General features: G+C 51.4%; 18 protein-coding genes, 2 long non-coding RNA genes and 1 other non-coding gene across 86 annotated transcripts; 10 read left to right on the forward strand and 11 right to left on the reverse strand.

Moving 5' to 3' along the window:
• The first annotated feature begins 974 nt into the window (after positions 1 to 974).
• On the forward strand, positions 975 to 10208 carry NAGPA (N-acetylglucosamine-1-phosphodiester alpha-N-acetylglucosaminidase). Of its 2 annotated transcripts, none has more exons than XM_032328222.1 (11): positions 975 to 1104; positions 1195 to 1650; positions 3010 to 3149; positions 4031 to 4139; positions 5233 to 5361; positions 5860 to 6065; positions 6170 to 6217; positions 7401 to 7529; positions 7716 to 7847; positions 7933 to 7996; positions 9144 to 9360. In XM_032328222.1, exons 1-11 carry the CDS (start codon positions 1019 to 1021, stop codon positions 9343 to 9345), a joined length of 1701 nt encoding a protein of 566 aa, XP_032184113.1. In that variant the 5' UTR covers positions 975 to 1018; the 3' UTR covers positions 9346 to 9360. The 2 variants fall into 2 exon arrangements, with proteins under 2 accessions (XP_032184113.1, XP_032184112.1); XM_032328221.1 differs by lacking the exon at positions 9144 to 9360 and adding an exon at positions 9367 to 10208 and having other exon boundaries at positions 976 to 1104.
• Positions 10209 to 16106: 5898 nt separating this feature from the next.
• SEC14L5 (SEC14 like lipid binding 5) lies at positions 16107 to 57699 on the reverse strand. Its single transcript, XM_032328264.1, has 16 exons — positions 57448 to 57699; positions 56606 to 56720; positions 42652 to 42801; positions 42180 to 42311; positions 39751 to 39879; positions 38915 to 39107; positions 35599 to 35711; positions 33402 to 33591; positions 30486 to 30574; positions 30324 to 30394; positions 28667 to 28838; positions 24628 to 24762; positions 23475 to 23609; positions 22722 to 22949; positions 21645 to 21823; positions 16107 to 19786 (listed from the first exon to the last, which is right to left on the reverse strand). Exons 2-16 carry the CDS (start codon positions 56666 to 56668, stop codon positions 19678 to 19680), a joined length of 2088 nt encoding a protein of 695 aa, XP_032184155.1. The 5' UTR covers positions 56669 to 56720; positions 57448 to 57699; the 3' UTR covers positions 16107 to 19677.
• Positions 57700 to 74311: 16612 nt separating this feature from the next.
• On the forward strand, positions 74312 to 118662 carry PPL (periplakin). The gene is made up of 22 exons (XM_032327438.1): positions 74312 to 74587; positions 96204 to 96303; positions 100793 to 100947; positions 101685 to 101805; positions 102344 to 102469; positions 102563 to 102604; positions 103621 to 103782; positions 103877 to 103984; positions 104853 to 104948; positions 106143 to 106265; positions 106366 to 106512; positions 107061 to 107212; positions 108072 to 108169; positions 108364 to 108521; positions 109236 to 109414; positions 109497 to 109635; positions 110413 to 110606; positions 111853 to 112003; positions 112792 to 112875; positions 113501 to 113617; positions 114053 to 114145; positions 115179 to 118662. Exons 1-22 carry the CDS (start codon positions 74526 to 74528, stop codon positions 117840 to 117842), a joined length of 5271 nt encoding a protein of 1756 aa, XP_032183329.1. The 5' UTR covers positions 74312 to 74525; the 3' UTR covers positions 117843 to 118662.
• Positions 118663 to 118812: 150 nt separating this feature from the next.
• UBN1 (ubinuclein 1) lies at positions 118813 to 158087 on the reverse strand. Of its 4 annotated transcripts, none has more exons than XM_032327441.1 (18): positions 157973 to 158087; positions 152895 to 153182; positions 148943 to 149029; positions 148253 to 148348; positions 147756 to 147890; positions 146943 to 147046; positions 145790 to 146228; positions 139394 to 139464; positions 137984 to 138113; positions 137689 to 137807; positions 137318 to 137446; positions 136986 to 137132; positions 127638 to 127688; positions 127500 to 127542; positions 125027 to 126244; positions 123470 to 123713; positions 123106 to 123195; positions 118813 to 121052 (listed from the first exon to the last, which is right to left on the reverse strand). In XM_032327441.1, the coding sequence occupies exons 2-18, from the start codon at positions 153141 to 153143 to the stop codon at positions 121003 to 121005; spliced, it is 3402 nt and encodes a 1133-aa protein (XP_032183332.1). In that variant the 5' UTR covers positions 153144 to 153182; positions 157973 to 158087; the 3' UTR covers positions 118813 to 121002. The 4 variants fall into 4 exon arrangements, with proteins under 4 accessions (XP_032183332.1, XP_032183330.1, XP_032183333.1 ...); XM_032327439.1 differs by having other exon boundaries at positions 124928 to 126244; XM_032327442.1 differs by lacking the exon at positions 123106 to 123195.
• Positions 158088 to 158786: 699 nt separating this feature from the next.
• Positions 158787 to 194742, forward strand: GLYR1 (glyoxylate reductase 1 homolog). Of its 6 annotated transcripts, none has more exons than XM_032327444.1 (16): positions 158787 to 158904; positions 159936 to 159972; positions 161249 to 161328; positions 171149 to 171287; positions 171832 to 172074; positions 176813 to 176899; positions 177962 to 178018; positions 178943 to 178993; positions 179086 to 179159; positions 181493 to 181592; positions 186139 to 186249; positions 186882 to 186980; positions 187613 to 187775; positions 188094 to 188273; positions 188599 to 188723; positions 192557 to 194742. In XM_032327444.1, exons 1-16 carry the CDS (start codon positions 158867 to 158869, stop codon positions 192629 to 192631), a joined length of 1659 nt encoding a protein of 552 aa, XP_032183335.1. In that variant the 5' UTR covers positions 158787 to 158866; the 3' UTR covers positions 192632 to 194742. The 6 variants fall into 6 exon arrangements, with proteins under 6 accessions (XP_032183335.1, XP_032183336.1, XP_032183338.1 ...); XM_032327445.1 differs by having other exon boundaries at positions 186157 to 186249; positions 186879 to 186980; XM_032327443.1 differs by having other exon boundaries at positions 158788 to 158904; positions 186879 to 186980.
• A 454-nt stretch (positions 194743 to 195196) lies between these two features.
• Positions 195197 to 201343, forward strand: ROGDI (rogdi atypical leucine zipper). Its single transcript, XM_032327451.1, has 11 exons — positions 195197 to 195349; positions 195441 to 195512; positions 196245 to 196333; positions 196577 to 196631; positions 197321 to 197401; positions 198211 to 198306; positions 199528 to 199626; positions 199975 to 200088; positions 200173 to 200222; positions 200333 to 200459; positions 200770 to 201343. The coding sequence occupies exons 1-11, from the start codon at positions 195305 to 195307 to the stop codon at positions 200809 to 200811; spliced, it is 870 nt and encodes a 289-aa protein (XP_032183342.1). The 5' UTR covers positions 195197 to 195304; the 3' UTR covers positions 200812 to 201343.
• SMIM22 (small integral membrane protein 22) lies at positions 200900 to 208003 on the reverse strand. Of its 5 annotated transcripts, XM_032327454.1 has the most exons (5): positions 207935 to 208003; positions 206611 to 207416; positions 202152 to 202310; positions 201962 to 202062; positions 200900 to 201832 (listed from the first exon to the last, which is right to left on the reverse strand). In XM_032327454.1, exons 3-5 carry the CDS (start codon positions 202282 to 202284, stop codon positions 201791 to 201793), a joined length of 276 nt encoding a protein of 91 aa, XP_032183345.1. In that variant the 5' UTR covers positions 202285 to 202310; positions 206611 to 207416; positions 207935 to 208003; the 3' UTR covers positions 200900 to 201790. The 5 variants fall into 5 exon arrangements, with proteins under 5 accessions (XP_032183345.1, XP_032183346.1, XP_032183343.1 ...); XM_032327455.1 differs by lacking the exons at positions 206611 to 207416; positions 207935 to 208003 and adding an exon at positions 202484 to 202598; XM_032327452.1 differs by lacking the exons at positions 206611 to 207416; positions 207935 to 208003 and adding an exon at positions 202480 to 202594.
• On the forward strand, positions 203264 to 218189 carry SEPTIN12 (septin 12). Of its 2 annotated transcripts, none has more exons than XM_032327450.1 (10): positions 203264 to 203653; positions 208541 to 208725; positions 211374 to 211499; positions 211581 to 211662; positions 213220 to 213357; positions 213509 to 213626; positions 213715 to 213810; positions 216694 to 216790; positions 217684 to 217735; positions 217826 to 218189. In XM_032327450.1, the coding sequence occupies exons 2-10, from the start codon at positions 208563 to 208565 to the stop codon at positions 218031 to 218033; spliced, it is 1080 nt and encodes a 359-aa protein (XP_032183341.1). In that variant the 5' UTR covers positions 203264 to 203653; positions 208541 to 208562; the 3' UTR covers positions 218034 to 218189. The 2 variants fall into 2 exon arrangements, with proteins under 2 accessions (XP_032183341.1, XP_032183340.1); XM_032327449.1 differs by lacking the exon at positions 203264 to 203653 and adding an exon at positions 207960 to 208123 and having other exon boundaries at positions 217826 to 218187.
• A 3276-nt stretch (positions 218190 to 221465) lies between these two features.
• On the forward strand, positions 221466 to 238538 carry ZNF500 (zinc finger protein 500). 9 transcript variants are annotated; one of them, XM_032328157.1, is made up of 8 exons: positions 221482 to 221558; positions 224583 to 224772; positions 226578 to 226698; positions 231080 to 231576; positions 233148 to 233331; positions 233526 to 233593; positions 234830 to 234941; positions 236521 to 238538. In XM_032328157.1, the coding sequence occupies exons 4-8, from the start codon at positions 231175 to 231177 to the stop codon at positions 237129 to 237131; spliced, it is 1377 nt and encodes a 458-aa protein (XP_032184048.1). In that variant the 5' UTR covers positions 221482 to 221558; positions 224583 to 224772; positions 226578 to 226698; positions 231080 to 231174; the 3' UTR covers positions 237132 to 238538. The 9 variants fall into 9 exon arrangements, with proteins under 9 accessions (XP_032184053.1, XP_032184048.1, XP_032184050.1 ...); XM_032328159.1 differs by having other exon boundaries at positions 221491 to 221558; positions 224621 to 224772; XM_032328158.1 differs by having other exon boundaries at positions 221525 to 221558; positions 224495 to 224772.
• A 1915-nt stretch (positions 238539 to 240453) lies between these two features.
• Positions 240454 to 252307, reverse strand: C20H16orf71 (chromosome 20 C16orf71 homolog). Its single transcript, XM_032328165.1, is given in 11 exon segments — positions 240454 to 240668; positions 241430 to 241538; positions 241906 to 241997; positions 241999 to 242035; positions 243329 to 243452; positions 244735 to 244849; positions 246773 to 247267; positions 249160 to 249288; positions 249681 to 249853; positions 251602 to 251770; positions 252034 to 252307. Coding segments are annotated over 9 exon segments (1341 nt in total). The 5' UTR covers positions 249804 to 249853; positions 251602 to 251770; positions 252034 to 252307; the 3' UTR covers positions 240454 to 240551.
• A 68-nt stretch (positions 252308 to 252375) lies between these two features.
• Positions 252376 to 291503, forward strand: ANKS3 (ankyrin repeat and sterile alpha motif domain containing 3). 5 transcript variants are annotated; one of them, XM_032328145.1, is made up of 17 exons: positions 252376 to 252641; positions 255479 to 255650; positions 257974 to 258172; positions 258367 to 258488; positions 259660 to 259741; positions 277830 to 277965; positions 283038 to 283196; positions 285159 to 285296; positions 285662 to 285771; positions 286028 to 286204; positions 288385 to 288509; positions 289005 to 289146; positions 289596 to 289768; positions 290124 to 290212; positions 290683 to 290766; positions 290975 to 291066; positions 291140 to 291503. In XM_032328145.1, the coding sequence occupies exons 2-16, from the start codon at positions 255481 to 255483 to the stop codon at positions 291052 to 291054; spliced, it is 1986 nt and encodes a 661-aa protein (XP_032184036.1). In that variant the 5' UTR covers positions 252376 to 252641; positions 255479 to 255480; the 3' UTR covers positions 291055 to 291066; positions 291140 to 291503. The 5 variants fall into 5 exon arrangements, with proteins under 5 accessions (XP_032184036.1, XP_032184038.1, XP_032184039.1 ...); XM_032328147.1 differs by having other exon boundaries at positions 291160 to 291503; XM_032328148.1 differs by having other exon boundaries at positions 285665 to 285771.
• On the reverse strand, positions 274667 to 275351 carry LOC116581127. Its single transcript, XR_004281924.1, has 2 exons — positions 275112 to 275351; positions 274667 to 274904 (listed from the first exon to the last, which is right to left on the reverse strand). It is a non-coding gene; the product is annotated as an uncharacterized LOC116581127 (long non-coding RNA).
• On the reverse strand, positions 286701 to 295275 carry NUDT16L1 (nudix hydrolase 16 like 1). Of its 26 annotated transcripts, none has more exons than XR_004281923.1 (6): positions 294173 to 295275; positions 293754 to 294084; positions 292892 to 293114; positions 291912 to 292086; positions 288427 to 288489; positions 286701 to 286842 (listed from the first exon to the last, which is right to left on the reverse strand). XR_004281923.1 is itself a non-coding variant. In XM_032328168.1 (4 exons), the coding sequence occupies exons 1-3, from the start codon at positions 294320 to 294322 to the stop codon at positions 292893 to 292895; spliced, it is 633 nt and encodes a 210-aa protein (XP_032184059.1). In that variant the 5' UTR covers positions 294323 to 295275; the 3' UTR covers positions 288427 to 292081; position 292892. The 26 variants fall into 26 exon arrangements, 3 of the variants coding, with proteins under 3 accessions (XP_032184059.1, XP_032184058.1, XP_032184057.1); XR_004281921.1 differs by having other exon boundaries at positions 286701 to 287133; XR_004281922.1 differs by having other exon boundaries at positions 289571 to 292086.
• MGRN1 (mahogunin ring finger 1) lies at positions 295276 to 353763 on the reverse strand. Of its 8 annotated transcripts, none has more exons than XR_004281898.1 (18): positions 353441 to 353763; positions 329673 to 329791; positions 327934 to 328022; positions 327173 to 327319; positions 324560 to 324677; positions 317430 to 317496; positions 316735 to 316784; positions 314512 to 314559; positions 313820 to 313888; positions 311867 to 312026; positions 310126 to 310235; positions 307865 to 307930; positions 306035 to 306261; positions 304551 to 304668; positions 304282 to 304327; positions 302852 to 302950; positions 295477 to 296810; positions 295276 to 295374 (listed from the first exon to the last, which is right to left on the reverse strand). XR_004281898.1 is itself a non-coding variant. In XM_032328151.1 (18 exons), the coding sequence occupies exons 1-17, from the start codon at positions 353526 to 353528 to the stop codon at positions 296716 to 296718; spliced, it is 1716 nt and encodes a 571-aa protein (XP_032184042.1). In that variant the 5' UTR covers positions 353529 to 353763; the 3' UTR covers positions 295276 to 295589; positions 296669 to 296715. The 8 variants fall into 8 exon arrangements, 6 of the variants coding, with proteins under 6 accessions (XP_032184042.1, XP_032184041.1, XP_032184045.1 ...); XM_032328151.1 differs by having other exon boundaries at positions 295276 to 295589; positions 296669 to 296810; XM_032328153.1 differs by lacking the exons at positions 295276 to 295374; positions 295477 to 296810 and adding exons at positions 298531 to 298642; positions 300355 to 300399 and having other exon boundaries at positions 353441 to 353761.
• On the reverse strand, positions 332897 to 349023 carry LOC116581128. Its single transcript, XR_004281925.1, has 3 exons — positions 345708 to 349023; positions 345351 to 345352; positions 332897 to 332918 (listed from the first exon to the last, which is right to left on the reverse strand). It is a non-coding gene; the product is annotated as an uncharacterized LOC116581128 (long non-coding RNA).
• On the reverse strand, positions 351896 to 352032 carry LOC116581551. Its single transcript, XR_004282102.1, has one exon. It is a non-coding gene; the product is annotated as a U4 spliceosomal RNA (small nuclear RNA).
• A 5579-nt stretch (positions 353764 to 359342) lies between the features above and the next one.
• UBALD1 (UBA like domain containing 1) lies at positions 359343 to 366567 on the forward strand. The gene is made up of 3 exons (XM_032328587.1): positions 359343 to 359629; positions 363294 to 363353; positions 363695 to 366567. The coding sequence occupies exons 1-3, from the start codon at positions 359360 to 359362 to the stop codon at positions 364046 to 364048; spliced, it is 684 nt and encodes a 227-aa protein (XP_032184478.1). The 5' UTR covers positions 359343 to 359359; the 3' UTR covers positions 364049 to 366567.
• A 1669-nt stretch (positions 366568 to 368236) lies between these two features.
• C20H16orf96 (chromosome 20 C16orf96 homolog) lies at positions 368237 to 415924 on the reverse strand. Of its 2 annotated transcripts, XM_032328577.1 has the most exons (19): positions 415702 to 415923; positions 412073 to 412460; positions 402556 to 403367; positions 392800 to 392904; positions 391343 to 391423; positions 391094 to 391180; positions 389690 to 390986; positions 387718 to 387803; positions 387278 to 387388; positions 383115 to 383189; positions 382302 to 382466; positions 381264 to 381382; positions 380512 to 380574; positions 376810 to 376902; positions 375743 to 375920; positions 375512 to 375614; positions 371837 to 371917; positions 370883 to 371096; positions 368237 to 369447 (listed from the first exon to the last, which is right to left on the reverse strand). In XM_032328577.1, the coding sequence occupies exons 3-19, from the start codon at positions 402973 to 402975 to the stop codon at positions 369432 to 369434; spliced, it is 3294 nt and encodes a 1097-aa protein (XP_032184468.1). In that variant the 5' UTR covers positions 402976 to 403367; positions 412073 to 412460; positions 415702 to 415923; the 3' UTR covers positions 368237 to 369431. The 2 variants fall into 2 exon arrangements, with proteins under 2 accessions (XP_032184468.1, XP_032184469.1); XM_032328578.1 differs by lacking the exon at positions 387278 to 387388 and having other exon boundaries at positions 415702 to 415924.
• A 23-nt stretch (positions 415925 to 415947) lies between these two features.
• On the forward strand, positions 415948 to 441030 carry CDIP1 (cell death inducing p53 target 1). The gene is made up of 7 exons (XM_032328588.1): positions 415948 to 416076; positions 437102 to 437190; positions 437572 to 437673; positions 437812 to 437967; positions 438767 to 439040; positions 439162 to 439298; positions 440251 to 441030. The coding sequence occupies exons 3-6, from the start codon at positions 437589 to 437591 to the stop codon at positions 439271 to 439273; spliced, it is 627 nt and encodes a 208-aa protein (XP_032184479.1). The 5' UTR covers positions 415948 to 416076; positions 437102 to 437190; positions 437572 to 437588; the 3' UTR covers positions 439274 to 439298; positions 440251 to 441030.
• A 335-nt stretch (positions 441031 to 441365) lies between these two features.
• HMOX2 (heme oxygenase 2) lies at positions 441366 to 472641 on the reverse strand. 3 transcript variants are annotated; one of them, XM_032328580.1, is made up of 7 exons: positions 457989 to 458165; positions 452501 to 452625; positions 445494 to 445620; positions 444143 to 444260; positions 443230 to 443721; positions 442197 to 442323; positions 441366 to 442106 (listed from the first exon to the last, which is right to left on the reverse strand). In XM_032328580.1, exons 3-7 carry the CDS (start codon positions 445577 to 445579, stop codon positions 441979 to 441981), a joined length of 951 nt encoding a protein of 316 aa, XP_032184471.1. In that variant the 5' UTR covers positions 445580 to 445620; positions 452501 to 452625; positions 457989 to 458165; the 3' UTR covers positions 441366 to 441978. The 3 variants fall into 3 exon arrangements, with proteins under 3 accessions (XP_032184471.1, XP_032184470.1, XP_032184472.1); XM_032328579.1 differs by lacking the exons at positions 452501 to 452625; positions 457989 to 458165 and adding an exon at positions 472525 to 472641; XM_032328581.1 differs by lacking the exon at positions 452501 to 452625.
• A 4068-nt stretch (positions 472642 to 476709) lies between these two features.
• On the forward strand, positions 476710 to 487322 carry NMRAL1 (NmrA like redox sensor 1). 5 transcript variants are annotated; one of them, XM_032328584.1, is made up of 6 exons: positions 476713 to 476792; positions 480109 to 480249; positions 481164 to 481402; positions 483814 to 484063; positions 485130 to 485320; positions 487034 to 487322. In XM_032328584.1, the coding sequence occupies exons 2-6, from the start codon at positions 480231 to 480233 to the stop codon at positions 487211 to 487213; spliced, it is 879 nt and encodes a 292-aa protein (XP_032184475.1). In that variant the 5' UTR covers positions 476713 to 476792; positions 480109 to 480230; the 3' UTR covers positions 487214 to 487322. The 5 variants fall into 5 exon arrangements, with proteins under 5 accessions (XP_032184473.1, XP_032184477.1, XP_032184475.1 ...); XM_032328583.1 differs by lacking the exon at positions 476713 to 476792 and adding an exon at positions 479878 to 479917; XM_032328582.1 differs by lacking the exon at positions 480109 to 480249 and having other exon boundaries at positions 476710 to 476792.
• Positions 487323 to 487587: the final 265 nt, after the last annotated feature.

The following is a 487587-nucleotide window of genomic DNA, read 5'->3' on the forward strand; positions in this document are numbered from 1 at the left end:
TGTGGGACACCTGGGTGGCTCAGTTGGTTGGACAACTGCCTTAGGCTTAGGTCATGATCCCGGAGTCCGGGGATCAAGTCCCGCATCGGGCTCCCAGCTCCACGGAGAGTCTGCTTCTCCCTCTGACCTTCTCTTCACTCATGCTCACTATCTCTCTCAAATAAATAAATAAAAATCTAATAAATAAATAAATAAAATAAAAGTTAGTCTGTGAGGCAGGAAGGCGTTGCGCTCTCTGTAAGAGGTGTGGCACCGGCTCATCGGTTTGATTCTTGATGCTTGGCGAGAAAGCTAGACCTTCGCTTTGTGTCAGTCTCGCTCCTTTAATCACGGACCCGTTACTGGGGGACCCAACATTGGAGACCCAAAACTACATCAAAGGTTGTAAGAGACCAAGGCTGAGAAACTGGTCCAGAATCAGGGAGACCACAGTGACACGACAAGAAATGTAGCTCCTGGATTGGACCCTAGATGTGGGGAAAATAGCTCTAAAGGACATCATACAGAAAATTGGCAAATTATGAGTATGAACTGTGGATTAGTTAATAAACTATTAATGTAAAATGTCTTACTTTTACTTAGCCTGTGGTTATGCAGGGAAAAGTCCTTGTCCCTAAAAGATTATATAAAGTATCAAGGTGAAGGATCCCGAAGTCTGCAACTTGGCTGCAAATGGTTGGAGGGGAGTGGGGAGTGGCCTATGCAAATGAAGTTGAAATGAAAAACTAAATGGGACAAAAGTTAACTAGTAAATATAGGTAGAAGATATATGGGAGCTCTTTACATTACTCTTAGAACCTCCAGTAAGTTTGAAATTACATTAACACGAAACGTTCCCACCGACAACCCAACGTCACGCGCCTTCGGAACAAAAAACAAAACAAACACAAAACTGTAAACTTTTCAGGAGAAGAGCTCCTGATATCCAAAGGAGCCTAAGCTAGCCGGGTTGAAATCGACCACCAAAAATCTTGAGTCACGTGGGGCAGTCCCACGTGATCGGAGGCCCTGTCCCAACATGGCGGCCTCCATGGGTCGCTGGCTTCTCTTCCTCGTTGAGCTGCTTGGCTTCCTCACGGAGGAGACCAGCGGCCTCGACTGGGGGTGAGTAAAGGTCTGGAGGCGTGAGCCTGGTTCGGGGATACTCCGCCCGGGACACAGCCCTCCGAGCTCACGGCCGCCCTGTCCCCTCAGGGCCTCCCGAGACGACGACTTGCTGCAGCCCTACTCCCGCGCGCGCGCGCGCTCCGCCCGGGACTGCTCAAGGGTGCGCGCCGGAAGCCGAGACCACGAGAGCTGGCTACCTACCCCGGCGACCCCCGGCACCCGCGGCCCATCGGTGCGCACCTTCGTTTCGCACTTCGCAGACCGCGCGGTGCCTGGCCACCTGACGCGGGTGGCAGAGCCCCTGCGCACCTTCTCGGTGCTGGAGCCCGGTGGGTCCGGCGGCTGCGCTTCGAGGCGCCGCGCCACGGTGGAGGAGACGGCGCGGGCGGCTGGCTGCAGAGTCGCCCAGAACGGCGGCTTCTTCCGCATGAACACCGGCGAGTGCCTGGGGAACGTGGTGAGCGACGGGCGCCGGGTGAGCAGCGCCGGGGGGCTGCAGAACGCGCAGTTCGGGATCCGCCGCGACGGGACCCTGGTCACCGGGTGAGAAGGCAGGGAGCCTCGTGACTGTCGTGGGCAGAGGACTTGAGATTTGGGTTGTAGCCGTGGTGCTGGGTTCAGGTCACCTGACAAAGCTGAGCGTCCGTTTGCGTTCTGCAGAAGGGGGCTGGTAATACTTTTCTTAAAGTGTTTGTTCATCTCCCAGTATCACTGAGTGCTTGCTTTGTGTCAGGCAGTGTGCTGCGCGCTGGGGATATAGCAGTGAAGAAGCAGACAGGCTTGGTCTTCCGGGAACTCTCCCGTTACTAGGAAAAATAAATAAAAGCCGGGGAAATGATAAGATAAATTCAGATTGCATGCGTGTAAAGAAGCAAGGAACAGGGTGAACCAATGTAAATGGAGTGTGGATTTTAGGGACGGTGGGTTTTAGGGAAGGTGACCTCTGGGTTGAGAACTGAAGATTAATCACAAGTTAGCCCAGGTCAGAACTGGAGGAAGAGAACTACAGTCAGAACGAACAGCAAGTGTAAGGCTCAAAGATCCACAGGGGTTTGCTGTGTGTGAGTGACTGAAGGAAGGAACAGAGTATAAGAGAATGACAGGACTGACTTTGGTTATTTAAAAACATGCTCTAGGGGGTGCGCCTGGGTGGCTCAGTGGGTTAAGCCTCTGCCTTCTGCCCAGGTCAGGATCTCAGGGTCCTGGGATCAAGCCCCACATCCAGTCTCTGCTCCGCAGGGAGCCTGCTTCCCCTTTGTCTCTGCCTGCCTCTCTGCCTACTTGTGATCTCTCTATCAAATAAATAAATAAAATCTTTTCAAAATGCTCTAGGGACATCTGGGTGGCTCAGTTGGTGAAGAGTCTGTCTGCCTTTGGCTCGGGTGGTGATCTCAGGGTCCTGGGATCGAGCCCTCCATCGGGCTCAATCAGGCTTCCTGCTCAGCAAGGGAGTCAGCTTCTCTCCCTCCCTCTATCCCTGCTCATGCTCTCCCTTGATCTCACTCTGTCTCTCTTAAATAAAAAAATAAAATCTTTTAAAAAAATAAAAATAGAAACATGCTCTAATCCTGGCTGGGGGCTGGGTTGGAGGGACCAGAGTAGAAGCAAGGAGACCAATTACAAGTTGTCAGTAGGCATCTGGTGGTCGTTTGTCTAGAGTGATGGCCTAGGAGGTTGAAGGCCAGAGATGAACTTGAAATCTGTTGACAATCATTGTTTATATTAGATGAAGTATTAACTGGGATGCATAGACTGTTTACAAAGGCTGCACTCGGGACAGCATGATTCCTGGGACACCAGGAGGAATCAAGCAGCCAACCTGAGGAGGGGCGGTAGGAGGGAGCCCTGCTACCTACAGTTGTCCCTCCTGGTGAGAGAATCGCACGCCTTTTCTGTGTCCAGGTACCTGTCTGAAGAGGAGGTGCTGGAAACTGAGAATCCATTTGTGCAGCTGCTGAGTGGGGTCGTGTGGCTGATACGCAACGGAAGTGTGTACATCAACGAAAGCCAGGCGACCGAGTGTGATGAGACGCAGGAGACAGGTTTGGCGGCGGGGTGCGGCACAGTCCTGTTGAGAACCAGGACCTCTGGGCTGGTGGGGGAAGCTATTCTTAAGTCTTCGAGCAAGTACTTTTCAAGATACAGGGGATCTGTGGGGATTATGACAAATAAGGTCCCTGCTCTTGCGACTTTACAGAAGAAAGGAAGTAGATATGTAATTTGCTGAAAGGAAGTGGTAAGTGCTAAGAAGGAAACATGAAGTTGGGGCAGAGGGGACAGGTAGAGGACAGGAACTGTGACTCAGAATCCCGAATCCCTGGGGGAGAGGCCCAGGCCTGTGTGTTTTAACATACCCCTTGGGTAATTCAGTTTGAGAACCTCTGGGATGTAGAATACTGGGCTGGGAAGGGATGCTATGGCCCTGTTGTGGAAATGACTGTTTTAGACGTAGCAGTCAAGGGAGGCCTCACTGAGGAGGTGCCCTAGATTGGAAAGAGCAAATCGCAGGAAGAACTGAGGAGAAGCACAGTCCAGCCAAAGGAACAGAAGATGCAGAAGCCCTAAATCAGAAAGTGGCTGCAGGATGGTGAGGGGGGAGCCCCCCAGAGATGAGGAAGGAGAAGCAGGCCAGAGTGGCCATGTTGGGCCTTGGGTTTTGTGCTGAGAACAGTGGAAGTCATTAGAGGGTTTTCCCCTGGAGGCTGATGTCACTTAATTTATACCTGAGAAGGGCCATCCAGCGGCTTTGTGGAGAGTGAGTGGGACGGGGCAGAGGGGAGGCAGGACGATACATGTCTAAGTGAAAAACTGGATGGCATAGACCGAGAGGTGGAGAACGGCATTGGACTGGCCAAAAATAACAGGCAGAGCCCAGGAGGCTTCCCAGAGAGCCAGGTGATCAACCAGGCTTCTTCTCTTTTAGGTTCCTTTAGCAAATTCGTGAATGTGATGTCAGCCAGGACAGCTGTGGGACATGACCGGAAAGGGCAGCTGGTGCTCTTCCACGCAGATGGGCAGACGGAGCAGCGGGGGTGAGTGCCAGGAACTGGGACCGCCAGGCCTGGGCCGAGTCCTGCTTCGAGGAACCTCAGCCCACTGACAGCTGGTCATCAGAATCCCAACAGGGGATGTTCACATCCACCTGTCCCCTGCCTTCCCACACTAAACAGTTCCTAGATCTGTCTCACTTCTGGGAACTCATCACCGTCTACACACTTCCTCTCCGTTCTCTCCAACTTGGGCCTCCGCCCTGCTGAGCCCCGGGTAGGGTAATGGGAAGTAAATACAAAGTTAGTAGGGAGAAGACCTCTGTTCGAATCCCAGCTCTGCCACCTGCTAGCTCTGTGGCCACAGACAAGTCTCTCAACCTCTCTGAGCCACAGTTTCTTCCTCTGTGAAGAGAGTGTGTTGGTTTGCTATTGCTGTATAACAGACAAGCACAAACCGCACCCATCTGGTAGGTCACAGTTCTGTAGGTCAGAAGTCTGGAGGGCCCAGCTGGGTTCCATGTTGGAGGTATCCCATGGAGGTACCCCAAAAATCAAGCTATTTGCCAGGGAGGCTGTCATCTGGAGTGTTAGAGCAAGAATTCTCTTAGATCATTCGATTTGTTGGCCAATACGCTTCCTCATGGTTGTAGGACTGCATTCTGTGTTTTCTTGCTGGTTGTTCGCCATGGGACCCTCTGCTCCTTCAGGCTGCCCACATTCCTTCCTGTGCATGTTACGCACCCCATCTTCAAGCCAGCAAACATGCGTCCAGTCCCCTTCTTCCCCTTTGTATTTGCAGTCTCTCTCACGCCACATTCTGCCAGCAGCCAGGGAAAGGTCTGCTTTTAAGAGCTTTGTCTGCTTTTAAGAGCTTTTGTGATTCCGCTGGGCCCCCCAGATAATCCAGGACAGTGTCCCCACTGTGGACAGCCGAACCGTCTAAAATAACACAGTCATGGGGGTGACCTCTTGTTATAGTCACAGCTTCCAGGGATTTAGATGGGACATTTGGGAGGAAATCCCATTTAGGAATTTGCCTGCCACAGTGGGGGTGATACTGTCCACCATGGAAAGGAAAGCCAGTTAAACAGGAAAGGCAGTGGACACAGTCAACGTTAATGCTCTTGTGCTTCAGCATTAACCTGTGGGAGATGGCGGAGTTCTTGCTGAAACAGGACGTGGTCAACGCCATCAACCTGGATGGAGGGGGTTCCGCCACCTTTGTGCTCAACGGGACCTTGGCCAGTTACCCATCAGATCACTGGTAAGCATGCCAGAGGCCCCTTCTTGAGGTCTATGTCCAGGCCTGTCCTCAGCTGTGTCATTCAACAAAGACTGAGCACCTACTGCGTGCCAGGCACTGGGGAGTCAGCCGTGAGCAGGAAGAGCCGAGATCCCTGCCTCTCACTGCTTCCAAGAAGAGAGTCAAATTATACATACTGTGCCAGTGTCCCCGATGCCAATGAAAGGGGTTTTAGAGGTCAGGAAAGACCTTTGAGCGTAATGGAACCTCAGCTGGGCTCTGAGGGTTGAAGAGGTGGCGAGGCAGGGCCGGGAGAACCTTCCAGGCAGCAAGAACAATGTGTGTAAAGGCCCTGGGGTTGGAAGAGATGGTCAGGGTGGGAAGAACCTATAAAAGGCTGGAGAACTGGCAGGGGAGAGAGAGACAACTCTCGGGAACTATGGTAGGGGGTAGGCGGGGTCCACTGGGGGATGGTCAATGTCTTGGCCTCTTCACACGCTGTGTACCCCCCTCCCACAGCCAGGACAACATGTGGCGCTGTCCACGCCGCGTGTCTACTGTGGTGTGTGTGCATGAGCCCCGCTGCCAGCCACCTGACTGCAGCGGCCACGGGACCTGTGTGGAGGGTCGCTGCCAGTGCACGGGACACTTCTGGCAGGGCGCGGCCTGCGACAAGCTGGACTGTGGCCCCTCCAACTGCAGCCTACACGGGCTTTGCACAGAGAGTGAGTGGGATCTCCGGGGAGGCAGCTGTGACTGGGGCTCCCTGCCCTCCCTGCCCTGGCCTTGCCCGGGCCCTCACCTGGCCTCCTTGGTCTTGTCTTGGCAGCTGGCTGCTGCTGTGAAGCTGGATGGACAGGCTCCAACTGCAGTGAAGGTAAAAGCCGCCAGGCCAGGTGCTCAGTGCCCCTGGCCCCCTGGGGAGAGGGTGAGCGTGGCAGCTGCCTTTATCCTCCTCCTGCTTCTTGCTCTCGCCTGACTGTAAATCACTGCATTAGTTTTCCACGGCAGCCACAACAGATTCCACAAACTGCGTGGCTTGAAATAGCACTTACACTGTCTCAGTTCCAGAGGGCAGAACTGCAAAATCATGGTGTCTGCGGGGCCCTCACTCCCTGTCAGAGATCTAGGGGAGGCTCCTTCCTGCCCCTTCCAACTCCTAGTGGCTCCGGGCATCCTTGCCTTGTGGCCACATCCCTCCAGTCTTTGCCCATGTCTGTCTTTCCATTCCCTTACACGGACCCCAGGTCATTGGATTTAGGGCTCACTCTAAATCCAGATGCCCTCATCTTCTACGGTCTTCACTTAATTGTATCTGCAAAGACTCTGTGTCTAGGTAAGGTCATGTTCACAGATTCTGAGGATTAGGACACAATATCTTTTTTTTTTTTTTTAAGATTTTATTTATTTATTTGACAGATCACAAGTAGGCAGAGAGGCGGGCAGAGAGAGAGGGGGGGAAGCAGGCTCCTTGCAGAACAGAGAGCCCGATTTGGGGCTCATTCCCAGGACCCTGAGATCATGACCCGAGCCGAAAGCAGAGGCTTTACCCACTGAGCCACGCAGGTGCCCCAGGACACAGTATCTTTTGGGGGGACACAGTTCAGCCCACCACAGCCATCCACAGCTTCAAATCCTTCAGGGCTTTCTTTTGAGTACGTGAAAGGAATGAAGCCCTTAGCCTGACCTGCCGGGTGCCGCAGCCCTTCCCCAACTCACTGACCCAGCTGCACTCCTCCAGACCCCAGCTCAATTGCCCTGTCCCCCGACGCCTGCCTGCCCCACCCCCTCCAGCGGTCTGCTGCTGCTGCGCTTGTCCCCACCTGCACATCCGTGTCTGCTTCCTGGCTCCCTGGCCACCTGTCCATCTAGACAGGAAGCTCCAGGAAGGCTCAGTGTCAGGGCCTGCCTTGAAGTGTGTTCTCCTTAACTTTCTGCTGGAAGCATGTGTGAACCTACGGGGCCACTTAGGGTGACTGAGATCTGTTTGCAGTCTTCTTGGCCCTCACCCAGGTGGGGCGGGGCTGGATTTTGAAATGACTCCCCTTTCCCCGGGCCAGCTTGTAGCAATGGCTCCTTCGGGGCAGACTGTGCCATGAAGTGCAGGTGTCAGAACGGAGCTGCCTGTGACCCCGTCCAGGGAACCTGCACCTGTCCTCCTGGCTTCACTGGAGACACCTGCGAGCAGGGTAAGCTACACAGGCCCCAAGTCAGCTGGGAGGAAGTGCCACCCACGGGCACCTCCAGGGTCTAGCTTGGGGGTACCCCGGGGTCACTTCTGCTTCAGCCCAGCTCTGCACACACCTGGGGCCCATCCTGTCTGTGCAGAGAGAGGTCCTGCCACTGAGGCCTCCACTTCTGCCTCCTCTCCACAGAGTGTCCCCTCGGCTGGCACGGGCCAGGCTGCCAGATGCCTTGCAAGTGTGAGCACCAGTGTCCCTGTGACCCCCAGACTGGCAACTGCAGCCTGGCCCAGGCACCAGCCCTTACCAGCATCTTCTCCCAAGGTATGGCTCCTCCCAGGCTCCTGGGGGGCAAATGGGGTACACCCCTTTCCTCCCAGCGTGTCAGCCTCTCTCTGCTGTCTTACAGTGAAACAGTGTCTTCGGCCATCTGAGACCACCCCGAGAACAGGAGAACTCTCCCTTCTCACCGGGTAGGAGATTTGGTGGGACTCGGGGCTGGGATGGGAGGAAACCCCCCTCTCCCTCCATGAGGTATGGCCTCTGCTCAGGGACTGGGCAAGGCTGGGAGGTGACGTCAGCCACCCAGGCGATGTTTCTTCAGTGTAAGCACAGAGAGAGTCACAGCTGATGCTCACAGCCTCCCAAGTGGGCCTGGGAGATGGTAAGAAGGACCCTGGTCACCACCCCAGTGGGAGTCGAAGGGGCAGGGCATCGGGGCTCCTTTCCCTGTAAGACTCGCGACTTACTTTCTCGGGTCCTGGTGTCGGATACAGAAGTGCCAGCCTCCGAGGAACTCACACCATTTCTCGAGCACCACCCTGCGGTGGGCTTTCTGTTTGCTAGTGCAAACCTCAGGGAGGGGGTGCTGAAATAGATTGCTGGGTCCCTTCTCTGGAGTTTCTGCTTTAGTACCTACCCACACTGAAGGTGGGAATCAGGTGTGGGTATGAATGAAAAGCTCCTGGCGATGTCCTGGAGGACAGTCTTATCATTAATAATGCAGATGCCAGGTCCCTCCTGGATGTCCTCACTCAGTGAGCCTGGGGTGAGGCTCTGAAGGCCCAGAACCACACCTGAAGAAAACCCCTTGGAAACATGATTTGAAAATGCTCCCAGAGCAGGGACAGTGGCTCCTGGGAGCGTCTGGCCCCTGGTCTTAAGTTCAGGCTCCTCAGGTGTGAGACTTTGAGCCCCTTCTCCCCAGTGCATACCTGGATCCCGCTGACAGCTGCCAGCAAGGGAAGGGGAGCCCTGGGGGGCTGACGAGCATGTCCCCGCCCCCAGCAATGTGCTTGTGTCTGCTTTTGCATGGAGGGCTTCAGCCACAGATTTCACATGAAGGAGGAAAACAAGGATCGTTGGAAGACCCCGCCCGCTCCCCAGGAGGGAGGAAGGGGTGCTGTTCTCCCTGCTCTCTCTGCTTTGAGGTTTCTGGAACGTCCCCCAGAGCACAGGATGCAAACTGATGCCTCTTGGGGCATCATCGTGAGATCCCCAACTGTATTGTATTTGCCCTGCATAATTTAAAAAATGTAAGGTTTATTAGCAGCTTCTGAAAATCAGCAACATTCACATAAAAAAATTTTTTTTCTTTTCATGGTTTCTCTTAACTATCAGGAGATGTGGCAGGGCTGGCCTGCATGACACACAGGGACTGTCACTACTGCTCCCCGAGCGTGTGTCTGGAGGGTGCCCCCTGGCCCTGCCAGCCCCATTTTGCTCCGGAACAGTGGTTGTGTTCTCCCTGGAGGCTCCCGACTCTGCCTCTGTTGTGGTGGAGGGGAAACCCCTCCAGCACTGCCCCACAACCCCCTGTTGAGGCTCTCTCTTCTGCACCCAGGACCGCCTGGCTGGCCCTCACCCTGGCCCTAGTTTTCCTTCTGCTGATCAGCACGGTGGCGAACGTGTCCTTACTCCTTGGCTCGAGGGCAGAGCGGAGCCGGCACCTGGATGGGGCCTACGTTTACCACCCACTGCAGGAGATGAACGGGGAGCTTCTGGCCACAGAGAAGGAACAGCAGGGTGACGCCCACAACCCCTTCAAGGACTGACGCCTCCAGCCGTCCGCCATGGCCTGCTCTGAAAGCTCACTTCAACACGGCCTCGTTTCTGCAAGGGAAGCCTCAAGGCCGCTGGTCCTCTGGGTGCTCTCCGCCCCGGTGCCAAGCCAAGCTTCTGATAGCACCTGTGCCTCAGCCCCTCACCTGGCCCCAGGCCCTCCCCTGGTCGCCTGCCATGACACACGCAACCCAATACCATGCTCCCCAGAGAGAGACTGCCTCCTTCCCTGCCTGCCTGTGTCTGCTGCCTGGGTGGCCTGTCAACCGAGGGCCTGCTGTGCTGCCAAAGAGCCTCTGGCCTCCTGAGGCAGAGGCCGCTAGCGATGGGACGCCCCGTGACTGCACCGTGACTGAGTGGCAGGGGCCAGCCAGCCCTCCTGGACAGGGATGGATTACAGAGACGATGGTCACGTCACGGGATCCTTCTCTACAGACCTCATTGCAGAATTTGCCAATTAGAATTCTACTTCCTATCACAGGGAGCTCCTTCGAAGGGGCGGGGGATGGAATCATGTTTACAAGCTTTCTATTTTGGTACCCTGCCACAGAGAGAGGGTTTTTTTTTTAATCACTTGAATAAATTGATGTAATAAAAGGAGCCCCCCAGGTGGCAACTAAAGCCTGAATTGTGGATTTCTGGAAGTACCTAGGTCTTAAGGGTGGGGTTGTGTCACCTGAATCCAGGGTCATAAATGGGCAGCCCAGAGCACGTCCAGCTCCCTGATCTGTTCGTTTGATCCAGGACTTCTGACTGTGGTGCACACGAGTCACCTGGAGATCTTGTTAAAATGCAGATTCTGGCCCAGGATGGGGTACAAGAGTCTGAGTCTCTCACGAGCTCCCAGGTGATGCCAAGACTTGGGGGGACGGGCAGGTCTGGACCATGTTTTGAAAGAAGGAAAAAGTGTAGTCTGCACCATGACTTAACAGGCTTTAAATTAGTTACCAGCCTTTAAACGTCAAGAGATAAACAATTTAAGATTTCTGATTTCTTTTTATTTTATTTATTTATTTATTTATTTTAAAAGATTTTATTTATTTATTTGACAGAGAGAGAGATCACAAGTAGGCAGAGAGGCAGGCTCCCCGCTGAGCAGAGAGCCCGATGTGGGGCTTGATCCCAGGACCCTGAGATCATGACCTGAGCCGAATGCAGAGGCTTTAACCCACTGAGCCACCCAGGCACCATTCTGATTTCTTTTTAAAAGAGGGCGAGCCTGCAGCCCCTACCAACACCCCTCCAGGGCAACGACTTGTCAGAGATGAGAATTCCTGGTCCCTCTGTGGGCCTGCCTTCTCCAGGTCATCGCAGCCCCCGGCAGTCTGTGGCCTGCCAGCCCCGTGAGTATCTGAGTTTGGAACCCGTGGCCGTGGAGGGTCTTCAGGAAGTACCTGGGAGTTCCCCCCGACCGCCCAGACGAATGGGTATTACCCTGTGCTCAGCAGATCTTTGGGGATGAGAGCTGAGGGAGGTCCTGTAGCTCCAGCAGATACTAAAGAGACTCACGTACATTATGAACTGAGTGTACAATGATTCCTGTGTTGAAGCCCGAACCCTCTTCTCCTTCCCCCCAACCCATGTGGTAGTATTAGGAGGTGGGGCCTTTGGTTTAATTAGTTTTTGATGAGGTCACAACAGTGGTCCCCTCAGGATGGGATTAGCGCTCTTACAAGAAGAGACGGGAGGGCACTATCTCCACACAAGCACAGAGAAGAGGCCATGTGCAAGCTGGCAGCTGTCCACAAGCCAAGATGGGAGCCCTCACCAAGAACTGAATTTGCCGGCATCTTGATTTTGGATTCCAGCCTCCAGAACTTTGGGAAATAGACGTCCGTTATTTGTAAGCTGCCCAGTGTATGGTATTAGTCAAAGCTTGAGCAGGCTAAGACACGGTATAACTGGTAGCTAGCTAGTCCTGTGTAACCAGTCCAAAACCTGGTGGTTTAAAACAACAAGCAGTTACTGCTTCTTTTTAAAAGCAATTATTTTTCATGATTCTAGGGTCAACTATGTGATTCTGTTGATGGGGGCTGGGGACGGTGATCTTAGCTGGGCTCACTGGTATGTCTGCCACAGCTGATGGGCCCACTGGGGGCTGGTCTGGGATGGCCACAGCTGATGACATAGCTCCACATGGTGCCTCGTCCCCCAGGAGGAAGAGAAGCACACAAGGCTTTTTGAAGCTTCGGCTCAGAATTGACATGACCTCATTTTCACCGTGTTCTGTGAGCTGGTCCAAAGACACCCAGATTCCACCCCCGAGACAGACTCCACCCCCTAGTGAGAGGAGCTGCAAAGAGACCTGGGTCCAGGAGGCTAATTGAGCCCATCCTGCAGTCCATCTACTGTTCTGCTGGTCTAGTTTCACTTCAGAAAGGAAGAATTCAGTTCCGAGAAGTAAAATATCACAGGCCAATTTCCCAGACTCCAAGTTCCCGCAGGAATGTGTCTGTGGGTCTGCGTGTCTTTTTGTCTGTCCCCCTGAAGTTGAGACCCGCTGAGCCAGCCTGTGATACTTCCTCCAGGATGCTGTGTTTTGGTCCTGCAGTGGGAGCCAGAGGCCAGGTTGTCGATATCCCTGGGCATAGTTGATCCTACACCTAGTGAACCATCACACTACCCACGGCCAGGCAGCTGTCATTTCTACCTCCTAATTCAGCCCCTTTTCTGGGCTTGTGACCCAGGTTGGAGGGAAGGGAGGAGTGGAGCTCATAGCACGTCCAGGAACTGAGGGCAGATGCTCATCTAAGGAACTAGGCAAATTCTTCACATTGTAAGTCCTCCTTCCAGAAATGGAAACAACCAAGTTCACATGTTCCTCTGGGGACCTTGTGTTTCAACACCACCTGGAAGTCTTTTTCTGTGTTTCGCTCTTTTCCAGGGCACAACTGGTCCCTGGGCTGCTTGGATATTTTGCTCCCACTGTTCAGGGGTAGGAAGTACTGACAAGAGCTTGGAGAAGTTCCCAAGCACCTTTGAATCACGTTGGCATGTTCCTGAGACACAGTTCCCGAGCCCAGCGGCAGGTCAGAGTGTTTTCCCCGGGAATGTTGTATGATTGTAGATGTCCACATCCTGTCCCAGAGCCATCGAGTCAAAATCTCAGGGGTAGGGGTTCTGGGAATCTACAGGGAGCACCTTCAGAGGTTCTGAGGCAACTGGCTGTAGAAACCTGTGACCTGGAAGCTCTGACCTCCGCAGAGGGTGTCTCTCTTGGTTGGGCTGGCAGCTGAGCTGGGAGAGTACAGTGCTGTGCATGGGCTTGTTGGATTTCAGGCCAGAGGGAGCTGAAGAGGGTCCATCACGGCATGCTGGAGGGGTCCCTGGTTCAGCAAAGAGGCTACGTTCACCCTCCCTGTTTGTATAGGGGGTCTGTCATGCCTGCCCAACACCCGGTGCCTTGTCTTCACCTGGATCCCTCCCAGCCCGTGAACCTGAGATAAAGAGGTGAGGGCAAGTAGTTTATTTGGGAGGTGACCACAAGAAGCCCTGGTGGGGAACAGAGAAGTGAGGTAGGGAAGGAAAGGCAGCCAGTACAGTGCATTCGTGAGCAGCTCCCCACTGTGGGCAGCCAGGAGAATACAGATAACATCTTGAGGTTGTGTCTCTGGTGGGGTGTTTGTTGGCCAGCACGCTCTCATTGTGGGATGGGGGCTTCTCCTGGGGGTTAACTCCTTGGCATGTCCAGCCTGCCCTACACAGGGGCTGAGTGTGCTTCACCAACCAGAAGTAGCCATCAGAACTTGCAGTTTCTTGCATCCAGACACCTCCCGGTGGTAATCAGAATGCCCAGTGAAAGCAGGACTCTGAGAGCCAAAGCTGTGAGCCTCCCTACCATTGCCTTTAGGGTGCTACCTCTCCCCCATTCTGGTACCATCCCATCAAGTCCCAGATAGCATGCATATAGGGGTCGGAGGTAGTCCCCTGTCCCAGTTGACTCACTAGAGCCCACCCTGGAACTTCTGCTAGAATTTGGGGAAAAACACTTTGCTGAGATTGTCCACTTGCCAGGGTGTAGGCCACGTGGAGAAAGAGAGTGAAGTGAATGTGGAGAAGAACCAAATTAAGAGAAAAGAGGGATATAATTTAAGCGCCTAGATCCAGCTATCCCTGAAGCCACTATCATTCTTGGACCAATTACATGGACCAGTAAATCCCCGTTTTTGCTTGAGGCACTTCGTGTTGGATTTGGGGGTCTCTGGCAACCCACAGAGTCTAACACTCATACTGTTCAAGGAGAGACACATTTTGGACTCAGGTATTTTTTGGAGCTTAGATGAGGCATGGAGCAGAGGCAAAAAGGTGGTTTTTTAGATTCAAACACTTAACCTCTAGGGGTGGGTAGGAACACGTGCTGTGGACACAAATGTACAAGAGCTCATCATCATCAAGCTTTGGGATTGGTAGTTGGGGATTAACATGGACCAGTTACGGTGGCGCAAGCATCCCCCTTCCTACCTCATGGTGGTGATGGAAGGCCCCTGGGCAGAGAATGTGGACCAGATGTCTTGGTGGCCTGACCAGCAAGAGTCTTGTTGCCATGGTAACACATGGCCGCTAGGATGCTCTTCATAAAACTTGAGCATCAGGAAAGTCTCCAGAAAAACGTTCAATCCTGGGCTTAATGGATGGGCTTTCCAAGACTCTTAGGAGCCCTGATATGGGAATAATTCAAGTGTGATGCCCAAAGCTTCTACTGGATTTGCAAAGGGGTGTGTATCTCAGAAAACTTGGGCTCCAGGAAACTCTTAAGTCAGTGGTTTCAAGTTGCACTTTTTGGGGACCCACGTTCCTTGGAAATGCCTTAGCTGGGGCAGGGAGGCACTGAAGTGAGGAGAGGGAAAAATGGACTGAAGAGAAGTCTGAAAGCCACAGCTGTCTTTCCTGTCCCTGAGAGCTACCTGGCACTTTTCCTTCCAGCTCTTTCCAGGCCCTGCCCAAACTCCCAACAGCTGCTAGTGCCCTGAGACCCTGCCTCCACAGAAGCCTCAGCAGGCTGCTTTGGACCTGGCCCCTGGCCTCTGAGGAAGAATTGGTCCCAGAGGCAGACTCTGGGCCCCAAGGGAGCCCTAGTGTGTCCTCCCCTCTCTGGGCCCCACAAACCTCAGGAGGCTTCTGAGGAGGCAGTTCTGCCCAGGACAGACGTCAGCAATGACTCACGGCTCAGAGCTGATTCCAACTGGCCTGCCCCAGGGACCTCTGTCTTTCTCAACACCCACCACATGCAGGAGTCAGCTGGCTGGTCCTTGGAGAGCTCTTACCCGCAGTTGCAGAGAAATCCATGGCAAAGTCCCAGAGAATGAATGCATGCATTATACCGAAGCAGACAAGGGCTGCTTCCTCTCCCTCCGTTGGATGTGTTGGGTGCAGCTGGGTAACCAAACCCAGTATAGACAGGGTACCCCAGAGCAGTCCCACAAGAGAACCACATGTTCTCTGCTTCCCCAAGTGACAGTCCTTGGCCTCCTGCTCCAAAACAAGAAGGCCTTTTCAGAACCCCATGATGTGTGTGGCAGACAGCACCCCTGCTCCATGTCCCAAGGAAGCTCACAGGAAGGACAGCTGGTGCCCTGGACAAGGTCCCCACCCAACCCCCAACCTCAGGACGATGGCTGTTGTTGAACATCACACTAGGTCTTAGGCCAAATCCCAGGAAACCAGGCAGAGTGGCCCAGAAAGATGGATGACAGGACCTTCACCTTTACCTGGATACGTGGCAAAGAGAATCCAGAAGCGCACCCTCAAAATTCCAAGTCAGCAGTGCTGAGTGGGCCCAGGGAATCTGCATTTAATTCCACTGATAAACTATGCACGTATCTCTGTATGCACCCTGTGCTTGTGCAATGGTTTGAATAGCATTTGTCCACTGCCCCCCAGAATCAGCATCCACACAGAACCTTAGAATGTGACTTTCTTTGAAAGTAGTTTTTGCAGATGTAATTAGTTAAGGATCTGAAGCTGAAATCGTACTAGATTGACAGTGAACCCTGAATCCAGTGCCTGGTGTCCTTACAAGACAGGAGACACACAAAGAAGCTGTGTGAAGACAAGCAGGACGAGAGCAATGCAGCCACAGGCCAAGGCATTCCCGGTGACTCCAGAAGCTCCGAGACGTAGGAAGCGTCCTCCCCTAGTGTTAGGAGGGGCACCTGCAAACGCCTTCATCTCAGACTTCCGGCCTCCAGAACAGTGAGGGAATCCGTTCCTGTTGTTTTAGGCTAACCAAGTGTGTGGGAATTTGTTACAGCAGCCCTAGGGAACTACTACTGTATGTCTACGCTTTATATATAGAAATGTTGTATTTTGTATGCGTCCCCTTTCTACCAAGAACCAACTTGCAACCCCTTGAGGGTGATACCACCCCTGCTGAAAATACTTTTGCATCTTATAAACAGCAGCAGAGTAACTCCTGAAGAAGCCCAGGGAAACCCCCAGGGTTTTAGGAGGTAGACAACTGAGGTATATCTGAATCGAAAACGTTTAATGCTTTTGGTTGGAGCAAATGATCAGGCAAACGAGGAACATCGTGTTTTATTGACTGAAATAGAGTGTTTGGAACAAAATTATGGTATTCTCATCAAACAATTCATTTTACAGGAGGAGCAATTCCAGAGTGCGGGGTGGGGTGGGGGAGTTCTCAGAAGCCCCGTATTTCAGCCTGTAGAGAACATTCTCTAGCCAGTCGGGGACTCCAAATGATGCTCTTCCAGATTTAGTGGATTTGCTCAGAAAACACAAGCAGTTGCTAAACGGGAGAGGAAGAGGGAAATTATATCCCGACACCCACTTTCCTCCAGATGCTCGTGGTGCCGAGCCTTCTGTCCCAGGAGAAACAGTGACAGGCGGGCCTCCTCCGGAAGGAGTCTGGAGTGTTTGGTTGAGAAGCCGTAAATCATCAGGCTAACCTCTGACGTTTATCATGTGCTTTCTGTGTGCTGGGCGCTGGGCTTGTGGACTCTACAGCTCCTCTCACTTGTCCCACGACAACCCAGTGAATGAGGTAGGCACATCCCCATTTTACAGATGAGGAAACTGAGGCACAGGGGCGTTAAGTCACCTGCTGGAGGTTACACAGCTAGTGAAAAGAAGGCTGGGGTTTGAACCCCACCCTGTCTAAATTTTAGGACCCAAGCTCCTAAACACAGTGCGTGGGCAGGATCCTTTTGCTAGTGGGTTGTTTCTGTCCTGGTCACAACAGGTTAATGAACAAGAGGGAGAAAGAAACCAAGCCAAGGAACTTCCAACCCTGAGGTTTAGGGAACTACAGAAGCCAGGAACTTGGCAGCCCTTGGATTTTTAATTTCACGCCATCCAAAGGTAGGAAAGACCTACTGATTGATGAAGCTCCAGCTTGGGCCCCAGAGACCTCCAGCGAGGGAGGGGGGACTACAGCAGATGCCATCATGGCTGTCTGCTGCTTCTGTGGCCCAGCTTCCCTTGTCCTGGGGTGATCTGCTCTCTCCTATCCCACTGCTGCTTCTGAAGGAAATGGCAATCACAAGATCCGCAGCCCCTTGGCCAGTACATCTGTAGGAGTGAGCACTTTACTCAAACAGGGCCAAGCAGAGGCTTCTTTGGGATTTGAGATAAAGAATTCTCTCAGCCTTAGAGATTGTGAACCCTGTGGTTATAGACTTGGGGCTGCTGACAGCCACTTTCCCACTAGGCAGAGGAGAGAATGAGACCAGCCTGAAAAGAGATACAGAGCTAGGAGGCCTGGGTAAGGTTGAGAGGATGAGCATATGAGCCTGAGGATACTATGCTCCTGGATCCAGCCAGACCTGAAACAAGAACGCCCTTAGCCATCCCAGTTACAGGACCCAGGGAATTCCCTTTGTTTGCTTAAGCCAGTTTGAGCTGGAGCCTTCTCATGGGAGAAAGAATGAGCTCTCCGGAGAACTGAGAGGGCCTGAGGCTCATCCCTTTTTTCCAGGCTGGAGAGGTCACAGCAGATCCAGGTTCCAGTTCTCAAGCCAAGTATAACCCCAAGTCAAGGAAAGGCTTCTCCATCCTTCCCTGGTGCTAGTCCTAGACAATTAATGTATGGGGAGTGCTAGGGCAGCTTAGCCCAGAATGCTTCTAGGGCACAAATGGGTTTTAGAGGCAGGCGAGAAACTCATCTAAAGACTGGTGCAAATATCTCAGACTCCTCCGTGATTAATGCCTGGTGACATGGGAGCAACTAGCTTTGAGAACGTCCCCCGTCTCCCCCTACCACTCTCCCTCATGTGCACACACACCTTGATGCAGGATGCAGTTTTGGATTTTGTTGCTATACCTGAGGAGCAAACAGAGATGGATGAGACTCCCTCCCTGGAGGGAGAAGGATGTCTCCGAGAAGGTAGCTCCTTCTCTCTGCTCCAGGCTGGGGGTGAGGCCGGTAGGCAAGGAAGTCCTTGCCCTCCTTGTTCCATCATGCTGAGACCGCATGGAAGCATCAAGCCCATGGTTGCAAGCCTACCCCTTGGGCAAGGCCCAGTGACTCTGGGTGTTGACCAGAGATGACCCCCAGCTGTAAGGAAGGCTACAAGGGAAGAGTACCATTAAGCCATCTGGGCCCAGATTGGCCCCCCAGCTGTCGACAGAGCCATATTTGTGAGGTCCCTCCCAGGCAGATAATATGACAGTCACAGTGAGGGGTAGGGTAGGGACCGGGGTAGCCCCATCAAGGACCACAGTTGTATTGCCTTTACATGGTAAGAGTGGCCCCGTTTTGCCAACAGTCCCAAATGCCTAAGGGAAGCTGGACAGTTGGATTTCTGTATGAAATGCCCCCAAGTTTAAATCCCTCTATAGGCTAAACAGGCTGCCAGTTAGTAACCTCTGACTTGTTGCCCTTTTGGAAGCCCAGGAAAGGAAAGGAGACGTGTCCTCAGCCCCAAGGAGACCCCAAAGTTTTCCATGCGAGAACTCAGGGAAAGTCTGTCAATATTGAAGCTGGTTGCAGGGGTCAGGTTTGCCCTGGGGTGGACATAACAAAGTCACAATCTCCTCCTCCCCACAGGGGAGTCCTGGTGCCATGTTGAGATCCTGGATCCAGCCTTGCCTGAAGCAAGGACTCCTGGACTGGCCAGTTGAATGTGATCATGACTGGTTACCCTTTTGAGTGGGTCTCTGTGACTCACAACCAAAAAAGTTATAATTAAATTACTCCAAGGAAAGAAAAGGACCTCCAGAGTTTAAAGACAGCCAGAGATACTTCATCCCTGCCTGGGCCTCCCCACCCTCCTCAAGTCAGTGGTGGTCAGGCTGCCTTCCTAGCCAAGTGCTGGAAAGATGGGTTTCAGGCCTGGGTGGGTTGCTCCCCACAGAAAGTGACCCTGTAACTCATATATCTGCTCAGCACACATGTCTTGGGACACAGGGCATTGCTTTGGAGTCAGTTGTGAAAGTCATTTCTGCCAACCCAGCATTCTTTCCCTCTTCTTCCTGTGTGGCACCCCAGTATTCCTAGAGGCAACTTCCTTATGCTTTTCAAACCAGGTGGCTGGCGTCAGGAACAGGCATTGGTCCAGGTAGACCAAGCGCTGAAACCCCATCTCGGTATGGTAACTGGCCCAGATTGGACACAGGACCCTGTTGGCCAATCAGTGTTCTCTGGTCCCCTGGCAACTGTGATTGGTTCAGAGACCAGTGTGGGACCCAGGCAGGCTGATTAGACTCCATTCTGGGAGCTTGGATGGAACTTTGGGAGACAGAGGTTCTCATCTGCAGCTGAGCTGAGGGGAAGGAGGGACCCTAGTGGTGGTGGGGTCCCCTGCATGGGGAGGGCACCTGAGAAGGAAGCTGCCCCCAGGAAAGCAGAGCCAGGAATGGAGAGGGGATGCTGAGCCCGATGATATCCCTGAGCTCCCGGATCAGGCAGACCCAAAGGTGGCCCAAAGGTGGGCTTTTCCTTACGTGAAGCCCAAAGAAGATCATTCCGTCCTTGCATCCTTGAGAATGCGTGAGCTGGATCATTGCCACTGGCTCCAGATGCCCCAACTTAGTCAGTGTCCAGACCCAGGGCTGCAGCCCACATGGTCCCAGACCCCATGGACACTTGCAGACCTGGGAGGTAAGCAGGCTGCCCCACAGGGCTAAGTCCCAACTATCTGGAGACCAGGGGGCTGCTGTGGGACTGGCCAGACGAGGAGGAAGTGGTGGCGCTGAGCTGGGAGAAACCGCTGGTGCAGGATTCCAGGCTGGACATGGAGCCCCTGGGGAGGAAGGGCATCACACACACATTATCTTCTGGTGGAGACACGGGCTTGGGGCCCCCACACAGCAGTGGAAAAGCTGGTGATGCTGCAAATGAGGCCCCAGGGCCCTTTCCACGAGGCTGGTAACCACCCCAGGCACAGAGGGCAAGTGCAGAGGGAAAAGCAAGTGAAGCTGTGATGAGAAACAAGGCTCCGCCCATGTTCCTGCCCCACCCCCAAAGATCCCCACCTGCCGCACACCATTCAGGGGCTTCCATGAGCTGGGGATCTAGCACGGCCCAGAGGGTGCCCCACGGCCTGGGCAGTCCCCAGCCCTATCTCTAGCCTAGGCCAGGCCCCTCATCCCATGTTTTCACAACAACACTATGCTGAGACCTCCGGCACCTCCCAGCTGTGTGACCTTGGGCAAGGACACAGGCTGGAACATCTGCATGGCATCCACTGCTGTTCATAGTTACATGCGGGTGTGATAGTGTGGCCTCCTGCTCCCTGACTGCAGCCCCTTTGTGTCTTGTCCCCCAGGGCCCAGCCTAAGGCCTGCCTACTGAGGACAGCCAGGAGCTAGCCCTTGACCTGGTTCTCTGTGAGCTGTTGAAGGTCAGGGCTGCAAGTCCCCACACGGACCAGACCAGGCAGGATGGCAAGCAGCATCTGGCCCGCCCTTCAGCGGCCACCTGCCCTCCTGAGGGAAGCAGCCCCTGGATGCTTGTATCTACAGTGTCTGTCCCCTGCACTGGTTGGTGCCCAGTACCCAAAACAAGCTGCTTCCCAAAGAGGAAATCACCAGCCCTCCCATGCTGTGGGGTTCTCTGTGGAGTAAAGACACTGGCCCAGTATCTCTCACACTAGGCTGCACTTGTCCTTAGGGTACTTGGACCTGCACCTGGCATATGGATACAGATGCACACCCGCCTGGAGCCTTGATTTGACCCCACGGTAAAGAATATAAAGCATTAATTTTAGAAGGAAACTAACAGAGGGACTCGGTGGTTCAGTCGAGCCTCTGACTCTGGATCTCAGCTCAGGTCTGGATCTCAGGGTCATGAGTTCGTGTCTCATGTTGGCCTCCACGCTGGGTGTGGAGCCTACTTTAAAAAAAAAAAAAAAGTAGGAAACTAACAGAGCTATGTCATGAAGCAGGAAGCAAAATGACATTTGTTTTTAAAAGATAAACTGTAAAGCCGTGAAGAAACTGCCAGCTCCATCTCGTCACCCTCTGCTTCAGTTCTGCTATCAAGTGCTTTCTGTATGCCTCAGGGAAGGGCAGGCTTCCACCAACCACTTCGTCCTGATGACAACTCCGGATGCGGGGGTTTCAGTGGCCCCCGTTTAACCGGTGGGGAGGCTGAGGCTCAGACGGCTGAAGTGACTTGCTTGAGGTCACACAGCAACCAGGAAGCACTGGAGGTCTTAGCCACTACTCTCTCAGAAAGCAACACTTGGGGAGAGGTGTCTGCGAGACACTATTCTAGAACGTTCTAGAACAATCCGGACCCTGTTTTATGGGTTTCTAGGAGTGAGAGGAGGTCCAAAGAGGAGGGCTTTGGGCTCTCCTTCCCCCTGCCATCAATCTGGTATATTGGGGTTCTGTCCAGAGTTTCATTGGAAGGGGACATTCTGCAGCTGAAGCAGGATTTAGACATAGCATAGGATCCGACTGCTCACACGGGTGCTGAACCACTGGCGAATTTTAACTATACCCATGCTGGGGCCCCGCCCCTGGATAAGCTCAAAGGCAAGTGGGAAAAATGAATCCAATGTCAGCCAGCCTAGAAGGAAAGAGCCTCGGAAGTGCTATGGGTCTGGCCTGGAGGAGACCGGGGGTGGTGGGGGATCCCCATCCAGCCCCTCCTACCTGAAGTCCTCAGACGCCAGCACCTCGTAGTAGTAGAGGAGTTTGCACTTGGGGCCGGGGCTGTGCAGGGCCGTCAGGACGTCCTCCACCCCCGGGAGGCTGCAAGCTGCATTCCCAGGGGGGCTGTGCATTTGCCACTGGAGCAAATAGATGCCAGGCCACCGGGTCACATGGGAGCCCTGAAACACAGCAGCCCTCCCTGAGGCTCTGGTCCACATGGGGATGGACGGGAGCCCCTTGCCAAACCAATCCAGGGCCTCCTGACATATCCTTGACTCCTCCGCCGTTACCCCCCTACCTGTGGAGGCTGAGAGCCTCCCTCTGATCTGGTGGGAGTGGAGGCCAGGGGGTGGAGCTGCGGTTGCAGGAGAACAGGTGCAGGTGGCTAAACACCTGGATTTTGTTGGGCTTTTGTTCTGCTGCCCCAGGAGGGATCTGGGCAGGGAGCTGGCAGGTTGGTTAAGGTTAGTGGAGGGCCTGGATGGTGAGAATGGAGGTGTTTGTTGTTATAACTTCAGGGATTATAGAGGGGCTATATAGGGTGCTAGGGGTGCTGGTGTGTGAGGTGCAGGACAGCCTGCTGCACAGGGACCCTGGGTGGGACCTGCCATGCTCACCGGAGCCTGTTTGTACAGGGTGGGTGAGTGAGCAGGGCTGGTGGTCTAAGACTTGCAAACACTGGCCTCCAGCAGCCTGTGAGTAGAGGCGGGGCGGGGTGGTTCATGTTCCAAGACACATCTGAGTTCTGTTGCCAGTGTTAGAGCATCTCTAACGCTCTAGGTTCTGAAACTAACACATCAGAAATCACTGGGAGAGGGTAGGGGGTGCCAAGTCCAGGCCTCGTGCCCAGAGGTTCTGAGTTAGGCCCCTGACATGGGGCCTGGCAGTCTGAGGCTTTGACAAGAGTCCCGGGGGATTCTGAGAATGGGGTCCTGGGGTCCCCAAAGTCCTCAATCTGCCTAGTTCTTTCTCCCTCACTGTCCTACAGGGTCGCTGAGGTCAAGGACCAGAACCCCAGCACACAGTGAACACTCAATCCTGTACGATGAATGAATAAATGAACAAAGGAGCTCAAACCTGGATGCTCTCTCCTTCCCGGCAGACAAGAGGGGCTTCGACACGGCTGTAATCCACACCTAGGACCCAGCCTTTGTCCATCAGCTGCCCACCGGCCCTGGCCCCCGGCTCCTGGCGGCCAGGCTGGGGCATCTGCTTGCTGTGGTACAGGCTGAAGACCACGTCCCCTCTCAGGATGTCAAAGTCCCAGGTGATGACTGATTCCCCCTCCAGAATCTCCACCGCAACCTGCATGGAGGGTAGGGGCAGAGTCTGAGAGTCCCGTCTGGAATCCCACCAGGAGTGGGGAGCTGGGATGGGGAGGTCAGCTGTAGGAAGTGCTGTGGGCTGCCCACCTGGGTTTCCAGTACCCACTGTGGCTGTGGGGAAGATGGGCTGCTGAAGCCCCCAGCTTCCACTGTCTAAGAACTGCTCTAGGGAGATGCACCTGTCTCTGTCTTGAAACGGCTAGGAGGTCCCACCCTGTCGCGGGGTGGGTAATCCACAGCCAAGTCTGACAGAGTACAAAAGGTCTGTCTATCTGTGGTGCTCTGCACAGCCCAGGGCTCCCCTCGGGTCAGGCTGGGCGAGACTCGGCGGCACCGCCCCTGTCCTTACATCCGCCCCCACGCCCACCCTGCCCCACCTCTCCTTACAGGTTTCTGCTAAAAACTCATCCTGAACAAGAACCCTGGCCTCAGGCTCTGCTTCAGGGGACCCTGACCTAAGACAACACCCCAGCCCAGTGTGCCCTCCCAGGCCAGGTCCCGGCACCTCATGGGGGGCCCCTCGGAGCACGCTGGCCGACTGATAGGTCTCTCTCCACTGCCGCAGCTGGTCTGTGTGCTCCTGCTCCTCCTCCATCAGATAGAGGGACTTGGGGACCAGCCCTCCTTCAGGGACATTGCACTGGGAGACAAAGACAAAGGTGGCAGGCCTGGCTGACTCAAAGAAGGGTGCTCTGTGACCCCTGAAATTGCACTTGTCACAGTGACCTTTTAGTGAGTAGGGAACCAGGCTCCATGACCTCATTTACTCTCCAGGAACCACAATGCAGTAGGAGCTATTATTCTCCCCATTCACAGAGGGGGAAAATGGAAGCTCAGAGAGGACAGGCCACTGGCCCAAGATCACACAGCAGAATGTGGCTGAGCCTGGGCACAAACCCATGTTTATCAATCCCCTCCTGGGCTCATGTCTCTTATTACCATGCTGGACTTACAGGCCCATTTGCTAAACATAAGTTATGCATACATATCTCAACAAGTGGAAAAAATGGGCAAGCTTGGCAGAATTCCTAGGAAATGCCTTTCTTAAACTCAAAAATCAGGTAAACTTGGAGTCTGGTATTCTGTTAGAGATGGAAGAGGGGCCTGCCTTCCCATAGCCAGATGAGGTAAGACTGTCCTGACCCAGGGTCTCCCCTTTCTGTGTCACCTCACCCCCAGAGGCAGGCAGTAGAAGGAGTCTGTGGCTGCCTCCCCTTAAAGCAGTTGGCCGATCTTCCCACTCCGTGGAGCTGTGGATTGGGAATAAATCCCTTCGGGTACACCAGCTCCGGGGGGCCAGACCATTGGGCTGGGAGTCCCCTCTCCCGGCAGCAGAGGGCGCAAAGTCAACAGGTAAACTCTGATTGCTGCCTAGCAACATACTGAATGGGGAATACCAAGACAAACCTTTGACTGGCCTGGTCTCTGCACTTCCAGAAACTTCCATCTGGATCACTATGTTTGAAAAAACCAAGGTAAGGTCCCTCCTTGGGAGAAGACTCACCTCTCTTGGGGGCAGCTTTGAAAACAAGGCCTGCCACCAAAAAGAGAAAGTGTGACCTCTCCGGGTGTCTGCACCCACACTCACAAGGGTGGGGCCCCACTCCAGCCTCGGTGGACCTCTGCAGCCCCACCCCATGGCCTGCTGCCACACTCACCACACACTCTCCCCCGAGGAAGTCAGGGATCACTTCTTTATCCAGGTAGTCCACGAGGCCTCCGGGGCCCTGGTAATTGCTGCCACTGTAGATGAGAAACTTCTGCCTGGTGTTCTCATTGATGAAGGGGCTGATCTGAAGTGGGGGAGAGGAGACAAGATGGAACGGGGTGTTTGTTTGTTTGTTACGTGGAGATGTAACACATCACAAAGAATTAACCACTTTATTTTACTGTTTTTTTAAGTTTTAATTTATTTAAGCAATCCACCCAGTGTGGGACTTGAACTCGTGACCCTGAGATCAAGCATCACATGCTCTTCTGTTCCTTTTTTTTTTTTTTTTTAAGATGTTATTTATTTATTTGAGACAGAGAGAGCAAGAGTACACGTGCACAACCCAGGGGCAGGGCAGAGGGAGAAGGAGAAGAAGACTCCCCAGTGAGCAGGGAGCCCAACACCCGGCTCGATCTCAGGACCCCAAGATCATGACCCAGGCCTAAGTCAGACGCTCAACAACTAAGCCAACCAGGAGCTCCAACGTCACATGCTCTTCTGTCTGAGCCAGCCAAGTACCCAGAATTAACCTTCTTTTTTTTTTTTTTTAAGATTTTATTTATTATTTATTTGATGGACAGAGATCACAAGTAGGCAGAGAGGCAGGCAGAGAGAGAGGAGGAAGCAGGCTCCCTGCTAAGCAGAGAGCCCGATGTGGGGCTCGATCCCAGGACCCTGGGATCATGACCTGAGCCGAAGGCAGAGGCTTTAACCCACTGAGCCACCCAGGCGCCCCTGGAATTAACCATTTTAAAGCAAACAGTTCAATTGCTTTTAGTTCATCCACTATGTTGTATAACTACCACTTTCCTGTAATTCCAAGACTTCTCAATACCCCAAAAGGAAACCCCATTTCTTTTACACATTGATACACATCAGCAGTCCCTCGCCTTGCCCCTTGCCCAGCCCCTGGCAACCACTGATCTGCTTTCTCTCTCTATGGATTTGCGGGTTCTGGACCCTTCGTAGAAATGGAAGCACACGACACGTGGCCTTTCGTGTCTGGATTCTCTCACTCAGCATTCTGGTTCCCTGGTTCATCCACATTGGAGCCCGGTCCCGCCTCATTTCTTTTTATGGCTGAGTAATACCGCACTGTATGGCTGATGCCGTTTCATCGACCCCAGATAGAAAGTATTTGACCACTGAACTCAGTCGGTTGTTTCTCACGGCACCCCCCACCCAGTGCCGGCGTGGTACGTGACGAGATCTGTAGCTGCGGCAGGAAGGAAGGACTTGATACTGTCGGGGCACGGGCCAATTCAGCAAGGAGGGGCACAGGTGGAAGACCGACAGGGAACTGGGAATGCCACCTGTGTGTGCTCACTGTCCTTCAGCCTCCGTCCTGGGAAGCGGTCCCCTGCGGGCCTCGACAACTTGGCTCCACGCCATTGCCTTTCCGTCTGGTGTGGCCACTGGGCGGGGCTGGGGCGCAGCCGCAGGAGATAGGGGGTAGGAACAGAGAAAGAGGCCAAGGTACTTCTTCCCCCACTCCCGCCCACCTCAGTGCCCCAGACACCCCCACCCCCACTCTGTTCCAGCTCTCGTGGGGTTCGGTAACTTTGTCATCCCCTCTGCTTGTCCGTCCAGCCCCCGGGGGTGGTCAGGGCTCACTGCAGGGGCTAGCTCCAAAGGCCTCTCCATCCTGCCCACACCTCTGCAAGGAGTTCTTTCATGTCACGTCCCCACTAAGCCACTGGGGTGAATCCCACTTCTGGCCAGAACCCTCAATGGCTCCCACCACCACCACCCAGTATCCATCTTCTTAGAGGTCTCCAAACAGCAAGGGAACTTCATCTTCACAAAGATCAGGATATTTCAAGATAAAAAGCTTTAGGAGCAGGTCCTGCCCGTCCCTCCCACAGCTCCTGCTCTCTGGCCCAGCCCCAGCAGAGCCTTGAAGTAGCCACAGGAGCCAGAGAATGTTCTGCCCCAGAAGTCTGCTTACATCCCTTCCTGCTGACAATCCTCCATGGCTCCCTAGTGTCCTGGGACAAAGCCCACCTTCACCACAGCCTGGACTTGGCAGGCACTGGTCTCTGAACATTTTCCCAGCCTGTGCCAGGGCTACCAGCCCTTTTTCTTTTTGCTCCAACCACTCCGGACTGGGTTTTCTGGTTCTCAAAAGCATCAAGCACAATCCTGCCTCCAGGCCTTGGCCCGTGCTGTGTGGGTTGCCTGGCCCGTCCTTCCTCCCCACCCTTCCCTGCATGACTCTTGCTTCTTCCGAGGGTCTCAGCCACAAGTCACCTCCTCTGAGGGACCTTCCTCAGTTCTCCAATCTAAATTACCTCCCTGCATCACCCACTGCCTGACTTAGCCTCTCCAAGAACCCTGGCCATCCTCACGCACAGGGTTCTTGGAGAGGCTAAGTCCCAGGTTCCCTGTGACAAGTCTCTTGTCACAGGGAACCATGAAGCATTGGCTCGTGCGGGGTTATCTGCTTTATCTCTCCCCACCCGGTGACAGTGGTGGGGAGACACAGAGGCTGGCTTGTTTACTCCGAATCCCCAAGGCCTAGAACATGTCTGGCACATAGTAGGTGCATAATGAAGCACTGAATCCACTTAACTCTCGAATGTCTGTCTGACTGAACCTCAATTTGTATTAGAGGTTCTCTGGTTTTCTGGGATGCTGAATCTTCAGAGGGGGCCTGTGGACCAGCAGCAAGACCCCAGGGTTTCCAAGTGCCAGTGACAACCTGCTCATGGTGTTGAGATGGAATCAGCACATTGTGACTAGCCTATTTTTTTTTTAAGATTTTATTTATTTATTTGACAGAGAGAGATCACAAGTAGGCAGAGGGGGAGGCAGAGAAAGGGGAGGAAGCAGGCTCCCTGCCGGGCAGAGAGCCTGATGCGAGGCTCAATCCCACAATGCTGGGATCATGACCTGAGCCAAAAGCAGAGGCTTTAACCCACTGAGCCACTCAGGCACCCCGTGACTAGCCTATTTTTAATGGAATGGAATAGAAGAGTGAAGAGGGTAAAACCATCGCTTGCAGATCTGTTTCGTGTGTGTGTGTGCGTGTGTGTGTGTGTGTGTGTGTGTGTGTGCGTGTTGGGCTATAACATAATGTATATTTCTTACTGTGGGTCTTGGATAAAATGTTTTAAAATCCCTTCAGCAGGGACGCCTGGGTGGCTCACTGGGTTAAACCTCTGCCTTCAGCTCAGGTCGTGATCTCAGGGTCCTGGGATTGAGCCCCGCATCGGGCTCTCTGCTCAGCAGGGAGCCTGCTTCCCCCTCTCTCTCTACCTGCCTCTCTGTCTGCTTGTGATCCCTCTCTCTGTGTCAAATAAATAAATAAAATCTTAAAAAAAAAAAAAATCCCTACAGCAATAAATAAATAAATAAATATTTTAAAAATAAAATAAAATCCATACAGCACAGAATACCAACACTCCTTGGAGCCAACTCACAGGAGCCCCGGGGACACTGTACTCTCCTGAGTGCGACTCCAGTGTCCACAAGCAGGACAACAGATACATAAATCCTGGTCCACCCATATGGCAGAGTCATATTCAGACATAAAAAGGACTGAAGGACTGATCTGAGCTACAGCACGGATGAATGGGTGATCAGCACGCTCAGTGAGACGCTCAGTGAGAGTAATCAGTTGCAAAAGACCTCGTATTGTATGTCCCACTTATGGGACAGACCGAGAACAGGCAAATCCATGGAGATAGAAAGCAGCCTCACGGCTGCAGGGAGCTGGGGAGTGGGGAGCAGTGGGGCTGCTAATGGTTACGGGGCTTCCTTTTGGGGTGCTGATAATGTTCTGGTGGGATGGTTGCACAGCTCTGTGAAATCTACTAAAAACCACTGAATTCAGCACTTGGAAAGGGTGAACCTTATGGTTCATGAGTTCTACTTCAATAAAGCTGTGACTTAGGAGAAATGACACGGAACAAGCAGGCAGAGGGACCCCCCCCCATCTCAGCCATCTCTGCCCAGCAGAGGCCGGGCCCGGCGCCTGCTCTCACCAGCGTCCAGAGCACCGGGAAGACGCGAGGGGCTCGCACGATGAGCAGCCGGCCCAGGGTCTCGGGGTAATTGTCCTCCACCACCTCAATCATCCGCAGCAGGGCCTTGACCCCCGGCCGCCACAGGTGACGCATGTTGAGACCCTCCAGGTCCACCAGGCAGGTCCAGGAGCTGCGACAGAGACAGGCCACTCATTCCAGCTTGCTCTACCACCTCCCAGGGCTCCTGACCCCCTCAGGAAGTCTCGGGGGCTGGCAGACAGGAAGGGATGGAGAGACTCAGGAAGGCAGGGTTGGGAGTGGAGGGGCAGGACAGTCTTGTGGAGGCTACCATCCCTGACCCTCAGCTGGGGAGGCCATGCGGTGAGAAGTTCAGTGCCTGGCCTCTGAGGCTAGACACCTGAATTCCAGTGTCACCTCCGCCCCAGAGAGCTGTGTGACATGGCCAACTTCCTCACGAAGACAGTGGCAGTGACACTAAGGGTCCCCATCTCGAGCAGTGGTTAGGATTAAGTGAGATAGTATGTGTAAAGCGCTCCGCAGGGACGGGCCAGAGCAGCACTTGATAAAAGCCAGTTACTGCTACCAATTGTGCTGACTGCTAAGAACACACACTCCAGAGCCAGATGGCCTGGATTCGGATGCCAGCTCTGCCACCTGCTGTGTGGCCTTGGCCAGGTTCCTTGACCTCTCTGTGCCTCCATTTCACTGGTACTAATTCATTAGGGAAATGACTGTTTTACCACAGCGGCTAGTCCCCAGGAGCCTCTCCATCCTGCCTTTGTTCCCTTCATCCAGCCCACACCACTGCAAGGAGTCCCTCATGATATCCTGTCATCTGAGCCACCTCAGGTGAATTCCACGTCTGAGCAGGACCCTGACTGACGGATTTCTCACCCCAACCAATGTATGTCCCCTTAGGAAATCTCCAGACAACAAAGGAACTTAATTTTCCCAAAGATCGGGCTACATCAGGATAAAAAGCCACAACAGCAGGTGCAGCCTGCCCCTCCCCACGCCCCGGACTGTAAGAAGGACAACGTGAATCAAGTACTACGGAGAACACATGCTGAAGAGTGAGTGTTACCCCTCGACGGTCATTGTTTTTGATGATGCGTAAAGAAACCCTGGGACTCGAGATATGATTCCCACATTACAGATGTGTAAGCTATTGTTCAGAAAGGTTCGCTGCCACTGTAAGTACTCAGGTGGTAAACTGAGTTGGGGGAAGTCAGAGAGGGACGGTGGTTCCTGGATGTGCTGTGACACCTGCGAGTCCCCCTGCCTGGGAGACAGAGTCAAGGTGGCACTTGGTGGGGGAGCAGAGCTGGCCTCACAAAGCAAGATCCAAGGGGTGATGGGGCACAGGGGATCATGTCTTTGAGCCCAAAGCAGACGGGAACAGGTTCCATTCTTGGCTCTGCCACTTACCCATTTCCCAACAACCTTGGATGAGCATCGCCCCTCTGAGCCTCAGTTTCCCCCTCCGCAAAGAGCAGGGACAGTAACAGTCCTGCCTCATAGGATCGTTGTGAGAATGAAGAGAGGACATTTCTGTGAAGTACCTAGCATGCTTCCTGGCCCAGCGTCTATGCCCCATGAACCTTGGCTGTTTTTACTATTTCGGGGGGAACTGGCTCCTGGCTGGGGTTCTTGCCTGATGGGACGGCCAAACTGCTTTGTGTTCCCTTCACATCTCTTCTGTCCCTCCTCGTTGACAGAAAGAACCTGGAAAGTAAAGAACGGGTTGGCAAACGTTTCGGTGGCTGCTCCGCCCATGGGCAGCCCTGGGATCCGGGAAGTGGGGACCTCGACTCACGTGTTTCAGCAGGGTCTCCTCCCCAACGGCCTTCATCAAGCCTTTGGTGTCCATGTGGCCCAGGCGCAGGATGTAGAGGGGGCGGCCGTCTTTGTAGGCAAGGGAGGCCAAGCAAAGAGAAGGGACATTATTTCAGGGCTGGTAGGGAGAGGGCAAGACCCAAACTTCTCCTTGGAGGAGGCGATGCCAGACTGTGGCTCAGCCTGGCCCCTCCTGTCCCTTTATTCGCAGATGTTCTGCCTGCTTCCAAGAGGGTCTGACACCAGTTATGGCCAGAGAGGCAAAGTGTCCAAGGGTCAAAGAGATTTGCATCACACAGGAAACCGGGTGAGGGTCACGGGGTACCTTTCTGTATAACCTCAGCAACTTTTCTGCAAACCTCTCCTAAAATTAACTGTTTACTTTACAGCTTTCTAAAAAAGAAGAGATGAACCGTGTTAGGAAGGAATATGGAGAGAGGGGATAATGTTGGCTCTCAGCTTTCTGTCAACCAAAGCGAGTAAGAAAAATAAGGAAGTGTGTACAAATACAGTCGATTCTTGTTATTCATGGTAGTGATGTGTCTTTCCTAATGTCACCTTGAACACTGAGTTAGGGAACAACGAAGCATGGCTTTGAGGAATAATATGGGGTAAAGTCCCTGCAAGCCTTGAGACATTACATTTTTGTTAACTGATCGATACATAACCTTGTCCTGAATTTATTGAATTCAGGAGCTCTAGCCTCAGAGGCCGTGCTCATTAAGGACACCTTATTGGGTATAAATTATTGATTCATCCACATTGTGAACTCACGGCCAGAGGCACAACACTCAAGACTTAAGAAGCTTTTCTAGCAGCATATGGGTACAGCTCAGGTCATGATCCCAGGGTCCTAGGATAGAGCCCCGCCTCCAGCTCTCTGCTCAGCAGGGAGTCTGCTTCCCTTCCTCTCTATCTGCCTGCCTCTAGGCCTACTTGAGATCTCTCGTTCTCTGTCAAATAAATAAATAAAATCTTCAAAAAAAAAAAGAAAAGAAAAGAAGAAGCTTACCTAACACACACATTTTCTCTGTGAGGCATATCACAGCCTTCTTGTGCTCGGGAACACTGGCCAGCACTTTTGCACTTTGCCTTTAAACAGCAAAAATCACACACACACGCACACACACACACACACACACACACACACACACACACGCAAGGCACAAAATTGCCAAAAGAAAAAAAAAGCTAGTACAAAGTGGACTTTTTTTTTTTTTAAGATTTTATTTATTTATTTGACAGAGATCACAAGTAGGCAGAGAGGCAGACAGAGAGAGAGGGGGAGGCAGGCTCCCTGCTGAGCAGAGAACCCGATGTGGGGCTTGATCCCAGGACCCTGGGATCATGACCAGAGCCGAAAGCAGAGGCTTTAACCCACTGAGCCACCCAGGCGCCCCCAAAGTGGACTTTAAAAAGGACTCTTGTTAACAGTATGAGAGCTGAAACAAAAAGGCAGAAGGACATCCTGGGGACACTCAGGTCGGACAGCTGATTTTTTGCCACTCTGCGCATGGTCCTAATTGACCACAGAAGCACCTGAGTATTGATTTGGGGGTTACAAATAAATTTGCATGAGTAGGCAAATTTGCCAATATGGAACCCATGAATAATAAGGAACGACTGCGTATTAAAATAAAGTGCTCCAACCGGTTCCTTAGGAGAACCAAGCACTCACCCTAATCGATAGATGTGAGTTTTTACTGAAAGGGCATTGAAAAGAATAATGGGCACAGGCATCAAGAGCAGCTTGCTGAGAAACTGAGGGAGGTTATTTGTAGTGGGTTGAACAGGGTCCCCCCAAAATTCACAGGTGCCCAGAACCTCTGAATGTGACCTTATTTGGAAATAGACTGTGGATAAAATTAGTGAAGGACCTCCAGAGGAAATCCTGCTAGATCCGTGTGGCCCCTAAATCCAGTGACCTGTGGGCTTTATAAGAGGAGGAGAGGACACAGAGAGACAGCCAGAGGGCAGCCATGTGAAGACAGGCAGAGACTGGGGTGACATGACCACAAGCCAAGGAACGCCGAGAGCCCCCAGGAGCGGGAGGAGACAGGGAGAGACTCTCCCCTGGAGACATTGCAGGGAGCATGGCCCTGCTCACACCTTGAGTTTGGGCTTCTGCCTCCAGAACTATGAGAACATACATCTCGGGGCACCTGGGTGGCTCAGTGGGTTAAAGCCTCTGCCTTCGGCTCAGGTCATGATCCCAGGGTCCTGGGATCGAGCCCCACATCAGGCTCTCTGCTCAGCAGGGAGCCTGCTTCCTCCTCTCTCTCTCTCTCTCTGCCTGGATCTCTGCCTAAATTGTGATCTCTGTCTGCCAAATAAATAAATAAAATCTTTAAAAAAAAAAAAAAAAAAAAACATACATCTCTATGGCCTTAAGCCACCCGGCCTGGGGTAATTTGCTTTGGCAGCTCTGGGCACTCATGCAAACCCATGCAGTCATCACGTGTGGGTGTCCCAAAGATCAAAAGCAAGGGGCGGGGCACCTGGGTGGCTCAGTGGGTTAAAGCCTCTGCCTTCGGCTCAGATCATGATCCCAGGACCCTGGGATCAAGCCCCGCATGGGGCTCTCTGCTTCCTCCTCTCTCTCTGCCTGCCTCTCTGCCTACTTGTGATCTGTCTGTCAAATAAATAAATAAAATCTTAAAAAAAAAAAAAAGCAAGGTGGGCTAAGGCTGCCCCTGAGTAAGAAATAGTGCTTCGAGCCCAAAATGCCCGGCCCTACTTTCCTCATGGCTGGGTGAACCCCAAGGGCATCTCCAGATACCCAGAAGAGTCAAAAGGAAAAATAATAAGAGGCCAACCTGAAACGCGACCTTTAAAGCACCTTTGACAGTGACCGAAGTTGTACGATGCTTTGCATTATGGAGGTAAAGGGACGCACCTATGTCCTGGTAGTGCCAGCCCCCTGCATAGAATTCCTCCAGGAGGGCAGGCGGTTGCCACGTCTGGAGGAGGAGATCCACCTGGTGCTGCTTTCTCCAGCTCAAGGACTGGCACAGCATCTCTCGGGCCTTGTCCAGGTGGAAGTCACGGGCCCGCAGGAACCGGAGGATATGCTCATCTTTGGGAATCTGAGAGAAGGAGAAAGCGCGTAGAACGGTATTCCCTAACCCATGGACAAAATTATAGAGAGTGCGTTTCCGGTCTCCTCTGCAAAATATGTAGCTGGGAAGAGGACCATACACTAAACCATGACACAGTCTAGGGGTGAGCTATAGGGAAAATCTGCGAGTTTTGGCTGCCTGACCTTCCTCCTTCTCCACATACCTCTTTTCTTTGGGGGAGCTGCTTTGCTTCCCCACTTCCCAGCACCAATCCTGGTTTTAGCTGGTGTTGCCAATCAGCACGCCACTCCCAGGGCCTCAGGGGTGGCAGAGCCCAATAGGGCACGTAGACAACTTAAATCAGAAGAATGGGTCGTGAACCCCTTTCTCTGCAGTGGCAAAAGGTGAGTCTACAAGCCACGGGCAGCCACAGCTCCAAGCTCACCAGGGAAGGAAGTCCGATGGGGATGAAACAGAAGCAAACAGATACAAGATACAAGATACAGATACAAGATACAAGAGCTCAGCCGTCCCAATGGCATGTGAGCCCTGGTTCGGGACATCCCTGAGACAGGTTGCATGGCCCCCGGGGCGAGGCTGAGTGATGTCCCTTCAAAATTCATATCCACCCAAAACCTCAGAATAGGACGTTATTTGGGAACGAGTCTATACTGATATAATTAGCTAAAATGAGGTCGCACTGGCATAGGTAGGCCCCACTCCAGGAAGGGAGTTGGGACATAGACACAGGACACACAGGGGGAGGAAGGCCACAGGACGATGATGGAGGCAGAGACGGCAGCGCCACGTCTACAAGCCGAGGACCGGCAGCAGCCGCCAGAAGCCAGGAGGAAGGAGGCACCGCCCAGATCCTCCCGCGGAGCCTTCAGAAGGAATCAATCCTGCCCGCGCCTGGGTTTCAGACTCCTGGCCTCCAGAACTGTGAAAAATACGTTTCTGTTGTTTCAAGCCCCTCCGTTTGTGGCATTTTCTTTCAGCAGCCCTAGAAAATTAATACAGCCCACTCAACAGTTCTATGGGCCAATAAACACTCCTCTCCTTATTGTTTGCCTTGACTCAAGGTGCATTCCTACCACACAGAACCCAGAGTCTAACTGAGAGGCCGAGGGGACAAGCGAAGACCCTGCCAGCTCTCCTTCCTTTCCTTGGGCAAATATCAACAGGCAAGGGAAAGCCAGCCCCACTGAAAGCTCCCCTTGCCTGAGTTTTGATCCTGAGCCAGACACAACTCTGGGCACTTAACATGCCTTGTCCCTTGTCATTCAGTCCAGATGGCATCTGCCAGCATTATCCGCCTTTACAGATGAGAAAACAGGCAGATAGGTTAAAGCACAGCCCAACATGAAAATAAACTCCCTTGTCTGCCCCTCTGTCTCCCTCGTCTGCCCTGCCCAGCCTGGGGAGGGGATAGGAAGGAAGGGCAAGCTGGACGTTCTTATTCAGCAGAGCTGAAGGTCAAGTCCATGCTTGGGACCTACAAGAATGATGGACATTCATGGGATAGGGCTTAGAGTCTGGGGTTGCAGCTGGGGGAGAAGAGCTCCTGTTACCTTCCGGTGCAGCCAGCACTCAGCAGTGTACAAGACATCCCCCCTAAAGAACTGTCCAGCCCATAAAGAACTGTCCAGCCTCAAATGTCAACAGTGCAGAGGATGTGATCAGCGGTACACACAGCAAATGTGTTTTACATAGATGAGACAATACATAATAAAAAGGAGGCTAAATAGGGGAGTTGGTGGGGGATAACTGGGAAATGGGCATTTAAGGAGGGGGCCTGAAATAATGAGCAGTGGAGGTCGTATGCAACTGATGAATCACTGAATTCTACCTCTGAAACTAATAATACAGTATACGTTAAGTTGAATTTAAATTAGAAAAAAAAGAAGGAAGGTAAAATAGAAGTTTCCAGGATTGCTAATGACATCAGCCTGTTTACCCGACCCTTCTGCCACCAGGGCCTGAAGTGAGTAGCTATCATTGACGGGCTCTGTTAGACCCCAGTTCTGCACCCACCTTGCCTTTGTGGGTCTCCTGCAGCCAGTGCCGAAGCCGGATCAGGCAGCTCTCCTGCACGGGTGTGAGATGGCCCAGGTACCTTTGAATGTAGTCTGCATCCAGCTTGTCCCCTGTGGGAGAAGATGGGGGAGTTCAGGACCAGGCAATCTTCTCCACGTTGTCTACTCTTTCTGGAACCCACGCCTCACTGGCCACCTCGGATCAGAAGCATTGGGTACAGTGGCCCTTTCACCAAAGAACAGCCATGGGGGGTCCACATCCTCTGGTCTTGCCAACCCATTTCCAAGAAGGTTATAAAAACTCATGGTGGGGCCAGCCTGGATCTCACTGTGGCAGGTGATGTGTCTGTCCTTTGACCCTTGGAAATCCAGATAATTCCCACACACATACACACACACACACCCGGAGCTGTCCTGCCCTCTGAAGATTATTAACAACATGTGCTCATTGTTTCCAGACATGCGTCATCTCAGGGAGCTCTCCCAGCACCCCTGTGAGGCAGGGGCACTACTGTCCCCACTTCACAGAAGACAAAACTGAGGTCAAGAGAGGTTAAGTAGCAACAAAAGCATGTAGTGCTCCATCATAAAAGAGATGGTCCGTAGGTACAGTTCCTTTTGCCTTCCCACCTCCCGGCCCCCTTGTGGGTTTCAGGCTTTTCATAGACAGAGCCCTGACCCCAAAATACAGCCCGGGAGTTGCACAGATCATTCCCAGTGTTCAGTCCTGTCCAGTTGCGTGACTGGGCTGTTTGGGGTCAGCATGTTCAGGCATTTAGAGGCTGGGCTCCAACCTGAGGTGCTGGTGCCCAGTCCTAACTGCTGGGGCGGCAGATGCTGGCACGGACATTAGCATGCGAGCATCTCAGCAGCGGGTAGGCGGTCCACAAGATCAGCCCCCACGGGCACAGCCCGTTCTCTGTGTGCGCAATAAGAAAACAAGTGGGATGTGTGCACAAGCAGCAGCAGGACCCAATGGTTCCCTCTAAAATAAAAACAGTCCAGGCTGGAGGTCAAAAGGCATCTGGGTAAACAGAAGCAGGAGAGATGCTGGTGGTGTGGGGTGGGGGAGCCTCAGAGAGGCTGGAGATGAGAAAGGGGCTTGGAGAGGATGAGGGAGAAAGCACAAGGGAGGCAGGAGATACCAGCATCCTTCCGGCCTCTGGGCAGCTGTGAAGGCCCCTTTCTCCTGAGCACAAAGGCCCAGTGATTCAGGGCCGGGTGGAAGGGGCTTGACTCTGCCTCTTGCCAGCCATCCTGAACACCAGCCCTGCTGCCGGACAGCACAGACGGACAAGGGAGGAAAAGCCTGGTGCAAAATGAGGCGGGCACAGGGCATGACCACCAGACAATGTGCACAAGAAGGGGCAAAAATTTAATTTTTAAAATATTTTAGAAGTGCATATACCCCAGTAGCCAGCTAGTGCATATACAATTGGTACAGAGTAAATGTTTGTTGAGTGAATGAATTTTGTTCTGCCTAAACACTGCCCCAGATACATTATTGGTTACATGGCATATATCAAAGAAAGCCAAGCCCTAGGGTTCAGTGGCCCCCAAGGAAAGACCGAATCTTCGTGAGCACAAATGCATATGGTTAAAACTGAATTCATTTAGTATGTGTAATTTTGAGTCCTAGGGATTTTTTTTTTTAATTTTAACATTATATTGTGAACATTTCCCATGTCAACATAAGTTTAAAATATGACAAAGGGCTAATTGCCTTCAGTACAAAGAGCTCTTACAAAGCAGTAAGAAATCAATGGGCAAATAGGAAAATTAAAAAGTACAAGAACAGAGATTCACAAAAAAGCAATACAGAGTCACTAAGAACAAGAAAATAATATTTGGCCCCACTCGTCTACCAGTGATTGCTGTTTGCTTTCAGTTCATATTTTTTTAAAGATTGTATTTATTTATTAGAGAGAGAGTACACGAGCAGGGAGGGGTGGAGAGTCAGAGGGAGAAACAGAAGGAGAGGCAGAGGGAGAAGCAGAGGGAGAGGAAGAAGAAGACTCCCTCACTGAGCAGGGAGCCCAACTTAGGTCTCGAACCCAGGACCCCGGGATCATGACCCGAGTGGAAGGCAGACACTTAACCAACAGAGCCACCCAGGCACAGTCTCATGGGGAACTGGAGTGAGGTCAGAAATAGACATAGCTCTGCCCTTTTGGGGGGAGCATTGATTAGTACAATGTCTTTGTAGGCCTAATTGGTAAATCAGCCAAAATTTTGTCACATATAACCTTTGACGCAACAATTCAACTTAAAAAAATTTATGCTATGGGATGCCTGGGGGGCTCAGTCGTTAAACATCTGCCTTCGGCTCAGGTCATGATGCCAGGATCCTGGGATGGGGGCCCCACATTGGGTTCCCTACTCAGCATGGAGCCTACTTCTCCCTCTGTCTGCTGCTCCCCCTGCTTGTATTCTCTCTCTCTCTCTCTCTGGAAATTAAAAAAAAAAAAAGTACGCTACCTATACACTCATATAAATATAAAAACAACCTTAAGTAGAAAGATATATTATTCATATTTTTAAGTGGAAAAAAATTAAAAACCAGAAACCTAAATATCCATTAATAGAAGATAAGCTAAATTAACTAAAAATAATAAATAATCAATACGTGTTTATTAATAAGTTAAGTTATGGTAGGGCCCAACTACACCGTAAAATACTGCAAGGTGCTGAGACAGAAACAATGATCCAGAAAACTGTTCAAGCAACATCAGGAATTGAAAATAAGCAAAACATCCTGTAGAATGTGTAACATGCTCTCACTCATTCAACGTATAAGTTAAACACGTCTGCTTGCCTGTGTATGCGTGTGTGTATACATATTATGTACGTATAAATGCCTAGATAGTTTCAGGAATTATGAGCACAAAACTATTATGGCCTCAAGGGAGAAGAAAGGAGTCTTACTTCCTAATTTACATCTTCCAAGAAATTTGAGGTTTTTTCCCTACCATCCTCATGCCTTACTCATATAATTAAAAATAGTAAAAAACAACAACAACAACAAAAGGAAAAAAGGGCAGCCCTGAGGCACCAGATCAGGTCAATTCCTGATTTAGAAATAAACCAGTTCTGGCTCTTGGGCCGGAAAGGGAGAGAGGGTGAAGCTTCGGGAAAGGGAGGAAGCTGACTCATTCCAGGTCCCAGACCTGTTCCCAAGGGGACCCGCAGCAGTTCTCCTCCCAAAGAGTGAGCAAACCCTAAGCAGGTTTCCGGGGACTGGGTGGCTGGCAGGGGGAAGGAGGGGTGGCCAAAGGCAGAGACCTGGCCAGCTGGCATCCGCCGCAGGGACCTACCCTCGGTAAGAACCGTCTCAGGAGCAGGGCCTGGGGTGCTGCCGGGCCTGTCAGCCTGCAGGGAGCCAGCATCCCTCGGGCCAGCCTGAGAGCGGGCGTCCTCCTCTCGGACGGGGGCAGGCGTCCAGCGGGGAATGTGAGAGGTGCCCTGCGAGATGAGCTCGTTCAGGTAATGCTCAATCACCTCCTTCCCCTGGAAGCCAGAGAGATCAGAGGCACATGAGCACCAGGGCAGGTGAGCCCATCAGCCTGGGTGTTACCCCCACTGGCTGCCGTCCCGACCCTGACGCGTGGCTATCGAGCAGTTGCAATGTGGCCGGTCCGAATAGAGATGTGCCGCAAGTGTCAAATACAAACTGGAAATCCAAGAGTTAGTGTGGAACAAAAAAACATAAGAGAGTTCATTAATAAGTTTTCTCTGGATAATACGTTGGATAAAATATACCGTTAAAATGAATTTCATCTGTTTCATTACCCGTCTCCTAAGGGATGGGTCTGAGATCTTTACGCAGCAATCAACTGGGGCAAAGCACCAGAGAAAGCCCTTCCTCTGTCCAGAGTTCACTGCACAAGCCCCAAATATCACGGAGCTTCAGGATAATGATTATGGTGCCTCCATTCCCGGCCGGGTGGTTTCCATTCATTATTTGTGTGTTACGGGCATTATTAGGATACCCATTCTATGGATGAGAAGCCTGAGGCCAAGGAAGTTAAGGATCTATCTTGCCCGATGTTACTTGGGTTGTCGGGTGGCAGAGCTGGTTTTGAACCAGGATGGCTGGCTCTGAGGTCTCTGTACCTTCCTCCTTGTGACGACCCAGGAGCCCGCCTCTTACCCTCTTGACGTTGGCTGTGTACTGCTTCATGGCGATCTTCTCCAGGGCACTTTCGAAGCCAAAGAAGGACCGGATGTCAAGCGAGGCTGACTGCTCAAAGCAAGTCCACTCTTCATTCTCAGGGTGGACCTGAAAGCCAGGCAGGGGTGATGATAAGGTCCCAGAGTGGGGATACCATGCCCCGCCCCCTTGGTGTTGTGGGCCCAGCCAGAGCATATAGTAGACAGCACCTGGGGGGGTAGAGCACCTAGGGCAGGGGGAGGGGCAGCAGCCTCGCTCAGAGAACAATGCAAAGTGTTAAAGAACAAAGAGCCTTCTCAGGAGGGGATGGGAGAAAGTGGGTCTGGTATGTGCATGCCTCTCCCTTAAAATCTGTTACAGAGGGGCACCTGGGTGGCTCAGTGGGTTAAAGCCTCTGCCTTCGGCTCAGGTCATGATCCCAGGGTCCTGGGATCAAGCCCGCATCGGGCTCTCCGCTCAGCAGGGAGCCTGCTTCCTCCTACCTCTCTGCCTGCTTCTCTGCCTACTTGTGATCTCTGTCTGTTAAATAAATAAAATCTTAAAAAAAAAAAAATCTGTTACAGAATGATATCTTTAAATGAGTAATATATTTAATATTTAATTATATAAAGCAAGTTAAACATAATTAGTATATATTTTAGGTATGTATTTTAAAGTATGTGTTATATATATATGTATTATTTAAAGAATATATATATATATGCAAACTTTGTTGACACAGCGACTGCGCAGGCCCAGGCTTAGTACTTGTGAGACTTCCGTGGGCAGAAACATGAGCAGGGAGTCTGCTAAACATGCAGCTGTCTGGGCTGAATGGGTCCAGGGCAGGGCCTGGAAACCTGCATTTCCCAAGCAGCCTTGGTGATGCTGATTCAGCTGTGGGCCGAACTCACTCTGAGAAAGAGCGTACTAAAAACGATTCATAAAAAACTGCCACCCACACTTTCCTACAGGTAAGCATCTGAACACCCTGGGCCCAGTTTCCAGGGGGCCCCAAGAGGATTTGAAAATGTGGAAGGAAAAAGCAATGGGCATTTACTGGATACCTCCTGGCTACAAGGCACCACGCCAAGCGCTGGGGACCAGTCTGATGAACAAGGCAGTGCCCTTCTACAGAGGAGGCTCCCCCCGAAACACCTGTAATGCACTATAGTTACGATGTCGGACTTATCATCATGAAAACCACCATTTGGAATCTAGCAGAGGCTAAGGGGGCTTTACCTACAAAATCTCATTTGCTCCTGCCAGCACCAGATAAGGCAGGTTTCCCTGGCAGAAACCTTAGGGGCAGCCTGGGGGGCGGGGAAACCAACTTGCCCAACATCACTCAGCAAGAAAGTGGCAGAGCTGGGCTGCATCCCAGCAAACGCCCCCAGACTCCTCCCTCCCTCCCCCCTCTGGAGGCCCCTATCCCCAGACTTTACTCAACCACTCCAGGCTCTTCACATATGCTGTTCCTGCCCCAGAACTCTGTTTCCAGCCCTCTCATCTGTCAGCTCTCAGCTTCCTCCTCAGAGAGGCCCAAGGGACACTGGGACGTAAGAGAGTGCCTCTCCCCTTCCCTTCCGTCATCCTGCCTCCTGGATCCCTTCTTAGCACTTGTGACAACGTTGTAAGTCTATGTTGACTTTTTCCCTTGTCTGTCTCCCATTGGAATGGGAGTTTTTGTGAGCCCAACGGTCAAGCGGACTAGTCCACCACCAGGTGCCCTGGCGCATAGTAGGGACCCAGTCAGTGTGTACTGAAGAATAATACGAACGACCCTTAATTATATTACAAGATAACACACCTACGGGGCTTGGTATGTGCCAGGTACTCTTCTAAGGGGTTTGGATAATTTATTTCCTTTAATCCTCAACACAATCCATGCGGTAGGTGCATTAACCCCACTTAAAAACAGATGGAGAAACTGTAAATGAGGGTGCATTTCTTGGAGGAAGGAAAGGAGAGAGAGAAGAGGAAGGGGGGTTGGCACCTGGGTGCCACGGTGGATTAAGCCTCTGCCTTGGCTGGGGTCAAGATCTCAGGGGTCCTGGGCTCTCTGCTCAGTGGGGAGCCTGCTTCCCCCTCTCTCTCTGCCTGCCTCTCTGCCTGCTTGTGATCTCTCTCTCTCTGTCAACTAAATAAATAAAATCTTTAAAAAAAAAAAAAAAAGAGGAAGAGGGAGGCAGGTTGCCAGGTTTCGCCAGCAAAATACAGGATGCCACTTTTGAATTTCAGATAAACAATGAATAATATTTTGTTAAGTGTCCCAAGCAATACTTGCCACTACTTAAACAAACAACCAAGCATCAGCTGTGCATCTGAATTGCAGACGGGAGCCCCGCGTCTTGTAAAGGACAGGCCCCTCGGCAGAGGAAGGGCTGTGCTGAGCTGGTGCAAGGGGGAGGGGCAGGACACAGGCTCACTGTGTAGCTGCAGTTCTCATTGACCACGACTCGGCTGGCGAAGGTCTCGTTGTGGGCTTCGATGAGGAGCGTCCTCTCCCTCCAGTTCAACACGTTTCTCTGCACGAAGACCACGTGCTCAACGCCGGCAATCTGCAAGGGAAGGGTAATGACAGGCGCCTGCAGGACATGGAGATTCGCGGAGACCTGGCCTCGCCCCACCAGCTGGACCTCCACCCCCAGACCCTCAGACCCCCGGCGCCTACCCACCAGCCCTAGTTCCCAGCCCATCAGTCAGCCCCTAGGCCTTGGTCCTTCCTAGGTCCTTGAGGTCCTACCTCAACCCAGACCCTACTGCCCCAGGACGCCCTGTACTGGCACCTACACTCCCACAAACTCCGTCCACCACCTGAACCCGCCCCCACGTCCCCCATCCCAGAACTCTCCTCTGCGCCCCTCCCCCAGCCCCTGGGACCCTTCCTCCCTCGCTCACCTTCCGCAGCAGCCGTGGGGCCTCCACGCGCAGCCGGCAGCTCCGCTCCACCACGTGGATCGCCCCATCGGGGCTGCGGGACTCGCGCAGGACCTCGCTGCCCAGGAAGACGGGGATCTGCGGGCAGGTGGGGAAGCGCTTCTCATAGGCCTGGAGGCAGAGCGGGAGTGAGCGCCAAGGGGGCTGGTGGCCCCAGAGGGGCCCAGAGCGCGCTGCTGAGGCCTGGAGCTCGACCCTCCTCCCTCCTGCTGGGCTGTTGTCTCATTTACTAGAGCAGAAACGCGGGGCGCTTGGGGGCTTCAGTCCTTAAGCAGCGTCTGCCTTTCCTTTCAGCTCAGGTCATGATCCCAGAGTCCTGGGATAGGCCCCATATGGGGCTCCCTGCTCAGTGGGAAGCCTGCTTCTCCCTCTCCGACTCCCCCTGGTTGTGTTCTCTCTTTCTCGCTGTCTCTCTCTCTCTGTCGCATAAATAAAATCTTAAAAAAAAAAAAAAAAAAAGATAACACGGGCGCCTGGGTGGCTCAGTGGGTTAAAGCCTCTGCCTTCGGCTCAGGTCATGAATCCAGGGTCCTCTGATCGAGCCCCACATCCGACTCTCTGCTCAGCAGGGAGCCTGCTTCCCTCTCCCTCTCTCTCTGCCTGCCTCTCTGCCTACTTGTGATCTCTGTCTGTCAAATAGATAAAGAAAATCTTAAAAAAAAAAAAAAAAAAAAACCTGCTTACCTGGCAGATGAACTTATTAAAAAAAAAAAAAAAGATAAAAACTTAAAAAAATGGGAGAGGAGGGTGAGGCTATGGACACTGGGGAGGGTATGTGCTATGGTGAGTGCTGTGAAGTGTGTAAACCTGGCGATTCACAGACCTGTACCCCTGGGGATAAAAATACATATATGTTTATAAAAAATTTAAAAAATTTTTGGAAGATAAAAAAAATTAAAAAACAAAACAAGAGCAGAAACTTGAATTCCTGGCCTAAGAGCAGTGACCACTGCTGTTTGACCAACAAAACATCATTTTAATACCTGTTTCACAGACTAACACACAAGTGCACAAACAATGATTTAACAAATCACTCCTTGGCTCTGCATTTAAGATTTCATCCTCAGAAGGAAGCGTGGGTTGCCTGGGGCATTTTAAAAGAAGGCATCTTTCAGGGAAAAAAAAAAAACCTCTTGATAGAATCCAACACCTCTTCACGACAAAAGCACGGAACAAACGAAAACTAGAAGGGAAAGTCCCCAACCTGATAAATCATACTATTTGCTAAAAGACGGAATACTTTCCCCTCTGAGATGAGGAGCAAGGCAAGGATGTCCCCTCTGGCAAAGTCTGCTGGACATTGTCCTGGAGGTTTCAGCCCTGGCAGTTAGGGAAGTAAAAGAAATAAAAGGCATCCAGACTGGAGGATGGGAGTCTGTGCCCAGTTCCGGAAATGCCAGGGCAAGAGCCACTGTGGGGTAAGCCCGCATCCATGGCTGACTGTATCCAAGTGGGGTCGGCTCCAAGCGCCTGTCACAGCCCACGTGCCAGGCAATCGGGATCAAAGCAGCTCCAAAAATAGTGCCGGCATCTGAGGACAGCACCTCCTCCCCCATCCCTCAGGGCTCCTCCCAGCTCCGAAGGGCAGAGCGGGGGAGGGGCAAGAAGAAATGGAACGGCGCCCGGTGCCCTTGATGTCACCCCAGGCCCCACAAGGCCAGCCCAGTGTGTCTTCCTGCCATATGTTGAGCCTGGTTGCCTTGTACAGACAGAGCAGACACGGCAGGGTTGGAATAAGGAGCCCTTGTTCTCCAGCGGAGAGGGCACCTCGAGCTGGTATTTGCCCACTGAGGACGTGGAACTGCACCGCAGAGTGGGTGGATCCCGTGGTGGTGGCCAGCCAAGGGGGTGTGAGGCCCAGCTCCACCTCCTCCCAACAGAGGCAAGTGCTTTCCTCCTCTAAGCCTCATTCACCATCCAGAAAGTGGGTACATACCAAGTTTGCCTCCCAGAGTGTGAAACCAGGTTGGCTACTTAATGCAGAGCCTGGCTCATTTAACGCAACCAGAATTTTCATTCTCCAGGCAACAAGGCTCAAACGACAACAGAACACGGGTTTGCAAGAACTGCAGACAGTTCCCTAGCAGCCGTATCTGAGTAATCGCCTTCTCACTAAAGGCTGGAGGGAGCCAGAGGGGCCGGCTTGGGCTCACCTCCGTGATAGGAGGAGGGATGCTGACATTTTCTGAAAGCAGACAGAGAGAAAGGGGTGCATGTTTCAGAATCAACAGGCTCAGTTCATGTCTCCGCTACTTTCTCAATGAGTGGCCTTGTGAGTCTCTGTTTCCTCATCTGTGAAATGGGATGGCATCCCCATTTGACAAATGAAAGAATTGAAATGCAGAGAGGCTAAGTAACTTACCCAAGGTCACACAGTGAAAACTGGTAAACCTGGATTTGAATCCCAGCGTGGCACAGTCCCCATTCCCTCAGGAAGGCTTTGTTCTTCTGGGCAGCTGGGAAACAGCCAGGCGTTAAACCCACGGCTGAGCAGTGACGATTTCCCCCTTCTCTACCCTCAGTCCATCAGCTCCTTCTCGCCCATGGCCACACTGCCCCCGAGTTTCTGCACTCCCTCGAATTATTCTACAGTCTCTCCTGCTCCCCAGATGAAATGACATACTCAGAGCAGGCCTAGATGCCCAGAACATGTCCCACACTCCACACTGCAGCCCACCAGGCCCCCAGGCAATCTCTGCTGCCAGCCACCTTCACTCTGCTCCAGCCACACCAGGCTTGCTGTTTCTAGAACACATTTTTATGGGTTTAGTTGTGTGCCAATCCCCGTCTCCCCCAACACCAACAGAATTCATGTGTCCTACCTAGTTTCTCTGAATGTGACCTTATCTGGAAATAGATCCTTGTAAATGAAATTAGTCAAGAAGAGGTCATACTGGGGCACCTGGGTGGCCTCTGCCTTCGGCTCAGGTCATGATCCCAGGGTCCTGGGATCGAGCCCCGCATCGGGGCTCTCTGCTCAGCAGGGAGCCTGCTTCCTCCTCTCTCTCCCTACTTGTGATCTCTGTCAAATAAATAAATAAAATATTAAAAAAAAAAAAAAGAAGAGTTCATACTTGGGGAGGGTGAGGCTGGGAAGACCCCTAATCCAATACAGCTGTTGTGTCCTTATATAAAGGGGAAATTTGGTCACAGTCATACAGGAAAAACACTATGTGATGATGAAGGCACAGGTCTGGGTGATTCCTCTACAAGGCAAGGAATGCCAAAGATCACTAGCAACACCAGAAGCTAGTAGAGAGGCATGGAATAAATTCTCCCTCAAGCCCTCAGAAAGGACTGATCCTGCCAAAACCTTGATTTCATCCTTCTAGGCTTGACACAGTGAGGTACAAATTTCTGTTTAAGCCACCCAATTTGCCGTACTTTTAAATGTCAGCCCCAGGACACTAATGCACGTACCATCTGTTCCCACCACAGGACTTTTGCACGAGCTGTTCTCTTTCCTTGGGTCACTAATCAGTTTACTTGACAGTGAAGGAGGAAGGAGGCCTGAGTAACTGGGTCTTCCAGAGGGTTAACAGACTTGGGTCAGGGGCTAAGGAGATGCTCTGGCTTCAGGAATTCATCTGTGCTGGTCCCTCTCCTGGGACATCTTCCCCCACCTTCTCCCCTACAAGGCTGCCTCTTCCCTATTCTGTCCTTTTAGCCTATTCCTTTCCTTGATACCATTTATCACACCCTTTAGCCATATCCTAGCCCGCACATGGTGTGCCAGAGGCCTGGGCTACGTGCTTTTCCACAGCCCTAACCTCATGCATGTCTGTCTCAGTTCTTGGCACACAGTAGGACTAGTAAATGTCCACAAGCAAAGAAAAAATAATTTAAACTTGTCGATGACCCAAAAAGCCCCAAGAAAGGTGTCCCAAGAGGGCAACAACGGACCATGGAGCCTGAGAATCCAACCGGGGCTGACTTCCTATTGTAATAAACCCCTAGTTAGAAGAGCTCCATCTGGAGCCGCCAGATAACGGTGGAGGGTGGCGGGTGGAGGACTGCTCAGCAGCAGAGGCTGCTTGGGCCCAGCTTTCCCTGACCCTAAAAGGGAAGGTGCTACCTTTCTCAAGTAGCAATGATGGGGCAAAGCCAGGCATTAGGGCGGGGAGCAGTCAAAGCTAGGTCCCAGGGGTGCCTGGGTGGTTCAGTGGGTTAAGCCGCTCTTTTCGGCTCAGGTCATGATCCCAGGGTCCTGGAATTGAGCCCTGCATCGGGCTCTCTGCTCAGCAGGGAGCCTGCTTCCTCCTCTCTCTCTGCCTGCCTCTCTGCCTGCTTGTCATCTCTCTCTGTCAAATAAATAAATAAATAATCTTTAAAAAAAAAAAAAAAAAAAGCTAGGTCCCAGCTGGAAGGCAGGGGTCCCTCCCAGCGCTGTACCTCCTGTTGGAGAGTCCCCAAGTTGTGAGGCCCAGGATCAGGCACTGTTGCTACTGACATTTATGGGATGCCAACTGCATTGTTTCTTTGGACAGTGCTCCAAGAGGGAAACTAGTATTTCCCCATTTTACAGATAAGCAAGTTGAGGCTCTGGAAGGCGTCACACAGTCAGTAAGTTGTGGGGCTGGAGCACAGGCCCTTCTGACCCAGACCCCAGCCCTGAACCACCCTGCCCCATCTGTCAGAGGACTTTGACTGTATCCTAAGCGTCAAGAGTTTGAAATGCTGAGTCCTGCTGGCCTAAAACCTGTGAGTCAGGGGCACCTTTGCCTTTGGCAAATCGCAGGGTCTTACAGGACTGAGCAGTCCACAGGATCCTCCCCATGGGCTCCTGTCCCCACAAATCACGCCTGAGCCTCCCTGTGCTGAACAAGCTCATGGTCTGCTCTCCCTCCACCCCCACCCCCCCAAGGAACACAAGGTAGCAGAAGGATTCGGTTACAGCCCTTCTGCCAGGTGGCTAGAGAGGGACACCCAAGCCTCCTCACTCAGAAAGGAAGCTGGTCCAAGGCCCAGATCCCGCCCATGCAGGGCTGCAGCTGGGGTAGGCAGAGACCAGTGGAAACTTCCGTTGACTGCCTCCCATGGGCCTCCATCCTGTAAAAATCCACAGTGACACACTTAGCATGTGGAGATGGGCAGCTGGACTCCTAGCCAGACTGGCCTACCCTCAGCTGCGTAACCTTGAGCACAGGCATGTCCCCTTGTCTCCCTTCATCTGTAAAGTGGAGTGATTCACTCCCACTGAGCACCTGGTTGTACCCTTTCCCTTCATCTGTGCGTCACAGCTGCTGACAAGAAGTCATCGGCCCCTGGCAGTGAGTTTTTCCCCCTCCCACCAAATCTCTGGAGCTTGTCAAAATGGCACAATGGCCCAACATCCAGTGGGCATTTCCATGGTGAATGAGTGAATGACAGCATTCCATACCCATTAAGGGCACGGACTCTGGGGCTTGGGTCCAAATCTCTGCTCTGCTTCTTACCAGCTGTGTGGCCTTGAACGAGTCATGGAACTCTCCGTTCCTCAGTGTACTCATTGTTAAAAGGAGAATAAGGAAAGTGGCTACCTTGCTGAGTTGTGGGATGTGTGGGGGGGTGGAATCAAGGAGTCCGTTTTTGTAAAGTGCTGAGAACAGTGCCTGGCACATGGTTCGTGCTACATAAGCATTTGTTAAATAAATTTAAATTTTAAAAAAGAGTGAGATTCTATAAAGTACAGAAAAGCTATTTCTGCTAATCACTTGACAGCTGCCGCCTCCTCCCCCCATCCCTCCTTCCTTCCTGCCCTTCCTCATGCAAATTCAAAAAAAGCTGGAAGCTTCTTACCCCAAACCTTCCACCAAGAGTGTGGAAAGAAGATCCAAACTGCACTGATGTACTCTGGCCCAGTACTTTGCCTTCCCTTTCCATTCTGCAGGCTGGATTCAGGGCACTGAGCGCTGTGTGACGGCACACAAGGCACATGCCTCCCATCACGCTCCTCAGGAGCCTTCCTCAATGACCCCCCACCTGCCTCCTGCAAGCCTGGGAGGCCCCAGGATGGACGAGGATCAATCCTCTCAGCTCCCCCAACGTTTTGTAAAACCAAGATAGAATTCTCATACCATAAAATGCACCCTTTTAAAAAAGATTTTATTTATTTATGTGAGTGAGAGAGCGAGAGGGCACAAGCAGGGGGAGCAGCAGAGGGAGAAGCAGGCTTCCCTGCTAAACAAGGAGCCTGATGCGGGACTCAATCCCAGGGTCGTGGAATCATCATCTAAGCCAAAGGCATATGCCTAACCGATTGAGCCATGCAGGTGCCCCTAAAATGCACCGTTTTAAAGTGTTCAGTTCAGTGGGTTTTAGCACAAAGTTGTGCATCCATCAACACCACCTAATTCCAGAACATGTCAACACCTTGAAAAGAAATTCCCTACCCATTACAGTCAACCCCTAGCGCCCCCACCCCAGCCCTAGGCAACCACTAACCCACTGTCCATCTCTGCATATTTGCCTTTTCTGGACATTCCTTGGGAGTGGAATAGTCATAGTATGTGGCCTTTTGCGTCTGGTTTCTTTCGGTATCATGTTTTCAAGGTTCATCCACATTGTGGCAGGTGTCAGTGCCTCATTCCTTTTCGTGATTGAAGCATCTTCTACCGTCTAGACCCCCCCACCCCAACTTTGGACAAGTTGCATAGTTAGAGCTTGGGGGATGAGACATCAGTCAGTGACGACTGGTGATGGCAGCAGTGTCACCCCAGCTGATGAAGGGTAGCAGGCCTGGTAGAACCAGGCCAACACACCACTGGAGCCTCTTGACTGCTGTATACAATCTATAAGAACAGGTATGCCCAGAGGGTCCTGTAGCTGGACAACCTGATGCTATTTTGGTTAAAGCCAGCTCGGAGGACACAAAAGATGGGGACAAAGGGGCAGAAGGATCCCGCAGCCAGGGCACCGGGACATGGCGAAGAGGCAAGGCTTGGGTGTGGGGGGTTTAGACGCTACCTCCGCCATTTGTCAGCGGGGTGACCTTGACTTAACCTCTCTGAGACACAGTTCCCTCAAGGGAAAAAAAAAAGAGAGAGAGAGAAGATAATGAGAATGATAGTGACACCTCCTTCATAAGGACTAGGGTAAAGATTAAAGGCAGATAATACAGTTAAGGTCCCCAGCACAGTGCCAGACACAACGCTGTAGACTTTTTTAAATGGACGACAGGAAACCGACAGGGACTTGAACAGATATTTGTACAGAATCGGGCACAGTAACCAAACGGCAGAAACATCCCAAGTGTCCTCGGACAGATGCATGGATAAACGAAAGGTGGCCCGTCTGTATAGTGGAATATGACTCAGCCGTATAAAGGAAGGCAGCACGGACACCTGCTAGAACACAGCTGAGCCTCAAAAACGTCACCCTCAGTGAAAGAACCCCGATGCGAAAGGACACATACTCCACGGTTCCGCTTGTATGAGGTCCCTGGAATAGTCAGATTCGCTGGCAGAGAGTAGAAGGGTGGACGCCAGGGGCTGGGAGGGGCAGGAGGGATGGGGAGCTGGTGTTTCATGGGGGCAGAATGTCAGTTTGGGAAGATGAAAGAGTTCTGGGGATGGATGGTGGTAACGGCTGCACCGCACTGAGAATGTGCTTCATGCTGAATGGAACTGTACTCCTAAAAATGGTTAAAATGGGAAGTTTTGCATTATGTATATTTTACCATAATTTTTTTTGGGGGGGGTGGAGTAAGCCATCTCCTGGCGGTTTATAGCCCTGCCAGGAATGTTGACTGTTATTCAGAGTAGAATACCATGTCTGTGTGTTTGTTTTCAGTCAACATCTCTGTCTCTATGTCTGTTTCCTTCACCACTGGATTCCCCAGTGCCCTGGTACAACACCTGGGGTGCTCCAGACGCCCGGCCAATATTTGCTGCAGGAAGGAAGGAAGGAAGGAAGGAAGGAAGGAAGGAAAGGAGGCTGGGAGGGAAGGAGGAGCAGGTGTGGGGGAAAGAAGGCAGGAAGTTGGAACCGTTGACATAGATCTACTTGAAGGACAGGTAGAGCAGTAGAGGACCCCCATCTCCCCGTGGGCGGGCTCTGTCTGCACCTGCCAGGGCACTGTGGCAGGCCCAGTGGGTAAACTGCGCCCATGTGTGGCTGTTTATCCTCCGCCTGCACGGAGCTGAATCCTTGCAGGTGCCCACCACACAGGTGAATAAATGCCCGAGTAGTTCCCGTCTGTGGTCATGAAAGCCATGCAACCGCCACTCTTGACCAGTGAATCAGTCCCAGGGACCACTTCTGCCTGCTTTTCAGTTTCCTGGGGTGGAGGCTGGAGCATGGGGGGCTGTTAGTGGAGCATAGGTATTTCTTGTTCCTATTCTATCCCTTCTTTGCACTGAATCGGATTTGGATGTCCCTCTGCCCCGGCCACCAGGACTGTGTCTCTGCCTCGGGAGGTCACACCATCAGAATGCCTGGCCTCCCCAGCACTGGGCGGGCGAGGTGGGGGCGGGGGGGACACACACAGCCGGGCCACCCCACCCAGCAACTGCACAAAAAATCTGCTGTGGATTCTCACCCACGCACGCATGGGGAGCAGGGTAGAGGAGACTTTCCTCCTCTGAATACACTCTGTGCCCACAAACTTCCAGGATCAGCTGGTACCCTTGATAGTTCAGGGAAGGGACTGAGAGGCAGAGAGGCCGGCCCAGAGCTTCTTGACATTTAGCGCGGTATGTCAGGATCTCTATGGGAGGGAAAACTATTTTAGATTTTTCAAGTGTGTCAGGCATGTGCCCAGCCTCTGTCACCTCTGCTTGGTTCTCCTGGCCTCTGGGATGGAAAACCCCCTCCAATCCACTTAAACCCTAAATCTGATCATGTCACTCATGCTTAAAGCCTTCCAAAGCTCCCAAGGTCCTTGAACAGACGAACTGACCCTGGCAATCACTTTCTAACTCACACTGGGACCCAAAGGAGCCACGTTTATTTCTTCAGAGAGAAGGTCTCCTTCTCTGCACACCGTGGACCCTCCTGCCCTTGGTAAGGCTCAGCCTGAAGGACCTAAAAGACCTTTAGTTGGTGATTAATAGGCCCTTCCCCATGTTCCTATAACACCCGATGTATTCCCTATTAGGAATCATTCTACATAGCATTTGCCTGGTTCCTCTCTCTCTCTCCCTTTCTCTTTCAGAAACACACACACACACACACACACCCCACTGCAAGCTCCATGAGGTCAGGATGCGATGGTGTCAGAGAACCAGAACAAGACAAAGTCCCCATCTTCCTGAAGCTTACTTTAATGAGAAAGGCCCCTGTGAACAAGCAAGGAAGCAAATGAACAGAATCATGATGCGTTTCATAACGTGCTAGGAATCTGCTCTGTTGTAGCCCTTACACCTAGCATGCTGCCAGCACACAGTGAAACGCAATAAATATTTGTAGGATGCACACACGAGCACGTGAGTGAATTAATATCTGCATAAACTAATGAGTGAGGACCTAAAATTTGCTTCTGAAATCGTGAGATCACTCTGCTGGGCACTGGATCGCTTCTGCTCTCCCAGCCCAAATCAGAACGCGTCAGGTCCCTGTAAGCAATCCAGGACGGAACATGTCGCTTCCCTTAATCTGTTAGCAACAGGATGAGCTGATGGGCTCCGGGGAACTAATTTAAACTCATTTAAATAAGGCCCCTGCTGCTTTATTAAAACTAGGTCCATAACAACGGGTCCAACTGTAACTGCCCTGGCCTGAGCTGCCAGGATTTACCTCTAGATGCTGCTCCTGATTAATAACCCATTTGCCAAATTACAATCTGTTTATCAAGACAAAAGGCCAGGTTTTTAAATATTTTAACACTTCATTGCTGACGAGAGAGCTCTCACCTCCGTAACCCTTCCTCTGTGTGAAAAGCCTATTGCTAAGGAAATTCTACTCCAAGCCATCTTCCTTCTTTAGATTTGCAGAATCTGAGATGAGCTGAAGTCACGAGGCCTTGGAGCCCTACTGGGATCCTGGGGCAGTGCCGAGACAAGAGGCGGCCGGTTATCCCTGGAGCTGCTGTGGCCGCTGGCACACAGGTGTTTACGAACATCAGCGCGAGCATCTGGAATGTGTGGCTGTGAGCACAGGCTTCGTCTTGGACCTCAGGCCTCTAGATTTCTGTTGTTCTAAGCCATCCATGAAAGTTCCTGCCTCTGAGCAGGCCTCAAGAGTTGGGCACAGAGAGGGTTTGGCAGGTAACCACTGCCAGGCTGTCAGCATCAGCTGCCCCCTCCAGCAGGCCAGGATCTGTGTGTTCCTGGTGTGTTCCCCTTTGTGGGGTCCTGATAGAGTACAGGCATTGGGGGACGAAATCCTGGTGGTAATGTTCCTTGCCGGACCACTCACTGGGCTCAGATGATACCCCAGTGAGTTGAGATGATCCTCAGCTCTGAGAAATGGCCGAATTCATGATTGAGAATACATATTTGGGGGGCATATGAGTGGCTCAGTCGTTAAGCATCTGCCTTCACCTCAGGTCATCTCAGGGTCCTGGGATGAGTCCCACATTGGGCTCTCTGCTCAGCAGGGAGCCTGCTTCCAGCTCCACGCCCCACCCACCGCCCCTGCCTCTCTGCCTACTTGGGATCTCTGTCTGTCAAATAAATGAATAAAATCTTAAAAAAAAAAAAAACCTAAATAATATTTCAGCAGCATGAACAATATGCCTGGCCGTGTCTGGGCACCCCGGTCCCTTCATTTAAGCCTCACTTTCACTCTCGATGGAGCAGGAGGCTTTATTATCCTCCATTTTCCAGCTGAGAAACTGGATCAGGGACCCAGCTGATAGATCGGGCTTTTCACCACCATCCATCTGGGAGGAGAGCCTGGATAACCCGGAATCCATTCACAACAGGCTGTAGGCTGACCAGAGAGAGGCCTTCGATGCTCAAGGGACCACCATCTGAAGTCCGAAACATGGCCTTTGTGTTCTATGCACAAAGATCCCCCCCACCTTCTGGGACCCCACAAACAAAGGAACCAAAGACCCTCTCCAACCTTGGATTCACAGCTACCTCCATCATCTTAATGTTTTCCCTCTGTTTACCAAGATAATACGAGCTCATTGTTTTGAACCAAATAACACAGAACACGGTCAGGAAAGATGAAAGTAAAAGTTCTTGGAATCCTACCCTTCAAAAACAATTCACATCAAGGAATTTGGCCTAAGGAGAGAGACACCCATTCTCTGGATTCAATTTTTGAAATTTAAAGAGGAAAAAAAAAATGCTTTCTTGTCATTTTTTAATCTCTGTCTAGAACGGTTGGCTCAGTGCTATTTCATAACCAATTCCTTGAGCCCAGTTTTAGTCATTTGTGTTTGTTGCCGGTGGACTTCTGAAGCAAGGAATGCTTCAGTTCTCAAGTCAGTTTTGTTAAACAGGAAAACCAAAGGCCAGCTCATCTGGTCACTCGGATACACTGAAAAGAGCTGAGTCCATCTGACTCTTCCCTGGCATCTGACCCAAACTGAGGGCAAGTGTTTAGCTGAGAAACAAAGACGCACATTAAGTGCAGAAAAACCCTTTTGTGCCCACACAGCATGCAAGTTATGTTGAGTTATGCAGCTATTTTGGGGACAATGATGTTTTGTAAACATTCGGCAAAGTGGCTTTGCAGAGGTTTGGGGCCCTTTCACCAACTAGAATTGTATGGAAGATGAGGAAACATGGGCAAGTTGAGAAAGACAAATAAATTAGTGCAGATACAGATAATAAGTCTCTGAAAACCTTTTTTCCTACTGTCCCCACAAGCCTCTGTGCACGAACACCCAGAAACTAACAGCTAGGGGAGTAAAGGGAGTCCTGCCTTGTTTATGAAACAGGAAGCTTACAAAATATGCTTAACCTACTCCAGTAAAATCAAAGTGAATAATGTACTAGTCTTATTAATACATACTTACGTGAGACTTTAGCCAGCACATTTTATTTTAAAGTGCAATTATTGTAAATATTTTGAGAATCCTAAATATGCTGAATTAAATTTAGATTTTTTAAGCTCTGGCAATAATAAAACAGTATTAGTTTTCCATGTGGCAGTTATTTTCTCAGTTTCATGGTAGAGCACCACAGGTCCCTGGACTGTTCCAGAAGGGTGGGGACAGTGGCTCTCTTATTTTAATGAATGAGTGAATGAGTCCTAGGGTCTTACAATATGTGAGCTGCCTGGAGCCTTAGACGGAGGACAAGTACTTATTATATTCAGCTGCCAACTACTGTCTGTTTGGTATGGACCGAGCTCCATGTGGGGCACCTGCCTCCCAACCCCCACTTCCCCTATGTTATAATATATAACATACATATTTATAACCTATATATTATAAAACTTTGAATCCTCATGACAATCCTGTGAACTGCATATAATCATCCTCATTTCACAAATGAAGAAACCAAGGCTCAGAGAAATTCAGTGCCTTTTCAACAGCACCGAGCCAGAGCACAGCAGACCTGTAGCAAGGACCCAGTGCTGCTGACTCCTCATCATCCCCTAGTGTCCCACCCTCATCACCAAGGAGGGAAAGTCACACAGCCACACGCAGCAGCAACCATAACAGTAACAGCACTTGGTCTGTGCCAGACCTTGCATCGGGAGCTTTACATGTATCGACTAATTTAATCCAAGGCACAAAGCCCAGATTTGGAAACCACATACTCCTCATCTAGAGATGGGGAATGGAGGCTCAGAGAGGTTAAGTAACTTGCCTAAGGTCACCCAGCTGGTCAACACCAGCCCTGCCCCAGCCTCTTGCACTGGAATCCTTTGCACATAACAGGACAACCTGTATGAATGACTCCAGATGCTCTAAAATCCATTATGTAATTATAAACACATATAGAGGTAGATCAGGCAGGACACACGCCCACAGAGGTACCAATTGATATGAAAGTCCTTGAATCAAAGGTTGAAGTTAAGGCAGCCAGGCTGGGATGCAGAGGACACAGGTGGATGCCAGTATATCTTGCACTTTCAATACAATCATTTATAACACCGTGCACTAGCTGGGACACCCACGTTTAGTGAGTGCCAACTGTGTGCCAGGCACTGGGCCAGAGACATCACACATTCCTCATTCATTCCTGACACAATCCCATAGCATTGCCCCCTTTTCCCCAAGGAGTGGGATTTCTGAGAGGCAGAGGGAGGGTCCCAAGGAGGAAAGCTACATCGGCCTGTTTACAGCACCTGCACCAGCCAAGAGTTTGGGAGCCAATGCCAGTCCCTCAACTGACTGGCTGCCTGACTTACATAGATTCGGTCTGAAGCCACCCTGAAAATGACGGTCCTTGCTACACACTCGCACCCTCTCAGCTTCCTTGAGGGAAAGGAAAAGAGGTGTGCTAGCAGAAGGAGGACTCTCGTGGGGGTGTTGTGGTAAAAGTCATGGCTCTGGAGTACCCCCTGCTTGGATCTGAGCCCTGGCTCTACTTCTTCTCAGCCACAGAAGTTGAGGCTCCCTTCGCCAGTCCAAACCTTCAGTTTAGTGAAGGTAAAATGGAAATAATGAGATTATGTAAAGACTTGGCTCTGTAAACCCTCAGTGAATGGCTGCTACCATTGTCATCATTCGTATATTTACTATTATTATTATCATTAGCATTACACAAAATGACAGCAGTGGCTGGTGCCACAGTATCCTTGTTTTCCATCAGAGGACCTTGAGATGAGAGAATAGGTCTGCTTCATTGAGGAGAAAAAGGAAGATCTTGTGATTTGGTCAGTGGAGAAGGATTCCAGAGGCTGTGGTGAAGGCTGGGATGGCCAGATAGAGGGGTCACTAGTGAGAATCTCGACCCACAAGGGCAGAGGAGCAGCTCAATAATTCCTTCTCATTTGGGGGCTTGAGGGGCTGCCTCTCATTCCTGCATAACTGACCTCCTGTGTCCCTCTAACCATCACACAAGGGGCTGGAGAATCAAGGGTCACTCACCGCCATGACCAGCTCAAATGGGTACTTGTAGATGCGGACAGGAGACTGGTACTTCTGCACCATGTTCTCGCAGGAGCGCCAACAGAAGCCACCCAGGTAGGAGTGAGCACAGAGCCTGGGTGACAGGTGACTGGTAAGGTAGCAGCTCCCTCCACCTAAAGCAAGAACCCCGCCCCACCGCTTCCCCAAGAAAGGAGCAAGCCCAGCCCCCTCACGACCTCCCCACACATTTCTCCAGCCCTCAAAGTGAGGGGGCTGATGTGATCACAAGATTACCCTGATCCAGGCCCCAGATCCCTGTCCTGTCCATTACCTACTGCTCCAGGTCACACTCATCCCTCGAAGACCAGTCAGTACCCAAACTTTCCTCCACCCCCACCCCTTCGCACTGAGGCCCTCAGCAGCATCCCTCACCGCTACACACATGGAAACACACGTTTGCAACTCTTATATTCCCACAATTCATCACCCACCCACGCACCCCACAGCTCGCCACAGACGTCCTGACCCTATAGATCCCCAAGTATCATTGGATATGCCCTCCCATTTTCCTCCAAGATACCCTGACATACACACGGTCTTCACTAAATTTCACATGCACTGTCTCTGTCTCACACGCACGGGCACACACATGCACGACCCACCTCCCACACAGGACTGCTCTTGCACACACACGCAACTTCACACGCACACTCAGCTCCCTGGACCTCACACCTACCGACTACTCCACGCATGCACACAATTCCCCTGGTGCATAGAAACGTCCACACACTCTCACATACACCGGTATGCACATGCACGCACACACGTATGCACTCGCGGGCCCCCACAGCCCCGCTCACCCTCGCTCTCGGAGTCTCCGGGGACGTAGCCCAGGAGGCAGTAAGGAGCTGAGTCCGCCGGGGCTCCCAGCAGAAGCCTGGCCCGGAGCGCAGCGTCTGGGGCGAGGCCCGACCGCGACCGCCCAGCCTGGGGCGTCCTGCCTTGCGCTTCCTGGGACCCGGCCAGCCAGGGAGGGGCCTGTACGCGGGAGCGAGACCTGCCTGGAGGGAGTGCTCCAGGACCTGGGACAGCGGAGAATCCGGCCTGGCCCCGCCCCGGCCTGGCCCCACCCCCTAGTCACGCCCCAGTCTTAGCCCCGCCCTTCCCTTATTTATCCTCTGTTTGACTACGCCCCAGCCCGGCCCCTTCTCCAGGTTGGCCACACCTCCAACAGGCCCCACCCCTATACTGGTCCCTCCCCTAAGACTCCCAGCCTCGAAAACAGCCCAGCCCCGGGAAGACCTCGCCCAAGGCTCCACCCCCAGTCTGGCTCTGCCCCCGCGCGGACCTTTGCCCCGCCCAGCCCCTCCCCTCTCCGCTAAGGTTTACTTTCCTTCCCTGATTACCACGGTCGCCTAGTCTCTGAGCCCCGCCCCTCCCATGAGCTACTACTTGAGCTCTACAGGCTCAGCCCCAAGCCCCGCCCAAGCATCGTTCATCACTCCGTGTAGGTTTACAGAGCACCTATTAACGTCAAAGTCCTTCCAGGTGCTAGAGAGTTATTAAGTGAACAAAAAACAAAGATCCGGAGCGCCTGGGTGGCTCAGTGGGTTGGACCTCTACCTTCAGCTCAGGTCATGATCCCAGCATCCTAGAATCGAGCCACATCGGGCTCTCTGCTCAGCAGGGAGCCTGCTTCCTCCTCTCTCTCTCTCTCTGCCTGCCTCTCTGCCTAGTTGTGATCTCTCTCTCTCTGTCAAATAAGTAAATAAAATCTAAAACACACACACAAAAATCCTTGCCCTCCTAAAGCTTACATTCCCGGAGGACCAGACATTAAATAAATAAGGCAAATATATAGTATGTGAGAGGGTGAAATGTACCAGGAGAAAAAAGTAAGCAGGGAAAGCGTTCAAAAAGTGAACGAAGTGAAGGTACAATTTAAAACGGGATGGACTGGGTCCTTCCTGGGAGGGTGACATTTGGCCATCATCTCCTTTTAGCTCATACCCAAACCCATCTAGCCCTCTCAAGATCCCTAGGGAACAAGCCTCCCTTCCAAAGCGGCCCCCCCCCCATCTAAACGGCCTAGAAGAGCCAACAGGCTGGCTCTGGGCAACATTGTCATCCTGAAATGTATTCATTCAATGGACATTTACTGAGCACCTACCATGTGCCAGCACTGGGTGAATTCACCCATTGACAAAGGGGAATCAGACCGACGCTCATACCCTCGCGTGGCGCACAGTCCTGGACGGGGAAAGCAATACAGAGCCTTACAAATACATAGGCCTTTGCATCCTACGATAACCAGCCCTTGTTCGTTTCCTTTCTAGCATGTTTCACGCTCTGTAATCATTCATTCATTCATTTTATTTATTTGTACGTTATTGACTGTCCCAGGAGACTGTGAGCTCCGTGAAGCAGAGAGCATATCTGCCTTATTCATTTGCCCCCAGGTCCCCAGGACCTTACTGGGTACCGGGCACACTGAGCACTAAGTATTCAGCGCATTCTTTCAATGAAAGTTACCAAGAACGGAAATGGAGCTCAAGGTCGCCATCTCTGCCACAAGGTGGCAGCAAACGACAGTCCACGACTCCAGGGTCCACGCACCAAGGGAAATTCTTGCGGGAGATGGGGTCCAGGGATGTTTCCGCTGTACCCGGGGGCTGAGCAAGGAAACTGGCCTGCTTGACCCTAGGCGTCACTGTGGCAGCGTTGTGAGCACTAACACTTAGCTGCTGTTCCGGCACGGAGGGGGCTCAATAGGCATTAAGTAACCACAGAGCAGAATGTTTACCCGTAGAAAGATGGGGCGGAACAGTCTGTCCCAAACTCTCCAGCTCCTCAGACTCCTTTTAGCAGAGTGCATGCTAAAATGCAGATTCGGGCACCGCTCAGAGGAGGCTAGGAATCTGCCTGTTTAACAACTTCCCCAAGTGATTCTTCTAAGTGGACAGATCTGCTGGTGCAGGCTGGCAGATCGAGGGGGTCCTTCCAAGCGCTCGAGGATCCTGGAGTGCTCGGACTAAACATCGGTCCTGAGGAGGAGGTGGTGCGCTCAGAAGCGGGGGAGGTCTGCTCGGCAGAGCTCCTCCCTGATGTGGGCGTGCTTCCACTTCAACTTACTTCCTTCGGTTCTGGCAGAATCTTGGCTACCGACCCACACACGTGTCTCCTTTGCCACGTAAGGTGACAGCTTGGGGGAGCAGGAGCGGGCGTGGGAGATGCAGGGAGCGGGCCAGGAGGAGTCCCAGGAGCAGAGGAGAGGCCCTGAGACTGTGGGGGAGGTCTCGGGTTTCCTCGCTACCCACAGCGCCTCCCCCCGCCCCCAATCGGTAAGGATGGGACTCTGGGCTGGGGGCGGGGAGTATGGGGGAGAGGGCAACAGCCAGGCGGTTTCGGAAAGCTCAAAATGGAAAATATGGCCTAAAGTGAAGTGAGAACCTAACTCCCTCCTCCTTCAGCTCAAGGGAAACGAATTAATAATAGCATTGCGCAGCACGTGTTACCTATTATGAGCCCCGTTCTGTTACTAATTATTCTACCATCTATCGAGCGTTTATTTGGCCGATGCTGTTCCAGGCACCGTTCTAGGACATTACAAACATTTAATCCTCCAAAACAACCTCTGCAGTGGTGAGAATGTTTTGGAACTCCCTAGAGGTGGTGGTTGTCCAACATCGTGAATGCACTCAATGCCACTGAATTGTACACATCAAAATGGTTAATGTTAGAACGGCTGGTGGTTCTCTAACATGATTATCATTTAAGGATTTTTTTAGAAAAAACTTTTTTTTTAAGATTTTATTTATTTATTTGACAGACAGAGATCACAAATAGGCAGAGAGAGAGAGAGAGAGAAAAGCAGGCTCCCTGCTGAGCAGAGAGCCCCATGAGGAGCTTGATCCCAGGACCCTGGGATCATGATCTGAGCCGAAGGCAGAGGCTTTAACCCACTGAGCAACCCAGGCGACCCTAGAAAGAACTTTTAAGATCAAAACTATTTTTATCTTCATTTTTAAAAAAATTTTTAAAGATTTTATTTATTTGACAGAGATAGATCACAAGTAGGCAGAGAGGCTGGCAGAGAGAGAGGAGGAAGCAGGCTCCCCGCTGAGCAGAGGGCCTCCTGCTGAGCTCAATCCTAGGACCCTGAGATCATGACTGGAGCTGAAAGCAGCGGTTTAACCCACTGAGCCACCCAGGCCCCCCTTGATCTTCATTTTGAAGATAAGGAAATTATGGCACAGATAGATTGAGTAACTTGCCCAAGGCCACACAGCTACTAAGGAACTCAAACCGAGGACTCTAGTTCTCCAGTGCCACTTTCTGCCTGGGACTGTAGGTGAATGACTAAGATGATATATTTTGCACCCTGGACTGTAAAGCATCTTATTCTGGGCTAAGGAGGTTCTAGAAGGATGGGCTGAGTTCCATGGGATCTCTGGTGGGGGCAGTGAAAGGTCAGTCCCAGGGCAGGACCTTCAGCCTCTACCTGCTGCTTCCTACTTGCCCTGGGGGAATGACCAAGCCAAAGCTGCCTTGTGGTGAGGTAATTTTTGAAGACTCCAGGAACCACCCCGCATCTCTGACTATCTCTTCCACCAAAGGGACCCTGCTGTAGGAAATAAAACCATTAGCAGTCCATTTATTTGAGTAAAAATACTGGGCCCAAATGCAGATATCCTCAGAATGAGCTGTCCTGCAGGAAAATGTCCTCAGTTGGATAGCTCAGTGTGACACCAAAAATGGATGGGGTGAGGAGGAGGGTGAGAGTAAGAGGGTCCAAAGTTCAGACCCTTGGGGGGACACAAGTGGCCCTTGATGTGGGCCCTGGAATACATGAGCGCCCCAGGACAGTACTGAAGATGGAGAGGATTGGATTTTTTTTTAAATTGTGGTTAAGATACTTAAAAGTTATGATCCTAACCATTTTTAAGTGTACAGTTCAATGGTTTTTAGTACATTCACAAAGTTATGCAACTATCCATCACTATCTAGTCCCAGAACTTTTTTTTTTTTTTTTTTTTTTTTAGGATTTTATTTATTTATCAGAGAGAGAGAGAGTGCACAGGCAGTGGGAGCAGGAGACAGAGGGTGAAGGAGTCTGATGTAGGACTCGATCCCAGGACCCTGGGATCATGACCTGAGCTGAAGGCAGACACTTAACTGACTGAGCCACCCAGGCATCCCAGCCCCAGAACATTTTCATCACCGGAAAAGGAAACCTGCATCCATCAGGCAGTCCCTCCTCCTTTCTTCCTCCCCGGCCCCTAGCAACCCCCAATCTGCTTTCAACACCATATCTCATCCAATCCCAGGGCTGCCTCTAAGTACCTATCCCTTCCCAGAGTGGAGCTCAGAAACCTCCTGTAGTTGGGAATCTCGAGAGGCATAAGGGTCCTTGGCAGGGTGGCTGTGTACAGGTGTGTAGGTTGTAACATGCACAACTCTATGCAGGGGTCCCTGTCACTGGACGGCTTTGGTGGAACAGGAAGCTGAGCCTGGAGGGACCTGATCCAGGAGGCTGCACAGCCGGTACTGCACGCCCAGACCCCCCGTCCACCCCCAGTTCTAGTTAATTCCACATAAGCTTTGGGACTCCAGCAGGAGCTGCAGGTGGGGTCAGGGTCCAAAGGTGAGTAAAAGGCTGTCCAAGTCCCAGGAGGTCTCAGCGAGGAGGGAAGAGAGAGGGAGCAAAGGTAGGGTGTACCCGGAGTCACTGTGGCGCCTGGGAGGGGGCTGGGTGGCAGCAAGGTGAGGCGTGGGTGCCGGAGTCAGGTCAGCCTGGGTATGAATTCTGGCCCTGCCACCTTGTAGTGTCCCTGCAGTGTAGATGGCCACAGTGTTCCCTCCTTTAAAGTGGGGATAACGTGGACATTGCCTGGCCTTAAAAAAAAGAGGATTCTGCCACATGCTGCGACATGGGTGAATCTTTTTTTTTTAAGATTTTATTTATTTATTTATTTATTTGTCAGGGAGAGAGAGAGCACACACACAAGTAGGCAGAGTGGCGGAGAGAGAGCAGGCTCCTTTCCGAGCAAGGAGCCCAATGCAGGACTCCATCCCAGGACCCTGGGATCATGACCTGAGCCGAAGGCCATGGTTTAACCGACTGAGCCACCCAGGTGCCCATCACGGATGAATCTTGAAGACACTGTGCTCAGTGAAAGAAGCCAGTCACAAAAGGACAGATAGTGTTTGAGGTCCATTATGTGAAGGACCTAGAGTGGACAAATTCAGAGAGAAAGTGGAAGGGTGGGGGAGGGCGGAGGGGAAAATGGGGAGTTAATGTTTAATGGGGACAGAGTTTCAGTTTTGCAAGATAAGAAAGAAGGTTGAGGGGTCCAGATGGTGGTGATGATTGCCCAACATCATGAATGGGCTTGATTCCACTGAACTGAGCACTTAAAAATAGTTAAAGTGGCAAGTCTTTTTTTTTTTTTTTAAAGATTTTATTTATTTATTTGACAGATAGAGATCACAAGTAGATGGAGAGGTAGGCAGAGAGAGAGAGAGGAAAAAGCAGGCTCCCTGCTGAGCAGAGAGGCCAATGTGGGGCTCCATCCCAGGACGCTGGGAACATGACCTGAGCCGAAGGCAGAGGCTTTAACCCACTGAGCCACCCAGGTGCCCCTAAAATGGCAAGTCTTTTTTCCACATTTTTATCTTAACTCCAGTTAGTAAAATGGAAGTCTCGTATTAAGTATATCTGACCATAATAATTCAAGAAATCAGGTTGGGAAAAATTTTTAGTGATGTAGGGGTAAATAGTGTCAGCTAGGAGAGAAGGACCATTTTCCAGGGGACTTCTGGAACAGGGTGGCATTTGAGATGGTGCAGTGGAGGAAAGTGATAACTCTCCCTTATTAAGACATAATTCTCGCATTATACAGTACACCCACATATAGCGTATGAGCCGAAGGTGAGTAAAAGGTGTATTCGCAAAATGGTGCAACCACCGCCACCAATTTTTTTTTTAAAGATTTTATTTATTTATTTGAAAGACAGAGATCACAAGCAGGCAGAGGGAAAGGAAGGGAAGCAGGCTCCCCACTGAGCAGAGAGCCCGATGTGGGGCTCGATCCCAGAACACTGGGATCATGACCTGAGCTGAAGGCAGAGGCTTTAACCCACTGAGCCACCCAGGCGCCCCTCTATTCTGGACATTCTTGTCAATGAAATTATGTGCAACATGGCCTTTCATGACTGGCTTCTCTCACTGAGCATTGTGTCTCTGAGGTTCCTCCATGTTCCCCCAGCCCCTACTCCCCTGCTTTTACCCATGACCTTCCTCAGCCCCCAAGTTGCCTTGATGGCACACAGAGTCCCCCGTTGGGGCAGGGAAGAAGGAACCTTGCATATTAATTTCCCACTGCTACTCTAGTGTCATAAAAAAAAAAAAACCTACAAATTAATTATCTGACAGTTCTGGAGATCTGAAATGTGAAATCAGTCTCATTGGGCTAAAAAGTCAGAATGTCAGCAGGGTTTGCTGCTTCTGGAACCTCTGAAGGGAGAATCCATTTCCATGCCTTTTCCAGCTCCTAGAGGCTGCTGCATTCCTTGGCTTGTGATCCTTGCCTGCATCGTCAGAGCTCATCTTTTCATCTCTAGCTGCGCTGGTCACTGCGAGGCCTTCTTTTCTCAATGTGTGTCCATGTTGCAAATCGCCTTCTGCCTTTCTTTTATAAGGACACCTGTCACTGGATACAGGGCACACCCTAAGTCCAGGACAATATCATCTTGAGATTCTTAACTTAATTGCATCTGCAAAGAACCTTTTCCCAAATCAGGTCACATTCTTAGATTGCTGGGGGGTTAGGACTTGGATTTATCTTTTCTGGGAGGGCCACCATTAGCCCACTGCAGGGCCCAACTGTGGTTGTACCTTGGGTTGGTTTGCCTCCTTCTGGTGCATTTTCCCTCTTGCTCCTGCTTTTCTGGCCTGGGGTCCCTGTAAAAGCAAAGTCTCTGCACCCAAGCTCTTGGGGGGACAAGGACCAGGACAGCTATGGCCTCTGACTCCTCTGGGTTGGAAGGAGGATGCATTGCTGTTGCCTTTCAGCAAATCAGTTGTGACCCCCACGCCCCATCCTTAGGCTCCTCTAGAACAGTGCTGGTGGGAGCATGGATGGGCAGAGAGAGAGGTGAGATCTGAGAGAGGTTAGACCATGGTGCTGGAACTGGGCACTGCAGAGTTAAAGGGTCAGCCTAGGTCATGATTCTGCTTGCCACGCTGGAGTCAGACCAAGATGCTAGGCAGGTAGGAGATTGGCCACAGGCATCAAAACCTACGCTTGGCCTCATTAACTGGGCAGACCCCAAGGGAACCCCCCAACACACCCAGTTCAATCTCTGAGGCCCCAGCTGCCCCTGCCTGGGGGATGGGCCAGGGTCCTGGGCTGTCCACTTCTCCTGTGCCTGGGGCCAGTCAGAGTCACTGGAGCCACTGGAAGTGATAATCACCAACCACATGCAGCTGTTTCAACTTAAATTAATCACATGGACATGAATATATATTTATATAAATAATAATAAATATGACCAATAAATTCAAAATTCACTTGCACTAGCCTCATTTCAAGTGCTCAACACATCTCAGGAAGTGCCATTGGACAGGGCTTCTCCAGAGCTGCCCCTAGACCAGCAGAAACTGGGCCCTTTCCGGAGAACAGGAAGGGTGGACTGAACAGGGGCGAAAGAGGGGGTGTTTGTCCAGAGCCAACTGCTGTTGACTCATCATTCCCGGGGCCTGGGCTCAGGCGAGGGATTAAGCCTGAGCCAGTGACCAGAGAATGGCCTGGGAGGGCAGCGTATGGGGGCTTGGCCATCCAGGTCCCTGGCAGGAATGTTTGACCTCAGCAGAGAGAGTGGACAAAAGGCCCAGGCAGACCCAGACCTAGGCAAGCAGGAGAGAGACTGGGGGCGGGGAGCAGTTCTAATTTACACCACAAATGGCAAAAATGCAGTGAACCTGTGCAGTGTGGGGTCACTTCTTTTTTTCACTTAATACCCTGAGCGCTGTCTTCCTTGTGAGGCCTACACGTCCACCCCTCATGTGGCCGTGGCCGTGGCCAATGTCGGTCTCAGCACTCATCAGCTACATCTCCCTGCCCCGCCCTTGCTGAGTATTAGGTTATTTTATCTCTTTAAAACGTGTTGTCTGGGCTTCCTGGGTGGTTCAGTGGGTTAAGCCTCTGCCTTCGGCTCAGGTCATGATCCCAGGGTCCTGAGATTGAGCCCCGCATCGGGTTCTCTGCTCAGCAGGGAGCCTGCTTCCCCCTCTCTCTCTTTCTGTTGCTCTGCCTACTTGTGGTCTCTCTCTGTGTTATAATTAAATAAAATATTTTTTAAAAAGTAATAAAACATGTTGTCTATCTGTCTGCTTTTCTGTCACTCACTTCTCTGTGAATACATGGGTCGTATGTTGTCAGCTGCTATATATCCAGGGCTGGGCAGGTGCCCAATAAATAGATGTGTGGATGTGTGGGAGACACTGGGGAGGTAAGAAGATCCTCCCCTGAGGGGTAGGGGGAACTGATTCAGTGATGCTAGGGAGGATGATGAGGGAACTGGGGTCGTTCCCTTGCCTCTCAGAACCTCAGGTCTGACTGCTTTCCTCACAGTGTCTCTGGGTCCCCTGCTCCACGACTTTGTCTGCCTGGGGTGCTCCATCACTGGGGACCCAGGACAGGTGCCGTCATCTACCCACAGGTGACATTAAACTCACTGTCCCCGACCCCCACCCCTCTGCAGCAAGCTACATGAGGGCAGGGACCTGTGTCTGTTGTGCTCAACCTTGTATCCCGAGTGCCTAAAACAGGCTTTGTCACATAGTAGGTTGTCAATAAATATTTGATGAATGAATGAACAAACACCTTCTCTTCACCATGGTTCCAACGCAGGACCTACTAATCTTTGGTCAGTTCTCCTCTGTGACCTTCCCTGTGACTGCTACCGTACCTTGACCCTCCTGTTCATTCATTCAGCAGTGACCCTGAGCACCTACTTTGTGCCAGGCAGCCTGCTGAATGGGGACCCATGTGGGGACAAGGATGCTAGCCCAGACTGCTTGGTTGTTGGTTTTTGCTATTTTTTTTTTTTTAAGATTTATTGATTTATTTTGGAGAGTGAGAGAGTGCAAGTGGGGGTGGGGCAGAGGGAGAGAGAGGGGGGAAGCAGACTCCCTGCTGAGTGGAGAGCCTGATGCTGGGCTTGATCCCAGGACCCTGAGATCATGACCTGAGCTGGGATCAAGAGTCAGATGCTAAACCACCGGAGCCACCCAGGTGCCCCAAATTGCAGGGCTTATTTATTATTGTTTATTTTTAAATATTTTATTTCTTTGACAGAAAGAGACCGCAAGAGAGCGGGAACACAGCAGGGGGAGTGGGAGAGGGAGAAGCAGGCTTCCCCCCGAGCAGAGCAGAGAGTCCGATGTGGGGCTCGATCCCAGGACCCCAGCCAGGATCATGACCTGAGCCACAGGCAGATGCTTAACGAATGAGCCACCCAGGCACCCCAAATTGCAGGGTTTGAATCCTGAGTCCTCTCCTGACCACCTTGAGCAGACACTTCCTGTCTTGGAGCCTTGGTTTCCACATCTGAAAAGTGGGGAGAGGAGAAGGGCTAGTTCATCTCCTTTGTTGCAGTCCTGGTTTCACTGTTGGGTGCTGATGTCAAAACTCATTGGATGGTACACTCCCCCCCCCACCAAGATTTTATTTATTTGAGAAAAAGAGACAGAGATAGTGAGAGAGAGCACAAGTGGGGTGGAGAGGGGGAAGCAGGCCTCCCGAAGCGGGGCTCGATCCCAGGACCCTGGGATCATGACCTGGGCTGAAGGCAGACGCTTAATGACTGACTGAGCCACCCAGGCACCCCTGGATGGTACCTTGAAATACGCATCCTTTGTTGTATGTCTGTCACACCTCAGTGAACCTGGAACCCGTAGGCCAAGCACTTAGCACAGGCCTAGCGCACAGTAAACACTCGGCAGGGTTGTGACTGCTAGTCTTCACTACATGTCTTACTTCACCGAATCCTTCAAGCCCCTGGGGCACAGGTGTTAGAGTTTTCCCCATTCTGCAGGTGGAGAAGCTGAGGTTCAGAGAAGGAAAGACCTTTCCCCAGGGTCACACAGCTAGGAAACAGAGGCGTTAGGATTTGATCACTTTTTTTTTTTTTAAGATTTTATTTATTTATTTGACAGGGAGAAAGATCACAAGTAGGCAGAGAGGCAGGCAGAGAGAGAGGGGGACGCAGGCTTCCCGCTGAGCAGAGAGCCCGATGTGGGGCTCGATCCCAGGACCCTGAGATCATGACCTGAGCTGAAGGCAGAGGCTTAACCCACTGAGCCACCCAGGTGCCCCAGGATTTGATATCTTAACTCATTGGCTCTTTCCCAGTTTATAGATGGGGAAACTGAGGTTCAGAGGGTTTAAGCCCCTTGCCTGTCACACAGCTGGGTACACGGCAGAGTCAGGATTCAAACCCAGATTGACTTCAAGCTAAAACCCAATTTGATTCCGCCCCTTGTTGCCTAGCTTGCCCATCATGTAGACCTCCAGGCTCTGGAGGGAATGGGGTTTTGACCTTCTGACCTGGGCCATCCCCAGGGGCTGCCACACCCTGGACAATGGCCCCAGAAATGCAGACTTACCGGTCTGGGCAGCGTGAGCCCTGGCAGGGCCCCACAAGGCGGGGCGGGAGGAAGAAAGGTTGGGCGTTTAGGGGAGGATAGGAGTTTTGGGGTAGGGATGGGCAGCCTGTCCTGCGGGGATCCCAAGCCTGGCAGAGCCTGTCTGGTCCCACCCAGCTCTGCTCTCTGCCTGACAGCGTGACCTCCTCACTGGGAGGCCCTTCTGGCCTGGCTGAGAGGCCCAGAGAAGGGCTTAGAATGAGGTGTCCAGAGAGAGGGAGCAGGTTGTACTGGAAAGCAATCCAGGGTTCATGATGAGGCCTGGATCGGCCAGATGGACTGATGGGCTAGCAGGGCTGGGTCAGAGTGGGAGAGGCAGGGTCTGAGAGTCCCAGAGAGTCCCAGAGCAGAGCTGAGGGTTAACCCCTCGGTCCGGGGGAAGGGCCAGGGCTGCAGGGGGGCACCAGGGCTTCAGAGTGGCCGCTATTCTATTCAACAACTGTCAGGAGCTGTTTCAGTATTTTGACAACACACAGCCGTTCTAGATTCACACCTGCGTCCAGAGGAAGCTGGCAAGAGGGTCCTCTGAGCAGCGGCTCTCTGGGAGGGCAGCAGGGTGGGGCTGCCTGGCAAGCAGTGGGGAGATGGCCAGGATAGGGCAGCCTGCCTGGTGTGGGGGGGCCCTGCGGGTAGGGCCCCGAGGCACATTCTCAGGGGATGATTCAGGGGCTGAGTAGGGTGACTCACCACGGACCCTTTCCTCCCTCTGCTGCCAGGGTCCAGCCTCCCCTCTGGCCCCAGGGGTGTTGTGGGGAGCTCACCAGGCCCCCAGCCCAGGACCGAGTGTGAGTCAGCCCAGCTGGGCTGGAGAGCCAACATGATTTTTCCATCCTTTGCATTGTTCTGCAAGAAAAGTAAATACATGTTACAAAACGCAGGGTGAAGCTGGGCCAGTCCCCTCCTGTCCCCTTGAAGAGTGGGGGAGAGGGCTTTCCGTGCCAGGGGCTTGGGGCGCCCCATGCCACAATGAGTTTTCCCCATTTTACAGATGGGGAAACCGAGACCCCAGTGGGCAAAGCCACCCCACTCCCGCAAGGGTACACAGGTGGGGGCGTGGCTGAGCCAGAATTCAAACCCAGGTGGGCTTCAAGCTACAGCCTGGGGGCTCTTTCCAGGTGGGAGCAGGTACTGCATCTGTCTGTTCGCAGCTGTGTTTCTCCGGGGGACCCAGAGTGTGCTTCTTAGGACGGTTTCAGCAACCAGAGTGTAGGTGTTTGTTAACATGCAGATTCCTAGGCCCTTCTAGATCCATCCCACCAGGGGACTCTAGAATCTGCATTTTTAAATGCTCCTCAGGTGGGGCGTGGGGTCACACAGTTGGAGACAGGAGATGGCTGTCCACAGGACGATGGGAGAAGGCGGTGTGGTTAGGGACGGGCTGCCGGTCCCACACACCCCTGTCTCTGGGGCTGGGAGAATGCTGCCCTTCTTGTTTGAAACTGGTTCACAGGAACACCCCAAGCCAGTGAGGGAGTGAGCACCTCTCCAGCCTCTCCAACCGCTGGGGAAACAACCACAGCAAACAACCAGGGTGTGCGTGACCCTTCGGAAGGCGGTGGCCTCCTGGGAGTCAGCAGCCAGGCCCCGCTGCAGAGAGGGGCCAGGGTTCAGGGACCGAGGATGGTCTGGTTGCCAGGGCACTGCAGGAGGCCCCTGCAGGTGCCACCTCCGTGGGTTTAACCATCAGGCAAAACCCAGGAAAGCAAACACCCTCCCCCGAACCCCCACCCCCAGCCGACCGACCCGGGAATGAGTCACTTGGCATAAGAGGGCTCCGCGGAACCAAACAAATCCCATCTGCCCAGAGGAGGATGCACAGGGCCAGAACACGGCTCCCACCCCATCCGGCCTGCCCACAGACGAGTGTCCTGCACACGTGTGTATACACACAGAGCCTCGCCGGCTCCGAGTCCAGATTTCAGAGAACAGAGCAGGGAGGGATGGTGAAGCACGGCCCAGATTCCTCCCTGAATCTGCTAATTCTCCCCAGCTGAGTCAGCGGGAGGCCGGGAGGGTGGAGGTGGGTGGGGGTCCGAGCTCCGTGCTAGAGCAGGCTGACCCCGGAATCAGCTCCGCTGGGCACCAGCCCTCTCAGGGCCTCAGTGCCCTTCCCTGGAATGTGAGATAAGAGTGCTTTGCCCCATGTGGGGAGAGCTGGCTGCTTCACCCAGCGGGGGTCCTTGGAGAGAACCAATCAGCTGAGGCAGGTTGGGCACATGCCATGTTGCCTGGCACGGAGTCCGTCCTCCATAAATGAGAAATGACATAAATATCGTCAGTGTCACGACTGTTATCAGCAGCTGAGCTTCAAGGAGGCTAACCTGGAGGTCCCTAGCCCGGTTTCCTTCCAAAGCCAACATCACCTTCCTTTTTTTTTCCCTTTTAATTTATCTGTTTCAGAGAGAGAGCGAGCGAGCGAGAGAGCAGGGGGAGGGGCAGAGGGACAAGGAAAGAGAATTCCAAGCAGACTCTGTACTGAACTTGGAGCCTGGCATGGGGCTCTATCCCAAGACCCGTGAGATCACAACCGGAACCCTCAACGGACTGAGCCGCCCAGACACCCCTGACCATCACCTTTCTAAGAGGTGTGGGGAAAGACTTGGAAATTGGGACAAGTTTGGAGTTTTGACACAGTTTGGGGCTCCTATGACTGCTTGTACCCCTCAGCCCCACAAGCACCAGCCCCCAGCAGCAGATGTAACTCCCTCCCATTTGTGGAGCCGTCACTAACTGCAGGGGGCGTGCCACACACATGGGGGGCTAGATGCTATTGTTGTGTGCCTATTTCACAGATGAGGACAACTGAGGCTGAGAGTGGCAAGATGACTTGCCCATGTCCACACCGGCGAAAGGGACCAAGCGAGGACTCCACCCCAGGTCTCCCAGGCTGCTCCTTCCTGTCTTTGGAGCCCTGATAAGGCTCTTCCCAGACTCATCCAGCACAACTCAAAGAGCTCTATCTTTGTCTCAGCTCTTAGATTATCAGCAGCTTGAGGGGAGAGCAGTTTCCTGCTTCAGCACAGGTTCTTCCAGTCCCCAAGTTTTGTGTTTTTCATAATCTTTACCTACCAGTACTTCCCAGTTCAGTAAGAAAGTCCAACGAGGAAGACGGTTATCACCATCGAGTGTGATGGGTGCAGATAGAGGGGCATGCAGCCGGGATGGGGCGGGGAGGCAGTGGGAAGAGGGAATGCCCAACTTGGGTCATTTTTTAAAAGATCTTTATTTATTTATTTGACAGGCAGAGATCACAAGTAGGCAGAGCAGCAGGCGGAGAGAGAGGGGAAAGCAGGCTCCCTACTGAGCAGAGAGCCTGATGCGGGGCTCGATCCAAGGACCCTGGGATCATGACCTGAGCTGAAGGCAGAGGCTTTAACCCACGGAGCCACCCAGGCACCCCAAGACTTGCATCATTTTTAAACAAGTTAAAAAATGGCAACCAAAAAGGTGATTCACACAAATAAAAAATAAAATCAAGAGATTTTAAAAAAAAATAAAAATACATGAAACATAAAATCAAAATACTGTAAAAGGGTATACAATGAAAATTCAGATATTTCTCTGGTCCCTCCTGAGGAGACTCACAGCTAAGTTTCTTGTGGCTCCTTCCAGAAGCTTTCTGTGCATTTACCCATGGATATTCTCTCCTTCGCACTTCTGGTGCCTGACCACGTGTGTCCACATCTGCCTGTCGTTCGTTTCCAGCTGCACGGTCTCCTGGTGTGGATGCACCATGGGTTATTTAACTAGTATCTCCCCATGGTCATCAGGTTGTCTCCAGGGCTGTCTCCATAGCAACAATGCTGCCAGGAACATCCCCTAAAGCATGCTTAGCTCCCATGTAAGACCCCCTGCCGGGATAGGTAATAGGGAGAAGTAAAGAAAGGGTTTCCAGGCAGAGTTGCCACAAGGGCAAAAGCAGATCCTGACTATGGCCCACTTGGGGTTGTGGGTGGGTAAACTCTGTGCTGAGTTTGGTTTCTGCAGGCCCTGGGTTCCCTGCCCCTCCCACACCTGATACCTATTCCCAGGGTCAGCAGGATGGACTTGAGTCTCTTTGCCCCCCCAGCCCCCATCATAAAAGCTGCTGGATTCTGGTTCAGAGAGAGGCACCCCTGCTGTATTTTGGGTTTTTTTCCCTTTAAAAAAAAAAGGATTTTATTTATTTGACAGACTGAGATCACAAGGAGGCAGAGAGAGGAGGAAGCAGGCTCCCTGCTGAGCAGAGAGCTGGATGTGGGGCTCCATCCCAGGACCCTGGGAGCATAACCTGAGCTGAAGACGGAGGCTTTAACCCAGGAAGCCACCCAGGTGCCCCTCCCTTTTCTTATCATTGTAGCGGAATCAGGCCGCCAAAGCTGGGAGAGTGTTAGTATCTGCAGGATGAGTGAATGAAGGAACCCCTGAAAGCAATAGGCCTTCCCCAAGAAAAATGCACATACAGACACACATTTTGAAAGAAGCTGTAAGGATTCACAGACCCCCACCGAAGACCACCCTCAGATGCCTCATTAAGAATAAGATTTTCCTGGAGTCTCTGTAACACTTTGAAACTAAAGTCCTTTGGTGGCAGGGGCAAGAGATGTTCCCATGTGTCTCAGATGCTCCGGGGTCCAGGGGTAGTAAAAGCCTTTGGGAATCAACTTCCACATCAATGTCCTTATTTTATTTTATTTTATTTAAAGATTTTATTTATTTATTTGAGAGAGAGACAGAGAGAGAGGGAACACAAGCAGGGAGAGTGGGAGAGGAAGAAGCAGGCTTCCCGCTGAGCAGGGAGCCTGATGCTGGGCTCGATCCCAGGACCCCAGGATCCCAGGATCCAAGGATCATGACCCAAGCTGAGGGCAGAGGCTTAACAACTGAGCCACTCAGATGCCCCAGCAATGTCCCTATTTTATAAATAACAACATGTGGGGAAGGGACTGGCCTGAGGACTAGGGATGGGGGGGGAGGGTTGGGGGACTCCTGCCTCCCTCCCCTGCAGACCTCATTGTTCCTCCTTTCCTGCTGGGCCCAGCCCTCACCCCCACCCCCCTCTAAAGTGGCCCTGAACCTTCCCAGCTGTCTAGGCCCCATTTGGGCTCACTGCCAGACTCAGTTTACTGTCTGTACAGCTCAATCCTCTTGACTGGAACACACTTAACGCGGGTGGACAGTGGGCCGCAGTCTATCCCAGGCACCCCACCGCACACGATGTAACCTGAGCACACGCTGGCTATTTTGAACCAGAATCCAGCGGCTTTTATGACCAGCCATGAAGTATTTCTGTCATGCCAGGGCCTGGGGTCATTAGTTTCAAAGGATTTTTTGTCTACCCTCTAGATAGCCATGCTTCCTGTACATTTGGGCCAGACGCTGTGCTAAGTACTTTGTGTGGATTCTCAACAGTAAATCTTCAAAAGGACTCTCCTCCTAATCCTTGGGGCTATGGCCAGTTGTTATCGCTGTTTGACAAATAAGGAAACTGAGGCTGGGAGCAGGAAGACGTCTTGCCGGGTGTCAGCTGACCATTTGTGGTTGAGGTCGGGGATCTGAATCAGGCAGGTGCGCTCCCCAACCTCTTTTCTCAATTGCCATGGGCACTACTACCACCTGAGTGTAACCGACCAGCTAGCCAAGGCACAGAGACCCGTCTAGTCTCTGCCACACCTGTCTGGGGGGAACCACCTGGGTGTGAGCCACAGAGACGCGAGCGGCGCGCGAGGGGCCGCGGAGAGCCAGGTGAGGGCCCTCAGCCAGGGGGCGCGCCAGGCCCGGGGGAGGGGGTGGTGAGTGTGAGGCTGGGTGTGCCCGGGAAAGCGGCCTGTGCGCGCCCGCCCACCTGACAGTCACTATAGAGCAGGGGCCGGGGAGGGTGGGCGGTGTCCCGACAGGTCCCCGTGTCCCACCCCCAGGCCAGGCTGGACGCTCCACTTGCTCTGCCCAGGCCGAGGGCGCGCGCCCAAGGGGCCTGGGAGCCCCGCCCGCCCGGTGGCCCCTCCTCCGGGAAGGTAAGCACCACCTTCTCCCGGAGCGGCGGGGAGAGCCGGAGGCCGGCGGTCGCCCCGCCCCCCGTGAGTAGTGACCGCTCGCCGCAGTCGCCGCGCCGCACTAGGGGTTTGTGCGCCGCCGCTCGCTCACCTGCGTCCCCTGCCCGCCCCTCGGTGCGCGCCGGGCCCGCCCGCCTCCCAGTGCCAGCCCGGCGCCGCGACCCGCCGCCCCCGCCCGCGCACCCTGAGCGCCACCATGAACTCGCTCTTCAGGAAGAGAAACAAAGGCAAATACAGCCCCACCGTGCAGACTCGGAGGTGAGTAGACGCCGCACGCCGCGCCCGGGACGGCGGCGGGAAACCAGCGCGCTGAGGGGCGTCCTAGGCGGGGAAGCACAGCCCCGAGCGTGGGGGCAGCGACCTGGCCGGGAGAGCTGCAGAGCGCCCCCGAAAGCGTGGCCCAGGGGTAGGGGAGCTGAGCCGGGAGTGCGCTCCAGGAGGGAACGCGGCTCCGAGGGACACCCTTGAGCTGGCGAGCGCTGCCAGGGTGGGAATGGGGGTGGACTCTGGGGGCGACCGAGGGGAAACATGATACTTGGCACCGGAGATTGTAGGAGCCCAGGGAGCATTAACTTGGTCACCTAGAGCGTGGAGAGCTGAGCTGGAAGTACAGGGGACTTCTGTGTCCCAGGGTCGCCCTTGCTCTGGGGGTTCTTCCGAGATGGGACGCACCGCAGGGGTGGACGGTGGTGTGTCGGGAGGAAGCTAAAGCCAAGGCGGGGGCGCCGCAGGGGACTCGGGAAGTTTCGTGTAGGGGCTCACGGGGGAAGGGAAATTTAGCTGGGTTGGGGAGGGGGGCGCTCGCCAGCGCTTCTTGGAGAGCGCGCAGGTTCTCCTGGCTTGGTGGGGCTGGAGGTGGGGGTGGTGTGCGGCGGGAAGGTGGTCTGTGTGCCGCCTGCGGCAGCTGTTCCCCGTACCTGCCACCCTGCCCTCCAGAGGGTCACCTAGAAAAACCCGTGGGTGTGTATGGGGTCGGTGGGTTAGGGGGGAACAGGCTGAGCCGCCCCTTTACCTCTGCCGGGGTTTGCGTGGCAGCTGGGCGTCATCCGAGCCTCCTTTTCGCTGCTTGACTTCCCAGGGGTGCGCCCCACCCCCCAGCCCAGAAACTGGCGGCGTCTCTGAGCCTCAGGTTCCCAGGGCGGCCTGGGAAGGGAATGACATGTCTTGATGTGTTTGCGTTGAGACGGCAGCCCACGTCCGTTTTGATAAGCCTAATGTATTCATTTAATAACCGGTTTAGGGAAGCCTCTTGGAGATGCTGAGATTGAGGGAAGGGGTGGGACTTCGCCGCTTGCAAATATGAGTTGGGGGGCTCCTGGCTAGGACGGTGCACTTTACCAAGCTCTATTCAGGTGGGAGATTCAGCGAATTGCACTGCCCACCAGCCTGGCAGTGTCCACCCTAACATGCCCTCACGCCACCATGATCCACACTCCTGTCCAGGCCCAGAAGGTGGGAAGGCTCCGGCCAGGGCTCCCACAGTACTCTTGCCATCCAGCCCAGGCAGACTCCTCAGCAGGTGCAGGCAGCCCTGGGCACTCCATTTCTGTGAGTTCCAGGTTTTTCAGAAACTGCACCCCCTGTGATTTCAGGGTTCCCCATCTCTGCTTTGGACTGTTTCAAGCTCAGAGGTATTTATTTTCCCCTCCGAAGTCTCCCCCCTCCCGCGCCTCCCCAGGCTTTCACAACCCCAGAGGTTGGGCAGGGCCCTCTATGCTGTTCCTCTGTGGCTGAGTCCAGCTGGCTCTCAGATCTAGCTGGGGTCCCGTCCAGTCCCTGGGCTGTTCCCTGGAGCATTGCACAATCGCATACTCTGTGCCAGCTATGGGGGACTGCTCTGTTCTCTCCCCACCAAGACTTGGGCTCCTCCAGTCCTTCACACATGCACACACCCACACACCGGGAGATGGGCCAGGCCTCACCCTGCCCTCTGCCTCCCCCATCCCTCCAGACCCTAATCCCTTCAGCTGTCTGTCTGGTCCCCCAAAAGAAGGTTGGACCTAACAAGGTTATGATGAAATCGTACAAGCTGGAAGGGTCTTGGCTTTCCCAACAGAGGATAGGAAGGAAGGAATTCCCATCCTTTATAGCTTCATGGACTCCAAGGGCCTGGGGCAGCAAGGACTCAGGGTCCTACCCCTCTGTTGTCCCCTTTTCCCTCCCTGCATACTTCTGGCCCAAGGCAGCCATCCTCTGCCCTTGGCTGACAGCCCTGGATCTCAGATCTCAGATTTGAGGTTCTTTCTCCAGGAAGCCTTCCTGATTCTCTCCCCAAGGATGGGATGAGAGACTCCTCCTTTGGGCTCTGTGGCCTGGGACAGACAGCCCTGAGTAGGGACTGGGAGCTTCCCTCCCTGATCTCACCAGACCAGTGCATCCTTCTGTCCCTTCCCCTCAGTAGGGACAAGTTCATGGACTGGGTTGTGGGCTGGGGAACAGCCTCTTGCTCCATTCTCTCAACAAGAATCTTCTGAGTGTCAGTTGGTGCCTAGCACTGTCATGGAGCTCCAAGATGTGGTCACTTGTGACGGGGTCCCTGACCCTCAATCTTTCACCCTGGGGTGGTCTCCTTTATGTGAGGGAGGGTGGGGTTGCCAGCAAGAGGTGGCGAGTTGGGTGGGAGCTCCGGTCCTGAGAGCAGAAGGCCTCCCTTCTGATCCCAGGTTTGCCACAGGTGCTACAGGCAAGTCGGGGAACCACCCTGAGCCTCACCTTCCTCACCCGCAAAGCTGGGATGGTACGAATACGTGTCTCCAGCATGAGGTCCTGGGAGGGGCGCAAATGTGACCACACACAGAATGCCCCTAGCACACAGGAAGTACCCAGACAAAGGGTCAGTATCACCCTCTTCAGTGCAGGGGACCCAGGATCCGGAAGCAAGGGAACCACAGAAGAGCCCTCTTGGAGAAAACCGCCTCTCCCTGTTTGTCCGCCTTCTAGCATCTGAAACTGGGGAGGGCTGGGACAGGTGAACCCCGCTGCTCTTGTCACCCTGGTTCCTAATAACAGGTGTGGGAGCTGATGTTCACACCTAAGCTAATGACAGGGTCAGGCCTAATAGTGCAGGTCACCGAGGATGAGCACAGCCATCCAGCCCAGCAGGGAAGGTCTGGAGGGGACCTAACCCTGAAAAGCGGCTGAGAGTGCAGCCCCTAGCAGCTGCCCCTTCCTGGTTAGGCAACCCAGGGCAAGCTGCTTGGCCTTTGCGCTGGCGTTTCCTCCCCTGTAGAATGGGCATAAGCATTGTTGTGGGATGATATTGATGGCATGAAGATTAAATGAAATAACACAGGGAAAGAGATGAGAGTTCTAGGAGGCCTCAATCTCTGGCTGCTGTGATGATTATAACTACTGAACAAATGCAGATAAGACACCTACCATGTGCCTGGGGTTGAACTGGATGCTGATGGACAGGCTGTGCACTGCACAACTCCAGGGCTGCTGTTTCCCGGGGAGGTGGAGGAGACATTGACAATCTCCTTGTACTTGATGGAGTTATGCTTAATTACTAGTGTGGCTACAGGACTGTGTCTTGGTGGTGGGACTTAGGGCCGGATAGATGAGGTCTCTAGCGCAGCGACTCTGGTGTGCCTGACTGGTCTGAAGTCAGAGCTGTCAGGGCGGAGACCTAGGAGATCAGGCAGGACTTCCTGGGGGAAGGACAGGACACTGGGGAGGTGTCCATCCTGTCATGGGGAGGAGTGGACTGGTTAAAATCCAGCTTGGGAGTTAGACTGAATTCTGCCTCCTTTTGACTTTGGCAAAGAAATTTGGCCTCACAGAGCCTCAGCTTCCTCATCTGTAAAATGGGACTCATTTTGCCCCTCCGCCTAGACATGGGTCCCAGTAAGCCCCCTGCCGCCTGGCCTCACCTCTCAAACTAACCTGAGTTGCATCCTGCAAGAATTAACCTGTCTTAACAGGGAGCACTCTGTGTGGGAGGCGGGGCCCAAGGCTTTAAGGGCTGGTGAAAGGGGTGCCTACCCTCCTGGAAGCCGGCTGGGGTACCCTGAGCCTCTTGGTGTTTGAGAGTACAAAGTCTGATGTCAGTCAGGTGTGAGTTCAAGTCCTCCCTTTGCCCCTCCTGACTGTGTGACCATGGGCAGGTCACTTAACATCTCTGAGTCTTAGATTCTTCATCTGCAAAATGGGAGTGATGATAGCACGCCCCTGCTGGTAAGGTTGCTCGGTGCCCAGCCCCAGATCCCGCTCACCGTGAGGGCGCAGTCAACTCCAGCACCGGTCAGCACACACTGTAAGGGTAAGGCTAGTGTTAAGCCCAGAGCTGACCAGGCAGTTGTCTTCTTTTCCCAGGTGGGGCAGGAGATCCGCTGACTCTCATCCATTCACCTCACCATTCATGGGGCCCCCCACCTCCAGGAGATCCATGGAGACACACCTGCACCCACTGATTAGTGACAGCTGGAAAGCCTGAATGATTTGGGTAGGGTTCTGTCAGCAAAGCCCACCTCCAGCCACTGGGGTGGTTTGTACTGGAGGATCCCACCATTTCTCAAGCACCTTCTGTGCGCCCAGCGCGGCTGTGGGTGTTACAGCGTCTCATTCTGACACCGTGCACTGAGGCCAAGAGTAAAGGCACTCACCTCCCCGCTCGGAGCTCACAGGTGGGCGACCTGGGGGCCCGGGAGCCCCTGGGAAGGGAAACTAGGTCTTCCCACCCACACCTGGGTCTGGTGGCAGCTCTCTCCAGGGACTGCCCCAGGGCAGATGGTGGAGTCACTGGCTTTTGTATTCCCTGACTCCGCCCCAGCAACCCTGTCTGCTTCCCCTCTCTGTGGCTTTGCCCTCACTTGCCCAGTGCTCCTGTTGGCAGAGGGAAGGAGACCTGATAAATTAGATTCAGAACAGAACAGCACTGAACCTTTGGAATGGCTGCTAATGGTGGCATTTCGAGCATTGTCAGGGGCAGTCATCTGGGGATGGGAAGTTTTTCGGGGAGAGGCTTAGCTCAATTCACACCATTCAGGCAATACTCCAAGGAGGGTGAGGGGCACCCAAAGGGCCTGGGCACTAGGGAGAAGCTGCCTCTAAGAGCATTTCCAAGGCTCTTTGTCAAGGGAGGAGGACATGGGCTTCCCGGCTCCCTCTTACTCCAGGCAAGGGGCACCTGCCCTTCTCCGGGCCTGTCCCAGCCTGTCTCTAGAGGGGGAAGGGGGAAATGGCCTCTGGTCTTTGTTCTCTGTGCTCTTGGTGGCCCTTCTGTGTTTCAGCCTCCTGAGCCTGGGCAGGGAGGCCCCTGGTCTCCCAGGCAGGAGGTCGCTCTCTGCAGGGGCCAGCCCTGCATTGTCCTCAGTTCTGCCTTGCTTATCCTTGCCTAGCCAGCAGCTCAGGCCCTCTTGCCGGCATACTTCCAGTAGCCTCTTCACAGTTCCTGCTTCCACCCTGACACCTTAGTCCCTTCTCCCCATGGCTGCCAGGGAGCTCTTTGCAAGATGCAGATCTGATCCCGTCCCCTGCTGCTTAACCCTTGCCCCTTTGCTCTCAGGCCCTGGTTGTGGCAGCCCTGCACACATGAATCCGTGCCCTCACCCTGTCCTTTCCACACCACATCCAACCACATGGCCTTTGCCCACACTGTTCCTCTTACCTGGAATGCTCTTCCCACCCCTCTTAGCCCATTTCTATTCCTCTTTCTTGGTTGGTCTCTGTTCCTTAAGCCCTCCCTAACCTCTTGTCCTGCCCATCTCCTTGATCCTTATCTCAGCAGCCATTTAACTCTGGTCCTTTGGCCCCAGGGAGGTGGATATCTCCCCTCCCCACCCAAGAGACTGGCTGGTGTGGCACATGTGCTGAATGAACGAATGAATGAGTGAATGAATGAGGGTGAGCCATGAAGGACTGCTAAGATGCTCTCCCTCCTTGAACCCCCTCACAGAGCACACACACGCGTGCACACACACACACACATATGCACGCGCACACGCGCACTGACCAGGAAGGTGGGGGTGGGACAGAGTGTGAGGGCCTGAACAGAGAGTGCCGTTGACCCCTGTCCTCATCCAGCCACCTTCTGTGTGCTCAGTAAGCAGGAGGCAACAATGCAGGGTGGTAAATGCTGGGCCAGTGGAGGCAGAGGGGCCCCGAGCCAGCCCGAGGGCTTCTGGGGGATGCGCAGGGGGTGGGTGGATGGAGAGAGCCTGGAGCGGGATGAGGTGGGGTAGGTGTCTCCAGGCGCATCAGCCCGAAAAGTCATCAGTGAACAAAGCTAATGAAGGAGACAGTACATTTATGTACATTTGGAAAAACATTCATACAAAGCAATTTGATGTTTTTTTTGTTTGTTTGTTTTCTGGATGCAGACAGAGGTACGTAGTGGAGAGCATGAAACGGGCTTAGGAGGAAACCAGTAGCTCCAAAATCACCCACCCCCAGAGGAGGTGGCCGAAGGGGTAATACACGATAACATCGTATTTCTTAGTAAACAAAATCCAAAGCAAGTACGGCAGCGTGGGAACATCAGCCGCGTCTTGGTGGTAGGGTTCTTTTCTGTGCTTTTGTGTGTGTTTGAGCTAGATCATGAGTTTTCAGGTCTTTAAAGTGAGGAGTGGGATGGGCAAGGAGAGCTGGCAGCAGGAACAGCATGGGCTGGAGCCTGGAAGGGAGCCTGGAGTCCTGTGTCTCAGGGTCTGGTCATTAGTGGGAGAAGGGGTCATGGGGAGAAGGGGAGGTAAGCCCAGGGGGGCAGGTCCTGAGGCCAGAGGAGCAAGACTGGAAGGCAAGCAGGATGGTTCTGGATCGGGAGACACAGATGGAAAGTGTCAGGAAGGCAGCAGGGGGTACTGGGAAAGCTGTGACCAAACAAGAGGCTCAGGGTTGAGTCCTGGCTTCGAGTGGCCGCCCTAAATGATGATATGTGGTGTTTCTCAGCCCCGATGGCTCTGTTTCAGGTGAGGCTCAGAGTTTAGTAGCCTGCCCAGCGACCCTGAGCTGCTCTAACACGGACATTCTGAGCTGGGAGCAGGCAAGCTGGCCACCAGAGTGTCCCAGCTGGCCGCCTGGCCCACCCTCGCCTGGGCGAAGGGTTTGTCAGGCCTTGTAAGGTAGCTGCCCGCCCAGCCACTCCCTGACCGGCAGCTCCGTCTGTGGCCTGCTGACCCCGGAACGCTGCAAGGAAACGACTGTGTGCGGAACTCCTCCCTGCCCCAGTGGCCTGGGCTGGGGTCTCAGACTCCCAGCTTTTCTGGTTTTCATTTCTCCGTCCTGGGTGTGGGGACATTGTGGATCCAACTGAAGGTTGAGGAAGGATTCTAAGTCTGTGCCAAGAACTGAGAGGTCTCGGTCCTGCTGCCACGATTAAGGAGCTTCACTCTTACCAAGTATAAAATGAGCAGCCAAGCTCCACTGTTCCTGAAGGGGAGGCCGGGGCCCATGGGCAGGGACAGAGGGCATGGTGGGTGGAGTAGAAGGAACCTGAGTTTGGGAGTTGCAGACCCGCCCTTCAGGCCCTGCTGTGCTGCTGGCCTCATTCCTACCCCTCTCTGGGCCTGCCGAAGGCCGGGACTTTGCATGCTGTGCAGTCACTCCCATACCCCCAAGAATGGTGCCAACCACATGTAGCACTCAGTAGACAGTGGCAGAAGGTCTCTCTTGACTCTGTGGGTTGGAGGAGCATAAGCTTGTGGAGAACACTGAAGACAGTGGGCGTACAACATCAGGGATATAGTAGGTGCTTAATAAAAGGAGCCTGGTACTCTGGTTTTGAACCTGGAGTGACGTCCTGACTTGCAGGGGCACTGAGATTGGCTTGAGCCCAGTTTAAACCTTGCATAAATCTTCAAGATTAGCCCTGATGTTACCCAAGGCAAACGTCTGCATGTGGATAACAGGAGCCCGAGAGCACACGCCTGACACGGGCCTGGAGGTTGGGTGGCTTCGCTGGGCGGAAACAGATTAGGCCGGGAAACGGATCTGCAGTTACTACACCAGCAATCTTCTCTGTTTAGGACGTACTTCCCCAGGATTAATAGCTGGGTGTGGAGGATTTTACTGTCTAATTACCATGGAAGTTTCTAGTAAGGAGAGTATCAGTCAATTGACCAATCAATCTGGTATTTACTGCATGTTTCCTGTGTACTGCTTTCTTACAAGACTTCCTTCCTGTAGAGATCTGGGGATTCTTCCTCAGTCCACTCCCCCTAACCCTGTGACACATTACTGTGGTTCATTTCCAGGTTCTCAGCCTTGGGTTACATTAGATTCATATGGGGAGTTTAAAAGCAGTGTCCAGGCCCTTTCGCAGGCCGATTAAGCCAGAAAATCTCTGGGGTGGGGCCCACACCTCCGTCTTTGGATGTGTAGCCAGGGTTGCGAACCCCACATTTACACTGATAACTTTGATCCGTCTCGTCCGTGAGGTACACACACCTACCTTGCTTTCCCATTGCTGTAGCAGCTGCCTGAGCCATTGTGCTGTATTCCTTTATTCTCAACTGTCCTGTATCATTCTGTTTCAGGTATGTGTCTTGTGAAATGGCACAGAGCTGGTTTTAGTTTTGTTTTTGTATTCTCACCTGAGAGTCTTATCTTTTTTTTTTTTAAAGACTTTATTTATTTATTCGACAGAGATCACAAGTAGGCAGAGAGGCAGGCAGAGAGAGAGGAGGAAGCAGCCTCCCCGCTGAGCAGAGAGTCCAATGTGGGACTCGATCCCAGGACCCTGAGATCATGACCTGAGCTGAAGGCAGAGGCTTTAACCCACTGAGCCACCCAGGCGCCCCGAGAGTCTTATCTTTTAACAGGAGAGTTTGACTCATTCACGTTTATTGTAATAACTGATGTGTTTGCACCTACCTCTGACATGTTAGTTTGTATTTCTTATTTATCATGCTTTCTCTTTTGTTTCCTTTTGGCTCTTTTCCTTCATTTAATTGGGTCAAGCTGTATTTTTCACAATTAAGTTAGGATATAAAGCCTGAATGAGACAGAGTGGATGAAAATACGCTGACCCAGGCATTCTGAATCTTTGCAGTTATAGTCATTGGGGTGTTTTACTTCATCCTACTTATTAGGTTATAAACCTTTGGACTGTGTGCCTGGTGGATGTCTGCCTTTGGTTGGGGACATTATCCTGGGGTCCTGGGATCAAGTCCTGTGTGGGGCTCCCTGCTCAGTGGGGAGTCTGCTTTTCCCTCTCTCTGTCTGCTGCTCCGTCTGCTTGTGCTTGAGCCACCTGCCCTCTGTCAAATAAATAAATGAATCTTTTTTTTTTTAAGATTTTAATTATGTATTTGATAGAACAAGAGAGCACAAGCAGGGGGAACAGCAGAGGGAGAGGGAGAAGTAGACTCCCCACTGATCAAGGAGCCTGTTGCAGGGCCCAATGCCAGGACCCTGAGATCCTGCCTAACATCAACCTAACCGACTGAGCCACCCCAGCGCCCAATAAATATAATCTTAAAATAATGAACCTTTGGACTTACCTATCTTTGGGCGGGCAGTTTGGTGCCCTTAATTCCATGTCTCGCTTAGGTTTGAAGGTCAATAAATAAGTGTTGAATTGAGCGGATGTCTGATAGCATGTTAACAACTCCTGTCTCGGGTTGGTAATGGAGAAGGGCCTGTTCCCAGGGCCTGTAAGGGGGATGGAGAGATGACGAGTTGGGGGTGGGGCTGAAAGGTTACTCAGGAGTGATTGACTAGAAGATGGCTGGGGTGATAGCAGTCATCCGTCTGGATGCTTACTAGTTCAGTGGCTGCCTGACTTCAGAACATTCCAGGGCTCCCAGCTGCACCCAGCAGAGCATGGTACCTGCGTGTAGAGGGCCAGAGCCCCTAAATCACAGCCCCACACCCTTTCCCAGGCCCCCAGAGCTGCCCCAGCCAAGCTGCCCCTCCTCCCGAGTCCCAGTCTGTTCCCTGGGAGCAATAATAGTACCAACCTGGAGGGGCTGTTAGGAGGATCCAAGTGGAAACATGTGTTAGGCCCCGGAGCAGGGTCAGCCTGGAGATGTGTTCCCTCTGTGCTGATTCCTTCTCCCAGAAGGCCTGATCAGAGGGACAAATCGGGGGCCCCTCACGGTGGCATCTTAGGAGGATGTCTGAGTCAGTTGCCACCACTATTACTCAACCACTGGGATTAATTGTACCGAGGCAGATGCCAACAAGATGTAAATCACTAGGCCTCCCCTGAGTGGGAAACGCCTTGCTGCTTCATCCTGTCTCCCCAGTGTCTCCCTGTCATTTCGTGGATGGGTATTGATGTCACCCTTGTTCTGAGAAGGTGTTTCTGGAGCCTGTTCTAATCCTGGCACCACCACTTCCCAGCTGTGTGACCTGGGGGGGTGGTTCTCATCCCCTCTAAGCCACAGTTGTCTTCATCTGGAAAATGGGGGGTTAGGAATTGTGACCATGCTTTCAGTAGCTCAGTTCAGTACCTATTTATTGAGCCCCAAAGCTGTGCAAGGCCTGGAATTAAGGGCCACAAAGTGCCCTCTAAAAGATGAGTCGGTCCTGGGATGCCTGGGTGGCTCAGTCGGTTGAGTATTGGATTCTTGGTTTTAGCTCAGGTCATGATCTCGTGGTCCTGAAATCAGTGAGATCACGCCCAGCACTGGGCTCTGTGTTCAACGCAGAGTCTACTTTCAGATTCTTTCTCCCTCTCTCTCTCCCACTTGGGCTCCCTCCACCTATAGAATAAATAGATAAATCTTTAAAAAAGAAAAAGCTGAGGGTACCTGAGTAGCTCAGTGGGTTGAGTGACTGCCTTCAGCTCAGGTCATGATCCTGGAGTCCTGGGATCGAGTCCTACATCGGGTTCCCTGATGAGCAGGGAGTCTGCTTCTCCCTCTGACCCTCTCCCCTCTCATGCTCTCTCTCTCTTTCTCAAGTAAATAAATAAAATCTTAAAAAGAAAAGAAAAAGCTGACTACATCCTTATTGTCCAAAAGTGTATAGTCTAATAAAGGCAGGATTAAGAAAAGTGCCCAATGGGGGCATCTGGCTGGCTTAGTTTGTGTCGTATGATCTTGATCTCGGGGTTGTGAGTTCGAGCCCTACGTTGGGTGCAGAGATTACTTAAGATTAAAATCTTTAGAAAGAGAGAAGTGTCCAATGACTGTAAGAGTGGCTTTCTCCCCAGACTGTAAGATTTCAGTGGATCTGGTTGGGAAGGAGCTGAGGAGGGCTATAGGTAGGTACCTAGCAGGTGCCCTCAGTGTCTAGCACTCATTTCCTGAGTGCCTATCGTGTGTGCCTTTGTGTCAGGGATGGACAGATGTCTGGGAGGGACAAAAGGAAATGGGGGCCGAGGGATACCCAGCACCAGAGGTACACCTCCCCAGCAGGTCTGGATGTCCCCGGAGAGCGCTCCTGCCCTGGCTGGCCCTGGAGGCAGGACCCAGAAGAGGATGATCCTGGCCAGCAGGCAGCTAGGTCCCTGCTCTGGGCTCTGGGAAGGGTGAGGCTGGTTCTGGGGAGAGGTGTGCACTCTTATGCATTCCAGACATTCCAAAACCGATGGCTCCTGCCCACCCTTCCCCTGCTCCGGTGCACACCCACTGAAACAGAATTAACCCCCAAAGGGAAGGATGGATAGACGTGGTCAAGGGGAACACAGGGACTGACTGAGGCCTGGAAGCCTAGGTGGCCCCGGCCAAGGAGGAAGAGCATTTCCCGCTAGACAGATGCCTTGTGCCCACCACTTTCTGTCTCTACACACAGAGAAAGTTGAGTTGTGATTGATGGGAGACAGAGCCGTTCTCGGCAGGCAGGGACAGCTAGGGACACGGTCATATGGCAGAGTTGCAGCACCCCTCTGGGGGTGTGATTTCATCCCCAGGGCGGCAGGTCCTGAAAGAGGCCAGGGCAGGAGAGAAGCTGTTCGCCCAGCCTGGAGGGAGAGATGGCAGGGAATGAGCCAAATGCCGGTGGGTCTGCCCTGGGGCCCGGGGGCAAGGACGTTCCAGCTCTGGGGGCCTGGGAAAGGGTGTGAGGCTGTGGTTTATGGGTTCTGGCCCTCTACACGCAGGTACCATGCTCTGCTGGGTGCAGCTGGGAGCCCTGGAATGTTTTGAAGTCGAGTAGCCGGGAATCTGTAGACCAGACCTGGCCTTGGGGCAGGTGCCAGGGCAGCCTGCGTAGATCTGGTGGGAGAGTGGCAGAGAGCAAAAGGGATGGCCATTTACTGAGTGTCCCTAGGTACCGGGCTCTGAGCAGGACCACTAGATCCTCTGAGAGCACCCATCACCTTTACTATGGCAGAACCAATGGGCTTGTAGCAAAGTGGCCAGAAGCCACAGAATCGCCTGAACTCTGCCATCCTGCTTGGGAACCACCAGCCACGTGAGGTGTGTTTAGAATAAGGCAAGATGTGCTGCAATTTAAAACTGCATGGCGTGGGGCGTCTGGGTGGCTCCGTGGGTTAAAGCCTCTGCCTTTGGCTCAGGTCATGATCTCAGGGTCCTGGGATCGAGCCCTGCATCAGGCTCTCTGCTCAGCAGGGAGCCTGCTTCCCTTCCTCTCTCTCTGCCTGCCTCTCTGCCTACTTGTGATCTCTGTCACATAAATAAATAAACAAATAAAACCTTAAAAAAAAAAAACCTGCATGGCAGCCTTCAGAAGATGTAATAGGAAAATGGGATGTAAAATAACACATTAATAATGTTCCATGGACTACCTGTCAAAGTAATTTCTTACATTAACTAAATAACATATCATATAACAATTAAGTTCCCCTTTTTCTTTTGACTTTTCTTTTCATGTGGCTGCTGGAGAAATTTAAACCCCAAATGTGGCTTGCAGCCTATTTCTATGGGACAGCAGTGGCCTTGAATGCAAAGCCACATAGTACAAACCCCCATTTGGGGATGCTCCCGACCTATGAAATGTGTCTTTCCGTTCACCTCTCCACAAGTAGACACCATAACCCTATAAATGGATGAGGAGATTCAGGTAGGTGGGAGCAGTAGCACGTCTGCTTACGCCAGACACCTGCGCGACTCATTGCCCTGTTGCTGGGGTGAGCGATGTTTTGGGTGCAATCCTGAGCCTCCGCCATGTGACTGCCACATGCAGAGTGCTTTGCAAGGATTATCTCCTTGAATTGTCTCAATTCTCTGGGGTTGGACAGATTCTTATCACCATTACACAGACAAGAAAATAGGCAGAGAGAGACTAAGGCTAAGTCTGCCCGGGTCAGAGCAACACCAGACCCTACATTCTTTCTCTGCGCCAGGATGACTCAGTTTCCCTCCCTGCAGGCAGGATAGAGAGGAAAAATGGGCCAACTGGTTTAGCATGACTTGGGCACAGAGAGCTGAAGGCAGCAAGGGTGGCTCTCGCTGCTAGCTGGAGGGTTGGCGATTCGTGGTGTCCTTGGAGAGCCTGGGTCTCTCCTGGAGGCAGGAGGCTGGGAAGCAGGTCCTTCCGCTGGCTGCTGAGCTTGGGAAGGAGTTAGACTGAGTGGGTCAGTTGGGCATGCAGTCAATAAACCAAGTCTTAGCCAGGGTGGTCCTGGAGGTGATCTATAGAGACCCCCACCACCAAAGTCCCAGCTGGTGCAAAGGCCCTGAGGCAGAAAAGGCTGGGTATAGGGATTAGGTCTGGGCGTCCTCTGGGCCTTGGGGAGGAGTGTGAACTCTATTCTCAGAGCATTTGAGATGCTCTGATGCCGTGGCAAGTTGGAGTCCAGACAGTGGTAAGATCAGGTTGATTGTGGACATGTGCTGAAGCTGGCTGGAGGCAGAAAGAGAGTGGGTACAGGGAGGCAGTTGGGGGTGGCTGTTGCACTGGTCTAGGTGAGAAGTAGCAACCTTGATCAGGTTGAGACCACAGGGCAAAGGGAGGATGGAGGCACAAGAGATCTGTTCCTGGGTGGAACCAAGGAAGGGAAAGGGAGGGATCTGGGGTGGTTCTGGGTTTCTGCTTGAACAACCAGGTAGACGGGCCCTCCCTGCTCTCCCATTCTGTGGTTTCCCTCCTACAGATGGGGGAGATTCTTAGAAAAGCAGAAACCCTGCAGTGGAAACACCATACCTTTCAAATCCCAAACCTCTTTCTAAGCCCAAACCCAAGACCAGGTCTGGGATCCGAATCCTCCCGGCAGCCTTACTACCCATGTATGTACACCAGCCTCTCCCTGCAGGGACTGGAGGAGATACTTCCAAATATTGATGTTACTTGCAAATTTCCCATGCCTGGGCGAGGCGACAGCACAGGGACGAGCCAGAGCATGTTTTGGTTTGTGTGAGAATCAGTGTGAACGGTGTGCCGGCCCTGGGTCTTTTTTTTTTTTTTTTTCTTAAAGCTTCCCCGTGCCAGTGGGTTCTGTCTTCAGGCCTCCGTTGCTGGCTTTTTATCGTCTCTTTAAAAGGAGCCCAGATCCCTGGACAGTGACCCCCAAGTGAAGGCAGAGAGCCTGGGCTCACCCATACAGGCACTCTCTCTTTCATTTAAACCCCTGGCCAAGCACTGTGGCAGGCATACTGCCATGAGCCCCACTAACAGATGGGGAAACTGAGGCTCAGAGAGGCTAAGTAATTCACAGCTTAGTAAGGACTGAGTCAGGATTCAAATACAGGCCAGCTGCCATGTGTCTGGGTGCTTAACCATCAGGCCATACTGCCCCTCCAGCCAGGGAAAGGGGCAGGGAGCACCTTCCCGAAATTAAAGCAAGAAGAGGTGGGCAGCAGGATGAGGGTGGTTAGGGTCCCCTGTGATGCCTGTGTTCTTTTCCTGCTCATATACTCCGTCCGTGGTGTCTAGATGACCTGGTCCCCACTCGTGTCCCCACTTCTCTGGACAGTACCCCTGCTGGCCTGCACACTACCTCCCCAGGCTGCTGCTGACCTCCTGGGCTTGGGTGGCCTCCTGCAGAGCAGGTTGGACTGTGGTTATTGAGTTTCTAACTCCCGGGGACCAAACGGGGGTACCTGACGCCTTTTCAAGCTGTCAGGCTCTCTCCCTGCTGTTGCAGGGCTCTGAGTGGAGCCTGGGACACAAAGAGACACCTGTTCTAGGCTGGCGCCTGCAGGCTCAGACCCAAAAGGCCCTTGTTTGTCCCTCAGTGTGTCCTCCAGCCCAGCCCAGGGCTCTGGGGAGGTGCCAGGCAGCCCCCTGGCCGGCTTGCACCCCGTGTTTTCCTCCTTGTGCCAGAAGTCTCGCATACAGACGAGGCCATGTAAATGGGGCTCCCTGGCATACCTTGGACAGGACCCTGGCCCTCCCGGGCCCATGCCAGACCCCAGCCTCCTCAGCCCAGGAGGAGAAAATGAGGGCTGATTCTCTGGAGAAACGGGCCCAAATCTGCCTAGGATTCCCCCAACCTGGCTTATGCCTCCCATACAGCAACACCTGGGCAGGGCCGGGCCAGGCTGGGCTGGACTGAGGGGACCGTCGTGGGGACAGCTGAATCCTGAGTCCTACCGGCTTCTACCTACCAGTGGTGTCTTGGGTCATGGCCCCACCTCCTCCCTGCCTGCACACAGGTGGGCATGGTAGATGCCATTCCCATCACCAAGATGTCCTGTAGGGGTTGGCTGGAAAACCCAGAAAGCTGGAAGGAAACTTTAAAAACTCAACTAAAAACTTGTTTCTAACTCCCCGGGTTTCCCCTCATGTCCTTTTTCTGGTCCAGGACCCCACGTCACAGTCAGCGGTCCCGTCTTCTTAGGCTCCTCCAGACTGATGGTTTCTCAGTCTTGTCTTTTGTGACCTTGACACTTTTGAGGGGAGCTGGTCAGGTGTGCCGTAGACCGTCCCTCGGTTTGGGCTTGTCTGCTGGCCTCTAGCCATGAGATGGAGTCATACACTGAGAAGGGTTCCTTGGAACCTGTCCTCCTTGGTCCCCGGGGTCAGGTGTTCTGCCGTGCTGATATGCCTTCCCCTGGGGAAGTGAGCCTTCTGTCTTCTCCACTGTAAGTTCACTGATTTTCAGAAGAAACCTCTTCTGTGGGACCAGGCATGACTGGCAAGCAGGGGTCCCCAGGCAGAGCCCAGTCCGTGGCTCAGGGAGCCACACGAGGGCTCAGGTGCATGCGAATGGCACCCCCTGTGGGGGAGTACAAGGGCAGTGGGTACGTGTTGTGTGAATGAGCCGCCATCCTCACCGTTTGTGAGGCCTCTCCGGTGTGCTGGGTTGTTCGAGGTCCTTCACCGAACAGTACGTGTTGAACGTCTCCTACATGCCCCGCACTGGTTCGGCCCCAGTAGAAACTGGGGAGATTTCCACTTGTGAAGCTACATGATCTCTAATCTGCTTTTGGGCCTCCTGAGGCTGCCCTGAACCTCCAGCTCTGTCCTTGAACCTCAGAGTGGCCTTTGAAACCCAATTCAGGTGTTTCTAGTAGTGCTCCTGACCTGTCCCCCACCCACCTTACTTGACTAGGTGGAATGGACTATCCCCACTTTACTGATGGTAAAACAGAGGTTCAGAAGCATAAAGGAGCTCCTCCAAGCTTACCCCAATGGCGGGTATAGTCAGGATTTGAACCCTGTCTGACTCCAGGCACCAGCTGCCTCCTGTATGATCTCGGGTAGGTGCCTTTGCTTCTGAGGGCCTCAATTTGCTCATCTGTGTAACGAGCAGGTGGGGCTGGATGACTTCCAAGCCACCTTCTAGTACCAAAGGCCACTTGCCCTGAGAACCTGTGTCCGTGTTAAACTTCTGAGGAAGTAGGAGGCCGGGTGTGTCCCTCTCCCAGCATGTCACTCCGACGCGTCTCCCTTCTCTGGGGTGCGGGCACCTCGGCTTTCCTGGCTATGCCGGTGATTGTCATTTCCGTGGGTGGGACAGGACTGGACGGGGGTGGTGGGGAAGGGCTGTATCTTGGTCTTCATCGGTCGGGCTGATGCCCTGTCTGGCTGTCCCCGTGGGTCTTATTAGTGAGATGAAAAGCTGGACTGGCCAGGCAAGTTCCCAGTCCTTTTGGGATCTCCGTCTCCTCCCTGCACGTTCCTGACCTGCCCACGGTCCTGCATTCCTGCACTCCTGGCTGGAACGCAGGACCCTGTGGGGCCTCTCATTCCTGATGATGCCAAACCCAAAAGGCAAAATTACTAAGACTGTGCCCCAGAGGCCTGGATTAGATCCCCAGCTCTCCTTGTCTCCTGGTAATGGGACTCGGGCCAAGTTCTTCTTAGCGGTTCTTCTATCAATGCCTCAGTTTCCCCATCTGCAAAATTGGAGAACGGTGCAGCTTCAGCAGTGGTGGGATCAAAGGAGCTCATCTATATGTGACTTGCTCAGCACTGGTGGGCACAGAGTCAACTTCCTGTGTGTTAACTAGCATCTTCTAGGCAGCTGGCCATAGCCTGGAGCTGGTCTAGCCTCCATGGAAAACAGGAGAGAAGGCAGGAAGAAGGCTAAAAGGGGTGAGGGAAGAAGAAACAAGCCCCTATCACTTGCCAGACAATGGCTCTTGCCAATTTTTTTAGTATCAGATTTAATGAGATGTAAGTCACAAAGCATACCATTCACTCATTTAAAGTATACAGTTAGGGGCACCTGGGTGGCTCAGTGGGTTAAAGTATACAATTAAATGGTTTTTAGTATATTTATGGAATTACCCAACTATCACAATCAATTTTTTTTTAAAGATTTTATTTATTTATTTGAGAGAGAGACAGTGAGAGAGAGCATGAGAGGCGAGAAGGTCAGAGGGAGAAGCAGACTCCCCATGGAGCTGGGAGCCTGATGCAGGACTCGATCCCGGGACTCCAGGACCATGATCTGAGCCGAAGGCAGTTGCTTAACCAACTACGCCATCCAGGCGCCCGTATCACAGTCAATTTTTTAAAGATGATTTATTTATTTATTTGACAGACAGAGATCACAAGTAGGCAGAGAGGCAGGCAGAGAGAGGGGAGGAAGCAGGCTCCCTGCCGAGCAGAGTGCCCAATGAGGGGCTCGATCCCAGGACCCTGGGACCATGACCCGAGCCAAAGGCAGAGGCTTAACCCACAGAGCTACCCAGGCGCCCCTATCACAATCAATTTTAGAACATTTTCATCACCCCCCCAAAAGACCCCATACCCTTCAGTGCTCACTTACTAGTCCCAGCCCGGCCCCGGCCATGACTAATCTGCTTTCTGCTTCAATGGACTGGCCTGGTCTAGATAGTTCATGGAAATGGAATCCTACCATAGGTGACCTGTTGTGTCTGGCTGCTTTCACTTGGCGTAATGGTTTTGCGGTTCACCCACGCTATAGCAGATATCTGTGCTTTGTTCCTTTCTTCGCTGAGTGATATTCTGTTGTACAGATATTCCACATTTGTCCATTGATTGGTTGATGACCACTTGTGTTGTTTCCACTTTTTGGCTATTGTAAATAGTGCTGTTATGAACATTCGTGTTTCATTCAAGTTTTTGTGTGGGCTTGTGTTTTCATTTCTCATGGGTAGATACTTAGGAGTGGAAGTACTGGGTCATGTGGCAACTTTATATTTAACTTTTTTTTTTTTTTTAAAGGAAAGGCTTTTTGTTTTGTTTTGTTTTTAAAGATTTTATTTATTAGGGGCGCCTGGGTGGCTCAGTGGGTTAATGCCTCTGCCTTTGGCTCCGGTCATGATCTCAGGGTCTTGAGATCGAGCCCCGCATCAGGCTCTCTGCTCAGCAGGGAGCCTGCTTCCCCCCTCCCCCGCCTGCCTCTCTGCCTACTTGTGATTCCTCTCTCTCTCTCAAATAAATAAATAAAATCCTAAAAAAAAAAAAGATTTTATTTATTTATTTGACAGAGATGACAAGCAGGCAGAGAAAGAGAGGAGGAAGTAGCTCCCTGCCGAGCAGAGAGCCCGACGAGGGGCTCGATCCCACGACTCTGGGATCATGACCCGACCCAAAGGCAGAGGTTTTAACCCACTGAGCCACCTAGGCGCCCCATTTATGTTTAACTTTTTAAGAAACTTCCAGACTGCTTTCCAAAGCAGCTGCACTGTTTTACAGTTCCCACCCTCTAGTGAATGAGGATTCTGATTTCTCCATATCCTTATCACCATATCGTTGTAATATGTCTTTCTGACTATCACCATCCTGGTGGGTGAGAAGTGGTATCCTGTTGTGGTCTAGGGTACTTGGCAGTACATGCCTCGGATGTCCTGGGAGCCCTGCAGGATTGTCACAGGAGGTTGTTAACAGCATGGACTTGGGGCCCTGCCTGGGTTGGAATTCTGGCTCAAACACTTAATTACTGTGTAACTTTAGGAAAGTTACTGAAACTCTCTGGTCCTCCATTTGCACATCTGTAAAGAGGGGAACAATAATATCCTGACCCCCTGGGCCAACACCTACCTCACAAGATTGTAATGAAGATTAAGAAGTGAGCGGAGAGCCTGGCATGTGGAAAGTAAATACAAGCTCATACTATTCTGGTGATGGTGGTGGTTGCCGTATGTGTGCTTGTGATTTTCCCAGCACCCCTGTGAGTAGCTGTGAGCCCCGTATTTGATGAAATGGCCTCTGGAACAAGACTGCCTGAGCAGAGTTCTGGGTGTATGATGCTGGACAAGCACCTTGACATCTCTGAGCCTTGGTTTCCTATAAAGTCCCTGGAAAGGGGCACACAGCCCTCCCCTGGGGCTTAGGGTGAGGATGTTGTTGGGGAAGTGCCTGTGAACATGTCTGATGTCTGGCGAAGCGTGCGTGGAAAGTACCAAATTATCACAATCCCTTGGTGGGCATCCCCTGTAGACAAACGGAGAAGCGGAGGTATCTCGAAGGTAAGGTGCTTGCCTGAGATGGTCCAGGCAGCACATGGTCCCCTGGACTTGGAGCCCATGCCTGTCTGGCCAGAAGCTCCCACAGAGCCCTCCTTTGTCCTCTGCCAGGAACACCATGTTCCTGAGCCTGGTTATTCCACCCTCCCCCCATTTTGTCCCCTTTCTGGTGCTAGGATTTGGCTGGAATAATGGGCCAGCCCAGGTTGGGGTCCAGAAGGCACTTTGCTTACATTTCGCAGCCAGTGAAGGGGCTGGTTTGGGAGCTGGTCCCGTGTCCTGAAGTGGGGCTGCACGGAGCCAGCGACCCCCACCGAATCCACACGGGGGCTTCCTGATGATGCTTGAGCAGTTGTGGGTTAAATATTTGGTTTAAGATTCGCCACATCTGAGTGCCGCAGGCCAGGCTGAGGATCAGTGGTTTGGTGGAGGGTCGGGGCCTGGAAGGACTTGTGCTCCCCATGTGGTCTGACCAGCCAGGGGGGTGAGGGCTGTGGGCTCAGTCCATGCCCTGGCAGCCCAGCCTTTACCCTTCCTTGCTCCGATCCCTCACACAGAGTCCCTTCTGAGCACTCCCTTCCTCACCACCGAATACCAGCTTTCTGCACTGCAGGACTGCTCAGAGCCTTTCCAGGCTCATGGACTTCTCAAGGGTCCAGATTTTTCTAGCTGCCTTGACTCATAAAGCCTACATTCTGGGAGTAACTTACTGCATTGGGGTTCCTGGGACCCACTTTGGGAAATGTTGCCTCCCTGATTGACTTGGCAGAGGGTACCTGGGTCTTGTTTCTCCCTCCCTCCCACCCCTGGGCCCTGGCTCCCGTGCATCCAGGCCTGGCACAGAGCAAACTCTCAGTCAGGGTTTGAGACGCGGTGGACAGACTCATAGGTTCTGTTGGCTGGGCCCAATTCTGCCCCCGAGACACCCCCCCTCCCTGCTTACCAGCAGTACCAGCAAGTGTTGGACCTCAAACTCCACAGGGGATCAGGGTCCCCTGGAGAACCCGTAATAACCAGAGCAATAATAATACAGCTTCCCGGGCCCAGCTCTGGAGATCCAGATCCAGAGGGGCTGGGTTAGTTCCTGGGAATCTGAATATTTCGTGTCCCAGGACGTGGGTCCCAGGCCTCGATCTGAAGAAGTCCACTGTGGAAAAGGTGGTGGCCGCCCTCTGCCTGAGGGTCCAGAGCCCTGCCCTGCCCCCCACAATGGACATGCCCAGGACCCACCTTTTTGTGACCTCTTGTCATTGAAGCCTTCTGCCCGTGAGCCCCAAACTCTTCCCCATTCTTCAGAACCTAGCCGCTCCCCACCTCCTCCAGGAAACGTTCAGTGACCAGTCGCGTCCCCACCCGGCCAGCCCTGAGGCTCCCCTGGGCATCCTGAGCCCCTCATGCCTATCTCAGTCGTGTGTTATTTCTGTAAATGCTGATTTCCTCCCATCTAGGGGGTGACCTGTCAGAGGGTGAGGCTTTCTCTGTGCACGGTGCTGGGCCTGGCCTATAGCGGGTGCTTAATGAGTGCAGGTAGAATGAAACCTCTGGGTGCTTGGGCTCTACGGTGGAGTCAATACAGAAAGGTTTTCAGTGGACATTGGGGAATTAGGTGCTAATTTTTTTTTTTTTTAAGATTTTATATATTTATCTGAAAGAGAGAGCACAGAAGGGGAGCACAGAGAGTGGCAGAGCGAGAAGCAGATGTCCCGCTGAGCTGATGTGGGGGTCGATTCTGGGACCGTAAGATCATGACCTAAGCCGAAGGCAGTCAACTGACTGAGCCCCCCAGGCGCCCCTTAGGTGCTAATCTTGACCATTACTGGCTGGCTGGGTGACATTGGCCAAGTTCCATTCCCTCTCTGGTGTTGAAAGGACGCAACAGCAGAGGCAGGGCCCGACACACATCAGTATAACCTTGTGAATCTATTAACACCCACTGAATGAATTACAGGCTTTAAGGGGGTGAATTTCACAGCATGTGAATTCTATCTCAGTAAAAAATATGGGGGGAAAAAAACCATAGGAAAGGTGTTTTGCCATGTAAAAATAGAAACTCGCCCCAAGCTGTTTTGTTTCTGTGGCTTTGGTGATGTCGGCCCGGAATGGGGGGTGCAGGAGACGGGGTGGGCAGCCAGGCTCCCGCTGAGGCTGGTGGGGACACGGCCCGCCCTGCTGGCCCCAGCCCACCTCCTGTCTTCCGTCCCCAGCATCTCTAACAAGGAGCTGTCAGAGCTGATCGAGCAGCTGCAGAAGAATGCCGACCAGGTGGAGAAGAACATCGTGGACACGGAGGCCAAGATGCAGAGCGTGAGTGCCCCCCCACCCGCCGCCATCTTGTCAGCCCCATTTGGGACCAGGGTTTTGCCCGACCCAACTGTGTTTACTGGGGAGGGGGTGGATTCTGCCCTACCCCCGGGGAACCTGTGGCCACATTTGGAGTTATTTTTAGCTGTCACAGCTGGGGTAGTAGGGTGGACGGGCATCTCGTGGGTGGAGGCCAGGGATGCTCGTAAACACCCTTGAGGGCATAGGATGTCCCTCCTCCCCCGAGTGATCCAGCCTCAAAGGTCAGGAGTGCTGAGATGGAGAAATCTCATTATTGCTGTGAGTATCAGCCCTCGACTCTGGGGGCTAAGTTCCTGCAGCTCGTGGACCTTGTCTGGAGGGGAGCTATGGTCTCAGGAACCAAGTCCTGCTAGCAGCCCAGCTTTGCCCCTACTGTGTGACCTGAGGCAAGTGGCCGTACCTCTCTGTGTGTGTGTGATTGCCTCCAACAGGGTAAAAGCGATCATCCTCATCCCCTCTGCTGCCGTAAAGATTCAGCGAGGTTATGCAGGTCTATCACGGGGCTCGGTATGATCATCGATACCCTCATTCTTCTTGTACGTCCCCTGCCGTTCCTCAGAAGCATGCGATTCTCCTTGCACGGAGAAGAGGGAGAAAGTAGCGAGGCAGATCGTGTTCCCTCTCTGTGTCTCTCTTCCCTCTTCTGTGACGTGGGCTAACAGCCACTCGGAGCCACGGGTTCTCCTGAGCAACCTGTAGCAGGCGGGATGCCTGGGAGCTGCCAGGACGACCGTCCCTTTGCACCCTCCGCCAGCCCAGTGCGGTTGAGCTTATACCCATTTTGTAGCTGGGGACACTGAGGTTCAGAGACAACGAGGTGACTCATCTGTGACAGAGCCAGCCCCAGAGGCATCCCAGAGGTGGGGTTGCCAGATTTAGCAAATAAAAATACAGGGTGTACTTTAAATTTGACTTTTGGAACACAGGTGATTTTTTTTCATAGACGTATATCCCATGTAGTGTTTGGGATATACTTACACTACAGAGTTATCCATGGTTTATCTGAAATTTGGATGGTCTGTATTTCATCCGCCTTCCTACCCAGGAGGTGACCAAGAGGCAGGTCCAGAGGAATGGGGGCCAGAGGGTGAACAGGTCATGAGCGAGCTCAAGGCCTGGCCCAGCTATGGCTGCCCCCCCCCACCGCCCCCCACCGCTTCCCTCGACCATGCTCGGGTCTGCTGGTCCAGGACCAGTCCACAGGCAGCCAGAGGGATGGAATGGGCTGGGGATGGCAGAGCCAGGAGTGAGGAATGGCAGTGTGGGAACGAGCAGGAAAGGCGAGGGGCGCGCTCTCTGTTCCCTGCCAGGGGCCCTCCCCCGACTCCTTTCCTGCCGTCACCTGCCCTTCTGCCAGCTTCTCCCTGCCTCAGAGTCTCGCCAGCCCCTCAGCTCACCCCTCAGGCCGCAGCCTTGTCCCAGCTCCTCTGCTGAATTTCCATTCCCCTCCTCTTGTGGCGCCTGCTAGTTTCTTTCCTAAATGAAAACAGCTTTTTGGGTGTGTCCATTTTCGTCCTAATAAAAGTAATATGGGTTTGTTACACATCTTTCAGGCTGATAAACAAAATATAAAAAGCAAATTGAAATCCTGTATAATTCCAGCACCAGAGAGATGTATCAGCTGTTAACATTTATTAACCTTTTGGTGTATCTGTTTGACCTTTTCCTGTGTGCGTGTGTGAAGGAGAGCGAGCGAGCGTGGATAGGGTCTCGAGCTCTCATTTTTATTCGCTTAGAGTAATGACTCACCGTAACAAGGCTGTACTTGGGGGATAATTTTGGACTGTTTTTTAACTTCAGATGAGCAAACCTGAAAATAGAAGCCGTGCTTGGACGACCATATGGACAAATCTTTTGCTTTCTTTTTTTTCCTTCTATCTTTTCACTTCTTAGAAGATGTCACTATTCATTTTATTACCCCAAAGTTCTTCTCAATGTTCCTGTTTTCTTAGATTGAAGTGAGATTCACAGAACGTAGGGTGAACCACTTAAAGGGTGCAAGTCAGTGGCCTGTGGGCCGTTCGCAGGGCTGGGCACCCACCGCCTCCTCCTAGTTCCAAGACATTCCCCTTCCCCCAAAGGGAACCCCGTACCCAACAGCAGTCCCTCCCCATGCCCCTTCCCTGCAGCCCCCAGAAACCCTCATCTGCTTCTTCCTGTGCCTATGAATTTGCTTGTGGTCATTCATATTCGGTTTCATATAAACGGAATTGTACAATATATGGCCGTTTGTCTATTCAAAAATTTCTTTTAAAGATTTTTAAATTTATTTATTGACAGAAAGAGGGAGAGAGAGAGAGAGAGATCACTGGTAGGCAGAGAGAGGGGGAAGCAGGCTTCCCGCTGAGCAGAGAGCCTGATATGGGGCTCGATCCCAGGACCCTGAGATCATGACTGAGCTGAAGGCAGAGGCTTAACTCACTGAGTCACCCAGGCGCCCCCGCTTCAAATTTTTAAATGTGCAGAAAAGTTGCACGAACTGCACAGAGATTATTTGTACCCCTTCCCGCCAGATTCTGCTGGTCCCTGCTGCTGGATTTGCTCTATCAGTCATCTGCCCCCTCAACATGCCTGTGATTTATAAGCTCCATCAGTCCCTATGATTTTTTTTAACTTGTAAAAACCTTTTACTGGAAGTGTACATTCCATAAGGTCTGTAGAAAACATCCACGTTTTAAGGGCCTTTGCGTCCGTAGGGACCCAGGGGACCATGCTCAGATCAGGATAGAGCACACTTCCCGGAAAGCTGCTCGTGGACCTTGCCAATCCGTATCCCCCAGAGGTAACCACGACGCTGACCCCTCCGTCACCATCGATCTGTTTTGCCCGACTGTGAACCCTTGAACGCGGCATCTCTCAGCTCGATGTTCTCTCTCTCCTCCCGGCTAGCGCGTTTCAAGCAAGCTTGTATTCCCACACAGCTCTTGCATGAATGAGGTAATGATTAATTTACTTCCCCGTTTGCAGAATTAATCTTTGACACTGTGAGTGCCCAGGAGAGCTGCCGATCAGCTGGAAGGGATGGAGGGGAGACTGTCCCACCCGAGCCAAGAACCACGATGTTTCTCTCCGCATGAGGCCGGAGAGATGGTCCAGGCCCTGCTGGGCATCACCTCCAAGCCCCTGACGCGCAGGGCCTCACTTGCCCCTCAGCCTTCCTGGGGTTGGGAGGCTTTTTCTTCTTCCTTTTCTTCTCAGGGGACGTCTGCTCTTTCCTCTAGGCCAGGAAGCACACCCCTTCGCTCACTTCTTTTGGCTTTTTTAACAGGTTTATTGAGGTGTGTTTTACGTATCAGGAGAAGCTCCCACTTCGAGTGTACAATGCAGTGGTTTTTAGTAACTTCACCAAGTGGCACAGCCGTTTCCATAAATGGGTTTGTGAACATTTTCATCCCCTAGTAAGAATCCTTGTGCTCATTTACTGTTCCCAGTCCCCCCCACCCCCAGCCGCTGGCAACCACGCATCTACTTCCTGTCTCCACGGATTTGGGCAAAGTGGAACCCTACACTTGGGGTCACTTGGACGCCTCTTCCTTATTCCCATGGCAGAGGTGGGGACGCCGAGACCCTTCAGGGGAGGACACTGGCTCCTCGAGGCCCCCTGTGTTACCACCATGGTCTGTCTTCAGCCCAGTCACCGGCCTGTCCTCGCTTCCCGTGCGGGCCTGGGGTCTCCAGGGCCTCGCATGGCGTGTGGCTGGGCTGCAGGAATGTTGACCAAGTGAGCTAACAGGCTTTGTTTAGACACCTGCTGTCCTGACTGCCAGGTCCTTGCTCTTCCCTAAACAAGCAGAGGCCCTGGACTCATCAGCGACACCTCCCAAAAATCCGCCTTCTCTGTTGACTCACACCATTTCTGCAGACGCCGCCCCAGATCCGCCGTGGTCAGCTCCCATCCAGCCCCGTCAGTGACAGATGACTGCCCTCGCCTCTGTTATCTCGTCCTCTCAGAGCCCTGAGGCATTGCCCTTAAGGACGGATGGGGTCTTGTTGCCTTGCACCTCTTACAGTTTCCTCCTACAGCCTGCCTTCCTGCCTCAGGGCCTTTGCACAGGCTGTTCCCTCTGCCTAGAACACTCTTTTCTTTCATCCTTAGTTCTTAGCTTGTGTCAGTGCCTCCAAAGGGGCTCACTGACCACGGAATCTAAAGCAGTTCCCTGCTGTTCCACCTCTGGTGTGTTTCCTTGGTAAACACCAACTTGTATGAACTTGGAATCACCTTTGTGAGGTTTATCTGTTTATCTGACTGGACTGGGCAGGGTCAGGCCTCTTCATTGGAAGCTGTGTCTCCGAGCCTCCACGCGAAGTGCTTGGGCTGCTTGGCGAGAGGCAGAGGAGAGGCTAGGTGGGACTGGGAACCCCTTGCTGGCCCTCTGCTCCCACCGTGCCACCCCCACAGTGCCCACTGAGTCCCCATCCGCCGCCCCCTTTTTTGTCTTGACTCTCACAGGACCTGGCCCGGCTGCAGGAGGGCCGACAGCCCGAGCACCGGGACGTGACCCTGCAGAAGGTGTCAGACTCGGAGAAGCTGCTGTATGTGCTGGAGGCGGACGCGGCCATCGCCAAGCACATGAAGCATCCGCAGGGAGACATGATTGCCGAGGAGTAAGTCCCCTCTGCTCCAGGTTCCTGGGACGGGGCAGGAGGGCTGTAGACCGCTCAGCATTCCGGAGCCCAACTCAAGTTTTACTGAGGGCTAACTAGATGCAAGTACATGCCAAATGCTTTTTGTTATCTTCATGGCGACCCATTTTGTAGCCCGGGAAACTGAGGCTCAGCTCTGACATCCCCCGTTTTGGTCCCTGTGTGACCATAGGTCCCTGACCGTGATGCTGTCTGACCTCCAAGCCCTTGAGCACGCTCTCCCACTCCCTGATGTCCAGCCAGTTTCCTGTGCTCATGGCTCTCCCCTCAGCTCAGATGTGGATAAACCAGCCCCCAAAACGCCTCCTGCCTGGTTCTTGCTCCCCACCCTGGCAGGCGCAAGGGTCTCAGGGTGTCTCATGACTCCTTGTGTCATTCCTGTCATGGCCCACACTACCCCTGTGGTTCCTGCCCCACGGTGGGCTCTGGAGAGCAGTGGACCTGCCTCTTTCTTCCAGAACCTTCTATGGTTCTGGACATAGAGTAGGCCCCGGGGAAACACTGATAGGGGAAGGAAGGGTGAGGAAGGATGTAGTGATGGTCTGGAACCCAAGGCCCTGGTCCCTGTCCTTCCAAGCCCCTGAGCAGAAAGCCCCAGGCCAGTGTCTGGGGTGGGAGGCCCCTCCTGGGGGAAGGGGCGTGGGTAGTGGGCCTGCCAACCGGCCCCACTAACCAGGTTGGCCACTCTCCCTGCCCAGCATCCGTCAGCTGAAGGAGCGCGTGACCAGCCTCCGTGGGAAACACAAGCAGATCTACAACCTGGTGGTGAAGGAGGTCGACCCGCAGGTCAACTGGGCGGCGCTGGTGGACGAGAAGCTGGTACGGCCCCGGTTTCAGCCGTGTGCAGGGAGGACCCCACCATTTCATGGGTCCCACGGTCCTGCCTTGCGGAGGGTCACGTCCCCGAGGTTTCTCAGTGGCTGCGTCAGCGCAGACGGCAAAGCTCAGAGAGGTGTAGCACCCAGCCCAGTGTCACCCAGCAGATGTGTTGGAGACTGGGAACCTCCTGGGATTCCTCTCCAAGCCTGGTTGTTGGGGTCCCGGGCAGGTTAGGAGGAGCGGCCAGATTTCTGGCCGGCTGCTTGGGCCAGCAGTCGTCTCTTAGTGATGTGACCTGGGCAAGCGACTCCCCTGACCAGGCCTCCATTTCCCCATCTGTGAAATGGAAATGACAGTTGTGGGGGCCTCTGAGGTTACAGTGAGATGACACATGTAGGTGCGGCGGTAAAGGTGACCGTCACTCCCCACATCTCTCACGGGGCCCCTGGGCTCCCTTCTTGGCCATTGGGGTGGGTGGGCTGCACGTCCCAGGGCCTCACCCACCGTTCGCGGGCCGCCTCCTCGCCCACCCTCCTAGGACAAACTGAGCAGCCAGAGCTTTGGGACGGACCTGCCGCTGGTGGACCACCAGGTGGAACAGCACAATATCTTCCACAATGAGGTCAAGGCCATCGGGCCCCACCTGGCCAAAGATGGGGGCAAGGTACGTGTGGTTGTGTTGGGGGCCTGGCCCCTGGGGGAGAGGGGCTCACACCTGCAGCCCCGCCCTGACCCCTGCCCTTGGCTCTGTCCACAGGAGCAGAACAGCGAACTCCAGGCCAAGTACCAGAAACTGCTGGTGAGAAGCCCCGCTGGGAAATGGGACAGGAGCGGGTGGGAAACCAGAGGTGGGGGCACAGGAAGCGTGTGCGGTGAAGGTTTCAACAAGAATGAAAGGGGTTGAGTGGGAAGATGGTACCCCGGGCCCCCACCTAAGAGGTGTCCCAGTTTGTGCTTGTGGAAAGCCCTAATAGGTCCCCTGGATACAGCCCATCCTGCGGTCTGCGTCTTTCTTCTTTACTAAGCACCGTCTCTGTGCCAGGTACATTGCCATGCGCTTTATAAGCAAGCGTAGTCTAGTTGCCTTTTCAAAGCCTTTAAGGAATGCGTTGTTTTGTTTTAAGATTTTATTGATTTATTTGACAGACAGAGATCACAAGTAGGCAGAGAGGCAGGCAGAGAGGAGGAAGCAGAGAGCCGAGCAGAGAACCCGATGCAGGGCTCGATCCCAGGACCCTGAGATCATGACCTGAGCCGAAGGCAGAGGCTTAACCCACTGAGCCACCCAGACGCCTTTTTAAAGGAATTTTATTTATTTCTCTGACAGAGAGAGACAGAGAGAAAGTACAAGGAGAAGGAGAAGCAGGCTCCCCACTGTGTAGAGAGCCCGATATGGGCTCTGTGGCGCTTGATCCCAGCACCCGGGATTATGACCTGAGCCAAAGGCAGACACTCAGCCCACTGAGCCACCGTTTGACAGTCTTTGTAGCCTATGAGATCAGTGCTGTTGTCGTCCCCGTTGTGCGCGTGAGGAAACGCGAGTCTCCCTAGACTGTTCCCTGTGGGTTTTGTCTGTCTGGCTCACTGCTCCATGCCCAGAGCCTGGAGCGGAGCCCGGCACTTAGTACCTGTGCCATAGACGGTTGCTGAGCGAGCAAATGCGCTTCGGAGGGTCAGGTGACTTGACCAAGGCGGTCCAGCAGGGAAGTGTGGAGCTGGGCTTTCCACACATCAGCCAGAGCCAGCCCAAGGGGTAGGGTTGAAGGAGGCTTCAGCCCTGTCCTTGCCCCCCCCGCCACCGCCGGCCCCCCGCAGGCGGCATCACAGGCTCGCCAGCAGCACCTGAGCACGCTGCAGGATTACATGCAGCGCTGCACCAACGAGCTGTACTGGCTGGACCAGCAGGCCAAGGGTCGCATGCAGTATGACTGGAGTGACCGCAACCTTGACTACCCCAGCCGCCGGCGCCAGTATGAGGTGGGCCTGGGGGCCTGGGGTGTCAGGGCAGGGTTGGTGGGGAGCACAGGGTCACCAGCTGGGCGCTGAGCCCCCTCCCCTGCCCCCGCTGCAGAATTTCATCAACCGGAACCTGGAGGCCAAAGAGGAGAGAATTAACAAGCTGCACAGCGAGGGTGACCAGCTGCTGGCCGCCGAGCACCCCGGGAGGAACTCCATAGAGGTGCGTGTGCCCTGGGTGGGGGCAGCCCCCAAGATGGGGGTCCTGCATCCTTGTCTGTCTCTCCATTTCGCTGTCTTTCCTTCCTCTGTCTGACCCTGTCTCCTTTCATTATCTCATCCCTTGGCCCCTGGACTTCTGAAAGCCATACGGTACCTGTAATAGTTTCCTAGGGCTGCCGTGACCAGTGACTGCAAACTTGGTGGCTTTAAACACCAGAAACTTTCTCTCAGTCTGAAGGCCAGAGGTTTGAAATCAAGATGTTGACAGGCTCGTTTCCTCTGAATATTCTAGAACAGAATCCTTCCTTGCATCCTGGCTTCTAGAGGTCGTCAGTAGTCTGTGGCTGCATCACTTGCATCTCTGCCTCTGTCTTCAGATAACCTTCTCCCCTATGTGTCTCTGTATGTCATCTCCTTTTCTTATAAGGATATCAATCATTGGACCTTAGGGCCCATGCTAAATCTAGAATGATTTCCTCTTGAGATCCTTAACTATATCTGCAAGGATCCTGTTTCCAAATAAAGTCACATTCTGAGTTCTGGGTGGAAATGAATTTAGGGAGGGGAGGGATGCCTTTGTATGAATTTTTTAAAAACACCCCTTTGGGGAGATGCAGCCCCTGCTTGTCCCTTGTGCAGTGTACAACCCAAGTACCTGTACATGGCAATCCTGCTTGGCTCCTCAACATGTCCCTTGTCTCCTTCCCATGCCTGGAAAGAGGCTGGCTGCCTCTGAGGGGGCCACTTTCAGGAAGATGCCAGGTGCCCCCTCCCCCATCATTTTCTGCTCCAGAATCTTGCCATTCCTCCCTGGGCATCCCACACACCTGCCAAGCAGTGACCTGTTCCCTGCCCCCTTCTCTTGGCAGGCACACATGGAGGCCGTGCATGCAGACTGGAAGGAGTACCTGAACCTGCTCATCTGTGAGGAGAGTCACCTGAAGTACATGGAAGACTACCACCAGGTACCCAGTCAACCCCAGAGGATCACTGACGGAAACCCCTCAGGGCCTCCTCCAGGGGCCTCACGGGGCTGCCGTCCCAAGCCTCCCCATGCCCGTGCTTTTGACAGCATACATGGCTGTGCCCCTGATCTTGCCAGGCCCTTGTCTGTCTTCCTTGGAGGCCAGGGCTGGAGAATCTGATTTCACGGGTCGGTGTGGGGCCCAGGAAGGAGTGTGGGGTTTTCATTTTGGTAAAACATATAGGATATTTACCATTTTAGCCACTTTTATGAGCATGATGCAGTATTGTGCAGCCTTAACCTTGGGAAGGTTTTCATAACTTTTCTATCGTCCCGAACAAGAACTCTGTACCCATGAAACAATTACTCCCTACTCTCTCCCTCCTCCGACCGCCAACCCCTGGTAATCTCTAACCTATCTTTCTGTCTCTATGCATTTTCCTACTCTACGTTTTATGAAGGGGGACTCACAGCTTATGTGGCCTTTGGTGTCTGGCTGCTTTCACTTGACCCTGATGTTTTCAAGGCATGGCATGAATCATTCCCTTTTGTGGCCGAATCCTAGTCCATTGTATAGACAGACTACATTGTGTTTACCCATTCTTCATTGGTGGATACTAGCTGGTTTCCACAGGAATGTGTATTTTTAACAAGGGCTTGTCGCCTGATCTTTAGGACTGGGGACTCGAACTCAGGTGACATTCGTGTAACTGCTGGTTCAGTGTCTGGACCCTGCTGGTCTATGAGCTTCACAGGCGCCTCAGGGTCCTATTCACTGTTACAGCCCAGGAGAGAGCTAAGGGATTCCAGAGTTGATGGACTAAAGAATGGCCAAGAGAACTTTCAAGAACAAAGTGGGAGGCTGTGTTCCGTGTATCAAGACTTTGAAAAGTGTGGCATGAAATCAGGGTGTCCCTAGCTCAAAGAGAGGAATGAAATAGGAAAGAAAGCTTTAACAGTATGTATGTATGAACGCTTAAAATGTCCTAAAGGTTGCGTGCAGATTGGCAGGAAGGCACCTGGCCCAGGAGGCCCTCAGAAGCCAGCCAGGGAGGGTTGAGGCTCACACGAGCCTGTGGATTTAGCGTGACTGGGGTTGCCCACCCCTGGCCAGGGGTGGGCTTGAAGCCGCAGCCAGGATTGGCCGTGTCCTACTGGTTTCCTGTCTGTGATAGGACCGTCTGGTGTCCCCTAGTTCCACAAAGACATGAAGGATGCCCAGGACCTGTTGCACAAGGTGGACTCGGACCTGAACCAGAAGTACAACCCTGACTTCAAGGACCAGTACCAGATTGAGTTGCTGCTGCGGGAGCTGGACGTGAGTGATGGGCCCAGCCAGGGCCTCCTGCACCCCTCCCTGCAGCTCCCACCTGGGGGAGTGGGTGGTCTCACCTGGGCCCTCCCCCTGCTGCATTCAGGACCAGGAGAAGGCTCTGGACAAGTACGAGCATGTGGTGCGGGGCCTGCAGAAGCGAGGCCAGCAGGTTGTGCCCCTCAAGTACCGCCGGGAGACCCCGCTCAAGCCCATCCCCGTGGAGGCGCTCTGTGACTTTGAGGGTGACCAGGTGAGTTGCCGCCCAGGTGCCCTGGGTGCAACAGACAGGCTGGGCCCAGATCTGCCCCTTTCAGGTGATTGAGGAGCCTTAGGAGTGACAAAGCTGGATGCAGGGCCTCACACAATGTTTTTAGGGAACCTCTGTCCATCCCTGCAGTTGGGGTCACTCTCTGCCACCCCCCCCCCCACCGCAGTGTCCCACCAGCTGCCCTGACCTCTGTTCTACCAGCTGAGTCCTGTGTCCTGCCTAAACCAGTCACTGTGGCTCCAGATGCCGTTCACATTGGCCAGGCCTGAGTCACATGCCCACCCTGAGCAGTCAGGGGCTGGTGAGGGTGGGGGCGGCTCCTCAAAGGGAAGTCCAAGTGGGTGTTGAGACATCAGATCCCACATGTCTGCTTGCAGCTGGACCCTCCCTACACTCTACAGCGAAATGTCTTGGGGAGGGTCAGAGAGAGGGGCTAAGGCTTGGGAGGCTGGGGTGTGATGGCGATTGGGCTCCTGGTCACTGGCCAGGGCAGGTCTCTCCGTGCCCTCTGACCAGCCTGCCCCTGCCAGGGCCTGATCTCACGGGGCTACAGCTACACCCTGCAGAGCAACAATGGGGAGAGCTGGGACCTCACGGACAGCGCAGGGAATAAGCTGACTGCCCCCGCCGTCTGCTTCGTGATCCCCCCGACTGACCCCGAGGCCCTGGCTCTGGCGGACAGGTATGGGGCAAAGGACGGAGCCGGCAAGGGCTGGCACCACCCGCTGGGCCCCTCGGGCCCTATTCACAGCCCTGGGCATCCTTCCCAGCTTCAGGAGGCAACTGACACCCCATACCTGCACCCCCTTGGGGGCTCAAGTGGGACAGGAGCAGACCCCACTGGCAGGTTGACTTGCCAATGTCAGTATCAGGCTGCAGGCACAGTCCGCACTTGCTCTTCAAGTGCTTCTGGGTCTTTGCATAGGCTCTTCCCTCTGGATGCTTACTCCAGGCCTGGTTGGCTCAGGCCTCTTGAATTAAGACAGCTCCATGGTCACTTCTTCTGTGAAGCCTCCCCTGAATGTCCACTCCCCCTCCACCCTGGCTCAAGCACCTTCTCCCCCTGCCTGTAACTGCCGTTTATTAGAATGCTGTGCGTGTCAGTTACATGGCCGGGAGGGGCTCTTTGAGATTTGCCGTCTCCAGGGCCTTGTTCATTCAGTACCTGGTGCAGAATAAGTACCCAGCAACTCCTCTGTTCAGTGAGTGACTCAAGGAATGCTGTCACGTATTCATTCAGCAAGTGTTTATTGAGCACCTGCTGTGTACCGCTATCTCAGGAGTAACGTCTTGGTGGGAAAGACAAAGGAACAAAGAATTTTAGGTAGTAAAACTGGTTATGAAGAAGAGAAGGGCTGGCCTACCTGAACCCAGAAGTAAAGAAAGAATAGCATTATAGCAAACTTTCCACGTGTACCAGGTTTTGACTTCTCAAAGCATTTTGATGGGCCTGGTGACTCCCCTGGGCCATTTGGCCAGCCGCAGTCTGGGGCCCCATGGGTGCGCTGGCCCCGGACCCCAGCCGATTTTTGCACTCACAGCTTGGGCGGCCAGTACCGGAGCGTGCGGCAGAAGGCAGCCAGGAGCAGGAGCGCACTCCAGCAGCGGCATGAGGTGCTGAAGAAAGAGAATCCTGGAGGTGGGTGCTGGGGCCACGGTCCAGGGCTCTGGGTGGACAGGGAGGAGGGGATGGACACCAGGTCGGTGCTGCAGATGGGATAGCAGGAGACAGGCAGGACAGGGGTGGGGGAGGCTGGGCTATGTCCTCTCCCTGTGCCACAAGGCCCCCCTCTGGCTCCCCACTGCCACCTGACTCTGATTTCCTTCTGGCAGATGCCTCTGATCTTCAGGGGCGGCATCTGCTGGCTGGCTTGGACAAGGTGGCCAGAGATCTAGACCGGCAGGAGAAGGCTATCACAGCAATCCTACGGCCGCCGCTGGAGCAGGGCCGGGCTGTGCAGGACAGTGCCGAACGGGCCAAGGACCTTAAGGTACCGCCAGGCTGGTCCCGCCAGGGGGCCTTGGTGCTGGACAGGGACCACCTGTCCCATGTAATCATTAGTCCTGAGTGATGGCAGTGAGGGGTGCTGTTCTAGGCTGATGACCGAGGAGATGCCTGAGCCCCAGAACCCCCAACACAGCCCCAGGACAAAGGGCAAGCGAGGTTCATGCTGCTTCCACATGGCTCGTCACCTGCCGGCTCACGGCAGTAGAGATCACACCAGTAACCCGCCAGGTGGGAGGCTGCCAGGCATGGCGACCGCAGCTTCAAAATGAGAGCTGCTTGCTGGCTGCTTGACTGCAGACCTGCTCTCTTCAAGCCCGGGCCTCAGTGTGTTTAGAAGCATTCAAGGCCAGAGGAGGACAGGCACAGGGGTGGGTCATGGCCAAGCCCCACCACAACTCTTCCTGAGCTAGTTGGGAGTTACAGTCACCTGTGAATGGGGAGAGGAAAGGTACCCACCTCATGGGGTGGCCCCCAAAGACGGAGATCATTCACATGGTGTCTACAGAAGAGCAGTTGCTTGATAATTACCTGTTAAATTTCTGTCACTCCACTGTGCCAGAATTCCGGGGAACGCTCATTGGGGGCTGGCTCCACAGGGAGGGCCCAGGCTTCCCCAGCAGCTTCCTGTCCCGTGAAACCCCTAGAGGGTAGGAGGCTGCTGGACTGTGGCCAACTCCAGGGGCTTTGGTCCCCACAGAACATCACCAATGAGCTGCGGCGGATCGAGCCCGAGAAGGTGCGCAGCATAGCTGAGTGCGAGGAATTCGTGCAGGCCCTCCCGGGCAGCGGCACCGCCCCTTTGCTGAAGACCCGGGTGGAGGACACCAACCGCAAATATGAGCGCCTAGTGCAGCTGCTGGACTTGGCCCAGGAGAAGTGGGTGGCAGGCGGGCAGTGGGAGGTCGGGTGGGGTTATGGGGCCAGGCGGGCACCCCTCACTCCTGACCTGTGTCCCCAGAGTGGATGTGGCCAACCGCCTAGAGAAGAGTCTGCAGCAGGGCTGGGAAGTGCTGGCCACCTATGAGAAGCAGCTGACCCAGGACGACACAGTACCTGAGAGTGGCCGCGCCCTGGACAGCAAGAGGCAGGAGCTGGCAGTAAGTTTGGGGACCTGGGGTCTTGCAAGCCTTTCTCCCCACGTGCTCCCCGACCCCCTGCCTCTGAACAGATGGGGACAGAGGCCCTGAGTTACGGGGGCAGCGAGTCTGCAGGTTCTGAAAGGCTGTGGGGTGCCAGGTCAGAAGCTGCAAATGGAGGCCCATGGCACGAGTCCCAGCTGCTCGTGGGGCTTGTGGAAATCAGGAGCCTGGATTTAAAAGTATCCACGTCAACCGCCCCGATTTCCAGTGTCCCCGGACAAGCAGATCTGGCCCCTGGGCCGGCATGCTCTTGGAGCAGGTCAGCAGCCACGGAGCGGCCGCTGCCTCCAGCCCTAGCGCCCACTTTCTCTGCTCCGTTGGCCCTGGGCTGCTCGGCGTGTCTGCCTGCCTGTCGCCCGTGGGCACTCCAGCCCTCGGGAGGCCCCTCATTCACACACCCGCTCTCCTGCGGGGATCCTCACCTCAGGCCTGAGGCCTCGCAACTGGAGGGAGAGCAGCCGGTCATTCTGGTCCCGGTGCGATGTCACAGGGCACGCGCTGCCGAATGCAGGGTTTTCAGAGGTCAGGTTTTCCGGATTGTGTTGTGATGAAACCCAGCATTGCAGAAACCACCACCAGGTTTAAGAAGAAACACAGAAGCAAAGCCCCAGTCCCTTCCCACACCTGGGCTTACCTATCTGCCAAGGCAGAAGGCCCCCAACAGTTGGGGCAGCGCTGCCCTGGCCCTGGAAGCTCCAGCCACAGCACCCGCCATCTGCCTCTCTGCCCCGGCAGACCCTGGCCTCCGAGCTGCAGGCCCAGAAGGCCCTCCTCGCTGAGGTGGAGCGGAACCTGCAGGCAGCCAAGCAGTGCTCCAGCTCCCTGGCCAGCCGCTTCCAGGAGCACTGCCCGGACCTGGAGCGCCAGGAGGCCGAGGTGCTCAAGCTGGGCCAGCGATCAGACAACCTCCGCCAGCAAGCTGAGCTCAGGTGAGGAGCCTCGGGCAGGCCGCAGCCCCCGCTTAGCTGGTCTGCACCGAGGCTGCTGAAGGCTGCTTGTTTTCTAGAGTTTCTTTTTGAGAAAAGCAATAATACATGTACAAACTAAAAAACTCAAGGCAATTGTAACGACCAGCCCCTGTTCAAGAGAAGCATAGCTACCACTTTGTGTCCCCTTCCAAGAACGCTGAGGAGCTGGGGCAGGTGTGGAACACGGATGACAACACACACTGCGTCCTGCTTTTTCCTCTCCGCTTTGTTGGGGTCAGGCGTGAGTAAGTGGGATCTCTCCTCTTCTCCTCTCCCGAAGAGCTAGTACAGAACCGATCCTGCTTACTTAAATGCTAGGTAGAATTCACCAGTGGAGAAGCCATGCAGGCCTGTGAGTCATTTGTTATCGATGTGTGAGATTTTCACAAATTCAACCTTGTTACTAGGTATCCAGTTATTCTGGGTCATCTCATTCTTGGAGCAGGTCCGAGAGCTTGTGTCTTTCAAGGAATCTGTCCATCTCCTCAAGTGGGTGAATCGACTAACATAAAATTGTCCCTAATAACATTATTCTTTCATTGCTTCCAGGACCTGATGGGATGTACCCACCTCATTCCCAATGTTTTACCTTTTCTCATTTTATTTACGTATTATTTTTCCTTCCTGACCTTCCTGACCATGGGGAGGCTCATCAATTCACCGATCATTTTAAGGAACTAGCTTTGGTTTTAGTCCTTTTCTCTCCTGTTTTGTCTCTTCTTCCAGTGGCATCTGTTCTTAACCATTTCCTGCTGGTATTAGCTTTAGTTTGCTTTATTTTTTCTCCATTGTTGAGCTCTTCCTCCATTTCCAATAAAAGCACTGAAAATTGCGTATTTCCCTATAAGCATGGCTTTTGCTGCGTCCCACAAATGTTAATGTTTTTATTTATAGTAAGTTCAGGTTTCCTAGTGTCTCCAGGGGTTTCTCCTTGGACTTATGGGTTACTGAGGTCCTATAATACCCCACAGGCACCTCTCCCGGTCAGTATGCCTGGACCTACCTGTCCTTGACAGAGGCCACAGTGTATTCCAAGTTAACATTCCATAATTTCATTAACCACCCTCTTTTTGGGGAGTGTCTTGGTTTTGTTGGATTATACTTGATCCCTCCTGCTTGTAAACAATGAGTGGAGAGAACTTCTTTGAAAAAGTATAGGCAGTACCCACTGACGGTGGCAGAGGCCTGATGGGCTTTGTCTCAATAGGGCCCAGAGCCTGCAGAGTGCCAAGGCTGCGTATGAGGACTACCGCAGTGGCTGCGACCACGTGCTCCAGTTCTTGTCCCACATCCCCAGCTATGAGCCCCAGGAGACAGACAGCCTCAGCCAGATGGAGACCAAGCTGAAGAATCAGAAGGTAGGGCAGCTGCCTCTGTGTTCATAGGCCTATAGTGGCACGGGGGGGCTCGGAGGGGACCCAGGCAGTGGCTGCCGCCTACCCCAACAGAAGAGGGCAAAGGCCTGGCAGAGCTGTGTCCTCAAGGGACCTTGGCCCTGCCTGGCCCCAGAACCTAACTATGAGAACGAGAGCAGTCTCACTCCTTCCTCGGTGCCCAGCACAGGGCCTGGCCCAGCGTGGACCATCCGAGCAGGGTGGCTGACTGAGCCAACGGTCATAGTTCCATAAGGGGGGCGCTTGTGGTGAAAGGTCCCGTCCGTGTCCAGAGTTCAGAGTCCTGGTTCCTTGGAAGGCAGCAATCTTGGACTCAGGGACAAGGGACATGGGACGCCAACAGCCTAGATTCAAAGCCACATTCTACTCCTAAGAGCTGTGTCCCCATGGGCAAGTCACTGAACCTCCCTGTGCCTTGGTGTCCTCCTCCACTGGAGAGGGTGATGGGGCTTCCCTCACAGGGCGGCTGGAAGATTAAATGAGGTAATGCAAGCAAGGTAGGAGAACAGTGCCTGACGTTCCAAAGTACTCAGTAAACACTGGTTTCCAGGCAGACTCTATTCTCCTCCTGGCCCTTCTTCATAGGGCTGGAGAACTGTTTTCTGTGACAAACAGCTGTACACAAGGAAGCCATTCATTGTACTTTGTGCTACAGAAGAATGTCAGATTTAAGGAATCTAACTCCTCTGTCAAGCTGGGTTTTTTTTTTTTCCCCCCCCAATTTGATGTTTAAAGTCTCTGTTGTTTTACAGAACCTGCTAGATGAGATAGCAAGAAGGGAGGAGGAAGTTCACACAGTCTGCGCGCACTCCCGGCAGTACCAGCAAGCTGTCAAGGTGAGCCTCTTCCCGCCAGGTGCGCTGCACAGGGACATCCTGGGCCGGGCCCAGCGGGCCTCCTGTCAACCGGCACGACCTTGGGGACAACAGGAGGCTATCAGACACTTCCAGAAAAGGGATTTCTACTGCTCAGAGCAGTACACAGGGAGAATTTATCCTCAAGGGGAAAATTACCAAAGAACAACAATGGAAGATAAACAAAATCATTCTAACAGCATTATTTACAAAAGCAAAAGAGAAACTAGAAATCCCCGAAATGGCAGGCAGCAGAGAAGCGGCCAGGCGCGTTCTCCTTCCCCCACTTGCTGGATTAGGGTCACCACACTGACGGAGGAGGAGGATCAGGAGGCGCCGGGGTGAAAAATGGCTACGGCGCCGCAGCAGAGCGCCACGCTCAGGGACAGAGGGACCGCTGTGTGGGGGCGCGAGGGGCAAGTGCGGGCACTTTTGGTTGGGTCCTAGGTTGTTCAGGGACACAGCTCGGTGCTGCTGGTGGATCGATGCTTCTCACAACCTCCTGGCAGGTGACGCAGCTGCGCAGACCTCTGCCGGCCGCTGCGAGGGGCACAACGGTTCGGACTCCGCTGCCCTTGCCCCCCTGCCCCATCTCTCTCTCACCCAGGACTACGAGTTAGAAGCAGAGAAGCTAAGGTCCCTTCTTGATCTGGAGAATGGAAGGAGCAGCCATGTGAGCAAGAGAGCCAGGCTCCAGTCCCCTGCTGCCAAAGTGAGGGAAGAGGTGAGCTCTGCGGGCTGCCGGGGCCTCGGAGATGGACACCCAATAGGGAAAGTGGCCTGAGAAGCCCTTCTGGGAGCTAACATGCTCAGTAAGAAAAGATAATGAACTTGTTCTCGGGCGGGAACGCTGATCTACCTGGAAAGGCTGCTGGAGGTATCTGGGCCAGAGCCATGCATTTGGGAGGCTCCCACTTTACCCTTCCTGAGTACACACGGACGGAGAGCTGATACTCCTACACACAAGAACTTTAGGGCACAGAGGCAGGGACTTAGGCTTCTCCCTCTAAATCCAGTTTCTCCACCAGCTCAGACTACATCCAGCTCCAGGCAGCAAGAGGCCAGAAGCCACTCACTGTCCCCAAATTTCAGACTTTTGCAAACACTGTCCAGCTCACTCTGGCTTAGCCTGTTGACTCCTGTTTGCTGACTCCTGTAGGAAGCGGCTCTTGCTGCCAAGTTCACAGAAGTTAATGCCATCAACAGACAGAGGCTGCAGAATCTGGAGTTTGCTCTGAGTCTCCTGAGACAGGTAATGGATGTTCTTAAATGTTTTTTTCTTTTAAGATTTTCTTTTAGGGCAGAGGAGAAGGGGAGAGAGAATCCCAAGCAGACTCCTCACACAGCTCGAAGCCCGATCCGATGACCCCGAGAAGACCACTTAAGCCGAAATTAAAAGTCGGTTGTTCAACCCACTGAGCCCCCTAGGCACCCCTCTTAGTAAGACATTTTGCTCAACACTATGCCAGCAGGTGAGAAATAAGGCTCCTTCTGTTTCCAAGAAACAGTCTGTGAGCTGGTGGCAGTGTCCCTTGCTAACGTGGCTGGATAGCACGAGGCCAAGTACTGGCCCCTGCCAATGCCTCTGCTGACACGAATGCGACAAGTGTGCCATCCACCGAACACGTGCTGAGTGCCCAGGAGCACGTCGCGTATATTCAGAAGCCCGCGTCTGTCCGGCCACACAGTGGAAAATGAAGTAGCAGCACTGTGGAATTTGCTGTCCCTACTAAGTGCAGAATGGGGGACAGCCATCTGTGCGGGACAGATGCACGTCTCCAAGATGCCCCACAGCCTCTGGGAACATGACCAGAGGCCGGTAGCAGGGTGTAGTTTCACTTCATGCTCTTTGGCTGAAAAATACTTTATCACTTAAAAAAACCACTTGTTTTGAGGCACCTGGGTGGCTCAGTGGGCTAAGCCGCTGCCTTCGGCTCAGGTCATGATCTCAGGGTCCTGGGATCGAGTCCCGCATCGGGCTCTCTGCTCAGCAGGGAGCCTGCTTCCTCCTCTCTCTCTCTGCCTGCCTCTCTGCCTACTTGTGATCTCTGTCAAATAAATAAATAAAATATTAAAAACAAACAAACCAAAAAAAAACACTTGTTTTTACCATTTTCAAAAGTAACCCTAGAACTCCAGTGACCTTGGCACCGAGGGAGTCTTGGGGGTCACGGGACCACCAGTCTGACCTGTTCATCATAGGTGACCGAGGTGCTCTCGGACCAGGCGGGAACGAGCCGGGCAGAGCGTCCGGCTATAACCACGCACTGTCTTCTCCTCCTCAGCAGCCGGAGGTGGGAGCGAGCCATGAGAGCCTGCAAGGGAGCGCACCGGGCTCCACAGCGGATGAGACGTGGAAGGTTCAAAAGGAGCTGGATGAGGAGATCGAGCGGCGGCAGCAGCTGGAGAAGGAGGTCAAGAGCGCTCAGGAAGAGATCCAGACTCTGAAGCAGCGGAGCCCCCAGGAAGCGGTGGTGAAGAAGGAAGTGCTGAAGAAGGTGCCAGACCCTGCCCTGGAGGAGAGCCTCCAGCAGATGCAGCGGAGCCTGGGCGAGGAGCAGCACAAGAACCGGCAGCTGCAGGAGGAGCTGGAGGCGCTGCGGCGGCGGCTGCGCGTGCTGGAGCAAGAGACGGGGGACGGGGGGCAGGAGTACGTGGTCAAGGAGGTGCTGCGCATCGAGCCGGACAGAGCCCAGGCGGACGAAGTCCTGAAGCTGAGGGAGGAGCTGGAGGAGCTGCGGCGGCAGAAAGGCACCCGGGAAGCAGAGGTGGCCCTCCTGCAGCAGCGCGTCGCGGCCCTGGCCGAGGAGAAGAACCGGGCGCAGGAGAAGGTCACCGAGAAGGAGGTGGTGAAGCTGCAGAGCGACCCCCAGCTGGAGGCGGAGTACCGGCAGCTGCAGGAGGCCCAGCGGCGGGAGGGCAAGCTCCGGGAGGAATGTGAGGAGGAACTGACCTTCCTGCAGGACAAGCTCAAGAGGCTGGAGAAGGAGCGGGCCATGGCTGAGGGCAAGATCACCGTGAAGGAGGTGCTCAAGGTGGAAAAGGATGTGGCGACCGAGAGGGAAGTCAGCGACCTCAAACGCCAGTATGAGGATGAGGAGGCCAAGGCTCGCGCCAACCAGAGGGAGAAGACAGAGCTGCTCCGCAAGATTTGGGCCTTGGAGGAGGAAAACGCCCGAGTGCTGGTGCAGGAGAAGGTGCGGGAAATCGTGCGGCCGGACCCCGAGGCCGAGAGGGAAGTGGCCGACCTCCGCCTGGAGCTCGTGGAGCAGGAGCGCAAGTACCGGGCGGCCGAGGAGCAGCTGAAGAGCTACCAGAGCGAGCTGGAGGCACTCCGGAGGCGGGGCCCCCAGGTTGAGGTCAAGGAGGTGACGAAGGAAGTCATCAAGTACAAGACCGACCCGGAGATGGAGAAGGAGCTTCAGAGGCTCCGGGAGGAGATTGTGGACAAGACGAGACTCATTGAAAGGTGTGATTTGGAAATCTACCAGCTGAAGCAAGAGATCCAGTCCCTGAAGGACACCAAACCCCAGGTGCAGACCAAGGAGGTGGTCCAGGAGATCCTCCAGTTCCAGGAAGATCCCCAGACCAAAGAGGAAGTGCAGTCCTTGCGCACCAGGCTGTCAGAGGAACAGAAGAAACAGGTGGATCTGGAAAGGGAGAGGGCCTCCCAGGAGGAGAAGGTCAGGCAGAAGGAGGAGGAGCTGTCCCAGGTGAAGGAGAAGGTGGTCCAGCAGGAGGTGGTCAGGTACGAGGAGGAGCCCAGCCTGCGTGCGGAGGTGAATGCCTTCACCGAGAGCATCGATGTGGAGCTGCGCCAGATCGACAACCTCCGTGGGGAGCTGCGGCGGCTGCAGCGCAGGCGCGCGGAGCTCGAGCGGCAGCTGGAAGAGTTGGAACGGGAGAGGCAGGCGCGCAGGGAGGCCGAGCTGGAGGTGCAGCGCCTGAAGCAGCGGCTGGCCGACCTGGAGAAGGAGGAGGGGGAGGCCCGGGAGAAGGTGACCCTCAAGCAGAAGGTGGTGCTACAGCAGGACCCCCAGCAGGCCAGAGAACACTCTCTGCTCCAGGTCCAGCTGGAGGAAGAGCGGCACCGGCGGCAGGTCCTGGAGAGCGAGCTGGAGACCCTGAAGAAGAAGCTAGTGAGCCTGGAGCAGATGGAGGTCAAGGAGAAGGTGGTCTTCTCTGAAAGCATCCAGGTGGACAAGGGCGACACGGAGCAAGAGATCCGGAAGCTCAAGAGCAGCCTGGAGGAGGAGAGCCGGAGCAAGAGGGACCTGGATGCGGAGGTGAGCCGGCTGGAAGCCAAGCTGTCGGAGCTGGAGTTCTACAACTCCAAGTCCTCCAAGGAGCTGGACTTCCTGAGGGAAGAGAACCACAGGCTGCAGCTGGAGCGGCAGAGCCTACAGCTCGAGACCCGGCGGCTTCAGTCAGAAATTGAAATGGCGTCAACAGAAACACGAGACCTGAGAAACATGACGACGGCAGACTCTGGAAAGAACCTGGACTCCAGACTGTGGTCCCTGGAGAGAGAACTGGACGACCTCAAGAGGCTCTCCAAAGACAAAGACCTCGAGATCGATGAGCTGCAGAAGCGTCTGGGCTCCGTGGCCGTCAAGAGGGAGCAGAGGGAGAACCACCTGCGGCGCTCCATTGTGGTCATCGACCCTGACACAGGCCGGGAGCTGTCCCCGGAGGAAGCCCACCGGGCCGGTCTCATCGACTGGAACATGTTTGTCAAACTCCGGAGCCAAGAGTGTGACTGGGAGGAAATATCAGTGAAGGGCCCTACCGGAGAATCCTCCGTGATCCACGACAGGAAGTCCGGCAGGAAGTTCTCCATCGAAGAGGCTCTGCAGAAAGGAAGGCTGACCCCAGCTCAGTACGACCGCTACGTCAACAAGGAAATGTCCATCCAGGAGCTGGCTGTCCTGGTGTCTGGGCAGAAGTAGGCATAGCCTGGCCCTCCGTCTTCTCAGAAACCTACCCCGTACCACTGTGTCTTCTCCCTGGCCCTGTGCAGGCTGCTGACCTGTGCAGAGCTGAGCACGTCCCCCAAGCCCTCGCTGTCCCTCAACCTGGGGGAGGGACCACTTCATCCTCTGATGATCAGACGACCACAATGCCCCTCTTCTGTCCCTTTTCCTACACACCTCCATCAGTAGTCTCCTCATGTGACATCTGGAAGCAATCCGAAAAACTACTAAAGCACATGACGACTGCAACAGGCAAGCCCACTCCAAGGACCGGCTTTCACACCCCAGGTAGGGAGACTCTCAGGCAAAAAGGCCTCCCTCCCTGACACCTTTCCCTATATCAAAGGACTGGGCCCCTCCGGGCTGCTGACCTGCATTCACATGCCCCCTCTGGGTTCTGGCTGACAGCAGACTTTCTGTCAGCGGCCTCCTGGTAGGAGAGATCCAGGTTCTAGGCCAGAAAAGCTGCAAAGAAACCAGAACAACGCCTGGCCTTCAGTGCTCGAGTGAAGGTAAACTGTCAGCCAGACTGTCCCAGGAAAATGTACCATCAGATAAGGTGTTGTGGTTCTGAAGTTAAAGTATTTTCGTAAAGAACTGCGTTGCTGTTAGCCTTAGTTTCAGTGCCTTATAAGTCTTCTTACCAGCTCACTGGTATTTAGGTATACTAACTATACACTTGATTTTTCACCAAAAGAATTTTAGGTTCTCTGTTATCTCGTGTATTATGTAAGAAAATGGGACTAGGGAACTCTATTTATAGTGCAAAAATAAAAACCTGGTGGCTTCATTCTAACTCCATAGTGTGTCCTCTTCTTTTGCACATGAGGTTTATTATTTCCCTTGCTCCCTCTTGGCTTTTGGCCAAAATGAATATTCCTCATCTACCAGCTCCTAGGGGAAGAAGAATTAGTTGCAAAAAAGGTAGAGAGAATGAGAAACAATGTTCTGGAAACCTTGAAACAATTTATTGAGTTGCTTTATACAAGATTAACAATTTCCACACCACCCCCCACACCAACAAAGTCGCGCCGCACAAAAGCCACAGCTCCTCTCACACCTCAGGAGCAGCTGGCCGCACCGAGGGCAGCCCCGCAGCCCCCGGCCCCGGAGCCCGCTCTGCCTGCCGGTCTGCCCGGCCATGGCTGTGAAAGTCATTCACTCTTTCATTACCACAAATAAAGCATAAACAAGAAAAAGAAATCTCATAAACTCCCCATCAAAGAAACGTTTCCCTGAGGCAAGAGGCATCACTAGATTCCTAAAAATGAGGGTACTCTGCTCCAGCTGCACACTCAATGGTACATGGGGAGGAGGGAGCGCTGCAGGGAAGGGACCTCGGGTGTTCTCGGGTGGAGAAGCCTGGAGAGTTCCCACTGCTCAGTGTTCACGGGCGGCCTCTGCGCGGCTCTGAGCTCAGCAATACAAATCTCTTCTTTGGCTCTTTTGCTACTACCTAAGACTATTCTGTAAACAAACTGGAAACCCAAGTTGCAAAAAATAGATATAATGAAGGGAAGGAATCCACTCTAGCCCGATGTGAAACACATGTTGGTTCTTACGTTATTTAAAAAAAAAAAAAAGGGGTGGGGATCGGGGGAGGAAAAAAAACCAAACAGCAGAGGCCTAGCCGGACGGCTGACAGAGGTGTTGCTCCGCTGGCAACCAGGCAAAGCTCTGCATGAACTGGGAGTTACTGAGCACTGTACCCTGGAAGGCAGGAACCAAGAGCGCAGCCTGTGTCTCCACACAGGCACACATTCTGAGGAGGCGGAGAACTCTCCGTGTTTGCAATCACTTAGCCGAAGCAGTCAGTTCAGACACCCTTGTGGCACATACTTCACAGGACAGGCAAATGCCCTCCCCATCCTTGTGAAGCAGCCATGGGCTGAGTGCGCTCCGGGTCGCGGTCCTAGTCTGTCTCTGACGCGCTCGCCAAGCTCATGGGGGCACCACCCTTAGGTCAACGCACAACCCTGCTGCCGGGAGCGCTCCAGGACGGCGAGGCCTGTTTCTACATGGCAGACGCTTCACAAAGGTCTGTTCCTGCAGCTCTGCCTGAGAACGGTTTCTAAATAAAACAAACTGGAATGTCTTGAGACTTGGAACCCCTCATATCCTTGGCCCTCCAAGAGATGAAGGGCTTTGGGGCTCTGCAGTCCACCTGTATGAACCTGGAAAAAACAAAATGGGGGCCCTGGCTGTACTGGGACCTGGGATTTGGGGGCCCAGATGACCTTCAAGTCAGGACGGCACAGATTATGATGTGCAACTGTAAAAAACTCAAACTGGCTATGTCTTAAATACAGACATATCTTAAAAAAGTCTTCATCTGAGATCCACTCAGAGGGCTGAATGGACGTGTGTCTAATTCTGCTCCACCAAAAAGGCACTGGAATTATGTCTTACTATAATATGACATGCGCAAAGCAGTCCCATTCTATCCAATGCGTTAATGGTAATGACGAAATCTGGACCAAAATAAGTGTCTTTAAAAATCCTGTCACAACTGTTGAATCTACAAAGGTCTTTTCTCTGAAAGAGCTTCATTGTCATGTTCAGCAGAGAAGCTGGCCCCCACCATGATAAGCACACGTTAGATGTTCTGAGTATTTTTCTAAAAAAAACAAGGTAAGTCTCCCAGCTGTATATGAGCTGGGGTTTTTGTCCTGTTGAGCACACAGCCTGAGGATGGGATGGACATCATGACCACTCAAGGATCCTGCTGTCGCCAGGAGTCCTGGAGCCCAAGGGCACCAGGAGCTACTCTGGTCAAATGCCAGGGGTCAGGCGGATTTAAAGCGTGTGTGCCAACTGCTCCGCCCTGACACCAGAGCATCGTACATGACCCAGCACGCGCCCTAGCCCAGAGCTGCCCCTCCAACGATTGTCCACGACAGAGCCACGGAGCCACAGAGCCCAGAGCACCAGGCCAGTCAGTGCCTCTGGAGAAGCCCAGGGCTGCTCCCCTAACAGAAGGCACATCACAGTGCCAAGAGACGCTCCACTTAGCACTCACACCTTCTCCAGAAGAAAACCAATCGGCAGAACGAGCATAGTGATTATCCAGTTTCTGAGACCTACTTGTTCAGCTTCCGCCCAGACATAAGTGAGCTGGGCCTCTCCTCTGAAGACGTCATAATTTCCGTGGTACACCGGGCCCCTTTCCATGAAGCTGAGAAGCGTCTGGAAAAGAGTAAGCAAAAGACACAAGTCTTTCAGGATCTCTGATTCCCTTAAAAGGGTGGCAAGAACAAAACCTCAAGGAGCTCACTCAGATAGCAAAAGCCCCCGAATGTTGTGTGTTCTAAGGCTTCAATGAGCCCAAAATCCCACGGCAGAGATAGAGGGCACAGTCACTTGCAGCCGCTCCAGTGTGCACGGCACCCTGAGCTCTGTGCCAGAGCCGCTTGCATTCCCAGCCAACACCACCCCCTGGCACGCCGGACTCCGCCCAAGCAGCAAGGAGCGCTCTCACCAGTAAACCCCTCAGGCCCTACAAAGACAAGTTCAAAGGCGCTAGCATTCTGAGTCTGCATGAGAAAGAAAGCAAAGCAGACACAGTCACACAGCTGGAATAAGCAGGCAGCTTTTCATTTACAACCACTCAGTATAATCCTCCAACGGTGAAGAAGGGCTAAAAGAGACAGAGATGGTCTAAGAAAGTGCTTTCCTTTGGCTGTTGAAAATACCACAGGCCAACAGTCATGTTTCCAATGGCTCTTCAATTATTTTGTTTCAATTGTTTTGTTTGAAGTGTGACATGCCCGAAATCAAGCAGAGGCAGTGCCTGCCATCTTTCGAACCACACACTCTCACCCAGGTGGCTCTGTGACCCACCCCCACATTATCCTCTTAGCTACTACAGTAGCCACCAGTTTGCGGAGTTAAGTCCACTGAGCTACAGCTTCTCTGGAAGAAAATGGAGTCACTGTTCATACAGGCTTAGCACCTTGGTTCCTTCCTCTAAAGAAGCAAAATTTTCATCTTGACAATTGTCGATCCATTCTTATGCCCAGACAGCCTCTGGCGTTCACCAGGAATGCATCAGCCTCGGGACACAGGGGCCAGAGACCCACAGCAAATCTGGAGACAGACACAGACTTGGGAGTTGTCGGCCACAGGCATGTCTAGCCAGGCAAGCTCCCTGTCTCACTCCCAGCCCAGCACCTGTGCACCAGGGCTACCCAGGCTCAGCTTCCTGAAGAACGGCTGTGCCGGGACTGACACAGCCTCCCTGGTTCTCTCTGGAGCAGGTCTAGAGTAGTAAGAAGAGCAGTAGGCCAGAACCAAGATCCCGGGAGGCTTCCCACCAGCATCCCATTAGGTGTCTTGAAGAATCATGTTCCAGGGGCGCCTGGGTGGCTCAGTGGGTTGGGGCCTCTGCCTTCAGCTTGGGTCATGATCCCAGAATCCTGGGATCGAGCCCCACATCGGGCTTTCTGCTCGGCGGGGAGCCTGCTTCCTCCTCTCTCTCTCTGCCTGCCTCTCTGCCTACTTGTGATCTCTGTCAGATGAATAAATAAAATCTTAAAAAAAAAAAAAAAGAATCATGTTCCAGCACAGGGCAAGGCCCATCACTTACTGTGAAGGTGCCAGCTGGGACATCTGTGCTGCCTTCTCACAGCAATACCCTACCCCTTTCTGAAATCTACTGATCTACAGAGATGAGAAGCAGGAAAAAGAATGCTGTCCTGGGTCCTGCTGTGTTCCCTAACATCTGCCTTCACCCTGAACTTAACTGGAAGATCCTCCTCTCTGGCACATATGGTAGCATCACAGGTTAGGGTCCCTCCTAAGACCTAGCCCTTGTCACCTTGCTGCTGTTTGGGCTCTCCCTTTTACTTAAAGTTTAGCTGGCAGCACATGAAAGGTGCAGCAGTTTAAATGTAAAGGCCTTTCTGTGCCCCAATTAGCCCTTGGATATTAGCACTGATGTGAGTACCTACTTTAGCTAAGGGATTCCCCTGCCTCGAACACAGGACATTGCAACCCCCTCTATGATCACAGCGGGTAAGGGGGACCCAGTAGCAGTTTGAAGTGGGGAACAAGAGGAAATTTCAAAGTGGAAGCCTAAGTCAGTGAGCACCCAAAGAGCCACAGCCTTGAAGGACAAACCAGGACAACACAGTAACAACAAGCTGAAGACACTGAACTCCCTGGCAGCAGATAAGGCATCTAAAGGTGGGGAGCACAATGGCGTATGGGGTGCATGGCACTCTGATCACCTGGCAATTACCTGGCAGACTCTGCGGGATGTGGGTAGACACGGCAGCGTGTGGGAGAGGCGCTGCACGGGGTGGGCTGGAGTGCAAGCCAGCCAGGAGACCTGAGAGAAAACAGGAGGGGAGAAAAGAACAAAACACACACATTGAAGACAGGAACAGAAAAGCAGCTTCGGTGGTCGAGAGCCCAGACAACCTCCTGGACCAGTTCTGGGGAGGGGGTGCTCGGCATGGTTCCCAGGAACGCTGCCCATGGTCGCACACCAGACAAACACAGGAACCCAGCACATGACAACAGAACTCATCAGTTCATCACAGCACAGGCACTGGGGAACCTTCTGTCCCTCCAGCATGAGGAGAGAGGAAAGCAGCACTTACTATGGTTGAGGCCGTGGTGGAATGTCCCAGGGGCAGGACCCGTGACGATGGCATCCTTGGAAACCCCTGCTTTGGCAGAGGACTCGGCGCTGAAGGAGAGCACGTGGAGGGGAAACTGGGAGATGATCCCCAGGGAGTTGGAGTTCATGGCTCCGGGCAGTTTCGGGCTGCCAGACTTGTAGGATGCAGACAGCAGATTTAAGGGCGAGGAACTGGCCAGCAGCACAGCCCCACTCGTTCCTTTCTGGGGAGGAAACACGGCATGGTCAGAATGCTCTGTCTGCAGCTCACTCACAGACCAAGGCTGGTAATGGACGTGCAGGGCGGGGACCCACCCACAGACCACCCCTTATGAAGGTGCCCTGTGCTCTGCTGCCCCAGCGGAAAGGAAGAGAACAGTCTCTGAACTGGTGTGGAATGGCTCCTAGGACAGTGTTCACTTGAAAAGTTGGGTATTAAGTATGCCTCCTTTGTGCAAGGAAGAAAGGGTATCTTCTGTAGACATCAACAGACGTAAGCATATACAAACACTGGTGTGTCCACACTTATATACATAAAGTATACACATATATTGGGGCACCTGGGTGTCTCAGTGAGTTAAAGCCTCTGCCTTCGGCTCAGGTCATGATCCCAGGGTCCTGGGATTGAGCCCCAGTTTGGGCTCTGCTCAGGAGGGAGCCTGCTTCCCCCCACCCCACCCGCCCCTCTTTCTGCCTGCCTCTCTGCCTACTTGTGATCTCTGTCAAATAAATAAAATCTTCAAAAAAACCAAACAAACCCATATACATATATATTTTCATGTATTGATCTTTGTTTTTAGAAAGAAACAGGAAAAACACGGACCTAAGAAATACAGTCACCTCGCAGGGGAGGTAGGACAAGACAGAGGCAGTTAACAACTTGCCTCAAACCTTTCTACAGTTTTGTTTTTAAACCACATAACCTTTTTATATATTGGAAAAATGAAAACATTTTGACTGAAGTTCAAATTTCATTTTGAATGAAAACATATATTGGAAAATGAAAACATGCTCTCTCCCAGGTCCCACCCTGCATCCAAACTTCTTGTAATTACCCACAGGCAACCCTCATTAACCACTGCATTCTGTCAAAATGCCTTTGTCTGACCTGCAGAGTCCTTTAAAATCCAGCCAAAAGAATCACTTTTCCTGGGGCTTGAACATCTCCACAAAGCTGATGACCTGAGAGGTGACAGCATTTTCATTTAGTTGTTTGGAGAGATGGACAAGTAGGAGGCCATGAAAAATGAAAGGAATTATATGGCTTGTTCTATACTACCCACGATCATAGCATCCCTGCAAACCAGTCCTTTCCCTCTGCTCATCCTCAGGAGAAGTTTCAGGCTCTCCTGGGATTCCTACACCAGAAAAAGAAAAGGAAAGACCTGAAAACAGGAAGCCCAGTCCTCCTTCCAATCTTCGGGCTCACTGTTCCTACCTGACCTTCAGTGTCAGATCTCACTCTCCGAGCAGGGCAAGGCAAGCGGCCCTGTCCACAAGACCCACGAGGGGCGGGCTGCTGTGCCAGGACACTCACTGGCAAGGAGGTAGACGATGTCACGCTGCTAACCGCGCTGGATTTTAGGGAGGAAGTCAGTAGCTTTGCCACTCCCTGGGTCCCACCACTGGAGTCTCCATTTGGACCACCTGGAGGGGCCACCAGGGTCAGCTTCTGGGAAACAGGTGGTTTTTTCACTGCAGAGCCTGGGACAGGTCTGCTGGCAGACTGTCCTGTAGAGGGAGGCTGTACACCGGGGAGCAGGTTCCCGGAAGTAGAACTCTGGACTGATGTTCCTCCAGAGGAAGAGCTGCCGGAAGAAACCCCATGTTTAGAGACAGAGCTGGCAAAGGGACTATTCTTGTAAGATGGCCCTGAAGAGCCGGCTGAGTGCTGTTTTGCTGGATGGCTCAGGGCGGTAGAAGACGAGGCTGGGGTCTTATGAGAGTTGCTGCTGGAGGCTGGTGTGCCTCCTGAAGAGGATGGCGTGGAGGGATGGAAGCTCTGGCCTTTGGTTGCTGTCTTCACAAGCTGGAGGAGGGAACGATGGCACTGGGGGGATGAAGGCTTTGGGCCCTGAAGCTTATTGACGAAAGGAGCTGGAGGGGTGAAGCTCTTCTGCTGTTGCGTGCCTGCATGAAAAACTTTGACCTGGGGGCCAGGCACAGGAGGTGCCGCTTGGGGTGCGTGAGACGTCCGCGGCAAGCCGTGGTGCTTTGCTTTGGACTGGTGCACTTCTGACAGGCCCTTGCTGAGCGTAGCCTGACAGGACAGCTCTTTGTAGCCAGAGCTCTCTGGTTTTTTCTCCTGAGAGGACTGCCCCAGTGCCAAAGCCTGTTCAGCCAGAAAATTGAGTGGAGACTGCAGAGAACTAGAGGCTGGCGGGGCAGAAAGGCCGGGCTTCGCAAAGTTCCTCTTCTCTTCCGAACACACAACGCCCAGCATCTTCTCCCCGGGTACTTTTGAGGACGCCGGCAGTGGGAACTCAGAGCTCCCACCTGCTCTGCTGCTCAGCCCGGCCAGTTCCTTAGACACCACCTCCAAGGAGGAGGCCGAATTACGGACCAAGTCTCCATCCAATGAGTCCTCCAGGTTGATAGGAGCAGGATTAGCAAGACTGCCAGACGCCTGGGTTGGGTGCTCCCTGTTTGCAGCCCCACTGCTCAGGCCTCCCACATGTTCTGAAGGCAAAGCCAGGGGGCCGCCCATCTGGCCTGGTGGGATGGAAACCTTTTTATCAGGCTTAGTAGATGATTCCTAAAGGAAAGGAGAAATCCTGATGTTTAGAAATGTCCAAAGGTGCCAACAATGGTCCTGTGGTGAGAACACAAATGTGAGATCACCACAAGGCCAAAAGAACCAGACCTTCCTGCATAATCACAAAACAAGACAGGAAGAGAACGGTTGCCATGCCTGCTTGGACTTAAAAGTGCTTATCTCCTTCACCCCCTCTGGTTTCAGGCTGGCTGGCTGGGGCGGGGCTTACCCAGCATGCCTTCTTGCTAGGTACCCATCCACCCACAGAGAAACTCTTCTTGGTTTCTGAAAAAGTGTAAGACTTGAGCAAGGAGATGTTCCCCTACTGGCCTCACAGTGTCTCAGGGTACTCCCAGCCACAATCAGAAAATGATGCATGGCACGAGAACTGCCTTAGCTTTCTTTTCCTCCTTGGTCTTCTCCAGCATGTCTCCTCAGCTGGGTGCAAAGGAAAAGTCCCGTCATGGGAGTGGGAACAGGGTCTATCTCATCACTCTCACACCCCAGGTGCTTCCAATTTTAGTTTATGCGCTGCCAAGCACTCACATCCCAGGTGCTTAATGCAGTTCATTTGAGACCCTGTAGGACCTCAACAGATACTGTAGAATACAGAATTTACACAGCTTATTCTCATGGACTATTTACGTACAGTTAAGGGCACTGTAAAGCCTCATGAGCTGTTAAAATTTTTGGTAAAACAGCAATCTTTACTACACTGAAAGGCTTCTGTAATGCCCAAGATGGTTTTTAGTTCCATCTCCTGCCAGGCAAACACAACAAAGCACCTGTCCCTTCTGGTGCAGCTCCAGGCAAACCCGCACCCGGCGAGTGGACCCGCACCCAGCGAGCAGTGTTCTTCCACGGAAAGAGGACCACCACATTGTCAGACCTTCACATCAGCAGAGGCTCTTCACTCCTCAGAGGGCTGTTCGGCAGACCTCATTTAAATCCAACCACTGCGGCCGCTGCCACCGCCGCCACCACCACCACCACCCCAGGAACGGACCAGGAGAGTACTGTATCCTAGAACTAAGGCTGGAAGGTACTAAGTGGCCCAGCTCAGGTCTGTGCCCTGCCAACCTCAGGCCCCCGCAGTGGGCCAGGATGCCTCTTGGATAGTCTCAAAAGTGCCATCCAGAAGGACTGTCCCCCAGTCCAGCAAAGTGCAATCAGTGGCTCTAGTTTCATACTCAGAGGTTTCATATACACGGCTGGAGAGGAAGGAGACCAGCACGTGATCTGACTGCCGACTCACCTTCATCTTGATTTTAGAAGAGGCCATTACTTTCTTCTTGGCCCTGTTCAAAGGAATGAACACAGAAAAGGTTTAGAAATCCACAGAGGAGGTCCAAGTAACAGTCACCCTGAGAAGAGAAAATACTGAGACACTCACAGGATTGATGTCAAGTGCCCGTGGCCTCGTCTGCTCTCCTTAAACAGAGTCCTGAAACAGAGAGAGAACACTAGGCAGTCTGTGCAAACCTCCTGAAGGCAGGCACTCCGCTTCTAGAGCTTTCCTGCCATCCCTAGTACTCAATGGCTGTAAGACCTTAAATGTCAGTGACCTGGTGAGTTTAATTCCTAGTGAGAGAATCTAAAGTGGCTGCACTGACCACGTGGAAGCAAACAGTCTAGGAGTGACCCCCAAAAGCTATGGCTCTGCCCCAAAATTTCTCATAGTCATTTTGCCCCCAAAGGCGGGAGTGCTTTCCTTATTGTTGATTCGCATTCCTTCCAAGAGTTAAATGTGGAATAACCATAGCATGTCTTTTTCCACAGAAACAACAGAATTTTGTGTCCCTCTCTGCACAGTTTCAGATGTTCAATCTGTAAAGAAAAGGGCAAATACACCTAGAGAAGGAACAGAGATGAAGAAAGGCTCCATGATTCGGATTCTGGGAAGATGGTGGAGTAGGAAGCAGCAGGAATGGTCTACCCATTTGGACAACAAGTGCACTAAAAGAATCTAAAACAACAATTTTGGGGGTGTCTGGCGGCTTGGTTGAGTGTCCATCTCTTGATTTTGGTTCAGACTCAAAGCAGAGTCTGCTTGAGATGGTCTCTCCCCCTCTCTCCCTCACACGCTTGAGCTTTCCCTCTCTCTAATAAAAAAGTAAATCGTAAAACTAAATAACTACTTTGGAATTCTAGACTGTGCTGAAGCCTTACAACTTACAGGGGAAGGCCTGGAAGGAAAACTGTCATCAGTTTCAGCTCTTAGCACAGTTGCAGCCTTCTGTCCCCAGCCCCATGGCTGACAGCCATACATGTGTCCCCAAAGCAGCTTACAAGAACTAGGGTGGGCAAAAATGCGCTGTCCTCCCAAGTCGCAGGAATCTCTGCTCTGACTGTTGCTTTTCATCACAGAGATGCAGACAAAGAGGTGGGCAGCTACTGGTGTCCACCCTCCCACCCCCCACACCACCCCCTGTGGCAAATCCCTGCCCCTCTGGCTGAGGTGACTTCCAGGGGATTTGAAAAACTGGTGCCCTTTCCCCCTCCTTCATTGTTTTGTTCACTTTCCCACTTTCCCGAGACAGATATTAAAAAACACAACATTCAAAACAACTGCATGGATGGGGAAAAATGAGAAAGTGACTACACAAGCTTAAGGAATGGCTGAGACAAGACCTGGGAAGAAAACATCAAGTAAATATAAAGTTTACACTGCAAGCTGCTCCCAGGCCCAGAGACAACCCACAACCTTCTCAAAAACAAAAATATATAGAATGGGGCCATAATTAATCATACTGTATTGTGTGTTTGGAAGTTGTTCAGTCAGTCAACCTTTTTTTTTTTTAAGATTTATTTGAGGGGTGCCTGGGTGGCTCAGTGAGTTAAAGCCTCTGCCTTCGGCTGAGGTCATGATCCCGGGGTCCTGGGATTGAGCCCCACATCGGGCTCTCTGCTTAGCAGGGAGCCTGCTTCCCCCGCGCTCTCTGCCTGGCCCTCTGTCTACTTGTGATCTCTGTCAAATACATAAATAAAAATAAAATTGTAAAAAAAAAGATTTTACTTATTTGAGAGAGAGAAATCATGAGCATCAGGGGGAGAAAGAGAAGCAGACTCCCTGTTAAGCAAGGAGCCTGATGCAGGACTCAATCCCAGGACCTTGGGATCATGACCAGAACTGAAGGCAAACACTTAACTGAGCCACCCAGGTGTCCTTTTTTATAAAGTAGGTTCCAACATGGGGCTTGAACTCATGACCCTGAGATCAAGACCTGAACTGAGATCTAGAGTCAGACACTTATCTGACTGAGACACCAAGGCACCCCTAAGAGAGTTAATCTTAAAAGTTCTTGTCAGGGCACATGGGTGGCCTGTGCCACCCAAAACAGGAAAGAATTGACCCTTCAAGGGGGAAAAATAAAACAACCCAGAAACTCTCCCTGAAAAAGACCTAATGGCCAATACACTAGACAAAGACTTTAAAACAATGATCTTACAGATGCTCAAAGAACTACAGGAAGATGTGGAGAAAGTAAAAAAAGAGTATGTGAACAAAATGGAACTAGCAATAAAGAGACGGAAAACCTATAAAGAAATTAAGAAGAAATTCTAGAGCTTTAAAGTACAATAACTGAAATGAAAACTTTCCTGGAGATATTCAACCACAGATGTGAACAGAGAATAGTGGAAATCACCACGTCTAAGGAACAGAGAGAAAAAAGACTGAAGAAAAGTGAATACAGTGGAGGAATGTGTGGGACTCCACCTGCTGTCGAAGTCCCAGAAGGAGAAGAGAGGGGAGAAAGGGCAGAGACAACAGTGGAAGAAGCACCGGCTAAAACCCCCCAATGCGAAAGATGAATATAAACATCCGAAATGCTCAATGAACTCCAAGATGTACCTCACACAGAGAAACCCTCTGATCAGACTTTTAAAACACAAAGACAAGAGAGAAGTAAATCATCACATAAAATTATCAACAGATTTCTCATTAGAAATGTTGAAGGCCAAAAGATAGTGGGCTAATATGTCCAAAGTGCTAAAAGAAAAGGTCCAACAAGAATCCTATATCCAGCAAAACCTTCCTTCAAAAGTGGGAGATACATGAAGATATTCCCAGATGGACAAGGGCTGAAGGACATCATCACCACTGGACTGCCCTGCAGGGAATGCTCAAGGGCACCCTGTGGGGTCACATAAAAGGATACCAGACCGTACTTCAGAGCCATGTGAAGAAATAAGGATCTCAAACAGTAAATACGGGGGCAATTATGAAAGCCAGTTTTCCCAGGGTGCCTGGATAGCTTGGTTGGTTAAGCGATTGACTTGGTTTCAGCTCAGGTTGTGATCTCAGGGTCATGAGATCAAACCCAGCATCAGGTTCCACACTCAGTGCAGAATCTCCTTGAAATTCTCTCTCGCCCTCTCTCTCCCTCTGCCCCTCCCCCTGCATAGGTGCATGCTTGTTCTCTCTCTCAAATAAAAAACTTGAGCTCTTGGGAGCCTGGGTGGCTCTATGGGTAAGCCTCTGCCTTCGGCTCAGGTTGTGATCTCAGGGTCCTGGGATCGAGTCCCACATCGGGCTCTCTGCTCAGCGGGGAGCCTGCTTCTCCCCCTTTTCTCTCTGCCTGCCTCTCTGCCTACTTATAATCTCTGTCAAATAAATAAATAAAATCTTCAAAAAATAAAAAATTTGAGCTCTCAAATCTTTAAAAAAAAAAAAAGCTAGTGTTCTAACAATGGTTTGTAATTGAACTTTTCATTTTCTACATGATTTAAGAGACTAAAGAAAAAAATAGCAATTAGTATTAAAGACTTTAGTTTGTAACTCCAAATCTTGTTTTCTACAATAATTTAAGACACCAATGCATTTTAAAAAATAATTAGCTTGGGGCGCCTGGGTGGCTCAGTGGGTTAATGCCTGTCTTCGGCTCAGGTCATGATCTCAGGGTCCTAGGATCAAGCCCTGCATCGGGCTCTCTGTTCAGCAGGGAGCCTGCTTCCCTTCCTCTCTCTCTGCCTACTTGTGATCTCGGTTAAATAAATAAATAAAATCTTTTTCTTTTTCTTTTTTTTTTTTAAAGATTTATTTATTTATTTGACAGAGAGAGATCACAAGTAGGCAGAGAGGCAGGCAGAGAGAGAGAGAGAGAGAGGAGGAAGCAGGCTCCCTGCTGAGCAGAGAGCCCGATGCGGGACTCGATCCCAGGACCCTGAATCATGACCTGAGCCGAAGGCAGCGGCTTAACCCCACTGAGCCACCCAGGCGCCCCCTAAATAAATAAAATCTTAAAAAAAATAATTAGCTTAGGTTTTGGAGCACACAATGTCTTAAGAATGTAATTTTGTGACATCAGCAACTAAAGTGGTGACAGAACTATAAGGGAGCAGCACTTTTATACGTCACTGAACTTACAGAAGCAAGCGCTTCCTTATCAGTAATAACTTCAAATATGAATGAATTAAACTTTCCAATCAAAACAAACACTGGCAGAATGGATAAACACACATGATCCAACTCAATATGGTCTATACGGAGCTCACTTGAGACCCAAAGACAAACAGGTTGAAGGCAAATGAACAGAAGATATTCCACACAAATAATAACCACAGAGAGCAGGGGAGGCTATGCTGATATCAGACAAAACAGACTTTGAATCAAGAAAGATTACAAAACAAAGAAGGACATTATGTATTAATAAAAACTTCAAAACAGCAAGAAGGTATAATAATTATAACATTCCTGCACTGGAAGCAAAAACTGACAGAAGTGAAGAGAGGAATGGACAATTCCACAATAGGGGATGGAGACTTCAGTACCCCATTCTCAATAGTGGATAGAACACCAGAGAGAAGACAAGTAAGACAGCAGAAAACTTAACATAGTAAACCAACTAGATCTAACAAGAATGCACAGAACAGTCTACCCAGCAACAGAACCGCTTCCTTCTGAAGTACATATAGGACATTTCCCAGGACATACTATATGTTAGGTCACATATGAAGTCTCTAGAGATTTAAAAAGATAGAGGCGCCTGGGTGGCTCAGTTGGTTAAGCATCTGCATCTGGCTCAGGTCATGTTCCTGGAGTCCTGGGATCCTGTCCTCCATCAGGTTCCCTGCTCAGCAGGGAGTCTCCTTGTCCCTCTCCCTCTACAACCCTCTTCACTGCTCATGCTCTCTCTCTCTCTCTCAAATAAAAAAGTAAAATCTTAACAAAATAGAAAAATTTACAAAGATAGATATCATACAAAGTATCTTCTCTGACCACAAGAGGATATAGTTAAAAATCAGTAACATGATAAAAACTGAAAAATTCACAAAACTGTGGAAATTAATCAACATATTTTTTAAACAATCATGGATCAAAGAAAAAAATCACAAAGGAAACTAGGAAATACTTAAAGATGAATGAAAAGGAAAACACAATATACCAACACTTATGGTGCAAAGGATGCTGAGACCCCGGGGTACTTAAAGTTATAAACATTTACATTTAAAAATAAATCTCACGGGGCGCCTGGGTGGCTCAGTGGGTAAAAGCCTCTGCCTTTGGCTCAGGTCATGATCCCGGGGTCCTGGGATCAAGCCCCGCATCGGGCTCTCTACTCGGCAGGGAGCATGCTTCCTCCTCTCTCTCTGCCTGCCTCTCTGCCTACTTGTGATCTCTGTCTGTCAAATAAATAAATAAAATCTTTAAAAAAAATAATAAATCTCACATCAACAACCTAACTCTACAACTTAAGGAACAAGAAAAGATTAAATTAAACCTAAAGCAAGCAGAAGGAAGAAAATATAGACAAGAGCATAGGTAAGTAAAACAGAAAATCAATAGAGAAAAATCAGTAAGAGCAAAAGCTGGTTCTTTGAAAACATCAACACAACTGGCAAACCCTTCCTTAGCTAGACCGACTAAGAAATGTTCAAGAGAATGGGCACCTGGGTGGCTCAGTGGGTTAAGCCTCTGCCTTCAGCTCAGGTCATGATCCCAGGGTTGTGGGATCGAGCCCCACTTCGGGCTCTCTGTTCAGCAGGGAGCCTGCTTCCCCCCCCCACCCCGCCTGCCTCTCTGCCTACTTGTGATCCCTCTCTCTTTGTCAAATAAAATAAAATCTTAACAAAAAAATCTCCTGACAAAGGCCTGGACCTGAAACCTTCATGGGTGGATTCAACCAAGTATGTAAAGAACTACTACCAATCCTTCTCAAACTTTTCCTTAAAACTGAAGAGGAAATACTTTCAAATTCATTCTGTGAAGCTGGCATTACCCTGATACCAAAGCCAGGCAAAGACACACAAGAAAATTATAGACCAATATCCTGTATTAACACCAGTGCAAAACTCCCAACAAACTACTAGCAAACAGGGTTCAGAAGCATATTAAAAACATTATACATATGCTCGCTTTGGCAGCACATACACTAAAAACATTATACATCATGACCAACTGAGTTTTGTTTTTTTTTTTTTAATATTTTGTTTACTTGAGAGAGAGAGAGAGAGAGAGAAATCAAGAACAGAGGGGAGAGGTAGAGGGAGAAGCAGACTCCTTGCTGAGCAAGGAGCCCAATGGAAGATCCCAGGACCCTGGGATCATGACCTGAGCCAAAGGCAGAAGCTTAACTGACTGAGCCACATGGGCACCCAAGACCAAGAGAAATTTATGCCTGAAATATAAGGGTGATTCAATATATGAAAAGTGACCAATGCAATATGCCACATCAACAGAATGAAGGGAAAAAAAATCTCACATGATCATTTCAGTTGATGTAGGAAAGGCAAAGGACAAAATTCCACACCCTCTCATGATAAAAAACTCAAGCTAGGAACAGGAATACCTCCACAGAGTAAAAGCCAAATGAGAATCCCCCCCAGTGAACATCATAATGGTGAAAGGCTAAAATCATTTCCTCTAAGATCAGGAACAAGGTAAGAATGCTGGCTTTCACCACTTCTATTCAACATAGTACTATGAGTTCTAACCATAGCAGTTAGACAAGAAAGAGAAACAAAAGGCATCCAAATTGGAAAGGAGAAGTAAGGTGAGCCCTGTTTGCAGATAGGATTTTTTATTTGGAAGACTCTAAAGATTCCAAAAAATTTTAGAATGAATTCTGCAAAGCAGCAAGACACAAAAGCAACACACACAAAAATCAGTTGTATTTCTGTACATAAAAAAAAATGAACAATCTAAAAGGAAATTACAAAAATAATTCTATTCACAACAGCATCAAAAGAAAAAAACAAAACAGAAAAACTTAGGAATTAACCTCACTAAAGGATGTAAGAGACTTGTACAGTGAAAATGACAAAACATTACTGAAAGAAGTTAAATATATAAATGGAAACACATTCCATCATGGACTAGACAACTTATTATTACTGAACTGTAATCTCAGGACTACCCAAAGTTGTCTATAGATGCAATGCAATCCCTATCAAAATCCTAATGCATTATTCTCAGAAATAGAAAAACACATCCCAAAATTCAATATGGATTTTCAAGGGACCCTGAATAGCCAAAATAATCTTAAAAAAGAATAAAGTTGGGGCGCCTGGGTGGCTCGGTTGGTTAAGTGCCTGCCTTCAACTCAGGTCATGATCCCAGGGTCCAGGGATGGAGTCCCACATTGGGCTCCCAGCTCCGCAGGGAGTCTGCTGCTCCCTCTGAAGTTCTACCCTTTCAGGCTCTCTCTTACTTGCTCTCTCAAATAAATAAACAAAATCTTAAAAAAAAAAAAAAAAGAAGAAGAAGAAGAAAGTTGGAGAATCACACTTCCTGATTTACTACCAAGCCACAGTAATCCAAACAGTGCATTATTGGTATAAAGGCAGACACAAATACCAACGGAAAAGGACAGAGAGCCCAGAAATAAAACCCTCACATATGTGGTCAAATAATTTTTTTTTTTTAAAGATTTAATTTATTTGACAGACCGAGATCACAAGTAGGCAGAGAGGCCGGCAGAGAGAGAGAGGAAGGGAAGCAGGCTCCCTGAGCAGAGAGCCCGATGCGGGGCTTGATCCCAGGACCCTGAGACCATGACCTGAGCCGAAGACAGAGGCTTAACCCACTGAGCCACCCAGGCGCCCCAGTCAAATGATTTTTGACAAAGATGTGAAGACCAATGAAGGAAGGACAGTCTTATCAACAGATGGTGCTGGGAAAACTGGATGCCACATCCAAAAAAAATGAAGCTGGACCCTTAACACCATATACAAAAATTAGCTCAGCTTCATGACATTGGATCTGACAATTAGAACTTAGATAGGACACCAAAGGTACAGACAACAAAAAGTAGACAAACTGGACTTCATTAAATTTAGAAATTTTGTGCACCAAAAGATATTATCCACTGAGTAAAAAGGCAACTCACAAAATGGGAGAAAATATTTGGAAATCACACTGTCAAGGATAACAGAGATTAATATCCAGAATACAGTAAGAACTCCTGAAACTCAACAATGCAACAAATAACCCAATTAAAAAATAGGGGTAGGACTTTTTTTTTTTTGGTGTAGGACTTTATATAAATGGCCCATTAGTACATGAAAAGTTGCTCAACAACACTGATCACTAGGAAAATTCAAATCAAATCTAGAGGGAGATACCACCTCAGGTATCAGTGGCTACCATCAAAAACCCAGGAAACGGCGAGTTCTGGTGAGGATGTGGACAACCCTTATGCAGTGTTGGTAGAAATGTGAAATGACAGAGCCACATGGAAAACACCGATGGTTCCTCAAGAAATAAAACATACAATTATCATACAATCCAGCAATTCCACTGCCAGGCATACACACAAAACTGAAAGCAGGGTGTGAAAGAGGTATTCACAACAGCTAAAACAGGAAGCAACCCAAGTATCAATAAATGCACGGATAAGTAAAATGTGGTCTATACGTATGATGGAGTATTATTCTGACTTCAAAAGGAAGCAATTCTGTAATGTGGAATACAGACAAATCCTTGAGGATACTATCCTAAGTGAAAAAAGCCAGTTACACAAAGACAAATTCTGTATGATTCCACTGCTGTGAGGTACTCCGAGGAGTCAAAATCATAGACAGAAAGTAGAACAGTGGTCACAGAATCGGGAAGGGGTGGGGAAATATGAAGTTATTGTTTAATGAGTACAGAGTTTCAGTTTTATAAGATGACAAGAGTTATAGAAATGGATGGTGATAGCTGCATAACAATGTAAATGTATTTAAAACCACTGAACCATGCACCTGAAAATGGTTAGGACAGTAAATTTTATGTAAGGTGTATTTTCCCACAGTGGGCGGGGGTCGGGGGGAGCACTAGCTCCAGCCACCTTTCCTGCCCTCGGATGGCAACTGTGGTCCATTCACCTGAGAAGCTACGTAACTCCAATAAGCACTCAGCCCTGCTACTCACAAATGAGACTTCTGTTCAGAACGGGACGAGGTTTCCAATACGAATCTACGTCTCAACTTCTTCGAGAAGCCATTACCTCAAAACAGGTAAGAGCAGACTGAAGTGAGAAGAGCGCGCCCCAACTCGGAGCTGAAGTGGGACTAAGAACGACAAAGACAAAACCCCGCAGGTAACTTCCCTCTTCAAGGGAAGAGTAAGAGCCACGCACAGCAACCGGCACACACTCCGGCTACTCAAGCGAGATGGGGATTGAGTCAGCCAGAGGGTGAGTCCCCGAGGGCAGGGACCCTGTTGGCTGGCACGACAGAAGCACTCCGGTATCTCTTTACTGCAAGAACACTCCACTGCATCACCACACCGACCACGCTGGCTGCTCGTGGCCCTCACCTGGCCTGCATCCAGCCTTTGGGCCACAAAGGTTTGACCTCAGCATCCAGAAAGGCCTTCACATAGTCCTCCCAAGACTGGGTCTTGTTGTTCCTCTCCAGATCGTAGCTCTCCAGTTTTATCTTCACCACGTGACAGAGCAGCTCCCTGAGAGGTAGAAAGAAGTCAAAAACTTCAAACTACCCCAAATGCTTCTTTCAAGGTTTCAATCATGTGCTTTCAGCAGCCCTGATTAAAGTAAATGATTCTAACCTTCATTAGAAACACAGGAACATGCTCAGACACTGGCCCCACAAACCCTCCAATGAGGCAAGGTCCCAGTTTGGGCACACCTGATTTCATCATTCCACTGGAACTTCTTCCGGGGTCCCATTATCCTCCGGCCCCCCTTTTCCTCATCTTCTTCCTCATCAGAGCACATCCGCTCCCTCTGCTCCTTGTCCTTCTCCTCTTCCAGCATCCTATAGTGTAAATAGGACCAATGGGACCCTAAGGTCACTGCCATGGAAGAACTACTTCCTCCCAGACCCACCACCCTCCCCCGTGCCCACACCCTGCCCCAGGCTTCCAAGACAAGGGGAAAATGCTGCAGAAGAGCCAAGAGTCTCATTCACAAATGTAATCATGGGGGAGAAAAGAAAGAAAGAAAGCAAGAGAGGAGGCAAGAGGATGATGTCGTGTGAGTGCCATGAGACACACTTACTTAGCGACCTTGGCTTGTGTGTGTGCCTGGCATTCATCCTGGTACTTGGCCATCTGCTCTGGCATTGCCCTTCCGATGGCTTCCTTAAGCTTCTGGAGAGGCTCCTTCAGACGCCCTCCCTGCAGAGAGGAGGATATTTTATAAGACTGGTTTACGCATCACTTCTTATACTGAGGATACACTACTGGAATAACTGCATGAAGGCAGGACAACAGCAGATGTGGCATCTGTGAAGACTCAGTCACCCTCTCTGCTGGGCCCTGAAGCCAAGGGACTCTACTCCACAGTTACCCACCTGTTCATAGAGGTGAAGTTTCCGAGCACGTTTGACCAGGGTGTCCTTGCTGCAGGGCAGGAATGAAGCAAGGTAGGCATACACCCCAGAACGGATTTGGCTACTCAGCTCCCGAGTTTGCACCTCTATGCTGAAGAACAGAACAGAGTCATCAAGAGCCCGCAGCTCACTGGAGCTCCTCGCATCATGAGGTCACCCTACTGCAGAGAGGGGGAGCCAACAACAGATCAAACCTTACGCTCTCGGTCACACAATGTAACTGAGTGACCAGTGCAACAGATCCCCAGGAGTCACCAAATCAGAAGTCCCACACCTGACGAACTTGGCTAGGTACAGAGGGCCAAGGCCCTCAGGTCAAAGACAAGACCAACTCAAAGGCAGTCAGGAAAACAGAAACTGAGAGAACAAGCTCTGAAGTACTAAATTTCACAAACAAAAAGAACACAAGAGCTTTCAAAATGAAAGTGATTGGGTTACTTGCTGTAGACAGGAAATACTTTCCAACAGTGTTTCCTTTTTTCCCCAGTATTATCCCTAATAAGGAGGTCAGGAAAATCCTCACCCCTCCAGTGTCCCCATCCAAATAAGCAGAAAAAGTATTTGTCTTCAATCCCTTGAGCTCTTTGTATTTGGCATGCCCCAGCAGGCTACTGTTGACACAAACCTCTCATGTGTGCTGACCCTCAGGTGTTCCCTATAGCCCAGGCTTCCTGACCCAGGAGGCCAATCCCCATCCTGGTCATTTGCTAGAACATTCCCAAGCCTTAACAACTGTTCTTACATGTGCAAAATCCTCAGTTGTTGAGCAAGAAGCTTCCTCTGCTAAATAATGCAGTGCAGAGAGAGAAGCCAGCAGAGCTGGAAGGCTGGATACCAAGAACTCGGTTTGGATTTCTATGTGCAGGGTTTTTTTTGCTTTTTAATATAATTCATACATGTGCAACATCTCAGAGGCTCAGGTACCTGGGAGAAGTGCCAAGGGATGATATTTACATAGCCAGGCCTTGGGAGAAAAGACAGCGAGAGGAGAATGATCCTAGGAGAGCAGGCTCCTGTGGCTACACCAAGTTATCTCTTATTTTTCTGGATTCTCAAAGACAGTCAAAGCAACACTTCTCTCTCTCATCTCATACTTGCCAGGAAATCCTCTTACAACTGGCCATGAATATTAAACAAGTGTTCTAATAATACCTGTTGCCTAAGGTCAGTAAGGTCTATCATTTCTTGGAGATAAATAAATATTTGGTGCACCCAACCCCCTTTTAAAAAAAGAATAAACAATGAAACCCATTTTTTTTTTTCCCTCTCATAAGTGGTTATCGTTAATGTAGTTCAATCAGTGCTCATCTCCCCTAGTCTGCTCAAGCCAGGCATGGTAAGAGCAGATGCCCAGAAACAAAAGATACTCACTCTAAGAGGGTGCCATTAACATCTTGGGTGAAGAACTTCTGTCTGCTCTCTCCTTCAGCAGCTCTGGCAGCCTGGTTCACAGCAGACAGTAACATCCGTTAGTGCACTTTCGCCACACGACCACACATGCCCACAGGCACAAGACCAGTCAGTCCCTAAAGAACACCTGCCAATTTGATAAAATCCTCACTACTCAGTCCTAATCCCAGATTAAGTTTACCTATGATGGCTATATGCTCCACAATTGGTATATCCAGCTTTTTCAAATGCTTTTTTCCAAAGCATCTATGCAAAAGCATCTATGAACTGTCCATTCTTCCCAGGACTTGAAAAGACAGCCACATAAAAGAACATCTACATAGCCAAAGCAATCATGATGCATTGGATTCAACCAGCTAGTTAACTCCTGTGACTGGCAGTCTTGTCACCTCAACTGTGAGTTGCTATTTCCATACGTCTACAGTATAAAAACAATTAAGAACCTCCACAAAACCACAAAATCCAAAGACCTTTATTCCCCTCACCCCTAAATAATAATAAAGTGCTACTTTAGCATTTAAGGACATTGTAATTCTTGGGAAATTCACAATCTAGTTACAGTGTATCACAAACTCTATTACCCAGACCATCTGAACTACTAACACACTTTCCTACCTATTGACACAAGTAGCAGAACAGGCTACTATACAGTCTTTTGCTTCCCATGAGAACAGTTAGCACCCTGGATGGCAGCCAGGACAGGCAGTCAGGGCACTGAGTGCAGAAGTCAGGAAAGCAATCCTGGCAGAAGTCTGAATCACTGGTTCTCATACTCAGCTGCATATTGGAATTACCTGATGGCTTTCCCCACCCTAGACCAATCACATCAGAATCTCTGGGGACGAGGCCCAGGCATCTGCTTCTTTAAAAGGAGCCCCGTAACTCTAATATGCAGAGGGGATTGAGAACTGCTGATCTAAACCAAGAGTTGCTGGTCCAAAGGCATTAGGCAAAAATAAAGTATCTAAAATCAGGATTGATATAGAATAATGACCACAAACCAGGGCAATAAGAGGATTGTCTAAAACAATCCTGATCAACCCCTCCAGGCACTGAGAACCAACCTCCACCTTCCTATCACCCCATCTGCCTTCCCTCTGTGTCTTCTTCCTACCTCTGCTCCCTGTCTTCTCCGTTAAAACTCCTTAGAGATGGAGCCCAAAGGTCTACCAAAACTACCTTCTCCTAATATCTTCTCCTTCACAGCTTTGAAGTAACACAATGCATGCAGATCTCTCAAATCTAAATCTCTAGCCCTATACCCTTTCTTCTAAGCTCTGGATTAGAATTTCCAGTGACTTCTGTGAATCGATGATCCTCTGGTATGGACACTCACCCAAAACCAAACCCACTAGCTTCTGCTCCTCCTTCTGTGTTTCCTACTTCTAATAATGATACTCCATCCTCCTGAAATCCTTCCACTCCCCTCTTTAAAACCCTCAGGTAGCTCTCTCCAAACCCAGCATTAAATCCAAACTCCTTTATGTGGCATTTATGACTTTCCAGGACCTGGCCCCAGCCAGCCACTCCAGCAGGTTCCCATTCCATCCAACTTAACAACTCCTTGTCCATCCTCAGCTCTATGTCCTGGCTCCCTGTAAGACCATCTCACCACTGGCCCTGGCCAAGTCTGTTGCCTCCAGTCTGATTCATATGTATCTTCAGGTGCTTCTGTCTTACCTCCTCAAAGCTGGCTGTTCACCTGACCATCTGCTTGGCCACCCAAACATCACAGAGCTTACCTCATTCTGCTCTGTCCTACAGCCAGGTGTTCACACGTCTACTGGTCCACTTACAGAACAAGCTCACGGAGAACATGAATGAATCTTACTTGTCAATATATTTCCCACAGCTGCCTATCACATAACAGAGTTTAGTAAATGTTGCCTGAGTGAACGCATGAAGGAAAAACAGGTATTATTGAAAGAATGCTACCAGAGGAACCAGAGGAGACGCAAAACTCAAGCTTCTGCAGACCCTGGAGGGAGGGAGGGAAGTACAAAGGCCCAGGATGAAAAAGGGTGAAATGGCTGGATGGAAATGAAATAAAGGGTGTGACTTTTAATCCATTCATTCACCTGACAATTTCTTACAGTCTCAGAAGGATTCAGAATTCTCGGCACTTCTAATATACTGAGAGTATGATTTTAGTTTGAGAGAGAATAAATCTGGGTCATTCTCTTACTTAAGCTTACACAATGCTAGCTACAAGATCCAGAAGCACTTTCATATTAATTCAATCTAATTACTTTAACATGTATTTCAAATGCCCCACTGTTTGTAAGACCTATCAACAAGCCTGGGTTTCCATTTGAATTTTATTTTTAGATATCAGCCAGTTCCTCCAATGTGTCAGAGGTTTTCTGGCAATATACTTCTTAAGAAGATTTTTTTCTGATGCCTTTTGAATTGTGTAGACAATTATCTCTGAGGTTCTGGTTTTATACGGAGATAATTAGTCACGTGCTATATATTTATTTTTTTAAAGTATTTTGAGAGACAGAGAGGGAAAGAGACAGAGAGCACGTGAGCAGGGAGGGAGAAGGGCAGATGCAGAGGGAAAGAAGCAGACTCCCAGCTGAGCGTGGAGCCTGATGCGGGGCTCAATCTCACAACCCTGAGATCATGACCTGAGCCAAAACCAAGAGTCGGACACAACCGACTAGCCACGCAGGTGCCCCTCAAGTGTTCTGTTTTTAAAATAAATCTAATTAAAAGAACAGATTTTTATCTGACAGTCTTCCGGAAATAAGTGAGGCTCCTCAACCCTAAGAAGAGACACCCTTGCTTGTGGAGTTGTACAGGTTGATCAATCCTAAATTAGGAAATGAAGTTAAACCAAACAGCCCAATCATGCTGATTTATAATAACTCCAACAGCCCTTTAATGAGCTGTTTTAATTAGAAGAAAAGCCACTTGCAGCCTCTTAGCACCTAAATCAGAACCTTATATACTGTACCTGTTTTTGCTGGTATGATTTTCTTTTTAGAAAAGATCAAACAAGTTAGTTGTTTTGTTTTTGGTTTTTTCTACCTTTTTCTCCTTGGATCCAGGTCTCCCTGGATTTGTGATGTAGGAGTTCTAAGTCTATAGGAGGTTAAGCTGTGAGCAGGTAGATTAGAGGGGTGGGCGGCATGGGGTTTCTGTTTCTTTTCTTTCCTCAGTGTTGTTCCCATTTTATGCTTGAGTCAATAGACCTGGATCATCTGTATGGACCAGGCTGACTAGCTGCCAAACTACATCAAGACAAGTACCCTGGGATGGGGGTGGGGGAGAAGGGGGACACGACACTCCTGACCTTTCTAACAAAGAAGACAAAAGGCACAATCAAAGCATATTAAGTGCAGACAGGGTAAGGCCATCAAATCAAATCACTGGATTTCTTGGGGCCCATAAAAATGCACAATACAAGGGAATAGGAAATGAAAAACAGGCTAACATAAGAAAACAGTGACCACTGCTTGGGCATCCACCAGGGCAGCCTTCTTAGGGTTCCTATTTAACATATTTAAGTTTTCAAATAGATTTTGTTCAAAGTTTTAGGCATCATGTCTAGTTAGAAGGTAAATCTAATTCTCTCTTCCCACAGCAAAGATGAATTCCTAAGGAACGGATACGTACCAGATTAGAATCGGTTTATGAGACTGTGATAGATGGCAAAGAGGACCTCAGATCCCTTCCCTCCCAGTACATGCATTCTGCCGCGGGGAGGTGGCCTCTAATTTCCCAGCCCTCCAACCTGGTTTGCTCCTGTGACTTGCTTTACCAACAGAGTGGGAGAAGGGATGCGAACACACACCTTCTATGGCTACATCTTACAGTCCTTGCAGCTTCCACCTTCATTCTCTTGAAATGTTGCCCTGAAACTGCCATACCCTGGAGAAACCCAGGATGAAAGATCAGAGGAGGGAAAGGCCAGCTGCTCTGGTCATCTTGGCCATCCCAGCCGTCCCAGCACCTGGCCAACTTGCCAGCTGAATGTAGCCACAAGAGTAAGCCAGGCAGGGCCAGAAGAGGAACTGCCCGGTCATCCAGAGTCAGGAGAAACAAACTAGTCTTTGAAGCCCTAAGATTTGGGCAGTTTTCTAGACAACAGTAGAAACTGATGTATTTATTACCCAGGGCAAAAATTTTAAATGTAAACAATCTTATAAAAATAAAAGAGTATAAAAGATAGTAAGGGGAATGAAAAATAAAGTGAGAAACACATAACACTACTAATGTTACAGTTATTTACATCAAGTTTAATTTAAATTTTAAAAACGCAATGTCCAGTTCAAGATTGAGGACAGGGCTCCTTATTAAGGATCCAAATACCATGGGTGGCTTTTGGAATTGTATGCAGTTTTTGTGTACATAGGCTTTTTTCTACTGGGAAGAATAGCTTTCCCAGCAGATGCTCAGTGAGATCTGGGTTTAGAGCACTTGTGCACACATGCAGGAGGCTCCAAGTACCCAAGCAAAGGCCCTGGTGGTAACGGAGCACCTGAGCATCTTTGGAATGGCATTAAATAATTTTCTAAAAATAAGCCTTCTTTTCCATGCAACCATCAGAAGTGATGAGGGCTTTACAATAATATTTATTAAGTGAAGAAAGCAGGAAACAATTATTCACAACTATAATTACAACTGCATAAAAACATACACAGAAGCTAGAAAGAATAAGCAAATTGAAAATAGTTTTCAGATTGGCAGAATGATACTTTCTACCCCATTTCCCAAAGTTTCTTAACACTGTTATAGTAGAAGGGCCAGGTGATGACTAAAGTATCAATTTCACATATGAACACTATATTTTCATTTCAGTATGTCAACTTGTCCTGGTCACCACCTTCCCACCAAAACCCAAGCCTACCTTATCTACGGGATCCAGAACCCTGTCTCCATTGTCCCAAGAGATAACCTGGCAATCGCTGAGGAAGGACAGCTTGCTCAGGGTCCATCCAGTGGACTCCAGAAAGCAAGGCTTTCTTGAATCACAACCCAATGCTGTTGCATGTTAAGCCACTCTGTTTCCATTGCACTGGTCCATCTTTCCCAAGAAACTGAAATAATGAGTCTAAGTTATCAGACTAGAACACTACCTATGGTGGGGATAGGGACAAATCCAAGAATGGTTTTAACTTTTCTCTCAAGAAATGACTGACTACTGCCACATATATCTCACTCAACTTGCTTAACAAGACTTTCAGAAGCTACAAAACAATTTGATTACAAACTGGAGGATTGAGAAGAACATTTTTAAACAAATTCTGAGAGCAAACACAGAACAGTATGCTCAAACATGCCAAGTTCAGATTCAACTACTTCCAACTTAATGTCCTATTAAGATATACTCTGAATCCCTGACATGGCACAATTCATTTAAGTCATCACATTCAAACAGAATACTGCACACAGGCTAACAAGGAAGCACAAGAAATCCAAGTAAGACATTTGCTTTACTTTGTATGTTGTGCTTAAATATTTTTTGGAAACAAGAAAATCATTTGTAGCACTGGTTAACATTTTACCCTTCCCTAAAACACAAGAGAGATTACGTTTAACAGTGGTTCTGAAATCCTGTGAGAATCACTGGCTTAAGATTTAAGCTACAGACTATGAATGCCGCAAGAGTTGCATTATAAGTCATGATGCCCAAGGTAAAACGTTCTTTTAATTAAAAGTCATCGTAACTAATGACCTATGCTTGGTTTATGGTTAGTAATACATTACCAAAGTGACAATTCTTAGCACTCTAGAAATCCATTCCCAATGGCCATCGGCTGCTATAGCCCAAAGACTATCACTGTTTTCAATGGTTCACGGACATTACTAAGGTTCAGCTCCTTTCATCTATCACATGAACCTTAGGCATTCCTGTAATCACTACCTAATGGTGACGACAGGCAAGCCCAAGGAGCAACTGAAACCCAGTGGCAACTAAGCACATACTCTCTGTGGGTAACATTCATCTGCAAGCTTTTGTGAATTTTGAAAACATTCAAAAGATTACTAAAATGACCGATCTGTGCCTCAGCTGCCTGCTGCCAACATCAGCGTCAGTCTATTGCACCAAAGGAGAGATAACTGCAGGGAAGGAACTGATAGGCAGGAAATGGAAAGACAGAAATTCCCCCCAGAAGAAAGTAGATTTTCCAGCTCTGGAAGAACCACAAAAGGCCTAAAAGTGATGTCTGATGGGCAGAGCTTACGTGGGTTCCTCCCTTGGGAGGAGAAGAGAGCCTGGAAAAGCTTACACCAAAGCTGCCAATTCACTAAGGGCTGCTATGGGCAGGGAGCTTCATGTGGTGCAGAACCAGCGTCAATCTGCCCAAACCGCTTCCAGGAAAGCCCGGCCACTCTGTGTCACCATACCTGAGCCAGCTCCTTAACGCGCTTCTCCAGGGGTGCAGGCAGGCCTTCAGGGAGGGAAGAGGGCTGCCTGAATTCCTGGTCCAGTCCCACCCCAAGGGAATCGCTCTCATCATCCATATCACGGAAAGGGCTTCCTTCTGGAGACTCACTGAGCAGCTGCTCCAAGTCCAAATCAGTCAGCGAGTCCATGGCAGTGGCTGCCTGGAGCAAGTCGTTGTCAGAAGTGGAGCCAAAGAGCGAGAGCAAGGGGTCAGAGGTGCCCTCCAATTCCCGCAGGCCCTGAGCTTCCGCCGACGAGACCGCTACAGGCTTATGGTCTTCGTCCCTCTTTCTCTGAGCCTCTTTCTCCTTCTGAAATTTCTTTAGCATCTCTTTCACACTCAAAGCCCCAGAATATTTCTTTTTCTTCTTCTCCTTACTGGCATTGAGGGCTGTGAAGCTGCAAGCAAGGAGGAAATTGGTTACAAGAGTTGCAGTACAGCTCTGAAGGGAAATTCATGAGAGACTGCCCCTGCTCCCAGCGCAACTGTCTCCAGGAACCTCAGTCACAAGGCCACCCTGTTACTCCTCCTCCCTCCTCTTGGCATATGAAGCTCCTTCTTGCTGGGACCAAAGCTTGAGATTTAATACAGGTTAGCAAAACAGTGTCACAGAATGCTAAATATCCGATGTGTTTTTAAAAACCACTGCCAGGCTGAAATAAAAGGTTGCAAAAAAAGGGGTGGGGGGCAAGAAAAGTATTTAGCGGGAAAAAGCAGGCGCAGCAGAGAGCAGCAGCAACTTGAAGGGCAGCTGGGGTGAGACCAAGTGAGGCGAAGAAAGCAGGACCACAGAAGACAAAGGAAATGGCAGAGACGGAAGGAGAACTGGGGCAGAGGAGGGGAGCCCAAGAGAACAAGAAACATCAGCAGTCACACAGTGACAGAAATAGCTGCCAACACTGACAGAGGGACAGAGAGAACTCTAGTGTCTGACACACAGAGATGTGAGAGCACCGACTGCCCAGAAGGGCACTGCGGGAGGTGTGAGAGGGAACGGAAGGCCAGGCCCTGCTGCCTCTTCTGAAGCTGTGAGGAGGAGGGCGCATCAGCTCCCAGGTGTCCTGCCCTAACAGGTCAGATTTTATCCTAGCAAAGAAGCTGCTGCCTCTCACCCGGCTTTGGAAAACTTGGACTTTTTCGATTTCTTCTCCTTGTCATAAGTGTCATCTTTTTTCTTCTTCTTTATCTTCTCACCACCTTCCTTCAACTTCCGCTTCTGAGAATTAAAGACAAGGCACAGTTACACGGCTCCCTAACTCAGGGAGCAAGTGCACTACACAGCACTGGCCTTGCTCCGCCCAGGGGACACCCTGAGAGCTGTCTTATTGCCTTCATGAGCAACAGCTTTCAGATCAGTCCCTGGACCACGGACCTGCAACAGGTCAACACAGCATTCCCACTGACAGTGTCTCCTGGAAGCACCCAGGGCTGAGGCAAGAGGCCATTCTGTAGCCTGAAACTTTTCTAGTTCAAGTAAGCTGTATATGGGCCCTACCTCTTATTTGAAACACTCAGGCAGTGGTGGGCAGATTTCAAAATAAACTTATCTTAAGGCTAACTTTTTTTGGTGGGGTGACAGCCCTGGGAACTGAAGTCCTCTACATGTCCACAGAAGAGACACAGCAAGGCTGGTGCAAACTCCCCTCACTCCACACCCTTGACTGCCTTAAGTCCCCGCCCTGAGACCACCTCGAGAAACAAATCCCTGCTGAGCCTACTCGGACACAGGCATGGACACCTCCAGGTTCATGGCACCTCGCCACAGTAGAGGTGTGAGAAGTGACCTGTCAGCCTCGGCACAGCTCATGCCTTTCCACCAAGCTCCTGAGCCAACCTAAACCAGCATTTTGGCAAGTCACCTACTGATCTTATAAAGTCATACAAGAAAAGCACTTCTGAAATCCAAAAGCAAGTATCGTTCTAACCTTTGGAGATTTCTTCTTCTTTTCTTTAATGAAGTCATCCTCAGATTCGGATGCTTGTCTAAACTGCAGGGTTCCCGAATTAATGTAAAATCCTCCATACTTTGTAGTCAAAGAAGCTGGAACAAGCTCATCATACTGAAGGGAGGAAAACAAAGAGTCAGCTCCGAGTTTTGGTACTCTAGTCCAAAGGTACAGAGTGGGTCTTGGTAGAGCAGATATGACTGTGTTCTTCTGTGACTTTTCAGACAAGACCTGCTTCTGGTCAACCACGGATGTCCAAGCTCAAAGGCGTTTGGACAAATCTAGTCAACATTTTCAGTGAGGGAAACATGGCCTGATCAAACCTGTCACTTCCTCCCCACCCCCGCCCCCCGCACCAGGGCGGTCTTTTCTTCACACTGAGGGCATGCCCACACCAACCCAACCTCCACCTCCAGGCCATCTTCAGTAGAAACTAGGATGTCATGATTCCAGGGGCATTTTCAGTAAGGACTTACCGCCTCAGAATTATCAATGAAGGAGTCAGATTCGTCATAACCGTATCCCATGTCAATCAGGTCCTGTATCCTATCTTTTCTACGTTTCTTTCCACCCTAAAATTTAAAATAGGTTATGTGCTTTTTCCATGTGTAACTGTAGTAAAAACACATAGCATGAGGCCCACCCTCTTAACAAGAAATGTTTAAGTCTAAGGCCACACACTTTCTTTGATACACAGAATTAACTGCTGCCTTGAATTCCATCAACTAGTGACTAAAGGTTGTAAAATCAGTGAAGCAGTCACACACACACACACACACACACACACACACACACACACACCCCTACACCCACTCCAAACCCCATTCCCTTGAAGACCTTCTAAAAAGAACAGATTTGTATCTGCATAAAATGACCTAAAACAGAAGAAGGAACTAAATGGCTTTTATGCTTTGTATCAAAACATTTATTCTAAGCATAAATTCTAGGAATAAAAGGCCCTTCTTGCTTATTCATCCATTTAGCTTCACACACCACTGCCTGCCACATGCATTTTCTGTACCTTAATGCATTTATCTAATAATTGCATTTTGTTCTCTCCAACCTCTATACTTGTTTAGATGATAATCCACTAAAGGAACATAAAAATGTCTGGAAACCTCTCCCACTCAACAAGGTTGTTTTGTTGCCCAAGGGAGGAATCTTACATATTTTTCTTCAAATTTCCGGGCAAGGGCTTCCACTTTATGCCTTTCCTTTTCTTCATCATTGAAAGGATCTGAGAGATCTTTCTTCTGTAAAGAGACCATTCCACAAAAATAAGAGTCACAAAAAATTCCCACAATCCTATTCATAATACCTGCACTGACTACTTGATACCCATGAACTGCATAATGAAAACAACTTTTTCAAAAAAGACAAGATAAAAACATGCTACTCTCCCAACAGTGTTTACCTTAGTTGCTAAAGGAAATAAAGTTTCCATTCACATAATTCAACAAAACTTAACTAAATGCCTACAAGTGCCCACCAAAGCACTATGTCCTAGAGGGCTCCAAATATGGCAAAGGGCATTTAGTTAGAGATGCTCAACCTGTATAGAACTGTTCCAATAGAGTTGGTTTCCTTTGTTTTTTTTTTGTTTTTTTTTTGAAGGTTTTATTTATTTATATGAGAGAATGAGAGAGAGAGAGAGAGAGAGAGAGAGAGAGCGCGCAAGAGCATGAGAGGAGAGAAGATCAGAGCTGGAGAAGTAGACTCCCTGTTGAGCAGGGAGCCCAATGTGGGACTCGATCTTGGGACTCCAGGATCATGACCTGACCCGAAGGCAGTTGCTTAATGAAATGAGCCACCCAGGCGCCCCCAGTTGGTTTCCTTTTTAACCCTAAAAACTATTCCACACATTTAAAAACAGTACTCTAAGACGGTCCACAGGCTTCAATGACTTCCAAAGCAGTTAAGAGCTCAAAAAGGTTAAGAACCCACTGAAAGTAGTACAAGTCCTGGAGAGCTATTCTGCTGTATTTCTTAGTAGAGTGGTATGAAACTGCACTTCCCCCACTGCTATCAATAGTCAAAACAAAACAAACAAAAAATAGTCATAACCAGGTTCATAGCATTCCCTCTGCCTAGAAGCTTATCTTGATGGATCAACAATCTTATCTTTCCTCCCAATGTCAGTACCCACTCCCAATATTTTCATATGGTTTTCCAGTTTTATTTCTACTCCATGAAAGTAGTTTTCCATTTTTCTCATCAAGTAAATTTTCCAGAGTTGGACTTTAAGTTTCTTTGGCAAGGAACCTTAATTTTAATAAAAGACTCCTAAACGGAATACATTTAAGTAGACAAAAATCACTAAAGACTGGACGCCCGTCTTAAGACCCTCCCATCCCTGCCCACTGGAATCCCACCCACTCACGAGGACCAGTTAAATGAGATACTGTGGAATGTACATATAAGTGCCACAAGTGAGTGTTCTTTAAAACATACACTCATCTGTACCTTTTTTTTTTTTAAGATTTTATTTATTTATTTGACAGACAGAGATCACAAGTAGGCACAGAGGTAGGCAGAGAGAGAGAGAGAGGGAAGCAGGCTCCCTGCTGAGCAGAGAGCCCGACATGGGGCTCGATCCCAAGACCCTGAGATCATGACATGAGCCGAAGGCAGAGGCTTTAACCCACTGAGCTGCCCAGGCGCCCCTCATCTGTACCTTCTTATGTTTTCTACAATGATCACATATAACTCAAGCACTCTAAGTAATTTAAAGAACTTCCACCAATCTAGAGAAATACTGGATACAATGCATACTCTCTCACATCTTGCAACCAGTAGTTGTCCAAAAAGGACTACTTTTGTGTGCATGAAGGTCCACCTCTGTCCACCCACAGCATCCGAATGTAAGCTCTCTGCTGTCCAAGCCCTGCAGGGTTTGTTTTCACATAAGACTTAGCAACTGCCACATTGTAACTCCTGTTACCTGTGTTGGCTTAATTCTAAAGTATCTACAAGACTGAAAGCTCCTTTGAGGCTGGGATAGTGGCTTCTCCACCTTTATATAGTCTTCAGCATCTTGCCCAGTGCCTTTATAAGAAATGTATGCTGGGGTACCTGGGTGGCTCAGTTGTTAAGCGTCTGCGTTCAGCTCAGGTCATGATCCCAGGGTTCTGGGACTGAGCCCTGCATCAGCCTCTATGCTCGGTGGGAAGCCTGCTTCTCCCTCTCCCACTCCCCCTGCTTGTGTTCCTTCTCTCGCTGGGTCTCTCTGTGTCAAATAAAATCTTAAATAAAATAAATATATGTGTGTGTGTGTGTGTGTGTGTGTGTGTGTGTATACGTGCGTGGGTGGTTCATTGGGTTAAGGCCTCTGCCTTCAGCTCGGGTCATGATCCCAGGGTCCTGGGATTGAGCCCTGAATTGGGCTCTCTTCTCAGCGGGGAGAGTGCTTCCTCCTCTCTGCCTGCCTCTCCGCCTACTAATGATCTCTGTCAAATAAATAAATAAAATCTTAAAAATATATATATATATATATACACACATATATATATACATACACACACACTAACTGAATTAATACATGAATCCATCAGATTACATAATACTTTGAAAACCACAGAGTAGACACAAAGATTCAGGAGTTCTGAACCTGAGGGCCAGGAATGAATCCCCTGAAACTGAATCCAAAGCTGTGTATGCTCCATACATTTTTCTGCTATGGAGAATATCTGGATCCCTCAAAAAGATGGAATCAGAGTACTAGAGTTCTAATTTCAGTTAAACCCATAAATAAAGACCTCAACCAATCCCTGCTACTGTCTCTTCCTCTCAAGGAAGATGATCCCATTCCGAGCTTGGAAAAGAAATCATGAATGGATTTGAAATTATTTTTTCTTATTCTGCCCAAAGCCCTCAAATAACAGGTTGACCCTTCGCAGAAACTTACTGGCTTCCCTTCAGTTAATCAGATCTTAATCAGGGAAACACATTTTAACCTGAGCAAAGAAAAGATAATCCTCCTAACCAAAGGCACTCACCTCCTCTTTCCGGGATTTCAGCACAAGAGTGAATTAAAAATAAAGGAGCACAGGCCACTGAGTTATGCTGCCAAAAAATATATGCAGCAAAAAATACGTGATCTCATTCTACCCTCAAGCACCCTGTAAGCCAGGTACCAGGCTGATCCTCATTTTACTAAGAGCCACTCTAGTGACCAAAATACTCCAAATTAGAGCAGTGGGCCTGTGTAGTATTTTGGAAGAGCAGGAAGAGGATTTCTGGTGTCCTGGAAAATATTATATTTTATAATCCAGGCACAGGATACATGGGTATATTGAGCTTGTGAAAATGCATCAACCTGTTAATTTATCATATATGCACTTTTCTTATGTATTTAATAGAGCAAACGGTATTTTTTTTAAATTTTACAATGTTAATTATCAAAACATCAGTAATAGCTGAAGGTGGTGATGGGTACATGGGGGCTTTTATACTACTCTCTTCCTCTGAGCTTGAGGAACTTCCTTGAGAAGTTCCATACTGAACAAAACAAACCTGCCGGGAAAATAAATAGGTCATTTTAAAAAACATTTAAGAAATCAAACTGATTCTCAAAAGACCTAAAGGCTACGACCCAATTCTGACAAACAAAATATATTAAAAAAAAAAAAAAATCCCATAAAAACAGGTCTCCATCCATCCAGGAAAAGAAACTATCCAGAATCTCACTGTTCAGAAGAGATGAGCTGTCAGGGTCTTTTCTCGTCTGCCCCTTACACGAACCAGAGTGAGATTCCATTGGAAAAGAAAAATGTCCAGCACCAAATTCCAGGGCTGGAACAGCCAGGAACTGCTCACCTTTACACGTAACACGTATAACCTTGGCGTGAAAAGCTTCATTGTTTCTTATTAGCCATAATTCATATTAGCCTTGGATGCACAGTGTTCTCTCTAGCATAAATCAGGAGAATGGTTCTAGAAAGAATTCTATCCTCTCCTGCCACTGGCAAAACCAGCACACCTTGTGACTGCTTTGGACTGCCATGATCTTGGGATAGCCAGAGCCTTTCTAGTCTTGCTTCCACCCTTCAGAAGCCCCTTTTGCACAGGATGTGCCATGCACTGTATCCGCAGACTGAGTCTGAGGCTGTTCGGGTGTACCTTGTCTGCGGGTTGAAGGCCTTTCACCTTCCCTCGTATGTTCTTCACCAGCTCCGGGTAGAAGAACTCTGGACAGCGCTTGTGATCCGGCTCGAAGAGGGTGAGTGTAATCCGAACAGCTGCTGCAGCCGGCTCAGAGTCCTGATGCTGTTCTGTTCCCCCAACCTCCTCTTTCCGGGATTTCTTCAAAAATGCAGGATTCAGAGAACCTGGGAGAGAGGTGAACTGGACCCTGTGGGGCTCCGACATGGCTACCAACAAGTCTTAGCGGGTGTCACTGCATGGCTTCTGTTAACATTAAAAGAAGGGCCAGGTCAAACCAAGATGATAAAAATGGTGATTTTTCCTGTTCAGCTACTCAGATTCAAGCTTAAAAGAATTTCTTTGTCAAGAAGAATCCTTTGTTAAGTTGATCTTTATTACCACTCACTGCTTCTTTCTTCTTCAATACTATTCATCTTAAATATACCATTTTTAAATGTAAACGTAAATCACCCCAAATCCTATCATTGAGAGATAGTGTTCAGCATACTTCTTTCTAGTCTTTTTTTCTATGCCTAGCCAATAGTTCTTTGATGTTAGAGAATCCATTCTGATAGGGCCTTAAAGAATCCTCAAAACTGCAAATACCACTAGAGAACAGTATTTTTCATTTAATTTATCCGACACTTTTTTTTTCTGACTGAGAATAATCTCTTTCTTAAGATCTCTGTATTTTTATCACCAGCACTGCACTTACATTTAGGGCCTATCTTTACAATGAGAAAGTTTTCAGCAGATCACAGAAGGTACTGCCTCTTCTGGATACGTAAAAAAACAGTGTCTCAAGAGGACTTTGGCTCGGCTCATTTCCTAACACACCTGCCTCTCCACCCAAAACTTGGCCTCAGCAAAATGAAAAATTATCACATGCCAAAGACCTTCAAAGTTGCTTGGAAATGGTCAAAATAGATAGTAAAGCTCAGAATACCAAGGGTATACGGAATATAAATATCCAAACACACACACACACACACACACACACACACACACACATCCACACAGTTTTTGTGTGGTGCTTCAGGTATCATCTATACTATATATGTCCAGCTTTTTAAAACACACTCTAGTGTGAACTTTCTACAATGCCACTAAATAAAAATATTTACTGTAGCCTTGTTTATACAAGAAAAATGATTTTAAAAAACCACCTCAATATCCAGCATTAAGGAAATGGTTGAAAAAAAAATCACAGCTTTTTATGAAACAAGATGGGACTGGGAGGGAGACAAATCATAAGAGGCTCTTAATCTCACAAAACAAACTGAGGGTTGCCAGAAGAGGGTGGGGGCAGGGAGAGGGTGGCTGGGTGTTGGACATTGGGGAGGATATGTGCTATGGTGAGTGCCGTGAAATGTGTAAGCCTGATAAATCACAGACCTGTACCCCTAGGGCAAATAATACATTATATATTAATAAAAATAATTTTTAAAAATCATAACTTTTTACAATTCTTATAAATCCATAAATTTTGATATATACAATGCCTGTCATACCACTTACAACTACATTTTTCTGCTTTGTTACTGTTTTTAGATTAAACTGAGATATAAAGGAAATTTTAACTTAGTTTTCACAAGGTACTCTAACTTGGCTTCTTCCCAGCATCAATCCCTAACCTTTCTTTTCCCTGCTGACTTGGCTTCTGTTATAGAGTAATGCATTAGACATCTTAAGATCTGTTACTAAAATGTAACCTGTTAATCTAGTAGATGTAGACACTGTTTAACCAAAACTATACTGTTTCGAAAAGTTTCTATGGTGTATTTTAATATCTCTAATCAAAAATTCATCCTTATTATTCTTTTAAATATAGTTATTCAAGTCTGTTTATTATTTCAGGTCAACTTTAGAATTATTTTGACATATTCCAAAAAAAAGTTCACTGTATTTTGACAGTAGTGAATGATTAGTAGAAACTAATTCAAGAAGATTTACGCATGTCACATATATCCACATGTAAGAATGTTTACTATAGGGCGCCTGGGTGGCTCAGTGGGTTAAGCTGCTGCCTTCGGCTCAGGTCATGATCTCAGGGTCCTGGGATCGAGTCCCGCATCGGGCTCTCTGCTCAGCAGGGAGCCTGCTTCCCTCTCTCTCTCTCTGCCTGCCTCTCCATCTACTTGTGATTTCTCTCTGTCAAATAAATTAATAAAATCTTAAAAAAAAAAAAAAGAATGTTTACTATATACGTAATGTTCATTTTTTTTCTACTATGACCAAAAATTCTGATTGCTAAGATCAGGGAGTAAAATATCTAAAAATGAAGAGTTAGAATAATCCTAAGTAGGCAGCAAAGTAATTAGCAGCAAAATAGATTAGTAATGCAAAAAACCATCATGCACTAAAATGTTGGGGGAAAACTCCCCTAAAAAAACCTTTCAAGGGCCCCAGGACATTCACGATGCCCTGGATTGTGAAAATAAATCACAGCTGAAAGCTGATGCTTAAAGGCCCCCCACTGACACAAGCAGGCAAGGTCTCACTATAAGAAGGGAACATGCAAGTTAACAGATGAAATATAGGACATTCACCCTGGAAGGGGCAACCAGGTTCCTGTCCTTGTCCAGACAGTAATTTTTTTTTTAAGATTTCACTTATTTATGACAGAGAACAAGCAGAGGGGGATGGAGAGGGAGAAGCAGGCTCCCCGTTGAGCAGGGAGCTCAATATGGGGAAATGAGGCTCAATCCCAGGATGCTGGGATCATGACCTGAGCCCAAGGCAGACACTTCAACAACTGAGCCACCCAGATGCCCGCAAGCAGTAATTTTTAAAAAGTACCCTTAGCATGGTCCTAATGTTAGACATTGCAACTTCATTCACCTGGATGGTAAAACTTCTCTCAGTTGTATGACTTTACAAATAAGACCAAAGAATAAAGTAAATCAAACCTGTAACATATTAACACTTAGTAATTAGATTTGGGATTATAGTAATTAGATTTGGGATTAAATTTTATAATCACCGTAAGTGCTTGCTACTTGTTATGAAGTTATTTGAAACATTTAAGAAAATCAGACATAATAATGATTGACTTATTGGACTTACAATTTTAATCTGAAATGGTTAAAAGAAGTATCAAAGTGTTCATTTAAACCTAATTCTACACCTATTAGAAAAAAAGACATTACAAGAGTTATGTCTTTGGAAAGATTTTACCATTAGGCTTATAAAGGCACCATTTCAGAAGTCTGAAGTATTTCAAAGAATAAGCATATAAAACTTTAAATGTAGGGGTGCTTGAGTGGCTCAGCTGGTTAAGCACTGGGCTCTTTTATCTAGCTCAGGTCTTGATCTCAGAGCCATGAGTTCAAGCCTGGCTTTGGGTTCCACGCTGGGGCATAGACCTACTGAAAAAACAAAAACTTTAAATGCAGTTTAAACTTTTAAGGGTAGTGAACATTTGCAAAAAAATTGTTTAGTGGAACATAATCTTTTGAACTGGTACCTTAATTGAAGCTTTGTCAGGAGTCAAATATTTTTATTTTTATATAACTACTCTTAGATTTATAAGTAAAGTAAGATGCGGGGGGGCACCCGGGTGGCTCAGCTGGTTCCGTGTCCGACACTTTGTTTGGGCTCAGGTCATGATCTCGGGTTGTGAGATCAAGCCCCATATCCCGCTCAGCAAGGAGTCTGCTTGGGATTCTTTCCCCTTTTTTTCCTCCCTCCACCTCTTCCCCTTCCCTTTTCCTCTCTTTCAAAATAAATAAAAATCTTTTAAAGAAAAAAGATTTGGGAGTGAAACTTAAAAGGCTTAAGAAAAACTAAATATTTAAATACTCAATTTTAACAAATTGAACATCACTCTAAATAAAAGCACAGTACTGTACACACAAAAACATCACTCCCCAAAAACCTCATCCAAGAACACTAGCCTTCTTTTGCATCTTGGTTTATTCCCAGGAATTACACTTTTTTTTTCATCATACATCCTCTTTTTTTTTTTTTTTTTTTTGGACAGAGGCAGGGAGAGAGGGAACACAAGTCAGGGGAGTGGGAGAGGGAGAAGCAGGCTTCCTAAGAAGCGGCGAGTGGGACTCTGGGCTTGATCCCAGGAACCTGGGACCACGTCCTGAGCCGAAGGCAGACACTTAATGACTGAGCCACACAGGTGCCCCAAACGTTGTATTTTCAAACTGATTATCAGTGAAACAGAAAAACTTAATTTTGTATGATGACTTTGTAATTAGTCTCCTTACTTAACTCATTTAATGGCTTTCCCTTCCCCCCTCCACAACAGGCCGCCCTGTCATTTCTGCAAATGAGAATTTTTTCTTCTTTCAGAAATGTCTCTATTTTTGTTTCATGTCTTATTGCATTGGCTAGAACTTCCAGAATAACATTAAACATATATTCTTTGCCATGTTCTGACTCTCATGGGAATGCCTCTAGGTCCAATGTGATGTTGATTTAAAATTCATATAGTTTAATCAAACCATTAAAATATCCTTCAACTGCTCAAAAATTAAAGAGTTTTCAAATTAAGAACGTGTTGAATTTTATGAAATCATTTCCTGGAATCCTAAATGTGTTTTCAATAACTGGTTTGCCCTTAAGACAATATAGAACAGTAAATGACAGCTCCTAAAACTAACTGCCGGTACTTAAGGGAAACTGAACTCCAAGAAAAACCAAGCTTCGGACAAGCCAACGCACTAAACAAGCAAACAAACAAAACACTCTTACAACCAAAGTCTCTCTATAACGAAAACTCCTAGTGGAGATGCGTGAGGATCCGCCACCTTTCCAAGCAAGAGGGCGACTCAAGAAAAACTCTAAGTCGACACGTAAACTATGTGGAGTCTGCAAGAGGGACTGGGACCTTTTCAAAAGCTGTTATTTTCCACCCGGGTGCTTGGGCCCTGTGCTGAACTGCTGTGAACAGTTCCCCATTCAACGCCTTGGTTTTCATGTACTGAAACTACGCGAGCATCTGCCTTCCTGTTGTGACAACAGCCAGCTCCCAACTTCTCCAAAAGTGTCAAACTACAACGAGATGTACGTGAGAGCCCGGTCCCGACAAAGACACGCACCTTTGTCCCCGGCGCGACGCAGGCTACGGCCCCGAGGGCCGCACTCGTCCCCCCGCGGCCGTCTTCATGCCGGCCCGGGCGCCCGGGCTGCGGCGCTGCTAGCGGCCGGCCCCCGAGCCATGCCTCCCGGCGGGCGGCCAACCCGCGACGCGGCCCATGGCCGGGTCCCCACGCGCCCGGGGGAGCCTCGCCGGCCGTGCCGCCGCCCCGGCACCGGAGGAAGCGGAGAGACGCCGGCTCCACGTCGGTCGAGCAGCTCGGGACCTCGGGCGGGCTGCAACTGGCGCCCCGGGAGAACTTGAGGCGGCGAACGCGGGCTCCGAGCCGATCCCCGGACACCCGCCGTTAGCGCGCACCGAAGGACCCGTCCGCCCCCCGGGCGAGGCCACGCAGAGCCCGCCGGGCGCGGGCCCCGGGCGCGGGCGGAGGCAGGCTTCCAGGCCGCGCCGAGGTCCGTCAGGGCAGCTCCCGGTGTGGCGACACGGCCGGCCCCCGCGCGGTATTAACGGCCGTAACGGAAGCGCCGACGGGAGGGGGCTGGAGGCCAGAGCCCAGGGGCGGGGCGGGCCGCAGGGCTGGCTCCGTCGCGCACTCGAACGGCCGCACCGTCGCCGCCACCTCCGCCGCCTCAGACCGCGGGCGCTTCGTTGTCACGAGCCGGAGGGAGGGGGAAGGAGCCGGGAGACTCGGGGCTCCGGCGCGCCGAGTCCGCGGCGCCCGGGTCACGTGCAGCTCCGCTGGCCAATGAACCCCTGCGGGCGCGGTGACGTCAGGGCAGCGGCGTGGCCGATGACAGCCGGCCCTCGTCACGTGGCCGGGCGCACTCCAATGGGCGGCGCCGGGGCGACCTGATGTTCCCGGCGGCCCGTGCGTCGGCGGTGGTTGGGTGGTAAGATGGCGGCTGTGAGTCTGCGGCTCGGCGATTTGGTGTGGTGAGTCCGGGCGGCCAGGGCTAAGCGAGGTGCGCTGGGGAGCTCCCCCACTGGGCGCGGGGTTCGCGGACAGCCCCAGAGCTTTCTTTCTATGCGCTCCAGGCTGCGGAGAGAGGGCGAGATGAGGGGCCGGCGCTGGGAGCTACGCCGGGCGGAAGGGGCAGCCCAGCCCCGGGGGACTGAGGCCGAGAGTGGCCGCGGCGGGCTGGGCTCTGAACCCCAGGGCCGCCTAGGGGAGGGCTTCGCTCCGCACCTGCACGCCGGCGGCCACCGTGAAGGGAGTCTCTGGCGCCGCACAGCTCCCGCGGACGCCGGGTCCTTGGGGTCTTGCTGAGGCTCCTCAGAAAGCGGGAGAGTCGGGGAGCCGGCGGGCCATCTCGCCTGGGCAAGCCCGTCAAAACTCGCGTTGAAATGGAAACGACCTGTGCGGGCTGCTTGGCTGGGGGTGTCGAAACCGGACTGCTGGCGCTGCCCCGTGAAGAAATGGAAGGGGGACTTCTCCTTTACAGCTGAAGGCTTGGCAGTGACCAGTGCCTTCTTGGGTGCCTCTTGTGGTTTGCTTCTGTGTCCCAGACAACCGCCCGAACCAAGACTGACCGTCGCCGCTTTCCTGGAGCGACGTAGCTCACTTTTCGACCCGGAGGAAGGTTTCCATTAGCATTTGTCAAAGCCGGGCTCGTGAATTAAACCAGACTTTGTAAGGGGAAGTCTGTGTTTACAGAGCAAACTACCCTCCAACCCCCGTCCCGGGGAGGCTCTATACAAGTGGACTCTTGATTGGTTTTGTTGTTCTGTATTCCCTGTCACCCAAAGAATGCACATACTTTATGCACTTCTGTATTTCCTTTCTGAAGAGTTTGGGCCTCTTGGGCCCAGCTGTGGACGCCAAATTAAGACCTCCTGTTTGCCAGTTTTTGTTTTGGCACTTGAGGGTGCAGGTGGAGAGTTAGGAAAATAACTTTGACGTTGAGTGGGTTGAAGGAGATGGACTGGCTTTTCCAGGGCAAATGCTGACTGTGTGTTTTCTCTAGGGGGAAACTCGGCCGGTATCCTCCTTGGCCAGGAAAGGTGAGTGTCTTGCTACTATTGGAAGATATGTAAAGTGGGTTTGAGAAGGTGGAGACTATAGGATTCATGCCCCTCAGTTTCAGGCATTTAGTTAATCCGGACCTATTTAAATAACACTCAGAGGGGTGCCTGGGTGGCCCAATTGTTAGGCATCTGCCTTCAGCTCGGGTCATGATCCCTGGATCCTGGGATGGAGTCCTGCATCAGGCTCCCTGCTCTCCGGAAAGCCTGCTTCTCCCTCTCCCACTGTCCCTGCTTGTGTTCCCTCTCTCGCTGTCTCTCTTTCTGTCACATAAACAAATAAAACCTTCAAAAAAATAAATAAATAACTCAAAAGTTTTTCTCTCTCTACTGTTTGTTTAGAAAGGGCAATACAATATAAACAAGGTCTTGTAATCTGCAGTAAATGCTTATCTCTTGAATCAGAGGTGGTTTTGGTGAAGTTTTTTAATCCTGGAAATCAATTCTAGTTTGAATTTAGCTTTACACTTAAATGTAACAAAAGGAGAAGAAAATAAATTCCCCAGGAAGAGAGGAGTCTAAATGTAGGTTAGTGAAAAGTCAAAGTATTTTTGTCCCAACTAAGTTTAAATCTTCTTTCCATGTTACCATATGTGCTGCTCCAGTGCATCTTTGCAGAAGTTGGCATTCCAGATTTTGCATGAGGCAATCCGTCATAGCTTTCCAAATGTTCTCTTTTTATATGCTTGCAAGGAGCCCAGGAAATGTCTTTAGACTGTTTCTTTGCAATATGGCATTTTCATTGCCTCAGTTGTTCTCATTGTCATTATTACCTGCCTCAACTCTCCTTGTACAGTTTTTTTTTTAATTGAAGCATAATTAACAAAACATTATAGTCGTTTTTGGGTGGACAACATATTGATTCAGTAATTCTGTACACTATCCACTGCTTACAGTGATAAACATAGACACCACCTAACATTTTTACTTTACCGATGTATTTTTAGAACTGTTCTCTGCATTTCTTCAGTGATGACAGGGTCACGTGGTTGGGGGGGTTGGTGTTGATCTTAGTTTTAACTGCTTTTAAAACAGTGCCAATTCCAGCAGAAGGGATACTCTACCTACTGAACAGTGCTACATGGTAGATGTAAGGAACTTAGAGAATATTTGCTCATTTCCACACATCTCAGTAGAAAAGTGCCAGACTTAGACGTGTACTACCTGGGTTCTCTTTAAACATATTCCTATTGTTTCCTTTTTTTTACCAACTTAGAAGTGTGGAAAAACCTTTTCTCCGCCTTTTACTCCCCAGATTGTTAATCCACCCAAAGACTTGAAGAAACCACGTGGAAAGAAATGCTTCTTTGTGAAGTTTTTTGGAACAGAAGATCAGTGAGTAGTGTTCATCAAGAGTTTCGCTTTCCCTTTCTTTGGGCGTTGTCCTGGATCTGAGCTGCTTGTGAGAATATTCTAGGGACCCTAGGTCATTTTTACTGTAGTCTGTCAGAATGGCATATTGTTTTGGCTTTATATGTAAATAAAAGGTGCTGTTTTTAGCTCCTAGAAATTGTCTCGGGGCCTATAACAATTTCAGTCAAATGAAAAATAGAATTCACTGTCTTCTGAGTATGATAATCACAATAAAATTATCTCTGACATCTCTTTATTGACTCCCATAGGTGGTTCTTCTTATAAGGGTTATGTTTGTTTCTCTTTTAATGGCTGTTTATCATTGTGCTTCATGAGTGAGGTTTACGGTGAAATTAGGACCATTCATTTGAGAGTCTTTGATAGGTCATTTGGTCACACTGAAGAAGAGAATGTGTATTTACCTGAGTTTCAGGTGATTTGTTCAGCTTTCTTGTTATTACCTGGATTTGATTACCTGGGTGTAGCTAGATGGTTTAAGTAGTTGCATTTCTACTTACCACTTTTAGAGGAAAATGTAGTTTTGGGTTTGAAAATGTCTGTGAGTTTTCTGAGGAATTTAATAGCCATGGTTAAAATATATGTTCCTAGAAAACGATAATATGATATTCTATAGCAAGATCTCTTATAAAGTGTTCTTCACTCATTCAGCAGTGTATATACCGGAGTGCTTAGCCTGGGTTAGAGGTTTTTTTGTTTTGTTTTTTTCTTTAAAGATTTTATTTATTTATTTATTTTTGGACAAAGAGTCTGCACAAGCGAGCATAAGCAGGGGAGAGGCAGAGGGAGAGGGAGAAACAGGCTCCCCGCTGAGCAGGAAGCCTGACATGGGGCTCCATCCCAGAACCCTGAGATCATGACCTGAGCTGAACGAGATGCTTAATGGACTGAGCTACTCAGGCGCCCCTTGGGTTAGAGTTTATTTTGTTTTATTTTATTTTTAAAAGATTTTATTTATTTGACAGAGAGAGATCACAAATAGGCAGAGAGGCAGGCGGAGGTAGGGTGGGAAGTAAGCTCCCTGCTGAGCAGAGAACCCGACTAGGAGCTTGACCCCAGGACCCTGAGATCATGACCTGAGCTGAAGGCAGAGGCTTAACCCACTGAGCCACCCAGGCGCCCCTGCATTAGAATTTGAATGGAGTGTTTATCTTCACCGTGTAGATACACCAATATACCCAGTTCTCTGTCACAGAACAATTTACCGCCCTTTCTTTTTTTTTTAAAAAAAGATTTTATTTATTTATTTGAGAGAGAATGAGTGAGAGAGAGCTTGAAAGAGGAGAAGGTCAGAGGGAGAAGCAGACTCCCCAGAGAGCTGGGAGCCTGATGCGGGACTTGATCCTGGAAGTCCGGGATCATGACCTGAGCCGAAGGCAGTTGCCCAACCAACTGAGCCACCCAGGTGCCCAATTTACCGCCTTTTGATGACAGTATTCAAGGGAGTCACTGGCCCAGAGCTTTGAGAGCCAGAGACACTCTGGAAGCCAGAATGTTCTAGTAATGTCTTTGGCTTTATAAGAAACATTGCCCCAATGTATAAAACAAGTGCTAATTGTACAGCCACACCAAATTGTTGACACCAAAAGGAATTTCTAGAGAAAAGCAAATGTTGTGGGCCTTGCCTTTTAGGAATTCAGGTGACAAGACATAAACATTATGGATGGGAATAAGTGCAGAGTGAGTGATACAGGTGACTATTAAAGGGTTCTAGAACAAGGAGAGATCACGGAGAAGCGGCAGATCAAAGAAGGGTGATGGAAGAGATGGAGTTAGAATTCACCTCTGGAGGACAGGTAGAATTCGAACAGGCGGGACGAAGCAGGGCAGTGCAGGCAGTGTGAATGCTGTGAGCACCTGGGCCTTAAGTTGGATGCAGGGTTAGAAAGAGGTTCCCTGCCCCGCCCCCCCGGGGTAAAGAACCGTGCTCAAGAATAACAGGCAATGTGGTTGACCCAGCTTGGTTAGCTAAGTGGAGATGTACAAGTCTAAAACAAAGGTGGAAACTCATGGGAAATGGGGGCTTGGTCAGATTACAGGAAGCCTTAAAGCCATTGTGATCTTATAATGTAAAAAGCTGCAGGTCAGAAGAGTGAACGGCTGCCTATGTGTTTAAAAAAAAAAAATACTATAGGTGAGACGGAAAAATGGAGTTGAGTGCATTTTAGCACTTTACAAGGCACACAAGTGAAACCAAGAAAAGGGACGCACTTAACTTGGAAATAACCTAGTGGTGTTCGTAGTGGTGGTGCTGATGTGATTTCTAACTAAAATTCTTTGAGAGGATTCATTAAGCAGGTGGATTCTGGGCAGCTGTTAGGTATAATATCTTTAAGCTTGTTAAGCTCGCTTGGTAGAATTCCACATAAAAAGTTATTAAAAAATAAGTTGTCACAGGACCAACACGTTTTTTGGTGGCTAGGTAGTTGACATTGAAAGGAAACAAGGGGTGAGGATCTCCAGGCACATCTCTGAAGGAAGAAGGGTCCTTAGTGATGAGTGATCAGCAGATATTATTTACTGTCTTTATATTATCTGAAGGTGAAGTGTCCAGGGGGTTACTTTGAGGAAAGAGCTCTGGATTTGATGCTGGCCTCCTGTGCATTCGGATGCCATCGCACCTGCCCTACAATTTGGGCAAGTTGTTTTCACCTTTCTAACCCTTGTGTCCTTGCCCACAGTGTGGGATGATGCTCTCTACCTCGTAGTTATGCAGAAGTAGTGCCATTTGTTTGTAGTGTGTTGTGGTATACGACGGGTTCAGTAAACTTCAGGTTGACTTATAAATATGGTACAAGAGAGAGAATAAGTTGGTAAGAAGCAGGTGGCTTTAAGGGAAACTTGAGAGGTAGAGAAAGGATTTGTGTTTGAAAAAGAAAGACATTTGAGAGTTGGAAATTCCTAAGGACTTCAGCGAGGTCTGGTTTGTGGGTGTTGTTTTTGTTTTTGTTTTAAGACTTTATTTACTTGAGGGGCACCTGGGTGGCTCAGTGGGTTAAGCCACTGCCTTCCGCTCAGGTCATGATCTCAGGGTCCTGGGATCAGCCCCGCATTGGGCTCTCTGCTCCCGCCTCTCTCTCTGCCTGCCTCTGCCTACTTGTGATCATTCTCTCTCTCTGTCAAATAGATAAAATAAAAATCTTTTTCAAAAAAAGATTTTATTTATCTGAGAGAGAGAGAGATAGGGACAGAAAGCCCAAGCAGAGAGGAGAGGGAGAAGCAGGCTCCCCACTGAGTGGGAAGCTGGACTCAGGGCTCAATCCCAGGATGCTGGGATCATGACGTGTGCCGAAGGCAGAGGCTTAACCGACTGAGGCACCCAGGCGCCCCCACATCTCTTGTGACTGAAAAGGCTTCAAACACCAAACAGTAAATTGGTCTACCTTTTTTTTTTTTTTTTTTAATTGTTACATCTTTTTTTTTTTTTTTTTTTTTAAAGATTTTATTTATTTATTTGATAGAGATGACAAGTAGGCAGAGAGGCAGGCAGAGAGACAGGCAGAGAGACAGGAGGAAGCAGGCTCTCCAAGGAGCAGAGAGCCCGATGCGGGGCTCGATCCCAGGACCCTGGGATCATGACCTGAGCCGAAGGCAGAGGCTTTAACCCACTGAGCCACCCAGGCGCCCAAATTGTTACATCTTTATGTAAAAACTGTGCTGTGCCTTGCCAGGAGTGCTATGTGCAGTTGAGTCCATACTCCCAAAGGGATCTGATGGTACTAGATAATATCAGAAAAGGGAACCTAGTCGGATCAAAGACTAGAATTCTTTAATGTGAAAAAGAGCACAATCAGAATTGGCGAAATGATGAATGACACCAAGGAGGTAAACATTGACCTGTTCATAAATCATCAGACGTTTCAATAGCGGCACTGTGAGCAGAACAAATGCTGTGGTGACTATGTTTAGGGCATGCATAAGAAGCACTGTAGGAAACAGCCATTTGAGAAGTGCTTTAGACGGGAAGTACAAGTGGGTTTTTAGAGATAGAGAACTCCTTTGTGAAGGGCAGGGCCATAGGTGGTTCCAGAAGAAACTGGGCTCTACCTCACTTGATGTTTGATGTCAGGGAGAGGGGTATGATGCTTCCCGCACTGGATAGGACCTGACCCCATGGGGCTGCTCCTGAATTCCTGAGCAATATAGGATTTAGTCAGACATGTATCTTTTCAAAACTCTACACTCTGTATGGGGAAAAATATTTATAGATGTGATTTTTTTAATATTAGTAAGGATCTTTATTAAAGAGTGTAAAGAGTAGCTCCTTAAGATAACGATTTCAGTGGCTCAGTTGGTTAAGGCCAGGTCATGATCCCAGGCTCCTAGGCTCGAGCTCCATGGCAGGCTCCCTCCTTGGTACAGAGCCTGCTCCCCGCTTTCTCCGGCTTGTACCGTGTGTGTGTGTGTGTGTGTGTGTGTGTGTGTGTGTGTGTGTTTCTAGTAAGTAAATAAAATCTTTTTTTTTTTTTAAAGATAAATATTTCAATCTTCTAGAAAACTAGTTTTTCTCTCCCCCTTCCTCTGTCAAAACATCTGACAAATTGTGTTGATGTCCTATTAGGAAGAGAGAGGACCTCTAGATCTTCCTAACCAGCCACCCCTGGAAGGGGAGGGACTTAGTAAGATGATTGGATTCAGCTCTCTGAGCCTGGATGGCCAGTAGAGGGGTTACTTATGGTTGTTTTCTATTTCACAGAAATACAGAGGGAAAAATAACTTTAGCATAACTTTGACGACTCTACCAGGTGACCACACCCGCAGATGAAGTCTCAGGCACGTGAGAGCCCATCTTGGACAGGGATTTGCCCATCAGAACAGAAACAGCCTGGAGTTTGAAATTTTCAGTGGTGGCCATGGATGGCAGACTGGAGGAAGCTAATATAGTCTTTGGGTGTTCAAAAATGCCCAGAAACAAACAGTGCAAGAGAAGACTACTGGCAAAAGAGTATAGATCCCAAATGACCACCCGAGAGTTTGTGTAGTGTCTTCACACCTGACCCTCCAACAGTCCTTTAGGGAAATAGATGGCATATTTGTTCTGGTTTTCACTTTTTAACAGATTAGTACACTGAGAGGCAGGAGATTTGTGGAGTTCAGTGATAGAATTTCCAGGATCCCAGCCTAAGAAACTTTTTCCATCAAGGCAAATAGAAGGTAAGACTCTTGGAGAAGAACCTGCAGCTTGTAATTACAAGCAGATTGGAGCCATCTGAGCACCCCTCTTTCTTTTCGCCTGGGGGCTGATGGCCCCGCTTTGCCTACATCCGACATTGTGCAATAGTTGGAGAACGAGCCAAATGGATGGTGAGTGCGCTGCTGTTTGTACTGAGCCAGCAGTGTCCTCTGCCAGGACTGGACAATACCTGTCCTAGAGAGCACTGTGTAGGTTTTCCTGTCCCAGCACCAGCATCAGTCCTACAGGTGACTCCCTTCATGGCTGAGACAGTGGACTCCAGGAACAGGTGTTATGCACCAGCATTAAAGAATCGGCACAAAGGAAGTGGCTGGCCATGTTGGCAGAGACAGCACAGCTTGGAAGCCTTATCCAGCATTTGGGAATGTTTTCAAGTTTTGAAAACAGAATCTTCTTAATTTATCTTAACTGCAAGTCTTTGTTGATGTCTGTATGATAATCAGTGCTTGAAACTAATTGACAAACTCTTATTTTCTTTGTGGCTTTTTGTTGTTTTTGTTTTGTATTTTGATTTGTGGGTTTTGGGGTGTCTTGGTTTCTGAATAGCTTAGACTTGGACCTGTAACAATTTAGTAATCCTCAGTCTCCATAAGTGGTTTTGAAGCAGGGCAAGCATACAAATCATTTGCTTAGTACTACTCACAAAATCTAGATGGAGAAGCAGCCCGTGTCTTCTGTCCCCATCTTTGTTCTCACCTTTGGACTATGCAGACACGTGTGTGTTCTCCCTCCCACCCCCACCCAGGTCTTTGTGTCATGCAGTCTGAGTCACATACATGAGAGTTTTGGAGATTATTCGTAGACCCACGTTTAATTTGTAGACCACATGTTTAATACGATGTGTACATGATACAATTTTAACTTAAGGGAAAAGCAGGTCGGAACTATGGAAGTTTTTGAAAACGTGAGGTGTTTGAATTCATTTCGAGCAGAGCGTGTAATGTGAGAGGGCTTATAGTAGAAATGAGAAGAATTTACAGGAGGTGTATCAGAACACCAGAGTAAGTTTGCTGCTCCTGACTGTGTTACAGGCGCAGTTACTGCAACCAGCCAGTAGCTACCCACCTGAAGAAGTCCTGGGGGCAGGTCCCTGGGCAGAGCAGCCCATGTTCTACAGCAGAGGCCTTTATTGTTGATTTGTTGTTTCTTAAAGATAATACATGTTTATGCCCATCCGCCCCCACCCCGTGTCCGCCCAAATCCAGCTATAAACTGTGAAACTTCCATTCATCCCTGACCCTCAGCCACACAGTTACCAGCCCTTGGGCATCCAGTTATACTAGATTCTTACGGCATGTCCCACCAAAGACACTATGCAAAATCAAGAAGTTACATCTTCCTTTTTCCTTGTTTTTACACGAGTAATAGCATATTGTACACACGGTTCTGCATTTTGATTTCTTCCACTTAGCCACACATCTTAAGGGACCTTCCTTAAGGGTTCTTCGTGATGGCCTCACTGATTGCCACTACAGTGGGATTTACTTCCATGTACATAAAAGCAAAGGTTCTTTGTACTTTACACACCACTTGACTAAGCTTGATTTTTCTGACTCCCAGCCCCACAGCAAATTACGCAGAAAAGGTCCAGCACCATCTAGGGATCAGGAGGATGATAAGAAGGAAATCATAAGTCACAGAAAGAAGCAGAAGTCACCTAAAAAAAATAAACAGGGGCGCCCAGGTGGCTCAGTTAAGCATCCCAACTCTTGATCGTGGCTCAGGTCTCAATCTCCGGGTCATAATAAAACAGAAACAGAAATGTACAGACAACAGCAACAACCAGAAAAGGCCAGCAAAGCCTTCCAGCCCTCTGAACTTGCCTGGAAGGCATCATTTACTCAGTGATTATTTATTGAGCACCAGTTGCATGCCAGGCCCAGGTGACAGACATCAGTGTACTAGAGAATGGTGCATTATTGAAACTCTGGCTGAAAAGCATACTCTTTGAGGAGACAGAGTTCTGCAATCCAGACTTCAGAGAAAAAACTCTATTGCAATTTGGCTTGCTTTCAAGAGGTAATCCTCCTAGAGCCCTGCTGGGCTGGCTTTTTACTTACAGTTTTTCTGATGGGGCACATTGCTTCAACAGTCCTTTTTTTTTTTTTTTTTTTAAAGATTTTATTTACTTGTCAGAGAGGGAGAGAGAGCGAGCACAGGCAGACAGAATGGCAGGCAGAGGCAGAGGGAGAAGCAGGCTCCCTCCTGAGCAAGGAGCCCGATGTGGGACTCGATCCCAGGATGCTGGGATCATGACCTGAGCCGAAGGCAGCTGCTCAACCAGCTGAGCCACCCAGGCATCCCTGCTTCAACAGTCTTAACCAGATTAATATTTCTTGCATTTATCCTCTTGATATGTACACTGTCCATTCTTTTAGCAAACCATCTTCACTTTTCAAAAAATGGTCGGAGAGGAAAATTTCATTTGAGTATTCAAATGGCAGTCTGGGGATGAATGCAATTTTGACTGTACCATTCTGGCGGCAGAAATCAGTAATCCACTTAAAATGCTTCAGTGGAAAAACACGCATGGATTATTGGTGCTTCCTCCATGGATGTCCCTACCTCTCCACTTCCCCTGAATCAGAGGTTCATGTGGGGAGAGGGAGGCAGGGATTAGAGTGCCTGGAGTGGATTGTCCCATCTCACGTGGCTCTATAACCCCCCCCAATTGATCTTACACCAAAACTTGTATGGGTCCCAGCTTCTAACCCGCCACTCAGAGAACAAAGAGGCAAGTCCAGAGCACGTGACTCTGTAAGCTTCATCGGTAGTACTTTTGTCGTCTTGGTAGGACAGCTTAACCTGCTTTTCAGGGTGTGTCTGGCTTTGCATCTGCTCTGGTGGTCTGTCCTTAGAAACACTAAATGGGAAGAGAAGCAGGATGGTCCCATTCAGTGGTGTACCTGCCAGGCCAGGTAAGGTCAAGATACAATTCCATTTTTCCTCCCAGTAGAATAGACCAATTGAATCTATCATGTCAAGTTTCAGACTTTAAGATGAGTTAGTTACTGGAAGGTACCTGCTTACCTCACCTGGTTGGAGCTTTACGCAGTGAGACCACATCTCATCATTCTGTTCTCTGGTTTTGTTTCGCCGTAGGGAACCTGCTAAGTCCTGGTTTGCTGTCACATTGGCAAGCTGATAGTCTCACAGCTGTTGTGTTTGTACAAATCCATTGTCACAATTACTCATATAACACTCAAAGCAAAGGTGGCCATTGGTGGCTTGGTCGCACTATTTTTATGTAAAGATTAGCACTTTTTTTTTTCTTTCCCAAATAGGCTCAGTGCCCAGTGTGGAGCCCAGTGTGTGGGGCTTGAACTCATTGCCTTAGAATCAAGACCTGAGTCGAGATCAAGAGTTGGATGCTTAACTGACTGAGTAACCCAGGCGCCCCACATTTTTACTATTATTGGTGAATATTCTCCAGCTTTGTCTAAAGGAGAGGACCTTAAGTTAGTTAGGTCCCTAACCTGACCCCTTTTCTCAGAAGGTTTTGTTCTGAAACCTGAGTATTGCATAGTAAAAATGTACATAAGTTAACTGTTATCTCACCAAGCCTATAAAATCCTCTCCTTTGTACTGGGATACTAAATGTCATTTAGGAAAATCACAGGAAGCCAGCAGGGGCAGATTTGTTCAGGTTAGTATGGTAAGCCAGATATTTCAGAAGTGACAACTGGGGTGCCTGGGTGGCTCTGGGTTAAAGCCTCCGCCTTTGGCTCAGGTCATGGTCTCAGGGTCCTGGGATCAAGCCCCGCTTCGGGCTCTCTGCTCAGCAGGGAGCCTGCTTCCTCCTTTCTCTCTCTGCCTGCCTCTCTGCCTACTTGTGATCTCTCTCTCTCTGTCAAATAAATAAATAAAATCTTTAAAAAAGTGACAACTGATGGCATGTCTACTTGTGTGTGTTACACATTAATGGTAGCAATTAAATTTTAAAACATCTTAAGGTATGTTCTACTTTAATCACAAGCAGAACCTTGTTTCTGAAGACCTCCTGTTACGACTGCTGCCCTAATTCCAAATCGTGTCACATTTTGTGTGGTTTAGTAGCCATGGACAGGATCATTTATGAACAAATATCTCTAAGAGCAGCAGAGTTCAGGTGCTGCATTTCTTGAGCCATGGGAGCATCCCTGATTCCCAGTTGATTGACAGGTTGTCATTTGGGTTTGGGTGTTGACTGGGCAGTGATGTTGCTGTGGTTGATAATGCTCCTGCTGCCCTGGGTCCGTGAGGGGCTCCCGTGATGAGAATGGAAGAACATCTCCAGGCTTCCTCTGCCCTGCACAAGTGGCAAGTGACGTGTGGTTTAGTGTAGAAGGCTGGTGAAGGGGAGTAGACAGAAAGAGCATGCAGCTTGTGAAGGGTGTTCTGGTTTTGGTGGTGGTGGTGGTTGTGCTTGACTTGTTTAAGGAAAACACCCCAAGAGTATGGGGTGGTTGGTAACATGTTTTGAAAACACAGCAGGCGTGTTTCAAAGTCCAGTGAAGCCAAACATATATTTGCATTCTGTTTTGATGAGGTGTTTACTAATTTGGGGCCTGGGCAGTGTGTCATACCCTTTCTATGTGTGTTTTCTGCTAGTGCCTGGATCAAAGTGGAACAGCTAAAGCCATACCATGCACACAAGGAGGAAATGATAAAGATTAACAAGGGGAAACGATTCCAGCAGGCTGTGGATGCTGTCGAAGAGTTCCTCCGGAGAGCCAAAGGGAAAGACCAGGTGAGAGACTGATCCTTGCCTTATTCCAACATCTGACTGGTTATTTTGGTGTAGTAACTAACAGATTAAATACGGCCCAAACCCAAACCCTATTCTTACGAAATGCCAATGGAAAGAATACTACTTCAAATCTAGGGTATCCGCGTTTTGCCTATCAGCTTGAAACTCCATGAATGCAGCAAACTTTTCTGAAATGGATTGCTGTTCTTAGGAAAGTCTCTTGGACTCAGGAGAAGTATCTCAGCTTTTGAGTACCACACAGGCATTTCTCCCTTTTACATCCTAGAGATTAGGATTTTAGCTTCTTGGGTATATCCACTGCCTGGGTGTAAATCCCACGTCTTAGCTTTGGGACTATAGGCAAGTGATTTGACTTCATCTGCTTCCCCAAACATCAGTGGGAGTGATAACAGAACCTATTTCGTAGGGTTGTTGTGTGGATAGCACATGTAAAACGCTTCTCCTAGGGTGTGGCTTGTGTAAATGGCGGTGATGGCAGCAGTGGCTGCTGTGGTGGCTATCATTGTTATTATTAAACTTTCAGACGTCGTCCCACAATTCTGCTGATGACAAGAATCGGCGTAATTCCAGTGAGGAGAGAAGTAGGCCAAACTCAGGTGATGAGAAGCGGAAGCTTAGCCTGTCTGAAGGGAAGGTGAAGAAGAACATGGGAGAAGGAAAGAAGAGGGTGTCTTCAGGCTCATCAGAGAGAGGCTCCAAGTCCCCTCTGAAAAGAGCCCAAGAGCAGAGTCCCCGGAAACGGGGTCGGCCCCCAAAGGATGAGAAGGTTTGTTTTACCTCTGCAGCTTCTGGGATTAGCGACTTCCTTTTGTATATGAAAGAGCTGAGCCCTACAGTGTGCCTCAGCTCACTGAGTGGACATAGAAACCTGTGCTAAGCACTGCCCTAAAGAATCCTGCAGACCAGGGGAGGGACACAGCCTGGGTGCACAGGCATGAAATAGGAACACAAAGCTGTAAAGGATCTTGCATTCAGCTAGATGGTCATGGCCAGAGAATAGTCCACCTGAGCCAGCATGTGAGGGCTGGCACCGGAAGGGGCTTGAGAACAAAGAGGGGAAAAGCATTCCAGAGACAGAGGGCCCAGCCTGCGTGGAGCTTGATGTTGGTGTGGATGTTCTCATTATAGGTGAAGGACAAAGAGGAGAGCAGAGAGCTAAAAGTGAGTAGTCACTGGGTTGTAGAGGGCCTTGAGGTCTACTACTAAAGCAATATTTACAGTCACAGAGTCAATAGGGGGCCACAAGTTTGTTGAAGCTAGGTGGCAGGGTGGTGTGTTCTCGAAGCTGTGTGTTAGCATTGGTGGAGGGCAGAGAAGACAGGCTAAAGCCAGTCCGAAAGCTAAACCTAGGTTTACGCTTACATAAGGAGCTATCCTGATAGCAAATACTAAAAGGAACTGCCTGAGAGGCACTTCAGAGGAAGGGCTCATAAGATTTAGAACTGATTCCAGAGGAAGTGGTGGGGGAGATGATTTCAGGTTTTTGTTTGGGAAATAGTAACACCATTCTTAAGAGCAAGAGTCTGGAGTAGAGTTGGCATACGGAGCAGAAGGACTAGTACTATTTTGACTGTGATGAATTTGAGGTGATGCCAATGCCTAATGCTAGACTGTTAGGGAGCCTTGAACTAATGTCAGGATGGTCTGTAGAGGTGGGAGGCAGATAGGTAGAAAGTATGTTGGAGAACACATACAAAGTATATCTGAGGCCCCACTGGCCCTCTACTTTCACAGAAAGTAAGGAGGGAGCAGTCAAAGGCAGGAGTGTGCTTTGCAGGGGAAACACCCATAGATCAAAGTTGGAAGGGTTTGGAAGAGCCATCACAGTGAAATAAAGTGGAAATAATGTACCTTTCACCTTCCTGAAAAGATACGGGCCAAGTCTTAAAAGCCAAGGGAAGAGAATTTGAGATGGAGGGGATAGTCTGTCAAAACACAGGGAAGGATTGTTAGAGCACAATCAAGGGGATGGGAGCCAGATGGCTGGCAGAAACAGTTGGATGATAAGGCCGTGATGAAACGCTAGACCGCATCAGATCATGGCCTGCAGATTCAGACACCAGCGAGACCAGACAGGTCGCTGCAGCAAGGGGAGAGGCTTGCTAAGGGTCCACAGCCCTCACCTGCCTCCACACTGAGAGCAGTAGGGGTGACAGCAGCTGGCGCTCAGGGGAGATCATGCTCTGTCCGTGGGGTTCCAGCCAACTTGTGCCAGGTTGTCTGATTTTTCCTCAAGAGAAGCTGAAAATACAGTTTTATGTGAAACACTCCAGTTTTAAATGTTACATGCTAATTCAAAATTTTAAAGTACTTTTAGGTCCAAGGAACATCTCTGGGCCCGATTGAGCCTGTGGGCTGCCACTGAGTGACCACTGTGTTAGAGAAGATCCTTCTCACTGTCAGATGACCCGAGACTGAGAGTAGACAGAGTGACTAGCGGTCGGGACAGCCCTGGCTGACACTGAGCACAGGGAACTGCAGCCAGAGGTGGAGAAGATGGAGAAAACGCCTAGCCGCGGTGCAGAAAGAACTCCTCAGGGGGTGTGATCAGATTTGGTCCAGTTGAACTGATTTCCTGGGGATCCAGAGGCATCTGAGCTGTCAGGTTTTATACTGTTCTCCAAATTCCTATTTTCTGCCTTCTGAAGCCGTGGATCTCACCAACTCCGTGCTGGCCCAGCAGAGAAACGACATCTTTTTGGAAAAAGGGAGGTGTCCAGGAGAGGTGAGGAGGAGGTCTGAGTCCGAACTGTGACTCCATAACTTTATGCAACTGTGTGACCTTGGCCAGCTACCTTTGCCTTGGTTTCGTTTCCTCATCTGATCACTGGAAATAGTAGTGATACCTGTCTCTCTTGTTTGTTGTGATAATTAAATGAGTAACTGAGCAAAGCACCAAGAACAGTGAGCCGTGAACTACGCTTCTGATGAATGGCTTTACATGTGTCAGTGTCTGGCAGTAGCCCGTTGTACAGCGAGAGCATAGTGGGTTTAGTGTAACCCGAGGCCACCACCGGGCTCTCTGCAGGGACTCTTCTCACGGGCTCCCAGAGAAAAGCAGTTTGCCCTTGAGTCTGAATTATTAATTAGGGGGTAGTAACATTTCTGCTGCTGTTCTTGGAGTGAGGTCCTCAGCCGAGACGTCTACTTGCTATTTATCCTCAGCACAGCCCTTTGTGCAGTCTCCTTGCTTGGCCCGGCCTCTAGTGAAGGATTTGTCAGCTGGAGAGGAAGGATTGTGGCTAGTGGTGCAGGGCAGGCACAGCCATTTCGGTTCAGACAGTTGGTTTTAATTAAGCACCTTCAGAGATGTAGGGAATCTGGGCTTGGAATTTTGGTGCATCTTCTGATCTCTGTGCTCTAAAAAGAGTGTGTGTTGCTACAGTAATTGTCAGTTGGCTGTCAGGCTTCTTTCTGAAACAGCAGTAACCTAGACTGATACCTGGGCAAAGCCCCAGATGATTGCCATTTGGAGCCGTAATCTCCTGTCCCCTGAGGATCAGTGGGAAAGGCTGACCTTTTGATGGAGAAGTGTCAGTTCCATGCAAACAGGGAAAGGCTGGGATCGTGTGGCTCCAGTGTGAGAGGTGTGCTTTCATCCTCTCTCAGGGACTCTCGTCTCCAAGTGCTGGGCAGGGAAGGAGAACTGCAGCTCTAGTCGGCGCGCCGCACCCTGACAGCCCGCAGCCGCCAGGGCTCTGTCTCTCCCCAGGTCCCGGAGTGCTGCAGAGGCTGATGGTTTGGGAGCTGAGGCCTTCTGCTGCTGCCAGATGGAAAGCCAGTGCTCTCCACCCCACTCTCCCTCTGTCCTGAGACCTGAAGCAGGTCACTAGAGCTGTGCTGCCCCGCCACAGGGCACAGATACAGAGTATGTCCACCGTGGTAGGACGTTCTTTGGGGCAGTACTGCATTAGGCCCCCTTTTCCCCCAGAGATCTTTATTCAGCACCTGTGGATGAAGCCGATCCACCAGAAGCCAGATGTCTAGTGATTCAGCCACATGATACTTTGACAAGGCCCCTCCCATGTTCACTTCTTCAGTAAATAATGAAACATCTCGTCAGTGCCAGGCATGGCTCCCACCGTGGGATACAGAGTAAACAAAATTGGCAAAGGTCTTACTTTCATAGAACTCACTGATAATAACATCAGTATCATGTTCTAATGGGGGAAGATACAGAGGGGTCAGGGAAAGCACCCCGATAAGGTGACATTTCCATGGAGACCTCAAGTGAGCCTGTGAGCCAAGTAGATCACTGTTGGAAGAGCGTTCCCAGTAGTGTGAAGGCACTGAGGCAGGCGTATGCCTGGTGTGTTTGGGGAACGGCTGGAGGGCCAAGGGTTAGTGCTGGTGAGTTGGAGAGTGGTGAGAGGGTAGAAAATATAATAGGACATGAATTCGGAGGGTAGGATGGAGTGAGGGTTGTAGAACTTGTAGTGCCCCATAGGCCATGATATTTTAGCCTTTAGCCTGACTATGAGACAGGAAGCCAGTTGTAGGCAGAGAAGTGATAGCTGCTGTGTACAGTCTAGACTGCAGTGTTTCAGAACAGAAGTGGGGGGATCCCTTTTGCTACAGCCCAAGTGACAGGTGATGGCAGCCTAGTTTGAATGTTAGCAGTGGGGTGGCCAAAGGGGTTCCCAGATCAGCAGTCGTAAAACCATAATCATTGCCAGCAGTTAAGAGGAGGGTGGAATCAAGATGAACCGCAAAGATCTCAGCCTGGGAGAATGCAGCTGCTTTTCTAAGACTGCGAAGACTATTGAAGAAGCTGTTTGGGCAGGGAAATCCAGGGTTCGGAGTGGGGCATGTCAGGAGAGAAACTGTGGCTGGAATATCCCACTTGCATAAAGGGAGTGTGATGTAAACTTGGTGGAGGGGACAAGAGCACAGCAGGTGTAAGGCTGAAGCAGCTTGCTGTCCAGGATGGGTATGGCCAGGCCCTTGGTGAGGAGGTGCACCCCGTTCTACTGGGTCCTGCCCTGGCATCAGCCTAGAGAACAAGTGGGGCTCTTCGTTCCCAGCTGCTCTGAGTTGGAAGTCTAGCTTTGTCACTTAGTAGCTAAAACGCTGGGCACATTTCCTCATTGGCACCATGTGGCTTTCTTAGTGTTTTTTGAGGTCTTCTCCGAAGAGGGTACTGTTTTCTTAATGTTCACTATTGGCCATAAGGACACTTCACTGTGATTTGCTGACAACACTGCACACCACAGTTGGGCTTTCCAGAGACACCTGTCCTTGCGAAACTTGGGCACAAGAAGACAATTGTTATTCCAAGAACAGAGAAGAAACCTTTGTTCCCTGTTAATGAAAACTTGCCTGGTTTCCCCCTGATGGACAATCAGAACCGTGCCTGGGGACTGAGACTGGAGTTGGGGTTCTTTTAATGTGGAGTGTGACTGAAGGAAGCAGAGCAGTGAAGAGGTGCTCCCCGATTTGGCGCAGGAAGACATCTGCTACTGAGGTGGTTTCAGTGTCTTGACCATCTGCCTTTCCCTCTGTAGGATCTCACCATCCCTGAGTCTAGTACCGTGAAGGGGGTGATGGCTGGACCGATGGCCGCGTTTAAATGGCAGCCGACTGTGAGCGAGGTAACAAGCTCTCTCGCAGACCAGGATAAGCCCAGCCTCCAAGCTGGTTTCCTGGCCCGTGTGAGGCGCTTTTCCTTTCCCCATTTTTTAAATTGCGAAATAGTACCGAGGTGTACAAGGGGGGGATGTGAACGTCTCCACCCTCAGGGATGCGCAGTTTCAAGTTCCATGTAACTTCTTCTAGACCTTTTGGTAGACGCCCCATTCACGCATCATTTATAGAATTATATACCCACATGGGGTTTCTACTATTGGGAATAGGGTTGGTTTTCACAAATGTGGGATTGGCCCACACATTTTTTCATTTAATGCTTATGCTTTATACACACCTTTCACTATTCACATATACAGCTCTGCTCTGCTGTTCAGTAGCCCCTTGTAGTGGATGCCCCAGTCCCCTGTTGAACCTAATTGTGAAAGCCTTCATTGTCCTCCATTTCTGTTTATATCCGTCCCGCATGAGACGAGACATTCAAGGGTCTGACACCAGATACAGTAGGTAAAACCCTAAGATCAGGAGTCATGAGAATTGATTTGGCCTCCCCTGCTCAATTATCCAGGACTGGTAAATGCTGCATTTTAAAAACACCAATATTCAGGAACCCTGGGTGGCTCAGTTGGTTAAGCAACTGCCTGCCGCTCAGGTAATGATCTGGGGTCCCGGTATCGAGTCCCACATCAGGCTCCCAGCTCCATGGGGAGTCTTCTTCTCCCTCTGACCTTCTTCCTCTCATGCTCTCTCTCACTCACTCTCTCTCAAATAAATGAATAAAATCTTAAAAAAAAAAAATACCAGTATTCCTCTTAGCTATTTTCCCTCCACTGTTACTGGAATAATTTGACAGAAATATGTCTTCTCTTCCACTTGTAGCCAGTTTCCCTGTAGGTGGAGCAGGGATCAATCATAAAAGGCTTAGACCAACAACGGGAAAGTGCTTCCAGGCAGAGTCGATACTGGCTGCCAAGGGTGTTTTAGCCAGAGGAGAGTCAGTTACCAGGCAGCAGGCAAGGTGACCTCTGGTGGAAGTTAAGTTGTTTTATTCAATCATTTTCTGGTTTCAGCCTGTGAAAGATGCAGACCCTCATTTCCATCATTTCCTGCTCAGCCAAACTGAGAAGGTGAGTTGGTCTTTGACATTCTTGATCCTTGGTCAGGGGCTGGCCTGAGGGGAGAAGGTGGCTCCATGGACCTCACCCCACTGGTCTATAAAGTGAGGCTCTGCTTCTACTGCTGCGCGGAGCAGCAAAATAAGAAGTCACATGGAGGCCCATTTGTGAATCAGGTGTTGTTGTTACGTTTGAAAGTAAACCCCCCCAAAAGAAGCATTTAAGACTCAGCAGCTGTGGGTGCATCTGCCTTTGGCTCGGGTCATGATCCCAGAGTCCTGCTTCGGGCTCCTTGCTCCTTGGGGAGCCTGCTTCTCCCTCTCGCACTCCCCCTGCTTATGTTTCCTCTCTCGCTGTGTCTTTCTCTGTCAAAAAAATAAAATCTTAAAAAAATAAAGAAAAGAAAAAGACTTGGCAGCTGTGTGGTTGAGACGTTTGTGGTTGCCTTTGGAGTCTAGGGCAGAAGCCAGACCTTGTGAGCTTCAGCACTCATGAGGTCACCCGTGCTGTTTGATGGATGCAGTCTCGGGCTTGCTGTGCAGACAGTCTCTCTGAACCGTCAGCTTGTGGAGGGAAGGCTTCTCAGAGTATCTGCAAGGCTGAACCTTGATATAGGACCTGATAGTCTATGGCTTTGGAGTTGGACAGATCTGGGTTGCGAGCCCAGTTGCACTGACTACCTTTGTAATCCTGAGTGTATGACTTTCTGATCCTTAATGTCATCATTGGCAAAAGAAACTTGCAGAGTTGCCTAGATATTTGAGTGAGATAGTGTGTATTCCATTTCTGATGTGTCCTTTGGAGTTCAGTAAAGTTGAACAGCAAGTAGGTTTTCAGTGTTAACACCATACTTTAGGCCTAACCTCTTAGGGAAATTATAATGAAGACCAGTTAAGTGTTCAGTTTAATACATGGTCTTTTTTCCTCCTTTATTAGCCAGCTGTCTGTTACCAGGCAATCACAAAGAAGTTGAAAATATGTGAAGAGGTACGTAGGTTCCATGCTTCCCTATTTTTCTCTTCCACTGGGGCCTTTGCCGTGGGCAGACTGACCTGATGAGTTGTGCTTCCTTTCCCTAGGAAACTGGGTCCACCTCCATCCAGGCAGCAGACAGCACCGCCGTGAATGGCAGCATCACACCCACAGACAAAAAGTAGGACCTTTGATGAAAAGGCTTCTTGTGGTTCTAGTTCTGTTAGGGAATAGGGGATAACCCCAAGGGGCTTCCTTAAGGGTTGTATCCCAGCCATTGCTGGGATTGAATGGAAAGAGAGAGGGAAAGGTGTAATTTTCAGTGAGTTGCCTGGGAGTAATTTGACCTGCAGGAGACCTATAAGTACATGGTGGGGTTGCCTTCCTAGCACACTAGTGAGTCTTGGAGCGGGAGGAACACAGTTTGGTGGTTCTCAGACTTTCTCCTAACTCAGAATCAGCTGGAAGTCCGCATGTCAAGCATCAACTGCTTGGCCCTACCATCCCCCCAGGGTTTCTCAGTCAGTAGTTCTAGGGTAGATGCGGAGAGTTTGTATCTTGGACACCTTCCAGGGTGTGCTGCTGCTGCCAGTCAAAAGACCACATTTTGAGAACCTCTGGCTTAGTAGAACAGTGATGAAGACCCTGAAACTGGCTGTGGTGGGGGCAGAGGCCTGGTGAGAGGTGAATCACCATCATCCCGCCTTCCCCAGCTCTCCCTGCTGTTGCCACTGGGTCCTTCCCGCATACCTGCTAGCAGCTCTCTGGGGTGAGCCTGGACTGTGGTCCGCACACCGTGCCTTAGCTTGCACCCGCACGTCCCTGCCTTTCCTCTGGCGGTATTTGCAGTCGTGTGTCTAAAAGTGCTAAGACGGGGCACCCTCCTGAGTGCCAGGTCTGAATTCTCCATGCTTATCTCCTGTACAGTTCTTTCTCAGAGTGAAAACAGTACGCCTTTTACTTTATTCGTAATTTTTTGTGCTGATGAAATCCCTGATTCTACTGGTTATTTTGGGTAAACAGCCCTGGGGAGAGTGGAAAAAGCAAAGGCATGTTCATTAGAAAGGGGAGATGGGTGTCACCTACTGACTTAAGGAGGACTGCATAGACTTAAAAAAAAAAAAGACAAGAGTGAGGCTGAGGCCAGAGTCCAGTGCTTTCACCTAAGACCTTTGTTGCCCCATTAGTCAAACCATTTTTGGACGTGAATGTGAAGCTTACTAAAAAGCGAAGCAACTGTGTGGTGTACTAGGCATCCTGGAACACCAGGAAAAGAGAATTGGTCTGCCGTGATGTCGAGTCATAGGGCAAGCTTCCACTACCCAGACAAATGTGAGTGACAGAAGATCTCCTGGGCTTGAGCCTTGGCTGCGGACTCAGTGGGCAAGGGTGCCATGTGGTGAGGAAGGTGGTGGGCTCTCTCCATCCTTGGACTCAGGCTAGGACAGAGAGCACGTGGGAGTTCATATTCCTCCGGCGATGGGGGGAGACCGTTTCAGAACAAGAGCCAGTTTGCAGGGGTAGCGGCGAATTTGAGCCCCGGAGACCGAGAATACTAAAAGGGTAACTCAGGAGAAGGCAGACAGGCTGCAGAGAGGGTCTGGAGCTGAGAGAAACCCAACCGAAACCAGAGCACCACGTAATAAGGAATGAAGGAAGAGGGATTGGTTAGTTCTATCCCATGCAAGGAATGAAGTGTAGGAGCGAGAAGACCACCTCTGGGCAACGTAAAATCTGTAAGAGCGCATACAAATAGCAGTGGTAGCTAACAGCCCCTCAGTTCTCAGCGTTGCAGGAGGAATCAGGCTGCAGGAAGCAAAGGTAAGCAGAACTTGCCGTCTGCCTGCACTCAGTCCCCCAGAACGAGCATGGGCTGCAGTTAGAGGGGCCGGGTGGGGAACCACGGACGGGCCAGCGCAGAGCAGTGCGCTGGGAGAAGGCAGGCATAGGGAGAATGCACGTTCTGGAGAAGATTGGCTCCAGGCTTTGAAAAGGGTCAGTGCCCGTCTCTGCTAACAGCAGGAACAACACAAAGGTAGTGTCAGGTGTCGAGCTGGGGAGGGAGGTGAAGACTGTGATCCCGATCCCACCAGAGAAGTTGGCCGGCTCTGATCACGTTGCTTCAGTTCCTTGTCACGGATTCTGATGTGCTTTAAAATGACATCCGAAAACCTAGCGTTCAGGGCGGCTGACCAGGAAGCGGCTGCAAGAGTTGAAGGCAAATGCCTGCTTTCTCGCTGTGCAGGAATCGTGGGCTCAGACGCTCTAGCAGAGCAGTAAGGGAACAAGTTGGAAGACTTGCCCTAAACCATATGAGGCACACTTCTTTCTGTGGCAGGCAAGGATTTAGAGAAGCCCAGCTAAATTGAAGGACACTCTGAAACAACGGCATGAGGAGAAAAGGCCCAACGTGCACACACTGCTGCCGGCTCTGCAGAGGCGCTGTGGGCCGCTGAGTGAGCTTTCTGGTGCGTGGGGCCCCACCCTGAGCCCATCGGTGTCTCTCTCTTTTAGGATAGGATTTTTGGGCCTTGGCCTCATGGGAAGTGGCATCGTCTCCAACTTGCTAAAGATGGGTCACACAGTGACTGTCTGGAACCGGACTGCAGAAAAAGTAAGTATTTGTGGGGGTGCTTGTCAGATGGGGTGGGACAACACCTTGACCCTTGGAGATGGAGTGGCTTAAGGATAGGGATCTTCCTGTTGCCGCTCAGCATTCTGCGCAGGTGGAGTAGGAGAAACCAAGCTCTTAGTTCAGACAGGTAAAGCTGTGGGTATATTAGCTTAAGAGGTTTGTTTTTTGTGTGTTTTGTTGTTTTTGTTTTTTGTTTTTAGTTTCAAATTTGTATTTAAATTCTTGCTAGTTGGGGCGCCTGGGTGGCTCAGTGGGTTAAGCCTCTGCCTCCGATTCAGGTCATGATCTCAGGGTCCTGGGATTGAACTCCACATTGGGCTCTCGGCTCAGCAGAGAGCCTGCTTCCCCCTCTCTCTCTGCCTGCCTCTCTGCCTCCTTATAATCTCTGTCTGTCAAATAAATAAATAAAATCTTAAAATAAAATTCTTGTTAATTAACATGCGTGATAGAAATTGGTTTCAGACATAGAATTTAGTGATTTGTCACTTGTAACATCATCCAGTGTTACATAATGTGTATATATCCTCACAGGTGTTCTCCTTGATACCCATCACCCATTTAGTCCATCCCCTACCCACTGCCTTCCATCAGCTCTTAGTTTGTTCTCTATAGTTAAGAATCTTTAAGCTTTGGGCCCCCTGGGTTGTTCAGATGGTTAAGTGTCTGCCTGCAGCTCAGGTGGTGATCCCAGGATCCTGGGATTGAGCCCCACCTCGGGCTCCCTGCTTACCAGAGTCTGCTTTCCCCTCTGTTTCTCTCCCCTGCTCATGCTCTCTCTCTCAAATGAATAAATAAAATCTTTTAAAAAAAAAAAAAAAAAGAACCTTTAAGCTTTGGATGTTATTATAAAAAGGTAACATTTAAAAACCCTCAGGTGGGGTGCTTGGGTGGCTCAGTGGGTTAAAGCCTCTGCCTTCAGCTCAGGTCATGATCCCAGGGTCCTGGGATCAAGCCCCACATAGGGCTCTCTGCTCAACAGGATGCCTTCTTCCCCCTTTCTCTGCCTACTTGTGATCTCTTTCTCTCTATCAAATAAATAAATAAAATCTTTAAAAAAATAAAAATAAAAATAAATTAAAAACCCTCAGGTATAAAATAAAGTGAAAATTCTCCCTTTCCTGCCATTACCTGAGGTAGCTCAGGTCAGATGTTTTTATCCTTTTTTGCACATGAAAATATATGCATGTGTGTATATTAGTAGCTCATTAATAGTGAGTGCATGGAGATAGATCTGCTTCTTCCTTTTTAATGGACGCACTGTGCTCTCTTACTGAGATTGTATTAACAGCACCGTGCAGTCGAACATTCTGCAGTGCTGGAAACGCCCATGTCTGTACTGTCCAGCATGATAGCCACTAGCCACTGTGGCTCGTCAGCACTTGAATCATGGCTAGTGTGGTGGAAGAATTGAATTTTTAATTTATTTCACTTAAACGTAAATAGCCCCTCATGGCAAGTGCCCACCAAAGTGGACAGGACAGAATTAGAAGTTCTTAACCTAAAGTGGTGGTCCACCACTTCAAGGGTCTGTGCATGCCCTGAAATGGAATTCCAAGTCCAAATGTGCACCTTTTGTAAGGGAGGGGGGCCATGGCTCCTCCCATCACGTTCCTATCCGAGAAAAGGTGAAGAGCAGTAGTCTGAGTACCGAGAAACAAAAGCCCTGCAGTCACCAGGAGCACACGAAGAGAGAGCGAGGAAGGACCAGCCTGTTGGGGGGCAGGTGTGGCTGAGTATGGGTTTACATAGTGACTGAGCAAGCACCCTCGTGGAGCTAGATAGAGCTGAAAGGTTGGTTGCTGAAGGAGGTGTCAGAGCTGATGGGTTTGAATGAACAGAAATGTCTTGGCAAGGTTAAAAAAAAAAAAAAATTCACTCCAATGAAACAAAGGCCTTTTCAAGAATAGCAAGGAACTGGTTGGAGAGTCCAGAGGGTTGGGGAAAGGGCACTGAAAGCTGTGCTAAAAGGTTTGGGCTTCCCCTGCTAGGCATTGGGTACCTAAGGTAGAAGTAAGGGTTTCCCTTGTAAGTACTTTCACTTTTGATAGAGGTGCCTCAGGTCACCCTGTATCTGGATTGAAAAACCAAAATAGTATATAAACATGGCCATTCTGTCTAAATTAATTTATGGGAAAGCCGGAGAACAAAGCAGTTGCGAACCTTGGTTTGGAATCAGACCTAAATCCAAGTCACAGCTGTCTTGCTCACCCTCTCCAGCAAGATCGGTTATCTTCCTAAGCCTCAGTCCTCATCTGTAAAATGGCCGCAAAAGCAAAAGATTAAGGGTGCCGGGGCGGGCATTCGGTTAAGCGTCTGACTCTTGGTTTCAACTCAGGTCATAATCTCAGGGTCCTGGGATCGACCCCCACGTTGAGCTCCATGCTCAGCATGGAGCCTGCATTTTGGCTCAGGTCATGAACTCAGGGTCATGAGATCGAGCCCCATGTCAGGCTCTGCACTCGGCATGAAGGTTGCTCAAGATTCTCTCTCCCCCTCTCCCTCTGCAGACCCCCGCCACTCACATTCACTCTCGCACTCTCTCTCTCAAGGAAAAAAAAAAAAGCCATGTAAATCTTCGACAGTCCCTGTGTAATTTTTTTTTACAGGATCTTGATTAAAAATTATTCCCTGGCATAGTAAATGGGAAACATATTTTCACTTTTTCAGAAAAGAGTAGTGCGGTTTCTCCTAAGCAAAGTTTAAAATGTAAAGCTGTATAGTAAAGGCTAAGATGCATGTGTAGCGCAATAAAGACACACACCCATCAGCTAGACCCGACAGCTAGGACTTGGTCTGATAGAGGCGGCTCTCTGCAATCAGTGAGATAGGAGAAAGGCCAGTCAGTAAGCTATATTCAGAACAACTGGTTAGAAAGTTGAGGAAGTAATAATCTCACTTCATACCCCCTACTAAAGTAAATTCCACGTAGATTGAGAAGGACAACAACTCAAAGTGCTTATAGCAGAGATGATAGAGGAAAGGTAATATATTGATTTTATTAGATATATTGATATCTTCAAAATAAAAACTACCTCACAAAAGAAACAGCAAACAAAGGTATTAAATTTAAAAGGTTCAGTAATGAATAGTGATCAAAATATATCAAAAAGTTGCTGTTGTGGGCTGGTTAAATCATCAAGTAGGACACAATTTTTGTGTATTTGTGGGTGCTTGTTATTTTTTTTTTTTTAATTTTTTAAAAAGATATTATTTATTTATTTGACAGAGACACACCAAAAGAGGGAACACGAGCAAGGGGAGTGGGAGAGGGAGAAGCAGGCTTCCCGCAAGCAGGGAGCCCAATGCAGGACCCGATCCCAGAACCCCAACATCATGACCTGAACCGAAGGCAGATGCTTAATGACTGAATCACCCAGGCACCTCTTGTTTGTTGTTTCTAAAGTTTGTACTGATAGTGGTTTGAGATCTTGCTGATGATCTTTATAAATTCACAGCTCCAATGGAAAGCCATTTGTCTACATTTATTAAGAACTTTAAAGCTATTTGGAGCCTGTTCTATTCTGCTTTCCGAGACCTAAATTCAAAACATACAGGAAAGGTATTGTACGTGAAGATATTTGTTGGAGTCCTTTATAATTAAAAGCAGGCTACATAACTAACTGCAGGAGAGCTATTAGGTAAACTCAGGTCTATCTCAATGGAATATTCTGCAGCCATCTATTATAAAAGACTACAGTACGTATAAATACATATCACACACAGTATTGAGAGTCGGATACAAAATAGTAGGTTCACTTTATTCTAACTACCTTTTTAAATGCCTTAGAAAAGGAAATAACACTGAAATTTTTTTTTTTTTTAAGATTTTATTTATTTATTTGTCAGAGAGAGAGCGAGAGCGAGCACAGGCAGACAGAGTGGAAGGCAGAGTCAGAGGGAGAAGCAGGCTCCCTGCGGAGCAAGGAGCCTGATGTGGGACTCGATCCCAGGACGCTGGGATCATGACCTGAGCCGAAGGCAGCTGCTTAACCAACTGAGCTACCCAGGCGTCCCTAACACTGAAATATTAATGATCTTTTGCTATGAGATATTCTGGGTAATTTTAATTCTCAAGGAAGAAAAGTTCATGCTTTTAGACTCCCAGAAACATCTTGGTAAGAGCAGCAGCTTCCCAGCCCCAGCCCTGCTTCCCCAGCACAATGTGGATAGCCTGGGACACTGCGTACATTTTGCCACAGCCAAGATAACCACAGAGGGCTGCGAACAGGTGCTATTTGCATCCTGTTCTTCAAACAGGGAACCTTCAGCAGACACTTTGTTTTATGCTTACTATGAAGTAGAACATCGTTCTAAGCACCAGGTATACAAACACAAGACAGTCCTTAAGGCGCCCCATCCACTTCCCTCAGAAAGGCAGACCACCGCCTCTGGTGTCCCTGGCTCCTAGCCTCAGCCTTCTGCCTTGGGAGGCCAGCTCGGAGGACTGCGCAGCGTGTCTCTGGCCTAGCTGGTGTGTTTGTTGTGCACTGCCTGCAGCTCACATTAGGATCTGTGACTTTTGCAGTGTGATTTGTTCATCCAGGAGGGGGCCCGCCTAGGAAGAACCCCCGCTGAAGTCGTTTCAACTTGTGACATCACCTTTGCCTGCGTGTCTGATCCAAAGGCAGCCAAGGACGTAAGGATCCCCTCCCTCCCCTCAGTGTCTCAGGTGATGGCCAGGAAAGCTGGCTGGCCTCCCTGTCTTCTCCCCTGCCCATGAGTGAGTGTCTGTAGCATGTGGGAGGGTTGTATTTCCCATCTGGGGCCATCCCCCAGAAATTACCTGCATAAATTCAATACAGACATCCTTTAATTCAGAACAAAGAATGAGAAGAACTAGGGTCCCTGCAATCTATGCCGGCTGTCCTCGTGTATTCTTATTCTGTGTACCTGGCAAGATCCTATGTTTAGCTGTGACTGTATCTGCATGTTTTATAAGTTCAAGTACAGTAATCATCTTGTTAAAGTGATAACTAGTTTAATCCAAGTAAATCCAAAGAAGCCCCCAAAAATACTGAGGTTATTATTTAAATGGGAGATTTTTAGTGAAAAGGAACATGCATGTATTGTTTTGAAGCTAAATGGGAATAAAGTAGAGGTATTTTTCTCCCTCAGGCTTACTTACTTGCTGCCGCCTTGCAGCCTTAATACCTCCTAATCAGGAAATGAGTCAAAAAAGTAACAAGATTCTGACCTTAGGTCTAAGGGGCTCCTGGGCGTCTGGCTGGGAGCCTGGGCTATTGCTTTTCCCTTGTGTCCCCACAGCTGGTGCTGGGCCCCAGTGGTGTGCTGCAGGGGATCCGCCCCGGGAAGTGCTACGTGGACATGTCAACAGTGGATGCTGACACAGTCACCGAGCTGGCGCAGGTAGCGGCCTCGTTCATGCTGGCCCTCCAGCGTCGTTGGCAATTGGAGCCCAAGACTCAGGCTGGTTGATTATGCCTGAGTGAGCAACTTGGTTACTCTAGAAACCAAGCCAGGAGAGGGGGAGAGGCTTGTAGCCTTGGAACTAGCCTGTCTTCACTTTCTGCTTTCCAAGCCACAGCTAATCTGAACAGCCGTGAGAGGAGAGGTGCTGCCGGGATGGACATTAGGTCGTGTAGCTGCCAGCCCCACAATGGGAAGCAGTGCAGGCTGCCAGCAGGGCCTTTTTGGTTTAAGCGGCCGTCTACAGTTGTTACCAACAGTATTCTCCCTGCCTGAGCTCCTGGGCCGAGTGAGAGGGCGGTGACTTCTGGCCCCTGTGTGTTCTGAGAGTGGCTGAAGCAGGGAAGGGCAGTGTCTGGAGGAGGTGTGCTCAGCCAGGCCATCGGCATGGTCACGCTTGGTCATTGCAAGAAATTCTGAGTCAGTGGGAGTCTCTGGGGAGACCCCCTCTTCTCTGTTTACTGCATGAAGTTCAGACACCTGTTTGGGGGCTCAGTGTGGAGGGCCAGGTGTTTCCACTTGAAATACCCGTGAGAGGCAAGGTCTTCAGAAGCTGTGACTTTCCTTTCTAGGTGATTGTGTCCAGGGGGGGCCGCTTTCTGGAAGCCCCAGTCTCAGGGAATCAGCAGCTGTCTAATGATGGGATGTTGGTGATCTTAGCAGCCGGAGACAGGGGCTTGTATGAGGACTGCAGCAGCTGCTTCCAGGCAATGGGAAAGACCTCCTTCTTTCTAGGTAACACGCCTGCCCACCTGTCGGGCCACTGCAGGCCCGGAGGCTGGGTGGGCCACATCCCCTCTAGACTGCACTGATGACTGCGTCAATCCCGCACGGCCTCTCTGCCTGGGGCCCCCGTGGGAAGGTTTCCTTTGACTTGCACAGTCAGTGCCTGGAAGGAGGAAGAGCCCGAAGGGTCAGAGCCAGTTCTGTCAGGGGCAGGTGAATGGGGCCTCCCCTGGGTGTAGAGGTGGGTCCGAGCAGGGATGAGGGTGGGCAGAAAGTCCCTTGCCTCGGAATTCTTGGAAAGTGACCGTGATTCTCTGCCCTGGCCAGGTGAGGTTGGCAATGCAGCCAAGATGATGCTGATTGTGAACATGGTACAGGGAAGCTTCATGGCCACCATCGCTGAGGGGTTAACCCTGGCCCAAGTAACAGGCCAGTCCCAGCAGACACTCTTGGACATCCTCAATCAGGGACAGTTGGCCAGCATCTTCCTGGACCAGAAGTGCCAAAGTGAGTTGCCTTTGGCCTCTCTTCTTGCATTTTAGTTGTGACTGGGGCTGAGAAACCAGGTCAGGTTGCTGTCACAGAGCATTCTCTTCTTCAAGGGCTGACCGGTGTGAAAGAGGCACCCTCTCTGGTCAGTCCATGCCCTCCATGCCCTCTGTCAGAGGGATCCAGAGACATGGCAGATGGGATTTGGGGGTACTGGCTGGGGACTGGTTTCTTCATTGTCCAAGAGGGAAGAAATGCTAGATGTTGAGCCCTGGTGGTCCAGCAGATAGTTTCTTAATTTGGGTCCATTTAATTCTTCTGTTACGTGGCTTTCCCTCCTCAGATATCCTGCAAGGGAACTTTAAGCCCGATTTCTACCTGAAGTACATTCAGAAGGATCTCCGCTTAGCCATTGCCCTGGGGGATGCCGTCAACCATCCTACTCCTATGGCAGCTGCAGCCAATGAGGTAACTGCAAGAGGCCCTATCTGACAGTCTTCCCTTTGCTTTTAGGCTTCCTCCCATCTCTTTGCTTTGTGTCTCTTTGTGTCTCACCTCTTGAATGGAAGCTCAGGTCATTGATTCTAGACCGGAGCATTTAAAAGCATATATTCCCTTCTGAGCCCTTCTTACTTGTAACCCTTGTGATTTCATTGACCTGCGGATTACTTAAAAGTGCATCAGTCAGATAATTGGAGTTGTCTTGCGAATCTAATAGTTAGTGATTACTGATGGATCTCTATTGTGGTTACAAAACAGATCCTGTGTGATTTTTAACTCTAAATTTATTGAGACTTGTTTTGCAGCCTAGCAAATGGTCTGTCTTGGTGGGCGTACCATGTGCACTTAGGAAGACTGTTCTCCACTTGTCAGCTGCTGTGTTCTGCCGATAATCAGTTAGGTCAAGGTTAGGTAGTGGTTTTTCAGATCGTCTTTATTGGCCTTTTTCTCTGGTTCTTTTGGTTGCTGAAAGAGAGATACTAAAATCTCCAGCTATGATTGTAGCATTGTCTGTTTTTCCCTTTAATTCTGTTATCTTTGAAACTCTTGTGTTTGGGTTTTTAGCCATTTGTTATGGTCATGTCTTCCTGATGAATTTGGCCTTTAATTATTATGGAATGTCCCTCTGACCTTTGTCTTGAAGCCTATTGCCTGGTTTTACCGTAACTGCTGCTGTGTACATGGTATATCTTTTTTTCATTCATTGACTTTCAAGTTGTGTCTTTATATTTAAGTGGTATCCTCAGTGTAGAGCCTGTCAGTGGGGCTTGCATTTGTATGCATTCTGACAGTATCTACCTGTTAATTGGAGTGTTGGTCATTAACATTTGTTTGAGTGACAACACAGCACCTACATATGCACTTCCTGAAAACAGTTGGGTTGGGGAGGGGGTTGTTTATTTGTTTAAATAAGTTTAAGTGGGGCGCCTGGGTGGCTCAGTGGGTTAAGCCGCTGCCTTCGGCTCAGGTCATGATCTCAGGGTCCTGGGATCGAGTCCCACATCGGGCTCTCTGCTCAGCAGGGAGCCTGCTTCCTCCTCTCTCTCTCTCTCTGCCTGCCTCTCTGCCTACTTGTGATCTATCTCTGTCGAATAAATGGATAAAATCTTTAAAAATAAATAAATAAATAAATAAATAAATAAATAAATAAATAAATAAAATAAGTTTAAGTAATCTGCATACCTGATGTGGGGCTTGAACTCATGACCCTGAGATCAGGAGTTGGGTGCTCTACCAACTGAGCCAGCCAGGGGCCCCAGAAAGAGTTGTTGAGAAGGTCATCTTCCTCAGCCTGACAGAAGGGACGCCTTAAAAAAGCTGAGCAGTATTTCATTACTGTAGAGTTACAATCAAAACCGTATTTTGTATAAAACACAAAACACATTAATTGATTTATTTTTAGAGGCTGTATCTTCTAGGAACTTTAAGAGGATACACATTCGATTCAAGTTAAATAGAAGTCTCAAGTGGCTTGTTCCAGTGAAGAAGTAAAGAAACACAGTTGTGCTCTTTTCAGACGTGGCCTTTCATAAAGTGTAATCAGTCTCCTGTCCCTTCCTTGTCTGCCTGAGCAGTTCAGGGAACTCACTTCACCTTTTTAGGTTGCAGTACAGTTTCAGGTTCCTCCTGTTTGTTTTGCCTTGGATTCTCTCTAAGCAGTGGACTTCTCTGTGTATTTTATAGAACTTTTTTGATCGATTGTCTTTAACTGAAGTTACTTCGGAAGGGATCTGCATGTGGCTTGTGTTGGCGGCGTGCTCTGTGATTTCTGACCTGCCTCTGCCGTGGCTCTACAGGACTCGTTGGCTTGAAAACAGACATTTTGGTTAATTTCTCAGTGGAGCGTGGTGCTTTCTGGAGGGCGTGAATTTAGGTTCCTCATTGGAGCCCAACGTTCAGGATCTTAAGGTTCACCAGTCCATTCACATTTAGTCTTTGTCTTAAAAGTCTGGTGATATGTGGTTGGACTTAGAGCTACCATTTGATTGCTCTTTGTCCTTTCTGACTTTTGTCTATCCCTCCTTTTTTATCACCTTTTGGATTATATGACTGTTTTTTAGAATGCCATTTTCTCTGTTGGCTCTTTAATAATGCATTGTTTCCCTTTTATCTTTGGTCTAGAGATTGCAGTATGCAAGAATATGCAATACCCTTAACTTCATGGCCCACTTAGAGTTAATATTATACCTGTTCACATAAAACATAGATCCATTTCCCTCACCTGCCCTCCTTTATGGCAAGGTTTCTTAACCTGGGCACTATTGCCATTTTGTTGTGGGAGTGGTCCCGTGCATTTCAGGATATTCAGTAGCATCCTTGTCCTCTAAGCACTAGAAGCCAGCAGTGCCCTCTCAGTTGGGAAGAGGTCTGTAGATACTACCATGTGTCCCGTGGGGCAAAATAACCCCAGGTTGAGAAGCCCTGCTTTATTTTTTTAAGGTTTTATTTATTCATTTTGAGAGAGAGTGGGAGCATGCACACACACGTGCATGAGTTGGGAGGGGCAAAGGGAGAGGGACAAGCAGACTTGACACTGAGTGTGGACCCTGACATGGGGGCCTGATCCCACACCCCAGTGATCATGACCTGAGCTGAAATCAAGAGTCGGCCGCTCTGAGCCACTAACTCAGGCACCCAGGCGCCCCAAGAGAACCCCTGCTTTGGGGAATAGATGTCCCGTGTGTTACATCTGCCTTTGTTCTAAACCTACCAGACAATGTTGGAATGTTTTAAGTGGTCGTATGTATTTTTTTTTAATTAAAAGAAAAAATAATTTTATATTTCTCTAATTTACCATTTCCAGTGTTCTCCATTTTTTTCTGAAGATTTGAATTTCTCTCTGGTATTGTTCCCTTTCAACTGGAAGAACTTGCTTCAGCATTCTCTGTAATGCAGGTCTGCTGGCAACGATTCGTTTTCTTTTCTCTGAAACGGTCTTTATTTAGCCTTCATTTTGAGCTAACAGCTATACCTGAGCTATAATGGACACTCAATTATCGTGGCTTCAACTGGACTATGTTTTAAAAAAAAGACAAAGATGCAGCTATGTGGGAGGAACCTTGTGGCCAACTGCATTTCCTCAGTGTGCCTGGACGCCACACTGACCTGCTTGAATGGCTTTTTAATTCTCTTCACGCTCGTTCATAATACTCACCTAGTGGCTCTGGAGTGGCTGTCCGCCGCCAAGCACTGTTCTAGGCTCTGGGGACATGGTGAGGGGCTGCCCGTTCCCTTCCTTGTGGAGCTTAACATTTTAATGGAAGGAGGCACAAGATAAGCAGATAGGTATTTAAACAAGAATTCTCTGAAGGTCAGAAGTATGAATAAAATAGTAAGATAAGGTGACAGGATAAAGTGGTACAGCCGCTGCTTTATATAGACTGGTCAGGGAAGGCCTTGGAGCTGACTGGGAAGGAGCCAGCTTTGCCTAGGGAAAGGCATCCCATGCAGAGGGAAGGGCAAGGATAGCAGCCCAGAGAATAACACAGGGAGACCCTAAAGGCAGGAAGAGACATGACTATAATTACTAACGATGCTCTGAGCACTTTACCTCCCTCGCTCCATTTAGTCCTCATGATAACCTTGTTATCTTCTCCATGACATCAAGGAGTAGTAACGAAGACAGAGAGAAACTGAGGCACTTCGCTCAAGATCAGTGGAGGGTGGCCAGGAGTTGCACCCAGACAGCCTGGACTCCAGAGCCTGCCTGCCTGACCGCATCTAGAACTACCTCCACAAAGCAGATTGTGTCTTTAAGTCAGCTCTGTGCCAGAGACTGAGCCCATCTCCTTTTTTTCCAGGTGTACAAAAGAGCCAAGGCACTGGACCAGTCTGACAACGACATGTCTGCCGTGTACCGAGCCTATATACACTAAGCCCTCGATACCCCACCCCTGCCCCGCAGTCTTCCCTCTGACCCCTCCTCCTCACATGGGGTTGGGGTCCTGGGACTTAACTCTGGACCAGTCCACCTGTCTCCATCTCCTTTTATACAGACTTTGAGACTTGCCATCAGCACAGCACACAGTGTCACTCCTCCCCTGGAGGTCCTGGGGAGGGGAGGGGTGTCAGCAGGATTGGCCTTTGGGAAAGCTCTTGAACTGGGCACTGGCCCCGGACTAGGTGGCTGTGTGTTCATACACACACACACACAGAAATACACAATACACACGACCCCTACATACCACACACTGGCTCTCACCCCAGGATAGAAGCTGCCCAGAAACTGCTGCCTGGCTTTTTTTTTTTTTCCTTCCTTCTGAGCTTGTCTTATCTCAGACCCTTTCCATTCAAGGAACTCGAATCAGCAGTAAGAACTGGAAGCCTTTCCACTGCTTCCTTCCCTCAGAGCAAAGAGGCTGTGGTTATGTCCACATCCCCCTACTGGATCCCGCGTGTGACGAAGAGGCTCTGGGTCAAGATGAGCCAGCACCGACTCCAAACAGGGTCCTCATGGGCCCTCCAACCTCAGGTGACCAGCTGATGAGGATTGTCATGTTTAAGCTACCAATGTGCAACCAACTCTCTCCATAAATGCCTTTGTGAACTGAAAAGAGATTGGCGAAGTTGAGCAGACGCAGGGCTCTGGCTCTCGGGGGAGAGCGCAAACCGCCAGCACATTAGGTGAGCCTCACAGAAGCCTGCTCTCCTCGCCGCTCTTGAGCTCCTGTCCCAGAAGTCACCATCACTGCAGAGCCCTGGGCTGGGATCAGACTTCCTTGCTTTGGTGTAGGAGGAGCTCACTCCTCACCAGGCTCTCTTAGTATTTGGATTTGCATTCCAGCCCTTGGGAAGGGGATCCTGAGGGCCACCAGGGAGGAGTGAAGAGGGAGGAGAGGGGGTCCTTCCTGTTTTCCGTTATGCTGCAGACTCCCACCTGGTTCTCAAGAGTCACTCTGACTGGGTCCCCTCACAGCAGTCTCACCCTCTCCGGCCTACTCCTGCACATGTTCCCCACTGCCCGCCTCTTCATTCTCTCTCCCTCATTTTCTTCCCGTGGAGACAGTGTTTTCTGTCTCTTCTTTGGCCCAGACCCAGCCTGACCAACGACAGCCATTTTTTAGGCTCAGCTCTTGAAACAGGAACGAGTATCTTCACTTCAGCCAGAAGCATGGTCTTTGATGCTTCCAGGGCCCCAGGGTCTCTCAGGAGGGAAGAGAACTGGGCCTGACCCAATCTGAACTATCTGACCCTCAGAGGTGGACCTGAGACATCCTCAAGACCCTAACATTTCTCCTTGGATAGGGGACCAGAGGGGCTTGGAATGTGGCGTAAAAACAAGGAGAAGTCACCTAAAGGATGTCAATGTTCTCTCCCTCTGCTTGGGTTGCATTTTCCAAAGTCACACTTTGCAGGTCAGCATTTCTAGTGAATATACAGAGTGAGACCACACTGGTGTGGACCCCTCCCCCTCAACCTTGGCCCTTTTCCGCTGATCAGAAACCAGGCAAGGGATCTCAGAAGACATAGGGGGAGGGCAGGGAAGATGCTGCGTGTTTTTGGCATAACTTCACTGGGATTTGGAATTCTTTTCTGTCTGAACACAAAGCCTGTTCTAGTCCTAGCTGGACACTTTGGGGGGGTGGGGGGTGAGGGTGGGGGTGGGGAGAATACTGTAATGAAACTGGTTAGTCAATGTTGTCTTAATATTGTTGACAATTCTGTAAAGTTTCTTTTTATGAGTATTTCTGTTTAAGCTATTTCACCTTTGTTTTGAAATCCTTCCCTTTTAGGAGAAAATGTGACACTTGTGAAAAAGCTTGTAAGAAAGCCCCTCTTCCATGACCCTTTTTTTTTTCCTTTAAACCTCCTTTAAATGACAAATCTAGGTAATTAAGGTTGTGAATTTTTATTTTTGCTTTGTTTTTAATGAACATTTGTCTTTCAGAATAGGATTGTGTGATAATGTTTAAATGGCAAAAACATGATTTTGTGCAATTAACAAAAAGCTACTGCAAGCAAAATAAAACCTTTATTGGTAACACAACTGTGACTGATTACCTCAGCAGTGGCCACTACCTGCACCCAGACCCTCCACGCCCAGCGGTGGAGGGAGGAGGGTCGGGAGCGTCCGGACAGCTCAGCCGGCCGGTTCTTCCCAGCCGGAGAGCCCAGCGCGCGGAGGGCACGGCCGAGCAGGAACAGGCCGCCCTGCCTGCCAATCGCCGGAAGCGGCGAGAACAAGCCGCCCGTTGGCCAATCAGTGGGCGCAAGCGGAGCAGGGCGCCGTATCACTGCCGGGAGGGGGCGGGATAAGTGTCCGCTGAGCTCCAGCGGGAGCGGCGCCCGAGCGCCCTGCGCCCGCGGTAGGTGCCCGCGGCGGCTTGGGAGAGGCGGCGCAGGCGGGTTCGCGCAGTCGCCAGTCTCGATACGCAGCCCCCGCTCTGCTGGTCTGAGGCGGGGGAGGGGGCCCGGGATCGGGGCGGGCGCGCGCGCAGCCAATCGGCGGCGGGGGTGGGCCAGCGCGCCGCGGGCGCACGGACGGCGGGTGGACCGAGCCTCTGGCGGACCGCTGGCGGGTGGCGGTCCCTGGGTGGCGAGCAGCGGCGATGGCGACCGCGATGGCAGCGACGGCGGCGGAGCGAGCGGTGCTGGTGAGGCGCGCGGACGGGGTGGGACGGGGTGGGACGGGGTCGGGTGGGGGCCCGCGGGCCCGGGCGACTGACCGCTGGCCTGTCTCCGCAGGAGGAGGAGTTCCGCTGGCTGCTGCACGACGAGGTCCACGCCGTGCTCAGGCAGCTGCAGGACATCCTCAAGGTAAGGCTTCTGGCGGGCCGGCCGGGCTGCGGCTCCTTCCCGGGGCGCCGCGCCTGCCTCCCGAGCGCCTACTGTGGACGCGACGCGCGTTGTGCAGACCAGGCCCTGCCCCAGTGGACTTGGCGTACGGTGGAGGCATCATTATGTGATTGCCCACTTAATCACAAGCAGCCGTGTGAGCATGGTGGGGTGGGCCTGGAATGAGCCCCTGGCTAGGGGGGGTCTGGGCGGTCAGGGTTGGGTTCAAGGAAGACTTCCTTTGAAGCTGTGATCTCAAGGTCTTCAGCACCTTACTCAACCTCATGGGGCCTCCTTTTCGCAAGAACGAGATTGCAGTACTGGCGTCACAGGGCTGTTGTGAAGACAAGTCACAAAAATGTCCAGGCATTGCCTGCTATCGCCAGAATTTCTAGTTACCATGAGTACCGTCCTTCCCTGACTCTGCTCCCCCACACTGGAGCATCTTAACCCAGCCTGGAGGTCATCTCTGTTCTATATCCCTGAGTTGGGCAGTCGGTAGGCATCCAGGGAATGTGAAAGGAACAGCTATCCACTCTGGTAGGACCTGAAACTCAGGTGGTGGGGGAAGGGCCAGAGAAATGGGAAGGTGCCCTGGAGGTTGGAAAACTAGCCTACTTTGTCCCTCCCCTAGCCAACCCAGGAATGGGGCTTCTGGAAGGAGAGGTGAGCTGGATTGGGTCAACTTTACTCCACTCCCCTCTGCCCCTCCAGGAGGCCTCGCTCCGCTTCACTCTGCCATGCTCTGGTGCAGGCACCGAGGGGCCTGCCAAGCAAGAGAACTTCATCCTCGGCAGCTGTAGGTGAGCCAGGGCTGAGCAGGAACAGGAGGGATGGACTGCTTGTGAGGGGGACACCTGGGATACCCTCTAGGGGAGGCTGTACTGCCAAGACCCTGCCATGCAGATTGATTTCAGCCCCAACATGTAGAGGGTGTGCTGTGGGGCAGCCTGGGCCGTCCTGTGACAGCAGGGGCAACCTGCTGGGAGGGTGAGGTGGTGGGAAAGGGCAGCCGCAGGCACTGCTCTGACCCCCGCGTGTTGCAGCACAGACCAGGTGAAGGGCGTGCTGACTCTGCAAGGGGACGCGCTGAGCCAGGCGGTGAGTCCCCCAGCCCCTCTTCCCTTTCCCTGCTGCTGGAGGATCCAGTGGGGAAGAGTGGGGGGGCCTCCTGCTGAGTTTTGCCTTTACCTGTTGGCTTTGTGGTCCTGGGTAGGATCCTTGACCTCTCTGTGCCTCAGTTTCCTCATTTGTAAAATAACAACCCACCCCACTAAACCTCCTCTGGAATTGGTGTGTGTCTTCAGTGAGAGGTGCAGGAAGGGGGATGCTTTGCACACGGCCTAGCCCTGAGTCTGGGCCCAGTGAAGCGTGGGCATTGGAGGGATTAGGCTGGCCCCAATTCAAAGTGGAATCAGCTAACATCTGAGCTCCGTCTGTGCTAGGCACCAAGATATGGGGGAAGGTGCCTCTCCTCCAGTAGTGGGTGTTCAGTCCATTGGCCTGTACCCATGCTCCCTTTCTGCCCACAGTCACACCACCTCCTCCCAGCTTCCCCTTTCTGTCTCTGTTCCCTTTCATTTCTTTGTGGTTCCTTTTGGGCTTGAGTTCCTGTCTCCTGACCTCCCTGTTCACACCCCAAGTGCCAGGGAGGATGGGAGACTTTCTGCCCTGTGGATTGGCTGGGGCCTGAGCTACCACACTCGTGCCATGTCTGCCCCCTGCTCAAGGGCTCAGAGTGGCCATAAGCAGGAGAGGGGTCCTCCTGCTTATACGCTCTTGCTCGTCAGGACGTGAATCTGAAGATTCCCCGGAACAACCAGCTACTGCACTTTGCCTTCCGAGAGGACAAGCAGTGGAAGCTGCAACAGGTAATCAGGCCCTTTTCCTGCCAGGGCTCAAGCCACAAGGGCAGGCAGGGGCAGGCCTGACCGGCACTGAGGCCTCCTGGGGTGGCCAAGGGGGATTTAAGGCTGCGGCAAGCCTGGGAAGTTGTTGCCTAGCAGCAAAGCTGGGGCAGGCAGTGCCTGGGACTCCAGAGTCTAGCCTGGAGGGAGGTGGGAACCTGCTCTGTCCGTAGGCCTCTGGGCCCCAGTGGGAAACACACGGAACTCCCCTTCACAGAGCCTCCAGGGGCTTCCAATGGCTCCTGGGGACAAAGTCCACACTCCTCTGTGATTGGACCCTGCCCCTCCACCTCAGGGCCTTTGCCCATGCTCATCGCTGTGCCTGGAGTCCTCTCACCGTTTTATTCTTCACTGGGTGATGCTCAAGAGGCACTTCCCTTGGGCCTCCGTTGACATCCATCTAAAGAGGCTCCTCCTCCCCCAACCTGCAGAGTCACCCTTTTGTCCTTATGCAAGTCACTCAGTGTGTTGTCCTCTTGTGCCTTTGCTCTGCTATTATCGGTCCTCCTTTAGAAGGTGAGCTATGGCAGGCCTGCCGGTCTGTGCCGTATGCCCAGCACCCAGGCAGGGCCTGGCTTTCAGTGAGCACAGAGAGGACAGCTGGTGGAGAGGGGTCAGGCAGCCGAGACCAACCCCAGCCCTCCCAGGAGGACAGTCCATCAGAGTGAGGCCCTGTCAACGGGGGCCCTGGACACTGTGGCTACTCTGAATTGGCTTCTCTTCCTCCTGAGGCCCAGCCCACTGACCTTGCAGTGGGCTTTTTTTTTTTTCAGATCCAGGATGCCAGGAACCACGTAAGCCAGGCCATTTACCTCCTCGCCAACCGGGATGAAAGCTACCAGTTCAGGACAGGAGCAGAGGTTCTCAAGGTGAGCTGCCTGCAGGAGCAGGAGAAGCAGGATCCCTACTCCTGGTCCTGACCCCTGACCAGGCCCCTGGAGAGCTCTGCGCCCAACAGCCTCAGGTGCAGCCAATGGTCGCCCCATCAGCTCTCGATAGATGTGTGTATGCAGTCAGTCAAATGACTCACAGACCTGGCTCTGATTCCAGGGCTCCACTGAGCCGTGCAGCCCCAGGTCACTCTCTTAGCCATTCTGTGCCTCTACAGCCTCACCTACAAAAGGGTGCCATGGTGTCGTGACTGGCAGTTGTGATGATGCAGGCGAAGCAGCCCCTGGCAAATGCTCAGGAAGTAGTAGCCCTCCTAGACGGAGAGAAAGCCTTGTAATTCGCAAAGTGAATTCACATGGTGTGGAGGGGTGGGCTGCATTGACATGCCTCAGATTCATGCTTTAGCTCTGTCCCTGACTTAGGTGATTCAGTTGCCCTCTTTGGACCTCTGGGTCCTCTATGAAAACTTACAACTAGATGGACTGAGGTCCCTCCCAGTCCATCTAGGACACCCAGTCCACCACTCTGGGTGTAGGCGGTGCGGCCCCCAGGCCTCCACCCAAAATTTCCCTTTCCTAGAAGCCAGGTCATCCCCAGTCCCATTCCCATGACAATATCTGGAAGCAGTGGAAATTGGGGCTCTGAGGAGTTCTGGCCAGAGCTTTGGTCCTGTCAAAGGAAAAGGATGAGTTCCAGATGGTTCCGCCATTGACTAGCTATGTGACCTTACCACTTTGGAGCTTTACTTTTGAAAACGGGGCTGGTGCCCACCTTAGGACCTCAACTTACCCATCCTATCACCTCCTCCAGGAAGCCTCCCTTGGCTCCTTGCACCCAGCCTGGATTAAGGCCCCTTCCTCTAAGCTCCTTCACTGCCTGCAACCCCATCCACAAAGCCCTCATGCCCCTGAGAGTAACTCCAGGGAGCTTCCGTCTTCCATTCCCCATTGGACCAGCACCTGGGACCCCATGCAGTAGAACTTCCTGCACAGATGGTCAACAGTGCAGACGTCCCGTCCCCCGCCCGCAGCTGGAGCCCAAACATCTGCCCCTTGAACAGGCCCCACATGATGGGGGTTCAGGCCGTGAGAGTGGGACCACACAGGCAGGAGCTGGGCGCTACCATGACTTGGTCCTTCCCTGATGTGAGAGGGTGGGGGCTGCCCCCGCAGCAGCTGTGACCGGCCACCTCCCCGCAGCTGATGGACGCTGTGATGCTGCAGCTGACCAGAGCCCGCAACCGGCTCACCACGCCAGCCACCCTTACTCTGCCTGAGATCGCTGCCAGTGGCCTCACGGTCAGTGCCTTAGGCCAGCCCCTGCTCCAGGAGAGGGAATCCCCACCAAGGAGCCCAGCTTGCCCCTGGGAGGGACACAGGGGTGTGATGGGGTCCTGGAAACCCCAAACTGTTGTCAGTTGAAGGTCTAGGTCTGTGCAGTTTTCTGGGCCTCCATCTTGCATCCCCCAAATACCCCGGGTCTGGGTCAGTGGTTCCCAAGCCTGGTGCAGGAAGCTCCCCGGGGTACCTGTGAAGAGTTTGGAAGCCCCCGTCCATGGGCTGGGACATAAGGTCCCCCAGGCAGTCCTGGGGAAGCTGTGCCTGCCTGGCCCTCATGCCACCGGCTTGCCCGGTCCCTGTCCCCAGCGGATGTTTGCCCCAGCGCTGCCCTCCGACCTGCTCGTCAATGTCTACATCAACCTCAATAAGCTCTGCCTCACCGTGTACCAGCTGCACGTCCTGCAGCCCAATTCCACCAAGGTGAGGAGGACCCCACTCGCCCCCTCACCCCTAAGTGCCTTGCAGCCTCTCGGTCCTGACTGGGTCTGATGCTCTTCTGCTTAGAACTTCCGCCCCGCTGGAGGCGCCGTGCTCCACAGCCCCGGGGCCATGTTGTAAGTATGGTGCCCTGCAGCTCCCTGCCCGCCCCAACCTTCCACACCTTGGGGGCCGGGGGGCCAGGCTAATCAGGCCACCCCCAGGGACCCTCCTTTTTTCCCTCCAGCGAGTGGGGCTCCCAGCGCCTGGAGGTGAGCCACGTGCACAAGGTGGAGTGTGTGATCCCGTGGCTCAACGACGCCCTAGTCTTCTTCACTGTGTCCCTGCAGCTCTGCCAGCAGCTCAAGGATAAGGTGGGCTGTGGGGACTGTGGGTGCGGGGCGGTCCTCTCAGACAGATGGGGCCAGCAGATACTAGGCTACTAAGTCATTTCATTTTGGAGGGATCCCAGGGGCTCTTGTCACACTTCCAAAGCACCCTCAAATCTTCAGGTTCTCTGTACCTTCTGCACACACGAGCAGATGGGCCACGGTGTTGCTGAGCAGCAATACCCTCTCCCTGACACATTGCCCCCGAACGACCTTGAACCTGGGTCACAGGCTATAGTAGGGGCCAAGCCACCTAATATCTCCACTTACCACGTCCCCCCTCCTCTTTCCCTAGATCTCCGTGTTCTCCAGCTACTGGAGCTACAGGCCTTTCTGAGCAGAGCACCCAAGAGCCTGACCCCCAGGGAAATGGCCCCTGTCCCCCCTCACCCATCCCTCCCAGGAACGTTGGCCAGAGCCAGAACCAGGCAGCGTGGGCTATTATTTATTTCTCTTTGCCCCATCCTGCCCATCACATTTGCACAGATGGAAATGAGCACTGGAAGCACGGAGAGACAGGGATGCTGGCTTGCTTTTTCTTTTACGGGGGGGTGGTCAGGAAGGCAGAGCCCAGAGGTGGCCCACATTCCAAACCCTGCCCTCCCTTCTCAGCGGGAACCTTTGGACTTGGGGTGGCGCCAGGCCCAGGGCTCTCCTCCTCCTTCCTCTTTCTGCCTTCTGACCTGCCCCAGGATGGTGACGGGCAACCGTACTCTCCCCTCTGTTGGAGGGTGAGGAGTGGGCAAGGGCCCTAAGCTGGGAATCAGGAGGGCAGACAGAACCATCCACCGCCTCGCTGTGGTGCCCTTGAATGTGTTTGCTCCGAATCCCTGACAAGGCCTCCAGGAAATAAAGATCATCTGACTTTACCTGGAGCGTCTTGTCTGTCTGTCTGTCTGTCTATCTATCTATCTATCTGAGTGAGGACCAAGTTGGGGATCCCTGATCATTAGCACCTGGGTGGGATACCCAACGACGGAGCCCCTGGCCTCCTGTCCCACCTTTGAGGGGGTCCTCCAGGCTGCCAAGGGACTGAGTGGGCTGGGGACAAGGTTTCGGCCTCATGGTTCGGGCCACTGAGTTGGAGCCCAGCTTCCCCTCCTGTCAGCAGTAGCTGTGTGACCTAGAGCGACAGTCCAGCCCGCTGAAAGCTGTGGGGGAGCAGGTGGGCATCGGGAGAAAGCAGTGAGTGCCCACATGGCCCACCCCTTGAAGGGAAGCTCAGAACACACTCCAGACTCAAGTTCCAGACAACCAAGTCATCAGCACTGTTGCCAGCAGGACACACGGACGGGGGGGATTGGGGGCTCGCTGCGTTAAGGTTCCAGGGCCAAGTTATCCACTCCCCTGCGGTGTTCCTGCAAAAGAAGCACGGGGCTGGCCGGGCTTTCCTCGTGTGTGCCCAGCTGGCCCCTCTCCACAGGAGCCCCAGCAACCCCCTCTCCACAGTGCAATTCCAGGCTGCTGCCTCCGCTGGCGGGCCTCACCTGCCCGGGGCTCACCTTCCGGGGTCTGGAAGCGCGGCGGCTGCAGCAGCTATGGCAGCAGCAGTGGAGACAGACCAGCAGCAGCAGGAGCAACACGGTGCCTGGGGGTGGAACGGGTGTCCAGATACGGCCCTCGGCCAGGCCTAGGACAGGAGGCCAAGGGGGGGCCAGAGGCCAGGGCCACACTCACCGAGGAAGATGAGGAAGATGATGAAGGCAGCAGTGTCCCAGTTGGACTGGAACAGCTCACCGCTCCTGAGTTTCCCCAGCACTTCCTGGGCTGTGGTCTCCAGCTCTCTCTCCAGGTCTTTTGCCAAGTCCATCTCCGCTCGAGGCCTCTGGGTGCCACCTGCCCCGGCCCCCCAGGGCTGCCTCAGAACCCTGTTCTCTGGGACTGGGCGGCATCCAGGCCTCCCGCAGTCCAGCCCCTGCCCTGCGCCTGCCCCCTCCCACACCACCCCTCGGCCCCTGCCCTGTCCCTTCCCACTCCCCCGGGCAGCCCCACCCCAGACCCCCACCAGCCTCCGAGCTCCCCCAGCCAGGCAGGTCCCAGGTCCTGAAAACACCAACTATTTCCTGCTTCCGGATCCGCGATAGGTGCCGCCTGAGGCCCTGGCACCTTGGCAACCGGTCCCACCCTTCCCAGGGGGCGGCCAGACTCCAGAGGGCGGGGCCTGTGCCCTAGCAGGTGTGCTCACAGCCTCCCCACAGCAGCAGGTGCTGCAGGACCCACGGAGGGCGCCACGGGCCCCGAAACCCTCTTCCTTCTGGGATTTTTCATGTTTTTTCAGTAGACCAGACAAGCAGCCTGGAACTCAGTGTGCCCCGGGCCATTGTGGACTTCATGAGTGAAGACGGGACGGAGGGAAAGTGGTTTCCATTCCACATCCCTTTCCATTTCCACATCCAAATGCAGGTGGCATTTACCAGCACCGTACTAGGAGTCTTCTGTGTCCTTATTTGCTGTATTCTAATCTTCACATTAATCCTTAAGAGAAGATGCTTGGCCTCTCAAACGAGCTCTTCCCCCGGGACTTGGGGACCTGCGGGCCTGACACTGACCACAGAGGCAGCTCTCACTCTCCCTTCCTTCAGCACACACACATCCAGGCCCACCAAGGGCCCAAGACTGCTCAGCACTTGAGGTTGGCCCTGCCCCAGGTGGACACATTTCTGGGGCTTGTGGTCTAGCAGGGGACAACGTCTCAGCTAGGCTGAGGACCAAGCAGACCGCTGTACATCCACTACCAGATGTGTCCTTGCGGCAATCCTGAAGGGGCTATTCCCATTCTCCCCACATACAGATAGGAAAGGCGCCGCCTTGAGAAGTCTAGCAACCAGCTCAAGTCACACACCTGATGCACTCATTTCATATTGCAGCTAGAACATATCACCCCTGCACTTAGCGGCTTGAAACAATCCAAATTTATTGTCTTACGGTTCTGGAGGTCAGAGTCTGAAACAACAGCAGGGCTGTGATCCTTCTGAAGGCTCTAGAGGATAATCTGTTCCTTGCTTTTTCTAGCTCCTAGCGGCCATGCACGTCCCTTCGTCCATCCGGGTCTCTGCTTGCAGCCTCATTTTTCCGGCCCCGACCCTCCTGGCCTCCCTATGACGAGGACCCCTGTGATGACATCGGCCCACAGGATGACTTCACGATCGGAATGACGTCTGCAAAGTCCCTTCTGCCGGGTAAGTTAACATATTTGCTCCAAGGTTCCAAGGATTAGGATGAAAACATCTTGTGGGAGGCATGATCCTGCCGGCCATACCCAGAGTGAGCAGAGAAGCCAGAACTGGGACCCAGGCACTCAGACCCCAGAGCCCTTGACCACCATATTCTAGGGTCTCCTGCCCTGGATCCCTACAACCCCTCCATCCCATTTCGACGTCTCCAAGCCCTGTTGCAAGAGGCAGGGTCATTCTGAGGCAACCAGAGTGTTATTGCCAAAGGAGAGACAGCACTGCAGCCACTATGGAAAGCAGTCAGGTAGTGCCTCAAAAGGTCACATGCGGTGATAGCAAACGCCCAGCTATTCCATTCCCAGGTGTAGACCCAAGACAACTGCAAACAGGTTCTCAAAGACTTGGGCACAAATGTTTTCACAGCGGCACTCATCTCGAGAGCCAAAAGGTGGGAACAGCCCATGTGATCTGTCCATACTGGGCCCTTCCTCAGCCACACAGAAAAATGAGGTCCTAACACCTGCCACAAAACGGATGCCCCTCAAAGACATGCCGCATGGTGAGAGAGGCCAGACTCAAAGGGCCACACAGAGTGGGGTTCTGTTTCTGGGAGACATCTAGAACGGGCACATCCAGGGACTAGCGTTAGCCAGGGGATGGGGAACTCGGGGGGTGGGGTGGGGAAGGGAGTGAGTGTTTAGTGTGTCCTTTAGGGTAATGAACATGTCTGGGAATGGGACAGGGGTGGTGGCATTATGACATTGTGAATGCACTCAATTCTGGTTTGCCACCTATCTGCTCAAAAGAAAGAACGGATAATGGTGGGAGAGGGGGTGCCTGAGTGGCTCAGTCGGTTGAGTGTCCGACTTCTTGGTTCTGGTTCAAGGCATGATCTTGGGGTCTTGGGATTGAGCCCCGAGTTGGGCTCCATGCTCAGCAGGGAATCTCCTTGAAGATTCTCTCCCTGTGATCCTCCCGCACCCCACTGTCTCTCTCTAATACTTAAATAAATCTTTTTTTTTTTAATTTTATTTATTTGATGGAGAGAGAGACAGCGAGAGAGGGAAACAGGCAAGGGGAGTGGGAGAGGGAGTAGCAGGCTTCCCGCAGAGCAGGGAGCCTGATGCAGGGCTCAATCCCAGGACCCCAGGATCATGATCTGAGCCCAAGACAGACATTTAAGGACTGAGACACCCAGGTATTCTGTAAATAAATCTTTTTTTAAAAGAACAGATAATGGTTAATTTTATGTGAATTTTACCTCAATTTTACTTATTTACTTATTTTTTTTTAAACGATTTTATTTATTTATTTAACAGAGAGAGAGAGATCACAAGTAAGCAGAGAGAGAGGGGGAAGCAGGCTCCCCACCGAGCAGAGAGCCCAAGTCGGGGCTCGATCCCAGGACTCTGAGATCATGACCTGAGCCAAAGGCAGAGGCTTAACCCACTGAGCCACCCAGATGCCCATACTTCCTTATTTTTAAGTAGGCTCTACACCTGACATGGGGTTTGAACTCACATTCTGAGTCCAAGAGTTGCACACTTTATTGACTGAGCCAGCCAAGAGCCCCTTTACCTCAATTTTTTTTTAAAGATTTTATTTATTTATTTATTTAACAGAGAGCGAGACAGCGAGAGAAGGAACAGAAGCAGGGAGAGTGGGAGAGGGAGACACAGGCTTCCCCCTGAGTGGGGAGCCCGATGCAGGGCTCGATCCCAGGACCCCAGGATCATGACCTGAGCCGAAGGCAGATGCTTAACCAACCGAGCCACCATTTACCTCAATTTTTAAAAAGAGGGAAGCACTGGGGCTCTTGGGTGGCTCATTTGGTTGATCATCTGACTCTTGATTTCAACTCAGGTCATAATCTCAGGGTTGTGAGATTGAGCCCCAAAGTGAGCTCCATGCCGTGCCTCGGGCTCTGTGCTTACTATAGAATCTGCTTCAGATTCTCTCCTTCTGCCCCTGCCCCTTGGGGTCTGCAGCTGTGGCCCCTGTCCCCCCACCATTTGGCTGGGCTGGGTGGGCAAGAGGCCTTCTGTCCACTCCTCTCCCCACTGACCCTTAGACTTCCCATCCAGACCCTTGTTTCTTGTTTTTCATTCCCATTATGAAAGTAAGACCTCCCCATGGTGGGGTTGGGGAGGTAAGACCTTTTCTTTTCTTTTCTTTTCTTTTAAGATTTTATTTATTTATTTGACAGAGGGAGATCACAAGTAGGCAGGAAGGTAGGCAGAGAGAGAGAGAGGAGGAAGCAGGCTCCCTGCCGAGCAGACAGCCCAATGTGGGGCTCGATCCCAGGACCCTGAGATCATGACCTGAGCCGAAGGCAGAGGCTTAACCCTCTGAGCCACCCAGGCGCCCCAGACCTTTTCATTAAAGAAAATCTGGGACATTTTAAGCTGTTAAAAATAAAAACCCCCATGAAAGCCCCCAGACCCAAGCAGAGCAATGGTGGGGGGGGTCATGTGGCAGGACATATTTCACGTGGGTTAGACCCCCCAGACTTGGATCCTGCTCCCAGCCCTTACTGCCCACCGGTGTGTGATCTTGGGGCACAATCCCTGATCATCTTTGCCTCAGTATCCTTTTCTTTAAAATGGGTATATACATAGCATCCCCCTTCTCGTCTTAAGACCGAACGGAATAATCCACATTAACACTTCTTAGCCCGATGAGACGCTCTGGAAACACACACTAGATGGCCGTGTGTTACTCACCCAAATTGTGGGTGTGATCCCCCCCAGTCTTCTGTTCTTTGTACACCTTTGGGCTCAGCGGCCAGGCTCATACTGCTCAGATCACTTTACCCTGGGCATTTCGCAATCCGCATAGCCAAGGGCACCTTGCAGGTGACTGCTGCTTTCTGTAAACCTGATCATCTCATTTGCAGTGAGAGTGGCCACCTACTGAGCCTCGCTTCCCCCCCACAAATTGTTCAGAACCCTACTGCCACTCACATGTGATTTTTTGGCAGGGGGAGGGGTGTTCTCTCCAGAGTGGCTTACTTCCTTAAGGGACATTTCCAGAGGCCAGATCTCCTCCTGCTCAGGGCCAGTCCAGCAGTCCCCATTACTGTTCAGTCGTCCACACATAACATTCTCATTCGCTTTGAGGAGGAAGCCAGGCTCCTGTATCCCTCCAGAGCTGGGGACTGACAGCTTGAGAGATTTCTCTGCTCCAGGGCAGGCTCTGCTCAGTCCTCCCGCCACAGGCCCTGCCCAGCCTCAAGTTGTGAAGGTGAAGTTTGAGCCTCTGCCTTATAGTATAGAAGGTGGGGGAGCAGAAGGGCCTGGGTAGAGAGGGACAGAAGGCTAGCTGGGGCTCAGGACAGTGGAGGTGAGTGGACGGGGGCAGACTTGGGTGAGTTCCCGTAGGCAGAGCAGGGTCAGCAGGCCGCCTCCTGCTTTTGTAAATACTTTTATGGCCACACAGCCACACCCTTTGCCTGTCTGTGGCTGCTTTCCCACTCAGACAACAGGGCTGAAGGGTACATGCCATAGAGATGTTATGACACACAGGCTTTCAGAGAAAATGTTTGCCAGCACTACTGAGGACTGCTCGCACGCCAGGAAACAGGTGGGAAAGAGCTGAGCCAGCTCTTGGTATAAGAAACATCTTATCAGGGACACTTTAGGGAGGGGTGAGGACTACGGCAAACTGGAGAGTTCATGGCCCAGCTACAGAGGGCAGCTCATCAGCTGTGGGCTGGACCAGAATCACCGGGGCTTTCATTCTCTAAGACACCCTGGAATTCTAGATGTTCCTGTGAACAAGAGAAGAGGCGTTAGAAGGTGAGAACGTGGACTCAGATCCCACCCACCCTACTGCTTCCTCACTAGGTGACCTTGAACACCTGGTTCAGACCCTCTCTGTAAACTGGAGGGTGTGACAGCACCGGCTCCACGGTGCCTAGATGATTATTAAACAAGCTACTACCTCAGAGCCCCCAGAGCAACATACGCACAGACTACGTGTGGGGTGACCCGTTTCCTAGATCAGTCTTTGGATTTTCAGGGCTAGCACCAGCAGTGGACAGACTGAAGAGGACACACAGATGTTCTGCTTTCCGGCTATGGATCACAGGTTGGCTTCTCCCAGCAGAGGGGTTAAGGGATATGAATTTGGAAGTCAGAGGGACCAGCTGAAGCCTGCTTAGTCCAGTTAGGTGACCTTGGGTGAGGGAACTGCCCAGAGGCCCTGGGCTCCTGTCTATATAACAGGAAGCAGGGGTCACTGTAAGGATTTAGGGTAGTTTTCAGAAAGGACCTTGGAGGATCTTACCTGTCCCTGACTTCAGCTCCCTGCTGTAGAGGAGCCCCCGCCTCACCCCCCACCCCCTTGAGGGGAAAGGGGTGGAGCCCGGATTCTTCAGTTAACTGTCACCCTGTCCCATCTCCCTCACCACACTCACCAGGGTCTGCCAGGACAGAACAGCCTCCTGAAGCTCCCTCAGAGTCCCAAGGTCATCAGGTGCCACACAAAAGCTGCTTCTCCCTTTCTCTCTGTCACCACGGGTCCAGACCCTGGGCTTTGCCAGGCTGGTCACATTCTGCAGGAGGTGGTAGGGAGTAGCCGAGCAAGTATCCTGCCTGAGATACTGGGTGGGGGCGGGAAGAAGCTGGGGGAGGGGGTTGGAGGGGGATGAACAGATTTGTGGGCTTGTGCATCTCAGGGAAGGGTTCAGCCTCCCTTGAAAGGCAGCTCTTCCAGGAACCTCACCCCAAGGCCCTTGAGCCATGGAGATGTGGAGGATGGGTAGATTTGGAGGTATCATGTGTAGGAGGTGCCTGGCAACAGAGCTCAGGAGCCAGAGTCCAGAAATGAGAATCCAGGGGTCTCTCTCTGGGGCCCCAGTGACCCCCTTCTTCCCACCCACCTGAATGACAGGCATTGCTGTGTCCTTGGCCCCATGGAACCCATGAGACAGTCCCCCTCCCCCTGCTCATCAAGACCCTCCAGCCCCAGGACCCCACCCTACGAGACACTTGGCTATGTGGGCATTGATGCTGTGCTGGACCAACTGAAGATCAAGGCCATGAAGATGGGGTTTGAGTTCAACATCATGGTAGTGGGTGAGTGAGCGGGGGGCGGGGGGACTCACAGGACAGACCAATGGGTGCAACCTTATGGGCCCTGGGCACATTATTCACCTGTCTGAGCATCGTCTCCCTATCCATAAAGGGCCTAATAATGGTCCCTTACCAGGTGTCATAGTTGAAGATCTAGAAACCCTGAGGCATTAAAAAACAAGAATTACCCAGAAAGCCCCAGTCAAACCCAAACCGAGCAATGAAAGGGGAGGCTGTGGCAGGAAGTGGTGAACACCTAGACCCAGATCCTGGTCCCAGCCCTTAACACCTACCAGTGGGTGACCTTATGCACCGTCCCCGACCCCTCTCTGCCCCCTTTCCTCATCCGGCTTAGCACAGGGCCTGGCGTTCAGGAGGTCCTCCAGAATTGCCTTTTTATATATGCAAAATTAATTTTGTAGGCCAAAACTACAATTTTAACAAAATAAACTAGCTACAACAGAACATAAAAGGTTGGAGCATGTAGCACCCATGAAGAGTACCATTCTAAGGCAGTGCTGTCCAACAGAAATATAACAGGAGCTATGTACCATCATTTTTTAAATTTCCAGTAGCTACCTTTAAAGAAGTGAAGAGAAACAGGAGAAATTAATTATAACCACCTATTTTACGTAACCCAGACTATTCCAAAACGCTATCGTGACCTGACATGTAATTCATGTAATAAATGATCCATGAGACATTTTGCATTCTTTTTGGCAAACCCACGGCTGCAAAATCTGGTTTGTATTTGCCACGGATCACACAGCTCAATTCTGTTTTGCCGTATTGCTGGCGACAGAAGCCAAGTGTGACCCCCAGATAGGATAGCTTATCCCTAAGGACCACGTCCATTAGCTACACAAAGGTGTGTCCTTGTGAAGCAAGGTGCTCCCTCCTGCAAGGTGTGGTCCGCAGAGTTTGAGAAGCCCCCAGAGCAGGGAGAATGGGCTGTCTACAACAACAGACAGTCTGGGTGTATCTCACCAAACAGCATCAAGCGAAAGGAGCCAGACAGGAGCGTACATGCTGTGTGATTCCCTAAGACAAGGGGAAGCAGAACCTTGCCCAGCTGTCGAAAGTCAGGGCAGTAAGCAGTTGTCCCTGGGGTCTTGGGGCTTATAGCTACTGAGACGGGGCGTGAGTGGGCTTGTGGGGAGCTATGTGCTCCCTCTCTGTGTCCATGAGCTGTTCAATTTGTGAAACGCATTAAACTGCCCATCAGCTTGAATGGATAAACACAATGTGGTCTGTTCCTGTGATGGAACATTATTCAGCCATGGGAAAGAACAAAGCCCCCACAGCTGGTATGACATGGATGAATCCTGAAAATGGGATACTTAGGGGAAGAAGCCAAACACAAAAGGACAAATACTGCATGATTCCATTTGTAGGAAATGTCCAGAATAGGTAAATTCACAGAGACAGAAAGCAGATTCATGGTTGCCAAGGGTGACCACGGGGAGAGAACAGGAAGGGACTGCCAACGACTGTGGGATTTCTTTGGGGGCAATGCAAATGATTTGTTTTAGGGTTTTTTGCAAACTTTTTTGCAAGTGTTTGTTTTTGTTAAAACACATACACACAAAATTCGGGGGTGCCTGGGTGGCATGGTTGGTCGTGTGTCCAACTCTTGATCTCAGCTCAGGTCTTGATCTCAAGGTCATGAGTTCAAGCCCCACATTGAACTCCATGCTGGTCATGGAGCCTACTTCAACCTACTTCAAATATTTCTTTTTTTTTTTTAAGATTTTATTTATTTATTTGACAGAGATCACAAATAGGCAGAGAGGCAGAGAGAGAGAGAGAAGAGGAAGCAGGCTCCCTGCCGAGCAGAGAGCCTGATGCAGGGCTTGATCCCAGGACCCTGAGATCATAACCTGAGCTGAAGGTAGAGGCTTAACCCACTGAGCCACCCAGGCACCCCAGAGCCTACTTCAAATAAAGAAAAAATTTTTAATTCAACCTAGTCAGTTGGAAGGTCTAATTGGCTTTATTACATGGTTCATGAATCGGGCAGTATCCCATCCAACAAGTAGAGGGGAGCTCCACGGGGCTGTGCTATAAGGCTTTGGGGCTGTTGTTGTGTCGTTGTTGTTTTGGAAGGTTTTTATAAGAAATGCGGAGGGGGGCGGTGCAAGGAAAATTAGTAAAAGGAAAGGATTGTTCCAGGCAAGGCTGCTTTCCCTTAGGGGACAAGCCGGGGTCCCCGGTGGTTTACCTCCCTTTTCTTTGGGGGATGGAGAGCCCCATGTGATCAAACCTCATTGATTCTGGCCAAAAAATTCCTGACCTACGAGTTAAGACCACATTTCTGGGGGGGGCGACTGGGTGGCTCAGTCGGTTAAGCCCCACGACGTGGGTTATTTTTCACAGGAGCTAGACAGAGGTGATGGGTGCACAACACTGGGAATGTACTAAATACCACTGAATTATTCACTTTAAGTGACTAATGGTTCTTTTTTTTTTAATCGTATGAATTTTGCCTCAATAAGAAGGGGGGGTTAACATTGAGGGGGACCCTGACGATATTACCCACTTCTCCGTATGTTATGCTTACAAAACAGTTCACTTTCTAAAACTATTTAAGAGCCTGAGAAGCACTGCCTAAAACTAGTCCCCCACCATTGCTGTCCCCCGGTTACCCCCAGGGCAGAGCGGGCTGGGCAAGTCCACAATGGTGAACACCCTCTTCAAGTCCAAGATATGGAAGTCCACTGCGCTGGACCTGGAGAGGCCTATACCCCAGACGCTGAAGCTGCAGTCGGTGACACACAGTGAGTGGCCTCCCACCCCCCTCCCCACCCCACTCCACTCCACCCCAGCCAGTCTCACTCCACTCTGCTCTCCCCACACAGTCATCGAGGAGAAGGGCGTGAAGCTCAAGCTGACCGTGACTGATACGCCCGGCTTCGGGGACCAGATCAACAATGACAAGTGGTGAGTCCTTGGGAGTGGGGGCCGAGTCCTGGTGGTCTCTGCCCCTGCCCCTCTGGCCTCTGGGAAACAGCCCAGCCCTGAAGCAACCTAACCCGGCTGTGGCATCGTTGAGTCTCAGTTTGTTTGTCTGTATAATGGGTGTGTGCAACCATCCCTCCAAGACTGAAGGGAGTTAAGTACGGAATGTCAGAGCTTGCTGGCTAGCATACAAAATAGTTGCTCAATCAAGGTTATGGTATAGTAGGGGTTAGAAGCCCACACCGCCAGGACCTCCAGGTTAGACCACTTTCCAGCCATGTAACCTGGAACTGCTCATGGAAGCTCTCCATGCCTCAGTTTCCTTCTTGTCACTTGGGGATGTTGACATTCACCTTGCAGAGTGCTTCTAAGCTCTTGATGAGACCCCAACCCCGTGACAGTGGTTGGTCACACACACACACACACGCACACACACAATCAGTACTGGCTGCATAATCTGGGGGACCCAGAGAGATGAAAATGTGGGGCTCCTTGTTCAAAAAAGTATGAAGAATCATGAAACCGCCACTACAGAACATTCAGCCAAGTGCAGGACCTCTGAAGCAGAGACGGTGGGACTGCTCCTTCGGTGCTCCCAAGAAGCCAGGCCTGCACAGGGTGCCTCGGAGAGCACATCCTGTGTGCCAGGTCTGTTCTAGACTCAGGCACACAGCAATGAACAAAACAGATGAACATCTTTTTCAACCTGAAATTTACATTGTCGTGGGGCAGTGGAGCAGTGAGCACAGTAAATCAGTTATACATGGGGAGAGCCTCAGCTCTGTCATCCAGGCAGGACGTCTCTGGAAGTGGAAAGGGTCAGGAGCAGTCAGAGAATTGCAGTTTTAAGCAGAATGATCAAGCAAGGCCTCCCAGATAAGGAAACACTTGGGTAGACTGCCAGGAGATGCGAGAACGAGCCGCGTGCTAACGCGGGGGAGAGTGTTCAAGGCATAGTGGCACATGCACAGGCCCTGTGGTGGGTTTGTTGGCAGAAGGCTGGTGTGGTGAGCGGCAGGGAGAGGAGGAGGAGAGGGCAGGCAGGAAACTGCGGTGGGATGGCGTGGGGCCTGCTAGTGCAGCGTAAGGGGTTTGGCTTTCCTTGAGCCACTGCAGGGTGGACAGAGAAGGGATATGCTCCCATTCCTGTTCGTAAAAGGATCTTTTGGGGTGCTGTGTTGACAATAGCTCAACCAGGGCAGAAGGGACAAAGGGAGAGGACACCGGAGATCCTTGTGGCAATGAACTGGGCTGTGACAGTTTAGCTCTTTCAGTGCCACACCCCTGCAAAGTGTAAGTGCTCATATTGTCCCCATTTCAGGAGCAGGGAAACTGAGGCCCCAGCTTGAGCACGGCAGGGGGACTCTCTGATGATTCCGGGGAGTAGGAGGAGGGTGCCTGGGTAACCAAGGGCCTTGGGTTGTACAGGACTGAAAGTCCTGCGTCCTGGGCTGACCAGGGCCATTGGGCTTCCTAGCAAGGGAATGGGGTGGGGCTCCCAGGGGTGGGACTCTGAGATTAGTCCGTCTGCGGCCCCAGCTGGGACCCCATCCTCGGCTACATCAACCAACAGTATGAGCAGTATCTGCAGGAGGAGATCCTCATCACCCGCCAACGTCACATCCCCGACACCCGGGTGCACTGCTGCGTGTACTTCGTGCCGCCCACAGGGCACTGGTGAGGTTGTTGGGCCTGCTGGGGGAGGGCCCCTACCCAGGACGGAGAGGAGGAGGAGGAGCAGGAGGTGGAAGAGGGAGAGTCCCCGGCGTGGGCTGGGGGCTGCCACCCCCACTCATACTCACCGCTGCCATCACCCCCACCGGAGCAGCCTGCGGCCCCTGGACATTGAATTCTTACAGCGGCTGTCCCAGACCGTGAACGTGGTGCCCGTGATTGCCCGGGCTGACAGCCTGACCATTGAGGAGCGAGAGAGCTTCAGGCACAGGGTGATCTGGGTGTCCCTGGTGATGGGGTCGGTGGGGGCAAGGAGGAGGCAGAGTACACAGGATGAGATGAGGTCACCTGCATCCCTAGATCCAGCACAACCTGAGGACCCACTGCATCGAGGTGTACCCACAGAAATGCTTCGATGAGGACATCAACGACAGGATCCTCAACAGCAAGATCCGGGTAGGAGGCCCTGACCGGGTGGGCAGGCTGGTGTGACCGAGGCTGGGTGATTTTCTTTCCACTCATCCTTCCCATGTGCAGAGTCATCTCTCTCTACAGCTCGGTGGGGGTGGGGGGTGGCGGGAGGCACATACTCCTAGCAGGTCTGAACCTCCACATATCCACAGACTCAAAAAGTGACCAAGAAATGGATCATAGCAACCACCCACAGAACGAGAAAAAATGCTTGCAAATGATGTATGTGATAGGGACTTGTAAAGACCTCTTACAAATCAACAGTATAAGATAAATACCCACTTTAGAAATGGGCAAAAGTTTTTTGGTTTTTGGTTTTTTATGTAGGCTCCACACCCAGTGTGGAGCCCAAGGCAGGGCTTGAACTCACAACCCTGAGATCAAGACCTTAGCTGAGATCAAGAGTTGGTTGCTTCACCGACTGAGCCACCTGGGCACCCCTAGGCAAAGGTTTTGAATGGACATTCCCCCGAAGAATTTGAACAGATGGCCGAGAGGCACACGAAGAGATGTCGGTTCTGTAACACCTGTCATAAGTGAAACTCAAATCAAAACCACAAGATACCACTTCACACCCACTAAGACATCCGCGATCAAAAATGACAGACAATCCCGAGTGCTGGTGAGGATGTGGACAAGTTGAACTTGCACATGCCCCAGGCGTGAAGACCAAACAGAACATAATGTGGCAGTCCCTCCAAAGGTTAAGCTCTAAGTTAGCAGAGTACCCAGCGGCAGCCCCACTCCGGAGAGAAAATGAAAACCTATGTTCACATAAAAACGTGTACACGGATGTTCCTGGCGGAAATACTTGCCGTAGGCCAAGAGTGGACATAATGCACGTGTCTTACTGACTTATGAACGGAGAAACACACGTGGTGCGTTCACACAATGGAATATTCTTCAGTCTTAAAAAAAAAAAGAAAACCTCCCACAACGTGTATAGACCTGGAAAGCATGAAACTAACTGAAAGGAGCAAGACAACAAAAGGATATAAACACGACAGGACTCCGTCCGAAATGTCCCAAACAGAGAAATCCCACAAAGACAGAAAGTAGGTTAGTGGTTGTTGCCAGGGGCTGGGGGTTGGGAGGGGAATGGGGAGTGACTGCTAATGGGAGTGGGGTTTCTTCTCAGCACGGTGAAAATGCTCTGGAATTAGATGGTAGGGATGGGGGCACAGTCTTGTGAACTGTACCTGTAAAGCCGCTGAAACTTTAAGAGGGTGAATTTTATGATACAGGAATTCTATCTCAGTAAAGTTGTTCCAAAAGAGGAGCGGGGGAGGGGGAAAGTAGCTAATATCTTCTTTTTCCCCAAATCAAGTGAATTAGGACTCCAAACCCCCACCTTGCTGTCCTTGCAGTACATCTAATGTCTGTCTGTCTGGATCGTACAAAGGACCCTGGTAAGGCCTGGGATTCATCATCCATCATCCATCACCCTAGACTTGACTCCCTCCCCAGGGGACCTTTTCTAGCCTGCAGGGCAACGGCCCTACATAGCCTCAAGGCCAGTTGCCTTTGTACAGTAAACAACCCGCACATCTGCACATGGAGGCCCTCCTTCCCAGCTGATACCGAGTGTCTCCATACATTCCAATGAACAGGAGTTCCTCTGAAACACTAAGAGAGCCTCGACCTCTACCACAATCTGTTTTCTGCCCCAAGACCTGTGAAGGCAGCAGCCTGGCCACAGCTGGAATGGAACCGGAAGTACAAGGAGAACAAACCTGACATCTCAGTAAATCATCCAGACACCAAACATTCATTGAGGGTTTGCCACAGGTTGGCGCCAAATAAGTGTGCAACAGATAGCTCGCTCCTGTTAGCGTCCGTGTTGTTCCTCATTTCAAATTAACTCTCAGAGAAATAAAAAAACAAAGCCCTGGACAGCACTTTGCAGTTTATGGATTCGAGTCTTCTCCACTTCCGACCACAAGCAAGTGAACAACTAGAATTTTCAGCAGGGCTCGGGAAACGTCTTTTTTTTTTTTTTTTAAAGATTTTATTTATTGATTTGACAGAGATCACAAGTAGGCAGAGAGGCAGGCAGAGCAAGAGGGAGAAGCAGGCTCCCTGCCGAGCAGACAGCCCAATGTGGGGCTCCATCCCAGGACCCTGAGATCATGACCTGAGCCGAAGGCAGAGGCTTAACCCACTGAGCCACCCAGGCACCCCCAGATGTCTTTTTGTGTGTGTGTGAGGGGGCCGAGATGATGATAAAGGTATTAGACTCTGCGGGCCACGCCGTCCCTGCACAGCCCCCACTGTCTGCTGTGGCAGCAGGAAAGCAGCCTGGACCAGAGCAGATGACTAGATGGGCCGCGTGCCGACAGACTTTCCACATGGAAAAACAGGCGTGGCTGAATCTGGGTCACTCACTGTAGGTTGCCAAGCCCTGGGTTACAAACCTGTGTCTTTTAACCTCACGATAACTGATGGAGGTGGTCACAGCTCCTGTTTCCGAGGTAAGAGATGGGCCATCTGCAAGATTATGTTATTACTGTGGCCTTGGGTAAACTTCCCAAACATTCACAAAGCCTGTGTATGTGCCGTCCTGACTCCCCCTTGACAAGATGAGGAAACCGAGCCATTGATGAGATTTTGTACCTGGTGACTTTTTTTTTTTTAAGGTCTTATTTTTAAGTTATTTGTTCACCCAATGTGGGCCTTGAACTCCCAACTCCAACATCAAGAGTCCCAGGCTCCTCCGAGCCAGCCAGATGCCCCGTGTCTTTTGCCTTTAGATCTCTGTGCTCCTTCTACCATTTTTTTTCTCTCTACAGAGGACAATGTGCCTTTCCCACAGTGACTTCTCTCCCTACCTCCCAGGCAAGGCCAACCCTTCTGTTTCATCTCCTGCAGGACCGGATCCCCTTTGCTGTGGTCGGGGCTGACCGAGAGCACCTGGTGAATGGGAGGTGTGTCCTGGGCCGGAAGACCAAGTGGGGCATCATTGAAGGTCAGTGCAGGGACCTTGCAGAGAATGCAGGTGAGGGGGAGGGTGAAAAGCCAGGCACATCCTACTGCCTTTGGCACCTTCAGCATCTATCGAAGGGCCCAGAGTGGGCAAGTCCACAGTCAGGAAACAGACCTGGGATCAAGTCCGTCTTTACAGCTGGGAAGCCTCGGGCAAGTTCCCCAACTCTCTGAGCCTCAGTTTCCTCACAATAAAGTGGGCATGATGACAACATCAACGTCATAGTCAGTTGCTTTGGTGCAGTAGATGAACTGCACATCTGTACATGGAAGGTGGTGGGACAGGCCAGGCCACTGCTTTGCACAATGGCCAGCACCCAGAAGATACCCTAGGCACTCACCAGAATTTACTGTGGGCCTACTGCGTGCCAGGCAGACTATATGTGGTTCCTGAGGGGATACAATGAAAGGAGGACTGGCAGGGCTCTTGTCCTCATAGAGCTGATGAGACAATGAGACAAAGTGGGGTGGGAGAGAGGGCTGCCTGCGGGAGGCCTCCCTGGGGTGGAGACTGGGAAGTGAAGGGGGAGGAGCCAGGGCCTGAGCCTGCAATTTACCAATATAATTACTAAAAGGATGTAATATACATGGTATATATGGTATATAATGTAAAGTAGTAATGTAGTAATTATTAAGGATACAATAATGGTTAGTGGATTCATAGATTCACCTCTTTTAGGAACCGCCAGTACCAGGCACTGGGGAACAAAGCAATGAATGAACGAGTGAATGGGAGGTGGGATAAAACAGTGAGAAATGTGGGGGGAGGGATGTGGTGGATAATGGGGGTACACAGCATACAGCGGGCACTTACTCGGTACGCACTGAGGGCAAAGCGGGCAGGGCAGGGCCAGCGCACTGCGTCCTGTCTTGCAGTGGAGAACCTGGCGCACTGTGAGTTTCCCCTCCTGAGAGACCTGCTCATCCGGTGAGGATGGGGGAGCCCGGCAGGGGGGCTACGGGGACCCCAGGGGGAAGCTGCAGCAGGGCCTGGGCTTAACTGCTGCCCATTTCCCAGCTCCCACCTCCAAGACCTAAAGGACATCACCCACAATGTCCACTACGAGAACTACCGTGTCTGCAGACTGAATGAGAGCCACCAGCTGCCTCGCGGGCCTGGTTGGGTGAACCTGGCCCCCACCCTTGGAGGGCCCCCAGCCACCCCCCGGACATCAAAGGTGTGCCAGCAGGCCCAGGATGACTCTGAAGATGACGAGGAGTGCTGAGCACCAGGGCACCCGGGCCTCGGGGCTCCCAGTGTCCTCGGCAGCCCCCAACACAAGTCTATGTATTAGAGCATGTATTAAAGGTGGACATTGCTTTTTATGAAAAGCTGTGCTTGGAAAATAAAAGGCATCCTGTAGATGATTTCTTTGAGCTATCATCAAATAAAAGCATAGTTCTTTTTTTTTTTTTTTTTTTTAAATAACGGTGTGAGACCCCAGGCCCTTGGGGGAGTCCTGAAGACCTGGGAGCATGTACCTTGGACCACAAGCCCCTTCGCCCCAGAACCAGAGCCAAGTTCCAAATCAGGCTCTGCCGTGGTCTGCCAACCCTCCTTCCCCACACAGGGCCAGGCCCTGCATCATAAATGCTTAAAAAGTCCCCGTCTTCAGCTATCTTCCCCAAACTCCCCTTCCTGTCTTCCTCTTTGCCCTGCCCAGGCAGACCAGCATGAGGAGAAGACTGTTGTCTCAACTCAAGCAGGGGGAGGAAATCCATTCTTCCTCTGCCTTTTTGCTCCTTTAGAGCCCTCAACAGGTTGGGTAATGCCCACCCATAGCGGGGAGGGGCAGTCCTCCTTACTCAGTCTACCGAATCACAAGCCGGTCTCTTCTGGAGACACCCTCACAAGTGCACCCAGAAGTAAGATCTTGCCAGCTGTCTGGCCATCCTTTGGTCCAGGTAAGTCGACACTGAAAACTAACCATCCCACGAACTGGAAATTGCCTCCTCCACGATGCCCTCCATGACTTCCCCAGGCTGATTACTGTCTGCCTGCTCTGCATATATCACATGGTTTGTTTTCAGGTAAGTCTCCCTCTCAGGCTGGGAGGTCTGTAAGGACAGTTATATCAGCTTCATCCTGGACATGACCGCTGGTCGGGACCCGGCTGTTAAGTGAACAAACCCTAGATTGCCTGCCTCATAGCTGTTTACCCCACCAATTCACAAATCTGCCAACCAGCCTTAAGGAACTCCCTGGGGCCTGTGGGGACCCACACTGTCCACACCAGCATCCCAGAGGCAGCGTGTTGCCACAAAGGGATTGAGCACATTCCTGAGGTCAACATAGCCCCAGGCAATATGGTGGGGATATCTACCAGCACACGGCCTCAGGCTCCACAATTGTATTTAGAGATTGTATTAGACCTTATGTTTCTCTGGGTTCCTGGGTGGCTCAGTTGGTTAAGCATCTGCCTCTTAATTTCACATCAAATCGTGATCTCTGGGTCCTGGGATCGAGCCCAGATTGGGCTCCAGGCTCAGTGGGGAGTCTGCTTGAGGATTTTCTCCTCCTCCCTCTGTCCCTCCCCCACCTTGCAAATAATAAAGAGAGAGTAAGGAAGGAAGGAAAGAGAAAGAAAACAAAAAAGAAGAAAGACTACCACTTTACAATCTTGCCTAGTTTTTTAAAGATTTTATTTATTTGAGAGAACACCAGAGGGAGAGAGGAGCAGAGAGAAAAGGAGGAGCAGACTCCCCACTGAGCAGGGAGCCCAATGCAGGACTCAATCCCAGGACCCCAGGATCATGACCTAAGCCAAAGGCAGACATTTAACTGATTGAGCCACCCAGGTGCCACTGAATGATCTTGGTCTTATGGGGAATCTAAAAGAGCTGGATTCATAGAAATGGAGTAGAGCAGTGGTCACCCGGGGCTGGGATGAGCAGATGTACTAGGTCAGAGGCTACAAACTTGCAGTCATAAGACAGAAAAACTTCTTGAGATCTAATATACAGTGTAGTGATTATAGTTAACATATATTGTATACTTGAAAGTGGCCCAGAGAACAGATCTTAAATGTTCTCACCACACTCAAAAGAAGATATAACTATGTGAGGTGACAAGATGTGCTAACCTTACTGTGGTGATCCTTTCACAATATATATGTGTATCAAATCATTACAGTGTATACCTTAAACTTAACACAATGTTATTTGTCAACTATATCTCAAGCCTGAAGAAAAAAATTGAGGCAGAGCTACAACCATCCATGTGTTAATTCTTCCCATAGAACTTTAGGGTCCGCTATGTGCTACTACAGAGGCTCAGGGTTCAGCAGGGAACAAAACCAAGTCACTGCCCTCAGGAGCTTGCACCTAGGTGGGACAAGATCCTAATAAGTAAACTGTGGGCATAATGGATAGCGATGGGTGCCCCAGTAGCAAGTAAGGCATTTAAGAGGTATCGGACAATCTAGGGTTTATAATTGGAGGAAGGAGTCAGGAAGACCTCACTGGGAAGGAACCTTGAGTAATGATGTGAAGGAGTAAAGCAATACGCCACAGAGATAACTAGGGTCCTGGTATTCCACACAGAGGGAAAAGAAGCCACTGCTAGTGCAAAGGCCCTGGGGCAGGAATATGCTAGATGTGTTCAGGGAATACTTGTGTGATGATTTCGTCACTTTATGCCTCTTGTTACCAAATCGCAACTTCAGCTGCCTGTCCTTCCAAAGGCCAATACTCAAAAGATGAATATTGTTTAGAAAGGAATATGAGTTTTATTCAAGAAGCCAGCCACCTGCGGAGAAGTGGGACTCCTGTCCAAAAGCCAGCTCCCTGGTTTCTGCCTAGCCAGGAGAGTTTTAAAGGGGGGGGGATCTTTAATCAGTGAGGGGGTGCAGTGGTCTATAACAGGTCCTGATTCCAAGTGGACTTCGTGGTGCCTCTTTACAGCTCTCAGCGCTGGAGGGTTGTGCAAGAGGTCTAACTGCTCTTCTGTGACATGGGAGGCCTTTCTATTCTTCTAGAAAGGAATGTAAGATTTAAAGATACCCAAGGAAGGTTGGTAAATCAATATGGAATTAAGAAGACCTATGAAATGTCACTGTGCTAGGGCACCTGGATGGTTCCCTCTGCCTTCGACTCAGGTCATGATCCCAGGGTCCTGGGATTAAGCCCCATCTCAGGCTCTCTGCTCCGTGGGGAGCCTGCTTCTCCCTCTGCCTGCTTGTATTCTCTCTCTCTGTGTCACACAAATAAATAAAATCTTTTTTAAAAATCACCATCCTAGTTATGAAGATCAAGGTAGATCTATCTCCAAGATACTCTCTTGGTAGAATTTGAGTTTCTCGAAAACAAGCGCCTGCTAACTAACCACTGTGATAACGCCTGCGGCTAGCAGATGGGAGGTCTCAATATGCTTTGGAAAATACGCATGAATGGTTTTGAACTTGATACAACCGTGAACGGCTAGTGTCCCCATTCACAGATGTGGAAACTGAGGCTCATAGCCCACGAGGGGCTGGCCAGGCTTCAGTAACCTGGACGTAGCTGCCCTGAGAATGAAACCACCCTCCAATGCCCTCGCAGAGCCGTCTCCCGTGCTGAACCCCAAGGCAGAGCGGGATCCCACATCACCCCAGGAGCGCCCAAGTATCGGAATTTCCAAGCGCGGCGCGGGGCACTCTGGGAAATGTAGTCCGGTCCGGTCTCCGTCTCCGTCTCCGGCGACTTCCGCTTCCGGCGGTTAGGGACTTCGCGCGAGGCTTGGGGAAAGACACGAAAGAAGTGCTGCAGCCCGGGTAGGTATGGATGGTGTCTTCTTAGCTGCTGTCCTACTGTGTGTGGCCCGTCGTCGCAGCCACCAGGCAGAAGCGGAAATGGATCTCAGGACCCTTCCTGGCCTTTCTGGGCGCGCCCCAGATGGGGAAGCGGGGCAGAGCGTGTTCAGCCAAAGAGCACGAGAGTCCAGGGTAGCTACCGAGTCAGGCTTTAGGATTCCTGGGTTATTATTCCGGGCCAGAGTGCTGTAGCCTGGTGCTTCGGGCTGGGGTTCTGGAAGCAGAGACGTGGCTTCCAGTCCCGTTTCTGGCGCTTCCCGGCTGTGTGACCTCCTCGGAGCTTCAGGGGGTTTTACTTGTAGAGATCACACTACCCCTATTATTACCAAAATAAGAACAGAGGGAGAGCAAATGTGTATAGCCAGGTGCTCCGGAATTGGAGGCCAATATTATTATTTCAGAAAGAAGCAGGCAGGGCTCCTGGGTGGCTCAGTGGGTTAAAGCCTCTGCCTTCAGGTCAGGTCATGATCCCAGGGTCCTAGGATCGAGCCCCGCATCGGGCTCTCTGCTCATTGGCGAGCCTGCTTCCCCCCCTCTCACTCTGCCTGCCTCTCTGCCTACTTGTGATCTCTCTGTGTCAAATAAATAAATAAAACCTTAAGGAAAGAAAAAAAAAAAAAGGCAGCAGCAGCAGGCAGGGTGCCTGGGTGGGTCAGTGGGTTAAGCATCAGCCTTCTGCCCAGGTCATGATCCCAGATTCCCTAGGCAACAGCTCTCCATCGTGCTCCTGCTCAGCATGGTGTCTGCTTGTTCCTCTGCTCCCCACCCTGTTCCTGCTTGCTCACTCTCTCTCTCTCAGATACAATCTGAAGAAGAAGAAGAAAAAAGAGGAGGGGGATGGGGAAGGAAGGAAGGAGACAGTACAAGATTGGGGCTATGCATTGACCTGGAAGGGCTCCATCTCCTAGGTAGACCGTGGGCGGACAGCACTTGGCACCTCTTGCTGTCTTACCTTGAACAACTTTTGCTTTTAGAACTGAGAACCCCAAAGGGCACTTCCTGCTTCTGAAGAGCGCCTTTCTGTCTGTGAGAGCGTTTTTTTTACCCTGGAGGTGGTGGACAAGATTCCTTAACCAAACTCTACTTAGGCTCCTCACAACTCTTCTCAGCAGGGCCTTGACTTTGGGACTTCTGTGTTCATTTCTGCATTATCCAGTTTTAGCAAGAATCCAGTTGAGTCAGTTCAGCCAGGACCCCCACCCTTGATATCTGATTGGGTTCCTCACCCTCCAGCATCCCCCAGGTGATGTCTGATCATGTTGGCCTGCCTTCAGCAAGAATTCTAGTAGGTTGGTTTAGCCACAGTCTCCCTGATGTTTCCTCTTATTTTCATCCTCCCCCCACCTTGGCTATAAAATGCTGCCTCCCTCACTACACACCCTTTGCAGTGATTCCTGCACCTTTCTCTGGTCCTGGATAAAGCCTTCCGTACCATTGTTTGCCAAGTGGCATGAATAACTTCCCTGAACAGTGGTTGAGAAAGAAGTGTATTTCTCTCACTGTGTGTGTGTGTGTGTGTGTGTGTGTGTGTTGCCATCTCTCTCTCTCTCACAGGCTGGCTCTCTGCATGGTTGCCTTCAGCCCTGAGTATGGCTGAAAAGATTTTTGAGGGAAGCTGGGCATTTTACCTCTCTTTCTCTTCCCTTCGCTTTGGCCTCCTGCCCTTTTGGAGAAAACCATTGAAGAAAGTATTGAAGCTAAGGACATTCTGGCTTCTGTTAGTGAGGGGGATGAACCACCAGGTGAACTACTGGCCTTTTCTTTTTTTTTTTTTCTCCCCAAGATTGATTGATTTTTAGAGAGCAAGAGCGGGGGAGGGATAGAGGGACAGAATCTAAAGTGGACCCCGCTGAGCACGGAGCCTGATGTGGGGCTTGATCCAAAATCCAGAGCCACCCAGGAGCCCATGAACTAATGGTTTTTCTGTATAAATATTCTCCACTTAAACAACAGCGTCCCTCTCTCCACTCCTGCTTCATGTCTCCTTTTTTTTTTTTTTTTAAAGCTTTTTTTATTTATTTGAGAGAGAGAGACCGAGTAAGAGAGAGCATGAGAGTGGGGAAGCAGACTCCCCATGGAGTCTGGGAGTCCGATTCAGGACTCGATTCCAGGACTCCGGGATCATGAGCTGAGCTCAAGGCAGTTGCCCAACCAACTGAGCCACCCAGGCGCCCTACATGTTTCTTTATAACACTGTCACTGCCTGTGTCATTCCCTTTGTTTGTGTGTGCCAGAAACAGCCCAGAAACCTGTTGATGTGTTTTGTTTATCTCACACAGGTCTTAAAACCAGTTTGAGTCTACATTCAAAATTAGGAGATTTCCCCTGAACATCTAGATATCAGACTTCAGTTAGACGGACGGGCAGCACGGGGGCTGTGTCCCCCCGGCTACTTCCCACATGCCTGACACTGGCTTCCAGCAGGAGCTGCCATTGTCCTAGCACTGCTGTGTCTCTTGTAGTGGGGATAGACTCTCCACATTCATGTCACTCTCCTACCTGGCAGTGCCAAAGACCAAGATGGACACGTGTTTTAAGAAAAACGGGGGAGAGCAAGTGTCTTTGTGCATAGCATGAATATCCCGGAATGTTGGGTGTGCCGGCTGTCTGTGTTGAACGGCCTGTCTTGCTTCCTTTCCTGCCCCTGGTCTGGAGTGGGTGGTGGTCTGAAGACCGAGGAGAATCATCAGTCATTCCAAGGACTGGCAGTTTGGGGGGGTCTGGTTGTATTATCTGGACTGAATTATGTCGTATGTTGAAGCCCTAACCCTCAATGTAACTATATTTGGAGAGAGGATTTGTAAGCGGTCATTAGGTAAAATGAGATGATAACAGGTGGGGCCCTAACCTGATAGGACTGTGACCTTAGTAAGGGGGATCATTCTCTGTCGGGGGAGGATACAGTGAGAAGGTAACAGTCCGCACGCTGGAAGAGAGCTCTCATGAGGGACTGAATCCACCGACACCGTGATCTTGGACTTCTAGCCTTCAGAACTGTAAGAAATCAATGTGTGTGGTCTAAGACTCCCGGCCTCCGTGGTATATGCTGCCATGGCAGCCAGAGCAGACGAAGACCCGGTGTTTCCCAGGAGGAGCGTGTGAATCTTCACCCCCATTCTGAGTGATGCCTGGGCTGCCCACAAACCGGAGAGTTCAGCGGATGTCATCCAGATGAGTAAGGATTTCCAAGCATGCCTGGTGGTCCTTGAAGCCCCCTTCTTCCTCCACACTCCAGCCTCCTTATCCTGGAGGTAGCTCTCCCTCAGAGGAATGGTCACGCTTTGCAAGGCTGTTCTTAACACGTTAGCTTCTCATTTGACCTGCTGGCTGCAGGGATAAGGCATGAAGTTTCAAGTGCTGGGTGGCTGAGGGCATAAACGGTGGCTATCTTCGGCCTCCCTGTTAACTGATGCAGCCTCTCATCTGTCTCCAATTTAATAATGGAACCAAAACACAAGCAGTCTCCAAGGAGAGATTTCCCAGGCATTCACAGCAAGCATTCTTTTCCCTCCTGCTTTGTGTTAATGAAAATAGTAACAATGCTGTTTACTGACTCCGTCTAGATTTCACCCTAGAGTGGAGTGTTCGAATGTATTAGATCATTGAATCCTAGTAAGTATCCTCTGGGGCACAGGTACTGTCCATCTCCATCTGTACCACCATCATCATGTTTGTGAATGAAGTTTGTGTAAGGCTGAGCTGCAGGCGTCAACGTCTGAAAAACAAATTCCTCCCACTCATCTATTCAGTCATCAAGCAATTATTTACTGAGCACCTCTGTGAACCAAGCAGATCTGCCCACTGTGTTTTGAAAACCAGGGGGTATTGTGGCCCCAAGTGGCCCCCTCAAAGGATAACCTTGAGGCAGGACCAGAGACTGGCGAGGAATCATTCGGATAGTTATTCCAAGGCAGGCCTCTGATTACCTGGCTGGTGTTCAGGAGAATCTTAGGGGAGTCATTGGGGCCACAGACTCGGGAGTGGACCTGCCTGAGTTTGATTTGGCTTTTCCCCTTTCCTAGCTGTGTGGCCTTTAGTAGGGCTATGCCCTCTCTGAGCCTCAGTTTACTCATCTAGAATTTGGGTCATAATGATACCTATGCAAGAGAGTCCTGGTGAAGATTTAAGTAGCACAGTAAAGAATTCCTGTGGACTGAGGAAGTGCTTAAAAAACATTAGCTTTGGGACCCTTGCATAGCTCCGTTGACTGAGTGTCTGCCTTTGGCTCAGGTCGTGATCCCAGGGTCCTGGGATCAAGTCCTGCATTAGCCGGAAGCCTGCTTCTCCCTCTGCCTGCTGCCCGCCCCCCCAATCGTGCTTTCTCTCTCTCTCTCTGACAAATAAATAAGATCTTTTTGTTTATTTATTTATTTATTTTTTTAAAAGATTTTATTTATTCATTTGACAGACAGAGATCACAAGTAGGCAGAAAGGCAGGCAGAGAGAGAGGAAGGGAAGCAGGCTCCCCGCAGAGAGCCTGACCCGGGGCTCGATCTCAGGACCCTGAAATCATGACCTGAGCCGAACCCACTGAGCCACCCCAGCGCCCCAATAAAATCTTTTTTAAAAGATTAAAAAACATTGGCTTTTATTATTGCCTCATGGAAGCCTTAGAAAAAGTGTATGGGTGCCTAGGTGGCTCAGTTGGTTAAGCAGCTGGCTCTTGGTTTCGCCTTAGATCATGATCTTGGGGTCCTGGGATCAAGCCCTGAGTTGGGCTCCACACTTGGGGGTCTGCTTCAGGATTCTCTCTGAAAAAAAAAAAAAAAAAATTTTTTTTTTAAGTGTAATAAAACACCCATTCTATATTAGTTTTGAGGCATGCCAGCTCTCCAATGACTCTTTTAGATAATTTAGTCAAATTAAACTGTTTGATTTGTATATTGAGTTTTTAGTTCTCGGTCATTTGGACATTGAGAAATTGCTACCAAAGATGAGAACTTTTGGAGGGCTTGACTGTATACCCTGTTTTCCTTATAGTTAATAAGAGCAAGTGTGAGCTAAGCCGATGTCCCAGATGTGATGACAGAACTATGTCTTCACTCTGACAAGATATTCCCCTCTGTCTTCAGAGAACGGTCCATACGTGCTGCAAACTTCTGTGAGTATGAGGCTCCCATTTTAACTTGAACTGTTTTGTAGACCCGATAAACACTGAAAACAAGCTACAGCTACAAGAATAAATAGTAATCTGTGTGCTTAACTATAAATACTTTTCTTTCTTTTTTTTAAAAAATATTTTACTTATTTATTTGATAGAGAAATCACAATGTGATTTCTCTATCAAATAAATAAGTAAAATCAGCCCCAAATGACTGATAGGCAGAGCAGTAGGAAGAGGGGGAGGGGGAAGCAGACTCCCCGCTGAGCATAGAGTCCGATGCGGGGCTCGATCCCAGGACCCTGGGATCATGACCTGAGCCGAAAGCAGAGGCTTAACCCACTGAGCCACCCAGGCGCCCCACTATAAATACTTTTCATTCAGACTGTGAACAGTGCTTGGGGCCTTAGTGGACCCAGTGACCTCTTACGGGAACTCCACAGTGCCACGTCCAGGACCCGCAGACTTCAACTCCTTGGGGCTGCAAGTCATGACGCTAGAGCCGATGCTTAAGGAGCATTGGTTATGCACTGGACATTGTCACAGGTGCTGTACAATCAGTCTCATCTAATCCTGTCCCTCAGCTCTCTGAAGCCAGAGCTATGGCAGTCCCCATTTCACAGGTGAGGAAGGTAAGGCGTACCTAGTTAATAAGTAGTGGGACCAGGATTTGAAGCACAGGTTAGGAGTGTTTTCTGTGAATGCCCAAATTCATCCTGACTTATATTTGTTAGGGACTGCATGTTTGTGTGTCCCCCAAAATAGAATTAAGACCGAAATCCGAGGGGCACCTGGGCATCCGAGGGGCAACTGGGCATCCGAGGTGCACCTGGGCGACTCAGTTGGTTAATGCCTGCCTTCGGATCTGGTCATGATACCAGGGTCCTGGGATCCAGCCTTATGTCAAGCTCTCTGCTTAGTGGGGAGTCTGGTTCTCCCTCTGCCCCTCACCCTGGTCATGCCCTCCTTCCCTCCCTCTCTCTGTCAAATAAATAAAATCTTTTATTTTTTAAAAATTTTATTTAGTTATTTGACAGAGATCACAAGTAGGCAGAGAGGCAGGCAGAGAGAGGGGGAAGCAGGCTGCCCACTGAGCAGAGAGCCCGATGCAGGGCTCGATCCCAGGACCCTGAGATCATGACCTGAGCCGAAGGCAGCGGTTTAACCCACTGAGCCACCCAGGTGCCCCTCAAATAAATAAAATCTTAAGAAGAAAAAAAAAAAAAGACAAATCCTGGGGCGCCTGGGTGGCTCAGTGGGGTAGGCCATTGCCTTGGGCTCAGGTCATGATCTCAGGATCCTGGGATCGAGTCCCACATCGGGCTCTCTGCTCAGCAGGGAGCCTGCTTCCTCCTCTCTCTCTCTCTCTGCCTGCCTCTCTGCCTACTTGTGATCTCTCTCTGTCAAATAAATAAATAAAATCTTTAAAAAAAGAAAAAAAAGACTGAAATCCTAAACAAACCCACACAAGATCTGGAGCAAAGCAGAAACTTGTCCTTTAAACCTCTATTGGTTGTAGTCACTGAAAATTGCCCAGACAGGAGAGGGCCAAGGCTATGTCAGCCAGGCCTTGGTCACTACATTGACTTGCTAACTTCTGGATATATGGCACTGAGGAGAAGATGCCTGGTCCCCACAGCTAACCAGGAGGCAGTTAGAAAGGGGAAGGCATGGCATAGCTTTGAAAATGCTGGCATCCCCAGAGCTCTCCGCTCCCTTACACACAGCCCAGCACACTCTGCAATCAGATCAGGGTCTTGCAGTCCTACAGAACCTGCTGGTTTTCCCTCACATTCTCCACCTGCCTCTTTTGTTCCTCCTTTTCCCTCTCCTGCTTTATTTGTTCTATCTTCTTCCTGCCCTGCTGCATCCTTCCTCTGACTTGTTCGAAGGTCCCCCTTGCACATTCTCCTCCCAAAGCAAACTGAGCTCAGGCCTCTTGTGTTGGACCTAAGGACCACTTCCTTGAGTAAGTGTACACTTTGGTGTTCGTTCATTCTAACATTCTTGCCTTCCTGGCCAGCAACCCCATGCTGAAGGAGAAACTGAGGCATATATGGTTCTGCCTTTCTTCAGGCCCCAGCACAAGGCTGTGGAGGCCTGGGAAAGTCCTGAAATCTGCCCTTAAAGATGCCTCCCACTTAGGGAGGGGCAGTGAAATTAGTCACGGGCAGCCCAGGGTCTTGTTCTGCTCCGTGTGCCCACAATAAAAACTGGATATTGGATGTAGTAGGAAAAATGAAACATGAGAGAGAATGGCGAGTAGGATGGGAAGAAATGCTAGTGGGAAGATGGGGTAAGGTGCTAGGTCTGGGGATGCCACAGCTGAAGGACTTGGGAATCTCCTGGTCCTTATGTTAGTGACGATGTTTATGGAGCACTTATGATGTGCTAAGCAGCTAATCCTCTCCATGACCTTTACCTGCTTAAATTCCAGGGGCTTAGTCTCTCCCAGGCTGCATAGCAACACCAAGGACCTTCTGTTCATGGTGCCTGCTTGGTACAAAGCAGAGCTCAATAAATATTTATTGATTAAATTAACAAATAAATAAGCAATTGGTAGCCAACATGCCCCAAACAGGTAACTTTCTGGGTCGTCATTAACTAGTCTCTAAAATGAAGAGGTGGGGGTGCCTGGGTGGCTCAGTGGGTTAAGCCGCTGCCTTCGGCTTGGGTCATGATCTCAGGGTCCTGGGATCGAGTCCCGCATGGGGCTCTCTGCTCAGCAGGGAGCCTGCTTCCCTCTCTCTCTCTCTGCCTGCCTCTCCATCTACTTGTGATTTCTGTCAAATAAATAAATAAAATCTTAAAAAAAAAAATGAAGAGGTGGACTAGAACAGATGCCAGGGTTCTAACCTCATTCCAGCTCTCCACTTACTGAGTATGTATGGACCTTAGGCAGGTTGTTGAACCTCTGTGTGTCTCCTTTCCTCATCTATAAAATATTGCTAACAGTACCTACCTCCCACTGTTGTTTGGTTTTTAAATTTTATTTATTTGACAGAGAGTGAGAGAGCACAAGTAGGGGGAGGGGAAGAAGCAAGCTCCCCACTGAGCCGGGAACCAATGCGGGGATCCCAGGACCCTGAGATCATGATCCCAGCCAAAGGCAGCTGTTGGACCCAGCCATCCAGGCACCAACCCCGCCCCCCCCTCCCTGGCCATGGTTGTTGGAAAGATGAATTGTTAATAATTGGAAAGTACTTAAAACAGAGCCTGGTACGTACAAAGTACCATGTAAGTAGAAATGTAAATTCACAAGTCCCCGCCCGCAGTGTATTTTTCTCAGGCCAGGGGAGGGCGGATTGGAAAGGATGCAGGGAGAATTGCCCAGAACCTGCGGCGCCTCGAAAACCTTGCCCGGTCACTGAAGGTGCAAGGACTACTTTACCCATAATGCCTCCCATGGACCCGCCCACGCGGTCTCATTCTCACCGTCTTACTGGTGGTCGGCCACAGTTCAAGGACTACGCTGCCCACAATGCCCGCCGTGGACCCGCCTATCCAGACTCAGTCCCGCACTCGACAGCCGGCTCGGCCAGTAGCGCGGGGACTACATTACCCACAATGCGCCGGTGGGCCCGCCCCCAGCGTGCTGAATTTGCGGCTCACGAGGACCCGTTTGGGGTGTTCGTTGTGCGGGTTTGTTTGTCTAGTCTGTGGGCGGCTTGTCTGCTGCGCCTCCTGCTCCCGCGGTCCCCTCTCGGCCGGGCCTGCCTCGCTGCCGGTGAGTGCGGGTGCGGGGCGCGGGGTCCCCGCTCGAGCTTCCATCCCGGACCCACGTCAGAGCCCGGGTTTGTGCTCGGCCTGGGCTGCCGCTCACCCTCCACCTGAGGACGAAGCCGGGGAAAGCAGCCCGGCCGGGGACTCCCAGCACTCCCAGGACCCTGGATTTGGAGAGGCCGAGGTGACCATCCAGTCGAGGGTACCCGGCGGGCCTACGGGGCTTGCAGGGCCCGAAATCGGGGGTCAGGTCGTGACAGAATCCGCGTCCTCGTAGTCAGAGGGCGCCCTGGTTCTCACCATGTTTCCAAAGGGACCCCAGCCCAAGGGGGCCAGCCGTGGTAACAAACACCGCGTTTCTCTAACTCTGATCCTATTCCAGGCAATGCGCGAAACCCTTTCCAAAAATCCTTTAGTCTTCTCAGCAGCCTCTGTGTAGGGATACCATTTTCTCCGCTTTTTGAATGCGGAACCGAGGCTCGGAGGGTTTGAGTAACCTGCCTGGGAATTAGCAGGGGGTAGCCGCAAGAACCCTTTAACCTACAAATTAAAGCCGTTTTCTTTTGCCAGTGAGCGTGAGTTGGCTCTCTGGGGCTTGTGGGTAGATGCTTACCTAGCCCTAACACCGCACCAAGATGATTTTACTGTTTCCGTACAGAGCCCTGCAAACCTCTTTTCCAGTGTCTGGCCTGAGGTACCGGGAAGCACAAATTTGAGCCCTGAGGCACTAGAAAGCAAAACCCGCCCCAGACAATGGCCACCACACCTGGTCTCCAGCCTCCACCGCCCCTGGACCAAGATGAGATCTTGATCGTGAAGGTGGAGGAGGATTTCTGCTGGGAAGAGGAGCCCTCCCTGGAGCCAGAAGACCCCAGCCCTGAGACCTTCCGCCAGCTCTTCCGGCTCTTTTGTTACCAGGAGGTGGCGGGGCCGCGGGAGGCCCTGAGCCGCCTCTGGGAGCTCTGCTGCCGCTGGCTGCGGCCAGAGCTGCGCACCAAGGAGCAGATCCTGGAGCTGCTGGTGCTGGAGCAGTTCCTGATGGTGCTGCCAGGGGAGATCCAGGCCCGGGTGCGGGAGCAGCAGCCGGAGAGTGGTGAGGAGGCCGTGGTCCTCGTGGAAGGGCTGCAGCGGGAGCCCAGGAAACAGAGGCAGCGGGTGAGGTGGGGGGCAATTTGGCCCTGAGGTGAGGAAACGGGGCCCCAAGACCTCAGGGCCCTGCCCTCTTTGGAAATTCCTTGGAAATTTCCAAATTTCAGAGCTCAGAGCCACGGCCTGCCTGGGTCCCTGGGAGGGCGGGGGACTGGGACTGCCTGCACCTGTGAATTGAAGAAGGCAACTGCGGACTGTTTCTCAGCCTTGGCTGATGGGTGTAAATCCATCGACTCAGCACAGGTAGCCCACTAGCTGTGTGGTTTGGTTCGTCAGCATCATCCCGGTGGGAGGTCAGACACAGCTTTTGACGGGAGGGAGGGTATAGACTTTCCCAGGCAAGGTGCTGGGGGTTGAAGAGATCCCAAAATGAGGAGGAAGAAAAAGCAGGGGCTGGTGGATGCCCTGGTTAGAGCCCCCCATGTCCCCAGGCTCTCTGGAGCTGTGCCATCCCAGGCAGTGGCTACTGGCCACATGTGGCTTTTTTTTTTTAAGTTACAACTAAATATGTCATTGTAGTTCCTAGGACACACTAGGCACATTTCAAGGGCTCAGTTGTCACACGTGGCCAGTGGCCCCTGTACTGGATACTAGACAACGAAGATGTAGGACACTTTGTCGTCATGCAAAGTTCTGTGGACAGCATCACTCTAGGGCACACTCCCAGCTTCTAAGAAAATCTGAGGAGTGGGAAGTCTTACAGATTTGTCTTGCTTTGATTAGATTAGTTTTTCTAGACTAAATATTTGGCATATATGGACAGGTGACCTTGCTTCTTGTGGTGGTACCATTGGCCATACACTGCTTTTCTATTTGCCCAGCAGCATAGACACATCCCTCCCCAAACTTGACCATAGTGTGAGTTGATTGCAGTAGGCAGATCCTGCTGTTGTGGCCAGTGGGAATTCAGGATCCCTTCCCAGCCCCTCTAGCCTTGGCGTTGGGGTTCTTAGCACGGCTTCCCTCTGGCTCCGTGTACCCCATAACCTTTGGGGACTGTCTCCTCTTAGAAGTGTGCAATGTTGAGCCTGACACAGGGGTCCCTGGCAGTGGTTTCACTGTTCCTCAGAGATGTCTCTTGTCCCAAGTACTGTTGCAGAGCTCAGTAAAGTCCAAGACCCAAGTTCATCCTCTTCACCTTCTCTGGAGTTGGAAAATAGATGGTTTCAGAGCACCGGCAGGTGAATTTTAAAAATGCAGCACATGAAATAGTGCGAACTTCAGAAATGAGACCTGATTGGGGATCCTCCTGGCCCAGGAAGGAAGGATAAGAATATGATGGGGAGAGACTGGGGAGACTCATCCAGGGACAGAGCAGGTCTCACTTTGGAGCGTGACCTCTTTGCAGCTACATTCCTTCTTCCAGCATGTCTGGAGGGAGGACTGTGTGGCATGTGGTGGGCTGTGGGGGTAGACAGGGAGAGGAAGCCCTGGGTGGGGGTGGGGGGGTGAGGCACAGTTGGGCAGAGCCTGGGAACAGGAGGATGGCCAGGGGTGCCTGAGACAGTGGTTGGGGACCTCATGGGTTTTCTCCCAACCTTCTGGGAGCTGGTGGACAGATCTCTGTCTGCATGCAGGGCCTGGAGGTGCTCCCTGATGATGTAGCGCCCCATGGGGCAGGAGAACAGTCCTTGAAACACCAAGTGGAGGCCAGGCCAGAGGAGCTGTCTCCGGAGGAAGGGTCTGGATGCTCCAGCCAGCAGCCCCCATCCCAGCGGAGCCGCAGACCAAAGAGGGGCCCCCAGCTCTTGCCAAAGAGGGGTGAGTAGCCATCCCTCTAGATAACAGAAGGCCTGCAGGGGAAGGAGGCAGAGGGAAGAGGGTATCTTAGGAGGCTGTGCATGTGGGAAGGACAAGTTGTAAAGGTGGGGAGTAGTTGCATCTGTCTGGGCCTTCGCTACTGTGTGCACTGGTGGGCTGTGTGGCCTTCTCTGGCAACTCTGCTCTTTCCTCAGGCCCAGCGGCCTCCCAGCATCAGGAGACAGCAACTTCGGCCACGTCCTTCGTTCCGTCATGGTCCCAGGTGAGTGCACGTTCCCAGTTTGCATCTTTCCTGTGTGTACCCTGCCCTTGTCACAGGGGCACTTCTCTCCTGTCAGGTCCGACTCGCAGAGGCATTCCCTTGTGGAATGGCCCCTTTACCTTGACTTTCTCCTCCCGAGGTCGTTTCTCGGATCCCGTCGAGTATTAGTTGTGCCCCAGAGGATTCTGGGGCTTAATGGTGAGCTGGGGCAGTCGTTTCCAACCCAGCCAGGAGCTAGACTCTTGGGACTTTGGGCAAAAATATGGATTCCTCCCCCAGCCCTGGCCTGGAATTGAACTCTCCTTTGCTTGTTCGTTTAAATAACAGCTTTATTGAGGGGCGTCTGGGAGGCTCAGTTGGTTAAGCACCTGACTCTTGATTTGGGCTCAGGTCATGATCTCAGGGTTGGGAGCTCAAACCCCATGCAGGCTCTGCCCTCAGTGGGGGGTCTGCTGGAGACTCTCTCTACCTCTCCTCCTCCACCTGCTCGTGCTACTCTTGCTCTTTCTAAAATAAATAAATCTTTTTTAAAAAATACAGCCTTATCGAGGTGTAATTCACACACACCCAGCTCAGCTGTTCGGAGTGCATGGCATTTAGCGTATTTATAGTTATGCAGCCATCGTCCCAGTTTCTCCCAGTGGAGAAACACTTTCCTCCCCAGCACACCCCATACCATTAGCAGCAGCCCCCCATTTCCCCTTCCCCAGCCCCTGGCAACCTGCTTTCTGTCTGTACAGATTTGCCTCTTCTAGACCTTGTTTGCTTGGGTTTTCATCTGCTCCTTGAGTCAGTTTGGTGCTAGATTTGGAACGACTAGCCTAGAGGCTTCCCGAAGTTCCCAAGACACCCCACTCGGGTCCTAGGGCTGGTTGAGCTGAGGCAGGGCATGCCTAACTCATGCCCCTGGAGAACTGGGCCCCAGTGACTGAATGCACAGGGGAACCAGCTGCTCCAGACGGTGAATCTGTCTGCACTGTCTCTGGCCCCGCAGCAGAGGGACAGAGTGCGGCGGTGATGGTGTCCTCCCAGGGAGCAGGATTCAGCCGTTCTGTGAGCAGAGCCTGAGGAGGAGGGGTGGACAACAGCCTATGGAGAGGGAAGGTATTGGAGAGAGGAAGTTGGGGGAGACAAGCAGGACCTGCCATTGTGATACAGGCGGAGGGGGTTGGTGAGCCCACCAGGCTGACCCACATTACGGAGCCGCAGTGTGGGACTGGGTGGTTTGCATTCCAGCAGGTGCCAGTGACCTTGGAGGACACGGCAGCGTACCTGTCCCAGGAGGAGTGGGAGAGCCCGGACCCAGCTCAGCGGGACTGTAGCTGGGACGCACTGCCGGAACACAGGGGTAACGTGCGGAGAGGCCCCGGCCACTGCTCATCGTCGGCGTGTCTGATGTGGGCCGGTCTCAGGAAGGGGGGCTTCTTCCCCAGGCTGGCTGTGCCCGGGTGGGTTCCGTGGGCCAGGGCCACTCCCTGGAGAGTCTGCTCAGCAAGCAGCTGGGTGCAGCCTGCCAAGCCAGGGTTGCTAGTGACCCGTCAGGGGCCCGGCCGCAGTGGGGAGACTATGGCTGCTCACCTCACCCGAGGCAGGTGCCCACAGCGGTCCTGGGTTCCTTGTTCTTTTGTGCCTTCACCCATGTGGTTGGTCCGGTTTCACATCTGCCTCTGTGCTGCCCACAGCCCTGTGGGTCGAGCTGCTCCTGGCAAGGCCTTGACCATCCACAGCCTCTCCTGACCACCTCCACCCCCAGCTCCCCACACAGCACCGCTGCTCTCCGTGCTCCGCTCTCTTGACATTCCAGATACCCGTTCACTCCCTGCAACACGTTCAGCTCAAGGAACTGAGCTGCCTCTTGGTATCAGTTGGGTTTCTTCAGAGAAACAGAACCAGTTGTGTGTGTGTATGTGTATAAGTTAAGACATTTGTTTTAAGGAATTGGCTCACAGGATGGTGACTTCTGGCAAGCATAAAATCATAGGACAGGCCTGCAGACTGGAAATTTGAGTGAGAATTGATGTTCCAAGTCTGATATCTGCAGGGCAGCCAACTGACTAGAAACCTGGGTGGGATTTCTGTATTGCAGTCTTGAGGTAGAATTTCTTCTCTGGGGGAGGTACCTGGCTGGCTTAGTCGGTTTAGTGTCCACCTTGATGTCTGCTCAGGTCATAATCTCAAGGCCTGCAAGGGGCTCCATGCTGGGCAGGAAGTTTGCTTAGGATTCTCTCTCTCCCTCTGCCCCTCTCTGCTAAGCCTCAGGTTCTGCTCTTAAGACCTTCTACTGATGAGTTGAGGCCCACCTACAGTATGGAGGGTGATCTGCTTTTTTTTATAGTCACCTGATTATAACTGTTATGCAGATCTACAGATAACATTGTGAGAGGTTATTTATGGCTGTGGTTTGTTTGATTAAACACCAAAACACTGTTGACATTGAGGCTGTAGAATTCTGTTATGATGCCGTCTTGTGAGCTATAGGATATTCACCTGCATCCCTGGCTTCCACCCACTAGCAGCAAGTGTGACAACCAAAAATGCCTTCAGACACTGCCCAGTGCCCTCTGAGGGCCGACACTGCCCCGGGATGAGAAACTTTGGCCTAAAGGTTATGGGCCTAGACTCTAGAGCCCACCCTGTAACTTACTAGTCGAGTGACTTTGGGTGAGTTCCTCAACATCCCCGTGCCTCGGTTTCCCCATCTTATCATGGGGGCAGTAACAGCACCCACCTCACTGGCGTTCTGAGGGTTTCATGGGCTGCTGGCCATGGTTCATTATCTCCATTTGGGGTCTGACACTCCCCTGCTAAGTGCTCTGAGCCTCGCTCTCATGTTCCTCAGATGGGACCGCTGCCCAGCCTCTGCCCTCTTATTAGACACATATCCTCTCCCCGTGAGGGCCTCAGGGATTGTGCTTTCTCTGTCCCAGGGCTTGGGCTGCAACTTGATGGAGAGGACGCCAGGGAGGACGTGTCGATGAGAAGGGAGCGGGACCGAGAGCCGGCCGGGGTCATGACCAGACCTGAGCAGCCGCTGGAAAGAGCAGGACCCCGACGAGTCGAAAAGCCATACATGTGCCCTGAGTGTGGCAAAGGCTTTAGCAAAACGTCCCACTTGACCAAGCACCAGCGCACGCACACCGGGGAGCGGCCCTACAAGTGTCAGGTGTGCGGGAAGGGCTTCAGTGACCGCTCCAACTTCAGCACGCACCAGAGGGTCCACACGGGCGAGAAGCCGTACGCGTGCGCTGAGTGCGGGAAGCGCTTCAGCCAGAGCTCCAGCCTGGTCATCCACCGCAGGACGCACACCGGGGAGCGGCCTTACGCCTGTGCCGAGTGCGGGAAGCGCTTCAGCAACAGCTCCCACTTCAGCGCGCACCGGAGGACACACGCGGGCGAGAAGCCCTTCGTGTGCCCAGCCTGTGGCAGGGGCTTCCGCCGGGGCACGGACCTCCACAAACACCAGCGGACCCACAGCGAAGAGCAGCACCCACCGGGCCCACAGAGCCCCGCAACACGGCTCCAGGAGGCCCTCGGGTAGAAGCCTGGCCGCCACTCACTGAGCTACCCGCCTCGGGGGGCCCGGTCAGAATTTCACGGTCAGAGTTCATGAAGCTGCTGGAGTTACTCTCTTGGAACCAGAACCCTAACCGAAGGCATTTCGGAAACACCTCATTTGCCTCTGCTGGGGGCCCAGCTGATGGCTGTGGGACGTTTCAGGTGGCCAGGCTGAGGGAAGAATCCAGGCACTGAGTGTGGCAGTGACAGCTGGACACGGAGCGGGTAGACCTGGGCCGTGGGGCCGCTGTCCAGATGCGCACAGCCTGGGTGGCTTAGCACCCCAGGGATGGATTCTCACTGTTCAGGGGGCCGGAAGTCCGATTCGAGGCGTAGGCAGGGCTGCTGCTTTCCGGACGCCCTGATGGGAGTCACCATCCCACGCCTCTCTTCTGGTTTCTGATGTTGACGGCGTCCCCAGTGTTCTCACCTTCCGGCCCCTTCGCTCCCGTCTCTGCCTCTCTGCTCTGGTGTCCTAAGGGCACAGTCCTTCGATTAGGGCCCCCAGTCCAGAATGACCTCATCTTAATTACATCTGCAAAGACCCTGTTTCCAAATAAGGGCACATTCTGAGGTTGTGGGTGGACGTGAAGCTGGGGACACTTTGTCGGACCATTTTGGGGAAGCCTCAACAGCTCCTGTTTCTTGCAGTGTTAACACACCCTAGCCTTTCCTGGCCTCTCACCTTGCCCTCCAGCCTTGCCACACTCAGTGTGTAGGCCGTGGAGGCTTTTCCGTGTCCCTGTGTTATCAGCGGGACCGTGGGGGGAGTTGGGGGTCACCTTCACAGATCCACAGCTGTTCTAAAGGATGAATGCCTGGTGTGGGAACACTTCCCTGATACCCCATCTTCCAGCCTCCGCAGCCTGTGAGGAAGCCTGTGGATTTTACCTGTCTTCCCGTCTGTCCCCACGGCAGGAGTCCATGGTTGTCTTTGTTCCAGCCCCAAGTGGCCAGGACAGAGGCAGCCTTGGCTGACCCACTGGGTCTTTCTGAGGCAGACAGGAAGCTGACGCTCCCATAGAGGGTCCTTGTTCTATTTCGTCACTGGAGTTGGGGCAGATGCTAAAACCCCTTGGTTCTGGAACATTCCATGCAGGGAGTGTGGCAGTTTCCCATGGTGGGGTTGCCTTGGGCCTTGTCTTGTGCTCCATTCTGTTTGTTACCCAATCACTGTAGGTATTTTCCATCTTTCAGTGTAACCCAGGTTCCAGGATGTGTGATTTGTTCTTGGTTCCTTTAATAAACAAAGTCGGTCCCTCTGGCCTCGTACACTCTGCCCTGTGTGTTTTCCAGAGAAGGGGCCACTCAGTTGAAGCACAGTTTTACTTTCTAGGCCTGCTTCCAGGGCTCGAGCATGCCTGGCGGTGCCGACCACCCTCCTTCCCTATGTGGCCGTGAGTCTGCAGGCTCACTTCTGTTGTGTCCAGGCTGGTGCTGAGGCGGCTGCCCGCCTACTTCTTGATCTGGGACCTGGGCCCATTAGTGCCTGTTCCAGAATATTCTCTCACAGAGTCCTAGGACATAGGACTTTTGTGACTTTCCTTTTATAGATGGGAAACTGAGGTCCCGAGTGCTTCTACCACCTGTCCAGGTGGCAGAACTGGCTGTAAACTCAGAGCTGAACTCCTACCACATCATCTTCTTGGCTTGCCTTAATGGTCATTCACCCAGTTGAACTTGGAACAAAGCGTTTATCTTCTTACTTTGTGAAACATGCTTAATGAACTTCCTGGCATTAAAGGGGGTAGAGATGGGGAAAATGGGGTTTAAAGGAAAAAAAAAAGCTGGCCATGGCTCTTGACAGGCTGCATGGGTGGAGGTGGTCACGTTCAGTCTGCCTTGCCCAGCAGCCGAGCTCTGACCACACTGCAGGTGCCCTGGAGCAGAGGGGGAGGGACTTTCGCAGATGGGCGAGACCTGGGAGCCCAGGTGACACAGCCTGGTCACCTACCCTGCTAATAGGCCCACCCAGGGCCTCCCGTGGCCTTGGTGTAAATTGTCTCGCCCCTGGCCCCTCACTGGTGCAGATGGGGGCTGGTGTGGGGGCCCCCATGGCCATATCAAGGGGGTCTGTGGTCTTCACTGGCTGGCTGAGCCTGCCTTGCCTGGTACAGGGCTTGATGGAAAGAGACCCTTACCTATCCGCAGCGCATGCCAGCATGTGGTGACCTCAACTGAATGCTGGTACCCGTGCCCAATCCCAAGGACCCTGCCAAGCCGCTGAGCCCATGTCACAGGGACTTAGAGATGACTGCTCTTCCTCTGGGGCAGGCGGGGTGGAACAGGGCAGAGACTGTGAGAAACGGAACCTCAGATACAAGTTGACGAGAGAACAGAGGTAGCCCCAGGTCAGGGCTTCAGCCTGTTGGGGACAGCAGGGCTGATATAATATGAAAGGACTGAAAATGGGGGGCGGTGGGGAATAGCACTTGCAAAGTAACAGAAGGGATATCATCGCCCCAGGTCAGGGCTTCAGCCTGTTGGGGACAGCAGGGCTGATATAATATGAAAGGACTGAAAATGGGGGGCGGTGGGGAATAGCACTTGCAAAGTAACAGAAGGGATATCATCCACACGGCAGGGCGCTGCCCTGTTCCATGGGGACCATTTGGGTGTCAGGACACTCAGTACTTTCTGGGAAGATCAGCTCCACCCATAGTTTGGAAGGACCCTAAAACAGATGTGTGCCTTTGTATCGTGGTGAAAGGGAAAAGCCTTCACCACTTTATCAAAGAATCCACTTGGTGCTTGAGAGAGAGCTTGTGGTGTGTTCATTTAGGCACATAGAGTAGCAAGCAGCCAGGGACCCAGAAGATCAGACCCGATTCTCTTGCAAGACCCTTCCAACCCAGAAATTCTCTAAATATGTTTTACTGAAGTTTTAGTTTTAGAAAGAGCTTGCTTGGTGTCAATAACAGATGCACACCAAAGGGGGTACAGACACAGGAGAGAAAAAATCAGACAGTCTCACTGTCGGCACAGACCGTGCTCTCTCTGTGGGGTCTGCTTCCCAGGTGCAGTCAGAGGCGCTGTCGTCATGCGCTCTATACAGTTGTGTTCTGGCGTCTTTGCTCTAAGTGCGTAGAATGCCCCGCAGCCCAAGGGTCCCCATGCTGCAGAAGCAGCACCTTGTCACGGAAACAAGGGAGAGCCAGGGGCCAGGGCATGTGGATGGAGAGTGGAATCATCCCATCCAGCTCCTCCTCCCTTCGGTTCCTGGAGGCATGGAGGCAGCTACGGTTGGCTCAGGGGAGGCACCAGGGCCTCCCTGGCTGTCCCTGGCCCAAGAGCGTCCCCTAGTGCCCTGGGACCTCCCCCTGGGCATCTGGCCGGGGTGTTCTGGGGCTCAGCCCAAGCTGGTACATGTTGCTTCCTCCTAGTTGCGGAGCTGGCTGGATCTTCAGGGACCTGAGCCTTCCAGCCACTGGGACCCCCAGTGGCAGGCCAATTGGGCTGAGCCGTCTCCTTCCGAAATGCCCTGAGCTGCTGGAGAAGCTGACTCTTCCCAGTGCAGTCCCTGTGACACAAGAGACGATCAGTCAACACCAGACCTCCCCACAGGAAGGGGCCAGAGTGCTTCCCGAATTGTGTTCCCTGGTTCTCAAGAAGGTAAGTGAGAGATTTTGGCCTCTCAGCCTGTGCTGAGTCACAGGGCATGTCAGCTTATTCAAGGCTTCTGGGAGCTCCCCTGTGTGACACTTTTTTTTTTTTTTCTTTTTTCCTCTATGCCTAGACATAGACATGTACTTGAGAGGGAGAGCTGCCTTGGACTCTGACATTCCCAGAGGATAGGATCCACAGGCTTTGCAATTCCAAAAACAAGAGATACAGCATATAAGTCTGAGTGGCCCCAGGACCACTGTGCGAGTCCTCTGCCCGGTGGGAAGCGGGCCGTCTCCAAATGGGACACTGCACTTCCTCTTCTCATTTCTAGCCAAAAACCATCACTTCATTCCATCCCAACAACTTGACTTCCAGTGCTATCAGGAGTAGGGTGTAAATTGATTTGAGAAGCTATTTTTCAGAAGGAAAGCACTACTCCCTTCTCAGGAGTGAACTAAGGTATTCTTGGTGATGTTGGGAGGACAGCAGTCCAGGCTGGGCCCCAAGTGAGCTCCCACGGCCACCACCTAGACCCCTCTCCCCAGACCCACACATACTGTCCCTGTGGGTACAAGACAGAGCTGAAAGCACAAATGTTCAGTGTGTGAGGCTGAGGGCTTGCGTGGAAAGCAGAGAAGGGACGTCCCCGGGTGATGGGAGCCCCTTGGTGGTTACCGTAGCTGCCGGGGGGGAAGGACTCTCCTGCTCCGGGGGGCCCTGCTGGTCTCTGAGAGCCACTGTCTCCTCTTCCTCCTCCTCGCTGTCAAAGGAGCTGGGGCTGGGGCTGGAGCTGGAGAAGAGGAAAACTGGCTTCACGGGATGTGCCCCAGGCCACCCAGGCCTCCCTGTTGATGCAAGGCCACTGGGATTTTGCTGCCACGTAGTGGAGGGACATCCCCCAGGGTCGATGTACCAAAGCTCAGATTCTGTTTGCTCAGAGCTCCACCTGGGTTCTTGCCTCCTTGCAGGGAGAGTCTGCTGATGGGACCAAGCGGGAAGGTTGGCCAGGCTCAGCTCCTGGCTGAAAGCACTTCTCCGCTGAGCGGTGCTCTGGGACTGCCCACACCAGCGTGACTCCCACCTGCCCGAGCCCCCGCTCCTCCTGAGGCTAAGTGAGCACTGCAAAGCTGGGCCGTCACCGCTCCCAGTACCTTTCCACCGACCTGGGGTCTGATGGCTCCGAGGGCCGCAGATCGATGAAGATGGTGGGAGGCTCTGCTGGGCTCCTTAGCTGCCTGCTCTGGGGCCAGGCCCAGCTCAGCCTGGATGCCTGCAGCAGATCTTGAGATGAGAGAGCAGGGCTTTTTGTCACTCGGTGATGACAGAGTGGCCTGAGCTAGGCCCTGTAAGCGCACCTGCTCTTTTGCTCTTCAGAACAGCCCTCAAGATTGGGCCCGACACTGTCCCATGGGACGATCTGTGGTACTGGAAGTGTTCCATATCTGTGCTTCCCAGCGTGGTGGCCACTTGCTACAAATAGCTACTTAAATTTGCTTGTAAGCTAGTTAAAATTAAATTTAAAAATAAATTTTAAAAATTCATTTCCTCAGTTGCACCCAGGCACATTTCAAGGGTTCAGTAGCCGCGTGTGGCCAGAGACTACCAATTGGACAGCACAGGTCTAGATGCTTTTTTTTTTTAAACTTAGGTATTTGAAAGAGAGCATAAGTGGGGTGTGGGGGGGAACAGTGGGAGAGGGAGAAGGGACGCACACCCCTCGTGAGTGCAGAATCCAAAGTCATGACCTGAGCCAAAACCAAGAGTTGGTCACTGAACCACCGCCCCGCGCCTAGATATTTTCTATTGGTCACTGGGTTGCCAGGAACAGGAGGCCACTCCAACTAGCTTGGATGAAAAGGAGAATGCATTGGCTCTCAGATCCCTAAAAAAGAGTGGGGAGTAGGTTTTAAGGGATCCCAGTGCCCTGTGCCCACCTCTGCCCTCCCATTCCCACCCAGAGACAGAGAGATTCTCACAGAAAGGCTCTGATCGGCCTGGCTCGCGTTAGACTCCAGGGCTGGCCTAATTAATAGCAGCCAGAGGGGCAGGGTCCCACTCTGGGGGAGCCATGTGGATGCTGAAGGGAGGGTTCCCAGGGCGTGTGCGAGAACAGGGGCTTTGGGCCTTGAGTCCCAGCTCTGCCATGTATGGCCCGGGTAACTCAACCTCTGAGCCTCAGTTTCCCCATCTGTAGAACAGAGATAATGACAGCACCTACCTGATCAGATTCTTTTTTTTTTTTTTTAAAGATTTTTATTTATTTGTTATATATATAGAGAGAGATACAGAGCGCAAGCACAGGCAGACAGAGTGGCAGGCTAGAGGCAGAGGGAGAAGCAGGCTCCCTGCGGAGCAAGGAGCCCGATGTGGGACTCGATCCCAGGACGCTGGGATCATGACCTGAGCCGAAGGCAGCTGCTTAACCAACTGAGGCACCCAGGCGTCCCCTGATCAGATTCTTGAGAGGAAATGAGAACTGTGCCTCAGTGCCGCACCCAGGGTAGACCTGATACATGCTGCAAGGGCATGGCCAGTTCCAGAGAGAGGACAGGCTGTGGCTGGCAGAAGTCTCACCTGCTCCTGGCCTCGTGCTGCGTGGTGTCCTGGGGTCCTGTCGCAGAAGGGGCTTGGGACTGGGCGGCACATAGAAGGGTGAGCTGTTCCATGAGCCTGTCCTGGCAGTTCGGCCGGCTCTGGTCTGATGGGAGAGCAGGGAGGCTGCTGAGGGGACACCCATGCTTTGACTTACAGCAGCCTGAGCCTTAGGATCCATTGGACTCCTTCGTGTGGGTCTACTGTGCACCCCCTCTGCCACCCACAGCCCTCTATGAGGACCCCGCGTCCAGCTCTGCAGGACCAGGGGAGCGATCTGCGCGCAGGCCCCGTGCAGTAGGAGTGACAAGGAACGGTCCCCCTCACTTCCTCACCCCCCAGTCCCACTCGTCAGAGTGGCAGTTCTGTGTGTTCACTTAAAAAAAAAAAAATCGCAACAGAATTATCCTCTATAGATTTTTTTCACGGAAGAGATTATGTCATTCTATGTTAACGTAGATTCTTGTCACTGAGTTTTAGCGCGTTTTGTGGTGTCCGAGCTTGACTCCTGCTGGATACTGAATATGGGTCATTCCCGGATTTTCCTGATTATAAACAGTGCTGTAACGAACATTCTCGAACACACATCCTCGCCCACTGGGTGTGTGGTGGAGGATAGACGCTAGCAGTGGAGTAAGGGGTCAAAGGCTTCTGTGGTTTTAATGAGAGTGGCTTCTGCCACACTGTCCTCCCTAAAGTGTCTATCAGTTACAGCACAGGCCAGCCCCTGCCTGACAGGGGGCAGGGTTTCTCCACATCCTGCGCTAAGGCTTTAAATCACTGACAAACACAACCATGTTGAAACAGCACGAGGGGCTGTCAGCCACAGAGGAGGTTTGCTCTGGAAGCGGAGGCTGGAACCCCCACCCCTCCTCGCTCTTGCCTCAGACCAGCCTCCACTCACGTGTGGCCCAGGACGGCTGGAGAGGGGAGGAGGAGCTCTCCTTTTATTTACAGAACTGCCCAGAGCAAGGGCACACATGCAGTGGCAGTCATCACTGGGGAGGTGAGTGGAGGCAGGGTGTGCGTAGCCACTGGCTGAAGGAGGACAAACCCCAGATCTCTTTGCTTCCAGAAAAAGAGGAAGGCCCGAGGTGGTGGGTAGGAGGGAAAGGTGTGAGTCAAGGGTAGGGACCAGTGTGAAGGTCCCCCTCTCCTATCCCCAGAGCCTCATCCACTCCGACACCCAGTAGGGGGTCATATATATAATGAGTGAGTGAATGAGGTGGATGGAAGTTTCCATGGACTGGCACCTGTGTGTTTGGGACCATGGGGCCTGAGCAGCAGAGAGGACATGGTGGGCTGCAGGGCTGACCCGATTTTATTGAGAGGGTCTGGAAGGAGCTGCTTGTGGGCATACATTTGGGCCCCAGCATTCAAGGTCAGACCTCGGTCCAGGCGGTCAGCTGCCCACCACGTGGCTCTAGGTGCGCGATCTCCCCTGTCGCCTTCTTGCCCTGCCAGACTCTGAAGGATGTGATCCAAATCCCACTCTTCAAGTTCCTGAAATAATTAAAGCAGTGATTATGATGGCAGCGCAGGGTCCTGGTGGCGGAGTGCCCGATTCTACAGCTGCTGATTCAACGGAGGCCATTGTGGGTTGTTGCAGGTGAGGAATCCCCAGGGTGTAGGTGCCCGTCCACGTGGACACTCTGTCACCCCACACCACCTGCATCTCCTTCCTACAACTTTTTTGAGCAATACTTTTGTTTTTGGTACAAAGACTGTTTGGCCCAGAAACCCAGTGTCGTCTTAAGCTCCTTAGGTTCATAGGGGTTTAGTGATGGGAGGTTTAAACGTTTTGCTCTTTAAGATTGTTCTGGGCTGGTGCTGTCACAGGAGGACAGGGAAGACAGCGCTGGGGGAACCTGGCTGTGATGAGAGGAGGGAGGAAGTGAAGTAGGAATTGGTGTTTCTTGTGGACCCTCTCGCAGCGCTAGAGGGTGTGAAACAGGTGTTTCAGGGCAAGCAGAAAGGAAAGAATGGCTTATTTATTCTTCTTTTTTTTTTTTAAAGATTTTATTTATTTATTTGACAGAGAGAGATCACAAGTAGGCAGAGAGGCAGGCAGAGAGAGAGAGAAACAGACTCCCTGCTGAGCAGAGAGCCCGATGCGGGACTCGATCCCAGGACCCTGAGATCATGACCTGAGCCGAAGGCAGCGGCTTAATCCACTGAGCCAACCCAGGCGCCCCAGAATGGCTTATTTCAACAGCAATTGATGAGGAAGGAATTGGTAAAAATGACCTTCAGGTACAACTTTCATGTACAAGCTAAGGCCAGTTTTCTCTAAGTTGTTAAGAAAATTAATCAAAATTTGCAAATAAGGGGGAAAAATCGCATAATGTTTAAATGTCATGCTAGAGCTTCCCTGACGAGCCCATCTCCTGGAGGCGGGGGTAATTTGGTTTCCACAGGCAACCATGTTATGACTTTGTAAACCTGAGAAACAGGTGCAGTGGTTTTCTGTCCCGTAGAGATAGTAACCCTATAGGTAACGGACAGCTTTGCTGCTTGTCGGATGCTGACCGGTTTTGTACTTCATGTGCCATTTTATCTCAGCATCCCTTTCTTTCTCCCCAGAATTTTACAAAATCCTGCTTTCTCTTAATCTCTCCGAACCGGCTTTGTCATCCTGCTGGCTCCTTCATTAATGAGCTAAATACAACTTAAACAAGTGGTCACACTATCTGTATGAAAATGAAGGCTTGACCATTTGGGCAATTATGTTTTAACAAAGGTTGTTCTGTATCTTATATGTGGTTGTTTGTCTTTATAAACATGCTTTGGATTAATCTCCCTTCCTTCCTCCCTCCCTCTCTCTTTTTCCTTTCCTTTCTTCCCTTCCCCTCTCCTCTCCTTCAGTCTCCTTAGTCTCCTTGCTGTTCCTTGTTCTTGTTACCTCTACTGAGGATGGTCCATCTGCCACGACCACACACCCACTGAGACAGGCATGACCGCCCGCTGAAGGACCTGGGGCATGGACCTAGGGGCCTATAGTTACTGCTGTAGACTAAATGTCTGTGTCCCTCCAAAACTCACAGGTTGAAATCCTAACCCCCAGTGTGATGGTGTTTTGCAGGTGGGGCTGCTGGGAGGTGACTAGTAGGTCCTGAAAGTGGAGGTCTTATAAAAGAGGGCCAGAGAGTTTCCTCGCCTCTTCCACAAGGACCCAGCCAGAAGATGCCATCTGTGAGCCTGGAAACAAGCTCTCACAGACATCAGATATACCAGCGCTGTGGTCTTGCGCTCCCCAGTCTCTGGAACTGTGAGAAATTAATTTCTGGGGTTTAAGCCCCGCTCCCCAGGTCTATGAGAGTTTATCACAGCAGCCCAGACTAGGACAGGTGCCGTGGGCCAGGCCTCAGGTTGACACCGTGCAAGGGACCTCCCCTCAAAGGAAGCGCAGGCTAGGGGGTTCCCTACCTTGAGGGAAAGCACCAGAGGTCCTTCCCGGGGCCCCTCTGGGGGCGTTTCTGGTCTCAGGACTGCCGTTGCCTCTTCTACTGGATTTCGGTCACTGCAGGCTGGGCCGCGGGCATCCCAGGTAACTTTATGGAGTATGTCCTCAATCATCTTCCTCCTCTCCCTTCGGGGGGCTCTGTGGTCTCTGGAGTCTGTGCTCCAACCAGCTGGTGAGGTAGCACCTGGGGGTTCTGTTTTCAGGTCATCTTCCCAGGGGCAGAAGGTGGCTTCTCTGTGTGGCCCCCAGGGGGAACCCTGGGTGCTGAAGGACAAAGCCCCATGGTCGCCTTCCTCCCACGTGGGGATGTCAGCAGGCACCCGACAAAGGGAGCTGGTCTCACCACAGCTCTCTTCAGGCCCGTCAGGATCCCCGCCTTGCACAGAGGCAGAACCCTTTGTCTTTGCGCCCCCCTTACTCCAGCGTCCTGCTGTGAGTTCCACAGACACCACACCTGCCTGTGGAGAAAACAGGTGTCCTTAGTATCCTCAGAGATGAGCTTCAGAGAATTTGTATGTGTGTGGTAAAATATGTGTGTAACATGAATTTGCTATTTTAGTCATTTTAAAATATTCAATGGCATTAAGTATATTCATAATGTGCAGCTGTCAGCACTATTTCCAAAGCTTTTTTATCACCCCAAAGAGACTGAGCCTCCCCGTCCCCCAGCCCCTGGTAACCTCCAGTCTACCTTCTGTCTCCGTGGATTAGCCTATTCTAGATAAGGCATCTAAGTGGAATCCTACAACATTGGTCCTTTTGTGTCCTTGCTTAGCTTATATTTCTAAGGTCCACTGAGGTGGTAGCCTGTGTCAGGACTTGGTTCCATTGTATGGACACAACATGTTTGGTTTGTCCATTTGGTTTGTTGATGGACACAGGTTGTTTCCACCTTTCGGCCACATAGCCGTTAAGGGGTGGACAAGAAGAAAGCCAGGCCCTTCAGCTCCAGAGCAAGCCCATGGCTTCTGCGCCCATGAGCTGGTGCAGACTTTCCTGTCACAAACTGGAAAAAATTCTCTAGGAGTGTTACCGAGGTAATTAGAGGAATGAAGACAACATGAGATAAAGTCCTGTGGCCATTGCTGCACCTGTGCTAACCAGAGGGCTTGGCAGCCCTGGGAGTTTCTCCTGTTTGGGATTATACTTCCAGGCACAGCTGAGTGAGTAGGGGACGTCTGTCAGGTGGCGGGTAGGAGACGTGCCCTGCCTGGTTCTGTAGGACGAGAGAGACAGACTGAGAGAGACAGACTGCCAGTGCAGAACCACTCTGCCCATGCCCATATGAGAGACTTGACCAGACTCCAGAGCAGCCTCCAGCAGCACAGGGCTAGGATGACCCCCCCCCCCCCAACCCCTAGGAAAGCTCCAGCAGAGGGACACACCCCCCCCCCCCCCAACCCTAGGAAAGCTCCATTCTGCAGGGAGAAACTTACTGTTTGTTCCAACCACACTGACCTCCCTTTCTTAGAGCATTTACCCAAAGCGGTATTTTTGTGAGTATGTGTCTCTTATAACCCAGAAACGTCTGTCACGGGCCCTTCAGGAGTCTCCCTTCTTCGTGGGACTGCTGACTTCCATACCTGTGGGCAGACACACCTCCTGGCCTGGTCACACCCACACTGACCGGCTCTCTGTGGTCGTTCATGGCCCTGACCCTAGTGGGCCCTGTTCTTCCCCTCCCTGCTTCTCCCTTGAAAACCCCAGTCACCTCTGCACGGACCAGACGGAGCTCCACTCTTTCCCGTACTGTCAGTAGTTACTGAATAAAGTCTGCTTTCTCTGCTTTGACGGAAGTCTGGCTCTGTTGGCCTTAGGCAGCATCTCCCATTCCCCTGGTTAATGAGTGACCACTAGTCATAATAGTTAAAACGGAGCTAAGCCAGTCTCTTGGAGCTTTTAACAGGAGCTGAACAGGCCTGACCGGTTGGGGAACTGCCTAGTGATGAAACCGTATTGATGACTTCTCTTTATAAAGGGAGCAATTAATTTTAAGCACCAAGACATTCGTTTTTGGTAGAGTTTTCGGCCTCTGAGAAATGGAAAGACAAGAAAATGGAAATTTTGCTCTGATGGTTGGTGATGACTAACTATGATACTTAGTTACAAGTGTGCTGTGGTGTTTCCTAATTGTTCCTTGCCTTCATCTGGCCTCTCCAGCTAGGGGCACCTTCTTACCTCTGAATCCCCACTGTCACCATTATTCAGTCAACAAATGTTTGGGGAGTGCTGGGGTTTTAACCTCTTTGAGCTCCACTGCTGTTAGGGTCTAGTGGACACCCACACTCATACCCCATTCTGCCCGCAGGGACCCAGCGTCGTGGATCCCTGGAGCCTGCTTCCTACAGACCTCAGAAGGCCCATCGGCTGTAGCAAGCCAGGCCCCGGCAGGATCTTCAGCCAGCTCCTCTGACAAGTCTGGGATCAGGGCAGTTTGATCTCGCTGGAAGATGAACAGCTCATCTGGCCCGCAGTCTGACTGTGGACAAATGAGAGGACTTTTGGGTTACAGGGCGGTGGGCAGAGCCCGGCGGCGGGCCTTCAGGCCCAAGCTGCCCTTGTCCTGCTGCTCTTGTTCTTGAAAAGGCAAAGTAGGCTCCATAAATGTTTGTTCAATGAATGCATGTTACCATCTCAGTGCATCCTGATAAGCTCGTGGGGGATTTCTCCAGTCATGGTTTGGGGGTCACTGAAATGGCCTGGGAGGATTCTGAGTATCAGTAAATGTATTCAGAGAATAAAAACCACCAAGAGTATGACAAACACAGAAGCTGAAAAACTCCAAAGCTGTCCGTGGGGCAGCAGCATGTTTGCCCTGGGAAGGAAGGGCCGTGGGGACCGAGAAAGAACAGGAAGAAGGCATTTGCTTACCAAGGACGAATCTGAGTCCAGTGATGGGAGCTGCTCCCTGACGGCCTTGAGGATGGCATCCCAGGGCTCTGTCTGGGAGGCCCAGAGAGATGAGGACTCCTCATCTTTGTCTGGGGATGCCATGGGGGCCCAGGCTCTGGGGTGCTTCTCAGCATGCCATCATCCAAGCAGCCCTGCAAGGGACACGGGGTAAAGTACGAGGGTCCCGGGGCCAAGGGGGGACACCGTGGGGGCAGAATATAGACTCCCAGACCTCCCACTTGGTTTCCCTTCTGGTTCCACAGGTTCCTGCTCCTATCAGTCCCTGTGCCCGCACTCTGTGTGGTGCACGTGGGGCCCAGAAGCAGCTGACCCCTGAGGAGCATGGCTTTGATCTGTGCTGGTCCACTTGTATGCAGATTATTTTCCTATAAACACAGTGTAGTACTGTAAGTGCATTTTCTCAACTTTTTCTTTTCCCTAGTTTACTTTATATGGGAATACAACATATAAAACATTTACAAAATATATGTCAATCAACTATATTATCAGTTAGGCTTTCAATCAACAGTAGGCTATTAGTAGCTAAGTTTTGGGGGAGTCACAAGTTGTATGTGGAGGGGTGCCTGGCTTGCTCAGTTGGTAGAACATGCGACACTTGATCTCGGGGTTGTAAGTTCCAGATCCACATTGGGTAGAAATTACTCAAAAATAAAATCTTTTTTTTTTTTTTTTGTGGGGGACCCTGGGTGGCTCAGTCGGTTACGTTTCTGCCTTTGGCTCTCAGGTCATGATCCCAGTGTCCTGGGATCAAGTCCCATATTGGGCTCTCTGCTTGGCGGTGGGGGTAGGGTGCTTCTCCTTCTGCCCAATCTTTTTTTAAAGATTTTATTCATTTGTCAGAAAGATAAAGAGCAAGAACAGGGGAAGGAGGGGCTGAGGGAGAGGGAGAAGCAGGCTCCCAGCTAACCAGGAAGCCCAATGCAGAACTTGATCCCAGGACACTGGAATCATGGCCGGAGCCAAAGGCAGATGCTTAACCGACTGAGCCCCTTAAAAACAAAATCTTAAAAAAAGGTCTATGTGGATTTTTGTGGTCTATGTGGGGGTGGGCACTCCTAACCCCTGTGTTGTTCAAGGGTCAACTGTATATAGATATATATATAAAAATACATAATAACCTATGTAAAGATACATAATAACCATAATAACCTATACATAGGTAGGTATATGTATATGATAGAGAGTATCTGTGTATATGACAAATAGACTGTAAACTGTATCCCACATAACATAGATACTATTATTATTTGCCTTTTACAGACTCAGAGAAGTTATATTGTCAGTAAATGGCAAAAATAGAATTTGTATCAGAGTTAGGGGGGATTTCAAGCTGCACTACACTTTACTGCCCCCTTACACAGGACTAGGCATTTTGGAGTCCTCAGGAGATATTTTTGGGTTCACTACTCAGATTAACCTCCTCTAACCAAGCATTTAACCAGAATCCTCCCCCTTTTGTATCCCAGAGTCTAACAGGAGAAAGCCTGGTCCCTCAGGGAGCACGGTGGCTTTAGGAATGTGGGATGATGGTACTTCAGAGCCAGTGTCTGGACGCCCCTTGTGGCACCAGAGGCCACAATGCATAGATGACGGGAAGAGAGCACAGGGGCCCTAGCCCTGTCTAGCTAATAACCTATTAGGATAGCAGCAGGAGATGTGCTGCTTCTCTGATTAGGGAAGCAGGGGTTAGGAGTAGGTGCACCCTAAACTGTGAACAGCAGGGTGGAGACGCAACTCATATACACATCAGCAGATGCGTTTTTGGAAACGGGGCTCTCTAGGGCCGATTGTAGGACAGCAGAATCACCGAGGTGAAGGCGGCTACCAGAGACTAGGTTCTTCTAGGTAGGCAAGGCAACAGGAGAGGGAAAGGCTCTACCGGATGCAGGAACAGCATAAACAGTAGCTCAGAGGAGCGGAGATGGCCCAACAAGTTGGGGGAAGAAGGAATCCGTTGCTGGAATGTGCGGTGAAAACCGACCAGATCGCGCAGGGTTCTGAACGCCCAGGTGAGGACTTAGGCTCATTCAGCGGACTGGGGTTAATGCCTAAAGGTAAGCCAAAGAGCCGCTCCAGTCTCCTCCGAATCCTGGCGCTACGTCCATGTCCGTTTCTTGGCTGCAGCCCGTTAGCCCCGCCCCCGGCCCGTCCAGCCCGGAGGTGCCCCGTTGTTATGACAACCAGACGCCAACGGCCTCCCGGGTCAGGCCTTTAAATATCTAAAGCTGGGAAAGAGGAAAACACATCGCCGACCTTCCCACCCATCCCTACTCCCCGATTCCCGCCGTCCTGTCCAAATCCCGACCTGTACCTTTGCAGCTGCAGCAGGCCCGAGGCCACTCACCCCAGGCCTCCGCCTCCCCTCTCTACCCGGTCCTGACAGGGCGATAAACAGTCTGCACTGCGTTCCTCCGGTCGCGCTCACCCCTCGGGCCGTGGCGCACTATTGAGGCTGTCACGGCCTTCGGAATCCCCCCAACCCCTTCTCCGGAATCTTAGATGACTGGGCTGCCACCGCACTATCTCCCCCTGTCCCTCTTTCGGGACTTGGCGCGTCCTGCCTCTCTTGAAGCTGGATTGGTTCTCCCGGCCAGGGAAGGGGCGGGGCAGGGAGAACTCGCCCTGTTCATTGGCTTCCATGGACGTCACCCAGCGAGCCGGGCGAGCTGACCGGAAGGTTCGGGTGCGGGAGGGACGAATTGCACCGCGGCCCCGGGAGCTGCCCCGGAGTCCCGCGAGCGTCCCGGCGTGCTCCGCGCCTCCCGCAACTACTTCCGGGGCGGGAGCGGCGCGGGTGGGGCGGGCGGTGTGGCGGCGATCTGCGCGGAGGGTACCCGGGCGTGCCTGGTGGCGAGCGGACCGGCCGGAGGGCGTGCGGCGGCAACGGCGGCGGCGGCTGCTGCCCGGGGCCCAGCGCAGGTAGGGTGCTTGGCGGCTGGGCCCCCCGTGTGGTGCCGGCACCTGCAAACCCGCCGCGCGAGTTTCTGACTGCGTTACCCCGTAAGCAGCCGCGCGGCGGGGACTACAGAGCCACGTGCCGTCTAGAGTTACCGGAAGGAGGCGTCAAGGGACGTCAGTGCAGTCGCGGCTCGGGGTGCTCCCGAAACGACCCTCCCAGGGCCTGAGAACCAGGGTGGGTACCCCGGTCCCCGCGAAGGGCACACGCGCCGGGACGAGACTTCTTCCCTGTAGGTGTGGAGGCCTACCACCAGCGTCATTATTTTTTAGTTAGGGTTTTTGGTCGCTGAGCAAGAACACGCATATTTGGATGAGCATACTCGTTTTATTCATAACAAATACCCCGTCCTTGTAGAGTTTGTGTCATGTGGTGGGGTGATAAAGGCAGTAGCCATAGCTTTGTGTGCCCTTGGCATCCGAGTTCTCCCTCTCCAGGCCCCTTGAGCCGGTCTGGGTGTGATTGCCACCCTGCAGGGTGTCAGCTGTGTGAGCCTCCCTCCAGTGATGGGAGAAAGAAACCACGTGGGCTCCACTCCAGAGAAGGCATTCGGAGTAGAAGAGACACACCAGTTGGAGGCTTGAGGGTTGTACTGAAAGGCCCTGAACAGGCACTCAGCTTTTTTGTGTTCTTATCCAGTATCTTTTGGCCACGACTGTTCAGGTTGAGGTTTCTCGCCTGCAAAGTGAGAAAACTGGTTGAGCTCAAGCTGCAGGTGTGAGGAGGTGCTCCTGGCACCAGAACGCAGGGCTTTGCCCTGAACTCCGATACCTGCAGCCCCCCTCACATGTGCACATAGTCTGGCCAAATTGGTGGCTTGTTGCTTGTTTGGGTATCTCAGCTTGTTACCTGGAGCTTAGAAGCATTCCTCAGTAGAGACTGAGGTCCTAGAGGCACCTGTGAATTGCTGGGGCACCTTTAGGCCATCTGAATGGACCCAACCTTTGTTTTCTCCCTTTTCTATACTTGTTTCCTTGTTCTCTCCCACCCATTGTATAGTAGGAGACAGATGTTACTCTTGAACCTCAAGGTTCTAATAGAAAGTATTGATTTGGTTAGGATTCCCAGGATAAGGGACTATCATAATCACAGACTTTTCATCCTGGTGCTGTTCCATCTGTGCGAAAGTTCCCTCACCCCACCAATTTACCAGTCTATGACACCCCCCCCCCATCCCGGCCTGCCATCTTTCCCACTTTCAAGGAATTCATAGTTGGATTCGTACTCAGTTAACGTTTGCTGAACACCAATCAGCAAGTTTCTGTGCTGGGACTTTCAAGATTTGTTTAAAAAATTTTTTTTCTTGCAGGTTTTATTTATTTGAGAGAGAGTGTGTGAGAGAAAGGGATCATGAGCAGGGGTAGGATGGAGAGGGGGAATGTAGAGGGAAACGCAGACTCCGCACCAAGCAGAGAGCCCGATGTGGGGCTCAATCCTAGGACCCTGGGATCATGACCTGAGCTGAATTGACTGAGCCACCCATGTGCCAAATTTGTTTTTAAAAATTTTTTTTAAAGATTATATTTATTTATTTGACAGAGAGAGAGACAGCGAGAAAGGGAACATAAGCCAGGAGAGAAGGAGAGGGAGAAGCAGGCTTCCTGCCAAGCAGGGAGCCCAATGTAGGGCTCGATCCCAGAACCCTGGGATCATGACTAGAGCTGAAGGCAGATGCTTAACCACTGAGCCACCCAGGTGCCCTTGTTTAAAATTTTTATACAGTAAATTCATTCATTTGGTGTTTGGGTCTGTGAGTTTTGATTAATGTATAGAGTCAACATACCCACCAATCAGGATACAGAGCAGATACATTACCCCCAGATTCCCTCTTGCTCTCCCTTCATGGTTCCCCTATTCCTAATCCCCAGTACCACTGATCTGTCCTCCAGCCCTTCAGTTTTGTTTTTTCTAAAATGTCATATGTCATATGAGTGGAATCATACAGTAGGTAGACTTTGAGTCTGGCTTCTGTTGGCACAGTTGTGTTTGAGATCCATTCCTATATTGTGCATATCAACTGTTCCTTCTGCTTATTACTAGCATTTCATCATATGCTGTTCTACCATTTATTTGTCCATTTTTCCATGTGTTTACACAGCAGCCCTTTGAGTTATATCCGCATTAGACAACAAGGAACTGGAGACTGGAGATGTTAAGTAGCAGAGCTAAATTCTGCTCTAACTCCAAGTCCAGGGCTCTTTGTCACCCCACCCAAGGGGTGATTTGGTCCAGTGACTCAATTAGCATTTCTTGACTGCCCATCCAAGAGGTTGTTGGGCTTTCTGAGTTGCTGGAGAATTCCCTTTGCAGAACTGGGGCCTAAGGGTTGATGAAGGGAAGTATTCACTGCAGCGTGTGACTCACCGTATATGCTATTCTTCTGTCTTGTGACAAGCTCACCAGTATTAGCAGGATGGAGCTGCCCAAACCCGTGAAGTATTTAATGAAAATTTTCTTTTTTTCTTTTTTTTTAAGAACTAATTTACTTATTTGACAGAGTACAAACAGGGGGAATGGCAGAGGAAGAGGGAGAAGCAGGCCCCCCACTGAGCAAGGAACCCAAGCAGGGTTCCCTCCCAGGACCCTGGGATCATGACCCGAGCCAAAGGCTGACGCCCAACCGACTGAGCCACCCAGGCGCCCTAATGAAACTTTTCTAAGTCTGTCCCAGGAGTTGATTGCATTGAATTTGCCAGAGTAGTGCCATAGCCTCTCTCTGCCGGTAGGAGTGAGACCATCCTGTTTTAGTCGCTGGAACAACCAGAAAGGAAAGACCTGACCCTTGGATCTCCCTCTGTAGTGATGTCGGAGCTCAGCGATGAAGCCAGTGAGCCGGAGCTCCTGAACCGCAGCTTGTCCATGTGGCACGGGCTGGGGGCTCAGGTCAGCCGGGAGGAGCTGGCCGTCCCCTTGGATCTTCACACAGCTGCTTCCATCGGCCAGTACGAAGTGGTGAAGGAATGTGTGCAGCGGTAAGCGATCTCGGGAAACGTTTCTTCTACCTAGATTTTGAGTCGTGTCTCTGTGTCTTCAGATCCCAGGCAGAGCTGTCAGTAAGCTCATGGGGCCCCCGCAGTCGTAGATGTTCCGCGCACACTGATCAATCCCTGCACCTGTCAGTAATGATTTATGCTGGACACTAATAACGAAGTCAGTTTGTATTCCTTGGAAGAAAGAGAGGATTTAAACTGCATAGGCTTAGGAGACATTTCAGGTTTCCTTTAGAGTCATTTTATGTTTTTTATGAATTGCAGAAATGTTCAAGCAAAACAAAAAGAAAGTTAGAAAATGATGCCCTGTGGTCTTCTTTCCCCAGAAGGTTCATTTTTACATCTTTTGCCTTCCTGTCCCTTCAAGCTTTTGCCATAGAAGAGGACAAGGTGGGGGTTTATCTTCCTCTCTGGGGATTGCCCCCCTGCAATCTTACACATGTTAATGTGGTTTTTGGAGGAGGATTCATCTCCTCCCCTCCACCCCCTTTCCTACCTACCTCCTTGTTGCAGTTTTGCATTGACAACTTGGAGAAACAACCCCTGTCCATACCCTTATGTGCCTTTTTCAGTTCCTGGGGAGCCAAAGCAAAGTCTCATGTAAGCCCCAGGTTTGGTTCCCAAGTCATAGTCTTCACTTACAGCCAATCAAGTACAAGTGCAGGCCTGTGGTAAGGGACAGTCTGTTGTACTCCTGTACCAGGTGGCCTTACAGATGTGCATCTGGGTACACAGGCAGCGCTTCCTTCACAGGGTCGCTGAGATCCCAGTTACAGTGGCTTCTTTGGCATTCTTGGGCTTTTAAGCCTTTGGGTGTGCGGTTTGAGTGCACAGTCCCGAATGGCTCCACAGGGGAGAGGGGAAGTGTTTGTGCTCTGATTGGGATTGTGGCCCTACCTGACACCAAAGCTCGCCGACGGTAAGCATAGACCAGGAGCGTGAAGGCAGAGGAGGCCTCCGAGGTAGGATTGAGCACAACTAGACATGTCAGAGCCTCAGAGATGTTCTGCCAAGGGCAAGTTCTTCTCCACGTGGAGATGAGCGCTCCCTCAGTGAATGGCGCGTGGCCAGGATGAACTGATCTCTGTGTGCTCTCCCAGCCAGTGGCCGCCACTGCATCCCCGGGACCAGGACTTTCTGGAATGGCTGCCTGGGCATCCCAGAGACTTTAGAAAATGCTAGGGAATGGAAAATAATTTTCTGGTGTGGCTTCCTATGTGCGTTCCTCTGAGAGGCATAGACTGTGGATCGATTGTTTGTTGTCACCACTGGAGGCAGGGATTGTGTGAGAGGAGAGGCCATGGGGTGTGGACTCTTTTTTTTTTTTTTTTCTTTTTTGCCTATTTATTTGACAGACAAAGATCACAAGTAGGCAGAGAGGCAGGCGGAGGTGGGGGGGAACAGGCTCCCTGCTGAGCAGAGAGCCCAATGTGGGGCTCGATCCCAGGACCCTGGGATCACGACCTGAGCCGAAGGCAGAGGCTTTAACCCACTGAGCCATCCAGCTGCCCCGGGGCGTGAACTCTTCAGGCTGTCCTGGAAGTGGATGTGATTTCCATCCCCCAGCCCCAGACTCTGGGCTGGGAAACCCATGTTTTTTTTCCTATGGCAAATGCTTTTCCGGAATTTTGATGGAAATTAATGAGAAAGATAGGATTCTCTGGTCAGTGATTTTTAAAGAATCTTGCTGTAGGATGGGGTGACAAGCGAGAAATTGTCCTTTCTCTGAGTCCCTTCCCCTTTCCCTGTCCACCCAGCCCCACACTAGCAGATTCTGGCCTGTTGGTAGAAGGCAGTCAAGGCTCCAGGTCACAGTTCCTTGATTCTAGCACTCCTGACAGTCCAGCCAGATCATTCTCCACTGGGGACCCGTGCATGTAGGTTAACCAGTTAGCCATGTCCCTTCCTCCATCCCATAGATGCCAGTAGCTTTTCCTTCCCCAGTTGTGACAACTAGTAATGTCTTCAGACTTTGCCATATGCCAGAAATTACCCCTAGTTGAGAACCATCTGTGTAGCTGGGGGTAGGACAGAAGAGTTGCTGGCCTTGGGGTGGGGCGGGGACAGTGAGATCGTGCAGTTGGAGGAGGAGGATGGCTCTGAGGACTTGGCAGAGGCGGCTGTACAGCGAACCGAACGGTTTCCACACCTGTCTCCCCTCCCCCGTGATGTCCAGGGTGGCAGGTAACCTCTGCTTCCTGGCTGTAGTTCCCACTCTTTGTCTTGGCCCGGCCTCGCTGCCAGCTTTGGTAAACCTCCCGTGTGAGATGGCTGGACGTGGCTGGCATCTCTTGCATTTGTTTAGGAGAGAGTTAGATTTGAATAAGAAGAATGGTGGTGGCTGGACCCCGCTGATGTATGCCTCCTACATCGGACACGATACCATCGTGCACCTGCTGCTGGAGGCGGGGGTGAGCGTGAACGTGCCGACCCCAGAAGGGCAGACTCCGCTGATGCTGGCTTCCAGCTGTGGCAACGAGAGCATCGCCTACTTTCTCCTCCAGGTGAGCGCCGAGGGGACTCAGGCCCAGAAATGCGTGGGGCTCCTGGCCGCTCTGGCAGAGACGTGAGCCGCTGCAGACCATGGCGTACGTGTGCTTGCTCTCATAGCCACTTGGATTCTTGCACTGCGATGGCCTGGAGCACGCCCCGCACAGAGGAGCTGAGGCTGTAACGAGCGTTCTGTGTTCTCTTGAAGCAAGGTGCCGAGCTGGAAATGAAGGACATTCAAGGCTGGACTGCCCTCTTCCACTGCACCAGCGCTGGGCACCAGCAGATGGTCAAGTTCCTTTTGGACAGTGGAGCGAATGCCAACGTGAGGTGATTACCAGGTCTTTCGTGGTCGTTCGAGCTCTGAGGAGGGCAGCTAGGGAGGCAGCCGCGGGCCGGAGTGCAGGGTAGCCCCTTCCTTGGGCAGAGGTGACAGGCCTGCCCAAGTGTGGGAAGCTTGTGGGTAGTCCCAGCTTCTTCCTGCATCTGTCAGGGGACACTGGGTGCAGCACTTTCAGTGCCCTGAGCCTCATTTTCTTTATCTGAGAACGGGCCACCAATACCTCTGTCACAGAGGAATTGTTGTTCGAGGAATTACGTGTTTGTCATACACCAGGGCCTGGTGGCCTAGCGAACGGCACTTGATTGACACTAAATGCTAATTCCTTTTTCCTTCTTGTCTTTTGTCTATATCCGGTGAACCGATGCTTGAAAGCAGCGTTCATTTTTATAAGCTGGAAGCTGTGTTATCTAAAGCAGTCAACACAGCCCGTACCAACCCAGCTCCTGGCGGGCATGGTGCATGCTCCTGGTTGCAGTCACCCCCTGTAAGACGCACCACAGTTTCACATGCCACTGATTAAAATGCCACTTGCCTACTGAATTTAAGATAAAATCTGACCTCAGAGATGTTAAAATGTGAAAATGCTATGTTTTGGAATGGGTTTTAGCTTGGTTCCTGTCTTCTAGACCAGCGCGAGAGAAGCGAGGGTCAGGAGGCATCTGTAGACAGCACTGGGCGAATCGGAACCAAGCACAAAAATAAGCATCAGATCCTAGGCAAAGTAAGGACACAGTAGATGACTAGTCCTGGAGCTTTTGGGAGGGTTCCTGGAGAATGATGAGCTCAAAAGACCGGATCTGGTTAGGTGGACGGGTGATGCTGGCTTTCTGTGCGCAGTGAAAGGCAACCGCTGCTTTTCGCTTGTAACTAAAATGGAGATTTAAGAGATGGCCCATGGAAGTAGCTTAGAAGGAGTGAAGAGCGGGAGACAGATTGTGTTGAGGAAGAAAGACTAGAGCTGGTGGTAGAAACAAAGATTTATGAGGTTCAGGTATCGATAGGAACTTTTCTTATGTCTCCCTGTTCGTTCTTGGGGGAGGGAGACCTCGATGCTTAGGGACGGGAGATGGGCCAGCTTGGGTTGGTCTGCGGCAGGAAAGCTTCTGCCTGGCTGAACTCCTCTCTGCTAATCGTCTGGCCACGGCCTCTGTCTTGCAGGGAACCCGTGTATGGATTTACTCCTTTGATGGAAGCAGCTGCCGCTGGCCATGAGATAATTGTGCAGTATTTTCTCAATCATGTAAGTGACCCTGTTTATTAGCTTACAGTTGAGTTACAGCAGGTGAGGAGTCCTGTCCCTAAAGTGTGAGCTGTAACAATTTTCTGCTGCACAGAAGTAGCTGTTCTTTGTTTATTCAGTACATTTTTATTGTGTCTACTGATGCCAAGTGTTGAGCAATGCTCGGGGGTACAGTGGTGAGTGAAAAAGATAACTATGCCTTAATAATTTTGAAAATGCTATTATTTGTGAAGTATGGAAAATATATTTTAAAAAACAGATAACACTTATCATCCCATCACTTAAAAACATCATGGAGAGTAAGAAGCTAAGGTCTTCCTCCCTTTTCAACCACCCACGGTTCCTCCCCAAGATGCCCGCTTGGTTTGGTAAAGAAACAGCCGGGAACTTCTCTGGTTAGGAAGGCCTGTCTCAAGACAGGTGTGCACACATCGTTGTTTTGAACAGAGTGGGATTCCACTGTGTGTTGATAGCTTTTAGAAAATTGCTTAATATGCCATAGACATTTTCTCCTTGTATCCCATGTATAATCTGAGCCATCATTAATTTAGTTCCTTATTCATCGAAATTTAAGTTTCTGACATTTTACAGTTATGAACAGTGCTCTAGGAACTCTCTCGATACAGGCAGCTTCAGCCTAGATGCAGGTCCACCGCGGTTCTGTAGGAAAGATTGCTGGTGTTTGCGCGAGATGTTTATTAATAGACAATAGACAAATAGACAATTCAAACATGGGCAAAGGATATGAATAGACATTTCTCCAAAAATGATTTATAGATGGCCGGTAAGCACATGAACAAACCCTTGACATCATTAGTCGTCTGGGAAGTGCAGATCAAAAGTGCAGGGGCGTCTGTAGTATAAGAAGACGGTAACAAGAGTCGAGGAAGATGTGGGGACGTTGGAACCTCGCATACGGCTGGTGGGAGAGCGAAATGACGCGGCCTCTCTGGAGGACAGTCTGCCAGGGCCGCACACGGTTTTAAACACAAAGCTACTGTCTAACACTGCCGTTCTCCTAGGTATAAACCCCAGGGAACTGAAAATAGGTCCACACAAAAACTTACACACAAGTGTCTGTAGCAGTGTTATTCGTAGTAGCCAAAAGGTGGAGGCCCACGTGTCCGTCAGCTGGCAGGTGGAGCAGCGAAGCGGTCGCTCCGCACGCGGGAGTGTCCCGCGGCTGGAGACAGGAGTGAAGTTCCGACCCCCACAATACGGATGAGCCTTGAAAATGTTACCCTTGGTGGGAGGATGCAGACACCGACGACCATGTAGTGTATGGTTCGTTGTTTTTGTTTTTTCAAGATTTTATTTATTCATTTGACAGACAGAGATCACAAGTAGGCAGAGAGGCAGGCAGAGAGAGAGAGAGGAGGAAGCAGGCTTCCTGCTGAGCAGAGAGCCGGATGCGGGGTTCCATCCCAGGACCCTGGGATCACAACCCGAGCCAAAGACAGAGGCTTTAACCCACTGAGCCACTCAGGCGCCCCTTGTTTTGTTTTTTTTAAAGATTCTGTTTGTAGAGAGCACACAAGCAGAGGGAGGGGTAGTGGGAGAAGCAGGCTTCCCGCTAAGCAGGGAGCCTGATGCAGGGCTCAATCCCAGCACTCTGGGATCATGATCTGAGCCAAAGGCAGAGTCTTCACCGACTGAGCCACCCAGGCCCCCCATTATGATTCTTTTTATAAGAAGTATCCTGACTGAGCAAATTTGTAGAGATAGAAAGCAGAGTAATGCTGATCTACTAATGCCGGCGGCAGAGGGTGAATTGGGAGGGTGGGCGGGAAGGGATGGTGAGAGATGAGAAGTACGGGGAGAGGGTGGTGGGGAACGGATGCACGATTTCTTTTTATTTTTTTAATTTTTTATTTATTTCTTTTTTTTTAAGATTTTATTTATTTATTTGACAGACAGAGATCATAAGTAGGCAGAGAGGCAGGCAGAAAGAGAGAGAGGAGGAAACAGGCTCTCTGCTGAGCAGAGAGCCCGATGCGGGACTCGATCCCAGGACCCTGAGATCATGACCTGAGCCGAAGGCAGCGGCTTAACCCACTGAGCCACCCAGGCGCCCACGATTTCTTTTTAGAGTGAGGAGAATGTTCTGAAATTCATTGTGGTGATGGTTGCATGCGAGTGAATTAATTATCTACTGTGAGTGGGGGAATTGCATGGTATGTGAATTTTATTTTAATAAAGTCGTTAAGGGGCGCCTGGGTGGCTCAGTGGGTTAAAACCTCTGTCTTTGGGGGCGCCTGGGTGGCTCAGTGGGTTAAGCCGCTGCGTTTGGCTGGGGTCATGATCTCAGGGTCCTGGGATCGAGTCCCTCGTTGGGCTCTCTGCTCAGCAGGGAGCCTGCTTCCCTCTCTCTCTCTGCCTGCCTCTCCATCTACTTGTGATTTCTCTCTGTCAAATAAATACATAAAATCTTTAAAAAAAAAAAAACCTCTGTCTTTGGCTCGGGTCATGATCTCAGGGTCCTGGACTTAGCGGGGAGCCTGCTTCCTCCTCTCTCTCTGCCTGCCTCTCTGCCTACTTGTGATCACTGTCTGCCAAATAAATAAATAAAATCTTAAAAAAAAAATCTTTAAAGAAAAATAACATCATTAAAAAGTGCAGTAGGGTTGAAATACGAAGTCCTAGCAGGTTCCCACTGCAAAGGTTGTCTCTTTGGCCTCCCTCTCCAGTGATGTGTGCAGGTACCCACTTTTTCATGCCTTCACCAAGCCCTGGAAGTTGCTCATCTTATGTTTTTGCCAGTGTGGTGGGAGAAAAGTAACATCTGTTTTGTTTTATACTTATCAGTGAGGTTGAACATTTAAAAATGCATTTATTGGCATTTTTGTATTTATGATTTGTCTCTTTTTGGGGGTCCACTTTATTGGATAGTTTAGCATAATAAAATGTTAACATGCTATCTTTCTTTAAAAAAAGAATCCAAATGCCCCCCAAGGGCGCCTGAGTGGCTAAGTCAGTGAATTGTCTGACTCCTGGTTTTTGCTCTGGTCACGATCTCAGGGTCGTGGGGTCGAGCCCGGCGTCAGGCGGAGCGGGGAGCTTGAGGTTTTCTCTCCCCCTCTCCCCTTCCCCCCATCCTGCGCTCACATCGACTTCAGAAAAAAGGAAAAAGAAGGACTTGGGAATGGTACCCTTGTGTGGTAAAACTAGACATGAGACTGAGGGGGTACAGGAGCCTGCCCGCCCCCTTTGCCTTGCTCTCCCGGTCTCCCCCACCATGGCTGCCCCTCAGCTCACTCGCTCTTCCTTGCTCTCTGTCTTCCTTTCTCTGTCTTTCTTTCCCTCTCTCCCTCCCTTCCCTCCATTCATTTACTTAGTGATTTATTTCCCTTCCTTCTCTCTCCCTCTTCCTCTTGGAGATCGTTCTGTATTCCTGTAGCATAATCTCTCTTCTCTCTCTTTTCTTCATGGTGGCGCAACACTTCCTTGGAGGGATGAATCAGAGGTTGGTTGACAGTGGGCCGTAGATGGAAGTAAGTCGTTGCCAGCCACTGGCTGTCACATTCAGTGTGGAGACTTCCTGCACACACCTCTCTGCACACGCGCATGACCACATCTGTCCAGTTCAGTACCCAAGGTAGAATTTTCCATGGAATGTAAGTCCGGTCTTAACAAAGGAATGTCCACTTGCCATCTGAAGAGCAAATTGTACCAACTTACACTCCTTCCACAGCAGCAAGAATTATGAATTTAAATTTGAAGTACTTTGAACTTACAGAAAAGTACAGATGATAATATTATTCCACACACGTGACCCCAAAGTGACCCCTAAACAGATGTTGATTGCAGCTTTCCTGCCCCTGGTTTTCTGCTTTCACCACACACCGTGTCCTTAAGGAGGGCACAGGTTGTTCGGTGGTTCGATGTAAAGATTTATGTAGTAACATGTCAGACTGTGTGCATCTTTCAGCAGCATGCTGGTGTGTGTGGGCCCAGTTCACTCATTTTTTTTTTTTTTTTAAGATTTTATTTATTTATTCGACAGAGATCACAAGTAGGCAGAGAGGCAGGCAGAGAGGGAGAGAAGCAGGCTCCCTGCCAAGCAGAGAGCCCAATGCGGGTCTTGATCCCAGGACTCAGGTCATGACCTGAGCTGAGGGCAGAGGCTTTAACCCACTGAGCCACGCAGGCACCCCCCTGTGCACTCATTTTGACAGCTCTGTGTGTGTTGGACGTCTGAGTGTTTGACCTTCATCTGTTCCTTTTTTAGTGGACATTTCAGTTGTGTCTACTTTGCTGTTCCTGACAGGGCTGCAGTTCCCATTTCATACCTGTCTTCTCAAGCATGTGGGAAGGCATTTCAAAGAAATCAGGATGTACTCTTCACGTTAGACGTTTCAGTGTGCAGGCTGAGTGAGTCTGCACTAGAGAGTAGTAACTGACTTTCCTCCACGGTCAGCCTGATTTATGTCCTGATAGTGTTTTGGAGTTCTTGTCTCCCATACCTGCAGGAACACGTGGTACCTGGTATCACATGAGCTGTCTCCTGTTGATTTTTGCCTTTCTCCGATGTCAGTGAGGTTCAGCATCTTTTTTTCTTCTTTTTTAAATTAACATATAATGTATTATTTGCCCCAGGGATACAGGTCTGTGAATCATCAGGCTCACACATTTCACAGTGCTCACCATAGCACATACCCTCCCCAATGTCCATCACCCAGCCACCCTCTCCCTGCCTCCCCCACCCCCCAGCAGCCCTCAGTTTGTTTTGTGAGATTAAGAATCTCTTGTGGTTTGGGCGCCTGGGTGGCTCAGTGGGTTAGGCCTCTGCCTTCGGCTCAGGTCATGATCTCAGGGTCCTGGGATTGAGTCCTGCATCAGGCTCTCTGCTTGGCGGGGAGCCTGCTTCCTCCTCTCTCTCTCTGCCTGCCTCTCTGCCTACTTGTGATCTTGCTCTGTCAAATAAATAGATAAAATCTTAAAAAAAAAAAAAAAAAAGAATCTCTTGTGGTTTGTCTCCCTCCTGATCCCATCTTGTCTCATTTTTTCCCTCCCTACACCGCAAGACCCCCCGCCCCCGCCACTGCCTTTCAGTTTTTCTCATATCAGCGAGGTCATTTGATAATTGTCTTTCTCTGATTGACTTATTTCACTTAACGTAATACCCTCTTGTTCCATCCATGTCATTGCAAATGGCAAGATTTTGGGGTTTTGTTTTTTTTTTTTTCTGATGGCTGCATAGTCTTCTATTTTATTTATATACCACATCTTCTCTATCCATTTATCTGTTGATGGACATCTAGGTTCTCTCCATAGTTTGGCTATTGTGGACATTGCTGCTATAAACATTCAGATGCATGTGCCCCTCTGGATCACTACATTTGTATCTTTAGGGTAAATACCCAGTAAGATTGCTGGGTAGTAGGGTAGCTCTATTTTCAACTTTTTGAGGAACCTCCATGCTGTTTTCCAGAGTGGCTGCACCCACTTGCATTCCCCCCAACAGTGTCGGAGGGTTCCCCTTTCTCCGCATCCTCACCAACACCTGTCCTTTCCTGACTTGTTAATTTTAGCTATTCTGACTGGTGTGCAGTGGTATCTCACTGTGGTTTTGATTTGTATTTCCCTGATGCTGAGTGATGTGGAGCACTTTATCATGTGTCTGTTGGCCATCTGGATGTCTTCTTTGCCGAAATGTCTGTTCATATTTTTGGCCATTTCTTTTCTTTTCTTTTCTTTTTAAATTTTGTTTATTTATTTGACAGAGATCACAAGTAGGCAGAGAGAGGCAGGCAGAGAGAGTGGGGGAAGCAGGCTCCCTGCTGAGCAGAGAGTCCCATGTGGGGCTCGACCCCAGGACCCTGAGACAGAGGCTTAACCCACTGAGCCACCCAGGTGCCCCTTTTGGTCATTTCTTGATTGGATTATTTGTTCTAGGGGTGTTGAGTTTGATAAGTTCTTTATAGATTTTGGATACTAGCCCTTTATCTGATATGTCATTTGTGAATGTCTTCTCCCATTCTGTCAGTTGTCTTTTGGTTTTGTTGATTGTTTTCTTTGCTGTGCAAAAGCTTTTGATCTTGATGAAGTCCCAGTAGTTCATTATTGCCCTTGCTTCCCTTGCCTTTGTTGATGTTTCCAGGAGGAAGTTGCTGTGGCTGAGGTCAAAGAGGTTGCTGCCTGTGTTCTTGTCAAGGATATGGATGAATTCCTGTCTCACATTGAGGTCTTTCACCCATTTTGAGGCTATTTTTGTGCGTGCTATAAGGAAATGGTCCAGTTTCATTCTTCTGGAGATGGCTGTCCAATTTTCCCAGCACCATTTGTTGAAGAGACTTGTCTTTTTTCCATTGGACATTCTTTCCTGCTTTGTTGAAGACTGGTGGACCATAGAGTTGAGGGTCCATTTCTGGGTTCTCAGTTCTGTTCCATTGATCTATGTGTCTGTTTTTGTGCCAGTACATCATCCTGTCTTGATGATTATGGCTTTGTAATAGAGCTTGTAGTCTGGAATTGTGATGCCACCATTCCTCTGGCTATTCGGGGTCTTTTCTGGTTCCATATAAATTTCAGGGTTACGTGTTACATTTCTTTGAAAAAAATAGATTTAAAAAAATATATATTTTATTTATTTATTTGGCAGAGAGAGAGAGATCAAAAGTAGGCAGAGAGAGAAGAAGGGAAGCAGGCTCCCTGCTGAGCAGAGAGCCCGATGCGGGGCTCTATCCCAGGACCCTGGGATCATGACCAGAGCCAAAAGCAGAGGCTTAACCCACTGAGCCACCCAGGAGCCCCCAAATTGATGGTATTTTGATAGGGATTGCATTAAATATAGATTGCTTTAGGTACATAGACATTTTCACAATATTTTATCTTCCAATCCATGAGCATGGAATGTTTTTCCATTTATTTGTGTCTTCCTCAATTTCTTTCACGAGTACTTTATAGTTTTCTGAGTAGAGATTCTTTGCCTCTTTGGTTAGGTTTATTCCTAGGTATCTTACAGTTTTGGGTGCAATTGTAAATGGGATCGACTCCTTAATTCCTCTTTCTTCTGTCTTGCTATTGGTATATAGAAATGTACCTGGTTTCTGTGCATGGATTTTATATCCAGACACTTTACTGAATTCCTGTATGAGTTCTAGCAGTTCTGGGGTGGAGTTTTTTGGGTTTTCCACATAAAGTATCCTATCATCTGCAAAGAGTGAGAGTGATTTCTTTGCCAATTAGGATGCCTTTAATTTCTTTTTGTTGTCTGATTGCTGAGGCTAGGACTTCTAGTACAGTGTTGAATAGCAGTGGTGATAGTGGACATCCCTGCCATGTTCCTGATCTTAGGGGAAAAAGCTGTCAGTTTCTGCCCATTGAGAATGATATTTGCGGTGGGTTTTGCATAGATGGCTTTGATGATATTGAGGTTTGTACCCTCTATGCCTACACTGTGAAGAGTTTTGATCAAGAAAGGTTGCTGTACTTTGTCAAATGCTTTTTCAGCACCTATTGAGAGTATCAATAGTTCTTGTTCTTTATTAATGTATTGTATCACACATTGTTTGATTTGCGGGTGTTGAATCAACCTTGCAGCCCAGGAATAAATCCCATTTAGTTGTGGTGAATAATCCTTTTAATGTACTGTTGGATCCTATTGGCTATTATTTTGGTGAGAATTTTTGTATCCACGTTCATGGAGTATATTGGTCTGTAATTTTCCTTTTTGATGGGTTCTTTGTCTGGTTTTGGAATCAAGGTAATACTGGCCTCATAAAGTGAGTTTGGAAGTTTTCCTTCCATTTATATATCTTGGAACAGTTTCAGGAGAACAGGTATTAATTCTTCTTTAAATGTTTGGTAGAATGCCCCTGGGAAGCTGTCTGGCCCGGGCTCTTGTTTGTTGGGAGAATTTTTTTTTTTTTTTTTTTGACAGACAGAGACCACAGGTAGGCAGAGAGGCAGGCAGAGAGAGAGGAAGGAAAGCAGGCTCCCTGCTGAGCAGAGAGCCCGATGTGGGGCTCAATCCTAGGACCCCGGGATCATGACCTGAGCCGAAAGCAGAGGCTTCAACCCACTGAGCCACCTAGGCGCCCCTGTTGGGAGATTTTTTTTTTTTTTTTTAAGATTTTATTTATTTATTCGACAGAGAGAGATCACAAGTAGGCAGAGAGGCAGGCAGAGAGAGAGGAAGGGAAGCAGGCTCCCTGCTGAGCAGAGAGCCCCATGTGGGACTCGATCCCAGGACCCTGAGATCATGACCCGAGCCGAAGGCAGTGGCTTAACACACTGAGCCACCCAGGCGCCCCTGTTGGGAGATTTTTGATGACAGCTTCAATCTCCTTACTGGTTACGGGTCTGTTCAGGTTTTCTAGTTCTTCCTGGTTCAGTTTTGGTCTCTAGGAATGCATCTATTTCTTCCAGATTGTCAAATTTGCTGGTGTATAGTTGCTCATAATATGTACTTATAATTGCTTGAATTTCTTTGGTGTTGGTTGTGATCTCTCTTTCATTCATGATTTTATTAATTTGTGTCCTTTCTCTTTTGGATAAGTCTGGCCAGGGGTTTCTCAATCTTATTCTTTCAAAGAACCAGCTCCTAGTTTTGTTGATTTGTTCTACTGTTCTTTTGGTTTCTATTTCTTAGATTTCTGTTCTGATCTTTATTATTACTCTTCTCCTGCTGGGGTTAGGCTTTCTTTGCTGTTCTTTCTCCAGCTCCTTTAGGTGTAGGGTTAGGTTGTGTACTTGACACCTTTCTTATTTCTTGAAAAAGGCTTGTGTTGCTATTTCGTTTCCTCTCAGGACCGCCTTTGCTGTGTCCCAAAGATTTTGAACAGTTGTGTTTTCATTTTCATTTGTTTCCATGAATTTTTTCCAATTCTCCTTTAATTTCCTGGTTGACCCATTCATTCTTTAGTAGGATGCTCTTTAGCCTCCATGTATTCAAGTTCTTTCCAACTTTCCTCTTGTGATTGAGTTCTAGCTTCAGACCATTGTGGTCTGAAGATATGCAGAGAATGATTCCAGTCTTTTAGTACTGGTTGAGACCTGATTTGTGACCCAAGATTGATCTATTCTGGAGAATGTTCTATGTGCACTCGAGAAGAATGTGTATTCTGTTGTTTTGGGATGAAGTGTTCTAAATATATCTGTGATGTCTTTCTGGTCCAGTGTGTCATTTAAGTCCTTTATTTCCTTGTTGATCTTTTGCTTAGATGATCTCTCCATTTCAATAAGGGGGTGTTAAAGTCACCTACTATTACTGTATTATTGTTGATGTGTTTCTTTGATTTTGTTATTAATTGGTTTATATATTTGACTGCTCCCATATTAGGGACATAGATCTTTAAAATTGTTAGATCTTCTTGTTGGACAGAATCTTAAGTATGATATAATGTCCTTCCTCATTTCTTGTTATGGTCTTTAGCTTAAAATCTAATGTATCTGATATAGGGACTGCTATCCCAGCTTTCTTTTGATGTCCATTAGCATGGTAATTTGTTTTCCACCACCTCACTTTAAGTCTGGAGGTATCTTTGGGTCTAAAATGAGTTTCTCATAGACAGCATATCAATGGGTCTTGTTTTTTTAATCCATTCTGATACCCTGTGTCTTTTGATTGGGGCATTTAGCCCATTTACATTCAGGGTAACTTGAAAGATATGAGTTCAGTGCCATTGTATGGCCTGTAAGGTGACTGTTTTATTATATATATATATATATATATAATATAAAAGATTTTATTTATTCATTTGACAGAGATCACAAGTAGGCAGGGAGAGGGGAAAGCAGGCTCCCCACCGAGCAGGGAGCCCGACTCGGGGCCTGATCCCAGGAGCCTGGGACCACAACCCGAGCCAAAGGCAGACGCCCAACCGAATGAGCCACTGAGGCGCCCCAACTGTTCCTGTATATTGTCTCTGTTCCTTTCTGGTCTTTTACTTTTAGGCTCTCTCTTTGCTTAGAGGACCCCTTTCAATATTTTCAGGAGGGCTGGTTTGGTGTTTGCAAATTCTTTTAATTTTTATTCGTCCTGGAAGCTTTTTATCTCTCCTATTTTCATTGACAGCCTAGCTGGATATAGTATTCCGGGCTGCAGAGTTTTCTCATTTAGTGCTCTGAATATATCATGACAGTCCTTTTTGGCTTTCCAGATCTCTGTGGATAGGTTTGCAGCCAGTCTAATATTTCTACTGTTGTATGTTACAGACCTTTTGTCCTGAGCTGCTTTCAGGATTTTCTCTTTGTCACTGAGACTTGTAAGGTTTACTATTAGATGACAGGGTGTATACCTCTTTTTATGGGTTTTGAGGAGGGGGTCTCTGTGCCTCTTGGATTTTTTTTCTGTACTTACTTAATGGTTATAATATTTATTTGCTTATTAACATCTTATTTTTATTTTATTATTTTCAGTGTTCCAAGATTGTTTATGCACCATACCCAGTGCTCCAAGCAATATGTTTCCTCCTTAATACCCACCACCAGGCTCACCCATCCCATTACCCCCCTCCCTTCCAAAATCCTCAGTTTGTTTCACAGAGTCCACGGTCTCTCATGTTTCATCTCCCCCTCCCAATTTCCCCCAGTTCACTTTTCCTTTCCTTCTCCTAATGTCCTTCATGTTATTCCTTATGCTTCACAAGTAAGTGAAAGTATATGATAGTTGACTTTCTTTTTTTTTTTTTTAAAGATTTTATTTATTTATTTGACAGAGAGAAATCACAAGTAGATGGAGAGGCAGGCAGAGAGAGAGAGAGAGGGAAGCAGGCTCCCTGCTGAGCAGAGAGCCTGATGCGGGACTCGATCCCAGGACCCTGAGATCATGACCTGAGCCGAAGGCAGCGGCTTAACCCACTGAGCCACCCAGGCGCCCCGATAGTTGACTTTCTGTACTTGACTTATTTCACTCAGCATAATCTCCAGTTCTGTCCATGTTGATTAAAAAAAGTTGGGTATTCAGTGCCTCCTGGATTTTGGTACATGTTCCCTTTGCCAAATTAGGGAAATTCTCTGCTATAATTTGCTCCAGTATACCTTCTGCTCCCCCCACCTTTTCTCTTCTTCTTCTGGGATCCCAATTACTCTGATACTGTTTTGTCTTATGGTATCACTTATCTCTCGAATTCTCCCCTCGTGGTCCAGTAGTTGTTTGTCTCTGTGTTGCTCAGCTTCTTATTATCCATTATTTGGTCTTCCATATCACCAGTTCTCTCTTCTGCCTCATTTATCCTAGCAGTAAGAGCCTCCATTCTTGATTGCACCCCATTAATAGCTTTTTGATTTCAGCTTAATTAAATTTTAGTTCTTTTATTTCTCTAGAAAAGGAGTCTCGGGACACCTAGGTAGCTCAGTCAGTTAAGTGTCTGGGATCAAGTCCTGCATCAGTCGCCTTGCTCAGCAGGGAGCCTGCTTCTCCCTCTGCTTGCTTTTCCCTCTGCCTGCTGGCCGCCTGCTTGTGCTCTCTCTGACAGATAAGTAAATTTAAAAAAAAAGGAATGGGATCCTCTACTACCTTCCATGCTTTTTTCACGCCCAGCTAGCACCTTGATAATTGTCATTCTGAACTCTAGTTCTGACATATTATTATTATTATTTTTTAAAGATTTTATTTATTTATTTGACAGGCAGAGATCACAAGTAGGCAGAGATGCAGGCAGAGAGAAGAGGAAGCAGGCTCCCTGCTGAGCAGAGAGCCTGATGCAGAACTCGATCCCAGGACCCTGGGATCATGACCTGAGCTGAAGGCAGAGGCTTTAACCCACTGAGCCACCCAGGCACCCTAGTTCTGACATATTATTAATGTCCGTATTGATTAGGTCCCTCGCCGTTGGTACTGCCTTTTTTTTTTTTTTTGGTGGCGAGTTTTTCTGCCTTTGTCATTTTATCCAGATAAGAATGGATGAATGAGGGGCACCTGAGTGGCTCAGTCGTAAAGCGCCTACCTTTGGGTCAGGTCATGATCCCAGGGTCCTGGTCCTCAGCATGGAGCCTGCTTCTCCGGCTGTCCCTCCCTCTGCTTGTGAACAAAATGCTAAAAGGGTAGCAATGACCCCAGAAAAATATACACTAACCAAATCAGAAGAGACCCAAAACCAAGGGAAAATAAAGGTGTGTGTGTGTGTGTGTGTGTGTGTGTGTGTGTATATGAATGACTGATGAATGGAAGACAGCCACAGACTTGATTTTGGGTATATTTTGGTCTGTTAGAAGAAACTACCTCCCAAAATTTTAAAGAAAGAAAATCTTATCTATATAGATACAAAATTAAGGGTAAACATGATGAAGGGATGGAATATGACAGTAAAGATGAAAATTTAAAAAGATTCTAAAAATGGAATTGATAAGTTGGGTGAAAAAAGAAAAAAAAAGGAAAGAATATGATCAGGCTGGAGACTAGAGGAAAGCCATGTGCTACATTTAGGGTACATTTTGTTCTATTAAATTGTATCCCAAAATTTTAAGGAAAAAAAAAAAACCCCTATATGTATACAGAAAATAAAGTTAAATACAATGAAGGGATAAAATATGACTTTAATAAAAAAAGATTTTTAGGGTGCCTGGGTGGCTCAGTGGGTTAGGCCTCTGCCTTCGGCTCAGGTCATGATCTCAGGGTCCTGGGATCGAGCCCCGCATCGGGCTCTCTGCTCAGTGGGGATCCTGCTTCCTCCTTTCTCTCTGCCTGCCTCTCTGCCTACTTGTGATCTCTGTCTGTCAAATAAGTAAATAAAATCTTAAAAAAAAATAAATTGATAGCTAACATTTAAAAAAAAATATTTTTAAAAAGGTATTGATAAGATAAAATAGTTTTTAAAAAGTTAAAATAGGAAAGAGGAAAAATTTTTTTAAAAGATTAAGAAAAAATAATTTAAAAATTTAACCTTGAAAGACTAAAGGATTGTCTATGGCCATACCACCCTGAATGCGCCCAATCTCACCTGATCACGGAAGCTAAGCAGGGTCAGGCCTGGTTAGTACTTGGAGGGGAAAGACTAAAGGATCATTGAAAGAAAGCTGTGAAGTTTGTGTGTTGCTTTCCCCTATCTCTGGAGTTCCGTAATTCTATCAGTGAACTTCGTCTTGGCTGGATGGTCTTGCTAGTCTTCTGGGAGGGGGCTGTTGGGAGTGATTCTCAAATGTCTTTGCCCGAGGCGGAATTGCACTGCCCTTGCCAGCTACCAGGCTAAGTAATCTGCTGGGTTCGATCTTGGGAGCTTTTGTTCCCTGAGCGCTTTCTGTAGAGCTCTGGAGGCCGGGAATGAAGATGGCGGCCTCCCTATCCCTGGCCTGGAGGAGCTGAGAGCTCAGGGCCCCACTCTTCAGTGGGCCTTCAGAGAAAAGCCATCAACCCCCCCAGTCTCCCTGGTCTCCGGCTGCGCTCCGAGCTCACCCGGCCTGTGACCAACTGTTTCTGTCTCTGGTGCACAGCCCTGTTCAGGATTTACTCTCCAAACGACTTCCATAATTATCACGTGGCCGCACTCGCTCTAGTCATCGTGTTGTATCTTACAGCTGGAAGTTTGTGCTTTTTTTTTTTTTTTTTTTAAAGATTTATTTATTTAGTTATTTGACAGAGAGAGATCACAAGGTGGGAGTGGAGAAGCAGGCTCCCTGCCAAGCAGAGATCCCAATGTGAGGCTCGATCCCATGACCCCGGGATCATGACCCGAGCTGAAGGCAGAGGCTTTAACCCACTGAGCAACGCAGGCACTCCAAGTTCGTGCCTTTTGACTGCTTTCATTTTCCCCTTCCAGACCCCTCTAAAAAGCGACCTTTGAAGGCTGAAGGGTTTTTTTGTTTTGTTTTGATTTAAGATTTTATTTATTTATTTGACAGGCAGAGATCACAAGTAAGCAGAGAGGCAGGCAGAGAGAGAGGGGGAAGCAGGCTCCCCACTGAGCAGAGAGCCTGACTCGGGGCTCACTTCCAGAACCCTGGGATCATGACCTGAGCCGAAGGCAGAGGCTTAACCCATTGAGCCACCCAGGCGCCCAGGCTGAAGGTTTCAGAGCTGATTTCTAACCAGAGCTCTTCAAAATGGGAGATTTATAGAAAGTAGAACTCAGTTAAGGTCTTGTAAAGATGCAGTTTTTTTCCTACTGGAGCACATGTGATAATCACCTTCTATACTAGCCTCAGCCAAGACTGTCAGTTGATCATAGGTTTCCAAATAAGGGAAAAGCGTGCCTAAGTAAACATTTATTATACAGTGATCTGTATCTGCTATAAAAGAATCGGAAAGTACAGTGAAGCCACAAGAAAGCCAGAACTACTCCTAATCCCATCACCCAGAGATAGCACAGTTAACACCTTGTAGGGTATCCATCTGGGTTTTTAACGGATATTTTAAGTCCGAGTGGAGTCCCGTTATACGGAAAGTTTTGTGTGATGCTTTCTTTCCTCTTAACGATGTCCTCTGCACCCCGTTCACATTAGTAAACGCCCTTGGCTGGACCTGTCCCATAGTAGGGGGTTGCGTTCCACTCTATAGATGTGGTCCGTCCTATTTCACTAATTCCTGATTTTATGCTCTTCCTGATTCTCACCATACTAAACGCTGGTGGGAATATCCTAAATGTTAGTGTATGTAGTGTTTATACTAGGTTAAATCCCTAGGAGTAGAATTGCTGGGTCAGTGGGTGTGTGCACCGTCAGGGTTTGCCGGTTTGCCCTCCAGAGCACTGAGCTCTGGTGGTCCCGCTCTCAGACCCCACACTGCCTACTTGAAGCTTCTAAAATGTTTATTGTCTTTTCCACTTTCAAAGTAAGTGTGCTCATTGTGAATTTAGAGAATACAGAAGATTAGGAAGATGGGGAAAATCCCCCATCCTACTGCTTTGAAATAATAGTTTGGGCACGCTTTCTTCTGGTGTTAGACACACTTTTGTTTGTCTTGTTTTGCTGCTATTGTAAGATCCGTACTGTTTTGTATCATGGTTTTTTTTTTCGTATCTTTTATTTTTAAAATACTTTCTCCAGTTTTCCTGAGATACAGTCGACATTTAACATTGTATAATTTTAAGGTGCACAGCATGATTTGAATTTAGTATACATTGTGAAATGAATACCATAGTAAGGTTACTGAACTTTCGTCACCTCTCACAGTTACAAATTTTTTCCTTTTTAAACAGTGGTTTAATAACTTCCTTGTGCCTTTCCATGAACCTATGGAAGTGTATCAACTAGTAAGCTCTGAGAAATATTTAAAATATAAAACCTCTCGGGGCACCTGGGTGGCTCAGTGGGTTAAAGCCTCTGCCTTCACCTCAGGTCATGATCCCAGGGTCCTGGGATCGAGCCCCGCATGGGGCTCTCTGCTCAGCGGGGACCCTGCTTCCTCCTCTCTCTCTGCCTGCCTCTCTGCCTACTTGTGATCTCTGTCTGTCAAATAAATAAATAAAATCTTTAAAAAAAAATATAAAACCTCTCTTAAATCCTCAGTAATAGCGGTATTACAGGGAAATCCTCCCATAACTTACGAATGTGTACAGGCACACTTCACCTTCCCGTGCTTCACTGTATCGCATTCACAGATGCTGCATTTTTTTTACAGATGGAAGGTTTGTGGAGACCTTGTGTTGAACAAGTCTGTGGGTGCCGTTTTCCCAAAACCTTTCACTCACTTTATGTCTCTGTGTCACATTTTGGTAATTCTTGCAATAGTTCAGACGAGATTGGGCGCGTTCAGGGTGGCATGGCCGTAGACTTCTTGCAATAGTTCAAACTTTTTCATTATTATCTTTTTTTTTTTTTTAGATTTTATTTATTTATTTGAGAAGGAGCAGAGAGAGCACCTGAGTTGGGGGGAGGGGCAGAGGAAGAGGAAGATGCAGAAGCAGTCTCCTTGCTGAGCAGAGAGCCCAACCCAGCTCAATCCCTGGACTCCCGGGATTGTGACCTGAGCCAAGGCAGGCCCTTAATCCACTGAGCCACCCAGGGCCCCTATTGTCATATTTGTTATGGTGGTTGTGATCAGTGATCATGACTTACTGAGAAGTCAGATGATAGCATTTTTTAGCAGTAAAGTTTATCTTTAAGTAAGCACTACGTTGAAATGGGGTTTGAACTCATGACCCTGAGTTCATGCTCTGCTGAATGAGCTACCCAGGCGCCCCCTAGAATATTTTATTTCTTTAGGATATACTCATTGTTTTTCCAGATGTAATGCTGTGGCATACTTAATAGGCCACAGTATAGTGTAATATAACTTACACGCACTGGGAGACCCAAAAACTTCATTTGCCTGTGTTACTGTTGCGGAGGGGTCTGGAGCTCAACCTGCAGTGTCCCAGGCCTGTCCAGGATATGTTGTTTTCATGATTTAAAAACACATGTGAGGGACGCCTGGGTGGCTCAGTTGGTTAAGCAGCTGCCTTCGGCTCAGGTCATGATCCCAGCGTCCTGGGATCGAGTCCCACGTTGGGCTCCTTGCTCAGCAGGGAGCCTGCTTCTCCCTCTGCCTCTGCCTGTCATTCTGTCTGCCTGTGCTCTTTCTCTCTCTCTCTCTCTGACAAATAAATAAAATCTTTAAAAAAAATAAAATAAAATAAAAACACATGTGAGGGCACCTGGGTGGCTCAGTGTGTTAAAGCCTCTGCCTTCGGCTCAGGTCATGATCTCAGGGTCCTGGGATCAAGCCCCGCATGGGCCTCTCTGCTCGGTGGGGAGCCTGCTTCCTCCTCTCTCTCTGCCTGCCTCTCTGCCTATTTGTGATCTCTGTCAAATAAATAAAATCTTAAAAAAAACAAAACCCACACTTGTGAAAGTAATATAACCTACAGGCTTAAAAAAAAAGAAAAAAGCCAAACAATAAAATTTAGAGGATAATTAATCAAAAACTTAGAAATAAGCATTAAAAAACCTCTAAGTTTTATTGCACTATCTCCTCCTGCCCCCCAGTGCTAACAGCTATGACTAGATTTCTGCATAAGTGGAATCCTGCAAATAAATAATTCAGCAGAATCCTGCTACATAAATCGATACATCTGCCTCTGCAGTGTGTTTTTAAATATGAGCAGAACAGCACAGACTTATTTCCACGGCAGTCGGAGAAGCCGGCCTCAGTCTCTGACCCAGTGCTTGATAGTATTGGTCCGCCTTAAGTAGCCATTCATGAATTAGTGGGTGCAGTAGTTTCCTGTGGCTGCTTTTAACAATTTACCGTGAAGCTGGTGGGCTCAAATTTATTTTCCCACAGTTCTGGATGCCGGAAGACCAGAACCAAGGCACCAGCAGGGCCACACTCCCTCCATAGGCTTTGGGAGGAATATGTGCACTTGGCTTCTGCTGTTTCTTGGCTCTAGACGCCTCACTCCAGTCTCTGCCTCTGTCTTTTCATTCTGTCCCCGCCCCACCATATGTCCATGTCATCCGCGGTTCCTCAGAAGACACTTTATACCTTATGTGTCATAAAGACATATGGTCCTTTCAAAACCTTGGTTATACCAGTTACTTGTAAGCACCAGCATTCATGGCAATGACATGTCGGCCTCCCCCCCAGTTACACGGTCTCCGGGTTCTCTACCGAACACCTGTGTCACTGAAGCAGTCTCTGTTCTTTGGGGTTATTTCCTCAGGAGAGAACCACAGAAGTGGAATTACTGTGCGGAAGATAAGTACAGTTTCGGGCTTTGGATAAAAATGACGGGACTCTTCTTAGAAGGGTGCTGCTCTCGCTGTGGTCAGGATGGTGAAAGGCTGCTTCTCTTGTGCACCTGCTGTCGCGGCTCTCTCTTGTGCGGAGACGTGAGGCGGGCCGGCCTGCCCAAGTGCGAAGGGTGAAGGCTGGGCTGTGGCCCGAGCGCTCTGCAGTGCGCCCTTCCCCGCCTGGAGCCCAGACCGCCTCTCTCTCAAGGATCTGCCAGCGGGGCAGGGGGGCAGAGAGCTGCACAGCCACCAGATGGCTGGGGTGCCACCACCAGGCTCCTCTCCAGCGGCCCCCACCTCGTCCTAAAGGACAGTGAGGGCCTCACAGGCCTTCCCCGTGTGGCTTATATGGGGAGTTGCCAAGGGCCCGGGTGCCGACCTTTCCTGGGCTGAGCAGCCAGGCACGTCTTAGCTGGGGTCCGGAGCCCACCCCTGGAGCAGGAGAGTGCTTTGCAGGGGAGGGTACTAGGTTCTGAACCTCTGTGAACTTTCACAGGGAGTGAGAGTGGACACAAGAGACCACAGCGGGGCCACAGCCCGGATGCTGGCCAAGCAGTACGGACACATGAAGATTGTGGGGCTGATCGACGCTCACTCGCCTGCTCTGCCCAAGAACGTCTACCGGAGTCCAGGTACGTGCTGCGGCGCTGCCGGCTCCCCTGCCAGCCCCCACCCGCCCCTGAGATTTGGCTCCTGCAGCCTTGCCAAGAGACGCCTGCCTGCCCCGTGACTCCACTGTGCCGTGGAGGCTGAGGCGTGCTGGTCTGACAGGAGACAGGCCCGTTAGCGTGGAGTGGCAGTGGCCAGGCCAGGGGTGCCCAGCAGGCCGGCAGCGCTCCAGGACACGCGGGCCGCAGCCTCCCGGCCGGGATGCCTCACACCTGCTGTTCCTTGACTTTGCCTGTGGTGCTTATTACCACACGAAACATTTTAACTTTATATAGTCAGAGTCATCCGTCTTTATTGCTTTTAGATTCGGGCCCATCACAGATCCTTCCGTTCCTGGTTGTCCAAGAATTCGCTCGTTTTTTTCTGGTTCATACCCGGTTTCGTTTTGGACATTTAGCTCTCTGACCCTGCGTACTTTCTTGTCATGTGTGGCGCGAGTGTGGCGTTCGGATGGCTTCGCTGTTGTCCTGGCTTCAGTCCCATCTCTGGTCTCGTGATCTGAGAGGCTTTGTCATGGACTCTGAGTTTCTGTCTGTGCCCCGCTCTGCTTCTGGGCTTGCTCTCCTGTTCTCCGGGTCTGTCCACACACCAGACCCACACGGCTGACTCCTTGCAGCTTTCTGTAGAACGTTGGACTATCTCTGGCCGGCCAGTCCCCCTGCAGCTTTCCCTTTCCGGTGTTCCCTAGTATCGCTCATGTATTTTTCTTTTCTTTTCTTTTTTTTTTTTTTTTAAGATTTTATTTATTTATTTGAGAGAGAGACAGTGAGAGAGAGCATGAGCAAGGAGAGGGTCAGAGGGAGAAGCAAACTCCCCGTGGAGCTGGGAGCCTGATGCGGGACTCGATCCCAGGACTCCGGGATCATGACCTGAGCCGAAGGCAGTCGTCCAACCAACTGAGCCACCCAGGCGTCCCTCATGTATTTTTCTGTGTCAACTTGAGCATCAACTTGTCTATCTGCTTAGGAACGGCGTGTTGTTGGGACTTTGGCAGATTTGTAAATCAATGACCCGTTTTATGATTCTGAGCCATCCTCTGTAACAGCAAGGGACGTCTTTAGTTCAAGTGTACTTTTGTGTCTACAGGAGGGTTAAAAATTTTCCTCCTTGACATTGTGCGTGTAGCTTTTTTTCTTCCTAAGTGTATTTGTTGCTGTTGTAAATGGGGTTTCACTGCCTTCATATGCTCCGCCTGTCTGTTGTCTGTGAGGATGAAGGCTGTTGGGGTCTGCGTGCCAGTTCCATGTTCTGTTCTGCTGAATTCTGTCACTGCTTGAGTTGATTGATTTTCCAGGCTTTTCCAGGTATACTACCATACAGTCTGCCCATAGAGATAGATTCACTGCTTCCTTCTGATTTGTGTACCTCTGATTTCTTTCATTTAGTTGCATGGGCCAGGATTCTTGTAAGTGGTTGAATGTGTGGGGACAGTGGGAATTCACCTGGTCCTGACCTTAGCGGAAATGCCACCGTAGGTGAGATGCTGGCTAGGAGGGTAAGGTGTGCATGTATCCTCTCGTGTTAAGAAAGTATCTGATGTTTTCTGTATTCCTGGCTGTTTTTTACAGGAATAAGTGTAGAATTTTGTGAAAGGCTTTTTCAGCATCTATGAAGAAGATTGTTAATTTTCTCTTTAGGTTCTCCTAATAGAGTATATTAGTGAATTTCCTAATAATGAACCAAGTTTACATCGTTTGTTTAAATCCCACGTGGTATATTATTTTCTTTCTTTCTTTTTTTTTTTTTTTTTTGGTGTATTATTTTCTTAATGTGATGTTGGATTGTTTGCCAGTATTTTAGTGTTTCTGTCTGGCTATTCAGTTATAAATCATACTGGTTTTTGATTGTGTTTTATCGGGTGTACCTCATATAGAGAATTTGAGTTTTCCTTCCTATTTTGTGCTCTGGAACAATTTATGCAGCATAGGTGCCCTGTGGTGTTTAAAGGTTTGGCAGGATTATCCTGTGAAACCATCTGGATCTGGTCTTTCTTTGGGTAAGTTTTTCTGTTTCTGCTGTAGAAATTGGTCCGCTTAAGCCTTCTCATTTCCCAGGGGCCAGGTTTGGTAAACTGCATTTTCCTAGGAAATCCCTTCCTCTGGGATTTCAAACTTCAGCTCACACAGAGGTCTGCAAAACCATTTCTGTCTCCTAAAAAGTTCCAGTGGTTATTTTCCTGTGTCATTTCTGTTTTTTACCTGCCTCCTGACTCAATCCTCTCTCCTCTTTCTTGTTCAGTCTTTGGTGGTTTTCTCACTTTCCTGCAGTACTGCTTTTCCACTCAAATATTTTTTAAAAAGAGATTTATTTATTTCACAGAGAGACAGCAAGGAGGAAAGGGAGAGCAGGCCCCCGCTGAGCAGGGAGCCCGATGTGGGGTTGATCCCAGAACCCTGGGATCATGACCGGAGCCGAAGGCAGAGGTTTTACGACTGAGCCACCCACGCACCCTGCCACTCACATCTCTTCTGCTTTGGGCACCTCATGACTGAGTCTTCATTTTATTTTATTTAAAGATTTTATTTATTTATTTGACAGACAGAATGATCACAAGTAGGCAGAGAGGCAGGCAGAGAGAGAGAGAGGGGAGGAAGCAGGCTCCCCACCAAGCAGAGAGCCCAATGCGGGGCTCGATCCCAGGACCCTGAGATCATGACCTGAGCTGAAGGCAGACGCTTAACCCACTGAGCCACCCGGGCACCCCGTGAGTCTTCATTTTAAAAATCTGACCTTTCTTTTGCTTTGTCTTGTTTGTTTGTTTATTTATTTATTTAAAGATTTTATTTATTTATTTGACAGAGATCACAAGCAGGCAGACAGGCAGGCAGAGAGAGGGAAAGGAGGAAGCAGGCTCCCTGCAGAGCAGAGAGCCCGATGCGGGACTCAGTCCCAGGACCCTGAGATCATGACCTGAGCCGAAGGCAGCGGCTTAACCCACTGAGCCACCCAGGCGTCCCTGTTTTGTTTCTTTAAAGATTCTATTTTTAAGTCCTCCCTGAGCCCAACACAGGGCTTGAACTCACAATCCCGAGGTGAAGAGTCACCCACTCTACTGACTGAGCCAGCCAGGTAGGTGCCCAGTTGGCCTTTGTTTTCTCCCTCTTTCCTGAGTTCCCTTTCCCTTTCTCACCGTCGTGAGTGCGTGCCTGTCTCTCTCTCTGTTTGTTTTTTTTTTTTAAGATTTTATTTATTTGACAGAGATAGATCACAAGTAGGCATAGAGTCAGGCAGAGAGAGAAGAGGAAGCAGGCTCCTTGCTGAGCAGAGAGCACAATGCAGGGCTCGATCCCAGGACCCTGGGATCATGACCCAAGCCAAAGGCAGAGGCTTTAACCCACTGAACCACCCAGGCGCCCCATGCCTGTCTCTTTTTATTTTCCATTTTGGATTTCTGAATCAGGATGCTTTTTCAGCTCTTCCGTGCTTGTTTAAGATGTGCCCATGTGGAGTATCACGCTCGCTTTCTTCTCCCTCTTTGGTGGTGGTGGTTCGCAGGGAGGTGCGTCTTCACTCACTGCAGTGTTTGGTCCCCGGTTCCTGTGTCCTCCCTGGAGATGGCTGGAGGGGGACATGGCGAAGCCAAGCCTGATGTGTCTGTCCTTGATATGGTTTTTGTCTTGCCCGATCCTGGAGGTCCCCCACTGGCTTCTCATTCACTGTTCAGTTTCCAAGATGGGTCTGCCGGGAGCGGGGCTATCCTGCTCCATGGCCCATGTGCATTTTTAAGTTGCTGCTCTGGGGTTGTGCTTCCCTCTGCCAGGACGCTTTTTCTGCCACAGAATAGACTTTTTCTGGGCGCAACACTGGCACGTCTTGCCCTCATCTTGCTTCGAGTGTGGCTTTATTCTAGACCTGCCTGCTCTTCTCGGAGACTGGATGTGTGTGAGCAAGAAGTCTCTCTGTGAGAAGAGAAACGGACGTGTCACGTTTCCACAGGAGCAAGGAACAGGCGCCGGGGGTGCGCTCTGTCGTCCCACTTCTGTGGAAGGGGTGGGATTCGTGTGGCTGTGTCTGTTGTCCTTGCTCACTTGTCAAGTTCAAGAGGATGTGCTAGGAGGTTCAGATTAACGGAGCCTCCTTTGCCTTAGTTACCCCTTTTCCCTCGTCCTTTTACTCTTGAGGAGTCCGCCGTCTTCTGCCTGGGCAGGAGCAGTTTCCTCCCAGTGGCGTAGATCCTGGAGTGCGTGGGAACAAGCTGGGTGGGGAAGAGAGGGTCACTGGCCTGGCGTCACTGGCCACGATTGGAACCTGCCTCAGTAACACCCTCACTCGCCAGGTGGTCACTGACCTGGGCTGTCACGCCAGCGTGCTGCTCCCCCGCCGTGGCCTGGCTCCCTTCCTGCCTCAGGGTCGCTGGTGACGGGCGCCAGTTCATGGGGGGCAGTGGATGAAGGGCTCCTTTGGCATCTGAGCCCCAGTGTAGCAGCCCGAGAGTGAGGGCTCACCAGATGCTTCGAGCCTTACACAAATCTGGTCGTGGGGGCTCCCTTCCAGGTGTGATGAAATAAAACTGTGAAAAGCTCTAAGATGGTAGGGACTGTGAGTGAGCCCAGCCCTTCCGCTGTGACAGGCCGCATGCGGGGTGCTTCCCTGGCCCCAGCGTGCGGCCAGGACGTGCAGGGGGCAAAAGTACAGTTTTTAGGAAGTAATGACTGATATCCTCTATGTCTATGACCAGGCAGATCTTATTTATCATCTCAGAACAAAATTTAGTTCTGGTTTTAAATGTACATACTTGTTATAAAAAATTCTCAATCCAGAGAGCGGAGTAAGAATTAAGACTGCCCCATCGTGACAGACTTTGTCAGTTGAGACTCCTGCTCAGCGAGCTTGCTTCCTCCCTGATCTCCCCGCGGCCCTCTGAATGGTGGACTGGCCCACTGTGGCACTGCTTTCAAGTGGTATCCTGGGAAACAGTTTTTTCTTCTTAACGTGAGAAAACCAATTATGATGATTTTATTACCACCTACTATGAAGATTACTAAAATAGTCCATCACTGAACAAAATGTCCCAATTCTGGTGTTTGACCTGCAGACAAATTTGAAGACCTAAGCTCTTCGGATGAATCCTGCCCCGTTCCGCAGAGACAGAGGCCCTGTCGGAAGAAGGGCCTCAGCATCCATGAGGGGCCTCGAGCCTTGGCCAGGATCACAGCCATTGGACTTGGGGGCAAGATGCAGCAGCCTTGCCGCGGTGAGTGCTCCCACCTCCTGCTGGCTCCTCGGTGGTGCATCCTGAGATGCCGGCCTGATGAGACTGAGCAGTTCTTGGCCCTCGGAACGTGGGCCCTGGGGGCTGCGGCTCACAGATCAGAACTGATTACAGGGATAGGAAGACACTGATCACTGGCTTGCTTCTGGGTTCATCCTTTGATTTTCCTTTCCAGGGGTTACGTTACAGAATAGAACTTTCTCTCCAGCAGTGGAAATACAGTGAAGCTGGGGTTTCCTTTATCAGCTAGTACAGAGAAAACGTTGAAGCCTAGACTCCGTGCCCTTCACCAGCTGGAGGTGGCTGTGTTTCTGGGCAGGCTGTTTCTCCCCATGCTAGACTGGAGCGGTTTTGGGCGGTACACTTATTGTGCTCGTAGTGCGTTTTCTCTCGTCGGCAGCGCCTCATGGGGAGCGCAGTGTTCTTGGGGCGCAGGGGCGTTGACACTCGCTGTGGCCTGACCAAGCGATCAGTCTTAGGTGTGAGTTACATTTTATTTGATGTTTGTCACCCAGCAGTGGCCAGGTGAGTCCTGCTGGTCTAGCAAGCTGGGTGGATGGGCCCATCTCGTGAACAGGTGCCCCCTGGGGCTTAGAAACTGACTTTCCCAGTCACAGGGGGCCTTGCTTCAGTCAAGAATACACAAGACTCCATTGCCTACCAGGACCTTGAGCGCTGGGTTGAGAGCTCTAGGCCCACCTTTTCCCATCAGCCACAGAGGGGTGGGCTGACTGGGCCACTGGAGAAGCTGCCCCCAGCCGTGGTCAGGCCGCTGCAGGGTGACCGCCTGCCGCCTCCTCCATGGAGCATGCTTGTGAGCCCATAGCTCCGGGGTATTTGGCCGGGTGCTTCTGTAGTGCGGAGGCCATGCTGTCTGGCCCACCTGAGGTATGGCAGGGACACGGGAAGGTCGGGTCCTACCCAGGGTTGGGGGGATGGTTATAACCTGTGTTGCTGTACAACAGGTGCTTTTTTTTTTTTTAATTTTATTTATTTATTTATTTGACAGAGAGAGAGATCACAGTAGACAGAGAGAGAGGGAAGCAGGCTCCCTGCCAAGCAGGGAGCCCGATGCGGGACTCGATCCCAGGACCCTGAGATCATGACCCAAGCCGAAGGCAGCGGCTTAACCCACTGAGCCACCCAGGTGCCCAACAGGTGCTTTTGAAAACGGAATTCGTTGGGAGTTACCAAAATAATCTGGCCGGAGCCCATTTATACACAACTTCTTATGCACCCACAGAGGCAGAAAAACATTTACCTAAGAATGATGCTTATTGTTCCATTCTTAGTTATGCCATTTCCTTACACCTTGTGGTATTTAAATTCTCTGTCTGTGCCTGTATCCTCTTTGCCAGTGATCAGGAAACATTCTCGTGCAGGCAGATGCGTCCAGAGGTCATGTAAACTTGGTGTCACTGCTGTTTGTCTTTAGCTGGAGGCCTCCGCCTCCCTGCTTGGCCAGATCTCTTTGGCTGGGGCTGACTCAGCCGACGAGCAGCGCCCCAGATGTTTGTGTTGAAAAGTCACAGGGAGTGTGAAGGCTGGTGTGTGTGAGATTTTGTTCCCAGCTTTGAGGAGTACTTAGTATCTGGTTTGCCTGCGGCTCAGGAACCTGTAAGCACAGCTTACCGTGTTCTGCTCTGTCCACTTGGAAAGGCAGCACAGGGGATGATGTAGGGGGCGCCAGGTCGGACTGGGCCCGATGGCGTGTCCGTGCCCTTGCCCAGACAGACTGGCCCCCACGCCCCTTGGAGTCCTTCCTCACCTGCAGAGCGTGCCGCGGGGTGCCGACGGGGGAACAGCCATTTAGACGGAACTTTCTGCTTGCCTGAATCCCGGGCCTTCCCTCCCGCTGAAATTCCTCTGCGGAGGCTGAATTTGCTAGGAGGAAGTCGTCTATTTTGTGCTCATGTGGGTTTACATGCCCCATTCTGTCCACAGAGCAGGTGCCTCTGCCGGGCTACGTCACCTTCAACAGCAGCGACGAGAATCCGCTGGTGGCGGGAGGCCTCTGCTACAGGGACGTCACCTCCCCGATCAATGACCGGGATGTGGAGAGCAGCAGCAGCAGCAGTCGGGGTGAGTGCGCCCCGCCCCGCCCGGCTGGGGGCTCCGCTGGAGCGGCCGTTCCCGGGCATGGCCCGCCACCCCCCACCACCCCCTGCCACCCCTCAGTGGGGACATGGACTGTGGCAGGCCCAGCCAGTAGAGAGCAGGGGTGAAGGATCCCGCAGGGGTGGGCCGGGCCACCCTAGCTGGGTGCTTGCATTTATTAGCAAACGGAACAGGCAAAACTCCTGTGCACGTGTTAGGGCGGGAGGGCTTGAGCCGGGCCTCGGAGAACAGGGAGCTATTTGAGGAGCTGATGGAGGCGGTGGTGCATGGCCCTGGGGAGTCCTCGCGGGGGAGACCTATGGTCAGCTGCCCTCGTCTTCCATTGTCAGAAGAGCGCGCCCTCTGTGCCAGCCTGGGGGCCGGGGGGCGCAGCAGCAGCAGCGAGGGCCTGACCAGAGCCCCCGGAGTCAGCAGCGAGGCGTCGCTGGAGAGCAACGAGGTGAAGCTTTTCTTCATCTCCCCCCTCCCTCCCCTTTCTTGGTGTCGTGGGGGCTGCCCCCTTGGAGAGGGCAAGGCTGGTGACGAGGACGTCGTGCCAGGCAGACACACAGCGTCCTGTGAGCCCCGCCCGCCCTACAGGTCACCAAGGAAGCCTCTCAGCGGCTGGTGGGTGTGGGGGGCAGAAGGCAGAGTGGCTGCAGCTGCGTTAGCTGTGAGCCCCGCAGTGTTCACTCTAAGCACACTTCTCGCCACAGGATTCGGATCATGCCTGTCAGAGTTCGGTTCGCAAGCAAACTAAAAGCTACATGAAGACCAAGAATCGTTACAGCAACAGCGCCAGCCCGTGGCCTCCCGGCACCGGCCCTCCCGGGGCAGCCTCTTCCCCAGGATCCACGACCCAGACAGAGAGATGCCCCCATTCAGGACCTCAGGTAAGGGCCACGGGGACACCAGCAGTTAGACGTTGGGTGCTTCGTGTGCTCCGTGAGGCGCGCACTGAACACGTACGATGGGCAGGTGCCGGTGAGAGCGGAGCGAGCCGACGGCCCCCCAGATGGTCTGTGGAGCTTGTCAGGCGGAGACGGCTCCTGAGGGCTCCAGGTGCTGGCTGCAGGGCTTCTGTTCCATCCCTTTCCATTGGGAAACTCTCCCCTTGCTTTCCATACTTGACTTAGCCTCCCTGAGGCTAGGGAGGAGAAAAAGAGGACCAGTTGTACAGAGGTGCGCGCAGGAGTCAGGGACAGGGTGCGTATGAAGCAGACATGAAGTGGCACTTAAGGAAAACCGCCATCTCTGCCTTCCTCGTCGTGGGTCCCTCTGGCCGACCAGTTTCTTAGGGTTCTGGGTATGGCACAGCAGCTCACCTCCCTCTTTGCCACGTTCTCCTGCCCTCTGTGGGCATAAGTGGTACAAAGATGAGAGAGAGAGTACATTTTCACCATTTATTAAGGTCACAGCTCTGCTGTTCACTGGAAGCCGCAGTTTCGCCGGCTTCTCTGTGTGGCCCCTCCAGGGAGCTCTCTCCGGGGCCTTGTTTCCGGGCTCAGTGAACAGCTACATCTTTCAATTCCTTAAATACATGATGGGGGGGGGTGGTTGTGAGATCTTAAGGCTGTTTGAGAAAGTAGGTTAAGGAAAATGGCAGAGTAACAACCTTTGAAAGATGGCTCCTCCATCAAAGGCAATAAACTGGCAGAGGTAGTCAGAATAACTTTTTTCAAAACTCTGAATCACCCAGAAGCTTGGAGCAATTTGGAAATGTTGATTCAGGAGAAGCAGCTGATGTGCCTGCGCCCCACGCTCCCTCCGCAGGGCTCGGGTCACTGTGACAGCCACGCCAGGGGCTCCCCAGGGTTTCTTTCTGAAAGAGTCAGCATTTTTGGCTGCATGGGACGACTCCCTAGCTTACAGAACTGTATCTGACTTCACTGGCACCTTGTCTACCCAATGCAGAAGCCCTCTCCTGGCAGAAAGTGTGCTGAAAATAATTATAGGCACGTGTTTTAACTTTGCAGCTACCTGAGGTGCTGGATAATAGTTGGGGCAAAGAAGATTAATCACAAAGCTGAAAAGGAAAGGTAGGGAATGAGATGTCCACAGGAGCTTTGTAGAGCTCTGACAGAGTCCTAGGGATCTGGGAGGCCACAGACATGCTCAGGGATGTGCTCCGTGTATGGCCGGGAAAGATGTGAGAATGCATCTGATGGCTGGAAGGGAAGGCTAGGGGAGGACTGTCATCTGCCCAGCTGGGTATTGAAGCTGTGTTCCAAGCCTACAGAGCTATGCAGCAAAGGGGGGAGACTGATTCGTCTCTGATGCTTAAGGAAATCTGTCCAGTCCTTAGCTGACCACTACGCTAGCCAAGGAGAGACTTCTATGGCCACATGAGAGAAGGAGCACAGACTTTACAGAAAAGGCACTAAATAATGTCTGCACCAAGCAGCAGCGACAGACTGCGGAGAGGGAGAATTCCGTCTCCAGAGCCTCCACAGGAAGACAGCCAGTGCAGGGAGGGAGGCTGCGTGAGCCCTAAGTGGGCTGAACTCCGATCCATAGCTAGACCTTAAGTAATGAAACTGCCCAGAAGCAAAAGGAGAATTTTGAAGGGAACAAGACAGAAGTGAGTCTCTTACACAAAAGGAACTCTCCTAAGATTACCCACTAATTTCCCATCAGAAACCAGAAGACATCTGATGACCTAGTCAAAGTAATAAGAAAAAACAAAACAAAACAAAAACAAAAACCTCAAGCAGAAATGCTATATCCAAGCAAAAACTATCCTTCACAAGCGAAGGAGAAATTAAGACAGTCGCAAGGAAACAGACTAAGAGTTTGTTGCTACTGGACCCACCCTCCAAGCAACACTAAGGCTGTCCAGGCTGAGGTGGTCTGGACAGCCTACTCTGCCTGGTGGTACTGGTGGGGGAGGGGAAAGGGGGCTGGAGCTCCTGGCGAGGCAGTACCATCCCACTGGGGAACTGACAGACTTACACCCATGTCAGGAAGGCACGCTTGCCAGGAAGGGCTCTGTGCTGCAGCAGTGCATTAGTAGGCCCTCAAGTCTCGGGGCCCCACCCGTCCTCTGACCCACCCTGGCTCCTTTGCCCCCCAGGACCTCGCCACGCTGCTGGATCAGATCGGGTGTCGGAAGTACCTGCAGGTGTTCGAGGAGCAGGACGTGGACCTCCGCATCTTCCTGACCCTCACGGAGAGCGACCTGAAGGAAATCGGCATCACGTGAGTGCAGAGGGGCCCTTCGTGGCCGCGGGCCCCTTGTTTCCCCCAGCCCGAAGGGGCTAGCTTAGCTCCCAACGTCCCCGCGTTGGGGTGGAACGAGCCGCCTCGCTTCTGCAGCCAGCTGGCCTCTCCGGCCCGCAGGCTGGCCCGCTGCCGCTGCTGTGGTAAGGGCATCCGGACTTTTGCTGTCCACTTCTGAGAGCTTCCCAAGTTGGTGGGAGACCATGCACGGCCTGGCCCCAGCTGGCCTGAGCTCCCTGTTGAGTGAAAGCAGCAGCCAGGCAGGGAGAGGAAGCAGGCAGGGGAGGCCAGCCCTAACCGGGGTCACTTCAGAGAACCCTTTGTTTCTGTCATCTGTCCCAGGATCCTGGGGGCCACTCTCCCCCTTCAAAGCTGGGACCTTTCCTAGGGGAGGGACCGTCTTGGTGGAAGGACGGTCCATGGCACCCCTGTACGCACCGCAGATCTGTACACCTCTCTCCTTCACCCCTACAGCTTGTTTGGGCCGAAGAGGAAGATGACCTCTGCCATCGCCCGCTGGCACAGCAGCGCCCGTCCCCCCAGCGATGCCCTAGAACTGGCCTATGCTGACCGGCTCGAAGCAGAGATGCAGGAGCTCGCCATCCAGCTGCACAAGGTAGGTGGCGAGCGGGGGAGACGCCGGGCAGACACACCTGCAGAGTTGGAGAGCCAGCAGTGGGGACGCTTACCCAGGGTCAGCAGGGAGAAGCAGCCGGGACAGGCAGCGGGACAGGAAGAGCAGAAAGCATTACCGCTCCTGTGCCAAAGAGGAGACCCAGAGGCTGGAGCTCAGAGGGACACAGAAGATAAAGCGGGAGGGCAGAGGACGAGCAGCCGGCGCAGACGCCACAGCCTTTGAGGGAAGGGACCCAAAGCAGAGGCGACTCCATCTGGAGACAGGCATCCCCTTCCTCTAGCCCAGGAGAGCGGGAGTTGAGCACCAATAGAGATGGCAGAAAGAGAACCGGGGTTGGGGGGACCCAGCCCAAGTGGCCCTGGCCTCGAATCCCCCTGGCTCACTTACCCACCCCGTGTCCCACCTCACGGTGGCCTCTCCCACCGCAGCGCTGTGAGGAGGTGGAGGCCATGCGGGGCCAGGTGTCGCAGGAGCAGGAGCTGCGCGCCGTGGTGGAGAGCTGCCTCCTGGAGCAGGACGGTGCCCGGAAGGACGTGCACGCCCAGCTGCAGGAGACCTGGGCCCTCGCCCGGGATGCCGCGCTTGTCTTGGAGCAGCTGCGGTGAGTGGGTATCTGAGCGGTCCCCAGGCCCAGGCTGGACCCTGAGTCACCGATGCCTGAAAATTCTTCAACCAAGGGCTTGATTTTAGGGTCTCTTGGGATCACTCACTGCCCTCCTCCGTGTTATTCTGGCTTTGCCTTTCTGCAGGGCAGACCCAGGCAGCACATAGGGCCCCGAGAGCCTGCACGCAGTGTGCAATGCATCCTCTGCCTGTGTCTCGGGCCTTGGGAGCCTGCAACGAAGGCAGAGCCCCACCTGACGGGGAGATTGGGGATGGGGGTGTCTGCCACTCTCTGGGGCCAGGCACTACTGCCAGGCCTCTTCCTCACCAGCACCTGGTCTTGTGTCTGACAGAGCCTGCCAAGCGGAGCTGTCAGCCAGAGTGAAGCAGGAGGTGTCCACCCGAGGGTCCCCCCTGGGCAGAGCCCTCCTCCCCACAGCTGGTAAGAACAGTGTCCAGCCCCGGATCACACAGACGCTGCCCTAGGCCCAGTGTTAACCACCTGTTCCAGCAGTGATCACACTCACTGCTGCTCTTCTCTGTACCATCCCACACTCTAGAGGGAGGGCACCCTTTCTCCCCGATTTCTTCCCCCTGGTGGGAGGCAAAGCCCTTGGGCTCTGGCTATCTGTGTTATCCAGGATCTCAGGTGACTTCTGCAGCCTACAGCTGGGGCTACCCCAGGACAAAACCTCACTGTAGGCCAGGGACCCTCACGCTTTCATTCCTGGGGCAGGGCCCGGACTGACCATTAGTGCTTTGAAGCAACAGTGGGACAATACGTTTTGGTGTAACAAGGCGGTCATGCAGGAACCGACAACTGAGTGGGTCCCCTGGTCACAGCAGCTCAGGACAGAGGCGGGACCTGCGGTGACCACACCGACCCTAGGCCTACCTGGCTCTGTTCCACAGATTCCAGCGGCTGGCAGGCCTCGCTGCAGACTCTGAGCCTCCCTGAGCTGTCAGGAGCACTGGAGGATCGAGTCCAGGAAATGGGTGCGTCTCTGGGAAGGCAGCCAGTGGCCTCACCCACACCAGGGGCCAAAAGTGGGTGAATAGGGAGAGCCCTGCCTGGTTAGCTGCAACCCCTGGGTCAGCCCTGCCCTAGCCCACTATCCCTCATGGTGACGCAGTCCTAGGCACCACCCCCCATACCCCTTCTTCTCACACTTGCAAAGCAGTAACTAATTGCTCCCATCCTCAGGGCGAGTGCTATGCTCAGTGACCCAGAGCTTGGAGAAGCTGCAAGTGCTGAACGGGAAGGAGAACTGGCGGGAGCCTTAGCTGGGAGGGACGGTGAGTGTCCGTCCGGCCAGGCCCCGGGCTGCGAGAGCAGGGCGCACTGGGCAGCGGTGAGCTCCCCCTTCAGTCTTCCCTTTCCCTTCTCAGAATCTGACGTTGGGTGACTGATCCACCCTGAAGCTGTGTGCCTGGAAGACAGGAGTGCGGACAGCAAGCGGCTGTGGCGGGCCGGGCCCCAGCGGGCCGGAGGATCCAGCCTCCCGAGCAGCCAGCAGAAGCAGCACAGGGCTGGGGCCGGTGCGAGGAGTGAGGCCCCCACAGAAGCAGGACGGGGGCCTGTAGGCCAGAACGTGGGGGTGAGGCCCAGAGTGGACAGGGCCACGGTGGGAGAGAGCAGATCCCCGTACACCACAGGTGCCCCATGGAGAGGACTAGGCACCTGGACAGCATATGTCATTTGCTGGAAAATAAAATGTAAGCTCTGATGGTGAGCGGCTCCATCCTGGTCACGCCACACACACTGCTGACTGACAGACTGAGGCCAGGGGCAAGCCAGGCTGAGACCCCAACTTCAGACCCCAACTTCCCCTGGGACCCAAGGCCCCTCTGTCAGGACAGAGACCACCATGTGCAGAGCAGGGCGGACCAGCTGACCCCCTCCTGCTCTGGCAGTGCCCTGTAGCCCTCTGTCGGCTGCCCTTGCTCCCAGCCCCATCCAGTCCACAAAAGCGATCTGAAGAGTGACGCACACTCCCAAGCCCCAAGGAAGTAAGAGAGGAACAAGGTACAGGTATTTTATTTACAGAATGAAGTGCCTTTGCCCCCACGTGCTGGCCACTTCATCGAGGCTCTAAGGCGGAACAGGCGCTCAGGCTGGGCCAGAGCACAGCTTTCCTTACCAGGCCGAGCAGGTGCTGTGGAAACTTTGTTAGCTTCACGGAGGTGTCCTTCTGGACATCGGGCCATAGGAGACTGCCAGTGGTGACCTTCGTGTCTGTGGTGGCTCTGCGGCTGTCATTCTGTACACCTGGCCAGTGCTTCTATGCCATGTCCTGGAGCTGCCTGCAGCCTGTGCTGGGAATGGAGAAAGGAAAGCTTGCAAAGCAGAGAGCAGTGAGCTGAGCTCAGATGCAGCCAGAAGCCCCGGCCCAGGTGCAGGGCCTGTAGAGGCCTGAAGGCAGCAGTCCCACAGCAGCCACACAGAAAGTGGACGGCACCTCCACCTGAGACAGGAGGCCCGTGTCAGCTCCACACTGAATGGAACCCACACTCTTGTGCCTGGCTCCCAGTCTTAAGTCCCTGGGTAGTGGAAGAAGGGACCCTCCCGTGCACCCAGCCTCAGGCCTGTGGCCAGGACTACAGAACACACAGCAGCCTCCAATAGCCTTTTCTGTCCCTTCTCAACAGGTCCAGCTCCTCAAGGCCCCAGCTTACCTTGGGGACCAAGTCCCAGTGGGGTAAAGGGCTTTCAAGCCTCACTCCCAGTTCACACACCACAGAAAAAATTAACCAAGTAAAGCTAACCATCACCAAAATTAACAGTCCAGCATTCTAAGCTGAGCCAGCTGTTCCCTCAGCCCTAGGGCTGGCTGGTGACCAGACTCAAAGCATGCTCCACAAGAATACACTGACTTCTTGATGGTCTCTGTGTGTCTGTGTACCCATCTGGGTAAGTGGGTGACACCAACCTCTCACGTGGAGAGTCTAAGCCTTGGGTGGGGCAGGAGAAAACGTCCTAAGCCTGGAAAGCTAGGCCACCTAGAGACCCAGTAGCCGCCCCAGGCAGTGGCGAGGAGTTGTGAACACACAGGAGGAGGCCTTCTCGGAGTTCAGGGCACAGAAGGGGGGGAGGGCAAGAGACGCGCGGCATAAACTCAACCTCAGGAGGAAGACGGGAGGAGTTTCTCCAGGGCTTTCTTTTGCTTCTCAGTGGCAGCTGCCAAAGCCTCAGCCAGCTTCTCTTCCGGCATCATGTTGAGCACCTTGAGCGCAAAGAGCAACTGGTACTTGGCGGTGCTGGTAAAGGCGTTGCTCAGGAAGTTGGGAAAGCCACCGACTCGGTCCTTTTGGGTGTAAAGTGGGACTCGCACAAGCCCCAGCACCTGCAGAGAGGAGATCAGGGTGAGACCAGGCCCCGGCACTGATGGTGCAGCCCTAGCAGGAGGAGCCTGTGAGCTGCTAGGCCAGGGGAAGGAAGCCAGGTTGCGAAGGCTGTAATGGGGGACCCAAGCAGGGTCTGGTGAGGCGGAAGCCAGCGGTATCTTTGGAGCAGTGCAGCCCCTCAACTCCCCAGGCAACTTTCAAAGCTGACCCCATGCACCCCTGACCACTCTCTACACTCTCCAGTCCCAGCTCCCATCTGCTGGCAAGAAGCCCCCCAGTTCATACCCCATGCTCCCTCTTCCCAAACATCCCAAGTATAACTCCCACCTCCTCCAAACTATAAAACCTATAGTCCGTAGGAGCCTTCATCACCCAAACCATGAGATCCCAGCCCATGAACCAGCCCTAGTTTCCCACCTCCCCAGAAGGCACCACCCATCCCGTCCCCACACCGCTCCCACTCCCCACTCCCAGGATTGGCAATGGCAGGCAGCAAGGCAGATGGAACACAGCCCCGAGGGAACCCCATTCCTGGAGCTCCCACCCCTGCCCCCCCAAAGCCCCTCTCCCCTTCCCAATGCTGGAAACAGCGACACCCCACCCAGCCCGGCCAGGGGACCCTCAGGGGGACGTGTTACCCATCGGTGCCTTCCACGGGGCCAGAGCCAAACCCCGGGGCGGGGGGCGGGGCCCGGGCGGCGGCCCCACCTCCAGGCCGTGATCGCGCGAATGCACCGCGCTGATTTCCACGGCGTGCAGCTGCTCCAGCGTCAGCTGCCGTGCGTACAGGTGCGCCACGACGCGGTGCGGGCCCTCGGTCAGGTGCGAGCTCAGGTAGTCAGCCTCCGTGAGGCGCAGGCAGCCCAGGCCCAGGCCCAGTACCCGGTTCAGACCGTCCTCCAGAGACCAAAAGCGCCGGTCCACGAAGCCCCCGGGAAAACCCAGCAGCCCGTCGAAGCGCATCTGCATCTGCAAGGGAGTGCCAGGTCACGGGCGCGGGGTGCGAGCGGCGCGCCGTCCCCCGCCCGCCCACCCACCCACCCACCCGCGTCCTCACCAGCACCGAGAAGCGCATAGGGATGCGGCCGAAGAGCTGCCCGGGGTTGGCGGCGTACAGCATGGCGTGGCACGAGTGGCTCCAACCCGGCCCCAGGCGCATAGCCTCCACCCGGCTGATCTGCTTCAGCTCCGGGACTGCCGCCGACATCTTGGCACTGCCCCGCCTCGGCCGCGGCGCCGTTCCTTAAGTGCATGCGCGGGCCCGCCCCCGCCGGGCCCGACCAATCCGCAGACAGCCCCGCCCCTGTACCCGCCCCTCCACCAATTGCCGACGCCCATCGGGGCCGAGCCCTTCCCGGCGCTCCGACGCGTCGTTGAGGCGCGGAAGGGGCGTGTGCAGAGAGGGGCTGCACGCGCCCCCGCCCACGGCCCTCAAGACCCAAGACGCCCAGGAGTCACCGCGCCCGCGGAGCTCTCCCGAGATGAGCAGGGCCTGGGGCTCCAACTGCCTGCCATGAGTCCCATGTCCCATGCCTTTCCTCAGCGCCTCCCTGGGAGCGCCGCCCCGCAGGCTTCACACTAGCAGCCCTCAGCCCCCACGATGGTGCCTCCTCCAGGAGGGTTCTCCGCGGAGCCCCGCGACCTGAAGGCATGACCCTTCCCTGCTCGCGTGCCAGCCAAGCACTCCCCTCCAAGGTCAGTGCCGATCTGCCGGACCCCAAAGAGCAAAGAAAACACGGCACGACTGAGCTCCAGCTATCCCCAGAGTCTGCGACCACACACAGTCCGCGACCCAGCCTGCTGGGGGAGAAGGACCTTAAATCTGCGCCTCGCATCCCCTATCCTCCCAGTCAGACACCATATGCCAGGCTCGGCGGGAGCAAATGGGGTTTCCCCCATTTTCCAAGGAGAAACTTGAGAGAGGAACAGGACTTGCCTTAAGAGCACTCAGCAATTGGTGCTGGAGCCAGGATTCCACCCTAGATTTCCACCTTGTCTCCTCCCCAAGTGTCCACAACAGAAAACCTCTCAACTTTCACAGAGGAGGCGAGCCTGAAGTACTTACCCTGGGTCTGCTGGAGAAGGAAGTCACTGGGGCTGGAGAATACTAGCAGCAGCATCCAGGAGAGCGCACTGGGGCTCCTCGGAATCCTGCAGCGGGGCAGGATTTGCTGAGTGAAGGAACCACCACCTGCGCTCACAGGACGGGCGCCCCAGCGAAAGCCTCAGAGAATCACGTCCAACAAGCCAGGGCAAGTGCTGGGGCGGAGAAGGCTGCCCTGAGCAGGGCTGGGGGTGCAGGAGAGGAGAGCAGGGGCAGAGGGGTGGGCAAGGGGTTGGAAGGACCCACTAGACACTCACTGACACAGGGAGTCCGTGCTGGTACTGTCAGAAATGGGAAACAAGGATCCAAAGAGGCAGGCCCTCTCCCCAGCCACGTCCTGGAGTCAGGACTCAGAAGGGGCAACCAAAGCCTGCAGGGAGAAGCCAGATTCCAGGGCAAGTAACCATGTCTGAAGAGATGTCAGCGAGGGCGAGCGCCCATCCCAACACAACCACATTTCCAGGCCACAGGCGGCTGCTTCATGCCCCAAATCGCGGGCTGGGGGACGGGGGCACAGAGGAAAGGTACCCCACACCCCAAAGCCCTGCCTGACACAAGATGTTAACACAATTCCTGGTCCATTGGCAGAAGTGTGGATCCAGGCGCTGCCCACGCAGAAATTCATCTGACATGGCGCGCCCTTCTCCCCACCCTGGGACCATGCCAGGCCCAAACACGATGGAACCACTGCAGGGCTGAGGACAGCAGGCCTGCCTCAGGGCATGGGCGAACCAGCTGAGAAGGCCGGTCTCCCCATTAAGCCTCTGAGTCACAGTGGACCTGAAGAGGCAGCACGGGGGCAGTGCTGCCTGGGAGCTCTGGGCACTCGAGCCTTTCCCTGCTGGGAGGCTGCTGGCTGGGCAGGGAGGCCGGCCACCAAATCTCGCCCTCTAATCCACTGCACACGAAAGCTGGAGAGAGTAACTTCCCTGTGTCAAAACTTCTGACTGTTCTCAGAATAAAACTGTCCTTCCGAGGTCCTGCGGCATCTGCACCCCGACACTCCTTGATCCTGACGCTCCAGCAACCAGAGCCACTAGGTCTTGTTCCTGCTCAGTGGTCGTACTAGGCTCACTGTGGCCTCAGGGCCTTTGTGGGCACCCAGGGGCTCGGCTGAAACACCCCTCAGAGAAGCCCTCCTCCACCACAGGTTAACTCAAGTACCCCGTGGAGCTCCAGCTTGTCACCCGCCGACTCCTCCCACAGCCATCACACCTGGGAAGCTTCGGATCACTTGCACAGTGTCTCTGGCTCTAGAACACAAACACCCGGGGGCCTGACCCATGCCGGTTTGAGGCACGGTAGGAGCTCAGGAAATATCTGTGAAGACGGGGATGGCTCTGCTGCCAGAAGACGAGCCCCAACCCCAGAGTCCGCGTCACTCCAACCCAGAATCAGCACAGGGACGACCTCAGCTGTAATAAACAGCAGGTCACGCGCTTCACATACCATCTCATGCCCTGTCGTCCTCTTGGAAGTCACATGTCACTGACATCTCACACACGGTGTGTTCGTGCTGCAGTGGGGGCTCCCAGAGCCGCCAGGAGCTGCTCAGCCGTCCTGCCTCCAGACCAGGAAACAGCCGAGGTCCCTCAGGGCAATGTGCAGAGGAAGGAGCGGACAAGATATTGCTGCATGATTTTATTACTATAAATATACAGTAAAAACGAACCAAAACTAGCCAATCAGAGTACATCAAATGATAGCACAGTAAGTCCAAGACAGGCCAGTCTGCATCCTGGCCTTCAGACAGAGTACTGGCACCAAGACCAACGGTTAGAGGCCAGGGCTGGCGGGTCGGGAGCAGGAAGGAGCGGGAGGGAGGGAGGGCGGCAGCCAGGCTGCGTGTGCGTGTGTCTGCACCTCTCGGGGTACGCGCGGGCAGGAGCACACAGTGGGGAGCAGGGGAGGGCAGGGCAGGCCAAGGGAGCCGGGGAGTCTGGAGGCTGGGGGAAGCCGGCCTGAGCACGTCTGAGAGCTGTGTCTAGGCCAGCACTCTGCTCACAGGCTCAAACGGAGAGATGAGTCCCCTACGGCTAGTTTCTCTCCTGAGCACCCTGCAGAACAAGCCACAGGGAGGGTGCTGCAGTGGGGGCCAGGGCTTTGCACACACAGGCCGGCTGGGCCACAGGGCTCCATGGACAACTGCCAGCTGCCCCAGAACCAGCCTTTCCAGGGCAGCTCCTCAGAAAGCGGGCCGCTCTGCACCCCTCACCCCAGACCAGGAAAGTCTTCCCACCTCAGGGGCCTGCACAGACCCAACCACCTGGAAGGTCCCTGCTGGGGACCAGGTGTCACCTGGGACACCAGGGCTGGATGCCCCCTTTGCCTTTGTCACCCAGAAAGTTTTGCTTTAAAAAAAAAAGGGCAAGGTCACCTCAGATAGGATCTGCCAAGTGCATTCCCCAGGCCGGTCCACCACAGGGAGCCCAGAGAGAACAAGTCAAAGAAAAACCAAGGGACGCTTCGGTGGTCAAGAGGGAGCAGGGAAGCCGCTCACATCCCTCCCTGGGGCAAGTGGACAGCAGCCCCACGAACCCAGCAGAAAGCCCCTCACGGGCAGGCACCTGCCACATGAGCAAAGCCACTTCAGAAAAGGTGTGCAGGGCCAAGAGGGGCCACCGGTCACTACCTGCTGTCTTGGCCCCTCAGGCAGACCCAGCCCCAAGCCCCCAGCCCCCAAGGGCTGAGTGGGCCTGAGTGGGTAGGGGTAGCTACGGGAGGCAGCCTTGCCCCCCAGGACTGGAGCAGGAAGGGGAAGAAGCAGCAGAGGGCACAAAACAGCAATAGCCAGGCTGCCAAGGACACAGGCACAGGGGGGCAGGGGACAGGCACTGTTTCCTTCATTGACCATGACTTAGACCCGACTTCCTTTCCACCTTGGCCAACAAGACCCTTAGGACATCTCCTGTGAAGACACCGCTTCACCCACCAATACACTTTTCTTCGGAGAATTTGTGCTGAGTTCTTGGGATGTCAAGTCCCCAGTAGCTAGGGTGCTGGGAGAAGCTGGTCCAGGCTGCATGTGGGTGGTCAGGCCCCAGTCCCAGCCACTCAGCCAATGGGACGTCTGGGGGAAACCTCAGAGCCCAGAACAGAAAGCTGCTGTCCTTCATCTTGTACCATTGACAAATACATCGACTGTAGAAAAAGGAATTTGTCAGAGGAGACAGTCCACTGTGCTCTTCAATCAAGGGTTGTGTGGCCCCTCAGAGCCAGCGGCCACGCAGAGCGTGCAAGACGGGAGAGGCCAGGGGTCACGCAGAATCTGGTGGCCCCCCGGCAAAGTCTGGGGAGCTAAGGGCTCCATGCTGCCAGCCTGGCCAGGCTCTCAGAGTGGGGTCAGCTCAGTGGCCCCAGGGTCAGGCCGGGGTGGGCCAGCGGTACGGAGGCTGTGGGGCGTCTCCATGGAGGTGGACCATCCTGCGGGCAGGAGCAGAGGGAAAAGTGGTCATGGGTGGCCCACTCAGCCATCGGGCTCAGCTTCCACCAACCATGAGCCCCCCCAGAGAGCAGGGCCACCCAGCACCCCCTACACTGTGTGTCTGTGGCAGGACCACACAGAGACCTAGAACTCCAGCCTCAGCAGAGTAAGGGGGGGGCCTGTCTCTTCTGGAGCAGAACCCAGGCAACAGCACCAGCTGATGCCCCAAATGGAATGCAACGGGTACCATGGGCTCCTGCCCCCTGGGGCCTCCTCCCTCACCTGGCCCTTGGTTCCTGGGATCTGACCAGCCACTACCCTTCACTACTGAATTAGACCAGGACTCGGGCAAACCCAGGCAGAGGAGAGTGCACTTGGACCTGGAGACAACTCTGTGCTCAGAGCAGCCCCCAGAGCCCCAACCTGCCTTCTTCAGAGGCCTCCTGATGCCATGAGGGACTCTGTCCCTGGACGGAGGGTGCCCCCCGGTGACACAAGCCCATAGCAGCAAGTGACCGGCACAACTACCAGAGCTACAGAGGGACGGCTGCCCGCCGCCCGTCCACTGGATACGGGCTCCACGGGGACAGCCTTCAAATCACAAACCAAGGAGTGCGTCTGCCCCGTCACCTATGACACAGACTCTGAGGTGGAGGAACTGATTTCTTAGGTGGCTTTGTGTGGGGCGTCAGCTCTGCTATGCAGCCTGCAGGCAAAATACAGTTCTCTGGAGCTCAGCCTGACCTCTGTGCATTTTCACTTTTGGAAGTTTCACCTAGATCACAGCACTCAACATCCACTAACATGCAGACCAGGGCCGACTTTATAGAAGTGTTGGGCCTGACTTCAATAGAGACGAATATTTGTCAGAAGAAACATTCAAGCAGAAGAGTTCGTACAAGAACATAAATGCAGGTGTCAGAATGAGTGGACAAACACGGAAGCTCAGGACAGCTGGCCAGGAGGAAGGCCGCACACCAGCCTAGGGCGCATCTCCCCGCAGGGGCTGCTGGGCCCTCACTGCCAGGATGGGCCGGGGGCTCTGCTGGAGCGCTCCACCCCACGCACGTCTGGGAAAGCTTGGGCCACTGAAGGCACCGGCTTCTCCACCACCGGACTTCCAGAACCACTACTGTCACGTGAAGGAGGGGAAGAAGGTCCTAAACGCAGTCACCCGTCCGGCTGGCGCTCTGAATGACCTTCCATGGAACGGTCGTTCGGCAAGGTCACCCAGGTAGAGGGCATTTCCCAATCAGGGAGAGGTCAACCTCCCATGGCTTCCTAGTACACGGATTTCAGCCATGTGCTGGTATTCTGGAAAGTTCCACAGGTAGGCTGGGGGACAGATTAGTCAGCAGCAACAGGGGTGTCTCAGCAAGGACTAAGTCACCATTCCTGGGACCTTAAAGGCTAACAAAGCCTGCCTGGGCCACCTAGTCCAGACAGAAAGAGCTCCGGCTCCAAAAGTTGGCCAATGTCATACCCCTAGGGACCACCTCTTAGGAGCAAAGGTGTAGCACGTTTGGAGAGTTCTGGATTCAGAATTCAAGACCCCAGGGAAGACACGGACGTGGAAGAAGCCCAGAAAAGGGCAAGGCACCCGCAGGGAGGGAGCAGGAGAGGGAGAGGCAGCTGGGGAAGTCCTCAGTCCAGCACCATCTAGGATGACCCTCAGAGCCACCCCGCGACACGGATGCAGAAGATCACGTACCAGCTTACTCCTCTATACCAACAGAGCAGGAGTCAGGCCCCAGGGCTGTGCAGAGGAGGAGAGAGATGGAAGCTCAGTTAGCAAAGCACTGACAGACCCGCACATTCCGCATCGAATGCACTGCTTTATGACGAGACTGCCTGGGGGGGGGACACATGGGACTAAATGCCCACAGACTCACGTGCTGAAACAAAGGAGAACAGAGCACGGGCCACAGCCCAACAACGCAGAGGGACTCAGCCCAGGGAAGCGTGCACAGGGCAGAGGTCAGGGCAGGTGGGGTTCACCTTGAGGAAGGGGGATCCCGGGGGGCCCGCGCCCCACATGACCGCCCACATCTAGCTTTCCCACACGGATCTTACCAGCCTCCTCATCATCCCCCTATCAACACTGAGAACACGAAGGTTCGCTACACTGTGCCTGTCCCTCCAGGGGACAGCTGTGCAGCTGCCATAAAGAACAAAGACACCCGTGTGCACGTCCCCATTCTCGAACACACCCGATGTGGAAGACGTTTAGCATTCTTTGCTAAACGAGACCCCATAGCAGAATAGAACGTGCCAGCTCAGGAATAAAGGAAGACAGGTACATGTATGCTTATGACGGTATGCACGTCTGCAAGGCCCCCTGCCCAGCCCCCAGGTACCATCAGCAATGCCCGTGGGGAGCGCCCCTCAAAGCACATGGCAGTGCCCAGGGCACAGCACACAATGTGCACAAGCCGGGGGGTAGGGGGTGTGGGCCCCAGAGCCGCAGCATCGCCCTCCCTGTGGGCTCCAGTGGGCCCACAGCTCTGGGGCTGGACTCCGGCTTCTGCTGCCCCAAACATATTTCAGCCTCTCCGTCAGCCCCTCCACACCTGGCCTGCCCCCCCCACCCACCTGTGGAGCTGAAGGAGGCACATCACTGGCCTGGGGTTTGGGGGTGAGAGAGGCAGAGAGCCTGGTGTCCCGTTCTGACATCCAGACACTGCGGAGCAGGGGCTGGCACTGCTGGGTGTGCTCAAGGTATCCCTTCAACCACAGGATCACAATTCTTGCTTGTGCTTCTAGGAAGTCCCTCTCTGGGCTCTCCCCATCCCCCCCCCAAGCTTGTATTTATATGGAAATCACTGAAGTTCCTTGAAAGAACTTACTGGAATTTTCTGTTGCTCTATAGGACGCTGGTCCTAAACACGGCTTTCACCCATGGGTTTCTCTTGGGGGTGGGGGGCATAAGTACTGATGGCACTTACTGCCCTTGCTACCCCTGATGACCGTGCCACCCTCTGGGCTAACCGGACCCTCTGTCTGCACAGCCCACTGCTTATCCAGATGCTGAGGTGGGCGGGACAATACACCTTCAAACCAAAGCACATCACAGCCAGGCCCGCTGCACGGGTCACCGAGAACTAGGGCAGGCGGCAGGGCAAAGGTGCTTCTGAGCCACATGGCACCAGCCAGACTTTGAGGGCATAATGGCTATTTATCTTGATTTTAGATCCTCAGATGGTATCTTAACAGGCAGCAGGCACAAGTCTCTGAGGGCCCCCGACTCCTGTCCCCATCTTTGGAGCCCAGGACTTAAAGCTAAGTACCTCGACCCACAGAACAAAGAAGAAAGGAATTGGGGGCAGCCAGCAGGGGAGCAGAAGCCTTTCAAAAAGGGGGGAAGAGGGGCACCTGGGTGGGTCAGTGGGTTAGAGCCTCTGCCTTCGGCTCAGGTCATGATCCCAGGGTCCTGGGATCCAGTCCCACATCGGGCTCTCTGCTCAGCAGGGAGCCTACTTCCTCCTCTCTCTCTCTCTCTGCCTGCCTCTCTGCCTACTTGTGACCTCTGTCTGTCAAATAAATAAATAAATAAATAAATCTTTTAAAAGGTGGGGGGCAGAGAAGCAAAGGCCCTTCCCCCACTGCCCTTGGGCCTTGCAGGTGCCTGGCACCCCACCTGGCCTCCCAGCCCCGGCTTGCGATGTGCGGCTTCACCTGGGCCCCGTCAGCCCCTCAGGCAGGAGGCGGAGGACTGGTGGCCTGCATCAGGCCTGGGGCATGCAGGTGGCTTTGTGTGTGTAGCTCCCTGGGGCTGAGGCCCTGCTGTTGGGGTACCCGAACAGGGCCTACTGGGCCCATGGGTGAAGTAACAGTGGGAGATAGCAGCAGGGTTAGATCTGCCTACCAGACCCCAAGCAGGAGGTGGATGGAAAGAAGGACAAGCAGTCCCTCCGACCTTCCTGACGCTAAAGTGGCTCTAGGTGTGAAGGGGCCTCATGCACAGGCCCTGACCCAGACAGCAAGCGGCCGCACGGGGTGACTGTGTGGCCAGGGTCTGGCTGTGCTTTGGGGTCAATGGAAGGAGCGTGGGTAGAGCCAGGGAGAGAGACCTGGGCTCCTGACAAGCCAGCCCCTCCATGACCAGTCCAGCCAGACTCCCAGCTCCATGGGGACAGTCACTGGACAGTCCATGTGGACGGATGGTAACAGTATACCCACCCCCCAACCCGAATGCCCAGTGCGGTTACCTGGCAGGTAGACATCGGCGGGCAGGCGGGGCTGGCCGTGGCTGCAGGCCTCAGGGCTGCCGTCCTGTAGGACATTCTCGAAGGATGGCACTCGGCTCCCTGCAGAGGACGGGGCAGGTCAGAGGCCTATAGGCGGAAGGTGGTCATTGACCCTCTGGTCAGGATCCCCAGGAGCCTGTCTTCCCTCCCTGAGGGCTCTGCAGCAGCTGCGGGCCAGACCCTACCCCCACTCCCTCCTCTGCGCTCAGGGCCTGAGAGGCCAAGGTTTGTTCTTCTTCACGACTCTCCTCTCCCAACCCTGCTTGGGGTTTTGTTCTTCAGGACAGAAACACTACATACTCCTGTTTACAAAAACAAGAAGGTAATAGATTGAATGTCTCCTGCTTCTCCTTCTACCTGGGCCACGTGCCCTGCAGTGGGGAGCTAGTGTGGCCCGCGTGCAGACAGGAGCGGCAGGTCCCCTCCGGCAGAAGGGGGGTCCCGGGCCCTGGGACAGGCACAGGCTCTGCCCAGGAAGGAAGGAACGGCAAGAGAGGGTCGGGCCCATTCTGAGGTGGGGAGCCTGTTCCTGGGAGGGCCACGCGTCACTGCAGCACGATGCTGGCTGGGCAGCCTGCTGGTGAGGAGGGGGTCACAGCAACAGGGTGACTGCAGGTTACTCCAGGGTCTCTACCATGCCATACAGCCAGCCAGCCATAGCTACTTTCTGCCTGTCACCTCCCAATTAAATGGCTGGGAGGGGGGCTGCCAGGGTGATTCAGCCATAAAGCATATGCCTTCGGCTCAGGTCATGATCCCAGGGTCCTGGGACGGAGCCCCACATCAGGTTCCCTGCTCTGCTGGGAGCCTGCTTCTCCCTCTGCCCCTCCTTCTGCTTGTGTTCTGTCAAATAAATAAACGAATAAAATCTTTTTTTAAAAAAAAGGCTGTGAGCCTCCTGCCACGCCCCCCAAGCCAGCAGAGGGAGGCCGGGGAGGCACCCCATTATATACCACAACCACTGGGAGGTCAGGGCCTGTTAGTGGCAGGTGGGACTCAAGCCCCAGCAGGCTCTCTGTGCTAAACCCCACCACTCCGGACAGGTGCAAGGCAGACCCAGGGACACACAGAGGGGCCTGGCTAAGCTGTGCACCCGGCAGTCCAGCACACAGCCCCGGGAGGGACCCTGAGTCTCTCCAGGCACCAGAGGGGCAGCCCGTACGGGACACACAGGAGCAGCTAGCTGCCTGTGGAATGATGGCCGCTGCAAAGCACTGGCTGGGCGTGAAGGAAAACCAAGCCAGCGGGGGACTGTGCATGGGGAGAGCCTGCAGTAAGGAGTGCGGGAGGCCCAGGAGGGAGCCAGCCTGCGCTCCCCAGAACCGCAGCAAAGCCCCCCGGGAGGCCGCCCTACAGTGAGGCCGCACACGTTCCTCAGGCAGAGGGCTTACCCTGCTTCAGGGCCGCTGCCTCGTCCGCCTCCTCCGTGACAAAGCTCTAGGAGACAAGGACAAAGAGCACCTGCAGCTCCGGGGCCGCCAGCCCGGGATTTCCCGCACAGCCCCCCCGCCCCACCCCGAAATGAGGTGCACCCCCCAGCTAAGGAAACCGGCCGAGGCTGGCCCATGAGCAAGTGGCGAAGGGGACCAGGGCACACTTCGCCCCAGGTCTGAAGTCCACCCCCACAGGCATTGGGGACAGGGTGACAGAAGGGGCTCACCTCGGGGGAGCTGCTGAGCGCCAGCCCTGCCCCACTCAGCGGGGGAGGGGCGTCTGAGTCCTGGGACAGCTTCTCCTCATCCTCTTCATGGATGGGGGACGACGGAGACCGCAGGGTGCTGGGGACAAAGAAGACGGGAGGGAAGGACGGGAGGACGTACGGAGGATGAACACCAGCTCACCACGGCCAACGGTGACCGTGGGGGAGACTGCACACCCCGAGGGCCGGGGGGAGGCATGTGCGCCAGTAGAGACGGCGGCTGGACAGTCTCGGAGGCACGGGCCTGACCCCCGGCTCTGTGGTTCCAGGGGGAGGAGAGCATCACAGTGGTAAAGCCCCAAAGTGGGAGGCAGGGGAGGGGGGCAAGAGAAACCCCATGCTTCTTTCTGGATCTGGAGGGGCCCGGCCAAGTGTGCAAGTCGCTGCAGCGTGGGGGGTTTTACAAAACTTCCACCTTTTCTTAAGAAAACAGAACCCATGAAGAAACCAAGGGTATCATGCAGAGCAAGTAATATGTGGAATTCAAGAAACAAAACAGGATCATAGGGGAAGGGAGAAAAAAATAAGATAAAATCAGAGAGGGAAACAAACCATGTGACTCTTAATCACGGAACAAAGCGGAGGCTGCTGGAGGGGAGGTGGGTCGGGTGAGGCGACTAGGGGCCGGGCAGGAAGGCGGGCGTGTGACGGAATGAGCACAGGGTGCTGTGTGCAACCGACAAGCCACTGAACCCTTCCTCTGAAACTAACCTGAATTTAAGTTAAAAAATAAACACACGTGTGACGAGAAGGAGCACATGTCTCGCATCTTTCCAGCGGAAGCGTGACCAGACTCTGCTTGTTGGGCACAACAAGGGCACCAACATGCTCCTGGTTTCATGGCAGCCCAGGTTTGGTGCCACAGCTGTTCACCCAGCAGGATGTGCCCATGCCACAGCCCTCAGGACATCCCGGGACCCTGAGACTCAGGTGGCTCCCACTGTGTCCTATGTGGCTTGGGACAGGGAAGGACGCTGGGCACTCGTGGCCTCTCCCAGGGCATCTCTCCAGCTGCTGTGCTCTGTGTCCTTTGCTATAACCGACCTTAGCTGTAATCTAACCTGCTACTGGTTCTGGGAGTCATTCTGGTGAATCACCCAACAAAACATTCTAAAACTAATGCTGCAAATACACCGGCTTTGTACTTCTTTATTTTTTTAGTATTATATTTATTTAGAGTGAGGGAGCGTGCATGTGAGCAGGGGGAGAGCAACAGAGAATCTCAAGCAGACTCCCCACGGAGCGTGGAGCCCGATCCCGGCATCCCGGGATCCCAGGATCATGACCTGAGCTGAAGTCAGATCGTGAACAAACTGAGCCACCCAGGAGGCCCCCTGCTTTGCACTTCTTACATGATACCACATGCTTCCCCGACCCTCGCCACGGAGCAGACATGTGGGTTCCCATGTACCACACCCCAGAGGGAATCCCGGCACCAGCCTCACCTGTCAGGGGATTTGCTCCTTGGCTTGCCCTTCTGGTGGCTGCTTTCCAGGATTCGATCCATCCCCGCAAGTGGACAACTGGCCTGGGACAGGCCATCTGAGACGCCTGAGTAGGTGATCTCTTCATAAAGGGGGGCTGAAGGGATGGCCGGGGAGATGGCCCGAAGGCCGTTGAGCGCCTCAAGTAGGGAGATGGGCTCATAGCCAGGTGGGATGCTGTCAGAGCTCTGTGGGGACAAGAGTGGGTGAGGGATGGGCTGGCCACACTCCCTGTCCGCTGCCCTGGGCCACAAAGCCCTAGACGCTGGCCTTGTGCCCCAGGGACATGCTACTCCCCCGAACCTGCCTTCTGATCATCTCCTGTCCACTGCACCTTCCAGGGACCTAAATCCCCCTCCCTCAGAGGGGCGCCCGGAACTCCAGAGCACCTCCCCAGGGCTCCCTCAGCCATCAGCTGTAGCACGCAGCCTTGGATGCCCGAATGGCCCACTGTGCCGCAGATGAAGGAAGAGAGGCCACCTAGAAGAGCCCCCCCACCCTTGGTCTCGGCCAGCCCCTACCTGGCTTTCTGTTCCTGCCTGGCACGGGTGGAGAGTGAGGGCTCAGAGAGAGAAAGGAGGCTCAGGAGCGGGTGGAGAGCAAAGCCATGCCAAAGGCGGGAGAGGCCAGTAGAGCTGCGTGTGTTCTAGACCAGGGAGGGCCTGGCCCCGCAGGGAGCTTTGCCCAACACAGGCATCTGGCCCAACTCGAGATCCTCTGTGTGCCTGGAACAAGCATCCACAAAGGGGGACACGTGTTCCAGATGGTTCTAATGGGCACCCCTGGTTCAGAACCAGTCTTTCCTCTTGCTAGGAGTGGAGCAAATCAATAGCCTGTGTCTTGCTTTAGGGTTAGCGTGGGGAGACACCCAGCTGCTGGGAGATGTTAGGCCCTCAGGCTGTTGTGCAGGTGGGACAGCCACCTGCCTCGCTTTCACTACACAAGGCGAAGGGCAAATGCTCAGCAGTGCTCCCAGGGTGAAGCCCCCGCCTGAATGCCCGCTCTGCTGGGAGGACAGGAGGGCTGCCTTCCAGGGTGGTCTTGGGACCAGGGGAAGGCAGAGGAGCCAGGGTAAGAATTCCCTGCCCTCAGCAAGCACATCCTGAGTCCCCTGGTCACCTGGGCCCGTGGAGCCTTGCATCTGCTCCCAACACGCCTTCCACTTAAAGGCCAGTAATACTATGAACCTCCTCATCCTCCAAACTGGAAAAACCTCCATCTCGGGGCTGGGCTTCCAGGGACTTCCACCTAAGTTCTGCCAAGGAACCACGAGGGTCGGTAGAGGCCCAGGTAGAGGCCCTCGCCTGCTCCCTGAGATGCAGGGAAAATGCCAGAAAACCACATCCTTGGCCCAAAGAGCTAACATCCAAGGGGGAAAGAGCAGGGGATGCGGGACGACAAGCAAGCGTGAGGAAGACAGTTTGCAAAAACTAGCAGCAAGTGAGGTCCACCTCCAACATCATTCCACTGCCAGCAAGAAAAAAAAGGGAAACGAGGCCACTGGGGACCACGGGCAGAAGCAGAGCTGGCGAGAAGGGGCGGCCCGAGGCCGGCGCTGTTGCCGCCTGACAGCAGGGGTCAGAGACACTGGCTTTTTGCCGACAGACCTTGAGCTTTGCTTGTTCCACAAAACTCCCTTCCGGGGCAGGGACGCCAGGACTGGGGAGAGTGGATTTGACAGATTAAATTAACCAAACACGTTAGCCAGGGGTGAAAATGACTTCCCACAGTTGTCATTGGTTGAATCATTAAGGCACGGGGCAAAGTGGCCATAGGGCCAAACACACTTACTGTTTCCCTTTTAGGTTTCTTGCTGGCCAGTGAGGCGGGGTGCGCCTTTGATTTTTTAAAGGGACACTGTCAAGATAAAAATCATACGTTTTACGACTGCCACCCCCCAAACGGCGCTGGAGCTGGCGGGCTGGGGGCCTCCCAGGTTTGCTGGCCTCTAGGGGTGCCAGGAGCCTGTGCTTGGCAAGTGTGACCTGCACGTGAAGTCCGGGGACCTGGCCAAGTGCACATTCTGCAGGGCCTGGGCCCAGCATCAATGCAACTCTCAGGAACTCTACTGCTGGTCAAGCCCGTCCCTATCCCACTGCCCACTCAGGGCCTGGGTCACCCCAAGAAGGTGGTCCTGGCCAGGATGGGCATGAGGCTGGCCAGGCGTTCCCCACAGTGGACCCAGCTGAGCAGGGGAAAGGGACACCACCCCCTGTCCCTCTAGGAGGCTCAGGACTGCCTCATGAACTTATCACCAATGTCCAACTAGAAGCAGCCGGGATTAAAAAACCAGCCCCAAATCACCCCCACTCCTCGATGATCTTAATGGTGTCACTAAAGAAAATCTGGGATCTCTGTGGCACTACGTGGAAACCGCTTATACCAGGAATGTGGGGGAGCACAGGAGCCCATTCATTCGGCTACCTTAACCCTCTGCAGGGGAAGGCACAGGCCCTCCGGGACACGTGAAGCATACAACCCAAACCTGGCTGCCCGGCAGTGTGAGAGGCATCTCGGCTCTCTCAGGACAAGAGGGGTAAATGTGGGAAGGTCAGGCCGGATGCTCAGACTCCAGGGCAGGGCCTGGGAGCAAGGGGCACACACAAGCAGTAAGAAAACCCACTATCCATCCCCAGCTCCCATCCCGCAGAACAAGGACTCCAATCCCAGGGACAAATCACAGCTTAGGGTCACTCCTCTCTCCACTAAAACCGCATTGCTGGAAAAAATACTCAGGGTTCGTAAATCCAGCACAACACCAAATTCACCAGAGGGCTGTTTCGGAAGGAGGAAGCCCTGATACTGACAGGGAGCCAGCAGGCAAAACACAGAGTCTGGTTGGCCAGGAAGAGTGGGGGTGATGGGGACCCCATCTCCGAGGCGGCCTTGCGTCTGCTCCAGGTACACAACCACAGCTTCAAATTTCAAAAGAGAAGCCAAAAATCTGAGTCTTAAGGAAATGTCCAGACTTGTAAACACTGGCCCAATATTCAGAATCACCATAAAGGCCAAACACATCACCCCCTGGCCCAGGGCAGAAGGCCATCTCGTGGATGCAAGAACCACAGGGTGTGGGTCCTTCTCCTCTAAGAATCACTGAGTCCAACAATGGACCCACTGGCTGCAAACAGCTGTGGCCGGCTGGGGCCCAGGAGCTCCAGACCTAGGGCTGCCCCTGCCTGTCCCGCCCACCCACACCAGCCTCCCCATCCTGCCCCATCTGTCTCGTCGTGCCTCTCTGCCAATGTCTCAGCACCTACTTTTCTACTCTCATCCCGGTCTGGGTCTCTCTCCATGTCTCTGTGACTCTGTGTCTCTGCCCATCTCTCTCCATGTCTTTCTGTCTCTGCCTATGGTTCTGGGTCTCTTCGTCTCTCTCTGTCTGCCTATCTCTTGAGCCAGAAAGCCATCTCTCTCCCCAAAGCCTGAGTCCATCTTCCTCACGTGCCTACAAGCTCTACCTCAGTTTCCCAGGAAGCAAGTGAGGTGGGTGGCTGTCAAGGCGCTCCCTGACCCCCGTGTCCAGGCTGGGCACCACCTCTCTGTGGGCAGAGTGTGTGGGGGGGGACATGTGACAGACATCCGCTGGGCGGGACCTCACCTCCTAGAACCCACACAGTGGCCCTGGCTGTCTGGCAGGTTGAAGGACGGTGTGGATATTCAAATTCAAGGCAGGGTTGCACGCCATCAGATGGCCCTGGTTCTCAGAGAAACTACAACACTCTCGAGAGCTGGGGTTCACTGGGCCCAGCCTAGGTCACCCCTTCAACCTCACCACCACCTCTGGGAACCAAGGGTGGCCCACCAGGCAGATGAGGATGGAGAGAGCCAGCAGGCAGGGAGAGGCAGACAGTCTGGCCCTGCCTTTCCTTTCAGCCCCCAACCAGGGCCTCACGACATGGCCCCACTGGGAACCTAAAGCTGTCCTAACACGAAGGTAAGTCCTGAGGGCATCCAGACACCTGATGGGCTCTGCAAGTGGGCAGGAGCTTCCTCCAGACACCCTCCTCTCTGCCCCATACCCCCCCAACAGAGAGGAAAAAGGCACTTACTGAATGCTCATCGTGGTCCATGCTCTGGGCCAGAACAGGGCTGAAGGAGACAGGGGACAGGGCTCCCGGCTTCTTCCTCACCGCCCGGATCTGCAAAAGGGCCCGGAAGGCTGTGGCAGAGGAAAGGGCTCACATCAGGCAAGGGGCAGCCGATTCCAGCACCACTGAGCCCCTCCGGGCTCCAGGGACATTGGCCACCTCCCCCTCCCCACTGGAGGTCCTAGAATAAGCTACGTCTCCAAATCAGAGGCAAACAGAGTTACATAAGAACGCCCAGAAGGGGGATAGATGAGGTCAAGAGTGTATGACCTCGGTTCAGGCGGAGCTTCTGGGGCAGCAGACAGGGTGCCACGAGACTCCCACAGGCCAAACCCTGGACCACGCACACGATGGTGCATCTGTGTCATACCTAGTGACCAGCTAAAAGCACCCAGTGCGCCCTGGACACTGGCCAGTCTCTTCCTGGAAATCATACCAAGGGCAAGCAGACATATGTATGTGAACGGCCCTGACAGGACGATCTCTATTCAGGAAAACCAGCAGCAGCAACTGGGAAAGTAAGTTAGGGTGCAGGCTACTGGTCATCCTGGACCATCAGCTTCCCTAACAAGAGGGTAACGCTGATGAAAAGTGCAGGTCGCACACACTGTCAACAACCGCACACTGTTACCAGCACCCGCTGGGACACCCACATCCACAGCTCTGATGGCAGCTGCCTCAGGCTGTAGGCTCAGAGACAAGGGCCCCGGCCCAACTCGCCCAGCCCACCTGGGCCCCTGGGCCTCCACGCCCGGGAGACAGAGTCCATGGGGAAGGTTGGCGTTCAGCTCCTGCTTCCCAGCTCCTTGCCTGTCCCTCACAGAGGAGGCTACTGGCCCTGCTGCCTGACCCTCCAGGACTGGCACACCAGACCCCTGCAGGCTCCCCCACCAACCCCTGAGGTCTCATCAGGGTTAGGCTCAGGACCCCCACGACCCCACAGCCTCATCCTCCACTGCCACATGCCCAGCCTGCCCTGTGGCCCCTGCACGCAGCTGGACCCACCCACCCCTTACTAGCTGTGAGCCCCGAGACAGTGACAAGACAGGTGTGGTACTTGGGGCCGCACGGCTGTGCAGTGACTCAGGAGTGCAGGGTGAGGCACGAGGACCCCAGGCGGCTCCAGGGACATGACTGGCGCACCAAGGGGTAAAAGGACAGGAAGGTTTTCTCCAAAAAGCTATCCTTTCCCCACCAAATGGAAACCCACAGCGCCCGGGTTGGGCTCACTTCTCTCCCGCAGCCTGGGCTCCCTCACTGCCAGGACCCACCCACCAACCTGATGCTCATCTTGACCCTGTGGGATTTGTTTTGCCCTGAAAATGTTTAGATTCCCTCCACAGGACGACAAACACTTGAATCGGAATTAACTTGGAGAAAATGTCTACAGGGCTCCCAAAAACCTATCCCTCAGTCAGCTTTCCACCTCACCAGGACTATTTTTTTTAAATCAAAAAAACATTTTCCACATAACACTTCAAGACTGGATTTGCTGGCCAGTGTCTGTCCAGTTCCAATTTCACCACAAGCTCCCACTCGGCCACATCCTTCCCAGCCATGAACTCCAAAGTCTAAATTTTGGAGGATGTCAGCCGCACACGTGCCAGCATGGTCGCCGTGGGTCCCCACCACCCGCACCCAGTATGGCATCAAGCTTGCTGTGCCCAGGGCAGGCAGCTGACAGCCCCCTGGCCCCACTCACGCAGCCGGCAGATGGGGCAGTTGCTGGCCTGGTAACGCAGCGTGTCCGCGCACGAGTTACACAGGCACAGGTGCCGGCACGGCAGGATGAGCGTGTCCCGCAGGTCTGACAGGCACACCACACACTCGTTGCTGTTGTCGCTGTTCTCCTCGTCCGAGGGCTGCAGGGGGACACCGAGGGTCTGAGGGTCGGCAGATTCTCAAGGACCACAGGCGAGAGCTGGGACAGGGGTGGGGCAGGGAGGTGTTCCTGTCCCTGGCCGCCCTGCTGGCTGTCCCCGGCTTCCCCAGAGGGAAACCAGGTGAGCGGAGGAAGGTCCCGGTGGAGCAGCAGTCCTCAGGAGACGCGGCCCAGAGCTGACCCAGCCTGTGCCCGCGCCAGGACAGAGACGAGGATCTGCGCCCCACCGAGAACACTCAGGTCTCATTCTACTCATCAGAACCACAGAGAAAACATGGGAAAGACCCAACAGTTCAGATCATGTCCTGCACAGGGCACCTACTTACTGGGCTGAAACTGGAAAAAGCTGGTAAGTCTAACTTATCTAATTAGCATCTGGATCAAGAGTCCACGAACAACACCACCTGTTTCCATACCCCAGGTGTGGCTGGAAGCTGGCTTCTGCCCCCTTGTTTCCGAGTGGCTACGCTGTGAGTGCGTGATCTGTGCCATCGGGCACGGAGTGGATCCGACAGACGGCCAGTCAAGGTGGAAACGTGCGCGCGGGCCGCTTAGGGACAGTGGGCCACCTGCGGCGTGAGCGCACGAAGCACATTGAGAGCTCGCCTTGGAGAACAGGGGCCTGACCAAACTACCCTGACTTCCGGCTTTCTGCCAGTCCCAGCTGTCCCAGAAGCTCACGTGTTAAGACTTCCAAAAACGTTTAAAAAAAGATGACGGGGCGCCTGGGGGGCTCAGTGGGTTAAAGCCTCTGCCTTCGGCTCAGGTCATAATCCCAGCGTCCCGGGATCGAGCCCCACATCGGGCTCTCTGCTCAGCAGGGAGCCTGCATCCTCCTCTTTCTCTGCCTGCCTCTCTGCCTGCTTGTGATCTCTGTCTGTCAAATAAATAAATAAAATCTTAAAAAAAAAAAAAAGAGAGAGAGAGAGAGATGACAGTTTCCCTGTGCCTTTCAAACGATGACAAGGGTACAGGCTGATTCTCTGCCACCCTACCCTGGCTGGGCCAGACCACGGCTCTGTCAGCCACACGCTCCAGCTACTTGCGGATGGGGGACAGGTGAGCTGGCAGGGGCAGCAGTGGCTCACCCTGACAGGGTGGGAAGGGGCCCTAATGCAAAGCTGTCGCTCCCCACCTGACAGTTGGCGACCCAATGATGTTAACAAGTTAGGGAATTTGCTGGAAAAAGAACTAAATGCCTACAGACTCTGTTAACTCGTCTATTTATTCATTAATTATTGTTAATATTTTTAAGTCATCTCTACTCCCAATGGGAGCTTGAACCTATAACCCCAAGATCAAGAATCGAATACCCACCGACCCCAAGAGCCAGGTGCTCCTCTCTAACTTTGAAAAATTAAGAAAAAATGGGCACCTGGGTGGCTTAGTCTGTTAAGCATCTGCATCCCAGGGTCCTAGGATCAAGTACCGCATTGGGCTCCCTGCTCAGTGGGGAGTCTGCTTCTCTCTCTACCATTCCCCACTGCTTGTGATCAATACCTCTTTCTCTCTCAATAAGCAAAATCTTAAAAAAAATAAATAAATAAAAATAGAATTAAAAATTAAGGTAAAATGGGAGTCTGGGGTCCCAGGGCCTCCTGGGGAAGGCACATGGGGGACTAGCTCATCTACCACCAGCTGACAGGGCCCTAGCCAGGGCTGGGGGCGGGGTGGGGGCAAGCCTCTCTGGGATTCTTCTTCCATGCAGGTGGAAAGGAAGCTGGGGAGTGAAGTCCTCTTGCAGTCCCAGCAAATGTCAGCACAAGCACACACCTTTGTCTCCTGGTTGTTCTTGTTCTCGATGCCGTAGATCTCCTGCAGCAGGTAGCTGACCCGGTCCACCTGCAGAACAGAGGAATCTGGGCACCTGCCGGCTCCCACTCAAGGGCTCCGCTGCACCCACCTGGTCCAACACCACTTCCCAGGGGCTGGGCTCGGGTCCAGAGCAGGTGTGGTTTGAAATTCTGTCCACCTGCTCCTCAGGGAGTAGGCCCAGTACTAGAATGGCAGAGAACCTGCTTCCTGCCCAACCCACCCAGTAGCCGGGGCCATGTGGTGGTGGGGGGCGGGGGGAGTCCAGTGGTTCTGCTCACCAGGGGGCATGGAGCCAACCTGCATACAGGTCAGGCAACCATACCCTGTGCCCACCTTACCATCCCCCTCCCCAGACAAAAACACTTTGGACCCACCCGTCACCAGCCACACAAGAGTGATCAGAGTCAGACCTCACATTATGTTCAGAAGTGGTATGTTCAGAAGTAGCCCTATGGACGCAAACAGACCTTATCAAGCCGGACACGACTTGGGGCTACAAGTCAGTACTGCGACTTGGTGGGCACACACACGCACCCGATGCAGTAGACCCGGACTGCCCAGAGGATCCCTCCGGAGAGTCAGAGTCTGTGTGTGTTTATGTGTCTTTTTTAAATCAAGAGGGGCCATGATACTTCTTCTACCAGACTTACAATTTGCTTCTGCTTTAAAGGTTTCACAGAGAAGCTGCCGTCGACATGCTACAGGAAAGACAGACAGGTTAACTCAGCCATGCTGTGCCACTGAGCACTCCCAGCAGCAAGCTGAAGGCCCTTCCTTGGCTGTTCCACTTCCACTGCTGAAGGACAGAGCCCGGCCAGGTCTCTCCAAATGGGGGCCTCCGACTGGGCCTCGAAACTACCTGGATGACTGCCTCCTGGGTCCTCCTAGCTCCCCAGGCAGGGGTCAAGCACACTCAGGTTTACGACCATCAGGCAAGTTCTGACAACAGCCCAGAGCCCCCCAGCAGCAAGCAGCAGCACCTGGACAGCAAGAACTCGCACAGCCCACTTCTAACCCAAAAAGGGCTTGGCTTCGTTCAGAAGACAAACGTGTACACACATACGTGTACAGAAAAGCCCCAAACCCTAAATACTCTTAAGAACTAAGGAGGGTGTTTGGTAGCATCTGGGGAAACACACCACCCAGAAGTTGAGGTTAGTGAAGACCTGAGATCTTGTGACAAGGCCAGTTACCCCTCATAATCCACAGAGACCAGCACGTGGCATCTGCAGTGCAACGGAGTCCAGAAGGAAAGTAGCCTCTCCTTGCACTCTAAACTAGAGATCCAGATGGAGCCGGCCATCGACAGCCCACCCGGCCCACCAGAGACACAACCAACAGCCACCATCTCTTCCAACAAGGCCAGGCTTGGGGAGCGCAGCTGGCGAGGGAGAGGCCCACACTCTGGCCTAGGCGCCCTGTGCCACCACAGCCCCAGGGGCCCAAGGGAGCACGGGACAAATGGGCCACAGGGGCCTTGGGCCCAACTGTCCTAACTCCCTGGGGAGTCTGGAAAGACCAGATCGATGGGAGTAGCTGGGCGCTGCTCTCAACCTCTCAAGGCCGCAGACACACAATGGGCTGAGGAAGCTGGGGGTCTGCATGGAGTGCAAAGTCCAGAAATAGCAACCTGAGTCTGGTTTCCTCATGGGGGTCCCTGGTCCTTGGCCACCCAGGTCACAGGCTGGTGCCAGAAACACTTTACCACTGCAGGGTGCAGGCCAGTGTCAAAGAGCCCTGGGGGTGGGGGACATCTGTCATGACATTCTCCAACAGGGAACGCGCCCACCACCTCCAGCAAGGGTCTCGGTGAGCAGGGATCTCCTCCCAACACAGCCAGGCACTTGCCTGCTACATGAACACATACACACAACTGCTTGGCCCCCACGAACAGCAGTGATGGGGAACCAGAACCATCCCTAGACCCCACGACAGCCTCATGCAGAAACGATGGTGAGACTGACCATTCTCGCCCCACTGCACCCTACATAATGTGGCCACAAAACACGAACAGCTGGGGAGACTGGGGACTTGGGTCTGCGTAGAAGAAAGGGTCAAACCTCCAAGTTCAAATATACATCAGGCGGAATGTAATACTAAGTGAATGCTTCCATGTAAATGGTCTCTTTATACATGAGGCACCTGCAGCGCAGGGACTCCAGGAGGGCCTGGACGTCTTCTCTCTGCCACCAGAGAGGGTCTAGGGCCACGCCAGACAATGGTGGACCCCTAGCAATTGGTTCACTGAGCGGATTGGTTCACTGAGCATCTACTGCACACCAAGGACACAACAAACAAGGGGCCTAGTTCCGTCCTCACAACACAGGAGAACTAAGTACCACAAGTGTCTGCCCCTGAAGTCTGAAAGGCCCTAGTGGGGAGTGAGGTCAACGTAGGCCTGTGGCACCGGGTGACACAGCTATCTGGAGTCAGGGCAGAATACACCTGTGAGGACCAGGCCAGGCTGGGAGGTTCCAGTGGGCCTGGTGGGAAAGGCAGGGGTCCAGAGAGGTGGTAACCTGGGTGATTCCCACATATCCCACAGAAAAGCTGGTCTGTGATGACAGCCCTCCACATGGGTGTCCAGGTCCATGCGGGCAGGTCAGAGGGCGTTCCCGAGGGGCTGGCCCCCTAAAACACACCCCCTCACTATACATCGGATGCCCTTCAAAAACCCAAAGGTGATACTACCTCGAGGCCCAGCCTCCTGGAGCCCAGAGGAACCAGAAGGCCTCCCATTCTACTCCGAGCCACTGACATGAAGCCCATGTGGTCAAGCCCAGACCCCAAGTTCAGACTTCTAGTCTCAGAACACCGTCCTACTACCCATGCTCCCTGGTCACGGGCACAGTAAGGGGCAGGATGGCACTTACCTTTTCAAAGGCGGCCAAGAGCACATGGGCATGGCCAGTCACTTCCACAACTGCCCGGGAGAGAGAGGAGGGAGTGGTCAGAGCTGGCCTCAACCCCTCCTCTGTCCCCAACCCTGAACTTCTGCTTCTTAGCGGGAGCTTCCCTATGCTCTTCCTAGCGGGTGTTTTGGAGCCCAAAACCCACGGGAGGATTGTCCTCATCTCGCCTTCCTCTGCCTGGGGGGCCGTCTGCTCCTGCCAGCCATTCCTCCTCCAAAGTCACCTCAAAGTGCCCCCTGCTGGCTCTGCACGGAGGAACATTCCCACACGGCTTAGAAGCCAGGACTCGGCACTCCCAGGCTCCCATGTCAGCCTGCCACGCTGACAGCCCACAGCACGGGACTGCCCTGCTCCATGCCCTCTCCGCTGTTTTCTATCATGCCGCTGAGCGTGGACGCCAGAATCCGAGGCCTGGCTAGCTGCTGTCACCGCAGCGGGAGCCAGGCAGCTGCCATTTCCTGAGTCAAAAGGAGCTGAAGAGAGGGCCCTGCAGCCCAGCCCCGAGACAGACAGTTTGGGGCTTAAACCCCATGGCCCTGAATGCGCTAAGTGGGCTGAGCCAACGTCTTTCATCACTTCTGGAATAAACTCCCTGCAGACTGAGGGGAGAACGGTCCACAGCCCGGAGGGAAGAGGGACGGAGAAGGGCCGCTCACCGTCTCCTTCATCCACCACGGCCTGGATGACCACTGGAAACACGCCCCGGTCCAGGTCGAAGTTCAGCTGAGGAGAAAAGGAGGCAAGAACAGTCAGACTGAGCTGGAGGGGGACAGCGCCGTGAGCAGGACGGCGACGCGGCAGAGCTCACGCAGACAGACAAAATGGCCACGGAAGACAGCTGCGTACCTCTTTTCCCTTTTGGCAAAACATAAAAAAAGATTTGAGATGGCAAAGTCATGTAACTGAGTGGCACTAAGTGCATCTGTAAGGCCACGTTCACCACGACCACCATCCACTTCGAGAGCACTCCCATCATCCCAACGGAGCCCTGTCCCCACGACCATGCACCCTCCCCACTGAGTAAGCCCCACTCGACTGTGCACCTGCGGATTTGCCTGGTCTGCAGCTTTCACAGAAGTGGGACGTCACAGCACGGATCTCTCCCACCTGGCTCGTTCACCAAGCACCATGTTTACGAGGCTCGTGCACGCTGCACGGGCATCAGTGATTCCTCCCTGGGCTGAGTACTCCTCCACTGAGCGGCCAGACCCTGCTCACCCATTCGCCTGCTACGAACACCGCGACTGTCCCCCTTCTGGATGCCACACACACCAGCAACGGTGTCTGAGTCCCGGGCAAACAGTGTTCAGCCTTGTAAAGAAAGTGCCTGGCTTTCCCCACCAAGGGCAAAAGGAAAGGGGCCGCAATGTGGCATGCAACTGAGCTCAAGGAGACACCATCCCCCTCACTTTTCCTTCTCCCTGGCTCCCTGCTCAAAGGCCACTCTCCTCCACACACACGTAGCCTCCACATCTGCTCACCAGCAGAGGCCACAGGCCAGGACCCACAGGACAGAGGCGACCAGCTGAGGACACCCCAGGCAGGGTTGCAAGGGGAGGCCAACAAGGTGCCTGTGGGTCCCAGACTGTCAGGGAGAGACAGGACTCGGAGGAACCAGGTACTGGAATCGAGTCTGATTCTACCACCTGAGCCTCAGTTTCCCCATCTGTAATAGAGGACTAAAAGCTGTCTCTGGTGCATGGGGCAGCTGAGAAAACACACAGCGAACATCAGCCATGCAAAGCCTCAAATCTTCAGGCAGCAAGAGCTGAGGAGGAACGTGGCCCCGGAGGACCTCACGGAACGACACGGGGCACAGACTCCCAGGCACACAGGCCCCTGGGGGCCCACATGCACACCAGCTGCAGGCAGGGAGGTGGAGGACGTGTTTAGGCCCCCCCAGTACTCAGCCAGGCTTCATGCTCGCTGCAGCCTCAGGGGAGAGACCTATACCACAGATATCCAGACTTTAAAGGAGGGGGGCCTCTCTGCAAGGCCTCCCTTGCTCTGGGGTGACCCATGGTGGGTGGCGGAGGTGATTACATGAGACAGGAGATACAGGTCACCCACAGCTATCCATGGGACAGGGGCCCCTCTGCAAGCCTGTACCTGCCCTCCCCACCCTGAGTCAGGGCACAGGGCCGAAACCATCCCGCAGTTATCCTGGTGACGCAGACGCTGGGTGATGTTCAGGTGCTGCCCTTATGAGGGCTCTAAGTAAGCCGAGGAAGGGGAGCGTTCAGGTAAGAGCCCGATGGGGAGCAGAGCCCTGAACACGCAGCCCGCTCGCCCCCACGCGTCGGGTCAGTTTCTGGAACAAAAGCCCTGTACTCCTGGAGGCCAGGCGCTTAACAAGCAGCTCCGTGCTCTGCGGAGCCAGGGTGACCAGTGCTGTCCTCCCTTGCACACCGAGTGCGGCCCGAGCACCCACAGCCAGTCGTGTTCCGCTGGTCTGAAGAGACCTGCATGGTGACCCCACCAGCAGCCAGTGACCCCCGCCCTCCTCTCTGGTCTCACGGCCCCACGGGGCGCACAATGGACAGACCCCGTCTTCCTCTCTGCGGTCGGACTGAGCTGTGTTTCCGCCGCTCAACCGAACAGTCCTGCCACAGATACCATCCGAAGGCTCCGTGGCAGGTCCGCCGGCCCCCCACGAGCACTCACCTCGGCGACCGCGTCCACGGAGCCCAGCACAGTGACCGACGCATGGCATTCCTTCCAAGGACTCAGCAAGGCCTGAGAGAAGACCTGCCTTGGCCAGCCCAGCCTGGGGCCAGGGGACCGCGACGGGAATGAAGGGACACGGTGCCCCAGCTCTCCCTGGCACCCGGACCCGCGCCCCGCACCCCTCGAATGCCTGGCCACAACAACCCTCCACAGGAGGAGCGGCCGCCCCCACCCGCCAGCCGGATACCTGTCCTGTGCTGCCACCACCAGAGCTGCTGCCACGTCACAGGAGGGACCGGGGAGTGCGGGGACTTGGCAGCGAGAACCATCTCCCCTAAAACGCTGTTCCCCAGAACTCTACACCCGACTCACTCCCAGGAGCTGAGTACGCAGTGGGGGGGGGGGGGGCGCAGAGACTCCCGCCCACCCGCGTCTCAGGGAGACTTTTTTTTTTTTTTTTTAAAGATTTTATTTATTTATTTGACAGACAGAGATCACAAGTAGGCAGAGAGGCAGGCAGAGAGAGAGGAAGGGAAACGGGCTCCCTGCTGAGCAGAGAGCCCGATTCGGGGCTCAATCCCAGGACCCTGAGATCATGACCCGAGCTGAAGGCAGAGGCTTTAACCCACTGAGCCACCCCCAGGCACCCCAGGGAGACGTTGATTTTTAATGCAGGAAGAGAGACTTCTCTTAGGAAAGAGCAGCCATCCTGGTCAGGTGAAGAGCCAGGCAGCTGACTCCGGGAGGGGCCACACTGGGTTCTCGAGCTCAGGCCTCCTCTTCCACAACACAAGCATGGGTGGGAGCCTCGCCCCACGGCAATTCCGGCTCGCCCACTGCACAGGAGCTTCCAGACAAGGGTCTTTGCAAGTCCCAGGCAGATGGACACCGGGAAATAGAGGCAAGGCAAAGGACAGAAGAGCAGGGATGTGGCTCTCACTGAAATGAATGGAAGCCCGAGGGAAATGGAAGGGAAACCTGGCATAGAAGCCACTCCGGCGGGACGCCTGGGTGGCTCATTCGGTTAAGCTGCTGCCTTCGGCTCAGGCCATGATCCCAGAGTCCTGGGATCGAGTCCCACATTGGGCTCTTTGCTAGGCAGGGAGCCTGCCTCTCTCTCCACCTCTGCCGGCTACTCTGCCTACTTGTGCACACACTCTCTCTCTCTGACAAATAAATAAATAAAATCTTGAAAAATATATATATATATTTAAAAAAGAAGCCACTCTGGCCACCAGGCCATCTCTAAGACGTCCACAATATGATTCAGTAAATAAAGTTATGCATGAGTGAGGACAGGGGAATATGGGAAATCTCCATGCCTTCCTCTTAATTGTGCTGTGACCCTGTCTTAAAAAAGTCTTCAAAAAAAAAAAAAAAAAAAAAAAAACTGGCACCTGGGTGGCTCAGTGGGTTAAAGCTAAAGCCTCTGCCTTCGGCTCAGGTCATGATCCCAGGGTCCTGGGATCGAGCCCTGCATCGGGCTCTCCACTCAGCAGGGAGTCTGCTTCCTCCTCTCTCTCTGCCTGCCTCTCTGCCTACTTGGGACCTCTCTCTCACTGTCAAATAAATAAAAAATATCTTAAAAAAAAAAATTAAAGGGGGGCTGAGTAACTCATGATTTTGGCTCAGGTTGTGATCTCAGGGTCCTGACATCAAGCCCAGTGCTAGGCCCTGGGCTCAGCAGGGAGTCTGTTTCTCTCCCACTTTCTCCCTCTTTGTTGCCCCTCTCTAAATATATAAGTTGTTTTAAAATATTTTGGGGCACCTGGGTGGCTCAGAGGGTTAAGCCTCTGCCTTCAGCTCAGGTCATGATTACAGGGTCCTGGGATCAAGCCCCGCATTGGGCTCTCTGCTCAGCAGGGAGCCTGCTTCCCCCTCTCTCTCTGCCTACTTGTGATCTCTGCCTGTCAAATAAATAAATAAAATCTTTAAAAAAAAAAAAAAACTTTGAGAGTGAACGAGCATGAGCAGGGGATGAGGACAGAATGGAGAGGGAGAAGCAGACTCCCCGCTGAGCAGGGAGCACAATGTGGGGCTCGATCCCAGGACCCTAGGATCATAACCTGAGCAAAAGACAGATGCTTAATTGAGCCACCCAGGCGCCCCAATAAAATAATTAATTTAATTTAATTTAATTTAAAAGCAAGCCATAGCCAAGAGAAATGAAAACATACATCCACACACAAATTTGTATAGCAACATCCGTTTGTCTCCCAAAGCTGGAGACAACCTAAACGCCCATCCACAGATGAACAGATAAACAAAACATGGCCCAGCCACACCGGGGGTATTATGGGCCACAGGAAGGAACAAAGTACTGACAGCTGCTACCACGTGGGTGAAGACACGGTGCTCAGGGACAGAAGCCAGGCACAAAAGGTCACACACTATACAAGTTGGCTTATATGAAACGTCTGAACAGGCCGATGCAGAATGACGAGCAGCTGCTGGGGGTTGAGGGGAGGCGCGGGAAGGGACTGCGGTGGGCACAGTGTTTCTTGTGGGGGTAACAAAATCGTCCCGCAATCAGATGGCGCTGATGGCTGTACCACTCTAGATACAGACCCTCTTCAGCTTATGACAGGGTTTCGGCTTGAGAAGCCCCTCGCAAGCTGAAAATACCAGAGACTGGAATTGCACTTCCTGTGCCCGCGGAGCCTGACCACGCTCACTTCCGTCAGCCTCCCACAGAGCCTGCTGCACTGGGAAGCGCTGAGTAGCTCGTGTGATACACTGAGTACCGCGCCGAGGAAGAGAGACAGTGCGTTGGCTGTCTCTGGTTGTTTCCCCTCGTGACCGCGTGGCTGACCGGGAGCTGCGGCTCTGGCCACCCACACCACCAGAGGACCGAGCTACAGATCGCTAGCCCGGCGGGAGCCCATACTCCAAAATTCAAAGTATGATTTCGACCAAGTGTGTATAGCTTTTGTGCCAGCGTGAAGCTGAAAACTCAAAGATAAACCATCTTAAGTCGAGGACCATCTATCTGGTAAATATCACTGAACTGTACACTTTAAAAGAGCTAACCAGGGGGCATCCGGGTGGCTCAGGCGGTTAGGCCACTGCCTTCGGCTCAGGTCATGATTCTGGAGTCCCAGGATCGAGTCCGGGTCAGGCTCTCTCTGACCCTCCCTTTCTCATGCTTTCTCTCTCACTCTCTCTCTCTCAAATAAATAAATTGAAAAAATAAAATAAAATAAAGAAAAGGGCTAACTGTGGGGCACCTGGGTGGCTCAGATGGTTAAGTGTGGGCCTTCGGCTTCGGTCATGATCTCCAGGTCTTGGGATCGAGCCCTAGTGAGGCTCCCTGCTCCATGAGGAGCCTGCTTCTCCTTCTGCCTCTCCCTGCCGCTCCCCTGCTTGTGCTCTCTTTGTCAAATACATATATACATACATACATACATCTTCCAAAAAAAAAAAAAAAAAAGAAGTGAGCTGATCTGAGCTTATGTTAGTTGAAGATATAATCCGGGAAGGTGAAGACGAGGAAGGGGTCCTGGGATAAGTCCACATGAGACAGGCCCACATGGCTGCCCACCACACCCTCTGCACCTGCCACCACCCCCGCCACGTCCACTGTGCCACACGCTGATAAGCAGCAGTGTGAGCCCCTGCTGCTCCAAGGGAGGAAAGGGGGTCCCCCCACATAGCACTTCAAACTGGTTTATGAACCAAGTGTGCCCCCAGGACAAATGACCTCACCAGGAGTCTGGAACCCAAACTGTCCGCCTGACTCAGCACATCTGCAAACACTCAAGGATGTGTTCTGCAGCTGAAATGCCAGCCAAGGAACTGCCATACGAGGAGAGGTCACCAAAGTGAGGTGCAGCCTGAGCCCAACCCTCCCCACAGGCAACCACAGGGTGGGGAGGTACCCACTTGTCTGCCCAACCCTCTCTGCCTACCCAGCTCCCTCGTTTCTTTGGGGAGAGGCTTTCCTCCTTTCACAGGAGGGTGGGCAGGACCACAGGCACTTGCTGGGTACCCCAACCAGGAGTGTGGACGTGCAGGGATGGACCTGACAGAATGGGACTGGGGGCGAGGTTCCAGTGGCCCCATCCTTCTTTCAGAGGACTTTCTCACCTGAGCGACACAATGCCAGCTTCTGCTGCTTGCCATCAAAGCACCCTGACAAGAAGCACACACACAGCCAAGAGCAAACACCGTGGTGAGGCCTTCCCCTTCTGACACCGTCCACCAGCCCCAACCTTCCTGCCCAATTCCTATGCCACCCATGCCCCTCGGCCCCCGTTCCTTCCCCCTGATTTATTTTAGTAATTTACAACTGCTATCTTTAAAAAAACTACAGAATTCAGCTAAACGAGAGCAGCCTGACAAAAGGCCACATATTGTATGACTCCATTTATGTAAAACAATCCAGAAAAGCCAAATCCGTCCAGAAAGTAGAGTAATGTAGGGGCTGGGGCTAGGAACAGGGACGAACTTCGCATGGGCATGAGGGATCTACTGGAAGGATGGAAATGTTCAAGAACTGGATTGTGGTGATCATGGCATGTAAATTACATCTTAACAGGCCTGCTCGAACAATTCAGACATGAATCCAGTGCTGTGGCACATACACCATTCACGTACAGCCTGTATACGTGTGTGCATGTGTGTGTTCTAGAACTCTGTCCTATCCCAAGATAGGACATCTGTTACAGAGGTGAACCGCGGTGCCCATATCATGCAGACCGATGGCTCCCACGACCTCGGTGAACAAGCAATCACAGACACACAGACTGTTTCCATTTTTCTGCTACTACAGACAAAGCTTCCATCATCATCCCTCACATAACGTAAATTACCGACCCCAGCTACGGAACCACCGGGTGGAAGGGTTCAGCCGTGCTGCAGTCCTGTGGCCCCACCAAGGCACCAAAGCCGGGTACCACAGCCTGTAGCTGCCCCGACAAGTGCCTTGAACGCCGCTCTTGGGTCTGGCACATGGCCGACAGAGCACACGGACCCAGGGCAGCAGCCACTCCTGATGCGTATCACCCACATGAGGAATCTGAGCTCACAGGCCCCGAGGGGCTCGTCCCCTGCCATAAGGGGCAGGGAATTCCGGAAAGGGGCCGGGGCCAGGGCCAGAGGGGCCTGCCCAGAAGCTTACCTCATCATCCTTCCACTCAGAGAAGTCGATCTTGAAGGAGGGCAGGGAGAACTGCTGGCTCACCCCTCTCTTGTAGTGGGCGGTCTCGGACTGCAGGGCCGGGCTCTTGGGGCTGTACCTGAAGGGGCAGAAAGGCCGCTGACCCTCGGCCGAGAGCACAGGGTCTGCTGTGCCCAGTCCTCAGGCCGTAACCCCCCACCCTGGAGCACAGGGGCCTCTGCCGTGGGGCCTGGCAGGAACCAGGCTTTCGGAACCCAGCGGAAATAGGACATGCAGGACCCACACTTTCCTTCTCCTCCTGCAAGTTCCAACCGTCCTCTGGTGGGCCGGGGCCCTCAGCCTGCCACCGGCTTCGGAGGCCTCGTTCTGCTCACCACCAGGTCTGCCTGGAACCTGCCTGGTGACACGTCCTCTAGAGCCCACAGCTGCCCAGTAACTAACTGCCTTTCCAGACCCAGCTACACCTTTCCATTTGGCTTCTCTGACGTGTCTCCTCTGCCGCACAAACATGGGACAGACACATACACCGCGGGACAGACACATACACCGCGGACAGACACATACACCACAGCCCACCCTCACACACTCTCCCCACCGCCTGCGTCTCTGTGTCACCCACAACCCATGCTGGAAGGCATGGGCGTCTGCTCTCCCATGTTCAAGGGCCAGTCGGCCCACATCTGCTTCCTCACTAGTCAGTCCCGGCACTGTCCCCTGACCGTCACATGCAGAGGCCCGTGCTCTGTGAACACCAGACGGTCCCCAACACCCCGCTGTTGCACACAAGGCCTCCAGGACCCTCTTCTACATCCACCCCAGCCACACACACATGCACCTTCCCAGAGAAGGAACAATAGGGTCAAAGGGCACTCACACTTTACATTATGACCAACTCTGGCTTCTCCCCATTCCTGATCCCGACACACAACCCTGACAAAGCTTCCTCCACCCGCCCCACGACCGCCATTCCTGAGGCCATTTCTCAGTCTCTTAGACAAAAGACCCTCTGGAGAGCCTGAGACGCTGGTGGCTGATGGGGGAGCCGTTCTTGTATGCCCTGAGAGAGAGAGAGGGCTCCTCTGCCTGCCAGAGGCCAGAGGCCCTTCTTTCCCTGTGAGAAGCCAGGCCTCAGCCTGTGGTAAAGATACAGGCTAGGACTCTACTGCCAGGCAACCCTGGGCTCTTCCCTGGACCTCAGATCTGCCCCCTTTCTTGCCTGTCAGGAAGCAGGGAGGCGATCAGGGAATGCAAAGAGAATTCCCAGGCTAAGGTAAAGGTCCCTGGGGACAGGCTTCTAGGTCCTGGAACATTCCTGCTTCTCTTTGTTTCGGTGACTTCTGAGCTCATACCACTAAACACCAGCAATCTCCGACGGGAAGCAGGCCTCCAGCCACTCCTGCCAGCTCTCAGGAAGGGACAGAGCAGCATTTCTTCCCCTGGGGGGAGGAGTCCCCCGGGGTCCAAGACACAGGCTCCAAGGGCAGCTATGCCTTTGCTCATGCGTCTACGTCCTTCTCTGAGCAGCAGACCCTCTTCTCAAGCATATGGCACCTCTTACTGTGCCCAAGTGTGACACATACAAAAGCTGGAGTGTGGGGTGCGTGGGCTGCTTGCCAGGTCCCCCTCTCTGTGGCAGCCCTCAGACCTCATCCCACTAGCCAAGACCCCTCCACTGTGGCAGGCAAATGAGCAGAAAGGAAAGAACACAAAAGCCTCATCCAACCGTTGGGGCACTGTGGCCCTCCCACATGTGTCCTCCCACCTCCTAGTCAGGGGCCAGAGCAGGTGACCATGGCTGAGGACAAAGATCAGGCAGGCAGAGTCACAAGGCGAGAGCCCACAGGGCACCAGGAGGGCCCCAGAGGGACCCGAATGGCAACATCAGCGACAGCACCCGCAGGCCATTGTGCTCACCCCTGGGGGGAGGCCCTCCTGGATCTTCTAATTCTTGGCTTATGGTAAGAACACATTTTTAATGGCTTGCATCACTGAAAAAACTAAAGCAACCCAATGTTTGGGTCAGTGTGGAGCCTCAAAAAAGGAAGTAGAGGAAAAGGAACCTTGTCCTCTGGTTGTTGCCAGGGAGGGTACGAGTGGGGGATGGGTGAGAAAATGGGGGGTGGTAAAGGCAGGCCCTCAGGGGCCCAGACCCCAAGTCCCATGAGCCCCATGGAGGACAAAGCATTCACTCCCTGCAGGGGCTGCTCCCCACCAACCCCCACCTCTGCGGTTTTTTCAGTAGCAGCAGCAAGGTCCTTACACCAAGTACAAGAAGGCCACTCCAGGCACTCCTACCCCCAGCTCAGGAAACTGAGGCACAGGCGGTCCCATGCCAGGAGGAGCTGCTTGGCAGGTGCAGGACAGGGCCAGCACCTGAAGCCTGAGCCCCAATCCCAGAGCCAATCAGGCCCTCCAGTGGCTTTCCCCAGGACCCAAGCAGGCACATTTTCGCTGGTCTGTCCCAGTCTATGGTGCTGCTGAAGTTGCAGATTTCAAACCTGTGAGGCCAGCAGGACCCTTATTACAAATAAACCCTCCGAAAGCTCAAGCACACAACCGGACACAGAAGCACAGCTGCCGGGCCACCGCACTGCCCCGGGTGCGGACACTCACACTGCCATCCCGTTCAGGAATTCCTCCACCGCCTGGCAGTAGATGGTGATGGCCACCCGGGCATCGGCGTCAAAGGTGAACTCCAGGCTGTAGAGGACTCGGGGCTTCTCACTGTCCTCTGAAGGACTGTCGGCACCATCTTTGTACCTGCCCGGGAGGCAGAGGGACAGGCGGCAGGTCAGAGGCTGTGCCCAAGTGCCCCCACCCTGCACAGCACATGTGTCCCTACCCCCGGGGCGCTCAGTGGTGGCCACCTGGAAATGTGGGGGCCCGCTCCCTGGGGGCAATGAGGGCCGGGCCGACACCGCTGTGCTGTCCTTCCCTCACCTCCCGCCACAGGAAGGGAGGAGTCGTCCCAGCTGGAGACAGCCCCGGATGCCTCAAGCCTTCCAGGTCTAAAGCAGCAACTCAGCCCACTGATGCTGGACACTGGCTCGGTCCTAGCTGCAGGGCTGCCCCGTGCAATGCAGGGGCTGAGCAGCATCTCTGGCCTCTGCCCCCCTCGGGCCCAGAGCACTGACCCCAGGGCTGTGACAGCAGACACAGGCCAAGGTCCCTAGGGGCACAGTTGCCAGCTGAGGAGCCCTGGTTCAAAGACGAAAGCTCCACAAGCAGGGGCCTGCTGGCCTCTCCCGCTGCACCCATACCCCAGGAGCAACTCTGGGGCTCAACACCCAAGGTTAGCAGAGCCCAAGGCTGCTCGCCGCCGCTCCCCATCCTGGGCACCAGGGGCCACAGAGCAGGGCGGGGCACAGCCTTACCTCACAAGCCGCAGGGAGTCCTTCCGGATGTTTACCAGGCTCCTGAGTGTCTTCACTGGCTCATGGGGGGCGGGGGTGACGTATGGAAACTAGGAGGGAAAACCCAAAGCAATGCCCAGTGACTCCCTCGGGTGTGTCAGGGACAGAAAACAGGGATAATTGAAGCAACAGTCATGTCCGGACTCCCCGGCCCTTGTGCTCATTCATGAAGGAAACCACGGGCAGCGCAGTCAGGGAGCGAGGGAGCAGGGCCCAGGCCACCCTGGAGAACTGTGGCCCCACGGATCTCACCACGGTACTCCAGTTCCCGGAGGATCCTTGGCAAGCATAAGGTGGCCCAAGGGACCCCAGGGGCGGTGAGAAGGTGGGGAAGGATGGTGATCAGAAAAGATTCTGGAGGGGACTTGCGCACACGCGCACGCGCACACACACACACATACACACACACACACACACTGGAGTCATCTGGAAAGTTCCAGCCTGCGACAGCACACCGGAGCTTTATCAGATGTTGGCACTGAGGAACCGGAGCGGAGGGCATACGGATCTCTCTGCATCACTTCTCACTGCAGCAGGTGAGGCTATGATGGTTCCAAAGTTTAAAAAATAACGGATTTATGGAGGTCTGTAAGAGCCAGACCCTGCGTGTGAGCTGAGGTTTCAAAGATGGAAGTGAGGGGCGCCTGGGTGGCTCAGTTGGTTAAGCGGCTGCCTTCGGCTCGGGTCATGATTACAGGGTCCTGGGATCAAGCCCCGCATCAGGCTCTCAGCAGAGAGCCGGCTTCTCTCTCTGCCCCTCTCCCTGCCACTCTGCTTACTTGTGCTCTCTCTCTAGCTGTCAAATAAACAAATAAAATATTAAAAAAAAAAAAAAAAGATATAAGTGAGGTTGCTTTCTTGCTCTCGTGCACTCGGGAGACTGGGGGAGACTCCGCACCACCCGAAAGCCGCTCTTACAAGGCACTCACACAGCACACCAAGCCCCGGCTCCTTGCCTCCCATCCACTGAAGGACCAAGATTTCATATCGACCAGGTGCTCTGCTGTAGAACAGCCTAAAGACTCCTGGTCCAGAGGACATCCCACCTGGGTTGGGGACAGGACCAGGGACATCCCAGGATTCAGCAGCCTTAGGGAACAGAGTCTAATGTCTCCTGATAGAGAGAGCCTCCGGCCTGGCCCCTCACGCACACTGGGGACCATTATTTCAAAGTACAAAATACCCAATCTCTGCTTGGCAGCCCCCTTCCCACCAGCCCTCACTCATCCCTTCTCTCTCCTTAGTCTCCACTTGTGAAATGTTCTCTTCTTCATTGTCCACACCCCCTGCAGGGAATGGGGTGGGATCTGTCCTTCACCCCCACAACCCCCCAGCCCGTGGAAGAGCCCTAGGCACACAGCAGGTGCCAAATGTGTTTTGAGTAAATGGACAGCAGTGGATAAGCGTGCACTTCTCCGGTGACTAGTGAAAGTGAACCTAAGGGAGCCCCACAGCCTGGATGCACTGGGCTCGGCAGCAGCAGCCCTGTCCCCAGTGACCAACCTGCAGCCATCTAGCCTCTAAGGGGCAGTACCAGGACAAGCCCCCCACACACGCACACACATCCTGCCAGCTGCTCTGCCCCGTCTGGGGCTGCTCCGTGCCGTCTTGTCCTTGAAGCTGGCTGTGGATAGCGGAGGGGAGGCACCTTACCATCGCCACCCACGTGCCTAGCCCCGGTGAGACCCACCTGGACCCACCTGGACTGGGCGATTGCCCAGGAAATTCAGATCCATGTTTTCTCCAAAGAGGTAACCTTCAGGGTGGGGGGTGTCAAATTTTTCACCTCCCATGAAAAAGTGCGAGGCAAAGTAGTTTCCTGGTTAAAAAAGGGAAAACAAAAGTTGTAAATTATAAGGCCCGACACAGCCCAGGGGAAGCACGTGATGGCCAGAGGCTCAGCCCTGAGAACAACCAACTCCATTTGGAAAGAAGCCTCACAGGCGGTCCCTCCCACTCATAGCTGTAGCCAGGGCCTCAGCCCTTCAACCCTGTCAACCTCTGCACCCCAGTACCCTCTTGCTCCCAGACCACCCCTCCCCGCTCAGAGGCTCAACCTGTCCTCTGCTCTGCTATCCTTTCCCTCTGTGGCAGCCCGAGTTGTATCCTCCCCAAGGATACATCTCAGGTCCTCCCCTACACCCTTGTGTGTAAACTTAGCTGGGAACAGACTGAAGTACAAAAGTGGTAAAAACTCACAGTAAAACTCAGTAAAGTATCAGTACTCAGTATCAGTAAAACTCAGTCAAGTGACTCACAAAATAAAAAGATGTAAAGTACGACACCATGTATCTAAAATGTGGGGAGGAGGGACACCTGGGTGGCTCAGTTGGTTAAGCGGCTGCCTTCGGCTCAGGTCATGATCCCAGCGACCTGGGATCGAGTCCCGCGTCGGGCTACTTGCTCCGCAGGGAGCCTGCTTCTCCCTCTACCACTCTGTCTGCCTGTGCTCACTCTCTCTCTCTCTCTGACAAATAAAATCTTTAAAAAATAATAATAATAAAAATTTTTAAAAATAAAAAAAAAAATGTGGGAGGAAAAGAGCAAGGAATGGGTTCAAACTTAAGTAACCCTCCACTTAATACAGACTGCTCTATGCAGAGGATGTTACATACGAACCAAATGGTAACCACAAGTCACAAACCAGTAAAAGATATGCAAAAAAAAGAGAGAGAAATCCAAGTATATCATTAAAGAAAGCCCACTAATGGGGCACCTGGGTGGCTCAGAGGGGTGAGCCTCTGCCTTCAGCTTGGGTCATGATCCCAGGGTCCTGGAATCGAGCCCCACATCGGGCTCCCTGCTCAGCAGGGAGCCTGCTTCCTCCCTCTCTCTCTCTGCCTGCCTCTCTGCCTACTTGTGATCTCTCTCTGTCAAATAAATAAATAAAATCTTTTTAAAAATTAAAAAATAATAATAAAGCAAGCCCACTAATCATGAGAGAAAAGAGCAGAAGAGAGGAATGGAGAAAAACCATACAAACAACCATAAAACAAGTAATAAAACGGCCACACATACATACACATCAATAACTACTCTGAACGTAACTGGACTGAATACGTCAATCAGAAGACAAAGTCGGTGACAAAATGGGTAAGAAAACAAGAGCGATATCTATGTGGCCTCCAAGAGACTCGTTTCAGGCGTAAAGACACATGCAGACTGAAGAGAAGGGGTAGAGAAGCATTCATCATGCAAATGATGTGAAAAGAAAAGAAAGCTAGGGCAGCAACACTTAAATGGCACAAAACAGACTTTCAAACAAAGACTCTAAAAAAGAGATAAAGGACATCCAACATGGGTACACCCAACTACACAAGTTAATAACCACCGTGAGGGAAATAACTGACAGTAATTAACACACTCACATCAATGGACAGATCTTCCAAACAGAAAATCAACAAGGAAACAGTGGCTTTGAATGATACAGTGCATCAGATGGATCTGACAGATCTATTCGGAACATTCCATCCTAAAACAGTAGAATACACATTCTTTTCAAGTGCACAGGGAACATTCTCTAGAATAGATCCCATATTAGGCCACAGCACAAGTCCTGACAAAGTCAAAGATCAAAGTCATCTCATGCATCTTTTCTGATGACAACACTATGAAACTAGCAATCAACAAGGAAAAAAACCTGGGGAGACCATAAATACATGTTACTGAAAATTGAATGGATCAACCAAGAAATCAAAGAGGAAATTAAAAAAATATATATATATATGAAAATGAAAACACAACGGTCTAAAATCTTTGAGGGGCGCCTAGGTGGCTCAGTGGGTTAAAGCCTCTACCTTCAGCTCAAGTCATGATCCCAGTGTCCTGGGATGGAGCCTCTCTGCTCAGCAGGGGGCCTGCTTCCCTTCCTCTTTCTCTGCCTACCTGTGATCCCTGTATGTCAAATAAATAAATAAAATCTTCAAAAAAAAAAAGAAAGAAAGAAAGAAATTAAATATAGAGCTTCCCTATGACCCTGCAATTTCACTACTGGCTATTTACCCCAAAGATACAGATGTGTGAAAAGAAGGGCCACCTTCTTTTCATAGCAGCAATGACCACAATTGCCAAACTGTGGAAAGAGCCAAGATGCCCTTCAACAGACAAATGGATAAAAAAGATGTGGTCCATATATACAATGGGATATTATGGCTCCATCAGAAAGGATGAATACCCAACTTTTGTATCAACATGGACAGGACTGGAGGAGATTATGCTGAGTGAAGTAAATCAAGCAGAGAAAGTCAATTACGATATGGTTTCGCTTACTTGTGGAGCAAAAGGAGTAACATGGAGGACATTGGGAGATGGAGAGAAGTGACTTGGGGGAAAACACAGGGGGAGACAAACCATAAGAGACTGTGGACTCTGAGAGACAAACTGAGGGGTTTTTTGGGGGGTGGACGGTGGGGGGGGGATGAACCTGGTGATAGGTATTGTGGAGGGCACATATTGCATGGAGCACTGGGTGTGGTACATAAACAATGAATTTTGGAACACTGAAAAAAAATTAAAAGGGTTAATGCTTATTCTTCTCAAACTATTACAAAAAAGTGGAAGAGGGGAGCCTGGGTGGCTCAGTTAGTTAAGCATCTGTCTTTGGCTCGGGTCATGATCCCAGGGATCGGAGTCCCTGCATCGTGCTCCTTGCTCATCAGGGAGTCTGCTTCTCCCTCACCCTGTGCCTTCTCCCCACTGCTTGTGTGCATGTGCACTCTCTCTCTCTCTCTCAAATAAACAAAATATTTAAAAAAATAAAAAAATAGGGGCACCTGGGTGACTCAGTGGGCTAAGCCTCTGCCTTAGGCTCAAGTCATGACCTCAGGGTACAGGGATCGAGTCTGGAGCCCGGCATCGGGGCTCTCTGCTCAGTGGGGAGCCTGCTTCCTCCTCTCTATCTGCCTGCCTCTCTGCCTACTTGTGATCTCTGTCAAATAAATAAAATCCTAAAAATAAAATAATAAAAAAATAAATACAGGAGGAAGAAAAGCTTCCAAATTCATTCTACGAGGCCAGCATTACCTGATACCAAAATCAGATAAAGACAGTACCAAAAAAAGAGAACTATAGGCCAATATCTCTGACGAACATAGTTGCAAAAATCCTCAGCAAACAACTCTCAACAACATTAAAAAAAATCATTCAGGGGCGCCTGGGTGGCTCAGTGGGTTAAGCCGCTGCCTTCGGCTCAGGTCATGATCTCAGGGTCCTGGGATGGAGCCCCGCATCGGACTCTCTGCTCAGCAGGGAGCCTGCTTCCTTCTCTCTCTCTCTGCCTGCCTCTCTGCCTACTTGTGATCTCTCTCTGTCAAATAAATAAATAAAATCTTAAAAAAAAAATCATTCATCATGAATGATCAAATGGAATTTATTCCTGGGATGTAAAGGTGGTTCAATATTTGCAAATCAATTAATGGGATATATCACATACAGAAGAGAAAGGATAAAAACCATATGATCACCTTAATAAAGGCAAAAAAAAAAAAGCATTTGACGAAGTACAACATACATTCATGATAGAAACCCTCAACAAAGTAGGTTTATAAAGAGATAACATACCTCAACCTAATGAAGGTTATAGATGAAAAACCACAGCTAACATCATCCTCCAAGGGGAAAAACTGAGAGCGTTCACCTAAGATCAGGATCAAGACAAAGATGTCCACTGTCGCCACTATTATTCAACAGAGCACCAGAAGTCACAGCCACAGCAATCAGAAAAGAGAAAGGAATAAAAGGCAGCCAAACTGGTAAGGAAGTAAAACTTCCACAATCTGCAGATGACATGACACTATATATAAAAACCCTGAAGACGCCACCAAAAAGCTAATAGAACTGATAAATGAATCCAGTAAGCCTGCAGGATATAAAAGCAATGTACAGTAATCGACTGCATTTCAGGGCACCTGGATGGCTCAGTCGTTAGGCGTCTGCCTTCAGCTCAGGTCATGATCCCAGCATCCTGGGCTCAAGCCTCGCATCCAGGCTCCCTGCTCCACAGGAGGCCTGCTTCTCCCTATCCTGCTTCCCCTGCTTGTATTCCCTCTCTCACTGTCTCTCTCTCTCTGTCAAATAAAATCTTAAGAAAAAAAAAAAGAGGGGGTGAGGGGTTGGGCGAGCCTGGTGGTGGGTATTATGGAGGGCACGTACTGCATGGAACACTGGGTGTAGTGCATAAACAATGAATTCTGGAACACTGAGAAGAAATAAAATAAAATGAAATTAAAAAAATTTAAAAATGAAACAAGAAAAAAAAAGAAATCTACTGCATTTCTATACATTAAGAATGAAGCAACAGAAAGAAAATTTTTTTTTAAATCCAATTTACAATTGCACCAAAAATAATAAAATACCTAGGAATAAACTTAACCAAGGAGGTGAAAGGCCTGCACTCCAAAAATTATAAAACACTGATGAAAGAAACTGAAGATGTCACAAACAAATGGAAAGCTATCCCATGCTCGTGGAGTCGGAGAACAAATATTAAAATGTCCATACTGCCCAAAGCAATCTGCAGATTTAATGCAATTCCCATCAAAATACCAACAGCATTTTTCAAAGAACCAGAACCAAGAATTGTAAAATTGGTATGGAACCATAAGAGACCCCAAACAGCCAGGACAATCTTGAAAAAGAAAAACAAAGCCGAAGGTATCACACTTCCAGATTTGAAGATCTACTACCGAGCTGTTGTCACCAAAACGGTCTAGTATTGGAGCGCCTGGGTGGCTCAGTGGGTTGGGCCTCTACCTTCGGCTCAGGTCATGATCCCAGGGGCCTGGGATCGAGTCCCGCATGGGGCTCTCTGCTCAGCAGGGAGCCTGCTTCTCCTCATCTCTCTCTCTGTCTGTCTCTCTGCCTATTTGTGATCTCTCTCTGACAAATAAATAAATAAAATCTTAAAAAAAAAAGGTCTAGTATTGGCACAAAAACAGATGCGAAGATCAACAGGACAGCACACAAAGCCCAGAAACAAACCCACGACTATAAGGTCCATTAATCTCTGGCCAAAAAGGCAAGAATATGCCAGGGGAAAGGGACAGCCCCCTCAACAAACGGTGTTGGGAAAACTGGACAGCCACACGCTAAAGAATGAAACTGGACCACTTTCTTACGCCATACACAAAAATAAGCTCAAAACAGCTTAAGGATCTAAATGTGAGACCCAAAACTATAAAAATCCTAGAAGAGAACAGAGGCGGTAATTTCTCTGACATCGGCTGTAGCAACATTTTTCTAGATATGTCTCCTGAGACAAGAGACCAAAAGCAAAAATAAACTACTGGGACTACACCAAAATAAAAAGCTTCTGCACGGCAAAAGAAATAATCAACTAAATTAAATGACAACCTAACGAATGAGAGAAGATCTTTGTAAATGACATATCTGGTCAGGGGTTAACATCCAGAATATTTAAATAACTCCTATTAACTGAACACCGAACAAAACCAAATAATCCAATTTAAAAATAGGCAGAAACACGAGCAGATGCTTCTCCAAAGAAGACATCCAGATGGCCAAGAGACACATGAAAAATGCTCAAGGTCACTCATCATCAGGGAAATGCCGATCAAAACTACAATGAACTATCACCTCACACCAGTCAGAATGGCTAAAATAAACAACACGAGAAGCAACAGCGTTTGGAGAAAAAGGAGCCCTCGTGCACTGCTGGTGGCAACGCAAGCCGGTGTGGAACACAGTATGGAGGGTCCTCAAAAAGTTACAAATACAGGGCACCCGGGTGGCTCAGTTGGTTAAGCAACTGCCTTCGGCTCAGGTCATGGTCCCAGAGTGCTGGGATCAAGTCCCACATTGGGCTCCCAGCTCCATGGGGAGTCTGCTTCACCCTCTGACCTCCCCTCTCGTGCTCTCTCTCACTTAGTCTCTCTCTCTCTCTCTCAAAATAAATAAAAATCTTAAAAAAAAAAAAAAGTTACAAATACAACTACCCTGTGACTCAATAACTGCAGTATTTACCCAAAGAATATAAGAACACTGACTCAAATACGTGCACCCTGATGTTTACAGCAGCATTAAATTATGGAAGCAGCCCAAGTGTCTACAGACTGATGAACAAAGATGTCGTAACATCTACATCTCACACACACACACACACACACACACACACACACACACACACCAAATATTACCCAGCCATAAAAAATGAAACCTTGGGGCGCCTGGGTGGCTCAGTGGGTTAAAGCCTCTGCCTTCGGCTCAGGTCATGATCCCAGAATCCTGGGATTGAGCCCCACATCGGGCTCTCTGCTCAGCAGGGAGTCTGCTTCCTCCTCTCTCTCTGCCTACCTCTCTGCCTACTTGTGATCTCTGCCTGTCAAATAAATAAATAAAATCTTTAAAAAAAATAATAAAAATAAAGAAAGAAAGAAAATAAAGAAAAAAAAAAAGAAGAGTCAAACCAGACCGGGGACACTATATCCAGTGACCAATGTCTTCACACAACAGAGGGAGATTTGGACACTGAGGCACACACAGAGGGAAGAAGGGAGGGCGACTAAACTACAAGGTAAAGGGCACGCAGAGCTGCCAGCAGCCAGGAGGCAGGAAGGACGACCCCTTAGAGCCCCCAAAAGGAACCAACCTCTGCTGACAGCCTGACTTGGAACTCCCAGCCTCCAGAGCTGTGAGAATAAACTCTGCTGTTACAAGCCACTTGCCCTGTGGCGCTCTGCACTGCAGCCACAGGACACTAACAGGGTTTCCCACGCCTCTAGACTAAGTCGGTTCCCCCATCCCACACCTGAGCCCTGAGCACGCTTTCACCTCTGCACGGACCACAGATGAAAACTGTGTGGACCTGAGTATCTGACACCCCCCACCATGAGAAATGAGGTTCTAAGCTGTTCCCCATTATGTTCCTGGCACACTTAGGCACCAAACTCAGTTTTCGTAAAGATCAATGGATAAAAAGGTCAGCTTCAAATAAGAGAGCTCACAGCTTTGCTGGGGGAACCATGAGAGTATCTCTCGCCTCTCCCAAGATTCCTGATGTGGTGCTCACCCTCTGTCCCCCATTTCTCTCTGGCACAGACAACCCAGAGAAAAGCCCAGGTGGTCACAGGGCCCTGGGATTTGGGGGACACTCAGGCCATGCATCCCGCAGGCATGGCAGGCACATCTGGGCACCCGAGCCTATGTGGGTCCTTCCTGGAGCCCTCAGAGGGAATTCTGAGCCCTTCAAACTCCCCGGGGCACACCCGGCCTGGCGGCGTGTGTCACTGCCGAGAGCCACAGTCCTGGCTACATGCACACAGCCCTGGCTGCCCAGGCAAACAGGCCCGGAACCAGGAGTCCGGCTTGGGGGCTCGTGCCTACAGGGAACATTGGCAAGGGCATAACCCCTGCCGTTACATGCAGGGCCAGGAACCAGACAGAGCCAACCCCAGGGAGAGTCAGGTGGGGGACTAAATAAACAGAACACTCCTGATTTTTTTTTTTTAAAGATTTTAATTGTTTTGGGGCGCCTGGGTGGCTCAGTTGGTTAAGCAACCGCCTTCGCCTCAGGTCACGGTCCCGGAGTCCCGGGATCGAGTCCCGCATCAGGCTCCCAGCTCCATGGGGAGTCTGCTTCTCCCTCTGACCTTCCCGCCTCTCGTGCTCTCTCTCACTGTCTCTCTCTCAAATAAATAAATAAAAATCTTAAAAAAAAAAAATTTATTTATTTGACAGACAGAGATTACAAGTAGACAGAGAGGCAGGCAGAGAGAGAGGGGGAAGCAGGCTCCCCGCTGAGCAGAGAGCCCGATGTGGGACCCGATCCCAGGACCCTGGGATCACGACCTGAGCCGAAGGCAGCGGCTTAACCCACTGAGCCACTCAGGCGCCCCAGAACACTCCTGATTTTATGCGACACCAAGCAGCTGCTAACAAGAATCAAACACACTTGGATACACACACGGAAAGACAATCACGGAGTATTTATTAAAAACACAAGCTGAAGGTGTTCCAGGGTCCCATTTGAAAGGTTATCTGCACACAGCTGGGTGCACATAACACAAGTTGTGAGCACACACAGGACGTTAGGGAAGGACGCACACAAAAAGCTGCTGAGAAGTCAGTCGGGACTGGAGGCAGCAGGGACAAAAATGCAGACGTTCTCACACCTCCCATCTCACCAGATAACGGACAAGCAGACGGGGGCAGTCGCTAGATGGGACCACCTGTCAGGTAAAAGGAATGCACCAGGTCCCACGAGTCGGCACGGAGCAGATGCACAAAGAGCATGACTCCCAGGGCAGTGGGAGACCATCTCACAGGGAAAGCAGCGTGCGGCTCTGACGTGGAGCAGAGACAACACAGGGGCCACGATGGGGCTGCCCTAAAGGGAGATGCAACAGGAAAATGGGAAGCGTGGACTGTGAAAGGAGGGTGTTCGCTCTTATCTCTGTGCTTTCCTAGGTTTCTCAAATGCTCATGTTTTTTAAAAGGGAACTTTTTTTTTAAGATTTTATTTATTTATTTATTTATTTTAAGATTTTATTTATTTATTTGACAGACAGAGATCACAAGCAGGCAGAGGCAGGCAGAGAGAAAGAGAGAGAGGGGGAAGCAGGCTCCATGCTGAGCAGAGAGCCCGACGCGGGGCTCGATCCCAGGACCCTGAGATCATGACCTGAGCCGAAGGCAGAGGCTTTAATCCACTGAGCCACCCAGGCACCCCAAGATTTTATTTATTTATTTGACAGAGAGAGAGCACAAGCAGGGGGAGCAGCAGAGGGAGAGGGAGAAGCAGGCTCCCCGCTGAGCAGGGAGCCCATGCAGGACTGGATCCCAGGATGTTGGGATCATGACCTGAGCCGAAAGCAGAGGCTTAACCCACTGAGCCACCCAGGTGCCCCAAAAGGGAACTTTTAAAGGAAAGGAAGAATGTGTGCAACTGAGGACCAAGGAGGCGTGTGGGCTCGTGTGTACACGTGTGCAGCATGTGGTGTACACACCCGCAGGTGTGCACGTATGTCTGGGTGTGTGCTTGTGTGTATACATGGGCATCTGTGTGTGTACACATAGTTTAGGACCCAGATGAGCAGGCAGAGCTCTGAAGAGGAGGGAAAGAAAAGCAAGGAAACATCATGAAGGGCAGAAACATAAGGCAGACAGACTGGAAGATGGAAGAAGAGAAACCATCATCCCTGCTGGCCTCTTCCTCCCTGCTCCGGGGATTAAGAAACCATCGAGGGCGCACGGATCCCACCCCTATTCTCCATGTGGGGCAATGAGCCCGGAGGCTGCCGAGTCCCGGCCCCCTGTGTCTTAAGCCCCTGCCGGGCCTCCCCTACCGCCCCACAGGGACAGCAGCCAGTGGTGTCACCTCCCGGCCGACTACAAAGGGCAGCCGTCCACAAACAAAGAATGAGCCACGTGGGAAGGCCTTCCCAATCAGACCAGCTGAAAACCCTTCTAAGGCCACACTCGGAAGCTGGCCAGAAGCCACGATTCTGGCCCTGAAGCCCTGGCTAGGCGGCAATGACACGCTTGGGGACCTCACCACCTCAGAGGAATTCAGCCAGTTCAACTCCTCTGTAGGGAGGGATTCAGACTCCGCCCTACTTACAAGCATCCAGGTGACCTGGAGAAGCAACAGGTGGCCAGTCACCAAAATAAAGACCAAGGGAGGAGACCTCCCCTGGAGGCCTCCCCAAGTTCCCACACACAGCTCAGTTTTCCTTCACACACGTGCGTCCAATGTGGATGGACATGCGTGTTCCTCATCTTTTACAGAGGAGGAAAATCAAAACCATGAGCATCCCGAAGGCTGCTCCAGTGATGGCCGGCTCTGGGGCTGTTCTGTCTGTTCCCCCCCCCTTTATTTTTTTAATTTTTTTTTTTTATTTATTTGACAGACAGAGATCATAAGTAGGCAGAGAAGCAGGCAGAGAGAGGAGGAAGCAGGCTCCCTGCTGAGCAGAGAGCCCGATGCGGGGCTCGATCCCAGGACCCCGGGATCATGACCTGAGCCGAAGGCAGAGGCTTTAACCCACTGAGCCACCCAGGTGCCCCTCCCTTTTCTTTTTTTTTTTTTTTTAAGATTTTTATTTATTTATTTGACAGACACAGATCACAAGTAGGCAGAAAGGCAAGCAGAGAGGAAGGGAAGCAGGCTCCCCGCTGAGCACAGAGCCCGAAGCGGGGCTCGATCCCAGGACCCTTAGATCATGACCTGAGCCAAAGGCAAAGGTTTAACCCACTGAGCAACCCAGGCACTCCCGTTCCCCTTTCAGATGTCTGCTCGTACACATGGTGGACCACGTTCATCACTTCCAGCCCCCACATGGAAACACTCTCAATTACATAAGGGGATTAACCCTGCTAAGAGACAAGGCATCAGGACAAGCTCTCCAAAGCACACAATGATCCACCAAGTTCCTAGAATCCCCCAGGAGGTAGGCGAGGAGGGAGAAGAGTAAAAGGGGGACCTGGAAGCTCTCCCAGAAGACACCTGCTCAACTCACTCCCTCCTTGGCTACACATTCACAGATCACAAGTTTCATAGAGACCAAAGTTTAGGACCCTGCTACAGACCAAATGTTCATGTCTCCTTCAGATTCACATGCTGAAACCTCACCCCTAACACCATGGTACCGGGATCTGGGGCCTTCGGGGATGTGACCAGGTCATGAGGACATGCTCTGAGGGGTAGACTCAGTGCCCTTATAACAGAGGCCCCTGGAGTCTCCAAACCCAGCCACGTGAGGCCATGAGAAGACAGCTGTCCACGAACCAGGAGGCGGCTCTGGTCAGACACCAAACACTTTGATCTTGGACTTCTCTGGTTCCGGAACTGTGACACAAATGTATGTCCATGGTTCATAAGTCACCCAGACTGCGGCGTTGCTGGAACAGTGCAGCTGGACTGGGTCTGAGGTCCAGAAGCATGTGAACCAAGCCCACCAAGCTATGGGACACACACGGAGAAAGAAACTAAGCAGCCTTCAGCCACCACCACCACCGCCAGTGCTGTGGGGCAGCTCGTGGCTTCATCACCAGGTGACGTAGCCTGCTGTTCCAGGTGGTCCCCGAGGGGCCCTCTCACAGTTCTGGAGAGATCAGATTAAAACACAAATTGGGATATCTATACTCAAGCCCTGACCCCTTCGGAACCCCTGCCTGCCCCCTGGGTCCTTGTGGAGACGCAGGCCTGACATTCTCACCTCCTGCAATTCCCAGCAGCGGCTCACCTTCCTCCCAGCCTTGAGTCTCTGTGTGGTTGCAGGTAATGCGAGACATGAACAATCAGTTCTAGGGGGTGCAGGCTCCCTCCGTGCACTGCAGATGCTCCAGACCTGCGACACTGATGCCATCCCCAGCCACACACATCCCCACGCCTCAACCTCAGGGCCAGGCCCCACTCGCCGCCCCACAAACTAGTGACTCTGCTCTGTAATGCCCACCTCACCCAGCACCACCTTCCGGGCCTGTCCCCCAGGATTTTGGAGCTTTCTCCACTCCCTGTGACCAAAGGGATGTTCCCACCCTGCCACTGAGTAGAAGGCTTCCTACAACCTCCCTGCGAGCCATCTGTCTACCCGAGAGAACCCCTCCGGCCCCCACTGTCTTCACAGTGGGGTCACTGTTTTTCTTCCCTTGCTGGTTGGTTCACACTCCAGCCAGGGGGTCACAAGTTTGTCCACCATCCTGTACCCCAGCGGCCCCCACCTGGCCTGCACAAAGGAGCTTCATAAAAATCGACTGAATGAACAGAGGTGGAGGGTGGATGACCTCTAGTTGGCAGTCAAGGAAATGGGAGGCACATAGAGGTCATGTGACCTGCTCAAGCCCCAGCACCAGGCAGAGGTGGTGTCCTCAGAGCTGCACACTCGATTAAACCAGCCCGTGTGTGTCCCTCCCACACCACCCAGCAATTCTGTAATTCCCGCGCACAGTGACCGGGTGACCTAAAAATGCAGCTCAATTCTGACACTTACCCACCCAGGGACAGCACCAGATCCCACAGATTAGTAAGAGCTCAGCCCCACGCCAGCGCCCTCTCCTTTCGGATGCCAATCCCCACTCCAGCTGGCCACCTGTCAACTGGCTATAAACTGGACATCCCCATGCCCCCCAGTTTGCTAGAGCAGCTCACAAAACTCAAGGTAACAGTTCACTTACTAGACCTCCAGTTTACTATAAAAGGACAGGACTCAGGAGGAGCCAGATGGAGGAGGCCACAGACAAGGCACGTGGAAGGGCACAGGTGCTTCCCAGCCCTCCTTGAGGGCTCCACCTCTTGGAGTCTCACTGCGCTCACCAACCCGAAAGCCTTCAAGTCCAGCCGTTTCGGGTTTGCATGGAGCCTCTGTTACACAGCCACGGTTGACTGAAGCACTGGCTGCTGGTGACCCTCTCAATCTCCAGTTTCTGATCACAAGGCTGAGTCCAAAGGCAGCCAGGACTCATCTTTAGGTGCTTTCCAAAATCTCCTCATTAACATAACATAACATAACATAACACTCAGATGTGGTGGAAAGGCTCGTTCTGAGTATCAAGACTCTGATTTCACTTCTACCACACTTCTACCACTCACCGCTTAGGAAATCCCAAGGGTTTTAGGTGCTCTGCAACAGGAACAGGTGAAAAACAAATATTTATTTCTTACTATAAATCACAATGTCCCTGCCAGGTAAGCCATGACATGACTAAAGACTATGCACAACCCCACCCCACCCCCGCTAAAATACACAACTGGTCCTGGGACACTGGGCACGTGTCCTGCTCAGCAGCCCCAGTGGCAGAGAGCCAAGCAGGCATGTGCAATGGCCAGGGACAGTTCATGGACTCCACCAGCCCCAAATTCTTCTCATTCTCTACTAGAACAGATGTTCCCAGTTACCAGCTTCCCGAACCCAATGCTGCTAAGCCCCAGGTGACTGACCAACCAATGAAAACATCACAGTCCCCACAGAGTGATCTCAAGAAAGAAAAGCATCTTTAGGCTCCTGAGGCTCCTGAAACTCCCGGCCAGGTGGGAGGCCCCACAGCCTGGGAGCAGGTTCCCAGTCAGAAAGAAAAGACTGACCCCAAGGGGGTCCCACCCACCTCTCATCACCCTGCTCCCTGATTCCTAGGCCAAGGTCCTGCCCATATGCACCACAACACTTCTCTGTGCAGCCTAGGTGACCTAGGGCAGCCTAACCTCTGTGGGCCTCGGTGTCCCCATCTGCAACATGAGGCCTCAGTGAGTAACACCAACAAGGACATCTCAGGCTGTCCTAAGGATAAAAGTAGCCAATAACGCAAAGGAGCCTTGCACAGGTGAAAAGCCACCTGATAAACATTTCCTTCCCAGCCCCACTCCAGCATGAAGGCCTGACCACAGTGGAATCCTGTTCAATAAAACCTCTTGATCCCCAATATCACAGAGGGAGGAACAATGAACTGAAAACAACTCTAAGCAAAGATTCCGGTGCACGGAGTTCCAGAGTAAGTGGCTGCAGCCACCTTTTCTTGGGAGAAGGGGTCCTGCCCTTTTCTGGAAACAGCTTCCACCACCCACTGGGTGGGCCCCAGCTGCCACCAGATGTTGCAGCCCCCATCCCCTAGACGCTGCTGGCTGGTCAAGGTGGACACCTGACTGTGCAAGACCAACACGTGGATTCTCTCTCCCGTGGAACTGAACCAGAGACCAAAGGACTTGGTCCTTGAGGGCCCCAGATGGGGAGCAGTCAGCTTTGGGAAAGTCACAGCAGAAGGATGCTGAGCCCAGAGGGGATGAGAGGCTTTTGTGTTCAGATGGTTTCCACTTCTTGCCTTCCCACCCTTTGGGTTACAGATACCCACCCCCCACCAGCCTTCCAGTACTTTCCACCTCCTGCCTAAGCTAGTCTGCATAAATGCCATAGCAACAGCCAATTTCCAGAGAATTAAAAATGTAATAAGAAGCACTTAGGAAAGAACTCCCACAAATCAGTGAGAAAGGGGACAATCCAGTGTGAAGAATGCACAAACGATTTCAACACACACCTCACAAAAAAGGAAGAGAAATGAATGGTGATTTGCCTATGAAAAGGTGCCAGGACCTCACTGGTCATCAGGGAAAAGTAAATTCAAACGCAATGAGATTTCCACAGCTAAAGTTAGCAAACAACGAACCACACGCAGCTGACACTCCCCAGACACTCCCCAGCGCTGGTGAGGATGCACAGTAGGCCCGGCCCTGCTCAGCAGATGGGAATGTGAATGGGCTCAACGGCTCCGAAAACCGCCTGCCGAACACGCTATAGCCGAACACGTGCGCCTCAGGGCCCCACACCCACTGCGGGGTGCCAACATGACTCAGACACGGGTCCTGGGGGAGGCATCAAAAGTCGCGAACACCAAGAGTGGCAGCTGCCGGGGTCTGGGTGCAGGGGAAGGGGGAGTCAGGGTGTAAAGGGCACAGGGTCCAATGAGTCTAGAGAAATGCCGGAGGACGGCTGTACGACAGGCTGGAAGCGCTTGATGTCACCGAACTGCACACTTCCAGGGTTAGGACGGTCATTGCTGCGTGGATTTGCCCACGATTCGAAGAAACACGGACCCCAGGCAATCTGACTCATGGGCACCGGGGCAGTCATGAGAGGGTTCGGGGCAGTATTTTCCCTAAGAGCCTGAACTGGAAATGCACCCACCGCCCCTCCACATGAACGGATGAAGACGGCAGAGACCAGACCGACTACCGGCCCCCACAAGCAGCGTCAGGGCCTCTCATCACTGAGTGTGGAGCAAACAGCAGCCAATTACTTAGATCAGACCAGAAACAGTCGACAGCACCTGCGCTGGAGTCGTAAGGGGTTTCCAGGGAGAAGGGAGACAGAGATTGGGAAGGGGCACTGTGGTTTGGGGGGCGGCTACTGTTCTATTCGACACGTTCACCGTGATCACCCATCAGGCTTACACTCTGCACACTTTCTAAATGCCCGTGACACTTCGATGTTAAATATATACATGTGGTCCCTGCCTTACAATGGTTCCACACACAAGCTTTAGACTTTAGGATGGTGCAAAAGTGACAGGCATTCATTAAAACCTATCCTTCAGGGGCGCCTGGGTGGCTCAGTGAGTTAAGACACTGCCTTCGGCTCAGGTCATGATCTCAGGGTCCTGGGATCGAATCCCACATCAGGCTCTCTGCTCAGCAGGGGCCTGCTTCCCTTCCTCTCTCTCTGCCTGCCTCTCTGCCTACTTGTGATCTCTCTCTGTCAAATAAGTAAATAAATAAACAAACAAACAAATAAATAAATAAACCATCCTTCAAACTGTGAATGTGGATCTTTCCGGGCTAATGATCTGTGCGGGGGGTCAGTGGGATCCTCTCTCTGGACGCGGAGCGGTGGCAGGAGCCCTGGCTCCCAATCAGCAACACCGTCACCAGGGTCTACAACTCACACTCACCAGCCTACTGCGCCTGGACCACCACTCTATGCTTCCCTTCCAGTACGTATTCAACCAATTACACAGCCATCGAACACTTACAAAACTGGCTTTGTGTTAGATGATTCTGACTACCTGTTGGCTAATATAAGTGTTCTGAGCACATTTAAGGTAGGCGAACCTAAGTTACAATGTTCACTAGAGGGGCGCCTGGGGGGCCCAGTTGGTTAAGCCTCTGCGTTCGGCTCAGGGCATGATCCTGGATCCCAGGGTCCTGGGAGGGAGCCCCGCACCCAGCTCCCTCCTCGGCCGGGATCCTGCTTCTCCCTCTCCCTCTGCTCCTCCCCGTGCTTGTGCTCGCTCACAAACAAACAAACAAACAAAAAAGGTTAAGTAGCTTAGGTGTATTCGATGTATTTTCGCCAGCTTATGACATATTTATGGCCACACATATGCATCGCAAGTCAAGGAAGATCTTTGTATGGGTGTGTACACACACACACACACACACACACACACACTCACACACACTTCTTAACTCATGAACCAAACACAATTCCTTCATTTGATCCCCCCCGGAGGCCCTCAGGGAGTCTGGTCACTCGGGGACATCATCTGGGGCAGGAGGTCTGGATGAGAGAAAGCTGCAGTTATCTGAACGGGGGATGCCAGGGCCACCGGAGGGGACCAATACAGCAGTGCGCCTGCCCTGCGGGTGCCAAGCACCCAAGGCCAAGCGGGAGGGCCCGAATCAGTACCAGGCAGGAGCAAAGCACAGCAGAAATCCCTGAGACGGAGGTGGAGGCATGTCCCAGCAAGCACTCCTCAAGCCTTGCGCCGCCTCCTGTTTCTCTGACTAAGCAAGCGATGGACTCCGTGCCGGACGTGCCCTCTCCCACGCTGTTCCATACCGTGCGCTTTTCTGCCCATGGCAGAGACCGTGGGCCTCACTCCTCCTCCCTCTCACTCCCATTCTGGTGGGACGCTCACCCCCTCAGACACACACTGGGGCAGACGCAGGGGCAGCTGGCAGAAGTGAACAATTGCTCGGTTATTCACTGAGGCCGAATCAGGCACTGCACGGGGCAGGGGTTGCCTGTGACACCATCCATCCTTTTATGGGACACCATTTCATGGAGTAACACAGAATTGTGAGGCTGGGTAACAACACAACCACGCAGAAATGCACAGAGGAAATGCCAAATGGAACACGGTCCCACACAAATGTCTGGTCCCAGAGGCACTGGGTTTGGGAGGAGAGGCAGACGGCAGTGGTCACTGCCTGCTGGCGTTATCCAGGAAGTACAGGACATCCTCCAGGAAACCTCTGGGCCTGCTAGAAAACAAAAGTTGGGCAGGGCGTGGTATCACCCTACCAGCTCACTTGGACTCACAGAGTCCCAACAGCAAAGAGGCCTGGGCAACCAGAAGTTAACCCCACTGAGTCAGGGAAATGGGGCCAGAGAGCAAGCTCCTGGCTCAAGGCCACAGACCAGAGACAGACTCAGGCCTCAGGACTCAGAATCTAGTGCTCCTCCCACCACACCTCTACTGGCTAGAGGTGGAGGACAGAGGACTGCTCCGAGGTTCAATCTCATGTGCTAAACTAATCCTCACTTGTCCATGTTTGTGGATGGGTGGGCTGTAAACACACTAAAGGTCACCCCACCTGTGAGGAAGAGGACACACACGTGCACACCCACACCCCCCTATCCGGGCAGCGGGGCCCTCAGCACCACGGCTGACTAGGGAATGGCAGCAGCCACCTCCCGGCGCAGGGATGAAAGGCCCGCAGGCTCTGCCACCAGACAGCACAAGCTCAGGCCGTGCGGGCTGTGGAGTCGGCCCACGGACAGGAAAGTCCAACAAACCCAGGCCAGGGAGGCTGCCAGGAGCTGGCTGACAGCCAGGTTATGTTCAAGTCAACAGACAGTGACGGCTTCTCTACAACGCCCAGAGAAACTCTGAGAGGGCCCCAGAGTCGCTGAGCCCCGACACACGCCCAGAGCTGAGGAAAGGATGCGAGACCTCAGAAACAAGCACATTGAGCCCCCGGCCTCTCAGAACCCCGAGCGCAGGAAACACTCCAACAGGGACCCACGGGACCTCAGCTCCCCAAGGCCCCAGGGCCCGGGCGCCAAAGCAGGCTCCTGAACCCCAGCAACGCCAGGCTGTGGATTCAGGGAACAGGTGCTTGGATGCCCACCCAGCGCGGCCCCCTTACTACGCTTCTTGTTGCTTTTGCTTTTACCCGAAGTGTAACAGCTGGAGCTCTGAAAACAGTTTTCTCATCGGTGAACAGCACAGGACGGAGACAGGACAGGAGTCCAGCTAAGCTGCCCCACGCTGGAGGGGACGGTGCAGGTCCCTGAGCAGGAAGGTGAGCCGCCTGTGAGCAGGAGGAGCCCCCTTCTCCCCACCCCCACCCTACTGCCACCAACCCATGGGGCTCAGCACGAGCTCACTCCCTTGGAACAGGGATGGCCGGGAGACCCAGAATGCCCCCAATGACAGAGAACGTCCTCTCTCATATGGAACACCGGCCTCGGCTCTTCCTTTAGATACCAAAGGAACGAGTTAGAAAGGGTATACCCAGCACAAGTGCTCACGAGACATTCCTAGACAGCCAGCAACACAAAAACACACACCAGAAGTCTGGCTCTCACCTTGGGCCCCTCCATCACATGGCAGGAGACCCAGGAGTCCCCGGATCCCCGCCCGCCACCCCAAGGGGTCAGATGCAGCCCAGCCTGAGCAGCCCGTACATGAGGGAGATGGGGCTGGTCTCCTTTGGGGCCTGTTGCACAAGCACTTGTTACTCGCCTACTGTACACCCCAGGCTCAGATGCCACATGAGAAAAGGCTCAGTCTGATTTCTAGTTCCTCCACCACAGGACGAGAAAGTTTGGTGTCACAAGGATAAGGCAAGGCTCCAGTAAGAAGGAGGTGAGAATAATCTGAAAGTGTACACACACACACACACACACACACACACACACAGGGTTTAGGTCTGGGGCATATCTCCCCTTCCCTCCCTCCACTGCCTGAGCTGGTAGGCCACGTCTGAGCACCTACCCTTCTGACACTTCTCCTGGGTGACCTGGTCCCGACACGACCTCCCTCCAACACAAGGGCAGGGCAGGCGGCATCGCTTGGAGATGCACGATTAACAGGAACAACCCCAGCAGGACGTGAGGCTGTGGCAGCAGCTGCCCACAGCCAGGCCCTCCGTGGGGGCACGTGCTACACTCCGGGCCCCTCCTGCAGGTCTGCACCTTCTCTTTACAGCTGAACCATGGTGTCCTCACTCCTGCTCTGACCCTCGGCTGAAGACGGGCCAGCTGTGTGATCAGGGCCACACAGTACAGAATTAAACCCTCATATTTATGGTGAACTCATATTTTACAAAAGTGCAGAGGCAGCTGAATGGGACAAGAATAGTCTTTTCAACAGATGATAATGAAATAACTAAATATCCATATGCAAAGTAAGAACACATAGTTTTACCTGAAACTACACGTGAAAACCTTACCTCAAGATGGATCCCAATGCTTGCTTTGGCAGTACATACAAATACTGGAACAAAATGGATCACAGACCCAAACACATGAGCTGAAACTGTAAAATTTCCAAGGAAAAAAACACAGAAAATCTTTGTGTCCTTGGCCTAAGCAAAGATCTCCTAGATATAACCCCAAAGACATCAACCACTAAAAAGACTGACAAACTGAACTTAACCAAAACTTAAAACCTGTGATCCTCAGAAGACACCATTAAGAAAAATGAAGACAGGGGCGCCTGGGTGGCTCAGTGGGTTAAGCCACTGCCTTTGGCTCAGGTCATGATCTCAGGGTCCTGGGATCGAGTCCCGCATCGGGCTCTCTGCTCAGCAGGGAGCCTGCTTCCCTCTCTCTCTCTCTCTCTGCCTGCCTCTCCATCTACTTGTGATTTCTCTCTGTCAAATAAATAAATAAAATCTTTAAAAAAAATAAATAAATAAAATTTAAAAAAAAAAAAAAGAAAAATGAAGACAAGCCAAAGACTAGGAAAAATGTTAGCAAGTCACAGAGCTGATAAAGGAATTGCATCATTGTACCCAGAATAAAGAACTGTTACAACTGAGTAAGAAGACAAACAATCCAATCTTTAAAAAAATGAACAAAAGACAAAAACAGGGGCGCCTGGGTGGCTCAGTGGGTTAAAGCCTCTGCCTTCGGCTCAGGTCATGATCCCAGGGTTTGCATCAGGCTCTCTGCTCAGCAGGGAGACTGCTTCCTCCTCTCTCTCTCTCTGCCTCCCTCTCTGCCTACTTGTGATCTCTGTCTGTCAAATAAATAAATAAAATCTTAAAAAAAAAAAAAAAGACAAAAACAAATGTCTGGCACCTGTGCCCATGCCGCGCACACTCTGGCACTCTCTCTCTCTCACACACACACACAGAATACAAATGGCTGATAAGCACGTGAAAAGATGTTCCACATCAACAGTCATCAGGGAAATGCAAATCAAAACCACAACTGGATACCACTTCACACCCACAAGGATGATTATAGTGAAAAAGGTAGACAACAGGGGTGCCTGGCCGACTCAGTAAGTAGAGCACAAGGCTCCTAATCTCAGGACCTTGAGTTCAAGCCCCACATTGGGTGTAGAGTCTATTTAAAAAAAAAAAAAAATGGAAAGTAGACAATAGTAAGTGCTGGCAAGAATGTGGAGCACTGGAATCCTCACACTCTGCTGATGGGACTGTAAGATGAAACAGCTGGGCAAACAGTCTGGAAGTTCATCAAAAGGTCAAACATAGAGTCGCCCTAACACCCAGCAATTCCTCTCCTAGGTGTATACTAAAGAGAATTGAAAAGGCCACACAAACGTTCAATATTCATAGCAGCATTATTCATTATAGCCAAAAAGTGGGAACAACCCAACTGTTAACTGGCAAATAAAATGTATGATATCGGGGCGCCTGGGTGGCTCAGTGGGTTAAAGCCTCTGCTTTCGGCTCAGGTGATGACCCCAGGGTCCTGGGATTGAGCCCTGCATCGGGCTCTCTGCTCAGCAGGAGCCTGCTTCCTCCTCTCTCTGCCTGCCTCTCTGCCTACTTGTGATCTCTGTCTGTCAAATAAATAAATAAATAAATCTTTTTAAAAAAAATGTATGATATCTGTACAATAAGGTACAAGACAGCTGTTACAACAGGGATGAACTTCAAAGACATCGTTCCAAGTGCAAGAAGCCAGATGCAAGAGAGACTACGTGTTATATGATTTCTTTTATATGATGTGTCCAGAGAGGGCACAATTTAAAGACAGAAAGCAGATCAGAGTAATGGGATGGGGGCCGGGTAGGGGCACAGACTGACTGCAAAGAGGCACCAGGAAGCTTTGGACAGTGCTGGAAATGTCTAAAACCTGACTGTGGTGACCGCTGGACAATTCTGTATGTTTACTGAAAGTCAACAAATCATATGTTTACAATGAATGCACTGTATGGCACACAATTTATATCTCAATAAAGCCACTTAAAAAGTAAAATGAAAAAATAAATACAATGAAAACAAACCAAATGTTATTAAATTTGAACTAGATACCTTGGCAGTACATGCTGAAAGTTCCACAAGCAAAAGAAAACTGGACAGGAGATCTTAAAAGTTCTAAACACCAAAAAAAAAAAAAAAAAAAAGGCAGAGTGATGAGGGTATTAACTCACCCTATATTGTGGTGATCATTTCCCCATCTGCACAATTATCAAATCATAAGTGTGTACACCTTAAACTTGCACAACGTTATGTCAATTTTATCTCAAAAAAGCTGGAAGGGACTGGACAAAATTATAGATGTGTTTTTAAAAATCAGCATCCAATCATTTTTCTCTGTTCGATATTATCAACAACATTAACAGAGACCTGAAAAGATACTTTCTCATCAGGTGCCTGAAGGCTCCATGGGGCCATCCCCTAAAAATCATCTGAACCCCCTGGGCTCCCCAGTCCACCCTTGGGGAAACATATGAAAGTACTGCTAAGGTCATTTCTCGGTCCAAACCTCCCTGAGCAAGGTGGCCCGAGGCACAAGGAAGCCAAGAGGACAGCTTCTGGACTGGACAGGTCCAGGAGAGCACAGCTGTGGTGCTCTAAGGTAGCCTACGACATTCACCAGGGGTGCCAGACCCAATCGATTAGCTGTGGCTGACCCGGGTGTTTGTTAATGGATTCTGAAACCAAGTCCAGATTTCGTGTCAAAGAGTGTCCCGAATGATTAGCAAGGTCTACCACACAGAATCTGGAAGTGGTATTATAAAGGCCTTGTATTTGTGATTTGTCCAAACACCCAGGCAAAGTGTGTCCTAGTCCCAGGTTCTATAGGAAATGCCACATTAAACTTTTGATACCTCTGCCATGCCACAGCTAGGTGCTATTATGGCCTGCACTGGCCACCTAATATTCTTTTTAGGCCATTACAGCAATCAGTATTTTGAGGACTTAAGGTGCACTATTCTGACCAGTGTACAAGCATCAACCCACTGTAGAGAAAAGGAAACTGTGTGACCCAGAGCACAGAGCAGCTTGCCGAATGTCACTCAGCCTAAGAGGCTGGAAGAACATCAGAGATGGAAGAGGATGAATTCAATTAGCAACAATCGCGCCTCGGATAAACCTCATTGGCTACGATACTGCCACTGCGCAAAGCTGGAAGAGGATGAATTCAAACAACCGCTTCAATCAGATGTGGGGATGTCAGCCCACCGGCCTCCAGGGGATCCCCATACCCAGCTGAGCTGCCCCGCACTTCTGCCTGGGACACAAGCAGGCAATAAGGCCTTCTACCCACTTCTGAGTGTTCCAAAAACTGTGCTATCTCCACCCCTCTATTTTCCCAGACACACCCCCTGTTGGGCTTCCAAAATCAGGGTAGAGCGGTTCTCAAATTTCAGTGGACATCAGACTCACTTGAGAAAGGGTTTCAATGCCAGTTCCTAGGCCCCAGCAAGTCCAAGGCAGGGCCTGCGAAATGCACGTTGAACAAGCTTCCCCACTAGTGGCAGTGGGTGGTCCTGGACTACATTTGAAGGAAACCTGGCCTGGTGGGTGTCCCAAGGCCAACTGTGAGGTCTAGGAGACCCCCAGATCAGAAGAGATTCTTCAGAAGCCAGGATCAGGAGACCCAACTTGAAAGTCTCCCTCATGTCCAAATGATCTTTTTCCTTCTTGTCTTTCCACAGCAAATGACCCCCATGAGAAGATGGAAAGGGAGGAACCCAAGCTAAAGTTCTGGGTCAGGCCACACTCTTTACAGGCAGCAAAGCAGAGTGGGAACAAGTCGACTGGGAGTCCACAATTTGTGGTTCTGCTCCCAGAGACACTTCCAACCAGCTCTCTGAGACCTTGGGCAAGTAACTTCCTCGCTGGTGTCTCAGGTCTCCCTGCCACCCAAAAAAAAAAAAAAAAAAAGCCAGAGAACCAGGCAGGTCCTCTCCAAACAGTCTCCTGTTTTCCAACAAGGACTCGCAGCCTTTCCCCCATTGATCATAATCTCCTTGGGCCGAGCGCCACTCCCCCTACCCACCCACCATATTCACAGGCACCAGGTGGTCAGAAGAGTGCGAAGCTTCTGTCCAGATGGCGTGGCGAGTGTTCAGAATCACTGGCCGGGTCGTCACACTAAGCCACCAGAGAAAGCCAAAACTGGCGATGGCGTGATGTCAATCCCTTGACAATGACCACTCTGTAAGCACAATCGAAGCGCTGGGCACCGTGCTAACCCCTCGCCAGCGTCGCACCAAGAACCTCACCCCCGCCCTAGGGGTTTCCCACTCAGTCTCCCCTGTGTGCAGACCAGGGAGCTGAGGAGCACAGGGGCGAAGCGACTGACCCAAGGTCACCCCGCCGGAGGGGCCGGGACGCGGCAGCCCGGGGCCCCACCCACGGTCTGAGTGGAGGTCGCGCGGAGCCCCGGGCGGTGAGGCGCAGGGACCGCCGCGGGCCCAGTAGAACCCACCGCACGTCTGCGGGGCGCACCGCGCGGGCGCGCCCTGCCCACTCCGCGTTCCGCCCCGGGCCTCGCCCTGCCGCGCGCCCGGGGCCGCGCCGGCCGCTCACCAGACTTCGGCGGGTAGCGATAGGCCGAGTTCGCCTGGATGTCGATGTCCTCCACGCCCGCGATGCGGCGGCTCAGAATGGAGCCCATGGTGCGCGGCGAGCCGGGCCGGGCCGGGCCGGGGCCTGGACGCGGGCGTCAGCGGCGTCCTCACGCGGACATAGCCCGGACCAGGCCACACGGACACTCGCCCACCGCCGCGGGTACCTCGGCCTCCAAGCCCCAACCCCCAGCTCGGCCGGGGCCGCGACGCCACGGCGGCCCTCCGCTCCACCCCGGGCACGGGGCACCTCGGGAAATGGAGTCCCCTCGCTACCGAGGACGACGGGCTGCACCGCAGGAAACCCGCCAAAGAACTACATGTTCCAGGATGCCCTTTGCTGCGGCCCCGTGAAGATGCTGACCGGGACTCCGGGACAAACCAAATGGATGTGAATCCAGAGGGGAGGAACCATCGCCCACACCGCAAACTGACTTTCCCTCTTCATTCCCAGCACGGCCTTAACATTCTTAATCTTTAGTCTCCTAATAATCTGTTCACATATATATTCTTATAGGAACCCAGCGCCTTCCATTTACTCCCTCTCTGAAATATCTCCCTGAGCCACCGTGGTTCTCCCCACTTCCCAGGGTTGATCTCCTGCCCCGTCCAGAAGAGGGCACACCTTTACCTGCCACCTGGCAATAGCTGGGAGGGAACCCAAGCCGACCAGGAGTTGGGGTTCACAGGAGAAGCTAAGCGCTTCTTTTGGCCTTTTCCAGAACTCAAGGCTTCTCTTTAGCTCTACATCCAGAACAATTACTTTGAAGACATAATTATACAGCCCCACAGACTTCTCCCCATTTTACCTATAGAGAAACTGAGGCACGAAGAAGGGACGGCTGCATATGAGGTGCTGAAGGCAAGTTTTAAAAATTGGTTAGGATTAAAGGCCTGCAGGTTGCAATGTACTTTCCTGGCTTTTGATTCACATAAAATCCTGTAAGCAGACCCAGTGGAGATTATTTCCACCTGTTCTTCGGTTTCGAAAGTAATGGTTTCCCAAGGCAAGCCTGCTGTAGCAGGAAAGCAGCTGGGGAGGGCAGCAGGTGGCAAAGGGTCTCAAATGATAAAATGCACCACATTCCACATTAAAATGAGTCCTGCAGGGCGCCTGGGTGGCTCAGTTGGTTAAGCAACTGCCTTCGGCTCAGGACGTGATTCCAGAGTCCTGGGTCCGAGACCCACATCGGGCTCCCAGCTCTATGGGGAGTCTGCTTCTCCCTTCTCATGCTCTCTCTCACTGTCTCTCTCAAATAAATAAATTTAAAAAAAAAATGAGTCCTGCACCTCTCTGGAGACCAGAGTCCAGTATACAACCTTCTATTTTCAGGGAACCTGGAAAGCCAAAATTAATAAAAGAGGTGAAAGATTTATGTGCTTATGAGTAGAGTCCAGGTCTTGGAAGAGCCTGATTAAATCTCTACTTCATAATCAAGATCCCCATTTACTGAGCACCTACTATGTGCCAGACATTATGTTGAGACAATCTAATTTTCTGATGTAGCTTTTATTTTCATTCCAAATTCACACACACACACACACACAAAAGGAAAGTGAAGCTAGAAGAGGTGAAGTACCCCACTTAGGCTGCACAAGAGATAAACGGTAATAAAGCTGAAACTTGTACCAATCCATACTCCTGCCATACTCTCCTGCCACCCCAAAGCAGGAACATTCTAATGTGCTAGCTTTCATATCTCTTGCACTAGGTGGGCCCGAAGACACCCCTCTCCCTGTGTCTATCTTTCCTTATCTTTATTAAATCACATAACAGTTATGTGTATACACATGTACATATACCAACACTGAATTCAAATTACTGGCCTCCCTGCTTGGGGGGAGGCAAGGAAAGTAGGATAGACCCTGATGTTATTGAAAAACAACCCTAGAGGGGCGTCTGGGTGGCTCAGTGACTTGGGGCCTCTTCCTTCGGCTCTGGTCGTGATCTCAGGGTCCTGGGATCAAGCCCCACGTCGGGCTCTCTGCTCAGCGGGGAGCCTGCTTCCCCATCTCTCTGCCTGCCTCTCTGCATACTTGTGATCTCTCTCTCTCTGTGTCAAAGAAATAAATAAAATCTTTAAAAGAAAAGAAGAAAAAAAAGAAAAACAACCCTAGAGTGTGCCTTCCTGGGCCAGGGCAGTCGTTTCCATGGGCTGGATGTTTAATTAAACATTCCTCTTAGTAGAGCTTTGGACTTGCTCTTCTGTGCTTATCCATGCCCCGCTGGGAGACAGGCCCTTTCTGATTTGTTATTAGTTCTACTGTCAACATCTGTGCTGATTCATTTATTTATTCAACAAATATTTATCATGCAGCTACTATGTAACAGGCAATGAGCCAGGCTACTAGCCAGGCAACTGGTTTCAAATGGAAGAACCCTAGATGTGGAGCACACAGGTTAGTGAGGAGAGACACTTAAAAGGTTAACAGGTGCATAAATACAAAATGTGATGGGTGCCACAGGAGGATAGAGGTGCAGTGAAATAATAGGGGAGATTTATTATTGATAGGGGTGTCGAGGAAGGTTTCTCTGAAGAAGTGACATTTAAGCCAGGATTTGAAATACAAATAAGAGCAAATGGGGTGGAGGGGGGCAAACTCTAGGTAAGTCAGTCCCAAGTTCCAAGCAGGGGAAATACTATGTGCAAAGGCCCTGGACTTCAAGGGGCTGAGTATGATCCAGGGGCTCAAAGGCCAGTTTGGTTAAATTCAAATGGGGGAGTATAGGAACAGAAGAGTGAGGCAGTGGCAAGACCTCAAGTCCTCTCAGTCAGCCAGCACTGGGTCTTTTGAAACAGACACTAGGCACAGTTAATGGGAACCCGGGCAGAGTCCCTTGGGTTCAGGCTTCTTCCTGAGCCTCCTGGGCAGGCAGGATCCTTGCTTATTCATTTTTGGGTTCCCAGAATCAGGCACCCAATGATTTATGGAGTATTTGAAGGAATGGAGGTGGAGGGGCACCTGGCTGCCTCGGTGGAGCATAAGACTCTGATCACAGAATTGTGGGACTGAGCCCCACATTGGGTGTGGACACAATAAAATCTTTTTTAAAAAGTGGGGGGGAATGGAGGTGGAAAGGAGGAGGCCAGAGCATGCTGGGGAGACTTTGGCAGGGCCTCCAACTTCCTAGAACTTCAGGTGAGATGTGGGCACTACTAGAAATAACTTTTTGTCCCCCTGTCCGTATCTACTGGTCCCAGCTGTTGGGCCTCATCTGAGCATGCTAAGAAATCCAAAGTCCACTCTCTAGTCAGGCTGATCCTGGATAAAAACAAGATTGTTTTTCCCTTTCCTGCTGCCTCTGGGAAAACAAGCAGGCTAGGGGTGCCAAGGGGGCCAGAGGAGTAACCTTTGCTCCTACCAGCCTCACCTGCCCCACCCCAGTCAGCCTACTGGCTTATGCTCCTCCTGAGCTGAACAAGCCGGGACAGGTAACTGAGTGTTGCTGGCTAAGGTTAGGGGGAAGGGGGAAGGTACTTGCTGTTTCCCTGAGCCAGAAAATCCCCTAGTAGGCCCTGCCAGGGCAGCGCCCCCTCTCACTGGCCAGAAATACACCCTCATAGTCTACTGGGTACCTGGTCTCCAATGACTGGCAAGAGCATAAGGGAGTGTGGATTCCAGCCTGTTTCTTCATTAGTCAAATGGGGCTTGGGTTCCCTAGAGTGGTCTGGATGCAAGCAAAGAGGTGTGTACTAAAAATGGTAGGTACACTGAGTGCCAGGCCCCTGCTAAGCACTGCACAGGAATTAATCCCCTCGGTAGTCCTGGGATTGCTCCACACTCCTAGCTCAGGTTCTACAAATGAAAACAAAGCTCAGGGCTGCAGTAGCTTATCCAACATCAGTCAGTAAGCAGCAGAGTTGACTCATACCCAGGTCTGGCTCCAGAACCCGCTTCTCTTCCAGCATGCCCTGATGCTGTCCCTCAGAGGGACAGCAATAACCACTTTCAGAGCCACCTTCCTCGTGCTGGGCGCTTTATCCACATTAATTCAAGTTCATGATGCTTTGTTAAGGAGCGGGTCCATGCTTAACAAGACCAGAAATCTGGCATTATCGGGGTTTGCAAAAAATGGTGGAGTCTGAGTGATCCTGTGTGGCAGAAGAGACATGCCCCAGCCCCCACAATCCTGGGATCCTTCAGGCCCTGTCAGCCAGTCTCCCATTATCCTCCCACTCACCAAAGCCAGAAACTCTGGAAGGGTTAAAGGACCCAGGTGGGGCTCCTCCCCACCCCTCCAGTGTGGCATAGTTCCCTCCATCCAGTGTATTTCCCCTAGTGAGGGGCGCTGAAGGTGGGGGGGGCACTCCACTAGAAACAGACACATCCAAAACATCTCCTGACCTGGACTGGGCCCCTCTGCCACCATTAGGACCTCACACTAAGTCTAAAGCCAACAACAGATGAAATATAGGAAAACCTCCCAATGACCTTTAGCCCAAGCCCCTAGGGCCTGTGTCACTTTCTAAAGAGCACTTTCCATACTTCTACATTTCCCCAAGTCTACATCTGTCCTAGGGATTTTTTTTTTCAAGATTTTATTTATTTGACAGAGAGAGAGATCACAAATAGGCAAAGGCAGGCAGAGAGAGGGGAAAGCAGGCTCCTCGCTGAGCAGAGAGCCCGATGTGGGGCTCGATCCCAGGACCCTGAGATCATGACCTGAGCCGAAGGCAGAGGCCCAACCCACTGAGCCACCCAGACGCCCCTGCCCTAGGGTTTTTTGACACACGATCCCAAACCGCCCCCCCTCCTTTCCCTCCCCAGACAACGCTTCTCGGATGTGCTCTCCGCAGTAACCCGGGCCGGGTCAGGGCAGGGCAAGAGAAAGGGCCCAAAGAACGGTTGCCCAACGGATGAAACTGAGCCCAGGGAGCGCGAGGAACCCGGCCAAGGTCACTCAGAGCCGGGGTGACCGAGCCAGACCTCTCCCCGCCTCCTCGGCCGGGATCCCGTTCCGAGCCCGTCCTGGCCCCGCACGCCCAACCCGCGACGTCACCCGGAAGCCGCGCGTGCGGAGCTGTAAACACAACCCGCAACTCCCCCTTTCCAGTGTTCCCCAGTCCCGCCCCCGCCCGCCACGTGACGCGCCTCCGCCGTCCCCGATCCAGCGCCCGCCCCCGCTGCAGCCCCATTGGGCGGCCAGCTTTGTTTACCTTATATGGCCAGGTCCTTACACTCTGCGGCCACCCATTGGCCATGGCGTGGCCTCACTCACTTGACGTCATTCGGGACAGAACGATGCAAATAAACCGGGGCATTCTGGGAATAGGAGTTCGGGGCCGCCCCGGAACTGGCTCCGCCAGGTCCTGGCGCCCGCATCTCGAAGCCGAGATTTCCGGCAGAACGCACGAGATTTTGCGTGGGAATGTGGGAGCCTCGCGGGGAGGGCACCCCGAGGCACCAGAGCCTGCCCGCCTTGCCGGCTTGTTCGGGCGCAATCCCATCCCAAACGTTCCTCGGGTCTACTGTGTGCCTGGCCGAGCGCCAGGCTGGGAAGGGACCCACATCACGAGTGGGCGATGTGAGCTTGTGCTCGTGGCGCTGGGGAGACCGGAAGGCTTCCTGGAGGCGGTGGCTTTCTGCAGAGCCCTAGAAGGCACATTCATTCATTCAGTGAAGGGAGTATTTATTGGCGCCTACTGTGTGCCAGGCCTTCGGGGCTGTACGTCCTAGTGCCTACGATTTGTGCCAAAATGTCTAGGGGCCCCCTTTCCAAGCGTGCGCCCATTCAACAGAGGGATGCCAGGCACACCCGGCCGAGAAGCCAGAGGGCCCGCGGATGCGCCCGCCCGCTTCCGCACACAGCAGGGGCAGCGTCCGGACACACCTCCCTGCGCCCCCCGGCCGGCCGCGGCGCGGGACTACATCTCCCAGCATGCCCCCGCGGCCCCGAGCCAGGCGAGGCTCGGTGAGTCAGAGCCGCACAGTAAATATTTGTATTAGCCGGAGCCGGCTCGCTAATGGTGGACGCGTGAGGCGGAGGAGCGCGGCGGCGGGAGGCAGCGGGCAGCGCGGCAGCGGCGCCATGTCCGTGAACATGGACGAGCTCAAGCACCAGGTCATGATCAACCAGTTCGTGCTGACGGCGGGCTGCGCGGCCGACCAGGCGAAGCAGCTGCTGCAGGCGGCCCACTGGCAGTTCGAGGTGCGCGGCCGGGGCCGGGGCCGGGGCCGGGGCCAGGGCCGGGGCCGGGGCCGGGGCCGGGGTCTGGGTCTGGGTCTGGGTCTGGGTCTGGGGCCGGGGCCGGGTCAGTCCCGCCAACCGCGCGTGTGCGGGCTGGTGTGGACACGTGCCGATGCGCGCTCCGCCTGGGCCGGGCCGGGGCCGCGCACTCGGCTCGGTGTCCCGGTGGCCGCGCGCCCCGGCGACCGGGCCCTAAGCGCGCACACGCGTCTTGCGGGTCCCGCCGAACGGCACGGCCGCGTCTACGCGGCCCCCGGAAATGCTGCCCGCGCGGGGTGGGCGATAGGGGCGGCCCGCCCCCGCCGGCGCCCTGAATCCCCGCCCCCCCGCGTCCCCAGGCGGTCGGGATACGGGGACCCCCCTCTTTTGTTCGGGTAACGGCCAGGGCGGGGCGGCGCCGCGGACCGGACGGACAGTCGGTAGGAGGCCGGAAGGAGGACGCCCCGGGCGGGGATCGCGCGCCGCCCCCACTTCGGGAGCCGCGCGGGGTGGGACAGGCAGTCCCGGGGCCAGCCGGCAGAGCCGCCCCGCGCGAGTGGGTCTGAGGGTCTGCGTGCCCGGTGGGCAGTTCGGCGGCGCCTGTGTTCACGTACATGTGCATTTGTATTTACGCACGCGCCACGCTACGTGCGGGCATGTTGGCGTGTGTGTAAACACGCAGTCCACCCGGCGCGCGGGTGCGGGCTCTGTGTGTTCCGTGTACACACACGTCGCCGTCTTTGCAGAGGATGCCCACGCGTGTACGCACACGAGTGTACCGGTACTGTGTTGGAGCCCCACACTACAGCTACGGGTGTGAATCCGTGCACCCCGCCCCAGAGGCGTGCCCGGGTGGCCGCCTCCATGCTGGCAAGGGACTACCTGCACAGTGCGCGGCGTGGTTTACATGGCTCAGTAGCTTTCAGTCAGCTGGGCAGGAGGTGGGGCTGCCCCAGTCAGGACCCCACCCACCAGGCCTCCCTGACCCATAGGGCGCTAGTGCCCGCAGCTTGTGCTGCCAAGAGGCCACCTGGCTTTGCCTAACTCAACTGCCACAGAAATAACCCAGAGTGGTATCTAGGAAAGAGGCCAGAGTCCTGGAGCTCCACCCCTCACAGGTGTAAGGTCACAGCCCAGCCGGTGTCTGTGCCTAGCCAGGGCCTGGGAGCCTCATTTCCTGGTGGGGAGCCATCCCAGGAAAGGTGTTTGGGTCTGCTGAGGGGACAGTGAGCTAGGGGATTCCAGGGCTCAGTTTTCTGAGAGTGGGGTGGGGATCAGAATTGCAGCCCAAAGGTTTAGACAGCCTGGGGAAGCAGTGTCCTGTCCAGCCCTGGGGGCACTTTGCTTACCCACATCCACCAGAGCTCTCAGGAGGGACCGCTGCCCCTTTGTGGTCCTCACAACACAAGATGGGAGGCTTCTTGCTCTGGGCAAGTCCCTTCCATCCTCTGGCCTCAGTTTTCTCTACACCTCCAGTGTGGGAACTGACCTCTAAGAAGTGAATGGCCACTCCCTCCACCACCACCCCCCAGGGCCTGAGCCCCACCCCGCAGGAAGCTCCCTAATCAGCCTGTTTGTCTCAAGAGCTAGATGTGGCAAAACTTGTAAAACCACATTCAGGGCAGTTTGCATGAGTCCCACATCTGCATACACTCCCTCCCTGCCTGGGGCTGGGCAGGCAGGTGTCTTGGTGGGAAGCCCGTTGCGGGTCTGGACTCTGAGCCCAGCAAAGAGCCTAGCACCTGCTGGGCTGTCTCTCAGCACGGGTTGGTGGCCATCGAGGGAATTAAAAACGGAGCTTTGAGGATTGAAATGTCTGGGGGAAACTCTGTCCCTAAGAGGGGCAGGAACTGTCTGCAGACTTGTAGCTCTGGTGGCTCCCTGAGTCTTCGTTTCACATCTGTAAAATGGAGGATAGGGATACTAGGGAGATTCATGTAAGGTGAAAATGAGGTATGAACCCCCAAATCTTAAGTCCTTGCATGAAAGTGAGGGCTACTCCTCCCCCTTAGTAACCTCTCCCTAACAGGCTCACAGGCTGAGGGTTGACCCAGGCTAAGGTGGTCTTTTGGGTCTTAGCTCTGTGATTCAGGTGTTAATGAGGACAGGTGGCTGCGGGTGGGGGGGGGACCAGAGTGTTTTAAGTGGTGGTGCTTCCTGTGCTCGCTTGGGCAGCACATATACTAAGTGGTGGTGCTTCCTGGCAGCAGCAGGTTCTCCCTGGAATCCCGGCTCAGGGGGCCTTTGGGTCTGCTGCTGGGAATGAGTGGTTTGGGTGTGTCCCGGGGCTCCCAGGTAGGAAGGATTCCGGACAAGGTACTTAACCCTAGCCTGTTCCCACACCCTGTTTGGAGAAAATGGGGTAGGGCATCTCCAGCAGGAAATTCCCAGAAAAATTCATCTGAATGTAAAAAAAAAAACCAAACCCCAGGGCAAGCCCTGGAAGTCAGCTTGGTCTGGCTGTGCTGGGGGGCGAGGGGGGGGCACGCGGTGGGCAAGAGATTGGTTCTGGCTGTGTTTAGGGGGCAGGGAGCCTAAAGGGGTGGCGATGGAGGGCAGCTGGGACTGGGGCTGGGACTTGGCTGGGCCACGCAGACCCTTCACACACTCCCTCTCCCAGCACTTACGCAAGAGCAGCTGGCTGCCTCATTTTCCTCACTGGGCTCCTGGAGCCCCCTCTCACCAGTCCCCCAGGGCCTCCAGAAGAGCTTGTCTGGCACAGGCCTGCACACTGTCTCCTTTCCCGCTCCCCTTCTCACCAGCCTGGGTGCAGACCTCCCCGTGTCACCCTCCTGCTTTGCACCTTAACATTCCAAGGGAGGCTTGGGTGAGTGGGGCAACAAGTGCAAAACCCAGACCATCCTCCATAATTCTGGCTCTCCCAGCTGGAATGTGGATCTTAGGTTATTGTGGGGGGGGGCAATCTGGAAATCACCTCATCCAGTTTCCTTGTGCAGATGGAGAAACTGAGGCCCAGATCGTGGCAATCTCCCGTGGCCAGCCAAGGAGAAGGGGAGTCAGGTCATGGACTTAACATCCAGGAGGCTGTGCCGTCCCCTGGCTCAGTGAGGAGGAAATTTGAGGGGCTCCTGGGTGGCTCAGTTGTTAATCGTCTGCCTTCAGCTCAGGTCATGATCCCAGAGTCCTGGGATGGAGCCTGGCATCAGGCTCCCGCTCCACCGGAGGCCTGCTTCTCCCGCTCCCACTCCCCCTGCTTGTGTTCCCTCTCTCGCTGTGCCTTCATCAAATAAATAAAATCTTTAAAACAAACAATTAATGATGAGGAAAATAAGGCCCAGATTAGGGAGTTGCCACCCATGGAGTTGGTGACAGTCAGGCTGGAATTTTAGTCAAAGGCCATTCTCCATGAGACCTGGAAAGGGTGCTGCCTGCTCCCCTCCCAAGGTCACAGTGACCACATTAGGTGTGTGCCAGCCAGAGGCAGCCTTGTGTTTTTACTCCCTCCAGACCTGCCCAGGAGTCTACCGCGCCTCCTTAGGGAGGGTGGAAGGTGTCGAGTGGTGACAGGCACACTCCTTCCACTCCCTTCTCTCCTGCTCGATAGCCAGGCCCAGGGGCACACCAAGCCCAGAGATTCTGGGAGCAAGGGCCTGAGGGTAATGAAATCTGGGCCTTCTTTCCACAGACGGCCCTCAGCGCCTTTTTCCAGGAGACCAACATCCCCTACAGCCACCACCACCAGATGGTAAGTGTCCCTGCAGCCCCAGGGGTGGCGATAGGGGGTGCTCCTGGGTCGGGGCAGGGAGGCCTCACCCCCCTGAGGAAGCCACAGTGGCTCTCTGCTGTGGGGGGGCCTCCCTGGGGACTGCTGGTGGGTGTGCTGGGCCAGCCTGTCTCAGCTGCACCTTCCCTCCCTGAGCCCTGAGCTAGTGGTCGGTGTCTGGTGGAGCCAGAAGGCAGCCTGGGAAGAGGCCCAGAAGCTCGCAGCCGTGGCGGAGTGTGGGTCTCCTCCTACGAGGCAGCGAGAGGCCAGGCGGCCTCCCTGGAAGGGGTTCTCACCCTAGCCTCTCTGTTTTCCCCCCACAGATGTGCACTCCTGCCAACACCCCCGCCACGCCCCCCAACTTCCCTGATGCCCTCACCATGTTCTCCCGTCTCAAGGCTTCCGAGAGCTTTCATGGGGGCGGCAGTGGCAGCCCGATGGCCGCCACGGCCACGTCCCCCCCGCCGCACTGCCCCCACGCCGCCACCGGCAGTTTCGCGGCACCGAGCTGGCCGACTGCGGCCTCGCCCCCAGGGGGGCCACAGCACCACCAGCTGCAGCAGCCGCCCCTGTGGACTCCGGCACCCCCCTCCCCGGCGTCAGACTGGCCACCCCTGGCCCCCCAACAGGCCGCCTCAGAACCGAGGGCCCACCCTGCCATGGAGGCGGAGAGATAAGGGAGGCCCCTCCCCCCTCCCGGAGGCCAGGACCCTGTGGGGCGGGGGAGAGGATGTCTCTGTGGGCCCCCTTCACCCTGCTCTGTCTGCACCCCCGTTCCCCGGAGCCCTGGAGGGGAGAGACTGGACCCTGGTGCCAGCACACGGGCTGCCTGCGTACAAACATGGGAGTGCAGGCACGGGGCCCCCACCTTGCATGGATGTGGTTCAGAGTCGTCTTGGTGCTGGTGGACAGAACTTCAGAGAACAAGCAGCCTTCCCCAGAGGACTTGCTCACCCTGCCCCACCCCAGGGGACTGCAAAGAATCGCCACAGCAGCGGAGACTTGGCTGGCTCCTGCCTGGGAGCTCCTCAGGGGCCAGCAGGCCTAGATCCCCACCCTCGGGAATGCAGAGGCTTCTCCGCATGTGTGTGTGTAGCTGTGTCTGTATTTATATGTATGTCGCTCTACAAGAAGCAACCTAGTTTATGGGGCAGCTGGACTTTGCATGTTAGAGTGAGCCCCCAAGCCCCTTGTCTGCCACCTGTCTCCCCAGGGCCCTGCCCCTCTCTCCCACCCCCTGCTCAGCCAGCCTTGCTGTTCCCTGCAGAAAAAAGAATTGTGGGAAACTTCAGGACTCTTCCCACCCATTCCCCAGCGCCTGCCTGCTGGGGCTGCCTGCATGCCTCCCCCAGAGCCCGGGGGTACCTCACACCCTTTCCCTTCCTCCTTTTAACAAAAGAGAAGAAAGAGTTCAAACCACCACCAGGCTCTGTGGTCTTGCCACCCATCTGCACCCGTCTGCTGCTGTCTCAGTCACAACATGGCACTGGAACCTTCTCGCCCATCCAAGGCTCTTCCCATGAAGTTATTTCTGCCTGTGTTCCCAGAAACCCTGCCTACTGCCCATCCTTTCCTCCTGTCCGACTGAACTGGTCCTGAACTCCAGGGCTAACAGCTGCCTTCCGGTGTGCTTGGGTTTCACATAGGACCTTTCCTTGTGTGTTAGGGTCCCAGGGCTGGCTGCAGGCTGGACTCTGCAAGCCCAGCCTCCAGCAAACATGCCGGTTAGAGCAAGGCCCTCCGCCTGAGACGGTGTGCATAGCCGGCTTCTGTGCAGAGCCAGTGGGGGCTTGGGCAGGGACAGGACGAGCCCAGGGCAGAGTCCAGCCTGCAGCTGAAACCTTTGGTCGCTAAGGAGACTGGCAGCCTAGGAGCCATAGACGGCATCCCAGGCTGCTCCCAAGCTGGGGCAGACACCTGCTCTCACCCCAAGGGAGAAGCCTCGGTGTTCCACTCTGCGCAGCACCTCCCCTGCCTGGCTGGTGGTGGGGAAGGGGCTTCCTGGGGCAGCCTCAGCCTTGCACACCTTGTAAGGGGCTGGGCGTTAGAGAAGGAGAGAGGCCAAGGTCTTTGCCCAGCCTTCGGTACAGGCACACCTCACTCTAACTTAGGATAGCCCGCCTGGCAGTGGGTCTTCTGTGGCTGATAATGTGGGTTGGCGAGTTTCTTCTGTTTCAGAAGGTCTGCGGGACTGCCATCTCTGCACTCCCCTCGGGCAGTCCTGCCTCCTGAGGGCGGTGCTCCTGGGTCAGGTGTTCCCAGAGCTACTGCCTGGCCTCCCTAGCCTGTCTCTGCCCTGCTGGACCCTGGACAGGCTCAGGGGTCGACTCTTCTCTGGCTGTTACCGAAGAAGACTAACTGCTGGGCCCCCGCTCCAGCTGTTGCTTCTGTCCTGGAATCGTGTCCTTACCCTGAAAACCCTTCCAGCAGCCTCCCAGGCCTTCCTGGCAGAGGAGGTCTAGAGGGGAGCACAGCTCTGTGAGGGCGATTCTTGTGCAGAGAGGAGGGACGGAGGGGCAGGACACAGGGAGGGGAAGGGTGTCTTGGGCCTCCTGAATCTTCACCACAGCCTTGTGATGGGAGAAATGCTCAGATAACTGCCAAACGCCCCCCCCCCCCGGAGTGTCAGGAGATCGCAGAGGCAAGTACGTTCCTGTGGGCGCTCTGCTCTGTAGGGGGTGCATCTGCCCAGGTTGTCCCAGTGAGCAGGCGGCTGGGGTGCTGTGTGTGTCAGATGTGGGAGACTGCGCACCCTCAAGAATTTGCACTCCTGGAGGCGAGGCTCAGCCCTGGGCAGGCCAGTGGGGGGCCTGTAAACAACCCACAGTCCGGTTACTCAGCTGTGGCAGTCCTGGGTTTCCAGCATGGGCACTGTGGACATTTGGAGCTGGGTTAGTCTGCCATGGGACGTCCTGTGCTCTGTGGATACTGGCCAGCATCCTGGCCCCCATCACTAGATGCCCATAGCGCCCCCCAGTTGTAACAGAAGTATCTGCAGACACGGCAAAATGTCCCCTGAACCCAGGGTTCCCATAGTTGGCTACAGAGCAGAGCCACCAGGGAGGTCTGTTAAAAAGACCACAGACTTCCAGGTCTCACGGCATCACAGTCCTTGGGGAGAAGCCCTCACAGTATTATTTGCAACGTCCACAGGATATTGGTTGATCAACTTCAGAATAAAAACCACTTAATCATATACCTTGAAAGGGTGAACTTTAGAGAACGTCAACTGTATGTCAAAGCTGAACTCAGCTCCCAGGTGATTGTGAGGCAGGAGCGGGACACGCGCCTCCCAGCGGCCAGGAGCCACCAGACTCATGACCCCAAACTTGGAGAGCATAAGAGTCCCCTGGGTGCTTGAGGCAACTGCTCTGGAAGAGGGCCCAGGAATCTGATTTTTCGTCATTGCCCCAACCAAAGTGGGAACCCAAGCCAGAGCCAGGGCTGGGGCCTCTCCGAACTTAGCAGCACATACAGAGGCCCTGGTCTGAGCATCTCACGGTCAAGGGAAAGGCTGCAAAATCAGGCCAGACAGACTCGAGGGGAGCCAGAGCTGGGAGCCTCCCTCAACCTCCCGAAGGGTGAAAGCTCAGAAGCGAAGCTGGAGTTAGTAACGGTCTCTTACATGTTCAAGTCTAAACTGGCTGGAAGGCAGAGGGGCTGGTGCAGGAACAGAAGGAACAGACGCCGCCATCCTCAGCTGGCCTTCGTCTCCGCGCCTCCTGGGATCTGTCCCAGCGGCACACACGGGAAACCGGCCTTGTTACCTCAAAGCCCAGCCTCTTCTGGGCATGGTCACCCCTTACCTGCCTGCCAGACTTGAGCGCAAATGGCCATTTCCAAAGTTCTGCTCTAAACGCCATTTGCATCTACGACCTTGCTAGGATCCTAGGAGCTCTGTCTCATTTCTGAAGGGCAGACGTTGCAGCGTGTGGGGTGAAGGTCCGGCTTCCCCAGGTGACAGGCAGTGGGTGTGTCTTTCTGGTCTGAGGTTAAAACACCTGGGAATGCTAATTCGGGGATTTGCAAACTCCTAGTGCCCAATGTGCTTCTTGGCTGGCATGACGTGCTGCTTGGCTCGCAGGACGTGCCATGTGTTCCTGAATGGCCTGCCAACATGTTAAAATCAGGAGAGTTTGTGGGAGAAGCCTTCCTTCTGGCTCACCTCGGACGTTTGCAACAGCTGGCCCGGGTTCCTGCAAGGCCGCCGCTGGCTGAAGCAGAGCCTCCCAGTGGGACACAGCCAGCCTGGCCCTCGTCAGCCAGTCCACTCCACTGGCTGCCGACGTGTGTGTCCGATTCCTGTATCCAAATCAGTTGCAGTCTGGAGAGGATCTTGTTTTTCACCAGGAAGAGCTTCCCAAGTAAAAGGCCGGCTCCGTGGGGCAGAGGGGGGCACCTGGCGGATGAATGGAGACTAAAACGCTTGCTGTGGGCAGGCGTGGCTCCTCCTCCAGACCACTTTCAAAAGAGAAGGGCTTGTTCTCCAAGATTCTCTCGGATGAAGGGGACACTCCCAGGGCCACTAAGGGGACCCCAGGGACTGTCCAGGGCTCTCTGAGAACACCCTGTGGCTGGTGGCGGAAAACCATGCTGTCCCCAAGGCCAGCCCCCAAACCCGGCAGTGGGCAGGGCCACCAAGGCTCTGGAAGTCTCTGAGGGGCTTTCATAGCAGAACTCATCTGAGGACAGTCTGCTTACTTCCCAGGGTCAGTGTTGGGGAGGCCGCCTGGGCTGGACAAAAGGAGAGCTTCTGAAGCAAGGCTATTTCTAACTCCTGCGTTTGGAAGTCTCTCCAGCTGCTTAGCTGCGGCTTCTGTTTGGGCAATTGATGTGTTTCAGGTGTGCCTTAAAATGACTCCTCTCACACCCCGTTCCAGGATGACTGAGGCCATGTCACTGGTGCAGCCCGAGGTGCCGGGAGGCTGCTGGCAGAGTTCTCTGCTTTACGAGTCCGCTTCTCCTCTCCTGGGAAACAACAGCTGCACATACTGGTTGGGTGGTTTCCTGGGGATCCTGGTGATGCCATGAACCAGGCAGACTGGGACGGTTGGTCACCTTACCCCCTGTCCAGCCCAGCACTGCCGCTGCATCGCAGTCCCCAGGAGCCATGTCCCCCTGGCAGAGGAGGAGGCTGGACCCAGGGCCTTCTGAAATTCCCACTCTGCGGACCCCTCTGGTTCTGTCTGCTCCCCAAACACCTTTCCCTACTGGAATCGGGTGGGCTACCGCCCTGAGGCACCTGCCTGGGGGTTGGGGTGGCCCCTCCCTCCAAGCTTCCTGTAGGCCCCACCCTCTGGGGCTGGAATCTGGAGGAGCAAGGATTCTGCCTGCAGCTCCCATCTGGGGCCAGGCCGAACCTGGCTTGTTCCCCGGCAGCTTTGAGGGGCAAGTGGGGATGGATAGGAGGGTCTGAGAATCGAGCCTGGGTGTGTGTAGATGCCCGAGGTGGGGACTGCAAGGACAAGCCTGGCATGGGATGCCTTTCCTGAACCGGGTCACACCTCCCTTTCCTGCTGTGGGAGATGATGGAAGTTGGGACCCTCATACCCATGTACGGCACCCAAGGAGGATAACTCCTTGCGGGGGGCTGGAGAGCCGAGGCCGACCTGAGCAAACTGGACAGGTCACACACCACCACCCCTGCCCTCAGACCCCCTATCTTCCCAGAACACAGGGCTAAGGCACCTCGGCACACTTTGCCATCATGGAAAATGTAGCGGAAGCAAGAAGGTTTGCTGTTGATTCTCTCCTGGGACTCCTGGGAACTCACAGTGGTTCTGGCTGGTGGCTCTGGGAGGCTGACCCTGGGGTGGGGGCCTGAGTAGGGACCAGCAGGTCCACGCACCCATGTGGGCAGACAAGGCCACCCTCTAAAGAGAGTGCCAGGCCAGTCACCCTCATCCACAGTGAAAAAAGTGAAAGATTTTATTCTGGGAGAAGTTGCCAAAAATACTCATCTGTGATATGGGGGTGGGTCGGGGGTCCAAAGCAGCACCAGCCAGTGCCTGCTAAGGCATCTTGAACTGGTAAGTCGCCTGGGTCAGGAAAAGCTTGGCCTCATTTAGACACAGTCCTTGGAGAAAGAAAAGAGAAGTCAGGATCTGGGAGTGGTCACAGATGAGGAGCTGGGGAAAGGGCCAGGAGACCATTAGGAAGGGGGTAGACATGCCGTGTTCCCAGACTCTGATGGCTGCCAGGCCAGGGGATCCTCCCCCATGCCAGCCCCCAACTTCCTTACCCATCTGGCGGTCCCAGGGGCCTCTAGTGGATGTTGGGGCTGGGGGAGCCATGTCCCAAAACCATGCAGAGCAAAATTTTTTACACTATGTGTAATGTGGTAGACATGTCAGAAGTACAAGAAGCACAGAGGACACAACTAGACGGAGCCAGGAATGGAAAGGAAGAGGGAGAAGAGGGAACCTTCTCCTTGACAGGGAGAAGAAGGGAGGAACCAGCTGCCTAAGGGGAAGAAATCAAGGCAGGCGTACACGGTGGCAGCTGCCCGCTAAATGTCCAGATCAGGACATTAGGACCTCCTGGTCTGCTCTTTGTTCCACCAAGTGCACGGGCAGTTAGCACAGGAACCAGGAGGACATCAAAGAGGGGTGCAGGATTCCAGCCCTCGGTGGGAGAGAGCAGTCCCAGAATGTTCCAGGGCCGTTGCTCATGGGTTGGCCAAAGAAGTAAATATAAACAACCAGGTTTTAAAAATATCCAATTCATAACCATAATTACTGGTGGGAACAATCAACATGAAGTAAAAAAAAAAAAAAAAGGATGCACACAGTAAAATTTGTTTCCCGTGAGAAAACTGGTCTTGTTAGGAATAACGGCCCCCAAAGAAAATGTCCATGGGGAGTGTCTGGGTGGCCCCTGGGTGGCTCAGTGGGTTAAGCCTCTGCCTTCCGCTCAGGTCATGATCTCAGGGTCCTGGGATTGAGACCTGCATCAGGCTCTCTTCCAGGCAGGGAGCCTGCTTCCCCCTCTCATGCTGCCTCTCTGCCTACTTGTGATCTCTCTCTGTCAAATAAATAAAATCTTTTTAAAAAGATAGAAAGAAAGAGAAAGAAAGAAAGAAAGAAAGAAAGAAAGAAAGAAAGAAAGAAAGAAAGAAAGAGAAAATCTTAAAAAAAGAAAAATTTGTAAAGAAAGAAAATGCCCGTGGGCAGTAGTAATTGGAACTGATTATGATAGAGTCATTTCAGCAAAATAAAAAGGACAGTGTTTTTAAAAACCAGTTAGCTGTTGTATTGAAATGTGGTCAAGGAATTATATTGGCTGAGTGGAAAATTCAATCTAGAAAGCTATGTACTCCGGAAGGGTAGGATAAGGGCCATGTATTTACATGCATAGAGTTAAAATAGCCACTGGGTCAAAACGAGTCCCTTATGGAGGCCCCTCCCCCAGGTGCAGGCATGCGCCTCCATCCCCCACCCCCCACCCCAGGCCAGACTCTCTGGGGGTAGGGGGAGAGGGGGGGAGGTAGGGGTACTGGACACCAAGCTCACGGATTGGTGGGCTCCTCGGAGGCCTGCATGCTGGCTCGGGACTCGAGACGCAGAAGTCTTGGGTGCCGGGTGGGCCCTGGGGCCTGCTGGGCGTCCCTTGGGGGTGGCGTCAGTGGCGGGAGCAGTGGCAGGGGCGGCAGTGATGGAGGCCGAGCTGGCATCGCAGGCGAGGGCCTGGAGGCAGCCGAGCGCACCCTGGCGTGGGGGTGCTGGGCTGGGAGAGGCAGGAAAGTGGGTGATGTGTCCCAGGAACATGCTCCAGGAGGCTGGCCTGTGGGGTCCTACTTACTAAGGAGCTGAGAAGCTACCATACTAGAAGTGGTTTCCCACGGCTCACCCAGTCCCAGGCACCCTAAACTTCCCCCGGGGGTGACCCCAAATAAATGACGCCAGAAACGGACGCTGAACCGGACATGGATCTGGAGTCCAGGATTGGGGAGGTGGGTGCTGTGCCCCAACTCCACACCGTCCGCCCACAGAGCGGGGCTGAGGATTGCAAGGGCTGACAAGGGAGAAATTGCTTGGGTGACCGCACCCGCCGCATGCACCTGGGATCTCCCTGGTGCATGGTGAGAGGAATCCAAGGGGTACCCCCAGCCTGGCTCATGGGGCCCCAGGCAGAAAGGCCCCGGAGAACGAATAGGCTCCCTATCCCACCCCTGCAGCTAGTTAGACACCTGTGGGCAGACCCTGGGCCTGGGCCTCTGGGATTGGCACCGGGGCCAGGAAACCCCGCTGAAGGGCAAACTAGGGACCCAGGATGGCTGGAGGCCATGGCCAGGAAGCCGGGTGCTGGGTGGGGGTCACTCAAGGGGCCTACTCAGGCCCTGACACAGAGCAGGGGAGAGACACATGCGATGGGGCAGCAGAGCCCCAGGCTGGGACTGGGGGGCACCGGAGGGAGACCTGCCACAACCCCAGCTGGGCTAGGGAGTTAGGAGGGCAGATACTCACGGGGGTAGATTGGACCATAAAAGGTACTCGGGCGTTCACGATCATACAGGTTGCGAGTTGGGGGGTGTGGAACCTTCACAGCTTCGTGGAAAAGAAAGAGGAAGAGACAGTGCGGTGAGGGTTCAGCTCTCGCAGAGTTCGGCCCCCCTCTCCCACCTTCCTGAGTCTAGAGTTTCTCAAGGCATAGATACTCCCGCTGGGGCCAGACCGCTACTGTGTCCCCGCCCCGACCTTCCCGTCCCTGATCGGGGGTGTATGAATTTTTTTCTTTGAAGTAAAATTCATATTCCATAAAATTAACCATTTATTGATTGATTTTTTAAAAAGATTTTATTTATTTATTTGACAGATCACAAGTAGGCAGAGAGGCAGGCAGAGAGAGAGAGAGAGAGAGAGAAGGAAGCAGGCTCCCTGCTGAGCAGAGAGCCCAATGCGGGGCTTGATCCCAGGATCCAGAGATCGTGACCTGAGCTAAAGGCAGAGGCTTTAACCCACTGAGCCACCCAGGTGCCCCTATTTATTGATTTTTAAGATTTATTGATTTGACAGATGGAGAGAGCACAAGCAGGGTGAGCAGCAGAGGGAAAGGGAGAAGCAGGCTCTTCTCTGAGCCAAGACCCTGATGCAGGGCTCGATCCCAAAGCCCCAGGATTATGATCCCAGCTGAAGGCAGACTGAACCACCCAGGTGGCCCACCACTTATTAAAAAAAAATTTTTTTTTGAGTAATCTCTATGCCCAACATGGAGTTCGAACTCACAACCCCGGAGATCAAGAGTCACATGCTCCACCAACTGAACCAGTCAGGAACCCCACAAAATTCACCATTTAAAGCAAACAATTCAGTGACATTAATTTCATTCACAGTGGTGGGCACACACCACCTCTACCTAATTCCAGAACATTTCGTGCCCCCCAAGAAAAACCCTGTGCCCACGAAGCACTCCTTCCCTGTCTCCCCCTGCCCCTAGCCCCTAGTGGTGAGGAACATGCTCTTTGTCTCTGTAAATCAGGCTTGTTCTGGACCCTTCACAGACCCGGGGCCGTACAACATCTGGCCTCTTGGGTCTGGCTCCGAACTTCATGCTTGAACCCAAGGCATCACCTTTCTCTGCGTCCAGCCAAGAATCCACAACTGGTCCCCCAGACCAACGTGTGCACAAGAAGAGGGGAGTCCCCGGGGGGCGGGGGGAGGCTGTAAGAGTGAAGACCCAGGGGAGGGCCCAGGCCTGGCCCCTCAGGACGAGTTACGGGGGCACCAAGCTCCTTCCAGTAAAGGACATGGGATGGTTCCTTCTGCTCAGAGACCATATCCTTCCCGGGGTGTCCTGACAATTCCCTCTTTGAATGTCCTTTCTTAAATAAATATTTATTTATATTTCATGGTCCCTCGTGGAGTAAAAACCCTAAGGGAGCGGCAACTTCATTTTGTCCACGTCGGGTGTCCCCAGTGCTATCCACAGGACACGCAGCACCAGTAAGGGCTGTAAGGGAGTGACCAGCCGACAGACCAGGGCCCTGAGGCAGTGGGGCCAGCAATGTGGAGTCTCCCTTCTAAGGAAGAACTCACCGTCAGCTGCATGAGCGAAGGTAGCCAGTAGCCTCCCCGTGCTGGTGCCTCAGGGCTGTTGGTGGCTCACAGCCTGGCCAGGGCTGGGGAGTATTGGCTCAGAAGCCTCCTGACCAAGCTGGCCTGGACCGTACCAGGTCTGCTTACTATCTGAGGGTCTCTGCTGGCTCCCCTCCAATTCTTCCCTGCTCTCTGTTACCCCCCGCCCACCTGCCAGCCCAAACCTCTTGCATTCCTAACTCTGTCTCACCCGTTTCTTGAGGCTGAACAAAGATCTAGTTCCAGTGTACTTCGTGGGTTCTGGGTAAGATCAAATGCCCAGTGGAGGGGTACCCCGAGGCCCTTGCTCTGATCACCAGGTGGCACCTGGATCTCTCCACAGGTCTGAGAGTGTCTCACCGCTTCCCTGCCGGGGGAGGGATGTGGGCCCAGGGCAAAGGTTCAAAATCGAGACCCAGTGAGCCCTGGAAGCCTAGTTCTGACCCATCGCTCTCCCTGAGGTCCCACCGATGCCTTGGACTCTAAAGGTAAGAACCTGAACTCACCACCTGACCCTGACACCTGCTCCTCCCAAGCCCTCCTCTGCAACTTCCCCACCTCCGCAGAAGCCAGAAGCCAAGGAGCTGGGAGCCTCTCAATGGAAGGGGACCCTAAGCTCTGGCAGATGAGAATGGTTCCCCCAGGGCTTCAAGGCAGGCACAAAGCACGGAGAGAGCCCCAGGGGCGGGAGACAGCCAGGCTCACTGACAGACGGACAAACAGGTCTGAGAGGCTGGGGACAGGGGCAGACAGGAGACAAGTCATCCGCTGCCCCCGCCCCTGCCACACACACACACCAGATTGGCCAAGGAGCCCGGACTCGGAGCACAATGCCCCTGAGATGCCCCAGTCCTAACCCTTAGAACCTAGGATCCTGAATCATCCAGATGGCCAGGTGTAATCGCAAGGCTCTTAAGAGGGAGGCCAGAGAGTCAGAGTCAGAGAAGGGGAGGTGAGGACAGAAGTGAGGTATGAGTGAGGCATCTTGAGCTGGAGGAAGAGACAAGGAATGCAGGAGGCTACTGGCAGGTGGAAAGGGGGAGGAAACAGAGCCAGCCCACTGCTGGAGCCGACGATTGGGGTTCCCCATAGGAACCAGCTGGAATGAGGGTCTTGATGCTGCAGCAAGCAGAATGACTGATTCCAGATGTCCCCCACTAACCCAACCATCACCTACCTGGGACAGTAAGACAGTAAGGCCTCCAGGGTCTGTCCACATCTCTTCATCATTCCCAACACCTTCCCAAGCTTCACCAAAGGCAGACTCACCTTTCTGAGTTCCAACTGTGCCTGGCTTCCAGCCACGACAGGATCTTTGCACCTGTTATGCCCTCCACCTGGACTGCTCTCTTTCCAACTGTCCCCTTGATCCAACTGTCCCCTATTCCATCACCAGAGGCCTCTCCTTGGACTGATGTCCTTCTCACAACTCTCCCATCCCCAGGTCAGCATCCCTCCTTCGTGAGGCCATCTGGCACCCCTGCCTAGGCCAGCATCCTTTGTCTCCAGGGTCCTCCCCTCAGGTCAGCTATTCTCTGGTGTTCCAAACAACAGGTCCTCACCTTCAGGTTATTTGCATGCAGTCTGCTTCTCCCACTTGTGTGGAAACCCTGGGGTGACAGCCCATCTTTCCTTGCTCTACCTTTGCCACCTGACTGGTACAGTGCCTGGCATACAGGAGAACCCCATTTCTGCAACTGGCTGTGTAAGAATGTCCCAGTCTGGGCCGCAACATCTGTCACCCCATTGATCGCCAGGTTGATTCGGCTGATCTGGCTGGCTAGGCGGATGTCCCCTTCCTCCCTCACTGCTCCATGTGCGTCCCTCCCGAAGCTGCGCGCTCGGTCGAAGAGGACGACCTTCCCCGATAGAGGAGAGGACCGTTCTTCGGTCAAGGGTATACGAGTAGCTGCGCTCCCCTGCTAGAACCTCCAAACAAGCTCTCAAGGATGTCCCAGTCTGGGATGGGGCCAGCTCTGAGCCCTGCCTGCACCCCCCCCCCCAGACTCCCCAGCAAAGCCAGGACATCTAGGACAGGGCCTCCCAGGAAGTCCTGACTCCTCTCACCTGCCAGCTCCTTCTCAACGCTGGTCAAAGGCCGTGCCCCATCCTGGCTGATCATTCGGCCCTTGTACAGGATGCCGTCCACTCCCAGAATGTCCACCTCGGCCTGTTAGATGGCCCAGACCCCAAGTCAGGGAGTGTCCTCCCCTGCCTCTCTAGTACATGCAGGGGCTCAGCAGACAGAGCACGGCGCCCCCACGGCTCGCCCACACCCAGGGTGTTTGCCATACTCACGGTGTCATAGTCCAACACTTCAGGGTCCCCGTAGGGGTAAAGTGTTGACAAGTCATAGGAGTTGAACTTGAGGCTGGCATTGCCAGGGCCATCTCCCCAGTCCTTTGGGGACCCCAGTGAATCCAGATTCCTGTCCTGGTCTCCAAGGTCCTGGAGCTGCTGTAGCCGCCAGTGTTCCCTGAGGTAGGCAGACAGGACAGCAGCCGCTGGGAGAACCCCCTGCCCCAGCAGCATCAGGATGGACCCAAGGGCCTGCCCAGTGGCAAGGTAAGACTGGCATTTCTTCTAGCTTGGGTTTGTGGGGGGCACTTTGGGCTGGCGGGTGGATACGGACAGGCGTAGTTGGGACAGAGGGGAAAAACCAAGGCTATGCTCCCCCGGATCCAGCCACCCCTGGGGACCCCGGTCTGGCCCAACTGAAGGCTTTTAACCTGTGATCTCAAGGAGGAGCCAGGCATAGGAAGGTGGGGGTGCAGGCCCAGGCCCCCATGGCTCTCCCTTTTTTTGGCTGCGATTGCTGGTCAGCCATCATGCCCCGACCTGGCCAGAAGGACCTCAGGCCAGGGTGCATGAGGCAGCCGCAGAGGTTGGATGTCAGGAGGTCGAGGGTGGGACCGGGACCCAGGGAGCCCCCCAGGTGCTCTGGGAAAATGCAGGTATGGACAACCAGCTCCACTTACTACTTGTGACCTTGGGCGGGGGGCTGAAGTTCTCTGAAACTTAGGTCCTTCAACTACAAAACCTGTCCATGACAGAATAAACCTCAGGGGGAAGGCTGAAGGATTCACCAAGGGTGGCTGGGGCAAAGTGCTCAGTGCAGTGAGGCTGGTGGGGTTTGGGGGAGGCCCTTGCTTACTTCCTCCTGCTGGAGGCTGGCACATCCAGCCTAGCTCACAGCAGTGGTGAGATTTCAATGAGAATCCTTCCCTCTCCCCGGCCACCTGCTGCTCCAGCCCCCTCCCCAAACGGCCCCCTTGCAGATGGCCGGCAATGCCCTGGGATCAGAGCTGGCCTCTCTGCAGGGCTGCGGCTCCTGCGGGTCCTGGGCCGGCCCCCAGCCCACTCACCTCATCTGCTGCTGCTGCAGGTACTCATAGGTATTGGCGCTGGCTGGCCGCAGCCTTGAAAGCAGGTGGGCTTTACGGATGGTGATGAGCTGCCTGTTGGAGGACAAGAGTTCCGTGGGAGGCGCAAGTGGCCAGCAGACAGCCCCAGGCTCCCTCCTCCTCCAGGAAGTCCACCACCCTTCACCCCATCCTTCTCTCTAGAGATGCCCACGTCCCCGCTGGGCTCAGGACTCAGAAAAGTCCCAGTAATCTTCGACCATCATAAAGAACAACCTCATTCTGAGTATAAAACTAAAAGCCAGAGCAGACGAATCCTAAAAACAGAACATGTGCAGACCTGAGTTTGCCAGGGGCTGGGGGAGGGGCTGGGGAGTGGCCGCAGATGGGGCTGGGGTTTCCTTCTGGAAAGCTGGTGAAAAGCTCTGGCCCTAGAAGTGGGGCGGCGTGGGGGTGGGGGTTGCATAATATGGTCAATGCCCCTGGCCTGCCCACTTTAAAATGGTCGATTGTGTTCTGTGTATTTCACATCCACAAAAAAGAAAAAGGAGATATCCTCTCTGAGCAGTGGGAACTGCTGTACACATTGAGCTGAGAAGTGGTTATAAAGAGGTGCACATGTGTAGAAATCATCAGTTTGCACCGTATTTACATGCTTTACTGTATTATTTAAGCCACAATAAAATGTTAAAGTGATACATATTGTCAGCATTTAAAAAAGGACAGAGAAGCACAAACCTCCAAAGCTCTAGAACCATGTGACAAATATTTTTATATGTGTCCTTTCACTAATTTTCTGTGTTTATGTATTTTTTTAAAGATTTTATTTATTTGACAGACAGAGATCACAAGTAGGCAAAGAGGCAGGCAGAGAGAGGGAGAAGCAGGCTTCTTACTGAGCAGAGAGCCCAATGTGAGGCTTGATCCCAGGACCCCGGGATCATGACCTGAGCCGAAGGCAGAGGCTTTAACCCACTGAGCCACTGTGTTTTTTTTTTTGTTTTTTTTTAACAAAAATAGGATCATGGGCAACCCCTTCGGGTCCTCTCCCTCCTTGGGAGCTTTGTGCTATCACTTTGCTACTGCTCAGTAAACCCTGCTAAAAAACAAAACAAAAATAGGATCATAACACAAAAACTACTTGATTTTCTCATTTAAGTTATTGTGAACAATCTTCGAGGACACTAAATAACTCTTCCATGACTGTGCCATCTAATATGACAACCACTGGACACTGGTGGCTATTTAAATTTATGGTTAACTTCAAATAAATTTAAAATTATGGTTATATTTAAATAAATTTATAGTTAGATTTAAATAAATTTAAATAAGATGTAAAATTCTGGGGGCACCTGAGTGGCTCAGTGGGTTAAGCCTCTGCCTTTGGCCCAGGTCATAATCTCTGGGTCCTGGGATCAAGCCCCAAATTGGGATCTCTGCTCTGCAGGGTGCCTGCTTCCCTCTTTCTGTGCCTGCCTCTCTGCCTACAAGTGATCTCTGTCTCTCTGTGTCAAACAAATAAATAAATAATCTTTAAAAAGAAAAAAAAGATGTAAAATTCCATTCTCAGCCACATTAGCCCTGTGTGGTCGGCGGCTGCTGTGTTGGACAGTATAGCTGTAACCATTTCCAGATAAGAAGGTTCCGTTATACCTCCTTTTACAATATGACTTACATCAGCTGATGTGAATGTACGTAACTCATTCACCGCTTCACATTGTTTCCTTTTCTTCTTTTAAAAATATTATAGGGGCGCCTGGGTGGCTCAGTGGGTTAAGCCGCTGCCTTTGGCTCAGGTCATGATCTCAGGGTCCTGGGATCGAGTCCCACATCGGGCTCTCTGCTCAGCAGGGAGCCTGCTTCCTCCTCTCTCTCTGCCTGCCTCTCTGCCTACTTGTGATCTCTGTCTGTCAAATAAATAAATAAAATCTTTAAAAATATATATTATAAATAGGGGCTCCTGGGTGGCTAAGTCGTTAAGCGTCTGCCTTTGTCTCTGGTCATGATCCCAGGGTCCTGGGATGGAGCCCTGCAAGGTCCTGGGATCAAGCCCTGCATGGGGCTCCCTGCTCAGCAGGGAGGCTGCTTCCCCCCACCCCCGCCTGCCTCTCTGCCTACTTGTGATTTCTCTCTGTCAAATAAATAAAATCTTTTTTTCCCCAAAGATTTAACTTATTTATTTGACAGAGATCACAAGTAGGTAGAGAGGCAGGCAGAGAGAGAGGGGGAAGCAGGCTCCCTGCCGAGCAGAGAACCGATGCAGGGCTCCATCCCAGGACCTTGAGATCATGACCTGCGCTGAAGATAGAGGCTTTAACCCACTGAGCCACGCAGGCGCCCCTAAATAAATAAAATCTGAAAAATAACAAAAACAAAAAACCCACAACAACCCTGTGGGAGTGTTGTTGGGTGGTTCTTCGAAGAGTTAACCGTTGAGGGACCCCATGAGCTCTTCCACCACCTCCAGGTTTATACCCAAAATACCTGGAAGCAGGTGTTTGAGCCACTCTACGTACACGCACATTCACAGCAGCACTGATCACAACAGCCAAAAGATGAATCAACCCAAACGTCCATCAGCGCGTAAGCGGGTAAACAAAATGTGAGCGGCTCCCACAACGTGGTATGACACCTGCCGCAATGTGGATGAAACTTGAGAACACGATGCTCAGAGAGGCCAGAACCGGCTCATAGGCGGGATGACTTATTGCGTGTGGAGTGTCCAGAACAGGCAAATCCACAGGAACAGAAAGTCAGTGGTTGTCAGGGGCTGAGGGGAGGAGGCAATGGCGACGGACCTGCTAATGAGTCTGGGGTTTCCTTGCAGGGAGATGAAAATGCTTTGGAATTAGAAGTGATTGCTGCAGATCATCGTGAATGTGTACCAAACGACACTGAAACGCTCCCTTTAAGATGGTGTGTGCATTGGGGCACCTGGGTGGCTCAGTGGGTTAAGCCGCTGCCTTCGGCTCAGGTCATGATCTCGGGGTCCTGGAATCGAGTCCCGCATCGGGCTCTCTGCTCGGCAGAGAGCCTGCTTCCTCCTCCTCTCTCTCTCTCTCTCTCTGCCTGCCTCTCTGCCTACTTGTGATTTCTCTCTGTCAAATAAATAAATAAAATCTTAAAAAAAAAAAAAAAGATGGTGTGTGCACGTGAATTTCACCTAAGTAAAAAGTATTAAGCTCAGGGGCGCCTGGGTGGCTCAATGGGTTAAAGCCTCTGCCTTCGGCTCAGGTCATGATCCCAGGGTCCAGGGATAGAGCCCCTCATCGGGCTCTCTGCTGGGCAGGGAGCCTACTTCTTCCTCTCTCTCTCTCTCTCTGCCTGCCTCTCTGCCTACTTGTAATCTCTGCCTGTCAAATAAATAAATAAATAAATAATCTTTTAAAAAAAAAAAAAGGTATTAAGCTCAAAATACACCCTTCAAGGAAGTCCCCCACAAAGTTCATTTTCCCCCTGGTTTCCTACTATCCTTTTGCTCTTGGAGTCGACCTTGACCCTGGGACACAACGGGTGCCCGGCAGGGCTGGCGAAGGAGGGGATGCCCGTGCCCCTGCCCGGGACGGGGAGCAAATGAAATGAAGGGTACGGAATGATGTACACCGGCGGACGAACAGGTAAGTGACGGACCTAGAACCTCCGCTGGAGCGTAGGTGAGGAACCCAGAGAAGGTGGGCGTGGGCGCCCCCTGGCGGCGGTACTCACGGGCCCGTCATCAGCTCCACTGGCCGGTCGCAGGAAATGCATTTCACCCGCTCAAACAGTTTCCTGCAAGACAGCGAGCCATCAGCTGCTGCATGCTGGAGGCAGGTCTGTCTGTGCCTCAGGGTCAGGACTTCCCTCCACACCCTACTCCCCCTCTGATCTGGCTCTGCTCAGCTCAAGTTTACTCCGCTGCCCACTGCTATCCTGTGGCTGCCACGGACACAGGTGGGGGCACAAGGTGTACAGTTTAGCTTCCTGCTGCAAACACAATGGAGGTCTTTAAAACGAGGGGCCTTCTGGAAGGTTACCCTTCACAAGGGATACTGGGAGAGACGGGGGTCATCTGAGGAGAGGAAACCCTTCCCTTCTCAACACTGAGTCCCCCTCTGCCTGGGACACTTATCTGGATGGGGTAGGGGACATGGCAACAGGGCTCTAGACCCTGATCCCCAGGCTCCCTGTGAGGCCTTGCACGGCCCCTACCCTCCATGAACCTTGTTTTCATTCGTAGCAAGAGGGCTTTGGAGCAGATATGTCCCTGCAGTCCCTGGACAGCCAAGGCCAGAGCCCCTGGGGACCCTCAGTCCCATCCCCCCTCCCCCAAGTTGGGAAGCCCCACACCTTCTCCCTGGGTCCACACATGTCTGGAATCCTCCCTCCCAGAATCTGTTGGGATGCCCCTCTGGTTTCCTCTCTGGAGAGAGGGTCTCTCCCACCCCTGGGAGCTGCACCCCTACCCAGGAGGGGCTCACTTTCTAAAACCAGCAGCGCTATCAGGGTCAAATCGGAGGCCTTCAATCAGGAGCTTCCTGAGTACTTTCCAGATCTCATCCATGTCTTTCTTCAGACCATTCAAATCACTGTGGACCAGCTGCAAATAGCCAAAAGGAAAAGAAGAGCAGTTAGTCAACTAATTCACACCCCACTTCACTCTAGAAAATGACCTCCTGCAAAGTTACAGAGAGTGTAACAACATTAAGCTGAAACAGTGAGGGGGTCAACGAAAGGGAAAATGACAAAGCTTAGGAGAAGGTTCATCCACCTAATACATGCTGTTAAGAGTTGCAAAGTGAGCTCCAAACCCCCAGGGTAGGCACCCACTAATCCAATTCTTGTCTTGGATTTGCCTGTTCCTGACATTTCGTACAAATGGAATCGCACCATCTATGGCCTTCAGTGTCTGGCTTCTGTCACTCAGATACACATCTGCAAGGGTCATACCCAAGTGGCAGCATGAATCGGAGTTTCATTTCTTCTTACGGTTGAATGACATTCCATTGGATGGATAGACCACAATTTACTTATCCATCGATCTGTTGATGGACTTTGGGACTGCTTCCATTTTTTGGCTGTTATGAGTAATGCTGCCACGAACATTTGCTCTCACATGGAGTAGGGCTGGCCTGTGGAACCATAGGACGCTATGGAAATGATGTGGTGTGGCTAAGTCATGGAAGACAGTGCAGCTTCTGTTGGGCTCTCCTGGGTCACTCGCTCTGGGGAAGTCGGCTGCCATGTTGCGATGGTGCTCAAACAGACTTGAGAAGTTTGAGTGGCAACGAAGTGAGGCATCTTGCTGACGGCCACAGGAGGCTGCCATCTTGGAAATGGCTCTTCAGAGGACTGGAGTCCCAGATATCATCTTGACCGCAGCCATATGGGAAATCTGAGTCCCTCAGCTAAGCCGCTCCCCAATTCCTGACCCTCAGCAACTATGAGGACTTGTCCTTTCAAGGTGTCACATTTCAGGACTGTTACACAGCAGATGATGGCTGCTACGGGGTACTCACCTTGGTGCTCAGGTCCTTGGTCAGCTTCTCCACATCTTTCTTCCAGTCATCCTCGTGGGTCACAACCCTGAAGAGCATCCCCTGAATCATCTCATTCAGCTCTGTCGCCACTGTCTCCAGGTCGGCTCGGCTTGCCTTGCCTGCCAGGGTGCTCCTGTCGGCTTTCTAGAGACACAGGGAACTCAGGGAGCCAGGGATGCTGTGGCAGGAGCAGGAGGAAGCTGGGGGATCAGACTGCTCTGGTCTGTGCTTTTTAGTCTAGGACCCTGAATGCCTGGCCTTGGCTTAAATTCAAACTTGGGGTCTAATTGGCTCAAACGTGACTGTCAGGTCTAAGCCAAGGTCTTCCTGTGTATGGAGAAGCTGGTGCATGATTTTTAAGTTCACATAATAAATTGTCATTAATCCTGAGTCACTGAAAATAGGAGTTGATAGGACAGCTTTGGAGGAGCTTCCCTAGCCCTTCTAAATGAGAACGATGAAAGGAAACTGTGGGAGGTTCTCTGCCAGGTTTTGTATTGACTCCATTCCCCTGGGTGGGAGACCTGGGCTCAGGATGGACAGGCAGAAGGAGAGAGGAAACTCTGCTCCCTCATCTCTTTCTTTCTTTCTTAAATATTTTATTTCTTTCAGAGAGAGAGAGAGAGAGCATGCATGAACTCAAGCATGACGGGGTGGGGAGCAGAGGGAGAAGCAGACTCCCCAGTGAGAGAGCGGAGCCTGATGCGGGGCTCGATCCCAGGGCCCTAGGATCATGACCAGAGCCAAAGGCAGATGCTTGACTGACTGAGGCACCCAGGCGCCCCCACTCACCTCTTTCAACTCCTGCTCCATCGCACTTTTGTCCACCTTATGCATTTCGAGGTTTTTAATTTGAGCATGGACAATCTAAGAACAGAAGCAAAGGGCATGTTTGCCATCCCTGGAGGCCTTCGGATAGCATCTTCCTCCCATGGCTGCCCTTACCATGTGCTAGGAAGGGACAGTAGGGCCAGGTGGCTAGCAGGTAGGGTGGGCACACCAGGTATGGACTCCAGGTGCCCAGATCAGAAGGGAAGGAACATGAGCCTTGGGACCAGGTGTCCCCTTGGAGGTGGCATCATAGGAACTTGGCTGCACATGGAGGCAGACTTGAGGAAGGAGAATGTAAACCAGTGCTAACACTTTGGTTCCCTGGAAGTCTAAGGCAAGTTCAGCTTGTATCTGTAATGGGGTCCGGTGAGACCTGAGTCTATTTATCAACCAAACACTTATATGCCACACAGGCTGTGCCCCAGTGTCAGAGGAAAACTCTTATATCCCATCCCCCACTCCATGAGGAACCAGCTCTGTCCATTAACTCTGCCCGCTCTCTACATACTGCACCCTCCCTGTGACAGTAGCAGCAGCTAACCTGCTTGGGAAGAGTCTCAGAGCCTCACACCTCCTGAGCCATGTCCGCAGAAGGTGAGGTCATGTTTCCTCCAAAGCTAGAAATAGGTTTCTGCTTCTCGCTTTGTATCTGGTTTCCCTCTCACCCTCAGGAACAGAGTCCCCAAACTTTCAGCTGGTACCTGGCAGCCCAGAATCAAGAATTCACTTCACACCCCCCTTTATAGCTCAGTATGACCCGCTGGGGTGTAAATCAAAGTGGGTAGGAAGTAGGTAGGAAAAATAACTATTCAATGAAGTATGTCCTCTTTGCTGCTGGCTTGAATGTAGAGATGATGACTGGAGCGCCAGCAGCCATCTTGCACCTTCAGGTGGGCTTAGGAATGGGAGTCATGCACCGTGGAGTTCTAACCACCTCTGGACCAAGTTTCTTGAATGTGAATGGGAAATAAACTTACACCTGGTTTAAGTCAGTTATTTTGGGGGGAGGTTATGTTATCTGAAGTTGAACCTAAGTCTAATAAATGCCAAGTTCCATCACGTGCAGAAGATGGGTCCCAAGGTCTAGAATGGGAAGTGGAGGTATGAAAAGAAGGCCCTGTTTTGGCCTCAAGTCAGGTTGCTTCCTCCAACCCCACAACAGCGGGGAGCCCTGACTTTTTGGAATCATCAGGCCCAACATTAATATTTACATCTCCACTTGGCTCTTTCTAGTTAATACCTAAAAACAGGGGCACCTGGGTGGCTCAGTGGTTTAAAGCCTCTGCCTTCGGCCCAGATCATTTTCTCAGGATTCGGGGATTGAGCCCCACATCGGGTTCTCTGCTCAGCAGGAAGCCTGCTTTTCCCTCTCTCTCTGCCTACTTGTGATCTCTGTCTGTCAAATAAATAAATAAAATCTTTAAAAAAAAATACCTAACAAAGAGGAGTAATTAGCTGGGATCTTCTAACTTCTACTGCTGGGGTTACCTGTATACTGGGTTGATTAATGTCTTCCCCAAAATTCACTCCTGCCCAGAACCTGTGAACGTGGCCTTATTTAGAAATAGGGTCTTTGCAGATGTACTAGTTAAGATGAGGTCATACTGGGTCAGGGCAGGCCCTAAATCCATTGACTGGTGTCCTTAAAAGGAGGCGATGTGAAGACAGACAGCAGAGGGAAGAGGGAAGCAGAGATTGGAGGGGGGTGGCCACAAGCCAGGGAATGCCTGGAGCCACCAGAAACTGGAAGAGACAAGACTCCTCCCCTGGAGCCTTTGGTCAAGCAAGGCCCTGCCAACACTTTGATTTCGGGCTTTTAGCCTCTAGAACTGTGATGGACCGGGTCCCTCGTGTTTTAAGGAATGCAGTTTATGATCATTTCTTATGGGAGCCACAGGAAACAAACACATCCAGTCAGTGGCAGCACTGACAGTGGCAGCACAAAGCCAGGCCTATCTAAACCACAGCCAGTGTCCTGAACCCCAACAGCAGGCCACCTCCCAGCCACGTGAGCCTGGCTGGCTTCTAGAAGTGCCTGGATCTGTTTCCTGCTCTTTCCTGGGGCACTGATCCCACGCCTCTCCCAGAGCCTGGGGAGACAAGAAGTGGCATCTTCTGGCTAATTATGGCAGAGTCAGCACTTCGTAGCCACTGGCCGCCTTATCCGTGCCCTCCTGCACCAAGCCCAAACTCCAAAGATCGCTGCTTGCTCCAGGAGGGGTCTTAGAATGCAGCCTCGGGCTTAGGGGAAGACCCTTGTCCCAGTGCAAAACACAAATCACATTTTCCGTAAGGTCCGTAAGAAAGAGTTCTGCCCGCACTGATTTTCTGGCTGGGTGCTCGGTGGGAAACTCTCTGAGAGAAGCACACCAAGGACAGAAACATTTCCATTTTGACTGGATGCTGAGGGCATGGCTACACAAACAGGCAGAGGTGGACCCAGCCCTTAGACTTACGACTTGGGCATTTTACGGTGTATAAATTACACTCTGGTTAAAAATAAACAAATACACCACTGCCCCACCCCCGCCACCCCGAAGGGCCTGGGTGGTGACTGTCTTGCTGCCAGCCGTCAGCCGGGTGCCTGGTGCAAAGTGGAGGCGTGTAGCACAGGCTGAATGACTCGATGAATGAATAAGAGGGTTTCTCGTGCCACCTGCTCTGTTCCCGACGTTTCTTGCAGGCATCCAGGGAAAGCAGCGGCCGCCACGTTTCTTCACAGCTCCAGATGTTGCAAGAGAACCGCAGCATTTCTCTGGCCTCCCTCATTTCTCCAGGACAGGCTCCTCAGGGCTGCTGATTTCTTATGGCCTATATTCATTTAGGGAATATTTAACGAAGTGTGTGTTGTATACGGAACCCTGCTCCAGGTCCTTCCAGGGTTAACTTTGAGAAGCAACGGATTCCTGTTGGCACAGTGGCGGGAAGCACAAAGGCTGACTTGTTCTGTCTGGCACGGTTTGGTCGGGCCTCGTCCTCTGCAGTTCCCCTCAACAAGCGACCAGCTACTTGGAGCTGGTCCCTGCTGCGGCGTAGGACGGGGACAGAGTGCTGGGCACACACGACACGTGCCCCAGGCACTGGCTCTGGTCTCCACTGGGAGGGCCCCCGAAAGGACAGGAACAGCAGCCCAGCTTCTCTGCAGGGCGGTGGCAGTGAGGGCCTGGAGCTGCCAGGAGACAGGGAGTTCCCAGTCTCGGCATTCACCAAGCCAGCGGCCCCTCTGCCCACATCCGGCACCCTTGCTCAGGCTAGGAAGGGGCTCCCCCTTCAGGAGTTCTTTCCCCTCCAAGTCGTCCTGCATGTGTCCCAGCCTGATTCCTATGCATCATGGTCTTGGGAGGGGGAGACAGGCCTTCTTCTTGTGCCTCCTACATCCTAATGCATCCCACCAATAGCCTCTGACTTGGAATCAGAAGCCCCCATGGAAACCATCTCCAGTGGTTCTGTGTGGGCTTTCGTGTCTTACTCTCTGAGGGAAGGTCATCTCCTCCTGCTGTGAATGACTCAGAGTCCTCCTCCAAAGGTAGGGGACACCTCTGAGACAAGACTCAGAATGGACTGGTCCTGAGGACCATCAGGCCAGGGATGTCAGGCCAGCTGAATCAAACCCTCCAGGCCCAGGGGAGGGGGTGTTGGGCCAGGTGAGCCCCAGCAAGGCGCTCTGTGTCTGTCCACGAAATTGTGGTGTCGGCAAATCTGCCATTCCAGAAAGATACCATGCCCCTCCCCCACTCTTTGTCCCTGTGCTGAGAATTCTCAAACGACCTGGGAGAGGGGAAACATTACAAGCCTAACAGTTGATGCAAGAAATCCTCTTATTCATTCCCTGATTCTTTCAGCACATTTTGAGCATTTGCTCCACGCCAGGCACCCTTCTGGGGGCAGGTGACCCAGAAGTCTGTAACACAGACATTGCTTGGGCTCTCTGGTTTATAGGTGGAGATGGAGGTGGGCGTGGTGGGATGTGTTTCTTTCCGCTGAAGTGTCATTCACAGAGTAAAATGCCAGTGCCCAGTCCCTGGTGTCCCCACCTTCAGTGGGTCGGTGAAACCTTCGGGGAGGGTCCGAATGTCCAAACATCCGGAGGACTCCCCCGCAGCTGCCCACCCGAACCTCCAGACCTTTAAGTCATCCAAGCGAATCTGGAGTTTCTCCACTGCCCTGTCCAGCACGATGTGGTGATGTTTTATCTTCTCTATCTGGTGGCCCCAAATTCTTTCGAGTTCCTCTTCCTAAGAGGGGGAGACATGGACACAAAGGGCCTCTGCCCCTAAGGTCACCATGGCTGGGGAGGGGCATCGACAGTGTACCAGGCCAGTGTGTCACTTGGACCTGCCACCTCGGTGTCCCCCTAAAACCCCTGCCAGGGGAGCCACCCAGGCACAACCCACTGGGACCTCTGCACCCATCAGGTCTCCCTCTTTGGTCCCACCTACTCTCCCAGGGTGCCTTTCAGCTACAGGACAGACCAACTGCTGTCCTGGCTCAGGGACTCTGCCCTCAGCCTTGCCCCAAGCTGCCGTCCCATCCCGGAAGCTCTTTCTGCCTGGGGCACACACACCTTCATCCTGGATCTCTGGAGGTTCCCGATCTTTTCCTGCAGCACGTCCACTGTGGACCCAAGCTTGGCAGAGGCTCCCAAATTAGCTGAAAGGGAAGGAGTGGGTGGCTGTCAGGGGCAAGGATGGGGACAGAGGCTTCATCTAGAGTTCCACCTGCTTCTCAAAGGAGTTGTCGGAGGTAGCATTGTCCAAAATCAAGAGACTGTGAGCCTGGGGGTCTCTGCGGTCATTCAAAGTTTTCTAGTAGCCACATTCCTTAAACAAATTAAAAAAAAAAAAAAAAAAAGGAGGGGTGCCTGGCTGCCTCTGTCAGTTAAGCACCTGACTCTTGATTTTGGCTTAGGTCATGGTCTCAGGATCGTGAGATTGAGCCCCGCGTCGAGCCCTGCGCTCAGCCAGGAGTCTGAGTCTCTCTCTTCCTCTCCCTCTCCCTCTGCCCCTCCCCCAACTTGTGTGCACACACTCTCTCTCTCTCTCAAATAAATAAATCTTTGAAAAAAATTTAAAAAGGAGCAGGTGAAATTAATTTTGATATTTTCTTTAACACAATATATTCAAAATAGTTCCCTTTCAATATGGGATTAAAAAAAAGTGAGATAGTTTATGTTCTTGTTTTCATCCCAAGCTTTCCGTATCTGACGTGTGTTTCACACTCAGAGCACGTCTATGCTGGGCCTCGCCCCATGTCGTGGGCCTGAGCTGGAGTGCCTGGCTGGCTCAGGCGGTGAAGTATATGATTCTTGATCTCAGGATTGTGAGTTTGAACCCTGTGTTGGGAATGGACACTGATTCAAAAACAAGGTCCTGAGCAGAACTACAAAACACCTTATTTATGAGAATATATGATGTGCATTATCTCATCGTGAGATAGAAAGGATGATTTAACAAAGAAAGAGGGGACTTAAAAAAAAAAAGTACTGTATATAAAGTTCCAGAAAAGGTTAAAAGGTAATGGCTACACCTAGGAAGGCAGGAGAAATCCAAGCCAAAATATGTTTACCAACGATCTTGAGTCTTCTGAACCACAATGGCAGCTGGTCAGAGGGAGAATTTGGGCTCCTATGGCTTTACCTTCTAAATTTCAATCTACTACTACCATATTCTCAGCTGCACACCAGTACTCACTGAGAGCGACCTAGTTTAGCTGGTTGAAGATCAATGTCTTCTTTTCAAGATCTGTGGATGGCACCGCCAGTTAGGGGTAATGCCACCTACAGATTTGACTTAATTCAACTATGGCGCTTGGCAAGGTGCAAAAAAAAAGACAATGATTCAAATAGCAATGGCTTCGTAGTGGGTCCCCTGGGCCAGCAGCAGCAGCAGCAACTACTGGAATGAGTGAGAAATGCAATTCTTGGGCTCTGCCCGACCAACCAAGTCACACACTCCAGGGGTGGGGTGCAGCCCGCCCGGTCCCCCCACCCCATGCTGACGGGGGAGGGAGGAGGCACAAGGTTGAAAATGACTGGACAAAGCTATTCTGGCCTCCACTCCCCTCAGCAAGCACTTTGCCCGTCACGGGCATGAAACGGGAGCATAAATCTACTGTTTCTACTGCCACCCCGAGAGCCTCCGTGGTCTTTAAGGGCACATCTGTTTGCCCAGCAGAAGCTCCTAACCCCACTCGGACCACATCATCTGGGGTCTGTTCAGTGGGTCATTGGCCAGATCCAGGCTTATCGAAACATGTTAGGCTGCGCTGTACAGGCTGTGGGAAGGGAGTTTTCTAGAGTCATCGTGATGTGCGATTTTCCTTCTTCAGGGCCAGCGCTAGACCCTAACCACCCCTCTCCAATGTGAGAAGACCTCATGGTACATTCGTGGTGAAAGGAGAGACTAGTAAGAGGCAAATGCTGAAGCCAAAGGAATGAATGGCTAATGGTTAATACAGCTTTCACTGGGGGAGTGAAACAAAGCGAGGGACTTCTGGAAGTCTGCAGGGAGGGAGGGCCTGGAGCAGACCGGACCTACCTAGGTAATTCAAGCGCTGTTGAAGGGTGGATGACAGTTGGGCAAACTCCTCCTTCAGGGAGTCGTGTCTAACGGGTATCTGGGCTATACAGCCCATGGAGTACCTGACGGCCGTCTTCTTGTCTTCAGGGGTCACGGCCTTTTGGGCGGCCAGCATGATCTGGGACAGGGTCCTTTCAGGTGGGAGGCTGGCCACAGTGTACACGGAAGAGAGGTCGTCTTCCACCTCTGTGTCCTCTGTTAAAGCCGAGGCCCCACGGGCAGAGCCCGCACCCAGGATGTCTGCAAAGGTCCCTAAGGGCCCAGATGCAGCCATGGCCGTTGCTATGGTGGCCAATTTGGTGGCAGGGGCATCCCTGACAGCCTTGGCGACAACCTCGGCTCTCCGGGCTGCTGAGGTGGCAGCAGCTGCGTAGGAGGACGCGGCGGCAGCCGCGAGGGCCGCGGTGGTCCTCAGGTGCTGAAGGGCAGACCGGGGAGCCTTGCTGGGTGCCTTGTCAGGCGCTTCTTTAGGGGCCCCAGCCCTGCGGGGCCCAGCTCTGGGGGCCCTGGCCTGAGGGGCTGGCACATCCTCAGATACATAGTCTTCCTCAGCTTCTGAGACTGCTGGGAGCAGTTGCATGTCTACTTGTGTAGACTGTGACCTCAGCGGAGGGGGCCATGCTGAGCCAAACTCCCTGGCTGGCAGTGGGGCCCTGAAGATCTGGGACTCTGCGGACTGCAAGAAGTCTGAGCCCCAGAAGGGCCACGTATTAGCCCTGGACAAGCCTCTGGGAGGAGGCCAGCGTTCTCGCGGTGGGGGCTGAAGTCCTGGGACGGGTGCAACCCTGGGGGTAGTCCCAGGCTCGGGGGCAACCCCAAGTCCAGGGCCAGTCCCAGGTCTGAGGGCAGGCCAAGGGCCAGGACCAGGGCCAGTTACGAATGGAGACCAAGGTAGGAGTGGGAACCCAGGTGTCAGACCAGGCGCCAGCACAGGCCCCGGAGCAGGCATGGCCTCGGGCTGTGGTCCCAGTGTGGGCACAGCCCCGGGCTCAAGCCCCAGAGGCTGCCCTAGCCCCTGGGCCTCGGCGAGCAGAACATCTTGGGCAGATTCCTCCTCCTGTAGCTGCTCTGGGGTCTCATAATGCCAGCCGGTCTCCAGTAACATGGGGCTCTGGATAGCCTCTGAGATCTGGACAGGACCGACAGCTTCAAGGTGCTCGGTCTTAAGATGACCTGTCTCTGGGAGCTGCCCCACCAACTGCCACAGGTCTGAATCCTCAATCTGTGTTGGACCAGCTCGTCCTATAGAAGTTCCCTGCAGGAGAGGGGGCGAGGCTAGCCAGGGCTGCTCCAGGCCAGCTCAGCGGTCACCCTGCCTTCCCAGACCCTCCGCGGCAGCCCCCCTTTTCCTCCTTCACTCACGGGGCCAAACATGGCCTCGTGGAGGCTGCTCCAGAGTACCACGTCGTCGGCTTTGGGGATGGTGAGGATTTTGCTCTGGAGAGCAACCTGGGGGGCAGAAGGGGAGGTTGAGAATGAGGGGTGATGCCCTCGGGTGGCTCCTCTGTCCACATGTGCCTTCTAGATTGTGTCCTCTTCCTTATTCTTCCCTGTCCCCAGCACCCTGGGGCTAGAGGTCAGGGGACTGGGAAGGGAAGTGGAGGCTCTCACCACTTCCCGCTGTAGCGCACTCATCCTCCTGTTCTGTCCTTTCAGATCTTCAAGCAAAGAATCCATTACTTCTGGCTGCATCTGTCAAATAAGCCAAGTCCATGGGCCAGGGGTGGAGGTTCTGGTCCTGGCCCTGCTTCCCCCACAGCTCAAAGACAAGGACTAAGCTTCAGGTGACTGAGTTGGAGAAGGAAGAACAGATTCCAAAGCAAGTGTTTCCTACTGAGTGAGAAGGGGGTGGAAGAGGGTTTCCTGGGGAAGTAAGTTTGGAAAATGCTGGCCTTAAAAAGTATTCAGTGGGCTTCTACACTGCAGGACTTCTCAGAGCCTTTAGTGGGCAAAAAAATGTACATTAAGAATCTCCAGGGGCGCCTGGGTGGCTCAGTGGGTTAAGCTGCTGCCTTCGGCTCAGGTCATGATCCCAGGGTCCTGGGATCGAGTCCCTCATCGGGCTCTCTGCTCAGCAGGAAGCCTGCTTTCCTCTCTCTCTCTCTGCCTGCCTCTCTGTCTACTTGTGATCTCTGTCTGTCAAATAAACAAATAAAATCTTTAAAAAAAAAAAAAAGAATCTCCAAGAGGTAGGCTGAGGAGGTATTTTTCCCTCCAACAGATTTGTTGAAGGAACCGTTTTAGTGTTTTGGTTTGTTTGGTTTTTTTTGTTTGTTTTGTGTGGGTTTTTTTTTTTTTTAGTGTTTTGTGATGCCCTTTCTTCTCAGAGGAAGCAACCCAGACCAAGTTCTCACAGTTGCCATGACAATCAAATGTGTATACTGACCTGGGAATTGGGGCTAATACATTAAACCATGCTATCTGGGGGCAAGTTGAAAATTTTAGCTGCAATTCCAGCCTGTCAGAGCCCAGCTCTGACTCACCAATGACTCATGCTTTAGGGACTCTGCGTCCTTCTACATCATGGTAAGGAGTGAGTATATACCTGAGCTGATGTCCTTGTGACTCCCAAGGGAGATAGACTGTATGCCTATGCTAGGTTTATTCTACTTTTCAGGGTGAACAGAGCTTTATAGAATAGGAAAAGCTGTTCTCTTTCTGCTATGTTGGTGGATGGCCAGCCTGGAGTCTTCGGGAATACCTGCCTGAGAATGAAGCCAACCCACAGGAAAACATCACTAACAGAGAGATGTTGATGGAGCACCTAGGTCTGGTGGTACCTGAAGGTAACCATGGACTTTTTAGAAAATGAGACACTAAATTCTCTCTGCCTGAGCCAGAATGAACCAGGTTTCTGTTATCTACAAATAATGTCCTAACACAGAAGGGTGGAAGCCATGGAGAGTTTAGTGGGATGGGCCAACTGGCTGGGCCTTGTCAAACCCCTTCTCCTGCTCTCATAGCTGTATTCTTTGACAAAAAACAGGCACCCTAGATGTGTACTATCACGCCAACCACCTGAGGTCCAAGCAGCATGGCTAGCACAGAGGATGCTGGAGAGGGTCTACCTTGTCAACCATGTCCTTCAGTCTGTCCAGATCCTCTCTGAGAGTTTCAGTGGTGCCCTTGAGTGCACAAATGTCAGTAAGCAAATCCTGCAGAGTCTTCATGGACTAAAGGGAAAGAAGAAGGGAAAATGTGAAGTTGGGTGTGGCTGGGGGAAAAAGTATGTCAAGAGCTGTCTGTTGTTGGCCATGATCCAAGACGTCCTCTTGGCTCCACCAAAGCCTGGGCTGGAACACGATCAGAGGCCAGCAAACGACACCGGAGTCAACAGCGCTCAGCTCTCAGGTGACCTGGGTGGGGCGGAGACAACTCTGCATTTGAACACATTCACTAACCAGGAGTCTCATTAAGACACATGTCAGGACTTTCAGTGGGAGTCACTGGAACATCAGCAAGGGAATTATGATCAGAGTTACACTTCTAAAGGATCTCTCTGGCTGCATGTGTAGATTGGCCCTGGGAGGGGAAGGGTGGAGGCCAGAGGACCAGTGAGGAAGCCACTCATGATGCTGAGGGCTCCTGGCTCAGCTCCCCCCTCGACTGGGATCATAAATGCATCTTCCCAGGTTTTAGATTCCATAATCGTAAAATGAGTCTTAAAAATGTCATGATGAGGGGCATCTGGGTGGCTCAGTCGGTTAAGCATCTGCTTTTGGCTTGGGTCATGATCCCAGGGTGCTGGGCTCAAATCCCATGCTGGGCTCCTTGCTCAGCAGGAGGCCTCTTCTCCCTCTGCCTGCTGCTCCCTGTGCTTGTGCTCTCTCTCTCCCGAACAAATAAAATCTTTTAAAAATGTGATAATGAAAAAAAAATGTGATAATGTATATGAAGGGCCCAGTGCATAGTTTAGGCATTCAGCTAACAAAAATAACAAACAGCAAGATAGCAAAAGTCCTTCTTACCAGTAATTAATTACATGTAAATGGATTAAACTCTGAGTTAAAAGGCAGACATTGGCAAAATGGATAAGAAAACACAATCTAACCTCATGCTGTCTACAAAAGACACAATGTATGGTCAAAGATACGAATAGGTAAAAAACAAAGAGCCATTAAAAAATATACCATGCAAGCAGTAATCAAAAGAGAACTAGAGGGGTGCCTGGATGGCTCAGTGGGTTAAGCATCTGCCTTTGGCTCAGGTCGTCATCCCAGGTCCCAAGTGGGACTCCCTGTTCAGCGGGGAGTCTGCTTCTGCTTCTCTCTCCCTCACTGTTTCTGCTCAGGCTCTCTCTGTCACACTCTTTCTCTCTCAAATAAATAAATAAAATCCTTAAAAACAATGAACTGGCATGGCTATACTAATATTCGATAAAATAGACTCTAAGACAAAAATTGTAGCTAGGAGATACACGGGGACACTTATAAAGATAAGATGGTCAAGGCATCAGGAAGATATAATAATTACAAAAATATATATACCTAACAATGTAGCCCCAAAATATATGAAGCAAAAATGGACATAGCTGAAAGAAGAAATAGGCAATTCAGCAAGAATAGTTGGAGACTTCAATACCCCACTTTCAATAATGAATAAAACAACTAGATAGAAGAGCAACAAGGAAATAGATTTGCACAACACTGTTGTTTTTTTGTTTTTAAAGATTTTATTTATTTGAAAGAGAGAACGTAATGAGCAGGGAGAGGAGCAGAGGGAGAGGCAGAAGCAGACTCCCCACTGATCACGGAGCCCAAAGCAGGGCCCAATCCCAGGGCCCCAAGATCATGACCTGAGCCAAAGTCAGACACTTAATTGGCTGAGCCACCCAGGTACCCCTAGATTTGCACAACATGATAAACCGAGTAGACACAACAGACACCTATAGAACACTCCATTCAACAATGGCAAGACACACATTCTCCTCAAGCATACAGAAAACATTCTATAGGACAGACAGTATGCTAGTCATTAAAACAAGTCCCAATACATTTTAAAAGGACTGAAATCATGCAAAATGTGTACTCTGACCACAAAGGATTTAAAGAAAAAATCAGTGACAGAGGAAACTATTGGAAATTAACAAGTAAATGGAAATTAAATAGCACTCTCTTACAGTCAAATGCTCTACCCCTGAGCTATACCCCCAATAGCACTCTCTTGAATAACCAATGGGTCAAAGAAGAGATCATGAGCAAAATTAAACAAACAAACAAACAAACAAACAAACAACACTTTGAGATGAATTAGAATGGAAACATAACATACCAGAACTTATAGGATGCAGGTAAAGCTAACCTTAAGATACTGAGAAAAAGCAGACCAAATTAAACCTGAAGCATGTAGAAAAACGAAAGCAATAAAGAGTAAAATGGAAACTAATGAAATAGAGAACAGAAAAATAAGAGAGGAAATCAATGAAACTACAAGCTGGTTCTTTGAAAACATCAACCAAGTTAGCAGATCTTTAGTGAGACTGACCAAGAAAAAAAAGAGAAGAATCAGAAATACAGGAGAGAATATTACTACTGATCCTACAAAAATAAAACCACTTATTAAGGAATGCTATGAACAACCGTGGGCCAACAAATTAGTTAAATTGGATGAAATGGACAAATTCCTAGAAAGACATAAGCCACCAAAACTGACTCAAGAAGAAATAGAAAACCTGAATAGACCTAAGTCAAGTGAAGACACTGAAACAGTAATAATAATAATAATAATAATAATAATAATAATAAATACCACAAAGAGAGTCTCAGGTCCAATGACTTCTATCACACATTTATTTATTTTTATTTTTATTATATTTTTAAAAGATTTTATTTATTTATTTACCAGAGAGAGAGCACATGAAAAAGAGAAAAAGTACAAGCAGGGGGAGCATCAGGCAGAGGGAGAAGCAGGCTTATTGTTGAGCAAGAAGTTTGATGTGGGGCCCAATCCCAGGACTCTGGGATTATGACCTGAGCTGAAGGCAGACACTTAACCAACTGAGCCACCCAGGTGTCCTTAAATTTTTTTTTTAAGATTTTATTTATTTATTTGACAGGAAGATCACAAGTAGGCAGAGGCAGGCAGAGAGAGAGGGGGAAGCAGGATCCCCACTGAGCAGAGAGCCTGATGCGGGGCTCGATCCTAGGACCCTGAGATCATGACCAGAGCCAAAGGCAGAGGCTTAACCCACTGAGCCACCCAGGTGCCCCCTAAAATTTTGTTTTTAAGTAATCTCCACATCCAGTGTGGGGCTCGAACTTACAGCCCCAAGATCAAGAGTCACCTGTTCTACCAACTTAGCCAGCCAAGTGCCCCTTCTATCAAAAATTTAATGGAGAATTAATACTAATTCTTCACGGCCTTTTCCAAAAAATAGAAGAATTCCAAACTTACTCTATGAGGCCAGTATTACCCTGATACTAAAATCAGACCAAGACATCACAAGAAACCTAGAATATACATGTAAAAATCCTCAAAATGCCAGTAAACTGAATCCAACAACAAATAAGAAAACCCAAATAGGGATGCCTGGGTGGCTCAGTGGATTGGGCCACTGCCTTCGGCTCAGGTCATGATCTCAGTGTCCTGGGATCGAGCCCCACATCAGGCTCTTTGCTCAGCGGGGAGCCTGCTTCTCTCTCTCTCTCTGCCTCTCTGCCTACTTGTGATCTCTCTCTCTCTGTGTCAAATAAATAAATAAAATCTTAAAAAAAAAAAAGAAAGAAAGAAAACCCAAATAAAGTGGGCAAAAATCTGAACAGGCATTCTTCCAAAGATAATATTCAAATGGCCAATAAGCACATGAGAAGATACTCAACATTATTAATCATCAGGGAAACAGAAACCACAATGAAATACCACTTCATAATCACAAGGATGGTTAGAATCAAAAGCCAGATAGTAAAGTGTTGGTGAGGATGTGGAGAAATGGTAGGAATGCACAATGGAATGGGCGTTTTAGGAAACAGTGCAGCAATTCCTCAGAAGGTTGACCACAGAGTTACCAAATGACCCAGCAAGTCTACTCCTAGGTATATATCCAGGAGAAATGAAGACATGGGTCCACCACCTTGTATATGAATATTTATAGCAGCATTATTCATAGTAGCCGAAAGTGGGAATGATCCAAATGTCAATCAACTGGCAGATGGGTAAGTAAAACGTGATATATTCAACCATAAGAAGGAAGGAAGTACTGATTCCAGAAAGACGACCTCACAAATATGATACTAAGTAAAATCCAAACGGGGCACCTGGGTGGCTTAGTTAGTGTCTGCCTTTGGCTCAGGTCATGATGGCCAGGGTCTTAGGATGGAGCCCAAAGTCAGGCTCCCTGCTCAGGGGGAGTCTGCTTCTCCCTCCCCTTTTCCCTCAGCCCTCCCCTGTCCTGCTCATGTGTGCGTGCTCTCTCTCTCTCAAAAAAAAATAATCCAAACACAAAAGACAAAATTGCATGACTCCATGTATATGAACCATCTAGAATAAACAAAACTATAGAGACAGAAAGCAGATTAGTGGTTACTTAGGGCTAGGGGTGAGTGGAATGGGGAATGAGTGAACAGAACGGTGAAAAAGGGTAAAGGGTTTCTTTTGGGAATGGTGAAAATATTCTAAAATTGACTGTAGTGATGGTTGTACAATTCTGTGAACAGACTAGAAACACTGAGTTGTCCACTCCTTCAATGGGTGAGTTGTATGGTCTATGAACTATATCCCAATAAATCTGACTGATATGTAAATAGCACCCTATGCTATGTGTTTCTTGGATTGGAAGACTCACTTCCCAAACTGATGTGCAGATTAAACTGAATCCCTATAAAGATGCCAGTGGTTGGGGGGGCGGGGGCGGAAAAAAAAATAAATAAAATAAAGACGCCAGTGGTGTTCTTTTTCATAGAAATTCACAGCCTGATCCTAAAATCTGTATGTTAATACAAGGGACTCAGACTAGCCAAACAATCTGAAAAAAGAAAAACAAAGCTGGAAGACTCACACTTCCTAATTTCTAAACTTTCTGCAAAGCTACGGTAATCAAGACAGTGTGCTATTGACATAAGGAAACATACAAAGAACAATGGAAGGGAATTGGGAGTCCAGATATAAATACTCCCATCCATAGTCCATTGATTTTCAGTAAGAGTGCCAAAACAAATCAAAAGGGAAAGAGCTGTCCTCAACAAATGGTACTGAACAGCTGGATATCCCCATGAGTGAAGCTGGACTCCTACCTCACACCATATATAGAAACTAAGTGAAAATGGCTCCTAGACCTAAACCTAACAGATAAACCAAAAACCATTTACTCCTGTACTGGAGGAGAGAATGTAGTTGTAAATCTTCATGACCTTGGTCAGGCAGTGGTTTCTTAGATATGCCACCAAAAGCACAGCCAACACCACATCAAAAACATGTGACAAAAGAAAGATGTGTATGTTGTATCTCAGCAAAATTTAAAACTTTGCATATCAAAGGACACCGTCAATAAAGTGAGCCTGGGTGGCTCAAGTGATTAGGAGTCTGCCTTCAGCTCAGGTCATGATCCCTGTGTCCTGGGATCGAGTCCCTGCAACAGGCTCCTTGCACTGCAGGGAGCCTGCTTCTCCCTCTGCTTGCCACTCCCCCTTCTGTGCTCTCTCTCTCTCCCCTTCCCTCTTTGACAAATAAATACAATCTCTAAAAAATGTACAAATCACACACATGGCATCATATATCCAGAATATATAAATAACTTTTTTAAAGGACTTATTTATTTTAGAGAGAGAGAGCATGTGTAAGCACGTGTGTATGAGAAGGGGGAGGGCCAGAGGGAGAAAGAATCCTCAAGCAGACTCCCCGCTGTGCATGGGGCCCCACTCAGGGCTCGATTCCAGGACCCTGAGATCAGGAACTGAGCCAAATCCAAGAGCCAGACACTCAACCGACTGAGCCACCCAGGCGCCCCATATACGGAGAATTACAACTCAACAACAGAATGGCAACCCAATTACAACTGGGCTAATAATCTGAACAGACATCCCTCCAAAGAAGAGATGTGTGTGGCTGCTAGCCACATGAAAAGATGCTCAACACAATTAGTCACCAGGGAAAGGCAAATCAAAACCGCAATAAGGTACACTTCCTACCCACGAGGGTGGCTAGAGTCAAGAGGCATAAACTAACAAGTGTTGGTGAGGAGGTGGAGAAATTGGAGCCCTAAGACACTGCGAGTGAGAACACAAAATGGTGCAGCTGCTTTGGAAAACAGCCTGGCAGTTCCTCAAACCTGAAACACAGAGTGATCCTATGATCCAGCAACTCCATCACGAGGTACATGCCCAGGAGAAATGAAAAGCTATGTCCACAGGAAATTGTGAGCCCCACGGGTCATAGGGGCCCCGACTCCTAACAGCCTGTGGGTGCAAACAGCCAAATGTTCGCCAACTAGTGAACAAAAGTAGTCTATCCGTCCCATGGAATACACTTGGCAATGGTGAGAATCAAGCACTGATACAAGGGACAGTGTGGATGAACCCTGAAGACACCACAGTAAGTGCAAAAGTGGGGCTCAAGGAGGAGCAGGAAGGAGAATGATAGCTAATGGTTAAGGGGTTTTGGGGAGCTGTTGAAAATGTCTTAAAATTGAGTGTAATATTCACAGAACTTCGTGAATAGGCTAAAATACCCGAACTGTACACTTTAAAAAAATTTTTTTTAAAGATTTTATTTATTTATTTGATAGACAGAGATCACAAGTGGGCAGAGAGGCAGGCAGAGAGAGAAAAGGAAGCAGGCTCCCTGCTGAGCAGAGAGCCCGATGCGGGACTCGATCCCAGGACCCTGAGATCATGACCTGAGCCAAAGGCAGAGGCTTAACCCACTGAGCCACCCAGGCGCCCTGTCACTTTTTAAATTTTTAAGTAGGCTCCATGCCCAACGTGGGTCTTGAACTCATGACCCTGAGATCAAGAGCCACACGCTCTCCAGACTGAGTCAGCCAGGCACTCCGAACCATATCCTTTAAAAGGACGAATATTCTGGTATGCATATGAATATATGTATGAATACATTTCAAGGAAGCTGTAAAAATTTTTTTTGTTTTAGGAAAACTTGGGAAAAGTTCAACACAGTCTGTTGGATGGCTATTTGGGAACTGTTAATTTTGTTGGGAGTGGGAGCGCCTGGGTGGCTCAGTGGGTAAGCCTCTGCCTTCGGCTCAGGTCATGATCCCAGGGTCCTAGGATTGAGCCCTTCCTCCGGCTCCCTGCTTAGTGGGGTGTCTGCTTCTCCCTCTCCCTCTGCCACTCCCCCTGCTTATGCTGTCTCATTCTCTCTCTCAAATAAATAGATAAATGAAATCTTTTAAAAATAAGTAAATAAAACTCCGGTTCTGGGCAGGGCCTGGGAGCCACTGGCTGTGAGCCACTGAGAGGTGAGGGCAGGGCCTGGGAATCTGCAATTTTGGGAGCGCGACACAGGTGGGGCTGGTGCTCCAACAGACTTGGAAGCCAGGTCGGAGCCTCCTGAGGGGGCTTCAAGGACAAGCACATACTGCGAGCAAGGGGAGCCCAGATTTCCTCCCTCGGCAGTTCTCAATGGGGACAACTTGGCCTCCAGCCGGCATTTGGCAAAGTCTACAGACAGTTTTGGTTGTCACCACCAGGGGTCGCTCCTGGCACCTGGACGGTACAGGCCAGGCCTGCCATCCTACATCCCCCAGTGCACAATGGTCTTCACCCCAGACAATTATCCGTGAGCACAAGGGACACTGCAACACCAGTCCCTTTAGTAAGGACTTGTTGCGGTGCCGGAGCCCCAGATCTGGCAGTGTGCTAACAGTGCCTGTGGAGCCCTGCAAACCTTCTTTCAAGAGCCTCCTTGTTGCCAGCCCTAGTTTTCTGGGCACCATTCAGTCCGTCTGGGATGGGTGCTAGGGCTGGCAGACTAGTTTTTCCCCACTTGGGGCTGTCACACCTGCACAGGTGTTTGTAAAGGACGGCGGAGGACACTAACTCAGCTAACCCCAAAGGAAGGGGGGTCAGGGGCAGTTGAAGTGACCTGGACATCGACATGACATTGGGTCTGCTAGTCGGACCAGCTGGTTGGTGCACTCAGCTAAGCAGCTTGTACCATCCCAGAGCCAGCTACCATGGCAACCCCCTTGAAGGGGAGGGGCTGGGAGGCGGTCATTGTGGTAACCCCAGCAACCTCAGCCAGGCCTGGGGGCGGCACCTTCTCTAACCCTAGGTGTGCAAACAGTCTTGTGAAGGCTACACACCCATGTCCGACCTGACAGCCCCCTTCACGAGCTGGCTGGGTTACTCTGGGTACTGTGCATTCTAGAAGCCTCTACCCATCAAGTTAGGCTGGGGGCAGGATGCTCGGACACTGTGCCCACGTTTCCAGCCTCCAAGGCCTCTGTAACCTGAACTGGGCCACCCATGCTGCCTTCTTTGTCTCTAGCAACGATTCCCGTCTTCCAGTCTGTCTTGTCTGACACGAGCCACGTGGCCACTCCAGCTCTCTGCCGGTTGCTGCCTGCAGAGAATATCTTTCTTCTGTCCTTTTACTTTCAACTTATTGGTCTTTGAATCTAGAATGCGTCTCCTGTAGACAGTATAGTTAGATCATGCCTTTTTTCTTCTGGTTGATTCTGCCAGTCTCCGGGGTGTGTGTGTGTGTGTGTGTGTGTTAACACGAAGAATTCAGTGGCATTCAGTACATTCACAAGGTTGGCAACTGTCACCACTATCTAGTTTATGGACATTTTTATGACCCTGAAGAGAAACCCCATCAGCAGTCACTCCCATAGACCCCCACCGCCAAGCCCCTGGCAGACGCTAATCTTTCTATCGCTACCAATTTGCCTGTTCTTGATGTTTCATGGAAACAGAAGCACGCAGTCCTGTGTGTCTGGCTCCTTCACTGGGCACCTGGTTTAACCTTGGTCTGTGTTGCCTTGCCTCTCAGCCCACCTTGGCCAGACTGCACCCCCTCCCTGTCCCTCAGGGTTCCGGTGCTGAGGTCCCGGGCATCCCGGTTTCCCTGCTCAGTTCAAGTCTCTGGATAATACTAACAGTGACCGCTGATTGGATGCCCAGAACACCTCGCGCTCTGTGCTGAGCGCCTCCCACACATGATGTGGTTTAGTATCAATCCCGAGCCAATCCTGAGAGGAGGAAACCACAGTCCTCCCCCGCCCAGTGGGTAAGTGATAGCAACTCAGCAATCCACCTTCCTATGCCTTTCACCGACTCTCTTGGCCCCTGGTTTGCACCAGCTTCCCATTTTCTGACACCGGGTGACTTCAACTGGGTTAACCTCTCAGTGCTTCAATTCCTCACCTGTAAGCTGGGGACAGGAACTGCAAAGGGGCTCACCTGGAGTTTGGTGCTCCTTCTAGGGAATTCCCTGGGGAGGGAGCCAAACAGAGCCTTGAGGGTGAAGGGGAAGGAGGAGATTAGGGAACCAGAGGGTGGGAGAAATTTGGTGTTTCCAAACTCTTTTCATCACTGCAAAAGAAGACCTCGTAACCACTAAGCTATCCTTCCCCATTTCCCCCCCTGCAACTTTCCCCAGGTCCCTGGCAAACCACCAGTCCACTTTCTGCCTCTACGGATTTGCCTGTTTCACACAAACAGAATCATACCATATATGGCCTTTTATGTCCAGCTTCTTTCCTCCACACTTGACAAAGGGCACAAGCTTGGAGCTTTGGCTCTGCCTGACTCCAAAGCTCCATTCCTGCTCCTGCGTCTGGGGACAGCCCATCACAGGGGGTATACGGGAACAGATGCCTGGGAGGAGAGCAAGGAGGGCAGGAAGCTTCTGGAGGCCAGGTGGTTTACCTTTGCCGTGGCTTCTTCATTGCCCTCCACCATCTTCCGGAGCTTGATCAGGTGCCACAGGTCCTGGGCAGGCTGGCCCTTGCCGCGGCTTCTCTCCAGCAGCTGGGCAGTGGAGGGCAGGTCCTGCAGCTCGGCGAGCTGGCTCTCCATCTTGTCGATGCGGCTCACCACATGGTCAAACACATTGCTGAGCCTCTTCATGGGGCTGAGGACGGGCTGGGCGTCCGCTTCCCGGGGCATGAACACCGCTGGCGAGGACTGGAGAAAGTCCTCGTCTCCCGAGAGAACCTTCTTGAGCTCGGCCATGTGGATGTGCTCCAGGATGCCCTGAAGCAGGACGTGCAGAGCCTTGAAGTTCACCACCCCGCACTGCGGGACGGCGATGTTGACCAGCTCGGAGAACGTCAGTGAGAAGCTCATCCCGCCGGGAGGCTCGGCAGGGCTGGGCTTCTGGGAGTCCGTGGGGACGAGCGGTGGCTTTCAGGGAACCCACCAGCTGTCCGGACAGGTCCCCTGAGGCCCGGGGAGGCGGCGGGTCATGGCAGTCAGGGAGAAAATGGCCCCTGTCCCAGCTGGAGCCCAGATGAGAGCTTCTGGTTGCTAGGACACCAGAGAACGTGGGCGAGTGCGCGTGCTTCCGAGAGCCCGAGTAGGGCTCAGGGCTCGGTGGGCACTCAAGGAGAAGGTGCTGGGTGTTTGAACAGACGGAGTCAGCCTTTCATTTCAAGCCCTTCCGTGATGGGAGACTGACGACCCCTTCCAAGAAGCATGCAGCGAAGGTGATGGAGAGGCAGCTCGCTCCTTGGAAGCCTCTAGAATTGGGACAGGAGAGAGGTCTTGGAGTTGGGAGAGCCTGGGTTTTGAGAAAAGAGTCTGAGGAGCAAAGCTGATCTCCAGACCCGCTGGCAAATGCCCCACAGGTGTTCGGGTTTCTGGCCCGGGTCGGGGAGGGGGTAAAAAGGGGAAGAGGCAGCTGGCTTCCCACAGTCTGAACCAGGCATGGCCCTGCCCACGGTGGGGTGGGGGGCACCAGTGAGGGCCCTCTTGCCAAACCTTGCTCTGCTGCCCCCTAGAGCCAGAGCTCTGGAACACCCCAGTGTCCTGAGGGCACTGCTGGGAGCCAGCTGCTGCAGAACTGGGAAACCACTTGGGGCCCTATGTGGTCAGGCCCCTCTTGTGTCAATTCTTGGACAAGAAAACGGCAGCCTGCTTGTCCTGGTCTCTGAGGGAAGTCTGCAGGGAATGTCCCTGGCTTAACCCTTGGGGCCCCAACTCCGGGCCCACCCCACCATTCCGGGCATGATACACGACGATTATATACTGTGGAGTGTCACTGGCTAAGGGGCAATCTCCCCCAGCTTCCCCCACAGAAAGCCGAGCACCTGTCCACCCTGGGTTTATGGAGAAGAGTGCGTGACTCTTTGTCAACAGTGGTGTGACCTGCGCAAATGACTTAACCCCCCTGAGTCTCAGCTTCCCTGTCTGCTAAATTGGAAATAAGCCCTTCCACGTGAGGTTGCTGCCGGGAGGGGCAGAGAGAGAGAGAGAGAGAGAGAGAGAGAGAGTGTGTGTGTGTGTGTGTGTGTGTGTACACAGAAATAATACATGTTGGGGCGCCTGGGGGGCTCAGTGGTTAAGGCCTCTGCCTTCGGCTCAGGTCATGCTCCCAGGGTCCTGGGATCGAGCCCCGGATTTGGCTCTCTGCTCAGCAGGGAGCCTGCCCCCCCCATCTCACTCTCTTCCTGCCTCTCTGCCTACTTGTGATCTCTGTCAAATAAATAAATGATCTTTTTGAAAAAATTGCATTACATTAAAGGAATCTGCCCATCTCAAGAGGTAAGAAAACACACAGAGACCCACTCCTGCTGGGAAAAACGGTACTGATGTCCCCAGCTCAGTCTGGATCCCATTTGGTTAATTTTTTTTTTTTTTTTTTTTTTGGGTAACAGCTTTGCTGAGCTTTCTTCCCCCACCATACCATCCGCCCATTTAAAGCATACAATCCTGTGACTGTAGTAGGTCACAGAGTTGTGTAATCATCACTGCAGTCAACGTCAGCACATCACTCTAACAAGGAACTCCGTACCCATGAGCACGCACTCCCCTATCCCCCGCCCCCCGGGGCCTGGCACTCATTAACCTACTTTCTGTCAGTACAGATTTGCCTCTTCTGGACGTTTTGCATAAATGAAATCATCCTACGTGTGGCCTTTTGCAACTGGTTTCTCCCCCCATCATGGTTTCCAGGCTCACCCACGCTGCAGCACAGGTCGACACTTTGTAGTACAATGTAGCAGAGGTCATTCCTTCCTAGGGTTGGATCCTATTCCATTGTGTGGACAGACCAGTTTTTAACACGTCCACCCTCGGATGGATATTTGGGCCAATTCTGCCTGTTCACTCTCGGGGACGCTGCTGCTACGGAGGGTTGTACAAGCCTTCAGTGACTTGGTGTCAATGGCTGGGGCGGAACTGCTGGCTCAGACTCGGAGTCTGTGTTAAAGGCTTTGAGTGACAGCCAGATGGTTTCCACAGTGGCTGTAGTATTTTACATCCTGCCCCCAGCTATGGGAGTTCCTACTTCCCTCCATTGATGTCACCCCTGTGACTGCCCGTCTTTGTCATTAGAGCAGCCGGGGCTGTTGGATGTTCCTTGCTCCGTGGCCGTCAGGCATTGGGCTCTTAGCCCCCTGCCGTGCACTCACTTATCCTGGGCATTCAGGACGCCTCTGGGAGATTCCCAGATGTTTAAACCGACCACCCCTCCAGTGGATCCCGTCTCCCCGAAAACACCCAGAAACCTCGGGGAAGATGCAAGCACAGGTCGCCAGGGCCACTGTCTCTTCAAGCACATCGGCCAGCTGTGGTGCCCACACAGAGGTAACGTGGACGGACGACCTTTCCCATCCCAAACGTGTCTCTGACCCTAGCGGAAGTCATAAACGACACAAATGCCATCCCAGAGAAGCAGGGGGAATGCACATTCATGAGCGGATCACGAAGCCCCGAATTTCTTGTTGCCAACCCAGCGGGGGTGGGGGGGACTCATGCTTAAACAGTCTTTCTTGCAGCACCTCTGTAAATGCTACATAAACACGATGGGTCAAGTAGAACAGTTTGTGACTAGGCTTTAAAAATCAAGAGCCATGGGGCACCTGGGGGGCTCAGTGGGTTAAGGCCTCTGCCTTCGGCTCAAGTCATGATCTCAGCGTCCTGGGATCAAGCCCCGCATTGGGCTCTCTGCTCAGCAGGGAGCCTGCTCTCCCACCACCACCCCCTCTCCGCCTGCTGCTCTGCCTACTTGTGATCTCTGTCTGTCAAATAAATAAATAAAATCTTTAAAAAAAAAAAAAAAGGGGGGCACCTGGGTGGCTCAGTGGGTTAAGCCACTGCCTTCGGCTCAGGTCATGATCTCAGGGTCCTGGGATCGAGTCCCGCATCGGGCTCTCTACTCAGCAGGGAGCCTGCTTCCCTCTCTCTCTCTCTCTCTGCCTGCCTCTCCATCTACTTGTGATTTCTCTCTGTCAAATAAATAAATAAAATCCTTAAAAAAAAAAAAAAAAAAAAAAGGAAGAGCCACCAGGCCCTCTAGGCAAAGCCAGGGGCACTCTGGGGCAGGTTTTCACAGCCTGGGTTTGGCTATCGAGGTCCCAGTCTTCAAGACCTAATACCAGAGCCAGGAGCCAGGCTTGTTTCTGGTAAGCAGCAACAACCCACAAGTGAGAGGCCAGAACAACTCACTCTGCAGGACAGGGGGCGGCCAGAAGGATGATGTAACCGTGACCAGTTGCAAGGACACTCTTGGAACAGGCTCCTGACCGGCAACAGTGGGCCGTGGCAAAGCTCTGCATACTGGAGACCAAGCTTCTGAGGACCAGCTGTGGATACCTCTGGCTACTCAGGATGTGGAGGGAGAGAAAAGCATCTCCTGAATTGGGAACTGGCCTGGCACTGGGGGTCCTGGGGCCGCTGGGAGGCCTTTCATATGCTCCTACGGACACCAACAACTTCATGGAACACTAGCCCCCCAAGCCCCCATGATAAGCCCACCCAAACCAAGACCAGCTGCAATCGTGTCTGAACTCAAATAAAAACACGCGTGCTGTTCCCACCACAAACGTGACCAGACAGCCCCCTGTCCAGACTCATAGGAATGACCACTGGTTCTTGACCTGCTAGAGCGTTAACGCTCCTTTAGGCCTCCTGCCTTCTAGATGAGGTCGAGTAGGAGACCCCATCGCAGAATCACGTCCGCTTCCCAACAGCGCCAGTCCCCAACACTCCCCCGTTACCCAACATGGACCCAAGTTCAGTAAGCCCTTCTAACTTAACCCCTCCAGACGTGCCTGGGGTCTCCTCATCGTGCTGGAAGACCTACCAATTCAAGGCCACCCTAACGTCGCGGAGCCTCCCGGGGGGCTCCTGGGTCCCCTTCACTCATCAGATGTAACCCCCGCTCCACCGACCACCACCATTGTTGGGAAAGGCTCCCCACCCAGCCGGTTCTTCCGCCAGCCAGACCAGCCACACTCCAGGGAGGGGATAGGAGTTAGAAACATACTAAAACAGGACAAAATGAGAGTGAGCAATGGGCACTCATTTCATCAGGCTGGGAGGGTAGTCGGCCCCCAACGCCCCCTCCCCCACCCCACAAGGATACCCTGTGTGGCCCGTTCCACACGACACCAGCCACATACAGTATACACCACTGTATACTGGGTACACAACGCACACTTGCATACCACCGATCTGCGCCTATGGACACACGGGAGTTCACTCATTGTACATTATAGAATGGCAAGATCTGGGAAAGCTGTGTTTGGTGCCGCAAAACCAAAACAGTCGTGATAAAATGCAATAAATAAATAAATAAATAAATCAATCAATCCAATGCGTTAGACTTGAGAGGACTGGTAAACTTTAAAGATTATGTCATTTTAGGTCTGGGAATAAAACGCTTGATATAGAAACAAAAGAGCCGAAGACCCGGCTGTTTGAGTGTAAGAGGACACAGTGTGGCTCCACAGGCTGTGCCTTGCTTCCTGGAGGGACTGCTGTCCCCAGGAGGTGACCCTGCCCTTCGGTCACCAGGAAGCAGCAGCCGAGGCCTGATGGCAGAATCCCCAATCAGACAATTTCAGGGCGAACTTGTCACTGGACATTCTTTGCACGGCTGATAGAAGCCAGAGGCCAATTAACATGATTGGAAATGACCATTAACAGTATTTTTCCCTCCCAAATAAACAGACGTCAACAATTAAATCCATTTTTTTTAAGATTTTATTTATTTATTTGACAGACAGAGATCACAAGCATGCAGAGAGGCAGGCAGAGAGAGAGAGGAGGACACAGGCTCCCTGCGGAGCAGAGAGCCCGACACGGGGCTCGATCCCAGGACCCTGGGATCATGACCTGAGCCGAAGGCAGAGGCTTTAACCCGCTGAGCCACCCAGGCGCCCCTTAAATCCATTTTCTAATGTGCCATTTGTCCACTTTGCCCAGACAAGCCATTTTTCATGTTGCATAAAATAGCTACGAAGGAAAGCTATGAAGAAAGTCCCCTTTCCACTGTAGCTCCAGGAAGAACCCGGTGCCAGGGAGGACTGTGGGTGAAGGGTCAGAGTCGGAGGTGAAAGTGTGCCGTTCCTGGCTGCCTGCAGTCTGGACATTCTCCTTACTGGGGGAGGGCGAGGGTGGCAGGTGGGGGTGGGGGGTGAGCTCACCAGGTGCAGCAACCTGTCCCAATCCCATCAGATCTCCCCGGCCCCACCCACCTCTGTCTCCTTGGTGGTTAGGTGGGAAAAATAAACAAGGCAACTGCCGTTCCTGGTTCTGAAATGCAGGACTAGTATTTAAAAAAAAATTTTTTAAGAGAAAATCGTACCTGTACTGGCCCACTGGAGGCTCTGGGGTTGGCGGGTGGGGTTGGGTGACTCAGCCACCCAGGTGTCCCTTTTAAGCTTTTAGATCTGGTGGGTGAGTGTAATACTTGTCCTGTTGCGTCCCAAGACAAGTCTCATATGTAAGTTCCCTTTGCTATTATTTTTTAAGATTTTATTTATTTATTTATTTGACACAGACAAGAGATCACAAGCAGGCAGAGCAGCAGGCAGAGAGAGAGGGGAAAGCAGACTCCCTGCTGAGCAGAGAGCCCAATTCGGGGCTCAATCCCAGGACCCTGAGATCATGACCTGAGCCGAAGGCAGAGGCTTAACCCACTGAGCCACCCAGGCACCCCTGCTATTATTATTTTAAGATTTTGTTTATTTGACAGAAAGAGAGAGAGCAAAAGTAGGCAGAGTGGCCGGCAGAGGGAGTGGGAGAAGCAGACTCCCTGCCAAGCAGAGACCCCCATTGTGGGGCCTGATCCCAGAATTCTGGGATAGTGACCTGAGCTGAAGGCAGAGGCCCAATGGACTAAGCCACACAGGCGCCCCTCCCTTTGCTATTATTAAACTTGTCACCTACCTACTGGGAGTGGCCTGCCTCGCTCTTTGGTCTCTCCCTACTCTCTGTGTATAGGGGCAGTTCAGATTACACCACGAAAGCTCCCAAGAGGGCTGTGAACCTATGGTCCCCCTGTCCTTGTTCTGTTCCCTCCTGCCATAGGCCCTTCGCACATGAAACATTTTTCCTGCCCATATTTATGAGGGAGAGGAAAGTCCTACTCAGCATCCAGACCTCAGCTCAACCATCACTTTCTAAGGGAAGCCTTCCCCACCTCCTTGGTTGGGATAAACGTTCCCAATTCCAGGATCTTAGTACTTCTCACATCCTTCCTTCACCGGCTGGCATGGTCATTGGTGTGACTATTGGCTGAGTGCCATTCTCCCCCACTACTCTGTGAGTACTTGCAGGCAAATGTTGAGTTCCATGGGACGACTATGGCTTCTAGCAAGCACACAGTAGATGCTTAATGAATACATAATAATTGATGACTACAACAGAGTCATTTGTAGAAGGCCTTTTTCCTAGGAAGGACCACAAACCGAGACATTTGCTTCTTTTGGCTAAACCTCCAGATTGGTGCAGAAGGGCTGATTTTTACTTTCTGCCTCGGTAATACTGAGCTGCTGCCGTCAACTCAGGTAAGGCGGATGAAATAACACAAAAGAGGCATTAGGAAACTATACTATATGATCCCTGGTAATGTGTTCAGGGAACCCCTGTGGTCAGACACTGAACTTACAGTTCCTGAATCCAAACAATAATGCTGTAATACCAGGGTCACCCTGTTGATTACTACTGTTTTTTTTTTTTTCCCCACTTGGAATATCATCCCACTGCCTTGAGGCCTTCTGTTGTTTCCATGGATAAGTTAGCTGTTAATCTTATCTTTGTTCCCTGGGGCACCTGGGTGGGGCAGTCAGTTGAGCATCCAACTCCCAGTTCCCGCTCAGGTCATGATTTCAAGGTGGTAAGATCAAGCCCCATGTCAGGCTCTGCGCTCAGCAGAGCCCACTTGAGTTTGACTCTCCCTCCCTATCCCATGCACTCTGTCTCTCTCTGAAATAAATAAAATAACTCTTTTTGAAAGATCTTATCTGGGTTCCCTTGTAGGTGATGAGTCATTTTTATCTTGCTCTTTTAAGATTTATTTATTTATTTGAGAGAGAGAGAGTGAGGAAAGCGCATGAGAGGGGGGAGGGTTGGAGGAAGAAGCAGATTCCCTGCCAAGCAGGGAGCCTGATGTGGGACTCGATCCCAGGATTCCGGGATCATAACCTGAGCAGAAGGTAGTCACTTAACCCACTGAGCCACCCGGGAGCCTCTCTTTTGCCCTTTTCTGTCTCTCTCTCTTTTTTAAATGACTTTATTTATTGATTTGACAGAGAAAGAGGAATCACAAGTAGGCAGAGAGGCAGGCAGAGAGAGAGGGGGAAGCGGGCTCCCTGCTGAGCAGAGAGCCCAATGCGGGGATCAATGACCTGAGCTGAAGGCAGAGGCTTAACCCACTGAGCCACCCAGGTGCCCCTTTTGCTCTTTTCAAACTTGTTTTCTTTGTCTTGTCTTTTAACTTATGATGTATCAGGGTATACAGGCATACAGGACAGTATATGCACCTGGGTATACAGCTCTTTGCAAACTTCTCTTTATAGTTCGTTGAGATGCTTGGATATTTTGATTAATGTGGGTTTTTTTTTCTTTCATTATATTTGGGAGTTTGGGGCACTATTTCTTTAAATATTTTTTTCTGCTCCTTTCTCTCTCTTTTTTCATTCTGAAACTCCCATTACACATATGTTGGTGTGCTCAAAGGTGTCCCACATTTCTCTGAGGCTCGGTTCAATTTTTCTTCATTCTATTTTCTCTCTTTTTCAGATTATGTGATTTCTCTCAATCTACCTTTAAAGCTCTGTAACCATCCCTCAAAACAATGTACTGCTTAAAATATCACCCATGAGGAATTGTACTAGTCTGGCAAGCATGGTTAAATGTTATCTTAAGAAAAACATGCATTAGTAGGGACGCCTGGGTGGCTCAGTGGGTTAAGCCTCTGCCTTCGGCTCTAGTCATGATCTCAGGGTCCTGGGATCTGAGCCCCGCATCGGGCTCTCTGCTCAGCAGGGAGCCTGCTTCCTCCTCTCTCTCTGCCTGCCTCTCTGCCTACTTGTGATCTCTGTCAAACAAATAAATAAAATCTTTGAAAAGAAAAGAAAAACATGCATTAGCAACAGGTCTCTGAGGGAGAGGATGATTTACGTCTTGGAAGCTGACCGGAACGCCTGGCCTGCTCAGGGTGGAACATGGCCTGCTTCATTTTTGGATGTCATCTCCCCTGCCTCAGAGACAGCCTACTGTTAATCAGTTAATCAAGATAATCCCCTTAATCCAACTATAAATTCTATACTGCTTGACCATATATATCCTACTCTCCTTATCTGTAAGATTTGTAATCAATGTATAACTCATATTCCTTCTTGTTTATCTACAAGGCATGCGGTTAATGTATAGTCCTCTTCTGCTCCTTTGTCAATAGTGATCTTGCATCTAATACATGCAGGACTGAGGAGTTGCTGGGGCGACAGTCTTCTCTATGGTCCACCCCTGCTCCCTCTCTCTTGCAGCTGACTTGTTTGTGCCTCATTCTTCTCCCATGCACCCCCGGAAGCAGCAAAGCTCATTTGTTCTTTCCTCCGCCAGTTCAAGCACTCTCGTTTCTTAGATGAGGAAATGAGGATCAGAAAACTTAAATAACTGTGGCGCCTGAGTGGCTTAGTGGCCTGAGCGTCTGCCTCCAGCCCGGGTCATGATTCAGGGTCTGGGGATCAAGCCCCGCATCAGGCTCCCTGCTGAGCAGGGAGCCTGCTTCTCCTTCTCCCTCCGCCCCCCAGCTCATGCTTTCTCTCCCTCTCTATCTCAAATCAGTCAATGAAATCTAAAAAAAAAAAAAAAAGAAAAAGAAAACTGAAATAGTTTACTGAAGGTCCCAGGCAGCTTCTAGGGGCAGAGTTAGGACATGAACCTAAGATCTTGGGTCTCACCCTTCCTGGCACTTACTCCATCGTTTACTCACCCAGGAAATATTTACTGAATGCCAGCTATGTGGCGGAAACTATGCGAGAGGACAGAGAACACCAGGCAGACGAGATTCTTGCTGTCGTGAGAACGGCGACTACGTCAATAGACAAGGAAACCAGGTACCTTCGGTGATGTACGTGCCATGAGGAAAATCAGACAGGCAGCGGGTGCTGCGGGCAGGTGCTCCAGGAGGCCCGTCTGCAGACGTGACGTCTGAGCTGTTACCTGTAGAGAGAAGGTCCCTGGAGCTCCTTCAGGACAGAGAGCTTTCTGCTATTTTTCTGTCTCTCTAGCACCAGCACCGGAGTCCAGCACGCAGAAGGGGCTGAGGCAATGTTCTCCAACTAGACGATGGCTCCAAGGGAGTGGTCCACTCTCAGGGGCTGTGTGAACAATAGAAATGTTACCAAATAGATGGTGACACTGAAATCATTCAGGGTTCCCTTTAGAATCATTCAGCATTTATATCGGAGGGTCTGGCCATGCCAGGTGTGGGCAAGGATCTGATGAGCAGAGCTCCCATCTTTTGGTGGAGTGCAAACTGGGAGAAGCACTTGGGGAAAGTTTGTGGCAGGATCTGCAAAGCGGAACGCAGGCAGACCCTACGACCCAGGCACCCTGCAGTGTCTATGACAGCCATACCGTAACAGCTAAGAATTCCCATCGGCGAATTCCCCTGATGCCCATGAACAGCACAACAGATGACCACACTGCAGTCACACAATGGACGGTCCTATGGCCATGAGCTTGAACAAGGGCAGCCATGTGCACCCACATGGATGACTTTCACTGATATAAAATTGAGCAAAAGCAACTATATACAACAGAGCTCATACGGTATGAATCCATTTCTATAAAAAGCACAAAAACGGAGAGCACTATCTTTGCTGTTAGACATTATGAGCGTGGTGGCTGTGTGGTGATCTCTGATAAGGGCCCTTTTCCGTATCAAAGATCTGAGACGCTGCCCCCATGACCTAACAATGTGGGGTCCCGTGCTGGATGTGAAGACAGATCTTTATGGAGAACAGGCCTGTGTGTGACAGTTTCCTCCTGGCTCACACCATCTCTGGAGAGCAGCTTAGGGAGCGAGGAGACCACCAGTCAAGGGTCACGAGATTTGGGGTCTGTCAGCTGCAGGCTCTGCACCTCTGAGTACCTTCCACTCTCTGCTCAGATTCAGGCAAGAGTGCGCAGGCTCCTTGTGGGGCGGAGGACAGGTATGCGTGCAGAATGCTTAGCACAGTCCTTGGTGCAAATAAGACTTCCTTGTGGGGGTGGGGGGCAGTGAGTGAAAAGGGGCACAGAGGAGGTTGCTGAGGGACAGTCACACTCTGTGTCTTGACCTGGTGCATTCTGCACCAAGAGTGAGGTTTGTGAAACTCCATCAAGCTCAACACGCAAGACATCAGCCCTTTTCTCTTGGGTCTCAATGTAGGAGAGAAGTCTGGTTTAAACTCAAGCTCAAGAGAGCTAAGAGGGATGAACATTGCTCTGGGCACTCCCTAAGACAGGCTCCAAGTCCCGGAAGGAAAGGCGCGCCGGGGAGCCACCCCGTCCCCTGCACTGCGGTTTGGCCAGCAGATGGCACTGCTTGTAGACAGGTCGAAGGAGCTCCTGCTTTTCCCACCTTCGGGCTGTTTTCGGTAAAACCTGGGCAACTGGGGTCTAGCCCCTGTAAAAGCAGACAGGTTTTCTTCCGGTGGCACCAGGAGGATCTGGAAGCGGGGGCCAGCAGAAGGACCACGGGGGTTGTGTGGGGCCCCAGGCGCTCCAGCTGACCCAGTTAGGGTATAATCTGGACTAAAAATAAAGTGAGGCTGGGTTTGCAGTCCAGGTGTGAGTACAGGTGTGAGGCTTGGAGGCTGGAGGAGGAGGCAGATGGAAGCAGCCTTGTGGGTGCGTCTGTGAGAAGGGCAGGCGTCTGCAGAGAGCAAACACTCCAGGGGGAAAGGTGAGATCAGCAGTTACATTGACAGCTCCTAAAGCCTCCTGTGGGCTTCTGGTCTCAGATGCATCCCATGAGGATTCTACAGCAAAAAGCACAGGGAACATCACCCTATCTCTCTACATAGGCATGGCTGTGTCTTATGGCATGTCTGATTCTTCCTGAGTCGCTTTGGGTATAATGTCTCCCTGGTTAGTTGTTTATTTTGGTAACTGCTTTAACATATAATCTCCATTCACCCATTCTGTGGTTTTCGGTATATTCTCCGTGGCAAGCAGCCATCACGACAGTCAATCTTTGAACGTCTTCATCACCCTGAAAAGAAAATCTGCGCCCATTAGCACACCTCCCCCGCTTTCCCCTGCACTCCTCCAGCCCCAGGCAATGTTGATCTGCCCATCTCTGCGGATCTGCCAGTTCTGAACATTTCCTACAAATGGAATCCTGCAATATGTGGTCTCCTGTGATTGGCTTCTTTTGCTCAAGCATGCTGTTTTCAAGGTTCATGCACGTGGAAGCCTGGATCAGTCACAATTTATCGATTTATTTGTTGGTAGGTTGTTTCCACTTTTGCGGCTTTAGTGAACGTGAGCATTCGTGCTATGAGTATGAACAAATGCTATGGACATTTGTGTATGGGTTTGTGTGTGGCCATATGTTTTCATCTTCTTTGCCTTATTCCTAGAGTAGAATTGCTAGATGACTCTGTTTCATCTTTTGAGGACTATTTGCCTGCCTTTCTTTCTTTAAGTAAACTCTATGCCCAATGCAGGGCTTGAATTTATAACCCTTAGGTCAAGAATCACACATTCCACCGAACTGAGCCTCCAGGCACCCCTGCCCTTCGTTTTAGGTGCAAATACAATTCAATCAACTCCTTTTTTTTTTTTTTTTTTTTTTAAAGATTTTATTTATTTATTTGTCAGAGAGAGAGTGAGCGAGAGCGAGCATAGGCAGACAGAGTGGAAGGCAGAGTCAGAGGGAGAAGCAGGCTCCCTGCGGAGGGCAAGGAGCCCGATGTGGGACTCGATCCCAGGACGCCGGGATCATGACCTGAGCCGAAGGCAGCTGCCCAACCAACTGAGCCACCCAGGCGTCCCTCAATCATCTCCTTTTTATTCCTTGATTCTTCTAACAGCAAATGAGAGATGATAGTTCCCTTTTTGTAACCAGGGGAACCGAGGTGCAGGTCACTCTCAGGTGAGCGAATGATAACCGTGTCCAGTGCCATTCCTTCCTTACAACAGCGCCAGGAGGCCTGCCTTGTATTTACCCCCATTTTCTGGTTATAAGATAGTATCCGGAACAAAGCCATACAGTGGTGTGGTCCAACACTGGACCCCAGTTCTACCTTACTCCTTACTCGGTTTTAGGCTTTCGCGGGCTCTTAAGCCCTCTGCTATTTGGTGGACTCTGGAGGGTCGCTGAACCTCCCCTAGCCTCTGCCCACGTGCCCTCCGCTGCACAGGGTACTCTGCGCACTTGGACGCCATTTTAAACAGCAGAACCACCCACAAAAATGCAAAAAGCGTGGCATGAAACATAAATGAGACGTTTGTTTACAGTATGAGAGCTAAAAAACTAAGTCACAATGGTGCCTGATTTGACCTCAGCTTGGACCCTCCAAAACCTAGCGACCTTTCCCATTCGGGGCACGTCCGCGCAACGCACAGCACCTAGACTCAGTGAGCGCCGGCTGACTAAATGAAGTAAGCTGCACCTTGCTCCGACCGGTGCTCTGGTGCTGCGAGGGCGGGAGGGAGCGCTAACGGGTCCTCCCCCTAACTTCACGCCACTCTTCCTCAGGACAAAACCGTCCCAGACCCTCTCACGTGTCCCACCTTCGCCGAAGCACCTCCGCTCCCTGTGACGTCACCAGGGTCCGTCACGTGTCGCCCCCAAACCCCGCCCCGGCGCTGACCTCATGGCTCCGCCCCTCGCCCTGACGCCCTGCTCCAAGGCATACCCGCCTCCTTCTGACAGACGCGCGACGGCGAGCTGCGGAGGTGTTCGTTCCTGCAGCTGCGGCAGCCGTGGGTGCCGCGGGGACGGTGAGTCGCCTGGGCCGCTAGAGAGCTTCCGGCGGAGCCCCCCGGGAGCAGAGCTGGGCGCTCGCGGCCCTCACGGAGAGGGGCACGACCTCGGACCGCTGAGCCCCCAGCCCCCGCCTGCGGCGCCTGCGCGGTGCATGTCGGGCACTGTTGTCTTCCCGACCCGCGGAGCGCGCCTGAGGCGCACGGACGCACTACATCTCCCAAAGGCCTTTGAGCAGGCGGGGGGCGGCGTGCGCGCAAAGCCCCGCGGGGCCGAGGGTCTCGTCCACCCAGCGCCTGGACCGTGGGTTGTCGGTGTTTGTTCGGCCTCGGGCGCCTGGCATCCCGAGGTAAAGGATCCCCGGGGGCGGCGCGGCGAGCCGGTCGCCTCCTCGCCGGGCACTGATGCGATCCAGAGCGGCTCTCGGGGTTTTGACGTCGCACCGTCTCTGGGTTGGCCGGTCACCCGCGGGGCTGCGGTTACAGTTTGGCCAGGCCCTGGCGGGCGCCGGGATCCATGCCTTGGGGGCTGCCGGCTAGCTCCTCGGGGTCCCGCTTATTATCTCTCCCGCGTCCCCTCTAAGGAAGGGTCGGGAAATAGCATCTCCCCCTTTCCGCGACGGCAGTTTCCTCAAGGAAAGGGGGTCGGGAGCAGGGTCCCGGGGACAGAGGAAGCCCTGCTGAGCTCCTCGGTGACCTTGGCAAGCCCGAGGGGCCTGCGCGGCTCTCTCTCCCCCGCCCGTCTCCGCTCGCCGACATCTGTAAATCTCTCTGCCCCGCACTCGGCCCGCACGCGCCAGGGCTGGTGGGGAGGCAGTGACCTGGCCAGGCTTCGGGCCCAGCTTCGTGCGGTCGAGGACCTTGGTGTAGTTGAACGTACGGCGTCTTCGAGACCCACTTTGGGCACTTGTTCGTAGGTGTGCGGTTCTGTTTTCCTCTAAATGTTCCCAGGAGTCTTCTCAACAGGTGTCAGGTAAGGAGCTAGCGGCTCGGAGTGTCTCCAGTGTGGGTCTCAGATCCTCTGCCACGAAATCACCAGGGCCTTTGTTAAAAGGGCTGATTCCTGGGCAGCTGCCCCCCCTCCTTCCCGCAGGTTCTGATTCAGCAGTTATGGGACGTGTCCAGGACTCTATTTAATAAGCTCCCCAGATAATTCTGAGTCACATTTGGGGTTGAGAGCCGTTATCTTGAAGTGTAGAGAATAAAGGTCCTGGGGCAGAGCATACCAATTTTGTATGTAGAGTGGGACCTGCTGGTGTGCAGGCAGTGCGTAGGCAAGTGTGACCTCTCTCCTGGGTACTTTGTTCCTTACATCCAGGCTGACTTAAGAGTTGGGTGGGGAGAAACATGCCAGCTCTGCGTTTTTCGCTGGCCCACAATTAATTATGAAGAATTTTAAACATATATAAAAGTTGAAAAAGCTTAACACAGTACCGATAGACCACCACCTAGAATGCACAACATTTTATTGTATTTTGTCTCAACTCTAATGATCAACAGTGCATCTTGTTTATGTGTGTCACAGTAAGTGTGCACATCAGTCTGTTTCCCTCCCAAATAATTCAACATGTATATAATTAAGTAGAATCATAGAATTTTTGCTTATTGTCTTTTAACCAGTAGAAGCCCTGGGCATTGAAGTGTTACCTCTGTCTCCTATCCCTGAGGAGCTGGAAGTTTTTCCATAGGATAGGCCTCTGGAACCAGGAAGGAACTTTACATGTATTCTTAACAGTGATTTGAAAACAGTAGCCCATGGTTCTAAAATCACTAAAAGCAGAAACATGGAATGTGTGATGGACAATAATACTTAAGGGAACAAAAATGTTTTGAAGGGGTGCTAATGAAATGTATCCCAATAGTCAGATGACCCCAGCAGGTCGCCATGACAATAAATGATACAAGTTGTCAGCTTGAATACTCTGTTGCTACTCCTTATATTTTATGTTTGCCTGGTTTGAACCTGCTAGTTTGGTGTGTTTTCTCAAGCTCCAGGGGAAGAGGGCTGCCTAGCCCAATTGACAAGCTTTGAGTCTCTTGGACTGAGGTACTGTGTTCTGTAGGCACAAACACCAGTGTTTAATGCAGTTCAGTTTTCTGAGAGGGAGAGGAGACAGGTCCTGTAGAAATCCATCTCCAGCTTCAGCAATATTATTCAAAGGGCATGCACATCTGTTTATTCATGGAGGACACAGGGAAATGTGGTAGTTAGAGTCATGGCACCTTCTCTTGACATCTCTGTCCTTATGTGAAGGAAACTGTCACGCTGGTGAGAAGGCAGCATGCAGGGGGAGCTCTGCAGATAGCGTCCGCCCTTAGTGGGGAGGAGAGCCAGGCTGGAGGTTTGTTAGGCCTCCACAGAGGGACTTGGAAATGTAGTATAGAGAATGGGTGTGTGCCAGTTTCTAGAACCCCACAGAGGGCCTCTGCAGTCAGGGGTCTCCCAGGCATGACTCCCCAGGAGGTGGTAGAGGCTGCATTGCTATTCAGTGCTGCAGAGGAGAGGGGGCACTCGGCCTGGGCCTGTGGCAAACCCTCTCCCCCCCTGAGAAGATCGCCCGCCCAGGGGGATGCAGGTGTGGTCCCTGTGGAGCCTGTGGACCAAGCGCCTCTCCTACTCTGTGAGTTACCAGGTTCTGGTGATAAAGGTGAGGTCCTGGAACCAGTACTGTTGAGACTCAGCCGACCGTGTTAGAGGCACTTCTCTTGCCTCCAAGCTGTGTGATGCGGCGTTTGCCCTCCCATAGCCTCACTACCTGCATCTTTGGCAGGTGAAAAGCAACACCCAGGTGAGAAGACTGTATCTGTTCGTGCAGAAAGATTAGAGTCCCTTAATGTTAGACAAAGTAAAACCAGCACAAAACCAGGCAATGCAGGGGAAGTCCAGTGACATTCTGAGAGTTTCCATAAAAGTGGTTGAGATGCGTTTTGTAATGTCAGATCAGTTTTCCAGAAAACGTTTCTCATCATCTTTTTGGAGCTTCTCATCTGTGGGTGCTGTGAGCTCCTTCACGGTCTGGCCACTGGGTGACCCCGCACCATCGGATTCTTACCACAAGGAGCTGTCCTGAAGGTCCAGTCAAAACTGGACGTGCTGGGTACGTAACGTGTTCCCTCTATCGAATCTGTCTGAATTCAGATCTACTCCAGTGTCTGTGTTTTCGAAGGAGAAGCAGATGGAGGCCGCAGTAGGTAGAGAAGGCTGGAGGGCTGTCCTGGGCTGGGGTTTGAGAGCTCGCAACCTTATTCCTATGGGAGGAAGTGAAACGTGTTGCGGTTCTAAGTAGCATTAAGAGCAGCGGTCTCACAAGCTGGGGAAGTGCGGGAAGGCAGTTGTGTTTGCAGAGGCTGCTCTTGGTAAGTGCTCTGGGCCCACCTGGCAATGCCCTCCCCTATGCTCCATCCTCGTGGGTCCTTGCAGCAGCCAGCGGGCCACACAGGCATCGGTCTCGCGGTGGAGGAAATGGCCAGAGGTAGTAAGCTATTTACCCAAGATTGCCAGATCAGGGCACAGCAGCCCTGAAGAGAGTAAGGCTGAGGGGAATATGGGCTGTTCTGGCCCCATCGTGGAAAGTGCTGGATGGAGTTGACTGTGACTCTAAAAGGGGGTCTTCTGTCTGGATTGTGACCATAAACCAGGCAGTTTCATGAGGAACCCAGGGACTCCATCCCTGCTAAGGCTGTATTCTGCCCCAGTGGCTGTGGGTGGGGAACATTTGGGCAGGAAACAGCATGGGAAGCCTAGCTAACCCCAACCCTCACAGACTCACGTATTCATTCCACCTGTGCCAGGGGCTGAGCAGGGCCTGCAGGGCCATGAGTGGGAGCCCTCCTCCAGTGTTCTCTGGGTGGGAGGTAAGTCTGGAGGGAGTCATGGGGAAGGCCCAGGTTTGCTGGGGGCAGGGGGAAGCTGTGTGGAGGTTGAGGAAGGGTCTGTGGAAGGTCCTTTAGATGGAGTGGGATTTGGTTTATTTGGAGAAGAGTGGATTACAGTCTGGGTGGCTGCAGTAGAGCATAGTAGAGAAGTGTGGAACGTGAGGCCACGTCTAGACTTTGACCCTTAAACCTTGAGCAGTAGATGAGAGAATGGATCTGTGACCTTTTTAAGCCATGGTATTGGCAGGACTTGCTGACAGTTCAAGGCTTAAGGGCCTGAGAAAATTCTGGAACACCTCTTCACGTCCATCTTCATGGCTGGGGTACTGCTAACGGCACAGGGCCTGTGGGATGGGGAAGAGCTCGTCTCCAGAGTACCAGCCAGGCTGCACTACTTATCCACCCGGACAGCCAGTGTTCAGTGTGCTGTCTGGGGCTGTGGAGACACTGGCCCCAAACCCCATCCCTGCCCTCCTGGAGCTGCTGGTCTGGACTGGGGAGGCCAGCCCCTTGACCACAGTGTTCTGTTTCCCCTGTGCTCACAGTGACTCTGTTGTCACAGACTGGGAATCCTGCCCTCCTTCTGTAGGGCCCACCCAGTACCCGAAGCCTCCCCAGTGCCCTCCACAGAGGCCCCTTCTCTCACCGGGAGCACCTGCTGTCACGAGGTGTTGTCTGGGTTTTGCTGAGTAACGTTTGTCAATTCTTCTTACATGTGAGCTGGCTTCCTAGCTGGATCTACAACTTCATGAGGCCCGGTGCCACACAGTGAGTGACCTCCATAGAGGGACCCACGAAATGTTGGCTGAATTAAAGAGTCAAGAATCTGAAGGCTTTTCAGACAGGTAGTCACTTGAAAGAAAGAAAAAAACAAATTTGGATAGTGATAGCTCTACTAAATAAAACTGGCCTTTCCTAGGCCTGGAAGAATTCTGTACTGCTCCAGGCAAGAAGCTGCCCTGTGACCCTTTGTCAGCTCTTGGACTCTGGGGCATTCTATACTGCCTGAGGCTCAGGCCTCAGTCTCTGGCCCTGAGTAGTCAGGCTCCGGTTACGTGTATTTCTCTGTGCATTTACATGCTTTATCTGGAAAGCGTATGGTTGACGCCATGACCCAGTTCTCTGTGCCCCAGTCAGACTGGCCATGAAGAAACCGTGCCTGCTGGAGGTGTGGGGGCTGAGAACTGTCGGTCCCCCACCGTCAGGTACCGCCTGTTGGTATGAGGACTTGGGGGCCCACATTAGTATACCAGGCACAGTGCAGGAAGTGGAAAGCCAAGGGAAACCGGACAGCCTGATTTCCCAAGCCCTCCATCTCACTCCGAGTCAAGTGGATGTCCTTTAATGCCCGAGGACCTGGCTTCCCTCCCGTCAAGGGCCAGTCCCTCTTCTCTCAGCTCCTCCCACTCTCCTGGCACCCACACAACCCAGCCCACTGCTCCCAGGGTTGTGCAGGCACACTCTAGGCATCCGCACTTAACTCTCTCTGCCTGGACCTTCTTTCCAGAGCGGTGCATGTGGCCTGTCCATCTTGGCCTGAATGCTCCCCACCCTGGGAATCCCTCCCTGTTGGTAATTGCCTCACGGCCGCACTCGCTCCCCTGCTCATCTGTTCATCCATGGCATGTGTTACTGTCTGACAAACTATATACTTGACCTGTTTCTGTGTTCTAGCCCCCAACCCCCTGCAGATGTAAGCTCCATGGACACAGGTTTTTCCCCACCTTCAGGGCCTAGGTAGTGTCTGGCTCAGAGCCTGTGCCGGGTGTTTACGTCTGAATGACACTGTGTCATGTGCCTGCCTCTAGCTGTCCTGCCTTAGTTCCTTGTGAGGGGTAGGGAGCTGAGTGTATGTGGGCTCCTGTGCTCCCTGCAGCACAGCTGAAGAGAGTTCCCAAGTGAACGTTCAGTGGCTAGGGTGTAAGGTCATCTGGTAGAGCCGACACCTCATGGTCCAGCTGTCCTGCAGATTCCTTAAGTTGCCCATGAGCACAGAGGTGTGCAGGAACTGGGCCGCTGTGCGGATGGCATGCCCCCCTGAGTTCCGTTCCTCTCACAAGCCCTGCCCTCAGCAAGGGAAAAGCAGGGAGCCTGGTAGGCTCACTTCAGTTGTTTCTCTTTTTTTGTTTGGGCCACAGTGAAATCCATGTAAACTCATACGGTGGAATTCTGGTGTGCAAAGCCCTTTGTTGGGAGTGTGAGATCTTGCTTGAGTGTAGTTTGGAGACTGTGAGAAAAGAGGTAGGGCTGAGTCCGGTGCATCTAATGTGTGTGGGGCATGAGTCAGGGCTCCTCTCTGAGCAGCTGGGCCTGGCTCCCGTCAGAGAGTGGGGCGGGGGAGGAGGGGGTCTTGCCCACTCCGTCTCCTGCATGGCACCCTGCCTCTGCTGGGGGCGGGTGGTTAGTAAATGTTTGAAGGGCCATATATGTCAGCTGAGACCTTGGACTTCGTGATCTCTAATGACATTTCTGTCTGAAAGGTGGTCTCGAGATGTATGAATATTAGAGAAATCGCATGTGGCCATAAGTAAGGCAAACCAGATATGCAGTGAGCTCCTGTTTTCCCAAGGAGAGGATCCGAAATAGTTCTTCAGTCCCGACTGACATGAGTAAACTCTCTGGGTCACATGTCCATTTAGAATGATAGGAATTTAAACTTCCATATACTGTTTTGTGTAATGTAAACTGTTGATGTGGTTTGTTCTTCACTCACATGTCCCAGAGCACTTACATCCCCACCCTTCCCTTTCTCCAGTGTGGACGTCACGTCACGGTCACAGACATCGGTCCTATGTGCTCGGCAGCGCAGTTTGCCTGAGTGCCCCTGGCCACTGGGACACTTCCACTGGAGAGTGTAGCCCAGGAATGTTCTCTTGTCTCGGGTTTTTTCCATTGGTCCAGCAACATAGCTTCTTACTGCGCTGTCTATGGCAACATCCAGCCACTGCATTGGGCTCAAGGAATGGTGACTAATCTGTGACATATCTACTGGTTTCTGGCTTTTTTCTTTTGACTGATGCCATCTGGGTGACCTCTAGAAGCCTGTCATGCTGGCACCGGTGAGGTTGCTGCAGGTCCTGTTCTCCATCTAGCTCTTGTTGGTTGAAGCTACTGGAGAGAACGCCCAGTAACATGAAGGCTGTAAATGATGTGCGGACACTTCCTCACTGTCGGGTGGGGAGACCTGCACTGGCCTGGCTGTGGCTAAGCTCCCCTCTGGGGCCGGCACCGACGGGGCAGCGTTTGTGCCCAGAGTGCGTTCTTCCAGCTGGGGGGCCGTGTACATAGCGGCCAAGTGGCTTGCTTGCACGTAGGGCCTCGTGCTTTTCCCTGGGTCAGAATGGTATATCTTGATCTCAGATAACTGATTAAAATGGAGTTGAGTCAAAGACTGCTCTGTGTCAGCTCAGGGGAGGCAGAGGTAAGGGTTTTTTCTTTCAGGGCTTCGTTTTGATTGCCTAAGGGATGGTTTTTTAGACTCATCCTGCTTCTAAAATTAGTTGGCCTTTTAGTTCCCAAGCCCTGCCTGCCTGACAGGTGCAGATGACTGGTTTCTTCACTAGTGGCTGTGGCTGTGTTTGTTTTCCTCCTTTGCTGCTCATTCTCCTCCTGTCTGGACTTGTCCTTCCTACCCCCTGTCCAGCTCCAGAGACCCCCCCCCCCCCCCCCCCGCCGCCTGGGAAGCTCCTCTGAAGGAAGGCGGAGGAGGTGCTGGACCCCAGCTTGGAGGCCTGGGCTGCACTCCCAGCAGCTGCCCCAGCTGGCAGCCCCACCCCGGGTACAGCTCTGTCACCTGGTCTGTCTCCGTTTCCTGTGTTCTGCTGGGCTCTTCTTACCTGCCCTCCTCTGCCAGGTGACCTCATGCTGGCTGTCCAGGCAGGGTCTCCTGAGGCTAGAACTACCTTGGATGGTCTTTATGTTCCAGGTTTACAGATCTGGAGCCTCTTTGTTACCGGAGTACGGTGAGGTGACCTGGTTTAGAGAAGGGACTCATGCTGCCAGACTCCCGTGAGACCAATGTAAAGACTGTGACACCACTTTAGGAGAGAAAACTGGCATATCGCCAGTCTCTGGGTTTGCTTCTTGGACTGTTGCTTTTCCCAGAGGTTATAGTCAGAGGCACCTTTGTGGACTGTGGAGGAATACACATAAATGTAACAATTATAATGAGCCTTTTTTGGGAACGAACCAGTCAAAGGAGTTGCCCATTCTAGAAAAACTAGAAACCACACGTAACAGCTTCTGTGTGTGTATTTGTATATAAACAAATGATCCAAAATCTTAACACCCAGAGAAAACAATTAACATTTGGTGTGTAATAGCTATGTAAATATGTATTTTTGAAGTAGAATCCATCCACGAACGGGTTTTACAATGCAGTGTCAAGACCATTGTTCTACCTACAAAAATGGGTCTCTATCATTTTGGGGGGTGAATACAATTATCTTATATAGGTAAACCAGGCAGGTAACCAGTCCCTTTGGTGGAACATAGGACATTTTATACAGACATCAGCCTGTGAATATTTGCTCACATGCTCACTTAGGTCTAGGACGGATGTCTTGAAAGGAAATTAATGAGTCATATAGAATGTACGGATAGTGGAGTTGTCCCCCAGAGGATCCGCACTGACCCGCTCTGTTGTGTTCCATTGCTGTTGACACTTGGGGAGTCGCAGTGTTTTGCCAGGACTTTGACAAGAATTCAGCATGATGTCAATTGTTCACTTATGATTGTTGTCATCAGAGTTCCTAGAAATCTACTTTTTAGTTTAGAACCATTCCTTGAGTCCTGTCTGCTTTTGAATTTTGCTCCTAAGAGCAGCCTGTATTTTCTCTCTCTTTAAAACGTGTACTTCTTTCTCCTGTTCTGCTTGCAACTCCATAAATACCAGTGATACAAGCAAGAATTTGTGTTTACTGAACACTGTGTGGCCGGCTGTGTGCTGTGTGCCTTCACACGCAACCCCACTTAGGTCTCATCTTGCCTCCAGAAAGCTGGGGAACAGATGGCTGGTGTGTGACTGAGTGCCTGGGCACCGGCAGGTGAGGATTCTGTCCTGTCAGCTGGCGCTGTGACCGGGGCTCAGGCCTCCTCTCGGGGCCACGGGCTTGGGCTGGTGTCCTAGCTTCTTAGAGCCATGATACCGATCAGGGAGCCCGCAGCTGGGTGGGATGAGAGGGGCAGATGGGAAAACCAGATCTGCTTTCTGGTCCTTTCTGTGTCTTTACTTTAGCTTGTTTTGAAGTATTTAGAATTCCCACAGCATCACATAAGCCTGTGTTCACATGGAAAAATAAAACCATTCAGAGCCACCAGTGATGCTCTCTGAGGGAGGGGTTGCCTCTCCTGTCCTGCCTCCAGCAGTAAGAACAATGGGAACTGGGCTGCAGGCAGGATTTCCCAGGCCTTCCAGGGCTAAAACTTGGCAGCCCAAGGGCCTTATTCAGTGAACCTGTGTGGAGGCAGTGGCATGAGCTAGATAGAGAAAGCCAAGTCGGTGGGAAGTCCGGGCTGGGAGCCTTTCAGTTATAGTCTGTTGTTGACATACCCTCAGCCTGACTAGCACTGCATATTTCTTTTCTTTTCTTTCTTTTTTTTTTTTTTAAGATTTTATTTATTTATTTGACAGAAATCACAATTAGGCAGAGAGGCAGGCAGAGAGAGAGGAAGGGAAGCAGGCTCCCCCCTGAGCAGAGAGCCCGATGCGGGGCTCGATCCCAGAACCCCGGAATCAGGACCCGAGCCGAAGGCAGAGCCCCCAACCCACTGAGCCACCCAGGCGCCCCGCACTGCGTATTTCTTTTTCTTTCTTTTTTTTTTTTTTAAAGATTTTATTTATTTATTTGACAGAGAGAAATCACAAATAGATGGAGAGGCAGGCAGAGAGAGAGAAAGGGAAGCAGGCTCTCTGCTGAGCAGAGAGCCCGATGCGGGACTCGATCCCAGGACTCTGAGATCATGACCTGAGCCGAAGGCAGCAGCTTAACCCACTGAGCCACCCAGGCGCCCGCACTGCGTATTTCTAATGATACTTGCATTCCTTCTTTGTTAATAATCTGGAAATTTACCAATCACAAGTAATTTCTGGCTATAGCGTGTTTGAGAATTGCTGCAAAACTAGCTTTTCCATTTCTCTTTGATTACTGGAAATATGTCTGGCTATATTTACTAGGAAACCCAGAGTTACCAACTAAAACAAGTTTGTTTCTTTCTCACTTAGAAGAAGTGGGAAGTGGTTGTTTCGGTGCTGGCATGGTGTCTCTGTGGTCTTCTAGGACACCTCCTTCTGGCCTCAGTATGGCTTCCCTATCCAAGGTCACCTCATGGTCAAGCATGGCTGCAGGAGCTGTCACAGCCATATTTAGGCAGCAGATGAGAGGGCAAGAGGACAGGGTCTGTCTGGCCAGGGTGGCCCTTCCTATCCGTCCTTATAGCACTCTGATTATGACTCATTGGCCAGAGCCTAGTCACTTGGTCACAGGTGCCTGCAGGAAGGGCTGGGAGTGTCTTTTTGACTCATCCAGGGTCGTACAGTCTGTCATGGTGGGCAGGATACCTGTGAATTCTGTGCTTTCAAACTTCATTGCTGGTTAAGAAAGAAAGTTTATAGCATTGTTCTTGAAGACTGAGTGGTTGGGGATGGGGGCACCACTCAGGAGAGTGGGCTGGGAAAGAGGAGGGCTGGGGCACTGCTGTGGGGATGCTCTGGGCTTCCTGGCCCATGATCCTCATCCTGCCTCTTGGCCCTGGTCCCCCAGGACCTACCGATGGGTGTGAGCGCCCTTGCCTGGGCCATGACTGACTGTGAAGTTGCCCGAAAGGAGAGATGACTCCTTAGGAGGATTGCTGTATCTTCGGGAGTCCTGCAGAGCAGCCTCAACTTGGCCGTGTCATAGATGGACTCTGCCGGGCTGGGCCGCTCAGGTGGGGTTGGATTCCAGGCCCCGCCCCAGATCTGTGAGAAGCACACACCGGGATCCCCACAGTTGGGTGGGGACAGAAGCGGCCATAGCAGAGGCCTCGGTGCCTGCTGCAAGTTGTTCACAAAAACAGTGATATCAGCAGGTGCCGTCTGTTCCCCACAGTTGGGTGGGGGCAGAAGCTGCCATGGCAGAGGCCTCGGTGCCTGCTGCAAGTTGTTCACAAATACAGTGATATCAGCAGGTGCCGTCTGTTCCATGTTCTCGTGTGCTAGGTCCGGAGCTGCTGCTCTGGGTATTTGGCACACACGGTTTATTTTAAACCTTGCTCCCACCCTGGAGGCAGGCACGATTACCTCTGGTTATAGATGAGGGAATCAGGCTCAGTGAGTTCACAGGTCACGCAGCTACAAAGTGGGGAACTGGGTCTGAGCTGGTCCAACAGCTCCTCTCAGGCTGGGTGCGCGACAGCCGTGCCAGTGCAGGTGCCGGTGCCGGGGTGTGGCCATAGCAAGCCCAGGGCTCACTGGGCTGGGCTGCTCCAGGTCTCCATGGCAGCAGGGCTGCCTGTAGCACCGCGGTATGGTCCTCGAAAGGTCACAGGTGCTGTGTCCTGGGGACTGCCAGGGGGCTGAAGGTCAGGACTCTTTATGGCAGTGCTAAGAAGCTGTTACAGGGCCGTTCTCACCTTGTTGGCTGTCCTGTCTGTGGTACAGAAGCAGGGAGGAGTGAATGGCTGTCTGACTCAAGGCAGAGACACCAACCTGGGCTCCTCCTGGTTGGGGTGATGCTCACCACACCCACAGATCTTATTTAAGAAAAAGCAGTAAAAATGTCTTACTGTACTAAATCATCTTGACCCTCAACTACACATCTCTAGTATTCTGTGTGATGAAACATGAGACCTACCTCGTGCACACACGGAGTATGATAGATGCCTCAGGGAAAGCACGTGCACAGTTGTTTGAATTGTGCACTGAACTAGCTTTCTCGTGGAGCTCCAGATTTACTTAACAACTGATTCACAAACTGTGGTTATTCACATTTGGGGATTTAGTGGACATTCTCTTGAAAATGAACAGTGAGCCCACTATTTCAGGGGAAACAGCTGACCTTTGTTTTTGTAAATGTTACCAGTGATAAATTTGTTAATCTCCTTGTGGCTGATGGTAAAGTTGGACTTTCAAGGGACAGTTAGTTATAATTTTTGGAAAACTTGTGTCTGCCACTATGAGCTTGACAGCTTCCCAGTAGTTAGTCTTTGCTGATGATCTTGGTGGTGATGATAGCCTGCGATTTGAGTGGGGGGTAAGTAGTAAGTAAGTAAGTAGTAGTAAGTAGTAAGTAAGGCACATCAGCACTCTTCTGTCTTTATAATCAGGGCTCATGTTGTGAACCGATGTTTTCCAGATGACTTGTGTCTGCTGTTAGAAGCCATGGGTGGGTAAAAGCCATTCTAAATGCAAGGTGGGCCGGTGAACTATAACATAAATAACAGGAGGAAGAATTCATTACGCCTTCAAATTCCGCCTTGCCGCTAACCTTTGAGACACTACCGGGGTCAGCTTTGGGTGTGGTATGGAAGAATGTCCACGGTTACATACCTGAAGAGACTCTTCAAACGTCCCTCCCATTTCCAGCTTCTTATCTTTGGGAAGCTGGGTTTTCTTCTCGCGCTTTGACCACAGTGTAGCAGACAGACTGGGTGGAGAAGCACACCGGAGAACCCGGCAGACTTCCCGTAAGCCAGAAGTGAGAAAGGATTGCAGAAATGGAAAGCAGTGCCACCTGTCTCATTATTACAGTTGTTTTGGAGGGTAGTTATTTTAACTATTTATGCTGACATGTAATGAGTTTATTGATGTTTTGTAATGACTTAGTAATAAATACTTTTAAAAAGCCCTCATTTTAAAATTCTTAATATGGTTGGGTATTGATAGATACAACCCACAAAACAAAAGCTTTTTAGAGTCCTCAGTAATCAAGTGTAAAGGAATCCCAAGACCCAAGACATTGTGCTGCTGCTCTAGCAGATCCTGGGGAGATTTGTGTCAGAAAGTCCTCCTTCCAGGCACTGCCTTCACTGTCTTCTGCCTTCACCTCTGCCTTATCTCCTGGCACCCCTCCTTGGTCCTCCAGGAGCACCCACTCGTGCACAGATGGGGCTTAGCATCAGACAAGCCCTCCTGGCCCTCCCAGGCTGGGTCTTCCTCCAGAAGGGAATGTCAGTGTGTGTCCCTGGCAGGTCCTGTGTGGTGCAGCAGAGACGTGGGGGCAGGGCAGGTATCCCTTGGCGGTGTGCAGGACCATTCAGACTGCAGAACTGGGTTTGCAGCTGTGGCTGCAGGCGGGGAGGAGTGTCTCTTGCTGGACTGGGCCCAGGTCCTCAAAGGTCCCATGGGCAGCCCGCCTGGGCTGCCGTAGGCTCTTGCCAGTTGGCCCAGCTTTAGACCAACAGCAGCTCTCTGCAATGAATGATGAATAGTTGGGAACTGAGCAGAACGCCAGAGGCCTTTCCCAGGGCCCCAGAGTCTTCGCTTTTAACTCCCCTCTGGGATGTGGGCGGGGCGGGGGCGGGGAACCCAGAGGACAGCCGCTGAGCTTGGTGCACTAGGAGGGGGAGGAACCCCCCCATCCCCGCCCACCTCCTCTCTGTCACCAGAATTGAAGCTGCCCATCACAGCTCTGTCCTGAAATTGTGTTCCTTTCAAAATTTTAGTTACGCAAATAATACAGATACCTTTTTGCTTAAGATATGCATAAGTCTGTATAATGACAAAAGCTTCACCCTCCTTTGGCTGTTGGCTGCCAAACTTAAACCCCAGAGACGATGATCTTGGTCTGGGGTCTTTCTTCCCCATCTCTCATTTATCACCGCGCACACACACAGAACTATCCACACCAGGGTGGGTTTTGCTTTTGGGGGTGTAATTATAACTCACGTGCCATATAGTCCACCCTTTTAAAGTGGACAGTTTAGCGTCTTTAGTATGTTGGAAGAGCGATGCCTGCATCACCACTAATTCCAGAGCCTTGTTGTCCCCTCAGTAGACCTGTGTTTGGACCTGAAAGTGCTCTGCTCCCCTGCCCAGTGATCTGCCATGTGTCTGGGCATGTGTCGTTGTCACTGCTCTGCACGCAGCCTGGCCAGGAGGCAGGGGTTCTAGTCCCAGGTCCTAGGAAGACTGAGGCTCAGGGACCGTCTGTAACTCCTCCAAGGCCACCGGCTTCAAGTCTAGGGCTGAAGCTCCAGAGTGCCACACTCTCCATGTGTGCCCTGTTTTCCCATTAACTGATGACTGACATGGGGCAAATCTTTGCCCCTCTGTGAATGGGAGGAGGGAGTGGCTTCTTGCCTTCCTGATTCCACATTGGAACACTGTGTGTCCTGTCCTCAAAGCTGTCATCCTCAGTAGCTGCTTAGAATATTGTCTGGGATGCAGACAGGGCCTGGGATGGGTAGGAAGGGAGGAGGGATGGGGCAATAAGGCAGTTTTGCTTGTTTCATGGCCCCAAACCCTAAAACCCATAGCAGGCACCTCAGGATGTCATTTCCTTCCTTACACCTGGGGAAACTCTCACCTGGTCCCACCAGCTCATCAGAGGAGAAGCAAGGGCTGCGCTGTGGGGGTGAGGCCTAGTTATTCTCTGTGACACAGCTGTGGCTCCCAGCATTGGGGTGCAGAGCAGAAGTGTCTATTCTGTAGTGGACCTGCGTTAAGGGCCGACCAGTGTCAGGCCCTAAGGAATGCTGGTGCAGCCGGTGGCCCTCAGAATTCTGCAGGGCCAAGGAGGGGAGTTGTGACGGCTCTGCGAAAAGGGCCTGGCTCTGTGTCTGGCACAAGTGTGTCCTGCACCCAGAGGCCCCAGCACCTGCCGTCCTTGGGAAAATGAAATGAGATCGCAGGGCAGTGGGTCTGCAGATAGGTGTGAGGGCAGGCTTCATCTCATTTTAGAGTGACTTGGATAATTCTGTATAAAACCACAGCAGGTGCTAGGCTGTGTTGATTGTGGATGCAAGGGCCAGACTGGCCTCAGATGGCCCCATTCTGTCTCCAAGGGGCTGAGGAGCACATGCAGGCCTGCCCTTGCCTCCCTCTTGTTAGAGACCATGCAGGACCCTCTCTCCTGGGTATTCCATCCCCTGGCCCTTGGGGCTCCCCTAAGTTTGCCCCCAGATCCCCAGGGCCTTACTGTTCTCTGTGGCAGCCTGTGGCCCTTTCCATTCTAAGTGTTTTCTTGCTGGTCTCCCGGAAACAGGCCCGTGGTAACGTGTGGAGAGGCTGCAGGCACAGGGTGTCCACTGGAGGCCAGAGCACCTTCTCAAGAGTCTTGAGCCTTCTAACTCACCAGCCACCTGGGCCGTGCTGCCTCCCTGCCCTGGCAAGGGTCAGGACCGTTACTGGCAGGCTAGCCTCCTCCGGAAAAGGCAGTCAAGGGGACATTGATCTCCTCTGTCACTTTGAGCCTTGAGGCTCCTGCGATGGGGTGCCATCCAGTAACCTAACGTCTGCTCCTCACACATTTCCAGATGCTGCTTAGTCTCAGCCTAGACTTCCAGCCTCTGGAAAGCAGCTGTTTCCCATGGGCCAGTGGCTTCTAAAGTAGGAGCCATTGGGACTGGGGCAGTGGCGCATCACTTATCCAGGACTACGTGGCAAGTGTCTCAGCATCCCCAACACTGCTGAAAAACTAATAAACAGGAATTTAAAGCTCAAAGAGAAGTCATTGATAACACCTAAAATGCTGATGGTGAGGGCATGTGGTACTGGGTATGACGTGAGCTGTGTGCACCTTCTCTGAAGTGGAGAAGCTAGTTATTGGCCTCATGCGGCTGAGGACAGTTGAGCACCCGTGGCAGGTGCCCCGGGGCTGTCAGGATTCCGGCTTCTCTAGGTGCGTACTCATCTCTTGGACTTACGCAGTCCTGCAAGGCGTGGAAGAGCCGGGTCCTGGAAATATGGCCCGCACTGCCTGCCTGGGTGGAGCTCTGACCCGTGCGCCTGCACGGTTCCACTGTGACAAGATGGCTTCATTTAAGAATCTTCCTTTCTGGGGCACCTGGATGGCTGAGTCGGTTAAGTGTCTGCCTTCGGCTCGGGTCATGATCTTGGGGTCCTGGGATCGAGCCCTGTGTCGGGCTCCCTGCTCAGTGGAGAGTCTGCTTCTCCCTCAGTTCTCTCCCTCCCTCCCTCACAAATAAAATCTTTAAAAACAAAACAAAACAGTTTCCCTTCTTGCATATGTGCTGTCATCGAGACCACCTCTCCTCCTGTGTGGAGTGGAGCCTGCGCCCTGGGGTCCTGGGTGTCTCCTTCCTGCACCCTTACACCTGTGTGCTGCTGGGGTCGGCACCTCACTGGTCGGCTGGCTGCTGAGCGGTCCCAGAGGGTGCAAAGTGATGTACAGTGTCAAGTCCTCTGGGCCCCAGGGCAGCCCGCTCGGTGCAGTAGACTTGGGAGGGTTTTCAGGCAATTCTGTTTCCTCACATATCTCTAAGAGGTCAGAATGGGAGGCTAAGAGGCCTGTTTTGGGTTTCTGGGGCTGTACACTGACTTCACTGAGCTCCTGGATTATAGGCCTCTCCCCTCTCCTGAGTGGGGAACGACAAACGACAGGGCTGGGGTCTTGCAGCCCCTCCCATCACCTCTAGGACCTGATGCTCTGGCGCCATTGTCACAGCAGGCTTGCCAGGGTGCGGGTTTGAGTCCCACAGTTGCATCTGTAGCATCATTTCAGCAGTGCGCATTTTTATTGGAAAACTGTTTTGCTTTTGGGGCATATGATTTTTAAGATTTTATTTATTTGAGGATGCCTGGGTGGCTTAGTAAGTGTCTGCCTTCGGCTCAGGTCGTGATCCTGGGGTCCTGGGATCGAGCCCCACATTGGACTCCCTACTCGGTGGGAGGACTGCTTCTCGCTCTCTCACTCCCCCTGCTTGTGTTCCCTCTCTTGCTGTATCTCTCTGTCAAATGGATAAATAAAATCTTAAAAAAAAAAAAAAAAGATTTGAGAGAGAGCGTGCACAGCAGGGGGAGCAGCAGAGGGAGGGGAGAAGCAGGCTCCCCTCTGAGCAGGGAGCCCAATGTGGGACTCCATCCCAGGACCCTGGGATCATGACCGGAGTTGAAGGCAGACACTCAACCAACTGAGACACCTGAGTGCCCTGACATTTTTATTTATATATTTTTTTTAAATTTTTTTTTTTTAATTTTTTTTTTTTTAAAGATTTTATTTATTTTTCAGAGACAGAGGGAGAGAGCGCGAGCGAGCACAGGCAGACAGAGAGGCAGGCAGAGGCAGAGGGAGAAGCAGGCTCCCTGCCGAGCAAGGAGCCCGATGTGGGACTCGATCCCAGGACCCTGGGATCATGACCTGAGCCGAAGGCAGCTGCTTAACCAACTGAGCCACCCAGGCGTCCCATTATTTATATATTTTTAAGATCATAGCATTCTTAAGTTTTTTATTGCACCTTAGACAACATAGTTTTGTGGCATGCCCCTTGGTTTTATACTGGGAGCACTGGGGGAACTAGGGGTTGAATCCCAGAAAAAAATTTTCTTTTCCTAAGATTTTATTTATTTGAGAGAAAGAGAGCAAAAGAGAAAGCACAAGCCCGGTGGTGAGGGAGAGGGAGAAGCAGACACCCAGAGAGCCCAACATGGGGATCGACCCCAGGACCCTGGGATCATGACCTGAGCTGAAGGCAGACACTTAACCCCTGAGCCACCCAGGCGCCCCAACGTCTCTCCTTCATACTGAAGGGTCCTGCCCCTAGTCTCTGCCCTGGTTGAGGCTCCAGAAGGGAGCTGGAGGATGGGTGCAGGTGTGAAGGGGAGGCGAGACAGGACTAACAGCCATGCTGGCTGAGGGAAGGCATGGAAGCAGGTGGTCCGAACAGTAGCAGGTGTGTGCGTGCTGCACAGCTGTGCCTGCTCTAGGTACAAGGCCAGCTCAGAGTTGGGTGGATACCATGGAAGGGCTTTGCCCTGAGTGTCAGGCTTGTACCATCATTATAGTGGCGGAATTCCAGAAGCAGAATCACGTGCTCTGGGAAACCCTGGAGCTAATTGTGACGTTGATGAAAGGCAGGTGCAGGTCAGACTTGCATCCTCGGAGGGTGGCGCAAGTGCTCTACGCTCTCTGGACACAGAGGGGCCTGCAGGACCCAGGCTGGTTCCGCTGGTTCCTCTGTCCTAGCACTGGAAACTGCTCCAGTGACTCACCGAGCGCAGTGCACCTTTCCTTCCTGGCTGGATTCCTGATGAGCTCAGGCTGTGAGATGGGCAGTGGGGCCAGCCAGCAGCATCCCAGATGCTGGTACAATAGGAGTCAGTGACAGGTGCTGGCCGATATTCTAAGACACTCAGTAGGATACAGAGTTTTCTGCAGAAGCACAAGCCTCTTTCTCTACCATCAGAACAGCGCCTGGGGGGCTGGCAAGGACTTCCAGGTCCAGCACATACAGCCAGTCCTGTCTGGAGGGGGACTTTGTTTGGTGTCCTTTAGAGACTCTGTGGCTTCCCTTTCTTGATCATGCCCTATTGACATTCACCTGCAGGCAAGGGTGGTGGGAGAGCCATGCAGAGTCCTAGACTCAGTTCTGCCTCTTACATGCCACGTGACCTTGGTAAGTCCCATCTTTTCGTGGCTTCCATGTCTTTTTCTTTTTTTTTTTAAAAGACTTTATTTATTTATTTGACAGACAGAGATCACAAGCAGGCAGAGAGGCAGGCAGAGAGAGGAGGAAGCAGGCTCCCTCCCGATGCGGGGCTCCATCCCCGGACCCTGAGATTATGACCTGAGCTGAAGGCAGAGGCTTTAACCCACTGAGCCACTCAGGTGCCCCGGCTTCCATGTCTTTGAAGGATTCTAAGTAGCAGCTCAGAAGAGAAGGTCACAATATATACAAGCACTTGGGAACATGTTCTGTTTCATGGTGGTCAAAGAAACAAGTAACTGAGTGTTATTTTAATGTTACCCATTAGTGATAACAGTTGTATCCAAAGTGTGTACTGTAAATTGCTATTGTCCTTCCCAAAGGCACAACATGGCCATAGCCTTTGACCTCATAATTTCACTTCTGGCAAGTTTAACCAAAGAAGAAGATCCCAAGAAAGGGAAGGAGCATTTGCCAGAGGTTTTCCTTGGTTGGTTTTTGGTTGTTGTTGTTTTTTGTTTTGTTTTGTTTTGTTTTACGAGAGTTAACAAGCATTCTAAATGCCTTAATAAGGGTTGGTCATGTAAACAGTGATGGGCCCATTCTAGGGAGTCTTAAAATTGATGGCCATGGGGTCTTGCAAAATGAATAAAATATATAGGACACCGTGTTAAAACTGTCACAACAGCAAGTACATAACAATACACATGACTGCACACAGACGGGCAGAGACTTGCAGGGAGACTAGCTGCATTAAGGTGCTGAGATCAGGCAATTTTATTTTGTTCTTTAGTCAGTTTTATTGACATATAATAATCCACCTACCATATGATTTCCCCATTTAAAGTGTGTGATTCACTGGCTTTTAATACATTCACAGAACAGTGCAGCCATCACTACAGCCAGTTTGGACATTTTCTTCACCCCAGAAGGAAACCCCATATTCATCTCTGTCCGCCCCATCCCCAAGCCCATGACAACCCCAAGTATGCTTTGTTTGTCTGGGTCTGTCTGTCCTGGGCACCTCATGTAAGGAGTCACAACCACATGGAACCTTCCGGGTGGTATCTCCCACCGAGTGTCCTGCTTTCGAGCTCACGCAGCATGTACCAGGCTTGTGCCTCGTCACGGCGGGGTACGTTCCCGCCAGAGGCTGCAGCTAGTTTGTTGGTTACTTGCCAGTCGTCAGACACCTCAGTTGTTGACACTTTCCGGTTACTGTGACTAGTGATGCTGTGAACATTCATGTACAAATTCTTGTGCGGTTTTCAGTTCTCTTGGGTGCACACCTAGGAGCAGGATGACCGGTCACGCGGTGACTGTTAGAGCGCCGGACAGCTGCGCTGTGGGAGGACTCCAGTTTCCCTGCATAACATTCGATACTTTCTCACTGTAGCCATTCTAGTGGGTATGAAGTGGTAGAGTTGATTTGCATTTCCTTTAGGCTAAGTGTTCAGCTTTTCAGGTGCTTATTGGGCATTCGGTTTTTATCTTTGGAGAAATGTGTATTCAGATCCTTGGCCATTTTTTAATTGGGGTGTCTTTTGATTAATGAGTTCTTCCTATAGCTATTGTAAATACAAGTCTTTTAGTAGATGTGTAAAAATTTTCTGCCATTCTGTGAGCTCTTCCCACTTTCTTGATAGTGCCCTTTGAAGCCCAAGAGTTTGTTGTTGTTGTTGGTTGTTTTAAAGATTTTATTTGAGGGAGAGGCAGAACAGGGGCAGAGGGAGAGGAAGCACACTCCTTCTCAGCAGGGAGCCTAGATCCCAGATCCTGGGATCGCGACCTGAGCTCAAGGCAGATCCTTAAACTGAGCCACCCAGGCACCCCGAAGGCCAAGTTTTTAATTTTACTGACATCCAGTTTCTTTTCTTTTGTTGCTTGGACTTGGTCTCTCAGGCCCTGCCACTGATCTGTGACATTTAATAAACTTAACTGACTCTAGGCTCCTTCTGCCCTGGCGGGGCTCCCAGATGGAGCTGCATTAGGAGAAGTGCTGTCACTGCGTGTCTCTTTGTACTGTTGAGAATTTTTTCTAGTTCATATTATTTCAGTTAAAAAAAAATTAACAGCTTCACTTCAAAATGCTACTAATTTCAAACCTTCTGTGCTAAATAGAGTGAAAGGAAGTGCCTTGCTAAGGGAGACAGGATGCCAACCCCAAGGCAGGAAGGCCCCCTGGTTTCCTGCTTCTCCCCCAGGGCCCAGCAGCAGGTGCTCAGGGAGCCTTGGGAGGGAAAGACATGAGGGAAATGTTTCACTTCGCACCTTCCTTCCCACACCATCCTCCACAAAAACGGGGGGCAGGGGCCCCATGTGCACAGCTGGCTCTCAGAGCTACTACGGTGGCTACTACAGTGGGGAGTAGCCGATTCTCCTTTCTTCCTACAGTGGGTGCGGGTCTGTCGGGGCTGATGTGAGCCTGGAGCAGACAGGAACTGCAGCTGTGAGAGGGGAAGGGGAGCGGAGGAGGGTGGGCAAGCGGGTTGCTGCAGTGCTGGTGGGAAGCAGCTGAATGGGGTGGGGGGAGTGGTTGCAGCTCTTGCCCTAGTGCTGAGGCTCTGCCTATTGTTCTCCCCAGAACAGGTCCCTAGAGCCCTGCGTGTCTGCTCCGGCTGGCAGTAGAAGGAGCCTCTCCTGCCTTCCCCTTCTGAGTACCTGGGATTTGAGGTAAAAAGTCTCCCCTATCCTCTCCCACAAGCATGGCGCTCTGGCGTGTAGGCAGCCTGCTCCCTGGGGGGAAGGTTCGCCTCACCAGCTTGTCCTCACTGGGCACCCTTGCCTTCTGGCTCTGACACAGAAAGTGCAGATGATGATGGATGGTGGCGGCTCCGGGCCTGGTTATCCTTGATGATGGTGGGTCATCTCCAAGGCCTAAAGGGACCCCGGTGACTCTAAACTACTCTACTGAAGGAGTCCCAGAGTGCAGAGATTGACATGGAGGCATAAAAGGCCACCTGAGCTGCTGGGGCTCAGAGGACTGTCCCAGGCCCATACCTGACCAGCATGCAGGGCTTGGGAACTTAGTTCATGTCCCGGCTTTCCTTCCAGATCCAGAAGCAGCAAAGATGTCCAATGAGCCACCCCCTCCTTATCCTGGAGGCCCCACAGCCCCCCTTCTGGAGGAGAAGAGTGGAGCCCCACCGACCCCAGGTAGGATTCAGTGCTCCTGATGGTCCTGTCCTTGCTCCTTGCCCATCCCAGCTCCAGAAGCTGGTGCCTGGAGCAGCCCTCCCACTGATCCTGCCACCACTGCCCTCTGAGCTCCCTCTCCCTGCCTTCTCTGTCCAGGCCGCACCTCCCCAGCTGTGATGCAGCCTCCTCCGGGCATGTCGATGCCCCCCACAGACATTGGTCCCCCACCCTATGAGCCACCGGGTCACCCAATGCCTCAGCCTGGCTTCATCCCCCCGCATATGAATGCAGATGGCACCTACATGCCTCCAGGTAAGTAGGAAAGGGGAGCACAGGGGTCTGCCCAGTCCGGCATCCAGGGTATTATCTGGGCTGCCATAGGTAGGTGGTGCCATAGGTAGGTGCTATAGGTAGGTGGTCTTCCTGCCCAGTGTTTTTTCGGGGCTGGAGGGCACTGATTGTGGGTGTGGAGGGAGGACATGGGAAGGTGTCCTGGAGCAAAGCATTGCTGTGCAGGTACTGTGGGCAAACCACATAAGCCCTGGGCCTTGTTGGGAGGAGGGCTAGCTCCCGGGAAGGCCCCTCAGGCACAGTGGTGGGTGCTGTGTGGGCCTCTCCCTTGCCAGGGTCCCACATCCATGGGGAGGCCTAGGCTCCTGTTCAGCAGTTCTTCGGGACTCCTCAGGCCAAAGAAAGGCTCAGGGTTCTTGCACAGGTGGCCCCACGTAAAGTGGGCCAGTTGCTAGTATTTCAGTGCAGGATCTGACACCGGTGGTGCAGCCCAGAGCCCTGTGTGCACGAGAAAGGCTGGGCTGGTGAGTGGCGAGGCTCTCCCTCCTGTGGCTGATGGCCCCTACGTGTCAGAGGCAAAAAGAAAACACATCAAGCCGAGACCAAGGAGATATTAGGCCTTCTTCCCAGCTCTGCCATGTTTGGCTGGGCCAAGTGCCTTCTCTGTCTTGGTCCTCATAGGGCTGGTAGAATATAGGTGGTCACCTTGGCCCAGGGCTTGGTCCTGGAGGCCTTCTCTTGTGTCCTGGGTGCTGGGAGTCACATGGGTCAGGTGGCAAGCCAGCAATCCGTCTTTACTCCGTCTTCTGTGCCATTTCAGGTTTCTACCCTCCTCCAGGCCCCCACCCACCAATGGGCTACTATCCACCAGGGCCCTACCCACCAGGGCCCTACCCTGGCCCTGGGGGCCACACCGCCACAGTCCTAGTTCCCTCAGGGGCTGCCACCACAGTGACAGTACTGCAGGGAGAGATCTTCGAGGGCGCCCCTGTACAGACAGTGTGTCCCCACTGCCAGCAGGCCATCACCACCAAGATCTCCTATGAGATCGGCCTGATGAACTTCGTGCTGGGCTTCTTCTGCTGCTTCATGGGGTAGGTGGTGTGGGTGCTTGGGGGGTGGGGGCCAGGCCCACCTGTCGCCCAGCTCGAGTAGACCTGCGTGCCCTCAGTCCCTTCTCATCCAACCTCCCCATCTTCCCTGTCTCTGATTCAGGTGTGATCTGGGCTGCTGCTTGATCCCTTGCCTCATCAACGACTTCAAGGATGTGACGCACACATGCCCCAGTTGCAAAGCCTACATCTACACGTACAAGCGCCTGTGCTAACGGAGCCGGGACTGGACTCCGTGCTGTCAGTCTGGCCCCTTGTGCTTTTGCTCCCCTCGCTCAGTGGCTCGCTTCCCTGCTCCCACTTGGGGATGGAAGCCATTCCACCGGTCCCCTGGAAGTCTTGTCCTCTTTGGCTTGCCCTTCCCTGAGCATCTGACTCTTCCGGCAAAAATTCTGTTGGATTTTAAGGCCAAGGGTCAGCAGATGGCAGGGGGATAGCACTGAGCTTGTGTGTTGCTGGTTTGCTTGGTGTTTGTGATCAGGAAGAGAAGCTGGGAAGAGTCTCCTCGCATGGTCTTCCTGCTGGGGTCTCATTCCTCCATTTCTGTACAAAGTATAGATTTGGTCCTAACTTTCCCTGGGACCAAAAGCAGCCAGAGCAGACCTGGGGCCTGCAGTGGGGCTGTACCTGTAGCCACAGTTATTTCTGATCTCCTGGGCCAAGAATGGGGGAGTAGACCTAAGCAAGATAGGGTCCTATGGCCTGGTCTGTTTCTGGGGTGCTAGAGGTGGGCATGATGATTAGGAGGATGACTCTGGCCCTTAGAAGTCTCAAACTCTTAACACCCTATCTAAGTGCCCAGGAGTTCCCTGGGGTAAGGTAGAGAGCTCAGCACACCTCCAAGTCATGGGGTGAATGTTGGACCCCAGTTTACTAAGAAGGGACTCGCCTCTGGCCCCCATTCAGCTCCCTTTCTGGCCACCCCTCCACAAACCCCCACCTTTGCTAGGGCCAGAAGGAATACCCAGAAGCCTAATCCATCTGTCCATACTGTGTCTTTGCTGTGTATCAGCAAGACCTTTGACCTTTGCCTGGTGGCTGGTGTGTCTCAACTAGGACTGAAGGTGATGGAGAGAAGAGGCCCCTTGTAAGCACACTCAGACTTGTAGTGCTCTCTCCATGGATCCTCTTCTCAGGAAGTGCTGGGTGCTGGGCCCTGGCTGACTTGCTGTCACTGTGCTTGTTTCAACAGCAGGTACTGCAGCAGGAGCAGCTATGGCACTGGACTGGGACAGGCCAGGGACAAGGAAGGAGCAGCCCCTGGTGGAAGTGCCCTGGTGGACACCTGCCCTGGGCCTGAGCCCACACTGTATATCGTGAATGGTTTGTCTGTGAATTCGCTCATGTGGACCGCTGTATCCTGCTGCCGCCCCTCTCCTGGTCTCGCACTGCCACTGCATGGCCTCCTGTCACTGTGAATCATGGCTGGTCTCAGTTTGTAGTTTCTCATTAAATTGGCCCTTTCACTCCCCTGCCCGGGGCCTCTGCTCTCTTGGCTGGCTTCCTTCTTTGATGGAAAGAGGGTGGGGGCTAGAAGTGGTCTAAGGCTTGAGTCCTCAGGGTCTTTGTGCTTGTGCTGCACTGACTGCCCAGGGATGACAATATCTGATTAAACCACACCCAAACCCAGCGTGGACAACCCGTGGGGTTCTACCTATGACTGGGCCAGGGTAGGATTTGGCTTTCACTGCACTCAAAGAGCACCTTCCTCTCTCTGACACCGGTTTCACCCATCTCCACGCCATGGCATCTCCCCACATCGTCTGCAGGCTGGAGCCCACTGGCTTGAGCTCAGGGTCACCCCGCCCTGCAGGCAAATACCCTTGCTCCCTTAAGGAAGACAGAGTCACTGGGGCTGAGGCCTCTGGTCCGAAGGCTAATGGGGGCAGCCAGTCAGCCCCCAGGTTCTGAGCCAGCTCCCTCCCTACCCCTTATCTGAACTGTGAAAATGGGTAGGCTTGGCCAGTAGTTGAAGACAAAGTTTTCCCCACCATTTAACCCTTTTCTGAATAAAACTTTTGCAGATATCCTCAATATATAAAACTGACTCCTATCAATAAAAATATTTAAGTTCACATTTGTATTTTAGACAATGAATTGTTGTGAGACATGTAATGCTTTTTATCCTTATTTATAAATAACATTTCACCTCCAAAGTACTTCCGAGAAAGAATCACAAGACTAGATTTGTGAGACACGGCGGCTTTGCTCTGGGTGGAGGGCTGTGAGGTGACCAGGGATGGTGGGATGGGAACTCAGGAAGGGCAGGAGTGGCTGAGAAGGATAACAATCATGCCATTTGGAAAAAGGGAGGCAGCTGTCAGAGTCCACTTTATTGAGTGCTGTAGCATTTACACAGGTCAAGGGAGGAGACCAGCCACGGCTAAACAGAGCCCCGAGCCCACCCACCCAGGGTTTCTGCTTGAGAGGGATAAGGACTAGCTGTTCTGGATGGAGCTCCCCAGGCCTCTGAGGCAGGGTCCAAGTCACCATCCCTCCCTCCGAGCTACAGCAAGCAACTTAGGCTTGCTGGCTGCTCTGTTCCCATTAGGGGAAAGGTACCCACCTAAATGCCAACACAAGGAAGAACGAAGGGAAGGAGCCTCAGGGTGAGCAGTGTGGATGCCCCAGGAGCAGAGCCGGTTCCAGATGCCCAGACAGGCCCACTGAGCTGAGCTGTCTGCTTCTGGTACCACAGCCTAATGGCTGCAGGAATGGTGGGCCTACAGCCAGCTCCGCAGCTAGCCCAGAGAGGATGCTACAGGCAGAGGCTTTAGCGTCTGGCCTTTATTGGTTGCTTGTCTTCTCAAAACCAGCATTTAAAAAAAGTCACCTGAGGTGGTAGCTTAGTCACCGGTGGAGGTGGGGGCAGGCCAGTGGTCACTTGGGAGGAGGGCGCCAATGTGGTATGATGGTTCCTTCACATGTAGTACCAGGCCAGGAAGCCAGCAACCAGAGCCACACCAGCGGCCAGAATGAACTGCAGGCTGGGCTTACTCAGCACCGCCAGGGCTGTTTGGAAGGGGCAGCTGCTGCCCTCCAGGGCACCTGTGTGGCGGCACCAATAGGGGACAGGACATCAGTGGGGAACACGGACACAACCCACCCTGGCAGGAGAGTCAGACAGGCAAGACCTACCTCTGTCTGGTTTAGCAGCATAGTACGGGCATTTGTGCACATCTCCTTTCCCATCGTGCACGGGGAGCCCATCCTCCCGGGTCTCCCTGGCCAACACGGAGCCAGCCTGGTCCAGTTCATTGAATATCTGCAGAAGCAGGGATGAAGAGCTATTAGAGGACGGCACAGTCTGCTTTCAGAGAAAACTCTTTCTTCCCCCACGCAGAGGGAGTAAGAACCAGTGAGACTTGCTCAGGAGGGCAAACCAGTACATGAGCAGCCCCAAATCAGCAGCAAGGAGGGCCATGCCAACCTAACCCTTTTCCAGGCACCACCTCGGAGAGGTGTGACCACACCTGTGGTGCCCAGCATCCCACCACGGCCGACTGTGGTGGCTCTTCCCTGGGCCCTGACCAGCCAACACGGCTCACAACTGAAACCACCAAGGCATAAACAATGAGGAGAGAACAAAAGCACTACCCTGAAACACTCCATGGGCACTGGCACTTTGCCATTTTCAGCACGAATGACAGGAACGTGTGACAACTGAGGCTCCAGCAGGGCTGACCCATCCTAAGTGGCCCTTGGAGGGTTGCTAATGTCAGACTAATCCGATGGGTCTTCGCTGGGGCTGGTGCTGCGCTCCTCCTCCATGGCCATTCTCCTGTTGCTGAGGGCTGCAATCAGTCTCCCCAGGCTTGGCCCTATCCCAAAGGCTACATGTAAATGGAATTCTGCTCTTCACTCTCCTTGGTTCTCTCCATGAACTTACCAAGTGGTGCTTTTCAGAGCAAACCTCACTAAAAAGGAAATTCACTCAAGACCAGAATCCTATGGCAAGAGGGAGGAAGACAGTTTCAATTCCCCAAAACTGTCTGTGCTAGGGCCTCGCCCTCCCCAAAGCAAAAACACAGTCTGTCTAACAAAGCGGAGCTATCACTGGGCTCATTCCCTCTGTGGCCTATTTGGTCCTACTTTCTAGCAGGCTGCAGCTCAGCAGACAGCTGGTGGCCACCATTAGAGGGCCCCCCTCCCACACGAGCCCCAGCAGTACCTGCATGTTGTACTCAAAGGCCCTGTTGGCCTCCTCCACAATCCTCTCTTTGGTCTTCAGGTTCAGGTCCAAGGCATTCATTCTGGCCCGGTACAACTGCTTGAACTGTTGTGCATTGTCCACATTCTCAAACAGATAGAACTGGGTCCCTTCTCCTGTGCTGGGAAGTTTCAGGGCCCGCTGGGCCACCTTCTTCAGCACTTGTCCCCCTGAGAGGTCCCCCATATAGCGGGTGTAGGCATGGGCCACCAGTAGCTCTGGCTCATTCTGCCCCACGTAATGGATCCGTTCCACGTACTTTTGGGCAGCCTCAGAACACCGCACCTTCTCCTCCCAGTCCTCACCAAAGAAATACTCCATGTCCTTGGTCAGTGCCTCCTTCCGGTGTAGCTCCATGGGGAAGTACAAGGGGGCAAAGGCTGGGTGGTCCTTGTTGCGCTCCATTTCCTCCTCGAGGGCTGAATATGTGAAGTAAAGTGCAGTAGTGGCCAGCTGTTGAGGGCAATGGGGAGACCATGGGAAGGGGCTGTGGGCCCTGACCAGCAAGCACCTCTCCTGAGCCCACTGCCTCCACGTCTGACGAGCCACAGGTGAAGGCTCCAGCGGCGTGCCCCCATCACCCCAATTCCCAAGAAGCCCATTTTGATACAGTGAATCATTTCACACATTCTGGAAATGTTCATATTGCTTAAAGGAATGATGTGGTGAATTGTTGGGAACATGGATACTTCCGCTTCCAGCACACCACCACTATGCTATTCTATTTAAGCTTCATGAAAACTACAATCTGATGTTAAAAGAGTGGAGAATGGGTAGAGAAAGGCCCAGTTTCCGCCTCCAAGAAGCTCTAAGGGGATCTTCCTTACGGGACTAAGGCCCCAACCTGACCCTACCCACGACCAAGGTCACCGACCTTAAACAGTTCCTTCCTGATGTTGCCTTTCAAGAAGTCCTTGACAAATTGGGTGTTTTCTGCCCGGTCATGTGCTTCCTTGGTCCCTTCCTTCAGGAGCTCAGAGAGGTCGGCCATCCTGTGGAGATGGGGTTGTGTATGCGTGTGCGTGGGTGCATGTACATGTGTGCATTGGCCCTTCCCAGTCTCAGGGTGTGCCCCTGCTGGGCTGGAGGCAGAAGCTGGTAAGAAACTCCATTCCAGCATCAATACAGAGCCTTGCCAGAGAGCAGACAGATGTGAGTCGGCCCCAAGCACCTGGGTGACATGCAGGATGACTGTGGCCCACTCCTTACCAGTGTCCATGTCTCTATGAACCACCCAAATGAACAATGCTTTGCCTCTGTGGCCCCCAGTGCCTGAAGAAACACACACCTCTAATCCCACCACAGTGTCTGCTGGCTTCTCCAGGGAGCAGCCCTGGAGAAGGCAGTCCACGCTGCTGTGGTGGACTGATGGTAGATGTCCCAAAGCAGCCTTGCTGCCTTCCTCCCACCTTGGACCCACAGCCTCTTCAGGAGTACACATGGCTGGGCCCAGGCGTAGGATCAGAATGAGATGGGCTGAGGCAGTTGGAGCCAGGATGTAGGTCTGTACCACTTAAAATGACACAGATGGAGTTGAGCTGCTAAGTGCCCCGGCCAGTACATGACAAGGCAAAGAACATATGACCCAAAAGATGGAGGCACCGGGTAGCAGCTCACATGTACACAATACATGCACCAGAGTGGCCAAAAGCTTGGTCCCTCACAGCCCACCCTTTCCTGGCTTCTTTAGGAGATTAGCTCTTATCACCTACATGCTAAGAATCATTTATTATTAGCAATTACTTCAAGATATAAAAAAGCAATTTGTCAGTGACAAGGCTACAACAAGACAGTAAGAACAATGAAGAACAGGCTTTGGTAACTTGAGGCTTAGCATGAACTATCCCTACCCAATAAGAAAAACCCCTGGAGTCAGAGCTGCTCCCACATTCTAAGGAGTGGAAAACACTGGTCAAGGTGCCAGTTTTGCCTGATGACCCTTTTTCAGCACAGATGACAAACCACTTAGGGCTCTAAGAAGAAAAAGAGACCAGAAATACCATCAAATTCCACTCCTCAGCACTCCTAGCAGTGCCTGACCTGCTTCCTTAGGAACAAAGCAGGAGAATGCTCAGCAGCCCAGGGTGCTGGGCGCTATTCACCCTGCAGTTCCAGTTAGGTGTCCCGGGGGGTGGCAGTACGGCGGCAGTACGGCATCACCACGGTGCTGACCACACCCCGGCGCCCTAAGCACAGAGGACTCCACGCAGCCAGCGCCTACTCACTTGGTGTGGTTTTCTTTTTCTGAGGCCCCGGAGCTCTTTTTCTCCGACTCATCCACCCCCTCTGAAGTCTCCAGTTCTGCTGACATCGTTGCTGAGTGTGATTGCTGCTGCGCTCACTCTTCTGGTCCTGAGGAGACACAAGGAGCTGGTGATGTGGTGCCCACGGCAGTCACTTCCCCCAAACACCTGCTGGTGCTGCTCTCCTCAGAACTAACGTAATGGAGGAGTCATCACGTGCCTTAGAGTGTTTTAAAAATAAAGCTCTGCCATCACTGGGACCATTATCTGAATATGGATAAAATTTGAATATGGACAGTGGATTAGGTAATAGCACTGTGTTGATAGTGAGCCTGCTGGTTTTTATAAATTGTACTGTGATTACATAACAGAATGTCTTCATTTTAGGAACTGTATCTTGAAGTTTTTAAAAGTAAAGGGGCACACTGTCTGCAAGTTACTGTGAAATGGCTCAAGAAGTGTGTGTGCGTGCACATCCGTATTAGGGAGAGAGGGGCAGGGTATACCAAGTAAAGCAAATGAGGCCAAATGCTGTTGGTGAATTTGGATAAAAGGTACACAAGAGTTCATCATACCATTCTTAAAACTCTTCCACATGTTTGAAATTACAACAAAATTTTAAAAGTTACCTAACAAATAACATCACAAATAAAGCTTAAAACAAAAACAAAAAAGCAGTGGCGGGCACAGCAGCTGAGTCAGGCAGCAATGGCATCTGGGTGGGCCCGTCCCAGCTGTCGCCAGCAGGGCGGCCTTGAGCACAGAGCTGCAGAGCAGGGCACTGAATGGGAACAGTAAGCCAGGCGGTTCAGAGCAGCTCAAAAGGGACTGATACAAGTGGTATCAGGTACATGGAGTCACAAAACACGAAGACCATTCCAAACCTATCCCCGACTCTGCTGGGCTGAAGAAAATAAAACAAGCCAGCCAGTCAGTTCCCAGCACTGCTGCCATGGCTGAGTCTTCGTCAGCCAGGGAAATAGAGTCCCACAAGACAAGCTAACCTCCCACCCCTGGAGGCCTCTACTCTGGCAATACAAAGGAAAGGAACTTTCCAGATGAAGAGCAGCACAGCTGTACCAACTACTAAGGGAACTTAAAAAACCAGAGCTACCCAATCAAGCCAAGGAAAGAAGAGGCCCTCACTTTCTACCTCAACCAGTATCTACTTACTGAGTATTTTCTACATATTCCACACAGAAACAGGTGTTAAGGGGGACAAAAAAGTTTAAGTAATGGTCCTTCGGGCCGCCTGGGTGGCTCAGTGGATTAAAGCCTCGGCCTTCAGCTCAGGTCATGATCCCAGGGTCCTGGGATCGAGCCCCACATGGGGCTCTCTGCTCAGCAGGGAGCCTGCTTCCTCCTTTCTCTGCCTGCCTCTCTGCCTTCTTGTGATCTCTGTCAAATAAATAAAATCTTAAAAAAAAAAAAAAAAAAAAAAAAGTAATGGTCCTTCGAAGGTATAAACAAGAAAATAAAAGCCAGCCTCCAGCTCACCCCACAGATATACTCACTGCTAGTTTTTGCTAGGCATGTAATTACATATTTTATCTTTTCAGATATTATAATATATGGTTTGCTCAGCATGCTTTTTCTGAACCTTCATGCCTTTAAATTTGGCATTGATACAGTGGTATTAGTGATAGGAAGGATTAAGTGAGAACATGGAAGGTATGAGGCTTTTAGCATAGTGCCTACCACATGGTAATAAGCACTCACTAAATATTAGATACGATTACATTTGTATTTTGATAGAGGCTTAATGGATGTTGTCCTACAATATTTATTTATTTATCTATCTATCTATTTATTTATTTTTAAAAGATTTTATTTATTTATTTGACAGAGATCACAAGTAGGCAGAGAGGCAGGCAGAGAGAGTGAGAGAGAAGCAGGCTCCCCGCCGAGCAGAGAGCCTGCTTCCCTCTCACTCTCTCTGCCTGCCTCTCTGCCAACCTGTGATCTCTGTCAAATAAATAAATAAAATCTTTAAAAAAAAAAAAGAAAGAAAGAAAGAAAGAAAGAACATCTGAGCTCTATGTCCTCGGGGGCCCTGTGAGCCAAGATTTATCCTGGGCCACTCAGCACTCAGGCCAATGAGAGAAGAGGGTGCTGGTTGGGAGCTGTGGGCAACCAGTGGCGGGAAGAGGGCAGAGTAAAAGGTCCCAGAACCTCTAGACAGGCAGAGGTGCATGTGGCCATGCTGAAGACATACTCCAGGCACCAGAAAACTGCTGGTGCTGCTTGCATGTGAAACTAAAAGCAGGCAAAGACAAGAACAAGTACAATCTGGTTGTCTATGATACTAGTTATGGTAAGTCAGGTAAATTGCCTGCACCTAATTATCATGCTACATGACAGTGATTACATATGTGATTAAACCTGATCATTAATGGTTTTGTTTGCTAATAACTGCATACTCTGGGAGGGTGTAGTCTTGCTGGATCATTAGGGCCTTTTGCTTCTCTTAAAAATACAAAAGGTGGGGGCGCCTGGGTGGCTCAGTGGGTTAAGCCGCTGCCTTCAGCTCAGGTCATGATCTTAGGGTCCTGGGATCGAGTCCCACATCGGGCTCTCTGCTCAGCAGGGGGCCTGCTTCCCTTCCTCTCTCTCTGTGATCTCTTCCCTTCCTCTCTCCTACTGTGATCTCTCTCTGTCAAATAAATAAATAAAAAATCTTAAAAAAAAAAAAATACAAAAGGTGGGGTGCCTGGGTGGCTCAGTCCTTAAGTATCTGCCTTCGGCTCAGGTCATGATCCCAAGGTCCTGGGATCGAGCCCCATATGGAGGCCCATACTGGGCTCTCTGCTCAGCAGGGAGCCTGCTTCTCCCTCTGCCTGCTCCTCCCACTGCTGGGGTTCCCTCTCCCACTATCTCTCTGTCATAAATAAATAAACTCTTAAAAAAAAAATACAGGGGTACCTGGATGGCTCAGTGGACTAAGCCCCCGCTTTTGACTCAGGTCATGATCTCAGGGTCCTAGAATGGAACCCTGTGTTCCCTGTGTTGGGCTGTGTGCTCAGAAGGGAGTCTGCTTAGGTTTCTTACTCCTTCCGCCACCCCGCTCCACTCTCTTGCACATGCTCTCTAAAGTAAATAGATAAATCTTTTAAAAAAAAAAGAGAGAGAAGGAAGGGAAAGCCAGCTTCCAAAGATGTCTTCTCATTAGTACTTTAATTGTGCTAGTCTCCCTTCAAGTATACATTCCTCCCCCTTCTTCAATGCTAGTCCTGCCTGAAGGGTCCCTAATCCCTTCCTCTCAGCTCAAGGGAGGCCCAACTCTGGCTCCAGAAGGAGGGCCACAGCTCTCTACTTCACTGGTGGAGTTTCAGAGCCCTTGCTGAATAAAAAATCCAAAAGAGGAGCATCTGGCTGGCTCAGTCAGAAGAGCATGCAACTCTTGATCTCAGGGTCATAAGTTCGAGCGACATCCTAGGTGTAGTGATTACTTACATTAATAAAGACTTAAAAAAAAAAATCCAAAAAGGAAAGAAAGCAGGCAGGCAGTGGTCTGGTGCATATTGCCAACAATATGAGACCTGTGGACAACAAAGTAATCTGTTGTTGACTACTTCAACAGGTTCCTCAACTCAAAACATGACTTAACAATTTTGTTTTAAAAAAGAAAAACAGGGGCGCCTGGGTGGCTCAGTGGGTTAAGCCGCTGCCTTCGGCTCAGGTCATGATCTCAGAGTCCTGAGATTGAGCCCTACATCCGGCTCTCCGCTCAGCAGGGAGCCTACTTCCTCCTCTCTCTCTGCCTGCCTCTCTGCCTGCTTGTGATCTCTGTCTGTCAAATAAATAAATAAAATCTTTAAAAAAAAAAATAAAAGAAAAAGAAAAAAGAAAAACAGATACTGTCTTACTCCACTTAGAGGCAAGAATACTAAGTCCTTACTATGACCTAAAAGCACCATCTGCACAGAATGTTCTGGGGAAGGCTCCATTAGCACATTCAACCCACACAAGCTGGGCTCAGGGAAGGCAGCCTTTGACCATCCCTGTGTCCTGGTCCCTGCTCTTCAAGGAAGTGGCCGTGTGGTGTGGCATGCAGAAACCACCTTGTAGGGACGCCTGGGTGGCTCAGTTGGTTAAGCAGCTGCCTTCGGCTCAGGTCATGATCCCAGCGTCCTGGGATCGAGTCCCACATCGGGCTCCTTGCTCGGCAGGGAGCCTGCTTCTCCCTCTGCCTCTGCCTGCCATTCTGTCTGCCTGTGCTCTCTCTCTCTCTCTGATAAATAAATTTTAAAATATATATTTAAAAAAAAGAAAGAAAGAAACCACCTTGTAATGTCAAAAACAATTCACTACATTCTCTGAAAAACTATGTGTCCAAACTTGGTCTGACTGGCCTCTACACTCAAATCCTTCTTCTTTGTAGCAACCACTGGACTTCCTAGAAAACCAGAGGCCAAATCATAAATGTAAAACCTTTCTAGACTTCAACCTCTCATCAACAAGAAGCTGCCTCACTCTCCCTGGAGTCTGTTTAGATTTCTCTCTCCCCCTTTTGTTGCTGAACATCAACAACAAAAAAGATTTCACTCTGGGAAATACACGTAAAGAAGTACTAATAGGGGGCGCCTGGGTGGCTCAGTGGGTTAAGCCGCTGCCTTCGGCTCAGGTCATGATCTCAGAGTCCTGGGATCGAGTCCCGCATCGGGCTCTCTGCTCGGCAGAGAGCCTGCTTCCCTCTCTCTCTCTCTCTGCCTGCCTCTCCACCTACTTGTGATTTCTCTCTGTCAAATAAATAAAATCTTTAAAAAAAAAAAAAAAAAAAAAAAAAAGAAGTACTAATAGTAATCTGTACCAAAATGGTAACTAGCCATACTATGATGTTAGGGAAAAAACATCATAAAGCCTAACAATACAGGGTAGGACTGCTCGGAAGGATAATAAACAAAAGAATCTTGGCACAGATGGGACAAGCTGATAGGCTGCACCCACTATGAAAAAATCTACATACACTTGTTTTACATAAAGGACTCAAAATGCTGACTAAAAGTGTATGCAGAAGTATGTAAGTAGGGGCGCCTGGGTGGCTCGGTCGGTTAAGCATCTGCCTTCAGCTCAGGTCATGATCCCAGGATCCTAGAATCAAGCCTCACATCAGGCTCTCTGCTCAGCGGGGAGCCTGCTTTCCCTCTCTCAGCCTATTTGTGATGTCTCTGTCAAATAAGTAAATAAAATCTTAAAAATAAATAAATAAAAATAAAAATAATTTTTTTAAAGATTTTATTTATTTATTTGACAGAGAGAGATCCCAAGTAGGCAGAGAGGCAGGCAGAGAGAGAGGAGGAAGCAGGCTCCCTGCTGAGCAGAGAGCCCGATGCGGGACTCGATCCCAGGACCCTGAGATCATGACCCGAGCCGAAGGCTGCGGCTTTACCCACTGAGCCACCCAGGTGCCCCAAAAATAAAAAAAATCTTTAAAAAAAAGTATATAAATAAAAGTGGCACCTGGGTGGGTCAGTCAGTTAAGTGTCCGACTCTTGATTTCAGTCCAGGTCATGATCTCAGGGATGTATGACTGAACACCACATGGGGCTCTATGCTCAGCAGGGTGTTTGCTTACGGATTCTCTCTCTCCTTCTCCCCCTCCTCCCACTCACACATGAGTGCTCTCTCAATCTCTAAAATAAATCTTTAAAAAATACATGTGTATGTAAATATATATATACTGTAAATACACTGATGATAGCAGGAAGACCGTCTGGAAAGGTAAACACTTGCTATTTGACTTTTTAGCTAAATGGCTTCTTTTATTTTTTTAAAGATTTATTTATTTATTTGACAGACAGAGATCACAAGTAGGCAGAGATCACAACCGTAGCTGAAGGCAGAGGCTTTATAACCCACTGAGCCACCCAGGTGCCCCAGCGTGGTCCAATTCTCCTGAAGCAGGGGGGAAAGCGGGGCGGGGGGAAGAAAGGGAGAGAGACAAGTAAGGAACTGGACCAAGCAAACCAGCTGAAGTAAAATCCTTCACTGCACTAACTTCCATAGGAAGTCACCTGGACCTTTACTGTGCTCTTACAAATTTCAGAATGGTCCATCTGTGACCCTCTGTTTATAAAATCTACCTCCGTAACTCCTGTACTAGCTGTTTACCTGACACAGGTTTTTACTCCCGCACCAGACAGAAGCAACAACAATGTCCCATTACCAATGTGCCTTCCAGCAAAGGAAGTTCCTGTGGTCCTGCCCAGCAGATCAAGAACCCTTATTTCAAAGCCTTTGTACCTGGTAAACTGCAGGCTCAAGGCACTAGGGCTCCTGAAAGAACAGACGTGTTCAAAGATACTATATCCTCCTCCATGGACACTCACAGCCTACAAACCTCAGAAACTCAGTGCTATGCTGCCAGACAGAACTACATTATCACTCATTCCTCAACTGGTGATTCAAAGCGCCACAGAGGCACCTGGGTGGCTCAGCTGGTTAAGGGTCTGACTCTTGATTTTGGTTCAGGTCATGATCTCAGATTCATGAGACCAAGCCCTGTGTCCAACACCCACTCGATGGAGAGTCTGATACTCTTTCTCTCCCTCTCCCTATGCTGTTCCCTGTGCTTGCACTCTCCCTCTAAAATAAACAAACAAAACAAAAAGGCACAATATAGACTTAATCTATAATAATTTTTTTCCATTTTGATTATTTTTCTTTGCCCTGGAAAATCACTGAAGAAGGGAGCAGGTTGCTGAGATCAGTCGGCACTAGAAAGCAAGGTGGGGGAAGGGGTAAGAAACCACATGGCAACCAGCTCTCTGAAATTAGCACAATTCTCCCACCTGCCTCTGGAACTGACAGTGTCCAGCTACAGTCGCCCACAATATGAGCTTGTGTTGTTATCCCAATGTGCAGGGGAGGAAACAGCCACAGGGAAGGGGTAAGCAGCTGCTCAGGCTCCTGTACTGGGTCTGCCATAGCTCCCACCCCTCCCCACTAAACAGCTTGTGGTTGGGCACCAGGAATCCCTGCCTGCTTACCAGAAGGATGTTCCTGGCTCAGAGTTTACTCCTGTATAGAACTGGCATCACATTAATAGGAGGTGATTATTCTTCTGCTTTCACAAGTGCTGTCTTCGTGTCTCCCCAGTTAAAACAGAAGCTTCCTACAAGACAGATCATCAAAACTCCCTCAGACTCAGTTTCTCAGAGTCCAATGCCATGTCCAAATCACTTACAGGTCAGTACCCTGGGCAGTCTCTAACCTAAGTTCTAAATGTCGTAGATGCACAAACAGAATGCCTACTGAAAAAGCTAGCTAAATGGCGGTGGGACAAGAAAATACTGGTTAACTTCTAAAATAGCAGAGGCGCCTAGGTGGCTCAGTGGGTTAAAGCCTCTGCCTTCAGCTCTGGTTGTGATCCCACTCTCTGCTCGGCAGGGAGCCTGCTTCCCCCTCTCTCTGTCTGCCTCTCTGCCTACTTGTGATCTGTCAAATAAATAAATAAAATCTTCAAAAATAAAATGGCAGAGGTACCTGGCTGGCTTAGTCAGAAGAGCCATGTGGCTCTTGATCTTGGGGTAGTGAGTTTGAGCCCCACTTTGGGTGTAGAGATTTCCAGGGGAAAATTTTTTTTTAATTGGGGAAAAATTTTAAATTGGGTATTAGGCCTCTAACTAGTACGTAATTTGTTTTTGTCTTTCTAGCGATCTCCCTCTCTTCCCTCTTCCCTTCCCGCTCTTTCTTATGGTCTGAAATTTCTAATGACCTGTTTGTGTTTCCCATGCCTCTAAGCTGGCCAAGGCCATTCTTATCCCAGTTAGGCTGGCTTCCGCATACACCCAGCTGTGTTGTGTTTTCTCTGCTGCTCCCCTCCCTGGGCTCCAGAAGGCCCAGAGTCTCCCCTGAGTCCCTGCCTCAGCTGTTCTCTTCACATCAGAGCTGGGCACTCCTCCCTGGTCCACTCTGAGCCTCCAAACAGGCCCTGCTCCATATGTACTCCCCCATCCCAGGAGGCTGCTTCTCACTCATGTGCCTATGAGGGCAGGCACTCCATTGGGCTCTGCTTACTTTTCTTAGCCAGTATTGGAAGTATGAAGACTCAAGATTTTTTCCTCTGAAAGCCTACCTCTGGTCACTAGTGCAGCTTCCTTCCCACAGCCCATGGTTTTGTGGGTGTTTTCTACTCTTTGCATTCAATAAATACCTTTCAACTGTATACATCTTTGTCTATGATCTTACCTCACCCACTTAGATTGTGGCATTCAGGAGGGTCACATTTCAAAAATATACTACCTCTCACAGAAACCATGTTTTTAGATAAGCACAGAATACAAGAATCCCAGACTCTTTCTTTCCTGGATTATAGGATCTGTTCCTTCTCTACATGCCCTAAAGGCTTTTCATGTTTAAGTGAGAGGGTACCTGTTTCCATTTACCAATACCATAATCAGACCAAGTCAATTCTTTTTTTTTTTTTTTTTTTGAAGATTTTATTTATTTATCAGAGAGAGGGGGGAGAGAGTGAGCACAGGCAGACAGAATGGCAGGCAGAGGCAGAGGGAGAAGCAGGCTCCCTGCTGAGCAAGGAGCCCGATGTGGGACTCGATCCCAGGACACTGGGATCATGACCTGAGCCGAAGGCAGCTGCCTAACCAACTGAGCCACCCAGGCGTCCCAGACCAAGTCAATTCTTAATGATGCCACATGGTCCCATCAGGCCTCAGCAGATAAAAATAGACTATTTACCTAAAAATTATTTTCTGAATATGTGTCAACATAAAAAGAGTAAATTCTAACATCCTATGTATAAACCCTATATATGGTCTGGGAACAAAGAGCCCTAGAGCTACTACTGAGGGAAGAAACCAGGGGCAGGAAGGCATATCTCTTCAGAGCTCCAAATCTCTCTCTGTATTTTTTACCTGTAGGAATGAATACTTGCCCAGTGTTCCATACCACAAGACCACTGGAAGGATCAAATAAGATAATGACTATGAAAACACTTCACAGTAAATGTTAAGTTACACAAATGCTACAAAAAAAATGGAGAATGAACCCAGAACTATATCCTAGTTGGTCTGCCCTAAAAGACACTCGAGGTGAGCTTTTCTAACCTTAGGACACCAGGAAACTCTCAAGAGCGGAGAGAAGTGCTATTCTGGGATCTGGTGTGGACAAGAATTTGTTCTCTTTGGCAGAGTTTATTTATTTATTTTATTAAAAATTTTTTTAAAAGATTTTATTTATTTATTTGACAGAGAGAGATCACAAGTAGACAGAGAGGCAGGCAGAGAGAGAGAGAGGGAAGCAGTCTCCCTGCAGAGCAGAGAGCCGGATACGGAACTCGATCCCAGGACCCTGGGATCATAACCTGAGCTGAAGGCAGTGGCTTAACCCACTGAGCCACCCCGGTGCCCTCTTTGGCACAGTTTACACTCCAGGATTGATAAGGGTAAACCCCACACCAACGGCCAGTTTTGCATGCTGTTCACTGAATGCAGAAACGCCATCTGCCCTACATAAACAGCCACTTGACTGGCCCTGCTCTGCTCCCAGCCTAAGGGAGGCTGGAATGTAGGCAGGGCAAGGGAGTGACACACATGGACCTGTCAGTTTACTAGGGCACTTCTGGGTTCCTGCTAACTGCTGATTATTGCTATAGACTCAGCTCACCCTTGAGAAAGGCAACTGGGTCTTTAGAGCTATATAGATTGGGATTTGAGATCTGGATTCCCAGTGTTTAGTAGCTGCGTGGCAGTAGGTAAGTCCTAACTCCTTGAAGGCTGAGTCTCCTCATCCATAAAAGGGTAACTCCCTTTTCCCCACATTTTCAAGTGCACTGTAAGGACTAAATGAGCTTATGTGCATGTAAGTGTCTCATGAAAGTAAGGTTGCCTCAAATGTTGATGATCTCTTACTGAGGAAGCTGCTGAAGAAAATGAGCAGCTGGGACGCCTGGGTAGCTCAGTCAGTTAAGCGTCTGTCTTCAGCTCAGGTGGTGATCCCGGGGTCCTGGGATCGAGTCCTGTATTGGGCTCCTTGCTCAGCTGGGAACCTGCTTCTCCCTCTGCCTCTCTCTCTCTCCCTGCCCTTCTCTCTGACAAATAAAATCTTAAAAAAAAAAAAAAAAAAAAAAAAAAGAGGAGCTAAGGGGCACCTGAGTGGCTCCGTTGGTTAAGTGTCCGCCTTCAGCTCAGGTCATGATCCCAGGGTCCTGAGATTGAGCCTCACATTGGGCTCCCTATGGGGAGCCTGCTTCTCCCTCTCCCTGTCTGCCACTCCCCCTGCTTGTGTGCTCTGTCAAATAAATAAATAAATAAATAAATAAATAAAATCTTTAAAAGAAAAAGAAAGAAAATGAGCAGCTGAGTGATTATGAAACACTGAGAAAGAAGACAAAATCCCGTGAATCAACAGATAACTCTGAGCAGGTCACACCCAAGGTCATCTCATTGCAGATGTTGGGAGCAGTGTGTGGGATTGAATCTGCACTAACCCAACAAGACACCTCAAGACAGAGGCCTCCCAAAACTCTGAAGAAACCATATCATCGAGGTCAACAGCTTCAGAGTTTATACAAGGAACACACGAACTCTCCTCTGAACTCTGGTGCTGCCACTCCTCGGGAAATCTTACATACAACCTTCATCCCTTTCATTTTAATCACTGGATGAATTCAATCCCACAGTTCATGGACTGGATGACTATTAACCTGTGGCTTAAGAGTGAGTTTCAGACAAAGAATCCTGGAAAAGTAGACTCCAGGGGCACAACACTCTTGCATCAGATTTACTAAGCACACATTTGCACATCTAGACAATAAGCAACCCGAAACCAAAACAACCACTACCTAGTACAGAGGCACTAGCCTCTTAGTAACCTCAAAAACTGACCACTCAGGAAGTCCACAACTTCTCCAGCACACTTTCTTTTACTCGGGACAGGGGCGTGCTCATCTCCAGCATGCTGAAATACAAGTGGGCAAGCACTCAGAGCAGACACTGGGATGAAACCTGAAGCATTGAAAAGAGCTCAGAATAGGGGCCAGGAGCCTACTGTTGCTGCTGCCAAAGAGAAGTCCTGGTAAAAAGACTTGCTACTACGAATGAAATAAATATGACTCCCCTGTTCCCTGAGCATCACCCAACCTCATATAAGAGGACCAGGTCTCAGGGCTGAGAACACAAAGACTCTTTCCCATGAGAAGCACGTGGGGTGGGGGCTGAAGCCCTGACTGAATTCTAAAATGGTGACGACCATGTAAGAATAGGCACCAGACATCTTCTAACATAGGAAACACTGACAAATCCATGAGTCACCCCTAGGTACCATCAAGTGAAAATTATTCCAACTTCGCAACAATCTTGAAAATGTGTCCTGTAGCTTAAGCAGAGTTGTTACTATTCCTGTTTGCTCAGGTGTAACAGTTGTCGCATGTGGCTTCAGCTTCTCTCATAGATATGGTGACTAGGAACAGCATTTGGGGGTCGAGGGACAGTGACTAATTAGGATGAAGTGTTATCAGCTCCCAGGTGCTTTCTTCTCTACAGAGAGACTCAGCAGCAGCTCAGCAGCACCCCGCGAGAACAGAAGGTCCTCAAGTTTACCTTGGGAGGATGTACAGAGGAAGAGCACCAGACTGAAGTCTAAAAGACCCAGGCAGGGGCGCCTGGGTGGCTCAGTGGGTTAAGCCTCTGCCTTCGGCTCAGATCATGATCCCAGGGTCCTGGGATCGAGCCCCACATCCAGCTCTCTGCTCAGTGGGGAGCCTGCTTCCTCCTCTCTTTCTGCCTGCTGCTCTGCCTATTTCTGATCTCTCTCTCTCTCTCTATCAAATAAATAAATAAAATCTTAAAAAAAAAAAAAAAAAGACCCAGGCACGGACGCCCGGGTGGCTGAGCCGGTTAAGCGGCTGCCTTCTGCTCGAGGCATGATCCCAGCATCCTGGGATCGAGTCCCACATCGGGCTCCTTGCTCAGCGGCGAGCCTGCTTCTCTCTCTGCCTCTGCCTGCCACTCTGCCTGCTTGTGCGCGCTCTCTCTCTCCCTCTCTCTCTGATGAATAAATAAATAAATAAATTCTAAAAAATATAAAATTTTAAAAAACAAAATAAAAGACCTGGGCATACCAGCTTAAGTCACTCTCAAGCGGGGTCCCATTGACTGGGAAGAAATAAAGACTGAGAGCTTTAAGTAATACGGCCAAGGTCACTTAGAAAGTTAATAATGGAGTTGGGGTGAAAGCTGAGTCCTTCCTGAATTCAAGCTCACTCCTCCTATATCCCAGCTAACATGGATGTGCAATTAGTAGGATATCACCACAGACTACTAGCAAAATGGAAAACGAGGCTATACTACACTGCATTTACATGTGCAGTGGAGGGGTTTTCTAAACCACTGAGTGCCATTTGTTTCTTTGTACGAAAAGTTAGCTCAGTCCTATGATTTCTGAGAAGTTAATGCTCAGGCTCCTATTTGAAGCTTCAGAACCTGGTGCTGCCCATCGACAACACTAACCTTCACTCACTCAGATTACACCGCAACCCGAGAAGATTGTTCCCTGGCGAGCCGTGCTTTTGTTGACTAGCAGGGCAGGCCAAGGCTGGAGACAGCTGGTCTCAGAGGGGAGGACAGTGCCTCTACCACTCAGTGCATGAAGGGAGGCAGCCAGACCTGCCAGGCCTTGGTGGACAATGAAGCCAGAGACTGACGGCATCCTTGTACCAAGGAGAGGTCACAATAGGATCTGCACATCTCTATAGCACCTATCACCATAGTAACTACAGAGAAATAGAAGATCTGGTTTCAAGAATCTAAAAGCATGTTCTACATGTGCTGAGTGTCTAAAATCTACTCAGTCCTGGGGTTCCTGGGTGGCTCAGTCGGTTAAGCATTCAACTCTGGGTTTCAGCTCACGCTGTGACCTCATGGGTCGTGGGATGGAGCCCCATGCTGGCCTCTGCCCTCAGCGAGGAGTCTGCTTGAAGATTCTCTCCCTCTGCCTCTCCCTCACCTCATAAATAAATACATCTTAAAAAATATGTATATAGGGGCACCTGGGTGGCTCAGTGGATTAAGCCTCTGCCTTCGGCTCAGGTCGTGATCTCAGGGTCCTGGGATCGAGCCCTGCATCGGGCTCTCTGCTCGGCGGGGAGCCTGCATCCCCCACTCTCTCTGTCTGCCTCTCTGCCTGCTTGTGATCTCTGTCAAATAAATAAATAAAATCTTAAAAAATATATTAAAAAATATATATATATAAATATATATATATATTTGGGGGGGGGTCCCATCTTCTCTACTAAAAATACATGTCTAACTTGGGAACAGTAGTGCAATTGATAGGAAGTATGTGAACATAAACTTCATGTAAGATTAGGAACTCCACCGGCCAAGGTATTGGTCATTCTAACAAGGTGGTTCCTAGATCTCACTCTGGACCTGTAAGGGGTCTTAACATGTTCACACAGGCCTACAGGGTTAGGTATTATTCCCAGGCGTTTTCACAGTGATGGGTGGAGGGAGGGGCTGCCTAGATTCTGATGGGGGGTGGGTGGAGGGAAGGAAGGGCTGGGGAGGGTAAGTTGAGTGGGGTCAAGGAAACAAGCCCGACTCAGAACCAGTAACTCCAAGAAGCTGGCTCCATCCTACAAAAGCTTTGTCTATGGCAGCAGGGAACCAGCAACAGTAGCTGTTGGGACTTTCTCAGAGTAAGGAGTTCAGCTTTCCCAGGGAACCCTACCACCACTGGTACAGGGGTCAGGGGCACAGAGCAGTCTAACAGCAAGCATATGCATCCAAGTCCTTTCTGCACAACACAACGCTGACATGCTGAAGTGACACAGGAGGAGGCGTGGCAAGGGCTGCTCGCATGACCTTTAGAGATGACCTGTAGCAGGCACCCAACAAATGCTACCTGAACTGACCTCAGCCAAGGCCACACAGGCTAAAAGGAAGAGCAGGGAAGTGGTGAAGCCCCAGGTTCTAGTCAGGTACAACTGAGAACAAAGCCTGGTTCTGTCATACACCAGCTGGGTGGCCTTGGACTAGCTACATGTCAGAATCTCAGTTTCTTCACCTGTAAGGACAGCAGTAACTCCGCAAGGTAGGTATGAAAATTTAATGAGATAAATTACTTCTAAAACTGCAACGTGTTGTATAATATTAACTGAAGAAAGTGTCCCTTAAAGTTTAAAGTTAACAAGTGTTCTCATATCCCCCACCTTTTTTTCCCAGATTTTATTTATTTATTTTTTCAGAGAGGGAGAGCAAGCAGGCACACAAGCAGGGGGAGTAGCAGGCAGAGGGAGAGGCAGGCTCCCCACTAACAAGGACTCTGGGATCATGACCTGAGCTGAAGGCAGATGCTTAACTGACTGAGCCAGCCAGGCAACCCCCTATATACTTTAAGACAAGAAATGGAAATACCCCTGTCTCAGTGAAAACCCTTATAGGCAACATCAAATCTGTACTGGGATCACACAAGGCTCACTGTGAAGAACCTCTGTTTTCATTCTGATAACACTAGGTACCAAGAAAGGAATAGAAAAAACTTGGAATCTCTAGCACAATAAATTTTGAAAAGGATCTAAAAGAAGATGATCACCGAAGTTCAAACTTTTTCAGGGACACTCCGAACGTGAGTTGGATGAAGGTTCCCTTCATGCTATGGAGAGTCAGGATGGAGTTCTGTTTCTTTAGAATAGCTGATCACTATAAATAAAGGTTTAGGTAACTGAAAAACTTACTTGACTCTTTGATAAATCTGATTTGCACTTTTATCTCATGACACTCAATCCCCAACCCAATGGTGGTCAGCTGGGGACCATTTTGGCATACACCCATCCCCATGGGTTATCTGGCAATGTCTGAAGACATGTTTGGTTGTCACAACTGGGAGGTAGGCCATTCGACCGGTATCTAACGGGTAGAGGCCAGGGACACTGCTTAACACCCTGCAATGCACAGAAAGCACAAACACAAGTGCACGTATGCACACACATGCATGCGTGCACTCACACACCCGCCACCACAAATCATTATCCAGCCCAAAATGTCAATAGCACCACGGCTGAGAAACCCTGCCTGAAACTCAGCAGCAGCACTAAGATGATTCAAGAAAGGACATTCATCTAATGTTCTTCTTATTCCTTCATTAGTTTACAGAGACAAGATGAGATTTTGACGCTGTGCTTCACACGGCAACACCTCTATCAAATATCATTTCCAGAAATTTCTGGGGAAACTGAATTTACACCAGAAAATAGAAAAGGCTACTACTAGATGGGGCAACTTGGCACTGCCCACAGAGGACAATGAAAGGAATCACAGCACCTTCCTGGGAATAGGACTGATTTGTACTGGGATCACTAGGAGGCAAAACCTTTAAAGCTTCAAGCTAAGTAATGAAGCCAGGTAGAAATGAAGCCCCTGACAGGACTGACTTCTTTGTGTAAAGGAAGAAGAAATCTAATGCTGGAAGAAATCTAATGATCCTCTATCAGTCTGGTACATGACTGACAAGCAGGCTAAGAATCAAGAGAACTAAGTTCTATTACCCAGCCTGCAATGGCTAGCCGTATTATAGGACTTTCTGGAACTCCAACATCCTCATTTATAAAACAAGAGGTGGGCGCCTGGGTGGCTCAGTAGGTTAAGCTGCCTTCAGCTCAGGTTATGATCCTGGTGTCCAAGGATGGAGCCCCACACGGGGCTTCCTGCTCAGCAGGGAGCCTGCTTCTCCTTCTACCTGTGCCCCTCCCCACTTCTGTGCTCTCTCAAATACATAACATTTAAAAATAAATAAATAAAATGAGAGGCATTTCTAAGGAAGCTGCAGGGAGGATGGTATTTAACATGAGGAAGAGCAGGAAAGGCTGTGAGCTTCCCCCAACTGTTTCAGCCAGAGCAGCTCCCCTATTCCTTGATCTTCTTCCTTCAAAAATGCAATATTGCTACTTCTAAAAATAAGGTATAGAAAACAAGGAGCTTGATGATCTTGGAGGCCTGATGTTAAGAGTTACCTAAGGGAGCCTTTTATGATCTATTATAGCACTTGTGTCCCATTATAGTATTTATTTACATTCCAGATTACTGTTCATTTATCTTTTTCTCCTATTGCCCAATACAGGGCACCCAATCAGGGTTTGCTGAGTCAATGAATGATTTCCAGAATTTGGGGTATGGTATTCTCAGAATCAAGGTATTCTCAAAGACCAGATGACAAATAAGATAGTTAAAAAGGAATCCCAGAGGGGTGCCTGGCTGGCTCAGCTGGTAGAACATGATCTCAGAGGCGTGAGTTTAAGCCCCATACTGGGTGTAGAGCCTACTTTAAAAAAAAAAAAAAGGAAAAGGAAAAGGAAAAGAATCCCAGAAATAAGAAAAATGACTGGCTAGTGAGTAAGCATTTTTACTGCATACATTTCTACTGATGGGGTGAGGGATGAGATTGGCCAGGTTGGAGAACCAAGCATGGGATGCTTTATGCTCAACTAACAGTTTCATATTTGAAGGAGACATGCTGCATTGCATTGGTTTTAAAATGGCTTTCTTATATACCACAGAAAGAAATACTGAGAACACACCTTTCAGATTTTGTTTTAAGGACTGTGAAAGCCTGACTGGAAGCAGAACCTGCCTTATGGCATCCTCCCCCCACCCCACTGCCCCTTTCTTTTTAAAGAAATGGACTGGCAAAAAAAATAAAAATGAATAAAGAAATGGATTGGCAGGGGTGCCTGGGTGGCTCAGTGGGTTAAAGCCTCTGCCTTCGGCTCAGGTCATGATCCCAGGGTCCTGGGATCGAGCCCCGAATCGGGCTCTCTGCTCAGCAGGGAGCCTGCTTTCTCCTCTCTCTGCCTGCTTCTCTGCCTACTTGTGATCTCTGTCTGTTAAATGAATAAATAAAATCTTTAAAAAAAAAAAAAGAAAGAAAGAAATGGATTGGCAAAATTTTAACAGTCAAGGTAAATGCTTGCCAACACTCCTCCACCCCAGGCAAGCACAATCACCTGACACTTCCTGATGTCTCCCACTGTAAAAATCCCTTATTCCTCCAGCTGGCTCTGGAGAGAAGGGATACACAGCAACATTTTCATGTTTGTTACTCTAGGGAAGGGGTCAACCCAAAGAATGCAACAGCTGTAGAACCTCCTAACAAGCCCACATCCTGTCTCTACACACATTTTGGAGGAAATACACCAAGGAATAAAGTTATCATTATTGAAAGGGGGAAAGTAAAAAATGCTACAGTGATCACAACTTAAAGAAAACAAAGAAACAACAGTTTGCCACTACAAAACTGAGTAATTTCCTTTTCCATGAGGTAGCCCTCATGGAAACTACATGAATTAAAGATACATGAAGTGGGTGCCTATAATTCCCAAAAGTTCCCAAGAACTGGTCAAACATCATTGTCTCCATTAATCATTATCAAGAAAAAATTCAAATAGTCCAGAACATCTACTGTTGCCTAAGGACATGATTAGGTAATAATGAATGAATAACTTGGAAAAAAAGAGGTAGACAAGATGGGTACGACAAATATTCAACAACTTATAGGCCAACAAAGGCAGTGGACCATGTGGTTCAGGGCTCTATGAGGTATCTCCACCCCCCCCTTTTTTTCTTTTTATTCTTTTTTCATCCCCCCGCCCCTTTTTAAAAGATTTTACTTATTTGACAGAGAGATCACAAATAAAGAGACAGATGGGGTGGGGGGGCAGGCTCCTCGCTGAGCAGAGAGCCCGATGTGGGGCTCGATCCCAGGACCCTGAGATCATGATCCAAGCGGAAGGCAGAGGCTCAACCCACAGAGCCAACCAGGCGCCGCATCATCCCCCCCCTTTATAAAAGATTTTATTTTTATTTTTTTATTTGGGAGAGAAAGAGAGAGAGACAGATCATGAGCAGGAGAGAGGGGGACAGAGAAGGAGGGAGGGAGAGAATCCCAAGCAGACTCTGCGCTGAGCACAGAGCTCCATGCGGGGCTCAGTCCCACAACCCTAACCAGAGCTGAAACCAAAAGCCAGACACTCAACCAAATGAGACACCCAGGTGCCCCTCAATCCTTTCTCTAAACCAAACCCTACAAAAAGGGCCAATACATAAAGCAAATACAATGAGTGCAGCAGCATCCACAGTTAAAGTGGTGGCAAAGGGCTGGGCTCGGTCAGTAGAGCATGTGACTCTTGATTTACAGGGTCTTGAGTTCAAGACTCATGATGTGTGTAAAGCTCCCTTAATTTTTAAAAATAAATGGAAAACAAAGCCAGGCCAGGTACTCAGGAGCTCAGTTCCTCCAGCATCCTCAGGAACTCTGAGCTCAGCCTAGTTTGGTGGCTGCGGTCTAGGGAAGCTAAGTTATTTGCTCCGAAACAGATGGCTTCCATCTGCTGCTGCACGTGCTAAGCGACAGTGGTTCTAGGACAGTCTCTTAGGCTAGTGCGTCCAAGCAACAGAAAGAAATTGGTCCTGGATTAGCCACTGTTCCTGGGCCTGCCCAGAGCTTTTCGGCTGGTGAGCCAGGGCTCCCTATACTCTTTCACAGCTTGTTTCCAGTAGTCCATCAGCTTCTTGAAAACATCCTGACCTTCCAAAAAGCCTGTGGTTTCTGCATCCTCAGTTCACCCCATCCACAACACTCTTACTTAGCTCTAATTCTGTATCCACTACATTTGACTGTAGGTCCCTGAGGGCAGACCTGGAGCCTCAACCACACTAGTAAAGGAGGGTGCATTAGCCACCCTGTTCCTGGAAACCAAATTAGACCACCGCTTTCGTGGGAAGGCACAGTCCTTTGCATGAACTCTCATGCATGTCCCATGACAGTGTTTGGTGAAAAGCTGTTTGTTTACAAAGGAATGCTATGGTTTCCATCTCTAATCTTCCACCCAAATGCTTCCACATCTGAAAAAAGAATTTCAGAGACATGCACTTCTGAAGATAGGTAGGAAAGGTATTTGCCAGAATACAATAATCATTAACCATTTTTGTTTGCAAATCCCTTTCAGAATCAGAGGACAGCTGTAGACTCTCTCTGCAGGACAATTACATGTAAAAAATGTTGTCAGTGACATTCCAGAGTAACCACAGGCCCCTAAAGTTAACCCACAGACCCAAAATTCAGGTTAAGAATCCCCATTCCCGCAGTCTCTTTATGAAAGACATTTTCATCATAGTATGTTTTCAGTGAGATCCTGAGTACTGATTAAAGAGGGCTTCCCCCTTTGTTTGGCTGTCTTCTTTTCTCTTACTGTACTTTCACCTAACCCCAATGGGTTCAGTTCAAGTTCTTCAGTCTTTTCTGTTTCTCAGCTCTTCACCTTCCTGACCTCCCAAAATACTGTGTCAGAACGACAATCATAAACAAAGCAATTTTATGGGGCACCTGGGTGGCTCAGTGGGTTAAGTCTCTGCCTTCAGCTCAGGTCATGATCTCAGGGTCCTGGGATCGAGCCCCACATTGGGCTCTCTGCTCAGCAGGGAGCCTGCTTTCCCTTCTCTCTCTGCCTGCCTCTCTGCCTACTTGTGATCTCTCTTTCTCTCTCTCAAATAAATAAATAATCTTAAAAATTAAAAAAAAAAAGAAGCAATTTTACTATTTCAAGTTTCCCCCAGGTGACAGCCAACTCCAACTGTGCTGGGTTTGTTGTTGTTTTGCACATCCCCTCAGGGCCAATACTCTGCACACCAAAGAGGAAATACATGCTGCCCAACAGGCAAATATCACTGCCTCTTTGCCCTTCTACCTTTAGGCACTTGCACTTAAACGGTAACTTTAAAACTGGACAACGTGCCCTAGAAAAGCCAAACGCAACGGCAAGAAAGAATAATCTACAGTACTAGTCACTCCACTTTTCTCCTCTAGTCAGATTTTGCAAACACAAAGAGCAAGACAAATATGACACTGAATACACACACTTGGAAATTTTGCTGATGCTGTCCAAAGAAAAGAAAATAAGTGTGTGGTAAAGGAATGGAGTGTTTTAGATTTTCTAGGGGTACCTGGATGACTCAGTCAGAGGAGCATGCAACCCTTGATCTCGGGTTCTTTTTTTTTTTTTTCCTAAAGATCTTCTTTGTCAGAGAGACAGAGTGCATACATGCACAAGCAGGAGAAGCAGCAGGCAGAGCACACAGAAAGAGAAGCAGGCTCCCCACTGTGCAAGGAGCCTGATGCTGGACTCAATCCCAGGACCCCGGCCAGGATCATAACCTGAGCTAAAGTCAGACGCTTGACCAACTGAGCTACTCAGGCACCCCTCCAGGCTGTAAGTTTGAGCCCCATGCCGGGTACAGAGGTAACTTAAAAAATTAAAAAATCGGGGTGCCTGGGTGACTCAGTGGGTTGAAGCTTCTGCCTTCAGCTCAGGTCATGATCCCAGGGTCCTGGGATCGAGCCCCGCATCGGGCTCTCTGCTCAGCGGAGAGGCTGCTTCCTTTCTTCTCTCTCACTCTCTCTCTCTCTCTGCCTGTCTCTCTGCCTACTTGTGATCTCTGTCTGTCAAATAAATAAATAAAATCTTAAAAAAATTTTTTTAAATCTAAAAAATTTAAAAACTTATTTTCTAATTAGTGGGATACCTATTACTAAACAAGAGAAAGCCTGACTCTCCCCTTGCCTTCCTGTAGAAAACCAAGGGCATGAAGGCCAACACTTCATTACATCTGCACTCAAACACTACCTACACTCCTTTCCCAGCCCACATATAGTTTTGTTTACCAATTCTCTCTCTTCACCTGCCTGCCCTCCTCCAGGCTGCCCTGGAAGTAATTCCTCAGGACAACAGTTCCTCTGCAGCCGTGTGTAAAGGTCTTGCCAGAGAGAAGAGCAGATCCAGTAACTAAGAAAGAGGATGGCTACACTTGGGCACATGACATGCCACAGCATCATCAACAAGCGTTTATAATACTTGTGGGCTCTGTAATAACAAAGAGTCCTAAGGCCCTGGTTTGGACTTTAAACACCTTTCAGTAAAGACAGAGACAGAGGGGCGCCTGGGTGGCTCAGTGGGTTAAGCCTCTGCCTTTGGCTCGGGTCATGATCTCAGGGTCCTGGGATCAAGCCCCACATTGGCTTCTCTGCTCAGCAGGAGGCCTGCTTCCCTTCCTCTCTCTGCCTACTTGTGATCTCTGTCTGTCAAATGAATAAAGTCTTAAAAAAAAAAGAGAGAGAGACAGAGATAAAAAAGATAAACAACACAACAAGGTGTACCACAGTATAAATATTGATTGTACAGTACAGGCAACAGTGCTAAAGATTGACCTTATGTTCCACATTTTCCAGGACAGTTCTGATTAAAATAAAATACCCTGTCCCATCAATTCCTTGAGTACACTGTATGCTCAGACTATGGGTCCCAGTGTTGGCATAAAAAGTATGACCATCATAGCAACTGATGAGGAAGGCCAATCAACTAGGTCAGCTAAAAGCATGATGGCAGATCATTTAAATCACTCTAGTGCTTTCCCACAGCCCTCAGGTAATTGCGATGTTGAACACAAAACGAAACAGTGAAACTCGACTCTTCTGAGACTAAGCGATTGCATAGGGAGAAAGGCAGGAAGCTGGGAGTATTAAGTAAAAAGTCAGACAGGCAGGGTATGAGACACCTGTCTCTGTTATGTCATTCTTCTCCAAAACCTTTTTATTTTTTTTTTTTAAGATTTTATTTATTTGAGGGCGCCTGGGTGGCTCAGTGGGTTAAGCCGCTGCCTTCGGCTCAGGTCATGATCTCAGGGTCCTGGGATCGAGTCCCACATCGGGTTCTCTGCTCCGCGGGGAGCCTGCTTCCTCCTCTCTCTCTCTCTGCCTGCCTCTCTGCCTATTTGTGATCTCTCTGTGTCAAATGAATAAATAAAATCTTTAAAAAAAAAAAAAAAAGATTTTATTTATTTGACAGAGAGAGAGATCACAAGCAGGCAGAGAGGTAGGCAGAGAGAGAGGAGGAAGCAGGCTCCCTGCTGAGCAGAGAGCCCAATGAAGGGCTCGATCCCAGGATCCTGAGACCATGACCTGAGCCGAAGGCAGAGGCTTAACCCACTGAGCCACCCAGGCGCCCCTCCAAAGCCTTTTTAAAGTTACTGAGAACTATGGCAATAATTAGGCCTATGATACTCCTGGGAAAGAAACAACTCTATTCGTGTGACAAAAATTAATTTTTGCCCCTAAGCAGAAAGAAGAGACCATCTACTTGCTCGGCCTCTGGCATACAAGCTGACAGCAGTCACTGCCATGCAACAATTACCCCTTTCTTTCCTCTTCTGCCGTCCACTTCCTCAAGTAACCCTACTCACTCACTTCTCTACCCTCTTGCCAGGCCACTCCCATTTTGCTCTAGCCTGTGCTTTAGACAGGGGGCCCTAAACAAGAATCACATGGGAAACCTTATTCCCTGGCCCAATCCCAAACTTACCCAAATAGTAAAGTATGAAAACCCATCTTAGATCTATAAACACCATTCAAGGCACTGAAGGTCTTTTAAGGTGCTAATCTTAACCTCATTAAGTATTAACCCCATTTTTCAGATACAGAAACTGCAGCTCAAAGGGCTTAAATGTTTTTCTCATGTCAAAAATATACCATTACAACTTCCTTTTTTGGAAGAAACCATTTATTTTTCACCCTAATATAAATGAGTATGTATTTAGATACAGACACAGACAAGTAAAATGAAACTGTCTAATGTTGAATAGCTTGAGTGAAACAAAATGGTTACAAATTGACTAACCAGCTTAATCTTATACCTAACAATTCACTTTTTTTTTAAGTAAACTCTATGTCCAACATGGGCCTGGAACTCATGAGCTCCCAAGATCAAGAGGCGCAGCTTTACCAACTGAACCAGCCACATGCCCCAACAATTCAATCACTTTGAAGTACAAACAAAAAGTCAGTCCAGGGGCGCCTGGGTGGCTCAGTTGTTAAGCGTCTGGTCATGATCCTAGGATCCTGGGTCAAGCCCCGCATCTGGCTCTCTGCTTGGTTAGAAGCCTGCTTCTCCCACTCCCACAAGAATCCCGCTTGTGTTCTTTCTCGCTGTCTCTCTCTGTCAAATAAATAAATGAAATATTTTTAAAAATCTATTACACAGAGAAATGCATGTTTGCTAAAAAGCCTTTGAAAATTATATCAAAGCATTAGAAAAAACCTGTTCACATAAGAGACTCATGAATTTAATTGCTGCTTTGAAATGCCTAGTTAAGAGTTCAGGGATGCCTGGGTGACTCAATGGGTTAAGCCTTTGCCTTCGGCTCAGGTCATGATCCCAGGGTCCTGGGATTGAGACCCACATCATCATCATCATCATCAGCATCATCGCAACATCATCAGACTCTCTGCTCAGCAGGGAGCCTGCTTCCCCCTCTCTCTGCCTGCCTCTCTGCCTACTTGTGATCTTCCTCTTTCTGTCAAATAAATAAGTAAAATCTTTAAAAAAATTTTTTTTTAATTTAAGAAGAGTTCAGAATATTGCCTTGAGGTCTGAATATAAATTTGTTGATATGACATCCCAGAAAGAGTTTCCAGCTCCATTTCAGTCTGCCATGATTGCAATTTAGATGTAGTTCTTGTGGGTGGTCTGTTTGTAAGTGGATTTCTTTTACAATAGCTATATACCTTTAAATTATCCGTAGTGAGGGGCACCTGGGTGGCTCAGTGGGTTAAGCCTCTACCTTGGGCTCAGGTCAGGATCTCGGGGTCCTAGGATCAAGCCCCGCATTAATGGGGAGCCTGCTTCCCCTGCCTCTCTGCCTACTTGTGATCTCTGTCAAATAAATAATAAAATATTTTTTTAATAAATAAATAAATAAATAAATAAATGAAATTAATTATCTGTAGTGAGCTCCAGTAACCAGTGTTATTCTTTTTTTTTTTTTTAAAGATTTTATTTATTTATTTGACAGAGAGAGATCACAAGTAGGCAGAGAGGCAGGCAGAGAGAGAGAGGAGGAAGCAGGCTCCCTGCTGAGCAGAGAGCCCGATGCGGGACTTGATCCCAGGACCCTGAGATCATGACCTGAGCCGAAGGCAGCGGCTTAACCCACTGAGCCACCCAGGCGCCCAACCAGTGTTATTCTTAAATGAAAAGACAATGGTCATTCAGAAAAGATTTCTTGCAATATATATAAATGTAACTGCATATTCATAAATGTATGTAATGTTGCTAAACGAGACCACCAGTTATGGGCTGCTGTACTTCAGTACTGCGTCTCAAATTTATTAGAAATTTAAAACCTAAATTTCTGAGGGGTGCAGCTGTCTTCATTAGTTGGCTTTAAAATGTGTAATACAATGGAAGATAATATCTTGCAGTAACTAACTGGAGTCAGTGTAGAGAAGTAAACCATACTAGTGGACAATACTGCAGAGCACCTGCATGGTCACCAGAGTAAAATATCTTCCAGTATTTAAAAAAAGAAAAGGAAAGCCCTCCTTATAAGCAGTTACAGTAACTGTTCCAATTAAAGATTCCCCCTCCTTCTACTCTTTTCTGTCTCTCTTCTGTCCCTCCCTACTTTCCTCCCAAGAATTAATCAGTAATGGCACTGCTTCTCAGTACTGCAAATATATCCTGAGAAATCATTCAAATTACAACAAAAGACCTTTCATCCTATGTTTTTGCACAAACCTAACAGACATAATAAATTTAGTTAAAAAGCACATAACCCTCACTGTGTTACAAAAGATATGTAATCCAGAGCTCTTAATTCTCTCACTGATTACTATAAGAAAAAAAGATTGCATTAAATGTCTATTTATAACTTTTCAGTTAACTGTGGCCAAGAACACACCAGGAGGTAACTTACAGTTCAAATTTTTCTTTTTTTTTTCACCAGGAAGTTAACAAGCTGAATTCTCAACTGTACAATAAATACACAATTCCAAATTTTATTAAAGATTTTATCGAGAGAGCGGGAGTTGGGGTGGGGGGCGGTGCTGGCCAGAAGGAGAAGCAGAGCCTAGCTGAGCAGAGAGCTGGACATGAGGCTCAATCTCAGGACCCCAGGATCATGACCTGAACTGAAGGTAAACACTTAACTGAATAAGCCACCCAAATGAACCCACAATTCCAGTTTGGTTTTTTTTTTAAGATTTTATTTATTTATTTGACAGACAGAGATCACAAGTAGGTAGAGAGGCAGGCAGAGAGAGGAGGAAGCAGGCTCCCTGCTGAGCAGAGAGCCCGATGCGGAACTCGATCCCAGGACCCTGAGATCATGACCTGAGCCGAAGGTAGAGGCTTAACTCACTGAGCCACCCAGGCGCCCCCAAAATTCCAGTTTTCAAAAATATCTTTCTCCTGAAGGAATGAAATTCTAGTTTTTGATGCAATACTGATGCAGAGTTCAATTGTCCTATGAAGAGAGTCAGCTATTAAAAGAAAACAAAAAAAAAAATCAAGGTAGCTCAAAGGCCCCAGCTGTCCAATTTTGCATTTCAACAAACTCAGTAAGGGGTGAGCTAAAAGGCAATGAATACTTTCTATAATTCATCTTCTCATTTGGCATTGCCATTTCTAGAGCAGCTAATACTCCTGACTCTAGTGACTCACAGAATCTCCCCATACCGGCCCAAGCAGAAGAAAAAAGCAAATCAAATCAGACAATAAAGAGAACTACACATTTTCCTCCCCACATCCCCAGTTAGATGGGGTTCCTCAGTGAGTATTTCCAAGCCCTTAATTCCCAGTGTTTTGGCTTAGGTGCTGTATTTAAAAGTTCTTCCAATTCCACCAAGTAAGCCTGTAAATACCTAAGCTGTGAACTTCTGGTAAGCTTGTGATTTTTCTTGGAAAAAAAAAAAAAAAAAAGAAAGAAGGAAGAAAAGAGAAAAGAAAAAAACTAAAGAATAAAGCACCTACTGAAGTGTATTCCTTAACCCACTCCATGCAAAAAGAAAAACTAAAATTTTTAAACATGGCAGTTAAAATTTTAAGCAGAACACGCTAGCCAACGTCAAACCATAAATTCAAATACACAAAACCACTAAGCTCCTGTTTCTTTCTACTTGGAAGACAGGTTACCGGGAGAGGGAAGAGAGTTTAAACGACATAATCCACTTCCAATCTCTACCACGCTGTTTAGGAAAGATCATGGGTTCTCTAGGCAGATGACTAGGATCAAAGCCATCTGTGGTGTCTTCTCCATTGTGGGATGGAGGTGAAGTCATTTAACCCGCGTCTCATCATTAATTCCATTGTATAAGTGGAAAAACCTATCAACTCATAAGCTTTTGGAAGGGGCTGACAGCGAACTGCAGAGCATTATACGGTGTTTCCCAACCCCCCACCCCCGCCCCCAATCACATGCCGCCTCGTATGGTTCAGAGAACCACGAACACGAACTGCCACAGGCCACAACAAGCGGTTCATCAGAATCCACCTAAATCGCATGACACAGGCAGGCCTGGTGCAAGGGACTGTGCAAGGCGCTCCTGGCAACCACGGGCAATTAATACACCTACAGCAGCGCGCCGACGCCGTGACTGGTAAACTCCACGCCGGGACTAACCAGCAGCCCCGGGGCGTCGGTCCCTCCCGACCGGTCTGCGCCCCGGCGGTCACGGGTCACTCATGAAGTCATGACAGTGACTCAAAGCGCCCTTCCGACTGAGGTGACTCAGGAGGAAGCGCAGAGCCCGCAACAGCCGCCACGCGGGGCACAGACCTCAGGAGCCCGGGGGACAGGCGGGGGTCCCGGCGGGCCCACCGCGGCGGGAGGCTGCAACCCCCGCCAAGAACGCCAAGACGGCACGCGGCGCCCCCGGGGTCACCTCTCCCCGCGCACTCGTGACGCCGCGAGGGGCTGGGCCCAACGGGGCCCAACGCGGACCGGCTGCTCTGGCCTCGCGGGCCCGCCGAAGCTGCGCGTAGGAAGCGGGTATCTTCAGCTCGGCCCCCTCCCCGCTCATATCGTTTCCGGTCGCCCCCCGCCCCTGCCCGCCGGGTCTCCCTCAGGCCGGCGATAGGGCCCCAGCGTGCCGCCGTCCGCCCGGCCCAGGTCCCAAAGGCCCGGGCTGGCCGGACTCGCCGAGGAGCCCAGAGAAGGGCCCACTCACCCGCCTCCTGTCCGCTCGGCCGTCAGTCAGTCGCCGCGCTCGCGCGTCCGCCAGCGACTCCCTGAAGTGCCGCGGCCGCCGCAGCGGAGCGGGCGGCGCGAGGGCGGTCCGACGTGCGCACGCAGCGGGGGCGGGGCCTGTGGAGGACACGCCCCTGCGGCGGGCGCCCGGCGCCTCCGGCTAAGCCCGCAGGCCCTGGGGAGCGCGCACGTTAACAAGAACGAATGTTAAGGAGGGTGCCTCCCGGCTACGCGTTCTCTGTGCCGGGTGCCACAGCCTGTGCAGGGTCCTCTTGCGCTGGGCAGCCGCACTGGGTTCCCTTCATTTCCTTACCCTTAGAGTTGTCTGCAGATTAAATGACAGGTACCTTCCGGGGTTGACAAAGGTGTGCGGAACGTGCGATGCTCGTGGGAGTTTGAGGGGAAGAGGGGAAAATTTAACGAGATCTTTTAGAATTAAGAATGGGCCTTCTCTTTGCTCAATTCCACTTCTCGGTAGCTATCGTAGAAAAACGCGTGCAAGAACCCAAAGAGGCATAAGCAAGGAAGGCCATTGCCACACAAGGGGATACGTCCGTCCTTTGGGTGAAAATCTGGAAACAACCTAAACGTCCATTAAAGAAGGATGGGGGTGGGGATTGACAGGGACACATCTATTCAGCGGAACTGTGCTTCCGTTAAAAAAGGAAGGGCAGACACCACCTTAGAGAGGATGTTAGGCAGAAGGGAAAATCAAGATGTAGGAAAACACAAAAATACATCTGACAGTGTATAAGTTTAACCTAAAAAATACTGAACTCTATTGTGTATGTGAAGTGCTTAAGGGTGAAAGGCACTGACGTCTGCAATTTAGTTGAAGCCTATAAAAAAAATAAGGTAGTTGACAGATAATAGGTATAAATATAGCAAAATGTTAAGAACTGTGGAATCTAGGTGGTAAGTATGAGTATTCACTGTATAGTTATCTCAAATTTTCTAAATGTCTACAAATTTTCACAATAATATTTGGGGGAAAATAATTTCAGTATGATCCCTTTTATTTTTTTTAACTACAAAATGTTCTCTCCACATGTTCATGTTTGGATAACAAAATGCATGCAAAGGCCAAGAAGGTTTACACACCAGAATGTCAGAGGGAGGTCGAAGGTCACTTGTGCCTCATCTCTACCATTTAAATTTTTTATGAGATGCATAAATGCATTACACATTACTTGGCTGTCAAAACCAAATTTAAAAAAGAATGAATTTTTTTAAAAAGTAATAATTGGAAATACACACAGTATGCCCCTGCCCTAAACACATACAATAAAACTGAATTAAATCCAGGGGCAGTGATTGAAGGTGGGTTGCTCTGAGGGTTCAGATGAGATAATGTATGGCGGGGGGCACCTGACTCCTGAGTTTGAGCCTCACATTGGGCTTAGAGATTACATAAATAAAATTCAAACAAGATAATGTGGGGCTGGGGGGCCTGGGTGGCTCAGTGGATTAAGCCGTTGCCTTCGGCTCAGGTCATGACCTCAGTGTCCTGGGATCGAGCCCCGCATCGGGCTCTTTGCTCAGCGGGAGCCAGCTTCTCTCTCTCTCTCTCTGTCTGACTCTCTGCCTACTTGTGATCTCTCTCTCTGTCAAATAAATAAATAAAATCTTTAAAAAAAAAAAAGATAATGTGGGGCTTCTCTGACACATCAGAGGAGCTCAGAGAAGGACACCCTCCCCCCATTATCATTACTAGCACATGTCACTGGGCTTGGTAAACAACTGGCAAGAGCTTTGCAGGAAGTCTTTGTCAGATAAAGTCCCACAGGAAGTGCAGAGTCACAGCTGAGCACACCAGTCAGTAGACAAATCTTTCTGCTCAGGCCTCAGGGGACCACTGTGCTGTGGACTGGGCGGGACATCAAGAGGTAAGACCTTTGCCCAGGCGGTTTACAACACCTACCCACTTCAGCCAGACCCCTGGCACCAGCACCACTGACCAGATGCCCAGGGGATCAGATGCCATTCTCTGCCACTCATTGCCTGCACTGATTTCCAAGCTGTAGTTTCAGCAAGACCAAAAGGCAGTGGAGTTCCTTGTGCCCCATCATGGCAGGGATGCTACTCAATTAAGCCTGGGCACCAGGGCTGGCTTCTGGGGTTGTAACCCCAGCATTTGCATAGAGTCCCACTCTGAGAAGGCCTCCACACTTGGTTTAATGCTCTGCTGTTGCTTTCTTGAAATTCTTCTTATTTTTTAACAAGGAGCCTTGCATTTTCATTTTGCACCAGGCCTTGCAAATTCTGCAGCTGGTCCTGCTACATGCCTTCTTGTTTGGACTTATTTCCTTTAAATCAGAGACCTTGGAACATCAGGTTTTGTGCTTTATCCTTATGTGATTCAAGAAAAGCCTCATCTTTTATCACAGTAACAAGCACTGGGTTCCATTCGGTAGGTTATTTATTGAGTTCCTAGTAAGTGCTGGATACGGTGCCAGAAGGAAGAGATACAGAGACAAACATGACATAGGTCAGCTCTCAAGAAGATCTCTACTGGGGCGCCTGGGTGGCTAAGTGGGTTAAGCCTCTGCCTTTGGCTTGGGTCATGATCTCAGAGCCCTGGGATGGAGCCCCACATCGGGCTCTCTGCTCAGCAGGGAGCCTGCTTCCCCCTCTCTCTCTGCCTGCTGCTCTGCCTACTTGTGATCTCCATCAAATAGATAAATAAAATCTTAAAAAAAAAAAGAAGAAGAAGAAGAAGAAAAAGCTCTCTACTATGGTAGACAACTTCAGCAGAGGGAGAGAGATGGGAATAGAACAGGAGTAGTTAGCCTAGCTTAGGGGTTAGAGAGGGCTTCCCGGAGGTGATGTAAGTATGTGGAGTCTTAAGGAATGAGTAAGAATTAGCCCTATCTAAGGGGATGAGCCCTACCCAGACAAACTTTACAGTCTCAGCACAGAGGTGTAACATAACAGGGCATGGAGAAGATTGCAAAAGATTTATGCAAGATGAACACATATATGAAATCTTCATTTATAAATACAAACACGAGTAAACACAACATGTATTAAAATAAACACATGCATTTTATAACAAAGACCAGTATTTTACATACAATACACTTTACTCTGTAAGTTATTTCCACCACTAGATTTGGGAAAACAGCACCAGTTTTAGTAGGATTTTCCCAGAACTCCAGTGTCTACATGTTTAGACAACCAATCCATCAGCAAATATTTATTGAGTGCCTACGTGCCAGGTGCTCTCCTCAGTGCTGGAAATTCAGCAGGGAACACAGAGATGTGCCTGCAGTTAGGAAGCTAGCATGCCTGGATGGGTCAATACACATTTTGAAATGAATGAGTGAGTGAAAGAAAAAAAATTCTTACCCAGTAATAAGTTTTCAGGAGAGGAACGACACGGACGTTTTTGAGTTTTAGCTGTATACAAAGAAATTCTACTTTTTCTCCTAAAAATAACTCAAATCCGTGCAACTAGTAGCAACCTCAGAGATGAGTCAGGCTTGCAAGAACTCAGAGCCTTGGGGTTGAGAGTCCTAAATGCTATTTAATTATCTTTAGGCGACACCCCCATATCTGCAAGTTCAGATATTCACGCGAGATTAAGCCGCGTGTTTTGTTTCTGTTTTTTGTTTTTTGCTTCCGCGGGCCTCACCGCCAGCCTCCTGCCAAGCGGTTCGGTACGTGCACTTTGGAGAGCCCCGAGCTCCGCAAATAGGGTTTCCCGCAGCAGAGGGGTCTGCGCTGCGCGGACACGCGCCGCGGCCCGCGCGAGCCGGGAGGAACCATCTGTCCCCGCCGAGGGGGTGTAGCGGGTCATTTCCGCGCGGAGTCAGGATGCGGACGCTGGGAGTTCCGAAGCGGCGTGGCCTGGGGTACCTTCTCACTGGACCGCCTGGAAGGTGGGGGCTTTACCACGGCGTCGGTGGAGCTGCGGGCGGGGTCGCTCTTCTCTCAGGTTCTACCGGTATCCCCCCACCCACCCCTCCGGCGGTGGACTCGGCCACAAGGTCCCGGGCGTTCTGTTCAGCTTTGCAGTTTTCCGCTCCGGCTGCGGCGTGGAGGTTGCAGGGGCCGGGAGCCACCTGGCAGGAAGTGGGGGTCTGGGTGTCTGGCGCCGGTTGCGCCCACGCGGTGCACGCGCGGGATCGTCCCAGGAGGGACCGGTGTCCCCATCGCCGACCCCACGCGTCGCCGGGACCCCAGGCCTCTGAGGCCGCACTTCCCGCTCGCATGGGGGACAAGGAACTGGTGGTGGTGTTTGGAGCCACAGGTGAGCGAGCGTGAGCAGAACCCCGCCAGGCCTGGCAGAGGTCCCCAGGGGGGGGGGTGGCTGGGGCCTGGAGGGAGGAGGGTCTTGCATCTGGGACCCCTGACCTGGCGGGGGTAGGACCTGGGCGCGCAAATATTTTATTTATTTATTTGACGCAGAGAAAGAGCACACGCAGGGGGAGCAGCAGAGGGAGAGTGAGAGCAGGCTCACGCTGAGCAGGGAGCCCATTCTGGACATTCTGGACATGTGGGGCTTGATCCCAGGAACCCATCATGACCTGAGCTGAAGGCAAATGCTTAACTGACTGAGCCACCCAGGCGCCCCCGCCCTTTAACGTTTTTAAAAAATTAATTACTTTAACGTTTTTGAGTCCGTGGCACGTGCACATAATATGGAAACTAAATCTCCCTCCCACCTCCGTCCTGGCAACCCCATCCACTCACTGTCATCAAGTGTCTAGAGTATCTAGACACACATAGATCTTTTTTTTTTTTTTTTCTTTCCTGTGTATGTTTCTCCTGCATATGTTTTTAAAAACCTACAGCAGGGGAACCTGGGTGGCTCAGTGGGTTAAAGCTTCTGCCTTGGGCTCAGGTCATGATCTCAGGGTCCTGGGATGGAGCCCCCATTGGGCTCTCTGCTCGGTGGGGAGCGTGTTCCCCCTCTCTCTCTGCCTGCCTCTCTGCTTACTTGTAATCTCTGTCTGTCAAATAAATAAATAAAATCTTTAAATAAATAAATAAATAAAAACCTACAACAACTTAAGGTATAAAGCACAGGGCGGCGGGGGTGGCTCAGGTCATGATCCCAGGGTCTTGGGATCGAGGCCCACTTCCGGCTCCCTGCTTGGCAGGAAGCCTGCTTCTCCCTGTCCCACTCCCCCTGCTTGTGTTCTCTCTGTGTCTCTGTCAAATGAATAAATAAAATCTTCAAAAAGAAAAAAAGGTATAAAGCATAGACCACACAATTCACCCATTTAAACTGTGCATTTTATGTCTAGTATATTCACAGAACTCTGTGGCCATCACCACAGTCTGTTTTAGAACATTTCGTCACTCCCAGAGAAAACCTCATACCCACTAGCATTTCTCCTGAATTTCCCCAGCCCCTGACAGCCACTAGTCTACTTTCTGTAGATTTGCCCATTCTGGACATTTCTTGTAAATGAAATCATACAGGATGTGGCCTTTTGTGTCTGGCTTCTTTCACTTGGCATCAGGGTTTTGAAGTTCATTCACGTTGGGTGTTTGTTTGGGTTGGGGTGGGGAGGAGCAGCAGAGAGAGGGAGAGGCAAAATCTTAAGCAGGCACCATGCCCAGTGCAACCCTGAGATCACTGTAATCAAGAGTCAGACACTTAACCCACCGAGCCACCCAGGCGCCCCAAGGTTCACCCACTTTGTAGCATGTGTCAGTACCCCACTCCTTTTTATAGCTGTATAATGTCCCATTTTATGGATAGACCACGTTGTGTTGATCCCGTCATCCTTGATGGACATTGTGAATAATGCTGCCGTGAACATTCATGTACAAGTTTTCCTGTAGACGTGCTTTTTAATTTGGGGGGGGTACATGCTCAGACTGGAATTGCTGGATCACATGGTAACCTGTGTATAGCCTCTTGAGAAACCACCAGTTTTTCAAAGCGACGGCATCGCTTTACATTCCCACCAGGACCGTGTGAGGGTTGTTGTAATTCTGCAACTTACCTTTTCCACTCCAAGAGAGTTCGGATTCACCTGTCCCAGTCAAACATACAGATCTGCCACATTGTTTTTAATCAGTTTTGCATGGATCGATCACTTATTTAACCAGATTTTTTTTTTTTTTTAGATTTTATTTATTTATTTGAGAGAGAGCACAAGCAGATGGGAAGGGTTGAGGGCGAAGCAGACTCCCTGCTGAGCAGAGAGCCTGACTATTTAACCAGATTTTTATCCAAGGACATGTCATTTGTCTACAAATTTCCACTATTGTGGGGCGCCTGGGTGGCTCAGTGGGTTAAGCCCTCTGCCTTCGGCTCAGGTCATGACCTCAGGGTCCTGGGATCGAGTCCCGCTTTGGGCTCTCTGCTCAGCAGGGAGCTTGCTTCCTCCTCTCTCTCTGCCTGCCTCTCTGCCTACCTATGATCTCTCTCTCTGTCAAATAAATAAAAAATAAAATAAAAAATTTTTTTAAATTAGAAATTTTTTTAAAATTCCACTATTACAAATAGTGCTGCAGCCTTTTTTCTTATATGTATATTTATGCTTTTTTATTCCTTTTGATGATTTTACTTTTTGTCATTTTCTCCGTCATTTAAAAATCTTATTTAAAGGTTTTTTTTTTAATTTTAAGTGATCGCTACACCCAAAGTGGGGCTCAAAGTCATGACCCCGAGATCAAGAGTCTCATGCTTTTTTTTTTTTAAGATTTTATTTATTTATCAGAGAGAGAGAGGGGGACAGAGCGAGCACAGGCAGACAGAATGGCAGGCAGAGGCAGAGGGAGAAGCAGGCTCCCCGCTGAGCAAAGAGCCCGATGTGGGACTCGATCCCAGGACGCTGGGATCATGACCTGAGCCGAAGGCAGCCGCTTAACCAACTGAGCCACCCAGGCGTCCCAAGTCTCATGCTCTTTTGACTGGGCCAGCCTGGTGCCCCTCAGTCTTTTTTTTTTTTTTTTTAAGATTTTATTTATTTATCAGGGGGTGGGGGAGAGTGAGCACAGGCAGACAGAGTAGCAGGCAGAGGCAGAGAGAGAAGCAGGCTCCCTGCTGAGCAAGGAGCCCGATGTGGGACTCGATCCCAGGACACTGGGATCATGACATGAGCCGAAGGCAGCTGCTTAACCAACTGAGCCACCCAGGCATCCCATCCCCTCAGTCTTAAAAAAAAAAAAAAAAATAGAAGAAGAAGAAGGTTAATACTGTATTTCTTTTTTTAAAGATTTTATTTATTTATTTGATAGGCAGAGATCACAAGTAGGCAGAGAGGCAGGCAGAGAGAGAGGAGGAAGCAGGCTCCCCGCTGAGCAGAGAGTCCGATGCGGGGCTCTATCCCAGGACCCTGGGATCATGACCTGAGCTGAAGACAGAGGCTTTAACCCACTGAGCCACCCAGGTGCCCCAATACTGTATTTCTTAAGGTAAGGATGGGTACATGGGTATTCACATCCCTTTATGTATGCGCTAAATATTATAACACATTTTATGTCTTCATTTTGCACAAGTATACTCTACTCCTGACGTGGGTCTTGAACTGATGTGGACTCTGAGGTTGCATGTTCTATCTCCCAAGCAGCCAGCTGCCCCATAATATATTTTAAACATTTGATAGAAGGTGTGATGCCTGCTAAAACATGGAGGAACTTTGAAAACAGTATGCTAAGTGAGAGAAGCCAGCCACAGCAGACTATATATTAAATGACCCCGTTTGTGTGAAACGTCCAGAACAGGCAGATGAACAGAGACAGAGTAGGTGAGTGGTTGCCAGGGCTGAAACGGAGGGTGATAGGAAGTGCGTGCTGATGGGCATGGGTTTTCTCGGGGGGTGGGAGGAATGAAATATTCTAAAGTTGACTGGATGATGGTTGCATGCTCTGAGTATATATATATATATATATACAAAACAGGGGCACCTGGGTGGCTCAGTGGGTTAAAAGCCTCTGCCTTCGGCTCAGGTCATGATCCCAGAGTCCTGGGATCTAGCCCCGCATCAGGCTCTCTGCTCAGCAGGGAGCCTGCTTCCTCCTCTTTCTCTGCCTGCCTCTCTGTCTACTTGTGATCTCTGTCTGTCAAATAAATAAATAAAATATTTAAAAAACAAAACAAAAAACCACTGCACTGTATGCTTTATGTATTTATTTATTTTTAAAGATTTTTTTTTATTTATTTGACAGACAGAGATCACAAGTAGGCAGAGAGGCAGGCAAGGGTGGGGGGGAAGCAGTCTCCCTGCAGAGCAGAGAGCCCGATGCGAGACTTGATCCCAGGACCCTGAGATCATGACCTGAGCTGAAGGCAGAGGCTTTAACCCACTGAGCCACCCAGGCGCCCCTTTTTGTATTTATTTAACCTGAAGCAGTCTTACTGGTGAAATTCGAGGCAAGCATGATGTGTGCACGGTGGGAGAAGTCTCAGCTGCCCGATATAAGTATTTACTTTGGGTAAAATCAGCTGGTATATGGATTTTCCAAAATACTTTTTAAAATAAATATAAATGATGTACCCCTTCAAAGGTGAGTGAATTGTCTCAAAGCTGTTATTTTTTAAATGGCGTAAGGCATTCAGTGAGGCTCGCAGGTGAAAAGTGGGTGTGTGGCTGGTGTGGAGCGTTCCCACTAGGGCTTCCTCTCCGCAGGACCCCCAGGCAGGTCCTCTGACTCTTCACAGGTGCTCAGGGAGGCTCCGTGGCCCGGACGCTGCTGGAAGATGGGACATTCAGGGTTCGAGTGGTGACGCGGGACCCTAGGCAGAAGGCGGCAAAGGAGCTGAGGCTGCAGGGTGCAGAGGTGGTACAGGGAGACCAGGATGACGCGGCCAGCATGGAGCTGGCCCTGACTGGGGCCCACGCTGCCTTCATTGTGACCAACTACTGGGAAAACTGCAGCCAGGAGCAGGAGGTCAAGCAGGTGAGGGCAGGTGGGAGGATGTGGGGAGGCTGAGCAGTGCAGCTGACAAGGAGCTCCCTGGGAGGCAGCTCCAGCTTGCTAGAGAGGAGCTGACCCTACCTGTGACGACGGTCCGCTACAGGCCTTGTCCCTCCTCTTCCATGCAGTCCTCTAGGATTTGAATGAGCGCGGGAAGCTGCTGCTTCCTCTTGCAGTGACTTTTGTTTAGATGTCATTGAGGCACCAGAGTTTGCCACTTCAAAGTGTATAATTAAGTGTTTATTCTCAAGGCTGTACAGCCATCACCACCACCTAATTCCAGAATCACCTTGAAAAGAAACCCGTACCTATTAGCAGTGACTCCCTGCCCACCCCCCCCCCGCCCCCCAGCTCCAGGCAACTGATAATCTGCTTTGTCATCCATTAACTTTTCACACTTTCTAAAAAACCAACTCTGTTGACCCATCATTTTCTGATAATAAGATGCACATATTTTCATTGTCCTATTGGATAAAATCAATATAAATACACTCACATCAATCTAATCAGAACACATCTCCATCAGCCTGGAAGATCCCCGTGTCCCCTTTGAAGTACTGTACTGGTTCATTCTGTTTTCCACGCACATTCTCTCTAGTTAGTTGGTTATTAAGGCCAGGTGGCAGCGGGAGGGATAGGAGACAGAGGAGGTGAGACGTGGCCATCATTCTGTCCCACTGAAGGTGGGGACACTTGCACACAGCCTGTCACACACAGGTACTCATGGATCTATGGAATGTAGTGGCAGAGGAGAGGCCCCAACTGTCAGCCCTCCATCGTCCACAACCAGCCATAGCCCTGCTTTGGACATGGACCTTCCCTGCCCTGGGCTTTGTTAGAAAAAAGGGCTTTTTTTTTTTTTTTTTTGAGATAAAGGAAGATTGGACTGGACCATTGGTCTCCAAACTTGTTTTTAGCCTTGACATTGTCTTTGAATATATCTTACATGGAGGTGCATCCCACAGAGTGGAGAGGACAGATTTTCTGGTGGATGGCCATCTTGGCTCATTATCCCGAAAGCCTGTGTTCATGTCCCATGGCCGTCATTACACACTGAGTGGCTTAAAACAACAGGAACTGGCTCTTTCCAGTCTGGGGCCCAGAAGTCCACAATTAAGGAGGCTCTAGGGGCGCCTGGGTGGCTCAGTGGGTTAAAGCCTCTGCCTTCGGCTCAGGTCATGATCCCAGGGTCCTGGGATCGAGCCCCGAATCGGGCTCTCTGCTTGGCAGGGAGCCTGCTTCCTCCTCTCTCTCTGCCTGCCTCTCTGCCTACTTGTGATCTCTGTCTGTCAAATGAATAAATAAAATCTTTTTTAAAAAAATTAGAAATATATTAAGAAAAAAAAAAAGGAAGCGGCTCTAAGGACAATTCCACTCCTTCCCTCTTGCAGTGTCTGGTGGCTGCTGGCTCTCCTTGTGGCCACATCCTCCCAGCCTCTGCCTTCATGTGACCTTCTCCTCTCTGTGCCTCTTCAGTCTTTTATAGGGACCCTTGTCTTCAGATTGAGGACCCACCTGGGATGATCTCAAGTTCCTTAATTATATCTGCAGATCTTATTTCCCAAATAAGGTCACAGTCACAGGTTCTGCGGGTTAGGATGTACACATATCTTTTTAGAGGCCATTCAAGACCCATGCATCCTTATCTGGCAGGCACTGTGGCCGTCCCCGTGTAACTGCTGCCAGAAGGTTAGGTCCCTGGTCCAGGATCTCACAGCAAGTGTGTTGCAGAGCCAGTGTGACCCCCTAGCAGTGTGTGTGCTTCGCCTCTGAGCTGTGCCACCTCCCTGTAGGCCTGCTAGGGCCCTGCAAGGATGGCGGCTTTGCAGGCAGAGATGGGAGGGCTCTGTGTGGCCCTCTCCCAGGCAGCAGACCTACTCTGACCTGTCACAGTGCACATGGGTGGGCCGCCATTGAGCATGTTGGGAAGTACAACCCCCCCGGGTGACCTAGAGAAGTGACACTAAGATAGAAGGCTCACATGGGCGCCTGGGTGGCTCAGTGGGTTAAGACGCTGCCTTCGGCTCAGGTCATGATCTCAGGGTCCTGGGATCGAGGCCCGCATCGGGCTCTCTGCTCAGCGGGGAGCCTGCTTCCCTCTCTCTCTCTCTGCCTGCCTCTCTGCCTACTTGTGATTTCTCTCTGTCAAATAAATAAATAAAATCTTTAAAAAAAAAAAAAAAAAAAAAAAAAAGAAGGCTCACAGTAGTGTGTGAGAGGGCGCGGCACCACGTGTGAGCGTCATTCCAGAAGAGGGAGCCTTACCTAAGGGTGAAGTGGTGTCGGCCTCTTAGCATCAGGCACAGCGGCACTGGGGGGTGGGAGAGCCAGGGCTCTGATTGGGGACACACATCCTCCCTCTTCAGCTTTGTGGTTTCTCCTTTCCTCACTAGGGGAAGCTGCTGGCTGATCTGGCCAAGCGCCTGGGCCTTCACTACGTGGTCTACAGCGGCCTGGAGAACATCAAGAGGCTGACGGCCGGAAGACTGGCAGCCGGCCACTTTGATGGCAAGGGGGAAGTGGAGGAATATTTCCGGGACATCGGAGTCCCCATGACCAGCGTACGGCTGTCTTGCTATTTTGAGAACCTCCTCTCCTACTTCCTGCCCCAGAAAACCCCTGATGGAAAGAGCTACTTGCTGAGTGAGTGCTTTTCCTCTTTCCTCGAGCATCTGCTCTCACCAAGGGAAGCTGTGGGTATTGTAGAAAACAGGCTTGTCCTCAGACGGTTCTGGGTCCAAGCCTGGGTTCTCCCATGTTAGGCCCGTGACTTTGAACAAAATAACTTCGCTGGGCCTCTGCTTCCTGGTCTATGAAATGGGCGTAATAGTGCGACTTTTGCAAGGGTGATGAGGAAATCTGCCGGGAGGCAGTGATGCGATGCTTCGTCTGTTACAGAGACGAGCACACCTGTTACTTCTCCTTCAGGAGTAAAGAGAGGATTTGGAAGATCAGGACCAGTAGTAGGTTTCACAAAGTAGGAAAGCACTTTCTTCTCAATCTGTAAATGGGCTGCCTAGAGCCTTTGACGGCTCGTGTCCTGTGGCTGGCCAGCATCCTCAGCCGGCCACCCCTCCCCCATGCGAGGACAGCAGGGTCAGGCGGTCTGGGCCTAGTGTTGGCTCGCTGGCATTGCCCTTTAGTCTGCTGAATCGGCCGGGGATACCGCTCGTGTTCCATCCCTGGCTGAGCTCAGTGAACGAGGTCTCTGGCTAACCTGAATGGGCAGCTGCGGAGGCCCCTTCTCATGGGTGAGGAATGTGGCAGGACCCACCAGACCACCTTGGCAGGTCAAGTCACCCACCAGTTCCACCCATTTAGGGAGAACCTGCCACGTGCAGCTCTGGGTCAAGGCCTCGGCACTCCGGCATTCCTGTTAGTGTAGTCGGCTTTCCACGTCAGGAATTCCAGAGGCCACAGAGTGCAATGGGGCCGGCAGCTTGGGAGGAGCCCCTTCGTTTCCTTCCTGTTCCTGTCTTGGCCCCAAGAGGGTGGGCAGACCTGGCGTCCGCCCCGCTCTAAATGGAGCAACCGGAGCTCAGGGGGTAAATAGGGGCCACGGTGGCAGAGCTTGGATCGCATCCCGTTTCCTGACTGAACCCTACTGCTGCTGCTCGTACACCCCAGACACCAGGACCACTGACCTGTGCACGTGTCCTGGCAGTGGGCTGGCGGGACACCCCTCCTCCTCCCTCCCACCCCCTCCCAGGCTTGCCCATGGGTGATGTGCCCATGGATGGCATTTCTGTGACCGACCTGGGTCCCGTGGTGCTCAGCCTGCTGAAGAAGCCGGAAGAGTACGTCGGCCGGAACATTGGGCTCAGTACGTGCAAGCACACAGCCGCAGAATACGCCGCCCTGCTCTCCAAGCACACCGGGAAGGCCGTGCGTGATGCCAAGGTGGGCTTCCTCGGCCCCGGGCCCAGGATGGGTGCCGTCCCAGCTCCCATCGGGGGCTCTGGCAGCCCCCTTCTGGTCATTGTGACCCCCCAGTGGGGGCTTTATGGGTGGTTGGGAAGCAGTATGTGAGGCTGCCCCGTCACTGTGGGCAGACGATGACTTCACCACTGTGAACATTTGTCATGACCCCAGTGTGGCTGCTGAGATTTCCAGCTTAGGCAGTAGACCAACTAGTGAGGAAGGTTTCCAGGAAGAGGGGATACTGGGGTCCAAGGCAAGGCGTGAACACACAGGGGTGCTGGGCTTCTCTGGGGTGTGACATGAGGGAGGGAAGGGGTAGGAGACCAGAGAGGTGGCCCCCAACCAGCTCCTGAACTGGCTGGGTGGGCAAGAGCCCTTTGGCCCCCTCTCTCCCCGCTGACCTTCAGTCTTCCTATTCAGACCCTTGGGTGCCTTGTTTCTTTTTTTTTTTGGGTGCCTTGTTTCTTATTTGGCCTTTCCATTATGGTAGTGAGACTGACATTAAAGTAAATCTGGGAAACTCCCAAGTCATTGAAAGACAAAAACCACCCACGGAGCTGCAGATTCATGCAGAGCAATGATGGGGAGGCCACGGCAGGGTGTTTCCGGTGGGTCAGACCCCCTAGACTCGAATCCTGCTCCCAGCCCTTAACACCCACCAGTATGTGACCTTGGGGCACAGTCCCTGACCCTCTCTGCCTCAGTATTCTCACCTATAAAATGGGTGTATGAATAGTATCTCCTTCCCTGGTTGTTCGGATTGAAAGAGTAATCAATGTAAGCGCAATCAGAGTAACCAATGTAAGTGCTTCCTTAGTACCCTAAGTGGCCACGCATTACATCTAAACACAGAAGGGTCTGAGGCAGCTGTGGAGGATTTCGGGAGCTGAGTTTAGATTCAGTTTGGTCAGGAAGGGGTAACAGCTTTGGTTTTTGAGCAAGGAAGTGATGTTTGCAGAGTTCTGGTTTGGAAAGGGCTGAGAAGTTTCCATCTCATGATCTCAAAAGAACTCAAAGGAGGGGTGCCTGGGTGGCTCAGTGGGTTAAGCCTCTGCCTTCAGCTCAGGTCGTGATCTCAGGGTCCTGGGATAAAGCCCCGCATTGGGCAGCCTACTTCCCTTCCCTCTCTGCCTGCTTCTCTGCCTACTTGTGATCTCTGTCAAATACATAAATAAAATCTTAAAAAAAAAAAAAAAAGAACTCAAAAGGATTTATGACTTTTTTTTAAGTAATTTCTACACTCAACATGGGGCTTGAACTCATGACCCCAACATCAAGGGTTGCACACTCTTCTGATTGAACCTGCTAGGCAGCCCTTAAAAGAACAGGATTTGGGGCGCCAGGGTGGCTCAGTCGTTAGGCGTCTGCCTTCAGCTCAGGTCATGTTCCCAGGGTCCCAGGGTTCCTGCTCAGCAGGAAGCCTGCTTCTCTCTCTTCCACTACCCCCTGCTTGTGTTCCCTCTCTCGCTGTGTCTCTATCAAATAAATAAATAAAATCTTTAAAAAAAAAAAAAAAAAAAAGGAAAGAACAGGATTTAAGTTAACTTAAAACAGTGGTTTTTGAACTTTAACCCTTTTAGTAGAAGGGTTTTCAGATGAACTTATTGGAAAGAACTTGGGTTGGGACTGGGTTGCCCACAGCTAGGGTGCCAGAGATACTGACAGGCCCAACGGAATCCCCTCTGTTTCTAGGTGACCCCTGAGGACTATGAGAAGTATGGATTCCCTGGTGCCCGGGACCTGGCCAACATGTTCCGTTTCTATGCTCTGAAACCTGACCGTGACATTGAACTGACCCTGAGGCTCAACCCCAAGGCCAGGACGCTGGACCAGTGGCTGGAGCAGCACAAGGGAGACTTTGCTGGGCTCTGACCCTGCCACCTCTCAGCCCCGTCTCAGGGAATGGGGAGGTACAGTCACAGTGACCCGTTCTTGTGTTACATAAAAAATTATTTTTTGAATAAAGGCCATTGTTCTCACAGCTGGGTTCCAAAAGAAGAGAGCTTTGTTTCAGGGACCGGGGTTGGGGTGCAGCTGCTAGGGCATGAAAATTCCAACAGGAAGCATCAAGTGGCGGGGACCAAGCGCCCCTCCCGTGTTGGGTCTGGAGGGCTGAAGACACAGGACATAAATGCAGTTGTAAGTTTCGTCCAGCGGGTGGGAGACGGCACTGTGACCACAGCCCAGAGAAGCAGCTCTGACCGCTGCTTGGACTACACTGGATGGTGCAGAGTCTGGGCACAGGG

This window comes from Mustela erminea, chromosome 20, assembly GCF_009829155.1.
Source record: "Mustela erminea isolate mMusErm1 chromosome 20, mMusErm1.Pri, whole genome shotgun sequence".
In the NCBI taxonomy this organism is placed as follows: domain Eukaryota; kingdom Metazoa; phylum Chordata; class Mammalia; order Carnivora; family Mustelidae; genus Mustela; species Mustela erminea.

What these genes read in the sequence shown, in the direction of transcription:
- NAGPA (XM_032328221.1), top strand. Translation starts at nt 1,019, where the DNA reads ATGGCGGCCTCCATGGGTCGCTGGCTTCTCTTCCTCGTTGAGCTGCTT. An exon ending in TGATGAGACGCAGGAGACAG is followed by an intron (nt 3,150 to 4,030) that starts GTTTGGCGGCGG and finishes CTTCTCTTTTAG; the next exon opens with GTTCCTTTAGCAAATTCGTG. An exon ending in TACCAGCATCTTCTCCCAAG is followed by an intron (nt 7,848 to 7,932) that starts GTATGGCTCCTC and finishes GCTGTCTTACAG; the next exon opens with TGAAACAGTGTCTTCGGCCA.
- SEC14L5 (XM_032328264.1), bottom strand. Translation starts at nt 56,668, where the DNA reads ATGGTGCAGAAGTACCAGTCTCCTGTCCGCATCTACAAGTACCCATTT. An exon ending in CATTTGAGCTGGTCATGGCG is followed by an intron (nt 42,802 to 56,605) that starts GTGAGTGACCCT and finishes CTCTGCCTCCAG; the next exon opens with GCCTATGAGAAGCGCTTCCC. An exon ending in TCCGAGGGGCCCCCCATGAG is followed by an intron (nt 22,950 to 23,474) that starts GTGCCGGGACCT and finishes CCCTCCATGCAG; the next exon opens with GTTGCGGTGGAGATTCTGGA.
- PPL (XM_032327438.1), top strand. Translation starts at nt 74,526, where the DNA reads ATGAACTCGCTCTTCAGGAAGAGAAACAAAGGCAAATACAGCCCCACC. An exon ending in CCAAGTACCAGAAACTGCTG is followed by an intron (nt 102,605 to 103,620) that starts GTGAGAAGCCCC and finishes GGCCCCCCGCAG; the next exon opens with GCGGCATCACAGGCTCGCCA. An exon ending in CCAAGCTGAAGAATCAGAAG is followed by an intron (nt 112,004 to 112,791) that starts GTAGGGCAGCTG and finishes GTTGTTTTACAG; the next exon opens with AACCTGCTAGATGAGATAGC.
- UBN1 (XM_032327439.1), bottom strand. Translation starts at nt 153,143, where the DNA reads ATGTCGGAGCCCCACAGGGTCCAGTTCACCTCTCTCCCAGGTTCTCTG. An exon ending in TCATTGATAATTCTGAGGCG is followed by an intron (nt 147,891 to 148,252) that starts GTAAGTCCTTAC and finishes TCCTCCCTTCAG; the next exon opens with TATGATGAGCTTGTTCCAGC. An exon ending in CATCCCGCAGAGTCTGCCAG is followed by an intron (nt 121,053 to 123,105) that starts GTAATTGCCAGG and finishes ACTCTTTTCCAG; the next exon opens with ACGCTTCTCAGCTTCATGGA.
- GLYR1 (XM_032327443.1), top strand. Translation starts at nt 158,867, where the DNA reads ATGGCGGCTGTGAGTCTGCGGCTCGGCGATTTGGTGTG. An exon ending in CAGTCACCGAGCTGGCGCAG is followed by an intron (nt 186,981 to 187,612) that starts GTAGCGGCCTCG and finishes TTTCCTTTCTAG; the next exon opens with GTGATTGTGTCCAGGGGGGG. An exon ending in CCTGGACCAGAAGTGCCAAA is followed by an intron (nt 188,274 to 188,598) that starts GTGAGTTGCCTT and finishes TTCCCTCCTCAG; the next exon opens with ATATCCTGCAAGGGAACTTT.
- ROGDI (XM_032327451.1), top strand. Translation starts at nt 195,305, where the DNA reads ATGGCGACCGCGATGGCAGCGACGGCGGCGGAGCGAGCGGTGCTG. An exon ending in TTCATCCTCGGCAGCTGTAG is followed by an intron (nt 196,334 to 196,576) that starts GTGAGCCAGGGC and finishes CGCGTGTTGCAG; the next exon opens with CACAGACCAGGTGAAGGGCG. An exon ending in GGGACGCGCTGAGCCAGGCG is followed by an intron (nt 196,632 to 197,320) that starts GTGAGTCCCCCA and finishes CTTGCTCGTCAG; the next exon opens with GACGTGAATCTGAAGATTCC.
- SMIM22 (XM_032327454.1), bottom strand. Translation starts at nt 202,284, where the DNA reads ATGGACTTGGCAAAAGACCTGGAGAGAGAGCTGGAGACCACAGCCCAG. An exon ending in CATCTTCCTCATCTTCCTCG is followed by an intron (nt 202,063 to 202,151) that starts GTGAGTGTGGCC and finishes TTCCACCCCCAG; the next exon opens with GCACCGTGTTGCTCCTGCTG. An exon ending in GGAAGGTGAGCCCCGGGCAG is followed by an intron (nt 201,833 to 201,961) that starts GTGAGGCCCGCC and finishes CTTCTTTTGCAG; the next exon opens with GAACACCGCAGGGGAGTGGA.
- SEPTIN12 (XM_032327450.1), top strand. Translation starts at nt 208,563, where the DNA reads ATGGAACCCATGAGACAGTCCCCCTCCCCCTGCTCATCAAGACCCTCC. An exon ending in CAGATCAACAATGACAAGTG is followed by an intron (nt 211,663 to 213,219) that starts GTGAGTCCTTGG and finishes CTGCGGCCCCAG; the next exon opens with CTGGGACCCCATCCTCGGCT. An exon ending in CTGAGAGACCTGCTCATCCG is followed by an intron (nt 217,736 to 217,825) that starts GTGAGGATGGGG and finishes CCCATTTCCCAG; the next exon opens with CTCCCACCTCCAAGACCTAA.
- ZNF500 (XM_032328162.1), top strand. Translation starts at nt 231,175, where the DNA reads ATGGCCACCACACCTGGTCTCCAGCCTCCACCGCCCCTGGACCAAGAT. An exon ending in CCAGCTCTTGCCAAAGAGGG is followed by an intron (nt 233,332 to 233,525) that starts GTGAGTAGCCAT and finishes CTCTTTCCTCAG; the next exon opens with GCCCAGCGGCCTCCCAGCAT. An exon ending in TCGTTCCGTCATGGTCCCAG is followed by an intron (nt 233,594 to 234,829) that starts GTGAGTGCACGT and finishes TTTGCATTCCAG; the next exon opens with CAGGTGCCAGTGACCTTGGA.
- ANKS3 (XM_032328145.1), top strand. Translation starts at nt 255,481, where the DNA reads ATGTCGGAGCTCAGCGATGAAGCCAGTGAGCCGGAGCTCCTGAACCGC. An exon ending in TCGCCTACTTTCTCCTCCAG is followed by an intron (nt 258,173 to 258,366) that starts GTGAGCGCCGAG and finishes GTTCTCTTGAAG; the next exon opens with CAAGGTGCCGAGCTGGAAAT. An exon ending in TGCAGTATTTTCTCAATCAT is followed by an intron (nt 259,742 to 277,829) that starts GTAAGTGACCCT and finishes GAACTTTCACAG; the next exon opens with GGAGTGAGAGTGGACACAAG.
- NUDT16L1 (XM_032328166.1), bottom strand. Translation starts at nt 294,322, where the DNA reads ATGTCGGCGGCAGTCCCGGAGCTGAAGCAGATCAGCCGGGTGGAGGCT. An exon ending in CTATGCGCTTCTCGGTGCTG is followed by an intron (nt 294,085 to 294,172) that starts GTGAGGACGCGG and finishes ACTCCCTTGCAG; the next exon opens with ATGCAGATGCGCTTCGACGG. An exon ending in CCCGTGGAAGGCACCGATGG is followed by an intron (nt 293,115 to 293,753) that starts GTAACACGTCCC and finishes TCCTCTCTGCAG; the next exon opens with GTGCTGGGGCTTGTGCGAGT.
- MGRN1 (XM_032328151.1), bottom strand. Translation starts at nt 353,528, where the DNA reads ATGGGCTCCATTCTGAGCCGCCGCATCGCGGGCGTGGAGGACATCGAC. An exon ending in AGAACAACCAGGAGACAAAG is followed by an intron (nt 312,027 to 313,819) that starts GTGTGTGCTTGT and finishes GTCCCCCTGCAG; the next exon opens with CCCTCGGACGAGGAGAACAG. An exon ending in CGCCGATGTCTACCTGCCAG is followed by an intron (nt 296,811 to 302,851) that starts GTAACCGCACTG and finishes CATTGCCCTGAG; the next exon opens with GGACCTCGGCTGTTTCCTGG.
- UBALD1 (XM_032328587.1), top strand. Translation starts at nt 359,360, where the DNA reads ATGCCCCCGCGGCCCCGAGCCAGGCGAGGCTCGGTGAGTCAGAGCCGC. An exon ending in CGGCCCACTGGCAGTTCGAG is followed by an intron (nt 359,630 to 363,293) that starts GTGCGCGGCCGG and finishes TTCTTTCCACAG; the next exon opens with ACGGCCCTCAGCGCCTTTTT. An exon ending in ACAGCCACCACCACCAGATG is followed by an intron (nt 363,354 to 363,694) that starts GTAAGTGTCCCT and finishes TTCCCCCCACAG; the next exon opens with ATGTGCACTCCTGCCAACAC.
- C20H16orf96 (XM_032328577.1), bottom strand. Translation starts at nt 402,975, where the DNA reads ATGAGCTTCTCACTGACGTTCTCCGAGCTGGTCAACATCGCCGTCCCG. An exon ending in ATGAAGAAGCCACGGCAAAG is followed by an intron (nt 392,905 to 402,555) that starts GTAAACCACCTG and finishes CTTTCCCTTTAG; the next exon opens with TCCATGAAGACTCTGCAGGA. An exon ending in TGGAGCAGGAGTTGAAAGAG is followed by an intron (nt 382,467 to 383,114) that starts GTGAGTGGGGGC and finishes CTGTGTCTCTAG; the next exon opens with AAAGCCGACAGGAGCACCCT.
- CDIP1 (XM_032328588.1), top strand. Translation starts at nt 437,589, where the DNA reads ATGTCCAATGAGCCACCCCCTCCTTATCCTGGAGGCCCCACAGCCCCC. An exon ending in TGGAGCCCCACCGACCCCAG is followed by an intron (nt 437,674 to 437,811) that starts GTAGGATTCAGT and finishes TTCTCTGTCCAG; the next exon opens with GCCGCACCTCCCCAGCTGTG. An exon ending in TTCTTCTGCTGCTTCATGGG is followed by an intron (nt 439,041 to 439,161) that starts GTAGGTGGTGTG and finishes TCTCTGATTCAG; the next exon opens with GTGTGATCTGGGCTGCTGCT.
- HMOX2 (XM_032328579.1), bottom strand. Translation starts at nt 445,579, where the DNA reads ATGTCAGCAGAACTGGAGACTTCAGAGGGGGTGGATGAGTCGGAGAAA. An exon ending in GAAAAAGAAAACCACACCAA is followed by an intron (nt 444,261 to 445,493) that starts GTGAGTAGGCGC and finishes CCATCTCCACAG; the next exon opens with GATGGCCGACCTCTCTGAGC. An exon ending in TCAGGAAGGAACTGTTTAAG is followed by an intron (nt 443,722 to 444,142) that starts GTCGGTGACCTT and finishes TGCCCTCAACAG; the next exon opens with CTGGCCACTACTGCACTTTA.
- NMRAL1 (XM_032328582.1), top strand. Translation starts at nt 476,753, where the DNA reads ATGGGGGACAAGGAACTGGTGGTGGTGTTTGGAGCCACAG. An exon ending in AGGAGCAGGAGGTCAAGCAG is followed by an intron (nt 481,403 to 483,813) that starts GTGAGGGCAGGT and finishes TTTCCTCACTAG; the next exon opens with GGGAAGCTGCTGGCTGATCT. An exon ending in AGGCCGTGCGTGATGCCAAG is followed by an intron (nt 485,321 to 487,033) that starts GTGGGCTTCCTC and finishes CTCTGTTTCTAG; the next exon opens with GTGACCCCTGAGGACTATGA.